This window comes from Lampetra fluviatilis, chromosome 15 (genome assembly GCF_964198595.1).
Source record: "Lampetra fluviatilis chromosome 15, kcLamFluv1.1, whole genome shotgun sequence".
Taxonomy (NCBI): domain Eukaryota; kingdom Metazoa; phylum Chordata; class Hyperoartia; order Petromyzontiformes; family Petromyzontidae; genus Lampetra; species Lampetra fluviatilis.
In genome coordinates, this window is record NC_136289.1 from 8293490 (window position 1) to 8870205 (window position 576716).

General features: G+C 47.7%; 8 protein-coding genes and 1 long non-coding RNA gene across 29 annotated transcripts in view; 5 read left to right on the forward strand and 4 right to left on the reverse strand.

The window, feature by feature from the left end:
* Positions 1-95647: 95647 nt before the first annotated feature.
* LOC144936179 (lipopolysaccharide-responsive and beige-like anchor protein) lies at positions 95648-383183 on the reverse strand. Its single transcript, XM_078863117.1, has 56 exons — positions 382807-383183; positions 367713-367944; positions 365574-365674; positions 364544-364639; positions 363754-363875; positions 363244-363370; positions 361087-361206; positions 360048-360194; positions 358885-359082; positions 357033-357166; positions 355487-355595; positions 352096-352248; positions 351030-351198; positions 349140-349219; positions 347173-347235; positions 345179-345276; positions 344274-344366; positions 343172-343280; positions 342389-342470; positions 341607-341730; positions 339933-340125; positions 337834-339267; positions 336795-337108; positions 335449-335602; positions 333950-334133; positions 332036-332133; positions 331112-331213; positions 326176-326377; positions 316889-317177; positions 304253-304398; positions 302639-302735; positions 300580-300713; positions 284191-284252; positions 266404-266468; positions 260084-260192; positions 250148-250314; positions 235252-235376; positions 228888-229085; positions 219072-219208; positions 135646-135763; positions 134825-134927; positions 133832-133947; positions 132463-132575; positions 130615-130755; positions 129069-129188; positions 124038-124190; positions 121494-121661; positions 115996-116085; positions 113306-113483; positions 112488-112559; positions 111635-111790; positions 109514-109684; positions 101601-101702; positions 101292-101488; positions 100809-100960; positions 95648-99992 (listed from the first exon to the last, which is right to left on the reverse strand). The coding sequence occupies exons 1-56, from the start codon at positions 383041-383043 to the stop codon at positions 99893-99895; spliced, it is 9054 nt and encodes a 3017-aa protein (XP_078719243.1). The 5' UTR covers positions 383044-383183; the 3' UTR covers positions 95648-99892.
* Positions 185414-188572, forward strand: LOC144936178 (protein mab-21-like 2). The gene has a single exon (XM_078863116.1). It carries the CDS (start codon positions 186056-186058, stop codon positions 187133-187135), a length of 1080 nt encoding a protein of 359 aa, XP_078719242.1. The 5' UTR covers positions 185414-186055; the 3' UTR covers positions 187136-188572.
* Positions 353824-358941, forward strand: LOC144936183 (uncharacterized). The gene is made up of 3 exons (XR_013637388.1): positions 353824-353932; positions 357071-357142; positions 358843-358941. It is a non-coding gene; the product is annotated as an uncharacterized LOC144936183 (long non-coding RNA).
* A 5647-nt stretch (positions 383184-388830) lies between the features above and the next one.
* On the forward strand, positions 388831-407432 carry LOC144936182 (RING finger protein 150-like). Its single transcript, XM_078863130.1, has 8 exons — positions 388831-390160; positions 391197-391815; positions 398991-399241; positions 401081-401152; positions 402041-402123; positions 403292-403388; positions 405039-405342; positions 406764-407432. Exons 2-8 carry the CDS (start codon positions 391296-391298, stop codon positions 406880-406882), a joined length of 1446 nt encoding a protein of 481 aa, XP_078719256.1. The 5' UTR covers positions 388831-390160; positions 391197-391295; the 3' UTR covers positions 406883-407432.
* A 126-nt stretch (positions 407433-407558) lies between these two features.
* N4BP2 (NEDD4 binding protein 2) lies at positions 407559-434149 on the reverse strand. 10 transcript variants are annotated; one of them, XM_078863121.1, is made up of 16 exons: positions 433581-434115; positions 430283-431642; positions 426606-426730; positions 425729-425817; positions 424718-424794; positions 424438-424557; positions 421363-424103; positions 420508-420531; positions 419299-419384; positions 418395-418440; positions 415637-415923; positions 414710-414831; positions 413101-413488; positions 412149-412317; positions 410545-410668; positions 407559-408673 (listed from the first exon to the last, which is right to left on the reverse strand). In XM_078863121.1, the coding sequence occupies exons 1-16, from the start codon at positions 433792-433794 to the stop codon at positions 408613-408615; spliced, it is 6033 nt and encodes a 2010-aa protein (XP_078719247.1). In that variant the 5' UTR covers positions 433795-434115; the 3' UTR covers positions 407559-408612. The 10 variants fall into 10 exon arrangements, with proteins under 10 accessions (XP_078719247.1, XP_078719246.1, XP_078719244.1 ...); XM_078863120.1 differs by lacking the exons at positions 407559-408673; positions 433581-434115 and adding an exon at positions 434128-434149 and having other exon boundaries at positions 408682-410668; XM_078863118.1 differs by lacking the exon at positions 407559-408673 and having other exon boundaries at positions 408682-410668.
* An 8217-nt stretch (positions 434150-442366) lies between these two features.
* PDS5B (PDS5 cohesin associated factor B) lies at positions 442367-485195 on the forward strand. 2 transcript variants are annotated; one of them, XM_078863145.1, is made up of 35 exons: positions 442367-442616; positions 445478-445650; positions 446250-446453; positions 446704-446790; positions 447592-447689; positions 458311-458437; positions 459219-459299; positions 459547-459687; positions 460263-460378; positions 460645-460739; positions 461533-461678; positions 462432-462583; positions 463561-463674; positions 464084-464165; positions 464636-464684; positions 464905-465044; positions 466055-466170; positions 466571-466676; positions 467505-467665; positions 469148-469271; positions 470264-470422; positions 470542-470610; positions 471344-471480; positions 472357-472480; positions 472915-473119; positions 476972-477086; positions 477657-477789; positions 478680-478799; positions 479025-479087; positions 479880-480025; positions 480592-480718; positions 481793-482205; positions 482706-482795; positions 483140-483314; positions 484694-485195. In XM_078863145.1, exons 2-35 carry the CDS (start codon positions 445543-445545, stop codon positions 484730-484732), a joined length of 4362 nt encoding a protein of 1453 aa, XP_078719271.1. In that variant the 5' UTR covers positions 442367-442616; positions 445478-445542; the 3' UTR covers positions 484733-485195. The 2 variants fall into 2 exon arrangements, with proteins under 2 accessions (XP_078719271.1, XP_078719272.1); XM_078863146.1 differs by lacking the exon at positions 482706-482795.
* A 503-nt stretch (positions 485196-485698) lies between these two features.
* Positions 485699-493314, reverse strand: UBE2K (ubiquitin conjugating enzyme E2 K). The gene is made up of 7 exons (XM_078863147.1): positions 493157-493314; positions 490750-490843; positions 489965-490023; positions 489350-489432; positions 488376-488475; positions 487549-487677; positions 485699-487384 (listed from the first exon to the last, which is right to left on the reverse strand). Exons 1-7 carry the CDS (start codon positions 493217-493219, stop codon positions 487310-487312), a joined length of 603 nt encoding a protein of 200 aa, XP_078719273.1. The 5' UTR covers positions 493220-493314; the 3' UTR covers positions 485699-487309.
* An 8758-nt stretch (positions 493315-502072) lies between these two features.
* Positions 502073-536417, reverse strand: SLC46A3 (solute carrier family 46 member 3). 11 transcript variants are annotated; one of them, XM_078863131.1, is made up of 13 exons: positions 536357-536409; positions 534401-534481; positions 524781-524867; positions 521430-521542; positions 515996-516223; positions 510638-510792; positions 508703-508884; positions 507401-507552; positions 507019-507184; positions 506495-506827; positions 505111-505194; positions 504427-504583; positions 502073-503095 (listed from the first exon to the last, which is right to left on the reverse strand). In XM_078863131.1, the coding sequence occupies exons 4-13, from the start codon at positions 521532-521534 to the stop codon at positions 503014-503016; spliced, it is 1644 nt and encodes a 547-aa protein (XP_078719257.1). In that variant the 5' UTR covers positions 521535-521542; positions 524781-524867; positions 534401-534481; positions 536357-536409; the 3' UTR covers positions 502073-503013. The 11 variants fall into 11 exon arrangements, with proteins under 11 accessions (XP_078719257.1, XP_078719258.1, XP_078719261.1 ...); XM_078863132.1 differs by lacking the exon at positions 524781-524867; XM_078863135.1 differs by lacking the exon at positions 521430-521542 and having other exon boundaries at positions 524803-524867.
* Positions 536418-571074: 34657 nt separating this feature from the next.
* Positions 571075-576716, forward strand: part of LOC144936057 (cyclin-A2-like) — a 10146-nt gene continuing 4504 nt past the window's right edge. Inside the window, exons 1-4 of the mRNA XM_078862870.1 lie at positions 571075-571640; positions 574336-574645; positions 575070-575185; positions 575996-576219. Coding sequence (XP_078718996.1) covers positions 571431-571640; positions 574336-574645; positions 575070-575185; positions 575996-576219 — 860 coding nt within the window. The 5' untranslated portion in view covers positions 571075-571430. The remainder of the gene's footprint in view (positions 571641-574335; positions 574646-575069; positions 575186-575995; positions 576220-576716) is intronic.

Consider the following 576716-nt stretch of genomic DNA (forward strand, 5'->3'; position numbering starts at 1 on the left):
GTGTGTGTGGTTTCATTCGCAACGTGTGAAAATGACACGTGAAAGTTTCTTACACAATTGTGATCTTGAATATCCCGTCTGGGGAGATAAATGCAGCTTGGAGTGATGTTGGCCACTCAATTTATCCCATCTGTACTTTATAAAATGTAATAGGTGCTCGCTAACAATACTTGTAGCAACATCTCACCTCTGCTAATGGGACTCACAACTGTCTTCACATGTACTTGACCACATGTACGTATGATGAACTTCTTTCGCACCGTACGTAGCCAACCGTGCTAATCGGAGGCGCGGGCAAAGAACAAACTAAACACAAGTTATACTGGTGGGAACCACCTGGTTCCACCAGCCCACAGGGGATTATTGTGTCCGTCCGTCCGTCGTGCATCCAAAAATGGAGGGGTGGGGCTGGGTGGAGAGGGGAGGGTGGGGAGGGGCTGGGTGGGAAGGGTGGGGAGGGGCTTGGTGGGGAGGGGCTGGGTGGGGTGGGGCTGGGTGGGGAGGGCCTGGTCACCCCGTGGTGCCCTTATAAAACTCAACGTTTAACCTACTCACGCCGGCTTGTGCCCGCCCTCACAGTCGGCTATATTTGCGGAATACACCACGCCGCCGTTGACCCTGGCCATTAACCGAGCAACTCAACGTTCCTACCAGCTCGCTCCGCAGGAATGTGTTAAAGAAATAACGTTTCTATACAGCAACGAGCACGGTCAATTAACTGTATGGCAGGGAAAATGCTGTTCACGGATTGCTCCCAATTCACAAGTCTTCTCCACACGTATGTTGAACTTAATTTTCACCGTACGTAGTCAACCGTGTTAATCGAAGGTGTCCTCACAAGCCCGGTCCGTCTTGTCTGCGTTAATTGCTAAAAACAGATTGTTCTTACATCTCATTACAGCAGCCATGAAACGTTTTTTTTTTAAAACAGCGGCAGAAATAAACCCCGAAGGAGGGCTCTAGCAACGCAGCGACACAACGGCGTGCTGCAAACAAAAAAAAGAGGGCACTTTTTTATTTTATTTTTATTTTATTTTTATTTTATAAATTTTAATTTTTTACCTACGTGACTTTACCGAAAAAACCCAAGAATATGAACCAAGTAGAGCGAGCGGAGTGTGAAGTGCTGCTGCTGGAAGCGAGCGACGCGCCCCGGCAGATGCCGAGAGCGACGCGGCGAAGTCGTCATGAGAGCGCCGTCGATGCCTCCCGGCAGCGACCTCCTCTGCAATATTTAACGCGCCAGGTGTTGCGACAAATTGAATGGTGGTGTGTTGGGTGGGGGGGTTGCAGACGCTTCGCCAACGAGCTTTGTAGGGGGGTTGGCCCGGTCGATTTGACGCAAAGGACCTCCCCGGTTTTTGCTGTTGTTGTTAGAAGCTTACCTGGGCCACGTATTTTTTTTTTGGGGGGGGGGGGGCGAATAAAATGAATGCACCCCCGGTAAATACACCAAAAAATGAGAGTGAATAAAACCCTGGGTGGGGTGGGGGGGAGTGATTTGCTTCACCGGTCACGTTCTGTCCGTCCGTTCGATGTTGCAGAGCAAGCGCGCCGTCGACAATCATTGGGGGGGGGGGGGTGGGGAGGAGACGGAGGGCGCTCGCACTGCGATTAGCGGCTCGTTTCTCGCGGGCGGTGCTCAAATGCCGCCGTTGTTTTGCGCCGCGTTCACTCGCCGAGCACCGCTGCCTTTAATGCGCCTTTTGGGAGACGCTCAAGGGAGAGTAGCCCCCCCCTCGTACCCCCCCCCCTTAGTACCCTACTCCCCCCCCCTCAGTACCCCCCCTCGTCCCCCCCTCAGTACCCTCCCTCAGTATCCCCCCCCCCGTACCCTACCCCCCCTCGTACCCCCCCCGTACTCTACCCCCACCCCCTCAGTACCCCCCCGTACCCCCCCCCTCTTCAGTACCCCCCCACGCGCCCCCCCCCCCCCCCGCTTCTTGGGAAAAATGTTTGCGCCATCGAAAGCTCCTCACGTTTTAGGCCACAATCGTCGAGGTGCCGCAATTAAAGTGGCACGCCTGTCAGTTTTCTGATGAATTGCGTGGGGGGTCAATTTGCATAATTTTCCCATTACCTCTCCCCCCCCCCCTTCCTTCCGTGTCAAATGCAGATTAACTCGCAGTGCTTTAATGGAAGTGATTGATCTGAGGTGGCATCACCTCACTTTAACATGGCCATGAAATTGGTCTGTTTTATAGGAAATTATGTAAAGTTGTTTTTTTTTTACTTCTTGGAAATGTGTGTTCGCTCTTTTTATTTAGTGTTTTGTTCTTAATCTCTCGGGCGGGTTATGCAGCTTTCTCCATCCAATGCATTGCCTCCTTCCCTCCCTCGCCTATGTGCGTGGAGTTTGAGCGTTGGCCCAATTACATTGCATGACTTTTCTCTGGGCAATCTGATATCCTCCCACATTTCAAAATAATATATATTTTTAAAAATCTAGAACCACCGACATCTAAAAAATAACCACAACACTGAGCCTTGATGGCAAGCCGTGCAGCCCTGTACAAACAAATGTCGTCTGAACTAAATTCCATAACTTGCTTTTGCTAATAAAACGGTCACCGAGACCACAGCAGCAGCAGCAGGAGGCTTTTGAAGATTTTGCAACATCAAAACGATCGCACAATGCAGCAGCAACAACAACAACACATTGGGAGCCCGAATCTTTACGCGTGCTCATTAAAAACTAAAAACGTTCGCAACACCCCGTGATCTCTCAACTTGCCTGTAATTATCTGCCGTGGGAGGTGACGGTAGCCCTTGAACCTCCCCGCCAAGCTCTGGGCCAAGACACCCTTGGGCTGAGATATCCCCAGCCGCGCTCGGCAGTGTTGTGAACGCAGCTTGTGCGCCTGTGTGTGTGTGATGAATGCATGCAAGCCTTTGTCCCCAGTACACGGGGAAATAAGGGGATTTGATGATGAGATCCTACAAGGGTCTTAACCATCGAAATGCTTTGAGGTTTTGGAATAACATGAGTACACTTATGTGGAGGAAGCCACACCGAGTTTGTTTTGAATGTCCTTCTTGTGCATTTGTGAGCGTGCAATTAATGTAAGGAGTCCACGTATGTGTGTATGTTCCTTCGATTAAGTTGACGTGTAATGTAGTGCTGTACATATACTTTTCAATTACGTTGACGTTTTACTCCCACGGGGCCCGGCAATGCATGTCTCTGCATGGGTTGCTCATTTTCACAAAGCAAAAAGGCATCTTTTGCATTTACAAAAAAAGGTGCCCTGTGAAATCCTGGATTTTAGTTTTGGGAAACAATGGCATGTTTTTGGCTCTTTCCTCCCCCCCCCCCAACACTTTTTGCGTTGAATCATAAATGTCAATTAGCATGGACGCATACAATCCTTAAAGTTTGAACGCACGCCTCTGCGAAGCCTTCGTATTTGCACAAGGACACCGACGTTTGCAATATCTGTTGTGGTTTTTGTTGTTTCATCGCGCATTACTTTTTCGATTTTACATCTGTGGAGCTTAAACAAGTGGGCATACCGCGGACGAAACGTAAACTCCGAGTCTCCGCGTAGATATTTCGCGAAGCGGCCGCCACGTCGCACGAGGGGGGGGGGGGTGGAAATGAAAGAATTCTCTGACAAGCGGGTAATTGTGCGGACAGCTCGCTTCCCCCCGCTGAAGGCCCGTGACCCCGATCCCGTGGCCCACGAGCCGACATCATGCCGCTAATGGTGGAAACTAATTGGACACTTGATGTGACACCGTTCAGATTTTCCTTCATTCGCACTTTTTAACTACACAGCGGCACGCGGAATTCTGGGCGAACTGGGAGTGGTGGGGGGGGGGGCACTCCCCTTTTAATGCTTTATTACCTGTCAGGGTCGGAGACGCGAGCTCCCTCGTACTCGCCGCAGCGCGGTTGCTTCCTGGTCTCGCTGCAAAGATCTGATGACAACGCCTGGGTCCTGAATGAGCTGAGTGAGGCCCCTGCGTGGTGTGGAACACAATGGAGAAGGTTTTACCTAAACGCGCCTCTCAACGCGAAATATAACGGTGTCAGAAGCAGTCGTCATTTCCAAGCCGGTGTGCAAGTTTGTGATGGATTAATAATAATTGACAGTCCTTGATCAATCTCTGCTGGATGAAGGCCTTTCGGTAATTTGGGTTGTTTGATCATATTTCCACACTGGTCAGTGTAGCTCGGGACCGGTTGGTATGTCATTCACCACTGGTGTTAGCCATCGCCGAAGATCAAACTCTGTTCACCGGGGTAATAATGCTGTGCGCTAACCACAGCGCCACCTCTCAACCCGAATCATTCTTTATTGAGCTTCGAATTTTGCATTCACATTGGAGAATAAATCTGAAGAAGGCAATATTACCACCACATTTTATTTCACGATACACAATCCGTTTTTGCCTTTGAAATGTTTCATCTTGACACTTTCCACTTTCAAATTTCTTAGCCCAGTGACTTTAAGCCATCTCCTACCCAGCAATCATCTTGAAAGATTTCTCCTTGCTGGGCGAAATGGGGGCTGCGGCGAGGTGTCTCGCATTCAATATTCCATTCTTTTCCTTTTTGTGTTCTCCCTGCACCCCCCCCCCCCTTCCTCTTCTCCCCCCCCCCCCCCTCTTTTTAATCAAACCATTGAAGCTTGCGATGTTACCGACACATACCTCCTGCTTACTGCTAAGGTGAAATATCTGCCTGTCACACCCTTCACCAGGTTTTATCACAGCTCCGCCAAAGATCGCCGTGTAGGAAACGGCCTCCCGGTGTCATTTTCTCTGATCTGAGGACGGGTGTCGGCATAAATGTGGGACGGAATCTTATTTCCTGCAATACGGGAAATAAATTTCCGAAGGAAATAAATAAAGGAAAATAAAAAAACACAGCTATTTGCGACCGCTGACGTGAAATATACCCGTAGTCGGCAAAGGATATTGCTTTTGCATCTCCAGTCAGAACCAGAAATTTCAGCGTCTAAGTGTGATTTATTGTGTGTCTGTGATGGTAAGTAAGCAAGTCTGCTTCGCCTCCAATGCGCACGCTAACGTGCAGCGAAGTGGACCAGTTAAAGCTGCAGATTGGAATTATTTCTGTGAAAGTAGCCACTTGCCTCTTGGGTTTCATGCCCTGCGTTGAAGGAACCGAGTGGCATATGCCAAGGTCCTGGGCTCCAGCTCCATTGTTGAGAATTGGCAAAACTAGGGGTCGCATTCGGTCCTGGTTTTCAAAGGATCGTTATTGTATTAAGGTTGCTGTCTTTACGTCTTTGGGGCATCATTTGCCTAATAGGACACCACTCAAAACAATGTGTTTGCATGTGGCTCTCCTCTTTTCTGGTATTGTGAGATATTCCTCTTACCATGATGTCTTTGGTTTGTACCTCACAGGTGGTAACTCTACGCAAACCTCACATTTGTATGCACAGAAAGAGTTGTGACATTTGTTGATTTCAGATCACTTGTGAATTTCAACGAGTGAAACTAATTACATAAAAAATCTAACCTATATAATTCATTTTTTGTCTGTCTGTCTGTCTGTCTATCTGTCTGTCTGTCTATCTGTCTGTCCGTCCGTCTGCGTACGCTCCCTTGCGGGGGATGTAGCTCTCGGACCGTGGGGTTCGCCGAGATTAAATTTTGCAGGTGGGCACACCCCCGGCCCCGCGGTAAACTTAGGCATTTCCGATTTTTCGTCTCTAAACTTTAAATCGGCCCGATTATCGATTTAGTGCGATTTCTCTTTATTTAGTTATTTAAAGATTTATTTATTTATTTCATATCGCCGACCGGCGCGGAGCACGGCGGTTGCCCCTGGCAACGGGTAGCAACAACTTCGCTGCGGGGTGGACGCCGTTTTTAATTCCCGTTAAAAATATGCGCACACATTAACACGCGACTCTGAGGTAAATTCATCAAAGTTCCACGTCCTCTTCACTCCCCCCCCACCCCAATGTGTGCAATTACTATTATAGTGTCGGTAGATAATAAAATTATAGAGATTAGACAGTATTATTGTAGCGCGGGGGGGGGGGGTTAACGGCCCCAGTACCCAGCCTCAGCCGGATGGGCAATCTAGGCGAGGCCGGAGGCTCTGCACGGTACTAGGCCTCGACACGCAAGTCTGTCAGGCGTCGACTTTGTGGTATAAACTCGATATACCCAGCGTTGCCCGGGGGGAAAATACATTTAAAATCTTCTGAAAACTTTAAAACATAACATCCCAATGAAAATACAACTGTGTAATTAAAACTCTAAACCCGACCGCGCCAAGAATCGATTCTCTGAATCGCGAAAAGGAATCGAAAGTTGTAGATTCATTTAGAATCGCCTTATTTCCGTTTAATATTAGTTGGTTATAGAGTTGATATAAACTGCTACGAATGGGAAATATCCGGCGTTGACCGGGGCTAAAATATAATTAAAAACTCCTGAAAACTTTAAAACATAACATAACAATGAAAATAAAACTCTGTAATTAAAAATGGAAACCTCCTATGCGCCAGGAATCGATTCTTTGAATCACGCAAATGAATCATCGAAGGTTGTAGATTCCTTTAGGATCGCCCTTAACATGTGGTGAGGGGGAGAGTGGTGAGGGGGAGAGTGGCGAGGGTGAGGTTGAGTGAGTGCCGAGGGTGAGGTTGAGTGCCGAGGGTGAGGTTGAGTGCCGAGGGTGAGGTTGAGTGCCGAGGGTGAGGTTGAGTGCCGAGGGTGAGGTTGAGTGCCGAGGGTGAGGTTGAGTGCCGAGGGTGAGGTTGAGTGCCGAGGGTGAGGTTGAGTGCCGAGGGTGAGGTTGAGTGCCGAGGGTGAGGTTGAGTGCCGAGGGTGAGGTTGAGTGCCGAGGGTGAGGTTGAGTGCCGAGGGTGAGGTTGAGTGCCGAGGGTGAGGTTGAGTGCCGAGGGTGAGGTTGAGTGCCGAGGGTGAGGTTGAGTGCCGAGGGTGAGGTTGAGTGCCGAGGGTGAGGTTGAGTGCCGAGGGTGAGGTTGAGTGCCGAGGGTGAGGTTGAGTGCCGAGGGTGAGGTTGAGTGCCGAGGGTGAGGTTGAGTGCCGAGGGTGAGGTTGAGTGCCGAGGGTGAGGTTGAGTGCCGAGGGTGAGGTTGAGTGCCGAGGGTGAGGTTGAGTGCCGAGGGTGAGGTTGAGTGCCGAGGGTGAGGTTGAGTGCCGAGGGTGAGGTTGAGTGCCGAGGGTGAGGTTGAGTGCCGAGGGTGAGGTTGAGTGCCGAGGGTGAGGTTGAGTGCCGAGGGTGAGGTTGAGTGCCGAGGGTGAGGTTGAGTGCCGAGGGTGAGGTTGAGTGCCGAGGGTGAGGTTGAGTGCCGAGGGTGAGGTTGAGTGCCGAGGGTGAGGTTGAGTGCCGAGGGTGAGGTTGAGTGCCGAGGGTGAGGTTGCGTGCCGAGGGTGAGGTTGCGTGCCGAGGGTGAGGTTGCGTGCCGAGGGTGAGGTTGCGTGCCGAGGGTGAGGTTGCGTGCCGAGGGTGAGGTTGAGTGCCGAGGGTGAGGTTGAGTGCCGAGGGTGAGGTTGAGTGCCGAGGGTGAGGTTGAGTGCCGAGGGTGAGGTTGAGTGCCGAGGGTGAGGTTGAGTGCCGAGGGTGAGGTTGAGTGCCGAGGGTGAGGTTGAGTGCCGAGGGTGAGGTTGAGTGCCGAGGGTGAGGTTGAGTGCCGAGGGTGAGGTTGAGTGCCGAGGGTGAGGTTGAGTGCCGAGGGTGAGGTTGAGTGCCGAGGGTGAGGTTGAGTGCCGAGGGTGAGGTTGAGTGCCGAGGGTGAGGTTGAGTGCCGAGGGTGAGGTTGAGTGCCGAGGGTGAGGTTGAGTGCCGAGGGTGAGGTTGAGTGCCGAGGGTGAGGTTGAGTGCCGAGGGTGAGGTTGAGTGCCGAGGGTGAGGTTGAGTGCCGAGGGTGAGGTTGAGTGCCGAGGGTGAGGTTGAGTGCCGAGGGTGAGGTTGAGTGCCGAGGGTGAGGTTGAGTGCCGAGGGTGAGGTTGAGTGCCGAGGGTGAGGTTGAGTGCCGAGGGTGAGGTTGAGTGCCGAGGGTGAGGTTGAGTGCCGAGGGTGAGGTTGAGTGCCGAGGGTGAGGTTGAGTGCCGAGGGTGAGGTTGAGTGCCGAGGGTGAGGTTGAGTGCCGAGGGTGAGGTTGAGTGCCGAGGGTGAGGTTGAGTGCCGAGGGTGAGGTTGAGTGCCGAGGGTGAGGTTGAGTGCCGAGGGTGAGGTTGAGTGCCGAGGGTGAGGTTGAGTGCCGAGGGTGAGGTTGAGTGCCGAGGGTGAGGTTGAGTGCCGAGGGTGAGGTTGAGTGCCGAGGGTGAGGTTGAGTGCCGAGGGTGAGGTTGAGTGCCGAGGGTGAGGTTGAGTGCCGAGGGTGAGGTTGAGTGCCGAGGGTGAGGTTGAGTGCCGAGGGTGAGGTTGAGTGCCGAGGGTGAGGTTGAGTGCCGAGGGTGAGGTTGAGTGCCGAGGGTGAGGTTGAGTGCCGAGGGTGAGGTTGAGTGCCGAGGGTGAGGTTGAGTGCCGAGGGTGAGGTTGAGTGCCGAGGGTGAGGTTGAGTGCCGAGGGTGAGGTTGAGTGCCGAGGGTGAGGTTGAGTGCCGAGGGTGAGGTTGAGTGCCGAGGGTGAGGTTGAGTGCCGAGGGTGAGGTTGAGTGCCGAGGGTGAGGTTGAGTGCCGAGGGTGAGGTTGAGTGCCGAGGGTGAGGTTGAGTGCCGAGGGTGAGGTTGAGTGCCGAGGGTGAGGTTGAGTGCCGAGGGTGAGGTTGAGTGCCGAGGGTGAGGTTGAGTGCCGAGGGTGAGGTTGAGTGCCGAGGGTGAGGTTGAGTGCCGAGGGTGAGGTTGAGTGCCGAGGGTGAGGTTGAGTGCCGAGGGTGAGGTTGAGTGCCGAGGGTGAGGTTGAGTGCCGAGGGTGAGGTTGAGTGCCGAGGGTGAGGTTGAGTGCCGAGGGTGAGGTTGAGTGCCGAGGGTGAGGTTGAGTGCCGAGGGTGAGGTTGAGTGCCGAGGGTGAGGTTGAGTGCCGAGGGTGAGGTTGAGTGCCGAGGGTGAGGTTGAGTGCCGAGGGTGAGGTTGAGTGCCGAGGGTGAGGTTGAGTGCCGAGGGTGAGGTTGAGTGCCGAGGGTGAGGTTGAGTGCCGAGGGTGAGGTTGAGTGCCGAGGGTGAGGTTGAGTGCCGAGGGTGAGGTTGAGTGCCGAGGGTGAGGTTGAGTGCCGAGGGTGAGGTTGAGTGCCGAGGGTGAGGTTGAGTGCCGAGGGTGAGGTTGAGTGCCGAGGGTGAGGTTGAGTGCCGAGGGTGAGGTTGAGTGCCGAGGGTGAGGTTGAGTGCCGAGGGTGAGGTTGAGTGCCGAGGGTGAGGTTGAGTGCCGAGGGTGAGGTTGAGTGCCGAGGGTGAGGTTGAGTGCCGAGGGTGAGGTTGAGTGCCGAGGGTGAGGTTGAGTGCCGAGGGTGAGGTTGAGTGCCGAGGGTGAGGTTGAGTGCCGAGGGTGAGGTTGAGTGCCGAGGGTGAGGTTGAGTGCCGAGGGTGAGGTTGAGTGCCGAGGGTGAGGTTGAGTGCCGAGGGTGAGGTTGAGTGCCGAGGGTGAGGTTGAGTGCCGAGGGTGAGGTTGAGTGCCGAGGGTGAGGTTGAGTGCCGAGGGTGAGGTTGAGTGCCGAGGGTGAGGTTGAGTGCCGAGGGTGAGGTTGAGTGCCGAGGGTGAGGTTGAGTGCCGAGGGTTAGTTTGAGTGCCGAGGGTGAGGTTGAGTGCCGAGGGTGAGGTTGAGTGCCGAGGGTGAGGTTGAGTGCCGAGGGTGAGGTTGAGTGCCGAGGGTGAGGTTGAGTGCCGAGGGTGAGGTTGAGTGCCGAGGGTGAGGTTGAGTGCCGAGGGTGAGGTTGAGTGCCGAGGGTGAGGTTGAGTGCCGAGGGTGAGGTTGAGTGCCGAGGGTGAGGTTGAGTGCCGAGGGTGAGGTTGAGTGCCGAGGGTGAGGTTGAGTGCCGAGGGTGAGGTTGAGTGCCGAGGGTGAGGTTGAGTGCCGAGGGTGAGGTGAGGGTGAGTGGCGGTTGTTAGTGGTGATTAGTGAGGGGTGAGTGGTGAGGGTTAGTGGTGAGGGTTAGTGGTGAGCGTGAGTGGTGAGGGTGAGTGTTGAGCGTGAGTGGTGAGGGTGAGTGGTGATTGTTGAGGGTGTGATTGGTGAGGATGAGTGGTGAGTGGTGAGGGTGAGTGGTGAGGGTGAGTGGTGAGGGTGAGTGGCGGTTGTGAGTGGTGATTAGTGAGGGGTGAGTGGTGAGGGTGAGCGTGAGTGGTTAGGGTGAGTGGTGAGGGTGAGCAGTGAGGATGAGTGGTGAGTGGTCAGGGTGAGTGGTGAGGGTGAGTGGTGAGCGGTGAGGGTGAGTGTTGAGGGTGAGTGTTGAGGGTGAGTGGTGAGGGTGAGTGGTGAGCGTGAGTGGTGAGTGGTGAGCGTGACTGGTGAGGGAGAGTGGTGAGGGAGAGTGGTGAGGGAGAGTGGTGAGGGTGAGTGGTGATTGGTGAGGGTGAGTGGTGAGGGTGAGTGGGGAGGGTGAGTAGCGGTTGTTAGTGGTGATTAGTGAGGGGTGAGTGGTGAGGGTGAGCGTGAGTGGTGAGGTTGAGTGGTGAGCAGTGAGGGTGAGTGGTGATTGGTGAGGGTGTGATTGGTGAGGATGAGTAGTGAGGGTGAGTGGTTGTTGTGAGGGTGAGTGGTTGTTGTGAGGGTGAGTGGTTGTTGTGAGGGTGCGTGGTGAGGGTGAGTGGTAAGAGTGAGTGGTGAGGGTGAGTGACGGTTGTGAGAGGTGATTAGTGAGTGGTGAGGGTGAGTGGTGAGGGTTAGTGGTGAGGGTGAGTGGCGGTTGTGAGTGGTGATTAGTGAGGTGTGAGTGGTGAGGGTGAGCGTGAGTGGTGAGGGTGAGCGGTGAGGGTGAGCAGTGAGGGTGAGTGGTGATTGGTGAGGATGTGATTGGTGAGGATGAGTGGTGAGTGGTCAGGGTGAGTGGTGAGTGGTGAGGGTGAGTTTTGAGGGTGAGTGGTGAGTGGTGAGGGTGAGTGTTGAGGGTGAGTGGTGAGTAGTGAGGGTGAGTGGTGAGGGTGAGTGGTGAGGGAGAGTGGTGAGGGAAAGTGGTGAGGGTGAATGGTGAGGTTGAGTGGTGAGGGTGAATGGTGAGGGTGAGTGGTGAGGGTGAGTGGTGATTGGTGAGGGTGAGTGGTGAGGGTGAGTGGGGAGGGTGAGTGGCAGTTGTGAGTGGTGATTAGTGAGAGGTGAGTGTTGAGGGTGAGCGTGAGTGGTGAGGGTTAGGTTGAGTGGTGAGCGGTGAGGGTGAGCAGTGAGGGTGAGTGGTGATTGGTGAGGGTGCGATTGGTGAGGATGAGTAGTGAGGGTGAGTGGTAAGAGTGAGTGGTGAGGGTGAGTGACGGTTGTGAGAGGTGATTAGTGAGTGGTGAGGGTGAGTGGTGAGGGTGAGTGATGAGGGTGAGTGGTAAGAGTGAGTGGTGAGGGTGAGTGACGGTTGTGAGAGGTGATTAGTGAGTGGTGAGGGTGAGTGGTGAGGGTTAGTGGTGAGCATGAGTGGTGAGGGTGAGTGTTGAGCGTGAGTGGTGAGGGTGAGTGGTGATTGTTGAGGGTGTGATTGGTGAGGATGAGTGGTGAGTGGTCAGGGTGAGTGGTGAGGGTGAGTGGTGAGTGTTGAGGGTGAGTGTTGAGGGTGAGTGGTGAGGGTGAGTGGTGAGTAGTGAGGGTGAGTGGTGAGCGTGACTGGTGAGTGGTGAGGGAGAGTGGTGAGGGAGAGTGGTGAGGGTGAATGGTGAGGGTGAGTGGTGAGGGTGAGTGGCAAGTGGTGAGGGTGAGTGGTGATTGGGAGGGTGTGATTGGTGAGGATTAGTGGTGAGTGGTGAGGGTGAGTGGTTGTTGTGAGGGTGAGTGGTTAGTGGTGAGTAGTGAGGGTGAGTGGTGACTGTGATTGGTGAGGGTGAGTGTTGAGGGTGAGTGGTGAGTGGTGAGGGTGAGTGGTGAGGATGAGTGGTGAGGGTGAGTGGCGGTTGTGAGTGGTGATGGGTGAGCGGTGAGGGGTGAGTGGTGAGGGTGAGTGGTGAGGGTGAGTGGTGAGGGTGAGTGCTGAGTGGTGAGGGTGAGTGGTGAGAGAGTGGTTAGTTTTGAGGGTGAGTGGTGAGGTTGAGTGGTTAGTTTTGAGGGTGAGTGGTGAGGTTGAGTGGTGAGGGTTAGTGGAGAGTGGTGAGTGGTGATTGGTCAGTGGTGATTGGTGAGGATGAATGGTGAGTAGTGAGGGTGAAGTTGAGTGGTGAGGGTGAGTGGTGGTTGTGACGGTGAGTGGTGAGGGTGAGTGGTGAGGGTGAGTGGTGAGGCTGAATGGTGAGGGTGAATGGTGAGAGTGAGTGGTGAGTGGTGAGGGAGAGTGGTGAGTGAGAGTGGTGAGGGTTAGTGGTGAGGGTTAGTGGTGAGAGTGAGTGGTGAGGGTGAGTGGTGATTGGTGAGTGGTGAGGGTGAGTGGTGAGGGTGAGTGGTGAGGGTGAGTGGTGAGGGAGATTGGTGAGGGAGGTTGGTGAGTGGTGAGTTGTGGGGGTGAATGGTGAATAGTGAGTGGGAGTGGTGAGTGGTGAGGATGAGTGATAAGGGTGAGTTGTGAGTGGTGAATGGTGAGGGTGAATGATGAGTACAGTCAATATGCACTGCTGTTATCATACCAGGTACCACCACCACAATATGTACTCCTCTCATCATAGCAGATACCACCACAGCAGTATGCACTGCTGTAATCATAGCAGGTTCCACCACAATATGCACTGCTGTCATCATAACAGGTACCAACACAGCAGTATGCACTGCTGTAGTGATAGCAGGTACGACCTCAGTCGGTATACACTGCTGTAGCGATAGTAGATACTGCTATCGAGTTGGTAGATACCGCTATAGTAAATACTAAAACAGTCAGTATTTACCGCTACAGTCAGTCAATACTGCTACAGTCAGTATATACTACTATACAGTCAGTACATACTACCACAGTGAGTAGCTACTAGAGTCAGTAGATACTATTATAGAGTGAGTAGATACTGCTATAGATTTTGTAGTTACTACTATAGTCAGTGGATACAACTATAGAGTCAGCAGATACTATACAGTTAGTCGTTACGAGTATATAGTCGGTAGATACTACTGTAGGCCCAGTAAATACCAGAGGTGTGGACTCGAGTCATGTGACTTGGACTCGAGTCAGACTCGAGTCATGAATTTGATGACTTGCGACTCGACTTGGACTTGCATAACAATGACTTTGTCCCACCTCTGGTAAATACTACTATGGTCAGTAGTTATTACAGTCACTAAATACTACTACACAGTCAGTAGCTACTACTGGCTCAGTAGATACTACGGTACAGTCAGTAGATACTACTACAGAGTCAATAGATACCACTTCCTCTGTTGTATGTAAGGTGTTGTTAGTATATATACCTACGAGGGGTAAAGATATTTTTTGAGGGGGGGGGGGGGAGACCGCAATTTTCGGAAACCTTTTGACATCAACTATTTACCCCACACTTTCTACAACTTTTTGGACTTGTGAAAGCCTCTTATATATTTGTTGGTGGAGAAATGTACAAACAGCCCACCGGGCTTTGACAATACCTTAGTATCTGTGTATATATATGTAAGGTTTTTAAGAAATATATTTTTCACCCGGGCAAAGCCGGGTACTTCCGCTAGTATATTATAAAACTGTGCATATTTGTGTTCGGTACCATCTGTATGTCGTTACAAATGTAAAAAATATGTTTTTATATATCCCAGATATTGTTTTTGTTTTTTCTCCCAAAGTACACATAAACCCGGTAATAAGTGACATTCAGGCAATTGCCCAAACGACGTGGTTTAGTGCATACGTAATGTTATACACCTCACGATGATTTAATACATTTGTAATGCATGTTACGGATAATAAGACTTGAGTTTCCTTGTGCTGTATAGTCAAATATAAACTTCAAAGTTAATGTCTCCTTATACGCGAAAAGCAATCCCTTGCCTGTATTAGGTTTCCTATTTAAAATGAAAGACTGCTATCTGGAAATGGTGGAACTTGAAAATGATTGGAGTTTGCATATAAATAAATAAGCAAGACAATGTGAGGCAGAAAAATAGACGAATAGTTTAGAATCGCGTGGACGCATAATTCCAGAAAATGGGCGATTTGTGCATCGGTTACAAGACCCGATGTTTATACGCGTGCGTGTGCATACGCACGTGAGTGTGTGGTGGCAGTGATAAATGACGCACTTAAGAGATATAAACTGAAAAACTGACGGATGTTTAAAGAAAAATATGGCGCTGCGTTGGAGTCTTTGCAGCACGACAGCAAGTCGGCATTAAATGCACTCGGGTCCCCAGCATGCCACGATTTGGGGGCCTTTAAATCCTTCCGGTAGAAATCCGAAGGGGGCACATTTACAGGGTCGTCCAACTGTCAAAAAGCCACATTTCCAGCTGAACGGCTGGTACAATGCAGAGTACCGATTTTAATTTTTAAACACAGCAACACTCTGAATCCATCATTGACAATGGCCTGTTTCTTTTCCTTACACATGGCTTTCTTGACCCACCATCCAGGTCACAGACCACAAAATGGTTTGTTATACAACTAGAATGTAAAATATTCCAACCAAATACAGCAGCATGAATTCATGTGTATAAACAAGGCCTGACATATGGCCTTAAAAATATTACGAGATAAATATTGCCACGACGAATACAACTGTATTAATAATACAATATTTTGGAACAATTTTATGTCATCACTATTACTAAAACAACTACTGTATGCGGTAATAAGTCTTCCCTATAGGTTCAAGAGAACACTATCTCATATTTATGGGTATTTATGTCTAAGTTATATTGTTACTAGGTTTAAATATGAACATGCTTGCCTGTTATACATATGTAGTGGTGATACGCGCTGGGTGTATATGTCGTGTGCCAGCGCGTATGTACGGGTGTGTGTGTGGTGACGCGCGCTGACGGGGAGGAGCAGGCGTCAGTGCGCGGGTGGGGGTAGTGCTGCTGATTGGCTGTGTGCCGGTGACGCGCCCAGAGGGAGTGATCGGGTAGCAGCGCGGTGTGATTGGTCGGGGAGTGGAAACACGCGCTGAGCGGAACCGGATCGTAGGGATAGCGCGTGGGGATTGGGTAACTGAGGAGCGGTGCCGACGTTGAGGTCCGCATCCGCTCCGTCTCCCGGGAAGAAGGGGTATATAAGGTGATGCACAGAGGAGCAGGGGCGGAAGTGGAACCATCTAAGAATGAAGACGAAGGTGCAGAGATAGAGCCCGGAGAGGAGAGTAATGGAGAGTAGAGGAGAGTAAGGTATAAGTGTGTAGCCAGCGAGAGAGAACGGTCTACACGAGCTGAGTAATGTATAGTGTGTAGCCAGCGAGAGAGAACGGTCTACACGAGCTGAGTAATGTATAGTGTGTAGCCAGCGAGAGAGAACGGTCTACACGAGCTGAGTAATGTATAGTGTGTAGCCAGCGAGAGAGAACGGTCTACACGAGCTGAGTAATGTATAGTGTGTAGCCAGCGAGAGAGAACGGTCTACACGAGCCGAGTATGCATACGGTGTAGCCAGCGAGAGAGGAAGGTCTACACGAGCCGAGTATGCATATGGTGTAGCCAGAGAGAGAGATGCAAAGTCTACACGAGGCGAGTGGAGAGTGTAGCAGAGGCGCAGAGTCTACACGAGGCGAGAGAGGAGTGTAGCCGAGGCGCGGAGTCTACACGAGGCACAGAGAGCCGGCAGCACAGAATCCAGAGTCAAGAGAAGCGCATTGTGAAGAAGAGAGGCCACGCGTTGTATTGTTACGAGTCAAGATTTAATAAAAGAAGTGTGTTCCCGTCAAGGAGTTTCCTGCCGTCATTTTCCAATACTTCATCTGGCGTCAGAAGTGAAACGGGCTTCCAAGTATGGAGACGAGGAAGACCCGTAGGACCCACGGGATTGACCGCGAGGAAGACCTGGACGACTCGGGGCCGCTGGTGGCGGGGGGTGAGGAAGAGGACTTGCCCACGCTGCAGGGTCCGTCGACGGCGCCGGCCGAGCGACCGGGGACAGACGCCGGGCTTCGTGAGGCGCACTCCCGACTGGCGGAGCTGCTGCTCGCCGCCGCGTCCATCTTGGCGGAGATCAGCTCGTCGGGAGGAGCGGGGACGGTGGGGGACATTTTACAAGGTCGCCCCGCAGATTCCCGCCAAAACGAATGGGGGATTCCCGCCATTGCGCCTGGGCCTACTTTTGGCGGGAACGGCGAGCGCCACGTGGTGGTGGGTTCCCAAGCGCGCGCATCGACGTCATCAGCGCGCGAGGGGGTCCGCCATCTTACGTCTGCTGCTGGAGCCGCCATCTTAGACACCGACGGACAGGCGGAGAGGAACCACGAGGCGGATGACTTCATTTTTCAGCAGCGCCTGCCCACGTTGTCAGCCTTCAAGGCGGAAGGCGGAGACTGGGGCCAATTTCAGCGAAGGTTTTTGGCCCATCAAGAGATGTCAGCGTGGTCCGATGCTACGGCGCTGCGGGCATTGCCCGCCATGCTGGACGACGATGCGCTCGCGGCCTTCAGGGCTGCACGGAAGTCGGACCGCTCCACGCTGAAGGATGCGCTGGGGTTGTTGGCCAGGGTCTACGGGCCTCCCTCTACGTGCCGCCATCAGTTCTACGCAAGACGGAAAGCGGCCACGGAGACCGCGCTGGCCTATCGCACGGCGTTGCTGGCTCTTGCTGATGCTGCGTTCCCTCGGATGGACGAGGAGGGCCAAGACGCGATGGTTTTGGAGCAGCTGCTCAAGTTGGCGCAGGACCTGGGGGTCCCTATCAACACAGCTGACGAGATTGATATTTCTTCTTTGAGAGTCGCCACGAGTATTCAAGCGCACGAGGCCCTACAACGGAAGCAAGGCGTTGGTTGCAACGCTGCTGTCGTCGCAGCCCCGGGTTTGGTGGTCGCCGAACCCCAAGTCGTCAGCCCACGAGAGGAGGCGTTCGCCACGGGACGACCAGGGGACTGGAGGCCGGGGGCCCGGTCGCCTCTGCGATCGGGCCGAAAGTCGGAGCAACCAAGATCTACTCCGACCCTCGTCACGTGCTATAACTGCGGCCTCCGGGGCCACGTGGCGTCCGGGTGCCGCGCTCCGCGGCAGCGCGCCATGGGAGCTCGGCTGGACGACGACCGAGAGCCCAAGTCATCTCTACAATCCCCGGCAAGTCGCGGCACCTCACACGCTCGGCCTGTTTATTCGGCACACATGGGACGCCGCGTTGCGGCGGAGGAGGGCCGGTTAAGGTTCGGGGATTCGGTTCGGCGAGGGGGGTTCGGCCGGGACCAGGGAGACATTGAATGGGCGGAATTGGGGCATAGAATTGTGGCTGCTTCGGCGGGTTCGTCCGTTGTTACGGGATCTATTGATGGGGTTGAGATTAGGGTGTTAGTGGACACGGGGGCATCGGCAACTATTATATCGGACCTCATTTATAATATTCTTCCGGTCCAATGTCGTCCGCTGCTTCCAGTGGATGTGCCATTTTACGCCGCTAATGGGGGATCGTTGGGCATTATCGGTCAGGTTAGGGCGTCCATTTGCATTGGAGATATCAAATTGTCGGGACCCGTTTTCGTTTCGTCTTCTTTGGCAGTTCCGTGTCTTTTGGGCACTGACTTTTTGGCTAAAATGCCCATTAAAATTCTTATCGATCAACGATGCATTGAACTGCCATCGGGTCGCCGGATTTCATTTTTGACGGGCCCTACTGACATTCGGACGGCGTGCGCTACGATACAAGCGGTGGCGACGCAGACAGTGCAAGTGCCCCCGGGTTCACAGATGTTGATTCCCCTCCGGTTGCGGAAACCATGGGTGAGGGAGGCTTCGGGACAGAGTATGCTTTTGGGTCCTTCTAACAAGGCTGTCGGGGGTCTTGATTTATCGGTGGCTCACACTTTGGTGCGGGCTGACAGGGATCCGTTTGTGATGGTTTTGAACGCGGGGTCGCGACCAGCTGTCATTCCGCAGGGCACCGTGCTGGCTCACGCGGCGCAGGTCCCTGGGGATGATGGGTTGGTTGCGCAGGTGGGCTCGAGCCCCGCGCGGAACGTTGAGCCAAGGGAAGACCTTGAGTGGGTCCATTCGTTATGTGCCGCCTCGGACGATTTGTCGGCGGCGCAGTTGGGTGCGCTGCGCGAGTTGCTCATTGAATTCTCTGATGTATTCAGTAAACATAAGTATGACATTGGGTGCACGGATTTGTTGCACCATCACATTGAAACGGGCGATGCGGCGCCGGTCAGGCTAAATCCCTTCCGACTGAGTCCCGTGGAGAAGGAACATGTTCAGTCGGCTGTTAACGATATGCTAGAAGCCGATATTATTTCGCCCTCCTCTAGCCCGTGGGGAGCGCCTATTGTGCTGGTTAAGAAGCAGGACGGGTCCCTGCGATTCTGCGTTGATTTCCGTCGCCTGAATAAGATCTCTGTGGCTGACGCGTATCCGCTCCCCAGGATGGATGAGTCCCTCGATGCATTGTCTGGTGCGCGATATTTTTCGACTCTTGATTTGTTATCGGGGTTTTGGCAGTTGCCGCTCGACGAAGAGTCGAAACCTAAGACAGCATTTCGGACTCCAGGGGGGCTGTTCCAGTTTAACCGGTTACCCATGGGGCTTCACTCCTCTCCAGCGACGTTTCAGCGACTTATGGAGCTGGTTTTGTCGGGCTTGCAGTGGGATACATGCTTGATTTATATGGACGATGTCATTGTTTTCAGTAAAACGTTTGAGGAACACCTCCGGCGATTGAGAGGGGTGTTCTTGCGAATGCGATCGGCTAAGTTGAAATTTAAACCGGCCAAATGTCACCTCCTTCGTAGGTCCGTTAGATACTTGGGTCACATTGTCGATTCTTCGGGGATCTCCACCGATCCCGCGAAGACGGATTGTGTCGGTTCGTGGCCGACACCTACGTCCGTTTCCGACGTGCGTAGTTTCATCGGGTTTGCTTCTTATTATCGGCGGTTCGTTGAGCACTTCGCCACTATTGCAAAACCCTCGCACGCTCTAACGGCGAAGGGAGTGAAGTTCAAATGGGGACCGGAGGAGGAGGCCGCGTTTCGCTCCCTCCGGGACGCCTTGGTGGGTGCCCCACCCTTGTGTTATCCCGATTTTGCCAGTCCCTTTTTGCTGGACACGGATGCTAGCAACACGGGCATTGGGGGGGTGCTATCCCAAGTCGTTGGGGGTGTCGAAAGAGTTGTCGCCTACGGTAGTAGGGTGTTGTCTCCGGCGGAGCAGCGCTACTGTGTCACCCGTCGCGAGCTGCTTGCCATTGTTTTTTTTGTGCAGCAGTTTAGGCCATATCTTTATGGTCGTCACTTTACAGTCCGAACGGACCACGCGGCGCTACAGTATTCATTGAGGGTCGCCCAGCCCTCGGGCCAGTTGTCGCGTTGGTTGGAAGTCCTCCAGGACTATCAGTTTACGACTACGTACCGTAAGGGGTTGCGACACACGAATGCCGATTGCTTGTCGCGGTTGTTGCCTTGTGATGAATGCGCGTGTTTGTCGGGATCGGCGCGCTGTAAACCGACGCTTGCGGGGGAGATGGGGGCACTGGCTGCGACAGCGGGCGCACCGATCGGGGATGATTCCACTGCCTCTCAGGGTCGGGACTCGCTGCTCTCGCTGTCGCTCAGCGAATGGGGCCGCCTCCAGATGGCGGACAGCTCGCTGCTAGCATTGCGCCGCAAGGTTGGGGGTCCCGAGGGGGACCAGGAGCGTACCGGCTCCTATGTACTTGAGCGGGGCGTGTTATTGAAATGGGACAGTTTGTCCCGGCGGAACGCACTCGTGGTGCCTTCCGCTGTGAGGGGGAGGGTTGTCTTGGCGGCACACGAACGCCTCTTGCACTTGGGAGTTAACAAGACGCTTGCCCTGCTTCAGCGTGACTATTACTGGCCGGGAATGGGAAGTGATGTGGTGCATATTCTGAAGGGGTGCGTTGAGTGCGCCAGGCGTAAACCACCGGCCGTGGCAGCTAATCCACCGCTGCAATCTATTCAGGTCTCGCGTACCAACGAGCTCGTTGCACTCGATATTTTGGGGCCCTTCCCAGTTACGCCGAGAGGGAATAAATATTTGTTAGTGGGGGTCGAATACTTTACCCGATGGCCTATGGCGTGGCCTCTCGCTAACCAGTCGGCAGCGGCTGTGACGGATGCCTTCGTCCAGGGCTATGTCCTGGACAAGGGGGCTCCCGAACGCCTGCTGACCGACCAAGGTAAAAATTTTTCGAGTAAATTGTTGCAAGAGGTGTGCGATCTGTTGGGTACCAAGAAGGTGCGTACCTCCCCGTACCACCCGCAGACTGACGGGATGGTGGAGAGACTCCACAAAACCTTGACTTCCATGCTGTGCCAGCAGGTGTGCGAGGCACATGTAGATTGGGACCTGCAGGTCCCGGGAGTCCTTGCCGCGTATAGAATGGCCCCCCATGCAGCTACGGGGTTTTCCCCATTCTATTTGATGTACGGTCGGGAAGCTGACCCGCCAATAGAAACGCAACTTGGCCTGTCCGCTCCACGAACTAATTCTAATTTGGCAGAACATATTAAGTTTAATATTCACAAGCTGACAGAGGCGAGGGAGGCCGCGCGGCTTAATTCGCGGGCTCGCCAAATTGCTAATGAACGGTTGCGGGCACGGAAGGTGTCCATGCACGAATGGAAACCAGGTGACAGGGCCTGGCTGCATTGCCCTCAGGCACCCTTGGCTACGTCGCCTAAATTGTTGAGACCGTGGAGGGGACCCGTGGAGGTCGTGCGCGTTGCACGGCCCCAGTGCGTTCAGATAAAGTGGGGAAAGCGCCGGTGGTACGTTCACCCCTCCCGACTGAAACCGTTCTCGCCTCCATATGGCCTCCCCTTGTGTCGTGATGGCCGGGCGTGTGACGTGACCGGCGACCCAGAGGGGGAAATGTCTCTGCCTGATCCACACGTATTTTCGCCTGATCTGCTCCCAGGTGTCTCGGAACTGACAGCTGCCGATCACCGGCGGCCGGATCTCCGCGGCGGGGCCGGCCCTTTCAGGCCCGTTCCGCGCCGTCTGGAGCAGCCGGAACCGCCGGACGGTCGTCAGTGTCCCGCCCCATACGATGGACCAGCCAGACGGACTCGCGCCAGGTCGTGCTACTTTGCATGACCTGCCTCGTGAGGAGTCGGGGCAGTTGGAGCGCCTCGTCACTGCGTGTAGTCGCAGGGACGTGGGGCGCGTTCGTTTCGAATTTGCTCGTATCGTGTTATTGTTGACTTTTCGGGTTCATTGTCAATCTGTACATAGTTATTCTTGTTGTTGTTGGTGTTGTGTTATGTTACGGGGCACACTCGGGGGGTTTCGGGGTTTTTTTTTTATGTTGGTTGTCGTTTTATCGTCGCGGTTGGTTGTTGTTAGCAGCCGGGCCGGCTGCGAGCTATGTGGGAGGGGGTGATGTAGTGGTGATACGCGCTGGGTGTATATGTTGTGTGCCAGCGCGTATGTACGGGTGTGTGTGTGGTGACGCGCGCTGACGGGGAGGAGCAGGCGTCAGTGCGCGGGTGGGGGTAGTGCTGCTGATTGGCTGTGTGCCGGTGACGCGCCCAGAGGGAGTGATCGGGTAGCAGCGCGGTGTGATTGGTCGGGGAGTGGAAACACGCGCTGAGCGGAACCGGATCGTAGGGATAGCGCGTGGGGATTGGGTAACTGAGGAGCGGTGCCGACGTTGAGGTCCGCATCCGCTCCGTCTCCCGGGAAGAAGGGGTATATAAGGTGATGCACAGAGGAGCAGGGGCGGAAGTGGAACCATCTAAGAATGAAGACGAAGGTGCAGAGATAGAGCCCGGAGAGGAGAGTAATGGAGAGTAGAGGAGAGTAAGGTATAAGTGTGTAGCCAGCGAGAGAGAACGGTCTACACGAGCTGAGTAATGTATAGTGTGTAGCCAGCGAGAGAGAACGGTCTACACGAGCTGAGTAATGTATAGTGTGTAGCCAGCGAGAGAGAACGGTCTACACGAGCTGAGTAATGTATAGTGTGTAGCCAGCGAGAGAGAACGGTCTACACGAGCTGAGTAATGTATAGTGTGTAGCCAGCGAGAGAGAACGGTCTACACGAGCCGAGTATGCATACGGTGTAGCCAGCGAGAGAGGAAGGTCTACACGAGCCGAGTATGCATATGGTGTAGCCAGAGAGAGAGATGCAAAGTCTACACGAGGCGAGTGGAGAGTGTAGCAGAGGCGCAGAGTCTACACGAGGCGAGAGAGGAGTGTAGCCGAGGCGCGGAGTCTACACGAGGCACAGAGAGCCGGCAGCACAGAATCCAGAGTCAAGAGAAGCGCATTGTGAAGAAGAGAGGCCACGCGTTGTATTGTTACGAGTCAAGATTTAATAAAAGAAGTGTGTTCCCGTCAAGGAGTTTCCTGCCGTCATTTTCCAATACTTCACATAGAGGGTATATACATTAGAGTAATCCCAGCAATGAGGGATTTAGCTTGAACGTGCTCTGAATGACATTTTTCCAGTGCAGTAACTTGCTCATTCGGCACAAACACATCACAATAACACACTTTGAATTATGATCTTCTGCATAAAATTGCCATGACTTGTGAAAGCTTATTGGCACGGATGATACTTGCTCTGTAGGCCATCTCGCCCGGCTTCCGCTCCACGTGACCACCAGCCGATTCCCTCTTCTGACCAGACCCCTCCATCCTCTTCTTACATCCAATACCACTTTCCCCAACCACCACCACCACCACCCCATTTTGTTAGATTCAACTTGTGGTCTGGCAGGCGAGAGCACAAGTAAAAAACACTAACGTTGTATTCATCCTGACCACACGCTGTGAGACAATATCTCTAATCTAATGTCCTGTCTCGAGCACCATCAGTCAGTAAGTTATGGGGAAATGTTCGTGGACTGCACACGGGGGAAAAGAAACCTATTTCTTATATTTTGAAGCGGACAGCTTCGTATTAAGAGTCTGGAGCACGGTGACTCTTCTAGACTTAGTGGTCATGAAAATGGCCTTTTAGAGTGCACTGAAGTCACATGTGAATATGAATGGATGGGGGTCACTCCGGTCAAGGCAGACCCACCGGTGGATAAAATGTAAGTGTAAGAGAAAATGTAATAAAATCAGAAGAAAATAAACCCTACCGCTGTACTGCATTTGTATTGTTTACACACGTGGCCTTAATGACACATGCTATTTCCAAGCTCCCCTCGACGACGTTTATAAAAAAGAAACCCTTTACGCCATCGAGGTCAAAAGAACGTTGTGCAGGTATCTATGTAACCTGTATGTGTAAATGATGGCCTGTGTGCATTCTCTGTGAGTGCCCGTTATGGCTAGAATGATGTTTAGCCTGTATCAGTGCTTCCAATTTCGAAATTTTGTCACTTAGATATGGTGATTTTTTTTTTATTTTGCAAGGGAAACAATTGATGGCAAAGCAAATTGCGACACATCAAGCGACTTTGTGTCACCAGAACATTGACATTGACTTAGGACTCATCCCCGGTGTGTATTATCTCAGTCAATCAACCCATGGAACCTACATCTGTCCCGTGACCTCCTGCCAACGGGCGTTCGACACTTCACATTGACCTTAAAGTGCACCTGGCCTGGCACAAGCGCCGTGGTGACGTCACCGCCACTTAGTGGTGAATGGCGGTTGTTGATTAAGGATCCTGTATTCGTTTGCTATGTGGGATACTTGGTAATTGTCTCGTGACGCTTTGATTACTTTCAGGAGATCTACCTTGAGAGCTGTTTTGAGGTTAGTTTGGTGACTTGCCGGTTCATGAAGTTAGCAACACTATGCACAAGCTGTGCACGTATGCTGGTCTCCGTACATTCGTGAATGAGACCCATTGGGTGGTGGACTTGTGTGTAAGCTGTATGTGTTCGAATTATTAGGTATGACCTTTGTACAGCCTGTATATGTGAGCCCTGTTAAAGGATAGGCTTGTATGTGTGAGGTCACTTATACAGCACAAGTTAGGCCAATTATGAGGGCGATTTCAGAATAGGCTCTGTGTAGTCTCCGTGTGTGAGGCCGATGATGTTTAGGCCCAACATTGTGATGTATTAGGGACAGCCATGTGGTATTGTCTCCTAGCATTGGAGAGGGAGGGGGCATGATGTCGTGCAGTGGAGCAAAATTCTGCAGATGCCATAACTGGAGGTGCTTATATCAGCCGGAAAATGTAAACAGCAGAGTTGAGTGTCTGCCGTGGCCCCTGGACCAGGAGCCCAGGCACATGTCCACTCCTAGACACGCAACGGGCATGGCATTAATCAGGCGTTCCCAATTCGCCGAGCTATCTGTCTGCCATGTTACAAAACCCAGGCCTGCCAACCGCCACGATAGCGTTTATAATTATTAGCTATGTTTAAAAAAAAGATATATTCTTCTTGGTTCTTTCGGTAAAGTCACGTAGAAGGGAAATAATAAAATAATAAAAATAAAACATCATATTATTTTATAATGTTTTATTTTTATTAATAAAAAAAGCATTATATTATTTTTTAATGTTTTATTTTATTATTTCCCTTCTACGTGACTTTACCGAAAGAACCAAAAAGATGAATCCCTGCAGTCACGAAAGCTTTAAATCGAAATATATATTCTCTTTTCACGAGAGACGAAAATGTGAAAAAAAAGCAAAGCAGGTCCTGTGTGTCCCGATACTCACTCTGGAGTAATCTGGTAAACGTGAAATATTTAACCTCCGCACGTTTACATTTAAACAAGCGCTATACAGACTTCTACGATTCATCACGAGGGGGAGACTTGACAGCGCGGGTAGGTTAGTTCAGGCATGTATTCAAACGCACCAAACATTAGGCTTCCTCTGCAGCCCTTATTGAGTAGCGGTAATAAAATAAAACACATCCACAAACAAACGCCCCTTGAAGGCGCCTGTTTCTGACACGGCGATTATGTTGGCTTTCCAAAAACCGAATTTATGCTCCGCTATGACTGCTGTTTTCACAGAGGACTACGATTGGCTGTGTGTGTCCTGTGACTGACCTGACCTTTCGTGCGGTTTCAAGTTGTTTGCTAAAGATTGAAATGGCTTCTGTGTAGTTCTATATATGTAAAGATCACAAAACACACGTAATGTCATTGTTCACGTACATTTTTTACAATGAGGTCATATCCATTTCACTTGATTGTAAGTTGATCTTTTATGATTAAGTCATTAGCCGTGGCATTTTCATGAAAATGAAACCACAAAAAAATGTACAAACATGAATCAAAAAAAATAAGTTATGCACAATAATATTGCATCGAGTAATTCGAAATTTGTGGTAAACACTACACCATAAAAGCATGTGGATATTACTGGACTGACCATACAGGACATTTTATATAAATTAAGGAGGTAAGTCTTCTTGAAATTGAAAAACTTTCAATGTAAATTTCTCCTAAAATTGTTGTAGAGCAAAATACAAAGTACGATTTAGCCGTTACAAAATATCTATGAAGGTAAATACTTTATGAGAATGTTTTACTGTCCAAAAGATGGTGGAGCATTCGTTAATATTTTGTTACAAAAAAAGCGTGCAGTTAGTTATAAAGAGGCTGCAGAAGATATTTGTGATTGCAGTTTCCCTACAGTTTGTACTTCATACACAAAATCGGCATTGCTGGCCTCACACTGTTTATAATTTGACACCTGCAGTTCACAATCACTCCTCGCAGTCTCTCAAATTGACATCATTTTACTCGTGATCCTCACGAGAGCAATTGTTTCCTTTTTAATCTTATTTAGATTTGTATTTTTAAATACCCGATAGCAAAAATTGTACACACTCGAAGGGAGGTGGGAGGAAGGTGGTCCGTAAAAGCAGCGGCACCTCTGCCAACGAGACAGCGGGTGCACTAATTAAGCAATTATCAGGATTAGAACAATTAAGGGGTGTCCACATTTGGTCTCCGCCAGCACGTCGGACGAACGCTCGAAGTGGTGGGTGGGGGGGGATGCCACCCCCGTCGCCTGCTTTGCCTCGCGTCACCGTAATGTATTTTTAATGCGGCCCAGAAGGGAGGAGCAGACTTGCGAGGTAGGCAGCTTGCGTTGAGCCACATTAGCCGAGTGGCAGCAGCAGCAGCGAGTGTCAAGGAGAAGGAGGAGGCACAGCAGTGCCAGGCATCAGCTGCACCCGGCAACTCTCATCAATCACAGCCACCGATTCATTTATGGGAATGTATCTTCGGTCGCAGGCTACGGCGGATAGACAATGAGCCGCGCAACGCTGTTCTCTGTGTGTACGACGATTTATTAAAATAGTTTATTTTTTATTTTATTTGCCCCACCAATTTGGGATTTTCTCCGTGGCCTCTCTGGGCTCCTTCCGCACGCCTGAACACTGATCCATCGCTGGTCGTGCAGCAATGCGAAATGCAGTTTGCATGAATGATGCTCGATTAAAACAATTAGTGTTATTTATTGTTTTTGAAATTGTGTCATCGGCAACGTGTTTGCGATTATGAATACTCCAGTCGTAAACCTTGCAGATCGGTGCACCCCTGTGTGTCATGCAAGATAATTTAAACAAAGTTGAAAAAGGTCTTTCATAAATGTTGTCAAATATAACAATTTTATCTCTCTTCCCTTTGTTTCGCTTGCTTTTTAATTCCATTGTTTTTGGGAACCCCCCAACACATTTGGGTGAATATCTCCAGCGTAAACAAAACAGGCTTTTGTTATAATGTAAACCGATAGAAAAAATACATCTTGAAGTGATTGAATTTGCATGAACGGATGTAAATAAGAGTGCAAGATCTTAAGGTTAAGAGCATGAGTGGCTGTGTGGAATTGTGTATTCATAACCACAACAGCGCTTTTATGTGTGTCGGGGATACAAATAATTCAGTTATGCATCAGTGCCCACGTTTTCACAATCTAAGTGGGAACGTGTACACGCACGTTCATCCCCGTTATCAGGTGCCCGCGTGTGTTTTTGTTGTTTGTGTTTGATGTTTGTGCGTGTGGCCGTGCATGCGAGCGTGCGTGCTTGCTTGTCGGCAGAACATTTGTCTTCATTAGTGCTGATGGGCGTCAGGCAGCTGAGTGGCACCGAAGAGTCCTGGTGAGGCCCATCCCTCCTTGCGTCTCCCTCATTAGAAGCCACACAATCGGGCTCATCTGCCTCCGTAATTCAATCCACGTTCTCGCCCCCCACCCCCCTCGTCGTTGACGTGCGGGCACTCCTCTCGCGCCGTCTGCTCCGCCGGACCACGGCTTGATGTGCAAAATTCTTACGACCGCTCTCTGCACGTTGCGGGACGAAGCCGAATTTTCCATGCGTGGGCTCTCGGAGTTGAGTGGAGGCGAGCGCCAAAGAAGGCAATCCTTTAAGCCTCCCATGGATGGCAGTAACCGTATTTTCTTACTGACAACCGCAGCAAAAGTATTTTCGGTAATTCTAATGAAAAACAACCAAAAACGGCTTTTGCTTCAGCGCGTGAACATTGCGTGACACTTCATCCTGCACCTGCAGCGCGCTCACGCGCTGCCTTTTAAGAGGATCGAGTCCGCTTGTAACAACCTGGCATTAATTCAATTTAACCCTATCCCAAGAAACAAGTGCCCACCAGCAGTGCTTGCCCCAGAGGTCTTTCTATCAGCACTGTCAATATGGGGTCTCTTAAACGAATACATTAGCTCAAATTCTGCCTGGGGCTTGGGTTCAGATGCATGATATCCGGACGAGGCAGAAAAACCCACAGGGGGACCAACTGGAAAATAGACCTCCGATGATATACAGCTCGAAATGGTTTGCTAATGCATTTCACCTTGCCAATTCACCGCATCAAAGAGCTCTGCAATATTAATCGCTATTTTAATCAAGTTCGGCTTCAAAAACATTTGCATACTTCTGCCGCTTGGCCGATTTGAATGAGGACTTGAAATTGCATGTCAGCGCCATGGGTCAGCTCCTGACAATTAAAAGCCTCCTCGTAATTTCAAAAAAACGGGGAGTCCGGTGGGATGTCATTTCCCCAGCCCTATTGTGTTAACCTTTGTTTGGAATGAAATCAAATGACGTTAATGCAAAAGAGTTCGCTAATGGTTCCGCTTGCTCGTCTTGTGGGTGACAAGCGTGGCGCGCTGATGGAGAGCTTCAAAAATTGCTCTAATGATGCCGGGGAGATGGCAGGCACTGAGCTGCGATGGGGGAGATTGTGGGGGGTGGAGGGTGCTTTGAAGGGGTCCAGATTTTTTTTTTGTGGGATGGTGGCGGTTGTGAATAAACAGAGCGGTACACCACGTGACGATTTTGCACACACTGCAACGCAACACACACGATGTTAAAACAAGGTGGCATCTTGTGAGTAGCGTAGCACGGTTGGTAATGAGTCTTGGTGCCAGAAATGTATATGGAGCCCCCTGTGCGCCTTCCTCCATCTTCGTAGCCCGGTGCCTGGGCCTCTCCAGCCTGGGTGTTCTGCTGCTGTCGCACTGCCTGCACACTCGATCGCTACCCCGCTGCATCTAGTACAATGGTGGTCGCTTATTGCTGCAACTTTTAACTTGGTGAACGATGTCTGGCTACTGCTGGGTTGGAAGGCCCGGCCTGCAGCGCGTGTATCATCTGAGCCTCTGAGAAAAAAAAATTGGCCTAATGTGACTATGTGTTTGAGTCTTTCATGCAGCCGACACAACCGCCCAAAACCTTTTGTGAAATTAGACAATTATGCTCCGTTAGGTGACGTGGCAGTGTTGTCCCTCGAAAACTGCCTGCATGGGTTTTTTTTTGTTGGCTGGCAGCTTCCTTCCCTTTTAAGATAAATCATGCATAACAGATTAAGGAATTAAAACGAAAATTCCAACCTCGGCGACATTAATTTAATTCATTATCTGCCATTTAGCTAATGACGAGTCTGCTTTTTTGGCACGTGTGCAGGCACGGCAGGGGCAGTGTGTTCTTTTGCCTTTGGCTGAGGAATGCTCGAGTGGGCAAACACAGTAGAGGGCAGCAGCTGGCTATGTTCTGTCAAAAATTTCAAAGAATAAATTCCTAGCTGAAAAGAAAATCCACGGTCGAAATGTAAAAACTCACTGCATGCTCGCATTTTTACTTCTTATTAACTGTTTCGATTCATCTGCTTCGAACGCAACCATCGATTTTGTATCCACGTGCTGTTTTGGCTTGCCGTTTTAATATAAAACGAGCAATCGTGGCTCTTGTTTGTATGTGTGCTTGGGGCAGGCCACGGTTACCCGGGAGTAACGCTCCACCTCGTGCAGTCCCACAGGCCCATCTACTCTACGATTAGCACAGCTGGCTACGTACGGCGCAAAAGAAGTTCGACATGCAAGGCTACGATACATTTCTCGCGGACGATTTTGAATTTCGTATTGTGACGCCGCTTTAAATTCAAATTGCTGTCGGTCAAATTTAATAAGAGCCAGGATTTTAAATGGTGACGACACTCAAGACGCGCTTTCGTCTAGCGTGCTGCTGCTGTGGTCACCTGAATATGTGGCGACACGTGGAAGCGAGCCTCTCTCACTGGAGGAGGGGGGGCCCTGCACTGCACAAAGTCATGGCCAAATTACTCGCCTGTGATAAGTAATCCCTGTACTTGATATCAGTAAATAAACGAAATAAGTAAAGACTGGAGCCGACCCAACTGTTGGAGGGAGAGGTGAAGTCACACGCGATGATGCATTGTACGTACAGAGGACACGTGCAGCAGGGGGGGGGGTATGTGCTTCGTGTGTGATGCACACAACATCTCAATGCTGCGAATGTCTTCTAATACATCGACTACATTTATTTGTAACCAGGTGAGGGCCTATTCAGACCACAAGTCTACATTTCAAATGGAGATTTGGGTTAAATGTAGTCGAGCAAAAATATTAGTTCAATGAAATATATAGCCACAGATATACACAACTGAGGAATACATTAAACTCGAGAAATTAACCATTGTTTAAAATTAACTCTTAGGAAAGATAAAGTATGTGTCTGTTACTTACACTTCTGTACATGTAAATACTCCTGGAAGTCAACAGTGGTCTTCAAGTTTGTACTATAATGTTTGTGATAAGGATGTGTTAGAGATAATATAATTTGCAGCAAGATCAACCTCATGCAAGCCAGCATGCGTCTATCTCCAGAGGGCTCGTGTAGCCATTGCGTTTTGGGCTATTTCAATAATTAAATCAAGTGCACGAGTCACATTAAAGTAATGGCGTCGTGCTCATCATTATCGCTGCCTTGCAATAGAAGAATATGATGGGCTAACATTTCAGGCAGAGTGGCAGGATGGAGGCCTCCCAACACATCCCTCGCGGTCCAGTGCTGCTACATCCACCTCACTCGTCCACGCGAAACAATATCATTGCTCCAAGTCCGTAGGTGGTCGCCCTCTTGGATGCGTTCCCTCCTTCGGCCGCCATTCTTTACCGAAACCTAGGCCTCGGCAAGGTAAGGTAAATTACCTTTATTACCGGGTAAAAGGGTAAAGGGTAAAGGTTTCGACATGCCAAGGGGTAAGGTAAAGAGTAGGGTAAAGGTAGCTTAGAAGAATTACCCGGTAGGGTAAGGGTAGGGCGAATAATTACCCGGTAAATACAGTACCTTGTTTACCGCTAAAAGTTCCGTGGCGCAGTGACGCAGTCCGTGGCCTCCATTTTAAAGTGATGGCGGAGCACATGGAGACGGTCCACGTTCTTGAGGTCGAGGTACTAGAGGACGAGGATGCCAGCAACGGCTTTTTTGGGGTTGCTGCGAACAGCAATCGAAAGAGGCAGCGGTGTGCGTTCCCATGGGAGCACACACACGATTGGATGGAGGGTGATCCGCATGCACAGCAAGGGAAGCGGCAGTGCATGCACTGCCGCAAGTGGTTTTCCACCCACACGAACGCGTCGGGGTGGAAAGCCCACCTCAAGAAACACAACGTGCTCGCCCCAGGCAGCGAGGTCGGGACGTCGGCGTCGGCGAGCCGCCTAATACAGCAAACGCTGAGCCGGCCAGCAATCCCGGATCGCCTCCTGGTAAAGTTTGAGAACGCGGTGGTGGATTTTGTTATCCAAGGTGCAATCTCTTTGCGAGCCGCCGGCAGCGACAAGTTCAAGACCTTGGTCAACACATTGACACAGGGATACGAGGGCTCATTGACCCGCACCATCATTCGCAGCATCACGCCATCATGCTGCCCATTGTCGGGGCGTTCTTCTCTAACCTGGACGTCGCTATCTCGCTCACCATCGACGGGTGGTCGAACCGCAACCTGAAGGGATTTTGGATGGTCACGGTGCACTGGATCGACAGCAAATCTGGTGCGTCAAAATCCATGCTGCTGACAATCCTCGATGTGCAGTCTGGAAGGGGTGTCGGCAAGCGCATTGGGGCCGCTCTGTTTGATCACCTCCAAAGCCTCGGGCACAATATCTCGACCAAGCTGCTCGCTGTCACCAGCGACAATGGCTTCGATGCGAACAGTGCTGTCAAGACGTTGTTCGCCCTGGTCAACGTGGACGCCAGATATGAGCAGTTGCGGGCTTGCCACCATATTCGATGTGCGGATCATTCCGTCCAGATCGGTGTCGTCTAAGTTCTAAAACTGATCAAGTCAACAAATGCCGAACTGCGCAAGGCGCTCGTCAATATCAGGTGCAGCAAGGTCGTCCGGCAGTCTTATCGCCGCGAGGCTGAGATTGCCAAGCTCGCCAGCAAGGTGCCGACGCACCAGGACTCGCCGACCAGGTGGCATTCGACGTTTGACATGGGCGACGACGCCATCAAGAAGCGTGTCCCATTGGACATTATCATGGCGCGCTTCCAGGATGTGATCTGCAGTGGGCAAACATCGAGGGCGTGACAGCATTCCTGCGAATGCCGCGCCAGGTCATGGCCTCGTTGTCGGCGGACCACAATTCGACATTGGATCTCGTGCCGGTGACGATGGAGCACCTCGTCCATCATTGCGATCACGGTAAAGCCGCCCTTAGAGCGATCGATGAGCCCTTGACTGCGACGGGGATGAAGGCCGAACTGGTGCGGTACCGCCACCTACTGGTTCAGGAACCCGCCATCGTGGCATCCTACTTGAATCCACAGCTGCCGAAAATGACAGACCAAACCGAGCTGGCTACACTGAAGGCCACAATCCGCTCTGTCCTGCAGCATCGCTACTCGGACGTGCTCACGATCTCGCCGACGGCAGTTACTGCTCATATGGAGGAGCGGTCTCTGTTCAGCACCCTGTTCAGCAACGTCGGCAACTCCATAGACGACGGCGATGAAGTCGATCGTTTTCTGAGCATGGGCGTCACGACTGCCAGCGCCTTCATTGACGTAATGCAGTGGTGGTTTCTCCGCAAAGAGCTGCTCCCCGCCCACTACAAGATGGCCTGTGACTACTTGGGAGCGCCGGCGACGTCAACTCCCTGTGAACGTGCGAATAGCGGAGCCGGGCGCGAGTTCACATGCGTTCGCCAGTCGCTGTCAACGACGCTCTTCATAAAGTCCATGTGCTTGCGCTCATGGATCACGGCCGGCTGCCTGAAGGTTCCGTCTAACTTGGCTGGAGTGGAGCAGGATCTTATTGCCTATCGTCCGTCCAAGGATGATGGCAATGACGAACTTGATCAGGTTGTTGATGAGATCGCCATCGACCAAGATGACTGGGACGAGGAGGTTATGGAGGACGGTGTCGTCGACAGCCTAAACGCCCGATTTTAGAGTATTCTATATGAATAAAGCGTTTTCTTGGTTCTTTCGGTAAAGTCACGTAGAATGGAAATAATAAAAATAAAACATAATAAAATAATTCTCACGACGTTTCGGCCACAACGCAAGCAGCCGTCCTCAGGTGAAGACCAGGTCTGTCGGGGAGACAGCGTCTGAATGAAACAGCACCATGCTTGGAGCATATATTTAATCTGGGTTGGAAGGGTGGTAAGGGCACCTTGACAAAATAATTTGCATATCAAGAGGAATTTAGCATATTTATGGGAAATGCAGGTATGTGATTAGTACTACTTATGCCCGTGCATTATGCATGATATAGCAGCATCAAAGGGAGGGGATATGGGAAATGCAGGTATGTGATTAGTACTACTTATGCCCCTGCATTATGCAGGATTAGCAGCATCAAAAGGAGGGGATAGGGGTAGCATTAATAAAGGGAAGGAGTGTTAATAGTATGTAGCTGCAGTAACTAAAACCACCACGTAAACAACTAAAGTATAAACTACATAGTATCATCAGTATACTAAATATACTCTACAATAAGCTGAGTTACTAACAGTAAGTAATACATTACAATTCTACGTCGTAAAAATATAATATGCTTCCATCTAAACGTTATTCTCTTACATCACACGAGTCTACACCGTACTATATACTGCCATAGACAAACCCAACGTTAAATTATATACTGTATTGCTCTAAACCACACAAACTCCACTCAACATCCTGGCACCAGACAAACTCCACTCTACATCCTGGCACCAGACAAACTCCACTCTACATCCTGGCACCAGACAAACTCCACTCTACATCCTGGCACCAGACAAACTCCACTCTACATCCTGGCACCAGACAAACTCCACTCTACATCCTGGCACCAGACAAACTCCACTCTACATCCTGGCACCAGACAAACTCCACACTACATCCTGGCACCAGACAAACTCCACTCTACATCCTGGCACCAGACAAACTCCACTCTACATCCTGGCACCAGACAAACTCCACACAACATTATTTGGTTCTTTCGGTTAAGTCACGTCTAAAGATAAAATAATAAATTAAATTAAATAATAGAATACGACGTTTCGATTGCAACACAAGCAATCATCATCAGGTATAATGAAATAGCGACATAAAATCTAACCAGAAAACTATAGACAGACATATTAGCAGACAGATATCACCAAGATACATAGGATGTAGAGTGGAGTTTGTCTGGTGCCAGGATGTAGAGTGGAGTTTGTCTGGTGCCAGGATGTAGAGTGGAGTTTGTCTGGTGCCATGATGTAGTGTGGAGTTTGTCTCTTGCCAGGATATAGAGTGGAGTTTGTCTGGTGCCAGGATGTAGAGTGGAGTTTGTTTGGTGCCAGGATGTTGAGTGGAGTTTGTCTGGTGCCAGGATGTAGAGTGGAGTTTGTCTGGTGCCAGGATGTAGTGTGGAGTTTGTCTGGTGCCAGGATGTAGAGTGGAGTTTGTCTGGTGCCAGGATGTAGAGTGGAGTTTGTCTGGTGCCAGGATGTTGAGTGGAGTTTGTCTGGTGCCAGGATGTAGTGTGGAGTTTGTCTGGTGCCAGGATGTAGAGTGGAGTTTGTCTGGTGCCAGGATGTAGAGTGGAGTTTGTCTGGTGCCAGGATGTAGAGTGGAGTTTGTGTGGTTTATAGCAATACAGTATATAATTTAATGTTGGGTTTGTCTATGGCCGTATATAGTACGGTGTAGACTCGTGTGATGTAAGAGAATAAAGTTTAGATTGAAGCATATTATATTTTTACGACGTAGAATTGTAATGTATTACTTACTGTTAGTAACTCAGCTTATTGTAGAGTATATTTAGTATACTGATGATACTATGTAGTTTATACTTTAGTTGTTTACGTGGTGGTTTTAGTTACTGCAGCTACATACTATTAACACTCCTTCCCTTTATTAATGCTACCCCTATCCCCTCCTTTTGATGCTACTAATCCTGCATAATGCACGGGCATAAGTAGTACTAATCACATACCTGCATTTCCCATATCCCCTCCATTTGATGCTGCTAATCCTGCATAATGCACGGGCATAAGTAGTACTAATCACATACCTGCATTTCCCATATCCCCTCTCTTTGATGCTGCTAATCCTGCATAATGCACGGGCATAAGTAGTACTAATCACATACCTGCATTTCCCATAAATATGCTAAATTCCTCTTGATATGCAAATTATTTTTGCAAGGCGCCCTTCCCCCCCCCCCCCTTCCAACCCAAATTAAATATACGCTCCAAGCATGGTGCTGTTTCATTCAGACGCTGTCTCCCCGACAGACCTGGTCTTCACCTAAGGACGGCTGCTTGCGTTGTGGCCGAAACGTCGTGAGAATTATTTAATAATGTTTTATTTTTATTATTTTATTATTTCCATTCTACGTGACTTTACCGAAAGAACCAAGAAGATGAATCCCTGCGGTCACGAAAGCTTTAAATCGAAAAATGAATAAAGCGCTCTAACTAGCATTTATCGTTAAAAAAAATTTCCATGTTTTTTACTCCAGTAATTACCCTGTAATCGCGAAATTTGTATGGGATAAGGGTAAAAGGTAAGGTAAAGGTAGTCTCGTTTTTTTTTTTACCTTTTACCATACCTGTCAAAGGGTTAAAGGTCGGGTAGCGCGATTATATTGTGGTAAGGTAAAAGGTATGGTAAAGTTTCTCTTGTTTTTTTTACCGTTTAACTTTTACCTTACCTTGCCGAGGCCTACCGAAACCTGAGTGTTATTTAATTATCTTGCAGTGTTACTGGCATGCTCTTAGGTTTTTTCGGTAAAGTCACATAGGTAAAATAAATAAAAATAATAGAAATAATAATAGAAATAAAATTTTAAATCACGACGTTTCATCGTGAATCACGACGATATTTATTTTTACCTACCTGACTTTACCGAAAAAACCTAAGAGTATGAATCCTTGCAGTCACGAAAGCTTCAAATCTAGAAAGTGTTACTGGCACACTATTTCCGTCATACACGTGCTCCACTGCCCACTGCAGTCTCTTGATATTTGCATTCGACTTAAAACAATACCCGAGTGCAATATTTAAGATTTTAACGAAACGTTGCGAATCGGCCCTGCGTGTGTTCATTCTGTTTTGCATTTCGGCACCGGGGGGCCTGCTGCTTCGCTCATGGCTTCTGAGGTCCGGCGGTCCAGAATAAATTACGGACGGACGGCTGGCGCGCGAAGGGTTAAGAGCCGGGAGCCCCGCAGGGCGAGAAGACTCGGGAGGAGAGGTGGCTCACCCCCAGCGAACCTCAACCTCTGCCACAATTTCTTTACCGAAAACCCATCCGTTACCCCGGGCCGCTGTCACCCCCGGCTGAAGGGCCCTGGTTCAGCGCTGCCGCTGTGGCTCGCGCACCCCACTGTTTAAAAATAAAATAATAAAATAAAAATCAATACCCGACCCTATTGGAACTGTCAGTCGGTTGTCAGGGCAAGAGCAGATTAGAAGACGTTCCTTTCTCTCAAACAGGGCCCTGACAGGCGGGACTGACATGCCTTATTCCGACGCCGGTGCTGCACACAGCGCCTCCTCACGAAAATAACAAATACGATTGTCCTCCCGGCTTAGAATTGGCAAGGATGTCCGCTAAAGTCTTTACGTGATGTCTTTATCATTTTTTTTTTACGTTGACGGGGGCACGATTGAGCTTAGTCACATCCTCAGGCACACAACGGCTTCGGCGCTTGGAAGTGAATAATCCGTGCCGTTTTCTGAGTCTAAGCCACCTGGAGGATACTTTCCATTATTAATCGATAAAAAAAAACACACAAATTTTACCACTGTTATGGTCACCTGACATATTTCAGGAGCAACAACCAATCACTCGTTGCTGCTGATGTGACCGGAGGTGCAGAAGGCATGCACAGACCAAGCGTGAATATTGGCAGATTAGTGGCACGTTGCCATCACCACGTGTGATTATGTTGATGCTGTCACATGGGCAGGACACATTACTGGAAGGGATGATGGCCAATGGTCACGGCTAACGATGAAGTGGCAGCCAAAGGAGGAAACACCCCCGAGAGGATGTCCACTGTGGAAATGGAGCGGTGGTAAGAGGCTCTTGTGCAGGTGCTGGATGAACTGTTGGATTGCAAGATCGTGAGAGATGGTGACAGCTTGGAGAGTCCTTCATCTGGCAGTGGAATGACCATGGCTGATGATGATATATGTATGTTTAACTTCTTTCGCACCGTACATAGCCAACCGCGCTAATCGGAGGTGCGGGGTAAAGACAATAAACTAAACACGAAAAGCAGTTCTAGGGAAATGAGTTTCCAATCTCGATTTAAAAGTGCAAAGCTGCCGTGGGTTCCTAATATCGGAAGGAAGAGACGGCCGCAGAACCGCATCTAAAAGCGCGCGATGCAGTGTTCGATGGTTAACCAAAAGCTGCTGCGAAAACAACCAGAGTTTGCGTGATGGTTTATGCTCCTTGACAAGATCAGCACGGTATTGTAGTTCATTTGTGGCAAGCACTTTGTGTGTAATGAGCACGGTGTACATTTTAGCTTGAGAAACTACATATTTTTAAAAATGCTGCAGAAATCGATGTTCAGCAGGATAAAACCGGAAAGATGTCACGTGACGTTTGCTCCATCATCAAAGTGTTTAACACATCGTTGGCATGGCTGTGCAAGTGCTTCCAGTCCTGTGAAGTACAAACACATCTCGGGATGGCGTTGGCAGGTGAAAACGCTCCTGATAAATATGCAGTGTATAAAGTAAGTGGTGTAAATAAATGATTCATGTGCTAATTAACATCTTTTGAGGAAACGTTTTTTTCTTTTTAAAAGGCACGCTGTAATTTCTCATGGAAAGCCGGCTGATGTAATGCCTCCAGAAGATAAATAAGCGGTGCATAAAATACGCAGCCAAATAAACAATAGGTAATTGACATCATTGGTGGAGGTGGTTTTCAGGAAGCGTCACTAATCTCCTGCGGAAGTTGGGGCTGACGCAATGCTTCTCTCTGTGCGAGCATCATCTGGGCCCAGTGGCGGCGCTGGTCCATTGTAGATTCCCGGTGAGATGGCATAAAAAAAAATAAACGCGCAATCGAGACTCGGTGAGACGAGAGAAATGTTGTCAAAATAGAGATGCGGTGAGATGAAAGGTTTAGACAAAGGAGAGAAATGCAGTGAATTGATGTATAAAATAGAGACCAATGCCGTGAGATGGGATACATTGTTTTAATCGGTTCATTATAACGATTTTCTTTTTATGTTTATTAGGCTCTTAAATGTATCCCATTTTTTTTACCCTCAATCTGGGCCCCCCCCCCCCCCCGAGCTACTTGAAGCCCTCCGCTTTTGCTTCGCTGGCTCCTGCCGAGCGCCACCACCGAGTCCCCCCCCGACCTCGCGCGCTTCAAACGGAACCTGCGTCTCGGTCGTGATCACATCGCAGGTGAAGCTGTCGCTACGGAACAGCAGCTGGCGAGCGCCATAGCCGGCTGGGGGGACCCCCCCCCCTCCACCACACGCGCTCCCCTGACGCTCGCGCGCACGCACACACACACACGTGCCCACCCACCCTACATGCATTCGTCTTCATTAGAGCCAGCAGACCGGCCGACGGACCGACTGGCGCATCAGGCACGCGCGCCCAGTGCTGCCACTAACGGGATTTAGGTCGACTCTGAAAAGCTCAACGCAACACATTTTTAAAATTTCTAGTAAAAAAAAATTATTGTATTTTTTTTATTTATTCTCCCCAGACGTATTTGTACGGTGCCATTTTGGACGGGATATTGGATACGTAGCAAATGATGTTCATTACAGATGCCAGCAGAAATATATTTCTCATTGAAGAACAACTCGGAAGGGGGGGGATATCTGGTATCCTCAAAGTGTCTTATCTTACACTCATTCAACTGCTCTCACTTCAGCTGGGTAGAGGACTGGGACGCCAAGGTGGCGAGATGTGTACCTTGCCTGGTATACAAGGAGGTCGTAGGTTCGATTCCGAGCCTAATGCCTGTTGTATATTTGGAGTTTGCATGTTCTCCCTGTGTTCGCATGGATTTTTCACCGAGTTCTCCGATTTTCCCCTCCACATGCTCTAAGAGTATTTGGTTGCTATAAATTTCCCCATGATTAACCACTTCAGTGGGCTATCATTTGTGATAGCCAGGTTGCTCCTGAAAAAGAGCTATATAGCTCAGTGTGCCTTACCTGGTAAAAAAAAAATAATTCTTTGGTTCTTTCGGTAAAGTCACGTAGATAGAAAAATAAAGTAAATACAAAGAATAAAAATAAAACAAAAATAATAAAAACATTAATCTAGACTGTAGCCTGGTTCTTAATAGGAGTGAGTGTACTGGCAGTTTATAATATAGACTGTAGCCTGGTTATTAAGTTTGGTGAGTGTACTGGCAGTCTACATTGTAGACTGTAGCAATGGTTATTACGCTGGGTGAGTGTACTGGCAGCCTATAATGTAGATTGTAGCCTGGTTCTTAACTTCGGTGAGCGTACTGGCAGTCTATAATGTAGACTGTAGCCTGGTTCTTAACCTCGGTGAGCGTACTGGCAGTCTATAATGTAGACTAGAAATGGTTATTAAACTGAGTGAGCGTACTGGCAGTCTATAATGTAGACGTATTCTTGGTTCTTTCGGTAATAAACATTTTAATAAACGTAATAAAAAAGAAAGATAACAAAAATAACATTTTCAAAGAAAAGAAATTTTTTTTGTATTATTTTTCACTTTATTTTTTATTATTATTTTTCTATCTACGTGATTTTGTCCTCTACATATCTGCTGTAAAAAAAATACCCGAAATAATTAGGTGTTAATTTCTGCCAAGTCCAGCTAGGTTAACGACCCCAGAAAATGTTTCCACACGCAGCAAACCATATTAAGTCAACCTCTGTAGCTGCAGCTAACGGTCACGTGCCTTCTCGAGTCGGCTGGGGACCTGGGAAATGTTCATTGGGAAAAGGAGCCCTGGAAATAATTATGCACAGGTTTATCTATCCGGGCTGAGTTAGGCACGAACCCAAATGTAACAGGACGGTGTTTCTGTTCAGCTATTGATGACCCATCTGAGACCATCTGGGAACTTAACGTTGGTTTCGGCTGACCAGGATCCCCTCCAAGATCTCCCAGCAGCCGGCTCGCAGCTCTGACACGGACGTTAGCTCCCTGAGACACCGAGCCCCCCACCACCACCACCACCACCCCCCCCTCAATAGCTTCTCAAGGACCAACCATCAAGAAAGATCCTGTTGAGGAGCCTTTCAAGACCATCACCTTACCCTACATTGCTGGGGTCACAAAAAAGATCTCCAAAATCCTGATTAAACACAAGATCCAGGTCCGATTCAACACAGTACATAAAATCCGTGATCTGGTACCGTCTGTAAAAGATGTGATTCCAGACATACAGTACCCTGGCGTCTACAAACTAAGTTGCCTCTGTGGTAGCAGTTACATTGGGGAAACCAAACGACACGTCTCAGACCGCATTCGTGAACATAAAGCTGATCTAAAACACGGTAGGACAAACACCTCAGCCGTGGCAGACCACTGTTACAACTCAGTGGGCTCACATGACATTGACTTCTCCAAGACGGAGGTTCTCTGCAAGCCATCTGGCTATCATGAGAGATTCGTTCATGAGGCGATCCACATATACAAACACAGAGACAATTTTAACCGAGAAGATGGATTCAGGCTTAGCAATCATTGGAAGGACGTAATAAACCATTTCGATACACATTAGGGTGAGTTGAATAATACATAGTGTTATATTAAAATGTATAAAGTATAGGGTGGTTTACAGCAATACAGTATATAATTTAATGTTTGGTTTATCTATGGCAGTATATAGTACTGTATATGCTAAGAGAATAAAGTTTAGATGGAAGTATATTATATACTTCTTACGACGTAGAATTGTAATTTATTATTTGTTGTTAGTAACTCAGCTTATTGTAGAGTATAGTAAGTATCAGTTTATATTTTAGTTTTTTATGTAGTTTTCACTTTGGTTTTCTACGTGGTTGTTTGGCAAATGCAGCTACATATCACTAACATTCCTTTCCTTTATTAACGCTGTTCCTTGCGCCCCCCCGTGGTGCTGTTGATCCTGCATAATGCATGGGCATAATGGGACTTTGAAACCCCTCCGCCCACCTCCTATGCATTGCCCATTGGTATGCTAAATTCCTCTTCATATGCACATTCTTTTGTTAAGGCGCTCCTCCTCGCTACACCTATATAAGCTCCTAGCTTGATAATGTTCTCATTCTTCGCCTGAGGACGGCTGCTTGCGTTGTGGCCGAAACGTCGTGAGAATTGTTTTATTATGTTTTATTTTTATTATTTTATTACTTCCCTTCTACGTGACTTTACCGAAAGAACCAAGAAGATGAATCCCTGCAGTCACGAAAGCTTTAAATCGAAATTTAAATTCTCAAGGACCCTCGACAAATCGATGGCGGAGCGAGCCTGTACTCGCACATGTGAGCCAGCGACGAGCGAACAAAGTGCAGTGTCGGCTTCGGACCCCAAACTATTTCCACAATCGGTGACGATGCTGACGCACACACAAGGAAGATGCATTCCCTCCTCTCGCTGGAGCGAGCCAGTACCGCTATTGAGCACATTAGTGGGCGGCTTGGCATACGACAGGATGCTATAGCAGCTATTACCCGAGCACAGCCACTTTTGTTCATGTACCCTTTGCTAAATGTTAACATGCCCCATCAGGTGCTAATTTTAGGTTAAGCTGACTTAGAGGAGATCCAGTCCAGGGACAGTTATGCAGAGCATCATGATGAGGCTTATAGGTCTTTCCAGATTCCTACAAAACTGCAAAGGCCTTTTGATGATCTTTCATTCTGATAAGCTTTATGTGTTGTGCGTATACTGTGTACGAGTCCATATTAACTGTTACTCATTTTAATCCACCATCGTCTTATGCCTTTTGTTGCCAATCGATCCCATCATCTCAAACCCCGCGCTGACGGGTCCTGCTTTTTTTTTGTTTAAAAAATAAATAAATAAAAATTGCGCACGCAATGTGAAACTTGAACCTTTAAACACAGAAACAAGTGCCGCCGTTTAACCCTGGAGCAAAACGCGCACCGCACGCATCGGTAGCGTGACCACTTAACTAGGAGAACAAAAAAAAAGCTGCAACATTTTTGCCGGTCGGACAGAAAATGTTTTCACCGAACGACGGGAGAGTGACGCTTGCTTTGTTGAGTGCGGCGCGCCTAAGGAAACCTTGCAGCCATTAGGATCGGGTCGTGGTAAAATCGGACAATTACCCTGAGCGAGGGGGTTAATATAAAAAAAAACTATGCAAATGGCAGAAGTCATCCATCAAGAGGGCCGACAAGCGTTTCATAGTGACAGGCTGCTCCCAAAATTGCCATTTCCTTCCTGGAATATTTAACAATCACCACTTGCAGTTTCCTACTCCGCACCACCGCAAAGGGAAATTATGCACCCTGCAATGGGCTCAGAGGATTGTTCCCTAGTTTATAAGAGTTGTCTGGCCAGTGTCAATCCAAGAACAACACAAGCAAGGGGTGTATATATATTTTTTTTTTGGTAACTGAGGAACATTGAGTGCGATTTGGCTGGGGCAGCTGCTTTCTGCGTACGTTATGGGTTTTCTCTGCATTGTGCTTTGGTGGCACGCATCACTGTTTAATGTGCCGTACACTACCATCGTAATAACGGAATCGCTCTGAAACACGACACTGGTAATCGCAACGGCCGAGGTCGGGGGAGCGAGTAGCCCCGCAGCGCCGACAACACCGATAGGTTTTGTTTCACGTCAGATTTATTCTGCAATTTCACGCGCATAAACCGCTCGACCACGTCAGTCGGAGCAAGGGTCCGGCCGGCTCTGACGCCACCTCCTCCCGCACAGCGATCCGTGTGAGGGGTGGCTCCTGCCAGGCCCGGCCACCGGCTTCTTCCGTCAGCAGTGGCGCCAGGCCTTTCGCGGCCCCTCGGCAGAAAGGATTGTTGAGTTGCAATCACGTGGATGCAAACATTATGCGACGGGCAAAAGCTACAAAAATCTGAAATTTCAATTCTAATTAGCGTGGGGGTGGGGGGGGGCTCAACTTTTGTTTACTGCCCTGAGCCGTGGTGGATGTTGCGCTTTCTCATGGCGCAGGTGAGTCTATCTTTGTTGGACAACCGTTGTTGGCTTCTCTACAAATTAGGAGTTGCATTTCATCGACCCCAGAGGGATGATGGGCCGAATCAATCCCCAACCAGGATATGACCTCACAAACTTTCAATTGTGTAAAATAATAAAGTTACAGACACTAATTATAATTATTTTAGGAGTGCTATTAGAATGATGAGCATTTACATTTTTCATTCCTTGCTCCAAAGCCCGTGCCCAACCATGCTACGCCACTGACTGTAACGCGCTGACTTTCACTTTCACAAGAGTCCGTTCCAGTGGCAGTCTTCATTCAGTGATTTGGGTTAACGATTCGATTCAACCGTTCACTCTCTTATACCACTACATCACCCCCCCCCCTCGATCTCCGCATCTGATAGGCTCACAGTGACGACATCACATTTACCCCCCCTCTATTTAAGACCGAAGCAGGAGGAGGATTTGTCCACAATTCTGGCTGTCGCCTGATGATGCTCGTTGCTTGCTGAGCTGATAACTAATTGGCACGTTTTGTTTACGTGACAAACCTTGCCAATTGGCTGTGTCGAGTGGTGGCGGGCTTTAACGACACATTTACGTGTTCTGACCCAAAAACACTCGTTTTTGAATTAACTGTGTTTTATCTGGTTTGTGCTGTTTCATTTATATTGTTTCTCATGTATATTTTGTTTGTTCCATTGGCCTGAAGGTAAATTCGCCTATGGATCAAATATCATTCTTATAAATAGTTCGGAAATACATTGCAAACGGGCACGATTCGATTTATATATCGAAGACCGTCAGAATCGAATGGTAATCGAGTTGTTAAATAACTTTTCATTCTCAATGAATGTATTTCCATGAAGACGCTGGTCATCTCCGTTCACTTTCGTAGAACTCTGTAATGTTGTAATTACCGGAGATCTGTTACCTCCATCCACTCTCAGAGACGAGTGTATGAGTGAAATCCAGCCCGACGCTATGGGTATTAATAATCTTCTGGAATTGTGTGCTCTAAGGGTGGAGGGGGGGGAGGGAACAAATAAATAACCAATTGAGTGACGATATAAATAAATAACGTTGTAGCAGCAGCGGTAGCAAGAAAACGAGAGATCGGGGTGAAAGGTGAGATTAGGCAGCTTCTGGCTCCCGACCCCGATGCGAGAGAGTCAGGCATCTTCACAAGAGAGAAAAAAAAAAGAAATTGCGATCAAAAAAGCAGACATCTGCAAATTTACAGACGTCTGCCCTTTGCAGAGTCGTCGGGCAAGAAGAGTCTTGAAGCCAAATCGGTGCCGCTGATACCCAGCCACAGCCCTCTCTCCCTCTCGCCCCCTCCGACTGATAAGTTCAGGGCAGCGATCGGCCGTGGGCTTTGAATGCAGACGCCCTGCTGCTGCTGCTGGGATCGCGATGGCCCAGAATGCCTTGGAAGTGCCGCCGTTCATCCACGACGGTATCGGGGCTGCTTATCGTTCCCATCAAGTCGGCTTCGGTTTTAGAAAGTGTTGGGCATCTGGCGGGACTGCAACGGCGTGGCTGAGATTCCAATTTTGATGGAACCACTTTGCTGTATTTTTTTGCAAGAGAGGAAAAACACCGATTCCGAGCTGCTCATTTGGAGTCTCTTAAAAAAACACGCGGTCCGGAACACGTTTTGCTTCGTTTAAAACGTGCGTTGTCAGGACAGCTGCCGTCGTTTGGCGATTTTGAACCCAATAGTTTAAAACAAGCTCCGTGACCAAATCACACGGCAGATCTCATCAGATCGCAGCAGCCTGGGCGGCGCTTGGTTGGGTGGCCGCCGTTGATAAAAACAGGCGCTGTGGGCTGTCGGCGCAGGGCATAACATTCAAATCATGTTGTTTCCGCTGCACGACACTTTGGCCGAATATCCTCCACAAACCCTCACTGTATAGGGAGGCTCCTTGTCCAGAATTGGGCCGACAAAACGGGACCGTATTTGTACGCGAAGCGTGGTGACAGGCCCACTCGTGAGAAATAGATTCGGAGGTTAACAAAAAAAACTTCCAGAAAATCATTGCGTTTTATTGTACACATGAGAAAACAAGACGTAACATATCGTGAGTAATAGTTTAAAACGCAACGGCTATAACACTATGCAATATTGCAAAAGGAATGAAATCGTAAGCATTAAGGAACGTGTGGTGTAGTGTGAGGTAATGCAGCGTGTCACACAATGGCTTTGCACATTCACAGGTAAGGATGCTCGTCTCAATGTGTAGAGTCAACGGACCTGTGGAGAATACGGCTCTGGCCCCAAGTGCTGTGCTGTGAGCACGGAATAACGTTGTGTTGCGACATATGATAAGGAAGTTAAGTGGGCTAATCAATACTCTGAAGGCTAATAATACAAATCTGGAATTTTGTGTAAGGGGGGTGGGGACGCTCCTTAGAGAATGGGACCACAGCCAACTTAATAAAACAGCCAGTAGCTATCACTGCACATCTTAGAGATTTTTCCAAAAAAGTTGCTATTAAATGAAACATGATCTCGATTTAAAGCTTTCGTGACTGCAGGGATTCATCTTCTTGGTTCTTTCGGTAAAGTCACGTAGAAGGGAAATAATAAAATAATAAAAATAAAACATAATAAAATAATTCTCACGACGTTTCGGCCACAACGCAAGCAGCCGTTCTCAGGTGAAGAACAGGTCTGTCGGAAAGACAGCATCTGAAATTATTTTATAATGTTTAAATTTTATTATTTTATTATTTCCCTTCTACGTGACTTTACCGAAAGAACCAAGAAGATGAAACATGACCATCAGTCAGCCATTATCTATCGACTGCTGGATGAAGGCATTCCCAAGCTGTCGCCATGTAACAATCCATCCAGCCACCTTCAACATGAGCCGATTTTATGGCTCCATCTCCGAACGTTCCCTCTGCTGGCTTCCACTTCCCACGACGCATCCTGCCCAAGCGCGCTCACATTTCCCAACAGTCGATACGATGTCTGTTAAACGAATAACATTTTCCATTCACGCGTCCTTACAGCTGCATTGTATATGCATTTCTGAATTACATTTCAATTAAACATTTTTATTTATTCAAAATATCGTGTGCATGTATGTTGAACTTCTGTCGCACTATGTAGCCGGCCGTGCTAATTGGAGGTGTGGGGGAAGGACAACAAACTAACACACAAATATCAGTTCTCAAGAAATTTGATTGTCAATCTAGACGATTTAAAAGTGCACAGCTCCAGTGGCTTCCTAATATCGGAACAGGAGAGCGTTCCAGACGGCCCCAGAAGCGCATCTGAACGCGCGCAATGCGGTGACCGTCTTTGCTCGATGGTTAGCGAGGATGACTGGAAATTATTACATGTTGATCCATATCTAGATACCCCACTACAACACAAGAGATAAATTGTGGAGAAAGCATTTTCATTCAAATCCTTCACATGCCTCCCAGCAATCTCATGTATGGAATATTTTAGTTTTAAAAGACTTTTACATTTTGTCTAACATTTGCAATGGCTTTCACAATGTTCAGTCACCTGGTGAGAAGAAAGTAAGGTGGGGGGGTCCCTAGAAACAAGTGGAAGGTGCCTGCAAACAAGTGGGGTATTTATAAATGGATCATCAACGTTTCACTTCGTATGCAAACGTGTTCGCAAATAAGCACGTTGCTCACATCGCGGTATAATGGAGAGGGGGCCGCCAGTCTCCGGGACTCTATTTTTAAACGCTAAACGCTCGTCAGAAGTGGGCCCACGAATGGGGGGATCCCCGTGGCGTCTTGTTAAAACAATCGCTCTGGCCTTGGAGCCAAATGCCCAGGGTTCCCATCTCCCATTCCGCAAGGCGGACACGCGCCACAGACGCACGCACAGTTCGAAGCATTCCTCACGACGGCCACTTCAAACGCGCTCTCCCGAAAGCGGGGGGTGCGCGGTTGGACAGAGGTGAAAAATGTTTTTCCTCTCTCTCTCTGTATTGCTATATCACTCTCTCTCTCTCGCGATGGGTTCGGAGTGTGCGCGCACTCAACAACGACAAGTTGTTATAGACTCCGCAGCCTTCCTATTGACTCTGCCGGGCTCAGCTCACTCCCGCAGGACCTTCTCGCTGAGCCTCAGAAGCCCCCGGGCGGCGTTTGATGTTTGCGAAGCGAAGAGGGGCAATGCCTTGCTGTGCCACTGCAACGTGAACATAATAATAGCAAAACTTGAAATAAATTAAACGTTAAATGCGCCGTTGTAACCTACGGGAGCCGGACTAGAAAAGCAGCGCCGTCTGGCACTTTTTGAACTCTGCTGTGGCTGATGGCAATTTTCCTGCCGTTTGAAAAACCTGGAAGTTAACGGTGCCTCTGTGAGTCTTTAAACATCCCCTTGGCCTTACGGCTGGAATGCTGGTGCATACCGAGAGAGTCTGTGATTCTAATGAAAGCTCATAAGCGTGTTTTACTAAATGTCACTCGCAGGGAGACCGCGCACATTTTGCAGAAGTTTCAAAAACAAAATAAAGTTTTAAAAAGAAATATATATTTATTTTCACCGTGGTAGTGCCCAGTAAAGTCGTGTCTCTTTGATTTTTTTTTTTTATCCGTACATTATTTCACGAAAAAACGCTTCAATATGATGTTTAGTGGACAGTCGGCTGAAGCGTACCTCCTCGAAGACCGGCTTCAGTCGTTATTTGGAATTATGTGCATTTATGAACAAATGCCTAAAAGGAGAATTAATGATAGCAATGCCCATGATTTATAAAGGAAAGCCTCACTGGGTCTGAAGACGAATTTCAATGAGGGTCGTACATTGCTATTATGCTTGGCCAATTCCATTTTCAATGAGCGCAAATGAGGGAACAACACTCAAAACTCCACACAGATGGATTCAAGAATCCACTCGTTGCACTGCTGTCATCTGGCCACCACGCAGCCTAGCAGACGTGGGAGTTTTACAATCCTGCGCGATTCACCAACCCTTGTCTACAAAGGTCCGGATCACAGGCGTGTGCAACCGTGGCAAACTGGCAAAACATAACTGGGTAAACAAATCCTGAGCTACGTAAAGAAATACAAAAAATCCCATAAATAAGCAAGAGGCTCCCTGATAAGCACCCCCTTTCCTACTAGATTAGGAGCATCAATGGGGATTTGGATTTTCCCCTTGTGGTCTCCCTAATTGTGCGAACGATGTCAGAGGGCAGACGAGCAAACCACAGCAAAAGAGCGTGTACAGCGAGGGGAGCGAGTGTTTTCTCCAGGGACCCCAGAAAACCCCAGAGTTTCGGTGACGCATCTGTCTACAGATTCACATGTGTCATAGTCAACACTGCCTGTTTAAATTAAGACTGTGGCTCTTTGCACTTCGTCGTCATCCTCATCACCACCACTATCATCATCATATGTGGGCCAAACAATGTTTTGGGACAATTGGCGACGGAATATTTTCTATCAGGTCGGAGCACCCTGCTACATATCCATAAACATAATTTAGATACAGTGGTCGAGAGTTCAAATCAATGTCATGTTTTTGTACAAAATGTCAAGGATAGTTTGAATGTCTGAACGTGTTGCATTATCGGGCAGACGGTGCACTGCACTTGATGCTTCTTCCGCCTTAATGGACTTAAACCTTGAGACCACGAACCAGGAGGCAAGCACATTAAGGATGGGGCCACCTGAGCACTCGGGATATATTAATTTTTCATTGATCCCTTTTAAATTAATTTATTACATTCACTCCGCACGGCGTAAGTGCCCAGCGGGGCGCATAGGCTGACATCGCTGCGTTTATTGCCCATGCCACAAACACCACCCCACGCACAGTCGAGCCGACGACGGTCCCAACTTTGGCGAGGTGGCCGTCTGGAAGCCGGGCACAGGGCCGCGGGATCTGCAGGGCAAGAAAAGCCGTGGGCCCTGCCCCCCCCCCCGGGACTTGCGTGTCTCGTTAGCTCCGTCACGCGCGCCGCCAGGGCCCCAGCGCCTCCACAGGCCTCGCCGCTGTAGTCCCGTGATCGGTCTCCCGCCCCAGGAAAGCCTTTTTGAAATCCAATTCCTCCTCTTGTTTCTCCCCCCCACCACCCACCCTACCCTTTCGTTTTATTTTTTACCTCGCTTTTCAAATTAATGTTTCACTGTTTTGTTCGTGCCATGCTTTCTCCATCCATGAGACCCCCCCTCCCCCCTGTCCGCTTTACACAACTCCAAGCTCATGTCTTTACTCTGTCCCTGCTATGCTTCCCTGGGTCTGTCCCACACCCAACCCCCGACACTGAAACCCCCCAGCCGAACCACCGCCCCGTAATTGCCCTTGATTGGTTCAATAACCCCCACCGGCTTCCAAGCCCCGCCGCAATGAATGGGACCACTGAGCGCGCACTTCAAAAATAACGGCAGCAGGCGACTGACTGCAGGAAGCCGAGGGCTATTTTCATTCATTTGCACCGCATTTAAAACAAACACCACTTCCACAGCCATGAGAAAGAACGGTTAGTTTTAAAGCGTTCCGACAGGTAGGTCACAGTCGCACCATTTTTTTCCCTTCTCGGCGTAATAATGTTTGATTTATGTACTACTGCATATGCTGCACGGAATTCTTCAATAGAACTGCACACATCTATTTTTATGTGGGGGGCGGGGGGGGATCGAATTCTGAGTGGAGCAGTGGCACAGTGCGATATGAACCGAGCAACCTCTGAGTTTCATTTCTGGTCACGGTTAACATCCGTGGTTAGTTATAACGTCTGAAGAAGTAAATCTGGGTGCCCCTACCTGTGCCAACTCTCCCCCCCCCCCACCCTAACTATTACCAACCTCCATTGACCTTAGTGGTGAAGTACTGTTATACACCCCATCACCAACACGGTGTGGGGAGGCCTTCATCTGGCATGAGTGACAATGGTGTTTAGTTGCATACGTTTCTTTAGTCTCCCAACATTTACGTGTATTGTTGTAAACGTGTTTGTTCATTATGAATGCACAGCGAGGCCAGAATGTTCGGGGCGCAACACTCGATGTGTATCGCGCGGCGGGAATGGTGGTGATGGAATTCTCTGTGCGCAATTCTTTCATGGAACTATCCTGTCTGACTTTAATCGTTGTCAGTCGAACAATTGCAAATTTGATGTATGCAGCATCCAACCACAACATCCAACCACAAAAGCTGTGCAAAACAGTGGCTAGTGCATCATGGGGAAGGGAGGAGTGAGTATATGCGATTTTATTTTAAAGAACGAGGCGGTTGGCGATTGGCAGAGAAGAAATGTGGTTTTGAGCCCGGACTTGAGAACAGCAGCAGCAGGAAGCAGACCGTGAGGCTGACCGGCAGACGAGACCAAGGAGTCAGCAGAGGAGAAGGAGCGACCTCCCACGGGGCAAAGGTTAATCTGAGGGCGGGTGGGGGGCCTTCGACATGAGGCTGGCGTGGACAGTGTGTGAAGGGCACGCAGTAGCACGAGCTCTGAAGATGACGAGGGCAGTTCTCCTAGTTGGACCGGGGTGAGAGCCCCCATTTGGAGAGTTCGGAGCACGAAGGGTGATAAACAGAAGCAGGTGTGCACTCACTGCCATGCCGATCTGCTCAGGGTTCCTCCAGCCAGTCTAACTTGTGAGATCCCACACGGTCGGTGGGATCGTCGAGGGTGACGAAGTCATCGGATTCTCCGCTGTTAATCGCTGTGGTGCAAACTTGTGAGTTCCGTCTTTTCCGACGAAGATATGGCCACGGCCAGGCTTAACCTTCACTGGTAGAACAGCAGAGCTCATAATGATGAGGTTTGCGAGTTCATTTCTTGGCCCTGGGTCAAACCTGCCTTATTATCGTCCCTCAAAGGTTGGTAAAATTAGCTCAAAATTGGTGAGGGATCAACTGGTTCAGTACAGCGCAGAAAGATGATTGCCATACATTGCGCATTCGAGCACAGTGACATTTTGGCTTTTGAATTCGGATAACAGGAATTCATATAAAGGGGTCCATGCTTTCTTTCCTTGCAGCGAATTCTCAACCGGTGACTCGCGCAATGATTTTAGCAGAGGGTGCAGTGAACAGAAGTCATGTTAAACCGGATCCTCAATTTGGTTTTGTGGTGGCGCTGTTCTGCATAAGAGGGGCCACTTGAATGCAAAATAACATCGACCGGGAAGGTGTCAACGGACGGCAGTGCTGTGCACGTCACTCCAAGCGACGCCGTCTGCTGCTGCTACTGCTGCTCATTGTACATTTTATGACCCTGCCCACTCACCGTCGCCTCCCATACAAAAACCAATAAAGGAATATTACGACAACAACCGTTACGGCGCGCTGAATATAATAACCGCAGCTGTGAAATTCCAACCTCTTGGGGCCCGCGGCTGCAAAGCCGAGGAATGAAATTGTAATTCCGGAGTAACAGCTCCACCACAGTACGGCGGATAACACTGTCACGCGTGGGAATAGGAAAAAATAAAGCTGTTTAACTGCATCTCATCCCATCATCCTAGACCCCCCCCCCCTCCCTTACCCCCATGTCGGCCATCCTACTCCCTTGGTGGGCCTGGACCCCTTCTCTGTCCCCTATCCACCGCTATCCCTCCACCCTCCCGCCCCCGCAAGCCGCAGTTGCCCATAAGCGCAGCGACGCGTGCGTCTCGCTCGCTCGCGTGCGTGGGACGGATCCGTCGAGATTGCCGACTGTATTATATTATTTCGCTGCGTGTTCATACATATTACGCTGTCAATCCGTCCTGCACCGCACAGTCCCCCGTGCGTGCAGTTCGTCCGAATGAAAAAGTGTTTTTTTTTCTCTCCCCCTTTTTGCTTCTTTCTCTTCCCTGGCTCTCCTGCGCTTACTCCTCACTCGCTCTCTCTCTCTCTCTCGTCTGTGGTGTTGGCTGTCAGTTCTGCTCATGCCATTAGGGTGATGCGCTCTCTATTACGGCTACCTGGGCCCGCTCTCCGGAATGAAACGCCGTGGAATGACGGCATGTACATGTGACCAGGGGAGCGGCTGCCGTTTTTAATAACGCTTTCGAGGGCGGGAGATTCTCCCAATGACCTTCAGGCGTCTCATTCACACGATCCGCTTTGCAAAGTTGCCAGATCGGCCCCGTCTCGGGGCGGAGCGGCCGTCAGCCCGTGTCTTGCGTGTCTCGCTGTCACGAGATTGACTGAGCAGTGCAACAATGCATTGTGATCGCATGCACGTGCGTGTGTGTGTGTATATGTACAATGACCAAGATCCCCCACGTAGCCTCTGTAGGATGTTGCTGTGAGCGAGCACCTACGAAGGCCGACACGCTGCACGAGAGGGTGGTGTAGCTAAGCGCCACGCCCGGTCACCTTTTAACTCTCCGGTGCTGATGTTGACACACCGCACCAGGTATTCATTTGAAGGCTGAGTTGACCTAGGGGAGGCCCAGGACCGGTTCAGGTATTTACCGCTGGTGTTGGCCATCGGTGTGAATTAAACTCGCTGGGATCGTAGCGCAGTGAACTTACCGCTACGCCCCAACAACAATCGCCGTTCGCCACTATGTGGCGGTGCACGTAACATGGCACACATCAACAACCCCTTTGATCTCGTAAGATCTTGCAAAGTCCGGTCAGTGCTTGCACGTGTGACCTACGAATAAAACAGCTGCTGGAGGCTGCAGCATGGCGAGGTTGACAGTGGAGGGTTGTGCAGCAAAAGCCATGGTTGTATTGTACGTTGCTCCAATTAAATAACCCTCATCACCCACATGGCATTGGGAGGCCCTCGTCCAGTAGCGGTCTGACACGAGTTGTACATGCACTTACGTTAACAGCCGCATCGTCCATTCACAATCCACGGCCAGCGTGCAGTTCATTTGCTGCAGAGCATCGGAGCCCATCGTGGTAAAAACGTGACTTCAAATACTGAGGTTCGCCCAATCCCAACGTCACGTCCTTATTCAATCAAATTACCTCATCACCACCTGCACCACTTAAATGGGAAGTCAACAGTGGTTGTCGTGGGGATACCTGATGGGCGCGTTCGTGTCATCACCCGATTCGCGCATGGCGTAACTGCATCGTTCCATCTCGACGTTGGGAATTCTCTCTCTACAAGGAAAGGGAAGAGAGGGTGTTATGCGGAGGGCACACCGGGCAAGACTGGGGAGTGGTGTTCATCACCGCAGGAAGCATTTGCAAAGTGCGGGCCGTGTTATTGCAGCTGCAACTCATCCCGAGCAGCCACACCGAGGCGGGGAAAAAAAAAACCACCGCGGGACTGGGACCTGCACCTCGCAAAGCATCCGCGTGCCGCATTCGCGAAAACGTGCCGATGGGTTTCCGCGAGAACGTCCGTACGCGATCGCTGAGGCTGTGTGCTCCAGGGCGTCATTTGTCCATCGCACGTGGACCGGGCCGTGGTGACGCTGCGCTGACCATCTAAGTCGGGACTTGATTTGTCACCAAATAATTTTCCTCGGTTGCTGGTAGGGTGGTGTAGGCACGTAAAGCGTAGCTGCAACCAGAGGGAGATGCATATTGGATGCGGTATGCAGGAGGTTGTGGGTTCGATCCAGACTCTGATGTCCGTATATTTGTTGTTTGCGTGTTCTCCCCGTAGGTCACGTGGGGGTTTTTCCGGGTCCCCCCGGTTTTTCTCTCCACACTTAAAAAACACGCGTTTAGAGTATCTTGTTGCTATATATGTCAACACGATGATAAGACACTTCGTTGAGCTATCGTTTGTGCCCCAGGTCGCTTCTGAAAAAGAGCTCTATATAGTTCACCGGGCCTTACCTGGTGAAATAAAAAAAAAAGGTTGATTGTAAAATATTCCGGCTTCGCCAAACCCGGACAGACCCCGACTGAAACCGAAGCCCTGGTCTGAGCGTCGTCTCGAGGGGCACGCTCGAGATGCTCGCGTTACACCTGTGGCCTTGCCTCGACCACCTCCCTGCTCAAACACACGACCTGGGGGGGGGGGGGGGGGGAGAGAACCCCACAGCTTCTGCCCCTGTGAGACAAATCATACTGCAGGAGCTGTCCAGCGCGGCCCACACAGTTGACATATCTGGGACACTGCAACTTGCGCGCGCTCTCTCTCTGTCTCTTGTCTGCTCTTATTCCCCCCCCCACCCCCTCTCGATCCCGGCTCTCTCTCGCTCCTTTGTTTTTTGTCCACGGGTTCCCCGGGGCTGTTTGTGGTATCAACTGGGGCGTGTGAGCAGCTTATTTGTGTGCCCGACCCATGTGTTCTCAGTTTGTTTATGCAGGGCATGACTTCCGATTCGGCAACATAGCCCGAAGGATAGGCCGTTGTTTTAATTTACAATGGAAATCTAAATTGTGCTTGAAAGTGTGCATTGCAATCCAATTAAACATAAGCTGATGACGAGTTTAATTGAAAGATAGATATATGTGGACGTACATCACTGTTTTGGCGCTTGAATAATGAACATACCCTTAGGTTAAGCCTAATAAATAATATGGTAATAACATTTACAAATGACATTTATAAGTGTATGAGGGTAGTGGCTATGGAATGTTTAGCACACTGTGCTATGAACCTGGCGATCTGAGTTCGATTCCTGGCCATGACAAAAATTGGTGTAAATTATACCGGCTGGTGAAGCAAACCTCATGACTGCCATGGAGAAGGCCTTCATTCAGTAGTGGACTGACAATGGGTTCTAAATTATTACAAGCATATGTTTTTCGTTTTTTTTTTAAGTGCAGTTTATTCAAACATAATGACATTTTCTTCTCATCGGGGACACTATGTCCGAATACTTTTACAAGTAAAAAATAGTTCAAGTTCTCCTGCTATTTTGTGTTTTCGGCAGCAACACGATGACAAACGAGATCAGCCAAAAACAACGTGGAATGAATTCCATGACAAAGGGAGCATTTTGCAAGCATCACAGTAAATATATATTCTTGGTTCTTTCGGTAAAGTCACGTAAATAGAAAAGAAAAAAAATTTAAGTTAAAATTTTTATTTAAATAAAAGCAAATAACCCACGTCATATTTTCTCTCCGTCTGATGAAGACCGCTTGTGTTGCGATCGAAACGTCGTGGGTTTTTTTTATTTTATTTTTAATTTCAAAATTGTTTTTTTCTATCTGCGTGACTTTACCGAAAGAATCAAGAATATAAATTCCTGCAGTCACGAAAGTTTAAAGTAAATATATATAAAAAAAGCAGATATATGTTTAATTAACCGCTATTATATATTTCCGCTATTGTATGTTTTCTTTTATGAGACGATATCAAGATGAACCCTGATAAAATAGCGAAAAATAAGCATTCGCAAACCATGAAATAATCCCGGGAGTGGTTTGTTTATTTGAATGCCATCTCTTCATCCAAAAGCAATAATTATGGTAACCTCATCCGGAACACAGCCGAGCGGTGGCGATTCAGAATGGAGCGCATGTGAACAGAAAATTATTTCGACGCATTCTGCATTTACCAAATCTGTATATGACGAGAGGAAAAAACCCTACTTAAAAATATAGCGTTACATATCAAAACATATCAATTTTGTTCGCGCTATTTGCCTGCACATTTACTCACATTTCCATGAAATACTTTTCTCGCGTGTCCAGCTGAGAGATTTAATTCGCAAACGTAACCTCACTGGCAGGACACTTTCAGCCAGGGCCCACGTCGGATATTCAAGACGCTCTTTTCGTTTCTGCTACGTGCCGCCAAGGTGCATTGTATCGTATGAACTTGATTAAATGCAGCTGATGGAAATGCTTGCATGCTGCGTAGGAGGTTGGCGTTTAAGAAGCGTGCGTTCGCACAAAGACGACGTCCATTTTTATTGCGGCCCGCCTGCAAGGGTTGTTAGTGGCCAAGTCCGTAATTATGTCACTTAAAAAGCAGACGGATGAGGACTCAGAGTGAGTGGTGCTTTGTGAATACGGGGAGATCGCGGAGCAGAGAACGGTTCTTCTTACGTTCCATGAGGGAATTTTACGGAATGGAGGGTGCAGACTTGGATGCGTAAAGGGACGGGCCGGGATGAGCGGAAGGCCCGCTTGCGTTCCACACTGCCTTCTGTTATTACGTCCTCGTGGTAGCGGTGGGTGGCTGGTTTAATGTTTTGGGCCAGCGTGACCCGGGTTAGGCTATGGGGCAAGGCGAGCCTCACCTTTTACACTGGGGTCTGAACTAGCCCTGATTTGAGTGATCTTGATTAGTCTCTGAGGCCAGACGATTTGGGGAACCAAGCAGAAAAGCCATAAGTAGCATTGCAGATCTGTGATTGGAATTTTTCATAGATGTCGTTTTGCTAGAATGGCAGCAAACAACAAAAACAATAATTATAAATCATCCTCTGCACTTGGCTGAATGTGGCACATAATAGCCTTCTCTTACAATTAGTGACTCCCTCGAGTTATTTATCCGTATATGATCGGGAAACAAAACATGTAGACCTTCAAAACGACATTCACCCGCAGTGTTTTTGATTGTGCCGAGCAGACGTTGCTAATGAGAATCCAAGAGCTGGTGTGCACTTGTCTTGATTTACACTTTGTTTTTCTTAAACCAACGTGATAAGACATCCGTTAGCTGCCTTCCTCTCGACCTAATTCTATGGGCTGCTCTCTTTGCCAACAACGCACGCTCACAGTCCACAGCAGAATCTGTTTTACTGGTAGGAACCTCCTGGTTACACCAGCCCACAGGGGATTATTGTGTCCGTCCGTCCGTCGTGCAGGGAGGGGCTGGGTGGGGAGGGAGGGGCTGGGTGGGGAGGGGAGGGACTGGGTGGGGAGGGGCTGAGTGGGGTGGGTGGGGGTGGGAGGGGTGGGGCTGGGTGGGGAGGGGAGGGACTGGGTGGGGTGGGTGGGGGTGGGATGGGTGGGGCTGGGTGGGGAGGGGCTGGTCACCCCGTGGTGCCCTTATAAAACTCAACGTTTAACCTACTCACTCCGGCTTGTGCCCGCCCTCGCAGTCGGCCATATTTGCGGAATACACTACGCCGCCGTTGACCCTGGCCATTGACCGAGCAACCCAACGTTCCTACCAGCTCCCTCCGCAGGAATGTGCTACCGAGCGGAGCGAGCAGCTCATCTCCGCGAGACCTCCAAATGCTGCCATTTCACTTCCCCTCCCCCCGATGCTGCATCACCAAAAACGTCGAAATGAGGAATTGTTTGAGATCTGGTAATGGGTGGTGTGTTTGAATTTTTGTGCATCTGGTATTTGCTCGTGATTGATCATTTGTGTGTTCACTATTGCCCGAATATTTAGCTGTACGAAAATAAAAATAACATGTTTCCTTTAAATTGTGTTGCGTATTTTCGTAAAAACTAAAAAGTTGATTTCATGGCATACCGACGAAAAGCTTCTAACAGTTCGTGGCAGGGTTCGTAAACAGTAATGAAAGTGAAACGTATCTAACGCACGAGCACGCATAAACAATCTTAAATACACAGACTTGTAAATCAACAAACTCCATTGCATTTGAAAGCAAACAGATTCTATCCCTGTAGAACTGTTGACAGGGGCCATGCTTTGTTGAAAGAAAAAATAACTAGAAAATCGTAAAATTAAGTTGACGCAAAAACATTCACGCACTATCCACTCGAATTGTTTTGTCGCAATGAAAATTGACTATTTCTAGATTTGAAGTTTTCGTGACTGCAAGGATTCATACTCTTTGTTTTTTTCGGTAAAGTCACGTAGGTAAACAATTAAAATAAATTAAATCACGAAGTTTCGGGCGCAACACAAGCGTTCTTCTTCAGGTGGGGACAACGTAGCGAAAGCACAACCACTTAAGTGTGTCGTGATTTAATTTATTTAATTTTTTAACCTACGTGACTTTACCGAAAAAACCAGAGTACAAATACTCTGTAGCTTTTGCCTGCACAGGTTGTCCTAACGCCGAATGATGATACAAACATTTTAAACTTTTCAATTTTGTGGGTATCGCCTGTATTCATAATTTAAATTAATGTAGACATCTTTGTGTGTGTATATATACGGCACATGCTATGTATGTGCTCCTGATTTACGGATGAATCAGAAAAATCTGAGATTCAGGCCTAGATACGAAATTTCAGACGATCCGAAAAAAATGTGAAAGGCACTGCTCGTATCACGTTTCCCGTCAAAAGTTGTGTTGTGTGGCAATGGGTGATGCCACTATTGTTCTCGTGAAGGCAATTCACATTCAGTACTTAATGTAAAATCCGTAGGAAATCCAATTTTCATTAAAACCCCCCAAAAAATATATTTTTTTATCTTTAAACTTATCCCTAATATACAATCCTAGAAATGATGCAAAAATAATTGCTGGTGTGCTGCCAAGTGCCGTATATTTCTCTACCGTGGTACACGTGAACCTGTATGGTTGTACTGCAACTTTGCTCGTCGAGGAGATTTCACGTATTTACGAACTCCATACCCCCTCACTGTTAAGGTGTTCCCGTGTAGCACTAAACGTGCAGATATGCACACAGCCGTCCTTAATTGCTGGATTGCGTACTTCCATATACCGGCCAAAATGAAGAACTTCATATATAACGAAGGTCCTTTCAATCACAGGCTTGCCAAACAATGCAACGTTGTTGGTTGTTTTTATGATTATTTCCAGCATATATATTATTGTTTCCCCTATTTCATCCTCCTTGTGGCATCGGTGCCGTGAGACAGAATACATTTGGAGCTCTTGGTAGAGCTGGTCTGCGGAAGGTGATACTACAGAACTGCTTCTGAAATGTCTTTAAGTGACCACACTAGGGGATGGGGCATTAGTTTACAATCCCCCACTGCTACAGAGATAAGTGATCGTCTATTCACAAACCAGTTTTTGTTTTCATTCTGGAAGCTGACGTGTAGCCAAATGAAGTGCAAAGGCAGGTTTAATACGATGGCTTTTTGTGCAATTACGATGGCTTTTCTGTGCAATGATTGGAGACTGGGCCAAGACGATTACCTTGAGAACTTGGTCTAATCACGGGTGTCTACCTGGATTCAAAGCAGGATATCGGCAGTGCGAGCTTAGCCAGCCCAGGGCTCCGATTTCTCAAACACCTCGACGTTATTTTCAGGGCCCTTATGCCATCGCAATGCTGATATTGATATGTGCGCCAATCGTTTGTTGAAATTATTTTCCCCAGGAAAAAAACTCTGCGAGATGAAGCGTTTCCTTGTATTGGGTATCCTGAGGCGTTTGACAGACATCGTCAGCAGCAGCAACAGAAAAAAACAATTACTGTACACAATTCAACATCGTGAAAAATCGTGTAATACGAATCACTAAGCATTGGCGTTGTGGACGTTGGAAGGGACGTGTCGAAGAAACTGGTGGAGCCATGAACCCCATCAGAACAGGCCAATACGCACACCTGCGTCAATGTAAAATGAAAGACAAGCCGCAGTAGTGCGATCGTGGCCATGCAACCAAAATGATGAACCGTGAAAGTAAACCGCTGTAGTCTGTGCTCCTTCAACGGAGGAATAGCAAAGCGACACGAACGCTGTCCCCTGAAGCCCTCTCGTCGTGGCCAACAGACTTCGACATTGGCATCGAGTTCCTGAACATATTGGTATACGCAAGAAATAGAACAGAGGGGCATGTATGATGTATCGCCACCACCACCACCATCATCATCAGCCATGGTAAAATCCACTGCCCGCCACCAAATCGGGTGCAACCGCAAAAAACATGAACAAGAAAACATCTTAAAGTGACTATGTGCAAACAGAAAATCCAAGAAAAGACAGCAAAATATTGCAGAAAAAATCACCGTACACCAACCCTGTGCAAATATCCCAGTGGGATGCAAGTCAAACAACAACAACCACAAGACAACTTAGATTAAGGCCATCAGTCTAACTCTGTACTACAACAAACAAAAATGGCCAAACCAAAAAACTTTTCGAAAATCACCAAAATAAAGCCATAAAAGCAATGAAACAGTGGTCATAGGAACTGTGACCACTGCCGGATGGCAAACGGTTAACGGGGCCACTGCCCTTGCGAGGGGACCGAGTGCGACGAACCGGAGTTATTATTTCAGAGAGTGGGGGGGTGCTGCTGTGTTCACACGTGGCTGTGCCTGAGGCCCTGTCTGCCTCCATTCCGGTCACATGATTCCATCTCCCACGGCTGATTGGACGCCGCTCCAGCCCCTGTCACATCGCATTACTTACGGGTGCATTCACACGTGCCTGTGGGATTAGCCAGTGCTAGCTTGCCTCTATATATATAAAAAACAAGAAATAAAAAAGCGAAACAGGAAATAAAATAATATATCCACACACATTAAAAAAATAACCCCCCACCCACCCACCCCACAAAAGTTGACATTTAAAATAATATATACCTGAGTTGCGCAATTCTTTGTACGAATGAACATCAAACGTGCGTTTTTAAACACCACGATATTATGAGGCAGCAGCTGCAGCTCGATTACACCAAATAAATGGCAGTTATTGATTCGAATGCTATGGTCCTAACCCCTGGATGGGTTTGCGGCTCAAGAGGGTCAGTGATGCGAGTGGTCTTTGCCTGCAGGGGAGATGGCTGGAGTTGATCTCCAAAACACAATTTTGCAGAAGTCATTGTGTCTTTCACTGAATCCTCAATAAAGCTGTCACCCATATTTGAGTGGCTATGCCGCCCAGGGTTATCACATTGCCTTAACCGGAGTGTATTCGGATGCCCAAAATGCTTTCTCTTTCAAATGCATGGCATAATATGCCATGCCATGCCCATTGCCTCTCACCTGCGAGAGCCTATGGGTTACTGATTACTCACCGCGAAATCTTACTCCTTTCATATAATGGGGAAACAAAAATGTGGTTGCTGTATTAAAGCAACTCTATATCATCATGGGACCTCCTTTGCCAGTACCAAAATATGATAATAGGTTTTTTTCCCCATTTTTTCTGGCAAAACAGGTGTTAAGATGTTAAAACACCAAACTGAAACCTTTTACAAGGAATCATGTCTGCATTGACCACAATGCTTGTGGTCAGAATGCAAAAAAAATACTCTGACAGTATGTACATTGTCCTTGAAACTGATTGGTCCACACCAGAGACAGCTTTCTTTTGAGCCTCGTCTCAAACGGTGTTAGACCAGAGGACGCCAAAAGGCAAATTTATGGGATAGTCTTGCCTTGAAAGTGATGTGAAATTCGCGCGCCTTCATTATTTTCATTAACTAATTTACTCGCACTCAAGCCCTCCCTTTTATGGTACCATTTAAGTGCATCATTCCGCAGCAACTTAAAAAAATGCAATTAACACGTAATTTCAAAGAGGGCTGCGGAAATACCATAAATATCCCGGTGACATTTGATCCCAGTTGCACATTAAAGCGCAATCTGTTTAGAAATATAAAGCGTGCGGCCGTTTAGTCCGTAAACAGACGGGTGTCATTACGTTATATAAATGGACGGCTAGACCTGTTATTTATGTGCGGTGATTTCAGCCTTCGCGAATTAGCCTCCGCCTCTTACACGCCAGACGGATTCGTGCAGCTAATTAGCTCTGGGTGATTTATCACAGATGCACACATATTTTGGGGGCGTGTCTTTTAGTTTTGGTAAAAAAAAATGTCAATCTAATTAAGCTCTCTGCTCATGTTGGCACGATGTCGTGCGCGTGTGTGTGTACGTTGAACTTCTTTCGCGCCGTACGTAGCCAACCGCGCTAATCGGAGGTGCGTGTGTGTACGAGTATTCGTGCATCTCGGAGGTAGTGTTGGTGGACTGGGCATGGATTGAGCCTTGAGTTTGCGAGTGATGTCTAATACGTACATGGCATGCGAGATGCCAGTAGGAGGCAGTACAGCCAGTAGGTTGCTGAACAATCTGCCCGAGGGTTCAGTGTAATTTACCTTGCTCGAATGGGCTTTTGCCATAAAATTGGCCATGCATTCCAGAGCAGGACCTTCCTGAAAGTCTTAACTCATTGAAGCTTGCCTCGACTAAAAATGACCGATAGTATAATTACTCAAATTTTAATGACCGTGGATTGCCCTATATTATTTTAATGCATTTTATTGTTTCGAGAAAACCTCACCGAATCTCAAGACCTCTTCTTTTTTTAGGTGCGGCCCTCGATCGGTATGTTTGGCCAATTCCATGAAATGTGCATTTCGCGCTCAAGACGAGTGGGTGGTACCAGCGGAGGTGATGGCGGCGGCAAAGAGCCCCCGCTCCTGGCCCGATCAATTAGCGCGGTGGAAGTTCATCCCCTCGTGTTTTTTTCATTGATTGACTCTCAAGCGGAGCAGAAGGCATTAAACGTCAGCTGATGAGCCACGCCTGGGCGGCACCATCCCGACGCCCCTACGGTGCATTTTTCCGCCGCTTCTCTCCCCGCCGAAACGCCGCGCCATTTAGACAGCCGTAACTCACACGAGGGTCTGTGCAGCGCAAAACCTCGGGTAGGCGGTGGGCGGTTGGGAGGGGGGTACAGGACAGCGTGAAAGAAATACGGCGGCTTATCTCAGAAACAATGTTATGGGTCACCTAATATTTCCCATTGCACTCAAAAAGAGATTGCTGATACGGGCAGAAAAAAACCACCCGGGCGGGATGAGCTACAGTGACAGCCCAGGGGCACCTCCCCCCCGCCCCCCGCCCCCCAGTCTCGCACGCACTGCAGGGAAAAAAATTAATGATTAAAAAAAACAGTGGAGGACAGCATTTGTCAGATTTAGTGCGTCTCCCCCCAGCCCGCACCCGTCCCTCGCCCTCCCCCCGCCCACCCCTTGGAGCCGTCAGTGCGGGAAGAGTTGGAACTGCGAGGCCCTGGCGCTCCGCGTCAGATAGCGGCCGTGGGAAATATCAGTGGCACCCACAGCGCCCGTGTGTGTGTGTGCTCTGCGCTCGTCCTTACTCAGAATGTCCATGAGATTTTAAAGGGAGCAACATTGTTAATATGCGGATGGTGTGAGGACATTAAAAAAAATCATAAACCTGAATATATATAGCATCGTATTGCCCCCGCACTTAAACGAGCAGTTGCATTGGAAATTCTACACTGGTGGGTTGAAATTCCACGTTCCTGTGACATGGACAAATCTATCCTGAGGCTAAACACTGTTTGCAACCCATGAAATAGAATGAGATGAGTAGACCTTTGACTACAACCGGGTATGAGGGCCCATTTGGGTTCAGCGGTAGTGACACTGGTTCGTGTAGTGCGCTTCGAGCCTTGTCTTCTGAGTTTGATGACCAGCTTTGGACTAACATCAGTGGCGAGTGATGTCTGAATTGGTCCTGACCATCACGGCTTTGGGAGGAAGTCTTAATCCATAGGGCCCTATACTGTAATTGTATAACTATGAATACGATCACTGCATCGCGCGCGTTCAGATGCGCTTCTGCAGCCGTCTGGAACCCTCCTTCTTCCGATATTAGGAGAAAAGAGCTATATGCATCTTCTTGGTTCTTTCGGTAAAGTCACGTAGAATACAATTGTATTTTATTAATTTGTTATTTTTATTATTTTATTATTTCCCTTCTACGTGACTTTACCGAAAGAACCAAGAATATGAACCCCTGCAGTCACGAAATCTTTAAATCGAAAAAGAGCTATATGCACTTTTAAATCTAGATTGACAACTCATTTCTTTAGAACTGCTTTTTATGTTTCGTTTGTCCTTCCCCGCACTTCTGATTATCACGGTTGGCTACGTACGGCGCGAAAGAAGTTCAGCATACATACAATTAGGCCAGAAGCATCTTTTGTAAGGGAGGAGAGAACACTGATAATAATGAGACTGAGTGGACTCTGCCCAGAATCTCAACTCGTGATCTTACGACTGGGAGAGGCTTCACTGCTGTTTCTCAACAAAGCAATCTTCTCCCATTGCTGGAAACAAACGTAGCCGAGGATTTTCCCCCAAAGATTCTATTTGATCTTCTTGGTTCTTTCGGTAAAGTCACGTAGAAGGGAAGTAATACAATAATAAAAATAAAACATAATAAAAATAAAACATAGTGAGAATTATTTTATTATGTTTTATTTCTATTATTTTATTACTTCCCTTCTACGTGACTTTACCGAAAGAACCAAGAAGATGAATCCCTGCAGTCACGAAAGCTTTAAATCGAAATTCTATATTATTTTTAGTTGACAATGCTCCACGATGCCCCACCCTCTTTCCACGACAGCCCGATCCTCCTTCCCACGCACCGACCCGGGCGTCAACAGACGCGGCGCGTGGCACGATCGTTCGCTGGCTGCTCCTCTCCGGGGACACGCTTCCGTCGTCTGTGCTCGTGGCGGCTGCCAGAGCTTTGAGCAGGTGAAAATGAGCCGCCTCTGGAACGGCGCGTTAATTGCTTCCCAGCCCATTGTCGCCACTTTTTATTTTTTTTGCTCAAATCGCTTCCTGCTGCGCCTTTCGCGCATTTCAATTTGAGCTGCGTCGTGGAAGATAATTACTTCTATCGCCGCAAATCGCCGCGGAGATTGCTTGTGCAGAGGCGCGCCTTGTGGCGGCACGACCTCCCATCGTGCCTGTCCCTCCTCTCCTCCCGAGGGATCCGCACACCTTAACCTGCCCTTTGTCCATTCAGGGGGGAAAAAAACAACTTCCTCTCTACGAAATGGGGGGCAGCACCAGAACAGGGAGCCATCTTTTGGAATCCGTACTTCGTAGGGGCCATTTCCCGCAGCCGCTCCTGCGCACGAGCGGGTCACGAACATTTCTACATTATTTAAGAATTGTCCACCTGTGTTATCACAATTGTGTTCTCGGCATCCTAATGAGACGAAGAATCAATGTGCATATCTCGAAGAGCAGTTGCAGTGCAAACCTTCACGTTATAAAACGGACAACAGAAGCATTTGTACGAACGTATGTTGAACTTCTTTCACACCGTACACAGCCAACCGTGCTAATCGGAGGTGTGGATCTGGGGGAAGTATGCACCGACTAGCTAATTGATTTAGAATTACACGGGACATTTCGCAATGTTAACCCACCCTTGGTGATATTTGTTGGGGTGGCACCGTTCGTCTTGATCCTCTCTTTTCACCTCGGGGCTTCTTGAGCCAGAAACGAGGGCAAGAATCATTGTGCTGCTTTCTCCTTGACTTCACTGTCGTCGAGCGTTATGGATTCATGCCCTATGTCGGCAGAACTATATTACGTGTCTCCCCGTATCAATATACAAGTTGTTAGTCTACGACCACCCTTTTTGCTTTCCAGGCCAATATCCAGCAGCCAGCGAACTATGGCTGCTTCCGATCTTCTGGTTCTCATCAGCAAGAGTAGGGCTTGTTAAATCAATTGTTAAACGATATTGTTTTTTGAGGTGAGACAATCACGTGACTTTAAACTTCATCCTATGGAGGACGTCATACCCAGGGCATGCCAAACTGCCACCGCTGCTGGTACATTCTTATTTCTGCATTCACTCACATGTCATGATTTGAATTGCAGTATATTTTTTTGTGTGTCCAGCGATTTGAAAATAGCCACATCACCTTCTTTAACGCAGGGACATCTTTCACCCTGGCCCCCATGGAAAAACGCATTGAGATGGCACTACCCGTTTTACCGCTGTGGAATATTTAGCCGAGGAACTGTGTGGGTGACATTTATTTATTTATTATGGTTTGATAATTTAATTGACAGCACCAACAAAGGGCCCACTCATTCATGAGAATGACATCAAAGTGGCTTTAATGTCCCTGGCCACAGCAGACACTATGTTTTATTAATGCCCTCAATGCAATACTGGGCAAGGGCTGGGACTGCCAAACTGGTGAAAAGCCTTGCAAGCTGTCACATTAGTGAGGACATTGACCACCACTGCCATCCAGCTCCCACCACCAACACAGAGTGCTGTGAACACGACACAGCCGCCGAAAACACAAACCGAAAAGTTTAGATCCAGTGTAAGATGGAAGACAACAGAAATATAAAGTGTATATATTTCTAATTGTATTCTTCTCTTCGCTTGCATAGAAATAAGGCTGAGTTGACAAGCGGAGTTAAACACGTGTGATGATAAGGGAAAAGGTGAGAAGTTAATTTTGTTTGGAGGGAGCACACATACTCGCAACCCTCCAATCATGTTAAACCAATAAATATCATATGCAACATTTCCTCAGCTAAATCGAAGACAAGATTTAATTTTACATCCTTTTTCACAATTTTATCGCGATTGTGCTATTGACGGTACGGCATGAGTAAAGCAATAATTGGGATTTATCACAGAGCAGTGCAGGCAGCCCTTCATATCAGAGAACGGCCCACAGAAGCGGGTACCACAGAACTACCTCTTGAGATCCCTTCAAGTGACCTCTGGACCACACAGTAGGGGGCAGCACTTTGCCGCCTTCTCTGCCACTAACGGTAATCTTCCTCGCCATGTGAGTCAGACAGATATATTACTGGTAGGAACCTCCTGGTTACACCAGCCCACAGGGGATTATTGTGTCCGTCCGTCGGTCGTGCAGGGAGGGGCTGGGTGGGGAGGGAGGGGCTGGGTGGGGAGGGGAAGGTGGGGAGGGAGGGGCTGGGTGGGGAGGGTGGGAAGGGGCTGGGTGGGGAGGGTGGGGAGGGGCTGGAGAATGGGAAGGGTGGGGCTGGGTGGGGAGGGGCTGGTCACCCCTTGGTGCCCTTATAAAACTCAACGTTTAACCTACTCACGCCGGCTTGTGCCCGCCCTCACAGTCGGCCAAGTTTGCGGGAATACACCACGCCGCCGTTCATCCTGGCCATTGACCGAGCAACCCAACGTTCCTACCAGCTCCCTCCGCAGGAATGTGTTTTCATTCGTACAGACGGAATTTTACCAAATTGAGTGCAGAACCCGCTTTAACATTTAATGGCTGATTTATGCAGTCATTGGCGACCGGGCTGGGGCAATCAAATAACTGCAGTTGAGAAACTGGTTTAATCACAGGTGGATGCCTGGATTCAAGCCCAGGATTTCAGCAGTGCCAGCTCGGCACTCTGACCTCTGAGCCCCTCGACTGCCTCAATCGAAATACAAGATTAATGGGGTGTGTTGGCAGCGGTGGTACGAAACATTCTCACCACGGTTTTATCATAAAAACAAAACTAAATATATTAGACTAGGGCAGCAGTGGCCAACCAGCCTCTCCTGAGCTGCATGCGTCTCTTTAATCCACCACATGCGGCTCTATCGAAGGGGCATAACGTAGAAACGTACTATCGCAGTAGAAAAGAATAATCACTGTATCCCGTGCTGTGACAAACACTGTCAATAGGTATATACACTTGGCTCCCTGCAGAACTCGTGGATATGTTTTGACTGTTGGTCTGTTTCAGGTTGGCCGCGCCTGGACTAGGGCCATTTTAATTCAGTTAGCTTGTGAAAAATCCACGAATGAGTCGCAAAATAAACCTTCCTAAAGTCTGCAGGACATGTCGGGAATGCAAGAGGCATTTTGTAGTTGGCATTTGAGGCCCCTTGCCAACTCTCCTCCCCCTTCATAGCCCGAGGCTCCTGGGCCCTTCCAACCCATTTGGCCCCGGTGCAGTCGCACCGCCGGCAAGCTCTACGGCTGCTGCACCAGCGCAAGTCGCCAAACAAAACCTCCGGTGAAGTCTGCAGGACACGTCGGGGGAATACGCTTAACCCGAACCCACGGTGAGGACCCCACGGCTCGTCACGGCTCGGCTTGCCTGCCACTGCGCATTTGTGGATGGATGAACCCAAAGCGGTAGCCCCGTGGCTCAATGCGGAAAAGGTGAACCCCCCGTGCCTGCAGCGTGCCGGGAAAGACGCCTAATGACCCAGAAAGGGGCCGCCCAGCCGCCTCGCCTCTAATCCACCCAAACAGACTCCTAATTGGATTGAAGCGAAAGCTAAAAAGGGGTGGGCGAAGATGAAGAGGCGGGCATTGGTCGCCGCCACCGCCTCCCCCGAGTCCTTTCATGCCAGCGCTGGAGCTGCATCCCCGCCGTGGCGGCACTGGCTGCAGAGGGACATCGGAGGGAACTCGACGGGGCTTGAGAAAGATGCAGGCGACGTGACTGGAAATGTTGCACAAACTGGGGGGAGAAGGTGGGGGATTTTTCCAGCCGGGGTCGTGCCGGGTCAGGGAGCTCGAACCCACAGTTGAAAGGTTGAGAGTTCAGGTCCTGGTTGGAGGTTGACTTGGGCAAGCATCTAGGCATGGAACGATGCATCGGATAGAATACATTTTTACGCTCACGAAAGACGATTTGAATAGTGTAAAGTCAAATTAAATAATTTACAATGCATGCATGAAATTGATAGGCACAGCAGTTATGTTGTGCTTCGTTTGACGAACGAAGCACAGCATTGCGAAAGAATATTAAGAACAAAAGACAACATTGTATTCCTTAAATCCAGTCGTGACCCAAGATCATTACAAGTCAGCGAATCGCTTTGTTGGGGCGGGGGGGGGGACAAGTGAGTCATAACATGCCTTGCCATCATCCCTACAGGATGAATAAAATAGGTACCACTTTGTCAGGAGTCAGCAGTGGTCACCTCATGGTGTGACTAATTCCCACTCTAGTAATGTGGAATTGGCCAACCCGTAATGATTCTATTTCTGTGTAGATCAATACGGCGGGCAGGCGGGCGGGCGGGCGAGCGAGGCTTGCAGGATAACGGCTAATGCGATTTGTCGTGGCGAGACGGACCCATCTTTGCGGGTTTTAATAACGTGGCAGGTTTCACACCTGGACCAGGCAGGGCCCTGTCAGCCACGGAATGAGCGCCATTCACACATCTGTCCTCGCAATTACGCACCGAGCGCGCAGCACAGCGCCAGCCTCGCTGCGGCACACTGCCCGCCATCCAATTATATCCCCGTGTCACACCTCAAATAGGACTAGATGTTCGTGCCGCTGTATTTCTTATTAAAACGGGAAAAATAAACATACGTGTGTGCGCGCGCTCGCGCGTGTGTGTGTGTTTTATATATAAAAGCCCGCGTGAACCTAAATAAGTATGCTGCCATGTCGTGGAACGCAGCGGAGTGTGTAATTTATAGGACTCGTCCGCGATTGTGAAGTGAAATGCCGCTTTAATAAATGATCAAGCGCACATATAAATTAAAACACAACAAAAGCAGGGGGAAATGTGGTAGCGACTTGGTTATAATGAATTATGATAAAATTGGGTATGGTTTAGTCAAACATCATAACGTAGTATTAACGTTTGCTGACTGCTATAGATCAGACTTTTGCACTGCTAGGAAATGTCCGCCTTATGTAATGTTCCAACGTGATATTCAGAATGGCAAATATAAGAGTTCGCCATTTGCCACCTGTCACATTTTTTTAGAGATCATCTTGGCGACAGCTTGCATCCCACGTCCCGCCAATAGGGAATCGGGACAAAGGAAGCAAGTGGCCTTGTTTTGAGTGGACACCTCAACCGAGACCACTGCCGCAGCATGCAACTGTAACTCTCGAAAGATGACACTGATTTCCCTCGGATTTTGCCATCCCTCCGCCCCGCGGCTGGTCCACCACGAACACGACCGGGCGATCACTGGCGGGCGAGCGCGATGCAAACATTTTGACGGACGATGAACGTGAACGGTTACAGACGGAGACAACAACGGCCGCCTCGCTTTAAAGCGTGGCGGTCAAGATCTCCGGCAAGTGTCGTGAGACGGCGCTACTGAATGAGCCTTTGTACGGCCAGAGTTACATCTCTCCGTGAATTATTGCTGAGCCTCTGGTAGACTGGAATAGGCACGTGACGAGTAGTCACCGACGTAGCGAGGGGTGAACTGGATTGTGATGTGCCGGGTGGAGACTTTTCCAGGTAGCTGACTTGGACAAACTTCGCTGAGATTAAGCCCTGGGTGTAAGACAGTGGTGCTGTTGTAGAACTCTCTGATGGGTTTTTCTGGTTTTTCCGCATGTTGTTTGGCACGATGTCCGACGTTTCACTCCACGTGGTGAGAGCTAAGCCACGCGCGCGGTAGAACAAAGCCTCGATCGCTCTTGCTAGCCGCAGTGCTTTCTGCTCAACCACCACCTCGTGCACCCAACATCTCCACAGCCAAGCACGCTGCCTCTCTTAGCCTAACCTCCCCCCACCACCAGCACCGCCGCCACCCCCAACTCCAACCCGCCGCGGTCCCCCGCGGTGAGGCTGGTGACAGATGCGTGTGTGGCAGGCCCTGATCACAGTGACGGGTGTCGCTTCCACTGCCTGCCCCGGCCACCAAACGGCAACGTGAACATTCGTCTTCATTAGCAGAGACAGGGCCCTGTCAAGGGCCGCAGTGGAGCCCACGTCTGGCCGTATATAAAATATATTTTTTAAAGCTCATGCCCCGAATAAAGTGCGGTAGCTCACCGTCAGTTGCGAGGCTGATTCTGTGAGCCGGCCAGGCACATACAGTGGCTGTGCTTTTTAGCAGACACCAGCCACGATCAAATAGTCATCCTCATTATGGCCATCATCCATGTTCAAGCCACTGTCGTCGGATGAAGGCCTCTCCAAGGCTTGGCCATCTCTTGCATGTTTCGCAATCAACTAGTAGCATGGTAAATGTGGTCCACAGGCTCTTTTCATTCATTTCTATTAAATAAACCAAATTGTGTATTTCATGCTTCATAATTTTAAAAAAATACTATTCTGTGAAATATTTGGGTGGAGTAGTGATGCAGTGGTTAGCGCACTGCGCTGTGAAGCCTGCCACCTGAGTTCGACCACTGTACATGCTAACATCAGTGACAAATAATATCGGAATGGGTTCTGGGGCCTTTCGATCTTCACCAACCTGCACTGACGAGAACACGTGGTGGCGTGTGGTCAACACAACCTCCAAGAACGAGACACAGAGTGGTGCGTCCTTCATCGAGCAAAGATTTGAAAACGGGATGTAAATTATTTTTGTGATTCTGGAAATATTTCTTTAAAACATTGTGATTTTTTTTTCTTTACGAAGTATTAGAACGAAACCATCATGAAACGCAAAAAACACTGCGTCGACTCAGAGCGGCAAATGAGGGTGTTTTTGTTTCCTTTCCAAAGGCCGTTTTTTTTGTGTTTCCCTCCGTTGTATTTGTATGCCTCGATGGACGCAGGAGACGCCGCTCCCAAACATACCGGAACGAGACGACACAAAATTGGGTTAATGCAAAAATTATGCAAATGCATTTGGCTCGTTCATCAGAGGAGCGACAAGGCATGAGGCAGTGATAGATTGCGCGCGTGAAGGCAGGTGTGGGCTGAGCATCGCACGACCCTCTGCAAAGCCCAGCAGCAGCAGCCACCCGGGCTCCGTACGGCGGTGCGCACCTGACCACCGAACAACCACTACGGAGCCTCCAAATACGGCGCTGCGAGCATTGTTAAAGCGCCCTCAATTGTCGCCGCATCCCCTACGAGTCCCGATCACGGCTTTGCTCGCCATCGGTGTTGACGATCTGTGGTGATGCCTTCCTCGCCGTGATTTTTCATTCGTGATTTTGTTTTCCACGGTTATGAAGCACTGTCGTTCTGAAAGCGCTTTGTGGCTGCGAGGGTCAGTGCAGTGAAAATTCAACGTTTTTTTTAATCATCAAATTTTCTGAGCACGGGGCCCAAAGGACCAAGACACCATGCGGCCAACAACAAGACCAGCGCTATTGAAGTGTAATAAATAAGAGTTCATACATTTCTTGAATCTTGGGTATAAGATCTTGAGAATAGATTCAGTGGGGTGTTGCAATAAGTAAAGATTAAAACAAAAATGACAGCCAAACATAAGCGATAAATTAAAGTCGGGCAAAAAATGTAAGAACAAATTTCGCGAACAAATTTCTAACATTGTTCGCATACAAGAGTCTATCGAGGCTCAAGCCTGCTTGCTTTCCGAGATCCATGAGAACTGGGGGCATTCCCCGGATGACTTGCTCACAGGCACATGCAAATGCATGCAAATTGTTTATGGCTCTCTGAGAATCTACGAGGGTACTGAGATCAATCATCCGGATCATTTGCGATACACGACCCGACCGAGTGGCGTCATCTCTCGGGAGAAACTATTCAAGGCGCGCCCCCCCCCACCCCACCCAGTGTCAGATATTCGCTCTCCGAGGGCGCCATTAGGCCGACTGGCATAACGCGAGCGAAAATCACGCGAGCAACGCCAAAATAATGACAACATTTAAAAGGAGGCTGACAGCGCAAAATTGGTTCAACGGGAAATCCGGTAAGCAATTAAGGGGGTTCAATGTGCAAGTAATGCAGTTCACCTCAATTCCGAACAATCAGTGTCGTGTTTGTTCAGCGTTGTTATCACAACAGTGAGAAAGCCCCACCTTGTGTGTTTCGTATTAATTACGGCACGGTGCAGTTTTTAAACACCACCAGGACACAATCGTAAAACACTTACCGTGTTTTTGTTGTTGTTTTTGTTGCGGGAATCGACAGTGGTCGCCCCATCGGCAAGACTGGTCGCCGCTGTAGAAATGTGGAATTTCCACCACTGATACAGGGCCCGCCCACAGACGTCAGCACCATCCAATGCTCGTTTTGAAGAATGGATACATACGATACGCTACGCGTACATGATTGAATCACTCCTCGGCGAATCGTAATCTGAGCGCAGTTGACCCTGGATCGTGTTCGGATGGTGGGCGACTACCGTGCATAAACAGGCTGCTTCAGAGTTGTGACGAGGGCAGCAGAGGGCAATGCATGCACTTCGAATTGTTGTTCTTGACTTCTGTGCTCGCCGCCTTTGACCAACCCACATTCACCCGCGTGGTGAAATACGTTCGGTTAACCTCCAAGACCCGTGCCGCATTGGGAGGTCTTCATCCAGCAGTGGAAAGGGCTGCACACGTGCAACACATTTAATAATATATGTGCGACACGTTTAATAATCACGTATACCGTACTGTATTCAATTGTGATTCTTTTAATCATGGCCAAAAATGTGATTCGCTGGAACAAAAATTCCACACACACACATATGGAATTGCATTGTATGTTAAATAAAGGCAGCAGGATCCCCTGTTTCTAACATTTGATATCCAGTAAAAATATATTACACGAAACAGTCCCATTAGCTTGTGTAAGTCTACAATCCAGAGCCTTGCAGTGTTGGCATGTAGGTATCATGTACCAACTAAAAATACAGGCCTGTTTGCTTAAACAACTTCAATTTTATGTAGTGTCCGATGGGAATATATATATACATTTTAAAACGTACCGCACCGGTCAAATAACTACCATATGCAATTACATTTAACGGATTAATTGTGAAAACATCACTTCGAATAAGCTCCCGGAAACAAAGCGCAGCTTTGTCGCCGACTTCGGCTTCAAACGGCGCAAGCACAGAGCCGTTCCAGAGAGCACACACACGCACACACGCACACACACACACACGCACACACGCGCGCACACACGCGTACGCACACGCGCGCGCGCACGCACACACACGCACACACACGCACGCACACGCATGCGCGCGCACACGCACGCGCACACGCACGCACACACACGCACACACACACGCATGCACATACACGCACGTGCGCACGCACGCACACACGCGCGCGCGCCATGTGTGCGCGTGTGAGTGTGGATTTTTTTTGTCGTTCGAGCAAAGTGAACGCGGAGCAGAAACGGCGTTCGCTTTGCAGAGGGAGCGCAAAGCGGCCACCGGGAGCCGAGCAAAGCTCCGAGTTACGCGCATCCCCCCCCCACCAAGATAATGGCGACGCGGGGGGCCTCGTATCTCCGCCACGAAGCAGCCGCACCCGCCTTTCCATCTTTGAATTAACACCGAAAACAACAACTACAATTCTAAAATCTTCGCCAGGGTAGCAGAGAGGGGGGGGCACAAGCTGCAGCAGTCTCCCCTGGCGCCGTCTCCTCCAATAAATCTTACGTCTGATCAAACGCGCTTTTCTCGGGCGTCTGCGCGATCCACAGAAAATACAGTTGGCAGCTAAGCAGTCATAAGGTCCATTATAGTGCAGTGAAAATAATAAGGAAAAAAAAGATCGAATGAATGCACCAGCCAAGCATTAGTAGGTCCACGATTTATAATCCTCGAGACACCACTGTGATGATGTTGGCGGTGCACAGACTGATTATTTTCGCTCTGTGAATCTAATTTATTTTTTATGTTTCATCCATGGACACTCCCTGCTCTACGACACCCGCCTTTGTGCAGCGTCTGCAGATACTGTTGCGAAATCCAAGTTACATGTTGTGTTTGAAAAAACTGCCTACATTTTAAAGATATTAAACCCCCCCCACCCATCCGTATTACGATAGTGCGTCATTTATCGTAAGTTAACAGCAGAAGGTACCGTAGCCTCTGAGCCAAGGCACGGCCAAACTCACGCAATTGCGATCATAATGACGCTAATAGGATTTAGCTCTGCACTTGGATCCGATTCAAAATATCTGCACGCACCCCACAGGCCCTTGACAAGAGCTACTCGGCCGCTCTCTCCCCCTTAATGGCACGGCCTGTGGAGCCGTACAAGGTGGAGATGCCTCGCAAGGTACCGTGTGGGAACGCCGAGAACTTTGTATATGCGTCAGCTGCAGGAAAGGTGGTGTGTATACCCTGCAATGCATATGGCCCCGGGATTCCATTTTCTCGCAGGATGGCAGTCGGCTCAGCAGCTGTGTCAGTGTCGAGGTCTGCTGGCCGCAGCAGAGTTTCAAGAGAGAGTTCGTGTAGTTTTGCTATTCATAGGAGCACAGACTACATTTTTCTTAGGTTTTTTCGGTAAAGTCACGTAGGTAAGAACATTAAAAAGTAAAATAAAATAAAAATAAAAATCACGACGTTTCGGAGGCAACACACGCTTCCGTCTTGCCTCCGAAACGTGATTTTTATTTTATTTTACTTTTTAATGTTTTTACCTACGTGACTTTACCGAAAAAAACCTAAGAATATGAATCATTGCAGTCACGAAAGCTTCAAATCTAGAAACAGACTACATTGGTTGACTATATTGGCTCAGGGATGATTGATACCTACAGACCACTTGTATTTTTTTCTTTCCCTCCATTAGTATTTCCAATTGCGCCATCCACGTCACATCATTCGATGAAAGAATCGCGCATGCAGAACAGCGTAACCATCCGTGTTGGAGAACATCCCACGGAAGTGGATATCACATAACTACTTCTAAGATGCCCTCAAGTGTGCAGTATTTTCCCACCAGCCCTGCCACCGATCTTTAATTTTCACAGCTGGAAATTAGGCAAATTTAAGTGGAGAACTAAATTTGTTGGATGTTTTTCGGAGCAATCATTGGTGACGAGTAGCCCATCGACTCACTACGCTTGAAGCCAGCCTGGATCTGAACCCAGGATCTCAGCCGAGTGCTCTAACCTCTGAGCCACCCGGCCACCCCCCAGCAGCCAGATTAAGTGCAGTGTTTTCACACTCCACCAAGCACACAGCCCTGCACTTTACCTGGTGCAGCGTGGAAATCTCAGCAACGAGGAGGCAAAGGCAGCCAGGCGTAGTGCAACCCAAACCCCACACCCCCTTGTGTGCCGTGCTGGCCTTAATGGTGTGCGTTAACAGCACTTGCCCCTACAACCTACCGACCACAGAAAGATAAGGACAACCATCCCCTAATATAGCCTTCACAGGCTGCTGGGGAAGATGCTGTTCCCAAGCATCCATAAAGACCGGCACAGCACATAAGGGAGTCGGTGTGGTTAGCACGACGCCTGCCCGCCTTCAGCTCCCCAGCGCCGAACGTTCACTCGCACAACCCACTCCACATGTTCATGGCAGGGGCAGAGTTGACCGAGGAGAGACTCGGGATCGGTGGAGACGTCACTCGCCACTGAAGTTAACCGTAGCCGGAGCTCGAACTCGACTCGCCGGGTTCCACGGCGCAGTGTTCTCGCCGCCGTGCCGATGCTCTCCCCGCGCACGCAAACGCGCAGACTGGCTGGCGAGGTGGTCATTTCGTTTAACAAACGCCGCACAGAGCAAGCGAGGACGGATGCCACGCGGACACGGTCTCCCCGACCGGCTACAAGGCCGATGACGATCGAGGTTAAGTAAGAACAGCGGCGTGCCCCGACGCGCGGTCGCTTTATGTCGCAAGCGACCCCTGGGAAGCTCGGGGGTGGGTGGGTGGGGGGGGCATTAATGTGGCTTGTGCATGTTTGACCTTGATAAGGGGGGTAAAGTGCCGACGATAACGTCGCGTCCCGCGTTTCTCTCCGCTATGACAGCGCCGCCCCATTAGGCGTAATGCTAAATGTTCCGTAGTTATTAAATCTGAGCGGCCCGGCTCATTTTCCGCGGCAGGGTTATCGTAAAAGAAAAAAAGGAGCGCCGATAAATCCCGGACGCGCTCTCTCCCAGGCATAACGATGGCCCGTGGCGGCACGGCGGACTTCCTGGCCACTCGACGCGCGCTCGCTCGCTCGCACGCTGCTGTGGTGGAATTGTTTGGCGCGCTGGATGGCAGTCGAAGCGGTGGCGTATCGCATCTCCCCCCCCCCCCCCACCTGTGTTTTAACCTGCGGTGTAAAACGTGCACACCAGAGTAAAAGTCGCATATGGTGGGGTAATGTGTGGGAATTCTAAACTTACCCAGATCACCATCGTTTCGAGTTATCACCTAGTGTCCTAGTCGAACAAAATAAACTTGAAACTATTCAAAGACATCTGGCCGGCGTGCAAGAGTAGGCCAAACTGCCCTCTCGCGGGGCTTTCTAGAGCTCCCGAGATCGGATACCCTCGCACCAACAGTAGCAATTAATCGGTGACATTACATTTTCTACGTGATATTCACAGCTAAGGCCCAACAATAATGACTTTAGATTCTGAGCTTCTGATGAGACGGATGGTAGCGGCAACTGAAGCCATCACACTAGGATGTATGAGCCTTTCTGCATCGACAGGCCTAGCTGTTATCCCCTCTTATGCGTGGGTATTCTCCAGGTATTCCCGGTTCCCTACAGCATGCCAAACACCCATTAACATAACTGGTCAAATACTCCAATGCAGGGACCTTCCTGAATGAGTCTGGAGACTCATTGTGTGAGGCTTTCCTGGATAAATGAATGGCGTTATGGCTCCGTGGAACACCCGTTGCTGGCTATCGAGAAGAGAAATCACACCCTGGGTAGGAAAGCCGTCTAATTTGAATTAATGTTAAAAATGTCTTTTCATGAAGACGTCTTTGAAATTCGGCCACTGGCAACGACTTACACTGCCATTAGGAACAGCCAGAGAGTTTGCAAACGCTAATATTACAAGATTAACGAGGCCCATTTAATCACTTCGCAAACCGAAGCACCATTTTTGTGTGAATTTGCATTTATTAGAAATCCAATTCTGAACAAAGTCAAGGAGGCAAGTGTTCTTTAATGAAAATGAAAAGCAGGCCTCGGTCAGACTGACTATAATGGTCATTGCTTTAATTATGTCTGGAGGTCTAACGATGCTGGAATCACCAGCAAAGAAATCACTGCTCATATCGGCAATTTTTTTGTGTTAATATTATTTCAAAGCAAACGATATTTTTCAAGAGCGCGGTAATGTAATGTCAGGGCTAATGGCTGCGCATTGCCATTCCAGCATTAACAATACGTGCCTTTCCCTTCGAGGATTTTTTTTTGTTGAACGTTGCAAATCAAACTAACAATAGCCCCGTGCCTTTGCCAGAGACCGCTGCCCTGTGCTCAGATTACGACAACAGGGCGATCCGTTACGGGACAATATAAACGAGTGGATGCGTCCGAACAGAATCCGTCACAAGCCTCGAGGAGAGCGGGCACAGTCCCTCGCCGTCTAATTATAATAATCTGAGAGGGGGGTTCAAAAACAATTGTCGCCTTTCGCGACGCGCGTACTCACATTCCCTCTCGGTGTCGTTTTCAAGCTACGATTTTCGGTGAAAGCGAACATCTCTGTCGATTTGTACAATGCCCATTGGCCGTTTCACATCGACCGTGGTGCTTAATGAATGTGCTACAACAAGCTACGAGTTTGCGTCTCTTCTCTTTGAATCATCTAATTTTATAGTTTTCTAATACGGGAAGCAGCTGTGTTGATTTGTTTTGCTGCACGATAACTCTCTCTCTCTCTCTCGGCGGTGTGCTTTTGAGAGAATTTTAAAAGGGTCTTCTAAAACGTTAGAGCGCCGCACGCATAAACACCCAGTCACTCTCCCCGCCATCAATCAAGCAGAATGATAGAACCATTCCTGTCTAATTAGAATGTATGAGTCCATTTAAAAGCAATAAAAATTTGTCATAATTATTACCGGCCCTTTTCTTGCAAACAATGCAAGTAAGGGCCCCGGTGTAAATGAAGAGTAAAGCAGCGAGAGCACTTCCCGTAACATCAGGCGGCCCGTGCTCCATCTCCTGGCGCGTGCTGCTTCGCAGGGGGCGCGCAGGCGAGATGATGTATGGCATCGCACACGCACGCGCCTGCTGCATAAACACGCGGTGTACACGTGCGCTTAGGCATCCGGCAAGTATCAATGCACCAATTCGCATCGATGCTCGCTCTCAAAGTACGCGCGTGAAGTCGTGCACGTGACGATCAATCGTTCGTGAGCAGCTACGTGCAAATTAGACCCGATGTTACATTTGGGATACGGGAATCGACCGTGGCCGTACAGGTGAGATGATAAACAACGAGACGTAATGCGAAAACGGTTACGAAAGAGACGTGCTGCTTGCATCGTATTGCAACCTCGGAGCGTGAGTGTTCGTCACGTCGCTGGACGTATGGAATGTTCCACCACGGGTGTGGCTGAGAGGTGGCACTCAGGAGATGGCATTCCTGAGTGCCACCAGTTCTTCACGTGCATGGGTTTTCTTTGGGTGTTTCGGTTGACCCCCACGTGCCAAGCGTGCATTCGTGAAGTTTGGTCAAACGTTTCTCCAATGCAGGACCCTCCTAGGGACGAGTGTTGATACTCGTTGAGGCTCTGCTCCGTTTTGAAGTTTAAAAATGAAACATCTTTGAATTGTATTATGTTTTGAATTAGATCATTTTATTTCTTCATTAAAAGCTTATCATTTTACATCTGAAAGACTTCATTGAAAACGTCATTTTGTGTGAATTTTCTCTCGTCGTTAAGTAGATGGCCTTGCTGGGGGTTCGGTTCAATGCGGACTTTCACCTGTTTGGGATTGCGGGATCGATATAAGGCGACACGGAGCTGCTGGCCGTGCGAGAAGACCGCCGTCTGCAGATCGATTCCAACGTAATCGAACGTCTGTCCCTACGCCTCCGTCGTTCATGCAGCGTTCATCACATATAGATAAAGTTGTGCGCTTATATGAGTATGCACAGGCAGGTACTACTTGCAGAAACATAAAGCCATCATCTATATATACAAAGACAAGCTCCCCCGTATAGCCTTAACAGACTGTTGGGGCAAGTGCTGTTAGCGAGCACCTATGAAGGCTGGAACGGTACACTAAGGGCTGGGTGGCCACCACGCCCGACCGCCTTTGTCTCCCTAGTAGCGATGTTTACACACCGCACCAGGTACTCATTTGAGGCGGAGTCGACCTAGGGGAGTCCCAGGACCGGTTAAGGTAATCGTCACTGATGTTGGCCGTGAGCGGGAATCGAACTTGGGTCGCCAGGTTCGTAGCGCAGCGCGCTAACCGCGACACTACCGCTCCCCATAGATGCATGTACACACTAACACACGAACATGCACATATATATGTATACACTGTTTAAGAGGGGTGCCACAATCATTATTATATGCGCTCGGGTAGCGGAGGTAACGCTTGTGGCCTCACGGTAAGACGAGAGCCCTTTCTCTGCGGAGTTTGTACGTTCCCCCTGTTCTCCATGGGGGACGCAATGATGCCGCCCCAACTTTCTTGGAACAACCGACTATATAATTGAATCCATCCCATCCATTTTTCCCGGAATATTTGGTAAAACAAGAAAAAAGCGCCACTTCATTCGAATAAACCAAGCGAAATCGCGGAGCCCTAACCGACGCGCTCCTAGGAGCGGCCCGGCTGCTAACGTCAAGTGGCGTGAAGCTCCAGACAGAGGAAGCCCTCGATAATGCAACTCGCCACAGAGTGGACTCCTCAGCGCCTCCAGAGTGGCTGCGGTTTGCATTTGTTTCGAGCTGCGGGCACGATCAACTTGCCTGCCCCATCTTCATCCCCTCCACATCCCTTCACCCGTCCACCGCCGCCACCCCCCCCACCCCCAACATCAACGATAGCAGGATGTTATTGAGTGCTCGTTTGCGTCAATTAGACAACTGTGGGAGGCCGGCGAGGAGCGTGTGGCCTTGGCACTGATGGTTTCCCGGGCGGAGCTGACCACCGCGCTCGCCGGAGAGCCATCGATTGGGCCCTGCTCCGATACGATTAGCGTGGACACGCGCCACTGTGTGCTGTACGAGGCCTGCCCCTGCAGGCTGACATTGACGGACGGTACCGTTTGACATCCCCCCGCCCGCTCATGGCGCATTGATACGCTTGCAGAGTAATGTCTAAAAAATATATATATTTTAAAAGTTCACTGCTTGTAAGGTATGGTTAAAAAAAATTAACTAATTTTCTTTCTTTTGAATTCCCCTTTGTGTGTGTGTGTGCTTTTAAATAGACTGTGGAAACTTGTTTCTTTATACTTGACATGTTCTGTTTTAATTTTTGTGTCCGGGCTCCCTTGCTAAAAGAGCAGAGGTCGCAAACGGTTTTGATTCCTTACCCGTACCCGGCCGCACCAGGGTCGCAAACGGGTACCCGTTCCCTAACCGTACCAGTACCCTACCCGAAATGAGTGACAAACGGTGACTCACCAGTGACTCACGGCCTACCCGTGCCCGTACCCGGCCGCATCAGGGTCGTAAACGGCTACCCGTACCCGTATCTGGCCGGGTACGGGTAACCGGGTATCGGGTAGGGTACGGGTATCGGTACCCGGTTGTGAACTCTGTAAAAGAGACATGGACTTAAAACATTATTTAACTTGGCGCACTTTTGTCGATCCACTGCTGGATGTAGCCTCCCCTTGTGCCATGTCGGTCTTGGGGATTGAGTAAACCATTCTACACCCTGCAGGTCAGTGGGGATTGGTGAAGGGGGTGGCCAACACTGGTTCACATTTCATCACTGCCGGCCTCAGCAAAGCCAGGAATAGTATACAGTGCCACTGCCTCCTCCCATAAATGTATTTTACCTTATATTATAGCCAAAGGATGTGATTGACCGCTAGAATTTAAAATGTTATACCAATTCAACGGGGGGCAGACTAACATGGAAGATACTGACGTTATATGTGAAATTTAAAAGTCTCAACGTCTCACACGTATAAGTTTAGAAGTGACAAATTAGCCTTTTGAAGGGAACACCAGACACTTTTATAACAGCTTAACAGGAAATAATTAGGTTTGTGCTGAACTCATTAAAATGTGCAGACATACGTCAGGGAAGGCAGCAACCCTGGGTGATTCTTTTTGTAAAGCACAATTTTTTTTAATTGCACAAAAAATATTCTATTCCACTTGTCCTCCCCAGGCCCTAGAACCTTGGTCCCTAAGTTGAATGCTCTCACAGTCAATCCCCAAGGGTCATTACATTCACCATCAGCCTTGGCCACTCCACTGCTGGATGAAGGCCTCCCCAAGCCACCATCTCTCATGATCTTGAAATGTAATAATCGCCTAACCACCTGCACATGAGCGGATTTCATGACTCCACCTGCTCATCCCATTTTTCAATTCACGGCCGGATGAAGCTCACCCCACGCAATGTCAGTCATGAGGAGTTGTTCTACCGCACCCTCGCCCACGCTGACCAGTGCGGATTCATGAAGTTGTCGAGAGTCAGGACCGGTTTAGATGCCGCTCATCGCTGATGTTAGCCTTGGACGGAAAGCAAACCTACATCACGTATTCTTGGTTCTTTCGGTAAAGTCACGTAGAAGGGAAACAATAAAAGAATAAAAATATAAAGCAATACAATTCTCACGACGTTTCGATTGCAACACAAGCAATCATCATCAGGTGTGAAAACCACAGCAAGAAATGTTTTAAAAAAGTGTTTTTTTTATTTTCTTGCTGTGGGTTTCACACCTGATGATGATTGCTTGTGTTGTAATCGAAACGTCGTGCTAATTTTTATTGTTTTATATTTGTATTATTTTATTGTTTCCCTTCTACGTGACTTTACCGAAAGAACCAAGAATATGAATCCCTGCAGTCACGAAAGCTTTAAATCAAAATTTACATCACGTAGTTCATAGGGCAGTGCCCGAACCACTGCGCCGCCACTCCACCCCCATCAAAGGTCAATACGCCACCATAAATTCAGTGACACTGGCGAATAAAACTTCCATGGCGTAGCTACTCGGTGTGCAGGCTGCACTATGGCCCAAGATTGGAAGGGACCCAGACATCGGGCTATGAATGACAACTAATTGGATAGGGGGTCGCATTTTATTCCTAACACCAGTGTCTATACTAGCCTCGCTAACCTGCTGATCCACCTGCAGTGGTCAACATATCAAAACACTTAGCCAGACCGTCCAAACTCACTCTCCCCGTGAGTTTACCAGTCTGATTCCAGGTGAGGTGACAAGTGCGTTGCTGGACAGCACCATAGCGTGGCCCTTCCGCCAGCTCGGGGGTCAAACGCTGAGGTGGTGGCACGGGTATCGGGTTAATGGTACAACACGTGCCCCTACACTAAAACCACCCACCCTTCCACTAAATTACCTCTCCACTAACCCACCCATCCACTAATCCACCTCTCCGCTAACTCACCACTCCACTAACCTACCCTTCCACAAACCCACCCACGCCTCCGCTAACTCCCCCTTGAGCTAACCCACCCCTCCACTAACCCCGCTCGCCGCGTAGCGGTTTTCCCGTAAGCCGGGATCAATACCCAGGCATACGGATCGAGAGCTGGGGGGTGGGTGTGTGTGGGGTGGCGGCATGTTTTATTCACGTGATGTGCTGTAATTGTGCATTTCATGATGCAGCGCCGCTAATGGCAATAGATCAAGCAGGGCTCGTCGATAGGGCGTGAGCCAGGCACGTTAGCACTTGCGCGTGTGTGTGTGAGCCGGACACATGGACGTGTGTGCGTGTGCGTGTGACTTTTCAATTTCACATATAACGTCAGTATCTTCCATGTTAGTCTGCCCCCCGTTGAATTGGTATAACATTTTAAATTCTAGCGGTCAATCACGGCCAATACCAGTGACGATTATCTGAACCGGTCCCGGGCCTCCCCTAGGTCGACTCAGCCTCAAATGAGTACCTGGTGCGGTGTGTAAACATTGTGCCACTAGGGAGACACCCACCCCCTCGTGTACTGTTCCGGCCTTCATAGGTGCTCGCTGACAGCACTTGCCCCTACAGTCTGTTAAGGCTATATGGGGGATCTTTGTCTTTGTTGTGCGTGTGAGCCGGACACATGGACGTGTGTGTGCGTGTGCGCGTGTGTGTGGAGCTGAGTGGTGGTGGAGCGGTGAGTGCGCTGCGCAACGAACCTGGCGACCCGGGTTCAATTCCTGCTCACGGCCAACACCGGTGACGATTATTTGAATTGGTCCTGGGCCTCCCTTCGGTCGAGTCAGCCTCAAATGAGTACCTGGTGCGGTGTGTAAACATCGCTACTAGGGAGACAAAGGCGGCCGGGCGTGGTGTTGGCCACCCACCCCCTAATATGGCGTGCCGGCCTTCATAGGTGCTCGCTAACAGCACTTGCCCGAACAGTCTCCTAAGGGTAAACTGGGGGACCTTTGTCTTTGGAGCTGAGTAGACTTGCCGATGACTGGTACCAGCGTTATCAAGATCGGCCTCTGTGGAGGAGGCTCGTAAAGGACCCTGCTGCTACTGGGCAATTGGAGGCAGTCGCCCTCCAGCAACAACGGAGGGCAGAGGAGCAACGCTCAGAAAACGAACGGAGCGCCGGGCGGCTAAAATACACCACGTTGGCACAGTCGGGGGCACAGGTGGTGCATCGGCCCAGTCATCTCTCAGTCGACCCATGGCACCTGCTGGGTCTGTCCTGTGACCTCCTGCCAGCGGGCGTTCGACACATCACGTGGCCTTAACGTGCACCTAGCCTGGCACAAGCGCCGTGGCGACGTCACCACAACCACCACTTGGTCGCAAATGGCGATTGTTGTTGTGTGTGGGCGGTAGTGCAGTGGGGAATGGTAGTGTAGTAGCGGTGAGCAGGCTGCGCTATGAACCCGGCCACCCGGGTTCGATTCCCGCTCACGGCCAACACCAGTGACGATCTGAACAGGTCCTGGGCCTCCCCTAGGTCGGCTCAGCCTTAAATGAGTACCTGATGCAGTGTGTAAACATCGCCACAAGGGAGAGAGAGGCGGTGTGGCGTGATGCTGTCCACCAACCCGCTCGTGTGCCGTCCCGGTCTTCACAGGTGCTCACAGCACTTGCCCCATCAGTCTGTTAAGGCTACACGGGGCACCGTTGTCTTTGTTTGGTGTGAACTTCGTTTTTTCTGGGTTCGCAGAAAAAGTGCTAACCACTGAGCCACAACTGCACCGCGCGTTTTTATTATTGAACATATTGCGAGTGCTCGCGTAGCAAGGTGACGTGTTTTGTAATCCCGATTCCATCTCCATATCATTATCTCATCGTAGCACTTGACAATATGGTTATGGAGCAGTGTGATAATGGATTTAGATTGACGCTCCTTTGTCAATCCAGTGCTGGATCAAGGCCACCACGCGCACGAGTCACTGATGAGGGATCGTGACCATACTTCACCACGCCGTCCCCTATGCAGGTTGGTAAAGTGGGTGGCCCAGGTCAGGTTCAGATATCACTCGCCAATTGTGTTGGCCCATGGTCGGGAATCGAACTCGGGTGTCTGGATTTAGTGCGTTAACCACTGCGTCACCGCTCTTCCTCAGTGCGATAAAAGCAATAACTTTCGATTTAAAGCTTTCGTGACTGCAGGGATTCATATTCTTGGTTCTTTCGGTAAAATCACGTAAAAGGGAAATAATAAAATAATACAAATTAAAAAATACAATTCTCACGACGTTTCGATTGCAACACAAGTAATCATCATCAGGTGTGAAAACCACAGAAAAATATTCTTGCTGTGGTTTTCACACCTGATGATGATTGCTTGTGTTGCACTCGAAACGTCGTGAGAATTTAATTGTGAAATTTGTATTATTTTATTATTTCCCTTCTACGTGACTTTACCGAAAGAACCAGAAAAAGCAATAACATTGTGCATTAAAATAACAGGTAATAACGATGGGATTTCTTTTCTGAGGATTTTCATTATAAATGCTGAACAGTACTATAAAATGAATCTTTAAAAGAATAAACTCATTACTATTTCGGACACATTTTACGTTGATGATGCATTGGCTGAGCTAGAGTGTATTAAGTCAGCCACACATCCAGACCCGCATTAATACCACTCCAAATCATTCATCCACCCATCCGCAGCTTACATAGCTTTTGCCCGAGGGCCACAATTTGTCTGCAAATAGTCAATAAAACTGCTCCGTTACCAAAACATCGCGTGGCCGCTATGAATGGATGTGCCAACAAAACCCGCGCGCGCTGTTACTCCACAAGAAAGGTGAAGCATGCTCTTTGCTTCTTTCGGTAAAGTCACGTAGGTATAAAATAAAATAAAGGTGAAGCAGATGGCTGCGAGCGTTAACGCCGCGAGGTTAAAAAAAACCCCCTCTAGTTTGGGTTTGCAATTAACTCAATTATACCCGAGTATATTGTACCAATTACTCAAAGCACCCCATTACATTAAAATACGCTGCGGCGTGGAATTGGGGCGCGAGAGATAGGGGCAGCACCACCCACAGATACCCTAACCCGCAATCAGCCCCTCCGTGCCCAGCGTAGCTTTAATGAGAGCTTGCGCGCGCGCGCGCGGGAAGCAATTCCATTCGAATGCAGCCACTTACACGGCCACCCTGGCGTGATGAAGGAGCTACAAATGACACATTAAGCTATTTAATGTTACCGCTCGGAGGCCCGGCCCGTAATGGACTCTGTAATTCATCGGACGCGTCGCGCCGCGCGCAAAACGGCCGCCCTCTTGACCTCAATTTTCGCAGCGAGGCGCGAGATTTCTCTTCCACAGACAAACTCAATTTTTCAGGTGTCGACCTTTGCTCCGGCCCTAAAAAATTTATTTCATTTCTATTAACTGGGATATTGATACTTTTTAACAGAAGCCATTGCACCGACGCCTCCGGTCGGCTCGGCGCACGCGCGGAGTGGTGGCACGGGGCAGGATCGATCGGCAATAAAGGCGGGGAGGGCCTTTTTGATGGCCAAAGCGGCCTCATCGCTGTCAAGTCCGACGTAAAGTGGCCCCCGAGGCTACCGCTGTTTACACCCGAAAGCCCTCCGTGGCCTCGCGTCCACAAACAAAAGTTGCCTGTCGTGCATTCATCTGCCAGACGCTTGCGATGGCCCAGCCAGCCCCCTGAAGAACTGCAGCTAATGCCATTCATTTGCAGTGGCATAGATGCCTTCTGATGATAAGGGACAAAATAAATTAGTATTTTGTTGTGTGGGTTAAAGGTACATTGCTGCAATCTCGGTGCCATGAGAGATGGCTTTGGTGGGGGGGAGGTGAGGAGGCCTTCATCTAGCAGTGGATTGATAATGGCTGATGATTGATAATAAAGTATACGGTGCGGTGGACAGGCAGCCATTGACCATCGGCACTGGGACGTTATTCAAAATATCGCTTTTAATGGCCACGAAGACAATACGGCCACCGTATAGATTTTCCATCAGCGTCTCCTGTGATGGGCTGGAGATGAATTTTATGAGATGCAGTAATAGGAAAGAATTATTTTCCCGGGTTGAGGTATATCATCGCCCAGTGTCAGTTTCGACACAGGATAGCTACCTGCTGTAACTCGTGGGCCATTGATTTTGGCAAAAACCAGGAATAGACCTTTCCCAGCAGCCCGGCTCTCAAGGACGAAGCCCAGCACGGCGATATCAATAAGTTTCCACACGCTGTAAACAATAAACTGCAACGCAGACAGGGTCTCCTTGCAGGTCACATGCAGCTTAATGCAGCTCACTTATAAAGTAAAACAAAATAATAGCAATTATTATCGACGAAACGCGCGCTTAAAAATCCCTTGGGATGATTTACTAAGAAATAAAAAATATACGTACAATCACCCTCCACATAAATTGTAACTTTTTTTAAAGAGCTCTTCTACGAGGTAATTCCCTATGAATAATTGAGCAATTGAATTTTGATTAACCTGTGTTAATGTCAGACTGCAAACAATGGGCAGGTTGGTACAATAGCTGCAGGTTGCAACGGGGCTGTGGATAAATTGGGGGAACATCAACCTATCCTTGAGGAGTTGAGTCGAAGTACTTGCATGAGAGCCCAACATCTATAGACGAGCCTCAGTTTACAGAACAACAACAACCACCCATGTGTGTATGCATGCATGCATGTTAAACTTCTTTTACACCGTACGTAGCCAACCGTGCTAATCGGAGGTACGGGGGAAGGACAACAAATTAAACACAAACAGCAGTTCTCACGAAAAATGTTTAGCCACTTGTCGATCCCCTGCTTGACAAATGGGGTTGGTGAACCGGCCCAGGACCGGTTTGGATATGACCACTGATGTTAGCTGTGGCCAGGGAATTGTATTCAGGTTGTCGGATGAGAGTGCTAACCAGTGTGCCACCGCTCCCCAGTGATCCTCGATTTGCTCGGACTAAATAGATGCTCTCACGACGTTGGGCATGGCAAACCAGCCGCCAAGTGCTCCCGAGTCGAAGGTTGGATGAGTGAGTTGCTGGGGGAATCCTGCTGCTGCTGCTGCTGACAGAATGCAGATGCCTCCTAAATTCCCATGCGTGCCTTGATGAGGCCATGGGAAAGGCCGCTGATGTGGAGGCGACCTGGATTTTTGAATGTGGGAAGGGACACAGGGATGCATTCCGGCATCACGCGTTTACTTCCCTAGTTGATGCGACGCTCGGTTTAGTCCCGGGTGTGGTGCTGTTGTCCTGGTCGTTAATCGTCGTCTGTTCACCCATCCCTGCTGCCCCGTGCTACCGACGCTTTGACAGGCGTTCCACCAAGTCGTGCAGCACGGTCAGTGTGCAGGAGCAAATGGGGGCCCGCCACTCTGTAGGCCGGTGCTCCGGCCCCTCTGGGCTCGTAGGCCCCCGTTGCGGTTGCACGGCCTTCACGTTTGATAGCTACGCGTCAAATTTGCCCCGGGCCACCACAGTTCACAATTCACATCAACTGACCTTCTCCGCTCGGTGACACAAATGAACAACCATCACCGCACGCAACTGTTTATTGGTCAACGGAAAATAGTGGACCGTGTCCATCTCTTGATCTTCTACGAGTTATACACCGCTAGCCACAACAACACACCTGTTAATCGGTGGACAATTGGAGGATGTTTGTCAATCTCTTGAAGTAGAGGAGCGGTCGGTCTCTCATCGCAGCTGTCATGCGTTCGTTGGTTGAAAGAAGGTGGACCGCGCACCAATGTGCAAAGGCGACTTGGCAGAGAAGGCTTCGGGTCGTGGATGCCGACTGGAGCAATTGTGCGCGGAACGCCGGGGGTGTGTAGGGAGATCCTTATACACCGGGGCCCTCAAATCACCGTGGAGCCCTAAAGGGTTTTATCATCGACAGCACAAGATAATTTAACAAGGTTAACGCTCCTGCCACGGCCAATCATTTGAAATTGAAGGCATCGCATCAACACGACGGTGAAACCCTTTATTACGGAAGCATCTGTTTAATGATATCGCATTACCTGCGCCCCCTGATTGGAGCATGCATTGCTGTTGGGCTTGATTACATAGGCTAATGGGCAGATGATCTTGTTTAATTTTGCAAGCTGCCACACGAATTACGTACAAAAAAAACGCTTGAATAGAATAGGAATGTTTCTGTATTGAAGAAGAAACTGTGACATGAGCGGCAAGCTCCCCCCCACCCCTCTTCCCAACGCGTGCACTGATGCTATGAAGAGAGAGATATTTGGAAACAAGGCCATTATAAAGAGAAGGCCAAGCAATTTTTCAAAATAACCCACTTTTGGACACGGGCTGCTGCTTCCCAGCAGATTCAAGGAAAGGCCGAACGAAGCTTCCCGGTATCTTCCCTGAACACGCTGATTTCCGTCAGCCTTGATGGATAGCGCAACACGCCTGCCATTAATCACCGCAGCTAGCGCCATTTACGCTAGCCCCACGCGGCACGGCACTGCAATAACACACGCATGCATTATCCTTTTATCTCGTTATTCACCGCAAGCTGCCTAATCGCATGTTGCGGATTTGTCCCACCGTCCCATAACTCTTCCCCGCCGGCCAACGCTTTACAACCGCCGCAGACATAAAACCGCCATCTCCGGGAAGGGCGGCACCAGAAATATCGGTCGCGAAGCCCCCCCCAACCTACCCAGCCCCCCACCTTCTCACTCCTCTCTCTCTCTCTTGTGCCGGTGGTGGCATTGGGCCAGCACTCCACAGAATCATCTCCATAACCCGAGTCCATCCATCCTGAGTATCCGAGCCACAAATGTCCAAGCTCGCGCTGGACTGCTCTTAGCCATAAAAGCATAAAATCAGACCGTCGAAAGAAAGAGAGAGAGAGCTTCTCAGATATTTTATTTTTGTCTGTGCATTTGTTTTTGTGTCTGCATCATTACAAACGTAGCCCACCCACTCCTTGTGTTGAAGTAAATAATATATGAAATATATTGTTGATGGTATATTTTATGACATGTATAAATTGCTGTAATTATGCTTTTATTGCTTTTTGGTAATGCTTGGATGGTTTGCATAATTAATGCTGTAAAGTAAACATTATTTGAGTAACAGTAGTACTAACAAGTAGCAGCACTGTAATAATACGCATGAAAACATTTACATTTTATGAATGCGTACACTTTTGCTGAATCACCCAATGAACGCCAAATATTGGAAAAAATAATCCACCAAATAATTGTTCTGCATTAAAATCTCTTTCACACAATGCACCTGCCTCCAAATACAAACATCCCAAATGACCCACAACCAAACAGGCACTCCAGTGCACACAGTAGCAAAAACCATTGCCACTTCACTGCTCAAGAGGGAGATGTTGATTGATTATAACTCCCCCCCCCCTCCATAATTCCTTGTGTACAATATGCACCAGAGGTCTGGGCTCAAGCAAGGCAGATGAATCTGGTTGCTGCACAGCTTCTGGGGAGGGTTGGGTTGGACTCCATCTAACCCTGCCATAGCGACACGACATTCGGCAAATCTCGTGCCTAACCCACTCCAAGCAAACTCGGTCCTAATTACAAAACAACGTAACATTTCCCTCCAGCTACATTGTTCTGCTATTGATGTAAATGGTACGTATTGCTTTTGTACGTGTGTTGAACTTCTTTCGCACCGAACGTAGCCAACCGTGCTGATCGGTGGTGCAGTGGTGAGTAACTGATGGATGGGCGCCTACCATAGTAATGTGGAGTGTCCGTCACTCATTCAGAACAACGAATGCCCAATGAGGCGGTTAAATTTGGATTTAAAGCTTTCGTGACTGCAGGGATTCATCTTCTTGGTTCTTTCGGTAAAGTCACGTAGAATGGAAATAATAAAATAATAAAAATAAAACATAATAAAATAATTCTCACGACGTTTCGGCCACAACGCAAGCAGCCGTCCTCAGGTGTAGAACAGGTCTGTCGAGAAGACAACGTCGTGAGAATTATTTTATTATGTTTTATTTTTATTATTTTATTATTTCCATTCTACGTGACTTTACCGAAAGAACCAAGAAGATGAATGCCCAATGCTTGTACGAACATGATGTAACTCTCACTTGGGGACACACATAACAACCTAAACATTTTTTTTACTAATCTCAAAACATGATCATTATTTTACAATTATATTGCATTACTAAATAAGACATGTATCTCACCACTCAGGATACCACTGCAGTTGCATTCCGGCACACGGCGGCCGCAGCTTATAAACGATAAACGCCGGCAATTATCGTAATCCTCTCGCACTTGAAATGCACGTGTGCGTGGCTATTAAAGCGCGCACGTTCCTCGCAACACCCCCTAACCCGCGAGACGGTGCCAACGGCACGATCTTATTTACGGCCACGAGGACCCCCCCCCCGCCCAGTTATTCGATGCTAATAGAGTCGTTCGCGCTGAAATACTGCGACGGTAAAGTGGGCCCGCACGCCCCCTCCACTCGTGGACGGAGTTGTGCTCTCCGAAGCCATAAAGAAGCACCCTAACAATTAGCTACCTCGACTTAGTGCCGCCTTTTTATTGCCCCGTCGGAACGGGCGGCTAAATGACATGTTTCCTGCGGGACTCGTTCCGCGATGAGCGCACGGAAGAGAGCCGAGCGGCGTGCCAGCTGTTTGGCACGCGTGTTTGTGTGCGTGCGCCGCCCTCAATTACCAGCCATTAGTGCACGCTGCTTGCACGAGCCCCGATTCCCCAACACCGTCGAGGAGTAACGGGTAGTTGGTCGGCCGCAGTCGGTGCTGTTAGCCAAAGCCATAGTGAGAAAATATACCGGATGTCGCTTGCCGTGTGCAGTAATACATTTTTTTGGGTTGCTTATCTGGACAGACCTGGCTGAAATTAAGCCCTGATTTTTTAAATGATATTCTGTTGTAAAAATCAGAAATCTACTGGATGCGAATGTGGGAACATTACGAAGTCAGATATGATGGATGTCATGAGCCTAGACTGAGCTTAGACATGGGTCTGTATGCTGACCACAGCAGGGAAGAGGCACCGCTGATAGAACGTTAAAGCCCTCTTTTGTGCTCCCTTGACAACGTTTCTGGAGCATTAGTGAGTGGCCGCTAGGGTACCAGTCAGTTCATGTTGTTGCCGTTACGTGGAAGTAGTTCTTCCATGTATATTGAAGGGCCTTTTGACCCAACTGAGAAATGTGGGTATATAAGCCATGTGAATATGCTCAACTCTACATATAATGGAAATTTATTTTTTTGTCAAATATCTATTTTAATGTGACAAGCATTGTAAACATTGGCAGGTGCAGAAAAATTGAAAACAGCAGATTTGTTCCATTGCAGGCTTCCTAAAACGCAAATTCAAACCATGAGGTTGCTTTTCAGTCCCTTGGATTTTGGGATCTGCAGATTTCTCTGGGTACTGATGAGACATCTGGGATCTCGTTTTATTTCGTGTGTATGATGGATTCGGAGCCCACGAACATAAGACACTATAAGGGGCTCTCTCGTCAATGAGGCCATTCCCTCCCGCCCTAATGACCTGCAAAGTCATGTATTGTCTTTTCTACTTTCTGAAATCCAGTCGCAGTAACATAAAACCATCAAAACCAATCCGCTTCATTGTGCAGAATCAGCATTGCAAGCCCGAAGCGCCTGCATTAAAAAAAAGCCAAGTGAATTAAGTTGATTGTCGCAAATATAATAAATGTGCTAATATTGACGGTCGGACGAACCATTAAAATCCACCCTCTCACAAACGGCGCTGTCACGAGGTGACGATGCGGTCACCAGGGGGCTCGGAGGAGCCTGCAGCCTGGGCAAGGAAGCCGGCCGGGCAAGGGGCGCGTAATTGGAAAGAGAAGTCGGTGGCGAGTTCCCCCCCCCACACCCCCACACCCCGCCACCACCACTCCCCCTCCCCTTGTGTGAGCGAGGCCGTTACACGAAGGGGGCCTTTTTTTCCAGGCCCCCTTTGTGGCTTGTAATGAGATCGCGGCTCAGCGACAGTCTCATTTACGGCGCATGATTTAGGCCAGTGTGGGGCGCGTGTACGGTAATAGATGTCAGTAACTTGGCCGGCATTAATGCTTGCACCTACAAGCTTTTGCATATGTCAACTTGAAAGAATAATAATAATTACCACCTGTTCTATCTTTTGGGATTTTCGAAAGCGTATAATTCTCCATCAATATTCATATGAGCTTATTTAGTGTATGAATATTCTGACATGATGGAAACTGAATAAACCTATCAATTATTAATCATGATATGCATCACCAGTCACTGACAATATCACGCCCTTGATAGCCATGAATCATTACCGTCCTCACCATCGTCATCTGCAAGATAATCACATCACGAAATTTAAGGACTGCCGGAGTTGCCGACGTCAGCCGCATTCCAATTTATGTCATATTTGCGTTGACACTTTTGTAAATCACAATGACCATTACTGTCCCGCGCTTTTAGTGTATTAATATTCAATTTGGTTCCACACAGACAGCTGTAGACGATGTATCTTGAGTGGGTGCCTTTACCTGGCGCCTTACATGGAATGCACGGGATGTATTTTTTAAATCACACAGTTGGCTGAGCACTGGTCCAAAGGCGCAAAATGAAGCAGATCAGAGTTATTATTCTTCTAGAATTGAGGAAAGGGAATTTGAAATTGTGTGGCTTCTTCTCAGCCTCGGTGAACCCAGCAAAGGGGAATCCTATTAACATTCTAAACCAAGGGCAACAAGGCACCAAAGATGTAAACAAAATAAATCCATACGTAAGCATGTTAAGATCACATTCGAACACGACAGCAAAAAACACGCTAAGCTTCTCCTTATCCGTCTGTCGACCGAAGTCTTATCGAAAAACACAAGTGATTTCACTAAATTATTCGTAATGAAAGCGCAATAATAATTTTCAAAGTTAGAACCTTGCTGTTTATTTTTTTGTTCCTCTAAAAATATCTGAAGAGGAATACAGGTGAAGTCACCGCCTAAAATCCTGCTGTAGACCTGTCAATTAACAAGCCACACAAGCAGACAGGTTTGGTGCATAAAAAAAAACCAGAGCCAATTTTTCGAGAGCATGTGGGTGGCTTTTTCCTTGTTTTATTTCATTTTATTTTTTTGAGCCGTTGTAAATTACGCACGCTCTCACCAATTACACACACCATGTCACCGCCACACTTTTTTACGTGCAGTTTCACGAGCCACCGAGGCACAAGCCAAGATGGACAATCCGTCACCAAGCCTTATTTTATTCTTTTTTTTATAGGAACAACTGCTCAGGTGTCCAGTTTCTACGCGGGGCTAAAATTAACAGCCGAGAAATAGTCGCCCCGGTTTTCAAAGCCTCTGGGTTTTTCGTGACTGCCAAAGCAGAATTCTGATGACCTTTTCTTCAAATTTTTAGCCAGCCTCTTTCCGCTCCCCCACATCCCCCGCCCCCAATTTTTCCTTCGAAAATTAAGCCACTTACATTGCCAGTAATTGCAGTTCGTGTTGTTAATGAGGCAATAATTGGTAGAATTTTGAGAAGTAATAAATTGCTTGCCATGATATTAAGGGAAGTAGAACATAAAAAAACACCTCAATGGCAAGGAAATGTGGCTTTTTAAAATGGGAATGTCACGGTGAATTTTATGACAAACCATTTGCCACTGCACACACAGCTATTTCTCAGAACATTGCAGATATGGCAATTATATGAGAAAAATGGCTTGTAATGGAATGCTGTTAATGCACCAACTAAAACTCAGTTCTCAATGAAGGACACCAATCACAGCCTCGACGCAAAACGTCGGGGCACGGTGTAAGGGCGTACGCATGCAGCAATGCAATCGGTTCATCGATTAAAATCAGTTCTCCCTTGTTAAAGTATTTACTTGACATTTTTCTCCAATTACGAGTCGAATCGTACTTTTGCCATTTTGTAATGAGATGAGAAATTTTCCATTCAGAACTCTGCAGCCGTCACCGTGTCGGAGAAGAACTCGAGAAAATGTTCTCACAGAACTACGTAAGTAGGCCCCCTAATCCACCACTATGGTCACACCTTTTATATACCCTGCAAAGAGTATTTGTTGACTGAATCAAACAGACATTCGTTCAGTCTCAAGAGCTGGAATTTTGCAAAATGAAGTGAAAAACCAAGTGTACTCTGACGATAATTTTCAGTGATTGGTGACCGAGCGAGACCATCAACTCGATACACTAAAAAATCCGGTTTAATCGGTGGCTGCCCAGATAAAACATCGAATTGTACGTGTAAGAATACATTTAAAATTGCTATATATCATAAGCAATCGGTTCGCGTGACCACTGCAACTAATAGAAGCATATTTGCCACGATGTAAAAAAAGTAGATTCTTGTGGTGTCAGTGAATCCCTGACACTTCATCCAATTCCGAGGGCTTCAATTTGTTAACAGCCTCGTGATGATCTGGTGGAGGGGGGGGCAGAAGCAACAGCCGAGGGAGGCCAAACCACTCAATCTGCTCACCACCGAGCCGGATGAAAAGTCACCGGTTTTATTCCTGCTAAAGACAGCCACTGATAATAACTTAGATTTAAAAGGCACCCTTAAGCAATGGATCTCGGAGCGCCATGCATGTAACGGAGGAGTAACCGACGAGATAGACTAAAGAGACAAGAACGAGAAAGAACCGAGAGTATTGTGGGCCACAAATTGGAACATCATTTCCATATTTTGTGTTTTAGCACAAATGCCACATTTGTGTGCTTAAAAAAAAAGTTGCTTGTGTGGGTACCAAGGGCAATTCTGGAAAAAGAGTTTTAGCCTAATTGTATTTACCTGTTGTCAATCCACTGCTGATGAAGGCCTCCCCCCAAGCCGTGTCGGTCATGGGAGGTGAAATGTGAAGCAAAGAAAAATACCATCAGATAAAAAAAAATTCACCAGCACAAAACAAGAACATTAAGTTTATAATTTAAAGCCCTTCCCGCCATGCTCTTGATCTATTGGTCATGGGATTTGCTGAATTTCACAACGCCAGTCACAGTTCACCACATTGATCAGTGCGGGTTAGTAATGAGAATGGATACCACAGCACAATATAACCCTTCAAAGATATATATTTTTTTATTTGGAATTCAACGCCACTACAACAAAGACCACCAACAGCCAACGACGGAAACTCACAGCACGCGCTCAGAATTAGCGGAGGCAACAAAAAAATATGTACACCTAAAAGACATGCACCCACCGTACAAAAACACGCAACGGTACATGGAGATTCGGAGAAGGCACAAACTCCCCAGCATCACGTTACGATTCGAGTGACGCACCGTTTACAACAGCACGAACTTGTGCGGGGGACGACCCGGGCAGCGTTAAGGCATCGTGGGAGTCGGGACCTCGACAGTACTCGGCGGACCTCCTTTTGCAACCGACTCGTGCAGCAGTGTTCTCCTCCCATCAACAGCCACCTCCATTACCTCTATACCACTGTACATCCGAGCCACGCCAGTGTTGCACCACGCAGAGCCAACCCAGTGTGGCCTAAGAGGCACAAGGTTGTTTTTCCACTGCAGAATCCGATCCGTGCCGCTGACGACACGTGCAATGAATGAACCAATTAACCCGACCCGTATTCCCACTTGGCTCGGCAAAAAATCAGTGGAAAAGCACCTGTGCTTTGCTGGCATGACTCAAATATTCAAGTGGAAAAAGGGTGTATAATCAGTCAAGTTTGCCTTTGTGCTGGATCTGAATGATCCATGGGAATAGTCAATTGGGATGCACGGCAAGGTGGGCATCCTGTGCAGTCTGCATTTATGTTGTCACCTGTGCACAGGCGTGGCCAATTGAGTTCAGAATTTAGATGCATAATTGTACAAGTGTGTACATTCAGTTGCCTCGATTTAGATGCACGTGGCGTGGCCGACCAAATGTGGAGCAGAAAGCATTCGCGACGAGGGCTCGCGTCTTTCCGGTGATGGAAGACGCATTTTGATCCAAAAGCCGTGGGCGAGATGAACTTTCCCTGGCTCTGTCATCAGTTTTAATAGGCACCACTGGTGCACAAATCTCACTGCTAATGAAAACAATGCACAGATGCACGTGCGCCTTTCGCCAATTTGACTCCATGAATCCCTCCCGCTCCCCTCTGCTCGAGCCGACCGTCAAGAAGGGAAATGCAGGCATCGCTAATTTTACTCTCAGCGACAATCGTCAAGGTGGTGTCATGCCACACTCACGCAAATTGGCCCGCCGTTTGTCCGCAGCGTCTTCCGCTAATTAAAACGGTTCCGTAGCGCCAGGGGCAGCGACGCACTGCAACGGGGTGACACGAGGGCCACTAAGGATGAAATCACAAACTGCCTCGGAGGGCTCTGTCGAACTGATTCTAGAGCACGGTTGCACTAGGAGAGTTTGGCTCGGCGCTGCAAAGGGCTTCGGTGTTGGAACGCCAGGAAACAAAACGTGCGAGACCGTGAGTGTCAGCGCAGCGAGCCTGCAGAGCTGCTCGCAGGTAGAGAGCCACACTCAATATTTTATAAGCTCCCCAACTTGTCCCTGAGCAGCACTTGCTAAATGATGGGACGCAGAGAGAGAGGGGAGGGGAGGGAATTTCAACGCCAACAGCACAATGCTCACTTAACCCCCACATACACGCACATGTCTGTGTACGTGTGTGCGCACATGTGTTGCATGTGTGCATGTACCACCTTGCTTGATACAGGTAATGAAGCCATTATCAGTGCGGAATTTCCGTCGTTTTAACGAGAATCTGTTGAGAAATGTTTCTTGAATGATACCAAACGTTGCAGAGGTCGTCGCTCGTCGCTCGATTAGTTGTTACAGATTCGCCTTCCAACAACGAATAATCGCGAGTTCTGATATGCCTGAACGTGCAAAGTTGAGGCCACACGTAAAGCCCCCAGCAGGCAGCTCAGTGCTGGCTTATGCATAGATAACCAACTCCAGCAGCTGTGGCAGACTCGGCCAACAAGAATCCCTTTGTACTCCAGTCTTGAGGTTACGAGTTAGAAAAACGTCAACCATTTTTTTTTTACGTAGCACTATATTTTTAGATTTTTTATACTTAACATTTTTTTTTGCAAGGCACACTCTTACACGGTACACTTAAAAAGCCGGGGGGTGGGGGGGGAAAGGCACAAAACCACACGACTAAGCAAAAGAGTGAAAGTGAGGACAAGGCGCACCTTATTTAATATGCTGCCATTTAAAAAATTAAAGAAGAAAAAATGCAAGCCCAGGGTAATAATGAGCAGGGTGGCCCTGCCGTTCTGAATTCAGCTACGTGAGGTTAATGCTGTACCCACACGCGGGGGGGGGGGGGGGCAGGGGGAGGTTAAACGGGAACCCGGTACCACCAGGTACATCGTACCATCCGAAACATCCGCTCCGGGTGGGTGCTCAATGCCTACGACTGTGTTACCAAAAGTATGAGACATTTTTTTTTTCCCATGGGATGCATTTGCCGTATTTTCTTGGGAAGACGAGGCCTAAGCATGATTGTTAGTTGCGGTATCGAATGTTCGTCGGGAAAGTGTTTTTTGTAATAAGTGCATCCCAAGTGGAGAAGACCGACATGTCCAAAAGACCTCATCAAGTTTTAAGCGATTGTCAAACACCGGACATGCTTTCGGAATGTCGCATCAAACTCGTATAACCGTAGGAACTACAGTAACATGATGGCGTGACAGCGTGACAAGGCTGCACATCGACTCTACATGGTGAGAGACATCAGTTATTCGATTACATTTCCATCTTAAGTACAAACATCTAAAAAACAAACTGTTCGTCGAATGGCCATTATATCCACCCATGTGAACAGGTAGGTACTGGTGGTGTATTACACGTGAACATTATTCTATTTAAATGTATCGAGGATAGCCTCACCGAGTCTCAACAATGGTTTTTCGTGACGGTGCTGCTTGAGAGTTGTGGGCTCTCAATCCCTTTAGCATTTTTTTGGATAAAAAAAGGAAACCGGAGGGGTCTGGAGAAAAACCCCAAACACACAATGACGGGACGATGCTCCAACTCGGCACAGATAGGTCCCGTGGGCGGTACGACCATCACTGCCCTGCAGACACAAGTGTGGTGCGCACGCGTGCGCCATCTCGCCATCAATGCCCCGCCTCCCCAGGCCGCTGGGGTTGTAGGTGAGCTACAGGTGAGGGCACCACCACACCTGGACGATGACGGAATGGATCTTGGCGATGTGCAGGAGATTAGCCGAGAACGATTTCCAACAGTTTTTACTTCATTGATGTGTTTTTAAACTCATTTAATTCGACAATCAATTAAGAAATAACTACCCCCAACCACCCTACCCTTAAAGAAATTAAATATTCTAGCATAAATATTTACGTGGTACGATTTCACCGCTAATTAAGACGAAGAAACACATTGATCCAGACTGAGGTTATGCGCTACACATCATTTGCAGGTTGCATGAAACATCTTGATTTTATTTGTATCCCCAAACTTCTGTTGCTCTCAATGACTCGGGTAAAGAATCACACTTGCATGATTACAATAGGCCACAGACGACTACATCGATGGTGCCTCAATTAAAGAGAACGCCACCTGCATCCCAGTCCCCAAGGGCCGGGACGCCGCAAAGAGTGCAGGCAAAGAGACGAAGGCAGCTTCGTTTACTGCATTGAGCCTCACTCACTAAGGCGAGAGTCTGGTCCAGCCGGTGATCCTGCACAGGAATGACCGGCGATCACCAGCTGACGCGACCCGTCATCGCGAATGCCGCCCGTCTGCGCCGTTTGATTATTTTGAGCGAGCGATTTACGAACGAGCAAAACACCGGGCCGCGGCCAAAAGCTCAAGCGGGTTAGAGGAGCACCAGTTCAGTAGCATGATGCAGCACGAGAACGCGACGACAATTGAGAGAACGAAACGAAAGCGAGACGGCGTTGTGCATGGCCCCCACATTGCACTTCTCGTGTAAACCCGAACCGCTCACTGTGAAATGTTGACGTCCGCTCTCGTACCGAGGCCACCGCCAAGCCCCCGCGGAGTTCCACTTTCCAGATCACCGCCACGCATTGACGCCACCGCCCACTCAAGCAGCCGCGGCCGGGGCGTGCCGCTAACCAAACACCAATTAACCCGATCGATCCGCCGATTGATCCCAAGAACAAACGTCTCGTCAAGACGCGTGACGCGAGCCTCGTGCCAAGTCCCCGGCGGTAGGGAGAGACGGGGGATGAGCTGACTGGCAACGCACCAGCAGGCACGGGAAGGGAAGGGGTGGTTTTGGTGGCGCCATCTCAGCCGCGGGGGGGGGTGGGGGGCGGCTGGGGCGCGGGGCTCGCTAGGGCGCGGAGTAGCGCTCCTGGTACTCGCAGTGCCAGTGGTTGAAGTTGATGTGGAAGAGAACGATGCTTCCCGTCGCCATGCCCGCAATCACAACCCTGCAACACACGTGCCAGATGCGTATACATCCGTCAATTACACACGCGCACATGCACGCACACCCATGCAAAACATAAAGTTGTCACATCTCTCCTTCGGGCCGTGTCACTGGCAATCGTCTGTGAGGTCACGTGATGTTTTCCTATCTTGTCCATCCACAGGTGGATGAGGGCCTTCTCATGTCATTGCAGGTGGTGGGGCTCATTCGAATATACTTCACCACGATGGTCAATGTGGGGGTTTGGTGAAGGCAGGAAGCATAGAAGTACAACAACGGATATTTATGTACTGCCATCTGCTACCCCTACCCTCCCCAACCTGGCCCCGGGCTCCGTAACGCCTGTTATGCATGGTAGTCCCCCAACCAAGCACCAACCACCCAGGCTCAACTCTGCCTGGTTTCCAAGATCGAGCGCATTCCGTGCAATATGGTCATACATGTGAAATAAAAGCCAGAGATGGAAATACACATTTCCACACTTCGATGAGTAATCTAGATGTGACGGCCACTGCCGTTTTTAACTAAGCGCCGTAGCTTTACCATGTGGTGCTTGTTTTGCGCACTCTGGAGAGGTGATGGTAATGGGGTGAGTGGATGTAATATTTCAGGATTAGGAGACCCCTACTGCTCTACCAACTACACCATATCTTGGCAAACGCTAGAAATTCACTGAATATGAATTGTAAAAGCAGGTTTAGTAAAACCATCCTCGGGTAAGAAACCTAGAGGCACAAAAACACTTGGCAAAGGAAAGACAACGATTAAATTGCAATTGAAATCGGCGCACACAGAGAGCTGCCCTGTTGTCACCCACCTCTGGTCATAGGACAGGCCAAGGGCCCTGACGGACGAGTCGCACATGGGGTACGTGTAGAGTTTGGCGAGGTCGTAGGCGCGCCACACCTCCACCACTCCCTTGTCCCCCCCGGTGAGCACGTACTGCCCATCCACGCTCAGCACCATGGCCTGGGCATAGAGATCAAGCGTTCGGGTCCGACGCGTCGTATTCAGACGGAAGCGGCATTTCGATGCCATCTGAACCCAGATTGCATTGCGTATTAATCTAACATTGTGTTGTAACATTAACGAGACCCACAGACTCGCACACAAGACCCAGATACAGTACTCACACAGAGACCAATATACTCGTATGGCTGCCTCCATATATAATAAATATGCCCACTATCTGTACAGTCTTGAGTTGCAGTTGCAATGAGACACTACACGGACCCACAGTGCACTGCATAGCGAGCAATGATGCGTGCGCGTTTCGAGGCAGGGATCAAGCAACGCTCACCCTTGTGGTGTCGCCGGTCGGCGTTCGCGCAGAGAGTCGTCCGTTGACGCTGAAGCTGAGCAGCGTCCCGTCGTCGTAGTAACCGAAGCAGAGCGCGTCCTGGGAGATGGCGAGTAGGAGTGGCGTTGCCGTGGCGCTCGCTCCCTCCAGTGCACGCAGCAGCTCGCCCGCAAGGGTGTGCATGAGGCAGGGGCTCCCTGCTCACCACACGGCAGAGGACGAAGACATCCATCGTCATCATCGCCACCATCGTCATTGTTATTATCATCGTCACAGTGTTGTGGCGTGAGCGGGGCAGAGACAGGTTACCGATGGAGCCGCTGATGATGAGGCCGAGCTCAGTGCTCACGGCGACGCTCGTCACCTCCGTGTCGTGGCCCGTCAGGATGGCGCGGGGGCTGCGCATGTTTCCTGGAAGACACGCAGAGCAGGGCGGCTAAGTGACTCACTCTGCCATTGCAAACACAGAGTGAGTCACTCACCACAAACACAGGTCACTCACTATGTCACCACAAACGCAGGTCACTCACTCTCTCACCACAAACACAGGTCACTCACTCTCTCACCACAAACGCAGGTCACTCACACTGTCACCGCAAACGCAGACACCTGCGCTTCTTTCAAGACGAAGTCGCCATGAATTAACGAGGCTTTTAGCGATTCATCCCAATCGCGGTCTGTCGAACCAACACAGTTTGTGGTGACGATTCGATGCAAGGGTTCATTCTTCTTTCCTTTCTTGACGCCATCTCATCTGCACGCTTTGTTATCGTTCCAGGTTTGTATCCTTTCGTTTGCTCTACTCCAATGCCAAGCAATTTGATAAATTGTCATGATTTGCGATCGTAATACAGGCTGAGAAGCCATTCTTTGTCTATTTTTACTGTTTTGTATCGTCTATCACTTTCTCTATATCGTCTGCACAGTTCTGTTCACTCAATTAGGATGCATCTAATAGACTGCTTGTATACGGCGGTTTAAATTCTATATTCTTACACAAACGATGTGATGTAACGATTGTGAGTGGAAGAATACATTTCAATTCAGAAAACGATGCATTGTTACATGCCTGGCATTTACTTTGTACGTGGCCCGAGTTCATGGCATCATCATTAGTCAATCACAAGTGTCAGTATTTGTGCACGGAAGGGGCTGTCATAACAATGAGACCGCTACCGAGCAAAGCGGCATCATCACACTCAAAAGAAAAGAAAACAAAAACAATATTTCTGCAAAATAGCAGCCGGGACACCGATTAAAAACTTTACGGCATGAGAATATCGGTCAACTTAACTTATGGAGTCCTAGAAACAGATTCATTGAAGATGTGCGTTGCCTCGATGGAAATGTAATAATTTAACGCCAATGACATTTCAAAGTAATTTGCGGCTAAAACAGAACGGCGCAATACCCAATGGGCTGTGAGCAAGCTTGACCGATCAAAGCGGGAAAGAATTATGGCGCGGGTTTTTTGCACTCGCTCATAAGCCGCAAAAAGTACACACGGGGGCCACAGGGTGATGACGGTGATGCGTAGCAACGGCGCTAAGTTTGTAATCCTAAAAGAAACGGCGTGCAACTCTTCACGAGTGAAAAATATCTCCCCCCCCCCTCTTTCTCTCTCCCAGGCCACCCTCTCGGCTGACTTCCCAGTCGTGGAAAAGTGAACTCAGTGTGCAAACAAACAGCGCTGTGCGGGCAGCGCGGCGAGAAAGGAAGGAGAAACGCGCGACAACATCTGTAAGAGTTCAGAGGCAATTATGGAAGTCCTCTTTTTTCCCACTTTTTTTTTATACAAACAGTGCTCCTGAATTTAAATTGCAAGCAGGTCTTTTTGGCTTTCTTTAATTCTTTCCTTTTTTTTAGCGCTCCGACTGTTTTTCGGGTCGTCACCCGCAGCATCGGGCCGATTTTCTCCACCATGTGTCGCCGCACGTGCTTCAGAAGATGCTCCCAGCGACGCGGAGCGAAACGTCGGACATCATGCCGAAGGGCACGAAAACACGGCGTACAGTCGTGCGCCACAACTGTGATAACCCACACGGGTAGTGTCTTAATTTTAACGGAAAGATTTCCAGTCAAGTCGTTCACAGACTGCTTTCTGTGATTCATGGCACTGAGACTGAACTCTAAACAGGCGCGTGACATTTCACAAATTGATGCATTACATTGGATTTTGTTTTTACTTACTAAATCTCTGACATGATATTTGATGTTAGTGTTACATAAAAGTTTAATCAATTTAATGGCTTTGAAAATATACCGTAACGTACGCGCGTGTATATTTATTATCAATGCGGCGCTATTTATCAGCAATGTAAAAAAAAAATTCCACGATTAATTGTCAGCGAAAGTCATCACATCAGCCGACATCGATCAACGTTGTTTATCAATCTCTTCTTTGGCTTTTTTTACAAATTCCGAATCGCGGCTCTTGCGCGAGCAAAACAACACTCGCTTCTCCAGAGCAATTACAGCGGTGGGGACGTTCGCGCCAAAACAGCGCTTCAATCGGTGCGGAGCCGTGGAGACGGCGCACCGAGAGGTTCTCAGGGTTGTCCAGAGCCGGCGGGGGGCGCGCGCCCGGCATGGAAGCAATTATGCCCCTTTCGAGTTCCGAGATCATGTGTCCCGGTCAACGCTTTTCGTTGCATCTCGCAAGCTGATTGCCGCCCCGCTCTAATGATTAGAAAATAAACCGCGAGCCCTCCTCTCTCTCTCTCTCTCTGGTGGTGGCACGCCGACACGCGGGGCAGCAGATCGCGAGGCGAGAGTGTCCTCCCGTTCCGGCGAGCCACGTTCCCAAGGACATTCCGACTGAGGAGTCTCTGCACTCGTGTTGAATGAGGTGACTCGTGAGGTAGCCCTTTGCCATGTGTGCGTGTTTTTTTTCCCTGCCGCCCCTTCATAAATAATAATAATAATTCTCGGACGTCGCACGCGCTGTCTGCGAATGCTGCTCACGCAACTGATAATGAAGATTTAATGCCCTCAGGACGCGGCAGACATCTGCAAACAATTTCAGCTTCTCTTTCATGCACTTCAATATCCTATCACCGTGACAAAAAAACAAGCCCAACTACAATTTCACTTTCATCCTCATTTCAACAATTAACATGCAAAACCACAGCCAATTTTAAATCGCCAGATGAAAAAAAAACCGTTCACATTAGTCAGTGCTGCAGCCGAGAAGTTGCCTCTCTTTAAACACCGGGTACTTTTCATCCAAATTTGGCAGCTCGCCGGGCTTCCTACTCCCGAGCGCGGCCGACGAAACAAACCCGCGCTCCCGTCGGCGCTGAAGCCGGCTGCGCAAGCCACGGCACCTCCGCTGTCGCAGCGGGCAGTAGTGATGGTGGTGGGGATTACTCACTCACGCCGCGTGGCCTAATGGGCGACACGCACCGCGATAACCATCGCCTGTGTGCACGCGGCCGGCCGAGGGGACCGCGCCAAGGGAAGCCCAGCCTGGGCAGCACTCTCAGCTGCAAGCAATTTGTTTTATAATGAGTAAATCCCAGGAAGTGCCGGAGAATTATGTCTGGCCCCCACCGCCCCCTTCCCACCACCCCCCGCGCTTTTTGGCTGCCAAGGATAGGGCATTTTTTTTTACTTCCTTCGTATTTTTCTTTTGCTCCTTTTGGCTTTTTTTTGCACGCACAGATTACATTATTTAATAAAGCCTCTTCGTGTTCGTCTGCCGTGTCGCGGCCCACGTGAGTGGTCTCTCAGAATTTACACAAACTTTGGGCTTGCCGTCTGGCATCTGTCCAGCACCTTTCTTTTTTTTAATGCTAACAAATGATGTATTACCGGAATAAATGTAAATACAAGAGGAGAGAGAGTTGGGTAGAAAAAGCGGCCCCTTGGCTTTGTTCTACCATGAAGCATGACATATCAGATGTAAGTCACAGCAGGAAATGTTATTGTATTATTTTTTTCGGTGTAGTTCACGTAAAAAAAGCGTCTTAAAGCAAACGAACAAGGCTGCGAGCCGGGCGTGCGGCACGCACCATCGGTGCCTGACGGTGTTCTTGGAAATGCTAATATTTTTTTGCCGAAATTGAACATCCACACAAGTTCTCTTTTGGTTTATTTACAGTTTGTGAAATTTTTAAAACAAACAGGACCCACGGCCGCGGCGGCGCAGGGCAAATTAAATGCCAGATCGCGACCGTGCGATTTGAGAAATAATAAGTGCCTGAATAAAAGCGGATGATTAATGTTTCAAAGCGTTGTGAAGAATTGTGTGAAAAAACATCAACCCCCCCCTCCCATTCATGAGGAAAGGCAACTGTGAGTAGAAAGACTTTAAAACACTTGTTGTGGACTATAAACAGTGAGGTCAAAACCACAGCGATTAGGAAACTTGAGCCTTGCCCCCGTTCAACCAAAAGAAGGTTTATCACCATAAGGAGAGCCAGGAAGGTCAAGCGGGGTTCTTAAAAAAGTCTCCGCTATTAAAGTATTATTTCAATAAGCTTTGTGCTTTACTTAATCACATGCTTTAGAACACGTGTGAGTGTGTGAGTGCATCATTGCCAACATGTAAAATCTAATTGTTCATGCAATTGAGGCATATTTAGATTCACCTTCAACCAATGCTCGTACTAATTTTTGGAGCATATAAAATAAATATCACGTTATTTAAATTAAGAAAAAAACAAGCTTGTGCAAATTCAGCTCTCCAGGCCTTGATTTGCACTAATTTAAATGTTACTTTTCTACGTAGACTGCCATGTTACTTAACACGGGCCTCACAGATCTGCACTGGCTGAACCTTCAAAACGCCAGAGTTTCCACTCCTCCATATCCCTTCAACTGAGTATTGCCGCATTATTATTTTACAAAAATGAATTACAACCACAGTTTGTTTTAAGGGATTTGTGCGATGGTTGTCAGGATTTCCAGTCTTGGTTGCCACCAGTGTTTAGGTGTGATGAATCCTGATTTGACATTGAGTAAACACAACACGTGACTATGTGTCCTTGGCAAATAAGCACTAATGAAAATTAAGGTTTGGCCATCCGTTCAAAAATAAAAAAATAAACCCCTCTGTACGCTTTAATTACTCGCTGGCATTTCTGAGATTTTAACCAAAACCAACAAAGGTTTGAATTACTGAGCTTCCTTTCTGAGACACTAAGTAAATTATAACGATCTTCAGATCGAAATCCAAGAAACGCGTGTCCTCAATTTAATTATCGGAGTGCCTGACGGTCACAAAGGCCTCTCCGTACAAACAGGAAACGGAATGGGGCCAGGGCACTCGTAGGAGAGGCGAAGAAAAGCTACGGCACGGCCACTGAATTCACGTGGCGAGCCGAGCGAGTGGGGAAGTTTGGAGCTTGCAAGATCGACGAGACGACCAAGATTCTTCGCTCGCTCCTTTATATAGTCCGCTGGCAAAAACGCTTTCAACTGAAATCAATGGGGGGAAACAAAAACAGCGAAACAATAAAATAACAGACGCACCACTTACGCTCCAGTTGAAAATTGTTTCGACGGGAACATGAGAGACTTTATCGATGCCTTCTCCTGCACGTGTGTCTGTGTCTTCCGTGTGTGGGGAGCGCAGCATTAAGTGCGTTGCGCTACAAACCTGGCGACCTGAGTATGAAGCCCGCTCACGGCCACCAACAGCAGTGACGATTATCTGAACCGGTCCTGGGCCTCCTCTAGGTCGACTTAGCCTCAAATGAGTACCTACTACAATGTGTAAACATCGCCACTGGGGTGACATCGCCACTGGGAAGACAAAGGCGGGCGTGCGGGCGTGCCGGCCCTTCATAGGTGCTCGCTAACAGCATTTGCCCCAACGGTCTGAAAGGCTATATGGGGGATCTTTGTATTTGTGTGTCTGGTCAATGAACATAGGGTGGAGTTGGGGGCCCATTGCATCACGGTGCTGCACAGTAAGACACAGCAGGTGAGAACGGCTGAATATGGAGAAACAATATTAGCTACTCTGGCGATTTGTAATATCCTAGGATTACTTTTAGATTACATTGTAGAGTCGAAATATGATCCTAGAAGCCTTAAAAGTTAACGTGTCTTGTAAATCCCAGGAGAGCATAGGTAAAACTGCAAAAACTGTAAAATAAATCCACAAAACTGAGAGGCACGTCTGTGTGGTGCTGGATAACAGAGACATTGACTGCCCGAGCTGCAAAACTGTGGCAGCCTGGCAGCAGCAACTGTGCATAATTAGCAGCAGCAGCAGCAGCACAATTATGAAAGGCTCAAAAATACACTTTGAAAAAAAGGTTATGAAGGTTTTTGACAGCAGCCTAATTTTGTTGTTTTAAGAAAAGTTACTTTTGTAAATAATGTATTTGAGAGCGCGTTTGAAGGTGGCATGCAAAGCTAATTGATGTGGAGACTCCCTATTACTACCAGCCATCGAGACCACACAGGGAAATACAATCCCACACACATAAGTGCTGCTTCTCTATGATTTCTACTGTATCTCCGATTTTCTTACCTGTGACACTTTATTTCCCCAGGTGTAAAAAAAACAATCCACAGCTTATCTGTGATATACTTTGCAAAGTCTAAAACCAATAAACATAAGTAAACGTTTAATACGTAACGCAAAATAAAATTTAGCGTCGTGATGCATCATATTATTTAGCATCAATCTAGTACCCATATTTAAAAACGAGTCATTGCCTTTAAACATCTGGCAGTTTAAGGAAACCTGCCTTCTGATGAGACATTTAACGTTGAAATGGTCTAGAGATGTTCTTGTGTTGAACCAATGCTGATGAAATTACGAATTTCTCTGGAAGGCCATGTACCTGATGGATTTTGTGAAAAATACTTTTAAATGTTTACGTGAAGGGGCAGATATGCAGAGGAGGCACATTGCTTCATTCAATATATCGGCAGCTCATCTGTATGTACGTTTGTCCAGAGAGGTCCTCCTAGACTGCTCTACCGATTACATTTGAAAGTGTATCTTATGTCAATATGATTTCAATTACAAAAAAATACCTTTTAACCCAACAATTCTGTGTATTATTGGCCCCGGTGCTGCTTATCTGCTCGACCATTTACAGCCAGACTCACTGCATAAAAACATACAATGGGCAGCTGTACACCGTTGGGGAGGGGTGTGTGACGAGGTTGGGGAGACAGTTTCCGCTATACTACACAAACTGGTGAATGGTGAGGGTCAGGAGAGTTGTTGAATGGTAACAGGCGAGTATCGGCTGATTGGTGAATGCCTGACAAAGATCAGGTGAGTATAACACGAGCGTTGCATCACCTCTATCCATAGAACCGGTTGCCCGCGCGTTTGTTATTATTGTTGCGTGTTGCAAAAAAATGATTGCTCAGTCAGATGCATCCCTAACTAGACCATGGCCTCGTGAGCGAACGATCGTTCAGATTAGGAGGAGAGGAATTCTGACGAGAGATTAAAGCGGCCCGACACTTAAGTGGCACAGCAATGCGGCTCGTTAGCGCATCTCCCTTCTGCGCCTGCCGAGACGGCACAATGGTGTGGGGGGGGGGGGCCCCGGCGATGTGGAGAGATCAAGACGACATCCCGGGCATACGAGGCACCGATTTGTCACGGCAGTGACGTGCCTGTAGTAAAGCGCTACTGCAAGCAGGTTGCCGGCACTTTCTCTGTGCACTAAGTGTCGTATACTCTTAGAAATGTGGGTTTTGTCAATCACTCCAATTTCTTTCCACACCCAAATCCAGTTCACGGGGAATTGGCCAACGATCCCAAATAGGGCTCTCTTGAAAATATGTCGCACGATGCAACGCGGCTATCCTGGTTGGCGCCCGAGGCTCACAGAGCCAGCCTAAGGCTCGCTTATGATTCTTTGGGTCCTGTATTAATGTCAGAAGCTCACAGAGCCAAACAAAGACACCTGGAGGCTTTTTGAGAGTCACCGAGGGTGTCCAAGGCTCAGAGAGACAGCATTAATCATAATAATTTACATGCAAGCCATCCAGGGATCTCGGTGTGCCATGCACAGAGTTAGGAAATATAAATACGCCAAGTTCCGCAGTCCACTGGTCACATATGGGAAGTGTAGGCCAGGCGAAACAGGTGAGTCTGTAGAGAAGACCTAAACACGGGCGAGTGACTTCGCCTGTCTAACCACTGGTGGGAGAGACATTCCGTAGTCTTGGCCCAGCGCATGCAGAGGGCTTTGAGAGTGGCACGGCCGTGGGGAGCTGCCGGGTCCGTTCACGGCTCTCACCGTGCGTGGTGCGGTCCCCCAGTGCGAGCTCCCGGCCGCTCCAGCTCCACAGCAGCACCGTTGCGTCCCTCGAGCCGGACGCCACGTAGCAGTCGCCCCCCACGCCCACCTCGGAGCGCGCCAGGCACGTCACCACGTCCCAGTGGCCGAACATGGCCTGCTTCAGCCGACCTGCGGGAATGGGGGGGGGGGGTCGCGGGATACGGCATTTTACGAGACCACCGTGGAAAAAGATCTCCATAGCTCATTGGATTTCTCCAGGGTGAATAAACATTCTGATCCTGATTGGTTGGTGACGGGCCTGCCGGAAAACAACCACGCCGGCCGATACACCAGCGTCAAAACTGCCTTAGCTTAAATTCAGCACATCAGTTTGCATGTATGAAAGTTAAAAGGTGCAGCCGTGCAATTTCTTGTCAATGGCACTGCTGGAGGAGGCTCCAGGCAGATCTAGAGAACACTTCTAGAGGGCATTTGACCTCTTCCATGCAAGCCAGACGTCTTGGCAGAAGTGCGAGTACTCACACTTTACCCCACCACACAAACAGCTGAATATTATTATTATTATAGCATGACTGGACAATAACCTTCCCTTTTGGCAGAGAAACATTTGCGGTCTGAAGCCAATATCATCAGGTTAACATAAATGCTGCTCTTCATCAAATCCACAGTCCGTGCATTGGTTGGGCGACAGACAGATGATATGCAGATTAGTACGAACTGTGCGAGAAGGACACGGCGGATTTGAATTACACGGATGTGCGAGATAAACGATCTTGGCGAGACGCGAGGGTGAGAGTGCTCGGAATCGCTCGGTGGATTGCATCGCGCGCATTGATCGCAGCGATTAGGTACATTACACGATTACACATTGTACACAGACTCCACGGATTAAGAGAGATTAAGGGATGTAGGGAATGATGAATACCTCTTCAAGATAGACAGGGGCAGAGGTACTTACATATTGGTGTACGTGTGTGAATGTATACTCGTACAAAGGGGGTTTACCCAGCCGGAACAAGACATACAGAAGATGTAGATAGCCATACTAAGACAGATGTAGTAGAACATCATACAGCCGTGCAGACTGTTCGGGCAATTGCTGTTCGCAAGCACTTTTCTCAGCCACACATACGTAGGCAGACCAACATCCTGAATATAGAGCGAGAGACAGACAACCTAACACAGATATATACACTAACAAATAAAGACGTGTACATGTGTACTATGTTATGTGCAAACTGACACGCACGCATAAAAAGACATGCATAAATTAACCTCTACATAGACAACCACGACTGGAAGATTTACATGGCCACAGGCCGCTATATCCAGACGTGGACAGACATTGCGCATGCAAAAATTGGTCTTCCAGCAATTCCATAAATCGTCACGATTTGGGGTCATGATCTGACAATTCATGATTCAAGTGATTTTTGTCTAATTTTTACCATCTCGTTGACATTGTTTCTCATGGCTTAACTCTCATTTGTATAGTTTTATTAACTCCGTCAGCCTAAATGTAATTTTGGCGTATCGTATGCATATTTTTTTCAGAAACCATAAACACTTATTTCTCACACGCAAGATCTGATGGGTGTACCATGAGCATAAGGATACATTTTAATCCATTAACTGATGCATCATTACAAACCTTAATTAACTCACACAGACTGTTGGGGCAGATTCTGTTGGCGAGCAACACGTACAGTATGAAGTCTGGCACAATGCACGATGAAGGAGGGGTGGCCAGCACCATGCCCGGCAGCTTTTAGGCTGTAGCTGTACCAGTGACTTGGATTTAATTCCCAACCACGGCTAACATCAGTTACGAGCAATATTTGAACCGGCTCTATAAGTAGACTCCGCCATAAATGAGTACCTGGTCTGAGTGTGTAAAAATATCGGCACTGGAAAGACAAAAGCTATACTTAGCAAGACAAAAACAAAGATCCCCCGTATAGCCTTAAGAGACTGTTGGGGCAAGTGCTGTTAACGAGCTATTCCGAGCAGACACGTAGGAACAGACACAGCTGGACCTGTACGTACACACAGACAGAGAGGCTGACAGATGGACAAACAAGCTGGCCTTTCCAACGCACGTCTCTCAACGAGCGTTACCGGTGTCCGTGGAATAGACGCGGAAGCTCTTGTCCCAGAACCCGCCGAGCATGACGAAGCGATTGTCGGCCGTCACGGTGAAGGTGTTGACGCACGTGGGCACGCTGTGGTCCACGGGGTCCACGATCTGCCGCCGGTGCAGGCCCATGTTCGCCACTGGGGGACGAGCGCAGAGCGCGGCCCTCTTTAAATCGACGCACGGCTACAGCTAGGAGAATATCGTCTCACCAGAAGATACGTCGGGATGATAAGAGTCATCGGGCGAGGAGAATCATCCGGCTGGAGAGGCGTCAGGCGAGTGCAGGAGTCGGCAAACAAAATAACAATAAGAGCCTTTTTTTTCGAATTCGGTAAAATATTCAATATTTCAAGAGCCGCAATGCGATGTGAATGACGTCACGAAGCAGTCCTTAAAGAGCCACCGCATGCGGCTCCGGAGCCGCAGTTTGCCGACCCCTGGGCTAATAGAATCATCCAGGTAGGAGAGTCATCGGGTTAGGAGAATCGTCGTGCTCGAAAAATCGTAAAAGTGTTTCCTCTCTGGCTATTTTAAACTTGAAAGCTGTGATATAGTGGCTGTCGCGATACACCATGAACCTAGCGAACCTACGTTTAATTCCTGGCCACAGCTAACATCAGTGGTGAGTACTGCGCAGCGGTGGTGAAGTATGGTCAAACAACCCCTATGCCTGACAAAGCGTGGGGAAGGCCTTCACCAAATAGTGGATTATGTAATTTAAAATTAGAAAAAATGTTACACAATAAATATATGGACAACAGGCATCTACGCGTGTAATACACAGTGTGTGAATGTAAAACGTTGGGTACACATAAGCTGTGCGTGAATGCTTACCCAACAAGGGATCAATTTCGACGGGCAGCCGCATTATGTCTTCCATGGACGCACTGGATCTCTCCAGCGAACCTGTGGCGGCGAGGGGAAAGGCGCGAGAATTACACCCAACATGGTCGCGGACGTGCTTGCTGCACGCAACTGTCTCTCGGTAACACCGCAAGCACTCGCACTGCTGCAGACCCTTGCCATCTTCACCAGCCCACAGTGGTTATCAACTTGAGAAGTGTTTCCCCTGCCCACACAGTTGTTGGGCAGCACCCACTTGAACTGGGAGAAGGTGGTGGAGCGTCTTGAGATGCTTTTAGTATTTACATGCTGCAGGCATGTCGCATGTACTTTGGATTAACACGGTTGGCTACAAATGGTGCGTATTATTATTATTACAGGATAGCCCCTACTGAGTTACTACAAAGCGGAAGTGATTTTCTCACCCTGGAAAATGTTGACGGGAGGGGGGGGGGGAGATGAATGATAACGATAACCTTGATGACAATAATGATCAACACCATCGTAATCATGGAGATGGTTTTGCAGGGCCCAAGGAGTAGAGGGAGATCGAGGGTGAGATGCAGGAATGTGGTGTAATGAGATATGGGGAAAGTCTATGTGATGAGGGGATAGGCACAGAATAGGAATACATGGAGAAATAAACTCTGATCAGCCAGCCCCATGCAAAAATGGCACCTGGCTTAGAAACATAAAGGAAGATCATGATGATTAATAATGATTAATAATGAATTGGTAATGTACAGCCTGTATACATAAGCTACAGATAACACAAATAACACGAGCACCCTTGCCAGCCGGGCGCTCACCACAGAGGCCGTTCCACTTGTTGATCGCGAAAAGGCGGCTGCAGGTGATAGTGAGGATGGCCGGGGGGCTCTGCATGGGGCCCGTGTTGGCTGCCACGTGCGTCACAGGGGAGTTGGACGGGAACTTGAGGACCATGATCACCTCCTGCTGGCTCTTGTCGCTGAACATCATCGGCGTCTGCGAAGGAAACCAAACCCGGCAGAAATTGAACGCCGCCGGGGTTTAATTTTTAACACTCTTCCGAGGGTTACGCCGAGAGCCGACACTTCTCGACTGGAGTAAACTCACATTTCCAATTAATTCTGTATTTTACAAGGTGACACGTCGCGGATTGCAAATGCAGGGTTGCGAATTATTTATTTTCATGCCACCCAGCGCCCTGCGGGGGCGGCCGCAGAGCAGCGCTCGCGGCCGCTAACAAGGCGTCACGCCGCGTGCGGGAGCGCCGTCGCGCTCGGCGCGGTGCCGCAACAGGTGAGCGGCGCTCGCCGCCCAATTAGAGCCAGGGTCACGACACCGAGAAGCAGGCGCGGAGAGATGATGTCTGACGGCGCCTCGGACATTATTTGCTTCTTGAAATAACGCGGCAATTGCACTCGGTTGTGTAAATACAAAGTCTCTCGAAATCGGTGAGCAGTAAATCAGTGTTCGCACAATAACAACCTCGCCTCCCCGAGCGCGAATCTAAAAATGTATCAACCGACATTGATTGATTATTCTTCACTTAACCAGGTGACAGCCCAACGAGATGCCGTATGATTTTGGAAGGGAGATCTGGGAAAAAACAGACGACGTCACAGGAAGCAAATCCCGTACAAAACAGCCGCAAGCGTGCATGTGAGAGCACCACAAACCCTCCCTCTCTCCCTCTCTGTCTGTATACACATTAGCCTCCAGCTCACCCCTCGGAGCCCCGGAGAGGAGAATAGTTTAGCCTCGCAGCGCTCGCCGCTCGCCGGGACCTCGAGCCGGGACACAGGAAGGGGAGAGAGCGGTTGAGTGGCAGGAGGGGGCCCCACGGGCGCCGCTCTGCGGCTCGCCCCGTCACTCCGCTCCGCTGTCACGCGGCCGCGTCGCCGCAGCCGCCTCATACTGCCGCCTCCGTGCGAACGCCAACCGGGGGGGGGGGGGGGGGGGGCCCTGCACCGCCGCCCCGGCGCCCTTTCCGCTTGGCCTGGATTCGAGACGCGAGGGACCCTTCTCACCCCCCCTACCCACCCTCCCCCGCCGAGGTGAAATTTCTGAACACCCTGAAGTCTTTTTTTTCTTTCGCACTTCTATCACCAGCCAGCCTGCCATCCCCCCCCCCATCCCCGACCCACATTTCATTATTTTGTGCATTTTATATTATTGCCCTGTCCAACCAGACTTCATTTTTTTAAACGTTTAATTTGTTGAGTTGGGTGTTTTTATTTTTTTTATATAGGATGGCTGAGCCGAACTTAGCGCCGGAATTGGCAGATGAGGAACTCAGGAAACCACGGTTCACCATAAGTTGTTACGTTTTTGGAGAAATATGTGCACGCTCAGAAACCAAGGCTATCGGCCGACTGTGACAAACAACAGATATTCTAATTCGTAATTCGCAGCTGGAGGAATACAATAAAAAAAAGCCACATTCTCAAATTACATTCCTTTAAAAAAACAGTTTGGAAACTGCCTCCTGCACGCACCACCACTCCCCCCCCCCCACCTCAATAACTAGAATAGTTATCGGTCTGACACGCCACAAATCTGTACGTTGTGGTTCTCAAAGTCCAGATTCAACCTGGCTTTCACCTTTCCGTGTCCTACCATCCGACAAAACGTCCCGATCCGGTCGACGTGGCCCTCCCCGGTGATCTACTCACGAGCTGCATTGCTCACCGTGGCCGCTCACCCTGCATCACTCACCCTGGACGCTCACCCTGCATCACTCACCCTGGACGCTCACCCTGCATCACTCACCCTCGACGCTCACCCTGCATCACTCACCCTGGACGCTCACCCTGCATCACTCACCCTCGACGCTCACCCTGCATCACTCACCCTGGACGCTCACCCTGGCGCCGGTGAATCAGCGGAAGCCGAACAGGTCAGAGAGGGGACATATCTTTCTCTGGTGAATGAAAATTGGTGATGAAAATACTAACCCAAAGGTGTATATTCTGATTCTAAGTTCCTGAAATAATCACTAAATATGGAAATTGCTCTTTCAGGTACCGGACTGTAATGTTCCTTACACGTGTGCCTGCGTTACAGTTTAACCACACCATTAATAACAAACATACTACCATGAATGTCATTTTTAATATGCTGTTGGACCCACTACTCGCACGGTATGGATGCAAATGCTTTTAAGATTTTCTTTCCGCATTTTTATAGTTTTGAACCCAGGAAGTTGCTTTTGCTGTTTTATTTACTCAATATATTATATCCAGGTTTGCCTTTAAAATAGACATCTGGTCTCCATGCCGGTGAGGAGGGGCCCGTGACTGGTTCAGATATGAATACTTGCTGCCGACATAAGCTGTGGCCTGGAGTCAAACTCAGGTTGGTAGGCTCAAAGTGTCGCGTATTAATCACTACATTACCGCTACCCACAATGGGTTCTTACCCGACTTAAACAAAGTCGATCGAAAGAATTGCATCAGCTGGGAGGTTTCTAACATCTCGATGTTATCGGCCCGCCGCGCCTGAGAACGCTTACCATGTGCATGGCCGAGCTGCGGGGCGCGTGCGGCTCCACCATCAGCTGCGCCGGCGTCTGCCCAAAGCTCCTGATCTGGGCTTCCACCGCCTGGACACACACACGTACACAAAGACAAATATCCCCCATATAGCCTTAACTGACTGTAGGGGCAAGTGCTGTTAGCGAGCACCTATGAAGGCCGCAACGGCACACAAGAGGGTGGGTGGCCAGCACCACGCCCGACCGCCTTTGTCTCCCTAGTGGTGATGTTTACACACCGCACCAGGTACTCATTTGAGGCTGAGCCGACCTAGGGGAGGCCCAGGACCGGTTCCGATAATCGTCACTGGTGTTGGCTGTGAGCGGGAATCGAACTCGGGTCGCCGGGTTCATAGCGCAGCGCGCTAACCGCTACACTATCGCTCCCCACACACACGTACACACACGCATACGTCTACATACACACACAAAGACAAAGTTGCCCCCGTATAGCCTTAACAGACCATCGGGGAAAGTGCTGGAAGCAAAAACTTATGAAGGCCAGCACCATGCCCGACCGCCTCTGTCTCCCCAGTGGCGATGTTTTTCACAACGCACCAGGTACTTATTTGAGGCCGAGTCAACCTAGGGGAGGCCCAGGATCGGTTCAGATAACCGTCACTGGTGTTGGCCATGAGTGGGAATCGAACTCGTGTCGTCGGTTTTGGAGTGCAGTGCACTGACCGCTACACCACCACGTACACACACACACACAAAGACCATGGGGGGGGGGGGGGGCAAGGCCAAAGTGATAGCTCGTCATGGTATCTTGGACAAGTAGGTCGGGTTACCACCTCTGTATCATGGAAGAATATCTAAAAATAGCAATTAAATATAAATTAATTTTGTTGTGCTGTGTACTATAATGCAACGGACACATTCCGGGGCTTTAATATCTCTAGAAGACTTACAGATTTCTTAGGAAAGCCACCTCAAAAATAGCATGTCCTGGGAAAATCAGGATAAGTGGCAACCATTTCTAGACGTGAGGTACCAGGGCAGAGCAGACAACTCAGGCGATCCAAAACGTTCACACACACAGACACACACAAAACATGGTTTGTCAGTAACTACCAGAGGTGTGGGAGAACCGCACGCGCAATTACGAATTGACGCCTATCTATGGCAATACTCGTTTCCGCCGTCACACTTCGCTTGGCAAGGTGATGGCGCGGGGTGGTAACACAAGGAGGACGGAGCCGGTCCCTCACATGGAAGCAGGCGTGCACCTCGATTCCGTCGCGGTTTCACGGAAAACCCGGGCGCTTGTTTGAAAAAAAAAAACTTGAGAGAGGTCAGCGGGTCATGTTGTGACAACGTCACACTGATTTGAGAACAAGCGAGTACAAGACAGGCCTGAAATAACACACACACTCCCCTGATGATCTCACACTGTTCGGGCGAGTGGACCTAGTGAGGCATTAAGCAAACTTCCGTGAGAGTGGCAGCCTTCGTTCACTCTGAACGCTAGCATCCAGCACTACTGCGGGGGCGGCGTTATTAACCCGCGCCGTTGGCCTGCGCTGCTCGCAGCAGGGAAATGGAAGTGTGCGATGGTCTGCGGTCGTGTTTGTGTTTGCTGCGACACCATTTCAGCCGGCCCTTAGGCAAAAATGCACTGCCAATGGCAGCCAGCCGCCTCGTGTCTGAGATCAGAATGTGTCAGGTCTGGGAAGTTCAGCGCCTTCTGCCGAGATGTGCACAGTGGATGCAACTTATCAATTATTCAGTGACCTACATTGAAACACCTGGTGTAGGGCCGCGCCACTTTGTCTAAGAAACACCGAATACATTCCCTGATAGGTACTGCATAAGCATTGTGTGTGTGTATTAGACTATCAACAAATATAAGGGCTCCGGTCAAAGGTATTGAGTATTTCAATTTATATCACGCCTCAATATGCTGAAAAGTTAAATGTGTGCACTCATAGTATAACCGGAGTAATTTGATGGATACAAAAACTACGACAATAAAAAAAAAGGAGAAACCCCAATAATAATCTCGAATCTTTTCCCAATATGAACAATGCAGCTCAAAATTATGTCTCCTTCCTCTGGTGTGTAGAGTACAGTACATTTAAACATATTGTTATTCTAATATGCGAGAGGGCCCTCGTGAACCGCCTTAGGGCCACGCGCTGACAGCTGGCATTCGGCACGCCGCCGCGGAACCATTTAAGCGTAAAAGACGAAGGAAGGGTGTCGGACGCCTCCGCAGCGAGTTCGGGAAACGCCTTTTCCCCGCAGCCTTAATTGGCTCGTCGGCGTGGGCCCTGCTGCGGTTCAGCATCGTGCGGGGACTGCGCGGGGGAGGGCGGGGGGGGGCACAGTCGCGAACCCCCTGCACCGCCATGCCAGGACGTCAAGTGCTGCCCGCTCCCTACGGCGTCTCGGAGGCGACGGTGGAATTTCCATCAGAATATAAAACCGGGGCGAGGGGGTTACGTCGCCACTCTCTGCAGAATAAAAAAAAAATGCCCTTTATTTACTGCCGCCCGGGCCGCTCCCTGTCGGCCTTCCCCTTCACGTAACGACCGCGAAATATGCGCTCACTCTTCCGCTCCGCAAACTCTGCCCCCTAATGTCCAGACCTCACCGCCGTGTCCTTTCCCGGGGGCTCCATGAGAGCCATTCATTACCTTTTATTGCCACGGTCACTCCGCGGTGCACAAACCCATTTTAGTTTCGCCATGACCCAATTACAGAGTTCCGTTTCATCTCGACAGCGGCCGCGGAGGCTCTGCTTGGGTTCGGGAGACGGCGCAGCTAATAGTGCGCCGGTCCGCCATGGGAATATGTTAAGCTGGCTGAGAAAACCCACGAAGTGTGTGGGATGATAGTATTCTCAAGCGGAGGATTTTGTGTGTCGGGTTGTAGCTTAATCTGGCACTTTAAATCAGAAATGTTCTATAAAACAGATAGGGCAGTGGTATTGAATAGATCGGCTTCAGTCTAACTTGATAGAAACACCCCTGACCCATCCAACCACCGCGGCGTGCCTGGAAATGTTGCGGTAAAATGTATAGATGATTTAGGCAGCTGCGCATTTTCAAAAACGGCCGTGTTCGTTCTCTCACTTGCTACAATATTGGTTGGGAAGCAAATTTATGAATACTTCACTTCTGTAAATATATAGCCTATCAAAAACTAAATCGAATCCAACCTTAATTTTTAACCACGAGAAACCAATGTTCACCAGGGGGCTTCTTGATGGCAGCGGTGTAATGAATAAACAACAGAAGCACTCACGGTGTTTTATACTTGGTAATCTAAAGTGGGAGAGAAAATATTGACAAACGAACACATAATGAATGTGCTAATTTAAAATACGTCAAAACTTGTAGGGCACCGCTTTATTACGCTGACAAACTACGGAGCCTGCACGCATACATTACGATGCGGGACTTCAATACCCAGTGAGGTGAAAAATTACAAATAAAATCCTGCATTTATGAGAATTGTGAAGTCCTACTTGGGGGCATTTGTGTATGCTACGAAATGCATTACCATGTGCTCAGAATCTCAGCAAATCAAGTCAGCGACTCAATGAGGATATTTTGCATCCGAGACAATGGGAGGAGTGAAACCTGCATTTTGAGGGCCTCAATTTGTCCTAAATTTGTCTGGGCGGCCCTGTGCTTAAGAGTCAATGGTGTAGCTATCAAGTAGACAGGTGGTGCAACCGCACCGGGGCCCACCGGGGCCCAAGTTCCTGGTTGCTCATGGGGGGGGGGGGGGGGGGGAATTGAACAGGAGCAGGGCCACATTTCATTCCTTGCACCAAGACCCATGCTAGACACAATCACCCGCTGCTTAAAATGCTTGGCTCACAAGCTCATCATCCCTTCAGGGCGAATAAAACAAGTACGGCCACAGGAACGTGGAATATACAGCACTGGCTTGGGGCCACCTATCGAAGAGAGAGCCAAGCGTTGCTCGCTTGAGCGGAGAGAAACTTGGATGAAAACGGACGTGGATGCAAGACAAGAGTTACGCCTCAACGTCTCTCACATGGCGATGAAAGTAAATAAACGAAACACATGTCGCAACGATGCGATGTTGGATCGCAGCAGAGCAGGCAGTATTAAATACCAGCTGTAATATTAAATAAGTAGTTTTGTGCAAACACAGGATGCAGGGGTTTGGGATTTAAAGGCTAGCCAGTTCTAATTCGTATTGCCTGCAGAATCAATAAACACGGTTTGACACCAATTAACTTGACCTCAGGAAAAAAATTCCCCCACAAAATTTCCGTTTACATTAAACTCAATGATGAAAAAAACCCGCCTTTTATGAAGTGACTTGCTGTCGAGATGGAGTTACGCGCGGGCGCACGCTATAATTTGCATGAGAAGCACTGCATACAGGGGGGGGCATGAATTCAGTTACTTCCAGTTACTTCGCAAACGATCCAGTATGACTTTTCAAAGGGTCCCTAATAATATTCAATTTGCTAGTCTTAATTAAGTAAACAAATGGTGTGGGTTTTTCCGTTCATTTGGCAACGCATCGCCATTAACAATGCTCGAGACGGACGATGATTGAGAAAACCTGTTCGTCTTTCACTACGCAAGAGGTGCATGTGCATATAAACAAATCAGTGTTTGGCATCATCGCGAGACGAGACGAAGCCAGCGTTTGCATAGGTCACAGCTGTGACGCTTAAGAATTGTGCCCTGAGAATGAAGTCTGCATTCGACAGCAAAATCCGTAATTTCACGTTGGGAAACTCAAACGACAGCACTGAGACGAGGACAGGCGGCGAATCCCTCATCTCACAAGTTTTGCGCCCTCTTCTTCGATAGTTTACGACGACACGTTATTAGGGAGTACAGTGGAACTCCCTTTATCGGATTCCCTGTAGGGGGGGGGGGCACAGGGGGCGGATCCGATTACCTGTGTTTATCCATGCAAATTGTTCCTTTTTATCCGCACACATAAAGCACAGATGATGTAATGACATTGCAGCCACTTCTGCGACCATGCCTCTCTGGCCAATGCAAATGTCTCCAACAATGCATTCAGTGCTTTCGGGGGATCAATTTCAGGTGGCTCCTTATCTGCAGAGAAGTACTGATAATATTAATTTAGCTCTTCTGGGACACCACTCCTGGACGACTCCTTATCAATAGATACATGCGGATAAGCTTCTTCTCTTATCTTTGTAAATGATCAGAAAACGGGATTCGTTGATGCATGGATCATGAGGGTTAGCACAGATAAATTTGGACGTAGTAAGAATAATATTAATGGACGTAGCTCAAAGGAATTTCAATTCAATTGCCATTTTAAATTAACTATTGAGAAGCATGTGTATGTCAGGCCTCTTTAATGCCCTCTATGCAAATCACTGACCCAAACTTCGCTGATTCGCAAATTGACCAGCGGTACTCGTTTGATGCGTGACGGGGTAGCTCACGTAATCACTGGCATGCCACGTCACACCACGCCAGGCCACGCGCCACGCCACGTCATACCTCACGCGTCACGCGGTCGCGGATGGAGGCCATGTTGACGGCGCCCTCGTAGGTGAGGTAGTAGAAGACGTTCATGGCGCGAATGGCCTCCGGCCCTCGCTGCTTGTAGCCGAAGATCAGGTCAACCCACTGGTGCAGCTGGCATGACACGATCTCGCTCTCGAGTGCCTGCGGAAGGGACCGGCGGCGCCGGCGCGTGGCCTCCGTGAGCTCGGACCGACGCAAGGGACAGCAGCGCGCCAGCGGTGGTTTGTAAAGCCAAGCGGAGCCAGCTCGCGGCTCGAGATTGAGGGGGCTACGGACTCAAGACTTGCGTTTCAAACCTCGGGGAATGCGCGCAGGTGATTTAAATTGAAAGATTTTAATGCGATGGCGGTGGCTTCATTGGCGGCGTCTGCACCAGCCAGACACTGAAGACGCACGGGAAAACACGCGTTGTTCTTTGCGCACCACAAAACGCACTACGTGTCCGAGCGCGCTCAAGTCGAGTGCAGTGGCTCAAGTTTAGCTATGCCTCAGCGGACAGCAATAAAGCCGTGCTAAAAACGTCAACCAAATGATGGGAAGACTGCCACTGTTGTACAATAGCCAACTCTAGATTATCTGTGAGCGGTTTATCGGGGTGGCGGATTAACCGTGCTTGTGCAAAAACACATAAAATATATTTACTCACAAACTAGTTTAATTATTAGCTGCTTCTCGCCATAACTCTGTGCCCATGTGATCACAATAAAATGTAAAACACATTTCTTCACCGCCAATTAGTATGCATACAAGTTTTTAGTATAATTTACATGTTTGCATTATTCGTTTTTTTGTTTAACATCGGTAACACGTTCCCCCACCATTACCCCAGATAACCGTCTCCCCTTTGCATTTGTCAGTTACCAGTCTCCGCGCCAATTTTCACGCAGCAAACTGCAAGAGGCGCGGTGGGGTTTGCCGCTGGCTGCACAAACTGGAGGCGTGGGTTACCGCGGAGCCCACGTGAAATCGAGTGCGACGCAGCAGCAGCAGCGCAGTCGTCTTTGAACGAGCTCAAGTGAAACGGGGCTGCCGGTTTTAAGCCCAATACGCACGTCCCACGCGGCAGTAAATGCCAAAATGGTTTTTAGTGGTATTAAATACCGCGGGCCACCTGCCACTCACGTGTTTCAGCGCACGGCATTAACATCTCATCGCCATCGTCGTGGGTCCAAACCACAAGAGACTGGCACTAGCATAAAGAAGAAAGGCAACCAATCACGCGCGGGCGTTTGTCATCACATGGGACTTCTTAGCAAATCAAGCGCAGTGAGACGAACGTGCAAAGAAATGTGTTATGCGAGATGTGCTACGAAGGAAAGGCCGACTGCCCGAAACGTCACCTATTACACGTTTCCTTTTAAGGCAGCGTTACTGACGAACGTGTTTTGCTATGCGAGAACACCTTCATGGTGGTGGTTTTAATTGTTTTATTAGCATCACGTGATGACAAACGCTTCCGTGTGATTTGTCCATTGGTTGCCTCACTGGTGTCTTGCGGCTGTCTCGTTTTTGTCACAGCAGATAAAATGTCAATAAACAATTCACTTGCATGGCTATTACACTACCGCAGTTGCACTGTGTTGAGGTTGACATGACAACGAAACACTTTGTTTGAGGCAGTGCTTTAATTTTGTTACAAAAAGCCAAATCACAAAGCTGGAATGACTATAGAAAACCTCGACATTTACCAGGATTTTGAACATTTGCAGGTGAGAATGTGTTTTGTTCCTCATTATCACAAATCAAATCTTGAGCTTTTAGGAGTGAAAACCAGTGCTGAACTTTGCTTTTAAATAACATCAGCAGCGGCAGACAGGAGGTAACGAGATTGCAGAGAGTTTGGCATGGCTGGAAGACACGTGGTTGATGTGTTTGCTGCTCATGTCTGGTCAGGGAAGTCTCCAGCCATCAGTGCAGCACGACACAGAAGGCGCGAGTGAAATCATGCGTTGTTCTCTGCTCACCACAACACGCACCGACATTCAAGCGCGATGTAATCAAGCGAGATGGCTCGAGTTTAGCCACGCTTCAACAGGCAGAAACAAAGCTGTGCCAAAAACTTCAACCACAGTCGAAATTTTCAATTGATGAAAAGTTGAAAACCTGAACAAACCCACAGACGAGGTGTCTGGGGAAAATAATGAAATAAAGCGGCCTCTGGTGACATTCACTATCACCACGAGAGGCCCTCGAAACACACGTCTACGCGCATCCACAACTCCAACCTCCCGATGGAGGCCCGGCGGCCCTACCGGCGGTGGACGTGCGGGCGATGAGGGACTGTCAAACGGCCAGGCCTCGGGGGTGGGGGGGCTGGGGGGGGTGGGTGGGGGCCGCCCGCCACAAGGCCTCTCTCCGTGGGCCTCCGCTCGGGGTTAACCCATCGCAGATGTGAATCGAGGTTTCCCCGGCGACCGCCTGCCCCCATCCTCCACGCCGAGCCAGGCCGAGCCAGTCCGAGCCAGACCGAGCCAGGCCGAGCCAGTCCGAGCCAGGCCGAGCCGAGCCGAGTCTCACCGCGCGATTGATGCGGACGAACTCCTCGCCCGTCTTGGCCCAGGGCGGGAGCACGACGTCGCACACCGCCACGCCGGCGTCTGTCACCCCCAGGTTGTAGTCGTTGCTGTTGGTGAACATCTCTGGCAGGTAGAAGAACTCAGGGATGAGCTCCTGCAGCGAGAAGGGAAAAGAGTGGGCGCGGGAGGAGCAGTGGGATAACGATGAAGGAGAAGCACCCCAGACGAGCATGGCGCGGGCGGCATTACGGTCGTGCGGCGAGGCTCCGCGGTGCCTGTAGAGGACGTTTCTCGCCGTGGAATTCATCCAGAGAGATTGAGCCGACACTTTGCCAAGCGGAGAGATGTCATGGAAGTGGAGGCGGCGAGGTGGATGGGAATTTACCCATCGTCCAACGCAACAACAAGTCCCTCGAACTTTCAAGACGGTTGCTCTTTGTAAATAGCTTTTCACATTATGACAGTGGCGAGGGGTTGATAAATAAGAAATAGTGAAATGCTAGAGCAGCGGTGAACGAGGTGACACGGCTAAGAGTGTAAATAAGCAGAGCTCTGCATTGCCAAGTCAGGTTCTCTTTCCACTTATAAAGAATATGTTTTATTCCATCAGCCCTTGGCTTTCCAGACCAATTATATAAAGTGGTATTTATTTAAGCAATAAACCTCTGGACTGGCTTTGACCTAAACTAAACTTTTTATTTTACTAGGTAAGGCCCACTGAGCTACATCGCTCTTTTTCAGAAGGGACCTGCCCACAAATGATAGTTCAACTAAGTGGCTTATCATGTGGACATTTATAGCAGCCAAATACTCTAAAACTCATGTTTCTAAATGTGTATGGAAAAACCAGAGGACCCGGAGAAATATCCACATGACCACGGGGAGAACATGCAAAGTCCAAATATATAGGCATCGGGGTCGGAATCGAACCCACGACCTCCTGCAGTTAAAATCTCGCCACTGTGGCACCCCTGCATCTCATCAGCAGAGTCAGGCTTGTTTGACGAGGAGGGAAAGGTTCGCCTTACTTTCGACAATCTCATCGGTTGGCCACCTCTAAATATACTGGCTGATAATGGAAAAAAAAAAACATGTAACGTGTAATTTTCATTTATTCCTCGATTGATGTGAAATTATTATCAGCTGGAGTCATGCACTTTTGGCTGAAATAATGTTATCAATAGAACACACATACTGTACTGCAGAATGAATGCCATTATATTGTAAGCGGTGTCAAAGGTCCATGGAATACACGTGAAAAAACTTTACATGTCTCGATTTTACACGATTTGCAGCTTGGACTTGTTAATTACGTTTTTTTTTATGTTACAACATTTAAACAGTCAATTAAAAGGCGTGCACGCATAACTGCAATCAAACCGAAAGCCAAAAAAATCCCGAAGCTGGAGTACAGGGGTGTGAGATGTGTGAGATTATTTTTGGAATGGTCTGGCGATTGCGTTGAGGCCGGTGAGCTCCACATGGGCCCCAGGGCCCCCAGGGCCCCCAGGCTTCAGTGAGCGGTGTCTGCAGGCGGACGTGAGGACGGCACGCGGGCCGGAGGTGGGTGGTGGGGGGGGGCCTCATGGGCGAACGAGGTTTTTTTTTTTTCAAACGGCTGTCTGAGGTTTTAAAAAATAAATATTAAATACCCCAATATCCCGCACAACTGAGAAAACGGACAAGAGAAAACAACTAATTTGTTCCGGTTAGTGTAGTGAAAGAAAAACAGTGAAGAAAAAAATTAAGGAGCGAGACGGAAAATTCAGCTTGGAATTGAAACTGAATTGTCTGTTTTACCGGCATCAATTGCTGGTTTTAGATACAGCTCAGGGGAAGGGAAGGCGTCAGAGTAAATAAACACTGGATCTGAGTCGCAGGCGTTTCCCTTGGCCAGGTTCTAACAACGCTGTTGACCACACGCACGAGGCCAGTGGACAAAGCGTCACACAGCCACAGCTCTTGGGCAAACAATGCGACACTTCACGACAAACCACACTACCCACCGCTAGAGTGCATGAATACAGGCAGAGGCTCCTGCAAGCGGACGGCAGCTCCGAGACAAACAAACAAACGAGCGACCGAGCCCTTTCTTGTGACAGTGCTCACGGTCGGCTGCCAGGGGCAAAGAACGCTGTCACAGTCAATTATGGCTAATGTGACGTGCACTGCGCCCCAAAGATGTCAAGGAATTTCTCCAAATTACATGCTAACATAACAAGCCCCCGAGAGAGGTCTGCTAGCCGACATATCGGTGGATAATTACGTGCTCCTTTTTCCCCCCCCCCTCAACCTTCTTCTTCTGCTTCATCCCAGCATCCGTCACGTGCAGATGTGACCGGGCCAGAGCGGACCCTTGGCGGCAGCTCCGGGGATCCCAGACTGCTCGCCCCTCCACGGCCTCGGCAAATTCGCCGGCACCGTAAACCCACACACGTCAAAGTAACTTAACTGTCGTGACGCCCATCTGGTGTTCAAAGCGTGCTTACTTAACACAGAAAGCCCTGTAAAGCCTTTATGAGGCCGCTGCCAGCCTAATGGCCAATAATGTGCACTGCATTGCCAGCTTCACGCATTTTTAATCAATGCATATTGTGTTCTTTTTTTTTTACTCCAGATTTGAAATACTGACTAGTTGTTGAAGCCAGAGCAATAGAAGTAACTGGTTTCAAAGAAGTCCGGTGGAACTCAATATTCCATTCGGGTGCATCAGTCAAGCAATGGGCTAACACCTCGTGACATCACCCCGACGACCTTACCAGCCGTGAATTCCAGGGGGGCGCTCAGCTGAACGTTGCTGCAGTGACCCTGGTGGCCAGAGGCTGCCTGTGGCTTCGACGCAACGCCAATCAAACGCGTCTGTGGCCGCTAATGGAGGTAACTCGGCCTAATGCTGGCAGCGCTGTTAATTTGTCTGCGGTGGCCTCGCTATGCCGGACCGTGGGGCTCGAGGGCAGGGCCCTCGTGGCCTGGGTGGTGGGGTGGGGGTGGCTAATGGGACGACTGCTTTCACGCATGGCCAAACGCGACACCCTCCTCATCGCAGGCGACCCACGAAGGGCACACGCGCACACCTCCACGCGGCGACCTGTGCTCTCGAGATTTCTTTGGGGTATCTACACGACAGGGCAAAACGTGAAGGTTGCCACCTCTGAGGTACAAAAGATACTGGGGCACGTCGTAGGAATAATATCTCACACCAACTTCAAGTGGGGAGAACTTCACTTGGACGGTGTACTATGATACAATTGACAAAAAAACTGGAACTGGTAATGTCTCAGGAAGACTTAGATTCCACAGGAGGGCTAACTCAAAAAGAGGACAGGTGGTAACCCCAGATAAAACACTGTTGGCAGTGTGTAGTTGTTACAAGTTAATCGTCCAGCACAGCGATGTGCTCTACGAAGAATTGTCCACTTTGCAGACCTCAGCCAAGGTACTTAAAAGGAAAATATTGACCACAGTAAAACCAATTTCCAGAGATTCTTCAAATAGCATGGCCAAGTTACCCTTTCCAGTTGTAATACATTTTATTTTATTAATGGGCCAAGTCATGCCTCTTTAATAACAATAACTTCAATGAGGCCTAGAGAGCCTTTTTAGAATAGAATGCACAAAATGATTTGCACACTACATTAAGCTGTCCAAGAGGGAATAACCAATTAGGCAGATTAATGACAAACAGGTTGTTCATGAATTATTCCCGAGACAGCTTTGCAGTCATCAGAAAGCCTCCAATAGGCCAGCAGCTGTTTTGCACGCTTCGTTTTAATGCAAACTTTTACAAACATAAATCAATGCCTCACTCAATATTAGAGTAACTTCCACAGCAACGGACAATATTCGGAATCTCGTATATATTCTCCAGAAACGTGTCCTGCTTATATACAATCTCGGGGTGAGGGGGGGGGAGTGATAACATAATTTCAACAAACTGCGTGTTGAACACAGTACGCTGGGTTTGATTCCTGGCCATGCCTAACATCAGTGGCTCGTGATATCGTCAGTGGCAAGTATGAAGTGAACCGATCCTGAAGTAGCACCTTTACCAACCCGCAATGACTGGACGGGTAAAATACGGTCAAACAACCCACCACGATTGATACGCTGTTAGAAGGCTTTCATCCAGCAGTGGATCGACAAAGGGGGTTTAAATAAATACAATTTAATAGTTTAATGCACACAGCACATTCCTTTGAACACGTGACAGCTCTCATCACTACAAGCCAGACTGCACTTGAGTCACTGAGACCTAAGCTGTGCAGTCTATTGAATAAAACCACATTAACAAGCTGGGAAACCAGAATGTTAAGAGAGCTTCCAGTTTTTTTAGGTGATTTGACTATTTCAGAAATGTGTGCATGAAAACAAGCAGTGCTGGCAAGCGTATGCCCATACGCAAGCCTTATAAAGCATTTGCGCTCATCTTACTGGTACACAGAAAAATAAACAAATTTAAACGAAAACTATTTCTAAAGCATATCATTGCCCATGTTGCCAAAAAACTATACAGAGCTGGGCCGTGGTTTTTGTAACATGTGTGGTAGGTGTTGTTTCAGTTATTTCGCGTTTAATTTTTAGCTTTCATGAACACATGTGAATTAAGTTTTCTCGGAAGGACTAACAGACGGACGGACGCAATATTTCCACAGGTACAGCAGCAGTATGTAGTCGAATAATCCTCCCATAGAACAGTGTCTTCCAAGCTACCGCCATCTCGTCCGGTCCCTACTATGCAACAAGCCATCTAATATACCTGGTATAGACAAATTGATTACATCGCTCCATGTCCACGGTGTACGTCCGCTCTCGTGCATCCATCCCCTTGGTTGCCAATCCATTATCAGTTGCGACCACTGACCATCATCCATTCAAGCAATGTGTCCTATCCGAAACAACTTTCCTTCGCAACAAAGTAGCCCCTCGTTAACAATAAAACATAATATTCTGAAGAGCTTGCATGCGTTTCAGCTATCGATGAGATCGCACAAGATCCCTCCTTCCTTCCCCACGGCGAGGGCACTGCACGTACCTTCACGTCGCTGGTGTCGCGCTGGCTGTTGCGCCAGGCGCGTGCGACGGAGGAGAAGGTGCGGTCGGCGTGGTCGAACTTTCCGCCCTGCAGGCTCAGGAAGTAGTTGGTGAACGGCTCCTGTGGGGGCAGCAAACAGGCACGACTCGGGTCACATGGGCAGCAGTTGATGCACAAACGACCTCGCAGGACCAGTTCTGGAGGTCCCATAATAAAACTTTCCTTTGTCTTTGAATGCTAGTGGGAGTAATGACAACATTGGGCATTTTTAGAAACAAAAGCCATCTTCTTTCTCTGACAAAATTATTGTTTTTAAACGGCTTTGTTTTAACGAATGGACTCATTTGGGTGTAATATTTTCGGCTGAATGTTTAAGTATTTAGACATTTTATATGCTTGTTTTTGACCTCTGAACACGTGATATTTCTATGCTCAAAAATATACGTTCCCCAACCCACACGAACCAGCATGGTGAAGTATGGTCAAATAACCCCCATGACCTGCTCCGTGGACTGCTTTCGATTTAAGGTAAAGGTGCAGTCCCTGCAATTGCTTGCTCACGCCACGACAGAACCCTTCGAGTCTATTTTGGTCGAGTCTTCCATGCCAGTCAGACATATCAGAAGAAGCGAGAAGACCCACATTCTACCCCAAAATACGTCACCTGCCGATCGACTCGCTGTGGTGTTGCACATTTGTACTGCCGGGTGGACAGAGACACGGGGATTTCAAGAAACTTGCCCCACTGTTTCAACTGCCACGGTGGGGGATCAAACCGGCGACCTTTGCATTGCAAGTCCAGTGTGTTAACCATTGCACCTGGGCAGCATCCCACCACCTGGTATTAAATTAGCTTTATTTCCAAATCGAAGAGAAAAAAAATACAGCCTGAAACATCTTAATTCTGTAATTAAGCCAGGAGAATCAATAACCTATTACAATCTTTTGATTATTTTAATTAAGTCGCACATCCAAGGACGAGTAAAAAAAACGAGCAAAGGCGGCCAATCATTGGTGCGGCTTAGGTGGAGTGAGATGGCTACGGCACTCGTTGAAGGAATGGACCTTGCTTCACCCGGTCAAGTGGTCTGCACATAACCATCTTAAAACTGCGCATGGGAGGTGATCCTACCTCCTCCATAAATAGAGTCGCACAATTGAGATTTCCGTGAAGTGGAATTCACCATATACACCTCTGGACACTGCCCAATACACAATGGTGTGTGGTGTGTGCATGACTGTGGTAATTTCCCTTCACTTTGTAGCCCACCGTCTGGGCCCCTCTGGCCCATGGTGCCCCGGTGCAGTTGGAGGGCCTGCTTGCCCGATAACCAGGACAAGGCCAACACGGGCTTTTGCAGGGGGTACAAACGAAATCCATCGGACAACCCCAAGAGACAATGAATGGCTTTGCTTAAGATACAGTGAAAAAACTCGTGACGGTGCTTTTATTTTCAAAAGCCACACAAAAGAAGCGGTGCGACCGTGGCAAATGCTGAGTAAAGGTTTGTGTTCGGTGTGAGCGGGCGGGCGGCTCTCGACGTACCACGCGGAGGAGCCACATGAGCACGAAGGCGGCGGTGGAGTAGTGCGTGCCGTAGTGGAAGGCCGGGATGTCTGCGTCGTCCCACGACGAGTAGCGCTCGGCGAACACGGCGGCCCGCTGCGGGTTCAGGGCCCCCACGGGCTGCGGAGACAACGCATTCGATGCTTGTGTGAGAATCGGTTTTGAATCGATGAATCGTTGTCTCTGCCTGTTCAATATGCCTCTCTCCCCCCCTGACATAAGACGGCATTCCTCGATTGAATAAAGGCTGCATGCCTCTTGACTTGAGTAAGGGATTTGAAGCTTTTGTGACTGCAAGGATTCATACTCTTTGGTTTTTTCGGTAAAGTCACGTAGGTAAAAAATAAAATAAAATAAATGAAAACAACTAAATTAAATCACGACGTTTCAGAGGCAACACAAGGTTCGGCCTTCGGGTGGAACCGTTACAGCCAAAGTCACTTTACTACAGTACCGAAAAAAACAAAGAGTTTGAGTAAGTGACTCGCGACACGAGTTTTGTGGTTTAACCTCAGGTGAAAGGTAAAGGTGCAGCCTTACAACTGCTTGCTCACCCCACTCAGAGTGTTTGGCTGCAATACATTTCAACGTGACGAGCCACATTCGTTGAGCTATCATTTGTGGCCAGGTCGCTACTGAAAAAGAGCTATATAGCTCAGTGGGCCTTACCTGGTAAAATAACAAAAATAGTAGTATATAGTTTAGACTGATGGGCAAAGGACCCTGACTAGAAAGAGCTCGAGGAATCCCTTCTCCAGGATATTTGGCCTACTCTTCCGCACTAGACAGATGTCTGTGCGAAAGTCGCCGTTTTCAAATGAAACGGTTGTGGGGGGAGGGACACCGCCTTCTCGAGCCCAAGAATGTCCAACGAAATAAATTTGAACGTGCATCTTTTTTCACTCAATGTCAAATTAATGCCCTTGTATGGCTGTAATAAAAAAATAAACAGGCGAGAATTGCCCTGAGAAAGGAAAATAAAAGTTTTTTTTTTTTTTGCAACTTAACCTGGCAGACGGGCCCTCACGCCCGCCGTCGGCGGGCCTTGAAGTCGTGACGAAGGCCTCGGAGCGGAAACGTTAACGTATTTTTCTTTGTCAGCCTAGATTTTGTTCTCCTTTTGGACCCCGTTGTAAAACACTTTACGCGGAAACAAGGCAAAGCATTAATATATATTTTAGTTCTATCAACGTGATGTTTTTCTTTTCTTTTTACCTACAACAATCGCAGTGTCGATTTCGCTAGACCAACACTGCCAAGACCCATCACAGTGGCTCTGCATAGAACATTATGTGTGTGGGGGAAATGTAAAAAAAATATACAAATGCGTAATTTAACTTATATTAAAAGCAAATTACCTATTTTTTTATACTCATTCCATGCAGTTTGAGTTAAACTACAAGCACTCCCTCCCTAGTGTTGCGATAGACGGGGAGGGAGAGAGAGCAAGAGAGCTTGTGGAGGAACGCTCACACATTATTGGGGCCAAAGAGTCAAAGACAACTGTGACACCAAAACCCCTTTAATTTTGGCTCTGGCGTTTCTGGCCTTAACTTGACGAATGTCTCCTGCACGTTGGAAAAGAGAGGCCAAAGGTTTATCACGCCACAGTTGAGCCAAGCAGACATCACCGCATGTCACTTTTTTCCGAAAAGCTGAATCAGCCCTTAACAACATATAGTGCAAAAAACCACAACGCACGCACGTACGAAACAAGTGAATTCAATTTCCACTGGGAAAGGAACATAAAACACTGTCAACGTTTCGTACGAAAGCTCCAGGAATGAGCGACTGGCGAACGGCGCCGCTCAGTGTGAGATGAGGCACCTTGGAGAGGTCCCGGAAGTTGCTGGGCAGCGTGAGGTCAAGCTCCTCGGAGTCGTAGTTCGCGATGACCCACGGAAAGACCGGATACTGGTTGAGGTCGTTGTACGTCCGGCCTGGATCGGTGCAAGAGCAAGATGGGAGAAAGGGTGGGCGCGGAGGTAAGGGGGAGGAGGCCCAGAGAGAGAGAGGGAAGCGTGAGGTACGGAGGCGGCGACGCTAATGCAGGGCGACGTTAAACAATCCTTGCCCCCGTTGTGAATTATTGCTGCCCTCCAATGCTCCAGCGCGATAACCAACAGCACATAAATGTGGAACCTTTGGACACAGCTACTCGTCAGCCGATTTTTATTTATTCATTCCTTCTGCCTGCACCAGTTCAAAATATACTGTGCCCCGACACCTCTGGGTGCTTTGTTCTAGTCCAGCGCAGAATTGCTTGGAAGATGTGTTATCCGCAAAACATCATTATTCGCCACGATCTATCCAGTGCTAGATGAAAGCTTCCCAAAGCCCTCCCCATCCCCTACAAGTCACGTGATGCAACAATCTCTGTAGCTGCTGCACACGAGCCGATCAAGGTGGAGGACATCCTCTTGAATGTGTTCCCTCCCATGTGATGTCTATTCATCTGCTGGCAAACACAATTTACCAGTCACTGCAAGCGTCTTAGCCGTACTAATCGGGTATGGGGGGGGAAGGGGGGGGAGAGACATTTACAAATTGTCAATACTGTAAAAAATTTAGCTTGTACAATTCATTTCTGTTACTGTGGTAAAGGTGAGCGTCTTAATTACTGTGCGCATTCATATTCCATAATGGTAATAATATGTATGTGTCAATGTGCAGTTGCCCGCCAAATGCATTTGAAATTCCATTTCAATAAATTTCTGCGAGCATCATTCGCCATCCTCCCAAAGGCCACACAAGACACAGCTCGTGCCCTCCAATATTGTACTTTCCTTGCATGAGAATAAAACAAAAATTCCAGCACGCCAGTGGCAAGCTTCGTGACTTTCAGCGCAATCTACGGCCACTGCGTGAGTGCACGCCTGCAAACGGGACGTCGAAGCCAGGGCCAGGGACCGTTTATTTTTGGCTCGCCACCGTGTGAAGATTGCAGAGGTTTTTCGGGAAAGCAAACCGAGGGCAAATAGGTGCAAGTTTCTATACAGCTACGAAAAACCGGTGAAGGCAAACCTGCGCACGTTGATTCTTTGAGCACCTGGCGGTTGTGTGGTGCGAGGGTGGCGGGGAGGCCAGTTGGGGGTGCGGGTGGCGGGTGGTTGACGCCAGCTCAGCTCGGGGCAACTGAGAGTCGGACGGTGAGCGAGTGACAGTGGCAGGACGGTTCGACAGGTAGGGGTCTCACCGGCGATGGTGTTGAGGAACATGAGGTACTCGAAGTTGGAGACGTCCCGTTGCTGCCAGCGCTGGGTCATGTTGGAGGCCTTGAAGAGCTGGCGGGGGCTGGCGAGCGAATACCGCCTTGCAGCGCACGTAGCAGGAGCAGACATCTCACCGTCATCGTCATGATTGAATGACCATCTCCATTCAATTATAATCGTTCATTCTTTATCATAATCATCATTATTTAGTTCCCATTGTCATTTGGTTACGCTTATCAACATATTTGAATCATCATCTTTTAATCATCATCAAATTATCATCAACATTCAAATTTTAGCATAGTTATTTGGTTACCAGGATTATTGAGTTGCCATCCAATCATGAGTATAATCATAATCCATCGATCTTTCAGTCATCATCTTCATCACCGAGTGGAAGTTCAGTTTCTCCTCACCACTCAATCCTGACCCCAGGCAGGTACCCCATCACACCAACGACAACAGAGCGGCGAGGCCTTCATCCCAGCAGTGGATTGGCAAAGGAGCTGAGATGTGTTTTTTTTATTTGTAGTCTACTACATGACCTTTGTAAATATACAGTTAAAATTGAATAGAATTTCCAAATTATTCGTCAAGTGAGGGAATGTGTTGGATCAATATTTACATAAACTAAAGTCAAAGCTTGTATGTATGTTGAACTTCCTTCGAACCGTACGTAGCCAACCGTGCTAATCAGAGGTGGGGGGGGAGGAATGACAACAAACTAAACAAAAAGCAGTTTTAAAGAAATGCGTTTTCAATATAAATTCAAAAGTGCATAGCTCCAGTGGCTTCCTAATATCGGAAGGAGGAGCGTTCCAGACGTCCACAGAAGCACATCTGAAAGTGAGCAATGCAGTGACCGTCTTTGTTCGATGGCTAGCCAAAAGCTGCTGTGAGGATGAACGGAGTTCACGTGATGGTTTAAGCTTGGCATCAGAACACTGTGTCCGCTAACCCCGCGGGGGCGGCCGTACCGAGCCTGTGGTAGGCCGTAGAGGGTGCCGATGCCGACGCGTGGCAGCAGGTGAACGACGCTCTTGACGATCGTCGCGTCTGGGAGGTTGAACATGACCGATGCTGCATAACAACAAACACATCGTTATCATCAACAACAATCACACCAAATACATCGTCAACCACAGAAACGTCAACATCAATCACATCAACAATAACAACTTCAACAATCGCAGCGTTAGCAGCTATGATGATGATGATGATGACAAAAACACAGTGGCAACAACATCGACAACCAACAACAACTACAGAAAAAACAACAAAGCATCGTAAAATAAAACAACAATTACGATATTAACATCAACTACATCGACCACAACAACAACCACAGCCACATGAACGACAAAAAACAAACAGCAACTTTCCCCAATGACACACTCCACCACATGAATGGGAAACGAGAACTATGGTGATGTATGGTGGGGCAGCAAAGAGATGTAACGTTTTTGAGGCTTTCCTAGGTGAACGGCATAATTATTATCAAGTCCACCTATTTCTCCACACACCCATCCATCTCTAACTGTGCCTGCAAAGTCACGTGACCAGGCGCACAGACGACGTGATGCAATCTGTAAAACGCATCAAGCCCAGCGGGCCTCTGCAAAGGGGCTGAGAGAACAGGAAGCAGAGGACTGCCGCTAGAAGTTGGTGGACCCCGTGGCCTTCAGTAAAGGGGCTGGACGGGAAGAGAGAGGGAGCGTTGGGTGGGGGGGGGGGCCGGACGGTGATGTTGGGCGAGTGCGAGCGGGTGACTTCTGCGTGGTGCGACGTGGCCACGCACTGCGAGTGCTGAGGAAGATCTCGAGCGCCGTGTTCTGCAGGAGGTAGCGTCGTGAGAAGATGGCCTCCACCTCGCTGAAGAGCCACTTTCCGTGAAGGCTCTCCGTGTAGGCCAGCACCTGCAGGAACGACAAAGGTGCGCACCGTTAAGACTCGCCGCAACCCTGCATCGACGTGCCACGAACTGAGCAATGACAAAAAAAATGCACAAACACAGGGAATGCAGATTGCATGAGAACGAGGCATGTAACGTCGCATGAACGATTTGCGAAATGCTATGTTGAGGCTAGTGGAGACAATTAAACTGTATGAATCAGACGAAAGAAATAATGTAAATAAACAGTAACAGACACATTATTAATGATGCTTCAATAGAATCACAGACACAATCATAGCAATGGAATCTCTGGGAATGGTGAATCGTCACGTGTCGAACGAGGATACAATAACAAACAAAGAGTACAGAACCCAGCAGAAGCTGGAGCAAATATGAATATCTGAAAAACCCAAGCGAGCCCTGTGTGTGTCAATACAGAAGCGACTTTTTCTAGAATAGGGCAGACACACACAAGAGACTCATTGGACACCAACAGTAAGAGCACAATCATAAATGTTTTAAACTTCTTACAGCTACTTTTCATTAAATACGGACATATTGTACATAAAAAATTCAGGATAATTTTCTCGTACATTTTTAAAACCACGAGACGTGTTTGAATATTTTAAATCGGCGAAGCAAACGCGTTCAATATTTCAGAAAGGCTACAAATCACGTGGAAAAGTGTTAAAAATCCTCTAACCTCGCCGTCTTTAAAGTATGTCCGATCCTTTTCATTTCAACTTTTAATTTTGCTGCGACCCAGCACTGGGCTAAGTAATGATGTGTGCGGATACGTGCATCACAGTGAATATATAAACGCAAGTGTTTTGTGCAAAACTTTTGAACCGCTGATCCTATTTGGGGGCCATTCTTTCTGCACATCCCTTCCCCTTTGGGCCATTAAACATAGTTGGGTGATCTGCCGGGTATCCCTGGTTACTTTTGCATCTCTGCCGCTGGGTCTTAAGTCCTGAATGAGACTGGCGATCGTCTTTAATTCCCTCTTTCTGCCGAGCCCTTCGCTTCATCTTCTTAAGAAGCAGCTGGCAGGCTGTGCCGTTTAGCGGCCATTGTGCGTGTCCGTCTTAATCCAATAAAATATCCCCGTATGTGCGTGTGTGCATATGCGTGGGGAGCGGTGGCGCAGCGATTAGTGCACTGCGCTACGAACCCCGCGACCCGAATTCGATTCCCGCTCATTGCCAACCAGTGCTGATTGTTTGAACCGGTCCTGGGCATCCTCAATGTCGACTCAGCCTCAAATGAGTACCTGGTGCAACCTGTAAACATTGCCACTTGGGAAACAAATGCAGTCGAGCATGGTGCTCGCCAACTCATGTGCCATGCCGACCTTCATAGGTGCTCGCTAAAAGCACTTGCCCCAAAAGTCTGTTAAGGCTAAAAGGGGGGTCTTTGTCTTTGTCTGTGTGTGCGCACGCAGGACCGGCTTGGGAAGAAAGCGACAAGTACGCTTCGACTACTGGCCGGAGGGAGAGTCTGAATAATTAAAAAAAAAAATGTTAAAAACTCAACTAGGTATTTTTTATCTGCTCACAATGCATCGACATTTTAAAATATGGTTTGGTAAATATTAGGGGGTGTGAACGATTCACGATTCAGGACTAGCGATTTGATTCAAGAATTTACATTTCCTTCGTCTGATTTGTGTCACCTTGATTGAATTGTTCGTGAGGTTATTTTGGTCCTGTATGTATGTGTTTGTCCACCTCATGAGTCTCAAAGTAATTTGAAAGATTTGTATATAATATGCATACATCAAAAATAATGTATTCTTTCACATGTGATTTGTGATTGTACCAAACATTAATAATGGATAAAAATTGATGAATTTCTATAATCGTTATACCCACAGTAAATATAGCCCTATAGTACTGGGCATATTTATAATGCTGGGTATGTGGACACACATACTGCTATTGCCTGCTTACATACCACCTTCGGAGTGTTTTTGTTCAGGATGACTATTTCTTTAAATTGTTAAACATTTGAACAAAATCCTACATTTTCAACAATTCGTTTCTTGACTCTGTGTTATGGGTTATTTTCTTTAAACCTACCATTTTCAAGGCTACGAATCCACATTTAGAAAATTCTCTTTGCCGTCAGCAATTTTTCACTTTCATCACAATCATCAGTGACTGCCATGTTCCATCCACTGCTGGATGAAAGCCTCCCCGTGCCATCGCCAGCCCTCGGGGCCCCACGATCCCACAATCTATCCTACTCCCGCACGTGAAAACGATCTCATCGCTAAATCTCCCTGGCAGACAGCCTCTGGGGTACATCCCCTCCTTTGGCTGCCATTCCATCACTGGCAGCAGTTTATTTTAGGAAAAATTAATTAGATCCAAAATCACTTTTGTCATTGACGCCAAATGGATACGGATCTGCGTTATAATTCCGCGCGCGTAATCGCTACGTTTAAGCACCAGCACCCCGGGTCGCTGAAAGGCTTTAAGTGGTCACCGTAAAGAATAAAATCAAATCCACAAAACTGCGAACTTTGCGTCTTCAGCGACGGCCGCTCACTTTCACAAAGATCCATGAACGCGACAGGCATTCACATTCATAGAGCTCTATTTAAGCCATCGCCATACGTCCTATTTCAATGAAGTGACCTCGATAGCAATCCTTTGCATGTTGTATACTGCAATGACCCGAGCCCTTAACCCTGGGGTTGAGGTTATTGCAACAGAAAGATACAATAAAATACTAAGCAGGTCGCTTTGACAGAGCTCGACAACAGCGAGAATGGCAATTGCTTTCATGTGTTTCTGTGAAAGGGAAAGACGGTTACTTGGAAAATATTTATACGAGAGTGACTCAGGGGTGGAGCGGTGGCGCAGTGGTGAGCGCACTGCGCTTTGAACCCAGAGATCAGAGTTCGATACCGGGCCACGGCTAACGTCAGTAGCGAATTAAATCGAAACCGGCCCTTCCCCAACCTTCCCCAACCTTCCCCAACCTCCCCCAACCTTCCCCAACCTCCCCCAACCTTCCCCAACCTCGGGGCCCCGCGATCCCACCAGCGTGATCGAGTATGATCAAGGGACCCTGGTGGCAGCCACGGCGTGGGGGAGACCTTGATCCAGCAGTGGATTGAGAAAGAAGTGTGAATTATATAGACTCGGAGTTAATGTGAACAGCGATATCCACAGCACGTTAACATGCAAGGGAGAATGGCGACCGTTTTAATACATTTCTGTGAAAGCATGAAATGCTAAGTATAGAGAGTGAATCATTTTCACCATAATAGGTTCACAATTAACATGTCGTTGCAGTAGATCGAATTGCGGCCGTAGTGAATGGCGGTTGCAGAAGATTGCCACGGAAGTGAATGGCGGTGGCAGCAGATTGCCATGGAAGTGAATGGCGGTGGCAGCAGATTGCCATGGAAGTGAATGGCGGTGGCAGCAGATTGCCACGGAAGTGAATGGCGGTGGCAGCAGATTGCCATGGAAGTGAATGGCGGTAGCAGCAGATTGCCATGGAAGTGAATGGCGGTGGCAGCAGATTGCCACGGAAGTGAATGGCGGTGGCAGCAGATTGCCATGGAAGTGAATGGCGGTGGCAGCAGATTGCCATGGAAGTGAATGGCGGTGGCAGCAGATTGCCATGGAGGTGAATGGCGGTTGTGTGGTAGATTGGCAAAGTTAGTGGCTTTCTGAGCGGGGTCGCGTTTTCCCAGTGCACACAAATGTGAATAAAACCAAACATCACACAGGCTTCGGCCACCCTGACTGCTGTCAGAGTAACTCAATGCTCCTTTAATTGAAGAGGAGTGTCTGTGAGGAGGACTCCCTCCCGTCCTACTCTCCGCCCCCACCACCACCCCGAACTGCCCCCACAAAGCGTGCTGGCAACATCAACCAAACTCATCCGTGTCACCAGACCGGAGGATTCATCTCGAATTTTTCAGTTAAGGTTTTTAAGTATTTTGAATGGCAGCTTTCAGACAAAACAATTACTTCTGTATGTATAACTTCTTTCACACCGTACGTCGCCAACTGTGCTAAACATGGCACTCTCGCTGAACCGTAGCCCTCTCTTCAACGTACCTCCTCACCCACCCACCCTCTATTCACTCTTTCGCACAAACTCCGTCCCCCGTTCCTACGCAGCATCTTGCTTATCTATGTGTTTAATGTGCCCGGTAACTTTAAAGCTGTCCTGTGGTTATTTAGCCTTTGATGTAATTACTGTGAAGCCATCATTTCAAATGTTGATTAACTTTACTGTAGATGTGAATATTATAGCGAAGTTGTTTGAAGTGTACTGTATTCGTAACTATTAATGTTTGCATGTGTTACCGTCGCATTTCTTTCCCTGTACCTTGGGGGTTCTCTCCCACTTCGTATTCTCTCCAGATAATACACAAGCAACATTAAATAGATCCATGACACTAAATTAAAAAAACCCCATAAAGGATATATGACATGTTATCATCTCCATCAAACTTTCAGGCTTTGAAACGTTGCGGAACGTTTTCAAATAAATTCTGTCGGTCGATAGCTTTTTGTTTTCCTAGGATCGGGCCAACACAGCGCGGCTCGCGGTCAAACAACGACGAAACGCAACGACCACGACAACAAAAATGAAATTTTAAAACAAATTCAGCACCCCCACCGATTTGGCCGTTTGATTTCTGCCCGTGACGGCTCCCCGGGGGGGGCGTGGCCTTTAGCGTCGCTGCTCCCCGGAGCTCCAATTAAATGGGGATTAGGAGGAGGAGCGCTGTGGCCGATCCGCGGGGAGCACGCGGTGGAGAAGGAGGAGCACCACGGCACCTCTGCCGCGGGGACATCGCTCTTGCCCGCTCGCGCTCTCCGTTGCTCGCGCGCGCGCGCGCGTGCGTGCGCGAGCGTGCGTCGTTGTACTACCGCCCACCCGCAACCAAGACAAAGATCCCTCCTCGTATAGCCTCAACAGACTGTTGCGGAAAGTGCTGTTAGCGAGCGCCTATGAAAGTCGACACGGTACAGCGAGGGGGGTGGGTGGCTATAGCATCACGCCCTGGGCTGTCTTTGTCTTCCCAGTGGGGATGTTTACACACCGCAGCAGGTACTCATTTGAGGCCGAGTCGATCTCGGGGAGGACCAGGAACGGGTCAGATAATCGTCACTGGTGTTTGCTGCGAGCTGGAACCGAACTCGAGATGCCAGGATCATAGCGCAGCGCGATTGCCGCTACACTACCGCCCACGGAGCTGATTAAACCAATTTTTTTGGACTGTATTTGCATACAATGCCAATAGACACGAGTGTTTATTGGTCAAGAGAGATGGGAAACCAGAGTTGGGTCGAAAAGCAGAAAGCAGGTTCGTGACTGTAGGTACGTTTTATAGGTTCTGCGAACACGTGCAGTGTACTCGCACGCGCCCTTCTACACACACACACAAAACCAGGGCCAAAACACAACCTAAATTTAGGAATCTCATCAGGAAGTCGCACTAATCCCACAACGTTCAAGCGTTGAATTAATTTCTCATTGAATACTTCCCAGGTTGTTGGTAGACCGGGAAGTGGCACATGACGAGTAGCCGTGGCCGTAGAGAAACGTATGCATACTGGATGTGGTGTGCCGGTCGAGGAATTTTATTTGGGATCGCTGACCCGGAAAACCCCGGCTGAAATGAAGCATCGGGAGGAGAAACATAAAAGGGCGTGCCCTTTGAAACGCCAGAAATGATTCGGCCAAACACGCGCTCAGGGCTTTTGCTCTGCGTGCGACGGGGACGCGCGGTGTGGCGGAGATTTCTTCTCCCCCGCCGGGTTTGCATTGTCGCTCGTCTGCTCAAGCAATCAAGGGCAACGCCGAGATGGGGAAGGGAGGAAGAGGTGGGGGGGAGGAAGAGGTGGGGGGGGGGGGAGGCGGGGGGGTGGCTGAAAAAATTCAATTCCAGCAACCAAAAACACAATAATGAATTAGCGCTTTGTTCCTTTTTAAATTAAAAATGAATCAATCTATCACGTGGGGCCATTAGGGCTGGGTAATAAAAGCGCGGGGCACCGCTCCGATGGCTCTGGAGCTGCGTTAACGCCATTATGTGGCCTCACGTGATGAAGGAGCTACAAATGACACATTAAGCTATTTAATGTTACCGCTCGGAGGCCCGGCCCGTAATGAACTCTATAATTCATCGGACGCGTCGCGCCGCGCGCAAAACGGCCGCCCTCTTGACCTCAATTTTCGCAGCGAGGCGCGAGATTTCTCTTCCACAGACAAACTCAATTTTTCAGGTGTCGACCTTTGCTCCGGCCCTAAAAAATTTATTTCATTTCTATTAACTGGGATATTGATACTTTAACGGCAGTCAATCCCAACCTCGGTCGGGTATCGATCGGCTGATAACGAAGCCCGCGGCGCACGCCAAATGGACGGCCAATGCGGCCAAGTTTACTATCGCAGAAATTCATTACGGTGCTGGACACCGGCTCTGCCTCATCGCTTACAGCGGAGATACAATCAATTACTTCATACATTAAGATCCAGCTTGCCACTGCAACGATCGGGGCGCCTTTGTGTGTTCATTACTTCCTCAAAAGCCCAGTGCTTTCTCTTTTGAAGCAATCCTGTTTACGTCGGACTTTTATTGTAATTCCATTGTATGATTTAAATACGAGCGGGCTATAACGGGAGTGTATTTTTTAATGCGTTGAAGCCAGGTTTTACGGCCCACGATTTAGTAGTAGGAGCTAACAGCAGAGTTGGTTTTAGGGTTGTGGTTTTTTTTCTTCTCCAAAATAAATCAAAACAAGATCAACTACCTCCTGCTCGTACACAAACAAGCAAGGCAATGTGTCTCATTCGGAAACAATATCCCGTGCAATTGACTTTCTTAATTAGAAATCACGATCCGGTTAAACTAATTATTTTGGTGGATGTTTAGCAAGCCAGCCTAGGGAGAGTAATTCCTGCGAACGTTAAATAAACAACTGCCAGCGTCAGAATTTAGTGTTCCACTCGGGAGGTACACGGAACCGAACGTGTGGAAGAGAACAACACACACGAACAATGTTTTGAGTGGAGTATTATTACGCAACTGACAATGGCCCAGGAAGATTTACATATTTCCTCAGACAGCTACCTCAAAAGTGGGGACCAATCCTGGTAAAACCAGGACAGGTGGCAACTTCAGGCAGAATACACAATGGATTGCGATTAATTCTACCAGATGCAGGATATATGTGTAAAGTGACACGGATTGTGTGCGGTCATACCGTGTCAGTTGTTAGCATTAGGAGGTAAATCAAAATTACTTTATATAAGTTCAGAAAAAATATGCATTAGATCTGCCAGACATCACATCAATAGACCATTAATACACACATGGGATCTGATACGTCCATGTTATTTAGGTCATCGTCACTTGGAGGTGCTGAGAGAGAAGCTTCGGCTGGAGGTTTTACAATACGGAGTTTGTCCTTTGGAAAGGAATGGTGGCGCAGCAGGGTAGGGCACTGACCCAATAAAACAAAACGACCTGGGTTCAATTCCCAGCCACGGCTAACCTGGGCGACAAGCGATATCTGAACTAGCCATGGGGCCGCCTTCCTTCGCCAACCCGCACGGACCAGCATGGTGAAGTTTGACCGAACAATCCCACACAACCGACATGGCGTGTGGAAGGCCTTCATCAAGCAGTGGGCTGACAATGGGAGAGACAATTTAGGGTTGTAAATTATTTAGAACAATCAACATTAAAAAGGTCATATTAGTGCATCGAAGGTGCGAAACCGCAGTACTGCCGGACGAGAGTGCGTGCAGGAAGCCTGTGTTCCTGCAGGATTTCGGCGAGTTAGTCGGGCGCGATGTAAACCGCGAGAGTCACGTCCCACTCATGAGTGGCCACTGCTGGATGAATGCCTTCCCATGCTGCGGGGCTGCAGCTGACTACCTGCAGCAGTGGCGGGTGAGAGGCAGGCGAGCTCGCTCGGCGTACAAACCGTTGGAGTGATGGTGGGCGAGAAAAAAATCAACCCAGCGCACGTGATAAACATCCCTGGAGCGCGGCCGGAGAAGCAATCGAGAGCACGCACTTGCGCGATTATTGTCCATGGGATAAGCACTAATCCACTAGTTCAGTGCCGGCCATACATCTTGTTCAGGAAAAGTTAAGCGTGAATAAAAGAAACTGAATGATTAAGGGCCTCGATGCGATTAGAAGTGATGGGCTGCCTGGGGAAGGGCCTTCGCTGGGTATGAGGCCAAGTCAACCCAGAGGAGGTGCCCTCGCCACGAGCATCACATCAGAAGCTGTAATCGAATGTGGTGACACGTGGGTCTGTGCGCACACTGCGCCAAGCCATCCCTGGCGCCACAGTGCAGCGTTTGACTCATGCGGCGCATCGCCCTCTCTCAGTGGAGCGCACGTGTGTCCATGTGTACAGTACTTGAGATTATAAACTATTTTCACACGTGTTCGACAAAAGCCTTAAATTCACATCGGAACATGCTCACCCGAGACAAATACATCTCTTGCGAGGTACACTTTGCAACCCTGAAGATGTTCTGAGTTGTTTATCTTAGTTACTCCAGCTGCTTCGACAATACATGACTTGAACAAACACTGCTTTGAAAACGAATTTATCCAGAACTGCTTTTTGCGTTTAGTTTGTTGTCCTTCCCCCGCACCTCCGATTAGCACGGTTGGCTACATACAGTGCGAAAGAAGTTCATAAATGATGGTAATTTACGGATTTAGTTTACTTGGAATAATAATTAAAATAATGTGCAGGCCTTTGTAAATCCACTGCTGGCTGAAGGCCTCCCCATGCCCTGTCAGTCATGGGAGCATGACCATACTTCACCATGCTGGTCAGTTAGGGCTGGTGAAGCAAGCGGGTCCAGGAACGGTTCAGAAATCATTCCCTCTCGAGCGATTAAAATATTACATGCAGCTGATGCTAACTGTGGCCGGGAATTACACTTAAGTCGCTTAGAAAATGCGAACAGTGTTGTTTGTGTGATAGAAATACACATCTGAATAGGATGCACACACACCTTGCCTGCTAAGCCTCGGCTGTGGCTTTTATTTGGGCCTATGATTTAGAGGGGTTACAAAAAAAAAATCACGGCACACAGAGGACCTGACTCAGACCCTAACATTTTCTGGGACCGCGGTAAACCTGTCGAGGAGCGAGAGTAAATTACGATTTAGATACCTCCTGCGAGCCGGCTTAAAGAGATGAATTTAGCAGTCATAGACCACTCCACAGGGGAGGAGCGGTGGCGCAGTGGTTAGCGCACTACACCGTGAAACTGGCGACATGAGTTTGATTCCGGGCCACGGCTAACGAAAGTGCCGAACGATATCTAAACTGGTCCTGGTCAATCTCTCTACTAGCCCGTATTGGCTGTTACGGTGAAGCATGGTTTAATAACCCCCATGGCTGATATGGTGTTGGCAAGACCTTTGTCCAGCAGCGGATTGAAAAAGGACTGTAAATTATTATTAATTACTCTTTAACAACATTGCCCAATATTCCTCTTGCAGTAGCATTTAACTCCAACAGCACACGCACACAAAAAAAATACTATTTCAGCTGCAAAAAAAAAATCTGTCTTCTCTTCCTCTCTTGCACCCTCTCTCCCTCGCTCTCTCGCTCTCTCGCTCTCTCTCTTGCCATCGTTTTTTGATTGATTGTGGCTCCCCAACCCGTTCATTAATCTCCCGACTCAACTCTGCCCACCCCTCTCCGTCTATCGGGCATCTGTAATAATCCGTTCATCAATCAAAGGCGCGACTCGGGCCCCCCTTGTGCCGCACATCACAACCACACCGCCCTTAATAAGGTGGCGGGCGACGGGATTTTTGCGGTTGGTGGGGGCGCTAGGATGATGCAAGCGTGACGCCGATGAGAGCCACCTCCACCCCCACCATTTCCACCTTCCAAAAAAACCACCGCCAGGCTGAGCTACACAAGCTAACACACGGGCGCTGCCTCCCCTTGCCCCCCCCCCACCTCCCGCCCCAACCGCCACCCCGCAACTCAAGTTGTGCGAGATTTGTGTCGGATCATAAACATTTCTATGAAAAAGGGAGAAAAAAAAAACGCCGTCCCCCTTCCCCGAGCGCGTTAAAATGTCATCCATTGCTGTTTGTGCTTGCTCGCTCGCTCACTCACGGGCAGCCCATCGAGAAGACCTACGGCACAATCGTGGCTGCCATCAAATATGGCACATTCTTTACGTCCCCGCAACGATCTGGTCGCGCATATGCCAGGCCCTTTGGCGGACTGTCGTTCCGCTGCCCTCAAACGGGGCGATGCATCTCTCGTACGCATCGTTTTGATCTCCGGCCCAAGTGAAGAAGCGGATGAGGGTGGGATTGAGTGCTTTTGGTAGACTAAACTTGATACAGAAAATCGACGGACCGACGTGCCGAACGAAAAACGACGTGTTTAGCCTTCATCCGCTGTCGTATGGAAAGAGCAAAATTTACAAAGGGCAGACCGAGTTTTTATGTCCACTAAAGAAACATCATCGGACGCGGAAATATTATTTTGTCGACTCATTCATTGAGTGAGTGTATATTATCTGCTATGATATAGGGATTATTACGCTCCGACAATGACGAATAAAATTAAGCTAAAAGTTCGCGAATAAATGTGGAAACGTGCATCATTTTAATAACATTGAAGGACAGGAAGAGGTACACGTGGTTCAGAGAACATACGCAAATTACAGACATCACATAAACAGGTAAGAAAAGTAATTAGGTTTGAGGAAACGTCACGAGGACAGACAATGGCGGGTAGATCGAGACTAACCAAGGAGTGGCAGCCAAAGGAGAGAACACACTCGAGATGGAGCGATGAAATCAGCTCACGTGCAGGAGATAAATGGATTTTCGCATCGCGGGACCGCAAGAGATAGCAACGGCTTGGGGAGGGCCTTCATCCACCAGTGGATGGATCAAGGCTGACTATTATGATCTCATTTGCAAGGCAAGCTGGGCCTTTTTTTCTGGAACCGTGGGTCAATCCCAGGAATTAAAATCTGCACAGAATCGTTGGTGTTAAAGCACATAGGGAGGAAAAACAAAGAAACAAAGGGAATATAATTTTGACACGTCATTATTTCAATCATTATAATCCATGTCAAGGTCGAACAGACAGCAGGCCTGCATGGGTGGGGGAGGGGCCACATAGCAACAAAAGAGTGCTCAATCGTAGGGGGTTCATGAACAAATCAAAATCTCTGTGGCAGAGGGCACTGGAATAAGCTAATTTTGCTTTCTGCAACAGCTTAACAGATTCGTTTACAAACTCCACGTTATCGCCCATGAAAAAAAAAGGTCAAAGTGCATCCACAATTATACAAAGCTCCGATCGACACTTGTCTCCATGAATTATTCTGTACAGAAAAATCTGCATTCTTAAGGCAGGTGCAAGTATATCCATCGCTGGACAACCACTGGTGAATTCCCAATGACTCTTTTGGGGTCACAAGGTGATATGTATTTTACCATCCTTAGAACAATGATGATGATGATCGACACTGGTTAAGAGCCTGCTACTCGATCAGCCGGGTTAAGCGCTTTGCAGTTGCCCTACGTTGTGGGCAGCAGTACAACAAAAGCCATCGGTTGTACTGTACTTCCATCGTCCCACATCTACACTGCCCATTATCGCCAACCTGCACAGATCAGCGAGCTAAAGTGTGTAAAAAAAACCCCGACGACCCGCACGGCATGGGGAGGCCCTCATCCGGCAGTCGAATCGACTAAAGGGCCATACGTGTGCCATGGTCCCGTTATTATTGTTTACGTGCGCAGGTGGGCATCCTTTAAAAGAGCCCCCGCACCTCGCCCGCCTGCTGCAGCTGTACAGAAACCTTCCGTGCGGAAGCACGGTCCTCCCATGTGGCCGACCGGGATAGAGCGCGCTTGCAAGCCTGAACTTGTCCACCTCATCATTAGCAGCGTCGCGCTGTTATATCTTTATAGGAGCGATAATTACCGACGCCGGGCAAGCGAGCTTCCCTCCCACCGCATTGTGCATCGGGTGGGCTTCAATCAAGAGCCTGTTAAGGGAGGTTGTTTAATTAGGCACTCTACTGCTGCCACCGTTATGTTAAATAGAGGATATACACAGGGGTTAATGTGAGAGCCGTTGAACAAATCACCTGCAATGCACCCAACCTCGTAAGATCTCGGAAGCCAAGCAGGTTTGAGTCTGAATAGTGGTTAGATGGGAGAGAGTGCCATGCATAGCAGGTGTTAATGATCGTTCTTGTTATCTCACTTGGTGCGCAGTGCGTTAATATCCATTGCTGCGTTGTACTGCATGCTCCCAGGTTCTATGCTCCCCACATTCACCAACCCGCAAGTCACTCAAGTTGAATTCCCGGCCGTGGCTGGCACCCGCTGCTCGCTATATTTAAATCGGTTCTGAGCGATTGAATGCTGAACCGTTCCTGGACACCAACCCTGACTGACCGGCGTAGTGAAGTACGGGCAAATATAATAATCTAATTTCATAAATATAATGATAACCCTAACATAATAATAAATATAATAATCCCCACGACTCGCACGGCGTGCCGAGGCCCCATCCAGCAGTGGATGGGGCTAAACGGACATAGGTGTGCAACGCGAGATGGAAAACAAGAACACCAACACAAAGAGAACGACGGAGGTGACGTCTTCATTTTTGCTCCGAAGAGAAGACCACAGCGGACGGAGTCCACCAACCGGTCTGGCACCTATTTGTAAAAAAAAAATAATGTTTTGCTTCTTGACATTTCCTGCGATTGATGGAATGTTGGCGTAGGAAACCCCAAGAGGAGCTGTCACCAATACCGTCACCGCGAGGGCAGCGCTCCGCTCGTCAGAAACTAATTTCGCGACGCCCGCAATCTTCTTCATCCACAGTTGTTTTTGTGGCTGCGAGCTAGGGTTAAGGGAGGCCAGGGCCCCAGGCTGCCCACGCCGATCCCCGAGTCTATTTGGGCCGCGTGAGCCTCCACCACTTCCACGACAGCTGCCGTGACCTTTGCAAGAAAATCCCGCAGAAGGAGGAGGCTAAGGAGAAGGAGCCAGGAGTTGATTAGGAGTCAACAGCAGCCTCCAGGACATAGGATGGTGGTGATAACGGTGACAGGCGGTGATGGGGACATTCTGGATGATGATGCTCATGATGGAGATGTGACGAATTACAACATTTGTGACCATAAAATAGATGCAGTGGCTATTATCTAGCTTACGAATCCGACGATGGTTGTGACAACGTTTAAGAAAAAGACCATAACATCGGTGTTGACATTGATGATGGTGATAGGAGGATCATCCCGGCAACTGAAATGTAATTGTGGCTGACAAATGGCACGTTTGCCAGTGGCAAAGTATCCCAAGCATTTACAGGAAAGAAAAAAAGATAACCACCACAGGGACTGGATGGTCAACTCCTGAAGCCGTTTGGCAGCCGGGGTTACGTTTCCAATGCGACGGACCGCAGGACGGGGCCATTAGCAAGCACGATGGGAGGCGAGGCTAGCAGCAGGCAGCTGGAATCTCTTCAAGCATCATTTACGTAATTACTGCACTCCAAGGCTCATTGCCCTGCGATGAGAAGCTGCCATTTTGGTAAATAAGCGAGCAGGTGCAGTCAACGATGATGGATCGTGATGGATAATGTGCAGAGGCTTAATTGGGCCATCGCCTGGCACACCTCACGGCCTGGCAGTTGCGGGGTCGACGCCCCCCCCTACCACGAGCCGTAAATGCCAAGCCCCCGTCAATAGCTTAATAAGCTAATCAATTAATGTATTAATCGATCAATAAAAGGAATGGACCGGTCGTTTTAAAGGCAGCCGAGACCCCCAAAGCCGATGGCCAAATCACGCAGAATGCACCTAATCCCGTCATATCTCCGAAGCTACGCAGGGTCGAGAATGGACAGCGCTTTGGATGGGTGACCGCTGTGTGTGAACCAGGTGTTATAGGCTGCGGGGTTGGGCCACGTTATCAGTAGAGGGTAGTGCAACAAAATGCATTGTTGTACTGCATTATGCTCCACTGTGTATGCTGCCTGCCTGCTTTTACCAACCCACACCGATCAGCATGGCGAATTACGATCAGAATAACTCCCAAGGGCCCGCACGGCGTATGGAAACCCTCATCCTGCAGTGGATCGGCTAAACAAACGGGTTGCCGCTGGTTGACGGGCAATATTTTTTCATTTAAATGGCAGAATGTTAGCAGCGTTGGTGCGTCAAATATAAGTTGTTTTTTGTTTAACTTATAGTGCAGCTAACCGACAAAATTAACAATAAGGTAAGTCAAGAAAATCACAAGCATCAGTAGAATGAAGCAACAATGATGTCTGCTGTACATGAAAAACAATTGCAAGATAATCTGCACCTAAAACCGAATGAAGAAAAAACTGGTTTTATACAAACAACAATGACTAACACTCGGAACAACTTTAACAGATTTGTTGCCGTATAAACTTGCATTTAAAAGGCCTGTTTATTTATTTATGAGATTTTTTTGCGCATTTATTCATGGAGAGTGCCATTATCGTTTGGAGGGTCCATCCTCTCCTTTCCTTTCCATATTCACAACCACCCCACGCTCGCCACCATATCATCGACAGCGTGCCCTTCCCTGAGCGGACCACAAACCCTTGCTGCCCCCGACAAGACACGGTCCCGCAAACGTCCGACTTTATTTCCAACAATCGGGTTCTTGCCACACTTCATAATAAAAGGTGCCCGATAGCGCTATCTGCAAGCAGCCATAGGGCAAGAGCGTGTGAGGCACAAGCCGCTCGGCGCGCAGTCGATACCACTGACATTAGCGCGCCCCACAATCATCAACCTGTGGGCCGACGCGATAAGCGAGCTCGTGCATCATCGCACGGGGCAGGGCGCGAGATGCACGCGGGACGTCGTCACCGACGAGGCCACGTGACTGCCATCATGGCAGTGAGTGAGATCTGAACTGGTTCTAACCCCCTGTTCTGCACCCCGCCCCCCGCGCCAACCCCCTTCATCAATCCAAACTGACCGGTGAGGTGAAGAGGGTTACCACCAACGGAGTTAAAAAAAAAAACGTGGACATTTCATGGGCAAAAGAATGTCTCACATTACCATAAGAAGGGAGAGCTACGTGTAACAATGGTTGTCTTGAGTTGTGTATTACGATGCAAATTACAATTTTTTTTTACGTTTGATGTCCCAGGAAAAGTACAGATTTTCCAGGACAGCTGTCCCTCAACAACAAAAGGACATCCAGGTCCATCAACCCCAATGACCCACATGGCATGGGGAGGCCTTCATCATGCAGCAGTAGACTGACAACAGGTAGTAAGTTACGCTGAGCATTTTAAATTTGCAATCACTGTCTGCTCACGCTCCGTGAGCTACCTCCGTTAAAGCGTGGCCAGCGATCGGCTGCCCCTGTCCTCCTCCCCAATCCATCCGTGATCCTACGGGGGAGCAGGGCCGTGAGGAACAGAGCAGAATAGGGCAGGGGACACGGGCTCACTCGTGGGGGAAGGGGCAGGAACAGGAGAACTGTGAGCTAGGGAGGGAGCCAGAGTTCAGAAAAGGGCGAGGCAAAGAGGGAGTGACAAGGAGAGCGCCTGGAGGGAGACGTTTTTGTAACTTTCCCTTTTACTAAATGGCGAGGCTTGCCTTTCATTCTTTTGTGGCTTAAATGGAAGAAAGGCAGCGATTAACCCTGAAGGAGAACGAAAGAGTGGAAGAGAAAGGGGGGGGGAGAAAAAACCACAGACTTGCTGCAGCACAGCAAGCAGGCTCCATCCCTGCATGCATGAGACTACAGACCGAGGGGCTCTAGTGTGGAGATGATAACGGCAGCAGCAGCAGCAGCAGCCAAGACGTACGCGCGCAGGGATTAGCCGCCGTGCCCTTTTGCATCCCACTTTGAAGCGTGGGCCGACAATGCGCGGAGGAACAATGCAGTCTGGACCCATCGCCTGCTAATTGCAAACTCCCGCAGGGAGGCTGCCGTCTCTTTGTGAACACAGAAATCTGCTAAATTTGCCGCTGTCATGAAAACGTGGGGCCTCCTTTTAATTCACCGTGTGTTTGTGCTGTCACACGTGCCAAACTAACACCGGGGACTCTTATTCAGGCGCTCGCTCACAAAACACAAGGTGTAAAATTGCGCGTGCTACGAGGCCCATAAAACCGCGTGCTGGCAAACGTCTCTGTTGAGCAGATTTTTTTTGCGTCAAAACTTGCCGATTTCTCATTTGGCAAGACAATGGAGCAAATTGCCGAAGCGATGCGTTTCGGCTGTTCCTTCAAGATGGACATCCCATCCCATATGTTCAAAATTCCGGTTACAAATGAAGTTGCTGGGTAACTAATGGAGCGTTATGCCATTTTAGAAGGCGGAACAAGCACTACTAATATCCTGGGTTTGAATTCTGACAGCCATGCGTGCTAAAACCTAGTTGCTGCACTAACAAAACACTCGAGACTATAAAAGTTGGTTTCTCACTGAATTTAGATGACTCCAGCTTTTGGGAATTAAATGTCGACATCGCCCAAACGCTATTCTCGGAGGGCACATAAAAGGAGTGCCGTGAGTGTGGATAATGAGGCCCGCTGCTGCAACTTTACAAGCAGTTCCCTGGCATCATCTTCCCAGTCCATCCTCTGATACAAAATTACAATCCATTTTGGAAGTATATAGCATCACAATGCAACCACATTTCAAGGCGCTGTCTTTGACACGTGCACGTTTATGTTAAATTGCCTAACAAAGTGAAAGGTGTGTCGGTCGCAATGCTTCATGGAACAATACCCAGACAAAAAAGCAACTTTCGTCAGAGCGCAATTATAGAATGTGCATAGGAACCCGACCTCGGCCACCAGCTTTACCAGGTGACGAGGTTTCGATTAAAGTGGTCAGGAATCCATCTAGTTTTACAAGACGTGAATCACAATTAATTGCTAAAATAACATTTCAGTGAAATACAATCCTTGTTGCATGCCCAATATACTTGCAAAGTGGTACCTCATTCACATTATAAGACGCAAACTTTAAAAGAAAACAAGCGGTTACATTGTATCCTGTCTTCTGCCGTCCAAAACTAACACGTACACTCTTCACTTGACACTAATTACATTCATTCGACCCCGAGGAGTTTGAAACAAAAACAAAACCGTCGACGTGGACGCAGAGACAGCGGAGCACCGGCGCTGTGTGTGGATGCTTGCGCCGTGGCCCGGTGACCCCCTAAGCAACATCCCCATTAGGCAGTGGCATCCCGCTGCGCTCAGTAATCCAAGTGGACGCATTAATCCTCCGTCCTCCTCTCTCCCTTCGGCAAACCCTACTAATTAGGCTTAAGCCGGGACGGCCACGACAGCGGGCAGCAGTGGCCGATACTGGACCCGGCTACTGTACGCGGTTGGTTGTCTGGCGCGGTCAGTTGCACGACCGTTGGTGGCTGCTGCCGGGCATGACGTCAATGGTGAATTCGCCGGCCAGGTGACCCAAGCTTTGTGTAAGGGGGCGAGGTTGCAACCTGTGAAGTACCAGACTGGGAAGTGCAAAAAGTAACTGGGACGTATCGCAGGAAGAATAGCTCACGATATACTAAAAGAGGAGAAAAAAGTCAACGTGACGGACATAAACTGAGACGTCGAATGTTTAATGTTCCCGGGAAAACTTGCAGGATAGTCCTGGGAAAACCAGGACAAGTGGCAACCCTATTAAGAACTCTGCTGCCGGCCAGGGCATTTTTTAGGTTGACTCAGCCTGAAATGACTCCCCAGCAAGGGCCTTTCTCAGGTAAGAGATGAACGGTGCTCTCAGCACCTGAATTCACGTGACAGTCACATGTTGAAAAAAGAAAAAAAAATGAAAATCAAACTCCGGTCATCCTTGTGTAATGCGGGCGTAAGCGACCTTCCGGAGGTGACGTCACGGGGGGTGGAGTCATGTGACGTGGGGGTAAGGTTCGGGGCTTTAAGCGGGTAAACCGGAAGGGGAAGGTAGTCGGGGTGTGAGCGGAAAAGAGTGAGGCCACGCGGGCAAGTGTGGAGAGGGGGGGCGCCGACGGCGATCGGGAGCCAACCCCGAAGATAAGAGGAAGCTGCGGAGTGGTGTGCAGCTGGGGAGGAGACAGCCAGGAGGGCTGCGTGTTAGAGGCAGCAGTGTGGCTGCCAGGAGGAGCTGCGGAGAGAGAGAGAGAGGGGGCTGCTTGTTAGAGGCAGCGGTGTGGCTGCCAGGAGGAGCTGCGGAGAGAGAGAGAGAGAGCAAGAAGCTGTGAGAGCTGCGGAGGGAGAAGAGCAGCAGAGAGTACAGCCAAGGGGGGCTGTGTGAGAGAAACAGCAGCGGAGCTGCTGTTGTGGATCGGGCCGACATTGGAGTCAGCACCGTGGAGAAGCTACAGAGTAAAGACAGCCGTGTGGGTGTACAGCACGAACCGAATAATAAAGGACACTGAGCCAGACATCGTGGTCCAGTCGTTTATTACACTGGTGTCGGAAGTGCAACAGCATGTCGAAACAAGTGAGGAAGAAAGTTAATCCGGCGCCTGCATCGGCTTCTTCGTCCGACGACGACGAACTCCCTCCAACCACGGATCCTGTTGGGGTGGTGGAGGAGAGTCAGGCTGAGGCGACCACGGGAACGGGAGTGGAGGATGTTGGCGCGGTGGCGGCTCCGTCGACATCATCAGACGCGGATCAACGATGGCAAGCGATGGCGGTACAACTGGAGGCACTTAAGGACGTCCTGGCGCATCTATGCCATCTCGTCGCGCCAGGGACGATGGATGATGCAAGTGGTGCTCCGCGGGCCGCCACGTTGCCTGTCCTGCCGCCGCCATTGCCCACGCGGCAAGAGGCCGCCATTTTGCGCGCTCCGTGGCGCCAAACCGCCATCTTGGCCACGCCGCGGGCCGACGCCATTTTGAATTTGCCATCACAACCACCACCATTGGAAGACGGCGGGAAGAGGAGTCGGAGTCGCCACCTTACAACGGTTAAAGAATTTTCCGTCGGTGGGGACTGGAGCGCGTTCGCCTGCCGCTTCTTGGCGGCGGTACGCACAGCAAGATGGACCGATGCGGAGGCTTTGGAGGTGTTGCCGACTCTCCTGGACGACGAATCTGTCCGATTCTTCCGTTCCATAGCGACCGATAAGAAGGCAACTTTATGTGGTGTTTTTCAAGAAATGGCCGATGCTTATGAGCCACCAGATGATGCGCATCGGCGATTCGCTCAACGACAACGAGCACCAGAGGAGTCGCCCGTGGCGTTCAGGGGTGCGGTGCTGGAGCTGGCCATGGCAGCTTATCCTGAGACGCCACAGGACCTGCTTGAGCCTCTCATATTAGGGAAAATGTTGGAGCTGTCTCGGGATCTAGGGATCCCCATGCCTGTGTGTGGGCATGAGAAGCTAACTTCCCGGATGGCTGCTAAGTGTCTCGATGCGCAATTCAACCTCCGTCGCTGGAAACAAGTGACGGCGTGGACGGGGGGGCCCGTCAAAGATGGGGATGCGCTGGGATGGAACCCTGCGCAGGCCGTCTATGTTCCGGATGACCGGGGCCCTCAACAACTGACGGCCGCCTCCGCTCCATGGACGGGACGCGGCGGGCCGAGACCGCGCGCGGTGCTACCAGAACGGGGCCGTCAGGAGGCGAGGCCTGCGCTTCGGCGCAACGAGGCCGAATGTTTCCGCTGCGGGCGTAGGGGCCACTACGCCAGAGACTGCTGGGCCCGCTTCCCGGCTCCGCCGCAGCAGGAGGCCTCGGCACCGGTCAAGTCGGCTAAAGATCCTCCGAAACAGGCATGTCGGCACGCACCAGACACTCGGCAAGGCTTTCCACCTCACCCACCACCGGTGTTGCGCGATCCTATTGTTGTTGTTAAAGAAAGGCCATCGTTGGGGCCTTGTCATTCAGTTACGCAGTGGCGCAAATTGGCACGGAGAGTTGTCGCGGCCGCTACGGGTTCGTCCACTGTACCGGGGTCCATACAAGGTGTGGACGTGCGCATTTTGGTCGACTCGGGGGCGTCTGCGACTATTATATCGGATGTCATTTTCCATCTGTTGGGCATTCCGTCGGGGGCTGTGCGTCCGGTTTATGGGTCGTGCGTCGCTGCGAACGGGGGTAGCATGGGCATCGTGGGTCAGGTGGATGCTAAGATATCTATTGGGGATGTGTCGGCCTCGGGTGTTGTGTTGATATCGAGATCTTTGGCGGTTCCTTGTTTGTTAGGCACCGATTTTTTGGCTAAGATGCCCATTTTGATCAAAATCAATGAGAATTGTATTGAACTGCCGGGGGGCCGTCAAATCTCGTTTCTGCCGTCGCCCTGGGGGCGACCTGCTTCGGCCGTACAAGTGCAGGCGCTGTCCGTCGCATCTGTGGACATCCCACCTGGTACACAGATGCTTATACCCTTGCGGTATCGGAAGCCCCTGCCTGATCGGCTAGGAGCAGTAGGGGTCTTGTTGTCACCGTCCGCCACGATAACAACCGGGTTGGCGTTAGTGGGGGCACAGACCATCGTCCGGCCGGATCAATTACCGTTTTTACAGGTGCTTAATGCGGGGGGAGAAAACGTCCGTGTCCCGGCCGGTACGGTTGTGGCACATGCCACTACGGCGTTTGCGACCCATGATTGTCCACATAGCCGGGGAGTTGTTGCTGGGGTTTCCGAGCCAAGGAGTTCGGATGATCGTTGGGTTGCTCAATTATGTGACGAAAATTCTTCCCTGTCCATGGAGCAACGTGGTGCGCTGCGTAAATTGTTGTTGACATATTCCGATGTGTTCAGCTCCGATGATTTGGATTTGGGCCGCACTTCCTTGCTTTACCATCACATTGAGACGGGCGATGCTGCCCCTATTCGATTAAATTCGCATCGGATGAGTCCTGCGGAGCGAGAACACGTACGGGGGGCAGTGGAAGACATGTTGGCTGCGGACATTATATCGCCATCTAACAGCCCATGGGGCGCTCCAGTCGTCTTGGTTAAGAAGAAGGATGGCAAATTGCGATTTTGTGTTGATTTCCGCAAATTGAATAAGATATCGGTGGCAGATGCGTACCCTCTGCCGCGTATGGATGACTCCCTCGACGCATTGTCGGGGGCTAAGTTCTTTTCCACACTGGACCTCTCTTCGGGATTTTGGCAGCTTCCCCTTGACGAGTCCTCACGGGAGAAAACCGCATTCCGTACGCCTCAGGGGTTATTTCAATTCAACTGTCTCCCGATGGGATTGAATGCGGCCCCTGCTACATTTCAAAGATTGATGGAGCTCGTTTTGACGAGGTTGCAGTGGGAGACATGTCTTATATATTTGGACGATATCATTGTCTTCAGCCGCACATTCGATGAACATTTGACGCGGCTGGAGACAGTGTTTACGAGGATGCGTTCTGCCAAATTGAAATTCAAACCAAAGAAATGTCACCTACTGCAACGGTCCGTCCGCTATTTGGGGCACATTGTGAGCGCTGAGGGAGTGTCCACGGATCCGGAAAAGACGGCGTGCGTCCGGGATTGGCCGACTCCGGCCACCGTGGGGGATGTTCGGCGGTTTTTGGGATTTGCCTCGTATTACCGAAGATTCGTGCCGGGTTTTGCGACGATTGCGAGGCCCTTGCATCTCCTTACGGGTAAAGGACGGAAGTTTGTTTGGGGACAGCCGGAGGAGGCGGCCTTTCGGAGTCTGCGTGATCTATTGGCCACGGCCCCAACATTGGATTATCCCGATTTCGATCACCCATTCATTCTTGATACGGACGCGAGTGACACAGGTATTGGGGCGGTGTTATCACAGTCTAAAGGGGGTGTAGAGCGTGTCGTGGCGTATGGTAGCCGAGTCTTGTCTCCTGCGGAAACCCGCTACTGTGTCACTCGCAGAGAACTATTGGCGGTTGTTTTTTTCCTACGGCAATTTCGACCATACCTCTACGGTCGTTCTTTTATTGTGCGTACGGATCATGCGGCCTTGCAATATGCCCTTAAAATTGACCAGCCATCCGGACAGTTGGCACGTTGGTTGGACACGCTACAGGAATTTTCCTTCCAAATTCAACATCGGAAGGGTGTGCGCCATGCGAACGCTGACGCACTTTCCAGATTACCGCGGCGCGGCCCTTGTAAATGTGAGTCGGGGACGCATAGGTGTTCGCCGATTCCAAACCCCCCTCAGCCGCTCACGCTGGCCGTCGAGAAGTCGGACACTCCGATGGAACCGGGACCGGCTGACGGGGTTTTGAATCTGCCGCGGTCTGTCTGGATCCGGGAACAGATGATGGATGAGTCATTGGTGTCCTTGCGGAAGCGGTCTGCTAAGGACAATGGGAGTCCGAGTACGGCTGTGGGGCCGCAAACCGCTCTCCGAGATGGTCTGCTTATGTGGCGGGAGGGGTTCCAGGAACGTTGGCGCCTGGTGGTACCAACGTCCTTGCGGTTCGAGTTGATTAGAACCCTCCATTGTGACACTCTCTTACATTTAGGGGTGCAGAAGACCTTGTTGACGTTGCAACGTCATTATTTTTGGCACGGCATGGCGACAGATGTCGTAGGGCACGTGCGCGCGTGCCCTGCGTGTGCACAACGTAAGCCGCCGAAACATCCTTACGTGCCGCCTCTCCAGTCGATTCAGGTGTCTCGAGTCAATGAATTGGTGGCACTGGACATATTGGGACCTTTTCCACCATCGGCGAGGGGTAATAAATATTTGCTGGTAGGGGTTGAGTACCTCTCCCGTTGGCCGATGGCCTGGCCGTTGCCCGATCAGTCGGCCGCGGCCATTACCGACGCCTTTTTGTTTGGGTATATTATGGATAAGGGGGCGCCTGAGAGACTCCTCACGGACCAGGGCAGGAATTTCTCTTCTAAATTATTGGCGGAAGTGTGCGCGGGCCTTGGGACTAAGAAAGTACGGACATCCCCATACCATCCGCAGACGGATGGTATGGTTGAACGGCTGAACAGGACATTGTCTGCCATGCTTTGCCATACCGTGAGTGAACAACAATCAGATTGGGATCTGCACATCCCCGGGGTGCTTTCGGCGTACAGGATGACGCCTCATGCGGCTACAGGATATTCGCCGTTTTACCTTATGTATGGTCGGGAAAACGTGCCGCCGGTGGATGTGCAATTGGGAACTGGGGTGAAGGGACCTCGGAAACCACTTCCTGAATACATCCAGGACACGGTTCGCCGAGTCACGGAGGCGCGGGAGAATGCCCGCGTGGCTACGGCCAAAGCCCAGGCCCGGAACGAGCGATATGCGCGACGGTCTGAGGGGGAGTGCCCTTGGAAGGTTGGGGACCTAGCCTGGCTTCATTGTCCACAGGTACGTCCGGGGACCTCGCCGAAATTGCACAAACCCTGGCATGGTCCCGTACGCCTCATTGCGGTTCCCAACCCACAGACAGCACGCGTCCAGATTGGGTCTCGTCGCTGGGTTGTGCATACGTCGCGCTTGAAACCATATGTTGCTCCCTTACATGATGCGTCATCCCCCAATATTGCCTTGCCGGGGTCTGTTGCTGCTGACTCTCCCCTGCCTGCGTCCATTGATCTCGCTAGAGCGCCTGTCGTACCTGTTCCAGACAGGCCGGCCGTGACATTGCGGGGGACGAGGGGCCCTGCTCGGAGGACGCCTGCCAGGTCTGCGGGACCTTCGAGCCCTGCAGCCCTTCCGACCCAGCTGCGGGCACGGTCACAGGACAAGCCCAAGACTAACTCTTTAGAGACACGGGACGGCGGTGGACTTCCAGCTGCGACAGGGGGATTACCCCCTGTCGTTCCTCGACTTTCATCGCGTTCCCGTTCTGCGAGTGGGCCGCCGACCGTCCGGGACGGGCCGGCGACCCGCACACGTTCCAAATCGCTTACGTTTCGTTGATTGTTGCTGTCTTGTTATTTTTTTCTTACAGTTGTATTTATTGCATGCTTTTGTACGATCGTTGATGTTGATTGCGTTGTTGTTGTTCTTGCTGTTACATTATATGCTTAGTGTCCTTTAGGGGGGGAAGCTCGGTTCGCCGCATTACGATTTGCTATTGGTCAGCCGAGGTCGGCTGGGATTTTTCTACGGGGGAGGGTGGTGTAATGCGGGCGTAAGCGACCTTCCGGAGGTGACGTCACGGGGGGTGGAGTCATGTGACGTGGGGGTAAGGTTCGGGGCTTTAAGCGGGTAAACCGGAAGGGGAAGGTAGTCGGGGTGTGAGCGGAAAAGAGTGAGGCCACGCGGGCAAGTGTGGAGAGGGGGGGCGCCGACGGCGATCGGGAGCCAACCCCGAAGATAAGAGGAAGCTGCGGAGTGGTGTGCAGCTGGGGAGGAGACAGCCAGGAGGGCTGCGTGTTAGAGGCAGCAGTGTGGCTGCCAGGAGGAGCTGCGGAGAGAGAGAGAGAGGGGGCTGCTTGTTAGAGGCAGCGGTGTGGCTGCCAGGAGGAGCTGCGGAGAGAGAGAGAGAGAGCAAGAAGCTGTGAGAGCTGCGGAGGGAGAAGAGCAGCAGAGAGTACAGCCAAGGGGGGCTGTGTGAGAGAAACAGCAGCGGAGCTGCTGTTGTGGATCGGGCCGACATTGGAGTCAGCACCGTGGAGAAGCTACAGAGTAAAGACAGCCGTGTGGGTGTACAGCACGAACCGAATAATAAAGGACACTGAGCCAGACATCGTGGTCCAGTCGTTTATTACACTTGCAACGGCATTTTTCTAATAATCGAACAAAGACGGTCACTGCATCGCGCACTTCCAAATGCGCTTCTGCAGCCATCTAGAACGCTCTTCCTTCCAATATTAGGAACCCACTGAAGCTTTGCACTTTTAAATCTCGATAGAAAAGTCATTCTTTAGAAGTGCTTTTTTGTGTATAGTTTGTTATCCTTCCCCCCTGCACCTCCGATTAGCACGGTTGGCTACGTACGGTGTGAAAGAAGTTCATATATATACAACATAAGATATTTCTTCATGTGCTGCATTATCAATTCGCAATGTTTTACAGCCCTTTGTCAATTCACTGTTGAATGGCCTCCCCACGCCTTGCGCCGGTCTTGTTGGTTGTTTCACCATACTTCACCACACTGGTCAGCGCAGGATGGAGAAGGTCATGAGGTAGGCCCAGGACCGTTTCACATGTCACTCACCACTAATATTGACCGTGGGCGGACAATCAAGCCGAGGTCACAGGTTCACAGTGCGGTGCGTGAACCACTGTGCCACCGCTCCCCCGTTGCTGCTCAATTTGTGATGGGGCAGAAAATGGCGTGCGAGAAATGTGAACGTGCGCAATTTTACAGCAATTATTTTTTTTACATTTTAACTGTGAATTCGAACAAAACACGCTTTCTGCAAACTACGACATACCACAATCTATAAAGTGTCTGCACACAAGTGTATCTCAAGATACTGACTTGATATGAAAACCTTTCTCCAGTCACTGTCATGGATAATACATATTTGTAAAAAAAATGTTTTTTCTCAATGTGAATTTTCGCTTTCAGCAGATGGCCCTGACGGTTCATAGTTTTTAATCTGCAACGATCCCGCCGTCGGCAGCTGTAAGTTAATTCACCGAGGCGCTGCACGCATGACGGCAGGTGTCAAGGAAAAGATTTTGTGGGTTTGGAGAGAATTTTGGCTTTATTATGTAAATGCACTCTCTTGCCCGAAATGACATAAAATCAAGTTAACATAAGAACCGTGAAAACGACAGCAGTCATCCTTCACTATATTTGACAGGCACCTCCTTGGGGCTTGTGATAAACAAATAAATAAAAGCGGCCAATAACTCGGAAGATTTTTTTTTCCCAGGCCAAGAAATCCCGCAGACAGCATTCGCAGCGATTGCAAATTCTGGCCCGCTCTTAATTGGCAGGTAAAAAAAAAATTTGGGCGAGAAAAATAACGAGGGAGAGAATTCACAAATACACAGAGGAGGCCAGACCGCGCGCTCATAAAAACCCTGAAGACAAAGCGGAGAGAGGGGCGCGCGCACGCATCAAACACACACACACGCGCGCGCACGCACGCAACCCCGCCGTCCAGCAGCGCTCTTGCCGGCGCGTCACCGCACAAAGGGCCGAGGAGCGGGGTCCTTCAGCAGATGGAGGCAAGCTGGACACAATGAAGTGAATGGCGTTTTATTGAAACATTGGATAATTAATTACTCTCTATTAATTTCAGCTGTTGTTTGTTTTGTTGTTGTGCAAGAGCCGCGGACAGACGGGACGAGCCGTGTCTCAGGCCACGCGCGTCGCAGACGGAGCGGGAAGGCAAGCGGCGGACGTACAATCGGCAGCACCCCGCGTTTACCTGGAGCCCTCTTTATAACCCTTTATTGTGGTGGGATAAGTGATTTACACATTATGGTAATGGCCGTTACGCCACTAACAAAGCGGGGCACAAGAGGCTGCATAAAGAGGGAACGGCAGAAAGAGACTGACAATCACACCTACATAATGCACATGTTCTTTTCACGCACGGCCCATCTTTACGAACTGATCGGATTGCAAAAGTGAGTGCACAAACGCTCCGATGCCAAAGGCGATTGCGGTGCAAAGCAACGGTAACACTTATAAAGTATACGCTGTATTCATGAAAGATTATGTCCTTGGAGCCAACCGAGTTTGTTTTCGTGATCGAAGGCTCTATATGTTGCTTTATCTTTTCATCATTGGCTGAATTCTCTCAAGCAGAATGTAGATAATTGAAAGGGCACACACGCTCATACAAAAAGACAAACATATTCCGTATAGCCTTAACAGACTCTAAGAGCAAGTTCTGTTGGCTAGTACCTATGAAGGTCGGCACGGCACACAAGGGGGTGGGTTGCCAGCACCACGCCCAGCTGCATTTGTCTCCCTAATGGCGATGTTTACACACCGCACCAAGTGCTCGTTTGAGGCCAAGTTGACCTACGCACGTACACAAACACATACATACAGACATACACCACACATACTATTGAAGACAAAAATCTGACAGAGCCTACAGACCATTGGAGATAGTGCTGTTAGCGAGCACCTATGAAGGTCAACATGGCACATGAGGGGGTGGTGTCAGTATCACCTCGCCCGGCTGCCTTTGCTTTCCCGGCGCCGATACTTTTAGCGCACTGCACGAGGTACTCATTTAAGGCCGAGTCGACCTAGTGGAGGGCCCAGGACCAGTTTAGATATTTCTGGCTGTGAGCGGTAATTGAATTTGGGTGGCCGGGCTCGTCGTGCAGTAAACCGCTACACTACCACTGCACACCCGCACGATACACGACGCACGATACACGATACACAATACACGATACACGACGCACGCGTTCTGAACTTCAAACTGGCGTGACCGCTCGCAAATCAGACATCCTATCGGCACACTCGCCTCGCAAAGGGAAAAACAAGTGTCGTTCACACTCACAGCCGCGGCAGGACACGCGTTGCACGCAGAATGTGCTAATCGACCAAACGAGCGCCTTAATTAACGGCGGGAGGACGCAGGAAAGGTCACATTATTGGGAAGTGGCCAAGGCATCCATCAACATGTGAAGGTGTGCAGTGTTCATTTGCGATTGAAGCAGGGCCGGTGGTTATTCTGCCGTGCGTCTGTTTGTCTGAGACAGGAAAATGAGATTCTGAGGGTTCAACAGCCGTGCCTTAGGGATCTAAGAGTGCCAGGACAATCTACAGCAACAAGAGGAACAATTATTAAGATCACTGGGCGAAGACTGACACATGATGTGCGAGTACGTGATCACACCGTGTTGTCAATTCCCTGCTGGATGAGGGCCTCCCCATACAATGCGGGTCATGGGGGGTCATTTGACCATATCTCGCCGTGCTGGTCCACTGATGGTTAGTGAAGGAGCACAGCAGAAGGGGAACATAGAAGTACAACACAACTAGTCATTTTGCTGCACTGGCATCGACACAGTGGCAGCTTACAACACCTCATATTTATGGATGGTTGATTGCCCATCTGAGCACTGACCAGTCTAAAAATCCTGCTTAGCTTATGATAATTGACAAGACTAGGCACGTTCTGAGTGATATGATAATAGTACAATATTTAAAAAATGAGCACGTTTGAGCGATTTGTCAAGAACTTCTTTAACTGAAAAAACCAGGCAGCATTGCAGTGAACGAACTCACAAAAATCTAAATGTCAATTACATATAAAGGAATCATTCTTAGATTTGAATTGATTAGAAATGCAATTAATGATGTGGACATTCCCTACTCAGTCAAAATGTAAATGCAATACAGAATTGTCTAACAAACACCAATAGTAGGACTCACAAACAGCCCAAAAAAAACCATGCCGCTTTGCCTGTGGGAAGCGTAACAAGAGCTTAACAGCTCATCGGATTCTTCCAGTATAAATAATCATTCTGATTCTGAAGTGCGAGGCGGACGCTCCACGAGGAGCGATTAACGTCTCGAAACGACGGCGTTGCTTGCGCTGGAGACAAATCTTGCGGCAGGCCGGAGTGCCACAACGCTGGGTCCAGCATCATAAAGCCCAGCTTCACCGCTAACAAAGGGTAATTCATCTGAAGACCCATCCCTGTCTCTCTGCCTCTTGAGCTCCCCTTCATCTCAATGATCTCTTCTGCTCTCCTGCTCTACTGCGCTCCCCTCTCTCTCTCTCGTGCCTCTCTCTACTGCACTCTCTCTCTCTGTTCACCACATCCTCCAACCCTCCCCACCACGGTCGCTCCCTCCCTCGTGTATTTTCCTCCTCGTCTGCCGCCCGTCTCTCTCTCTCTCTCGCCCTCTTCCTCTCCCCGCTCTCCGTTCTCACCAATCCCACACATTGAGGCCGGTAATGAGGCGTGATTTATGGCTTAGCGGCGGCGAGCGAGCGAGCGAGAGTCGGTTTGCGCACAGCCACTCCAGACAAGAGGTCGCTCATTACCAACGCAAACACTACCCGATTCACTGTCGCGTGCGCGTGTGTGCGCGGCTGTCAAGGGCTACTTGAGCCGGCACACAAAGGAGGAGGCGCGCGCCGGTGACTCTGCCGCGGCAGCCCTTCCCAGCCAGCGCCACGAGGTGACACCGCACAGCTTCCGCGATGGTGCCCCTTCTCATCTATTGCCACTCAAAGTGGGTTTATTCGACCAGTGATTAGTTTCCTTCGTGTATTTATTACGAACGCTGATATTGCCGATTATCTTAATGCCATTGCGCCACGAAATACAAAAAAAATGGACGCTTAAAATAGCCGCGGCTGAACGATGCGCAACCCCGAGTCAGACAGATGATGGAATCGGCCCTCGCAACGATGGCCTTCTGCATCGCGAAATCACGAGTGATGGCAACGGCTTGGGGGGGGGGGGGTGAGGCCTTAATCCAGCAGTGGATTGATCATGGCTGACGGTGATGACAATGATGACAGTGATTGACATCCGTAATGCGACAGAAGCACAGTTGAGTTACTGAGAACGGTGGCGCGCTCTCGAATGTAAACTCAACGCAAAACTACGGCGGACGAATGCAGCCAACAGACATCATGCCCAATTGTAAAAAAAGAGAGGCGTGTTTTCAATCACATCCATAAAACAATGTTGAAACTGAAGCTGCTCGTTACATCATCCGGGCAGCACGATTACACTGATGAGCCTGCAAAGAGAAATGTCCTCATAAATCACAACTCAATGGCCAGTTCTCTCCGTCGCAGCAGGCAGTTTTTCTCCATTAGCAAGGGTGCGCAGTTTAAACAACAAAAAGGGCCCCACAACAGCCACTACTCCCATCTCAAAGTGCTTGTGAGCAAGGTACTTGTTGCTCCTTAAAATAACGATGCGAGCAGCTGGCTCTCCCGCGTGCCCAGCCGTCGCGGGGGGACGTGCCCAGAGGCTGCGAGCGACCTCCACGGCATCGCAGACGCTCACAGGGAGGAGGAGAAACACCTGCACTGTCACACACACGTCACTACTACTTTTATACTTTTATTTTATGAGGTAAAGGCCCACTGAGCTACACAGCTCTTTTTCAGAAGCGACCCCCGGCTATCACAAATGATAGCTCAACGAAGTTGCTTATCATGTGGACATTTAAAGCGGTCAAATTACTGCGAACGCGTGATGGTTATTCTAAATGCGGAGGGGAGAAAAAAACGGAGGACCCGGAGAAAAATCCACGCGACCACCATGGGGGGGAGAACGCGCCCGGAGTGCTCTCGCAATGCTGCCCAGACATGGCGTCAAGACCCCCCCCCCACCAAGCCTGGGGACACACACACACATCCTCCTCACATACGTCTGGCCAGCGTGGAAGAGTAGGCCAAATATCCTCTAGAGGGGGCTCTCCATAGAGCTCTCTATAGAGCTCCCTCTAACGGAGGCTCTTCCGTCAGCAGCGGGGTGAGCGAGCGAGTAGAGGGCCGCACCTTTGCAATTTACACAAAATCCAGGGCCATCGTTAAACCGTGAATCTCACTGGCCACAGTCGTGCTGTTTGTCCCTGGTCATTTGGTGTATTGGGCCTTTGGGCCTGCGTTCAACAACCGTGATTTAAAAAAAACGCCTACGACCAAAGCACTCTGATATTGGAAGCTAAGCACAACTGAGGCCGGACAGTGCTCGGATGGGCGAACATAATGCGTAACATTGCCGTGAACCGATGGGCTATCAGGATGGGCAGCAAAGAAAAGTGCAAGTACATTCCATTGTTGTACTGTACTTATATGCTCCCGCGTGTATGCTCCTTCACCAACCAGCAGTGACCTACGACCTGAAATCGCGTCTGGGGGGCCCTCACACAGCAACGGGGCACGTATCCACATATACTGAACATCGCACGCGTCACACTGGTATACACAATACCGCTCGGCACATGACACGATGAAATAAAGACACCATAAATAACTAGGGGCAAAGAACCCAGACTGAAATTTATAGAAAGCATAATTAGGCTTTTATGGATTGCAAAATATCGTAGATGACAGTTTTTGTGTGGTGCATACATAGGGCCTAATTCTTGAAACAGAATATTAACCAAAAACAGATACACACAGACACTGAAAAAGACACACGTTTTATGTGAATTAAAGGTATCAATGTACATTGGTGTGCATCTACACAAAATACTAATTAAATATATATACACACATAATAGGAATTAAGCATATACCTAAACAGGAAATGAAAAAATGTTGAAATTAATACGAGCATTCAAATTTCTATATTTAGAAAAGCTGAATAAAACACATGCGAAAGATGAATGTGTTTACGATTTGTTAAGAATGCATCCAACCTGCTGCTACTAATCCTAAGCAAAAAAAACTATAATTTGAGGTACAGTATTTCATATTCATAGGATAACAATTGTGTAACTGCCAGCATAGAGTACATAGGTATAATTTAGTTTTTCTATACTGAACGTATTTATCCAAGAATGTACACTTTAGTCAACCTAAGATCCACTTTAAAAGTGGGTAGTTGGTGACCAAAAGTTAACAGAATGTGATATTAAAATTACACTCGCACTCTGTTCATTTATGTTTCTCCAAACACATTTAACTGTTGCTCATTTAACTTTGCGTGTGCCAGTCACAGCTGACAGGACCAAGGCAGTGCGACTGTGTGGACGAAGACATTGGTAACTTTATCTTGAATAAAGCGCACATTTACACACACACGCACGCACGCACGCATGCACTCACACTTATGTAATGCATATGAAGGGCTCGTAATGCTTCGGTCAAGCAAACATAACTGGAAAATAAATGCACAATTAATGGAGGTTTCTCAGTGAACCCCTTAGCGACTGCCAATCCTGGCAGCTTGGCCCCACTAACTAAGAACCCCTAGGGCCGACACGGAACCCGGTGGTTAAAGCATGGGAGGAGGGGGGGTGGAGGAGGAGAGGGTTAGCGGCGCTGGAGTCTCCCTTACGTCGACGGCACACGTGCGGCACGGCACGGCACACCGCAAGCAAGAAACGCAGCTAAAGGCGGGCGAGCAAAGCCACGCGTTGCCTGCGTAGCACTAAGAACCTCGTCACGACGAGCATCGTGCCAAGCCCAATGGCGTTGCTCGGATCACACGAAAACGTGCTGCCGGGAAATACCTCCCCCTCCTCCTCCGCAGCAGCGTGTCTCTACAGCCGCGCTAACGACCGGGTCAAAGTGGGCTCGAGTTATAGGCACAGGGGCTGACCCCGGCTGACACGCCGCACACCCTCGCCACCATTCACAGTGATCCTTTTTTTTTTCTCCACCTGTCCCCACCCACCCTCTCGTCGTCGTCGTCTGCTGCCACCGTTCCCCGCCCCTCCTCGCGGCGGCGCTGAGCCGGGAGGCCGGTGGGTCCCAGCCGTCAGCCATCGCCCCGGCTATTTCACGTTAACGGGAAAATCAATGCGGGGGCCGTGAGCGGTGTGCGGATGGGGCTGTCGAGGGGCGATGGCTCACAGCTCCCCCCAACTCCCACCGCCCCCACCGCCCCTGCCACTCAACCCCCCCACCACCACCACCTACCCGTGGCCACACGGCCACGCGGAATCTCGCACGACCGCCAACACCACTGCTAACCGGTTAACCCAAACCCGTCCCGTCCCGTCCCGTCACATCCAACTTTCGCTATTTTTGTTTTGCTTTAAATGTTACACAACCCAAATGGAGTCACGCGATAACAATAGGAAAACAAACAGACGCCAATTTTTACGGAAAGTTTTTCACGTCCCTATTGCGTCTATATATTTTTACAAAATAACCCGACTTTGTAAATATGTATGCTGGAGAGGGGCACTGGAATTCATGCGTTAAAAAAACAAACTGATTCAATTTATTTGTTAGTTTTCGTGAGCGGACTGTTGGTTTTTTTTCTGTGTAACTGCTTGGTGCGTAAATGGCAATGTGGACGTAGAGGTAAAGGCAGCCAATCCACGCTTCCACCAGCTGCACAAGCGGATGCCTTTGCTAGTCTCTGCTCTTTCATTGGCTCCTGCCGCAAAACTCCATACAAACCGCTGTTCATACGAATGTTTCAGCCGATATGTTTTATGCACAAACAACATTCTTATGAAGAGTATTAAAGGGATTATGAATCAAACGTTGCTCTCGCAATTAAACGTAACTTTCCAGCCTTCTCACGCAGCTTTTGCTAATTTAAGAAAATTACCACTTACAGTCATTGTTGCTTAAATCACATCGGTAAATAAAATCCAACGTCATGAGTTTAATTATACCATTAAAGTAACTTTAAGCGATGTAGATAATTAAATTCAGTATTCACTCAGGCTTAAACAATTATTTTTATGTCAGCCGTTCCAATTCAACATCCCAAAAGTTGTATCCGTCATCAAGGGAAATTCCTAACAAAGCGCATTTGGGATTGTAACATTTATTTAATAATCCAATAGGGATACTTTGTGGGGAAGTCAACATACTAAGACCCATGAATACTCATGCCCACCACAGGAAGTGAGAATTTCCAACCCATTGACCCAGGGCCACAAATGGAAGGTGAACATCACCCTGACTCACTTGAAACGGAAACCACTCACGATTATTTTACAGCAACGAGAACCAACAAAGGAAATGCTAGGGAATAATAAATAAAAACCGATCCAGAGAGGTGGAAACCTGGCACACTTGAAGACAAACCCTGGGTGTATTGGAAATGAAAAATACAACTTAAAAGTTAAAATGAATCAAGTTTTTAATCTTAAAAAGATAGATTTGCTGCATCATTTAACATTGTTCCAAAAATATGATGTTAAATTATATTAATAGCCACCAGTTATGATGGCCAACTTGCATCTGTCTCAATATCACCACCAATTCCTTTGCTAAGCAATGCAAATCAGTGACACCCATAACTAATTAATGCATTTTTTATATAAATACATTCAATATTTTTGTTTAGGCTACCCTGGCTTATTTCGGAAGGTTACCATGATATCATCGACCTTAATGCTTATGAACCCGAAAAATATATTTCCTGTCAGCAATACATTTCAAAGCATTTACGCTTGTGTTTAAAGAAACACGACACTAGGTATGAGAATAGAAGACTCACTACCAATGTGTGCATTCGTGCGTGCCTATGTATGTCCATGCACTCTATTATGTGCGCGCGTGCATGTGTGTGTACGTGAGCATGCGTGTGTGTGTGTGGGCGCGTGCGTGTATGTGTGCGTGTGTGAGGCCTCAACGTGCACATAGCCTGGCACAAGCGCCGTGGTGACGTCACCGCCACTTAGTGGCGAATGGCGGCTGCTGTTGTTGCTGTGTATGTGTGTACGTGTATGTGTGCATGTATGCGCGTGTGTGTGTGGACGCATGTGTATGCGCGTGTGTGCACGAACGTAAGACGTGTCGGGTCGGGTTTAAAAACGGGAAGAAACGTTGCCGAGAGGGTGAGGCTATCTCACTTATTCCCAAAGTATATTTTCCAGATGCCGGTGCTCAAGGCCCCCATTGAACGCGGCGGTCAAAAACAAACCCCAGCGGCTCGCTCCTGAGGCTGCTCTGTCCCAACTTCTGTCCGTATTCAGGGGACGCGCACCCTCTTCTTGTCCACCCCCCTCCCTCCTCTTTAGTCCTGCAACCCCCCCCCCCTCCCTCTTTGGGGCGATGGTGCACGGACTCTCGCAGCCTCGGCAAGCGCTCGTCGTACGCACGACCCTGTGACCGCAATCCGCATGCCCACCGGCCAATCCCAAGACCCCTTGCGAACGACAAGGGCTTGGGGTGAAGATAAGGGGGGGAAGGGGGTGGAGAGTGTTTTGAGTGCTCCCCTTGGCCCAGCTTGAGATGGGCGAGAGTCACCGTTGTTTTGTTTGACCAGGTGAGAACTCCAGATAACAGGATGGGTCTCGTTTGCGAGAGTGATCCGAGTAGGGAGTGGACGGAGAAGGGAGTGCATCGAGATGGAGTGCAGGGAGATAGAGGGCACGGAAAATGTGGAAGCTGCCAGAAGCTGGCTCAACGTTGCTTGTTTCTGTTAAAATCCCAACAACAACAAAGCCCCGACAATAAACCCAAAGCTCCTCCAAGGAGTCTACATGCACTGTTGGGGCAAGCGTTGTTAGCGAGTACTGACGAAGGTCTACACGTCGCAACTGAGGGGGTGGTGCGGCCAGCACCATGCCGAGCTACCTTCGTCTCCCCAATGCTGTTGTTTACACACCGCACCACGGACTCATTTAAGGCTCAGTTGACCTCATCGAGGCCCAGGACCGGTAAAAATATTCGCCACTCACGTTTACCGTAGACGGGAATCAAACTCAGGTTTCCTGCTTCATAACGCAGTGCACTTCCCGCTATGCTACCACTCCCCCCTTTCCCAACACGCATGCACACACACTTACACACTCAAGCACACCAAGGCCTCTGGGCAGCTCTGCTTATCATGCAGACGCTGGTAATTAAATTACTCCGCCGGAATGTTCTCACGCGGGCCCATGCCTGCATGGGAAATCACCCGTGATTTTTAAGCAAAAGGCAGGGGAAAAAGACAGAACTCAAAAAGACGAGAGAGAAAAACAAAATGAAAACCGCCTACCTCCTCTGTCCCCTGTGCACGAGTTGTCTTGGGCGCAGGACTGCGGTGAGCTTTCGCAGGCCTCTAGATGTCAGCGCGGCGGGAGATGTTTATCGGCATAGCGAGAGCGCTGCTTGATCCGGACGTCTGGAGGTGAGCGCGCCAAGGCTTTCCGGGGAACAACTCGGGAGAAGGCCTCACGGTGGCACGCCTTATCGCCACTGCACAGCGTGTTGGACCGTCTGAGCCAAGACTTACAAATTTCGGTTTTTAGTTTGATCGACACGTGATGGACGCTCTTTGCAGGGCATGTGTAAGGTGTGGCCCCAATGCAGATAAAGAGGCCTTTTGAAGTATGCATGTACGTTGAAGTTATTTTGCACCGCGCGTGGCCAACCGTGCTAATCGGAGGTGCGGGAGTGACCTCGGGAGTAGTTCTTTGACGTCCTCTTCGAGGGGCCACTTTCCGACACGGGGCGACGCTCCGCAAGTTGCAGAGCTTCGAGTGAGAATGTCTTCGTCTGATGAGACGATGCCGTCAGCGCAATTGTCATGCGATTGGGACACGGAATTTTTCAAAAGGTAAATGTTTCCACAGGAGAGGATGGCCAATGCACTGTCTTTTAAATGTATTACGTACATTTCTAAATCCCCTACTGAATCACAGTCTCCCCCACGACAGTGTCAATCACAGGGGTTGTGTGGCCTAAATTCCCCACGCTGGGCTGTGAAGGGGGTGACCCACGGCCGGTTCAGATCTCACAGTCACCACTGCTGTGAGTTGTGGCTGGGAATCCAACTTAGGGGGCCCGGTTACCGGCGAGGCATGCCGCAGCACCATCGCTCAACCCGCCGCGTGCATCACTCGCATCAAACTCTGTCTGTTGATAATAATAATTATATATATATATAAATAACTAAACACACGTTATCTCGGAAATAATGTCATGCAATGGAAATGTTTGAGAACGAACGCGCTGCTGCTTGAAGGATGGGGAGAGCTCATCTCGATTTCAAACCGGTTGTGACGTTTAACTGCACAGCCATACAAAGCCTGCTATGAAGACGACCGATTAATGGTGAAGTCATAGATAACACTGTGTGGACCCGCAAGCCGTCACCGTCATTAATTTAATCTAAATACATCCCTGCTGCGGGAGTTGGGGTGGCGCAGTGGTTCTAGTACGGCTTCGCATCAGCGACGAGTGGTATCCAAACTAATCTGGGGTATCCTTTTCACCAACCCCCCGAAACGTACGCCCGTAGCAGCAGCAGCAGCCGCTCGCTCGCCCAGCGACCGAACGCATCGTGTTGGCGAGACTCCCGCTATCATCAAGGGGACTTTTGTGCACTTAAACCTCAAATGGCACTTGAGCAGTCCATGCAGTAGCGGATTGATGGAGGGGCTGTGAACTATTACTTTATAGTAAATGTAGCTGGGTGGTGGCGTGGTCGTTCACGCACCACACTATGAGCTGGGGGGGTGGGTGGGGGGGTGCAATGTATTCTCGTCCCAGTCAAGGCTACCATCAGTGGCGAGTGATTATTGAACTGGTTCCTGGGCCTCCCCCTTCACCGATCAGCAATGACCAGCACGGTGAAGTATGGTCAAACAAACGCCATCATTGACATGGTCTGGGGAGACCTTCATCCTGCAGTGGATTGACAAAAGCCTGTAGCTCGTCTATAATTACAGATAATAGAAGTTTATAGCATTAATACTTATTAATAAACTACATAGCAAACCTTGGTGGTGAGGAAACGGTCACTTGTTATTATTCCTGTTGAAGTTGCACACCATCAAACACTCACCTTACTCTCAAGACTTGCAACTATATTCAAAAGAAAAAAAAACTGACAATTCATCACATTCCACGAAGTTTTCCTCCCTCAGAATCTTACAGGAAACCCACTTAACTTGCAGTCGTCCGATTATAATGTCTGTACTTTGCGTCTTAATTGCCTTAACGAGCCCACACAATCAACCCTGCAGTGCGCTAGAAGGCAATTTTAAATGATGATCTTTTTTTGTCCCTCAGATTCTCAAAACTCTGCCAGATCACGGTCAGTCTCCGCTCTCAGCAGCCCTCATGCAGAGCGTTCTCTCTGAACGCACGCACGTATGTCCGTGTGTGTATATACGTACGTACGTGTGCGTAAGTACGCCCCCACACTTATAGCCGACGTAACAAATAACTCACATTCGTCAATAACACCGTGGCCTTCAGAGGAAAACTATATAATAGGTGACACCTTGGGTCGTGACCCTTCAACGTAGCACATAAACAGAGAGGCCAGGGAGACAGAGTGGATGATGAGAGTTGGAGACTGCACCTTTGTACACCATGCAGCCTGATGAGACTCACGATTTGAAAATCGCAGACATTTTGGGCAATTGCACTTAGCGAACACCTATGGAGACCGGCGTACCGCACGTGGTGCAGTCAGCATCACGCCAGGCCACCTTTGTTTCCCCAGTGTTTACACACCACACCTGGTGCTCATTTATGGCTGAGTCGACATGGAGGAGGCACAGAACCTATTCGGATACTAATTGCCACTGTTTGCAGTGCCATGCACCGACTGATACACGACAGCTCACCATCACACAAAGACCTCCCCCCACCCCCGTATAGCCATACTGATAGTTAGGGATGGTGCTGTTAGTGAGCACCTATTAAGGCCTGCATGTCGCACAAGGGGGTGGCGTGGTCAACAAAGACAAAGATCCGCCGTCTAGACTTAACGAACTGTTGGGGCAAGTGCTGTTCGCGGGCACCTATGAAGACCGGCACGGCACACGAAGGGGGTGGACGGCCAGCACCACGCCCGGCCGCCTTTGTCTCCCCCAGTGGCGAAGTTTTGATACACCACACCAGTCACTTATTTGAGGCTGATTCGACCTAAGCGTGGCCCAGGACCGGTTCAGATAATCTTCACTGGTGTTGGCCGAGAATGGGAATCGAACTCGGGTCGCCGGGTGCGTGGCACGGCTCGCTAACCGCTTCACTACCACGCACTCGCATGCACGAGCACGCCCAGAACGTCACAGCGTCTGCATCCGCCCATGCAGATTTTTTTTTTGTTTTTCCTACGGTCCGACCCACCCCTGATTGGAACCTCAAAAGGCTGGCGCCCAGGGGAAGCTCGCTTTCCCAGAAAGGTGAGCACGGCGCAGGCGGAGCGAAGGAATCGGTCACGGAGCATATTAACCGTGTTTGACGGGCTCGGCTTAACTCCATTATTGCTGGGAGCGGCGGGGATTTGTAAAAGCAGATTTTGAACGTGCGAACGAGGCGAGATGGTCCACCTTTCAACACCGTCCCCCTTCTATGCCGACCAGCGTGTACGTGTGTGCGTGTATGTGTGTGTGTGTGAGGAGCTGTAGCGTAGCAGTTATCGCACTGCGCTACGAACTCTGCGAGCTGAGTACGATTCCCACTCACGGCCAACATCTGGTGATGGGCCTCCCCGAGGGCCACCGAGCTTCAAATGAGTACCTGGTGCGGTGTGTAAACATCGCCACTGGGGATACAAAGACGGTCGGTGGTGGTGCTAGCCACCCACCCCCATGCGTACCGTTACGACTTTCATATCTGCGCGCTAACATCACTTGCCCCAACAGTCTGTGAAGGCTATACGGGGGATCTTTGTGAAACTTTATTGAAACGTAGTGCAAATTTAGGGTGCCCCCCCTACCTTTACGTAGTGTCTTATAATCCGGAATATTTGGTAAATGCCAGAACCACATGCGTTATGATGATGACTAGAAAAGTGTTTTTCTGCACACTGCCTGCACCTAGCATCGCTACTCCACAATGTGCCTTGAAACTGAAGTCAAGCAAATGCTTTAGTGCTTTGGAATCAAAAACATAAAATATATTTTTTGGAAAACGAGTCGGCTAATTACAACAACATTATTACACCCTTTAACATATAATAATTAACAAGTGAACGATTACACTCCTTTGAATAATTTCATTATTGTATGCACGCAAAATAACAATTACACTATTATTGCAGTTGTAGGTGGTATTAATTGGCTTGGATTGCATTATTAATTCAAACATTTGGACCCTGCTCAAGACTGGGACTTTTTTCTTCTTGGTTCTTTCGGTAAAGTCACGTAGAAGGGAAGTAATAAAATAATAAAAATAAAACATAATAAAATTATTCTCACGACGTTTTGGCCACAAAGCAAGCAGCCGTCCTCAGGTGAAAACCAGGTCCGTCGAGGCGACAGAGTCTGAATAACTTTTACTGAACATCTGTGACAAAGACCTTTATAGCTTCATCGGATTCCTCCAGTATAAATATTCTGATTCTAAAACGCTGGCACACGTAGCGTTCGACTTTCGCGAATGACACGGTGAGGTTTCGCTGTGTTATTTACAGTAAAGGCCCTTTCTTTTCCCCCCTGAAGAAGACCGCTTGTGTTGCAATCGAAACGTCGTGGGTTTTTTGCTTTTAATTTAGATTTTAGTTTTCTATCCACGTGACTTTACCGAAAGAACCAAGAATATGAATAGTAAAGGCCCTCTTGCGCTATTCCCAGTAGCAACGACTAGGGCGGCAGTGAGGAGTGCCAGGGTGGTTGGTGATATGTTAACTACCTCGCCTGGTATGGAGGAGGTCGTGGGTTCGATCCAGACCCTTACCCCTGTATACTTGGATTTTGCACGTTCTGCCCGTGGTCACGTGGATTTTCTCAACGTCCTCCGGCTTTTCCCTCCACATTCGGAAACGTGTGTTTAGAGTGTTTGGCTGCGAGAAATGTCCACGCAATAAGCCACTTCGTTGAGTTATCACATGTGGCCAGGTTGCTTCTAAAAAAGTGCGATATATAACTCAGTGGCCCTTACCGGGTAGACTAAAACATTGCTTAGTTTTAGTTCAATTGCCGGTGTGAAACTGGCTCGGCACTGAAGCAGCAATCCGGCTGCTTCAGTGCCGTCAAAACAAAAAACCCAGATGAGCACGCGCGATCAAGTTCAAGTGCATTACGGCAATGTCCGCGGCGAAGAGCCCATCTCTTCCAACGCGGGTAGACGTGAACAACTGCGATGCCTCAAGGTAGGAGCATGGGCGCAGTGGTTCGCAAACTGCGACATGAAACCGGCAACCTGAGATTGATCCCTGGCTATGGGTAACACCAAGTGGGGAGTCAATATCTGTGTGGGCCCCCCCTTCACTTCTTAAGCAACCTGCAATGATCAGCGTGAAATATGATCACACAACCCCCCCCATAGCTGACAGTGTGAGGAGACTTTCGTTTATGAATTGACAAACGGCTGTAAGTTGAAATTGTTGTGTAAACACGACGGACGGCCCTTTTCACTATTTTGTGTGGTTGCTGAAAAACTTTTTTTTTTGTGAATGAAGGAAACGGTAAATAAGTGTACCGGATGTTAGCTGCGAATCTTTGAGAAGTGAGAAGCTCTGTTATATTTTATATAAATGTCACGGCTCAAGCGTGTAAAGTGCGGGCTCGCGTCCTTTTTTTTATATATTTTTTTAGAAGAGAAAAAAAAACCTTTCCTGTAAGAAAACAGCTCACATTTAAATGAAATTCAATGGAACAGGTAAACTGAAATGCTAAAGTAATGTTGTCGGATGGGATTTGGAGAACGTCAGTCTTCTACGGTGCACGTGTCACAGGTGGGCAATGCAGAGGTGGGGGGAAACGCCGCACGTGCGGTGTCAAGATGAAGACGGAGCGGCGCTACGGGGACGTGAGACGGGGGGGGGGGGACTCTGCTCGTTCTTGGGAGTCTCGCCGACAGAGAGGGGGGCCCTTCGTGAAATTCACCAACGACTGACTGACGGCACGCAAAGCGAGGCGTTCTCGCGGTGCGAGCAAAAAAAACGCCCGGCGTGTTGGGCCGCGGCCAAAATCCACGCGCCGGCACTCACGCGCACACACGCACACGGACCCACACACACACGGACACATGCACGCACGCACACACGCATGCACACTCGTTACGCAGCTCAACCCAACCGGAAGGCTCCAACTGCAGAGTTGGGGGCAAAGACAGCGCACGGTCAAATCAATCATACTTCACAGGTTCTTAAAAATAAAAAAAAATACTTCTGCTAATGCGAGACTTAATCTTGAATAAGTATACAATTCTTAATCACGTTAGCAAGCCATAAAGTCATACGAAATGTAATGCCTCCTATAAAAATACTGTTGAAAAATACTGCCGAATGCGATATTTCTTTTATACAGAGCATAGTGCTTGTATTACTGCGTAGCCACCGTTTTCAAAATCACCTGGAGTTTTAGTCTCAAGAAAAATACAACTTTGAGCTTAATCTTGTTAATCCAAATATTTGGATTACAGTGTTTTTAAATCACACCTGGGCGCATAAAAATAAGAGGACCTAAAATCAATACCATGAAAATTTAGCACAAATTCTAACAGCGTTTTGTATTTTTGTAAAGTAATCTCTAACTGAATTGAGGATGGGTTGGAAAACACAACAGCTATCTCAAAAATTATGCAAAAAATATTGCGTGCACTCCTGTAACCGGGCAGCAGTTAGGTGCGAAACCACGTGACCTCCTCTTGGACCACGTGTCGGCTCTGACACCCCCCCCGCCACCAACCCCTCCAATGCCGAACACACTGCACCGAGCTTTTAAGAGCCAATGTACAACAACGTCGGCGGCGCTTAAAATGCACTGGCTCCTAACAAAAACAAACCGATCACATTACCCCGCAAGCCAACAAAGGGCGGCCAGACAAGCTCCACTCTCTCCTGGGACGGCGCAACGCTCACGCGCGCGCTCATTACACGCCACGTACGATTGTGCGTACGTATAAATGCGTGTGTGAACACGTCGTTACGCGTGTAAAGAACCGGTGCTGGACATGCGATTCACGTATCGACGATGGTTGTCCTTTACATGGTGCGACGGCAAGACCGCGAACTTGTGGTGGTGGCTTGGGGTGGCCTTCATATCCAGCAGCGGATTGTGCGAGCACGCGATCGCCGCACAAATGCACCGTGGCAATATTCGACGCACGCGCGGTATATTTATGAGCCTGCACGCGTGTGCACGTGTGTACGTGTGTATTCACGGCTACACACACAGGCTCTCTGGTGTAAATTCCTTGATAAAGTGCTTCAATTACCTGCGGTCCGCTATTCAGCTCTCCCCCCTCCCCTGTTCCCGTTCTACCGATGTCAATTAAGATGCACTGGTTATTAATCAGAGACAGGGTGCTTCACGATACATGTGTATAGCCTAACGAGTTTAACGTGCACAACTATTGCCAATCCATCGATACTTCGCAACGGCGGAGGGGAAGGGGGGGGGCGCAAGATAGCCGGTGAAGATATCAATCGCCACTGATTTTGCTGAGCCAGGAAATCAAACGTAGACTGTCACCTTTATACAGCAGTGCACCAACAACTGCGCCACCGCTACACGTGTACGTATAATTTACGTGGCTACATGTTTAAATTGTAACTTATATATTTGTACAAAGGTTAGCCTATGCATAGCCCTCCCGCGTTTAACGCGAAGCTCGAAACGTCTCCACAAATTGAGTTCCCACATTTAAACTCCGGGGGGGGGACAATTCGCAAGGGGCACAGCAGTAGCTTGCGTGCGGTGCAAAACGTCCGTCTGATCGTTGACCAGCGACGCCACCATTCTCAAGGGCTGGCCAATAACAGCCACAACCTCCCCCCCCCCCCACCAAATCTCTGAAACCCGTTGCGAATATTCACCGCTCAACGGTGTAAGGTAGGCGGGCGCTCATTCAACCCCAGGTCTCTCCCGTTGACAAACGCCACTCGTGGTCTTCATGGGGAAAGAAAGAAAATCGTCTATCTGTGTATACCAGCGTGGTGAAGTATGGTCAAAAATCCCTCAGAGACACCGCGATACAGGTTGCATGCATTCATCCAACAGTGGAGTCACATGCGCGCTGTATGTAACGTGTGTGCATTCAACTAGCGTATTGCTGGACACGTGGAGACACGTACATTGCGCATCACGCAATGTATCACTTGTCAGAAATACCGAATTTAACTCCTGCACATACGTTATCGCCATTGTGCTGTACGGTATAGGATACCCCTTGCACTGCGTGTTGACCTACATGTCAATAGCACGTGCAGCGAAACGTCGGACATCGTGCCGAACAAATACAGGGTCGGACCAGAAAGCGCATCAGAGAGCTGTGTGTGTGTGCGTGCGTGCTACCCACAGATCCCATACGCGACCAGGCACGTGATCAGAGTTGCTGCAATCATCAACCGTAGTCAATCCACTGCTGGATGAAGGCCTCCCCCCCCCCTCAATCCACCGCCATCGTTTCAGTCCCGCCACGGATAGAGCCCGTCCCTTGGGTACGGTGAATCCGAGCGACCGTCCCGGGCCCCGCGCTTTTGGGGAGTTGGGGGGGGGGGGGGGGCGCGCGCGCTTCGACGTCACGGTGAAAGATGTAAAACTTCTGATTTAATTTGAAGGCGTCACGGGGGGGGGGGGGCGCACACGGCGTGGGATTCTCCCCAAGCCCCGCACCCACCCTCTGTTGATGGCCCTTTGTGCATTAATAATATTGATTATAATTGAAACAATATTTAAAACGCGTGGCTCGATCTAAGAGCTCGCTATAGGTCATAATAATAATATAATCATTCACGGCTGCAATGATAATAATCATAGCATGAGTAGCCACAATACTACAGAACAGTTAAAACAAATCGCAATACGCACAAGGGCGTAGCAGCTAGATAATGGTACAACTGAAATCTGAACAAACTACAAGAAACCCCCCCCCCCCCATATCATCACAACGTAAAGGGGGACAACACGTGGCCCAAAGGAACGAAACACGTCCGGGAGCACGTGCATCTCGGAGACGGAACGATGAAATCGGATCACGTGCAGGTGGCGCTAGGTGGATCGTTACATCGTCGCTGGATCGTGAACGGGAGGCTGCAGCATACGGGGAAGTGCGCCAGCAGTGGATGGACCATGGCTGCTACTGATGATAATAACTACAAAGATAATAAAAGTAACCCTGGCCAGGGCCAAGGCGCGTCCGGCCCACGTGCCGTTCGTCACGGCCCCACGGGCATTCAACCCTCGACGACACCCACGGCTGATCGCTCCAGCACACAACGCACCCAACAACGATTGCGATATGACCACGCGCGCGCACACACACACACCACCCCCACTCTCGTTCCCCCCACACCACCACCGCACATTTAGTAATCGCCAAACCGGTTATTGGACCGCAACAATAGTGCGGCGTTACGATGCGCGACGGTCAGATTAAACACTCGTGAGATCAAAGCTCCAGTCGAACTGCCGCCGACGCCGCTCGTGGCTTATGCGGAGGAGACGACACTGGGAGAAGGGCGCGTGCCGCTCCCCGCTCGCTTTGTTTGTTTTTAGCCGCGCGAACCGTCCGCGAACGTCCACGCAGGGAGGAATCCCGAGACGCGAAGGGCGTCGTGACAACAACTGCACACGTGCACCACGTAGCGGGTGAACCCGTTAACAAATTAGCCGAATGCAATACGGTACAATTGTAAATGTCGTGGATTTACTCTCCCAACACACCGGTGGGCTGAAGGAGTAACTTGATCGGCGAGTTTTGTTTACGTGACGAAGCTTACACGGGCCGTGTCGGGTGGTGGAGGGTTACGACACATTTATACTTACGCGATTTTACCCAAAAAGCTTGATTATGAATATTGGTCGCGAAAGCCTACATGTTAAACTAAAATACTATCGTCGGGATTAATTATATGAGACAATAGTTTAATTCAAATCTACAAACGGTCGACCCACAAAGCTCACTATATGCACACGTATTACATCTCTCCTAGCACTGCCCCGCTCTTTAAGACATGGAGCCATTGCTCACATATTGAAAACAACAGTACAAGGCTATTTGAGCTGATTATAATCAGCGGCTGGGTGTCTTTAAATGAATCACCATGTACCGGTAGCATAACTTATACTACGAGCAACTTTAATATTTTACCGGAAACACACATAACGTAGACTGATTTCGTGTAAATGATCTAACGATGCTCTCTAATGGATAGAAAGCTGAAACTCGGCACAAACTTTAGTCAAGTCTGCGTGCTAATAACGAACGAAATCCGAACTCAAACGCCTTAATTTGGGGACGTAAAAATATACGGCCGAATGTTGATTGATTTTAATAAAAGGGCAGCAGATTTAGCATAAAGTTGCGAAATTTAATTAAGTCTCTTATCTTTCGCTTATAATAAAAGAACACGACCCTGCTCATCAGTGAACAAAGTAATTCTGGTCCACGTGGAGTGTGACACCAAAGCTATTAGAAAGCGGACAAATCTCGTTAAGACGAACAATGCCAAGGTCCCTTGTGAACCAGGAAATCCTGAGTTTCATCCCAGGCCACGAACAACGTCAGCGGGCGAGTGATGCCTGAACCGGTCCTCAGCCTCGTGCCCCAATCAGCAACCCGCTACGTCCTTCATCCAGCAGTGGATTGACAAACGACTGTAAACAATGAAGCTTAATTAATTAACGCCAAGCGGGCCAATGCACGTGAGCGTTTTACGCAACCGACGATTCAGATGAAGGTGCAACTATTGGGTACAGAAAATAAGACACAAACGGGGAACGAGGGAGCTCTCAATGTTTCACTTTTAGCGGTGTGGAGTTTTTCAAACGGATGAACGATATCCGATTTGGCCAGTTGGTCTCACTTTTAGACCAATTAGTGCACAAATAACGTGGCCCTTCGCTTTAACTTGTCTAAATCCCAGCCCCGTTGATAATTATTTCGGATCGACTGCCACGCGACCAACATCAATGACACCGCTGAGTGTGTGGGGCAGTGGGAGGAGTCATCTCGTGTAGCAACATCAATCGGCCAGCACTCGTCATTAGTTGTATTGTGGTTTCGATGATCGTGTTGGTGTAATGTCAGTTTTATTCTAAAACTATAACCCCCCCACTACCCGACAGAGCCGAATCAAATAAAGTTGTCACGTGAGCAACTTGATTAGATATTAGTCGTGAAGGCCTATCGGATTATTCCAGTCTAAATACAGATTCTAATTCTACACGTATAGGATTTATCTAGGTCACTTGAATTTGTTTTTAATCTTCTATGCAAATCCCTTTGGAGTCGCTTCTGCTCTGCGAGATTTCCGAACAGTTTCCTTGTTCACCGCGATGACAACCTCAACGGCCAAAACATTTGTTTTTGTTACAACGACCGCAACAACAACAAAATTAAAATTCCATAAAATTATGTCACTAACAATGGCTCGGCCTTATAAACGCGAGCTCGCCTTCTCGAATCCCTTTCAATCCACTCCACCCCCCAAGAGGAGAGAGAGAGCGAGCGAGCGAGAGAAGATGCGGATCGACAACTTCCCCGTCGCGTTCACCGCAACAGCCAGCGACAATCGTCTCTTCCATTCAGAATCAGAATATTGATACTGGAGGAATACGATGACCTATAAAGCTCTTTTTTTTTACAGATGTCCACAATGTTACAACACCAATCAAACAAAACACGCCAGGAGTGAAAAGTATAGGTATAGTAAATAAATCACTTTAAATATATATGCAAATACAACTAAACTATTGTTTTATCTTACCAGGTAAAGCCCACTGAACTATTAGCTTATTTTTCAGAAGCGGTCTGGCCACAAATGATAGCTCAACGAAGTGGGCTTATCATCACGTGGACATTTATAGCAGCAACATAATCTAAACAATCGCGCCGGCGAAGTCACCGCGAGCATTTTTTCTCTTTGCCGCATGTGGCCAAATCTTCCGAAGCTAAGCATAGAAAACCAGCCTGGTATAAGTACTGTACTCGGAACAAGACTGCCAAGACTGTCCAGGAAGAATATCGGATGTCTGCATGATTGGGTCATCGATGTGGTCAGCAGATGGCGGCACAACGATGGATTATTGAATCTATCGGTGTGGATCTCTGCGTGCTGTTGTTATTGCACGCCCCTGAGCGTGGTGGGTTGTCTCCGGGTCCTCCGGTTTCTTCCCACAAGCCACACGCGGCTTGGTTTATGACATTGGCCAAACATCCCCAACACAGGACCCTCTTGAAAACGAGTCTTAATATCCAGGCGATGTTATCCTGGATAAAAGTGCATTACTATTACGCGTAGTCGTGATATTTAATGTATAAAACAGACATGTATATTTGAATATACATACGTGTCTAAATGTACAGGTTTATTCACTATGCGCAAAATCCACGCGCTCTTTAATAAACACAAGAGGCTCGTGTGTGTGTGACACAGATCACATCATTCTGGAATAGCTGAGACTGTTGGGGAAGTAACGCTAGCGAGCACCACCGATATATCATTAAGGCCGGAACGAGAAGGCTATCGTGGCCTGGATCACGACATTCAGTCTCGCGCACACCACACCGGATAATAATCTCAGGCTCAATCGACCTAGAGGAGGGCTTGAGATCAATTATATCGAGCGTTAGCAGCGGGCCCGGAATCGAACTCAGGTCGCTGGGCTTCTACCGCAGTATGCTACCCAATGCGCCACCGCTTCCCACACACACAGAGTATTAAACAAAATACAAAGATCCCCGGCACATGAGGGGGTGGGTGACCAACAACCACGCCCCACAGCCTTGGTCTCCCGAGTGGCGATATTGACACACGAGTTAAATATTCGCCGCTGTTATTGTTCGTGAGCGGGAATCGAACTCGGCTTGCCCGCGTTCGTAGCGCAGCGCGCTAAGCATTGCGCCACCGCTCCCACCCCACAAAGATCCCCCGTATAGCCTTAACAGACTGTAGGGGCAAGTGCTGTTAGCGAGCACCTATGAAGGCCGGAACGGTACACGAGGGGGTGGGTGGCCAGCACCACGCCCGACCGCCTTTGTATCCCCAGTGGCGATGTTTACACACCGCACCAAGTACTAATTTAAGGCTGAGTCGACCTTGGGGAGGCCCAGGACCGGTTCAGATAATCGTCACTGGTGTTAGCCGTGAGCGGGAATCGAACCCGGGTCGCCAGGTTCATAGCGCAGCGCGCTAACCGCTACACTACCGCTCCCCACCCCACGCACACATATATATATACATACACACACTGCTAATTACACACACACGCGCACGCACGCGTTCACTCGCTCGAGTGTTTGCTCCCTGCGGATTTCCCTGCCCGCGGTTGGCGGGGTGGGCGAGGAGACGCGGCGATGTCGACGTGGTGGGTGGGGGGTGGGGGTGTGAGAGAGGGCGGTGGATGAATTTGTTTGATCGGTGGTCGAGATAGCGGCGGCGACTCGACGGGTGGAGGAGAGTGGTGGATCTGAGAGCAGATTACGCGGCGCGGTAAGGAAATGCGGCGAAGGCAGAGCTCGCATTAACGTAACGTGGGCGATGGCGGCAAGCGGTGACTTTATAGATTGATAAGGTGATGCGTTAATGTGCGCATGCTTGAACTTCTTTGGCACCGTACGTGGCCAACCGTGCTAATCGGAGGTGCGGGGGAGGACAACAAACTAAGTGGTGGACGTTCAAAGCGTCGTGGCGATTGCGATGCGGTGATAAGTGAAAGCAGTGGGTGAACATCCAGTGTGATGGAGTTACGCTCACGATGCCGGTGATAGCAAATTGTTTGGCGCTGCTGGTGATGAATGTTTAAAGTGATGCGGTGAATTGGTGAATAGCGACGATAATGCATTTTAGGCGGACTTGCTAGATGAAGATGATGCCGTCATTTCTTGAGAACTGCCTTCTGTTTAGTTCGTTGTCCTTCCCCTCCGCGCCTCCGATCAGCACGGTTGGCTCCGTACGGTGCCAAAGAAGCTCAAACACGCACACACACACGTACACACGTGCATACGATGGTGACAACGGCGGCAAAAAAAGACATGTTCAAAGCCGACGTGGGGATGCTGATGATGTGGCGGTGGTGGCGATGACGACGAGCGTGGCGAACTTGAACGTTTGATGCGGCGACGAAGACGCGTGGCCCGTGCGCTCATCGCAACCGAGGCCCCCGTCACACGCAGGGCACGAAGCACGGAGAGAGACGCCGAGTGCGGAGCGCGCCTCTCTCCGTGAACGCGTGCGCGCTGCTTAGGAAAGCGGGGGGGGGCGTCCCGTGCTATCGCGCCGGGAGCGACGAGGAGTGAGTGGGAGGAGGAGGAAGGGAGGGAGGAGGGGTGGGATAGTAGTGGCGGTAGTGGTGGAAGGAAAGGGCGCTTACGGAGGGGAGGCTGCCCAGCTGTGTGACGACAGCCCTGGCGGGGGCAGCCCGTGCTGATTGGGCGCACGATTTGAAGCCTCCTCCTATATCTCCCCCCCCGCGCCAGCACTCAGGCTGCACTCGCCCACAGACGCGGCCCGACAGCCGAGACACACGCACGCACACACTCACCCTGCCACGACCACACCGTCACCATTATCAACACCACCACCAACTAATATACGCAGCAGCGGCAGTCGCGGCTCACACAGGCTCCTTGCCCCGGTTATGCAGCGAGCGCGCAGCTTTTCGGCGCTCTGAAAAAACGTGGGTGCGCGCCGCGTCTCGGCGCCACCGCTACGGAGAGTTCAAAGCTCACCCCGCCACTCAAATTGTTGTTCGCCGCCCTCTGCGTGTCGTTGAGTTGTCGCTGTGGTGGTGGTGGTGGTAGAGGAGGTAACGGCGGCGGCGTCGGCTGTTGATCATCTGTTTCTCTGTTTATTTTTGCGCCAAACTCTGCCACCATTTCTTTCGCTGCGCTGCCCGCCCACCCGTTCGCGTTGGATCCGTCGGCGTACTGCGAGCCTCCGGTGTACAACCCGGAGCTCTGCCCCAACATGATCGCGGCGCAGGCCAAGCTCGTGTACCAGCTCAACAAGTACTACACGGAGCGATGTCAGGCTAGGAAGGCGGCCATCGCCAAGACCATCCGCGAAGTGTGCAAGGTGGTGTCCGACGTTCTCAAGGAGGTGGAGGTGCAAGAGCCGCGCTTCATCAGCAGCCTGAGCGAGATCGATGGCCGCTTCGAGGGCCTCGAGGTCATCTCGCCCACGGAGTTCGAGGTGGTGCTCTACCTCAACCAAATGGGCGTCTTCAACTTCGTGGACGACGGCTCGCTGCCCGGCTGCGCCGTCCTCAAGCTGAGCGACGGGCGCAAGCGCAGCATGTCGCTGTGGGTGGAGTTCATCACGGCGTCGGGCTACCTGTCGGCGCGCAAGATCCGCTCGCGCTTCCAGACGCTCGTGGCGCAGGCGGTGGACAAGTGCAGCTACCGCGACGTGGTGAAGATGGTGGCGGACACGAGCGAGGTGAAGCTGCGCATCCGGGAGCGTTACGTCGTGCAGATCACGCCCGCGTTCAAGTGCGCGGGCATCTGGCCTCGCAGCGCGGCGCACTGGCCCCTGCCGCACATCCCCTGGCCCGGGCCAAACCGCGTGGCCGAGGTGAAGGCGGAAGGCTTCAACCTGCTCTCCAAGGAGTGCTACGCGCTGGCCGGCAAGCAGAGCTCGGCCGAGAGCGACGCCTGGGTGCTGCAGTTCGCCGAGGCCGAGAACCGCCTCTTGCTCGGCGGCTGCCGCAAGAAATGCCTCTCCGTGCTCAAGGCGCTGCGCGACCGGCACCTCGAGCTGCCGGGCACCCCGCTCAACAACTACCACATGAAGACCCTGCTGATGTACGAGTGCGAGAAGCACCCGCGCGAGTCGGACTGGGACGAGTGCACGCTGGGCGACCGCCTCAACGGCATCCTGCTGCAGCTCATATCGTGCCTGCAGTGCCGTCGCTGCCCGCACTACTTTCTGCCGAACCTCGACCTGTTCCAGGGGAAGCCACACTCGGCGCTGGAGAACGCGGCCAAGCAGACGTGGCGCCTCGCACGCGAAATCCTCACCAACACCAAGAGCCTAGACAAACTCTGAGCGTTGCTGGCGATCGCGCGTGAGTGTCGTCATACATTTGATTTCCCTTTTCTGTTTCGTTGTTTGTGTTGGTTTGTTTGTGTTGGTTTGTTTTGATCGCGTCAGTGTTTTTGAAAGACGGCGGCGATGGGCGGGTGTGGGTGGGTGGGTATGTTTGGCAAACAAAAAGTAAAACAAAAGTCGGATCGGTGGCAAGACGTTAAGTCACCCACAATTATATATATACAGTGAGATTATATATAATGACCGCAGTTGTCGGGGCGAATATGAAATAATATCGCAATTTACTTTTGGCCCACGGCTCATTGGCAAACGCAATATACTTATAATCACACGTTTTAAAAAAAAATCTACAGACATCATCGAGCGTGATGTCAAATAAACGGTGACACTGGAACCAATGAAGGAAGGCGATTCCAGCAAAACGGCGACAGAGATAGCAACAGGGTCTGGGTTGACATAGAATTCTGATCGAGTTTGGAGACTCCCCCCACCCCCTGCACCGACACATTATCTCGCTAACCGCAGTGTAGCGTGAGATCAACATTCAAACCTTAAGGGGGGGGGGGTCGTTGGGGTCGTCGTCGGCCTACCCACGATACTTTTATGAGTTTGGGGGGCAAGAGAGGGGGGGGGGTAGGAGAAAGGCATCGGAGTTGTGCAGTAATTGTACATAGACCGTGTCCTCTGGATATACCTATGATTTGAGTCACTCCAAGTTTACATCAGAGGCGCTCCAGCCAAGGCGCGCATTGCATAGTGGGGAGTTTTTTGTTGTTGTTGTTGTAAGATATTATATTATAAATATATATGAGAAAAAGCAACATTCCATTCGTTTGTTTCCACCGCAACCTCACTGGATGCCCCAATTGTTGTGAACACTTTTGGCTCCCTCCACCCTAACCCGTGTAAATATTACTTGAATCGAATATTAATTTAAGTGGGACGTTCACGTTAAACAGAATTGGCATTGTATGTAATGGTTTTGTTTATTATTATATATTTTTCTCTCTCTCCCTCTCCTTTTTGGTACAATATGCCACAAGTATAGCGTGAATAAAGGAAGCACTTGAAAAGCACAGTATTTAGTTCGCTCGCTCATTGTGTCGTTTTAATTGTGTTCCGTAGGTTTATCCGAATTGATACAGCCCAAGGGGATAGTGAAATGAAGGAAATTATCGCGTGCATGCTTGTGTACATCAACTACACATGCCTTCGTACTTTGTTTGATAATTACGATAATTACTGTAAATTAAAAAAAAGCCATACGTTGATTGACCGCATGTCTAAGATTTTACAACACGGAGCGCGTACGTAGGATGGATATAATGCTTAGCGTATGACACTCTTTTTAACAGTTTATACGCGTCACAGATGTAAATAAAATGTTAATCACGTCTCCCATACCGCATGTCGACTGCGTCTTTGTCCAATAAAAAGCACTGCTCAAACTCGAGTTGGCGCTCATGGGAGGCCGCGTTCCATTATTTCCATGCAACTGGAGCCGTAAATTTGGGAGTTGTTGTTAGGAGTCAGACGGGGAAAGAGTAAAAAAAACGAAAAAGTTCAACACGGGGATGATGAACCCCCCAAACTCGGCAGACTTTGCGTGCATCTAGCTCGCTGCGCTACGAACCCGGTGACCTAAGTTCGATTCCCGCTCACGGACTACACCAGTGACGATTGTCTGAACCGGTCCTGGGCCCTGGCCTAGGTCGACTCAGCCTCAAATGAGTACCTGGTGCGGTGTGTAAACGTCGCCAATCGAGAGACAAAGGCAGCCGGGGATGGGGGTGGTGCTGGCCACCCACCCCTTCGTGTGCCGTGTCGGCCTTTATAGGGGGCTCGCTAACAGCACTTGCCCCAACAATGTGTTAAGGCTATACGGAGGATATTTGTTTTTTGTGCTATACTCATACATATTCTCATTGCGGAGTTCAAATTTGTCCAAAATTAATATTATAGACAAAAGTCGGTTAAGGCGAAAAATGTAAATCTAAGTGATAACAATGCGTCGTTATTATTCATTGGTGACGACGAGTGCGTCGTGGGCGATACGAACAGCTCGCCGCGGCCACGCGGATCGCGCTGGAATGAATACGGGGGTGGGGGTGGGCGCGTTAATCATTGATCGTGTCTGTAATATTTGTGTGGCTAACACGAGACGTTATCGTCATGAAATCGGTGCGTTTGTCGAGTGTAAAAAAAATTACCGGGGCCGTTTAAGCGGCCTGGCCTTTGTCGCTATTTTAATAACACGACGTCGAAAACGCCGACACTTTTTAGGGGGGTTGGTATAAATCCGCTCTTCGACTACCGTAAATGTTTTTTTTTTATCACAACAAATATTAACCCGTACTTACGTACGAGTGACACGTTTAGCTGCTTAACGTTTCCATCAGCGGCTTACAAAACACACACGCACACGTGCGCTCGCATTTGACACTCATCAATCTTACTCACCATCGCCAGGACGCAACAACGATTTACTTGACAATCGACAGTAGTTGCGATGGGCACTCGCTGTAAATAATGCGATTTTTTAAAAAAAAAACGTCTCCTTAACAGCAGCATTCGCGTGACAGTTACTCAACATACACACAGAGAGCGCGCACACACAAAACAAGACTCGGCACAAACGATTACAGCATTGCACTTGGTCCGACTGGTCTAAATAAACACCAGCGTGTCCGTGCCGGATGTGTGCGTGCACACACGTGTCTATGTGTCGACTCGGCCTCACACGAGTACCTGGTGTGCTGTGTGAATACCACCAACCGGGGGAGAGACAAAGGCGGCCGGGCGTGGTTTTTGGGTCAGCCACCCTCTACGTGTGCGATGCCGGCCTTCAAAGGTGCTCGCGAAACACTGCACTTGTCGCCCTAACAGTCTCGTTAAAGGCGATACGGGGGGGGGGGGGGGTCTTTGCGTGTCTTGCGGACATGCCGATGTCGTGAGCGGACGTCTTTATTCCACGATTAATCAGCGCGCCCAGCAGACGGAGCGGGCGGGGGGGACGATTACGCGACGCAATGTAACCACGCACGTGTCAATGACTTCGCCGATGAAAAAACACAAATCTGGGAGTCGATGGCGTTGACGCGGCCTGCCTACCCGCTCGCTGGCCCCGTCTCTCTCCATTCATCGTACGAAGTAAAACAAACAAATGGAGTACAATTGATACTACGTGCGCGTTTATATGACACGCCGCAGAGGCGCAACACGGCACTGTATGTTCAACACAAGAGACTACCTGTGGATAACCAAAGTGAAACTTTGGGTGCGTGTTCATAGCCCGCCATCGAATAACGGGCGGGTTTGGAAGGCCCTGGTTTATATAATGTAGCGTAAAGCAGCCTCTCTCGCCGCGACTGTTGGTTATGCAAAGAGACGGACAAAGACACAGACAAAAACACACGGATACAAAGACACGCATATATACAAATACACGCAGATACGACGACGCGCACATTAATACAAAGACACATACACAAAAGACACGCACAACGCAAACTAGAATGAATTAGTTTGTACAAACTAGAACTCAAATGTATCGCAACGAAACACAACTCGAGCGTGATTTCGTTGACAAAGACAAAACACAGCGGCGGCGCACGGTGACAACTCAACAACCGCACCGGTCACACATTGGGGTCTGTCAAAATAATTAAGACGGTGGTGGTGGTGGGGTGGTGGTGGGTGGTGGTGGTGGCGTTGGTTGTGGTGGTGGTGATGGGGTGAGCCTTCCCGGATTGACGTGGAGCGAGCTGGCGTGACGCGGCCGTGCTGTCGCGTTCATACAGACAGCGGGGAGCTCGCGGTGCCGTTCGGTTAAAGACCTCTCTCTCCTCTCTCTCTCGACACCACCACCACCACACCGCGATCCGTGTTGGTGCCCTCTCCACGTCGCTAGACTGTTATCCGTCTACATTGCTACGCCGTGAGCCAAGCGGCAACGTCGCATCGTATCGCAAGCAAGGGATTGTGTAGTTCACGAGTCGTTGCGCAGACGGTGATACAGCGACGTAGTAGGTACACCTACTACGTCGCTGTATCACCGTATCGCCAAACGATTTGTATGTATCACCATGTGTTTGTGTGTGCGTGTCTTTGTGTGTCTGTGTAAGGGTGTGTGTTGAAGGGAGCAGTCGTGTAGCCGTTTGCGTGCCGAGTTCGATTATTAGAGCCGGTTCTGAGTCTCCCCTCGGTCGACTCAGCCTCAAATGAGTACCTGGTGCGGTGCGTAAACATCGCCACTGCGGAGACAAAGGCGGCCGGGCGTGGTGCTTGCCACCCACCCCCTCGTGTGCCATGTCGGCATTAATAGGTGCTCGCTAACAGCACTTGCCCCAACAGTATGTTAAGGTTATACGGGGGATCTTTGTCTTGTGTGTATGTCTCTAAGTGGGGGGGGGGGGGTGTAGCGTGCTGGGCTACGAACGCGTCGACCAGAGTTTGATTCCCGCTCACGGCCAACGTAGATGCCCCAACAGTCTGTTCAATGGTACTCGTTGACTTGTCTATCTACGTGCTTATATCTGTCTGTTTGTATCCGCCTGTCTGTGTATTTATATCTGCCTATACGTGTGTGCGTGTCCGCCTGTATCGGTGTATACGCGTGTGTGTATCCGTCTGTACGCATATGCATGCGTGTGCTTGTTTCTGTCTGTACGTATCTGTGCTCGCAACCAGCACTTGCCCCAACAGTCTGTTCACGCGTGCTATATGGGTGATCTTTGTCTTTGTGTATCTGTCTATGCGTGTGTATCGGTCTCATTTGCGTGCTTGTATATGTCTATACGCGCGTGTGTATGTGTGTGCATCTGTGTGTGTGTGTCTGTGTGCATTTGTGTGTGTGTATGTATTCCACCCGTGGCCTCAAAGTGCACGTGGCCTGGCACAGGCGCCGTGGTGACGTCACTTCGTGGCGAACCCCAGTTCGATTCCCGCTCAAGGCCAACACCGGTTGACGATTATCTGAACCGGTCCTGGGCCCGCCCTAGTTCGACTCAGCCTCAAATGAGTAACCTGGTGCGATGTGTAAACATCGCCACCGGGGGAGACAAAGACGGCCGGGCGTGGTCTCGGCCACCCCACCCCCTCGCGTGTCGTGTCGTGCCGGCCTTTACAGGTGCTCGCTAACAGCACTTGCCCCTACAGTCCGTCACAGGCTCTATACGGGGTGGGGGGGGGGGTCTTTGTGTACGTGGGCGTCTTCTGCGCGTTACACAATCTGCTCGCGGAACGCTTTTCTTGTTGACGCAGCGCGCTCGCTCGCTCGACGCAGACCCGGCCCGGCGCTCCTCTGCTGTGAGCGGCCGCGACACCGCCACCACCCCCCCCCCCCCAGGCGAAAACCCCGCGGTCGGCGCGATCTGACAACGCTACGGGTGCCACTTGCGCCTCGTGTCTAACGCAACGACTCTTCGTGCGCGCTGCAGAGCGCGCGCGGTAGCCAATGTGGAGCCAATGTCGAGTTACTCCACTGTACTCTGTATGCCACAATGCAGTGCCTAATAATTACAAGTAGTAATATACCTGTGCAGTAGGTAACACGTAGATAGGTGACAGTATCTGTGTGTGTCTATGTTGTGTGTCTCTCTCCGTATGTCTGTGTTGTCTCTCTCTGCTTGTGTGTCTGTCTGTGTGTCTCCGTGTCTGTGTTTTGTCTCTCAAATTTAGTTCTACCTGAGGACGACTGCTTGCGTTACAATCGAAACTTCGTATTCTGTTGCTTAATTTATTTTCTTTATACGTGGGGTGTGTGTCGAGCGTCGACGCGTCAACCACTGCGCCACCGCTCCCACACCCAACATTAAAAATATATAAATTAAATACAAATAATTATAATAACGACGATTGCGACACCTTACAATTAGGAGACCCCCCCCCTCCTCTACTCCCCGACTTGGCCTAACCCTGGGCTGGGTTCACTTCAGAGGCGGCGAGGGGGGGGGCGACCCTGAGGGACGCGGTGGGGGCGCGCGGGGGGAGGGCTGCAGACACCCCCCCCGCCCCCCACCGAGTGGGATAATCCAACTTAGACAAACATTTACCTACAGATGGGCGCCTGGTAGTGCAGAGGCTCTGTGTGGTGGCCAATGCTCTCGTTAGACAATGCATGCTCCACTATCCCAAGCGTGTTAACGCAAAGCGCTGTTATTATGACGACTACAGTATGTATCGTGTGTTGTTGCTTAAGTCTTATAGCGCGTTAACTTAGTTGGCTATATATAAGCGTGTATATATATGCGTATGAATGCGTAACAGACACGCACAGAGACACATTCACACGTAAGGGAATGTGTCAACACACGAATGGACAGACGCACGTGCATCTGTTGTACCGAGAGTACGCGCGCGTTTGAGGGTTGGTGTGATTTTGTGCACGCGTTTCGAAAATAAATATGGAATATATAAAATATAGAAACCGAACATGAAATCCCGTTACCCGAAACGTCCAGCCTACTAAATGCAGTATATATTAATACACATTAGCTTTAAATTAGTATTAATTGCACACCTTTTTTTAAAGGTGTGTAAGTAAAACACGTAATGGATTTCATCCTAATATTTCCCCGTAACATTAATCGAAAAAACTAAAGTTATAATTACCGCCGTATTCTGCAAATGAACGAGCGCGTCGTATTATTACCAACACACAAAAAAACACATCGTGGATACTAAAGCAACAACCGCCCCCCTCTCCCCACCATAACATAAAAATATCACAAAGCGTAAAACGTTTCACGCCAATGTAACTTGTCAGCGGTTTTGACGAACCCGTCACGGTGACGTCGCATCCCCGCTGTGACGACAGCGCCTCGTGCTGCGAGCCGATGCCCAACGTGGCCACGGAGCGACGCGAAACCTCGAAATCCACGTGGTCTATTTATGGTCTTCGTATTTATATACCCGTTGACGTTCAAAAAAAAATCACACGCAAAACAATTAACGCGAATGGAAATATCGGACGATCGCTGGTTTATCGAATGCACGGGTTGAGTTTGCCGTATTATTATTATTATAATAGCGACGCCGACGGGACCCGCAATCCTTTCCGCATTTTCGTTCGAACAAGATGCGACCACGCGAAGCGATTCATTAATCCATCGCCAAAGAATAACGACGCCCTGCTGAGCACTTTGCTGTGCCCATTTAAGCCGCTAATTTCAAGCGCGACTCTGTTCAAGAAATTGTATATTTATTGTAGTATGTTCGTAATAATCGTACTTAATGCCGTGTAATAATAATCATTCATTAAGTCAAATCAGGGTCGATTATAAAGCCGAACACACGTGCAGTTGTGCATATGTACGCAGCCGAGCTCGCGTTCAGACACACGTGATTTCCTGCCGTCTGTGTGAAATCGCAGAAGTGCGAACGTACGTCAGACACCGACGACAGTACTCTCTCTATAAACACAAAATAATATTTTCCGCATGTTGTTTTTACTGTCGCTCATAGAAAAGTAGCCCGACGTTTCGATCGACTGACCTTAAAAATGCACAAGTACGATCATGCGACCTGCTATTTACGTATTGTACGTATACATTTAGCTAGACATCACCTTGATAACCACCCTCTTTCTCTACATGCAAAACACGGACTCACAATGCAATGTTGCATGAGCAAAAATACTACGGCCTATGAGCAGGCGCACATTCTCCAGCTTCTACATAACGTCGTCAATTATCATCACGGCAAATCGCCCGGGTGAGCCTCATCAACACGACACATTTTTTTTTTAGTTTTCCCGTCGACAAAGACACGGGGTCAAATGACGCAACCTCTGGGTGGCAGAGGCCGCGTGATGTCCACTCGCGCTGTCCCCCCTCCCCTCTCCTCATCCTCTCTGGGATTTGGACTTTAAAGGGAACCGAGAGTGGCCCCTGATTGGGATAATGTCCCACCACCCCTCGCCACCACCCCCCCCGTCCTCGCGAGGACATTCAACTGTTTGTAAGGCGACTGGGAAAACGGGAATTTGTTTCTCGCTCGACGATTTCACGGAAGGCTTCTTTTCTCTCGGTTGGCTCGGAATAGTTAGGGGTTAATCGACGTAAGGGCACTGCGACAAGAGTTGCGAGGTACACCTGTGCTGTATTCTACAAATTCTACTTTATTGCTACGCCATACCGTATTATTATAATTGGAATGCAGCTAGCAAATAATGTACCCCGACCGCAAACAAAAACAAGTGAATTTGGCTCCTAAAAAAGCATTCCTCGAAAAAACAAACGTCAATAACAAACGAATGAAATCACACGCACAGATGTATAGAAACGTGTTAATACGACGGATGGATGTTGATTATCAAAATAATTCCCGTTGCAGCGTTATGAACGGTTCCCGCCTGCAATCAAGCACGATATTAGTGTAATACTTGCACCACCACGCTCGCTCTCTATATAGAGACACACACCAACACAGACGCTGTGCACCACACCATTACGAGTCGTCTATTCACAACATGAACACTGCTGGATGGAGTGGTCTTCTCTCAAGCCGTCGCCCTTTAACCCGTCAGGGTTAGTTTTTGTCATTCTTCACCACACGCTGATCAGTTGCGGGGGTGCGAGGGGAGGGGGCGAGGGATGGGGGTACGATTTACGCGTATCACATATTCCGTGTTGTTTACTTTGTATGGCGAAACATACACTGCATGCGTAGCGTATACTGTATGAAATATAGTATGTATAAAAGCAGTCACCTTGCACTATTTATATTAGTTGTATATTACTACTAAATGTAGATATACTGCTACGATAATATCCACGGAAGCGATGATGTACATGAAACAACGGCAAGTCGCTACATCAGCACCCATCACAAAAGGTGACGAGTATAAACGAGTATTACACATACTATTAAACACGTGAACATGTAGACGTAGGTAATACGCACTAAGATCCCTGGACGAATTGCGCCTTATGCATGTAATTTATTATTGTTATTAGTAATACATATACGTGCAGCTGATAAGGAAGCACTATATTCAGAGTAAACATGCAATCGCCTATATTAGAAATGTCAGTTATGCACTGATAGTACAGTATACATGCGGGTGCAAATAACATATGTATAGGCTATTAACTAAAAACGCGGGTACTATATACGAACATTTAAATTTCACGTACAGATGATGCAGGTCTTTAAGTTTGTATGTGCGCATACATGATGAACGCGTGTTAGGGAGCGGTGGTGCAGTGGTCAGCGCACTGCGCTACGAACCCGGCGACCCGATTTCGATTCCCGCTCACGGGCCACCAGCACCAGGTGACGATTATCTGATCCGGTGCTGGGCATCCCCTAGGTCGACTCCGTCTCAAATGAGTACATGGTGCGATGTGTTAACATCGCCACGAGGGAGACAAAGGCGGCCGGGCGTGGTGGTGACCACTACCCCCCTTTATAAGTGGTCGCTAACAGCACTTGCCCCAACAAAGGCTATACGGGGGATCTTTGTTTATACTTACACAGGCGCTACGAAAGTCTATGCGCTGTGTACGTTCGCTACAAGATATATATAACATCCATCAGCTTGCATACGCGATATAGGATATAGATTTATTATACGTACTAAGTACTGCACTTGGTTTTGTATGCATATAAACACGGGTATGTTATATGCATGTGAAAGCATGGGCAAGCAAGCGCTGTGTGTCTGCACACGTGCTGTATCATACACGCGGTGTCATGTAACGCACAGCGCCGTATCAATCAACTACTGGATACATACCAAGCCTCTCCACTCCGTGTCAGTCACACGTGGGGGTAGGGGTGGGTTGTGTTCGACCATACTTCACCACGCCGGTCAAGTGCGGGCTCGTAAAGCGGATGGCTCAGAACGGAGTTCAAGGCATCTCAGGCGTCACGCTTCGTCCACCGATTGTCAATCGTGGCTGGGAAATGAATCCGAGGCAGCCGTGTTCACAGCGCAATGCGCTAACCGCTGCGCCACCGCTCTTGCTCACACGCGTGTGTCATTTGCGCAGCGGTGGCGAATGACCGCGCGTGGGCCGAGCCAGTCCTGGGGCTTGCTGTGAAGGAGGACCATTGCCTAAAACGTCGCCTATTATGTTTTCCCGGCCGCAGGCGTTATCCTCGAACGTGGTTGAGTTTTGTTTTGTCTGTTACTCGTGCACCACTGCCAACGCCGCGTCAACAAATAATTCGCTCCATTCAACGGCGAGGAGTGGCCGAACACGCCACGGCAGAATTTAAGGAGGCGTCACGCGTGCGCACGTGTGATCTACACGTGTGCACGCGTGACCTACGCGTGAACACACGCGTGTGATCTACACGTGTGATCTACACGCGTGCACATCGCTTACATTTCTCGCTCGATATTTTTCGCAACGCAGTTAAGGCTGGCTTGGAGTAGGGGTTATCGGCGTAAGGCACCATCACAAGAGTAGACAGTACAAGGTACCGCCTATCAATAACCACGTAGTGTTTACCCTTTATTTCAATAATCGCATGATCAGGTTGATGACAAAGTGACCATGGCGTGGCTTTCCAAAATAATTTCCGAAACTCCGTTGTGGACTGTTCCAGGTGAAATTCAGCGCTGCATGCACACAGATAAAGGTCCCCCGCATAGCCTTAACAAACTGTTGAGGCAAGTGCTGTTGGAGAGCACCTACATGAAGGCCGGCACGGCACACACGCTGGAGTGGGTGGCCAGCACCACGCCCGTCCGATTTTGCCTCCCGAGTGGCGATGTTTTGACACACCGCACCGGTCACTGATTTGAGGCTGAGTCGACCTACGGGGAACCTCAGGATTGGTTTCAAATAATCGTCACTGGTGTTGGTGGCCGTGGGCGGGAATCGAACTCGGGTTCGTAAGGCAGCGCGTGAAGCGATGTGCGACCGCTCCCTCACGTGCGCGCACACGCGAACACGTAGACACGTAAGGACAAAGACCCCCCCCCTCCCGTATAGCCTTAACAGACTGTTGGGGCAAGTGCTGTTAGCGAGCACCTACGAAGGCCGGCACGGCGCACGATGGGGTGGGTGGACAACACCACACCCAGCCGCCTTTGTCTCCCTAGTGGCGATGTGCACGTACCACACCAGGTACTCATTTGAGGCCGAGTCGACCTAGGGGGAGGCCCAGGACCGGTTTCAGATAATCGTCACCGGTGTTGGTGGCCGTGAGCGGGAATCGAACTCGGGCGGGCGGGGTTCGTAGCGCAGCGTTTCGCGCTGACCGCCACACTCGGGCGAGAACCCGCGGGCCAAACATTCCACGGGGCGATCCGGCAGAGCGCATTGGCCGCTTTCCATCGGATTTAACGTCACACTCCAACGGGAGGCGAATCGCTTCGCTGTTGATGGGAATCGTATGTTTGTGTTTAGCAGGAGACTTATAGCCATGTGGATGAACTTTCGGTTGACCCTGCCCTTTAAATAAAATCAATCAAGGTCCGCGTCGTGTATTTTTTTGGGGGCTCGATTTTTGGGGATATTTTGACTAAAGTTGTGGCCGATTTAAGCGTTTCTATCCCATCTAGAACATCGCGAGAACGCGCTTTTCAGGTCACGATCGTCGATAAGCGAGTTAAACACATCTCAATATAGCATCGTGAAGAAGGCCGGTTGGCCGAAACGTCGAGATCTTCGTTTTCTCTTAAGTGCCAGTAAAAAAAATATTCATAAGTGCTATATATATTTAGATTAAACCTCCTACATTATTACTGCACATGCATTTGACGTGTTTTACATTGACGAGTCTCAAGACTCGTCTTCAGCAGGGTCCTGCGGTGGCGCATGGAGGTATACAGTACAGTACACGTGCAGCCCCTTCTGGAAAGCACATGCCACGTGTCGCGGGGTTATTTGACCATACTTCACCACGGTGGCCACTGCCGGCTGACACGACAGATAACCAAAACAAATATTGAATTGGATTACGAAACATGCGAGCGTTAATAACATGCACGAGACTATTTACAGAGAGGCGTTTCATATGTGTGTGTGCATTTGTTTGACGACTCCGCCTTAACGCTACGCCGTTAATACAATTGCATGCTGTTAAATCGACAGTGGTTGAGTCATTAATATGAATTACTATGAATATTTCGGTTATTCAAAAATCATCATCGTTGTTATTCGCTATAGCAACAATTTAATGTCATATGTATGAGCGCATACATCGTAAATATCAGGCCGGCTATGGTTTTAGCGGCTGTACATACATAGGTATATCGGTACATAGCGCTAACAAACAGCTATTGTAACGGGCTAGTATATAAACACCGTAATACACTAGACTCTGATATAAGAGATAACTCAAAACAATATTTAGTGGCGCTTAAGTGAAAACAACTGATTATATAAGCGGGCAATGTTTAATTTACATATCCGTGCGTACAACCGATCAGCCGGTCGCACGGCCGTCTGGGAGTGCGTAATTTCAGCAGCATTGTTTCAAGGCGAGCAAAACTGTGGACCGATTCCACATTCAGCGTCTCATCAGCAGGCCGAGGCTTGCATGAATCAATATATGCGAAGGAGAGACATTGCTAGTTCATATAAAAATTACGACGGTGTAAATATGAAAAATACTGAAAAAAATCACACTCGTTATGCCTAAATAATTCTAAAGCTATGGGATACATGTACAAAACAAAATTTTAAAAATGTGTATCAAAGATAGCATCAGTTGGCATCGTGTACTGTATATACACACGCATTAGTTAAGTTACTTAAATGATTAAATTACAAAAAAATAATCATGTTCACCCCGTGTCCTCTGATATTCACTCTCATTTTACTCTTTTTTTAATTCTTGTTAAATGAAACAGTTTACAGCGCCTTGTCAATAAATGGCTGCACGAAATGCCCTCTCGCATCTATAATACGGGGTGGGGGGTTGTTTCACCATATTTCACGATTTTAAAGCGAGCATCGGATGCGGAAGAGAAACCCACCACTGCCAGTTCAGATATCACTCGCCATCCACATTATAGCCGTGGAATCAAACTCACGTCGCCGGCCAATGATACGCGCCTAACACTTAATCAACGGAATTGCCAACGTTTCGCCTTCATTCACCGACCACATTATTTGTTAAGGGAATTACACGTGCACTGTTGTGGAGCATCACGGGTAAATGAGAGGCAGGCATTTATTTAAACGGACCTCCGTTCTGTCTTCACGTACATATATATCCTAAACAACGATATTGTTTAGTAACCGGCTTGCTGGCCCTCCGGACCCCACATCGGAGATGTGATTGCAACGACGTGTGTGTGGGTCGAGGTGGGTATAGAGAATACACGAGGTAGCTCACTACGGAAAACAGCTCGGACCAAGGGTGGCACAGTCGGGTTTTTTACAATCGGGTTTAATTGTCTTTTTATATTAAACCCGATCATCTGAGATTGGGAGAAATCCGGTTTTATTGGTTCTAATTTCAGAACCGCACTTCGCCAACTTCTCAACGATGGGCTTCATCCATTCCAAGCAAAGGAACTCACTGGCGCCCACGATTGTGGAGAAGCTCGTATTCATCAAGACCAACCTGCCCGCATTCTACGACTATCCCGTGCCCGACGGCCCCGAGTACGATAGCAGCACCGACGAGGAAGCAGCCTAAGCCTTGGATCAGAGTTTCGTATTCATTAAACCAGGTTTTAATTCCCCTAAATCGGGTTTAATTGTATTAAAGAAAAAACCCGATGCCTGCCGCTGGAAAAATCGGGGTTTTCCCCGAGTTTTTTCCACCCATGGCTCGGACACCCCGCGAATTAAACACTTCCTCGGTTAAGCAAAGACAAATTTAGACACTTTCGGGATGCAGTATCGTTAACAGGGCACGGGCCTGTCTTCGGATTCCTTTATTCATTTCAATTACATTTCCCCGGGAAAGGCTCGCCGACACTATTTTTGTTCTGGAGGCTCCTGCAACCGCGGTGGTTGAGAAATGTTAAACGACGACTCGTTCCGTGACCACGCGTGAGTGAGTGGAGCGGTGGGGGGGGCGCAGATATTGCTGGGGTTGATGCGTGTTCAAGTCCAAAATGGCGCCTGATAAAAACCATTCGCTGTTCAAGTGAAGGTCCCGCGTCGAGAGAGAGAGAGAGGAGGACGGAGCCCACGCGCGCTGTTCAGCGAGCACCGAACCGAAGTGGTGCGGTCAGAACCCGCGCCCGACCGCCTTTGTATCTCCCGGTGGTGATGATGTTTACAAACCGCACACGATTTTCATTTTATAGGCCGAGTGGACTTAGGGGGGGGGGCAGGTAGAGAGAGAGGCTCAGGACAGGTAGTGACACCGCACTCCTCACTTCTGTTAGCCCGAGGGTTTGGCAGCGCGCGGCGCTAACCACTGCGCCACCGCTCTCAGCCCCACCTCCCTCCCCGTCCATGTCTACAGACAATCACGCGCGCGCCCAATGCATGTGGATATGCACGCGTTCCACTTCTCATTCACGCCTCGTGTTCGTGTGGGTAGGGGGACCCGGGGAGCTCACTAAAGGCGGTGCTGGGGGTGGGGGGATCTCGAATCCAAGATGCGAGCTCATCTGTGCCCCCTAGGGCCAGGGAGTCGGACGGGAGAGAGCAGGGGGTCTCCCGGCAGGTGTGCGGGAGGGGGGTAGGGGGGGGAGAGTTAGGGGGTGGCGTGGATGAAGGGGTAGGGAAGAGGAGGAGGTGGGGTGGTGGGTGGCTTCGGAGGGAGTGGGGGTCTCGCGTGCGGGTTTGAGGGGAGCGGCAGACGAGGAGCGAGAGGAAAGCGCGCGCGATTTCACGCTGCGCCCATCACTGTGCCAACCCAGCAGTCAACCACCACCACCCACACGCACTCAACCACCACGTATACACACAAAGACAAAGATTCCCCCCCCCCGTATAGCCTTAACAGACTGTTGGGGCAAGTGCTGTTAGAGAGCACCTATGAAGGCCGGCACGGCACACGAGGAAGGGGGTGGGTGGCCAACACCGCGCGCGACCGCCTTTGTCTCCCTAGTGACGATGTTTACACACCGCACCAGGTACTCATTTTAGGCCGAGTCGACTTAGGGGAGGCCCAGGACCGGCTCAGATAATCGTCACTGGTGTTGGCGGTGAGCGGGAATCGGACTCGGGCCGCCGGGTTCGCAGCGCAGCGTAGCGCTAACCGCCACACTACCGCTCCCCACGACACACGCGCACACATTACCGAGACAAAGAACCCCCGTATAGACTCAACACTGTTGGGGGGGCAAGTGTTGTTAACCTATCAGGACCGGAATAGCGCACGCGAGGGGAGTATAGATAGCACCACGCCCAGCCGCCTTTGTATCCCCAGTGCCGATGTTCACAAATCGCACCAGGTGCTAATTTAAGGCTGATTCGAACGCACAGAAATACACAACGATTGACCACACGGGCGGCAGTGGTGAGTATTGGTAACGAACACACATTAAGGCTTGTTTGGTATACGAAGGGAAGGTCGGTGTATAGCCAACATGACGTCCAACAAACACATACGTACACATATAACGCGTGTGTATGCACACGTGTGGTATGAATGCACAAATACGCAGGCAGCATCGTCATTGAGTCGTGGTCAATCCGCTGCTGGATGAATGCACTCAGCACGCGAGCCCATTTCATCCCAGGGATGGGTGCGTTACATCACAAGCTTATAATACGGGCTCAAATGCGCCGCGATTATGCACAGAACAGTATAATACATAGTTCCACGGTTTCAATAACCGAACAAGATATAATGCAATATTAAAATGGGGGAGATATTTTAAGAAACGGTTAGGTGACATAAATGTGGGATTGTGGTTCAGTCAACTGGCATTTTTCAGTAAGATAACCCACCAAAACATGAGTATGAATGCATACCAATATACTTTAGACTTGCTTATCCCATAGTATAATTATCATTATACACACATCGGGGTTGTGAATATTGCATATACGTGTTTGGAGAAAAGGGAGGTTGAAAATAAGCGTTGTGTATGAAGAGATTAAATGTGTCGAGTAAATAATTGCAAATTCAAAACGGTCAATATTACCGCATTCTCCAGAACAGACGACGCTCCGGAATGCAAGACGCACAGAAAACGCATGCCCCTCTGTGTGAATAAAGTTACACGCGAATCTCGGCACACATACACACATAAAGATAAAGATCCCCGTATAGCCTTAACAGACTGTAGGGACAAGTGCTGTTAGCGAGCACCTATGAAGGCTGGAACGGTACACGAGGGGGTGGGTGGCCAGCACCACGCCCGACCGCCTTTGCCTCCCCAGTGGCGATGTTTACACACCGCACCAGGTACTCATTTAAGGCTGAGTCGACCTAGGGGAGGCCCAGGACCGGTTCAGATAATCGTCGTGAGCGGGAATCGAACCCGGGTCGCCAGGTTCATAGCGCAGCGCGCTAACCGCTACACTACCGCTCCCCACACATACACACATACATACAGCTACCCGATTATGAGACGCACCCTAGCTCTTTCTTAAAAATACAGGGGGGGGCCGAATGTGTGTGAGAGTGCGTTGTATAATCCAGAGAATATGGTAATTTTTATCTAACCAATTCATATGAGGAGCCGGGCTCAGGCTGGCGAACCTTATATACCCACAGCCATCGAAGCCCGTTGCTGTGGCATTCACACCCACCACCGTTGCCTTAAATCACAAAGATAGCAGAGCAGTGTTTACGATCCGAAGATAAAATTACGCTAGACATCGTCAATTGCATAAAGAGACACACACATCGACGTTACGACCCGCACCGTCATCGTTCACGCATAAGCACATGGCACGTACTGTGGAGGCTTTTTGTCAATCCACCGCTGGATGAGGGCCTCCCCCACATCATCATAATCACCGTAATCGTTTTTAAAATCATCATAATCATTATTAAAATCATCAACAATCGTTATTACGATCATCATCATAATCGTTATCAGAATAATCATAATAGTTATTATAATCATCAACAATCGTTATTACGATCATCATCATAATCGTTATCAGAATAATCATAATCGTTATTAAAATCATCAATCATTATTAGAATTATAATCATTATTATAATCATCAAATCATTATTAGAATAATCATCATCATAATCGTCATCATCATGGTCTTCATAACCATATCAAGAGCCCATGAACAACAGCACGTGTTTCACACACGCCTGCGGTAGATTGTGAAAGTAACAGCTGCGATCACAACGGGAAATACAAAGACAGTCAACGTCAAGAAGACCGCCAGGCAGGGACCCGGGACTGAACCCGGCGCGCGGACGCCACGGCTCGGCAGTGACGAAGCCAGCTGCCGCCAAATGATCACCCCCAAAGGGGGGGGGGGGGGAAGGTTCTTAAATAAAAATCCCAACATAGATTTTTAACATTTCACACAAGAGCCAAGGAACGGGTACGTGTCTGAGCGAGAGAGCGAGCGTCCACCGAGGGAAGAAAAAAACGGAGCGATGGTGAAATCAGCTCCCCGTGTGGCACGCGTGGAGCCGGTCCTCTGTGCGGGTGGAGCGTTCAGAACATCGCGGGAGCGCTCGAAGGGAGATCGCCGTGACTTGGGAAGTCCCCCCCCCCCACACATCCAGCTGTGGATCGACCATGGCTATGATGACGACGACGATGATTACGCGCCGTCTGAAATAAATCCAGGAGCCGTGATCGCGCACGCGCCGGTTTCTGGAAAGCGGCGGCGGCCAACCCACGGCGACAGTGGAAAACCACCGCTGCTGCATGCACCCCACGCCGTACACGCACACACAGGGCCCGATCGACATTGAGATCATCATCGACGGGCATTGGATAATCCACTGCTCGGTGAACGCCTTCCCGAGAACGTTGCCGTATCTGGCGATCCTGCTCGGTGATTTTACATCGGCCGTGCCGCGTTGGTTCGGGGGCAGACGCGACACGGGAGGTGGTTTATTGACGTTATCACCTCACCCGTGAGTGTGCGGCGAGTGACGTGTTATACTCCACGTGGTGCGCTGTGTAATTATATTAATTAAATTACGTGACCAGGGAAGCCCACACGAGTTTCAAGTCTACGTGTAAGGGACACGTGTCTGTTTTGCGTGTGTGTCTCTCTCTGCCTATATACTAGATTCACGCTTCGTGCGTATTTGAGTATATGGACTTGCACGCATAACAGTCTTTGTACTTGTCGATGGGCAATGTGTCTGTGCGTTGACGTGTGTGCGAGTTTTTGCATATGCGTATGTGTAATTGCACGTATTTCTTTGGGCGTGTATGTGTGTGTGTGTATGGTGTGGACTTGTGTGATTGTCGGTGTTTATGTTGTTACATGTACGTCTGTGGAGGGCGGCACGCTACAAAACGCTGCGACCCGGGTTCGATTCCCGCTGACGGTCAACAGCAGTGACAACTATCCGAACCGGTCTTAGGCCTCCCCTAGGTCGTCTCAGCCTCAAATGCGTACCTGCCGCGGTGTGTAAACATCGTCACGAGAGAGACAAAGACGAGCGGGCGTGGTGCTGGCCACCCACCCCCTCGTGCGCCGTTCCGTGCCGGCCCTCAGATGCTCGCAAACAGCACTTGCTCCTACAGTCTGTTGAAGGCGATACGGGGGATCTTTCTATGTGCGTCTGTGAGAGGGCCCGCGTGAGCTTCCCGGGTAAGGCAAACACCAGTGGGCGAGTGATATTGGAAGCATTCCTGGGCAGCCCCCAGCCCGACTCATCAATACTGTTAGCTGTGTATGTGTACATATATTTGCCTGTGTACCTACATCAGCGTGCTATTTCGTGGACATTTTTCCCGGCTGATGAGCGAATTACGCAAAAACAGAGCTGGCGCGTTGTGACCTGAAACGTGGCTTTCACACCGCCCGCGAGGTACATTGACACACAAACACACACAGTGCGTTCGTCTGCACCTTCACCCACGCTCACAGACACGTGTGCTCCTCCCATACCCGCACGGCGTCTAGAGATGCCCAGTATCATCACGCCCCTGCTGTTTCACGCCACAGCATTGTTGCGCATTCATCCTCTGGCTAAGCCGTCTTAAATAAAGAGCCCTGCGCTGAATACAAACGACCTGCAACTTTGTGCACAATGAACGTTTTGTACAAAGTGTCACGTCTTGTGCGTGCAGCGGTTAGCGGGCCGTGGCTACGAACCCGGCGACCCGAGTTCGACGCCCCTCTCACAGGCCAACACCGGTGACGATTATCTGAACCGGTCGTGGGCCTTCCCTAGGTCGACTCGGCCTCAATGAGTACCTGGTGCGGTTTGTAAATATCGCCACTAGGGAGACAAAGGCGGTCGGGCGTGGTGCTGGCCACCCACCCACCCCTCCGTGTACCGTCTCGGCCTGTGTAGGTGCTCGCTAACAGCACTTGCCCCTACAGTCTGTACAGGCTATACGGGGGACCGTTGTCTTTGTACACACGCGCGTTTCACCACGTGGCCTCTGTCGCAGCCACAACGTTGATGGGAGGCTGCAATTTACACACCACGGGGAGTCGAGAGACTGTGAACGCGCGCGCGTACATATGCCGCATAATTAACTACGCGTACATTTCATAGCAAAAGCCTTGACATTGTGTTTACACACAAACGAAGATACCCTGTCGAGCCTACATAGCCTGTTGGGCCAGGTACTGTTATAAAGGCCGGTTAGGGCGCGCGTGGGGATGCTGTTACTTATTTTAAGGCTGAGTCGACCTAGAAGAATCAGGGGACCCGCTTTGCTATTGGTCGCTACGCGGACGTTAGCGGTTTCCGAGAACCAATCTTGACATTCATAGCGCAGTGCGTTGAGCACACACACACACGCAACAAAAAGACAAAGCTTCCAAATCTAGCCTCCATAGAAGACTGCTGTGACAAGCGCTAATAGCGAGCACCTAATGACTGACATGGCCACGTGGGGATGACAAAAGACAAAGATCCCCCGCATAGCCTTGAAAGGCTGTTGAGGCAAGTGCTGTTAGCGAGCACCTATTAAGGTCGGAACGGCACAGCAGGGGGTGGTGTGGTCAGAACCACGCCCGGCCGCCTTTGTCTCCCCAGTGCTGACGTTTACACACCGGGGAGACAAAGGCGGCCGGGCGTGCTGCTGGCCACCCACCCCCTCGTGTGCCGTGCCGGCCTTCATAGGTGCTCGCTAACAGCACTTGTCCCTACAGTCTGTTAAGGCTATACACGGGGGATCTTTGTCTTTGTGTACACACGTTAATTTCTACAATCGCTCGCATTATTAAAGGATTCCCACTAAACTCCCCTCCCCCCACAAGGGTTGCCCGCAGCCCCTCCCCCTCCCCCGCACCCACCCCCCCGTGCATTCATCTCGCCAGCGCATCAGATCGACACAGGGCCCAAGCGTCGACGAATCTCCGCACGTTGCCTCCTCTGCTGCACGGCAGTGCTTGTCGATGCGTGTGGTGTTGAGAGTTGGTGATTTTTTTTTTTCTCGAGAGAATATCCTCGGCAGCCCCGTCGTCTTTACGGGGTAGACACAATTGGTACCATTGCCGTGTGGCACTTACACGATTGGACTCCTTAATTGGAAGATAAGAATCGCCCAACGCCGCTCGACTAAGCGACGTTACTTTGACCTGTCGAGTGTCAGCACAGGACTCACTTGCGCACTTCATTCGTACGCGGAAGTGTGTACAGGCGGGCTCCGGTTTACGACGGCCCGATTTAAGATGGCTCCTATTTACGACGATCGTATGGGCACCAAGGAGAGATTTTCCGACGAAGAAACTTGATTGACGACTCATCTTCCGACATGACTCCAAACACATGAACGCAGAGTCAGTCGGGTCTCCTCCCACGTGGCTTGGCGTGGAGCTTTTGATAGTCTCAAGTGTTTTTGCGATTATTTTTTTACCGATTAAACCCTGTTAAATACGGTCGATAAGCGAGAGAGAAAAAACATCGGCAAGTATCGTAAAAACGGGGACCGCTTGGAGTCATAAAATAGACACACACGAACGATATTACTTACAGTACAGTATTTTACAGAAGTTGTGAGATTCATTTTTTTCAAATGCGCTATACCAAAGGCAGGGAGCGGTGGCGCATTGATTAGCACTGCACTATGAATCTACCCACCCGAATTCGATGTCCGGTCACGGCTAACATCATTGGCGAATAACATCTGAACCGGTCACGGGACACCCCAATTAATTAACCCGCAAATGACCAGCGTGGTGAAGTATGGTTAAACAACCCATATATCCGACACGGGATGGGGAAGCTTTCATCGAGCAGCGGATTGACAAAGGACAGTTATTAATTAGTTACTTTAAAAACGTGACAGAATAAAAACCTTATTGTTAAATATTATACACTGTGCCGAATACAGTGGTATGAGCTTGCATGAGTTTGTCTAAGCCTGCCAGGAGAGCATTACGATCTCTATCCATCAATCAGCGACATCCTGAACGCCTTTGCAGAAGCAATCATGATGAATACGTAAAATAAGATTGTTTTCAAACTTACTGTGGGCTTTTAGGAGAGAGAAAGAGGAGAGAGGTGGGGGGGGAGACCAATCGTACGAGTTGAAACAAATTCGATATCACGGAAATTCGTAGAGTAACCTTTGCCTGCAGATTACAATCTGAGGTTCAGGTCCCCTCGGGGGGCTTGTTCTCTACTGTTGGGTCCTGCTCGTGAAAGCGCTCGTGACTTCATGAGATTTGCCCGCTTTTTATCCGCTTTAGCGTCACACTCCACGGGGTCGGGATGGGGGGAATAGCTTGCTTCACCGATGATGATGATGATGCTGATGATGCTGATGATCGCAACGTATACATGTTTCAAGGGATCGGCACGCGACTTGAAGCGATGTGGAAACTTGGGGCGTAGTGTATGCTAACCCTGCACCCCCTCGTTTGTATTGTTTGGAACTTTTAAAGTTGTCGGCCGTACGCACCCGTCGAGATGTGCCACATTTATAACCCTTCGAGAACCATCATTAACATGTAAAACACAACCACTCAGCACGACCTCACACCAACGGCGACTGTCGCTGCACACATACTTTTACAACGCAGACTGTATTTACGGCAGTGCCGTGTGTATATGCACGGTGGCGATAAATGGCAACAGGGGAGAGAGAGAAGAGGTGAGCGCACATCTAGCGAAGTGCGAATGAAGATTTGTCGGGTGCAGTGGTGACCGCAGTGGGGTTAGCAAACAATGCGAGCAACCCGGTTAACCGAGTTCGACTCCCAGCCACGGCTAACGTTGGTGGCGAGTGATGTCTGCGGAGGTCATGGGGCCAACCAACAACGCCCTTTCAACCAACCCCGCATTGACCAGCCGTGAAGTATGGTCTCGACCGACACGGCGTCAGAAGCTAATACATCCAGCAGTGGATTGACAGAGATGTGCACTTTTACAAGAGCCCTTTCCAGGGTTGTGTGGAATTCGGACCGGCGATTGTACTCGCGTTCCGTGACGACCTCGGTAGGGATATTTTTTTTTTTTCACGTAGATTGGATTCAACGTCAATTTAAAATATATTTATAAAAACTCCAGCCCCGGATTTCACTGCTGTTACGACGCTACTCGTGTGCTGCGGAAATATGACGGCAGCGGATATAAATTAATAGGAATTCAGGATTTAAAGAATAGAATTTCGATGATAAAGCGGCCAGCAAATGTATTTCAATTCAATGTTAGAGCCTCACATCATCGATTCAAAAGAGCGGCACATACATTTTAAAATCGCCTTTTCAGAATTCATGAAAAATTGACGCTGGAACGACAGAGCCCTTTTACGCTGACTGCACCAATGTGTCCAGTGTAATTAATGACTAGATCTGTATACAGCACGGTGAAATATTATAGAGAGACTGTGTACATCTATCTACGGACAGTCCGAAGGGGAAGGGGGTGGCGGCCACAGCGAGTCGTGCGCTGCGACGTGAACCGGTTACCGTCGTGTGAACCCCGGCGATCTGAACCGGTGCAGCAACCCACCAGCCCGGAGAGAACAGTGTGGTCAAACAACCACCATCCAGCAGTGGATTTACAAAAGATTGTACAGGAAAATTATTTGTTTTAAACCATACAGTATCGTAGATTGCCGAATAATGCAGCGAACCTTTGTCGATGGGGAAAACCCAAACGAGTTAGTCCGTTCCCATTTACAGCACACAGATGGGGGTTGCCTGTGACTCGGCCAAGGTTCGCAATAGGCTACGCATTTAAGATTGGGTCGACCGAGGTAAGGGTTGGTTCAGAACTGGTTCAGACAACGCTGGCCGTGGCCGGGAATCGAACTCAGTTTGTCGCGTTGATATCGTACGGCACCGAGCGGAGCGCCTACCGCGCTCGCACACCCGCACGGAGAACCTTAATAGACTCGGGAGGGGTGCTGTTACCGAGCACCTTTTAAAGCCGGCACGACGCGCGAGGGGGGGATGTAGCCACCACCACGCAGACACACACATAACACATAACACACACACACGCGTGTGTATGAACACACACACACACACAAACACACGTGTGTGTGTGTTTGTTTGCGTGTCAGAATCTTGCGCGACGCTCAAAACCCATTGAATCATTGAAGCGCAGCTCTTTAATAATTGACGGTCCTTGGAGGGTTTTGAAGAGGCCCCTGCGTGGACTGTCAGCTCTGTATCCCGAACAAACGGATAGAGGGGGGCGCTTCAAGGGTTCCTACTGCGTGCAACTGGCGGCGAGCGCGCGCTCTCGCCTCCGCCTTTCTGCCTAAGTGGGCCGGGCCGCGTGGACGGTCGTCATCATCGTCATCATTATCCATGGTTCTGGATAAAGTCCACCTCCACACCACCCCCCCCCCCGACATATTCCACCGCAACCTCTCGCTATCCTGCGAGTCAGTGATCCACCTCGTACTCATTTAATCGCTCCTACTCCTCGGTGGACGTGACCCGGCGCGAATTATTCATTTCCGTGATCGAAACTCCGCGATTAATCTTGAACTTCGGACGTAATCCCTTCTATAGCGGCGTGTCCTGTCCAAGCCCACAGGCGCGCCTGCGGAGTTTGAATGGCACCGTTAAACCTGAGTAGGTACACAAAGACCTCTCGATTATTCGTAGGTGATGTTTGCGAGCACCCATTAAGGTTGTTACCGAACCCCTGTTCAGGGCAGCACGGTGCAACTATGCCAGGCCACGTTTGCCTTCCAAGTGATGCAGTTCGCACGCACCGAACTTGGTAGACATTTAACGCCGAGTAAACCTAGGCGAAGGACCCAGCATCGTTTCTGATATAAAATGTTCCACTGTTGATAGCCGTGGACGGGAATAGAGCGTAGGCCGTCGGGTTCGGACCACAGTTCACAGGCTTGCAGTTAATTATCGCCATGCAAAAACAAGATGCCATGTTGCGTGCCATTACATGCAGACACTCTGGGGGCGAGTAACGCGCACCGATAAATGCATCAACTCATCTCACACGGCCCACCATGCATCGAATCGCAGTGCGTAACAGCCGATATTTTTCGAATCGTATACCCCGCACCCCCCCCCCATCCCGTATGTTGCACGTTCGTTCGTGGGTTCGCGTGAGCCCACCAGCCACCAGAGGCCGCTGTATTCACCGCAACACCAAATACATCGAACCGTGAGTCGATTCGCAAAACCTGGACACGCGAAGTTGTATGGTTCATCAATCAGCAATTATATTTCCCCAAACACTTGCGTAGATATTGAAAAAAAAATTGCAGGATCGGTATCACTCTTAGCACTAAATGTCGCAGTGTTGTAAAAAAAATAGCGCCCGGTAGGCTATCGTGATGAAAATCGATGCGTTCATTGTCGCCGCCTAACACAGTGATAGCCGTCACGTCCACACACGAGACCGATGCCGTGGCATTACCGGCAGAGAATTAAACTCACGCGGCACGCGCACGGGGTAAAACGCGGCACGGCAGAACGCGACATTAGCTGACGGACCCGGCAACTTCCCGAGTTAGATTCTGGGCCATGGTGAACATCGGTGGTTTACCGTCGTGGGCCTCCTCGGAGTCGACTCGGCCTTAGTCAACGTCTGAACCGGGGAAACAAAAGCGGCAGGGCGTGGTTCTAGCAACGCGCCACAATGCGTCCGCTTTGACCCGATTCGGTGCTCGCTAAGTCGACGTGTAAACCCCACCGCGCTCACGCAACGAGCTCGCTCGCCCCCTCGCCCGCCCGCTCGCCTTGGTGATAGCGAGGCGATAAATCCATAGAGGTCGCGACCGAAATGAGCGAGCGTGTTCACATACGCCGCCCACCTGTTAATGTTGCATTGTAAATGTGTAACTCATTCCAAGCGATACGCGCAGAGCCCGCGCTCTGCCCTCCCTTCACACGGCGCACCGCCGAATAAAATAACCATTCATTAGCATCGCGGGTGACAACGTAACAACGCAGTATATATTATTTGGGTATTTCGGTAAATTCACGTTGATAGGTTCAAAGAAAATAACCTCTCTACGTGATTTCACCGACCCAAAGAATATGAATTCCTGCAGTCACGAAAGCTGTAAGTCAAGATTTAACGCAGTATATAATCGCGTTCGAATACTTTTTTTACATATTGCCCGTTGCTTTTTCGACAGTATAAACGTACATACGCCAAGGCAAACAAATGAATGGGCTACAACTCCGCTTAGCCTCGAATATTGTATAAAGAGTGTAACTGAACGTGGGGTGTTGTGAGCAAACCACCAACCCACAGGCTTGCAATGTATAAACATCGTGCCCGATTCTATGGGTACATCGACAAGCTATGGAGAGATGGGGCGTCGGATTTGGAGAAGGGGGGGGCTCTTCATCCAGCAGCGGATAGATAATTTCCGACGACGGTACGGTCATTGCCCGCAACTCGACGTGTGATCGTCTGCCACCAGACTGTCGAGTCACGGGCGTTGTTAGCGAGCGCCTATTAACGCAAACTTAGCTATGCGTACTCGGATGGCAGGGGAGTGGACACCCCCCCTCCCCCCCCCAATGTTTACGGGCGATCACAGGATCCTTCGCGGCAGCGCGTTTCGCCGCTTGTTGCAGAGGTCCACGGTTCGAAATGCAGCAGCCGCCCCGGTTAATACCGCGGTGGGTAAGATCAATTTAAAACGCGCACCTTCAGCTTCGCAGTTGACGTTGAAGATCCGATGACGTCATGCGCAAGAGGCTATTGTGTGTCAGCGTCAAGGGCCACATTTTAAAAAAAATGTACCTGCAAGTTGGTCTATGTTGATTATACATAGCGGTCATCACCCCATACCGCAAAAAAAACATGAATTATTCTAACAGTCATAAGACTCGGTGAGCCTTTCCTGGGTAAAGGCGCAGAATAAATAATAACATTAATAATTCATAATCATTCACTGCTGGGTGACGGCCTACCCATGTCAATGCCATCGATCGTCGTGGGCCCATCATGCGACAATCCACGTTAAACCTGCGCACGAGGTGGTTTCGTCGCTCCATCTCTGCGGTGGACGTCTCCTCTGGAGCGTGGCTTCCCTCGGCTGCGACTCGGGAGCTAAGATCGACCACCGGCCATCATCTCTCCGAGCAACGTGCCCCGGGCTAAGCCCAATAATCTAAAACAGTCAAAAGTACATCATCTTCAGTCTGCTTCGGCTCTCCAATCCAAACGTATTCTTTCCGCCTCTAAGTGTCACTTGAAGCATGCGTCTCTCCACATGAGTTTGCATACCTTCCATGATTGTTCAGTTTTCTTAATTTGCCGGGTCTCTGAACTGAATAGGCCAAGCCGAAATTAAGTTCTGAGAATAAATATATTAAGTAGAAAGATCCCCGTATAGACTGCACAGGCTGATGGAGCTCGTGCCGTTAAGCGAGCGCCTACATACAACAAAAACAAAGATTCCCCGTATAGCCTTAAAAGACCTTTGGGGAAAGTGCTAATAGTGAGCACGTATGAAGGCCGCCACGGAAGGGGTGGGTGACCATCACCACGCCCGGTCGCCTTCGTCTCCTTAGTGGCGATATTTACACACCACACAATGCACTCTTTTGAGGCCGAGTCGACCTAGGGGAGGCAGAGGACCAGTTCAGATCATTGTCACCTATGTTGGCCGTGAGCGGGAATCGAACTTGGGTTGCTGGGTTCGTAGCGCAGCGTGACGACCGCAGAGCCACCGACATATATACAGAAAAACAAAGACCCCCATGTAGCCTTAACAGACTGTTGTGACAAGTGTGTTCACAAGCACCTAATGAAGGCCAGGAGGCATACATACACAGACATACAACCACAACCGGATCATATTCTGATCCCAACCAACAGGCATCAATCCATATTAAGTATAAATATTAAAATAAATAAGCATAAGAGAAGTATAACTGTTCGTGTGTTAAGTGCAACACGTGAAAAAGATTATGCCGAACATAAATAAACGACACTCAAGGCAGCTGTTTGTGTGTTTGGGAACACATGCGCGCGCGTTAAGGTGTGGGGCACCGCTACGCGCTTTATACGGCTGTGGAATAAATGGATTTATTTTTCTGGGTTTGAGCGGCAGCCTGGGCCAAGCGTTAATTCACGGCGGGCGAATGGCAAAGTGTGAGGCGGGGGGGGGTGATGGCAAGGTGTGGTGGGGGGGGGGTCATAACGACCCTCCTCGATGTGGAGGTGCGAAAGTAGAACGTCAGCCTGGAGCTCCGCTGAGTTCGCGACTTCATCCGGACCTCCTCCTCCAGGAGCAGCGGACCTAGGCGGCGTTGCTCAGCTATCTCGCGCAAATCGCACGCGTCCTCCTAAAACACTCGAATGTGACCCGACAAAAACTCACCGTCTTGGAGCGATCGTGTCGGTCCATCAGCCATCAAGTAAGTAAAAAGCGTCTTAAAGCGCAACTATTTGTACAGGCTTTCCCCACAACTTGAGAATTGAAAACCAATTTTTTCGTCCGATTGGATTACTCTGTCATTATCATTATTCGCTTTCATCATAGTTCTTCACTTTATTGGAATTTAGAAAGTTGTCATTGATATTATTACCGGCGTTCTATTTCACTTAAGATATTATGTGTACTTCTGAGTGTAGTTTTACTTACAGCGCTTTGAGGTACTTCAATATGAAAGGCGCTTTATGAAATAAGATTATTATTGTTATTAACCCCATGCACGCATTTAATCGGTTTGTTAAAATTTTGCACGGCGCTAGTCAGTGGGCGAGGTGCTGTTTATTTTTGGAGGCGGCGATTAAATATTTTTTTTGGCTGAAGAACCGCAAGAGTCAAAAACAAACCCGCCGGGTAAAGCAGCGCCTTTAATGAAACATGCAGTAATTATTATTGTGAGGTTATCTGTGTATTTTCTCACAAACGGCACAAGTAATCGGTTTAATCACTGGTATCGCAATTAAAAACTCGCTCACGCGGCCATGTTTTAAGAGAACAAGAGCAGGCTCACACACAGTCGTGCGAATCCTTCGTGCAATGAACATATCAGTGCCTTTTTTATGGCTGCAATAAGTAGCTTAGGACAAATGTTTAATCCCAATGACAAATCTGGAACAAAAGAATGACATTTTAATTCACAACAGTACCTGCAAAGTGAAAGGCCCTCTGCTTTGGCCCCAATGCTAAGAATGGCGGCTCACTTTGAACATTCGCCAAGGGCCGAACATTGATCAGGGTGAATCACACGGTCACAAACACGTTCGCGTGCACAACTTTTAAACAGAGCGCGGTTCGACCACTAGTTGCGGTGAGAATTAAGGAAGAGAGGAGGGCAGGCTGGTTGCGTGGCATTTCTGTCTGTCTGAATGTTGAACTTCTTTTGCACCATACGTAGCCTTCCGTGCTCACCAGAGCACTCAAGATTTGTATTTATTTAATGCTACAAAAATATATATACCTACACAATTTACATGTTTTTCTACGTCAGCATCCCATGTAAACAAGTGATATCATAATTGTGATATCAAATGGTGATATAATTGCCCCATGATGCCACGGACAAGGCCTCTTTGTCACATTAATATTTCTCACACACACACACAGCTGGCAGTGTCTCCGTCTCCCTGGCCAACCAAGCACAACCCCAACGTCGCTGCAATTTTTTCCCCTCAATTTCTTGGCGCCCGTGGCCACAAGCAAGGAGGCCATTAACGCCTCCACGCCCACGTCGACGGCGGGTGACGACCGAACCCCCCCCCAGCCCCCCACACACAAACGGCCGTCATCACGGACAACGCCTCCCATTGGCTGGCCATCGCCACAGAGATTAATTGAGTTGAGAAAGCCTCCTGGGATTGAGGAATGAAATAAGGCATGTATGTTGAACTTCTTTCGCACCGTACGTAGCCAACTGTGCTAATTCGGTTGCGACGAGTAGCGTTCTGAAGTTCTCAGCTTGTAAAGAGTGTTTTTCCGCATAATGTCCAATTATTTGCTCCCAGCACCAAACAACTGAATATTCAGTTGCTGAAGAGGCCCGCCCCCCCTCGACCCCCCAGTAAAATATGGAACTGTTTTAGAGCGCCGGAGTGGCAAGATTTTACTACCTCGCCTGGTATGCAGGAGGAAGTAGGTTTGATCCTGCCCCTTATTTCTGTATGTTTGGAGTTTGCATTTTCTCCCCATGGTCGCGAGGATTTTTCTCCGGGTCCTCCAGTTTTTCCCTCCACATTTGGAATCAACATGCGTTTCAGTTATTAAGCTGCTATAAATTTCATTGAGCTATCATTTGCGGGCTTTACCTCGTAAATCAAGTTTTACGCATATATTTTTTACGTGGAATGCAGTTACGTCACATCACTTGCGTTCACCGCAATTACTCACGATATTTGATATGCACTTGATGTGCATTCTGAGACGATGTGTGCCAACGGTGATTACGATCACGACGGCGACGTTGACGAAGACGGTGAATGGGCAATACAGGACCACAGCGCAGTTCATGTACTTACGCCGAAACACATTTTTTTAAGTGCACTGTACATTGTTGGGCCCGGCACTATTTTTAAACTTGAAGTGAAAACACAAAGAAAAGCGCTTGCGCTGTTCATTGTCTACGCACACACGGCATGCCTGGGGGACATCCCTCAGCGCAGCGCCATGAATTACCGATTGCGGCGTTTCTGCTGAGAACACTGCTGCATGCGTGTGCGTGCGCATGCGTGCGCGTGTACACGCCTCTGTGGAGGAGGCTAGTGAAGGACGTGACAGGGCAGTTGGGAGGCTGTCGCTCTCTCCGACAACAACGTAGGGCAGAGGAGCGGCGCTCATAACGACGAGCGGAGCACTGGGCGGCTTAAATGCGGCAAGTTGGCACAGTAGCAAGCACAGGCAGCGCATCTGCCAGTCAACCCATGGCACCTGGGTCTGTCCCGAGACTTGTCAGCGAGCCTTCGGCACTTCACGTGACCTCAAAGTGCAAATAGCCTGGCACAAGCGCTGTGGTGATGTCACCGCCACTTTGGCAATGGCGCCCGTTGTTGTGTGCGTGCGTGTGTTTTTTTATTATTTCTAAACGGATGCAATCAAAGCAAAAACAGATCTTCAAGAAGTGCATCAACAAAAAAACAACCATTTATTTTTAAAAAATGCACCCGGAAAAGTTTCCTCGTGCCGTGCGCCGCACACCCACCTGCCCGCGCGGTACCTTCCGGAGCCTCCGCGCACAGCCTCATCGGCGATGATAAATAATGCAATGCTGGTCTGAGTGGAGGCTGCTCGTCAGCCTTGGGCCCATCAACGAGGAACTTGTCTAATGAAGCGCAACGCTGATGCGCGTCAATTACAAACCAGCAGCAACAGCAGCTTTACTGAGTCAGTGCCCAACCACTTCCTGTTTGTGTTGTTGAAAGGAAAAAAGTAAATAGCGCTGTGAATGACATGGAGAACGTTCGGTGTTTGGCCAAAATAGACTGAAGCCAGCATAGAGAATCAGAATTGGAATATTTCCATAATACAGGTTTCTTTTTCGGGTTAGATCGCGTGGATGTAAAATTGTCCCGAAAGCCGATGTGGTGTTACACTCAGAATATTTATTTGCGCTGGAGGAACCCGATGAGCTATAAAGTTATTTTTCACAGTTGCTCTGCTGTCCAGTACATCGATAACCGTATGGAATAAATGTTCCTGAATATCATTCTCTATGAAACAACATGTAATAAAAGGTTCGTTTGAAATGGAACATGTGACGTTCTTTAGTGATTTTTTACGCTACATATGTTTGTTAATTATTTATCCTGATATATATGCGCACAGAGACACAATGTATGGTGTCATCAGGAGACAAAAGGTGCACGTGCTACACAGCACAAATAATTTATGGCTCAAAGAATATGCCAGACCGGTGTGTTGAGCATGATGCCATTGACGATGACAGATGTCTGACCACCGGCATTGGTCCCTTGATCGTTTTATAAAAAAACGCTGCAATGTGGTTTCACACGGCGCCCAAGTGCAAGGGGCATCTGTGGGCGAGGGGCACCACAACTCCCGACATCGAGAACCCTCGCGCCAATCCACCGTGCCTGAGTGAGTAGCCCGCCCTTCGAACCGACTCGCATCCACTTTCTTTTGCGGGAACATTCACCTCCTAGTCTTTTTTACGAAGATAGTTCAACTTGAAATGACTGTTGTTTCACCGTTGATGTATTGGCATTGACAAAAAAATTGTTGTTTAATGTGCATCGCTTCACGTTCACATTGACGTGAGACTTATGATGTTCGATGGTTTGACAGTTTGTTTTCATGCGAACTGCGTTGCTTTGTGAGCCAGGTCTCCCCCCCCCCCCCCCCCCCCCTTTAAAAACAGAACTTTGATCTCGACTGGCTCTCACCTGGTTTAAATAAACGATACATACATACACACGTACGTTTGTTAACATGCGCTAACTCCTCCTCCGCCTCCCTCGCGGGACCCCGCGGTGGCGTTTAACGGACACGCAAGTTTTGATTCGCAGGTAAAAAACGATCACATCGATGCAGAAATAGGAAAATAAATACCTTGGGGTCAACGGCCTTAAACCCGGGGTCATCCTCGTCCACCTCGAAGCACAGCTCGTTGGCGGTGATGGACAGCGTGCCGCGGAAGGCGACCGTCGGCGTGATCAGCTGCGCCGAGGTGCTCAGGGCGACGGGGCCTGCGGAACACCAACGGGACAGAGCGGCACGTCAGCCTGTGCGTTCATCACCGCCATCCTCATCGCCGTCCTCGGCCGTGGACGAATCCACTGCTGGATGAAGGCCTTCCCAAGCCGCCGCTGCCGCCCGCCTCTAACGATCTTGCAATGTAACACGGCCTGTGCGATGATATCCCAGAAAGCATGGGCGAGTTTCAAGACGAATTTTCGGGAGGGTCTTGCGTTGGGATGTTTGGCAAATTTCATGTTAAGGAGCATTTAAAAAAAAATTGAAACGGTGCGATAAACAAAGAGTAGAGATATGACATCACTTCCACAGGTCTTCATTGGGTCAACCAATTAAATGTATTCATTAAAACCAAACCAAGGAGAAATGGCTGGAGTAAGGATTGGGGAAGGGGCTAAATCAGTGTACAGTCCTGATCGAGGCAAAAGGGAGAGTGCACAGGGTGAGGAGGAGATAATCAAACAAGGGGGACCCAGTCTGGGTGCGAACCCAGGCGGATAAAAGGTTGCATCCTATCAAGCAGCATTTTTACATGGGAGGAAACTGGAATACCTGCAGAAAACGCATACGCATTGTGGGATAACACATTAAGCTATGTTTGAGGCAAAACCACACTCGCACGCAAAAAAGACAGATCCCCAGTAGAGCCGCACAGATTGTTATAGCAAGGGCTTCATATTATTGGTTCTTTCGGTAAAGTCACGTAGAAGGGAAATAATAAAATAATATAAATATAATAGAAATATATATAAATATTATTTTATTATTTCCCTACTACGTGACTTTACCGAAAGAACCAATAACATGAATCCCTGCAGTAACGAAAGCTTTAAATCAAAATAGCAAGGGCTGTTAGCGAGCGCATATTTCGCATGGCACGGCATACGAGGGCGTGGTGTGGCCCGAACCACATCCTGTCGCTCTCGGTTCCCCATCACTGATGTTTGCACACCGCACTATGTGCATATTTTAGAGCTGAGTTGACCTCAGGTAGGCTCAGGGCAGGGTCATATATCACCTGCCACTGATCATATTCACGGCTGGGAATTGAACCCAGCTTGCTGGGATCGTACAACTGTGCATGAATCACTGCACCACCGTTCCCCACACACGCGCGCGCGCACACACACGCATTCATAAGCACTCGCGCACGCACACTCATTATTTATTCATTTCATTGTTTCAATGCAATCATTCAGTGACTGCTCCCTTGATCTACAAACACGCGCGAGCTGCATCCACGCGACACGGATTTAACCGTAATAAACTGTGGTAATGCCGCATCAGCAAGGTTTATAAATAAAACACGTGAACTAACAAACACAATTAAAGTTTGCCTCGCCGACAAATGCCGTGATGTTCCCCAGCCAACCATTGGCCTTCCAGCAATGCGTTGGGGGCGTCGTGCGATGTGGAAGCAACGGAACGCGTCGTCGCGCTCAAAAGTGCTCGTCGCGGTTACAGACTCTGCCAGGTAGAGCGTGCATGGGCAAGATGATCACGGATACATTATGGGGCTCCTAAGACGGCTGGGTGGCAGAGTGCTGCGTTGGTACCACTCTGAAATCATGGGTCTAAATCGGGGATTTAACCACCCGCGACGCAAGCAGGCTTCTCAAGTTCAGCGAGATGATGGTTTCAGCTCTGCTTGTTACCAATGACTGCACAAAAATGCGTATGGTCCTTACCACACGGAAGGAGTGATGTGAACTCGAACATGGGCCATTTGATGACTATTACTATGAAGACACGGCATTAAAAATAACTTAATTATTATCAAAAATGGGGCGATGCACTGGTCTGTGAGTTCTGAGCGGATAAAATATAGCCCAATTAAAATAAAATTGTGATAAAGAAGAGACGAAAAACTTGCACGACGCCATTATTGGCTCGCTCTCGTTCACGGGTGCGTTTTCACATCGGGGTACAAACAGCGGGGAAAGGCGCGATTAGGCAAAGGCGAGCAGCAGTCTGACGAGTCAAAGCCAACGATATGAGATGCGAGCACCGATGTGGGGGGGGGGGGGGTTGTAGGGGGGGGGGGGGCACAGCAGCGATGGGGGTGGATGGGGCACGGTGGCCTGGAAGCGAGGTTATAGCGGCCAGGAGACAGGGCTCCTCCTGTGGGTCATGTGAAGCGGGGAGGGTGGCGGTGGCAGGCGGAGGAGGAGAAGAAGGGGAGGGGCGGAGCAACGGAGCAAAGACAATCAGACAGGCGCGAGGACCCCGGTCGTCACACGCTCCGGGCAAACTGACAAGAGAGGTCACCCCCTCGTTACAGTCATTTTACACGGCCACTCCTACGCCGCTGGCCGGGCCGTCACAGCACAAAGCGCGGCAAGCGGCAGTCGCGCATATTAACGGGGAAACGGCACCCGCGCCTGTGTACGCGCGCGTGCACCCGCGCCTGTGTACGCGCGCGTGCACCCGCGCCTGTGTACGCGCGCGTGCACCCGCGCCTGTGTACGCGCGCGTGCACCCGCGCCTCTGCACCGATGCATCACCACCTCCTCCTCCTCCCTCTAACGGTCGGCACAAACCCCATGGCATCATCCTCTCCCATTACCCGCGCCCCTTCATCCCAACACCGATACCGCTGCAGCCACCCTCTCTCTCCACCCACACCCCTAACCCAACTCCCAACCCTCCCCTTGCCTCATCCTTCCCAGCTTTCCGGCTCGGGTTAATTAAAAAATCTTTAATTGCCGCTCACATCGATTGGTCTGACCTTAATATCTCATCAATCTTAATCCCCATTGCTCGAACAATGGCGGCTGGTATTTCGGCAAGATTACGAGCCGCATCTCCGCGCCCTGCAATTCCCAGGGGACATTCCCCGCGCCTCCAGAGAAATACTTTTTTTTTCTGCGTGTGTAAAATATACACGCGCACACACATATATACACACATTTTAAACAGATACAACACGGCCGCTGATTTCCCTAAGCTCTGCCCTGCATTTAAAGCAGCCGGCACGTGGCACGGCCGCACCGAACCACCGGCCCCATCCCCCCCTGCACCGCCCGGTACCCCCCCCCCCCCCCAGCCGCCCACTCCCTTACGCGACGCGGTAATATTTTTCCAATTACTGGCAGATATTCAATTACCGAAAGGGCTTCTCCTCGGAGCTGAGGCATGGGCGTAGAAGGGTATAAATAATAAGAGTGCGAGGGGCCCGTGGGGGAAGCGAGGAGCACTTACAACAATATGGAGCTAATCCCTTCGCAGACGGGCGCGGGGATTACACGCGGACGCCCCGGTGGGGATCGGCGGGTGTAATTAAGAGCTCCGCGTAGTAAAATAAAATATATATATTGGCGCGAGCGGCGATCGCGGTCGAGCTGCGTGTCCCCTTCTCCGTCCAGATGGGCGCACGCGCCGGGGCTGGCGACCGGCGACGCGACGCGGGCGCCGCCGCCACTTGCGCCGCACCCCCCCTCCACAACCATCCCCGCTCCCGGCATCCCGTCGTGATTGTCCGAGGATGTCGGGCACCGCCGCCGGTGCGCCGAATGCGGCTCGTGGCGAGCGTGGGGCTCGTGCGGACCTCTGCCCTTAGGTGGAGTGGTGGCGTGGCGGTTGGCGCAATCGCGCTACGAACGCGGCGACCCGAGTTCGATTTCCCGCTCGCGACCAACAGCAGCAGTGCCAGGGAATATTTCAACCTGTCCTGGGCCTCGCCCATCCCCCCTCCACCCCGAGGTCGACTCGGCCTTAAATGTGTATCTGGTACGGTGTGTAAATAACGCAACTCGGGAGACAAAAGGCGTCCGGGCGTGGTGTTGATCACCCGCCCTGTCGTGTGCCGTGGCGGCCTTCATAGGTGCTCGCTAACAGCACTTGCCCCAACAGTCTGGAAAAGGCTACACGGGGGATCTTTGTCCCGCGTCTGCCGCCGGTGTCCGGGTCGTCCGCGTTCTCTATCGTGATCCTTGTCTCAAGGTTCATGTGCTGGCGCTTGGGTAGGAGACGTCATTGGCGGAGATGATTGGCCGATGGAATGTGTTCGAGAGGCTTTCGACCAAGGAGATGGAGCGATGAAATCAGTTCACGTGTGCATGTGGCTCTGTGGATGATTACATAGCTGGATCATGAGAGGTGGCGATTGCTTCGGGAAACCTTCATCCAGCAGTGGATTGATCATGGCTGATGATGAATTATTGTATTGGCACTATCATATGAAATCAATATTTTGCAGGTCATCTGTTTTGTTCGATTAAAAGAGCATTGCCACTGTAGCATAGCATGGCATTGCTGGTAAATGAATTGTTAAGAGCAGTGTGGCATGTTGGTGCGTATGTGTCCGAGTATTACACATGCACTGTGTGTGCGTGTGTGCACAGTGTATACACAATGCATAAGCTCTGATAAATAACTATTGCCAAGAGAGAAAGCAGAAGCGACAGTGATCGTTATACTGTCGTGGGTACGCGTTGGAGGGTGAGCATCAACACGATGGGAAACAAAGGTGGCCACCACTGATCCTGAACATGCCACCCCCCCCTTGCGTGCCGTGCTGGCCTAAATAGGTGCTAGTGAATAGCACTCTTACACCGACAGTCTATAACAATACATGGGGGAGAAATAGACTCTTTGTATGTTGTCTATGCATCTATAAGTTTAAACATTGGATCGTTATCTCGACCATTATAATAAGATGTATATGTACGCATTGCATATGAGAGAACGCATTAGTTGCGCAATTATTTTCTTGTAATTCAAATATTTCACCTGGATAATCGCCTGAGAACAAACACCTCGTTTGCACGGGTGTCCAAGTAAGATATGCGGTTGCAGTGCTGTTGTTTGCATACGTGTAAAACATGAACGCAAAATCGATTACTTCCGTCCGGGCGGCCGAGCGTTTGCGTCTTGGCTCGCAGCGTCTGCGAGGGGAGTGCGAGCGAGTCTGCTGTGGAGGCCGGCAGCCACACCACACAGAGGAGCCCACACCACACAGAGGAGCCCACACCACCACCACAACAACGCCGCCCATGCCAACCTCCCACCACACCGCACACCACCTCCCGACCTTCCCCTAACGCACAAACCCCAGCCTCATCCGAGCCACAGCGCGCAGGGAAGGCCGCTTCGACAGACCCGCACACCGCACTCAACACCGACCGCGCACCAAAGACAAAGATCCCCCACCCCCCGTACAGCCTTAACAGACTGTGGGGGCAAGTGCTGCTAGCGAGTGGCACCTATGAAGGCCAGCGTGGAATATGACAGGGTGGGCGACCATGACCACGCCCGACCACCTTTGTCTCCACAGTCGCGACATTTACACACCGCACCAGGTACTCAGTTGAGGCCGAGTGGACCTAGGGAAGGCTCAGGACCGGTTCAAATAATTGTCACGGGTGTTGAACTTGGGTCGCCGGGTTTGTAACGCAGCGTGCGAACCGCTACGCTACCGCTCCCCACAATGCACTCAACACCGACCGCACCTCCCCCCACCACCACCAATACCCCCAGACTGTCTCCTGCTACAATGCACAGGGAACCTGACACAACCGTGGCCCACACACACCCAACCAACACCACGACACGCAACCCCCCAGCCTCCGACTGCACACGCACACCACCACCACCACCCACTCTGCCATGCACCCGCCCCAGCCACCACCCCCTTCCTCCCCCTGGAGTATCCTTCAAAGCCACCCCGACCCCACCCTCATCCATTGCGACGTCCAGTACAAGACATTTGTCTTTAGATGGATAGATTTCATTTGGAGTGGTGGTGGCGCAGTGGTTAATTCGCGAGGAAACAGGCAGCCCGAGTTCGATTCCTGGCCATGACACATGGGAGTGAGAAGTGATATCTAAGCAGTGGATTGACAATGGGTTGTAATAAAACATATTCTGTTGTAATAAAACATGGTTATGCTGCATATCTCTCTGGTTGTGTATTCGGGTTGCACTCGATGTTGCTCGGCATGGTTTCTGATGCTGGCAGGTTCTTCAGGAACCCGTTTCATGAACAGAAATTAATTAATTACTAATCAAGTGAGAGCCAAGTGAAAGTCTCCTCAAACCACTCACCCCCTCCTGACAGACGAATGCCCTTTTGTGTCACGTCGTGCTCACATCACAGGGACAGCTGCCACCATGGGGGGGTCCTCTTGCAACCGCGTTGCGATGAGATGCAAAGTACTCAGAGACACCCCAGCGTATGTTGTGCGCCACATCAACAACAAAAAATCATCATCATCATCATCACCCTCGCAACGGAGAATCTGCGGTAAAATCTAGCGGCAGCGGCGGTTTGGGCCCAGGTCTAAATTTTTGTCCGAAACCCGCTCGGCACGGAGGGGGTGGGGGGGGATCTCACCCACCAACAATCCCGGTCGTGAGAGACGGGGAGTGGCGGTGAGGATCGTTGCCGCCGCCGCCGCCGAGCGCAGACAGCGACAGGCAGAGTTTACTCAAGGAGTCCTCTATTGTGACAACAAGCGTGGGGGAGCTGTAAACAAGGCTGATATTGAGCAGGTTACACCGAGCTCACCGCTGCCCGCACATGTTTTTGCTCACTTTTGTTTACGTCGCGAAACGCCCCGGGGGCGATGGAATTTTATGGGCGCTTATTGACGTAGGATTAGCTCGGAAAATTCACCGTCATCATCATCACCACTATAATCACCGCAATTCTTCTCATTCAATGTTGGTCAAGGTTGAATTTCGCCCGGAAAAATATTTTCGCACGGCTGCGGCTGCGGGTCACGTGCCACCTCCTGCAGTCTACCAGCGACCCAGGAAATATTGAGTGACAAACGTAGCCTTGATTCTATTCCCCCAGTAACATTGAAGCTTCCCTACTACTACTACTACGGATAGCAACAGACTGCTTCTGTGAAAGGCTTTGTTTTGCTTAGAAAACTGTGGCTATTTCAATTTGGTTACATTATAAGGGTTGGGGAGTTTGTGGGTCTGGCATGTGAGCCATGCACCTGCCCGGCACCGCACTCGGACTTCTTTCGTGAAATGTCACGATTTACAGTCTCTGTTCAAAATTCAAGAATACGTGAAACGGTGTGCTTCAAAAAATGTTAACACTTATATGGGACTATCGTTTTTAATGGAAAAAGAACGGATAATGCACTGTAACATGATAACAAATGTATGTTAATAGTCTCCACTTGTTCGCCATCGTTGTCAACGCATGCCTGGAATCTTCTCCAGGTGGTCTCCAGAGCCCGGAGCCACATTTCTTGTGGTGTTGTTGCAAATTTTCGGAAGTAATAACATGTTTTTGAAGCACCCATTATTCACATCTCGTTTTTATACTATCTCGTTTGCATTGTTACTAATTTGTTCCGTCTCATTTGTACACTATCGTTCACTCTGTTAACGTGAATGCAACATCATCATCATGTAAACTGCACAAATGATAAGTAACTGATTCTTATGCGCACGATTTAATGCGTGTATCGCCGGCGTAAGTGTTGATCTTAAACAATTGCATCGATGCATCGTTACAGGCCGACTGGTTGTGTGGGGGACCGGTGGCTTTGGGAAGCGGGCTGCATTGGGTGCAAACGCAGCCCCATGGCCACACTAAGCAGCAGTGGGCCCAGTTACAAGCAGCAGCAGCTCCGGAGGCTTCTTCCCTACCTGCAGCAGTGATGTCGACACGAAATTGCATGGCTTGCACTTTTACCTATTTATTTATCAAATAGAGCTACTGAATATGCAATGATGCAAGCCGTATCGGGGCGTGGTGGGTGGGAGACTTGGCATTTGGTGGGGGGGAGAGTGGACCGTGTGGGTGGAAGGGTTCGTAAAAAGTAATCAATTTTCAATTTTCGAGCGTGCTTTTTTTCCGGCGGGGGCGGCAGTGGCGGGTAAGGGGGCGGCAGTTTGAGCACAAAAAGCCGCGAGCGGTGGCGACGGGGGCAGAAGGACCCGGGCGCTACCCCTCGAGCGAGCGAGCGATCCGAGTCGTCTCCACGCCGACCTCATCCATCACTGCCACGGCGTCTGTATCGCCCACTAAGCAGCGTGAAACGACGGGCGAGTTGGATCACTGGCTGATGCGACGGCACCGCTGGGAGGGGGCGGGCAGGGGGGGGATAATGCCGGCCACAGATGGTGATGGGATTGTGTGGGGTTTTTTTACGGTGGGGGATGGTGGGGGGTGGGACAAACATTATCAGGTGACCTGAACACGTATACCACGTATACCCGGCGTTTGTATGCGTATCCCTGTGTTTTTAGATATGAACACGCATTGTACGGTTGCCTACGTAGGGTTCCAAAGAAGTTCAACATACGTGACGAGTTCGGGCGTATCTGTCGCGGATTATAGAACGTACAAAAGTGTTAAGAAAATGAAACGGCCTCGGGCAAAATTTATGAGCGTAAAGGAAGATGGCCGGTGGTCAAGCATGACGACAAAGTGGAAGCCGGAGGAGGGAATATACCAAGAGCGTGTTCAACGCGGAGATGGAGCGATGAAATCAGTTCGTCTTGTAAGGCGATATATGGATTAATACATCACAGGAATGAGAGAGATGGCAAAAGCTTGGGGAGACATTCATCCAGCAACGGATTGACAGAGGGCTGCAGGTGCACGTGAAGCTCAGCTGCTTGCTCTACGACAAAGGCGGCGCGCGCGCACTACGACACGAACGAACCAAAAATAACAAAACGACAATTAAACGAGCAATAATGGTGACGAATCGCAAACGAATCTGCGAGGGAGCCAGTGAACGTACGACCAAAAAACAGGATTAGATAAATGCGCGGATGGGTCAATGAATCAATCAATTATGCCCTCGGCTTAATCAATCAGAGCTCTCCCTTTTCCCCCACTCGTTCGTTCATCCATACGTTCGTTCATTCATTAACGCGGCCACCGCCAGCACGAAAGAGGAGCGTCAAGAGTGAGTGGCGCTAGGTAAGGCCACCTGATTTTTGGGAAGCTCAACCACGACACGTTTCAAGACGGCAGCCCCTCCATTCAGCAGCCCCACCCACTTTTAAATAGCCACGCCAAATCAGTCGCGAGCCTTGCCCACACACTGAGCGGCCTTGCACTTTCTGACATTGGCCTCGCCTCCTCCTCTGCCAACCCAGGCCCACTACTCAGGTAACTCCGCCCTTTACCTGAATCGTGAGTCGATCACGTGGCCAGAACATTTTTGAACCAGGATAAAAACCCAATTTTCACAAACGCTTCGGAACTAATTTTGCCACCTGCCCAGGTTTTCCCAGGATCAGCCTCTCTTTGAGAGATCTGTTCTTATAAATCTACGTCTTCCCGGGGCATTACATTTCACAATTTTTTGCCTGTTGCGTAATAATAATGCACCTCTCGTGGCGGTGAATTTACACGCGGTTCTCTCCTTCCCTAGTATTGTGAGATACTCTTCTTCCCACGGTACATCGCGATTCTTCTGTACGGCAGAGGAAGCAACACTACCTGGGACATCGGCAGAACCGTTGGACTGTCCCGGCCAAATCGGGACGTTTGGCAGCTTTAGTACGGGTGGGGGGGTCGGGGGGGAATAGTGCAACGGGTGGGGGGGGGGGGTGTAGCTGGAGGGTGTAGCAGGAGAGGGTAGAACGAGGTGTGTACTACATAGAGAGTCGAGCGAAGAGGAGACAACACGGCGGAGGCGGCGTGAGCGAGGGAGGGGTGGACGTCCGCGGCCATGCGCGTGGTGTTACCGGTGAGAGTGTCCAGGTCCCAGTCTCCGCGCTCGGGGGAGCTCCGTCCCGAGGCCTCGTCCTCGACGTCGACGCTCAGATCGACGCTCAGATCGACGGCGTCGCCCTCGCTGGGGGTCTCGGGCGAGCGCAGCTCCTCGTCCGTCATGCGCTCCCGCAGGGCCCGGCTTGCGCGCCGAGCCACCTCCTCGTCCGACACTGCGACGACAACGAGAATAACGACGACGACGATGACAAACACGTCAGGAGAAAGCATGCGTACGCACGGACCGCCCAAAGTGCTTCGGTTTATGCGTCATTCCTACGACTCTACTTGAGGCTTCACTCGAATGGGGACAATCGAGATGTGAGCAGATTGTACGAGTGAACAGGCAGAGGCCGTTAACCTCATTATTTTATAATTTATCATTTTTTTTATATTTTTTTAGGTTTCGTTAATTGTACTGCTTTTGCTGAAGCATCATCAATCTGATTCATGTTTAAGAAGTCAGGAAAAATAATGCACACACGTGGATTGTGTAATCCTTTCCAACATGCATTCGCCCTCGGAATACATTATTTTATCGGTAGGGAATTGGTTTTTATTCGTGCAACTATTAAAAGCTGACGCGTAGCTTTTAGGGCAACCCTCTGACCGTTTCGCACCGCACCACACTGACCGAGAGCGCTGCCTTAAGGTGCACTGCTGGGATAGGTAAATGATGTCAGCCGCGGCTCGACGAGGGGATGACGAGGGGATTCCGCGGGTTAACGTGCGGCTTAGCGTCTCAGCGAGACGCCCTGGCGCTCAATACGGAGACGAGAAATTACCCCTTCAAGGTTACCCAGCTTAATCTGTGTACACGTGACACTCAGCGGCGGTATGGATATTTTACACATTTTGGTGTCATTTATAATAATAATTGGGCGGAGTGGTGGGCACAATGGTTAGCGCACCGAGCTATGAAACCGCCGACGGGTGATACCAGAACTGACCGTGTCCCCACTTCACAAACCTACACTGACCAGCGTGGTGAAGAATGGTAAAACAACTCCCATGACCGACATGACAGGGTGGTGGGGGTGCTTAAACCAATAACGGATTAACAAAGGTCGGTGTTTCTATTAATTTTTTATACTACAGTCGTTGTGAACAACTTGAATTAATTGCAGTACAGATATATTCAATGGTTGGGTGTTGAAAATGTGGGTTTACCGATGGGGTTTATGCCCAACAAATGAAACACAAGTGATCGATAACCCTGGACACACAAAGGATCTGAGGGCAGTTCGATATGGGTGAACTCTACAATGTCAAAGAAGAATGTTTTAATATCGGTTGGAAGTTGAGTTATATTTCTACTTCACGAAATACTGTTACCAACACCAAATAATACTACAGCAGCAAAAAAAATTCCCCTTTGGAGTCACACCAGGGAAGATAAAATGGAAACATTGCTCCACAATTCGCTACGAACATGGGAAGTACGGATAGCTTTTGTGTGCAAGGTGTAACGTAAGGCGATGGTGCCAATGCTGAACCTCATTCTGTGAGGGGACTGAGACCGTCAGCAAAGTATGTCTGTGTAGGTCAGGGCTTCATTCAGTCGGATTTGTCCAGGTCCAGATATAGATATCTGCACCCGGCACACCACATCCAGTATACCACTCGCCATTGGCTGCAGACACTTATCATGTCCCTACGCTAGTCTGCAAGCGACCCAGTATATATTTCGTGTCAACCGAAGCTCCAGTGTAGATGCAGCGCCCGCCCCAATCCTCACACGATCCAACAACCCCTGCCCTAGGGAAGGCGGATTTACAGGCCGAGGCCGCACCACCTGCCTTGCTGTGCAACTAATCCCGACGACAAAACCGCCACGCGTTCCAAACACAAAACACAGCCTCGCACGCGCACACACACACTCACACATGCGCACACCCAGGCACGCACAGCCTCGCACGCGCACACACACACATGCGCACACCCAGGCACGCACAGCCTCGCACGCGCACACACACACATGCACACACCCAGGCACGCACAGCCTCGCACGCGCACACACATGTGCACACCCAGGCACGCACAGCCTCGCACGTGCACACACACACGCACACACCCAGGCACGTACAGCCTCGCACGCGCACACACACACATGCACACACCCAGGCACGCACAGCCTCGCACGCGCACACATACACACACATGTGCACACCCAGGCACGCACAGCCTCGCACGCGCACACACACACACACACATGCGCACACCCAGGCACGCACAGCCTCGCACGCGCACACACACACACACACATGTGCACACCCAGGCACGCACAGCCTCGCTCCCACCCAAGCAGCTCTCGTTCGTCATTAATGAGCGCGGCTCGCCGACATTGCATGTCGCGACATCACATCCCGCGGCCGTCCGTAAACGCATCCTCTGTTATTGACACGCCGTCGGATTCCCCCGGTTCCCTTCGCTCCTCTCTCCTTCCCTCGCCACGTTTTTTTTTTTCCTGAAGGACAAAGTGTTGTTACGGCGAGAGCGCGATGATCAATGGAAGCGAGGCTTTAATTTCATGCCTGGCGAGTCTCAATGGGCAGGTCGCGCTCGTGGCTGATGAAGTGAAGTGTCTCGGGACTGGTGGGGCGGGGAGTTGGGTGGTGGGGGGGGGGTGAGTTTAGTGTGGGGGGGCGGGGGGAAGCAGTGGCAGGGGAGGCTGGTGGGTTGGCGAGAAGAGGATTGTCTTTGAGCGCGAGGCGGGGGGAGGAGGTGGGAAGTAAGCGAGGAAGAAGAGGGGTCGGAGCGGTGGAAAGGCTCCGGCGAGGGAGAGGTCGCGAGCGGGAGCAGTGGACCACGGCAGAAAGTGACGGTGCCGGCGCAAGACAGCTGAGGTCACGGCGAGAAACTGTGGATAGCGAACCCGACGGGAAGGGCCAATCGAATGCCTGAATCTGTAAACTGTTTGTTTATTTTCCCTGCAATCGTTTTCTCATTTGTGAACTGGGGGGGGGGGTGGGGGGGAGTGCAAAGGACTGCGAGCTGCACGCAAATTGGATTCCGTCTGCCCCCCTCTGTTGTTTTTTTTGCGCTCGCTCATTGCCGCGATATTAATTAACGCGAAGCGCAAGTAACGACCTCTTCATTGGCAACACTTTATCTTGACCTCTGTTCGTTCAAACCCAGGATAATTGGGCGCGCGGGAGCGCACAGAGCTTGTGTTATTTGGCCTGTCGGAAAGAAATGTGAAATACCAAGATTTATAAGGGCTGTTTTGGGCAAACAAATTTTACCTCCATTGTTGCTGCTGTTTAGTCAAAGGTTAGTGACCTTTATTTGACAGAATGGCCTGAGGGAGCCCTTTAATGAATGAACTGCGTTCATGTCCGAAACGGTTAAAGCAGGCGAATCTGAAGAATGCCAGTTTCGTAAACTTTACATTTCAAACAAACAATGCATTACGGGAGCCAGCGTGATATTTAACACATTTAACGTGTTTTGAAAGTGCATTACGGAGCAATCGCAGGTAGGCAAGGCGCTGAATGTTATTTCACCGACTGGCAGAGAACATCCTTCACTTTAATGAAAAGCAAAGTGAAGGATGGGAGGTCTTGGGCCCTACGGCACAGTCCCGGGTGCTTGGCTTTGGGCCCTCTGGCATTTTGACGCTGAAATGACATTAACCAAAATAAGGGCCGGGGACATTTTAAACATCGTTTCGTATTTGTGTTGTTTTTACGTCCCAAAGACGGAGATGAACGGGTAATCATGTCGTCAATTAGTAACCCAAAGCAACGAAATCCCACCTTGGCTGTCAGGTTCCTTTGGCACCGATCGAACCCCAGGGGTCCTTGAGCTCCCATCCTTTGGCGAGCTCCCTTTGTAAACGTAGCAATTGATGAATTTGACATTATTTTTTAAAGGCAATGGAATGAAAACCTTTGCGCTCGCAGTCGTCCTGCTGTGAATTCCCTTGGAGCAATACGTTTCGGCTTCACATAACAATCTTCTTGCTTATACAGTCTCTCAGTTGTGTTTGAACAGTTTTTTTTTTAACCGAGAGTCACCGCATAATTTAAAATAGATTTATTTAATTTCACAAATGTGTCGTAAAAGCAAAAAAAACGTTTGCACAGCCTGAGGTCTGAGGAGGTTAAATCAACTGTTAACGTAATAGAGATCGCTTGTTACGCTTCAAAATATTGTGTGTATAAAGGAGACCCCGCCATAAAAATCCGCACACATTTTTGGGATTATGTGAGCGCTGCCGTGATGAGTGGGATGAGTGGTGGGCATGCCTCGAACGCCCCCCCCCCTCCACACGCCCCCCCCTACATGCCCCCCCCACCCCCCCACACACAACACCACCACGACGACAACTTGCTTTTCTCACTCTGCTTGCGCCGTTGACTCACGGGTATAGATGTATGCATGTTCAACTTCTTTCGCACCGTACGTAGCTAACCGTACTAATCGAAGGTGCGGGGGAAAAAACAACAAACTAAACACTGAGAGCAGTTCTAAAGAAATACATTTTTTTCAATCTATATTTAAAAGTGCATAGCTCCAGTGTCTTCCCAATATCGGAAGGCCGCTATACATTTCCACGTGATGATAAGCCATTTCATTGAGCTTTTATTTGTGGCCAGGTCGCTTCTGGAAAATATTTACATAGCTCAGTGGGCCTTACCTAGTAAAATAAAATAGTTTAGTTTACAGTTTAGTTTTAAATAACATCAGAAGGAAGAGTGTTCCAGACGGCTGCGAAAATCGCATCGCCGGTAAGAAGGCACCAAATAAACGACGCTCGCACAAATGCACGCAGCCCTGGAGTGAGCCGAGCTCGCAAAACCCAGGGAGAGGCGGTGGTGGACGCCAAGTGGCGTCTGGACTTTTTAATGGAGGGGGGTGGGGGGGGGGAGATCGAGAGCCATCCTGCTGCGTCTGGCAATACCGCGGTGAGCTCGGTGAACTCGGCGGGGCATCCTTACTCCGGCACTGCCGTGAAATCTATCCTAGCGGAGCGGGGCGGGGCCCGTTGCTGCCGCCCCGTTCGGCACGTGAACGGCGACTCGGGTTTTCTACTCCCTGCAGAGCAAAGTGAACGAGCGAGGGAGAGAGCAGACGAGCGGGCGGATGAGCCAACGAGGTACCTCCCCGTGCGTGCGTGCGTGCGCAGAAGGAACAGGATGGATGGACGTGGTGAGGCTGGGCTGAAGGTGGTCGGGGGGAGGGGTGGGGGGGAGTGGGTAGGGGGGTGGGGGCAGCTGCCCGGCCAGCCAGCTGGTTTCGTATTGATCAGTGCGGGCCTCGGGATATTCGTCTTTCCCCAATTACCCTGCCACCTCATCTAACCTGCCTACTTTTGGCTCTGCGATCGATTTCTGCGGCAGAGAGGCTGGGCAATGAGGGGTGGGAGAGAGCGAGCTCGGCCCTATTCCGCTATAAATCTGGTTTCTCCGGACAGGTGATTGTGCTGTATATTGGATATTATTCTCGTAAATCACAAGAGCTGGTTAGATCCTTGTGCTAAGCAGCTGCTTTAAATTTGTTTTAAATATCCTTCTGGGAATACCACACTTACAGCGTGAAACTCCCCCGCATTTGAGACGTGAAATCGCAGCACCTTAATTTGCGGAAAGAATGGAAATAAAAGACGAGAAAGGAATTAGATGTGAAAAACAGGTTTTTTTTTTGTATGGAGTGATGCCTTATAATTTAGGAGTTAAAGTGAATGCTAAGTAAGTAGCCAGACAACATGTCGGAATGAAAGTGTCAATCTTACAAAAAAACTAAACAATTTATATGAATATTTCAACAAAACAATGAATACCAGCATTGTTTGGCGAATTAATAGATGCAACAGATATCACTGTGCATTAAAAAAAAACACCCGATGTAGGCCTGAAGAAAGGACGGACGTGAACTCGGACCAAACCTCTCACGACCCACCCTGCTTATTGGCCAATAGCATCAGATGTGCGGGTGGAGCCAGCAAGGCTAACCACACAATACTGGACGAGCCATTGCTTGCAGTGGTGCAGTGCTCACGGCACGGTGTGGAGTCAGGGGGTGTCCACGGAGCGGCATGTGTGGTGCAGCATGGCACAGGGTGGACATGGCACAGCCTAGAGCGGGTTCCGTATTATTGCTGTGGCGTGGGGTGGTGTGTGAACTGGACGCGTGTGGCATTAGATGGTGTGTGGCATAAGGTGATGTGTGGCGTGGGTTGGCGCGTGCCAGTACAATATTCATACTGCAGTGTGCTCGGGGGTGTGGTGCCGTGGTGCTATAATCGTACGTTCGGGGGGGGGTGCTGTGCGTGCGTGAGGATTGGGCACTGGGAAGGGCCCAGGTGGTGGCGGCGGCGGCAAGAGGAGGCCTCACCGGTCTCGAGGGCCGGCCGCAGCGTGGCCTCGGCGTGCGTGGACCCCTGCCGATTGGGCACGAGTCGGCGCCGTCGCCGCTGGTCGTCCTCCCAGCTGTCCAGGCGCCAGAACTCGCGCGCTCGGCTGCGGGCCCAGACGAGAGACGGAGAGAGGAGGGAAGTGGGAGGGGTAGGGGAGGAAGCAAGGGGGAGGTGGGGGGGGGGCAACATCGGGCATGGAGCAAAGAGTGGAATGAAGGAGACGTGGGGTGAGCGGAAGGGACAGAGCGGAGAGGGGGAAAATGATGGGGAAAGATTCCGAAGGGGTGAGAGCAAGCAGAGCGACGCAGGGAAGGATCCGGGAAAAATTCGTGAAGAGATGGTTCATGGGAGAATGGAGAGAAAATGTAGGGGAAAAGAACAAGGGCGGAGAGAGGGGGAAGGAGAGTTGAGGGGGTGGAAGAGAGAGGAGAGAGCGACATGTGGTCAGCATTAGTGGCACAGCGGGCTCATAATTATGGCCAAGGCTCCACTGCCTTGATGCAGAACAGAGGGTTAAGTTGTACCACAAATGAACTTCTGCGTAAAAAATAAAAACTAAAAAAAAAATCACCTATTTCGCGAATGGCTTAAGCCTACATAGAGTTCCCTGCACAGCGGGCATTACAAACACAAGTTTATAAAATGATCAATTAAAATACTGATTGGATTTTGGTGAAGCCATACGGAGGTTTTAAGCACCAGCAGAGTGCACATCTTGGTTGCAGTTCTGTTTCAAATATCTTAAATTGCACCATAAAACGTTCCAATAACAACACCGGTGCCAACATCTTTATCGGACCGTAAACACCACTCCCCAAGCTAACTGAATTTTAAACAGAGCAGGCCAACATTACTGATAAGGGGTCTTCACAAACAGCTGAAACGCTAAAGAAAAATTTAACAACATTCGGCTCGGGATTCATAAATTATGCATGACCACCTTTGCATGGTTTTGCATCACAAATCATACTTTTGATCTCTTTCAAGAGTTCACCATGACACAAGCCGAAATTTCCATTTGGGGGTCATGTAAAAATATGCACCGTTCAGGATAATGTCTGGCACCGTCTGACGAACAGCGGTGCTCGTCGCTGGCACTGGCACGGGGCACGAGAAAGCCGCGCTTTTAATGCTCGCTTGCGCATTAAATAAGCCATCTCAGCGACGGCGCATCGACGAAACCTCGGAATCTTTTTCTTTTCTTTCACACGCGCAAAATTTTACTTCCAAAAAAACCCACAAAAGAGACAACGGAAACGCTGCTCTGGGGCTGTGGCGGACACAGGACCGTGGCAGTAATGGTTACAAATCGGCTCCGTTTTTATGACGGGACTCCGTTACTTTGGAAGAGCATGTGTCGCCCTTGAGCCGGGCGGCTTGCTTGTAAATAATACGCAGCCTCCCCACCCCTTCTTAAGCTCGGCTCGCGAATACATCATCCCTTGCAGGTGTGCTGGCATGGCCCCGCTCCCTCCGCTGCCGATACAGTGCGCGCCGCACATCTCAGCGTGGCGCTGCTCGCCGCCTACTTTATTATAAATCGCTGGAGTAAGGAGGCCATTAGAAATATGGTCTCATATTACACTTATTCATCAAAGTCCGCGCCCCTCGCTGTGATTTCACCCAATTTGGGTCCTCGCCTGCCGCTACCCCATCCCCCCGCCCCCCTTCCCTGCCGCACACCGCCCCCCACCACCAACAACATCACATGCAAGCACGGAACCCTACCCCCCCCAACACCACAACACAAGAACGCGTGCGCACAACGTCGCTGCCCCCCCGCCGCCCGCGCCCCGCCCCCACCTGTCCCAGCTCCCCAGCATGCAAGGTCGTTTTGCTGCAATGTCAGAGTAGCCAAGCAGACGTGTGAAAAATGATTGAATTTCCAAGCGTTCCGGATAAAATACGACGGAGCTCAAGAACTGAGGAAACGTAATTAAAGCCCGTCTCGTCAAATATTCATAAAGCCGCCAGTCGCCGCACGCGCTCCCACAAAAAAAAAACACAACTTTCTATTCATTATTGATCACACTAAAAAAATCTTCAAGGAATTGCAATTTTTATCTTCCTTTTCCTTCCGTATAAAAAAAAATCTGTTTGACTGACGTCCTTTGCATTATTCATCAAAGGATTTTTTTTTTAGTTTTCTTCTATTTTCTTAATGTCGTTTGTAAATTAGTCCCTCCACAAATGGATTGCGCTCGCATCATTTCCTGTAGGACACGAAGAAATTGCGACGAGATTAAGCTGCAAAAAAAAACAATTAATGACCAATTGCCTGACAAGGCTGCAACCACAAATTACCATTACAAACCCAAGCAATTCCATTGCCGAGTTTACATTTCCAGATAATAAAAAATCTCTGATTTATTTAGCTTTTGCGCCACATTATTTTGATTTATCTCATTACACTCAACTGCTCTTTAAGCATCGTAAATTATTCTTTTGCGCACATTCGGCATTGCGTCGTTCTGCATCGTTGATTTATTCCAATTTATCTTTTATTTGCACGGCAAACGAAATTACAATTGCTTCTCCAAACCACACCCTGAATGACAACAGAGGCCTATTCTGGTAGTGGTGCTATAAATCTAATGATTAAAATTGTCCCAAGTGGCATCCCTTACCGTTGCCAATCTATAAACATCTGCATTACGCTGCCACGAAGCCCACATCTTACTATGTAGTTTGGTAATTCAGTCTAAAAATCAATACGGCTTGCCGATAGTGTACAAGCTAACAATGTGGTAACAATACCACACTTTAAACTGAAAATGACAAGAAACCCATACTCTGAAGATTTACCATAAAAAAACAAGTTGTAATATTGACTACAGCTTAAACACAAATGCAGTCCGTTTTGACATATCAGCTGCGGGAGTGGCTGTAATCATAATAATAGTACACAATAGGGCCACCGGACGTTCAGAGGGCTGCTGAGTGCATCAAGTACGCAGGCGAAAACATAATAAACAGACAAGCCCCCCCCCTGCTCCTCCTCGATCCCCCCCATGCTACGAACCGCATGCCTCGTAGCCACGCTTACACAGCTACGCGCACAACACACCCCGGGTCATCTAGCTATCATGTAAAAGTGGATTCGCAATGTGGCTACTTTTCCAGCGTTGCGAGAGGGGCGGCAGCCAAGGTGTTGGCGCTGTTGGGATTTGCTTATTTTTAAACGAGGATATTTTTCCCAATAGTTGGTCTTTTCATCTGCGCACGGTGATACCGTGGGGAAAGTAATGTAAGAGCAAAAGAGCATTGTGGCATTAATTATGTAAAAAAATTAAATATTTATTTATTTAGCGACTTGCTTACCTTTTTCTCTATTTTGCACTCCGATAGGGTTTTTGTATTGTTTTCCGTTGTAACCTGCTGACCCGTCCCTACCTGTGTAAAAAGAGCTTCATAGCTCATCGGATTCCTCCTGCAGTCTAAATAAAGACTCTGATTCTGAAGTCTCGACACGATCATTCACTCCGTTTCTCTGGCCTCACTATCTTTCTGCTATGAAGAAGAACCATTGCCCAAAACGTCAACTATTATATATTTGTTCTCTCTCTCTATGGGAGTGTGATTGATGAACGCACACAGTTATTACTTGAGAATGAAGCGATGTTCATAATAGACACTAGGTATGTACAAAGTCACCCTGCCTCCCTCCTCAAGGATTTAATGCATTATCACGATTCAGGATTGCAATTAGATTCAATAATCTATTCTCTTAGTCTTCGTTTTAATGCGTTTTTTCTACCCCATTCGCATACTATAACATTAGTATACAATTCACATGTACTTTTCATACATTGCAAAGGAAACATGTGAAACTCTAGGATTTTACACGTCTAACACAAGTGCAAGAATCGGTTTTCATAAATCAATCGATGGATCGTTGCACACCTATGAACACTGCACTATGAATCCACCAAACTGAGTTCGATTCCAACGAGGGCCAACATCAATGGGAAATCAAATATCCAAACCGATCCTGGGTCACCCTCCTTCACCAACCTGTACTGACCAGCATGGTGAAGTATAGTTAAACAAATCCCATAATTAGCACGGCATAGAGATGCCTTCATCCAGCTATTGATTACTATTACAATGTGATTTAAACAAACTTTTATTTAATCTGGGGCTTTGCTTACCCGAGTTTAACTCGACTACGTAATCCATAAGAATCAGTCTGAAGACAACAGTGTGTAAGAGGTGCATAGTGGGCAGGTGGGCAGGACAGAAAAATATATGTGATGCAGGAATAGAAGGCGTGGGTTCGTGTGTTCACCACTCTGTTGCAAGATAACATGCACGCACTTGAAGTCTGGCCTGTCTGTAAGCCCCGCCAGAGCCTTTCGTGAGACAATGGGGGTTGGCTTGGACCAACACTTGAACTGCTCACTGGAGCAGTGGAAGCGTTTGGCCGGTGCTAGCATGTAATGATTGTCAATCACGCATACTAGCCACCCAGGGAATTTTATCAGCTGTTATTGTTTGCTGTTGCTGCATGTGACCTCAAACATCTGCTCAAAAGGGAATAAGTGCCGCCAGAAAACTGCATGCAGCAGTAATGGATGGATGAATTAAGCTTTCGAACTGCATACAAGGGATAATGATTCAACTCTGACCATGAGGTCAAAGCTTGCGGGCGAACACTTATGATCTCCCAAAAATTTTAAACGATTAAATGTTGAGGTTCACTTATTTCCAGCTTTACTGAGTTTGCGTCAAGTTATTTTCCAACGTTTATGAGAAAAACAAGCCGATGTGAAATAATTTAGTGGGGTGAATGCACATTCGAGCCAAAATATTCTCAGCCTGGATAATAAAGGCCAGCTGAAGGGGTCAATAGTTTTATTCTCTTTTTTCTTTTTATACAAGCACCAACTCAAATGTAACTCATATATTACTTTCAAATCATCCTGCTATTAAATCACTATTTATGGTATTTGTTGTTTTTATATTTCGGTGAATCCAAACCCCGCGCTGTGCCTGTGAGGGGGTGTGAGCCATATGGTGTTACTGAACGAGCGGATATCATTGGTAAAAATGCTTCTTGTTGCCGTGTCACGTGAACAATTTGGACCCATAGCGCACCTTGCAGATTGAGCTCTTAAAATTTCAACTTTTCAGCCACAGTTAATATCGGAGCAGCTTGAAACAGGCTGCAACTGGACAGGCCCAGTGACTATTCCTGAGCATGTATTACAATGACACTGGCAGAAAACACTGCTAAATCTTAACACTTCTCGCGAGAGTTACATTTACGATCATTAAATGCAAGGGGGAATGACATCGCCTTGCTTAGCGCACTGTGCTGCCGAACTCAGAAAGCCAAGTTCGATTCCCAACCATAAACGGTTCAGGTTGTGAACTTCCTTTCGTCACCTCACCAAACCCGCACTGACCAGCGTGGCAAAGTATGATCAAACAACGCCCTTAAATAACCATGTAGCCCTTCATCCAGCAGTGGATTAACCAACAGTTGTGCATTATTATTAATAATAAAAAAAGAAGACTGTTCAAATACTTTGTATCAAAAAAGAGAAAATGATGCATTTCCCACTTGCATCTGTCAAATACAATAAAGTAAAAAAAAATTATACCAATTTCTTTAAGATCCTGAGCACATCCGAATGGAAAAAAAAAATTAAAATTTACAACGAAACATGTGTTACCATGCCGGCGATGGGGAAAACAACACACTTGTCCCGCTAAACGTGTCTCTGGCTCTGCCAGTGACCCAATTGGATCTCGGTGCAACAATAGCGAAAGCACAAAAAAAACCGAGCGAAACTCTTGGCAATTAATAACAAATTAGAGCGCCGCGAATGCACGTTGCGGCTCCCTTCGTATGGCGCGGTTTCATTTTTCATGCGGAACGCAGAGACGGAGGCTGCGATGCATCCTTAATGGGAAAAGGGAACGCGCGGAGAGCGGAGATGGGGCGGCTCGCCCTCTTAATTGCGCGCGCGTGCACATTGCAGCACGTCGCCCGGCAAGACGCATGGCCCCAGATGGGAAAGATCATAATGGCATTCCTAATAATCAAAATTAACATGCAGTTCCCACTGTGAGTTAATTGAACCTGATTAACTTGATTGCTTGTTTTTAAACTACTTATTTAACATTGGCACTTACCTACAATGAGCTTTCTCCCTCTCTCTCTCAATTTCATTTCACGTTTTAGTTTTTTTACGATCATGATTATTATTGCCGTTCATATTTAATGCCCCCTCCCCCCACAGCTCTTTTTAATTGCTTGGCGAAAAGCGTATGGTTCTCAGGCACCGAGTTTTTAAATTTCTTAACACCGAGTTTGACAATGCAGGAGAGGGGGGGCCCAAGTGTAAAGGGACGGTGGTATGACGTGACCTCGCGTTGGAAGGTCGCTCTCACACACACACGAAGAAAGGGGGGGGCTTGTATTTGATTTGTAAAACTGAGCAAACAACCGCCACTCGGATGACACCGATCAGAGCAAAGAGGTCAGTGTGGTTTCGTTAAACAGTGAGCGGGCGATAAAACCGGGACCGTAATTACCAAACCGTCAGAGGATTATTCATTGCTCAACAAACACTGATGAGCAATGGCCATTTGAAGTGTGATGTTGTAAGTACAACCCAATCACTTGAGTAAATTGAGGATTTTATCCCTCTTTTAAGGCCTACATTACATTTGAATAAGTCAATAGCAGCACAATTGTGTAAGTCACGGCAGCATCAGACACAAAAAAAACTGCTTTCAAACTTTTCAGATAAACGGATAAAAAAAAAGGTAAATTTAAATAAGACCGATGAAATGTTACGATTGCATTTTTTCATTAAGATTCCTCTACGAGAATGGAATATATATAAAATCATTATCTTTTTCTTGGGTTTCGTCAATTTGCTCATTTCCATTTAAGAGCCTCAATGAGACCTCGCGGTAAGTTCACGGCACTCGCCCTGCTCGGCCATGATAGCGGCGCGAAGGAAAGCGGCAGTTAATCATCCCGCTTTTATCAGCCGTCGCCGCTAAAAATTATTCTTTAATATCGGCGCGGATCCGAGCGGCGGGATCGCGCGGGGCCATAAATCTTCAGCGGGGGAAAGCGCGCCGCCACAATGCGGACCTATTTATCAGCCTGGCAGGCCGGAGCAATCTGCGGAAATAATTAGCTCCCTCGACTAACGGGGGCCCCCTCGTTTTTTGAAAATCACAAAAAAAAGGCCCCAGAGCGGCACGGAGCGGCGGGCGCGATGCGTCTCGCCGTGCCCTGGAACGGCGGCATCCCCGCTGGCTCGCGGCGAGGGCCCGAGGCCATGCGGGGGGGGGGGCGGGGAGGTGGGGGTGGATGCGCCCATTGTTAGGGGGATGTAAACTCCATCCGTGTGATAGCGGACGCAAGATGCTCGCCGTTGCGGCAGCGTTTTTGTTTTTACATTCAGCTGCAGTGCAATTAATAGTAAATTATGAATAAACGTACGAGATGTTTGTACACTCGTTAATTGTATAACGGTGTCAACGCAAGGTTTTTCGCATGCTTGCTTGCAGTCGCATAGGCTCGGGTTTTTTTTCCACGATGTTCTTGTCTGTTACTTAATCGGTCGTCGATGTGGTGGGCACTACCCTGATCTACACATTACAAGGGCACTATGAACAACGCATTGTAATATAACTGCTAAACTATGAACATATGGTGTTATCCTATATGTGCACCAGCTACAGTTTTTTTGACAATGAAAAATAATTAAACCGTAGACCAATTACTGGTGATACGAATTCCGGGCCAAGATAAAACAATCGCCGAGTGAGAGCCAAGTGTGGTCGGTCAGTGAGAGCTGTACCCTTGACTTCACCAAATGGCATCGTCCTCAGGAACGCTTTAATTAGGACAGCTGGCGTAATTGGGTTATGGGTGCAGCCTCCGATGCCACACCATTGCGCACAAGTCGAAACGCGCCGGGCCATTCATCTCTCTAAGGTTTCGCCGCGCGAAAAACCGTCTGGCCGAGATTAATTATTCATTTCCAATTCCAGCAAAACATAATTTGCGATTGGGCGATACCGTATATTTGTCTTTATACATAAACATGAATTTCAGGGGATATCAATTTTCCCCTGAAGGAGAGACGGAGGGAGAAAAATCAGAGGCCATCAATTTTCCGGGGAGGGGGGGGGGACATCTATCAGTGTGACACCACAAAACTTTATTTAAATAACCCCCTGCTCTCATCAGCAAAATTGTGATCCGAGGGAATTTGATTACAGCAGCTGAAGAAGAAGAAGCAGAAAATTAAAAAAAACGGGGAGATGTTTTTAAACGGTCGCAAGGGCTCGACTGTTGTGCAGGAGATGCCTCACAGCACCACCACAGTCACCCACGGCGGTCGCTCTTCAGCTGCCCTCATTATCCACAAAGACAAACATCCTCTGTATCGCCTGAACAGACTGTTGGGGCAAGTGTGTGTTCGCGAGCACCTATGAAGCCCGGCACAGCACACGAGGGGTTGGGTGGCCAGCACCACGCCCTCGTGTGCTGTCTTTGTCTCCCTCGTGGCCATGTTTACACATTCCACCAGGTACTAATTTGAGGTTGAGTCAACCTAGGAGAGGCCCAGGACCGGTTCAGATAATCGTCACTAGTGTTGGCCGTGAGCGGGAATCGAACTCGGGCTGCCGAGTTCACAGTGCAGCGCGCTAACCGCTACACTACCGCTCACACACACACACAGGGGGATACTGGCAGTCAGCACGGTGGACTTGCAATGGAGCTCGTTGGTTCGATTCCACCTCCCGACAGAGCAGTTAAAACAATGGGAATATTTCTTAAATACCCCCCCCCCCCCCCACCAGCGGTATAAATTGGTACACCGCAGCGAGTCGACCGGCAGGTTGTCGACTGTGGAGTAAAGTGTGGGATTATAGTCCCACATCTTCCAAGACATCTGGCCGGCGTGGGGGAGTGTCGGCCAAAATAACAAAATAGCCACGAGAAGAGGACGACTCCTGAGAGCTTCACCTCGTGGAGGCAATTCCACGAGTCAGAGCAGGTAAATGCAAGGCCGCAACTTTATCTTCCTTTACCCACACACACACACACTCCGAGAGCTCTATGCACAGAACACACTGATCCAGTTAATAGAACCCAGCCCATTCTCCTGCTCAGTGATGAACGGAAAAAAAACTAAATTCGACAGATTTCATGCACAGCTAGTGTCCCACACTTAGCCACACAGCTAGAGGCTATATATTTTAAACGTGAGCAAAAAGGCTGATGCGTGTTTCGGTAGATTACATGCATCATAACTTTCCGGGAGGCTTTGCACGTTACAAACTGCATGTCAAAAGTTAAGGAAATTGAGCTGTCTCGGGTTTAACTTCCCCGCAGAAATGTAAAGCTGCTTAAATCGTGGTAGAAATATTGAAAAGTTATCTCCAAGAGGAAGGAGTACACACTATGATGGGTCGCTAAGCTCTTCCAAAGCTGTGCTAAGCCCCAGCAAAGCAACGCTATTACAGTAATCCTCAAGTGTACGGGCAAATACGCGGCGCGGCGATCCACGGCACAAAATGACAGCACCGTGATACATCTGTCAAACGAGAAAAATTAAATTAACCGCTGAGATGTAAGCAGTTATAATGTTCTTGCCATTGACAAAAGATCCCTCACGGAGATAATATTTTTCTGTTGCTCATAATGTGAGGCCGGGCGCCCAGGTCACAATGCAATAGAGCGGAGTTGTTTTTTTTTCCCCGCATCATAAAAATACACACCGCTGTATATAAACACGGCTGGCCTGTGTGATCCAAGAAAAATAAACAGGAAAACAAGAAAATCAATAAAGCAATGACGCCGGTTTAAATGTGTGCGCGCACCAAGTCATTTTGCGCCACGGCTCGGAAAGAAATGAGAACGCCCTCTTCGTCGCCGCCACCGCCATCGTCAGCAACGCTCCGCCACACCGCCCCCCCTCGCTCCCCTCTCGCCTGCCGCCCTCCTCCCCATCGCCCGCTCTCCCCGCAGCTCTCCCTCCGCCCACACGTAATTATGCCAGGAGAGATTGCTGCCATTCATCACGGGCTGCCGATGATGCTCGCCGCTCGTCAGCCCAGGCCCGCGGCCAACTGTACCGCGAATCGATACACGGCGGCGCACGCTACGCAGCGGAAAAGTAATTAAACTTTGGCGGGGGGGGGGGGAACATAGAAAGGGAGAATGCGAGAGAGAGAGAAGGAAGTTTTGTGATCAATATCGGGAGCCACGGCTGTTTACAGCTTCCGTGCGCTTGCCCGATCGTGCACCGCAGCCCTTTTTCTGCTCGTTATTACGGCGACAGATTCTGCCCCGTTTCAACAAGCGCGTCTCGACAGCTCATTAACGACGTCTGCCATTCCCCCTTCATCGGGTTGATGCCAGCGGAGAGAGTGCACGGCGGTCATACTGCATGACAAAGGTCTCCAGCAACGGATCCAACTCGTACCTGCGCAGGACCGCTGTGCAAGAGCAAACACTAGAATGTGTATACATGTGCTCCTTCGAATGGTTTTGACAATTATTTAGGGCCACTGAACGGTCAGAGTAGAGTGACATATTGAAATATTTTATAGCCACTGCACACCTGTGCCCAGTCAACCCTGGAGATGTAATCACCAAGCACAATGCCTGTTGTGAAATTTATTTTTAAGAACCCATGATGCCACTCCCAAGGGATAGCAATTGTGTGCTGGGAACAACGGACTGAACTTAAACATAACCTGGAACTATTAAGTTGCGCTCAACTTATCTTGTCGCAAGCTTTACAGGCTAAGAGGCCCTATAAAGCAGCGTTCTTCATTGCAAGGCCCTCAGGACACTGGCGGTCCCTGGTGGGCTTTAGTACGGCCCCTGGCGTGCGGCCCCCGACAATACACGAATGTGAAAATACCCCCATCATCGTGCTGTCCAACCTCAAAGGGTTTCAAATGTGTGGCGGCCTTCACACCGATGTCTAATCGGCGAAAGTTGCCACCCCCCCTCTGAAAATGAGTGACTAACACTGACATGACGGTTCCAGGAGCGGTCCCCCTTTGGCAAAGCTGCTGCAGGGCAACAAACGACGCTCATACAGAACTGCCTGATGGGATACCACCACTTGACCACCGTAAGGGCTTGAAGAACTGGATGCCAGATCAAGCCGGGAGTTTGGTGTACATCCTACGCCGAGACATCTATCTTAGAGCAAACTAAATAAAGAGGGAAAAAAACTAAATACATGAACTCCATATACTCCACGTAGAATTACAGAGAGATAGCAAAATCTGAGCAGCCAACCTTGCGCAATAGATGGACTTTTGGCTCGGAAGGACATATAAAATGCACATGCATTATTAAAAAGTGAGATTGAAAACATATATAAACATTGGGAAGTAAAAAAAAATGCTTTTGTTTGAATCATTGCAAAAATAAGTCAAAGCAAGTCCACAAACAAAAGCTAAAAACAAAAGAGGCCGTGCCTGACGTCACAAGTGCCACGCGAGGGTATCTGCCGTGAGGCCCACGATCTCGGTGAAGAGGAGGGCGCGCAACAAAAGAAGAATATATATAAAGAAAAAATAAAATTGACATCCAATTTCAGGGGTGATATATGAATGCAGAGTTAATATTGATAGTCGGGCTGTCCGGGTGCAGCGATCTGTCTAGCACGCCCGTTACAAAGCCGTTAGTTTTGATTCGGCCGCCCCGGATCGATACACGGCCATACTGTTTCAATTTGGGCCACATTGATTTTCACCCGACACCCCAACCTCCAGGCATCCGTCTTGCTCCGAGGAAAGGGCGCGATTCGATTTGCTGGAGAAAAATTGCACGGGCCCCTGCACCAGGTTATTAACCCTGCAGCCCGCGGGATCGCTCGCAGAACGCGCCTCGCACTCCTCTCCCCCGAAAAAGTTTAGCGGCAATTTCGGCGACAAAACACCCGAAACGTATTGGATTCACTGCTCCAGTGCTCGTGGGTTGGTTTTTTTTGTGTCCGTGGTCAAGAGGTGCGTGGGAGTGCCTGATAGCCGCGCCCCGGGGCAGCTCAAGCGGGCGGGGAAAAACAAGTTCAAGGCCGAGGAGCGCGCTAGAGCTTGGCAGGCAGACGCCGCGCGCCGGGAGGGCGAGGACGGCGTGCACGAGCGGGTTAAGCGCGGGGGGTGGGGGCGGTGGGGGGGGGGACGGTGACACCGGAGGGCCTCTCCAAGATGAATGTGGTCGTGCGACTCTGGGGCGACCGCCGGCAACCCCTGCTGCTTCGCGGGGGAGAGACGCGGCAAAAATGAAGCCTCGCGTCGGCACCAAATCATTCCATCTCCGCATCGACGGGTCCACCGTGCCGGCTCCCTCGCGTGGAACGAAATAAAAAAAAATCTGACTCTTAAGGCCATAATGCCATTTACCGTTTTATGTTTTCGTTCTTTAGGTTTGTTATTGTTTAGCTAGATCTATGGAATATTGACGCAGATATAAGTTGGTTTGACAAGATGCACTATTTCTGACACTACATTTTAAATAATGATTATTAAAAACACAAAGCCAAAATGTAAAACAGGTTTAAGCGCGGCCTGTCATAGAGCCATGTGTACATTAGCGATGCACAAGAAACCACTGTCCAGATGGTTGCATGTAACTTTTAAAATCATCCATCACAAGAATTTGGAATCACGTGTCGATGTTAATCCTGCAGAGAAATGGTGCTCACTATTATTTTGCATGAGGATTTAAATAACGAGACTGTTCTGTACAAGATTAAATTGCAAACGTGAAATATTATACATAGGCATGAAATGACTAAAATAAGCTGTAATGATAATTATACATGCATGATAGACAGCCATCATACAGTAACATTAGAGATTTTTTTTTAATAACACCAATTTCAACTTAAGTTTACAGATTACGTTTCACACCTCCTTACACCGATATACCCCGAGACAGCCCACATATCAACATCGTGCACGTACAGACAGAGATGGAAAACACAGACGATATTTCAACGCTTTGTTTGGTTCCTCCATATTGTTTTGTTTATAGAATTGCGGCAATGACTCCACGGTCGCGCGCAAGCACCCATTACTCAAACGGTGGGGCAACAGCGGGAAGAACCCATGAGCAACACAGAGGCCCCGGCATTGATCACGGGGCACGGCGAATGCCCACGTTCTACACAACAGATGTCACCCAGCGGTTGGGTTGTGTTCGCAAACCTCGGACGGCTGCGACCACAGAATCGCGGGGGAATTCAAAGGGTTTCTCCCCCCCGCCCTCCCCCAAAATATCTGGTCCACGGAAAGATAAAAAAAACCTCAAAAGCACTCGGGTTAAGGGAAGCACGATGTGTGTCAACTTTAACCAAGATTCATTGCTGTCATTGTGCTCAGGCACTATGCACGAGATTCATCTTAACTATGCTCGAGGGACTCGAGTGAACAAAAACCCTCCGCATATTTAACAAACATTGAATATCTGATTTTAAGCGTTTTCTCGCGATCGAACGACGGTCTGCATTTGCAGTCGACCGCGCGCGTTCCGAGTCTGAAGAAGGGTGGCGCTGCGGGAGGTCATCGGCGTTAAAATATTTCGTGCGGCGCGCGCACGTGCAGTCCACCGATGGGGCCGATCGCTAATTTCCAAACACGGAAAGGGAAGCGTCGAATTAGTGCCGAACTGATGGACGATCAAAAAAAAACCCCACACACAGCCTGGTAATCGCAGAAGCCCCCACACGCTCTCCGTTCCACGTGGCCGCTCCAGGCGCGACTCCCTCCGCCTGGCAAAAAATATCGACGATGTGGCAATCAGCTCCGTTTACAGCGGCTTAAATACCCGCAAGGCCGCGACGGGCCGGCCCACAGAGGACGGCCGTAATAAGGCTGGCTCGTTTTTTTTCTCCTTCCCTTTCCTAGGAGGGCGACGGCATCAGTCAATACCGCCCCCAGGCAGAGGGGCGAGCCAACGGCACGACGGAACTTGACGAGGCTGCGCCTGCCGCGCAAACGTCGCGGCGGGCAAGGAGAAGGCATCGCGCCACTGAGAGATGCGCGAGCGTGGCACGTCCCCTCGACTGAATTCTGCGAGGGAACATCCATCTGAAGCCATCTGAATGTGGCAAGGGGACCGTTTAATGAACCTTGGAGCGTTGTCCCGTTGTATTTTTCTTTGCCACCGGCTACCCAGAGATGCTTGCCCGTAGAGCAGCGTGCGCTGAATTGCACCGAGAGCATGCGTTTGTTTTGTTATAATGCTTTCCAACGAAGGCTGAGGTGCGCACACACACGAGTTCAGCCTGCCCATTGTTCCATCACGTGGGGGCACCATAATTCTCACAGAGATGATCCGAGATGAACGAATGCGTAGAAGACAGTTGTGTTGCTATTAGCGACCTGTCCTATTGAAACGGGTTAAATTGATCCAAGGGTTGCCCAAACCCTGGAGACTTAAATTTTTTTGCAAATAAGTGAATGAATTTTGCTCTGACAGCCACCTGTTGGCTTCCACACTGCTTATTAAACACTTCCTAAGATAATCGCATTTTGGGAAGTGTTCGTGCGTATGCACCTCATTGATGATGCTTCAGCAAAAGCAACACGTTAAACCAAATGCCACACTTTTCCAGCTGCTAAAAAATTGCACAACTACTGATTTCTGTCTCTAGTCAAGTTGTGGAAGGAACGACACCGATAGCTATACGTGTGCTGTATGGTCGTCCTCCGATGTGTTTTCTGGTTGTACCGCGTGATGTGCTGGCACATCACGGTACACAATCTCGCGGTACACGAACTCAAACATGGTACACGATCTCAAAGCGCGTCAGATTTGGCAGTTGCCAATCGTGCGGATGGGACGGGGGGGGGGGGTCGGGCGCATACCTCTGCAAGACGTGGCCCCACGCCCCGTGCCGCTTGCTCAAGATGTCCACGATGCGGTGGTGGAGGCGTGTGGCCATCACGCCGTCCCTGCGTCGAGCCGCGCCGATCATGTGGTGGCACAGCTTCTCCTCCTCGCGGCGGTCGGCCGAGTACTGCGCACAGTGCGACTGCGGAGGCAAAGCGCGAGAGTCAAATGTGAACTTCCCACTTGGGGTTTCCGGCGGAGCGCCGAGCAGCGCTGTCGTGCCGGGTCCGAGTCGTAACCACATGCCGTTGGAATCCAGTTCCCGAAGAAGCCCCTCGTGACGTGGAGGGGAACGTCGGACATCGTGCCCGACGACCCGCGACATCACTTTCAAGACGCGGAGACAGAAGTCAAAGACGGTCACCGCAACAGGAAGCGGAAGCACACGAGCGGCGGCAGACATTGCTACAAAGGTGATGAACAATTCAACCAGCATCCGCCCGATCTCGTCAGTTCTTAGAAGAAGATGTCCTCCATGGCCCGTAATGAAACTCGGGTTGCCAGATTCAGTGTGCCATCGCAGCACCCCCCCCCCCCCCCAGCAATGTGAGACTCATTCGTACGAGAGAATTACCAAGAAATCATGGCACTGATGCTCGAAGAAAGGGCTTCGTTTTCTAAAGGCCATACCACCCTGAATGGGCTCGATCCCGTCAGATCTCGGTAGCCGAGCAGTGTTGAGACGGATGTTAATACTTGGATGGGAGACTGCCTCATGAATACCGTGTGTTACAGGCTTGGGCTGCGACGTTGGGCAAGGAGGCAGAAGGAAAGCAACTGAGGCGTGAATCTTTATTTCTGTATGGAGCATTATTTGCATTATCCCCTCGCGTGTCAGGTTCATCTCCAGGTTCTGTTTTCCACCCACAAGCCAATCACTTATAAACGGAAGTGGCCCAGTACTCAATTGGAGGAGGACCCTCTTGAAAAATAGTCTTAAGACTCCGCAACAGTTTCTTAGGTGAATAAATCGCATGGTTACGATTGTTATTATGAAACCAACACCAGGACGAAGGAACGTAGTAGGGGTATTGTCATAGATCAGGCCTCGTTAAAAGACTCCTAAAGGCTAAAATAAGCACAGCTTAATCCCTTCAGCAATAATAGGCTTAACCTCACACTCCCAAAACAAACACTGGTACAGAAACAGTTTTGCTCACAGCCTTGATAGTACTGCAGCCTGTTGACCAACAACTGCGTTCATGCACTGTGCTATTCACCTGGCGGGCTGAGTTCGATTCCCAGACATGGGCTAAATTCGCTGGACAGTAATATCCGAACCAGTCCTAGACTGTCTCGCACTTCATAAAACCGCAGTGACCAGTGTGGTGAAGTATGGTGAATCAAGCCTCACGACCGACACAGCACGAGGAGGGGCCTTCATCCAGAAACGAATTGACAAATGAGCTGTATATTATTTAACGGGGGCACCTGTTAAAAATACAATTAAGATAAATTTAGGCAAATTACAACTTAGTTACGATGGCTGTCAATGACGGTCTGAATGAAGGGGAAAACTTCTAAAGCCCATTAGTACGTAAATATATTACAAATACTACACCAAAGGGGTAGACCAGTATCTTAATTTTCTGTAATTGGGGCATCAAGCACAGACACACACAAAGTGCGCGTGCACACGCGCGCAGTCATTGTTCACAAGGGAGCCGTGGGGAGAAAACTGTGGAACGTGGCAAAGCAAGCGGGCACGGGGAGCGTCATTCGACCGTCGCTTCGTAACAGAGACAACTTGCTTGTATGCTCTTCAAAGCCTGCCAAGAAATACAACAAAACATCCGCCTCCCCCGTCATATTCCACCGGTGTTGACAAGAACACTCCGTTTCTCATTTAAATATCATTCCTGTCCAGAACCAAACACGAACCTCCCCCCCCGCCCCAATCCCCCCCCACCCAACCACCCCGAACATGTTAATGTGTACGGCTTTATTTATTTCAAAGTCATGTTCAAACACGTCACATTTCCTGGCTCTTGGCAGCAATTAGGAGCAAAGGTAAAGCGGACGGGCGGCCACAGCCCACGTCCCCACCCTCCACGTCCGCCCGCCCGCACGCCTCGGACAAGTGCCTCTAATGATGGGCCCTCGTTAAACCGGATTAGCGTCGCCTTGTTTGCGTGGTCCTCGCCAGCACGACTGGGCTGCAACTGGCCGGAGGTCGCAGGGGGTGAACGGCAGGGAGGAGATTCAACCCCCAGCGCTACGTTGGTGGAACGTGGTTTACAGGGCATGTCCAGAGCGTGACCAGATTGGGAAGGAGCTGGTGCTGTGCAAGCCTGTGATCTCGCCCCCTGACTTATCAATGTTGTCATAATTGTCATCGCCATCACCATCATTTGTCATCATCGTCATATATCAAGGTTGGTGAGTCAACGTGAAAAAGCTAAAGTATAATTCACCATAATTACCCGGTCGGTGGTTCAGGATAATGTATACGAATGATCACATGGAATACCATCATCATCATCATTGCCATAAATGTCGGTGTGTCAAGCTAAAGCATAATAATGAACAATCGTTTACAGTCCTTAGTCAATTCACTGCTGGACAAAAGCCTTCCCGTGCTGTGTCTATCTTGAGCATTGTGTGAACATACTTCTCCACGGCGGTCACTACGGGTTGCTGAAGAGCGAGTGCGGGCCCCAGGACCGGGTCGGATAGCACTCCCCACTCGTGTCAATCCACCTCACACGGCGGTATTCACAGGGAAGTGCATAAACCACTTTGCCACCATTCCCTCCATCGGTTAAAGCATTCAACTCATCAAGTAAATTGTCATCATCGGGGCTCGTGGATCATGCAATGGTCTCTGCATCAGTGGCATCAACGATGCCAAATACGGATCGGCGTTAATTCAAGCGACGGACAGTCTGGTGGAAGTGAATTGGTCAAAATAAGCTACAATTCAGCTGCTATTATAAAGCGGGGTTCAATGACTCTTTAACTGATTTTTTTTTACAATGACAGGGAAACACGTTTCCCTCAGCCTCAAGTCTGCAATTTCGCCCGCCTCGTGCGGGAATGGGAGAGGGCATTGAAAAAAGCACGGAGAGGGACGGAGACAGAGAAAGAAGACAAACCCTGTAATCCAATTACAGCCTTATCTGGATGCCTGAGGTGGTAAAGGGTTCTTAAGAGAGACCACAGGCTTATCTGCCGCACCATGAAATTCAATTGCCCGGTAATTAGCGAGCGAGGCAGCCAGCCCCCTCGGCAGGAGGCAGGCTAATTATCCAGCCTTCCTTGATGTAGCAAGCGGCCGTGCAGAGAGGCGACTGCGGGAGAGGGAGCACTGAAAACCAAGAAAGCCTCTCAGCGAGAGCCACCATGGCTGCCGTGCTAGATGCATCCTCAGAGCACAGGTTTGCTACATTCTTTATAATAATGTGGTGCCCCTTTTGTCAGTCTGATATGGGGGGGGGGGGGAAGGTCTCCTCCACGCGTAGTGTCAGACTTTGCGACCAAGCCCCACCCCACCGGTCGGTGAGGACGACTGAAGAGAAGCACCCGCCCAAGGGCCCGTTCAGATATCACTCGTGCCACTGGTATTAGCCGTGGCCGGGAAGCCACCGGGTTTATAGCGCAGCGTGCTGGCCACCGTCCAAACACTCTCAAATATCAGCAGTGAATGAAATGTGCCTAAGTTTGTGTTGTCATCCATTTAAATTACCGTGGACGCCAAGGTACACGCATCCTTATCATTGTTGGATTTATGACAAAATGAGAACCTATTGAATGACTAAGAGGCATGGGTCACAACAAAACACCCAACAAAGTTCCAAAGCAATATCGTATAGGTTTCAGTCAAGGTATTATTACGCTATCTCTTATGCTGGTGTCGCACGTAACAACAACAACAACAGCAGCAGCGAGCGCCACTTACCATGGGCATGGCAACTGGTTGTCAATATGACACGCAGACGATCTCGCATCCCGATTAAAACCACCGCAGTGCCTGCGACGGCGAGCGCCTTCGTGCGCAAACGTGCCACGCACCCGTGGACGCAGCCCGAAACATAAAAGCCGCATCATATGTTTTGCACACCATTTAAATAGCCAGCCTGCCTCGTTACCCACTTTATGGCATATTAAATTGTAACACACTCGGTTGGGTTAGTAACCAGAGATGATGGTTTCCAGACCTAATCCTGATGTTCCATAAGTGTCCATCACAACTATAAAACGCTAACTGCCCCCGAATATGGCTCCGTGTGTTTTTTTTTAATGTACGCGTTTCTCCGCGGCTGTGTTTCCAATTAAGAAGGCGCGGTGGCGGGCAGTCTCCGCTAACGAGGCACAGCTGTGCGATTGCTTATGTCGCCAACGCCGCCAGCGCCGCCAGCGCCGCCGCCACTACCAGCGCCACACCGCTAGCCCCCCTTTCCCCACCGCCGCGACCAGCGCCGCCGTTATCTCCCACGTTCAGTGCCGCGGGATGCTCCACGTTTCGCCGCGAGCATCGGTTCGTCTAAATGTCCTCCGGCTCGCGATAACGCAGCGGCCGAGATGTTTTTTCTTCCCCCCCCCCCCACCTCTGTATCGTTTGAAGCCATCTTGCCGAGAATCAGAATTCTATTAGAGGATAGGAATCGGTCTATAATTGAATTTCCCTGCGTTATCTCAATGCCTGTCCGGTCCTGGGCTCCAATAACTTACTTGGAGATCACGAGGGAGGCACGGGACAAAGATAACTCAATTTTTCACAGTCAGCATATGTCACTCCCCCATACGCTAACCTGATAAAATATATAATTTCGCCCGGCCGTCTTTCACAACGAGGCCTGCACCCTTGGCCGGGAGTGACCGTAAATACAGCACTATCGGCCAAGCGGACACGCGCCATACATCCACTCCGCGGCCCCGCAGTTCAAAGGCGCCGCAAAAAGGAAACAAAAGCCTCTGATCGCGCAGAATTTACGGTTGCTAGCTTCGGCCGCACGAATGCCGAGGAATTATGTAGTCATTGTAAAGTCAAAGCACCCGCCACCCCGCCCCCCCCCCCCCAAAGCTCGAACAGGAATCTTGTCGAACCGACTGATAATCTTGAGTCGTTAGATGAAAATTCCACGTTCCTATGCCGAGAAATGGGCCTGCGTACGGGACAACCTACAGTGAAGTCCCAGCAAAAAAGTGGCAGTCTCACCTTGATCTTGGCCGGAACTAAATGGCTACATAAACGTAGGCGACACAGAGCTATACCCTACACGTTAGGGGTCGGATTCAATAAATTGTCTCGATTCAGTGTCATGATTCGATTAAGGAATTCTTTTTTTTTTTACACTGTGTTGAATGGAAGCACCTCTAGCGGCTGCAGGGGTGACACGAACCAAATACATTGGAGAAAAGGGGGGAGGGGGGGGTGGCAGGACCGGCACAGACTTCACTCGACACCGACGTCAACCGTCGCAAGGAAATTAAACCCGGGTTGCCAGCACAGCACGTCAACCACTGCGCCACTGCTCCACCCGCCATTGCACACGGACAACTAACCCACGAAAATTTAAAACAGCACATTTCGTTGTGGTTCCCTGGAGGGTGTTTCCTGAAGAATACAGAATCCCCGGGAGGTTTCGGATCACCAGGATGATTCTACGGGAGTATGCAAACCCCCGGTGGCTACAGAGCCCGGCACCACACAGGCAGGTAATTGAGTTATTGTGGACCGACGATGTGTTTACGGCGGAGGCTCTACCGGCTATGCGCACTGGCCGGCCACAGTGCGCGACTGCGCGCGAGTGCACGCGTGTCACGGTGAAGCAGACGGTCGCGGCGAGCCGAGCCCCGGCGTAAGGGATGGAATGGGCTCGCTCACCCGGTCCTATTTACACCCTCTTTGTAGACCCGGTGCCTGGGTACCCATGTGCCCACGGGGGCTCCGGTGCAGATGTACCACCCGCACACTCGATAGCTACGGCACACTGCTCGCAAGAGAGCAAGCAGCCCGGTGCACCACCAAACTATGTCCGTTACACACGTCCATCATCAACGTCATCATTAGCCGCGATCAGCTCACTGTTGGATGAGGGCCTCCACAAGTAAAAGACGGGTTAATGTTAATTTATTTCCTGTGGCTTCCATTGCGTATGAATAGCTACATATTAACCGGGAGAAGATGTCTTTATTGCATTTAAATTGCAGGCACGACATCAGCTGTTATGAAGAGTAAGTGGCCTTGGGGAGGAGACATCGTGGCTTGAGGGGAAGAAGGCCGATGGACAAAAATGAGGATGGAATGTGCCATGCACGACGGGGCGACCGCCGCAGAGTGATGAGATGCGTTCACGTGGTGCAGGATTGAGAAAGATTGTGGCATCGCAGGCCCAAGCTGGTAAATAATTTCATCGTGATACTATTTAAATTCTGGACAAGGCTGCTTTCAAAGAGAAAAAAAAAAGTGCAGAAGAGTCTCTAGTTTATCTAAAAAAAGCCTCTTTATTACGAATAAAAATGTGGTAGTTTTAGTAATATTTCGAGAGCCCTTTGTCTATCCACTGCTGGAGGAAGCGCACTTGGACAGGACCCATCGCGAGGAGGGATGATGGCCGAGAGTGGAGGCGAACGATGGAGCGGCAAGCCAAAAAATCGAACACGCCCGAGAGGACGTCCACCGCGGAGACAGAGCGATGACATCAGCCGATGGGCCAGAGCTAGACAGATTGTTGGAATGAGAGACCACGTGAGAGATGGCAACAGCTTGCAGTGGACGACTTCATCCAACCACAGACAGATGATGATTACGATGATCTTTGTTGAACTTCACAGCTGCTGCTCCTCCTTCGACTGGTCGAGAGACAGCGAGTGCCAGCGACAGTGCGGGGAAAGGTGGCCTCCCTCCCGGCGAGGACGGGCGCTCGCACCACCGCGCACACCTCCTCCGTCGCCAGGGCAGCGCGGACAGATCATTATGCATCCTTCTTAATTTGCATTCGCCACTTCCTCGCGAGAGGTACACACGACATCGGTTTCTGATTAAACGCGGCCCGCAGATTCATCTTCAAATGATCGCCTCTGCCCACGCCGTTCATCATCGCCCAGGGGCCTCCGCATCCGTCACGCACCCCCACCCTGTCCGATTCCGGTGGCTCCGGCATTGCCAGCACAACAAGTCGCTCTCATTTTGTCGCCATTATTTTATTCATTTGTATAAAATATATTTATTGTAACCTTCCCCCAGTTCTATCGTGCTGTCGGCATCACGGTAGTAGACGAAGCATCCGCATGGATCTTTCGCAGAGACGTGCCACCCGTCACGTTCTGGAACGGTCTGCGGAAGCGGCTCGCACAGAAGCTCATCTGAGATCGCCCTCATCGGGTGACCCTCTGGTCCACACAACAGGAGAAGGCGGCACACATTTCCCACCCGCTCTGCGCACGAGAGTAATTTGATCGCCATTATTACAGCGGCAGCGACGGCTTCAGCGAAAGCGTATCGCGCGTTCCCCCCCCTCCCCTCCCCCCAGCAGCGATGAATTGCTGCGCAAGATTGCCCTGTCTACTTCGCCCGTCGTGCGAAAGACGACGCTCATTATTATTGCGCGGATAAAGAAAATTATGGATTAGCACGGCGGCGCAAAATGCAGCGAAGATTAAGCGTTTCCACGCTAAACATGACAGAGTTTAATCAATGTAAAAGCATAATCTTGGAGCACTCGATGGAACGTTTTTAGGAATCGTAATTATAGATAAGAGTAAATTGATCATTAAACGCAGCGCTTTGTGGCTATATAGCTTTGCTTGTCAACCAAACCCTGGAGAACGTATACCGAGCGCCGCAACCATTACCCCCAAGCTGCAGGGCGCACGGGAGCAAAAAATGTCTACAGCTTCTCTTGACTGTGCAACCAAATGACGCTTACGCTTGCGGCCATTCATTATTGATAATCTTCTTTTAATTCTCCTTATAGATTATGGCAGGTTTGTCATACGTCCAGATTTACGTTCGTGAAGCTTGTGATAACTGCGGGGGGTAGGGCGACTTAATACTGTCGAGTTCGCCGGGCAGCGGGCGTGGAATGCAGTTGTTTCGTGAGACGATCCATTGTTTGGGTCGGGCGGCCGCAGTCGCCGCACTGTGGGTCGTCATCTTTAATCTTCCACTTGTGGAGGAGGCACCCGTGGTTGCGAGCGGTTGCTGTTGTGTATATTGTACGTATGCTGAACTTCTTTCGCATCTCAGGAAGCCAACCGTGCTAATCGGAGGTTCTCAAGTGGTTGACGGAGCAACCACGTTTTGACTTGGCAGAGCAAAGTCGTGCGGAGCAGTGGTGGGGGCCCTCGACGGGGTCGTTATTCGGAACCTTGGCACAACTCCACGGTGTCCGTCGGCGGTCTTCAGTTGACCCTGCTTCATCCAGGGTCAAGCAGGGTGGGAGATGGTAGCCTTCACACAGTCCACCCGTGAAGCGTCTCATCGCACGACAAATACCATCACTTCGCCTTGTTAGAAGGCGTTTGTTGTTTACAACATCGGAGCGCTTCTAGGTTTGTAGGCCCGTAGCATGTCGACGGTTCAATTCAAATATTTGAAGGGTGTGAATTATGATCTCAACATAATAAGTAACAGACGCAGAGAAAATGGGTTCCCGCGATCACGGGGAGATGGTGCCGCTACTCCGCGACGATGATTCATACCGAATCCGACGCCGGTCTCTGGGTGCACAGCGAGCTTTTTAAGATGGGAAAAAAAGCAATTATCGCAGCAATTTTCTAAATACATTCCTGAAGCAAGTACATTTAATTCGCCCTCCAGGTGTGTTTTATTCACTTATCATGAATAAATTAAACAAGAGTCTACTGGAACTGCAGTTCACTTGGCGACAAACTAGGTAAACAGTGCAGCACAGACATTTCTTGCTCACGCCATTGCAGGCCAAAGAGCCTCCCCACTCGGGGAATCTCCCGGAGGGTATTTTGGCCGAATCTTTCACGGTTGATGCAGAATACACAAATATGCACATCGTATGATTGACATGTCACCTACGTGCTGAAAAGGCAGTGCTATTTTATCTACCCATTACATTGGTCTGTGCTCAGAAACTCTCGTATGGGTGCGTCCACTGGAAAGTGCGTTTGTGCATGCGAGTGAACCTAATCACCATTGGAACCTCATTGGAACCTCATTTGCCAGTAAAAAATATGATAATTGTTTTTACGCTTCTATCTGGCAACAAAACTGACACCGTTTTTACAAGGAGTCATGTTTGCATAGACCACAATGCAAACAAAAAACATAACTCTGATAATATATGCACTGTCCTTGAAGTTGATTAGTCCACACCCGAGACAGCTTTCCTTAGAGCCTAGTCTCACATGGGTTGGACCAGATGACGCCAAAAGGCGCACAACTCAAAGACAATGCACCATCAGAGTATGAGAGCTCGGGGTAAAAGCATTTACACCATTGGAACCTCATTTGCCAGTAAAAAATATGATAATTGTTTTTTTACCCTTCTATCTGGCAACAAAACTGACACCGTTTTTTACAAGGAGTCATGTTTGTGAACCTAATCAGTCGCGAGCGCGTCTCGTCCGTGGGGGTTCGCTTGCACGTCCGCATTTCATCGCAAGGGCTATCGTTCACGAGCGCAAATTCGTCCGTCTCTGCCAGCGAACTTCAACCCCGCCCTGCGGCGGGGAGGGAAGCTTTGTGACGCGCGCCCCGCCCGGCAAAGCGGAGGCAGCCCGTTTCATAAAACGTGAGACTAATTGCGTTAACCCCTTCCGCTGGCGATGCCATTACAAATACGGGAGGCAAATTCAGGGCGCTCGTGTTTCAGTCGGCCGCTGCGTAGATGAGCATCTTTGGGAAGAGGATGAGGAGGGAGAGGAGGGAGAGGAGGGAGAGGAGGGAGAGGAGGGAGAGGAGGGAGGGGAGGAGGGCGGTCGTTGGGCCTCACCTCGAACTCGGCGTGTTTGTTGATCTCGTCGGCGCGCTGCCTCTCCAGGATGAAGTCGGCCTCGCTGCCCACACGCACCAGGTGCTCCTTCATCGCGTGGCACAGGATCCTGGCGAGAAAGAACCACGTGGCTTCACGATTACCGTCGTCGCCGCCTTCGGAAGGGCTGAACGGCACCGTGTCGTTGGCCTTCCCCCGCGCCTCCGATTAGCGCGGTTGACTACGTACGGTGCGAAGGAAGTTCAACGTACATACAAGGCAGTGTCAGCAGTTGTCACGTGTTTGCAGCAGCGGATGGATGGATGAATGTCCCGCAATCCTCCTCAATCTTTCTCTTCATCTCGTTCAGATGCGCACTGTTGTGTACGATCTGGTATTTGCCCTCTCGAGCAAATCTATTGTTCTACGACTTGCAGATGGCGGTGACGTGGGGTCACTTTGCTGTTAGTTATCTCCATAAAATGTGTTTTCCTGCTGTCCAGGTCAGGTCACGCCCCCTCAACAAGCAAATTATAATTTTTAAAAGGGGATTTTTTTGTGGTGACATGTGGTCTATTCATCATCCTTGTCCTACTTTTGGCTCTCGATTTATAACCAGAATTGCTGACGAACAAAACAATTGAAATTAATATCCGTGCTCATTAAACCAAAGTTGACTTAGCACCAGCCTGAGATAGAACCAACTGAGTGCCACATTGTGTTCCTCCTGCCTCACCGCAGTCACGACCCTACACAATCTGCGCCACCTGGTCCTGACCTTCGGCGCCACGACTGGGCCCTGCCTCACGAACTGACCAAGGCCTCTCTGTGTGCGGCGAAGCCTGCGCCGGTGGGGAGCTAACGCGACGACCCCAATGGTAGCCGTGGGCTTTGGCCCGCGTTACCCCCAAGGCGTCAGAACATCGTGTCGCCTCCCACATCATCTGGAGGGGTCAAGGCAATGCCAGCGCCAACCCCCACCCCCACCCCAAGCCCAGCCTGTAACCGTATAACCATCGCGTGGCAGCAGGCCGGGCCCGTAAGACGACACCTCGCCCCGGCGACGTTTTCAACAGCGGGCAGGGTCAGGGTGCACCGAGGGGTCAAGGCTCCGGCCGACCGGTGAACCGACGCTCGTGGACGGTCGGCACCGCGGCCGTGCCCACGGCATTCGGAAAAGCTCACGCACGCACCTCTCCCTGTGCACCTGTGCGGTGCAGTAAACGTGCAACGCTAATCCGGGTCAAGAGGTCACCGTGGCCAAAGATCGCCAATGTCGCCACACCCGGCCGCCCAACGCTTCCTTCCTCCTGCTGGATCGTGCGACTGTTGCGGCACGGTCGACAGCTGACCTCTAAGGTCTGCTCTTTAATAATTAGTGTCCCACCATCTGGCTTGCGGTCTTCCCCTTGATTGCTGACCCCTGCATTGTCACTTCAATGCCTGTCCCTCCTCCATGCCGCACACGTGTGTACTAATTACAACATGTGTCTTAATTACGACAGATGTTTATTCACTATAACATATGAATATTGATTATAACATTTGCAGTAATTGTACAGTACGAGTACTAGATTTATTTTCGCCTGTGTATTAATTATAACATAAGTGACTTAACTGTAACTTAGCTGTACGAATCGTAATGTGTGCGTCTGCGTGCAAATGCAGGTCCACACATCTGTAATATATTTACTGTCCTCATCAAATGGGTTGAGCGGTGGCGCAGCGGTGAGCGCACAGCGCTCTGAACTTGGCGACCCGGGTTAATTCCTGGCCCCATCGAGCGTGAGGGGCGAGTGAATTCTGAAATGATCCCGGGCTCCTCTTTTCACCAACCCGCAGCGACCAGTGTGATGAAGTATAGTTAAACAAGCCTTCATTACTGGCACACCATGGGGAGGCCTTCATTCAGCAGTCGATTGACAATCGACTGTAAACACATATCAATGTTATGATATTGTTATCGGGCCTAAATGAGTTTTGTGTACGTGTGATTTATGGGCAAATAAATAAAAGCCAAGTAATATTGTAAACAAAATATTTGCAGAAAAAACTCTGACTGAACATTTCGGGCTGCCAAGGCTTATTTGTGCATCCTTCTGCCTTCTGCCTGTACCTCCAATTAGCACGGTGGCTACGTATGGTGCGCAAGAAGTTCAACGTACATACATAATGAGTTCATATAGTAGAGGAGCATTCGCATGGGTGACCACACAAATGCATTGCCCGGACAAGGTATTAAAGGTGACCACCCTGCTGCTGCTGCTCTATATAAGAACGGGAGACACAGGAGAGCCTCACCATTCTGGCGAATTGCCCGATGATGCTGGATGCAATTACCAGCGAAACGTCGTGCTACTCAAATTGTAAATGTTGTGGTTTCACGCTTCAACACACCGGTGGGCTAAAGCAGTGAACTATTTGTCTTTTGTCAACGTGACACTTTTTTACTGATTGGCCGTGTCGGGTGGTGGAGGGTTACGACACATTTATAAATAACGCGATCTAAACCCAAAAACGTTGATTATGAATAATATTGGTCGCGAAAGCCTACGTGTTAAACTGACCACCACTTTGTCAGGAAGATGGAAAGAGCTGCTCGTTGTGGGTGACAAAATGTTTGTGGTTCGAGCTGGGGTTGTACCAGGACAAGGCCATTCTGATCATATAATCTTCACGAACATACAAAATTATAATGATACCACAAACAGATTAGGGAATACAAATAATGTGCACGCGTAGATTACGTAACGCTTCCCAATATGCGTTTGGCTTCGGAAGTATTTAATTAGCAGTACAGAAGTCGAAGAGTGGCTCTAAGGGCAAAATGCTTTTGCATACAGCCCCTAGCGCTTTTGGTTTGTCTCCAGCTTTTGAACAATCATTTGATTCATGTGGATTCATAATCCAAAAAAAAAAACCTTGCAGATTCAAATTGCAAAGGTTTACATACTTCAGAAGGACTCTGAAATATTGCCTGCCTGTCATATCCTGCCTGAGGCTCCAGGTGTTCCCTAAATAGAGAACCTATGAAGATTTGTGACAAACGAGAAGGCGTATAAACGAGGGCCGTACGTCACATTTAGCAGCAAAACATCCACCCGAGCCCAAATGCTCCCATGAGCTTTAATTTCGCCGCTCAAACTTGCTTCTGAGAGCAACACTGCATCAAGTCCTGCATCGTACGTGAAGGCGTTAACAACAAAACACATACCAACAGCAACAAAGGAGAAAAAAAATCAAACACAGATCCAAAGGGGCAAATGCATTAGTTACTACCCTTGGGTTTAATGACGACTAAATGGCATAACTACGGCAAGCTCTTAAATGGGATTTAGGTGTTTAGGTGTTTAAAGTTCTCCGCGGGAATCAATGCCGGTGACAAAATAAAAGACGCGGCGTGCAATAATGGCGCGGCACTATCGGAAACGACGGCCGTTGGTGAGCGGGGTTCAAAGCATGAGGCCAATCAAGGCTGATCCCTAACGACTTTGGGTGGGGAAATATTTTAATGCGCCGTACGCAACACTACCCATCCGGGATCGGTTTTCCGTAAGTAATATTGATTGGCCTCAGCCCGTGCATGCAAGAATCGACCTGTAAGTGCCCCCTTTTCCTGCCCCTCCGGCCCTTAACCCCATACCGCCCATCCCGCACCCCCTCCACCCGGACAAACTCTGCCTTCCATCACCTCATCCTCTCGCCTCCATCCCCCCCCCCCCGCGCGCTGCCACCTCCTCCTCTCACTGCCGGCACTCTTTATTTTGCCTGCTGCCTTGGTCCAGGCCGGCACAGGAAGGTCAGTGTGGAAATCAGCAGTGATTTCTGAAACGAGGGTCCGGTGCGTATTTGAGCGAGGTTTCTCTACGGGGACTCTCCTGGGCATTTAAAAAAAAAGAGGAGGAAATAAATCAAAATGAGAGCAACACGTTACGAAAATATTTGTACGGTATGTTTTTTTTCTCTCTCGTCAAATTGCGCGACTGGCGGACGGGTGGGTTGGGGGTTTTGTGAAGATAATCTCCTTCTTGAGTAACAATTAAGGTTGCACACTTGGGATTCTAACCGAAACTGGTTTGTGTAGAGATTAGGTCATCGGGCACATTACGGTGGGTTTTTTGTTTTCTTTAAAAGTACAGCCACATGGTGAGCTGGGCATAACTTTGTAGGTCTAAGATGTCTCATAGGAAACTGTGCAAGTACGATCACGGTAAAGTTTAAATTGCAAGAAAGACAATCACTTTTACAGTACAAGTGAGCAATGCACCTTGTTCGCGAAGCTTTTGGACTTCATAAAAATTATCCAACCGAGGTCTAGTCGCAAAGAAAAAACAAAATAAGCAAAGTCTGTCTTCACACTTTAGAGAATTCTAGTCCCTTGGCCAATGTGCCTTCTGGACCGGTGTGCAGAAGCAGGATGTGTTTAAGTAGACAAACTCTGGACTGGTTCCAACCTTCTGGGTCTCATCAGCAAAGTCAACCTCTGACAACTTTGATGTGATGCTGTCACATGGTATAGGTTGGAGCCATCCATTTAAGCTATCATGGAAGGAAAAAAAACACTGGACGGACGGCCATAAGAGTTCTGATACTTGCATCGTCTTTGTGCGGTTCGCCTTTTGGTGTTCTCTGGTCTGACACTGGTGAGACTAGGCCATTAAGAAAGCTGCCTCTAGCGTAGGCCAATCAGTTTCAAGAACAATGATGATATTATATTATCAAAGCATGTTTGTTTGCATGTTTTGCCACAAGTATGTGCGGTTAATGCAGACTTGATGCCTTGCCAAAAGTATCCATTTTGGTGTTTGAACATCTTAACACCTGTTTTGTTGCCAGAAAGGGGGCAAAACCTATTCTTATTTTTCATTATTTTGAGACTGTCAAAGAGGTCCCATAGATGGACCAACTCATTATGTGCTGTTGCAGAGAATTGTGGGCAACAGCAAATACAATTAAAAGACAAAAGACTGATGAAGCCTTCAATCCAGAGCGCCACACATTAGATTGGCTCTGGAAGACGCCAGCAGGCCTACTCGAGGAGTCCCAACAATAGCCATGCTCAGCAGAATGGAGTCGGGTTTGGCACATTCGTTCGCTTGCAAAATTGCCTGATGATAGCAAAATAAAGTTAGGCTTTAAAAAAATAAAATCTTCATTGCATCTTGAAATTCTTTCACACCGCAAGTCGCCAACCATGCTAATCGGAGGTGCGATTATTTAACTCGATGTAAGTGAAAATATGAGGCCCGTGGCTCATGGAAACTGGACGTAAGAACTGATCGGTAGGTAGATGGGTTCTTGGGTGCACCAGGATTAGTTCAGAAATCACTCACCTGTGATGTTAGCCAGGAGCTGGGAAACGTCACTCAGGTGGCTGGTTTAAAAGCTATGTGTTGCAGACCACTATGCTAATGCTCCACCCAACGGAGGCATGGCAGCGTATGAAAGATTCATTTTTACGTGTAATCTATAGGACAATGCAATTCAAAAACACGTGCATAACGTCACAATGAATATTCAAATAAATTGTTGAACACTGACCTGCTCATCATTCTAAAAGCCCTTCTGATTGACGAAGATGTTTGCCATTCTGCTTATAACTCGAGAACAAGTGTAGGATGAGGATGATCAATATTTGAAAAAGCTGCCAAAAAGACTCCTTTCATGAAGGCAACTATCACCAATAAATCCCCTTTGAATGGACGTGTTTCTCTTTGAGCGGAGGTTACCTAACCTTGAGGGCGAGCAAATTATTTCATGGAGAGAACTAACAGCTTAGCGACCACCACCTCACTGCCATCCGCAAGTCACAAAGAAACAAATAGAGCAAACACCACATGGAAAATGGGCAAAGTGAGAGTGGGAAATGCATGCCATTCATAATCCATCCATTGCGGTGCACAGATGACAACTGCGGATCAGGCTGAGGGAAGGAGAAGGCTGTCCAAATCCAGCTGTTTCTTAAGCGTAATGCGGAGACAAATTCGTCCAATCGATTGGGCACAACAGATTGAGCAAGTGTGATCTCCCGGGTGAGTCCACACATCCGAGTATGTTTCCTCTCTAGCTTTCACGACGCACTCCGACTGCGGGCATCTTCACTTCCGCTCCAGAACATGCCCCGCAGCCGTAGTGCGTGGTGAAAGCTTTGCACGAAGAACACCTTCGACAACAAGAGGCCAAATCAGCGAGACCACAGCCGAATAACGAGTGCTGCAGGGCGCGTAATCCTACGCGCGCAATCGCCAGCGAGCGAGCCAACGAGCACTCGTCAAACGGCAGAAGCAAAAACTCGATTGTAAAAGCAGTGTTCCCCGGGCGCCACCGCGATGACCACTCACCGGCCCTCATTGACCAGCTCGATGAAGGCCAACCCCGCGTGCTTCTGGATGGAGTTCTGCCATTCCTGCGAGAACACGGAGACACGGGCAGACGAGCGTGTTACGGAGGGGTGGGGGAGGTGGGGGGGGGGGGTCGAGCGAGGCAGCAGGAAACCCGGCGAGATGCGCTTAACGACCTTCGGCAAATCAGGGCACGCCGGACGTTAATTGCGCGCCGGATCAATGCAATCAGGTGGCTTAATGCACTTTGAAAAAAGCCGACGTGGACTGAACGCGGCCGTGCCGCCACGGCGCATCGGCGGGAGTGACGAGACGTAGAACCGAGAGCCGAGGAGAGGTTCAACAACTTGCCGTCGTGATTTGATCGAAAAAATTCAGAATTTTTAAGGCCTCATTTTTTTTTACACCCTCTCATTTGTATTGTTTTTTCTTTGTTCCGTATCATTTGTGCAGTTTTGCTCACTCCGTTTTACCATTAATGCGTACGTGAGCATGTAATTTCATAGAGCTTGCATATATCGCAAGTGATCGATTCTCACTTGTACGATTCAATGTGTGTAATGGGTGCATAAGATTCAATTATAATTGTTGATCTGCGTGTCGACCCGAGTGGCAGCACAGCTCTGCCGGGCCCGGTCAATGATGCCGTTTCCATTGATTGACCTTTTCAGTCTAACGTAAAATGTATTCTTAACCAAAATACGGGTAGGAATAACATATATTCTTAAAAACACAGATCTAAATGTACTATACGGTGGGCAGCTGAGGACTCTGTAGCAAATGCATTGTTGGACTGTACTTCTACGCTGCCGCGTCTATGCTCCCCGCCTTTACAAACTCACATAAATGAAAAAACACTCGCATCGTCGATAACACAGCGGCCTTAAAATAAATCAAACATATATACAAAAGGCGATGTTGTGGGCAATGGTCCTTCTTCATAGCACACAAGGCTATTGAGGTCGTGCCAAAATCAATCCGATGATCCGCATGGCGTGTGGGGAGCCGCTCATTCAGCAGCGGATTGACACAACGTCTGTTGCATGCAAGCATTCGCTCGCGTGACCGAGTTGTTATTGTTCCTCTTCAATCTGACACCTGCGCACTCGGCAGCAGTGGCATCCAGCCAACCTTGAGTGCGCCCTCAAGCGGGTGAGACTGAGAACCATGAGGTTAACCGTGGGCAGGATTGACCGTGCCCCCCCCCCGCCCCCCTTGGCACACACCGAGGCTCACCCTTGTTCGACGAGCCGCAAGTCTCAAGCACGATGGGCTACTCTCTGCGGTAGGGTCATAGGATTTCCCCGCAGCGCGTTATCTGCGATGCCCAGGCATTGAGCCACGGACCTGGGGGTCACGACTTCTGACCCCAAAACTGCCGGGCCACCAGGTATTCCACCCGCAATATTTCACCCGCCGCTAATTAAAAACTGAACGGATTGCCAGAGCACAATGGCAATAAAAACAGCGGAGGTGTGTGTGTAAATTGGAGAGCAGTGGCGTAGTAGCTCGGACACCGTGCTGTGAAGCTGGCCACCTCGGCATGGTTAGCATCAGTTGCGATTATCTGATCTCGTCTTGGGCCTACTCTAGATCGACTTAGGCTTAAACGGGTATCTGGTGTGGCGTGTAAACATCAGCACTCGGGTGATGAAGGTGGCCAGCCATCACGTGATGCAGGCAACATCACCCCCTTCGTGCACAGCATCGGCCTTAAGCTACACGGCGAAATCTGTCTTCACTATGACAGATACAAATGCACCAAGTGAGCAGAGTTTGTTTGAAATTCCGGCATACAGGAAGGGGTGCTTTCAATAAGCGGGTGGCATATCCTCACTAGCCAGTGAGCGCCTATCGATTGCAACGGCGTTATTGTTCGGATCAAAATGGACGCTCCTATTCCAGACCTAGACCCATCGACATGGCTCACATCATGACGGGTAATAACGCAAAGTGGTAAATGGGAGACACGTTAATTTTTTTAAACCGCACTTTTCTCTGGTCACGGGACATAACGCAGCGTGGCGACACTCCTGCTTCGTGAGAAAAGTGCTCTTTCAGGTCCATCGATCCCCACTTTTACTGCGGAACAAAAAAGCAAGTGACAGTTGCTTCCCATCAGCAGCTTTCATCTCCGTCAAGTCACCTTCTGAATGTAGAAGTTCTTATGCTCCGTACTTAGCCAACTGTGCTAATTGGAAGTGCAGGGGGATGACAACCAACGAAACACGAAAAGTAGTTCTAAAGAAATGACTTTTCAATCAAGATTTATGAGTACATAGCTCAAGCGGCTTCCTAATATTGGAAGGAAGAGCGTTCCAGACGGCCACAGAAGAGCAGCTGAAAGCGCGTGACGCGGTGACCATCTTTGTTCAATGGCTAGCCAAAAGACGCTGTGAGGACGACCGAAATTCACATGCTGATGGTTTATGCGCCAGGGTCAAACCCCACAGCTCGGGGCCTGGATACAAGTTAATCTGGCCTTAAAGCCAGGACTGTGTGTTGGGCCCAATCCCATGTCCCTTTGGAGATGTGGATCTCAGGAAAATATACATGTTCTCCTCCACAAGTCAAGTCCCTGACTCATCGTATGCAGGTATGTATGTATGTATGTTGAACTTCTTTACCATACATAGCCAACCGTGCTAATCGGAGGTGCGGGATAATCGGAAATATGTCACCTATAGTGTCGCTGAAGCATCCATGTGGGCCCACGGACAACCTCCAACCTACACAGGCCAGGACTCGCAAGGAAGTCAATCCAACCATGGGCTTTGTCAAGGTCGTGGGGGAACTAATCATCCCCGTATGACGATTCAATGGCCTGTTGCAATTCAGGGGGTCACGATTCAGTTCAACATGTACGAACGAAAAAGAAACGTTGATTCGTTGGAGAAGCAAGTCAAGAATAGTCATTAATCGACGAGTCGCTGCATAGATTCCACCGCTACCTCAGAGTAACAACTACAAGACCGGTGAGAGCTTGCTGGCATAATGATAACTGTGCCGAAACCGAAGGGAGACAAACGCGGCGGCGAGGCAAGACGGAGCAGTGAGCTCATGCGCACGGAAGGCACGGCGTGATTTAAACAAGAACAGGATTGTTAAACTCCCAGACAAAGGCGTAACTTCTAAATATAACGCACGTGTGCGCGCCTGGGACCGAGCGGCGTGCACTGTACACGACACCTAAGGCGGACAAACACTCGCTCGTTGTGGCAGTACATTTTCAAGGAAACTTTGGAAGTTTGGCCATCACCAATATCAGGTTATTCTTTTGGATGACACCCCCCCCCCCCCACCAACATATTTCACCACACATCGTGTGCTTGTTTTATGCATCTGTAAAAATAATAAACCACGCTACATCTTTGCCCAGTGCTTTATCGGTGTGAAAGTTTCAACGCGGGTCTCCATTGAGAAAGAGGCTCCGGCCCTCAATGGGCTCATGATGATTGCAGCCCTCTTGTCAGTCCACTGCTGAATAAGGAGTTGTTTGACCATACTTCACCGCGCTAGAGTTAGTACGGTGTCTGATGAAGAGGGGCCCAGGAGAGGTTCAGTTATATCCCTTGCCACTGACGCTAGCCGTGACCAGGAATCGAAGTTGGGTAGCTGGGTTTGTAATCCATTGCGCCACCGCTCCCAAGTTATAAATAACGGCCTTCTGCTACTGCTCCTATGGCTGCACTATCACTATACTGTAAAGGTATTTACTGACACACACACAGTCAACAAAAGAGAACAGAGTTTATGAGCTTTACTTTTGATTTACCAAAGTCACTGTGAAGTGTATAATAACATCAATACAGAATAGGATTAGGCGTTAACATGTTTGCTTAAGTGAGATTTATCATTCTGGATGATTGCCTTGATCGCGAGTTCAAATAAAAAGAAAGGAATCAACACTTTCATCGTTAACGCTGCCTTATAATAGAAACAGATTTAATCGGCTGACATTGGCCCCTCCCTTCAGAGCGGAGAGCCTGTGCCAATGTCACAACGTGGTGATGCATTATTAATTTTAATGTCCGTTTACACACCACTGCCAACGCAGACGCTTAGGTCTTGTTTTGTTTAATTTTGACCGCTAGTAGATTCTTAGCGCTTGGCAGGCGAGTGTCAAGCTCAACTGCAGGCCTGTGTCGCACTCACAAGGGGGGGGGGGGGTGGGGGGAGAGCCAGATTTAGAGGCCGAGGGCTGGAAGTGAGAGTGGGGAGGGAGGCATGGGGGGGGGGAAATAATGGTTTAGTGTCGAGACCAGTGATGAGAAATGAGAACAGGGGGTCAAACTCCACGTCGGCTGGACAGACGTGACGTTTACGACGCGGAGTTGCGGGCACGGTGGGGAGCGCGCCCGTCGCGGAGTGAACTTCCCCCGTGATTTACGGCTCATTCTGTGTCATTAGGGTTAACGAGCAGCCTCGCTCTCCAGCGGCAAGACGAGGAGGAGGAGGCGACTCCCATTCCCTTAACAGATTTCTGAGTCGGACTCATCCCACGCCCGTCCAGCCACTCATGATGGGCCCCCTCCTAATCACCGCGTGCCGCACGCACACAAGGACACAATACCGCGTGCCGCACGCACACAAGGACACAATACCGCGTGCCGCACGCACACAATGATACAATACCGCGTGCCGCACGCACACAAGGACACAATACCGCGTGGAGCTTTTTTTCCACTATTCACAGCCCTTTGTCAATCCACTGCTATATGGAGGCCTTACCCATGCCCCGGTGTCAGGCATGGAGAATTGTATGACCATGTTTTCTATATTTGACGTTTTCGTGACTGCAAGGATCCATACTCTTTGGTTTTTTCGGTAAAGTCACGTAGGTTAAAAGAAAACAAATAAATTAAATGACGATTTAATTTATTTGTTTTCTTTTAACCACGATTTAATTTATTTGTTTTCTTTTAACCTACGTGACTTTACTGAAAAAAAAAAGAGTATGTATGACCATGCTTCACCACGCTGGTCAATGCGGGTCGGTGAAGGAGGGAACCAGCACCGGTACAGATATTCTTTGCTTCCGATGTTAGCCGTGGTCGGGAATCAATTTCAGGTCGCGGGGTTCATAGCTCGGTGCACAAACCACTGCGCCAATGCTTCACCCCAATTTGGATTTAGACAGCAGTGTCTGAATGTGACAGCATCTCAAAGCGCCGTACAGAAAGAGCGGGACTGTTTGTCTTACAGAGGGAGGCAGATGGTCATAGGCAGAGGAAAAACGCAAGGCCTTAAAAGTCTGGACTTAAACAGGAGTAAGGAGTGGACATAACTTTGGAACTCTTCAAAATGAAAGAGTTGAATCTTGATTTGAAGCTTTCGTGACTGCAGGAATCCATACCCTTTGGTTCTTTCGGTAAGTCACGTAGGTAAAAATAAAACAAAATAAATCACGACGTTTCGGTAGCAACACGAGCCATCGTCTTCAGGTGAAAATCGCGACAGCACTTGACGTGTGCTGCGAGCAGCACGATGTCTGCTGCCTTGTGAAGAGAAGCTTGTGGTCGCGGCATGCTATTGAAACGTCGTGATTTATTTTATTTTATTTCTACCTATGTGACTTAATGAAAGGGTTGTCAATGCGATTGCTCTTGTTTTTTTGTGTATAAATATCAGAAGTGGAGACAGACCTACAATCGGTGTAACGCTGATTAACTTTAATGTATTTGCGTTTGAAAGACAGATACCCGGCACGGTGGGGTCCTGAGCTTCAAGGTTTTAGTTTTGTATGCCAGTATAAATTTACAAGCAAGACCAGCAGTTATAAAGAACATTGATTATACAACATAAAAATATACAGACAAGTGCTTATTATGCTTGATTAAAGACACTTCTTATAACATACACGTAATTAAGCACACACAATAACACTGTCATATATAAAATGCTCCCTCGCCTAATTGGCGATGCCTTAAACGTACAGTATATACTTATCATCATGTCTCTGTTCAGCAATGGCCACCGATTCAAATGCAGGCTTTTGCGTAAGCTACACAGGCTCGGGAGGGGGGGGGCAAGGCGGTTTATGGCAGAAGATGGGAAGGGAAGCATCAAGATCGCGTCGTACGCGAACTGTGGGCGAGATCTGAGACGATGGTTGCTTGTGAAAGTACCATTTTTACTGCTTGTTTTTCAGCAACTGGGCCCTGTTAGCATACTTGTTTTAATCCCGTGGGCTGCAACTAGCTTAGTAGCGAGGGCTTTGCAGCAAGGCCCTGCTAATCCGGGGGCTTGACGCGCGATAAATCTCGCCTCTCACCTTTTTGTTTGAAAGCGTTTGGCGCCCCTTTTAGCCAGCCCCTTGCGCGCGTTATTTATGCTGTTTATGCTCAGTAAAGCCCAGCACGCGCCAAGTGCTCGGATTCCAAGCAAGCATTTATAGGCCCCCCCCCATTCTGACAGCATCTTTTTCACACCCAGGGATGCCGGGGCACTCTGCTGAACGGGCGCTCTCATTTATCCGCCGTTTTCAGCCGCACTGCAATTTTCCAATCTGCCGGCTCCCTTATAAGTACGACTTATGATGTCTGAAATTTTTATTACAGTTTTAAGCCCCAACGTATGAATCACGTGAATTATTATTTGTCAATTGCGAGAACTATATTAGGGAAATAATTTCATTATTTGGGCAGGACGCGTCGCAGGGAAGGGATTGAGGGGCCGATGGTCAAGAAGAATGAGCGGCCAAGCACGGCGATGCAACTGAAAGGAAGTCCACCAGGGGGGATGGAGCAACAAATGAGGCTCGTGTGTGGGTCCGAGGCAGATTTCACATCACTGGAATGCAACGAGATGGTAACGGTTTTTGGAGGCCTTCGTCCAGCAGTGGATTGATCGTGGCTGCTGCTGGTATAAAATAATGGAATTCCTATCAAATCTTGGCGCAGATCAAACTTCTATTGTGCAACGAAGGAATTGTTTTAGAGTACGGACAGAAAGAAAGGGAGAAAAAAAAACAACACCGGACAAATTATTATCGATATCGTGCGCGGCACCACGAACGGCCACTACCACTACCGCTGAATTTGAAACAGAGCAAGGTGGGGGGTGTGGGGGGAAAGAGAGGCGGCGGGTTGATCTGCAGGGACCGGCAGACCCTCTACGGGTGCCGGTATCATTGCTCCACAATCTGCGAGGATGGGACAGTGATAAATTGCGGCTCGAGTTCTGGAGACTCCGCGATCGATACGGAACGCGTCGCCGCCTCGCCTAGACCGGCCAAGTGAAACGAGCGGGGGAGGGAGGGACGCGGGGGAGCGGGGGGGCAGCCGAACAGCCAGACGCTGCTTAGGACCAGAAATGGACGATCAGAAAAGGTCGGGACGTGACACGGGGGGGTAACGAAGGATAAAATAAAGTGTGCGAGCGGGGGGGGGGGCGTCCGCCCGAGAGAGAGAAAACCGAAGTGTAATTCTTTAAATGAGATATATATTTTTATTAGTATTGTAAAGAAAATGGGAACAAAGACCATTATGGGAGTGAAGGATGGAAGGCAAGGGAAAAGCAATGGGACTATAAATCAAGCTAAAGAGAGGCTCTCGTAGGTCGATTGGTTGGATTAGTGTTGGGAGCGAGACCAAGCGATGCCAAATCTCCAGCAAGATGCGGTGCGCCTCACCAGGTTTTAAAAGACGGTTGTTTCAACTTGGAGATACGAACGTACAGGAAGTGGAAACAAAAGGAGACAATTGTACAACAAAAAAGGAAAACTTAAAAGTATGAGGTATGATATTTTTTATGTATTATAAGCTACAGAGATCAAACTAATAGCATATTGGATTATAATATCAATACATGAATGCGTTCATCTATCTGCGTAAGCTACAGTCAAACTCCCTCTGCTCAAACGAGCATGGAGCGGTTATTCAACTCCACTGGCCGCCCTGCCCCAAAAGGTGCAAATTCCACATTCCAACTTCACGTCCGTGCGACGATCGCGTAACGCACGACATCGAAAGCAAATCAGTAGCGTCATCGCGACCACACGCCTGCGCAAGCTGGCACCACGAGAAACACCGACACCGGCTTCTCGCGCCAATCAATGCCATCGCCAGGTGCCCTCCCCGCCCACCATCGCCCGCATCCGTCCCGCAGACAAAGGAAGCGCTGAAGTTGCGCATTCTGAGGCCACGGCGGAGACGCGGGGAGCGCCTCTCCATCGGGGGCAGCCGCGGCCTGGCGTAACGATGACGGATGCTCGCTTCCCGCGCGAGGTCAAACGTCCTCTGTAGCTACCGGTGCTTGCGGTCTGAGAGTGCCGCTCGCCGCAATGGCTGCCCGCCGCAAAATAGCAGTGTCGATTGAAACTTACAGACCGGTGCCTCCCGTGCAGTGTTGTGCCGTGCCTGCGATTGGGATTTAACTACACGATCGTGCAAGCCGGGTCTTTTTTATAGCGGTGATCATCAGGGTTGCAAAATGATGATCGCATTGGAAGGACCTCTTCAACCATTCGACAGCAAGTTCAAATCCCGGTCATGGTCAAACTAAGCCCAATTCGTCTTGCCCGGGCCGGTAAAGTGAGTGGTGTCAGGTGAGCGCCACTTGGTGGGAAGCCAGCATTCAGCTGTGCGTTTAAATGACTGGTCTCTGCCAAAGAAATGTGGAGTTTAATCGAAATTGTGGTGAATGTTGACAAATGTTCCCCTTCATTCGATTTAGTTTTTCCAAAACCCGCTCGAGTTTCCAGTCCGTCTCATCGAGCCATGGATTCTAATGCGCCGATCGTAGTCTCGACCGAGCAGTTATCACTGGGACACCACCCACAGGAGGGACCAAACTTGACCCAACTTGCGTCCGACCTGCTACTTGCGAGGCCCCTCGCGCCTTCAACCAAACGCAATGTTCCGCGACGCCAAATTCCTTGACGAGCGATTCATTCGACTGTCGTCGTGGACCCTTGATTCACGAACGTATTCCCGCTGCGAGAAAAATCCCACATTTTTATGGCATTTCCTTAACTGCTTCAGTGCCAATGATGGATACGTCAACTGCTGTGAGGGCGCATTCGCTGGTGTTTTATAACCGCCAGGCTAAAAGACTTCGGATTGTGGCCAACAACATCCGTATACCGCGGGGCAGAGAAAGGCTTCCTCAGTTAGACGACGTCTGCCGGTTCATAGAACGGCCAGTGCCTTCGACCACGGCACAGGTGCACAGGCACCAGGGTGCGCGTTGGTAGAGCAGCTATGTTTACGATTTAAACACGCGCGTAGGACACGCGAGGGAACACACTGCTTTTAGTAGTTCACGATACACGCACTGTGTACAAACTCTTGTTGGGGGTCGCAGCACCGCGAGGGATGGTTGACGGATTGGGGAGGCCTTCATCCAATGGTGGAGTGATCACGGCGGATGATGACGATGACGACAATGATGATGACGTGCATGTCCAGTCAAAGTGGTTTCCCGCTCAACTTCGTGCGGGACAGCGCTCATCTCCCGTTGACAGCCACGGTGGCAGAAATGCGACGTTCCCATGGTAGGAAAGAGCCTTCCCGGTAGGACTAGCACCCATGACTGCCTCAAGTTAGTGCTACTGTGCACATGCACCTACTGACTTTACAAAATGCATCGTGTCATATTAAACAAATTCTTTGGCGACACCGCATTGACCTTCTCTGCTGTGAAAAAGGGCCATTGGCCCCAAATGTTGCCTGCTATGCACCTTTTCTTTTGAGCGCAGTGTATCCAGCGACGTGCCAAGTTGTCTTCATTGCACGATGTGGTTGCTGCATTGCGTGCATGTGTGTTTACATTTCTACCCCACGACTTACATGATATAACCCTTACAAGCTACGCGCCAATTGTACCAGGCCCAAAGCCACACAGAGAGACAGGCTGAAGGAATGAGGAGACGTTTGTGTATTTTAAGTGACTATCCAATGCAAACATGTTATGCATTCTTGACATCCTCAGCAGACAAAAAAAAGTTGTCTCCTTTCGCCCTGTGCAGCACACACACCCCCCTCTTCCTGCTGCTCTGTGGATCATCATCCCAAGCAGAAACCAACCATCGTCTCATCCCCGATACGAATATAATCATCATCAGTCACGCTTAATCCACCGCTGGATGGAGGCCTCCCCAAGCCTGCACCCATCATCGCCCATGGTCCTGCTGTGGAACAATAAACTATTTATAAATAAACTATTTTATTTTACCAGGTAAGGCCCCGTGAGCTATGTAGCTCTTTATCAGAAGTGACCTGGCCACAAATGGTAGCGCAACGAAGAGGCGTATTATGTGGACATGAACAGCAGCCAAATACTCTAAACGCGTGATGTTGATTCGGGGAGGGAGAAACCGGAGGACCCGGAGAAAAATCCACGTGACCACAGGGAGATCATTCAAACTCCAAATATGCAGACGTCAGGGTCAGGATCGAACCCACGAACTCCTGAATACCAGGCAAGGTAGTTAACAGGGGAGTCTCTGAACTATTCTTTACTCAATCCCTCCAGCCTCTCTATCTCTCTGCTATGAAGAAAGGCCATTTCGCGAAACATAACCGAGTATATTTCTCTTCAACGCCACGGCGTTATTGCCAAATGCGTTGGCGTTTTTTGTTTTGTTTAACGCGAGTAAAATCGGTGTGTTGAGTTCGTGTAAGTAGCCTTAGCAGATATCACAATCTCCCAGGCGGGATGGGACTCGGACAAGAAAGCAATGGGTTTGGCGCAAGATTTGCTCCAGAGGCCTCTCCCAACCCTGAGAGATCCTCTCCAGCGCTGCCACGCCGCTGTCAGACCACAATGTGCTACAAAAAGACAAAGATCCCCCTAATAGCCTTAACAGACTGTAGGGGCAAGTGCTGCTAGCGAGCACCTATGAAGGCCGGAACGGTACACGAGGGGGTGGGTGGCCAGCACCACGCCCGACCGCCTTTGTCTCCCCAGTGGCGATGTTTACACACCGCACTGGGTACTCATTTAAGGCTGAGTCGACCTAGGGGAGGCCCAGGACCGGTTCAGATAATCGTCACTGGGTGTTGGCCGTGAGCGGGAATCGAACTCGGGTCGCCAGGTTCGTAGCGCAGTGTGCTAACCGCTACACTACCGCTCCCCTTACAATGCGCTACACACACACACCCACACGCACGCACCCGTGTGATGATGCGAGTAAGCCTTGTATTCACGAGCCAACTCGTTATCCCAACAGCAGCAGCTGAATATTCGGGGCTTATCTGAAGGGGTGTAGCGATAGCGATAGCGTCGTAATACTTGTATCAAGCTTTGAACACGCGGGACTGGAGAATGTACGCAAGTTAGAGAGGCATCAGATTGACTGTGAAGAGAAGTTAGGTGGGCGAGTACGTATGTTGAACTTCTTTCGCAGTGTACGTAGCCAACCATGCTAAGCAGAGGTGCGGGGGAGCGGTCGTTGGTGGTCAACGTCGCTGGGACGTCGGTCGAAACGAAGGTCACGGTGGCAGTCGGAGGAGAAAACACCCCCAAAAGTGCACGTCCGCCGAGGAGACGGAGCCATTCGATTGGCGCCTGTGCAAGATGCTCGATGGATTGCTAACGTTGCAAGACGGTGAGAGGTGGGGACGACTTGGGGACGCAATCGTCCAGTGGATTGAACATGGTTGGTGATGTCAATGACTTTTTTGCTTCAGAGGTTAATGTGTTTCAGCGTTCCAACAGAAAAAACAGCCCATACAAGTTACTCGCCTTTCTCTATCCAAATGTAGCATTCATTTGATCGTAGAGTGGCAAGATCCCACACTTACCTATTTCTGTGCATGCCCCTATAAGTTGCTCGTTCATTCAGCTCTTGGGTAAGCGAGCACACGTTGATGAGCGTGCAACTCTTATTGTAACCCAGGTTCATCTCAAGTGCGGAACCTTAATGCATTGTGCGCGAGCTCCATTAAACAGTTCAGTCTTGGATTTTCTGTAAATATGTTTTGGTCATTGTGCATTGTGCAATGCGCATGCTTGTGATGGATATGAATTTTTGTGGAAGACTTTTCTCTCGAGGCAAACTGACCTTAGAATGCGAGCCACAAAATGTTGACTAAGAAAGGTAATTTTGATCCCTATCGCCGCTACTAAGTTTCATTTTGTTTGTTGACTGTACATGAAGGTAAAGGTGCAGCCCTGAAGTTGCTGGCTCATGCCACTGCTGGTGGAAAGGCCTCCACTACAGGCAGCTCTTGAGAGCCCCCCCCGAGTAGGTACTTTGGTCTACTCATCCACGCTCGCCGCATTTTCTTCCAAGAGGTGGGTGTACCCACACTTCTCCCCACCACACACATTCGACCGGCCGATGGACTGACTGCGGTGTGCCTATTTAACTGACTGTGGCGGACACAGACGCAGGAAGATTTCAGAAACCTGCCCCCCAATGTTTCAACTGCCATGTAGGGAAATAGAACCGGTGACCTCTGCATTGCAAGTTCAGCGTGCAAACCATTACACCTTGGCAGAAGCCCCTATTATCGAAATATGCATTTAAATTAGCTCTGTGCATACTTTCTCATTTAAGAAAATGACTTTCATTTTTCATTCTACGCGTTTTCAATCCACCGGGACACATTCAAATACCGCATGAGAGAAAAAAAAGGAGTTGTTGCATGGGAAAGGGGGCTTTGACAATGGCAGATTTGGAGTCGCTAATGTATCCGACCCACGAATTAACGCAGCACATTTCAAGCACGGCGAGTTGAGCGATGGCCCCTGATTAACGGCGGATGCGTCCGCGCGCACGAAACAGCACAATAAGTCTGCGCACAGACCGACAGCCTGGCTGACTGGAACAAGTCTGCGCAGAGTCAAAAGATGAATTTGTTTAAATATTTCCCCGTGATTTAGTTTGCCCAGCTGTACAGGCCCCCGATTTTTTTTTTGCGGGTGAGGGCGGGGGGCGAAATTCCTGCAACGGATAAGGTAAATATTTCTCTCTGCTGAACAACGTGCATCGTGCCGGCGCGTGAATGCGCGTAATAATCTATTATCTTATCTGTTTTCCGAGACCGTGGAAGCAGCACAGGTTTCGTCTTGAGACCGAAAACCATCAATCATTGTTCGCGTTATTTTTTGTTTTAGGGGCCACGGCATAATATTTGGAGTACGGTTAAACACCAGCGGTCAAACAATTAACAAGATATATTTCTCAAAATCAGTAACTAGAAACTAAAAACTCGCAGCATAGGGTGGGGGTAACCAAAATCGCATCCATTATATAGTTCAAGGAACAGCTGAAATTCTCCATGAAAAGTAATAACTGGATTTTTACAATAAGTAAAATAATGCTTTTAGTGTATTTGGCAGCTTATTGGCATTGCAGAACATACTGTTCAATTTTACTTATCTGGAGGTAAATATCAGTTTACTTTTTATTACATCCACACAACTCGTGGGATAAACAATATTAATATCCGTGAAGCAGAAATGCTTTTCTGAGTCTCAGGACTCATTTAAGCAGCAGGGTCCCCGTGTTGAGTTGTTTGATCGATTTCAACATTGAGCATTTCACACAGGAGCGAAAATCCAAGTCACTGGAGACAACCCATGCATACAAAGTTAGTGACACTCAAATCTCTGCAAAGATAGATTTGAGAATCTGTTACATCACGGCCTGGCCACGTAATATTGACCACCTGTAAATGTTCAGTATTTTACGACGATGTTTTAAGCAAGCTTACAGTTTTAAGCACGGATGGAAACAATGTTTTCAGGCCAAATCAAAGTTCTGCTTCTCATGTAGTTGTACGTATCACAGACTTGGGGGTCAATTATCATTCCATTTATTGCTGCGTGGTTCGCTAACATTACAACGTGGTTGCCGTTCATTAAGAAACGGCAATTCTAACTGGATCTGACCCCAGGTGTAGAATATTAAATCGTTGATCGGGTCGCACGAGAACATGGATCTGAGAATCTACGATGCACTGGATCGTTACAGGAGCAAAGTACAACAAAAGCCAAACTGGAACAGATTGCACAAGTCACTCGTAAGTAATGCTCGCGGATGAGCAGCTCGCAACGAAAAACGTCCGATCTAGCAGCGTGAGCGGAGGGCGACGACAACGATTTAAGATGAACGCAGTGCAGCTGCGACTCCTCTTCCCTTTACACCGCCGCGTTTAGCTGTTCAAAAAAGGACGATTGCAAAGAGGGAAAAGGCAAACTGTGGCGGGCGCACGTGCGCACGCAACGGCGTTGCAAAAGCTCTCTCAAGGTCACGCATTAATATTCATTTACCTCGTTTTAATTGGCACCGAGGCCGTTCAAATTGCACGCGCGCAACATCCTCGCATATTAATTCCTCCCCCTGGTGAGCCATCGCGTAAGAAACACGCAGCTCAACATTAATAATTCTGCGTGGCAATGTAAGAAGGGGTTTTTAAATTGTATTTATTAATCATCCCGAACTCTCTAATGAGCCAAACATTATAAGAACTGCCTCCTCTAAAGTGTAACGAATGGGGGGAAAACTTTCATTTATAGCTACGTTAGAGGCCATTGCAGAAGCCGCATGGTTCCCGAGCAGTGGAGACGTGGGAAATGCGGCCTTATAACAACCATAAACATCGCGCTACCGGTTATGAAGCACAGTTTCAATTGCTTTCATTTAAATTAGAACAATAAATCCCTTTTGAACATGAAAGGATTTTCTTTTAAAGGGAGAATGAACGTCGCACGTCATCACGTGGCGTACGAGTTGAGCGCGTGGAAAAGTAAACGGTGTTCGTTTAAATATTAAATAACAGAGATTTGCAGCCGTCTGTCGATCCGCTGTTGAACGAAAGCCTTCCCCTGCCCCAGGCCTTTTGGTCACAGGGATTATTTGACGAAGCTCAATGAAAAATGGGCAATTATGGGTTGGTGAAGTGGGGAGCGCGGGGGGCTAGGAGACCGAACCAAATATTGAGTCGTCACCGATTTTCATTGTGGCTGGCAATCGGCGACAACTCAGGTTGCCAAGTTCGCAGCGCAGTGTGAGAGAACCACTGGACCCGCGCCCCGCTGTAGCCCTGTCGGGGGGGGGGGTGTCATCGTTCCACTCAGGAAACGGTAGATAACAACACCTTGGAGTTCTCCAAGCGCATTGGACAACTCGAAAAGCGCGGCCTCCCCGTTCACTTGACCTTACATTTCAGCCATGGCCTATGACCATTCCTGGGAACAGCCGACAAGCGTTAGAACAACTGGTTCATTGATGCTGACAGAGTATAGCAGAGGTCGGTCAATGCTCTGGCAGATGCAATGTATTATCTTAGAGGCTGACAAGCTTGTGCTTTTGCTTGCAAGTAATATTTTAAAATAATAAAAAACTCTACTTATTAGGGGTGTGGCGGGTAGCTCAGAGTTCAGAGCACTGAGTCGAGACCGCTGAGATCCTAAGATCAAACCTGGGCAGCCACCCATGGTGTCATGCTCTCTCTCTAGCGAATGGCAAGTCTGTGCAAATCACACGTCCAAGTTTAAGTCTGCGAGCCATGCGATGGCTTCGGGAGTAGCCAGGACGAATAGTGCTCAATCAGCCGGGCAGTGAGCGTAGGATGTAGTTTTTCGGGTGGCCGCAGTCACACTGTGGGTTGTCTTTAATTCTCCAGTTGTGGAGGTCATCCTAATCGACAATGAGTCCTAACAAAAAAACGTTAATTTTGATCTTGCATCAAATTTGACCGAATACCAAATCTGACGAAAATCAGTTCGACTGTCATGTGGCAATCTCACAGCAGGGGGTACGGGGAAACGTGTGGGCCCTACCGGGCAAAGCACAGAAAGGCCACTTGACAGGGTTTTTTTTCCGGGAGAAATCCCGTGACACATGGGGCGCAATGCACTGCGAGATTTCAGAGCGGATTTCTTCGGCCATGATGCCGGAGCTCAGGTGGCATACATCAGTGACAATACCAACATTGTTTTTTTTAACTCAACTTATTAACTGGTGTGTTTATATACGAAATGATGGTTGGCCGGGAGACACGGCTGGGACGCTAACGTCAGGTTGTAGGCAGCCGGGGTCACGTACCATCAGATTTGCATCACAAAGGTTACCAACTTGTGCCGTCTGCTGCCGCACAGAAAGCAGCTTCTGCAAACACAGCGTCGGTCGCGCACGACAGAGGGTGTCTTCCTAACGCAGGCCCTTCCTCGGGGGAGCGCGCCACTGACTAATAACTTAATGACGACATAACCACATCACGGGCCACATAGCAGGGGCTGCTCAAGCGTCCAAGGGGAAAAATAAGAGATGAGAGGGACAATTACTTGATTGTAATTGTTAGGAAAACAATACCGATTTATTTTATTGCACTGACAAGGCCCCGTCCTTGAGAGTACTCGTACCAATAAAGTATGCTAAACCAGAAGTATTTCTTTTGTTACAGCAGCTGACTTTGCCGATGAGACCCAGAAGGTTGAAACCTGTCCAGATTGAATTTGTTTAAACAAATGCTGGTTAGCGTATGCCTTACAAGACCAAAAGGGCAATGGACTAAATGATGCTTTAATCTTATGTGGAGAGTTAGGATGGAAGTGGATTGCTTTACAATTAATTAAGGTCGTACAGATACATCTATTTTTAACATGTATACTTTCCCGAGCAAAGTTTCATAATAGATTTTCAGGTCAGATCGTGCGAGTAAAATGCGTGTCGTAAACCATCCTCCACCCAACATCGCCACTAGGGAGACAAAGGTGGTCGGGCATGGTGCTGGCCATCCACCACCTCGTGTGCCGTGCCAGCCTTTCATCGGTGCTTGTGAACAGCACTTGACCCCACAGTCTGTTCAGGCTATATGGGGGATCTTTCGACAGCCAATTAACAAAGTTGTCACGTGATGAACAAACGCAATAATTTACTTCTACTCAAGTAGCACCGACGGTGCGTTGCTAGAATTCTGGCAGCTGCCAGGACTCAATTATGAAAACCGAAAACTAAAAACACACGAGGCATTCCACAGCTTCGCCCCCATTCTTCGCAGGTAAACCAGAGACAATTTTTTGCATCTAATTCGCATTTGTTTTGCGTCATTTGTGTTTTTGTTTTGTAAGGGCCACGCTGCCACGCCTCCCGACCACCCCCCACCCACCCGCTGCACACCCCGTGACCCCGGGTAACGAAAAACTGACCGTCAACGACGAATCATTTGCGTTCGACCGGCCGAACGACGCTGTACAGATTCAAGCAGCACCTGACTCAACGACCGATCCCGCACAGAGGGACGGCGCCCAATCGGAGGCGGGCGGGAGCCCCTTGACGGGCACTCACGCTAAGCGCTCTCGGTTGACTTGTGCCGCGTGCAATTCCACTTCCCCCGCTCCTTCACCCACTGCGCTCCGCCAATTTGCATGGCTTCCGCTATACGACACCGACAGCTATTAGATACCCTGGCCGGACGAGGCTTATACGGTAATGACTTTTATTTAGCCGTATACCCATGATGATACGCGCACGAAAGAAAGTTAAACGCTAACAGCCTGCGCCACAGCCGCCGATGCCGCCGCGCCGTTTCCCCTGCGCGAACTCGGGACACTCTACCCCTCTAAACGCTGCCACCTGTTCAGCCAATTAATTTGGCAGCGTTCGGAGAAGGAGAGGGGTGTGTGAGGGGGGGGGGGGCTAGGGGGGGTCCACGTGCGGAGAAAAATCGAGCCGAGATGCGAACGTCACGGGGATGTAACGCAACCCCCGGTATAGCAGGAATGCGTGACCCCTGTTGATTTTTGGCGGCCAAACACGCGCGATCGGGTGGCAGCGATCAAAGGGCGTCACGCTGGCCGAGGGAGACAGAGCGAGGGCCGGGGCTTTATTACCTGAGAGCACAGCAGCATGACCAGCTCCACCACGGACGTGCTCGACTTAATGCTTGCCAGACCTGCGGGAAGAGAGGCAACGGGCACGTGAGTGCGTGTGTGCCGCCAATGCTGATGATGATGCCGCCGATGCCGATGTCGCGTATGATGTAGCCGTTTTGGATGTCTCGTATTGCGTCTCGACGCACGTAACTTTACAAACACAAGAAATTAAGCACAAACTTTGAATGATAATTGAAATTTTTAAAATAATAATTGCTTACAGCCCGGTCATCAATCTACTGCCCCTTCCCACGCCGTGGCGATCGTGGGGGTTTGTGTGACCTCACTTCGCCACGCCGGTCGGTACGGGTTGGTGAAGAGGGGGTGAGACCAAGGACCGGTACAGACATCACACGCCACTGGTGTTAGCCATGGCCGGTAATTGAACTCGGGTGAGCGGGTTTTGAGTGCAGTGCATTAACCACCGCACCACCGTTCCCCACCTGGCTAGAGATAAAAGGTTTACTGCGATTGTTAAGAGCTGCTCGCTAAACTGCGACATCAAAATGTATTTGATAAAACAGCCAACACGAACATAAAACACCTCAACGCTTTGCTCAGTAATATTGCCTTATAACAAGTATATCGGTTCTCCTTATTTGTGTTTGAGCGGCGACTGCCAGCGCAATGACATTTTTGTTCACCCTCAACAACAATGCTCCCTATTCGATTACCAGATGGCTGTGCTGACACAACGACACTTGCGAAACATTTTTATGATCTCATTGGCCAAGCCTCTTCAACCGGTGCTCGTAACAGCGCTCTGTGGGAGGCGCTAACGATGATATCATCGCCACTGTGATTGTGGGGGAAGTGTTTTTGCTTCCCCATCGCTCCTCCGTTGCACGAAGCAACCTTCCCTTATCCCTGGGATATCGCTTAGTAAGCACGGCACATTTCTCTTGACAGCCTGAGAAGTTAACGTGCATTCATTCATTAAAAGACTCGGTTCATGGACGTACCATTTGAGTACATTTATTTAATCGACTGATAGGACTTCACTGCAAAACACACATCAAGCAGAGGCGTATAGATATATAAATGAATGTATTTAAAAGGTCATGTAAATGTTTACATACTATAATTTAAATGCCAATCGTTCATTCAGGAAAGCTTCACTGCGTGACAGGACCTTTTTTTCCAAGAGGGACCTGCATCAAGACGTTTAGCTCATTCCAAAAATTAGTTTGGCATGTCGGTAGCTTCAACAAAAAAACCCATGGACATATCATCCGAAGGAAAATATCTCACCATATAGGAAGGGAGCAGGAACTGCCTGGACATTTTCTTGCCTTACTCATTTCCCAGGATGGCGAACTCAAAAAAGAGGACGATCCTCGGAAAACCGGGCCAAGGTGGTCAACCCTGCGCGGGCAGGAAACCAGAGTACCCGAAGAAAACCCACACATATCTACGATGAGGGGGTAGCACTCAGTTCCAGTGTCTGCTGGTCGCGTCACGGCCCCACCTGTGGAGCACCTGGAAAGCCCCGGTTTGTCACCCATCCAACAAATAATCAGGCTCAAACCTGCCAAGTTTCCAAGATCCACAGTGCAGCAATGCTGCAGTGCACAAAAGTTAAATATACAAAGTAACTTGAACAAAAAAAAACGTATTCCAACATTACAGCAGACAACAGCTGTTGTGCCTAAACATTTACGATACCCGCAAATATGCCGCATTACACTGGCCGTATTTGACCTGGTTAAGCGAATGTCTACTGCATAACATTAAAAACAATACATACACAAGTACAAGATCTTCAACTTAGCCGTATATAATGTCTGGGCAAGCACTATCAGTGAGCACCTATTAAGGCCAGCAAGGGCAGACAAAGCGGCGGTTACAGCCAGCACCAAGCATGCCTGGCCACCTTTGTCTCCCCATCAATGAAGCTCATACGCAGGACCGGGTGCACATAGGCACTCGATCAAATGAACTTGAATTGCACCCGGTCTCATCAGACCTCGGGGAAGCTAAGCCGGTATATGAGCCTGGTTCGTACAAGAATAAGACACTGCCTGGAAATGCCAGATGTGTTTTAGGCCTGGGCTATGAGATAGCCAGCAAACTGCAGAAAAGGCAATGGATTCTCACATCTATCCGTGCGGATCTTTCAGCATTATCCTCCGCCCCAGCCCCCTCCCCCATATCCGCGATTGCATTTCTCCGGTTAACTCCTGTTTCGTCCGCAGTGCCAAAACAACACTTATTCACGGACGAACTGACCGAACATCCCAATGTGGCAGGACCCTCGTGAAAGTGGAGCTCGAGACTCGGAGAGACGTCCTCACGAGTAACGAGTAAACCGGCAGAGGGGGGAGGGGGAAAGGCATCGTTATCACGAACACACATGTACGCGCGCGCGTGTACGCGTTTGCACTCGCAACAGTGAAAGTACTTAATCGAATATAACGGGCACGAGGCAGACATACTAATGGCCGGGAGAAGGCTATGAATTTTCTCCGAGGTTTTCATTAAAATGTTGCAGGCGCCCCAGGATCAGGTGTCTCGCGCTCGCTTCCTGGCCTCATGGAGCGGGCGGGTTTCCCCGACGTTAAATTCCCCGCATGGCGCGCGATAAAAAAAAAAGCTCGCGATTCCCAACCGAGCAACTCTCAACCTCCTGTACGCGAGATTCCTCTCGATGAGGTGGGCGGAGTGGGGGGGGGGTAGGGGGTTTCTCACTGTTGTTGATCATCAAGACTCCAATCACCGGACAAGTCAACATGTCCGTCAAGAATAGGCGACGTCTCAGGCAATGGCCCCCTTCTTCATATAGCGTATCGTTAATGTGCTATGAAGAAGGACCACATATCACAAATAGCACGCCAATGTCATTGCACGGTCCGCCAAATGACACAATCGAAGGATCCCGATTGCACGGCATCAAATGGTGAAGTGTGGGCAGAGGGGATCGTGAGAGTCTTGAGGCTGAACTAAAAGAAGGGAAGGAGTCAGTTGTGCAGATGGCCAAGGGTGTGGGGTGGGTGAAGGCCTCAGATGGCAGGGGATGGGCTAGGAAAGATGGCAATGCAGTTTCACTGCTGTTGCATCACGTCCGTCAATCAGGAAACAACTTAAAGTCTCGCTCTGCCGTGGCCGTATGACTCGGAACAACATGGGACGGGACCTTTTCATTCCATCAGACGAAGCACGTGGCCTCGGGTGGAGCGGTGGCAGAGTGGTTAGCACACCGCACCATGAACGTGGCAAGCACAGTTCGTTCAACACCTACAGCTAACATCAGTGGGGCGCCATGGTATCTAAACTGGTACTGGACCCCCCCCACCACGCCCCCACACCCTCACCAACACACCCTCACCAACACACCCTCACCAACACACCCTCACCAACACACCCTCACCAACACACCCTCACCAACACACCCTCACCAACACACCCTCACCAACACACCCTCACCAACACACCCTCACCAACACACCCTCACCAACACACCCTCACCAACACACCCTCACCAACACACCCTCACCAACACACCCTCACCAACACACCCTCACCAACACACCCTCACCAACACACCCTCACCAACACACCCTCACCAACACACCCTCACCAACACACCCTCACCAACACGGTGAATTATGGTCAAGTAACACCCATGGCCAACACGTTGGGGGGGGGGCTTTAGTGCAGAAGTGTATTACCAAAGGGCTGTAAATTATGACACTTTCGATGGAGGTAATCTTGGTTTAACACAAGTCCTTGCTCCAACACCAAAACAGACCCGTAAAGTAAAATGACACGGAGGAGCGGCCATTAACATGCACCTAAAGCGTTGACAGACACCCAAGCATGCGTTGTTGTGTACGTTAATGCTGCATCGTAAATAGTGAATAAGAAGAGTGGATATAAAACGTGGACATAGGGTTTGTATATTTACGTCACCACTTATTTATCTCGGGCTTCATCTCAATAAGAAAAACAAACTTCCTTCCTGCGGAATGGAGATGCACTCCCCCAAGCGAGCTCCACTGCGAAGCCGACCTCTTTGTCACTGGCCAGTTTGTATAACTTTGCGTAAGCGTGAGTAACTTCGTAATTTACTTAACGCGAGGCCTCCCACTCCTTCGCGAGGCCAGAGATAAACAAGTGTCGTCCTCCAAGCTAATTCTCACGCTCGCAGTTATTTTCACACAGAATTGAGCCACCGGTGCGCATTCCAGTTTGTGCCTCTTTTGCCGAGATTTCTTTGAGCGTTCCTCATCGTCAATATCACCATCATCAAAATCACGACCAACCATGTTAGATCCACTGCTAGACGAAGGTCTCCCCCCCAAGCAATCGCCATCGCTCACGATCACGCGAAGCAACGATCCATCTCGATCCTGCACACGAGCTGATCTCACCTCTCCTCGGTGGACGAACGAACTCCATGGCGCGTTCCCTCCTGCGAGCGCAACTCCTTAAATTTGCACCGTATTAATAAATTGCGTTGTGGTAATGATTTTGCTGAGCGTGCTTGACAAATATGTAAATGCTTATGTTTTTACTGCTTGGAATCGGCTGTGCCATCGTAAAGTTATCAACACAGCGGTCACCCCGAGCCAGAACAGCCGAGCCATGAAACTAACCATTCGACTGCCTACTTGAACGTGAACTCCCTCCGTGCACCCAGAGACACAGCTCACCCCGCGACGTGGCCAGGCAGTCCCACTTTGGACAGTTGTTGCAGAGGTTCACGGTTCAAATCCAGTAGGTCGCCCCGATTATTACTGCAGGTGTCATTACGTTCAGAATACTACAACGTGCCGTCTGCTTCACAAAGTGGATGTCAAAGATCCCGTGAAATAATTTGCAAGAGCAGGAAAATTGTGTGCTGGTGTCAGGGTCCAAATTTGCCAAGTTCTAAAATCACATTTATAAATTTTGATCATATGTCGCAATCACTGCCCCCTAATGACACACCAATAGCCCAGGTCACACATATAAATGAGACTATCCTGGTCTCTGGAGTTCTCACCATGTTGAACAAAATTAACTCGAAACTTGGGCGCTACTCGGCTGCCAAAGCAGGTTCTGCTCGCGAGCACCTATGAATGCCAGCACGGCACACGAAGCAACACTCATCGAAGGCTGAGGCCCAAGGTCCAGTTCAGAAATCACTCTGCACTGATGTTAGCCAAGGACTGGAATCTAATTCACACGCACACAACTATGTGCAACATGCTAAAGTAGGAACCACTGCAAATGTTCGTAATAGTGTGAGCCGTCCCACGTGTCATTCCACTCCAGCGTCACATCACAGAGGGAGTCTGGGGCTTGGGTGCAAAATTCACCAACTTGACAAAAATGCGGAATTTACTTATCGTGCCACAGCAAGTGAAATAAGAAACGCTGCAATGGAATGTGTTTAGATTAACACCGCGCATACTTAATACAATAAACAACTCAACAAAATTCTAGATTTGAAGTTTGTGATTTGAACTCAACAAAAACACACGCTGTCTTTGGAGCATATGAGGCGACAACAGTGCAGCTTACGGACAAATAAAAGCCACCCATACCCAAGCTGCCGGATTAATTTCCGAGAGAAAAGGGCATTTGTAATACAAACCTAGCCCACGGTCCAGGCTTCGAGAGCAACTCATCAGGTTGCAGAGTAATCACGAGACAGTAAGAGCTTGCTATTGTATTTAGTTGCCAGGAGGATGCTACTATCTCGGTTTCTCAACGCAATCTCGGTGGCCTCACACTCTCAGTCAGGCAAATTTGGTGACACCCAGCACAGCATGTTGCATTAAGCAAATGTGGACTATTTTGGCTTTTCATTTGTTATGTTGATGTCATATTCTTAGGTTTTTTTCGGTAAAGTCACGTAGGTAAAAAAATAAAATTAATAAAAGTAAAATTAAAATAAAATAAAAATCACGACGTTTCGGAGGCAACACAAGCTTCCGTCTTCAGGTGGAACCGTCACAGCACGATAGCTGTGACGGCACGATAGCTGTGACGGTTCCACCTGAAGACGGAAGCTTGTGTTGCCTCCGAAACGTCGTGATTTTTATTTTATTTTACTTTTATTAATTTGAATTTTTTACCTACGTGACTTTACCGAAAAAACCTAAGAATATGAATCCTTGCAGTCACGAAAGCTTCAAATCTAGAATGTTGATGTCAGTGTACATTTATTTAGTATCCTGTTTTGCTGTAAATATGTTTTTTTCATTCAAATATATATATTTCATGTAGATAAATTATATTGCAACAAAATGAGATGAGAATGCTCTGATGATAGCTATAATTGATCCTTATGGCGGTACCCCGGGATACCAAATAATACTAAATGGCCGAGGCAATTAAATACTTTATTTCTGGGACACTATTTTTTACAGGGGTGTACTTAACTCCGCGACTGGGGTACCAATCAATCCGAAATCAGTGCTACTCCGCGATGTCGAAACGCAGCGAGGACGATTCCGCCGAAACCCTGAACGCTCGTACGCACCATAGTGGTGCATCGTGTACAGTTCATCGAGATGAGTCGATTGCCGCATCGCCGACCATCAACAGACTAAAAATGACTGCATCACGGACATTATTCGAGAGCCGGGGTACTATGGTGCCCCGGGGTCCCGTCATAACATTTAATTCATAGCTCTTTGTCAATCCGTTTCTGGATAAAGGCTGCCTCCATGCTGTGCTGCTCAAAGGTGTTGTTCGACCATACTTCACTGCCGTATAGTAATCACACAGGCAATGGTAATAATAATAGTAATCCACATCGGCAGGATAACTGACACTCTAATGACAAAATGTAACAGCATGAAAACAAACCAATGCGGATCGATGTTACGTTTGAGGCTCAATATTGTAACCCGGCCACTGAAGCCAAATTAATTAACACTGGACATCAATTCCCTATCACAGTCATTCATGTGGTAAGCACGAGGGTTGCGTTTTAATACGAGCGCCTATTCCCCGACACTGGGGATCGTCGCAATCTATCACTTTCTGGAGCCGCGTCGCTCTCTTCACTCGTAACGGTGCCACTCCAATTAATCGGCGGCAGCACAATCAGGGGGGCGACCACCGGCGCACTGCGGAGTCGATCGCTCCGAGATTAAACGGGCCGCAGCGCCACCACCGCCGGATCCCGATCTGCCCCTCGCATATTTGATACGGGGAAACGTCGCACCGACCTCTGACCCCCCGCGCCCTTCCCATCTGCCCCCTCGCGAATGCCGCCCATTAATCACACGCCGGCCCCTAGGCCGCTCTCACTCAGCCCAGCATGATAAACGTGGCAACAAAAACAACATCAACAACAACAACAACAAAAACCCAGCACATGAAAAAAAACCTCCGGCTATCCCCCCCGCCCAATCCTATATATTTTTGCTTTTTGTTATTTTCTTCCTAAACTACTTTGACCCGTGGATGTGAAACGAATGGCAAACTTTACAGAAAATAAATGGTGCCCGTCCAGCCACCGGGGTGATGGATAACACGCAGAGGCCGGCAAGGCCTCCTAGAGAAGTCCCCGTTTCCCCTATTACTGTACTCCGGCTGGGCGCGACGGGCACATTTTTTTTGCCCGTGCATAGACGACCGCTGGTTCACACCGCGATCGTTTTCACGGTTCCACAAAAGCTCGCAGGGAACAGGTCAGCCGCGCTCTGATTTTCTAGAAAGGCGAGCAAAATAAAATGCCAACCACCACCACCATCACCAATATTAATAATAATAATATATTGTTCGGGTGATTGATTGAAGAGCAGGGAACTCCTCATAAGAAAATTGAGAATGTCACTCCTGGCCATGGCCAACTCTGCGACATCAACCTAATCATTTACTTGTATTCTCATCAGTCAAGATATATCCACTGCTGGATGAAGATGAAGACATACCCAAGCCATTGGCATCGCTCGGTCGAGCAATGAAATAATCCATCTCGTTCCTGCTCACAAGGCAATTAAATTGATTTAAAGCTTTCGTGACTGCAGGGATTCATCTTCTTGGTTCTTTCGGTAAAGTCACGTAGAAGGGAAGTAATAAAATAATAAAAATAAAACATAATAAAACAATTCTCACGACGTTTCGGCCACAACACAAGCAGCCGCCTGAGGACGGCTGCTTGCGTTGTGGCCGAAACGTCGTGAGAATTGTTTTATTATGTTTTATTTTTATTATTTTATTACTTCCCTTCTACGTGACTTTACCGAAAGAACCAAGAAGATGCAATTACATTGTTCCATCTCCACGGCAACGATCTTCTTGGACGCACTCACTCCGTGGGCTGCCATTGCATCACTCATCTCACTCGTTGGTCATCATCCCTTAAAGCAATGTGTCCCACAAAGTCCAATTATTATTCAACACGAAGTTTCTGATTAGCATTTGTTCAGCGATTCATGTGTTTCTCTTTCTCTCTCTTACTGTAACACAATCAGCGTCTCTCTCCATGCTCCTTTATACACCTTCTAACTTTTGTTCTGTTGTCTTTGTCAGTGTCGGTGTTATTGATCGGTATGTCATATCTCAAAATAGGCACCGATTGGCGTATATCAGTAAGTAACTTTTGATGGTTAAAGTTACTGTTCCAGAAGCAATGCAATCTAGCTCACCTGCTTATTATGAGGCGTTATAACACCAAATTTCAACTAAAATATGTCATTCTGGAACGCAACTCTTACTAAAACATTCTAAGAAACAGATCATATTAATTACCAGCTGGATGACTAAACGAATTGAAGCTTTAGAGCGAGTGTCGTTGTTGGTCTCTTGTCTGTAATGACAAAAATTATTTGTCCGAAAACTTCAACGCTCCGGTAACATTTTTTTATCAGAAATAGCAGCGCTGCGTCGGCACGAATCACTCCGCCCGCGCACCGCGCGACAACAAAAGAGACCAATCAGACGGCAATCGCTCGCCTCTGATGGTAATTTCATTGACTCTGCGTTAACGAGCAGCATGGCGGGTGCTGCAGCCCGCCGCTGATTTATGTTTCAATCATGGGGTGCGGCACGGCGGGAGGTCATGGGGGTGACCCCTAAAGAGCACGGGGTCGGCAGGGTGGCGGCACTCGTGTCCCGTAAAAATCCCTCTCCTTGAGAGGCCGATTGATTTCAGGAACCCCCCTCAACAGAAAACAAAAAATGGAGAAAAAAATTATCCCATTGCCCATCCTGGCTCTCCCTCTCCTCCTCTCTCTCTCAACGCTAAAATAAAAACGTGTTACAAATCCATTGAGGAATGACATGTTGGTAGAAGAATAATAGAAATGTGTGTGTATGTATAGTGGGGGAACGGTAGTGTAGTATCTTCTTGGTTCTTTCGGTAAAGTCACGTAGAATGGAAATAATAAAATAATAAAAATAAAACATTATAAAATAATTCTCACAATTATTTCTACGTGACTTTACCGAAAGAACCAAGAAGATGAATCCCTGCAGTCACGAAAGCTTTAAATCGAAAGGTAGTGTAGTAGTTAACACAATGCACTCCAAACCCAGCAAACCGGGTTCGATTCGTGGCCACGGCTAACACTAGCGGCGAGTGATAAATGAACTGGGTCCTGGGCCTGCACTCGCTTAAACTCAGCCTTGGAATGAGTACGCGATGCGGTGCAAAAACATCAGCAGTGGGGAGACAAAGGCGGCTGGGTGGCCTATATGATGGAGGGGGTCTTCCGCGTCGTGTCCGTGTGTATGTATAAAACATTTCAGATCAATTTACGGTGCTTTGTGTCTTCAATTTATTTTCAGGGTGACGAGCGATTTTTCTCTCGAGCAGTGCTCTCCTCTGACCTCCTAAGGTGGCCTTGTTTCTTGTTTGCTTTTAATTGCTCGGCTCTTTCAAGGCACCCGGAGATTAGCGCTCCCCATTTACGTGGCTCCAATTCCTTCGCTGCGACTCTGTTCATTATTTTTTGAAACCCATTTTATTGTTTCCTCCCTAATGAAGTACATCTCACTTTTGTTCACAACCCTGCGTTTATTTGCCTACGGGTTGGGGCGTCTGTGGAGGGGGTTCTTCTGCACGAGTGTTCATAATTGCGCCGTGCAACACGCGTAAAGATTCAGGCAAGAATAAACAACGTGGAAGGATTTATCGGTAACCTAAGGGAGAATAAAATTGTTACGGCCGATTGTCAATCCACTGCAGGGTGAAAGGCCTTCCCATACCACACTGGCCATGGGTGTTGTCTTTGACCGTACTTGATCACGCTGGTCAGTATGAGTTGATGAAGGCAGAGGCAAGCACCGGTTACAACATCACTGCTCGCCACCTATGATTGCCATGGCCAGGAATCAAAATCAAGTTGAATGCGAGGATTAATGAGGAGATACGGGAAGGTGCAGGAAGGTGTTCATAGTTTGAGGTTAAAACATTGCGATCTGTACGTAAAACTCAACATTGGCACTGAGCTCTGCATTCTCAATCGGTTCACAGCCCGCACTCGATTCGCAGATAAGATATGAAATTATGCCATAAAATAACTTACAAAGTCGCTATGGCAGCAAGATAACGGGGCGAGATAGAGCTGTAGTAAATACTGAGCAGATAAGATAAAGGAGATATAGTTACAGCAGGGTATGGCAATGTGACACGGACATATTGATGGTTATGATAACCATGACAGATGCATTGACGATTCTTATAACCATGACAGATGTATTGATGGTTATGACAACAACTAATAGGCAATTATGCAGCCAAGACCCATGTGATCGTTAACAAAGACAGATGCAGGGCACTGATAAATCAAACACGGACTTCGGAATCTGTTGGCAACAGTGTAACATTTTCTTTTTCAACCTGTCCAGGAGCAAATAACAATTTTACCAATATGGAAATGACAACTGGAGACTAAGAAAATAATTCCATCCAACATTATTCTTTGAGCTCCTTAGTAATACAATGTTAGCCATGCCCTCAACCTTCCAAGAAATGAAGTCTCTGCAGCCCCCTTGCAGAAATGGCTGGGTTTCTATATACCAGATAATGCAGAGCTGGAAATAATTTCATCAACAAGTCACCCAGCCTCCATTTTTCCATTTCTGCATGTTTCCCATTTTTGTTCCTTCTTATTTTTGTGGAGATTGAAAATGTTTAACCGATTTTAAGATCTCGCATATTGTGTCATAATTTTGCAATAATTTAACAACTGGAGATGAAATAGATCGGTTGATATTCAAGTGGAGTAAGTTTATTGAATCGTTCTCATAACAACATTTTCATAAAAATATGTACACGGGGGGGGGGGGGGCGGGGGGGGGCGGCTGGTATGTTTGGCCGAGGAGCTGCTCACGGACACGTTAGATCCGCTTCGCGATTCACGAGCTCTCGCGTGCTACTCGGACCGGCAAGGGCCCTCTGAGGGCTCGTGACATAAGGCAGGCGTCACCACGAGCCCCCCGCCAGCGAGCCGTGCGCGCTCGGCCCACGAGGGCCGCCCCCCTAAATGAACGCCGTAAGTGGGCCCAGGATTTAAGCGCTCTGTGTCCCAGTCGTCATGGCGATACAAATTCTAGCAGCGAAGGTTGTTTTTTATTTTAATGGCATTTTCCGCCTCCTCCTTTCACTTTGTCGTTCGCCCATAAAAGTCGTGAATCGCTTTTTCTTGCCTCAGCATTTCAGAGGTATCTGATAAAAACATTAACTACTGTATTGTAGGCGCTGGAATGGCAGTACGGTAGTTAGCGTGCTACGCCACAAACCTGGCGACCTGGGTTTGATTCCTGGCCATGGCTAACGAGCATCAGCGGCAAGCAATATCAGAACGGGTCCAGTCATCCCACAGTCACGCACAATCCTCCCACACTCACCAGAATGATAAAGTATGGCAAAAAACAACTCCCATGACCGACATGAATTGGGAAGACCTTCACCAATTGGTGGATTGAGAATGGCAATAAATTATATAATTATTTTTTTGCAGGGCAAGGGGATGTGGTGGGCAGCAGAGGCCAGCACAGCAACATTCATTGTTACACTGTACTTATATGCTACCAATTAACCCACAAAACGCACAGTGTGGGGAGACCCATTAGCAGTGCATTGACAAAAGGGCTGTACTTGTACATTGTAGGAAAAATATTTAAAAATACTTTAATCAAAAGTCATCAAATCTTAATTTAAATGTAAACAGCGTTGTAAAGACTAATTCAAAACACTAAAAAATTACGGCATATTCTGGATATGTTACGTGGCAAGGGACTGCATTTCCGCTGCGCAACAGACACAAATCTCATCTCGGAAGAGAAACTGCGGGAAAATAATCGTCAAAATGAGGTCTTGGTGACGTCTGGTCATGTCAACAGGCGTCGCCTGTGTTTGGTTAAAACGTACAGAATTCACAAACGCATATCCCTCGCACTACAAATCTTGTTGACCTACAGTCACAGATTTTGTCTGGCGGGGGGCCATGCAGTACTGAATTATTACAAATATACTGCTTAGGAATTCATAATACATTAGCACGGGACGATCAGGTTACAGGCACCGTGATGATTTAAGCCACCAATTTTCCCAGTTCGGTTTTTACCCCCAAGCCCAGCGCAAAGCAAAATTTACAGCAAAGATCTGCAAGCGATTGCAAAGTTTGCCAACTTTTTATAGTTTTTTTCTGCAACCTTAAACCAATTTGATAAATTTGTTTTAAAACATATTTTCCCCCTTTTGCGGCTTGTAACTAATGGCTTGCCAACATTCCAAAGTGCAGCTTAATGTACAGAAGCTTGCGCTAAAAATAATACAGATAAATAATAACGGGCCGAATTGAATTAATCAAGGTTAATTAGCCAGAAGCTTGTTCGCAAGTGTTGCAAATACGAGTAAATCAAAGGAATGCTGATATTTATAAACTAACATAGTGATAGGTTATAAATCAAAGAGCTCAGATTTGTCAAATTAAAGTTTAATATATGTGTGTTGAGGTATCATGGCGATGAAATTACAGCTCAAAATGTTTCCTGAACGTTTGTGTCACGTCATATGTAAAGTTTATATTTGGAAACAAAGTAAATTTGATGCCATTACCTAATACATCAAAATATGTACAATATACTATTTTTTTTATTGGTTTTAGAAACAGAGCAAATGTTCCATCTGTGGCCCTGAAGAGTTAAATCATTATTAAGAGTGTAATTTCATCATCGTAATCATAACCACGGGCAAACCAACATCTATCCGCTGCTGGATAAATGTCTCCCCAAGCTGTCACCGTCTCTCGAGGTTTCACCATGACATAGTCATTAAGAGCACCATCAGCAAAACAGCAGTACACTATGAGATAAGACGATCCCCTAGGCCAGCGCTTCCCACCATTTCTGGACCCATGCACCACTGTCAACACTCAAAACATATTTCACGAACCACTGCACCGTAAAAAAAAAAAATCTGGTGTTTTATAAAAAAATAAAATCGTAATCTGTAGCAGCTCCGTGGATGACTTCCCACGGTCCTAGCGTACCACCACCAGCAGTACAAACGTGGACGAGAGATTGAAGACCACTATGCTCTAGAATACGGAAAGCGACTTCCACGGCGATTGGTGGGGGCAAGTTACGAGGGCTTCATCTTCTTGGTTCTTTCGGTAAAGTCACGTAGAAGGGAAGTAATAAAATAATAAAAATAAAACATAATAAAATAATTCTCACGACGTTTCGGCCACAATGCAAGCAGCCGTCCTCAGGTGAAGAACAGGTCCCATTCAGACGCCGTCTTTCCGACAGACCTGTTCTTCACCTGAGGACGGCTGCTTGCGTTGTGGCCGAAACGTCGTGAGAATTATTTTATTATGTTTTATTTTTATTATTTTATTACTTTCCTTCTACGTGACTTTACCGAAAGAACCAAGAAGATGAATCCCTGCAGTCACGAAAGCTTTAAATCGAAATTTACGAGGGCTTCTGCTAAATGTGCGAGTCAGAAAGACAGCAAGACTCGATAACATTTCCTAGAGAACTCTAAATCCTCAGATGACCGTGCCGAGAAACAAAAACTAAAGCGCCAACAACAACAACCACAGACGAAGTCTCAAGCCAAAACAGAGCTAAGATTAAACACGCCGGCAATCTGCTTGCTTTATGCCAGCGTGGGTTGCGTTTCAGAATGTACGCTGGCATGCTTTCGTCAACAAATAAAAAACACTTGGCTTAAGGAGGATGTTACTTCGGATGAATATTGATAGCGCTGCTAATATAGCGTACGTTACATAATGAACTACAACCTAAACTATCACGGGAATCCTAACCATGAGCAGGCATTCATTCTGGTGGAATGGCCTGGACAGAGATGAAATAACCAATAAGTCGACGGAGACAGAGGGAATTAAAAAGATAAACAGATGGAGCGAGGCGTCTCAGCTGGCTGATCTTCTGCACAGCCGTGTGGATCATTCGTCTCCTTCCCTAAAGATTCTCAAACTTTGGTTCTCGCATCTTTTCACGTCCAACCAATCAACTCACTCGAATAACGTACGGGTAACACATTCCTGCAGAGGGAGCTGGTAGGAACGTTGGGTTGCTCGGTCAATGGCCAGGGTCAACGGCGGCGTGGTGTATTCCGCAAATATGCCCGACTGTGACGGCGGGCACAAGCCGGCGTGAGTAGGTTAAACGTTGAGTTTTATAAGGGCACTGCGGGGTGACCAGCCCCTCCCCACCAAGCCCTTCCCCACCCTCCCCTCCCCACCCAGCCCCTTCCCACCCTCCCCTCCCCACCCAGCCCCTCCCTCCCCACCCAGCCCCTCCCTGTACGACGGACACAATAATCCCCTGTGGGCTAGTGTAACCAGGAGGTTCCTTCCAGTAAAATTTACCTGAGTGACTACAAAGGGCACAAAAATACAGTACTCTAAACGGACGTGACAACGTCCACTCTGTGATAAAAAGAAAACGAAGGTTATTTCCCACTCAGATCTGCATGGGGTGGCTGTTTACCATGAGCCAAGAGTTGTAAATGCCCCAGTGAGTAAATAGACATCCACTGTTGACTTTCTTACAAGGTGGTGCCCATTTGAAAGAGCCGCACAGGGAAGAAGGGTTGAGTCAACCCCCGACCGGGATTTCAACTTGTACATCGTACAGTTACGAGCCACGTGCTCTACCGCTGAACCAGCCAGCGAGATCACCCAAGGAACTGCCTGGAAAATAGGCGCAACGTTGACACGGTGCCAGCGCACGGTGCGTGTGATGAACTCGGGTGCTGCCGTGGCCCACGCAAATTCATAGCACAAACCAGGATCATAAGGAAGTTACGGAAACTGCTAGAGGAGGTTTTGCAGTCGCCTATATACCACGGGCTGTAATTGAAATATTATCTTTATTCTCCCCTGAAGGATCTCTGCCAAACTAGTCTGGCTTCCAGAGGTCGACATGTGCCATCTACTTTCGCATGGCATTTGAAAAGCAAAGGATGCTTAAAAAAAGCATAACCGTCATTGTTTGCGAGTTCTTTTGAACTCCACTCAGCTTTCCAACAAACACCTTGTGAAAGACCCAACGCAGAAGATCCTTGATTTTGATCTTCTGCGAAGCTCATGGTCCACCTTAAATCGTATACGCACCAACCATGGCAGATACGGATACAATTTGGAAAATGAAAAAATCTCCAGTTTTCGACTGTGGTCATCCAGAACAGACCGCACAGCATATAACGACACAATGCGCGATCCACAAATATGAAGGAGACATTCCAGCAATACAACTCCACTGCTACCGACGCGGTTGTCTGGCTTAACCACCTGAATGTGTATGATCGAAGTAGTTGCTCTGCATCTACATCAGCTGTACGAAAGAATAAATAAAGCCGTTATTACTCAGGGCTCCGACAAAGGCCTTGGGCCAACTGCAACCGTTCCAGAACGCGCCCGCCAGGATGTTGATGAGAACCTCACCCCGCGAGCACATTGCCACCCCTATAGTAACAATCTCTGCATTGGCTTATAATTACATTTCGGAACTGCAAACTTCGCTGCTCACATACAAGGCCTTAAACGGCCTCACACCATTTTACATTCAACAGCTGACAAACCTGCAACTTACTGTCATGACCTCTCCGATCCGCCGATTTGCATCTGCTCCATGTGCCGAGAACTAGACTCTCCACTTGGGCTGACCGAACCTCTGCATGCGCTGCATCAAGACTACGGAATGCCCTCCCACAAGTGGTTAAGACAGGTGAGGTCACTCACCGTGTTTAGGTCTTCTCTAAAGACTCAACCGTTTTGCCTGGCCTACACCACCCACGTATGAGACCAGTGGGCACGCACTGAGATCCCTGGATGAACTGCACCTTATGAATGCAAACTATAAATTATTATCTCAGCGCGTGCGGGGCGACGGGGCGTGGATCGCACGGCGCAGCTCCTCACTCACCGGAGCCCTGCAGGAGGAGCTCCTGACCGTGGCTGCCGAGCAGCGTGCGCGACAGGTACGGCGAGAAGTCGACGAAGATCTCGCGCAGCAGAGGCGCCGTCGACTCCAGGGCCCGTTCCAGGCGCTGGGTGATGCTGCCGAGACGGGGAGGGGGGGGGGGGTGGCAAGGAACCAGCGGCCGGTTTAAAGGCGCGCGCGGAACTGCGGTAGAAACCTCCGTAAAGTCACATACAAGACACGCACGTCCGCAGAGTTTTTGACGACCATCGGCAAGTGTGCTCGGCTCGCCCCGAGATCGGTCCGGGATGAACAACGTGGCTCGTGTATGGCGTCGTAATGCACTTTGTCAGCCGCGAGACTGCCACGGACCTCAGTCCTTCCTGTTCCGTTCCCCCTATCGTCTGCGGCCAGTCGGAGGTGATTACAATACAAATTTGCTCAAAACCAGTGTTGATCAACTCCGGCTTACTACGATTGCCAACCATCAAGTAGGTGCAGTGTGCAGTGGAATAAATTGCACGTGAGGCGAAAAGATTGGTAACTGCAAAATGGTGGACCGCGTTGGGTCACGAATAATGTAGTTGAGAAGCATTTTAAACAACGTTCAAAGCAACGCTCGAGTCATGCTCGAAACTTTGGGATCATCTGCCGAATAAGTGTAAAAAATTACACTTCTTAGACATGAGAAAATAATATAGTCCTATGCCAAAAAGATTTCACCTCTTTTCACCAATATCCTATTTGATGAATGTTCTCCAATTATGATATCTGTCGGGCACAGTCAGGGCATTCTACAGAATCTAACAACGCAGCACATCGTAACGCGTGAGGGTCAAATTAACCACGATTTACCGCGCGCACATCACAATCATGCCAGTGTTTCACGCAATAAAAAGTACAACATTTACTTGTACTTCCAAAAAACTGTCCTAAATGTCCCATTCAGTCTCATCGTGTTTTTTTCTTTTTGTTCTTTCTTTTTTTTAATTTTTTTTTTCCTTTGCCGAAAGACCGAAGCCGTTTAGTGAACACCGCGACAGTTTCGTTGGCGAAACAGCCGACTCTGTCTTGAGTCGTGAGCGCGCTGAGGCCTTCGGGGCGAGCGCTAATTCATCAGTGCCGGGGCTGCCATCCCGTCCGCTCATTCACAAGCGTGCAAGCCGCAGTGCTTGCACCGCGACTCTAGCTCAAGTTTGAAACCAGGAAAACCCAGTGTCCCAACGGTAATTCCAGGGCCGCCCCCTGCCCCCACCAAGGGAGACCAGAGAAATCCCCCAATCGGGGCTGTGTGTGCGTCTGTGGGTGTGTGTGCGCGCTCCCGACTTAAGGCGGCGGCGCAGCTGAAGTTCGTCAAGACAGAGTCGGGGTGCCCCCAGAGTGGTGAGCGTGAGGCTGCTGCATTAGGAACCGCGCTGAAACCGCCCCTAAGATTTCGGTTTGCTGAGCTGCGCCGGCCGCTTCAGCTGCTGTACTTTAGCGGCGATGACAACGCGCCGGCGTTTGTTTGTAAGAAATGGGCGTCAAAATAAAAAGAGGGGCCCGTTCTAACGATGAGCCCAGAAGCCGGCCGTTGCAACACGAACACTTAGCGATGTCCGTTTCTCTCAGACACGAGCGCTGTTTTGATAAGCAGCGTTTAAAGTTAACGACGGACAAACACCAGTGACTCTTTATCGGTGCCAGTACTCATGTGAACAATCAGGATTGGGGCACGAAAAAAGAAAACTTCTGTCCCATGCGCGAAAAACTCTCCGCAAAAAAAAATGGAAATAAATTATCTGGACTTATGAAAGCTCCGGCATTGGAAATGAAACATGCGCACGCCTAAATAAACTTGCCCTTGATAAAGCATCCAAAGTAATTTCAGATTTATATCAAACGGGGTACATTTTTGTTTTATTAGTTTGTCACGGAACTTTAAAAGAAATTAAATAATTACGCTACGGCAACGCATGAGAACCAACCCCTTGACGCAGGGCACCTGCCGATGGTGTCGGTGAGAGGCCGCGGCTTTGTGAACGCGAATGATTTATGCGCCGTGAGATCCAATTTCTCTTACTTGTTGCCGTCTCTGGGTGCTGGCACCGAGGCCTTCCCGTCTGGCAGGGCCTGAACCATGGCCCCACCTGAGGACCCGGCTTCCTGAGACTTGTCACCTGAAAGTCCGCGGCCAAGAACAGGAAAAGGACATTTTAAAACAAATTACACCACGAGCCCCTGTTGCGTTCCGCCCCGTGTTTGCAGATCACGTGGTCAATTGACCTTACCACATCTGCACTAACCCATTTCATTTTTCATCTCGGGGCTTGCAAAACGTTCCCGACTTCGGTGAAATACTTTTGAGGCTTGACCGTAAACGTGAACTGCCAACTTCCTGCACATTAATAACAATCTCCGGGCTAACGCGCATTTGCACGCAACGTTATTAAGTGCGCAGCTATCAAAACCTTTGAACTTTTTTTTCTCTCCTTCCCATGTTGAGTCGCAAAACGACACAACAGCGAAACACGGGCCATCTGTTACGAAATCGGTCTGGGAAATTCAAAAATGTCTGCTTAGCGGTGTGAGCCGTTGCAGAAACATCAGTGGGAAAAATTAAAATAATAAGCTCGTAATTGCGTACCCTTTAAACGTAAAACAAACTGTTCCGTTTACATCCTTGACTTGCTTTTCTAGGCACCGCTATTTTCGAATTAGCGACGTTTACCCGACGCTAAAACGTCGATGGTCATAAAACGGCCGCATAAATCAGACAGGGGATACAAATATTACGAGTTTCTGCCTAAAAGGGACGTTAATCTCAACTCTACCTGTGCGACACTGCTACGCAGAAAGAGGCTTGGTGCAAGCGAGATTTGGAAATTGATGGATTCACGGTAGACCAAGTGTGCAAGATGAAGATAAAGAATACAGTACACAATCAGGCGACCTCAGTTTTATTCCTAGCTATGGATAACATTGGTATTAACATCTTACATGAGTGGTGAAGTATGGTTAACCCCCCCCCCCACCACCCCATGACCAGGGGAAACCTTCACCCAGTAGAATTGATCATGTGCACTGCTCTTATTAACGTCAGTAAAGCGTTCAGTCACATTTAAATTGGCAAAACATAATCTTGCAGTAAGGTGAGGAATTTTTTATTTCCATCGGCACAACAACTTCACATATATTTCATACTTGACTGTTTAGACGTTAGCATATATTCTAAACAATACAAAAAGAGAACAATCCTGTTTTCCTCTCTGACCAAGGGCCACTACCTGGAACATTTGATTATACTGGTAGGAACGAAGTGGACCAGACCACCAATAGATTATATCTTCCGTCCGTCCGTCCGTCCGTGTATCAACATCGCCCCCTACTGCAAACACTTGGCAGGACCCTACAAAAACCTTTTGACTCAGTGGGGCTTTCCTGGCTTAACAAGTGTAATAATACATTATGTTTATATTCTTTGGTTATTCATTCCTACCAGCCCACCCCGCAGGGTCCTGTTATAACCATATTAGTTTTGTACGTCTACGCAGACTCATAAAAAAATGAAGTGAAATGCAAAGAGTGACATTTATATTTTCCAACGTTACAGAAAGTACATTTTCCGTGCCAACACACTTGACGTCTTCACAAATTCCCTGCATATCAGAGGCTCGTGAGTTGAAAGAACGCTCACCTGCAGTGCTACCAACAGCACTGTCCTTCGGGGCCGGTGCTGGTGCTGAACTTAATTCCGAGGCCTTGTCACCCTCCTCCTTGCCGGATGCACCAACCCCACCCTTAATCTCCGCTGCTTCTGCGGCAGCCACCTCTGTTTTATTGCTGGGAAAAAAAAAACACAATAAAAAATATGTTAAAACTTAACCATGGGTCTTGCTACGTTGAATATGCTTGTGTGTGCATTGGGGACACAGAAATTAACAGACAAACCCTACACATACAATGGGGACAACTATATACAGGTCTAAGGTCCTCCACCAAACTCTACCCACTCATCTCACTATACTCCCCTACACACGCTCTCCTACCTTTCGATTTAAAGCTTTCGTGACTGCAGGGATTCATCTTCTTGGTTCTTTCGGTAAAGTCACGTAGAAGGGAAATAATAAAATAATAAAAATAATAAACCATAATAAAATAATTCTCACGACGTTTCGGCCACAACACAAGCAGCCGTCCTCAGGTGAAGACCAGGTCTGTCGGGGAGACAGCGTCTGAATGAAGACCAGGTCTGTCGGGGAGACAGCGTCTGAATGAGACGCTGTCTCCCCGACAGACCTGGTCTTCACCTGAGGACGGCTGCTTGCGTTGTGGCCGAAACGTCGTGAGAATCATTTTATTATTTGTATTATTTTATTATTTCCCTTCTACGTGACTTTACCGAAAGAACCAAGAAGATGAGCTCTCCTACCTCTCACCGCTCATCTCACTCTACGTGCCCTCCACGCACTCTCCACTCAAGCAACCAAGGCCCTTTTCCTGAAGCCCTCGGTCAACCTTCGCTCGGTGGGAAGTCGCTTTTCTTCTCCTCTGCATACTATGGAAGGTGACATTTGGGCATGGCGCACACATACGCAGCACAAACCACAGTAGCCAGCATGCTCCACCATTCATTCCGAGCACGCACTTCAGCCACGCTTATGCTACGGGTAGTTTTTCATGAAAAAAAAATATAAACAAATCTGCATCACGAAAACAAACAGAGCAGCCGGTGATTAATTTCCTTTCGCGTCGACTTTCACTTTCGTGTTTTCATTTGACGCCACAGCGGGCAATTCAAACGTGCCGGGACAAATGCAACATTGAACGTGGTCAGGAGAGAACTTGAAAAGCATTATGTTGCTGCAAAATAATTTAAGTGCACTGAAGTTCGCTTCTTTTTCCTCTCTCTAGTATTTTTCAATTTGCATTGAGAATTAAAGTAGAAACTTAACTATGGAGATGGTGAGGTCACTGCAGAATCCCACGAAAAATACAGACACGATCGGAATTTTTGTTTATATTACTGCACACGGAAACAATTCTCTCTCTTTCCTGCCCAATTGCACCGATTAAAATATCAATGTTCTACCAGTGCTACACAACGCCTGAGACCACAGTTTGCAAGTTCTGTGTCTGATGACAATGTGTTTTGTGAGTAGAGCTCCAACCACTGACTCCTGGCCTGAAATATTTGTTAACCGTTTCACAATGGAAATAAATAAAATTCCTCATTCAAAGACTGAATCGTGGAACTATTCAGGGAGTGAATCATGTCTTAAAACAAAGAAAATCAGATGCTGATCTTTTTTAACCAGGTAAGGCCAACTCAACTGTACAGCTCTTTTTCAGAAGCGACCTGGACACAAATGAGAGCTCGACGAAGTGGCTTACCACGTGGACATTTATAGCAGCGACGAGACCGGCACGTGAGGTGGCCTTCATCAAGCAATGGATAGAACATGGTTGTTGCTGCTGCTAATCACAATGATGAAACACCGCCACTTCAAGCAAACGCCTTTACATGTTTATAAATAATGCCACATAGTTTTAAAAGAACAAGGCAAATGTGTGTGTTCTTTGCCTCTTGTTTCAAACACATTCGCCCTTACTCAAGGCCCCTTACAGCAGAGCAGACTGCCACCATTCCCCTGCCGTTGTCAATCAGCACGTGGCATTTGTGTGGCAGACACCGCCCCGGTTAGTTCACCATTAAACGAGCTCTCCTCTGTGGCTCGAACGGAGTGTGACCATTACGGCCGCTGCCTGGTCAATGTGCCTCTTCTCCGGCTTCAGGTGATGGCTGGCTTATAAGCGAGGCGAAACAACTGAAAAGTTGTAATATAGCTGCAAGCTTGACTTTACTTTACATTACGTGAATGAATGTACATTCACAAACGCAACCACAGAAAAAGACAGGCTTACAGAGACACGTGGATACACTTCCCACATGTAACCATTCACACCCCAGCCTCCTGCCACCTTAAGAAAGTCTACCAATCATCAAGATTCTGCATCACTATTCAATTCAAGATACACATTCTTTTTCGTCTAATTTTTTCCCAATCTAATTTTGAAATTGCTATCGCTCTCATTTGTTTTCTGCGTTCTCATATTTGTGACTTGTTTGTAAAGTGGTCTTATCCTTTGGCCTATTGTGTAACATGATCGTATCACTGTCTTGAATTGTAAATAATAAATTATCATACGTACAAACCGATGCATGAATCATGACTGTTAAAAATAACTTTCCTCGATGGGTCGGTGCATTGGTACGTTGTGGAATATACACGCAGGGAGAACACAAATATAAACAGACATAAACGAATACATGAGCACATGAGCAACATTGTAGCCAGTAAGCCTGTGTTACAGCAGACAGCAGTGTAAGTCCAGGCTAGAGGCACAATTAAGCCAGTCCCATCATCATCATCACCTTTCCTTTGGCAACAAAATGACAACCACTTTGTGGGAAGTCCACTGCTGTGTTCCCTACATGGAAACATGCCCCCAGCAAAGTAATGTGGAATAGCCACCCCCGATTAATGCCTGCCACTCGTGTGGTGACCACGGTGAGACTAGTGCTGTGACTTTCTGAGATATGAAAGAAGTTCAACATACATATACGTACAAGTATAAAAAAAAAACCTGGACATGGCATGGAGAAGAAGAATATCTCGCAATGTTGGAGGAGGGGAGCACTATGCGTGAACGCAAAGTCGTGAGCGGTGTATTATAACGCCACTCGCAAAAAAGTGGGCCTTTTAATGACACGCGGAAAGCTTACAGACTTCCGGGAATGCTGGGAAAACCAGCACGGGCAGCCCCACCACCCCCGGGGGACTGCGAGACATCGTTTCGTGACCGACGGGCAGGTGCGGCGAGGCGGCTGGTTTGGTGCGAATACTTTTTCAACCAACGCCGTTTGAGCGGAGGCGCGGTGAGCGGCGGCGTTGTTCCGTTTGAATTACACGAGAAACAGAGGCGCGTAAATCGAATTTATGGAGGACGGCAACGGCCTTTTGAGAACAAAACAGAGTGTTCTCGCGCAGCATTGCTTTTGACACCAAAGTCCTCCTTCGGTGCTGTTAACCATACACACACACGCACGCACACACGCACACCCCGCGCAGGAACAGCCTCAGCTTCTCCGCAAACGTGAGCATGTGAAACCAATGAAATAAACTCTGGACCGGGAGATTTATAGGAAATCTTTCGGATAAGTCCACCAGACACGGCTAAGAGTATGGTTTTCATTATTGATAGTGCAACTGATTTTGTACCACGGGACGTAATTTAGCACGAAGAATGCATGCATGTGCACACAATGGGACACGTTCCATACAAAGTGTAATGATAAACATTACACGTGAATCAATGTTTATGTGTGTGTATATGTGCACTCAGTATGTATTTGCAATAGATATGACTAATCTCTGTCGATCTTTTTTTCTGAGACAATACCGAGAGGGCTTGACTCACAATCGAAAGTCGCGAACTGAAATCCCAGTTCGAGTTCCATTCAGCCCATCATCTCCGCAAGAGTCCATAAACTGGGTACCACTGTACAGGAAGCTGGCAACAGTCATCTTCGAGATAGACAGTGACCCTCTCCATGTGAACGTGGAACCGTTACCAGTAGCTGAAGGCCTAAACGGTGGCAGGAGCCACACGTATTGCTTGTTTGAGCAGATATTTCCTGACTTTCATCCGAAAGACTGACAGGTCTTTCTCCCCTTAGCAACAACAACTTGAAACGAAGTCCCTGGTTCTGCAGCGCAACGGCTCAATCCTCAGGAAGTTGAGCGTCTTTGGTTTGTAACTCCCACACGTATCGGCAAGGGCTTCCTACTAGCTCTCCGTAACGGCATGCTTTTGATGCTGTGCCCAAAATACACAGCCGCGGCGGGCCGCGACCCCTAAGCACCACTGCCACCTCATTAATTTGATTAAATTACGGCAGAAAATAAGCCCATTACCACGGCTGAGGGGGGGGGGATGTAAAAATGGGCCCTCGCAGCGCTGCAACTCAGAAATTGATGCCACGTGTCGAGGTTTTGTCTGGACTCCAGGAGGAGGCCTTGAACGGCCCAAGATGTGGACGGACGGACGTCCATGAAAAATGCCAAGACCCGGCTCTCGTCATCCACAAACGCGCGCACGTACAGAGCCGCGACCGGCAGAGAAGTTTTTCAAAGGCAGCCGGCGCGGGAGACATGACAAACGCGATGCATTATCAGTACCCCTGTATCTGGCCCTGCAGACTGTCAGGGGGGTTTTGGCCAACGGGGAAGTAGACAGGGATAAAAAAAATGTAGAAAGGAAAGAGTAACGCAGTGTCAGCCGCTGATCCTCCGATCCTCTGTCAAGGCGGCTTAAGGGCCTGCACCGAACGCCGCGCTGGTTTATTGTCCAGCCGCAAACCCAGATGGATTATCAAGGCTTGATATGACAGCCTGCGAGTTACAGCGGCCAGTGGAAAAATGAGAAGAGAGTAAAGAAAAAAAACACACAGAACAATAACCAGTAAACAAATATAAAAAAAAACTGAAAAGCGTGCACGTTGCCCGGGTTTGAGATTCATCGATCAGCTCATCAGAGTGCGGACGGACGAGCGTGGCAGGTTTTGACAACTAGAGTCTCTGGCCACTCGCAGAGGAAGGCTGCACATGAGTCAAGCTCTGCATGTCAGCCGGGGTCATGGTGCGCACGGTTTGTGCACCACCTCCTGCCGACGTGCAACTGGCCATTGCAAGGAAAGGAGCGTGCAGATCTCCCGGCACAATGGAGTGGCAATGTGCCACCAGTGCGAGCCACCTGGATGTATATTAGCGTCAAATCCATCCGACGGTGCCAATCCAAATGAGGGCATTTGAACGGCTCGTTTATTCTGTTCCGTTTACTTTGGATTTTTTAGCTCATTTAAAATGTCGGTGGGTAATTTTTCAAAGGATTTTTTCGTGGCAGCTAAATTCCACATTTGTTGTTGCTGTCGACGTTTTATATTTTTTCGTGCCAGAAATCCTTTTAGAGCAGCTGAAAGAATGACCACGCGTTTAAAGCGGGTTGGGGAAAACTTGCACGCAGAAATACAGGCAAAGCCCATGCCAAACAATGAGCTTTTGTTACTTGAATTCTAAATTATTATTACTACCAGTTGTTAACTTAAACGGCTAATATAAAAATGCACATTATCAATGCTGATGATATTTGCAGTCTGTCATGGCACCTCAAATGATTGAAATCCCGTGCCGAAAGAAAAAAAACTTCAGCAGCATGCTTCAAAGCAATCGTCTTGCTTTGCCACAACATTTCACGTTTTATCTGTGCTCTCGATAGGGCAGTAGGATTCTAGGCGGGCCATGGTGGTGCCGAGCCAACAACATCCACCACTTTAATTTTAATTCCACCGAAATGTTGTAAAGTTTCCCCTACGCAATGCACCTCAGTTGAGCATCACGGAGCAGAAAAGGATGACCACCTGTGCGGGGTGCGTCGCAGGATACCCTATTATTCACCGAACCATCCTAGGAAATCGGTAACGTCTTCACCGGGACATTAAAAGTCGTGGTTTCAATGCGTTGCGCGCAATAATACACAACTCAAGTCAATGTGTTTCCGTGTCGTTCTCCCGTCTTCCGACATCGTGAGATACCTTTCTTCCTGAAATATACTCCAGTTTTTTTGCACCTCAGGTAAGGTGGCAACCCAAGTTCGGAATCGCCCCAACGCGGGCGAAACCCCACAACGTGCGTCTGCCCTAACCGTGCGAAGCAACTCCTCCAAAACCAAATATTTGTAACGATTGCAACAAAAACAAAACGAGAACGTTGAGCTTTGCCACGGGTTCTGCGCCAAGCGAGTTTAAAAACAAACGCACGCACGCACATCACAGCGCTGGCTATTATCCGTTATACGTGGGGCCTCTGTGTAGCCTGCAGGGATGTGGTCGTTTGACGTGGCTCTCGCGACGAGTAAATGGCCGCTGTTTATTTTGCCGGAGACCGCGTACCGAGATGAGGAATCTGTGTAATTGCACTGGCTCGCCTCGGAAATTACTCGCTCCTTCTGTGCAATCCGGCATCCATAATTACACGCGCCCTTTGCCATGTTACTCCGCCGATTTGAGATTTAATACATTTATTACCGTCGTTGTTATGATTGTCATTAGGCCTATGACCAAATCTCCACCGGAATGCACCCAATCTCGTCAAGAGCTCAGAAGCTGCGCGGGGTTGGAGACTGCACCGTGCTTTGATCGGTGGCCGCCATATGCACAACACGCAGGTGCAGTCAGAGTTGTGCGTAGCAGAGGGCAGGACAGGAACATCCAAGGCTCTATACAGCTTGCACGAGCCCGCACGAACCAGCGTGGTGTTAATAAGTCTGGTGAATCAACTCCCATTACCGACAAGCCACGGGGGAGCCTTCATCCAGCCATGGATTGACAAATGGCTCACATATGCATTGAGCCTGGGGCTTACTCGAAACACACCTGAGCAGACGAAAGATGGTAATTATATCAAAAGTTTGTGCACAAATGAAACAAACGTCTTCGGTCTTCGCAGTGTCCCCCCCGTCGTCGGCAATCGTACGGCACAAGAAACGCAATCGTACGGCACAAGAAACGCAAAGTCCTCTCGGCGTGACGGCAGACTCGTTTAGATCCCAGGGCCTGCAGCACGGCACCGGGGAAAGGTCGATGAACCTCCAGGCCAGCTGGCCACTCCTGTGGTCGGTTGCTTAAAGTGTCTTAAGTGATGCCGCTTTCCATCGGTTAGCCATGTAAGTCGCGGTGAACTTGGTGGGGGGCCAGGGTGGTGGTGGTGGGGGAGGGGGTGGCAGGTGCGGAATTTAACTGGAGTTATTTTCATGCAAATTGCCACTGGCTAATCGTTAAACCTCTCAGGGCTATCAATTAATCGAGCGCCGATGTACAAAATTCACGGAGAAGTGTGATCGGCGGGGGCAAAACGACGACGGCACCACGAGATCGCTTCGCAGTCTCCTTCCTCGGGTCCCCGGTTATAACCGAAGTAATATCTAAAAGGGCTGCGTGCAGTTTTAACCCTCGATTACACCGACCCCGTGGAATGTGTGGCCGAGAAGATCTCAACGTTTCGACGAGGATGAACGTTTTATCGACCGAAAATTATATTCCGTACGTGTCACCGGTCAGTTCTGAACAAGCGAGCAATATTAACATCGAGCCGTCGATCCATTAGAGGGGCCAAACCCCGTTTCCCACGTGTGAAAATGTACAGGAGTTAATTTAGGACGTAGGATAAAAGGTAAAACCATACTGGAATGAAACGACTTACTTATTCATTTGCAATGGGACGATGAAACCGTGAATTGAACGTAAAGCGGCATATTTTTCGTTGGCTTGTAATTGTTGAAGTCTGTGCATAATTCCGCGGTGCAGAAACCAGCAACAGCCGCGGCCGGGGTTCAATTTGCACCAATAAATATGCAAATGAGGCACGCCGCCGAAAATACTTTCTTTTAAAAAATATAACGAATATTAAATAAATAATCCGCGTGCGGAAGGTATTAATTGGATTATTAAGGCGGGCCGTTTGTTTCGTTATAACAATAATGGAGGTTTATCGCGAGATTGACGTCGGCTGTGGCCACACCGCCCGCGACAAATCTGCACGAACGCAAGAATAAAAGCCGATTACCACATCGTAAATACGGATAATTATTTGCGCGATTTTGCATGACAATCACCGCCTTGGTAAGCCTTTACGCTACGCGATAAAATTACGAATGCAATAATAATTAGCGGAAAATTATCAGGAACCAAAGAAAGGACCGGGGGGGGGAGGGGGGTGGGAGGATTTGTCGCGAACTGGAACGCTGCGCAAAGCGTTCCAGCTCGCTACCTCTCCCGGCACGCTCAAGCGGCGAGGGTTAAAAACGGGGCCCCTGTCTCGCTCTCCGCAGATTTTAAAGCGGCGTGACAGGCAATCTCATTCCGCAGGGCTCTGGAGAATAACTCCTTCTGCACAGCACAAAACAACTCATTTAAGCTGGCGGCCGACGGGAACCCATTTGTGGCAACGGCGGCGATGCCGAGACCATGAAATAGTTTTATGCAAAAGCCTGGTAATTTGAGCGTCGCCCGTTGCTCTCCGGTGCGGCAGGCCCAGGCCTCATCTCGACGCTGCCACGTTTTATTAGCGGCAAGCGGCCTTGATGTTGACATCGCCGCCGCTTGCCGTGCCACGTGCGCGTTCGCCCAGCGGAGGCTTCTGGGTGGGGGGGGGGGGGACATCGGTTGGGTCACGCTGCACCGTCTCAAACCTCCTAAAGCCCACGCCGTCCCGTCACCCACGTTTTACCAATCACGTTCCCAGCAGAGATACACACAAGGCAAGAGGGGGGGGGGCAAAAGGGGCAGCGGTTACTCTGCCAAGATTTCAAGACGGCAATTGTATGCCACAGACCATTTTCGAGATTTGTTTTAACCAATGTAAAATTGTAAATAAATCATTGCTATTTATATATTTATATTTTTCATCATCGGCCCCCTCTTACTGCTTGAAGTGTAATAATCCACGTATGATGGTCAAAAAAATGTAATTAATAAGCGACCAATTTTGTTTCCCGAAATGATTTGCGCCCCTCCGTCATGTTTAGCTTGGCGGGTGCCAAGGTTCCTCCCGCCCTATCCACTGCTTCCATCCATCCCACCCCTCTCTGACCGCAGACCCTCCAAGGGTGCAGGCCCCCAGGGTGCGGCGATGAGGGGAAAAAAAAAGACAAATTAGATCTTTGCGAAAACGCCGTCCTGCGAGAAAATCTGCCTTCTCATTGGAAGTGAGCGGCACTATTAATAACCGCGAGACGTACGGAGCGCGTCGCGTGCTCCTTTAGCCGGCAGCAGCAGCAGCCACCGAAACTTGGCGGGCGCATTTCATTTCGCAGCTTACTTATTTATTATTAATCAAGTAATCGTTATTCAAAAGGTGAAAGTGTCACTACAATGTTAATCTCAATACTGCAAGTTTAAAAAACAATCGTTTGCTCAACATCTACGTATTACCAATGTACGTTAAACTTGATATTGACATTTCGATTTAAAGCTTTCGTGACTGCAGGGATTCATCTTCTTGGTTCTTTCGGTAAAGTGAAAGAACCAAGAAGTTGATATTGACAGATTCATTTTTTTGCTGTAATTGTAACGATACGCTTCAATAACAAAGACGATCAAGGCACAGGAAAAAAGGCTGAAAATAGCGCACTATAATTGTACGGATGTATTATTACTTTATTCATTAATGCAGCAGTTGACCATGTGAAAAAAATATTTACAATGAGTGAAAAATGAATTGCAATAATATATTGCTCATCCCAAATTGTAAGTAACCATAGGAGAAATGCAATTGTGTTATATCCAAGCAGGTCATGCTGACTATTCAGAAAAGTAAGTGGGCTTGGGCAGGAGACATCACTCGAAGGGGTGAAGGCTGGCAGTCGATGCTGACAACATCCACAGAGGAGATTTAGCGATGAGATCAGCTCAGGTGCAGAAGCTGGATGCAGGTCTTAATGAAACAGTGAGCCCAATCATGGTAACATGACGATGTGATGAAAGGAAGTGTGGTTGATTGTGGGTGGTGTCTCTGGCCACTGGTAAGGGCCCCCTGTCCCCAGATGGCCTGTGACTGGGCATTCCACAGGAAGCAGAGCTCCGCAAGCCGCTAAGATTTTAAACCCACGGCCTCGCCAGGAGCGAACAGAAAAGAACCAGGAAGAAGAGAGCCACATATGCATGCGTACACACACGAGTGCAGACGCAAGCCGCGGCGCTCCGTTCAAAAACAAAATGAAAATCAAACCTGAACTGTGAACGTTGGCTAATGTCACGGCTTGATTTTAACGTTGTTAACACATACACTCGGAGCATTTCCAAGCCGTACAATAATATGACCCGCTGCAGCCGGAGTGACAGGAATGCACCTTTACAGCATTACCGAGCCATGAATCAATATAACGCCGTGGTGTCAAGAGAAGGGGAGGCCTCGGTCACTGGCAACAATGAGCGGCGCGCGCAACCAGCGGAGACGCCGCCGCCGCCGCTGCTGCTCCTGCTGCTGCTGCTGCCCGAAGCCCGACCGCATCCTGCGGCGCCGGCGCACACGTGGCTAATGCGCCAAAAGTTGCGTTGAGCCTCCGAGTACATTCCATTAAATTCACACCTGCGGATTTGGTGCTTCTCGCTGTGCCGCGTTGGCACGCTCGGCCGTGTGTTTCCGCGCCGCGGCGTCGAGCTTTGACTACGCGACGCTCACCGAGCGGCTGCAGCGCTGGAATGGTTGCTCGCTTCTGCTGCTGTTGTTGTTGTTGTTTTAGGGGCTCTTCGGGCCTCTAAATCCGCGCAGGAAGGCATGACGGAGAGGTCCCGTGTAATGCGAACGAGCGAAGCGGATAATTCGCACCGGTACGTAAGAGACGCTTTTCTATGGAACACTCAACGCTGGGAACGGAGGAGGGAACCTTCCAGCTGCTGGAGTGGTGCCCTCGATGCCACTCAGAAAAATAACTCGTGAAATCGGCAAAGAGTGAGCAACTTATCCCCAAAAAAAACCGATGAAGAATAAAATGAGCCATGCCGTTAAATAACAGCTGAGAGCCATTTGGTCAATCCAATGTTGGTTTGTCTACCCTTGCGATGTCGCTCGTTTGATCATACGTTCACCACACTGGTCTGTCCAGGTAGATGAAGGGGTGCGCCCAGATTCAGTTCAAATATCACTCATCAATGAAGTGCGTTGCGGCCGAAAAACTAACTCAGATCACCGGCTTCTTAGGGCATTATAAAGAACTACTGCACCACCAATTTCGTGCTCCATTCTTGCGACTTAGACGATGGAACTTACAGTGGCAGAGGTTTAAGGGAGGCTGTCAGAAAAATAACAATGATGCATGACGGCAGCCACAGTGAACAGGACGATGACTGCTGAACGATAAAGGCAATGATGACAACGACTGATTGTGATAGCATTAATAATGATTACGATGACCGATAAGGACCTCACGAGTGAAGGCGACAGTCTGGCTTGCAATGTGAATAATGATGGTCAAGAATGATGACAAAGCAGCAGCAGCCAAGGGAGGCAACGCGCCGCCGACAGAACGTCCGGTGGGGAGATGGAGTGATGAAATCCACTGGCGTGCCGGGAGCTAAACGGCTGATCGGAGGACTATGTACGTATATTGTACTTCTTTCGCACTGTACGTAGCCAACCGTGCTAATCGGAGGTGCAGAGGAAGGACAAGGAACTAAACACAAAAAGCAATATTGAAGAAATGAGTGTTCAACCTAGATCTAAAAGGACCCCGAGCGAGCAGGTGACAGCTTTGGGTAGGCCTCTATCCAGCAGCGGATAGACCGTGGCCGACGGCATTTGCGCTCCGTGTCCATTTTGCCCGCGAGCACGGAGGCGTTCAAGTTGCTGGCGACGCGGAGCGAGCACATCCGCGTGCAGGCCCTCAAGGTGCCTCAGCTACTTGCTAAAGCACCTGAGCTCCAAATAAACCTCCCACGACCGTCACCCACCACCCCCCCCGCCCCCCGTGCACGCAGTCCCATAGTGCGCCACTCAGCCAGGCAGTCCGAGCGTGTGTGCGAGTGGGTCTGTGTTTCTCTGTGTGTGTATGTGTGCGCGCACGCATTTGTGTGTGTCGGATGCGAGCACAATGTATCGGCATCTGTGAGTGCGTCTCCGCGTGTCCTTTCCACGCGTGCGTGTGCACGTCTCGTGTTACTTGCGGCCCATCAGAGATGCTCGATCAGAGCACTTGCCTCAGCAGTCTGTTGAGACTATGCAGTGGATCTTTGTCTTGTGTGTCTGTGTGCGCGTGTCTGTGTATGCATGTGGCATTCCATGCGTGCGTGTATGTGCACGTTTTTCGTGTGTCTTGGTGTATGCTTGTCTGTGGGGAGCGGTAGTGTAGCTACGCTACGAACCCAGTAACATGAGTTCGATACGTGTTCATGACCAACATCGGTGACGATTATTTTAACTGGTCCTGCGCCTCCCCTAGATCGATTCAGCCTCATACCAGTACCTGGTCCGGTGTGTAAACATCGGTCGGGCGTGAAGTCGGCCACCCACACCGTCGTGTACCATGCCCGCTTTCATAGGTGCTCACTAAAAGCACTTGCCCCACAAGTCTGTAAAGGCTATACATGGGATCTTTATCTTTTTGTATGTTTATGTTAACTGTGTGTGTGTGTGTCATGCACGTGCATTTGTGTGTCTCTCCATATGATGACGATGATGATGACGATGATTACGGCGACGATGACGGCAATGATTACCTGCTGCTGCCGGCCTCTGCACCGTGGGCCAACGGGGAAGCCACGGCCGCCGTCGCAGGAGCGTCATGGGAGGCGGGCGGGAAGGGTTTCCCGCCGTTGACCGGGCTGGGCATCGGCGTGCTATCCAGCGGGATCTCCACCATGCTGATGGCCGCCACGGACGCCACCTCGTCTGACCTCTTCACCTCCGTGGACAGCGTGGAGAGCAGCTCGCTCATCGCGTCCGGCCCCGCGCTCGGTGATCCGTCGCCGGAACTCGCGGCCACAGCCGGTTCCGGCGCTGCTCGCTCTGCAGCCACAAGAAACAGAGAGGACAACAGCGAGTTTAGATGTCTATACAACAGCGACAACAACAGTGGGTTTAGATGTCTATACAACAGCGGCAACAACAGTGGGTTTAGAGATCTACACAACAGCGGCAACGACAGTGGGTTTAGAGGTCTACAAAACAGCGACAACAACAGTGGGTTTAGAGGTCTACACAACAGCGACAACAATAGTGGGTTTAGAGGTCTACACAACAGCGACAACAAGAGTGGGTTTAGGGGTCTACACAACAGCGACAACAACAGTGAGTTTAGAGATCTACACAACAGCGACAACAACAGCGAGTTTAGATGTCTACACAACAGCGACAACAACAGTGGGTTTAGAGATCTACACAACAGCGGCAACGACAGTGGGTTTAGAGGTCTACACAACAGCGACAACAACAGTGGGTTTAAAGGTCTACACAACAGCGGCAACGACAGTGGGTTTAGAGGTCTACACAACAGCGACAACAACAGTGGGTTTAAAGGTCTACACAACAGCGACAACAACAGTGGGTTTAGAGGTATACACAACAGCGGCAACGACAGTGGGTTTAAAGGTCTACACAACAGCGACAACGACAGTGGGTTTAGAGGTCTACACAACAGCGACAACGACAGTGGGTTTAGAGGTCTACACAACAGCGGCAACGACAGTGGGTTTAGAGGTCTACACAACAGCGACAACGACAGTGGGTTTAGAGGTCTACACAACAGCGACAACGACAGTGGGTTTAGAGGTCTACACAACAGCGGCAACGACAAGAGGTTTATCGATCTACACAACGGCAACAGCAGGGGGTTTAGATGTCTACACAGCGCACCTCCCCTGTTGTCAGTCTGCTGCTGGTTGAGGGCATCACAAAGCCACGTGTGCCAAGGGGGTTATTTGACGATACTTCACCACGTCGATCAGTGCGGATATCGTAAAGGTGGGGGGGGGGTATAAACACGGGAGCGTAGTACAGTATAACAATAGATTTTTTTTGTGTTCTGCCTACTCCCGGCCACAACATAGCTCATACGGAAACATGCACAAAATAATCGGATTACCAAATTACATGACCCCGTTCAACCTTTACCATAGTCATAGTCGTGCGGTGGTACTTACTTCGCCAAAGTTAATCTCTGAGAAATAAGTAGAGACATCCTTGCTACAACACCTTTACATACGTGTAAATGTGACTTCAGGATACACATCGGGCATAATGCACACACACACATACACTGTTTGCTGTGGTTGGACATCACGTAATGCCATTATTCTGTTGCTTTAAATGTATGAGCTATATGAAGGTATTTAATTTTACGAATGGTTTATGGGTCCATAATGTCAATTTCGGTAATGCGGCGATGCGTAGAAGATTTTGAAGGGCAGAGTTAAGTGTTTAATAATTCCTGACAACGTACAGCTTGCATTTTGATTAAAATACAATTTTAATACAAGGTTAGAGTCAGCTTATTAAATAACACAATATAATGAACACTGTGACGTTAGGGATATTTTCATTCCCCATTACATCAAATTCTGGTAAGGAATGTATACATATTGTACACATATACACACACACACACACAATTTGTATAGCATTAATAACTTGTTTGGAACTTGGTATTTATGGGCTCTCACCTGGTTACAAAGGAAATTACGATTATAAGCAATATATACAATCTAAATCACTACGTGTTAAATGGGTCATGTTACTTACTCGTATAATTTCATGTTAAACTTTAATTTAAAAAAAAATGTCTCATTAGTATCTTTGTTACTCGCCGAAAATTAACAATCAAGAATTAATGATTATGCTACCACCAAGCAGTCTTCATCAATCATATTCACTGGGCCTGTGATATTTTTCCTCTCTCAGCCAAAGAGTTCCATATTCCGCGGGATCGACTGCTCCGATCTTATTCCTCAATCTGCTTCTATTCTGTGCCTCTTCCCTCGGCACATCCAAAGTCCTCATATCCACCTCCAACTCCAGACTCTTCCACCCCGTTGTTTCCCTCGACTCCTCCTGCCCTGCTACCAGAGGTGTGGACTCGAGTCATGTGACTTGGACTCGAGTCAGACTCGAGTCATGAATTTGATGACTTGCGACTCGACTTGGACTTGCATAACAATGACTTTGTCCCACCTATGAGATGTGGACTCGAGTCATGTGACTTGGACTCGAGTCAGACTCGAGTCATGAATTTGATGACTTGCGACTCGACTTGGACTTGCATAACAATGACTTTGTCCCACCTATGAGATGTGGACTCGAGTCATGTGACTTGGACTCGAGTCAGACTCGAGTCATGAATTTGACGACTTGCGACTCGACTTGGACTTGCATAACAATGACTTTGTCCCACCTATGAGATGTGGACTCGAGTCATGTGACTTGGACTCGAGTCAGACTCGAGTCATGAATTTGATGACTTGCGACTCGACTTGGACTTGCATAACAATGACTTTGTCCCACCTATGAGATGTGGACTCGAGTCATGTGACTTGGACTCGAGTCAGACTCGAGTCATGAATTTGATGACTTGCGACTCGACTTGGACTTGCATAACAATGACTTTGTCCCACCTCTGCCTGCTACCAATGGCATATCCCATAACTCTTCTAATTGCTCAGCAATGAAGCCTACTCGGCCTGGAATGACGCAGCAATTCATCGATTACAATCGATTCTTATGCTCTCATTAAATTATTAATTCATCTAATTGCAGATCTTAAAAAAGGTTGTTTTTTAAAATGTACATCCATCACAAGTGCACGCTATGCTAATGTTGCATTCATCAAATGTAGCAAACAAAACGATGCAAACGAGACGGAACAAGAAGACAACAAAGAGGCAGTAAAGATGAGACAGTTCTCAAACCAAAGCACAACCCCAAAATTATATAAAATCAACCACATCGACAGGAAGGGTGGCGAGTAGAGGCGGAGACGGCGGGGAATCATTACACACCTCATAGCATTCACCCACAAACATCTAAACCCACCCCGACAATCCGTCACGCAGTCTCCAACCGCACACGCACCCAGCGGACGGGCAGGCAAAGCTCGCCGCGGCGCCCGCACACGCAGGCGGACGCACGGATGCTCGCGTCGCCGAGGGGCTCGGCTCTCGAGGCAGAGACACACACATCATCCTGCTAGGATAACCTTTGCACCGGACTGTTAAGGGAGCAAGAGCGGGGGGCACGAGGGCAGGGCGGCGGAGCCGCATGCAGCCAGAGGCCGAGCTGCCTCGACCGCCGCCGCCGCCGCCGCCACCAGCAGCAGCAGCAGCGTGGCTGCTTCTGCTTTGAAGTGGCTTTTTTTAAACGTGCAAAGGAACCACAGAAGGATTGGACTTTTAACAGATTTTGCTCAGGAATGATGACCACTCTCAGTTTGATAACGCAATCTTCTCTTGATAATTTCCCCGGGGAGGAAAAAAGAAGGCACCTTTAGTAGCCAGGCGGCACCTTGCGCGGCAGTTAATCTGCTCAGATTTTGTTTTCGAAAAATGTTGTGCTTTCCGCATATAGACTCGGCACTAAAATTAAAGCCTGGTGCGGCGTGCTGGCATCGGGCCCCGTGGCGACAAAGACTTACGCAGCGTAATAACGTGAACAGCGTGGGCAGCCACCGCGAGAGAAGGAGTCGCAACACAGGACCACGTAATGCGATTCACCTTTCGTCTCGAGTTATTTTAGCGTCGAATTACATCACCAACGCAAATCGCCGTCCAGCACAGCAATACGCCGCTCCACCATCCATCAACTGTCTGATAAGCCACTATTAAAGATGCATTTAATTTAGAAATCGATAAACTCCTATGAGAAGCCACGGCATCAACTCCCGGGGAAAGCACAACCCTTGCTCTCCTTTTCTCCGTCCTCACCCCATCGTCGCTCTGCACCCCCGCCCCCACTTCCCCCCCCCCCCCACCTCTCTGCTCACAAACCTCGCTCGCTCTGCACCATTAAACAAGTTCTTACATTCCACAAAACTACCAGTTTCAAATAAAACACACCTCGGCCGCCTATAAATTGCTGCTGGCTTGGCAGCTCACGCTAAGTGACATATGACATTAATATCAGCCTTCATGACTCCAAAGCAGCAGCACATCCAGACAAACCAGACAGCACCCCCACTTCACCAACCCCCCCCCACCCCCCAAACCTTCCCATCCCCCCCCAGCTCCCACTACCCCCCCCCCCACAACATCACAAGTGCTAGGCGCAGGTCAGGACCTCGCCTGTCCAAAGTACCCGTAACAACTGCTCCCAGCTTTTGCAGTTGGTAATTGATTGCAGATGAGAAAGCGCAAGGCAACACTCCTCAACCCCCTTATCCACTCCGCCATGGACCCCACCGGTGGCATGGCCGGCTCCGAGGGGCTGAGCACTGTGACCACTTCACATCTCAGCGTTGGGCAGGGCATCCGCAGTCGTGTCGCGTTTCATTTGGCCTCTTGCGCTGCGTGTTAATATTCACCGGGAGTGATGCATATGAGATGTGGACGATACGTGTGAGAAGGATGTATTGCAATTGGGTGCTCACCAACTAATTTGTATTGTAATCTCTGGGGAATGCGGTCGCACAGTGACGTTGGACTATGTACCCGGCCATCTGAGTTTGATTCCCGGCCATGGCTAACATCAGTGCTGTGTGAAATATGTGCTGGTCCTTGGCAACCCCCCTTCAACCAACCTGCAATTGACAAGTGTGGTGAAGTATGGTCAAATAACAGCAATGACTAAGATGGTGTGAGGAGGCGTTCATTCAGCGGACGATTGACAAGGAGCTGGAAACTATTAGACGGAGCGTATTTTAAGAACGAAAAAAAACCTTACGAATTTAATCCGTCACACTGCATTATAAACAGAAAAAATATATAGTCGGCTGATGTGTCTGCCAATGGCCCTTCTTCAGGGCAGAGCGAGAGGGCAGGGAGATGTGTGGAATTGTCGATGCGTATGGCAGACTGCACTTTACACTGTGGGACCCTGGAATAATTGTGTTCAGAAGACTCGTCTATTGTGCAAATGAGATCGTAATGACGGGTCCATTAGGATATGACTCGAGATTGTAACATATTTTCAGCTGAAGCACCAACCGTTTTGAGAGACTCGTAAAACAAGATGATTTTAAAACCACTTTTAGCGATGCGCACCCACAAAAGAAAGACGAAATTAATACTATTCATCATTTCAAGAGCCGATGGAAAGGGGGCAAGTCGGCTGATGCACAGCTTCCTGTGTAATAGCATGGCGCCCCGGACTGACTCTCTTTAAACCCCCACCATATATTGTTGCTTAATGCATCGGCGGGGGTGGGCCGGTGGCAGTGGCGATGGCTTCTGGGACGGTCGGACTCTGGTGCTGCCCACTTAGAGGCGTTATTGATGGTCCGGGAGACCTGGTCACTCACGGTGCCACAAGACCCGTCGACCGGGACAAATCGATTTGGGTTTTTGTGTCCGGCGATGATGGCGCGTGACGGAGGGCGGGCAGGTGGCCACGACCCGGGTCCCGAACTTGAACAGCTGCGTGTGCACCGTGGCCCACGTTCTGAATAAGCGTTCAGAATGTACACCGTACATATCACGGCCGCCCCTGGCTCCGAAACGATTTGCCGTGCGTGTGCTCAAATCTCACTCCATTCTCCTACGCTGCCCCCATTGTCTGGAAGTCCCTTCCCCTCGCCATCTGTGCTGAAATCTCCCTGCCTCTCCCCCTCCTCATCTCACTCCAGTCCCCTCCATGCACTCTCCTACCTTTTCCCTTCTAATGTCAATCTACTCCCCTCCACCACGCACTCTCCTACTTCTCCACTCGCTCTATTACCCTCCATGCACTCTCCGCTTTAACAGCAAAAGCCTTCAGCCAAAGCCCCCCAGTCGACCTTTAATCAGTGGGAGGTCACTCACTCTCCTCGGCTGCCCCCGTTTTCTGAAAGTCCCTTCTCCCTGTACCTCTTGAAGTCAATTCTAAGGCCTTCCTTGTTCACCTCTGCCTATGAATGGCTTTCTATCGCAACAGAGTAAATCCATCCACCGTTTTTCTACAGTTTCGTGAGATTCAGGTGCATTGAGAAGCTATACAAGTCCCCACTGTACACATGCATTGTATCTGTTCAGAAAGCATTGCTTATTTGTATATATTTCTTATAATCCCTTAATACTTCACTCACCAAAAAGCTTTAATGCAAGCTCCTTCACATTACGACCATCAATCTCACCCGCTCCGTTTAACTTCATTGCCATGAATGCACAATAATCTTTCGAATAAAAAGTAAGGTTTTTCGAATTAAACCTAGAGCGGTATAACTGCTTTAAAGACACCCGCGCATAAATGGAGAAAAACAATTCAACATGAACAAAAACGAGGGTGGGGGAAAGCCACAATCACAATTCCAAGCAAATGAAACGTCCAAGTGAAAGGGAAGGCGGGGCGTGGCGGAGGGGCGGGGCGGAGGGGGGCGGAGGGGGGCGGGGCGAGGCGCGAGGCGCTCCGTCAGCACCGTTCAGCCCATGGGCCACGGCGCCCGGCACGGTTCCAGTGGTGGCATTCGCAGCTTCGCAGCCGCGGTCTCCACTGCCCTCCAGTGGTCACGGAACTATTTGACCTGTACGCGGCCCTGGAGCGATTTCATTCTTAGATGGTAAAAAAAAAAACCCGGCAGTGAAGCAGAATAATGTTTTTAATATTGTCAAGTAACTGCAAAAAAAAAATACGATGGTGATTGGTAGCGGTGGTCGTTATTCGCATGCTGCACAATGAACCCTGCGACCAGTTCAACCAGCGGTGCCGAGTGATATCTGAATCGGTCCTGGGTCTCCCCGGCACCAATATGCTTTGACCGGCACGGTGAAGTATGGTCAAACAACCCCCATAACCAACACGAGGTAGGGAGGCCCTCAACCACCCGTGGGTTGACATATATTCTCTAAAATAAATGTTATTGTAGTTAGACTCAATTTGTTTTTGCCCTTTGTCAATCCACTGCTGGATTAAGGTCTCCATACCGCAAGTCGGTTATGAGGGTCGTATGACTGAACTTCACCGTGCCGATCAGCATGCGTTTGTGAACAGAGGCAGGAGGTGGTGGCCCTTAACCGGTTCAAATATGAACCACCACGGAATTAAGCCATCGCGGGGAATCAAACTCGGGCGGCCGGGTTCACGGCGCAATGCTCGAACCACCGCCCCCGCCGCCAAATTAACAATATTACGACAGAGTCGAGCCCTCGCACTGAGAATGGACGTCTCGTTTTTACGAGCGAGACCGGTGGATGTCTGCTTAAGGGAAGACGGATTCCCTCTGGTGCAGACAACGAAAGAGAAAGCACTGAGCAAGTCTCTTAAAAATGAACGACTTCCAAGGCAGACAGACACTGCGGCACCTTCCCCAGTTCTCGAATCAATAAAACTGTTTTCCCCCCCTCCCTCCCCCGCACGTCCAGACAGAAATTTCTCCAATGGCGCCCCTCATTCAGTCATTTCTGAGCTGAAAGCAACAACGCCGATTTTTAGGGGACGCTTTGTACGTGGCATCAATTGGAGGTTGGGGCCTAGACAACCGATCTCGCTTCACTCAGGAATTCCTCCATCGTTGATAACCGTCGATAAGTTTACGGGTCAATAAATGTCGATTTTTGTTTTTTAAGAACGAGAGAGCTCAGCTATGCCCGAAGACCGGAAGCCGAGGTAAAGCTGTAACGGCACAAGGCGGACTGAGGCCTCAGGTAAGGGACAGTCTCTGTGAAGGGAAAAAGAGGCAGTGATATCTTTGTTTGATCTAAGTATAATGATTTGCTACTTTTAATATTTGCCTGAATATGAATGGTGGTGACATTGATAGTCAGAGTGGAATTTTCAGCTTTATTTTAGGTCTTGTTTCCCCCCCCCCCCCCCTTATTTGCTTTTATCCAAGTACTTTAGTTCCCTTCCAAATGCAAAATACATTTTAGAGACTGTCCATAATGATAAAATCAAGGTCCTTCTAAAAAGGATAGATTCCCGGATAAGCAATGAAATAACAGTTATTATTATTAACTATGGCAGAGCAATGGCACAATGGTTAGTATTGTGCACTGTGAACTCTGAGAACAGAGTTAGATTCCCAGCCATGATCAACATCAGTGCCAATTGTTATCTGAAGCTGTTCCTGGATTTCCCCTCTCACTTTATCAACCCACAATGCCAAGCGTGATGATGCGAGTTCAAACACCCTCCCTGACCGACACAGCTTCATCCAGCTGCGGAGTATAGAGGCCTTCACCCATCAGTAGAGTTTGACAAAGGGCTGTAAAAAATATCATAAACACTTTGTGGCTAATGCAGAGGGCAGTGAAGCGAACTCCATCGCGGTATTGTACGTGTATAGTCTCTCATCTATGCTCCACCAAAACACATCGGACCAGCGTGATAAAGTATCTTCAAACCATTAACCATCACTGACACAGCATAGCGAGGCCATCATCCAGCAGTGGAATGACAAAGCCGTTTCTTCTTCTTATTAACTATTATCTTTAAATGGTATTCAAACACATACACATGCACGGCACGATAGTGTCCATCTACGGGGAAAACCGACGGTAAAAAATTAACCCGTAAAAACTAAGTTTTTCACTATAAATCCTTTATATGCGTGGCATCGGTTTTATTTTCTTATTAATTTCTGTTTTTCTTGAGTAAGATTTTCATTTTTATCACATTGGTATTTTAAATAAAAGATAAAAAAAAAAAAATCCTTAAAAGTGGAAAATTTTTGAAAATTTTTTTTTCACAAAAATAAATTGTCACGCACGAGTCTGTGTGCAAAATGTCAGCTCGATTGGATCACGGGAAGTGGGTTAAAAAACGACCGAAAGATTTGCACGGTCGTAAGCGCGCAAGCGCGCAAGCAAGCGAACTTAATATAAAGGATTTAAAAAGGCACGACTTCTGCCGGGCGCAGCCGAGGCCGGCGGCGCGACAGGCCACTCACCGTTGTTGTCCCTGCGCACGGAACCCGTCGCCGCTGGTTTGGCTTCTCCGGGTTTCGCGCCTCCGCCCTGGGATGCCGCAGACAGACTCCGCATGCGGCCGCCGTGCCCGCTCTCCAGGATGTCGCGGTACTTGGAGACCATGAGCACGGAGATAAAGTAGACGACAGCGAGGCCTAGGAACTGAGCCTGCTTCGTGTCCTCCTGTGGGGAGGCGGGGGGGGGGGCATCGCAGCGTTAATTTAGAATTGAAGCCTCATCCAAAAATCTCGGGCGAAACTTCAGACTCGGTTGCAACAAACAACAAAGAGTCGTCGTTGTTGTAGTCGTGGGGAATGTTGTTTTGATCAGGTGATCACGTGGTCAGAGAAACCCAAACAGAAAATATAGCGGACCATGTCTACCTGGGCCAGTTATTGAAGGCAGATCGTAATCGTATGCATGTACGTTGACAGCTGTGCTCATCCAAGGTGCGGGATCGGAGTCAAAACGATGAATAAAGAGATGAGTGACAGCAGGACGGAGTGCATTTTGTAAAATACTGAACTTGACAATGAAAAGCAACATAGCAATGTGCCTAAAGCTGATAGTCTTTCATGAGTTTATGTTACCTGATATGGGTATATGGATCAGAAAATGTAACAAAAGCTATAACAAGTGTGCAAAGAAGCATGGGGAGATGTATGCTCGGAATTACACTGAGATAGAGAAATAGGAACACAGAGTAGACACGATGTTGACTTAAGAATTCCGCACGTAGATTGGACAGATTTAAGAAAAGTGGTCTCGGGGGCAGGACACGTCGTTTAAAAAAGATGACGGCCGGTGGTCGAGACTAGAGGACGGAACAGCAGCCCAGGGGAACATGCCAAAGAAAGACCACCACCGCGGAGACAAAGCGATGCAATCGGCTCGTGTACAGCAGGGGACTTCGATGCAACGCAACATTGCGTGAGAGATGGCGGCAGCTTGGAGAGGCCTTAATCCAGCAGTAGACAGATCATGGCTGCTGATGATGATGATGAGACCATAATGGCCAAATCTGCACAATTGGCCATTGCTTTTGCAAATTTTGACACGGGAAATTTGTGGAAATAAAGCCCCCTTTGACAGATCATGAATCAGGATCAGAGTCTCTTTTCAAGGTACACCTCGGGGAAATGAATGGAGCGGTTGTCCGGGTTGACAATAAAATCTAAGGTACCACCGAGGACCCCTGTGGCTGGGAAATCTCACAGGTGACAATTGGACAGAGATCACCAAATGACAGTTCCATTAACACTTTAACTTGTGTCAGGTCATACTTCTTCATACACTGCAGTGGGTGGGTGTGTATCATAATAGGGTAAAGTATGAACTAAGCAAACAAAGTGTCATCAGCAGCTATGCCCTATCCTCTGCTGCATGAAGCCTTCGCCAAAGCTGTCACAAATATACTGTAGAAATTATTTTGTAAATTATCAATATCGAGGATGAGATGTTGGGCTTGGTAGCAGTCGGCTCAAGTTACTGCGAGTCGGCTCATTTTCCTCCACATCGGATCGAAATATCGTTTAAATTGTCTTTAAACATCTCCACAAAACAAACAATCAACAGCAACAATAACAACGCGCAATCTGCAACTAAACAGATGTCCATCGCTTCAAGACCCTACCGTACCGCAACTCGACATAGCCACAAACATTATGAACATGACAATCATACACCAATCATAACCTCCCCCAAGACTCCCTAACCCCCCCCCGCCCCCCCCCCCCCGTCCACCGACTCTCCCCGTGGCATTTAAACAGTTTCTCTTGAAAACGACGGAGCCGGCTGGTGGGGGTCAGGGGTCGGGAGGAGCGACGAGGCGGGGGGGGGGGGCTTCGCCTAGCGCCACCTGAGGTGCGGCAGACGCGCGCGCACGGCTCGATTCGTTCGGGGTCGGCCCACCCAGGGCCTCCTCCTCTGCCGCCGCCGCCGCCGTTCGCCGGCCTTGGGCTAAAATAAATATTTTAAAGCGATCTGCGGAGAACACGCACGGAGACCAGACCCGCCGGAGCGCTTCCCCATTGTCGATTAAGAGTGCGCGACGGCCGGAACCAAGCGGGATTATGTAAATGCGCGGGCGTGTAAAGAAGCGAGTCGAATCGCGAGGATCGCTGTCTGTCTTTTCGCGTTTTAATTTTACGTTTACGGGGGCTGCGGCATCGTTCATCAGCTGCGATTTAAGGCTTTGCTGGGGCATTAAGCTGACAATGAGGAGCAGAAATTGTACGTACGCATGTACGTTCGTGTGTGTATGCTGCCCTAGACGCAGCACAGCTTTACCGTTTATTATAGGGGCGAGCCATTTAGTTTGCTTTTAATCATTTAATCTTGCCGAACGCTTGGAACACATGTTGGGAGCAGATGGAAAACTGATCAGCGTCTTTTCAGCTTTGTCTCCCTCCAGGCAAAATTAAACACAACACCGTACAATTGGCCCGGATTGTTTGAAAAATTAACGTGGAGGACTGTGGGAAATTACCTTGTCCATCTGCTGGTATTACGTAGAAGAAAAACAACACCCCCACCACATTCACATTTTAAATGCTGTACAATATAAAAAAGCCAGGCCAGAAGGTTTTCACTTAAAAATTAAATCGCTGGTTATGGCGTTGGGTCTCAACAGCGCTTCAAATTGCATATGAAAAATATGTGCATAAAATACATGGCGTGTATAAATTAATTTCTTGAGATTTGGTATAATATATTAAGCGTGGAATGATTTACCTGCCAGATATTCTATGAATTCAGAGTCATGATTCAATTAAAAAATATATATTTTTTGTCTCCTTATTTTCCATCTTGTTTGTATCGTTTCTCATTTGGTTTCTTTCGTTGTACCAAATTAACATAATTTACACATCATTTGCACATTCATAAATAACCAAATCCAACACGGGTGAATCGATGTACGTATCTTGAGCCAGAGAATCGGTTTTAATTGTTGAAACTAATGCCTCGTTACACACAGGTAAAACACGACATCGCTCGGTCAGCCTCACAGAGTGTCAAGGGTGGCAAGAAAGCACCTCATCAGGCCCATCGGCGTGATTCACACCTAAAACGGTGAAGCCATCATAACTCGTGCCAAGCAACCTCTCTCGAGCACCGTCCAGATGTTGAAGCACCGTACCAGGCACAGTACCAACACTCACTTGAGGCCAAGTCAACCTATGAGATACTCAAGGCGGATTTAGGCAAGGCTAATAAATAGAAACATATTTTCAAATAAAATACCAATTAATAAAATAATCTAAAACAAGAGATGAGGCGGTGCTAAACGCACAGCACCATGGAACCAGGAACCGAGTTCAATTCCTTGCTATGGCTAACATCAGTGTTGAGTATTATCTGAACCAGTTCTGGCTCCCCCTTCGCCAACTCACACCGCACCAAACATGGTGAAGTATGGTCATACCTCCTCGACACGACATGGGGAGGTGGTCTTGGCAAATGGCTCTAAATTGTTGTTGTTGTTGTTGTTATTATTGACTCGTAATGGCCGGTACACGACGTAGTTGCACAGATGCGCACATGTTTTATCCGACGTTTGGGTTTCCCGTCGAACTACCCGTCTTCATATTCCACGCGGTAAAATTAGACCCAGGCCGTGGGGCGGGGGGGTGCAGCTGCCTACGAGCCACGGCGGCTGCCTCGAGGCTCCGAGTGTTCCAAAGGAAATCTCAATTCACACTCGCCCGCTACTCGCACCGTAATGTAATTAACACTTAAGCGCCCGCGGGCTGCTGCGGCCCCGGGGAGGAGAGGAACGGCTTTGTATTAAAGCATCAAATCAGAGAGAACCCCTCCCGCGGCGAAGGATGGCTTCACGGACAGCGCAGTGATGGGGGGGGGGGGGGATGAGACGGCGGGGGGGGGGGACGACACAATGAACAGCAACACCATCAATAATAGCCACGACGACGACGATGATAATAATAATAATACGACTACAGGCAGGGCAAGTAATAACCATAAAAGTAATACAGGTAAAACGGGCAATGAATAAACTAGCGATGTCAATATGACAGGAACAGTAATAAAATAAAACGACTGCTGCCACTGACAATAGCAATCGATATCAAAGCTAAAAGACAAAGTGGTTTTCTGTTCGGGAGCGAAGGGAAACGCTCGTCTCCTGTTGACAGCGACGAGCCGGTGGTAGAAATTCCACATTCCTATGGCAGGAGCAGGTTGACTCTTCACAATGTGGGATCTATTTTAATCACCGCCGGAGGTGTGAAGTGCTTATTCGACCCCAAATTAAATTCGTGAACTCGCAACCGTCCAATTGAAAAACAATGGGCTGTAACCAGGGCACTATAATCATTAAAATAATTTAATTTACAACTCGCCCTATCCACTGTTGGATGAAGGTCTCCCCATGCCGTGTCGGCCGTGAAGGTTGAGTGACCATAACTTCAACACACCCGGTCAGTGCGAAGTGTTGAAAGACACCGAGTGTCCAGGATCGGTTCAGATACCACAAGCCACTGATGTTCGACGTGACCGGGAATCAAACCGTCGTCACCAGACTTCTAGCGCCGCACGCTAACCACAGCGCCACTGCTTAATCACCGCTGCAGGGGCAATAACGAAAGTGTGGGCATCGGTTACTTAAACTAAACTTTTTTTTATCGTACCAGGTAAGGCCCATTGAGCAATATAGCCCTTGATCAGAAGAGACCTGGCGACAAATGATATCTCAACGAAGTGGCTTATCGTGCGGAGACTTCTAAATGTGGAGGAAAAAACCGGAGGACCCGGAGATAAATCCACACAACCACGGGGAGAACATGCAAACTCCAAATATACAGCAGGCATCAGGGTCGGAATCGAACCCATGACCTTCTGTACAGCAGGCGAGGAAGTGAACATCTCGCCACCGCGGCGCTCCACCACGTTACTCACCACGTCCCTGAACACAACCGCCCGCAGGCGGTGAACATCCATGGGCTGCAGGAGCCGCTCGGGGTCCCGTGCTGGCACCGTGGTGGGGGGCTCCGCCGCACCCTGCCGCACGCACACGCAAATACACGTAAACACACGGCATGCACGCACGCAAACACACGGCATGCAAACACATACGCACGCAAACACACGCACGCAAACACACACGTAAACACACGGCACGCACGCAAACACACGGCATGCAAACACATACGCACGCAAACACGTAAACACACGGCACGCACGCAAACACACGGCATGCAAACACATACGCACGCAAACACATGCACGCAAACACACACGTAAACACACGGCATGCACGCACGCAAACACACGGCATGCAAACACATACGCACGCAAACACACGCACGCAAACACACACGTAAACACACGGCACGCACGCAAACACACGGCATGCAAACACATGAACATACGCACGCAAACATATGCACACACGCACAAAATCACACGAACACACGCACGAACGCACGCACACAAGCATGCTTGAACGTGACCCCACCAACACACCGCATGAGAGCCACGCCAACGATCGGTCAACAGGAGCACACAACGCGCACACGTGGATGATGAAACGATAGCAGGTGAGAGAGAGGTTACGTTGAGGGCCTTGCTAGCACACGGTCACTAGAAAGGTTGGCCGGCCAGTGGATAAGACTAACGACAAGTTAGTTGAGGCTAACTTGTCCAAGAGAACGAGCTCCGTGGAGATGCAGCGATGAAATCAGCTCGTGTATTCAGTGCTCTGCGAATTGATGCACCGCAGGACTATGCGGGAAGGCAACCGCACGGCAGAGTCCTTCACGCAGCAGTAGATGGATAACGCCTGCTGATGTCGGGCGACGGCGACGACCTGCGGAGCCTCACCTTGGCGGTGGATGATGTCGAGCTCTCGCTCCCGCTCTCTGCTCGGGATCGCTGCTGCTCCTGGGACTCCACGCAGTTGCGCAGAGCCACGCAGCACACTGCGAGTACGCACGCACGCACAAAGATAGCCTTAACGGATTGTTGGGGAAAGTGCTGTTAGTGAGCCCCTATGAAGGCCAGAACGGCATACGAGGTGGGTGGCTAGCACCACGCCCGGCCGTCTTTGTCTCCCTAGTGGCGATGTTTACACACCGCACCAGCTACTCATTTGAAGCTGAGTCGATCTAGGAGAGGCCCAGGACCGCTTCAGATAATCGTCGATTTGTCCGAGTATGGTACTTCAAGAGCATTTCTCCCTTAACACATTTTTACTATCTTAATTAGTCCTAATTGACATACTATGTCCAATTAACAGTCACTTTATGATTATCCTAATGATTAACTACATCTTTAAAATGTATTAAATGTACGCCAAAATCAGTGCAACAGGCCCCAAAACAACACAAGTAATAATTAAAATTCCATGTATACGGCGCTTTTCATCAAGGATCTCAAAGCGCTGTCCAGGACACAGCAGCAGCAGCCGCTCGGCATAAAAATAATTATATTATAAAGACATTTTAAGAATCCATTTACTAAACCAAATAAAAGTTTAACAAATGTGACCCTTTTCTTTGATGCGGCGTCCTCCGGCTGCAACGTCAGAGAAAACCTCTCACTACAGCAGCCAAAACTCCAAACATTACGCGACGTTTCGAGTTGGTTTTGTTTAGCCTGGCGAGAATTCAAGGGACCAGGACGGCCTCATTTGCAAATAAGTGACCCGGGTCACCAAAATGACAAAAGTAAAACAAATGAAAATCAGAACAAAAAACAACTGTGCTGTATTAAAAAAGATATATTAATTGCTCATACATCCACTCTATAGTCACAGCTCATTGTCAATCCACTGCTGGATGACGGCCCTCCTCGTTGCGTGTTGGTCTTGAGCGTTGTTTGACCATGCTTCACCACTCTTGTCAGTGTGGGTTGGTGAACTGGAGGTGGGGGAGTGGAGGGGGTGTCAGGTATCGGGATTGGCTCGGATAGAATTTGCCACCGAAGTTATCCTTACCCGGGAATCGAACCCAGATCGTTCGGTTCACAACGCAACGCATGAACCACCACTGCGCCACTGCTCCTTCCCCGGCTCCACGCTCAGAAACGAGGAGCGACCAGTGGGGGGCGAGAGAGCCACTGGGAACGCCTCGAGTGATCTATTAACACCAATGCTTAAGCTCAAGATGCCTGCATCTAACTATGTGAGCAGCTATTGTTTCTCATCCACGTAAGTTAGGCGGCAATGTTCTCCCACCTTTCGCCGAATGCGACCAACAGACGAGACGAATGGCAGAGACGATCAAGTGCATTGCATAGTAATGGTGGAGTCTTGTCTTGAAATAAATTGGAGGGGGGGGGGTGTGGGAGGGAGGTGAATTGCTGCGAGTCTCGTGTTTGGGACAGAAGGGAAGACTCGGTTCTACAAGAGAGATGTTAAATGTTTGAGCCTAGTTCTTCCTCATGCTTGTTTTTAGCATGAAGAATTATGCTGAAAACTAGTCTTCAAAGCGTCTCAAAAGTCAGAACAAGCTAATAAATTTATAAAAAAATCAGTCGCAAGTAAAAAAAACTGCACGTATATATTTTGTATTTTGCTTGTATATATGTATTTGTATATATGTACTTGTATATATGTACGTAAATATACGTGGTGTGTAAACACCGTCACTGGCGTGGTGCTGGCCACACCACCCCCTTGTGCACTGTGCAAGCCTTCACAGGTGCTCGCTAACAGCTCTTGTCCCAACAGCCTGGTAAAGGCTATACAGAGCATCTTTGTCTGTGCAGGCACGTGTGAACACGCTGGCAGCTTACCCAGCCGCAGACACTGGCGCAGCAGGCCGCCCGCCTTCATGTTCTTCTCGGACTCGACCTCGCTGAAGTTGAGGGAGCTGGCGAAGACCAGCGCATCTACCAGGTTCAGCAGCCGGTGCAGGAAGTTGAGCGCTATTTCGCTGGGCAGGCTATCCACATGCTGGCTCGCATCCAGGTCAACGTCCTGCAATGAAGCAAGCAGCAGTGGTCACGGCGTGGACCGGGTCACGTCTGGCACGGGTCACGGCGTGGCACGGGTCACGTCTAACACGGGTCACGTCTGGCACGGGTCACGGCGTGGCACGGGTCACGGCGTGGCACGGGTCACGTCTGGCACGGGTCACGGCGTGGCACGGGTCACGTCTGGCACGGGTCACGTCTGGCACGGGTCACGGCGTGGCACGGGTCACGTCTGGCACGGGTCACGGCGTGGCACGGGTCACGGCGTGGCACGGGTCACGTCTGGCACGGGTCACGGCGTGGCACGGGTCACGTCTGGCACAGGTCACGTCTGGCACGGGTCACGGCGTGGCACGGGTCACGTCTGGCACGGGTCACGGCGTGGCACGGGTCACGGCGTGGCACGGGTCACGTCTGGCACGGGTCACGTCTGGCACGGGTCACGGCGTGGCACGGGTCACGTCTGGCACGGGTCACGGCGTGCACGGGTCACGTCTGGCACGGGTCACGGCTGGCACGGGTCACGGCGTGGCATGGGTCACGTCTGGCACGGGTCACGGCGTGGCACGGGTCACGGCGTGGCACGGGTCACGTCTGGCACGGGTCACGGCGTGGCACGGGTCACGTCTGGCACGGGTCACGGCGTGGCACGGGTCACGTCTGGCACGGGTCACGGCGTGGCACGGGTCACGGCGTGGCACGGGTCACGTCTGGCACGGGTCACGGCGTGGCACGGGTCACGTCTGGCACGGGTCACGGCGTGGCACGGGTCACGTCTGGCACGGGTCACGGCGTGCACGGGTCACGTCTGGCACGGGTCACGGCGTGCACGGGTCACGGCGTGGCATGGGTCACGTCTGGCACGGGTCACGGCGTGGCACGGGTCACGGCGTGGCACGGGTCACGTCTGGCACGGGTCACGGCGTGGCACGGGTCACGTCTGGCACGGGTCACGGCGTGGCACGGGTCACGTCTGGCACGGGTCACGGCGTGGCACGGGTCACGGCGTGGCACGGGTCACGTCTGGCACGGGTCACGGCGTGGCACGGGTCACGGCGTGGCACGGGTCACGTCTGGCACGGGTCACGCCGTGACATGGGTCACGGCTGGCACGGGTCGAAGCACACAGCACCAGTCACGGTGCAGAGCGGCACAACACGACTGTAGCAGCGTGTCATGGCATGGTATAGCGTGCCGTGGTGGAACGAATGCCGCTAGGCCAGTTCACACGCGGCCGATGGGTCAAATTCCACCGTAGCTGCCTATGAATGCATTGGTGGGTAGGGGGACGGGGTTCGGGTAGATGGGTGGTATCATACCGCGGGCGATGTGACGGCTTGCAGCATGGGCAGCAGGCCCCCGCCCACCATGATGAGGTTGTCCACCAGGTGCGAGGTGATCTGCAGCATGTTGTGCACGAACACGTAGTTCTCGCTGCTGTTCACAAAGTCCATCAGCAGCTTAGTGGTGTGGCTGCGCAACGCGGGGAGATTCGAGAACACACACCGGCGCGGGTTAGCCACACCGCTCCAGTCAACGGCACACCCCTGGCGATGCAATGTATTGTAAGAAGCCGTTTAAGAAACCCAAAATCATGCTAAAAGCATCCTCAATGCGAAGTGCCTTCTCGTTGCACTGTGGACGTTAAAGACTTTTCCGGTCACGTTTGAAGTGGTTGGTAGGCGCTGTTCGCGGCTGTCTGACGCTCTTATATTCGGGTGAATACATCCCAGTCCATCAAGAGCACTACCCAAACACACGTTGGACTTGTCGATCAAAATCACTTCTTACGCTCTTGATACAATCACTGAATAGTGCGCAGGCCAATCAATCATCTTTGATTCGTATATTTTGCATGCGATTTTACCAGGTAAGGCCCACCAAGCTATACACAGCTTTTTTCAGAATTGACCTGGCCACAAATGATAGGTCCCAGAGAAAAATCCACACAACCACGGGGAGAACATGCCAACTCGAGGCGGCTGGGTTAGCATCACTCCCACGGCCTCTTGCATACCAGGCGAAGAAGTTAACATCTCGCTACCGCGACGCCCGATTGGTGTGCATGATGTTTGCGCTTGAATAGTATGCGTGCATATTTGTAACTCTTCATGTATGCCTATACGTATCTGCGGAAGTATACACAGTGTCCGATGGTGCACTTGTAGGTCTAACTAGTACGTGTACACGTACAATGTTGGTAGATAAACGATTTCCGCCCTCTGAAATGTGACTCTCTGGGCGCACCACTGGCGATCGTCATCGTCGTATGTGCGTACGTATGTTAAACTTCTTTCGCACCGTACGTAGCCAACCCGTGCTAATTGGAGGTGCGGGAGGAAGGACAACAAACGCGAGGAGGGCCTTCGTCAGAGGTCGCAACCGGGTACCCGATACCCGTACCCTACCCGATACCCGGCTACCCGTACCCGGCCAGGTACGGGTACGGGTACCCGTTTGCGACCCTGGTGCGACCGGGTATGGGTAGGCCGTGAGTCACTGGCGAGTAACCGTTTGTCACTCATTTCGGGTAGGGTACGGGTACGGGTAGGGAATGGGTACCCGTACCCGGCCGGGTACGGGTACGGGTACCCATTTGCGACCCTGGTGCGGCCGGGTACGGGTAAGGAATCAAAACCCGTTTGCGACCTCTGGCCTTCGTCACCTCCTCCAGATGTGAATGTCGGACTCGAGGGCGAAGAGAATGTCGGCGAGGAGACGCTGGTGCACGCTCGACCACTGGAAGTCGGGGATGCGGAAGGTGGCGGCCTGAGTCCCCGCGTTCATGGGGCCGTCGCGCCTCGCCGCGCCGCCCTGCTGGGCGCCCGCCACCTTCTCGCGAGCTTCATCTGTGGCGGCGGCGGCGGCGCTGGCGGCGACGCCGGCGGCGGTGCTGGCGGTGGTGGAAATGGGCGGCGTGGAGGGGCGGAAGTTGAGGACGACGCCGGGTTGACCCTCCTGCTGCGGCGTCGGCGCACTCTGGTGGAGAGAGGAAATGCGGGAGATAAAAACCATTAAGAAATCGACAAACGCGATTTGGATTTAGACACCATCTACGTGCGGACTGCATCTCAACGGCCGAAGCACACCGAAAAAGACGCGAGATTTTGTTTAAGTATCGCGGCGCTTCGTGGCACACTCGTGTTAGAAACACTAACGTTAGCGGCAAGTGTATTCTGCAACCGTCCTGGGTTACCAGGTCACTCTATTTAGTTCCTACTTGGTTAAAATTTGAACCATAAGGTTAACTCAGCTGATAAAATACATAAGTACCAGCATCGTGGTAACAAAGGTGGGCATGGTGTGTGATGTCCTGGCCTTAACAGGTTGTCACGAACAGCACCTGCTTCAACAATGTAGGTGGCTAATACCCGTGGTTCTTTAAAATATTTGGAATATAAAAAAACACGTTTTTCCAAAATAAAAACAAAGCAAATGCGATATCAGGTGATAGCATTGTAATACAATAAAACTGTTCAATATGTAAAACTGTTATGATATCAAAAACATTAAACCGTTTAGCTGAACTCATTTCAACCTGTTTTTACTCAAATATTACAACTGATAACAATTTATAAAGCTTGCATCAAAGCACGGATAATGAAATCTTGAATAGACAGTACTGTTATTCCGTCTCGTAAAACACTATTTGTGGCACTCTGTTGAGTTTGTCGCGAACAGCATCAATCAACCAAGGTCGTCACCTGAGCGGTCTTTGCCATCTGGATGTTCACGTCGCGCTCCATGGCCTGTTCCACCAGGGTCTTGGCATTGAGCTCCGCCGTCGCCTCGCCCCGAGGACTTAGTGTGGAGGTCTGGGCGGTGACAGCACCACCACCACCACCATCATCACTGCGAGGCTTCTCTGCTTGGGATTTCTCCTCGGTGCCACCGCCGCCGTCTCCAGCGCCGTCATCTTTCGCGCCATCATCTCCGGCGCTGGGCTGCTGGGATTCACTCGGTTTGTCGGCGGCGGCGGCGATGCAGTCCGTTTGGTCGCTTGCCCGAGGTTCCCCGTCACCGCGTGTCTCCGCCGCCTCGCTGCTGATCACGGACACGGCGGTGCGGCACACCTTGTCCACGAGCAGCTCCGCCGCCTGCGCCAAATCCCTTTCGCCGTCAGCCGACGCATCGGTGAAGGAGACCGAGGCTTCCTTTGAAACCTCCGAGGCTTGGTCATCGTCGTCCGTGGGCGTTGCGGATTGCGCAATCGCTGCCTTCCCTTCCGCCGCCTCCTCCTCCCCTCCGCTAACGGCGGCGTCCCCCGCGGGCCCGTCGTCCTGGTCTCCCGGTGCCGCGGCTTCGGCCCCTTCCGTCCGCTTGGCTCCTTCCGTCGCTGCGGTCTCTGCCGAGTCTTCGTCCTCTCCCTGGACGACGCCTCCTTCCGAAGTTTCAGCCTCTTCCGAGGCCTCTTCCTGACTGTCGCCATCTTCATTGCCCTCTTCTGTTTCAGCCTCGACTTCTACTTGAGCCTCTTCTTCAGTCTCCATTTCAGACACATCTTCTTCCGCTGTAGTCTCTGCTTCTGCAGTAATATCTTCTTCATCAACTTTAGTCTCTTCTTCTTTTACCTTATGCTCTCCTTCAATTTCCGCCTCTCCTTCGGCTGCCGTAGCTTCCGTTTCTTCTGCTTTAGCCTTATCTTCTCCTTCTGCTGCTTCAGCCTCTGTTTCTACTTCAGCCTCTACTGTTTCTACTTGAGCCTCTACTGTTTCTACTTGAGCCTCTACTGTTTCTACTTGAGCCTCTACTGTTTCTACTTGACCCTCTCCTTCCTCCGTGGCCTCAGCCTCTCCTGCGTCTTGGGCCACCGTCCCAGCATCGTCCGCAGAGCCGCGAGGAGGTCCGCCCTCCAGCGGCGGCGCCGCCGCTTGCCCCATCTGGGCCACCTCCCTCAGCAGGCTGCCCCTCTTCGCTTTGTCGGCGCCTTGGGAGCTCGACGGGAATCCCTCGTACGGATCGGCGGCGTCCTCCCCGGGCAGCTCGGTGATATTGGCGAGGCCGGCCCCGTCCGAGAGGCCGGACACGGTGCTCACGGTGCCCGCGGCCGCCTCTGCCGGGCCACCGTTCTCCTGCTCCCGCCGCTGGAAATCCGCGTACATCCGAGCCAGCCGCTCCTTGTGCGCCTCGAACGACACCTGTGGCACAGGCAGATTTTAATCATTACTCCTGTTACGTTTGTTTCGTCAGAAAAGCCTCACCGAGTCTCAGGACTGCTTTTTAGGAGGGCCCTGATAAGTTTCCACAGTACCAAGCGACACAATTGCCATGCGTTTCCCCATTGAAGTAAATTTGCAATCAAGTTTTCAAATTTGTGGTCATCCAAACACTGACTTCTACCGAGTGAGAAGCACCTAACAATCCAACCAGCGTGCATGTAGGAGACAAAGCCGACAGCCAAAGCACCCGGAACATTCCCGGTCCGGTCACCTTTGGGAAACTAAGCAGGGCCGAGCCTGGAGGGGTGACCAGCATGCATTAAATGTGTAAAAAGCAAAGTTGGCAGTAGAGGGCAGTGCAGGAAAATCCACTGATGTTCTGTCCCCCCTGCCCCCCCCCACCTTAAGCAACCCGCAATGACCAGCAAAATAGAGAAGATAAAATGACCCTCAATGCCAACACAGCATTAAGAGGCCCTTATCCAGCAGTGGACTGACAAACGGGCTGTACATGTACACACGCATGTATATGTGTACGTATAACAAGCACAAATGACCATGGTTGATCCACGGATAATTGAGAGTTGACTGCAAGTGCTTGCTAAAAAGCACGCGAAATATGCGCCAGCGGTCAGACTGTTCACCTTGGAGTGCGCGATGGACAGCGTGTCGACCCAGACGCGCCAGCCGCCCCACTCGTACTTGACGGCGTGGTACAGCAGGATGCGGAAGAGGGTGAAAACCATCTCCGTGATCTTGCGCTCCTCCGTGGAGCGGGGAGAGAAGTACGCGAGGGAGAACATCCACTCCTGCCACACAGAGCACTGCAACAGGCTCCTGCAAAGGCAAAGATCCCCCGTATAGCCTTAACAGACTGTTGGGGAAAGTGCTGTCAGCGAACACCTATGCAAGTTGGCACGGTACACGAGAGGGAGGGTGGCGAGTTCCATGGCTGACTGCTTTTGCCTCTCCGGTGGCGATATTTACACACTACACAAGGTAGTCATTTTAGGCCGAGTCGACCTCGGGAAGGCCCATGACCAGTTAAAATAATCAACACCGATGTTGGCCGTGAGCGGGAATCGAACCCAGGTTGCCGGGTTCGGAGTGAGAACGCGCTAACCGCTGCAGGCACGCATCTCCCCATGCCTTCTTTGTGGACCTTTTCATCTTTTTATTCAATTTGCTTTCGTCAGTGCCCACGTTTCTGATCTGCACGGCCAAACAAGAACTATACACCGTTTCTAAAACGACCTTTTTTTTCTTTTCTTTTTTACACACGGGCCCCCGGCGATCACTCCACACGTGTCAAAAATGTAATCTCACACGCCCAGGGGTCGTGGCCCGATTTCGCTCGTCCACACGAGGTCCCACTTAGCGTCGTTACAGCTCCGCATGCTTTTAACGCGGGTGGTCGCTCGATGAGGAAGAGGTGAAGTTGTACAACATCAGGGCTAGGGTTACACACATGGCACATGTGCGCACCGTTAAACAACAGACAGAGACTGGGAGGGCGTGTTGTTGCGGATTCCGGTTGCCCAACGGATACATCATAAGGTTGTGGTCATTACACACAAGAGTGCTTGCCACAAATGAACCACAATACCTAGCCGTCTCGTCGCGGAGCATAAACCATCAAGCAAGCTCCGGTCATCCTCGCAGAAAGCGGCTTTTGGATAACCGTCGAACAGATACGGTCACTGCATGGCGCACTTTCGGAAGTGTTTCTGCGGCCGTCTGGAACACTCTTCCTTCCGATGTTAGGAAGCCACTGGAGTTATGCACATTTTAATTATCTAGAGTGAAAACTAATTTCTTTAGAACTGCTTTTTGTGTTTAGTTTGTTGCCCTTCCCCCGCACCTCCAATTAGCACGGTTGGCTATGTACGGTGCAAAAGAAGTTCAGCATACATACATTATTCAAGTCACGTGTAATTTCAGTACGAAATTTCATCACATATGCTAACCTGTAGCTTAATTTCACATCTCAATTAAATGGTAATTTGCATCTAAATTACACGCGACACCGTTGATTGCTAAAATGTCCATCCACGTGATATAAGCCCACTTCGCTGAGCTCGTTGTGACCAGGTCGCTTCTGAAAAATAACTACACAGCTCAGTGGGCCTTTCCTAGTCATAGTAACTTCACGTTACTCCGGTGTGTGCGCGCTTGCGCGAGTCCAAGATCCCCCCCCCCGCCTCAGCCACGCGAATGACGAGTGGCGCTGCAGTTTGCCCCCTTGCCTTCACCGCGAGGTCGCAAGGAGTCGGCATTCCTGACCTCTCTCCATCGGGGGGCCCGGAGGAAACGCTCACCTGCGGTTCTCGCGGTTGTTGTTGAAGAGTCGGATCATGTCGGACAGAAAGACGCGCTTCACCTCCATCGTCTCGATGGTGGCGGGCGCGGATCGCAGGAGGGTGGCCACCACCTTGAGGATCACTGCAGGAGGCAGCAGAGCGACGGGCGATTTACAAACCGTCATTGACATCGTCGTCATCATCGTCATCCTCATCATAATCGCCGTAGTTATTAATATCGTCACTATGATCATAGTTTTTCTCGTCATCGTCATGGTCATCATCATCATTATCAGTCACCATCATCATAATCATCGTCGGCAAGATAATTTTCATCATAATCATTGTTGGAATCACCATTATCAATGTCATTATCAGAGTCATCATGATTATATATCATCAGCACCATCAAGACCATTATTAGCGGAACCAACATTGGAGGAAAAGCTCAACCTTTCAGCCCTATAGTCTGTTGGAGAAAGTGCTGTAAGAGAGTCCCTATTAAGGCGAGTAGCACTCACACTGAGGACGCTAGCTTTGCCTTCTCAGTCCTGTTGTCGGTGCGTGGTGCAAATCCAAGTATGCACATTGCCAGAAAATATATTTCAATCATAATTGATACTTTTAAATTAAATTCATAATAATTAAAATTGGACAGCCATTGTTTATTATTCGTATAATCTTAATAGTCACTGGAACATAAGGAAATGGAACCAAAAACTGCTTAGTGTGCTAAGAAGCATGCCACCATCGCTACCATCACCGCCACCACCACCACCATAACCAGGATGAAAACTCACGGGGATTCTGAATCTTGACAGAGGAGTCGGCGTCTGGATGCTGCTTATGAATCACTTGGGTGCAGACATGCTCCGTCAACGTCTGCACATCGCACCGCACACAACACACACCACGCACAACACACCACACAACACACATACGACACACACAAGTAATTAATTAGTAGTATGAAATCCATTGGTATGTGTGTAAGGGGAAAGACATGAGTGATTATTTACAAATTATATTTTTTGCCAAGTTTTGGGCAATGCTTTCATCAATATGGCCGGTTTTCAACATGAAGAGTCCCAAATCGCAACACAACCTTCGACTAAAGATGAGTTGATGTTGGATCATCTTCAAGAGATCCATCGTGCTCCCCTCTTTACAAGTGGTGAGATGTTACCTCCCTCGTCTGATATGGAGGTCGTGGATTCGATCCCAACCCCGACGCCTGTATATTTGGAGTTTGTGTGTCTCTCTCCATGTAGTCGCGTGAATTTATCCCCCAGGTCATCTGGTTCATCCCCTCCACATTTAGAATCAACATGCGTTTAGAATATTTGGCTGGTACGAATTTCCACACAATAAGCCACCACTTCGTTGAGTTATTATTGGTGGCCAGGTCACTTCTGAAAAAGAGCTATTTAGCTCACTGGGAGTTAACTGGAAAAATAAATCTATTGTGTGGTTTACAAGCAGGCAGATGGACAGAGCTAGCGCATAAACGCGTTTAATCTTAGTTAAAAAGTGGTGAAAAGCAAGGCGGGGCCATTTTTCATTCGTGCAAAAGCGATGGGCACCTCAAAGAGGACGTTGTATGTGGTCATGGAGAGCACGTTGGTGTGCAGCATGAGCCTCTCTCCCAGCAAGCTGAAGAGGCTGGGCGCAACCATCATTTCTGCCTTGCGTCTGTACACACACACAAAGACAGAGATAAACCGAATGGCCTTTAACAGACATTTGGGGGCCGAGTGCTGTTCGCGAGCATCCCTGAAGGCCGGCAACAAACACGAGACGTGCACACGCACGCGTGGAAAGGACACACACACACGCACGCACAAACACGCGCAGAGACGCACTCACAGACGCCGACACATTGTGTGCGCACCCAAACACACATGTGCTTGCAAAGACAAAGATCCCCGGATTACCCTTAAGAGACTGTTTGGCCAAGTGCTGTTAGCGAGCACCCATGAAGGACAGAGCGGCACACGAGGGGGTGGGTGGCCAGCACCACGCCCAGCTGCCTTTGTCTTCCTAGTGGCGATATTTACACATTGCGCCACATACTCATTTCAGGCCGAGTCGATCTAGGGGAGGCCCAGGACCGGGCCAAATAATCGTCACTGGTGTTGGCCATGAGCGCGAATTGAACGCCGGTCACCGGGTTCGTAGCACAGAGCGCTACACTGCGACTACACTACCGCTCCCCAAATGTGTTCACACACACACAGAAACACACAAAGATAAAGATCCCCCGTATAGCCTTAACAGACTGTAGGGGCAAGTGCTGTTAGCAAGCACCTATGAAGGCCGGAACGGTACACGAGGAGGTGGGTGGCCAGCACCACGCCCGACCACCTTTGTCTTCCGAGCGGCGATGTTTATACACCGCACCAGGTACTAATTTGAGGCCGAGTCGACCTAGGGGAGGCCCAGAACCGGTTCAGATAATCGTCACTGGTGTTTGCCGTGAGCGGGATTCGAACCCGGGTCACCAGGTTCATAGTGCAGCGCGCTAACCGCTACACTACTGCTCCCCACACAGAGAAACACACACACACTGGCACACACACACACTGACACACACTGGCAAACACACGCTCGGACTGCCTGGCTGAGTGGCGCACTATGGGACTGCGTGCACGGGGGGGGTGGGGGTGACGGTTGTGGGAGGTTTACTTGGAGCTCAGGTGCTTCAGGAAGTAGCTGAGCACCTTGAGGGCCTGCACGCGGATGTGCTCGCTCCTGGACGCCAGCAACTTGAACACCACCCTGCTCGCGGGCAAAACGGACACGGAGCACAAATGCTGTCAGCCACGGTCTCTCCGCTGCTGGATGATGAGAATGCTAGACTTCCACACGTGTCGCCGTTCAGGAAACCAAGAGCAGCAGGCGTTTTCACTCAAATGCATTAGGAATGGTGTTTCCTAACTCCAGTCCTTGCAGCCCTGCAGCGGTGAGCCTTTTCGGGATAAACCGATGTGTTTGTTATTCATGAACAAAATGAGCCACTGCGCACTGCATGCACCGGATAGTTGGTAATCACGGAGAGATGTACCGTGCGAGGTCGTGAGGACCTTGGTTTGAGACGCACTGCGTTTGTAGTACTAATTCGACGGCGTACAAATACTGCAATTCCAGCCCAAGGGGGCAGTGCAGGCACGAAGAATTTCCTGTATCATGAATTAGAGCCAGCCAGCCATGGTGTAAACGTGGCCAGTGAATGAAGCCAACAGACGGGCGTGTGGCATTCGCTGTAAGAGCTGCTGGGATGCATGTTTTTTTTAGGTCATGTTGTTGTACAGACTGGCCTGCTACTTGGTTGCTTGAATAATCATTAATTGAAAAAATTTGCCCCGTGTCAATCATCTGATGGATGAAGGCCTCCCCCCCCACACCGTGTCGCTCATGGGGGTTGTGTGACCACGCTTCAACCATGCTGGTCGGCGCGGGTTAACGGAAGAGGCTGCCCAGATATCACTCGCTACCGATGTTAGCCGCGGTCGGGAATCGAACTCTCGGTTGGCCAGGTTCAAGAGCACTCCGCCGCGTTCGGAGAAAAGCGTGTGTTTGCCGAGGCGCACCGCATGCCGGAGCGCTGGTCGAAGGCGGGGATGACGGAGGAGGGGCTCTCCGACATGAGCGCCACCAGCAGCTGCAGCACGTCGTACAGGTTGTCGTCCTGCGAGCACAGACGGCGCACGATTTCCTCCAGCACGGCGCAGACACTCAACGCTCGCACACTCGGTGTACGTATGCATGTGCATGTTACGCATGTTGAATTTCTTTCGCACTGTACGCGAGACAACCGTGCTAATCGGAGGTGCGGGGGATGGACAACAAACTAGACGCGATAAATAAAGTGAAACAGAATCAGAAAATGTATATTTCCTGGAGGAATCCGATGAGATATAAAGCTCTTTTTCACAGACGTCCAGTAAAGTGGGCAGCCAGTCCCGACGGACGTGGCGACGTGGCGCTCGCACGACACTCGTGACATCTCACCATCGTCACCTGACCCTCACAACGCTCACCCAGTCTGTATAAGGCCCGTGGAGATTCAGTGGCTGCCATGCCCTCACACGCACCTCAGACAAACAGAATACGTCTATCCCCTTTCACGATTTGGAATTGACATGGAAGTCCCCCAGCACCAGGAGAGACAAGGCAAATTACTGGGTCAAAGTATTGTTTTTGTTGTTGTAGTAACTTTGACCTCGTTTGTATAAACTCTTGTCAATCCACTGCTGGACGAGGGCCTACCCATGCCGCGTGGGACACGGGAAGTTGTTCACCACGCTGGCCAATGCCGGTTGGCGAAGGTGGGAAACATTACCAGGGAAGCACAGAACAACAATGAATTTTGCCGCACCACCCATTGCTAACCACCTCATCGCCTCACAGCCCCCACTACAACCTGTTTGCGCAGTGGTCACCTATCCGAGCACTACGCAGGCTCAAACGGGTTTTAGCTTCCGAGATCTGGTGATATCGTGTGCATTCGGAGTAATTTGGTCATCGGCAGATATACTGCATAAATATGTAATTTAAATTACACGGATTTGAGTAATGTTTCATTTAATATTAATATGAAAATTCTGGGAGCCAAATGTTTGTAAATAATCATTCATTTCACCCATTATTCGACTTTTGTTTTCATAACCATTCATACTTGTTATTATGTACATATCAATGCCGTCATTCACAGCCGCATCATTGTATTTTTTTAAAGAAAAACGACACCGAATGACTGTAAACAGTTAAAATAATATCATAAAGTTGTCTTTTTTTTAGATAAGCAGATTATCTCAACCATCCAGGATGTGTACGTGTCTCATCAATCATTGCCAATGCCTTTTTAAATGAAGCACATTAATCAACAGCACGGCATTTGAGGGAGGATTTTTTTGTTATTAAATACAAACTTACATGATGAGGTTAGAACTTATAAAACAAACATCAAAAACATTTTCCCCATCAAAGTAAAGCTTTGCACACAGGCCTTCGCTTATTAGATGCACACTGTGCCAAAAATATATCTGCAGGACATGCAGGAAATGAGTTTTCAAAATTCGTTTCATTATTAAACCAGTTAGATTTTTTTCTTGTTGATCTTTTTCTTCACGGCAACTACAAATAAATGCATTTCGATTGTCGGGGAATACACTGTGGGAAATCAGAAAGCAATGTAGCCATGTCCAATCGTTGTGCTGTACTTCTATGCTACTTGGCCTACACCACCTCCCCCTTCAAAAACAGGTAAATTGAGTGATGGCCCAGTGGTTATAGTGTACTGCACCGTTAACCTGGCCACTGGAGTTCAATTTCCGGCTGCAGCCAACATCTGCGGAGAGCGAAATATCTGAACCGCCGGTCATGGATTCCCTCTCCCTCCCACTAAAGCGCGCTGGACCAGCGTGGTGAAGTATGGTCAAATGACCCGCGTGATGTAGGAAGCACTCGTCCCAGCAGTGGACTGATAAAGGGGCTGTACGTGCAATCGTGGTCGCGTGAAAACAGTGTGAAAATAGCGAAGCGAGGGACTAATAAAGTGAAGGGAGTGTGTACAGTTGCTTACTTCGTGAACAGTGAGCAGGTAATTTAAGATGCTTTGGAGCTCATCCGGTTTGAGCCCTCCTTCCTGTAAAATGAAAGCAGCAGTCCAGGAATTCAAGTAAGCCAGACATACACAACAACATCAAGGCATCAACGTGTAATTCAGCATCGTAGAACGTGGTTCCTGGCCGTGGCTAAGATCAGCGGCGAGTAATATCTGAATCCATCCTGGATCCCTCAATCCACATCATGCCTCCTAAGGGCCGGAATCCATCGACAAGCCATGCCCATTTTGACATGGCTGATGATGCCGATGATGTCACCAAGACCCACCCATCACCTCCCGTCCAGCGGAGCAAAGATGCCGTGTGGGTAACGACCGGTTCACAAAGCTTCCCATCCACCGACACAATCTCACATTTTACTTCACCCTCTCACTTCGACGGCATTATTTGGTGACGCTGCAACGGGCAGCGGTGCACAAGCACAAAAAAAAACAGCAAAAAAACCTGACACATTCGTCATTAACACTGTGGCCTGACAAGGAAAAAAATACAACGGATGACGTTTTGGGCAATGTCCCTTCTTCATAGCACGCGTGCTCTGTGCTATGAAGAAGGGCTACGAGCCCGAAACTTCACCTGTTACGTATTTTTCCTTTTCAAGGCAACAGCGCTATTGACGCATGCGTATGACATATTGTCTTCATAAGCTCTGTTTGTCTTCTCACTTGAGGTCAACTTGACTTGCTACGCTCACAGAGTCTGAGAGCACCCCCCCCCCACCCCGAGGTCAACTTGACATGACGTGAGTCCTGTACAAGCCCTGCGCCATGGGAGTAGCGGCGAGGTCTACGCCGGACAACTACGCCCAACGCCGGTGTACGACGGAGCCAGGAAAAAAACGGTTGGTTGTGGCTGTTTTCTCTGTAGTTTTTTTCTCAACTGTCTATCCCGGGACCCCATTACAGTCATCTGTTTAGTGTGCAAGTCACATGATAAATAACCAATGTGAAGTATCCTAGAAATATCTGGCTCGCAGTTGTTACGATGCGCGCTTGTTGTCCACACTCAGGTTGTGTGTGGGGTTGGAGGATAGTGCAAGGATGGAATTTGAGACACCGATTCCTAGGGAAACGACGTGTCGGTGATGCACGGTTTTCAGCTCTCTCTCTCTCCTAGCGCGAGTTTTTTTTTCTTCTGCATTTTCATCAGTTGGTTAGAACCGAATGCTTTGCGCCGGTTCGGGTCCTGTGTTATATATGTATCAGAGTTAAGGAATACCCAGTTACTCTAGTTAAATAATGCAGTGCAAATCACCTTCCAAAAATCGAGTGCAAACCAAACCAATTTGTGTTGCTTCACGTATAATGGCTACAGAGTATCAGTCCTTCAACCTCAATGATGTAATCGTTTTTTGTTTTGGTAAAAAAGATTACAATAATTCTACATTTGAAGCTTTCATTGGCTACCACATTCATTGGCTACCACATTCAGATAAGCCTCTCCCCCCCTCCTCCCCCCTTAACTTGTATTTAAGAACGTGTCTCTTGGAATTTTGCCTCACTTGATGCAGCAAATCTAGCTGTGACGGTCCCACCTGATGACGGAGACTTGTGTTGCCTCCGAAACGTCGTGATTTATAATTTTATTTCTATTGTTTGTATTATTTATTTTTACCAACGTGACTTTACCGAAAAAACCTAAGAGTAGTAACAATAATGTTTAGTTTTATATATCACGTCGTCGTTCGTGCAAAAACTTCTTCTCGCAATCGCTGAGGAACGGAGCCATGAGGCAGCCGAGGAAGTGAGCCGGCACCAACAATTGCCCAAGCTCTGCGAGTCCTCTATACATTAAGATGGTTTTAGTCAAATAATGAGTGTTTATATTTGGTTGAGTTTAACACGATGCGTCCAATTAATATTGTTGTGGTAAAGGGTTTCGAACGAGGCTTTCCCTGAATGAAAGTGCAGGTATTGCAGGTCACCTTGAGAATGAGCTGTTTGAGAAAGAGCAGGAGGTAGGCACGGAGGATGGCCATGTCGTCGCGGCTGGGCCTGGGTCCGTCTGCAGCGTCACACCACGACACCATCACACCAGCGACGCCAACAACACATAGACCCACAACAACAACAACAACAACACCTGAACCCACAACACTGTCGCGAACCAACAACAACACGTGGACCCACCACAACAACAACAAGTGAAACCACAACACGGTCGTGGACCCACAACAACAACAACAACAAGTGAAACCACAACACAGTCGTGGACCCACAACAACAACAACAAGTGAAACCACAACACAGTCGTGGACCAACAACAACAACAACAACACGTGAAACCACAACACAGTCGTGGACCCACAACAACAACAACAACAACACGTGGACCCACAACAACAACAACAACAACACGTGGACCCACAACAACAACAACAACAACACGTGGACCCACAACAACAACAACAACAACACGTGGACCCACAACAACAACAACAACAACACGTGGACCCACAACAACAACAACAACAACACGTGGACCCACAACAACAACAACAACAACACGTGGACCCACAACAACAACAACAATAACACGTGGACCCACAACAACAACAACAACAACAACACGTGGACCCACAACAACAACAACAACAACACGTGGACCCACAACAACAACAACACGTGGACCCACAACAACAACAACAACAACACGTGGACCCACCACAACAACAACACGTGGACCCACAACAACAACAACAACAACACGTGGACCCACAACAACAACAACAACAACAACACGTGGACCCACAACAACAACAACAACAACACGTGGACCCACAACAACAACAACAACAACAACACGTGGACCCACAACAACAACAACAACAACACGTGGACCCACAACAACAACAACAACACGTGGACCCACAACAACAACTACAACACGTGGACCCACAACAACAACAACAACACGTGGACCCACAACAACAACAACAACACGTGGACCCACAACAACAACAACAACACGTGGACCCACAACAACAACAACACGTGGACCCACAACAACAACAACGACACGTGGACCCACAACAACAACAACAACACGTGGACCCACAATAACAACAACAACACGTGGACCCACAACAACAACAACAACACGTGGACCCACAACAACAACACGTGTTCCCACGACATCAAACACGTGGACCCCCGGACACTGCATCGCGCGTTTCTCCGATAATAGGAAGCCACTGGAGCTATATGCACTTTTAAATCTATACTGAAAACTCATTTCTGTACAATTTTTTTTTGTGTTTAGTTTGTTGTTGTTAGTTTGTGGTCCTTCTCCCCCGCTGCCCGTCCCACCTCTGATTAGCAAAAAAAATACGTACATACATAACGTCACCGAGGTTAGGGCGCCAGTGTCCCACCACCACATAGTTACCATGGCCGGAATGTATTTATTTCAGCCAGGTGTATTTTGTTTAGAAGTGGCGCAGTGGCTCGTGCACTGCACTATGAACCTGGTGACCCGAGTTCATTTCCCGGCCACAGCTAACATCGGTGGCGAGTGACATCCGGACTGTTCCTGGCCACCCGCATTCACCAACCCGCCACTGCCCAGCGTGGTGAAGTATGGTAAAAAAAAACACCCCCGTAACTGAAAAGGCACAGAGACGCCTTCATCGAGCATTATGCCAACAAAGCGCTGTGCGTCATTTATTTGTTGTCAAGTCTATAAATGAGATGCCGGTGGTGGCGGAGGTTATTACATCGCAGGCTCAGGCGAGACAGCGATGACTTGGGGAGGCCTTGACCCAGCAGTGGATTGATCATGGCCGATGACGACGACGACAACGAGGATTTCTCACCGAGTCCGCGGGGCACCGTGCCACTGCGGTCCATGGGGTTCACCAGCCAGTAGTAGTGCTTGAGCGTGTGCAGCACCTGGATCGCCGTGCCAATGCGGCGCACCGCGTTGAAGATGCGCGTCTTCTTCACGAACTCATTGGCCAGGTAGGTGTACAGGGTCTGCTGCACCTGCAGCGGGGCAAATGACAAGGACGCTTCAGCACTGGAAGCCGAAATAAAAAATATAAAAATTAAGTTGTGCTTTGCATGATCAAGCAAGAGCCTTTGTAAACCCATTTATAATGCTGGCAGATGGAAATTGAACGGCGACCACTGGATTGCAAGTCCAGCGGACTAACCTTTCCTTCATGGCAGCTGTCCAAAGCCTTAGCGGGAGTTACTATATTCTTGGACAAGAGGATCGGGAAAGCTGCTGGCTACACCATGCACATCAGGGGTGTACAGCCCCTAATAGGAATCGCGAGATATTAACCACATCGCCCGGTATACAGGAGGTCGTGGGTTCGATCACGACCCTGACGCCTGTATATTTGGAGTTTGCATGTTTTCCCCGTGGTTGCGTGGATTTTTCTCTGGATCCTCCGGGTTTTTCCCTCCGCATTTAGAAACATGCTTTTCAAATATGTGGCTGCTATACATTTCAACATGATAAGCCACTTAGTTGGGCTATCATTTGTTGGTCAGGTCGCTTCTGAAAAAGAGCACCTGGTAAAATAAAAAAATAGTTCTTTCGGTAAAGTCACGTAGAAGGGAAATAATAAAATAATTAAAATAAAACATAATAAAATAATTCTCACAACGTTTCGGAGGCAACACAAGCTTGATACAGCTATCGTGCTGTGACGGTTCCACCTGAAGACGGAAGCTTGTGTTGCCTCCGAAACGTCGTAAGAATTATTTTATTATGTTTTATTTTTATTATTTTATTATTTCCCTTCTACGTGACTTTACCGAAAGAACCAAGAAGATGAATCCCTGCAGTCACAAAAGCTTTAAATCGAAGTTTAGTTTAAGTTCATAGGCCAGGCCCGAGAGGATGCAAATAATCGTGCACAGCAAGCATACATTGGCGTCGACGTGCACCCAGATGGCGGGGTTGAAGAGGATGTAGTCGCACAGCTGCTTGAGGAGCGGCGCTCCGTTGGGAATGCTCTCCAGGTACTTGGTGAAACCCAGAAGGTGCCCAACCACGCTGAGCGTCAAGTGCTGTGTCGATGCCTGAAAGACAACGCACGAAGGAGAGAGAGACGGACAGAGGAGTGGTGTCAGCGCGAAGGCAAGGATAAGGAGGCATGTCTCTCATAAGAGAACTCGTCGCAGTTTTGAAAACCGGACGATCGCCGTGATCATACACAGGTTCTCAAAGACACAGAATCGCATAATCCAGCGCGTGCGCCTTTTAGTTTCCCCGCAGAATTTCAATGCAGAAGCTGAGGTGACACATCGTGGCGCATAATGGGCTACTCTTCCAGGAAAGTATGTATGTCCAACTTCTTTCGCACCGTATGTAGCCGACCGCGCTAATTGGAGCTGTGGGGTCCTTCCAAATGAGGTAATTCCAAATGACCCCACAGCTCTGTCTTTAAAATTCACATTATGGAGGTGGACTGGTGGCTTAGGGGCCAGACTGCGGAAGTCCTAAGTTTGAATGCAGGCTTCAGCTGATGGTGAATAAACCAGGTTTTCATTCTTAGTGAGGTGATAATCTCAGACGGTCACCAATGACTGTGAAAAAATACTCCTGTGACATTAAATTTAGTTTTTCACTTAAATTGGCTAAATTACAGCTGTGATAATAAAATAAAAATGGTTTGACTATCATCCGATGAACATTTCTTTCAATGGCAGGATGGTTGGAAAGTGCTGTCCCCGACTGTGTGGATCAGATGTCACTTGAAGAAAAAGGGCTCGCAGAGGTAGCTTGAATATTTTTCTTCCGTGGACCGCTCTCGAGCATGAAGGACTGCACTGTTCTGCAAGAGTTCCAAATGGATGATTTGATCCATGATATTAAGCCGAGATGAGATTGGCATAAATTTGATGACATTTTTTGAAATTCAGAGGTTGTTTTCTTAATAATATATTCTGTCCTATTTCAAAAATAATAGATGATCTTCATTAAAAGGCAAAATGCCAAGCAAATATCAAATCAAACAGCTCTAATTTTGTACGTATGCACCTATGCAGAGCGTGCTGCGCTGTTTAATATGATTTTTGAACTTTCTTTTAATGAAAAACTGGAATAAAAAATCAAAGTTGGGCACACTCTGGTGATGTTAATGTGGCATTACTTGGGTTATTTTTGTAACAAAACATCAATTCAGTGGCATCACTAGAGCTTGCCTCGCAGAATTTGTTTTAAGATTATCATTAATAAGGCTTGAACCTTGTGTCAGACAGCCCGGAACACACAGCTAACATATGTACCGAAGAGATAACGCAGCTGTTTGTCTATGGGGTTGCGACATGCTTGTCGTGCGTTACCCTTCAACAATATTGCAGAGTCTGTGGACTACAGCTAGAGAGACTCCTGCTTGGAATAAATAAACCCAGTGAAGAGATGGATATTGTTGGTGTGCAAGAAAAAAAAAACAGTATATCCAGAGAAACCCACAGACAATGCTCATTCCTCTTTTTCAACTTCCTGAGCTCCCTTCCCCATCCATCCACCATGTTGACTCCCTACCCCGGTTGAACACTAGGGCTCAATGCCTTTGTCTCTTCTCCGTGGCCGACCGACTAACAGAATACTTAGGCCCATTATTTCAGCGCAGCGTCTTGAGATGCGGCCACATCTGATGCTACGCAAATCTACACTGTATCTGCACGACAAAAAACAACTTGTTGGTACTGCCACCGACCACACATTTATCTACCCTATCACCAAATCTGTAAATTAGAGGTAAGTGCCACTACACGTGACCACCCACAGAGTAGAGGATGTATGTATGTACGTACGTATGTTGAACTTCTTTTGCACCGTACGTAAACAACTGTGCTAATCGGAGGTGCGGTTTTATTCCGACATTAAAGCATTGCCGACTGCCTTACTGTCGATTAATGAATTAATCAATCATGAGTTGTGGTCGCATGCAGCGCCGCGGTTAGAACGTGCGCCTCTGAACGCGCGGCGATGCGAGTCTGCCGACGGACGGAACATTCCGCCCGCGCGCACGTTCGTACGCTTCGCCAGGTGGCAGATGGCAAAGCGAAGGAACGGTGCCACCCGCCACCTTCCCCTCTCGTGCAATTTCTCTCCCTTTGTGTCATTTAATTAAGACCCGGTGCAGAGACACCCACGGTGGACATCTGCTTAGAAATTAGGTGACACGGGATGTGACATTTTCAGGTTTCAATTTCGATAGCTTTAATGGAGGGGGACGCTGGGCTTAAAGATCGCCCACTCTGTTAGGGACTAAATTAATAAACCTGTAACGTTCATTACAAAGGTGTCTCTCCATCAGCGTCAACACGCATTAGCAAAACATGAGGCCAAAGCAGACTAATGATTTTAAATGCATGTACTTTAAATGTTTCATTCTCTAAACACAGGGGTGGGGACTCACAAGGCCTGTGATTTCATTTGATATGGCCCTTGGTCATCAGTGGCCTAGCACTTTGAAATGGCTTACGACATTATTGATCCATCACTGCAAGCATTGAAGCTGCACTAATCAGCTACAAGACGGGAATATTATATTCTCTATATCATAGTTTATGAACATACCTTCATTTGTAATTATGTTTTGGATATGAACATTAATTCATTCGTGACATTATTTTCATGCCAAAAGTTCCACTTAATTAAAAAAACCCGAGTGTGAACCAAAGATCATATGAAGCGATATCGGAATTAGTTCGACGATGTCTGCTTCTGTGAGTCACTCTCTAATGTGCTCTGTGAGACATCGGAATGGATTTTTGATCTCGTGACAAGACCGAGAGAACATCTGCGATACAAGTAGATAAAAACAAAATATTTCAAACATAAGGAAACAAACGATGATTGTGAGGAGTTAAGAACGCACAAACTCTCCGTGGAACAAAACGTCATCCATTAACTCTTTCTTATTCCAATGACGTACGTGTAAGCCATCAGTTTTACTTCCAATTTGCACGTCATCGAAACGGGAGGGCGTGTAGCACAGTTCGGCGCTAGCTATCGTAGAGAGTGCGGTCGTGTCGCTACGGTTCTCTGCGGTGGGTACAATTATCTTTACAATCAGCGGCGCTATGCCCCTCTAAATAAAACGAACACTCAACCACTCGCACGTTCCGAGATCCGGCGGTGAACGGGACCCAATCAGCGACTTGCGGTTGTGTTTGGAAGGAGGAAAGGGTTCGAGCGGCACAACACGCGGCACAACCGGTAAACACGACGGAGGGCTAAACCCATCCCAGCACGAGCCCGCCCCCCCCGCCCCCAGCCAGCGCCAACGCCCGGCAGCATGGTCACCTTCTCCAGATGAGCACCGATGAGCAGAAAGCCCTTGCTGGACACCATCTGCTCCTGCATGATGACGGAGCTCTTGAGCAAGTCCAGCAGGAAGGCCAGCAAGGTGCCACTGCACAGCGGGAGATACGAATGCAGCACAATGTGGATCTATACAGCGTGGAAATGCGACCACATCTCTCTCTATTTTGTGGAGAGGGCAGACAAGTCGTAGGTCTGTGTGCGAGTCTATGGGTCTCAGAATCGATTGGTCTCTGTGTGCATTTATTGGTTTCTATGCGAGTCTGGATCTCCGAGTGAGTGTTAACAACACAATGTGGGTTTATAGAGAGACTGCATGTGACTGCGTTTCAGCACTCTTGTACAGAAACAGTGAGATATAATCGTATTTGAGATACCATCTGTGTAAATAATAATAAAAGGCCCAAGTGTTGGAATAAATTACCATTATTAAAAAAACTGATCAAATAAAAACGTCATCTTAGGCAAAGCCCTCACACCTGTGATATGCGAAAATAAATTTAATGTAAGAGCCCTGACTGACAAAACATTTTGAATATGGTGCGATAAATTAGATTCGTGACAGTAATGATCTCTTAATTTCTTTTCTCCGCCTTCATTTGCATGAAGAAACATTTGAACATGTTTACATATTTTCACAGCGCATAGCGAGTTGTGCCCTTAATATTGAGCACACATTGTTCGCAATGGATGTCTATCGCAATTGACGCTCGCCAGCTTGAAGTAAAAGGATAAATAAATCACAAAATAAATGACAATGTCATCACTTTTCACTATAATTATTATTATCATCATGGCCTAGCACGTCATTTTAAAGTATGGATTTTGACAAATAACTATAAACAGAGGATCTCCCACATTAACTCATTTACAACAATGCACATTGCTGTAAATAAGAAATGTGTTTATTCAGGAAAGCCTCACCAAGTCTCAGTTCTATTTTTGAGCAAAGCTTTGGGGGATGTTTGACCAGTTCAATTCAGAAGTTTTTGCTTATAAGAGAGAACCTGAATACCCAGACAGAGTTGGAATAACCACTCGAAAGGTCATCGCACAGGAGTTCACAACCCATTTGCTGCACTACCATAGCCTGTGGCCACTTTACAAACCAGTGGGTTTGGGAGTTTCACAAATCTGTGTGATCGTGTTTGGAATGGGCCCTGGGACAAGGAATGAAGTGAAGGCCCCCCTCCCCCCGACCCTGTCCCATTTCCCCAATATTTGTAGCCAGATGCGTTGGTCTCGGTGCGGTTGCACCGAGACCCTGGTGCGGCCGGGTACGGGTACGGGTAGGGAACGGGTACCCGTACCCGGCCGGTACGGGGTACCCATTTGCGACCCTGGTGCGGCCGGGTACGGGTAAGGAATCAAAACCCGTTTGCGACCTCTGCTGCTCACTCAAAAGTGCCGCCACTGGCATGATCCCCCGACCCTTGCCCCCAAACCGCCGGACCGCAGGTACGCGCACCAGCACGCCCGGTCGCACGACTGACTGCGGCGAGCGATTTCCGCGGCGGTCAGCTCTCACCAGACAGAGGTGTTCATCTCTTCACTGTTGTGCTCCAGGAAGTCGAGCTGCCCGAAGAGCGGGAAGAGGACCTGAACACCGCCGATGGAGTGCATGGCGCTGTGGATCGGGTTCGTCACCACCGCTTTCACGCACTACGGCACACAGGGGAACATCATCATTATTAATTTTCCTAATTATCATCAGCGACAACATCACGCACAGGAACATGGTCATCATTATTTAATCGCGATCATCTGCCAGAGGAAGGCCTACCCAAAACGCCGCGATCTCTCACGGTCCCATTGAACTGTAAATATGTAAATGGTAGAATGTGTTTTAATAAACATGTCATTACAGCCTTAAGTGAAATGCTGGACAAAGGCTTCCCCATACTGTGTCGGTCATGCGTGTTGCTTGACCAGCCTTCACCACTCGAGTTGGTAAAGGAGGGGGTCCTAGAACCGGTTCAGATACAGTTTCACTCGGAATTGATTTTAGCCAAGGCCTAGAATCGAACCGAGATCTACGGGTTCACAGTGCAGTGCGCCAACCAATAAAATACTGCTCCATCGCCCGTATGATTTAGCTGTCGGTAATTCAAAAAATTACGTTTTTATAATATTTCAGTCGGTGCCCGATACACGGCATGAGCCGCGACGTAGGGGAGGGGGTATAGAAACTCCCCGGAAAGAAGTCCCGAACCACAAGCTTCAGAATTTCGAGGAGGGAGGAGATGGGGCTCACTGCCCCACCGAGTGGGGACCGCGAGCGGGGCGCGTGTACTTTCATCTGGGATGGGGAAGGTAGGGGAAGAAGAACTAAAGTAAGGGAGTAGAGAGTGTGGGGGTGCCGTCGGTAATTGGAGAAAAACAAAGCGTGACTTTTATTGCGTCACCAGCTCACAATGGCATATTCCTCCGAGTCACGTCACAGCAGGCGTTACACGCTTCATCAGCGCCCTTCAGGAATGCATTTTCTGGACAGCGGCAAACGCCGCGTCATCAACTCGGTGCCAACTGGCTCCACGTGGAGCATTGGCTGCCCACTCAACCATGCGGCCACACTTCACGAGACTGCGTCGCCCTGAATGCGCCCGATCTCATCGCATCTCGGAAGCTAAGCGGGGTTTGAGTGCGCTTTGTGCTCCGATGGATAACTGTGCGGAAATGCCTGCTGTTGTGGGTGGGCGTAGACTGCCAGGCAGCAAAAACATGGCAGTGTATACCAGGGGGTACCTTCTTGAAACTATCTTTGTGTAGAGCTTTGAGCGATAAGACTTTTGTATGCATGGTGGGTTTTCTCGGGGTAACCCGGTTTCCTCCCACATGCCAAACACTCATTCAAGGGAATTAGCCAAACATCCCGATGCAGGATCAACGACTCGGTGAGGGTCTCCTGGGTGAAGACACACGGAATGCCGCTAGTCATCACGCCCCTCCACTCTGCCAGCAGAATGCTTGCAGCAGCAAGTGGGCGGCCCTCGTTTGTTGCACCATAATAGACGCACATGGGTAGACGCAACAACCAGCAGCCCACTCTCAAAACAGGGCTACTCTGCTGCACCACATTCATCCCTCACCACACACACACACCTTTTCGTGATGTTTGGTGCAGTGTAAGACTGTGCAGCTTATCGAGTTACTCTGAAGAGTACCATGGGTGCTGTGTTATGCAGTACTGGGTAGTGGGGTACCGTGACGTGCAGCGTGAACCTGTGTTATGCAGCACTATGTAATCCAGTGTGGTACCATCTGGTACAATGCAATGCAGTATAGCGCTATTACGCAGCCCTATAACGCAACGCAGCGCGGCACCGTGTGCGATGCAGCATGGCAGGACGCAGCAGTGTGCAGCGGACAGCACGACGTGCCTGCAGCATGAGGGCGTGCGGCGTGTGCACGAAGATGGACGTGGTGTCACGGGGAGACGACTCCAAGCACAGCTGCCCGTCCGTGGCCTTGGCGTTGTAGGTGAAGGCCAGGGAGCCGGCGAGCCGGCCCTCGTACAGCACGAGCTGGTGGTGCTCTGGCAGGTGCAGGTCACTCTCCGTCTCAAACTTGAAGGTGTTCTGTGGTGTGCGAGGAGGGGTCGCAGGACAGAGGGTGAAGGTCATGGGCGCGGAATTTGCTTTCCCGAGTTGTATTGAGAACGATTCACACCGCCGCCAACACGATGAAAAAAAAGTCTTCATTTAGGAATTGATTTTAGATCGTTTCAGCTATTCCGTATAGTTTATTGTTTATTCCATCTCATTTGTAGAGTTTTGTTTAGAGTCAGTCAATATATCCCACACCACTGACCCATAATTCCACTAAGTTTCACAAACACAATCCCATTCACGTATCATGAGCGTAAGAAATTACTTTACCGACAAATAGATTCTCTTTACATGTTTAGCATTCAGCCTCACTGAACAAGAGACCAATCAACCTAGACAATGATAGAAGGGAATTTTGCATCCGAATTGGAGCTGCCTCTGAGCCAGACAAGGGATAAATCATCGTATGAGCAGTGGGAAGTGAGCAACGTCAAACACCATCGCTCTCGCTCCCACGTTTCATCCCAACGTGCAGCCCCACACGGCAAAAGTTTGACTACCCCGTGGCGAGATGTTAACTACCTCGCCCGGTATACAGCAGGCCGTGGGTTCAATCCCGACCCTGATGTCTATATATTTGGAGTTTGCATGTCTCTCTCCCCGTGGTCACGTGGATTTTTCTCCGGGTCCTCCGATTTTTCAATCTACATTTAGGAACGTGCGTTGAGTATTTGGCTGCGATAAATTTCCACGTGATATTCATGGCGAGGTTACTTCTGAAAAAGAGCTCTGTAGCTCAGTGAGCCTTACCTGGCAAATACTGAAACAAATCAGCTCCACAGGCCAAACAACCCAAGTCCCATTCCCCAATCAAAGTAAAAGCCGCTACCCCCAGCTTCGAGCGGCGGGGGGGGGGGGATGTGTTTTGCCGATGTCCTCGGTGCTTGTGCCGACAGCCGCACCCGAGCACACGCAAGTCGCGACGCATTGCTCACTTTGTATCCGGGCCCCAGCTGGAAAATGGCCGCCACATGCGAGCCGTTGAGGGCCTCGCTGAAGAGATAGACGGCCGACATCTGCCCGCTGAACGTGCGGTCGGCGTCGATGTTGTCCGCCGAGCCCAGGTAGCACTTGTCGAACGTCTGTTGGGGTGGGGGGGGAGCAGCAGGGGTGGCGGGAGGGGAGGAAGCGGAGGGGGCGGAAGTTGGGATAAGCGGGGATCCGCGAGGAGGAGGTAGGGGGAGCAGGAAGGATGAGCAGTGTGAGCTAAGTCAGGACGGGTGCTATCGATCATTACCACCTTCAAAGCAATAAAAGTTACTAAAGTGACAATGAACTGCTTTTATTTCACATCTTAACACAGTTTCATGTTGGTGAGAAAAAAAACGATTGTGGTTTAGATTGTGCTATTTTTAATCAACGGTCTGGATTATGGAAGTCGAAGAGCAGTTTTATTTTGGAAAGACTCTTCCCCACCATAGAAATGTGGAATTTCCTCCAATGGCTCAAGACTGTCAGGAGAGATGAGAACTGCCCACTTCTCCCTTAAGCAAAGGAATATTAACTTTAAATAAATGTAGTATATACACACTGTATGTATACTACATTTATATGACAAATAACTAAATATCGCAGGGTAATTTTCACACAAACATTCGTGTGTGATCTACATGTGGTAAGTGAACCCATTTATACAAACATAAGTATATTCACAACCAGCCGAGTACCAATTAAGACAAAATGTCTCTCGCAATGGAAAACTCGTAAAAGAAGAAACGGTGCAATCTTAATATCAACAATGATAACAAATTATATTAATACAAATAAAACCAAAACATGGTTTTAAATATTATAAATATAGCTGTACAGGAACACTCGCTCCCTAAAAAGACTTAGCAGCTATACATTGCCCACAAATCGTAAAAGTTCAGCATTCTGATATAACGCAATGCTCATTCGAGCGGCCGACTCCAGGCATGTAACAAACAACACATCATCACCCAACTCAAACATAAACTTCAACAGAAATCTTACATCATTGGTGCTGATGTACCAGGCCATGTCCCCCGACGACACCAAGTTGCCATCCACGTAGCAGCGGATCTCACAGTTCTTCCAACGATTGTACACGTGGACGATTGTGATCATGTACCACTGTCAGAACACACGCGCAGGCGGCACCACAAGATGAACTACAGGCACTCCTCTACTTAAGAACGAGTTAGGTTCCAGAGGTGACTGTCCGTAAGTCTATTTTTCGTAAGTCCAACTTCACTCCTGTCGATTCCAAACATGTTGTACGGCATGTACACTAAACACGGGGAATGGCTTTAAAGTTGTATAACCTCCTGTTGATGTAGATGCCACTGGTTCTTCATGTTCTGGAGACGTAGATGCCACCACCGCCATCTATTGCGCGGCAGTTTAACTTACAACTCTCGGTCCGAACAGGTAACTGGACATACGTACAGGTTTGTTCATATCTCTGAAAGGTCGTACGTCGAATTTTCCTAAGTAGAGGAGTCCCTGAACTTTGCTCATACACATGGCAATTGTCTAGCAATGTCTTGACACAAGGGTGGTGTACACATACCTGTGCACATGGCACTGTCAGGTGGGCAGTGTGCATTTCAAATAGGATGATTCACCCAGCAGTGATTCGACAGTGTGTGGCAATTCAGGGTTGCGACGAGATTTAAGAGTTGGCATCGTAGTGAATAGTAGCTTCTTTAGTGGTTGGAAGAGTGATGTGAATCCATACAGAGGTGCAGACAAAAACGAAATGGAACGTGTCAGCGGTTCAGCCAAAAACAGTGCTGAAAGAACAAATAGTAAAATATTAAATCTTACACGTACAATTCAATGCACATACCATGCATTGTACGCACAAATATTATATATAGATGCACAAATATGGGAAAAAACATGATGCACTGTGGGTGCTTTTAATTTTTTTTACAGAGCAGCAGCTTAAAGTTCAATTCGGGCCAAACAAACCATTTGGCATAAACTAGTAATGATTGGTACATGCGGCACACATATCATCACAAAACTCTGTTTGTGCCACAGTGCCAATTTTCACGAGGCAAGCCTACAGACGTCAATCATTCCAAAATTCATACGCCTGCCCAAAGCCCTGTACGGAGCCCTGTGGGAATCACACTTGTATAGATTATTCGGTCAGTCGCATCAAAAATGTATGGCTGGAGTGGGTCGGGGAAGAAAATATATATATTCCCCAACAGCTGACAATATACCGGGACGTAGTCAATCACACTGTGCCACATCGCATTTATAATGCAATGCATTCAGGCAGCGCAGTTCCTGCCTGCAGAGTTCCGTGCACAGTTGGGTTCACAAGTTAAGCACTTGGGAGCAAGTGTGGTCACCTGGGTTTCTTTTTTTAAAGAGCACGAACGTGCCATAAAATAAAGCTCAACCGCAGCAGGGCAATTAAATGCAGTGGCCTTTACTTAACCAGCCAGAGGCTCGTTGGGAATCAATGCGGCGGCTGGATGCGAGACCCACGGCGCCGTAGTTATGCGAAGACGGTTGAATTTTTCATCTTAAGTTTTCAGTAATTTTCCACATTTGGGATTGGAAAATACGATACCAGCGTATATAATGGGCTCTTCTTACTCATATTAAAATCCATATTGGCCGCATTGATAATTCCCTGCAGGAAATAATTGTGTGGATCCAAATGTTTTTTTGGTTTTCTCCACACAAGTGCCTGGCACCAGCATTTGCAACAACATCAAAATAAAGAGTTGGACAGTTTGGCTCGGAGGTCAAAGTGCTGACCTGGCACAGCTAAGATCCTGGGAAATGTACTCTCCCCAATATTGTGGACCGGCGGTGACTTGAAGGGATCTCAGCAGTTGCCCTGTGATATTCGCTTACTTGGCCCGTTCTCTAAAACGCAGGAATGCACTGCTCTGCAAGAGATTCGAATGGATTGTTTGTCCCATGACATGTCGCTGAAAGCACAATTGGGATGGAATTGACCAAACAATATATTTTTAAAACTCAATTAAAAAAAAAAAATATGCTTCCATAATTCAATGCCAAAACTGCCAGGGGCCTGCAAGAAAGAAATCAATGGCTCCTACTGGTTTTGTAATTTTCACCCATTCTCCGTGAAAGTGCCTGGAACCGGAATTTGCAACAATAACATGAGAAGCGCCAAACCTTCTTGGGCTGGAAGTCGTACTGAATGCAGTGCTGGGAGCCTTTGCCCTTGGACTTGAGTGCGGTTACAGTGAGGCAGCTTCCCATGAAGTGGCTGGAGTAGCCGACACCCTTGCTTGTGCGGAAGCTGAACCAGCGCCCACCACGCACACACGGACAAAGACACACACACACGTTATAATCTTGGCATTTACGTGCCGCTTGCTTTGAAAGCCTCAGCAACACAAGGCGCCTGATATCACGTCTCATCTAAAGATGCTTCCAAACACGGGGGCTTACATTAGTGTAGAAGGGGGTAATGGGGACACAGGGTGGGAGGGCGGGGGGGAGGGAGGTCATGGCAGGAAAAAATGGACGAGAGGAGAAAGAGAGGAACAATGCGGCACGACCCGGTATTAAGCAATCACTAAGTGGATTCTGTGGCCAATGGAATTTTCAAGGAAGATTTTCCAAAGAACGCAGGGAGGAGTAAGCTTCCTCGTATTTCTGGCCGAGCGAGCCGGCACACACCAGTACAGGTAGGGCTTCTCCTTCTCGGCGTTTAGGCTGGTGACGGGGTCCATGCGGACCCACATGTGGACGGTGAACCCGTTCTGGTACGGCCAGCGTGCTATGGGTGGCAGGGCGATAGCCTGAACGTACACGGACATCACACACACACACATTACACACACACACACCACAATCAGCATGGTCTGTTTATATTGTATAGAGGTTCTAAACAATAACTCAGACAAAATGGGGCACCGAATAACCATCAGTTAACAGTACCTAACAAAAATCTTTAAGCACCCATAACCTGCCAGATTCCAGAATAACTGTTATATGAGTAGGCATGTAACAATTGGCCAGTGATAATGATACAATAAATTGTCAGGTTTTAGGGTCAAACCTCGATTCTGCAATCAATACTTTTATAGCAATGCATTAAAGGACAGCATCTCTAGGGGCTGCTGGGATGAAGTGAGACAATTGCATAAGACAAATTATATTATATATTTTAAGAATACGATCACCTATCTGTATCGCGAACCTAAGAAATTATTCTAAGCGACGAATGCCTGAAAATTAGCCACCCGTAAAAACCTTTCAGCTCCGTACGATTTAAATCAAATGTCAACTAGCAAAAATGAATAACTGATACAACAGCATGACCATAATTCAAACAATCAACACATTCCAGTTTCGGGTAAAGGAAAGTGTAAACGCAAAAATCATATTTCATTGTGAAACGTTATAAGATAATTAGTCAAAACCAAACACCGCGATCGAGTCATTCAATCGTCGCGGGGGGACTCACGGATCCGCTACCCCCGGGGAAGCTGAAGAACGTTTCTGGGCCGTGCCTCTGGGGCATGTGGTTGAGTACGGAGAGCAGCTTGACGGCGTGCCGGCGCTTAGGGCACAACACACCACACGGCCAGAAAAAAACAACCCACAACACACGGTCCATTTTAATCAGCACCTATAATTCGCTCGCTCACTCATCCGTTCATTTCAATCATCGGTTCGTTATCGCCGTGCGAATTACTTGCGTCAGCCGGTTGGCTGGGAAGAAGATCTAAACGGGGCGAAGGAGCATTATGCAGCACCAAGCACACAAAGGAAGAGCAGCCAACTATCAATATAGCAAGGTGATTAATCACAGCATTTGCAAGTTCTGTGCTCATTAACATGCGAGGAGCTTATTTTCCTTCCCGTTGTGTGAATATCATGATTGATTTTGTCCAGCGTAAAGCTGAACAAAAGTTGCATCACTTCTGGGCTATGAAAGATGCAACATAAGAGTGTTTAGACATCAGGAAATATTCTTCCATTAAGGGCCAATGCAACATGGCGTTTTTTAAAGCACAATTTTGTAAATGACCACAACCTCACATGGCCACAACAACCGCACTGCAGGGCAATTCCATAAATGTGTTCGTCAGCTACGGCAAACAAAAAAAACAAGCGGAGAGATCTCTTCTAGATTTGAAGTTTTCGTGACTGCAATGATCCATACTCTTTGGTTCTTTCGGTAAAGTCACGTCGGTGAAAAAAATAAAAAATGAAAACAACTAAATTAAATCACGACGTTTCAGGCGCAACACAAGCGTCCTGCATCAGGTGGGGACCACCACAGCGGGAGGGAAAAACCGGAGGACCCGGAGAAAAATACATGCGACCACGGGGAGAGACATGCAAACTCCAAATATACCAGCATCAGGGTCGGGATCAAACCCACAACCTCCTGTATTCCAGGTGAGGTAGTTAACATCTCGCCACCGCAGTGCCCAATCATTGGTTCTTATATCTTTTTTACGGCCGCAGCATCAGAGCTTCGAGCTCACCCATCGGCACTTCTCTCCGCGCAGGCAGCCAAATAGGAGCTTGAGCTCACGAACGGTGATACTGTAGCTTGCCAGCACGCCCACCACTCCAACCAGAAGCTCTGAAATGAAACAAACACAATACGATTATACAATTTGCATTCGTATAGCAACTAAAGTCATTTGCATAGGGTTAATAAAACCGGGGTAGATTGGTGGTGCAGCGGTTAGCGTACTGCACTGTGAACCCGGCATCTAAAGTTCAATTTCCGGCTACGGCTAACACCCCCCTCCCCCCCATCCCCTCCCACTTCACAAACCCACACTGACCGGAGTACGGTCAAACAACCACGATGACTGACATCACATGGTAGCCTTCATCCAGCAGTGGACAGATGAAGGACTTCATGGGACCTCCTTTGCCAGTAGCAAAATATACTAATAGGGTTTTTCCCCTTTTTTCTGGCAACAAAAACTGACACCTTTTGCAAGGAATCATGCTTACATTAACCACAATACTTGCAGTCGAATGCAAACAAAGACAATGCATAAATTATCAGAGTATTGTTTTTGTTTGCATTTGACTGCAAGTATTGTGGTTAATGTAAGCATGATTCCTTGCAAAAGGTGTCAGTTTTTGTTGCCAGAAAAAAGGGGAAAAACCCTATTAGTAGATGAAGGACTGTTTCATTTAATGTGACCGCATTTCAAGATTCTGTAAAGAAACAATGGGCACGTTGATTTCATCGAGAGAGGCAGTCGGTGAGGGTCAGAGTCAGAGGCATAAAGGTCACAAATTGCTCGAGCTGGAAAGCCAAAGCAAGCACCCTGTTGTGATTGTCCATGCAAAGTGAATGCAAAGTTGATGAACTCGCGTTGAATGGGCCCCCACCTGTATTCATATAGAGCTCTGGACTATATCACCTAGCAACCCAGCAGCATTTGTTTAACAGGCTGCTGATGAAAGTCTAAACAGGTATACAGGGTGGCTTGCTTAAACACAAGGAGCTGGAAAACATTTTGTCTAGAAGGTCCAAGGGCTGATGGAGGTAGAGTTACCCCTCAAGCACCCAATGTGCGAATTATCCGCGTTTTGGATTAACCGTGCTCGATGGCGCATTTAAACAGGCTGGTTTAAATATTCGCTGCTCATTACTTGTCAATGGTCTGCGACTCATGGTCCACGTGGCAGCAAACTTTAACAGACCGTAAAAAAGAAAAGCCATTCTGCTTCTTCATTATCATTCTACCTAGATCAACAATAGTGTATTTTTATAACCAAACTTTCTTTTAAATTGTCTATGTTTTTGTTTTGTCCAGGGCATCGCTTTCCCCCTGATATTCGTGGCGGCGGTGCAAGACTTGTCACTTCACGAATCTAATCATACACATCTTTATTCATTCACGACCGCATTATCTATAAATAACAGTCCGTATCCCCAACTGCCCAGCCACCCAGCCACTCAATATAAATTTCATATAACTGTAATAATCCTTCAGGAGACGGCTTCGGAATCGGTCCTTTTTATTTTCACTTCACGATACACCTTGCTCACTCACTCTCCGTTGCTGGCAGACAACGGAGAGAGGACAGACCACCCACTTCTGACACGACCTGCCGGGTGTTGCCACGTGCGCGGCGGGGACTTAGTGGGTGGTCTGTCCTCTCTCCGTTGTCTGCCAGCAACGGAGAGTGAGTGAGCAAGGTGTATCGTGAAGTGAAAATAAAAAGGACCGATTCCGAAGCCGTCTCCTGAAGGATTATTACATAACCATGGAAACTAATTTGGAAAAGCTTGTGAAAAAACCCCTAAATAACACTACCGCGCCGGTGGAAATGGAAATAAAAAAATTGAAATGGAAACGTTTCGATTTAAAGGTTTCGTGACTGCAGGGATTCATCTTCTTGGTTCTTTCGGTAAAGTCACGTAGAATGGAAATAATAAAATAATAAAAATAAAACATAATTCTCACGACGTTTCGGCCACAACGCAAGCAGCCATCCTCAGGTGACTCTAAGACCTGTTCTCCACCTGAGGACGGCTGCTTGCGTTGCAGCCGAAACGTCGTGAGAATAATTGTATTTTTTTATTATTTCCATTCTACGTGACTTTACCGAAAAAACCAAGAAGATGAAACGGAAACGTTTTGTCGCCGTGCCTGCAGTGACATCGTCGAGCTTCTGCAGGCGCTGGAGGAGCTGTCCGATGAGGCCGGCCTCGGTGCAGGCCTGGAGGTTGCGCAAGCTCTTGCGCAGCACGGCCGTGAAGAGGCTGAGGATCTCGCCGCGGCACTGGGGGTCGCAAACGTCCAGCAGGCACACGAGGCCGCTCACACCCTCGGGGTCGCGCACCACGAAGTTCGCCTCCAGGTCGAACTGCCCGCCGACCAGCTTCGCGAGGCCACGCGGCGAGACAGGAGGGGAGGGCGAGAGGGGGAGCGACGTTAGTTGAGGGACCGCGAATAAACGTCACATGATATACCGTACACAAGCCTGTGACTGAATCACAAAGCTGCGTAGTCATTTAAAGAGCCGGGCACTGTGCGTAAAAAGAGGCGTTAGAGCAGTGTCCTTCATTGCAAGGCCCACAGACCACTGAAGGCCCCTGGCGGCCTTTAGCGCGGCCCCTGACGTGCGGGTCCCTGACAATACACAAATGTGAAAACACCCCTTATCATCGTGCTATCAATCCCAATGTGTGGCGGCCCTCACACTGACGTGTTATCGGCGAAAGCGGCTCCACTCTGAAAATTCGTGAAGAACACCTGCGCTCGAGGCTGCTGCCACGTCTACGCTGCCCCACCGTCACCAACTCGCACCGACCACCTTGCAGTACGGTCAAATCACCCGCACATGGGGAGGCCCTCATCCAGCAGTGGATTGACAAACGGGTTGTACATGAAAATGGTATATGCAAACTTAAAAGGCAAAAACATCATTCGGGCAAATGTGTGCAATGGCTTCAAAGCTTCACCTTTATTTTTTATGTATTTATCAGGCGGGTCCTGTTGCTGTGTGAGCATTATTGCACGTGGGAGGGTTACCAGAGTGCCCGTAAAAAAAAAATCCTCATATGCACAAGGGGAGAGCACTCAAAGATTGCCTGCCAGTCATAAACCTGCCAGGTTATATTGGCCTCCCACAGGATCAGCGCATTGCCCAAGAGGTAGGGATTACGCACACACATCATGGATCTGGCTACTGTAGAACAGGCAATTCAGGTGTTATAATAATAATAAAAATACTCGTGCAATTTATAATGCACACAAATATTTCACGGACATAAATGACCGTGGCTCTGAGGCGCGGAGAGACAAGCTCAGTGTCACTCGAAAGCCACGCGAAATAAGTGGTGGCTCCATTAGGTGGCTCTCAAAAGTCGGTGTAAATTGCACGCTGCCAATGTGCCGGTGGTTGGTGATTTGGACCGTAAGGGACCTGCCCCGGAGAAACGACACTGGCACCATCTGCTCCTCGGTATAGAGAGGAGGTTGCCTTGCGAGTCACTGGATGAAATTAGCACGGTTGGCTAAGTGCGGTGCGAAAGAAGTTCAACATACATACATACATAGTCACTCCACGACACCTGGCAGAGGGAATCAAGCCCCTTAGAAGGTAGTTTTAAAAATCCGCACACGGAACGTGTCACGGTGAACACTGCCCGCGCGAATTTATACGGCCGCAATTATTTCGACCACCTAAATTCGCACCAACATACGTCTCAAGCTAAAGTGTAATTGAAGTGAGCTGAGAACACAGCAATCACCGCTGCATTCAATTGCACTTCAAAAGGTCAATAAACGTGGTGTACATTTTTCACAATCGTTACGATCCAGTTTATTTACCCGGCTGCGTGAACCTTTGTGCTGGCTCCCTAGACCTCATCTGGCCTGGGGGTTTCGTTTTTCTATTTTCGGTTCGCCTCTCCACACAATGACGACGACACGAACGCGTTCACTCTCGCTGCGTTCACGTGGCACGTGACGCTTCACAACTGCGTTGTCTCTTTGCGAGACAACGCAGTTGTGAAGCCACGAACAAGGCTTTGGCACAAACCCATCGTGCGTTGCCATTAAATATTACGGGTAAAAGTTGAGACTGTATAAGAATACAGTCGTTGTGTATCTCCACAACTACTAATAATAATAATGATGATGATGTTATTCTTATATACAGTGCCATTCCAGCAAACTGAATCCCAATACAGTGAACATAGCAAAGCAATGTAACATCAAAAATAGTACGAGAAGCAACAAAAGAATAAAACGAACTCGCTCAATGGTACGGAGGACAACACGTGCCTGCGAGAACACCACAGAGACACAAACACGATGAAGGGTATGGAGGTGAACACAACATGAACCAGGCGAGCGACAGTCAACACTTCAGCTCCTGAAGTCAGCGAAAGTCCAAATTATAATAATAATACTGGTAGGAACCTCCTGGCTACACCAGCCCACAGGGGATTATTGTGTCCGTCTGTCGTGCATCCAACAATTGGAGGGGTGGGGCTGGGTGGAGGAGAGGGTGGGGCTGGGTGGGGTGGGAGTGAGTGGAGAGGGGCTGGTCACCCCGTGGTGCCATATAAAACTCAACGTTTAACCTACTCACGCCGGCACAAGCCCGCCCTCATAGTCGGGCATATTTGCGGAATACACCACGCCGCAGTTGACCCTGGCCATTGACCGAGCAACCCAACGTTCCTACCAGCTCCCTCCGCAGGAATGTGTTCATAATGGTAATAATAGTTTTATCTTATACAGTATCATATAATGTCTACTCACTTTCCATACCAAATGCTGCTTGATAACATCGGTGTGGAAAGCCAACTGGTTGGCTGTATTCATATGTGGCGACACAGAACGGAGCTCCGCTTACATATTCTTCAAAACAAGTCCTCCTATTACGTTTCACCAACTGTGCGTTTAATGTTGACAACGCATAATTTGTAGCTTTGTGAAGTTTTCGCACACTAACGCGCTTTTTCTTCAGACGCGGCATCTTCACGCGCACCATTTTTAAATCCTTTATATTAAGTTCGCTTGCTTGCTTGCACGCTTACGACCGTGCAAATCTTTCGGTCGTTTTTTAACCCACTTCCCGTGATCCAATCGAGCTGACATTTTGCACACAGACTCGTTGTGCGTGACAATTCATTTTCGTGAAAAAACTTTTCCAAAATTTTACACTTTTTAGGGAAAAAAAAATATATATTTAATTACCAATTGCTTAATGGTGGCAGGCAATCATCTGACCCATAGGTGGCAGCCATCTCAAGCCAGAGGACAAGAGGACTCTAGCCGCCACGCATATAAAGGATTTATAGTGAAAAACTTTGTTTTTCCGAGTTATTTTTTTCTCTCCCAAGTGCCCCAATGACACATCTTTCTCAACGGATTCTCACCTGGATTAAATAAGGGATTGATTTGTCCGATTGACAACAGCAAGATCTGTGTTGTAAAGTTATAAAAATTGATTTAATACAACGTACATTTCATGGGGTCGGAAGGGTGGCCCAGTGGTTGGTGCAATGCGCCTTTAAACCCGGAGTTTGATTCCCAGTCACAGCCAATAGCTGTGAGGAGGGATACATTAACTAGTCCTGCCTCCCCGGTACCTCACTAACCTGCATTCACCTGGGTGGTGAAGTATGGCCAAACAACAGCGCAGGGAGTGCTTTCATCCAACAGTGGGTTGACAACGTGCGCTGTGACTAAGCAAACTCAAGATGAAGATCTTGTCATGGCCAAAGCCGTTGAAGCCACCACACACCGCAACAACACTTTCCGCCTTCTCCCAGATAACTATGTTAACGGCAGTGGTTACAAAACTGAAGTTGTCAACAAACGTAGAAAATGGAGCTCCAATCAAGCAGTCTGGGCATGCCCGGCACTGCCGAACTGTATAAAGCCCACACGTAATCAACAGGTTAAATCATAACCAAGCAAACCGCCTTAGTGAACACATGATCTCAAACACTTCTGGCGACTGAGCATTGCCAAAGAGAACCCAAAGCATTGACGACTTTCCAGGGCACGTTAACGTTACATGCCTGTACAAGGTAAAATCAAGGGCATGACCGGGTGTGTGTTTTTTTTTATAGATTTTATGTAATTGGAGTTCCCTTCTCCTCCTGGTTGCGGACGCCAAGCCACCATATGTGGGGTAATCGGGTGGCATAATGTAACCAAAATTCCACTCTTTATGTTTGTACGTGCAACGCAAAATCCAACGCGCGACTATCTCGGCGGCGTAAAGTTTCTTCGATGTTTTGCATTCGGAACTTTTTTCGCGCATCGCGAGTGTTGCTCAAAGCTCTCCTGCTTAATCGGTTGTCATGCTGTGAATGCGATTCATTCCATGCCTCCGCCTCCTACACAACTGTGATGACCCCCCCCCGCCGCCCCCCCAGGATCAGGATGCATTATATGAACGGGCCATGTCCCCATCAAAACACACTTGAGCGAGACGTGTAACACGATAAATGTCTAATAGCACTCTTCCGGAAATTCAACGCATGAGCACATGCTTTCATTACATTTAAATGATCTAGCTTTTTAAAATTTCATTCCTGTACACATCGTCCTGCATAAGAGGGTATCAAAACGAAATATGGTAGCGTATTATAATTAGACACCAAGCCCAATTTGTATGACACAGCCAGCTGTAAACATCTTTGCACCTTTTTTTCTGCAATGATTATCACCTCGAGATGGGGATTCACAGAGTTCTCATTACTTTTTGGCCACCGTGCTAATTTACTTTGTGTGAATAATAAACAATTTCTCCAATTAAAACCAATTCTTACGCTCACAATACCCACATCAAAATGTGAATGTGAGAAAATTATTTTTAATTCGTACATGTCGCATCTCGGAAGCCAAATAGGGTTGAACCTGCATCGTACGAGCATGGGTGACGCCCACGTATGTGTTGGTGGCGAAACGCCTGTACATCAAAATGTTTCAAAACTGCCTTCCCGTGGGCACTGAGATACCATAACCCGACTCGCACCAAGAGGAAGCGTGGACTAATATCATCCGTTCCATCTTGATGGGATACCGTGTTGCCCCCTCGCACACGTCGGCTTTCTCGGGATGCTCCGATTCCCAACCACGTGTGTGTAAATGTTCATCATTGATACCGATTAAATGGCTGAAAACACTCATTTATGCACCTCCGTGTTTGCGGATTGCGCAACTTTGTGCATTGCAGTTGCATAAATGGCACTCTATACAAAGTAAATATTATCTTTATGTGTAACACATACTTATAGGCTGCAGGGTTACTTCATAGCCAGCAGAAGGCAGTGCATCAAAATCAATTATTGTACTGTACTTCTATGCTCTCGTGTCTATGCTCCCGACCTTCGCCAGCATGGAGTATGGTCATTTAATCCCCACAACATGTATGGCGTAAGAGGGCCCTCATCCAGCAGTGGAATGACAAACTTCCACTATCAGTATTACAATGTGCCACGACGCTTAGACAAATATTCATTACTGCTTCCAATAGGGACCGTGAATACTTATTTACAATTCAGTGGCTTGCAAAGCAGACAAATCATATACAGTACAATATATTTAGGGCTTATTTTCTCACAGAATATTTTCTGGGTCGCTGGCACGTAATTAGTAGCCACTGCCATTGCGAGAGTTATGATGGATATGGTGTATCGGGTGAGCGAATATTTTCCAGGTCAATGACCCAGACAGACCCGGCAGATAATTAAGCCCTGGGTATATTCGAGTATCCACCATTGCACAACACTAATGTAGTGTAATGGTTAGTTCACTGGACTTCGGAGATCACCAGGTTATTTTTCTCTGCACAGCAGTTGAAACAACGGCACAAGTTTTTTTTGTAAATCCCTCTGCCTCTGTCCAACCAGCAATTTAAATGAGTGCACCACAGTTATAGTTAATCGACTGGTCAATCGACAGATCGTGTGTGGTGGGGGAAATTGTGGGTACAATACTTCAACCGCTTAACAAGAAATCTGGCATTTTTGGAAAAGTAGAGCAAGCCATGGTGGCGAGATGTTAACTACCTCGCCTGGTATATTGGTAGTCGGTTTCGATCCCAACCCTGACGCCTGTATTTTTATGAGTTTGAATGTCTCTCTCTCCCCGTGGTCGCATGGATTTTTCTCCGGATCCTCCAATTTTTCCCTCCACATTTAAAAACGTGCATTTAGAATATTTAACTGCTATAAATTTCCACGTGATAAGCCACTTCGTTGAGCTATCATTGATGGTTAGGTCGCTTCTGAAAAAGAGATGTATAGCTTAGTGGGCCTAACTTGATTCTAGATTTGAAGCTTTTGTGACTGCAAGGATTCATACTCTTAGGTTTTTCGGTAAAGTCACGTAGGTAAAAAATAATAGAAATAAAATAATAAATCACGACGTTTCGGAGGCAACACAAGTCTCCGTCATCAGGTGGGACCGTCACAGCTAGATTTACTGTATCAAGTGAGTAAATCTAGCTGTGACGGTCCCACCTGATGACGGAGACTTGTGTTGCCTCCGAAACGTCGTGATTTATTATTTTATTTATATTATTATTTATATTATTTTTTACCTACGTGACTTTACCGAAAAACCTAAGAGTATGGGGCCTAACTTGGTTAGTTTTAGTTTAATGACCCTAGTGGAGGGCATTCCGCCAGGAGTGGCGTGAACAAGCAGTGACAGGTTGCATTTTTTACTTTAAATTTTACAGTGGTATTGGATTTTAACAAAAAAATCAGGTTTACAATGACTGCGTGATTTGCTCAACAGGTTTGGCAACGGTGTTGCAATAATCCCCGATACGCCATCGCTGCTGCGGTGTGCACACATTCCTAATGGCCCATCGCTCATTTCCCACCTTGCAACGCTGCAAAATCACCAGCAACTGGTTGTCAGGCAGGAGGCTTGGTTAAACATTTGCGCCCACATAGGAAGCCGCACGATGGTTTTCCTTCAAGTTATTTCTTTATTTGTGTTTAAATGACGGTGGACTGGTTCTTGCCGGTTTCATTTATCTGCCGGTCAGTCGATGGCTCACACGCCCCTCTTTTTCGGCGCATACCAAGTAACCTGGCATTCTGCCTCGTCCATCAGGGCAAGGCGTGGATGCCCCATGGCAAAAACAACGTCACCCTCACCCACCCACCAAACAATTGCTGTCGAATCAACTTTTGGAGAAAACATACCTCCCTGTCCACGACAAAAAAAATTTCCAGTTCACTTCGCTTCTGTTCGGATTTGAGTTTGCATAGTGCCAAGTCAAAAAGGTTACCGTGCTCTATTTTTTAAGCATCCAATTCTTTAATGTTTTTTTATTCTGAACAAGAACTAGTAATTCTAAAATACTCAGTTTAAGGAGGGTTATATTGAAGATGTTGCCTTTTTTCTTATTGTTTTTATCAGTTTATTTTGGCACGAATAAAACCAAAAGGGCCATGCTCATTTTCGATGGTGCCCTGGTTACACCAGAGATATCTGGTTACAGCAACAAAACATGAACAAAACAACCCAAACAAATCCCAAAAACCTACCACACCTATTACTTTTATTCAGTGATAACAATAGCAATTAACTGCCCTTTGTCAATCCACTGCTGCATGAAGGCCTCAATACACTGTGTCAAGCAAGGGGGGTTGTTTAAACATACTTCACCACACTGGTCAGTGAGCTTTTTTTAGAGGGGGCATCGGGGAGTATTCAGGATCGGTATAAGTTCAGATGTCACTCGCCACTGATATTAACAGTGACCAAGATTCAAACACAGGTCGCCAGGTCCACAGGGCAGTGCACAATCCACCGTGCCACCACTCTACCATATCTTTTCTCTTAATATTTAAATAGCTTATTCTCAAGGACAAAAAGGAAAACTTGTTCCTCTACCCTTATCGCCACCCAGCCCACAGCAGTATTACTATTTTACATAACTCGTGGTGCACGACAGGTGACTAGCAATGAGGTGAGGACAGTAATTTGGATGATGGGGTCGCATGAGCTCTATGCCAAGAGTGTTCACCCATCTCCGTGCATTTTACTGGGGGTCTCAAGTCACAGAAAAAGGTTTGTTGAAAAACCAGGATACCATTTCTGACAAGATGACCTCTGACAACATGCCACATTCATCAGAAGCACTGGCTGTTTTAAGACGATGTTTATCCGTGACTGGCAGCAGAGGTAAGGAAGAGTACTGTACAAGTACAGTGCATATACTTGATTGCTCATGCGACTGATGGTGGAAGGACCGCCACTCGTAGAAGCTCTAGAGAGCTTCTTTAGAAGGCATTTGGCCTACTCTTCCATGCTGGCCAGACGACTTGGAAGAGGAGGGAGTACGCACATGTTTTCCCCCCCACGCGCAACCTAGGAAATTGGCAAAACATTGTCAATGGCAAGCAGTAATGAGATTCTAGTAATGAGAATCGTGGCCAAATTAAGAATGTTATGGAAGCAACATGGGGACACTGAAAGATATTTTCAATGCAATCCCAATGACGTTCATGGCAGTGCAAGTGGAAAGCAGTGGGAGCATCAAGCGCAGAACCGACAGGACAAGAACTAAAGGACTGTCTATTCAGCTATATATTTTAAAGACTTTGCAGAACAGGAGTTAAAGGCGGTTAAATGTTAAGGGGAACATGGCTGGTTTTGTATTTCAGTGCAGCCCATGGTACGGAATCCGGGCTCAAAGTACGCACGCAGCTTATTAACATCTCACCTGGAAATGTAAAATTTCATTCAGTGGCTTTCTTTTATCAGACTTCATCACCAAGGCACAGATTGATTTTGTTTTAAGATTTTCTTGACAGCTATTTTTAAACGACTTTTATATATATTTTTAAGGTAAACCAAAGCGAAATGTGGTTTGATCAGTTTTTTTTTAGGAGATAAAATCGACACCCGCAGTAAAGGAACTCCTCTCATCTCCCTCGCTGGATGACAGCCAATACACGGCGCTAAACTGTCCCAACAGAGTGCTCAACGACTGTGTACGATCATACGATTCTCCGATGTTTTATCGGTCTGCACCGTGCGTCCTTCGGCATGATGTGCAATAGCTAAAAATCCGAACGGAATATTCAGAATCTGTTCCTGTAAAAGCTCCCAACATATGGAGTGAAACGTCGGACATCATGCCGAACAACGCGCAGTAAAAAAAAACCCTCGGAGCGCTATACAAAACAACTGCAAAATCCTACGCAGTAGCATAATACAAATCTCTCAATCAAGTTCAGTCACAACATTGTCTGCAAAATGCCACCGAGTCCAAAATGTACAACAAATCAGGACCATAATGGCCATGCTTACAGTGGCCTCTCTGTGTGTTTTGCTCATGTCAGTGCTAATCCAAGTTTGCTTTTTACTGAAAAAGCAAAAGGACTTTGCTCTATCCACCTTAAACCTGATCTGTCAGGGACTGGGCTTGAAGCAAGTGACACACGATAAACTGGGCCCTCTGCCATGATTGCTGCCAGACCCATCCATCACTACCTGTCAGGATCCTAAATTACGTGTGGGTGGTGAAGCAAATCTTCAATAATGCACACACTCAAGAACTGTGGTGTGATAGGTAATGGAATAAACTTGTTTCACCTCAAGAGATTTTGTAAAACCAATATAGCACTAAGTTTCTCCAATTAAATAAGCCACGGAAGTGAACTATATAATTACCGTATACTATTGGGGCTGTTAAACATATTATATGATTGCTCCAAGTTGAAAGTAGGAATTTTATTGGTTTCTGAATTGATACGAAACAAAAGTCACGTGATTAGCACCGGCGTTCCCACCCCTACCGTCTGGCTAAGAACTCTTTAAAGCAACGGGGTCACCTTTCCCGTCACGTAACCACGGGGTGAATTGTATTTTTGTGTGAATCGTAGATGGCTCCACTTCTCTCTTTCTGTATCCCTGCCCCTTACTAAAAACGAAACTATTTATATTTTTCTTGATTATTTCGGCAAAGTCACGTAGAAGGGAAATAATAAAATAATAAAAAGTAAACAATTAAATTGTCACTTTTTTCAAATTTTCTTGCTGTGGTTTTCACACCTGATGATGATTGCTTGTGTTGCAATCGAAACGTCGTGATAATTTTATTGTTTAATTTTTATTATTTCCCTTCTACGTGACTTTTCCGAAAGAACCAAGAATATGAATCCCTGCAGTCACCAAAGCTTTAAATCGATATTTATATTTTGCCAAGGCCCACTGAGCTATACAGCTCGTTTTCAGAAGCTACCTGACCACAAATGATTACTCAACAAAATTTCCTATCGTGTGGAAATGTAGAGCAGCCAAACACGCATCTCCTACAAGGAATAACTCTTCTATATTTCGATTTAAAGCTTTCGTGACTGCAGGGATTCATCTTCTTGGTTCTTTCGGTAAAGTCACGTAGAATGAAAATAATAAAATAATAAAAATAAAACATAATAAAATAAAAAACTAATAATAATAAAAATAAAACAATAAAATAAAACACTTTTATTATGTTTTCTTTTTATTATTTTATTATTTCCATTCTACGTGACTTTACCGAAAGAACCAAGAAGATGAATCCCTGCAGTCACGAAAGCTTTAAATCGAAATATAAAATAAAATAAAACTTTTATTATGTTTTCTTTTTATTATTTTATTATTTCCATTCTACGTGACTTTACCGAAAGAACCAAGAAGATGAACTATTCTATAGTCTGTGATAAAGTGAGAGACATATGACGGATACTATATTCCGTGGGGTTGTCTGCAAATTAACTCAAATTAATACGCAGGAAAAATAATGACTGGGGACATTAGGAGTTTTTCGCAGACATTCCAGCTGCCGCAAATAACATGAGTCGCGGTTAAGTGTCGCGGATAAGAGGAATGTTCCAGTAGTTCCTCCAATGCTTTCATTAATTCCCGCCCACTTGTTGATATGGCTCCGAGCTACGATTGAATGATTAAGACAGTCCACAAGAGTATTCCACAAGAGTACTCCACATCGCCTACCACGGACTCAAATCAAATCTTAACGGTGAAACCGATACGAACTTGACGGTCACGTTTGCGGTTCATCGGTGAGATAATACAACTTGCAAGATAAATTCTAAATGTCAACACATCACTCTCTGCATTAATTTGTATGTCACGCAAACCTTATCCACAACAGGGATGCTGAAGAACCCAACACCCCCCCCCCACCCCGTCTGACTGGTCAGACAAGATTGAGCGATTGCCTAAATTGTGTTTGTTTTATTTGTGCAACGGTTTAATTAGAGGGCGGCTGCCGATCTTGCTCCGAAATGTCTTAAATTTGTAAAAAAAAAATGTGGTCACAAAGTAAATAAAAGTTGTGCATATTCATGGATTATTTAATGAGTTCCAATGTGCGTTTGTATTTGGAAGTTTTTTTTATTCGCACTCTGGCAGAGGACGGGTAGCTGTTGGGGAAAATGCGTTTGCATACCGCTTGTTAAAATGGTCCTTGTTAGTCTGGTTTCACTCTGGTTCTCAATTGGGTAAGTCCCCAAAAGCAACACTTGGAATAAACGTTTGTTCATATATGATCGAATTTACGAGCGTTGTGTTCCCCCACACCCCTGTTTTGGATGGACAGAGCTAATGCATACATGCTTTCAACCTTGGTAAGAACTGATGAGAATAAATTGTGTATTGCAAGAACAGAGCTCGAGAGCGTATCATTTTCAAAAGACTATCAAGAACCAGCGAAACACTCATTTGCACAAACTAAGCATATGGTTTCCATACAGGAAACCCGAAAACCACATAGCCATGACGATACAAAACTCCCAGCATGGCCCCAGAGATGATGGTCAATACATACCTTTCTGACCCCAACTGAAGCCAGGCTGGAGAGGTCAAAGACCTGCGTTCACAGATTTGGGCAATCTGTATCCATTCATTCATGCACTTTGACCAAATCACCCTGCATGCACCACATCGTGTCATATCTCAGAAGCTAAGCACAGGTGTGAGCCTGGAGAGGCATGTGTATTATTGGCAGTTGTGGGAGTGTCTAGGGCAGCGAGGTAAATGTCCATTGTTGCTCTGTAAAGCACTCCGCTCCACCTTCATCAACCTGCACTGATCAGCGTGGTGGTTGTGGGCGCCACGGTGGCGAGATGTTAACTACCTCGCCTGGTATACAGGATGTGGTACGTTCGATCTCGACCCTAATATGCCTGTGAATTTGGAGTTTGCATGTTCTCCCCGTGGTCGCGTGGATTTTTCTCTGGGTCCTCCGGGTTTCCCCTCCCCTTTCAGAAACACGCGTTTAGAGTATTTGGCTGCTATAAATGTCCACACGATAAGCCACCTAGTTGAGCTGTTATTTGCAGCCAGGTCACGTCTGAAAAAGAGATGTATAGCTCAGTGAGCCTGACCTGGTAAAATTAAAACTTTTTTATAAGTACGGTAAAAAAAACCCATCACGATCCACACAGGCGTGGCAAGGCCCTCATCCAGCAGTGGATGGATTGCCAAAAGAGCGGCACACACTGAAGCAAACACAGCAAAGGGCTGCAACTTCCTCGTATTAAGGGCGGATGGATATACGTGAACGTGGGAAGAAAATGACACCACCGTTAACACAACCGTACACAAATCCTACACTAGAGTGTGTGGTTGATTGTGGAGGCTCGTGAAGGACGCTGCTGCTGCTACTGGGCAGTTGGAGGTAGTCGCCCTCCAGCAACAACGGAGGGCAGAGGAACGACGCTCACAACGAGCAGAGCGCCGGGCGGCTAAAACGCAGCAAGTTGGCACAGTATGGGGGGGCACAGCTGATGGTGCATCGGTCCAGTCATCTCGGTCAGTCGACCTGTGGCACCTGCTGGGCCTGCCCCGTGACCTCCTGCCAGCGGGCGTTCGACACTCAACACGTGGTGGCCTCAACGTGCACCTAGCCTGGCACCCAGCACCGTGGTGACGTCGCCGCCACTTAAGTGGCGAATGGCACTTGCTGCTGCTGATGTTGTTGATCAATTGGCCGGGTCGGATATGCGACGCTGTAAACCGTAGGACCGCGAAGAAGTCGGCTTCGTAAACGACGTCGCGACGAGCGATCGAGGCGGTGGCGGTGCCACGTGCTGCCGCCTTTCGCGCGCGCCGCACTTCCGCATTGGGGGGTGGGGGGGTGTGAATGGGCCTCGGGGGGCTGGGGGGTGAGGTTGTGAATGGGCCTCGGGGGGGGCTGGGGGGGTGAGGGGGGGGTGTGAATGGGCCTCGTAGCAAACACCACCACCCCACAACAACAACAACATCCCTCGCAACATCAACAAAACCACGGCAACCTAGCCGTGGACATCCCGCGAAGAAGATACCGAGAGTCAAAGGACTGTGTGGTAAAGGGGCCGTTCCATTTAGTAGGGACGCAAAAATCTGTCAAAACTTGACCCCCCTCTACCTGTACGCACGCGGAATTTTTACACCCCCACGCAGAAACGATCAATGAGTAATACTATTAAAGTGTTTAAGCGAACAGATAGTCCACACCGCCGGACTATCCAACTAATTTGAAGGCTAATGTAGACGAATTATTATCCTAAATGGATGGCCCCAAATAGGAGAGAAAATCAGTGGTTAGATCCTCCACACATCTCCCACCAAACTCAAAAGACACTTTTATAAAAACGTTCCACACACACACAGACTCTCTTGCCGAGGCACTGCGTCAGTGCCAGGTCTGCGTTGAAAATAAATAAAGAGGGTCATTAGATATATCGTAATAAGGATGTTAGGCTGTTTAATGCGGTGCCGTTTTGAATGTGGATGAGTTGTGTAAATGTAACAGGGTGTTAACCGGGTAGAACGCGTGCACGGAAATATACCGTTCGTGACACTGATGACCATTTACATGAACACATATGCACCGTCTGGGGGTCCCCCCCCCCAAAAAAAAATCTAAATTTGAAAACTAATTTCCTGCCTAAAATATTTAAAAATGCACTAACACATAGGATGGACTTTTTATTTATTTTAACAATAATGTCTAATCGTGTATTGTATTACATTGCTCTTTTTTCTTTTTTACCTTTTCTTGTTTCATTGTATGTAATGGCAGAGATTAGGGATTACTAAAGTACAACCATAACCACAATCATATAAACAGAAATCTATTGTAAAGCAATATATTGGGGGGGACATTGTGAGCATATTTGAATATTGGGGGGGGTGTATTTCCCCCCCAAAATATATTATAATTACGTCCTTGCAGTATACTCATGGATACATGCAGCTATTTGAATACTGTACAGTAAGTACACTGGAACATGTGCCACCCATGTTAGCTTTGGGCGGGCATCCGAGCTCAGTTCAGCGGTGTTCATAGTGCAGTGTGCTCACCACTGCGCCACCACTCCACCGCCCCGATACAAATAAATAAATGTCCAACATTATTACTCAACACAATGCATCACTTAAAAGAGAGAGACACACAGGATACACAGGAGATACACACTTCGATTCAGTATATTAATGGAAACGTAAATGAAGCCAAACTGGCACATATATGACATAACTTACACGTACATACATGACACATTTATAATAATAATAAGGATTGTTCCGGGTTAAGCTTCAATTCGGCTTAGAATGAAGGTGAAAGTGAACGAAACTCAGAAACGTGGCCACATACATGACCACCGTTATACACACATATCTAAATGTGAACAACACATGAATTAAAAGTAGAGACCCATTCACACGAACTCACACATACATTAAGATACACACATAGCCACATATACATTTATGCAGTGGATCGATGGGCGATTAAGTGATCACGCTTTGCATTCATGCATAGACACAATGACACACACACATGCATTGACACATACCGTCGATTGACACACGTGTACGTGAACTCACGAAAACATGGCACTAAGTAAGTAATATTCACGCGAACACACACACCTGGACACACAACTCGTACTTATATAACATGAAAACAAAGACAAAGAACCCCCGTATAGCCTTAGCAAATTGATGGGGGCAAGTGCTGTTAGCACACACTTAAGAGATGCAAGTACATGTATGAACAAACACACCCACGCATTACATACATATTTACACGTTACAGCAATTACAATCTGAAAGCACAGTGACACACACACAGTGACACACACACAGCCAACCCAGCACCCTTCAAAACTCTGATCCATCCCGGAAGCAGCAGCAGCCACCACCACCACCACCCACCACGAGTTCTCAACCCATGGTGAGTCCAACCTGCCTGCCGTACCAGGTTCAGCACCGCATCCACCACCTCCCTGCTGGACGTCTGTCCAGCCAGCACCTTCTCTCTCAGCGCCGCGAACTCGTCACCTCCAACACAACCACCTCCACCTTCTCCACCATCAGCAGGAGCTGCAGCAGTATCAGCAGCAGTATCAGCAACAGTAACAGCAGCTGCAGCAGTATAATCGTCAGCAGCAGTATGAGCTATCACCGCTGCATCGCCTGCCTCGTCGACCTCCATAGCTTCTCGTGGTTTGGCTCTCTAGGCCCCTTGATTTCCCAGCCTTGCTCGCTCAGGGGGGGGCTGCTTCAGCACCCGGCCATGAGTAAAGGACCAACACGGGGCAGAGAGGCGGAGTGTGTGGGGAGCGAGGGTGGGGGCGGTGTCACAGGCAGCCGCCCACACGCCGATTGATTCCGTAGCAAGGATAAGCGCGTGCTCCGCCCTTCTCGTTGCTCGCCCCGCCCCTTTACGCCCTAGCCCCGCCCCTCTTCGCGCTCAAGCCACGCCCTTATCCTGCCTTGGCCACGCCCAGATGTGCGATGGACCAATCGCGTGACTCAACGCGTTTGAGAGAGAGCGGGGCAGGATGGGCCCCCCCCCGCACCTACAACCACCAAGGTGCCCATCCGCGGTGGGAAATGTAATCGATTTGGAGATTCAATTTGGTAGAGCGGACGCGCATTCCATGCGGGGTTTCGTGACTCACAGAGGTGGGGGGCGCACAGGTGAACGCGAGAGGCTTAACGATTCCAATCGATAAATGTCGATTCGCGCAGTTAACGATTCGCGTGCAAATAAATATACATTTTTCGATTCGTGCTTCTTTTTTAATGCTGTCTGTAATGTGATGGGTTCCACGTGGAACCTGCAGCCAACTCGAGGTGGCTTAGATGCAACACCGCGTTTAAAAATAACAATCGATTCCTCTAATCGAATCGCTTCCGTGAATCGTTACACCCCCTGACGCTCAAGGTGACGTGGCCCCTTGCAGTGCCGCATGACGCGGTGGCACTGAAGCGCACACGTGGATACGATTTCGGTCTGCCTTGCCCATGGTTGACCTTAATCCACTGCTGGATTACGATGGCCTCCTCGCATTGTGTTAACAGTGGCATATTAACCTATGCCAGGGGTCCGCAACCTGCGGCTACGGAGCCTAAATATTGAGGGGTGGTTTTTTTTTAAACCAAATTCGAAAAAAATGTCTCTTGTTAATTTGGTGGCCGACCAATCGCCAATGCGCTTTCCGTACAGTCGTGTCGCTAGTAGCTTTGACTTTTTAAAACAGCCAAGTCGTGTACGTGTATTATTTAATATAAAAAAATTGTTGCTAAGTCGTGCGACTAAATGTCCCGGAATGCGCGCACGAACTCGTAATATTTCTCGGAAAGATCAGCAGTGCTGAGTCTGGGAACCGCTTTCCGTGGGTGACCACTTTTGCAAGTGACGGCATAGGTCTTGTGGTGGCTACGTGGTTTTGCAGCCCGATAGCAGTACAGAAACATTTGTTTCCACGTCGATATGCTCAACGCAATCCAACTCGGCACTGACCAGTATGGTGAAACTCCAAAAGCCACACAACGTGGGAGAGGCCCTCATTCAACAGTTGGATGACTGCATAAAACAAAGGCAGCACGACATGATGATGTTGACTTTTATGTCGAGTGAACTATGCTTAATAGGTCCCCCCCCCCTTTGTTTTGAAATGTAAGGTTCACAGTGGAGGTATATTAATCACTATGTATGTGCTCTTTCACCTGTGTTAAGTAATTCCATTGTTACGCGTTTTTATTTGAACTCGCATATCACCCCCACGTGTTTTTTTCCCCGTGGCATTTTCAAATAAAAAGTTCAGGCTTGTCAAATGTAACCAAATACATCATTTTTCATTTGTAAGTTGTGTTTGTTCACAATGCAGATAACGCTGTCCTTTGCACTTTTCGTTTTGACATTTTCTCGCAAAAGTGACATCTGAATAACGCACCTCCACTGAAATGCAGTCTCAAATGCCCCACGTGACCAGTGCCTTTACCTGCGATCACGTTCACCTACTGTAGAGCTTAATTCAATATTTATCTCCGTTAACTACGGAGTGGATATAGAGACGGCGAATGAAAACAGGAAAGACGGCTTTCAGAGATGGCGAGAGATGAAATCAAATTGAGAATTTGGAGGTCGCAAAAGACAAGATCAAGCGAGGAAAGGAATGGGAAGAAAATCGGGAGAGGCTTTTTGCCCTGCAGTGTGAAGTTACAGGCTGACAGAAAACACAACGTTCACGTATTAACATCGAAGCGAGTTCCTGTTCTTGATTCTTATCCTAATTTGCAACAAATATATCACAATACAGTACATTGGTGAGGTACAGTTAATGTATGCACCAGATGAGGCAACGGTGTGTAATGACAATATTTGTTCATTACGTAACAGTAATGGGATGCTTGGCCAATTCAATTTGTGAGTGAGTGTTTGATGCATGGGGGCTCAAGAGCCTAAAGGACGTGTGTTCTTTTTAAGCGGCTTTGCTGCTCGCTACAGTGACATGTTCTCTGCGCTCACGCTTTTAGGCGGAATTGTCTCCCAGTATTGCACACGAGTAATGTTACTCTCTCCACTCTGTCTCTCCTCCAACTCGCGTGGAAGGCGCGCCCGATCTTGCAAGATCAAAGAAGCCAAATAGAGACGAAACCTGGATTGTCCCCTAGATCGTGCATGAATGGGCGACTGCCATGGATAACACTGTGTAACAATGTTTTTGTTCCTGGGTAATAAGTATTATTTCCTCATTCCTTATGCCTCATAAATTACAGAAAATAGCTATTATTCTCCACAAACTTTGCTTTTGTGACCAGGACTTATTTTCAATGAGAAAACGGGCGAATTTGTGTGTTTTCGTTCACTTAAAATCAGAAAAAAAACATATGAATCAAAATCTACATGTATTTATACTAAAGTAATACAAAAATTACTACTAAGGATTTAGACACCAAGGCGCACTACCACAGGTGGGACTGGCCACAGCGGACAGAGTTATCTGTGGGGAGGAACAACGTCGTGGGAGCCACTGGTGGACCCCCGGAAGGTGCTGATGCCACCACTGCACATCAAATTGGGCCTTATGAAACTATTTGTCAGAGCTGTAGATAAGGAGTCGGCAGCCTTCAAGTACATTCAAGACTTCTTCCCTAAGCTGTCTGAGGCAAAGGTCAAACCCGGTGTCTTCGTCGAACTACAGATAAAGAGGATCCTTGAGTGCAATAAAACTCACTAGTTAGGAGAAAGCGGCTTGGAACAGCTTTGTCGCAGTGGAACGTGGCTTCCTGGGCAATCACAAGGTCGAAAACTATGCGGGGCTGGTTGAGACTCTGGTGAAGAACTACGGCACAATGGGCTGTAGGATGTCCCTCAAAGTCCATATCCTTGATGCTCATCTTGATACATTCAAGGAGAACATGGGAGCGTACTCGGAGGAGCAAGGCGAGCACTTCCACCAGGATATACTGGACTTTGAACGCCGCTACCAAGGACAGTAAAACGAGAACATGATCGGAGACGACATTTGGGGGCTGATTCGTGAAAGTGATTGACGGTATAATCGTAAATCTCGAAAAAAACTACTCACTTATAAATATTTAGTAGTCATTTTTGTATTACTTTAGTATAAATACATGTTAATTTTGATTCATGTGTTTTTTTCTGACTTTATGTGAACGAAAGACCCAAATTCGCCAGTTTTCTCATTGAAAATAGGTACATTTCTAAATATTACTGTCCTGGTAACAAAAGCAAATTTTCTGGGGAATAATAGCCATTTTCTATACCTTATAGGCATAAGCAATTACTAAATAACACTGACAACCCAGGAACTAAAATTGTGTTACATCGTGTAATAGATGTAGGGTGCTACTGGTGTGCAGCAGAGGGCAGTGCAGCAAATCCATGTTGTACCGCCTTCACCAAACCCGCACTGAACTGCGTGGTCCAAATTAAAGCCATGCTTTTGTTGATATTGGAATGATAATTATTTGCCAGCTGTGCGCTCAATGACTATAGTCATTCAATTGCCTTATTTATATTAAGACAGCACTCCTGCAGTCCATCACTCTTTAAATACAAAATCTCGAAGTCTTAAGGAACCTGTCGAGAATAATTGTCCATGTTGCCTATAGTACGGTATTTATACGTGTTGGATGAAACCTCGGTGGTCGGAGAAAACTCACGCTTTGGAGGAGAACCTCCGCACAGATGGCCGGTTCTAAGCCTCGTAGGCACTGCCACCTTGAGGCACCTCCTTGCCCTGCAGGTGAATTATTACGAGTTAATTATGAACATTTAAAAGTACTTTTGGCAATCCGCTGCTGGCTAAAGGCTATCTTTACCACGCCGTGTGCACCGTTGGGGGGACCATTCGACCATACGTCACCAAGCAAGTCAGTGCGGGTAGGTGAAGGAGGGGAAGCACGTTGACACGTTGGAGCAGAGTACATAATAGCATGTACATGTGGCGTAATTGATTTAGGCATTGATTGATAATATTCTAGTTACAGATACCAAATTGTTTTGCCAAACTATTATGTCATCGTTAAATTGATCACACTATTTCCCCTGCCCCCGCCACAAACAGTATCATTGCCTATAAGAATAGGTTTTACCCTTTCTGGCAATAATACAGGTGTTAAGATGTTCAAACACCAAACTGAAACCTTTTTGAAGGAATCGTGTCTGCATTAACCACATGTACATGCAAACAAACTCAAAAACGTGCTCTGACAGTATGTGCGTTGTCTTTGAAACTGATTGGTCCACACCAAAGACAGCTTTCTTTAGAGCCTAGTCTCAAACAGTGTTTCGTCCCGAGGACGCCAAAAGGCGAACAGCACAAAGACAATGCACTAAGGGGCCGTCCATAAATGATGTCACGTACCTAGCAGAGGGGGGGAGGGTCAGACATTTGTGACGATGTGTGACGAGGGGAGGGGGCGTTTGAGAAATGTGACGTCACATCAAAATGCGCAACTTTAAATAAATATAGACAACACGTTCTACCTATTTAAATAGACTTTTTAATAAATGTTTTTTCCTACATCAGAGTGCAGCGCCACATTAAATACGCACTACAATGACAATAGTTTAAAGCGATTTGAAGCATGTTTTATATTTGGGGGGGGGGGGCAGAGCTTTGTGACGTCATATTTGAGGGGGGGTCTGACTTTTTGTGACGACGGGGGAGGGGGGGGGTAAAAAAATCGTCCAAAATCGCGTGACGTCATTTATGGACGGCCCCTAAGACAATGTTTTAACATCTTGCCAGAAAGGGTAAAACCTATTCTTATATTTTGATACTGGCAAGGGAGGTCCAATGAAGTATCATTGCCTTTAATAAGCGTCATTGCCCGAAACGTCGTGCCCATTCCTATTAGAACCACGAAATCTCGCACCTCCCGGGGGGGCGGGAGGGGTGGGAGGGGGGGATGGCGGTGGGTGATGGCGGGGGGGATTGGAGTGGGGTGGGTGGGATGGCGGGGGGGGTGGGAATGGGGGGTGGGGGTGGGGGGAATGGGGGGGATGGGTGGGGGGTGATGGCGGGGGGGATTGGAGTGGGGTGGGTGGGATGGTGGGGGGGGGGATGTGGGGGGGATGTGGGGGGGATGGGAGGGGGGTGGGAGGGGGATGGGAGGGGGGATGAGGTGGGGGGATATGAGGAGGATGGGATGGGGGGGATGGGATGGGGGATGGGATGGGGGATGGGGGGGTGGGATGTGGGGGATGTGAGGGATGGGGGGGATGGGAGGGGATGGGAGGGGATAGGAGGGGGGATGGGAGGGGATAGGAGGGGGGATGGGGGGTGGGATGGGGGGGTGGGATGGGTGGGATGTGGGGGATGGGGGGGATGGGAGGGGATGGGGGGGATGGGAGGGGATAGGAGGGGGGATGGGGGGGTGGGATGTGGGGGAGGTGGGAATGGGGGGGAGGGGCGGCTGTTACAATGACGACGGCACGCATTCGATTTGGTAGCGCGGATAGGCAGCGGCGGCGGAGCTTGCGTCACCCGCAGAGTGGGTGACGTTGCCGGCGGCGGCGGCGGCGTGGGGCTGACGTCTTGTGGACGTCCGCCCGACGCAAAGCGTCTCCGGAACGGGGAGAGTCCAACAAGTTACGGAGTCCGCAGCTGTGCGGCGATCGTGGGCGCTCTTTACTTGACCAAATATTAGCAGCTCAACGCTCCATGTCTTTATTCATAGGCACGCGGTACAAGCGGCGTTGTTGTTGCTGCTGCTGTTGTTGTTGTTGTTGATTCGAGAGCGCCTCGTCCGTGTTGTTTACCCACGTTGCGTTTCAAGCCGTGCGCGTGGATTATTTTAAAAGGCTGGGGGGCCTCAATTGCGATACGGAGCAGTCTTTTGTGCAACATCCATCGCCTTCTGTGCTCTGTAATCGTCGCCTTCGTCACCAGGGTTGTTATAATATCGCGGGGTTAAATTCTAGTTCCGATCATAACATCGTCGCAATGATGTGAGCAGCAGGAGGAGGAATCACTTCCCACCCCCTTATCCAACCAGTCCTGTATTCTCGGAAGGGGGGGAGATCTTTTGTTGCGTTGATCTGCTTCGTGCAACTGCGTACACACACGGACGGAGCCGTAAAGCGTCGAGGATTTGTTTCCCCCTCCGCGTTTAGATCGAAATTCATCATCGATCACATCTCGATCATCGAAACAACGGCGAATAAACACGTGGCGTAGCTGGGTTTATATTCGCAAGGCTACTCTGCCTGCCTGCTGTTGTTGTTTACGGACGAACAGAAATCAACAACAACACCACCCTTGTTATTGTGGTGGTGGGTGACCCGTGACCATCATCGTGAATCTGGCAAGAGGGCCCACGATTCACTGACAACTGCTCTGCCTGGTAAGGAGCACCAGGCAAAGAGGATTAAAGGACGAAGAACTCCACCCCCACCCCCCCTGGGTGTCAGGATCTGTGGGAAGAAGAGGGAGGAGGTAGGGCAAGAGAGTCTGGGATCTCCCCGATCTGATAGGAGACGAGCAAAGCCATCTGGCCATTGTGGCCCCCCCACATCTGTTCGGGGAGGAGCAGTTTCGGCTCTGCTGGAGAGACCCTGGGACTGTAGGGGGGGGAGGATGAGGATAGCTGGTCAGTACCACGGACTCGGATAACATCGTGATGAGAAGATCATCTTTGTGAAGAGGACAAAGGCCCGGGGAGAAACCGGCCACCTCCTGGCTACTGTGGATTTGTGACCGTCTGGAACGTGCGGAGACGGACACTGGAGCAAGACCGATCTCCCAACACCACCACCACCAACACTATCTCGTGGAGTGACCGAGCACCCGGTAAGAGCCTCTTTGGCCGTGTGCGGTCTGCATCCGGGTAGAGAATGTTGTGAGTGGTCGCGATGTTGTTGTTGTGGTATGGTGGTGGTGTACGTGGTGTTGGAGATGCCAATTATCGTTGTGACTCGGGAGCCGACAGGTGAGGATGGTGGTGGTGGTGGTTTTGTAGGTGGTGGGTGTTGGTGGTTATCGTGTCGGATGGTGCTGATGTTGGTGATGGAGGTGGTGGTTGTTAAGGGAGGTTGATGGTGGTGGTGGTGGTTGTTAAAGGAGGTGATGATGGTGGTGCTAGAGACGTGGGGTAAAGATTATCGCGCTGTGCCACGACTGGCCACACGAGTTCGATCCCCGTGCATGGGCAACACCGATGACGACCATCTGAACCGGTCCTGAGCCTCCCCTAGGTTGACTCGGCCTCAGTGAGTACCTGGGGAGACAAAGGCGGCCTAGCAGGGCACTGAACACCCACCCCCTCGTGCGCCGTGCCGGTCTTAATAGGTGCTTGCTAACATCACTTACCCCAACAATCTGTTAAGGCTACACGGGGGGGTCTTGTTGTTAAAGAAAGTGCATGTGTGTGAGCGGTGGCACAGTGGTTTGTAACCACGAACCCAGTGATCATCCTTCAATTCCCGCTCACGACCAACAAACCAGTGGCGAACAATTTTAATTGGTCCTGGGCCCCTCTCGTAGGCAGTCTGGGTCTTGAATGAGTACCTCGTGCGATATGTAACAACAAAGGCAGCCTCGTGTTGTTGCTGGTCACCCATTCCCCCTCTCGTGTGCCATGCCGGCTTTCATAGATGCTCGCTAACGACACTTGCCACTTACATTCTGTTAAAGCTATGTGGGGGGGGGGGGGATCTTTGTTTTTAAAAGTGCAGGTGGCATTTTTGGTGGTGGCGGTGGTGGTATTGGAGGTGGTGGGCCCAGGATCCGGGCCGTGGTGCTGATGGACGGTGCTGTTGTTGTAAGTGGCGCGGTAGTGTTTCCAGAGATTGTGGTGGTTGATGATGGTGGTGGCTGTTCTTCCCAGGAGCGGACGGTTCCTGGTATTGGAGTTCCTGGAGGAAGCGGTGTTAGAGGAAGTGGAGGTGGAGGAGGAGCAGCAGCAGCAGCAGTAGCAGGAGACACAATGGCAGGCCTGCTGTGCCGTCTGGTTGCGGCCGCCTTGCTGAGCCCTGCCGCGTGGCCCGGCGCCTCCTCGGCCACCGACAAGGAAGAGTCGTGGTACACGGCCTTCGTGAACATCTCCTACGTGGAACCCGACAGCCGGGAGCCACGCTCGGAGCGCACAGAGTGCGGCCGCTACGGGGACGACTCTCCCAAGGTGGAGGCCAGGGGCATCTTGGTGGCCCCCACGGGAGACCGCTCGGCCTGCGACCCGGCCACCACCCGCTTCAATGTCCCGGTGCTCCCACCGTCATCGGCGCAGCTGCAGCAGCAGCAGCCGAGCCATGGACCAGGGCAGCGGCTGCGGGCAGGTAGCGGTGGTGGTTCTAAGGCTGCATCTGTACCATGGGTGGCACTGATCTCCAAAGAGAACTGTTCGGTGCGGGACAAGATTTTGCGCGCCATGGCGCACAACGCCTCGGCTGTGGTGATTGCCAACGGGCCTGGCACGGGAAACGAGACCACAGCCATGCACCACAAAGGTAGAGTCGGTGCTTCTCTAAATATATCCACAGGCATGGAAAGGTGGTGGCGGTGGTGAGGATAGTGGCAGATACGGCTTCGGTGAGTCGCTTTACTGTAGTGGATGGGCAGGTATCTGGTGGGCAGATCTCGGTTTGGTGAGCAAGTATGGTTTGGGCAATATGGCATGGGTTGTGCGAGCAATTACACTCGAGTGGGTGGGTAGGTATGGGTTGAGTCACTCAATGGGCAAGTATGGGTGGGGTGGGTGCGTGTTGACTAAACAGGATTCGGTTGAGTAATAATGTTTGAGGTGTGTGCAGGCATGAATTAGGTGAGCAAGTACTGTACTCAATTCGTTGGATGAGCTGGTTTGGGTTTGGTGAGAAGTTGCACTGTCGTGGGTGCGCAGGATGGTGACGTTGGAAAATACAGTCAGGTTTGATTGTGATCATTATAAATCCATTTCGTACCATATGCAAAATTTGTGGAGCCAGTCGCGAAGAAAAGTCAGGGGTGCGCAGGTGAGCTTTGTATACAGGCATGTAATAATGTAGTGGGAGGGTAGACATTCCTTGGATGGGCGGTGTTAGCAGAGTATGGTATTGGTTGAAACGGTAAGAACGAATTGAATGGACAAGCTAAGAAGGTGTGATGGTTGGGAAGCCAAATATGGGCAAGTATGGATGGGGAGACGATCAGGCTGACACAGTGGGTTAGTAGATGTGGATTGTGTGGATGGTATATGCTCAGTATGTCTGGGCAGGTTTGGTTTGCTGAGGATACATGTTAATAAAGGTTAGACGGTTGTAAGTCACGATGGTTCAGGGATGGCCTGAGGTTTGTTCTGGGACTGGCATCTCAATTATTTTTACAATTGTAATATAGCAAGAAAGATGTTTTATTTATTTAGTTTTGCCTGTTTATATTTTCATGACCATCCTAAATATGCTGTGCTATGTAAATAGCCCTTGGGCTCCCAACACTCGGTTTTTGTCTCAGTGCACATGTAGCAGATGCCCATTGATTAGCACCAGCGTCACCACCACCACCGTTATTTCAGACGCATTGCAAGCATTTATTAATATGATTATACATACACTGTTGTTACCGCTCATCGAGTGCCTCGGCTGAACACACGCGCAGCCCAAGTCACGTGAAGGACAGAATAACTTCAGCTCCGGCGCACGTCATAGCTTTTTAGTCCTTGCGTCAAAGAACAACCTCATTAGTGAGGTGGTGTGTTTGGGGAATGAGTTTGATGCAACTGAATAGGATGCTAAAGGCCCAACTGCGTTGTTTTTTCCCCTTCAAATGTACTGTCTCTCCTACTTGATACTCGGTCAAATTCTAAATGATTCACCAGGTTGTACAGCCTATTTCATTGCCAGGTCTTGTTCATCACGAAGACAGGTTTTGCCTCGAAGCAATGCAAACCTGTTTATTATTTACCATGCATGTTTGTAATATTGTTATGACTGCAGCACGACTTCTACGTATTATTTTAGCCAGCGGTGTAGCCGTAGGAACAAGAGTTTCTCTCTTGCCAGTGACGTGTGCATTATTTTTATGCACTCAACTTTTATATCGAAATAAGTAACCATAATTTGTATAAAATCCGCGTTTGTAGTGGAGGCCGTGCCACTACTTTCAACATCCAGCACCAGTTGCACAATGCTGTTGTCAGCTCTACAATCTTGCCAAGCTCCCTATGACACAATTTAGTTTTGGCAAGAAGCCAAACGTTAAAAATGAGAGAGATATGGGATGCAAGGTACAGCATTCATGCAGTGCCACCTTTTGATTAAAATACGTGTGTGAAAAAATATTATCTGATTTTTATCTACAGGACAGCCAGTCCAGTACATGGGTTGTCTTTTCATTGAAGTCCATTACGATGTTGATATCGAAGGTAATGTATTCTGAGAGTCATAGCTCTATTGATGCTTGTCGCTGGTGGGTGGAGCTTTGCCTTGAAAGGTTTTGGGTTCCTTTCTTGTTATTTTGGTTTCTTAAATCTTTAGAGCCGCGCTGGAAACACCGCAGTTCATTTCAGTGATCTTCAATCTTGGGATTTGCCACCGAGTTGCTGACAGGTTAAATCAAATAAAGCTCGCACGCTTGTCCTGAGACCTTGATGAACATTGGGTAGCGTGACCCACATTCATATCCAGTATAGTAAAATGGGCCATAAATGTTTACATTGTCAAGAACGGAGATCAAAATCATTTTGTTAACGGCAGGATTTTTTTTTCAACAATCGAAGCCTTTTTAAAATAGCACTTTTTCGTATGGACAATGTTGCTGTACATGCAGCTGCTGTCCATACGAGTCAGCCATGTGCATGCGATGGTCAATTTGAATTGTAATGGGAAACTCTTCAACTACACAATTTACTCCCGCTCGTCCAGTCGTGTGCTTTTCTTACCAATGAGTCGGGTTGCAGACACGCTCTTTTCACAAATGCATTGGATACAGCATAAACGTACATTGTTCTCGCATCTGTCCATAGAATACACCAGTCAGCAAATTTGCGTGCCAAAAAATGGGCCTTCAGTTCAACCTCAAACTCTTTCTGCTGTTTGCTTTGGGCATTCCATGCTGTGGGGATGGTAATGATGGACTCTGTTGGTCTCTGGTATATTTTATTGATTTTCTGTGGATTGAGGAGTGTATGGAATGCTGCTTAATGTCAAGCCAATTTAGTTTGTTGACTTAAGCATTGTGCTTGTTACAGAATAAATTAATCTTAAAGTAACACAAATTTGGTTAAACGCCGCATTGAGACCAAACATCAAACATGGAGGTGACCAGGTTGCTGACAAATCCGAGCACTGAGCTGGTATTGCTGAGATCCTCGGTTGAAATCCAGACATTTGCCTGTGATTAAACCAGGTTCGCAACTGTAGTGAGGAGGTCATGGTCTCAGCCAGGTTACCAATAATTGCATAAAAACCCCATGGCATGAGCTTTTGTTTTGCACTTAATGTATTGCAAAACTCTAGCCCTGGGATTTCAAAATATCACTTTTACTTGAATGCAATGAACGTTGCTCTCAGTGGCAGAGTGACTGGAAAAGGTACAGCCCCCATCTGTGTGGATCCAGATGTGACTTGAAGGGATTTCAGAGGTACTCTATGATGTCTGCTTCTGTGCCTTGGGCCAGTCTCAAACGTGAAGGGTTGCAATGCTTTGCAAGGGATCCGAAAATTGAGTCTTCATCTCTTGACATGATGTTCATAGCACAATCTCCTGGGATAAACTTGGAGGGGAGGGGGAACACAAAAACACAATAAAAAATAGATCACCAAGCTTGGCCAACACGACTGAGCATGGCCCCATCATTGTAGGGAAAATAATAAAAACAAATGCCATGTAAATTTAAAAATGTATGTTCGTTGGTTGAACACTGACTCGCAGTTGATTGGAACGTACGTGAAAAGTACCCCCAGCTGCGAATGTTTTAAGAAGAATTACAAAAAAATCCAGCAAGTGATTTAGCATACTTTCAGATATTTTTCTCTCACTCAACAAGCTCGCCGATTTCAAAGTGCATCGACCACATGGCTACAACATGGCCTTGCCGTTGGGTACGCATGGCATGCTTCCATGTGTTATACCCAGTGCATGCAAACGTGTGCAAGGGAACAATTGCTTTACACGGAGTTTAATATAAAAGAAGGATTTCTTTAGCTTTAAGCAGGCATGTGGCACCAACCTTAGACTGATTGGTGCAGTATTTGTAATTAACCATTTAAAAAACAAATATGAGTGATGCCTCTCAGCCAGATGTATGCTATCTTTTGTTTAAATGTTATTTTATCTGTACATGATAAGAAACCCATGGGATGTGTTTGCCAGTCTAAATATATGAAAAATAAGAATAGGTTTTACCCTTTCTGCCAGTAAAACGTGTGTTAAGATGTTGCAATACCAAATGGATACCTTTTGCAAGGAATCAAGACTGCATCAACCACACGTACTTGGGGGGTGAACATGTAAACAAACATGCTCTGATCATATATGGCATTGTCTTTGAAACGTATTGGCCTACACCAGAGACAACCGTCTTTCTGGCCTAATCTCACCAGTGTCAGACCAGAGAACGCCAAAAGACGGACAGTTTGGTGTTTTAACATCTTAACATCTGTTTATTAACATCAAGGCTAAAACCTATTCTTAGTTTTCATAACAAGAGACCCATCAGGTCTCAAACAAGGCTGTGTGCATTAGACACAGAGTATGGCGATACCACGTGACGAACCGATTTAATGGTCACAATCACTCCTTTTGATGACTTTTGTGTAAACAGAATTCTTACTCTAATGTTTTGCATTCCGGTGACTGCAGTGTGCCCCCTTCTTTCCTACGGCATCGGCAGCAGCAGCAGCAGCAATAATTCTGTGTTGTGGCTCAAATGCCGTTATATGGCTTGGGGTGTTGCAGAATGGATTTGGCTGCACAGGCGTCCAGTGGGCGGATTGTTCACGGTGTGGGTTGACAGTCTGGACTTCACCACAGTCACAGTTAAGGGAATCTCTCGTTTGCATTTATTTAATGAAGGATGTAACCATCATATTTGTTCGTGTATATGCAGTGCATAAAAGGATAAAGTGTGCAGGCTTGTGACGTTCTTGCTCAGGAGGGTATCTGGCCCTACCCTTTCGTGCCAGCCAGACGTCTTGGAAGAGGTGGGAGTAGCCACACTTTACCCCACCACTCACGACCTGCCAGAGGTCGCAAACGGGTTTTGATTCCTTACCCGTACCCGTACCCGGCCGCACCAGGGTCGCAAACGGCTTACCCGTACCCGGCCGGGTAGGGTACGGGTATCGGGTAGGGTACGGGTATCGGGTAGGGTACGGGTATCGGGTAGGGTACGGGTATCGGGTAGGGTACGGGTATCGGGTAGGGTACGGGTATCGGGTATCGGGTAGGGTACGGGTATGGGGTAGGGTACGGGTATCGGGTATGGGGTACGGGTATCGGGTAGGGTACGGGTATCGGGTAGGGTACGGGTATCGGGTACGGGTATCGGGTAGGGTACGGGTATCGGGTAGGGTACGGGTATCGGGTAGGGTACGGGTATCGGGTACTCGGTTGCGACCTCTGCGACCTGCCAATCAACCGTGGTGTTGTAGTCATTGACCGCTTACTGTTGGGTGGACAATGACGGGGGAGTTTTAATAAACGTGCCAATTGTATCTAACATACATTTACGTACGTGTTTGCAAATGCTCGCTTTGTGTGGCTCGGCAAAGATTTCTTCACATGTCAGTGAAACGCACTCTCAAGCATCTTTGGTTTTATTGACGTGTTCAATTCTGACTGCAAGTCCCCTCACCTTGAGAGTTTAAAAGTGTCCACACACAACCATCGCGGTGGCCAAAACGCCCTTCTGCAGGCTGGCTCTTTTAATTAACAGAAATTATGTATACTACCAAAATTTTCACTGTAAAATCTGTCTGTAGTCATCCCATGGCATGACAGAGAACTGAGATGGGGCTCTCCGCTGCGTACTGTACCATTTCGCGTACTGTACCATTCCACGTACTGTACCATTCCGCGTACTGTATCAAGTAAGTAAATCGTTGACCGCTCAAACCGCATTATAGCGGTGCATTCCGCGTTATAAGGGGCGCGTTATAAGGGGCGCGTTCCGCGTTGTACAAAAAGTGTTCCCACGTAGACGAACCGTGTTATCGTGAGAACGCGTTAAGCGAGGACTTGCAGTGCTTGCACTGTGCGGCTGAGTGGTATGATAGACTACGCGGAATGACAGTGCTCGGCGGCGTACTCTCATCCGAGTTCTTTGTCTCGCCATCTTACCGTACCTGCGTACAGGAATACCTCGCACTTTCGTCTGGTTAGGGATCAGAGCATGGACGAATGTAAAAAAATGGACGAATGTCAAAGCAGAGCTTTTATTTAGCTTGCAAATTTATTTTGACCGGTGAAAAACGTACTTGCAAATGACTACAGTAAATATAAAAACGTACATGCAAATGGGTTATTTTAGCTTTACTATCCACACACTTAGGAACCATTATGAATATATTAAAGCACAAACATACCTATTTTACAGTAATCACAGAAATAAGCACAGTATGAATACTGTACACGTGTATTATAATCACGAAAATAACTATGAACACTGTAGTATTAAACTGTTAGCACAAAAATAACTATGACTTGCTTACAGGATAAGCAAAGAAATAAGTACAGTATTAATAATATATGAATAAACACAAATGTAATAGATGCTCACTTGAACGACTTCTGTTCAAAGACTGAACGACAAAGACGGCGCGTGGTGCGAACATCGTGGAAGGTTTGGGGATGAAATCGGACGAAAGAGCAAAGTGCGTGGACGAAATTTGAAATGTGGTTAGAATTGAAAACGGTCGAAATAGCGAAGTGACGAAAGTCAAGTGGACGCAAGTCAAGGTATCCCTGTACATCGTATCTTGCCTTCTTATGGAAAAATAATTTTCGCTGAGCGCAGCACTTCAGGAACGCGTGTACCACGTTCAACGAGGAATTACTCTACGTATTTTATTTACAGCACAAGAGATGTGAAGATACATGCCGCTGTGCCTGGTCTCAAGTGGTGAAAGCGGAGCCGTGTTTTATTACATGGTGTGATATTGTTCGTACTTCTTACCGTTGACAAGTCATGCTTTGCTTGTTTCCCCATCCTGCCGGAGCGAGTAAGATAATTTTCGTGTGACCCCCAAAGTCATCCTTAGGGAGACGCTCGCTCCAATTTGCAATAATCTCGTACAGGTGCAGGTATTTGAAGATAATACAGGTGATTTTGCCCTCAGCATTACCAAGATTTAAAATGGGCACTTCTGGTGGCAGTCATCTCATCACCGTGGCCATAACATTTAAAGTATAGAGTGAATAACATGTCTTACTTTGCTTTTCAGTCTAGCACTTTCGTGCACTCAATGTCAAGTACAGAAAGAAGACGGGAGTTCTGAAAATAATCCCAAAGTCAAAATGATGTGACCTTTCTGTGCACTCATGTTCAACATTTCACAACCCATCACACTGTGCGAAACATCAGTGATTATGCAGGTTTTCCACAAACCCTTCCATATCGTGGGTGGAGGTGGGCTGCTCAAACCAGCAACTATCCCCCAGATTGGCCGTGCCACCAACAACACATCGCTCCTCGTTTCGTCTGCAGACACGGGCGAAATCGTGGTCATCATGGTCACGGAACTCAAGGGGAGAGAGATGATGTCTCTGCTTGAGCGGAACATCACGGTCATGGTGCACGTCACGGTGGGCACGCGCAACGTGCAGAAGTTCGTCAGCCGGACGTCGGTGGTGTTCGTCTCCATCTCGTTCATCGTGCTCATGATCATCTCGTTGGCGTGGCTCGTCTTCTACTATGTCCAGAGGCTACGCTATGCCAGCGCACGCGACCGCCACCAGGTGCGCTCCAACTTCTCCCTCGATGCGACACGCAACACGGTTTGGCGACGCGCGATTTAAACTAAAACTAAGCGAATTTTTTTGTATTTTACCAGGCAAGGCTCAACTGAGCTATATAGCTCTTTTTCGGAAGCGACCTGGTTATCGCAAATGATAGCTCGACGAAGTGGCTTATCGTATGGAAATTTAAAGGAACACATTTGCTCCAAATGCCGGAGCGGGCGGGGCAAAAATAATTTTAGTTTTCCTCGAGTCTGCAGACCATTTGCATTGTTTTGTGATATCTTTTTTAAACCGGTTTGGGTTCAAAGGAAGCCTGCACTGGCTGGGCTTGTCTCATTAGACGCTACAGCATTGTTCCGCTTGCCAGATTTCCAAGCGCGCGTGTTTATTTTGTTGGCTGCTGCTCGTGAATGGTTTCTTCATTCATGGAATGGGCACGGATATAAAGCAGGGGGGGGGGGCGTCGACAAAAACACCGCGACAGATTTGACTGCGGCGGCGACCACCCCTTTGCTAAAAGCGTCACGGTCGAGGTTTGCGTCACATTTCGAAGACTATTTTTGCTGCACCAAAAATAAATGTTTTTTTTTTAAATAGCTGAACACGTCTTTGTTTCATGGCCTACTCGTACATTTGTGTGTAATTACCCTTCCATTCGAAGCCAACTGTTGTAAAGTTGGAATGAGAATATTTTTAGTAGTCTGGAGTTTCTTAAGAGCTTGAAATTTCACACAAAACTGAAATCTCCCCCCCAAAAATGAAACACCTGGGTGTTAATATTCTGGTGGTGCAGTGTACGCACAGTGCTGTGTATACAGACAGATGCATATATTTATTTATATGTGGTACCCGACGTGTAATCCCTGGTACTTACAATAGGCAGCTTATGCGAATCTCGCCGAGCAGGCCACATTGAATCTCGGGGAACAGGAGTTTCTCAACGGCTCATAAATAGTGACATCAATGGCGGCTCCTATGCCACTCGAATGTGTAGCGTTGTGTCTGCAGGCAGAATTTTTATCCTGATAATTGATCATTGGTTTTTTTACCCTTTTATCTGGCAACAAAACTGACACCTTTTTTTACAAGGAGTCATGTTTGCATTGACCACAATACCTGCAGTCGTAATGCAAACAAAAAACACAACTCTGATAATGTATGCACTGTCCTTGAAGTTGATTGGTCCACACCTGAGACGGCTTTCCTTAGAGCCTAGTCTCACATGGTGTTGGACCAGATGACGCCAAAAGGCGTCACTTCAAGGACAGTGCATACATTATCAGTTATGTTTTTTGTTTGCATTACGACTGCAGGTATTGTGGTCTATGCAAACATGACTCCTTGTAAAAAAAGATGTCAGTTTTGTTGCCAGATAAAAGGGTAAAAAAACTATTATCATATTTTTCTACTGACAAATTTTTATCCTCTTGCGATCTCAGACTGTGCCAACGTGTGGGTCGAGATGTGCCTCAAAGGACCGCAGTTGTCTGTGCGTCGCAGAATTAGGGGCGCGTTGGACACAGGCCGTCTCTAGCCAACAGTCTGCCCCTTTGGGTTACAGTTAACTGTGGCGGGTATGCAGGGCAGCATATATTAATGGCTGAAGCGCCAAATTGATTATTGAACACGTTCGCAAGTTTGTGCGTTTTTGCTCTCGTTACTAACGGATGGACGTCCAAAAAAAAAAACCTGAATTGAAAACGCACAGCAACAGAGCGCATTTGCTACCGGAAGTGTTTAATCTGTGACCTGTGAATGGGTGTTTCGTTTGTTCACAAGTCCGGTGAGTGTTTTTTGTTTGTTTAACATGTGTGTTGTGTCCATGCAATTGTACAGAGGAGACTGGGAGATGCTGCCAAGAAGGCAATGACTAAACTTCCACTGAAAACCATCAAGAAAGGGGATCAGGCAAGCATTCAGCAACAGATTTGGTGTTGTGCCATAAGTGCATGCAAAAATCAATACAGGGTGCTTCAAAGAATTGTTAACGCTTATATGGGAAAACCGGATAACATGCCGTACATGATAAAAAAATGTATGTTCATAGCTTCAAAAAGTAAGAGTCTCTACTTGATCGCCATTATTGTCAACACATGCTTGGAATCTTCTCCAAGTGGTCTCCAGAACCGAGGCACATTTCTTGCGGTATTGTTGCAAATTCTTCGATGTGTTAACATTTTTTTTAAGTGCCCTGTATATAATTCAGCACGTCTAATTTATAAATCACAAAGCATGCTTGTATAATGTACTACTGGGCCCAAAGAGGCATTTGGCCATTAAAACACTGATATGTTGTGTACAATCAACATCACTTAATAAGATATCCAAATGCATGAGTTGTACATTTCCAGCAACGATATTAAAGCAGTCTTTTTGTTAGTGTTCAGTGTGTTTAAAGATGACTTTTTTTCATTAGCCTACCACTGCTGCTGCTGTTTTTTATTCATAACTCCCCTGCCATTAAAATCGGCAAGCCAAGGGGACCTGCCCCAGCGGGTACAGTCCTAGTGAAATGTCTGGAAACACAACTCTGTGTCTTAACAATTTGACAGGTATTAACCGTGTTGGAGAAAAAAACACTCAAGTCTGCTGAAATGCCATCTGTAGGGTGAGCCGCTATTAATCTGTGCGCGTCAAGAATGACGTCCTCGTACACAGCAATCAAACTGACAGCCGCTGACTAATCCTTTATCCTTCGAAGCAATGGCCTTTGTGGCCTTTTCACATGTAGCATGTCCAAAATATTTTAGTTATTTTTATTTTGTCTCCCCCTGATTTCCTCGAAACTGCCTGTAGGAAACGGAACCGGACTTCGACAACTGTGCAGTTTGCATTGAAGGTTACAAGCCCAGTGATGTAGTACGGATATTACCTTGCAAGTAAGTTTACACACGGACTCCATACAATCGGGTACCCCAGTGTTTCCTGGAAAATATTCATAATGCTCCAACCGTGGCCTAATTTCTATTTATAAACATGTTTAAAATAATGGATAGTTTTGTTCTGGGCCACGGCTAGCATCAGTGACGAGTTTGTATATCTGGATTAGTCCTGGGCCCTCCACTTCACCAACCTTGACTGACCGGCCTGGTGAAGTATGGTCAAGCAACTGCCTTCACTAATACAGCATGGGGAGTAGGCCAATGATTGGTAAATTGTTCTAATGATTTCCTTGGTAATGTGTGCAGTTTTCATCTGTTACTTTATTTCAAGCCCAAACACACGCACTGTGGCGTACTATGTTCATGAATAGAATATGCAATCAAAAAAATAATATTCTTATAGATATGTGCCAAATTTCTATGTTCCAGGCAGCGTGTCTCAGCCCGTTTGAAGTTTTGCTAATGAAAAGATGTCACATTCAGGCATGTCATTGACACTGGTGACTTCACACCAATATGTTTTAATACGTCAATGCAATGATGTCTCCAGAGCACCACAAACTCAGCAGCTGACCTTGGTTTTAAAAGTTTTTGTCATTAACAAAGTATTACTCTCATGTCGGTGCCTGGAGCAAACATCCTTCGTGCGAATCTACCGAGAGATATTTTTGAGGTTGCGTCTTATTTGAATACTGAACAAAATCGAATTATATTATGAACCCGGTAAGATTAAAAGGTACACAGAATGGTTAAGTGGTGCAATAATTTTCCACCCAGTGGTAAGCGCACAGTGCGATGAACCCGGCCACTGCTAACATCGGTGGCGAGTGATATCTGAACCGCTCCCATAGCCGACCCTTCACAAAGCCGCACTGACCAGGGTGGTGAAGTATGGTCAAACAACACCCCTATCACCAAAAGGCCCGGGGAGGTCTTCAGTGATGTCTAAACCAGTTCCGGGTCCCCGCTGCGACCCTAACCCGCACTGACCAGCGTCGCCCAGTGTGATCAAATAAAACCGCACAACCAACGTGGCATGGGGGAATGCCTTCATCCACAAGTTGATTGATGAAGATCTGCAAATGATTTTGTTTAAAGCTGGACGTCACCAACCTCTCGCCTCCCCCACACCCGCCTCCCTTCCACATGTGCCTCGCTGCTATAGACACCTGTTCCACAAAGCGTGCGTGGACCCCTGGCTGCTGGACCATCGCACGTGCCCCATGTGCAAACTCAACATCCTCAAGGCTCTGGGCTTCCCCGTGAGTGCCTGTCCCCCTTTGACCACCGACATTCGCAGCATTGATAATGAGTCGAGTGTCTCGGCTCAAATAAGCAAGGAGCTCGCCAAATCATTCTGTTAAATGAACAAGAGACCCTGGCCAGAATTCCACATCCGTGTCTGTGTGTGTAGCACTACGACTGTTGACTTGCCACAAAGTGGTGCTCGTACCTACTATAATCACCCAGGAATGTCCTTAACGCTCGTGACGTCACTCCACATCGACCAGTCCCCTTCATTAATATTCATGAGCAGGTGACATCCTCCAAATAGACACCCCCCCCACCCCTCATTAATAACATAAATGGGTGACGTCACTTAACATGGAGCACCCTCCCCCCTCATTAATAATTATGCGCAAGTGATGTCACTCCACATCGAACAGCCCCTCTCATTAATAATGAGCAGGTGACGTCCTCCAAATGGACACCCCCCCCCCCCATTCATTATTATTAGCAGGTGACGTCACTCCACATGTGGAGCAGAGGCGCCTCCTCCCTCCCCCCTCGGCATCAACTTACAACCCTCACGACAAAGGCAGAACCCTCACGTCACGCGATCTCCGCAAAGCTATTGAGATATCAAAGTAAAAAGGACGTCGTGATGCACAAGGGATTATAACCTGAAAATGAAATGTCTGTCACTGTGCTCTTACAAACTGCACACGCATTAATGCAATGAATATCACGTCGCGGTCTGCTTTTCGCTTGCAAGTTTCAAATTTACTGCAATACACCCGTCCTTGGACGGGCAAAAGGCTAATTTAATATAATCATTGATAGGAGTGTAGCATATTGTCATAAATGGGTGTGGGGGAAAACCGCTGTTGCATCATGATCAGTGCACTGCGCTATGAACCCAACGACCTGACTTCAGTTCCCCGATGCAACCCACATTGACCAGCGTGGTGATGCATGGTCACGCAACATTCCGCAACCCAAAGGCACCGGGGGAGGCCTTCATGCGGCAGTGGATTGACAAACGGCTAAATGTTATTATTGAAGTTGAACAATGCATTCCTCGATTCATATCAGAATCTGAATATTTATTTATAGTGAAGGAATCCAATGAGCGGCAAGGTTCTTTTTCACAGATGTCCATATCGATGAATGCATCGCATGGCATGTGAGAATTTGATCCGTGTATGTTGTAATTTATGTTGACATGGGAAACCCACGCCGAGTTTCCAGATTATTTAAGTAGGCTTCCGCGTTCATGATGTTTGGTAATTTAAATTCTAGTATTGTTGGTTTTTTCAAACACATGCTGCATTTTAAATAACGGAAAATATACGCTCCATTGCAAATACCATCAAACTTGATCCAAGTTGGAATGGAATCAGCTGGAGGTAAATTGGTTTCAAAATATTACGTTAAACATATCACGAATAAATTACTTAGATGAGCATCAAGGCATGCAGCACCAGTTGGCTTAAATTTCGAGCTCAACAGATGACTCCATGCTGCCGGTCGACTGACCACCAGTTTCTGCTCTGCTTGCAAATTTGCCAGACACCTCTGTGTCCCATATTATCCCCCATGGAAAACAACACTCCACCCTGTATCAGTTGACTCCTTATGAATAAATGATTCATTCATTCACCCGCCCACCCCCCCCCTCTGCTTCACAGACGAGTCCTGAGCCGGGCGAGGAGCTCCCTCCGCCGGCAGTGGGCGTGTCCGCCATGGCGGCGCTGGCAAATCGCAACGCGCACGAGGGCGGGGCGGCCGGTGGCGGGGCGATGGCGGGCATCGGCAGGGTGCACGGTGGTTACGTCGGCCGAGGGATCGGCGGCGGAGGAAGCGGCGCCGGCTCGGGCAGCGACAGCAGCCTCAACCTGGAGCCGCCGCAATACGAAGAGGTGGTGCAGGTGGCGCACGTGGAGCCCACGACGCCCTCCACGCCGCACAGCGACGCCGACATCGACTTCCATGGCGAGTAGTTCACGACGACATGGTCGTTGGCCTCATGTCGTCATCGATTCCGTGCGTTCTGGAAGTGGCACCGCGTTCTGTGGCGTCCGTCGGGCAGATAGCGTCTCGGGTGTCCATCTGAACACCCCACGTGCTATGGTACGATACTCTGCTTTACAATAGCCTTGACTGAATCAACTGTGCCATGTCCTGCGGCAAAAATATTCTATCGTGGTGAAAACGAATCAAAATATTTTGGCTTGTGATATCATGTGATGGCTTTACATTGTGTTACGTAATTTCTATTCCACTGTGCTTACTTATATTATGTACGCCTGCAGTGCCAGAGGATATAAATAACATTAATTTATGGTTGTCGGTACAGAGGCCAGTTTCCCTGTAGGAAACATTGGTTCTCTTGATGTTACAGTGAGGAATATCTTATTTTCAATGTAAAGACATGTTATATGCGTGAAAAGCAGTGCATGACCATACAAAGCACAAGTAGAGTTCATCGGTCTTACAAACCCCTCACATGCTGCTCTTGCAGCAATTTGTAATGATTTTTAACAAGCATAACTTGTGTGATTGGTGATAAATGACATCTAACTGGCGCTATTTGCTTTTTTCCATTCGACAAATTTTTCGTTTAGACTTTTTTTTATTTTACCAGGTAAGGCCCACTGAGCTATATAGCTCTTTTTCATGTGACCTGGCCACAAATAACAGCTCAACGAAGTGGCTTATCATGTGGACATTTATAGCAGCCAAATACTCTAAACGCATGTTTCTAAATGTGGAGGGAAAAACTGGAGGACCCAGAGAAAAATCCACGTGACCAGGGAGAGAACATGTAGACTCCAGATATACAGGTCTCAGGGTCGGTATCAAACCCCCCACGACCTCCGGCATATCAGGCAAGGGAGTTAACGTGTCGCCACCGCGTTACCACCATTCAATTAATTCTAGATTTGAAGCTTTCGTGACTGCAAGGATTCATATTCTTAGGTTTTTTCGGTAAAGTCACGTAGGTAAAAAATTTAAATTAGTAAAATTAAATAAAAAATCACGACGTTTCGGAGGCAACACAAGCTTCCGTCTTCAGGTGGAACCGTCACAGCCACGACAGCTGTATCAAGTAAATGAGAGATTACAAGAGCTACCACTCCGTATATATAATGCCGTACTTGGCCCTTCCCCTCTTCAACCATTATATATACGGAGTGGTAGCTCTTGTAATCTCTCATTTACTCGATACAGCTGTCGTGGATATGACGGTTCCACCTGAAGACGGAAGCTTGTGTTCTCCGAAACGTCGTGAATTTTTTTATTTTATTTTACTTTTATAATTTTTTTACCTACGTGACTTTACCGAAAAAACCATTCAATTAACCGTGGATTTCCATTTGTGAACAGCATTGTTGAAACCTTGTGATCCACAGACGACGAAGAACGCCTGGTGAGAGACCGGAGCTCCTCTCAGCCCATCACGGTGGAGATCAGACTGTCTGACATCGACCTCGCCGACCAAAGCCCTCGCGGGCAAGAAATTCTCTCTTGACCGCGACGTCGTGCGAGAATTGGGAGCACTGGGTTCCACTTTTCTTTTTGGGTTGTGGTTTTGTTTCGGTTTATTTTTTATTTTGATGGCAAAATGTTAGCACAAGATGGCTGCCACATCTTGATTGTACAAAAAATCCCAGCTGAGGCCGTTTACATGCCTGAAAATCGCGCCTCTGAAATTGTGAACAGCTTCTTTGCTTGTAGAGAGCTACGTATGACTTGTAAATGTAAATTATTGCCGTCGAAATTACGTTGCTGTTTTATAACTGTGGTACACATGCCCTAGTTAATGTGCTGAGCCAACAGGTCTATGATTCATGCTTAAATATTGCTGTTACCTAGAGATGTTATTGTTTCTATGGTTATTGAGGTTTGGAGGTTTAAAACGTTTTATTTTATGTGCATTAAACACTTTATTTGGATGGGTAATGCTAAGCTTGTCTCCAGCCAAAAAATCTCTACTTCTTTGTGAAATATTTGACTGTGAGTGCATTTACACAACTTTTGTTACATTTTATTGGGAATCTAAATAAAATGTTTATGCCCGACCCTTGCCGCTGTCATCACTGTTAAGTATGCTGAGCTTGCACGGTATAATGTAAGAAAACACGCAGAACAAAATGTACAAATTTAGTTATTTTCATTTCACTGAGTCAGGTAAAGGCCACTTGTGCAAACATGTATCAGTGGCATTGCCCCAGAATACAGTAAAAAAATCGCGTGCAAAGGTACAATGCTCATTAACCACATACATTTTAATGAAAAGCAGGCTTATGTTTTTAAACACTCGTAAACAATTTTTCTTCGTACTTGCTAAAATAAACAGATTCCCAAGACACTGCTTTGGGTTGTTGGACTAATTCTTGAACTGTTGTAGCTCAGGCAAGGCTTTGGGGCTGCCAGGATAACCCCCCCCCCCCACACACTTGCAAGGGGATATCACTCAAAACTACGGGGAGAGATCAGTAAGACTTGTATTTGTAAATTGAGAACACTGTTATTTAATTGTGGTCTACCTACATGCCATGTTGTGTACTAATGACCAGACAAATTTTTTTTTTTACAAGAAACACTAATTATAAAATGTTAGACGTTGTTCAATAGTTTGTATGCAAATTTGAAAAACTATTTAGTGCAACAATTATCTTAAAATGGCTTCAGTATACTCTACAGATTTAAAACATCTCTAGAAAAAATACCTCGTATGAACATCTTATCCAGATTTTTTAAAATATATACTATGCATTTAAGAATGTGTTTAATGTAAATTAATACCATTTATTTTACATTATCACTTACATAACTGTTCCGTAATACTGTCCTGAAATAACCTTAGCCCCTGCAGTCATAATTATATAGACATTACAAAAAGTATAAAAATAGATTTAAAAAATTTATACCAACTTTCCCTTTACCAAAAAAGCATGAAAATAGCTTTTAAAAAAAACATTTGCGTTACAAGTACATTAGTTCATGAGTCATCGTTATTGGGTAGATTTAAAAGTAATGTCTTCCGGATATAAATTAAGAAACCATTACACAAATTGTTATTAAATTTGAATAGCCTGATTTATGAGCTTGGTGTATGGTTGACGTAGTAGTTCATTACAAGCTTCTTTTTTCTTTCAATATTTTTTCTTTGCAGGACAAAAAACTATTATGAAATAACACCAGCAAAGTGAATACCAATGATGCCAGTGTGCTCAAAGAGCGTCGCGCTACATGCCATCAAACCTCTCGCGCGCGTGGCAAATGAACCTTGACCAGTCCCGCATGAGGCTCTGAAAACCTGCCAAGAGAGAGAGGTCACGCTGGCAACAATTCAACACTGGATACTTTATTACGCATGGAACGATTCACCACAAGCCCGCACCATATCACCACTTTGATTCACTGCATTCAAATCAAGAATGTATTCTACCTTCAAATGAATGCGTTCTCTTTGCTTTGTCCCATATAGATTGTCTCGTTTGTATCGTGCCACCATGTTTTGTCTTGCTATCCTTATCATAAAGGACTCTTAGCATGCGATTTGCATGCGTTTATAAATTATGTATCGTTAAACACTTCTATTCATGTATCACACGAGCATAAGTCAATTTTAATCATTTATTACATGCCTGCAATTATTTTTCACTGGTAAACAGCTCAAACGTTTCAGGTGCAACATTAACTAAAAATAACAAAGGAAATGTTCCACTATCATTTTCAATTTTAACATCCATGACCCCAGCTTAAACATTGAGTGCCAATGAAGTCAACCATTTATAATAGTGAATAGGCATGTGCCATCATCGTCATTATCAACCATGCTCAATCGACTTTCATATCAAGGTCTCCCCAAGTATAATAACTTCTTCATTTGTTGCCAAAACGCCTCCCGAGTATTTTTTCAGAAGGGTCTTTCTTTTCACAACGTGTGGCTTTGCATATAAAGTGTCCGAAGGTGACCAGGATGCCCAAAGAGAATTCACTGATACGAGAGGAGAAACATTCAACATCTGCACACAGGTCAAAAAAACTACTTGCTGTACAAGTCTTCCACTGGCAGCCAAGTCATCCCCTTGGGGGTCCCGGTCAACAGCAAAATATATGAACGTGGCGGCTTGTGAAGCAAACTAAAATGCTTTACCGTTGACTGTATTACGCAAGCACTTCAAAGGGTCCAGTCAGCGTATTGCAACCACCTGCCTCTGCTGGTACAGAGCTCTGCTTTAAGCTTCAATAGCACAGCCGTGCGATCAAACCATAACTCATGACAGCACTTCAATTGTCGCTTTCTCTCCCTCTTTTCAAGCAAGTGCCAAAACGACCTTTGACACACAGGATCCTATACCACCGCTGACCATTCGTTGATTTGGTAAGTACGGTAGTTGACGTTCCGAATAGCGAGTGGTTAAGTTCAGCTCAAGGTCTGAGATCAAACAAAAGACTGTAGTGGATAAATAATAAGGGGATTTAGTATACAAGTGTTCAAAAAAGTTCCAGGCCTAGCAACCCTCACAGGCAAGCCTTTCCCCATTTTACCAATATATTCCACTGATATGCAATTTAAATTAACTCGTCACACATTGCACACACCCAATGACTTGTAATCATGAAAAGCTGCACCATGGGAGGGCTACCAAGCAATGAAGCTTGGGGAAATGCTCGTTTGGAGCTGTGGTGCGCACAAACACGTGGTTCCGTAGCTCTATGCCACATTGGAGAGGACAATGTGGCTACCAGCTTATGGGCTTCAATAGTTTTACCCACAACCCTTTGTCGATCCAGGACTGAATGGAGTCTGCACCCCACAACCATCATTATTGGTCATGAGGGTTCCTGGACCGGTGCGGGTAGGAGAAGTTGAGCATAGATATGGGAACGTTAAAGTACAGTGCAATAATGGATTTTGCTTCCTTGCGCTCTGATGACCACCCCCCATTAGCACGGCAGCCGCAACCAACAAAAACCTGGCAGCAACGGTGGTCACTGACGGATGCACTATCTAGGCTCAACCTCAAACCTGCCGCGCTTTCCAGATCTGATGAGATCGGGAGCATTCTCGGCGATTTAATCACGGGCGTCGTTATTTCACGCAGGAATAAAAAGGTCCGCGACAGGCCTTCTTCGCATTGTGGCCAAAAAAAATCGACGGACGAGGGGGACGCGTCCCACCTGTACTTGTTTTTCCGCAAGTAGTCGAGCACGGCTGGCTTGAGCCGGGACACTCCTCCCCGGCTGTTGTTCCCTTGGCCCGTGATGACTGACAGAACGCTTGACTTTCCCTGGGCCTGGCACTCTGCCACGTGCGTGCATGGGTCAGGGCGACAAATAATAAAATAAACGTTAACCAATGTCAACAAACCTGACCTTGTGTTCAACAGCAGCCACTCGCAGAATTCGCATGTCTGGCATGAATCCTACTGCAGCGCACAATTCCAATAGTGAATCAATTTGTATCTCAATTATTCCATGTGGCTGCACTGTTTATAAACATCAGTGGGTCAATGTTGCGATAGACCTCAGTTTTGCACAGGACACCATTTTGCTTTGATAAAACATTTAAATGACCTGTGATACCTTAATAATGCATTTGGTCATGAAAGTACGTTTTGTGCTCATAATTGGCTTTGCAGAATTGAATACTCATGGCAATTCTGAAATGACAGTCAGTTTAATTGCAACAAAAATCAACGATAATTTGACTGCTGCAACAGTGTTTGAGTGTGGCGATCATAATAATGTTTAGAACCCTAAATTAAGATTTGGCACAACATTCCTGCAAGTTATGCAACTTGACAAGTCTTTTCTGGATGACGTACATTTTTTATACAATAGCCTGCAAAAAGATAAAATGATCAGTCTACGGTCCAAACATCCCAGGCTATGTCCTAATGGTAAGTTCCAGTTTGGTAATAATAACAAATGCAAATTGCACATTTCAGGAAAAGTACATGCGGTGGCAGAGTTGAAGAGTAAAAAAAAAACAAGTGGTTCGCATTCATGAAGCAAAAAGTAATGCGATATGAATGACATGGTCAGTATAATTTGAATGGGTCCATGATGATGGTCATGGAGAAATGGAATGCATTAGCTCTGAACTGAGAATGATGGATGACCATAGAAAGACCCGCAGCTATAGCTGCAGTTTATCGTACACCCACATTGAGCATATTTATGTACAATACACCCACTTGTTTCTGTAGCCACTTATGCATGCAAATAGTAAACAAACGACCAAACAACCACATCAGAAAACCAGTCGTTCTGTACCGTCTTCCGGCAACACATAACAGTTCTAGATTTGAAGCTTTCGTGACTGCAAGGATTCATACTCTTAGTTTTTTCGGTAAAGTCACGTAGGTAAAAAAATGAAATTAAAATTAATAAAAATAAAATAATACAAATTACGACGTTTCGGAGGCAACACAAGTCTCTGTCATCAGGTGGGACCGTCACAGCCAGATTTGCTGTATCAAGTGAGGCAGGGATTCCAAGATGCAAGTTTTTAAATACAAGTTAAGGGGGATGGGGGGGAGCTTATCAGAATGTGGTAGCCAATGAATGGAACGTATTGGGAGGGGGGGGGGCTAAAAGAGAGCACGAGGTGTAAGTAGACGTGGACGTGTTTGTGCGCAAGCCCCTGTTGGTGCACATGATAAAGTAACAGCTTTGAAAACTTCCAAGAACAATGACCCACTTATATTCACAACCGCTGCACCGCAAATACGGTGGGGCATGCGTGACAGGCACGTGGAAGCACGCGGGCACGCGCGCACCTCTCTGTCGCTGCTCGAGGACGTCGGCCAGGGCGGCCGTGGCCTCGCCCACGTGAAGTCCATGCAGGTCAAGGATGCTGTGCGGGAGCAGCGCCACGTTCCGCTGCTGCAGGATGGCGTGTGCCGCAAGCGCGTTCGACTCCTTCATCTTCTCACCGTGCAGGTGGCCCTGGGGTGGCACACGTTCAACCACGGACGGGATTCTCTCTCGATGCTAATGCCGCCTGGAAGACTCGGTAAGTGATAAACGTAATCTGTCGAGGCTTTACATCTCACGTTATCTGGGCTATCTTCTCTTCAGCATGACATTTTCCTTATTGTGGGGGAAAATTTGGTCCTCTTAGTCCAGTTATTCCAGTTGCTGCCACCTCCATACCCATGCCACATCCCTTCATATCTTGGTTTACCATTTCAAATCACCTCTTTCTATACCTGCCTCTCGGTCTCCCCCCTGGTGTTTCCACATTCCCACATTTCTTCTGCAGTGGTTTGAGATACTTAATTTCCATGTAAACATTTAGTAAATTGGTTAGTTTCACTTGCAGAGGTCTTCATTTCTAAGTGAATAGATCTCATCTGATGATGAATATATTGATACTTATTATTGCTTTATTGACACTTCTTTATATGTATACGAGTTAAACTAATAGGAAAACATAGTACTACTTCAGTGTACTGAATGTCAATTTCAGCAGCTTCAGTCACAAAGCGAAGACCTATTTCTGGAAGGAAAAAAAAACCTCATTCATGTAACTGTAATAGATTTGCACGTTTCAGATCAATCAACACAAGGCAGATAATGCGTGGAGAACAAAGCCACGCACATGACCACCCACTCTCAACAACGACAGTACCCGAGGTTTATTTTCGGTCATGTGGAGAGTTACGCCGAAGCTGGAAATTCCCGCACCAGGCTCAGCGCAGCCGCAATTCCCGGGCCAAGCGAACGCACCTGGCGCGCGTAGTGCATGGCGACATCGCGCATTCCCCGGTGGCATGCCTCGGCCGCCCGCTGGAAGCACTCTCTCCGCCGCTGGTGGTGCGCGAAGGCTTCTGCGCGGAAGTCGGCGTAGTCCGGCGCTTCCGTGTCCTGGAAGGCGGCGTCATCGCTGTCTTGCCCTCGGGGCCCTGCGACGGACTGCGAGGGTGAAGAGGTGGCAGGAATACCGGCGCCGCCGGTACCGTGTAGCGCGTGCTCCTGCAGGCTTAGCCGTAGCGCCGTCCGCAGTTCCTGCCGCTCGTTCTCGCTATACACGTCGGAGGCCACCACCGTGCGGGCTGGGCTGGTGCCAGTGGCCAGAACGGAGCTCAGGAACTGCTGTGTGCTATCCAGGGAGTAACTGTGAAAGTGAGAACGCAATCAGCCGATTGTGATGTTCCCATGCAATGGATTTCCCAACCGGTGTAAAATAAAAGATGTGTAAGCTCAGCTCTAAAGTGAATCTCAAGCGAGTCCAGCTTGGTAGTATACACCTGTAATCTTGCACTTTCGACGTGAGGGTTAGTGGATCACGAAGATTTGTGAAACGACAAAACCCACTGGGCTGTGTGGTGGACAGGATATGACAGTGCAGCAAGAGGGTCTGTGTGGAACTTCAAGCGTTATACTCCTGTATACGTGGGCTTTCTTGAGGTGCTCCTGTTTCATATCAGAATCTAAACACTAATAATAATGTAATTTGGCCAAAAATGCAAGAGCAAGACCCAGCTGAAAAAGTGTCTTGAGACTCAGTAAGGCCTTCGCAATTAAAGATACAGAATCTCATTATTGTTATTAGTTTCTGTACAAGAGTAAAAACTCAACACATTAATCAATTACACATTCAAGAAGGGCCATTCCCCGAAACGTCACTTATGATATACATATTTCCTTTCAAGGCATGTGTTGAGTTTTTGTCACTTGTGCACCACTGCCAACACTGAATCGGCGAATAATAACACTGAAATAAATGAAAGTGTATTCATTTCGTACAGCAATAAAAAATTAAAAATATATTTACAAACATTCTGAAATGCAATACAATTTGGATAATATAGCATCTAAATAGAATAGCATCTCAGCACGCCGTACAGACCTTGAGCATCTGGTAAAAGGGGGGGGGGGTGTTTATTTAACTAATAAGAGAAAATTACATGGTCAATCATAGTGAGAGGAAGATTGGAAGGTGATCAGCCTGGATTCGAACAGGGGCAGGAAGTCAATGGCACAGATGGCCGAGGGCAAACAAGTTCCACATTAGGCAGGCAGGAGAGAATTAGTGACCTCCCACTGAGCCGATGGGTTGACTGGGGGTGGCTGGAGTGGAGAGTGTGTGGAAGAGAGTAGAGTGAGATGAGAAGCGGAAAGTAGGTAAGGACAAGGCCAAGGGGGCCCTTGAAATCAGCACCGGCCCTACATCCTAAAGAGGACAAACACGAATAGAGCGTTGGCAGCAATTTTAAGCTTTTCTGGGAAAATTGATTCCTAACACATCACTGATAATTCCCCCCATGGATAGCATTAGCACAGAATTCTTATATTTTTTTTAAAGCAGACCGAAGAAGAAGAAGCGGGCACTCACTCGTGATCTCTGTAGACGTCCATAAGAAACTGACGATCGATGCCCGGGAAAAGCTCAAACAACTTCTGTTCTTTCAACTTAGCCGACACGTCTTTTCTTGTCCTCGTTGTTTTTCCTCCTCCCTGAGCCAAATAAATGTAGAGGCAATGAATTATTTATTACGGTGAGCTTCCAAAAAAAAACCATGGACAAGAACTGTAAACAGACACCTAGTGATACAATTATAGTTGAAACTTAAATAAATATGATTATCTTAAGGTAAAACTTTCCATTACTTTAACGTAATATGTATGGGCAACGCATTATGTAATGTGGTAATCTAGCAAATAAATGGGAAATTACATCGTCATACAAAAATATAACTTGTTAAAAATGTATATTTTATGGTGGATCTACGGATAAAATGCACCTTACATATATAAACTATATTATTACACGTACAGCCCCTTGGTCAATCCACTACTCGATGAGGGCCTCCCCACACCGTGTAGGAAGGGTTACTTGAGCATACTTCACCACAATGGTCAGTGCGGGTGAAGGTCATTATTATATAAAACTAATGCAAGGGTTAAGGAAAGGAGCCTCGAGCAGAACATATTGCAAAAGTAGATATTGAGCGGTGGTCGTGAATAACGATCGAATACCAGCCAAATTAAATCATCTCCTGTATAGATGCTCGATTGATTGTTGCATCGCATGACCGTGAGAGATGGCAATGGCTTGGGAAGGCCTTCATCCAGCAGTGGACAGATCCCGGCTGATGATGGTTGAATGCAAAAACACATTGCCAGAAAATGAGCTAACTTAACTCCCCTCCTTTGACGCAGGTCACAACCCTTAAAATAGGAACACGTACTAAAATTACTTCGCAAAGCGGCAGAAATACTGCAGCGGGAATCTCATGGGGGTGCGACTGACTGCGCTTACCTCTTCCCTGCTCAGCTGGGAGGCCAGCTCCTCTGACATGATGTCCAGCAGCGATGAGGGCTGCCCCTGACTCTGCCTGTAGCTGGGCGCATATGGAGAATCCCACAAATCCTCGTCGACGCTGGGGCCCAGAAGCAGAGACACCGGCATGGACGTCCACTGCTGTCGGCGGCCCGACGTGGCATTAGAGGCACTACCGGGTCTGGGGGGGCCCCGGTTTTGCGAGAACGAAGGCCTGTCTGCTGCTTGGTCGTCCTCGGACATCATAAGGTGGGACAACCTCGCATCTGGAGCAGGGCAGTGACAGGAAATGTAATGTAATAACGGCAGTTGGGTGAAGAATAAATCGGCCCCTGTTCATGGGTGGTTGTTCCAGCCAGTAATATTGGAGTATCCAATGGCTTTGAAGACTTGTCGAAATTGAATTCTGGGCCACATTTTCTTGTTTGAATACATTCTACTCGGAAACATCCAATTTGAAAAGGGCCAAATGGCAGATGAATTAAATCATATTATAGAGTACAATCAGGATTTATATCGTGTCTAATTGTGACTGCATCCTCAAGATGCTGAACAAAAACAGTGGGCATATTTATTTTATAGCAAGGGTTAAAATGAAGGTTGTGATCCTGGCCTTGAAAAGTGGCAGAGTCGACAGCATGGATGGCTGGGAGAAAGGAGCTCCAGACAATGGGGGCAGCAGAGGAAAGCAAGTGACCTACCACTGAACAAAGGTTGACTTGGGGGCTTCGAAAGACAGCCTCGATTGCTGGAGGGGAGAGTTCGTGAAGGGGAGTAGATTAAGATGAGAGTATAAGATGTAGGCAGGGAAGAGTGACTGCCTATACCGTTAACTACCAATTGATTCCATGAATAAACCAATGTCAGTTTTTTATGATAGAAAATGAAATTGAAATTACCTGGCAAATTTTCGGAAGCTGAAGCAAATTCAATATATTTTGGTTGTGGTCATTAAAATGAAAATGGCATTTTAATCGCATTTACAACATTCCAGTGGGATCCTCTTACGCAGCGACGCTTCAAAAATTACGTACACAGATAGTCCCCGAGTTACAATATTTTGATCTTACGATGGCGATAGCGATACGACAAAATTGTACAATATTTTAAATTTCGCGCGGCAGGCAAACGCAGCAGCATACGAGGTACGAATCTTGGTGAGTACAGTACAATATGATATATTATGATACATCCAATGCATGTATGACACGTAGCTTTAGCGATTTCATTTTAGGGTTACCACAATACGATATGTTCAATGCATCTTAAAAGTTTTTAGAACAGATAACATTGTTTCCTGAAAAAACTTTCTATTAAATTGCAGTTCATATAGGTAGGCTAAGAATTTACTTTGTTTTTTTACTTTACATTTTACCGAGTGCAATACAGTATTGTAATTAATAAATACATACAGTAAATAGTTTATACAGTACAGTACTGTAACTTGCTCTGTTTTGCTAATTTATCACCATTCTTTAAGATTCCTGGGTAGGCTAGTCCATCTTCGACTTACGATATTTTTGACTTACGATGGGGTCGTCGTAACGCATCTCCATCGTAAGTAGAAGGACTACCTGTATTTGTTAAATGTGTAGTGTCTTCAAAAATTACTCACACCGACACGTTGTAACAAGTCACCTGCTTACACTGTATTCACTTGTTCTTGCGCCAGTTGTAGGCACTTCTATATCTATCTGTACGGTCACATATACTTGACTTCTCCCCGCTCTTATCTATTCTGCACCTCACTTATCCTGCACACAGCAGCTCTGCACTCAGCGACTCTGCACAGAGCGTCTCCGCACACAGCGACTCCGCACACAAGCGTCTTCGCACTCAGCAACTCTGCACACAGCAGCTCCGCACTCAGCCACTCTGCGCACAGCAGCTCCGCACTCAGCGACTTCGCACACAGTAACTTTGCATCTCCACCGCTGCCCTCACCTACGCTCCCTCAGACCCGCTCACCCGTCTGTCCGGGCGGGGGGTTCAGCCAACACCCGCCCGGCGACGGTGTGAGGGTTGAGGTCCCGTTGACGGCTGGAGCGGCGAGATGTCTTCACTCTTGGTTCCCGGCAACAACTCCCCTCGCTCCCCCTGCTCATTCCGAGTCCTCACGTGCTTCTACTTGAGTTGCCGCTAGGCCGGCGCCAGTTGTCCCATTAATCCCTTATCATCACCCCCCATCTCGCGCCAACCTCCGGTCACAGCGTACCCACCTGCTCGACCTCGGTTGCCCCCGCTTCTCCCCTTAATTACTGGCGGTTCGTCTGTGCAAACCTCATGTTGCAACAACATGCACATCTGTTCGACCTCAGTTCCACCCGCAACTCCCCTTAACTACTGTCGGTTTGTCGGTGCAAACCTCATGTCGCAACGCACACACCTGTTTGCACTCCGTTGCACCCGCTTAACCGTGCGCACCGCCTATTTCTCTCCTCTACAAATGTATCACGTGAATAAAGTTGTAGCACTGACTCGCTCTTCACAATGTACTCTTTAGAAACCACAAGGGCCAAGAGATAGGTTTTAGAATGTATTACATTATATTGGTCATGTTTTCTAATAACATTGAAAAACATCAACATTCTAACTAATATACCATTCACTATCATAATGATCCCCAAGGGTATGCTACAATAGGTCATGCTTCTAAATTAATATTGCACTGTTGTTAATACAAGTAGGGTGTTGTGCGTGATATATTTGTACTCTTTAATATATTTTAAACCATTACCTTCTTGCAAAAGCTGGTAAGACAAGGCCTCTTCCTTCTGACGGGCCTACACAAACGCGACAGCATTTAAAGTATGAGACATAAATAAGTAATGGTATGAAATTTTTTAAGATATCCGATTCCTCCATATTTTATTTCCCCATACTTATATACTGGCCAATAAACTATGGTACATTCCTGCAATTGCACAAGTACACACAAACCCGAAACGGAGCTCAGGATGACGCGGTATTTAGACGTGGGTGAAATAAATTGCCGTTTAACAACGCTGTCATCCAACCTAACTTAAAGCAGATGCTCACTTCAAATGTATTTAAAACAATCTGGGATAAACATTACCGATGCATAACTGCATACACAGCGAGGACTTGGAAGAGATAATACAAGTCAAATCGTGTGATCCAATCAGTAAATAATGACGATAAAAAATATAGCACTGTATACAAATGCCTTCTGTCTGCTTATATACTACAAAATCTGATATTGCATTCCGCAGGTCACAAGAGGCTATATTAAGTTGTGTTCAACAGTTGTGTTCTAACTATTCTAACTGTTGAACAAAGACAGTTACTGCATCGCGCGCTTTAAGATGCGCTTCAGCGGCCATCTGGAACGCTGTTCCTTCCGATATTAACAAGCCACTGGAGCTATGCACTTTAAAATCTAAATTGAAAACTAATTTAGAACTAATTTTTGTGTTAAGTTTGTTGTCTTTCTCCCTCCAACTGATTAGCATGGTTGGTTACTTACAGTGTGAAAGAAGTTCAACATACATACATGTTTTTCCAAACTCGATACCGTACAAAGGTGTTTGAGCAAAGGGAAAATTCAATACGGCGAGTGAGTGAGCGACCGATGGGAAGTGCTTTGTGGCAAGAGGTCTGGTCTGCGGGGAGACACACACCATGACGGAATCCTTCCAATGCTGGTGAATCATCTGCGCCATTTTCATATCGATTCGCACCGCCAGGTCCTCGGGGGCCAGTGAAACTGCAAGCAAGGAGTCAGCAATGTTCACAGCAAACAAAACTGGATAGCAGCATGCGCTTGAATCACAGGCCACGCACTGCGTGAACTTTGCCGCTTGGCAGCCTTCAGCTTGACCGTGTTTAAGCGATAGTTGTATTTGCGGAGGAACTTTGGCCTGGGATGACCAGTAGAAGGGAGATAGGTGCCAATTCTTAAATGCCATACTAGTCAAGACTAATCTTAATCACACATTGTGATTAAGACCAAAACAAATGAAGGTAATACAGAACTGCTTTATAGAAGATTGGTGGGATCTGCAGCTCCCTCAACATTACTGCACTGCTCAGTTCCTCAGCACCGAAACTCAAATGACACCAGTGATATTTTAGCACAGGCAGTGTGGCAACAAGGGGGTGACTAAGAGGACAGCAGTGGCCTTTATAATTTACTGCAGTAATTTTATAGGCACGATGTCACAAAACCTTTTCATAAGCAATCTCAAGAGCCATTATCACTTATCAATTGCCTGCTCTGATTTGACTTTAATTACCACCGCCACAAATGGAGTTTTGACACTCTCCCAGCTGGAGTGCCATCAATATGACCGCTTTTCCAAACGTAAGTGAGAGCATTAAGAATGTATAGGAGTGGTCACTTCCACCCGAAGGGGCCCATTAGACCTGGCCCACTACAAATTAATTGACTCGGCATAGGAAAGGCGCGCTCTACATCCCGAATGCTGTGGAAACATGTCAAGCTGTAGTTTCTAACCATCCCGGCCACGATCGAGAGTTCGGTTTGCCCTCTCGCCGGCGCTACACCGATTAAAATGTTTGCCGCCACGCTGTTAGCACGGGGGGGGGAGGGGTGGGGGGAGGACATGCCAGCCAGGTTCATGCCGCAAGACTGCAGTTGTTTCCGAAGCCAGGCTTTCAAATACCCGACTAAAATGTAAACAAGAAACTACGACGCGTCGCACAAGTGCAGATCTCAACACAAGAGGCTGGAAGCATGAATATAAGATGCATCACCAGCCGACTAAAGAATAGCATCCACATGCAAACATAAACGAAGGTGCAGCGAAGGGAAGAAGCGGCCATAAACGCAATATTTGGTTATGTGTAAGCAAGTATAGATAACATACCCCCACAGGAAAAATCACCAGTAGCTGCAGGGATGCGGACAAGAAAATTAATATTTAACTCTTTTTTTTTAAATTCAGCAAAATTCTTTTGGGAAACGTTTGCAGTTGACAAAACACCCTGGCAATCGAATTATGTTTCATTTAATATCCTGGCTTTAATCCATGGCTTGACAAGGCAGAGCAAGTGTTTTGCGTAGACACATTTTCACTCGCATTGTTACCACATGTGTGAAGACACAAAATATGATGACTACTGATGGCTGAGGGGCTGAATGTCCCCACCATCTTATATCACACATCACAAGAGGTTATAAGATACAGGCTCTACTATTTACCATAATCAGTACCATATATACATTACATAAATCATCCCAGTCACCATCTTCCTACATACTTTGTAAATAGTCAGCTATGCTGAAACAAAACGTACCGGAAAGCTCCTCTGATCATATTTAAGTGTGGCAATGGCTTTTTGTTAAGCACCTCTCATTGCTACACAGATTGACGTGTAATCAGTGTAAAGCTAATATTTTTGTTTACAGCTCAATCCGTTTATAGCTCATGTTTTGCTGTAAGTGCTGCAATATAAGTATTTTCAAACGGTATGAACCCGGCGAACTGAGTTCTGCATCCGATTCTCGGTCAAGGCCAACATCAGTGGGGATATCCAAACCGGCTCCTGTGGCCCCTGCACCAATTCACACACTGATCAGCGTTGGTGAAGTATGGTCAAATAACCCCCCACCCTCCTCACGTGGGAAGGGTCTGCATCCAAACAATGGGTTGTAAATCAATCATCAGATCAACATACAAAAAAAGACTCGTGAGTGTTTAATGTAACCCTCGGCGACTTACACTCATCCAGGCCAATGGAGCCAAAGAGCTCTATGAGCTGTATAGCCAGCTCGTGGGGGAGAGAGAACTCCAGGGTGGACAGGTGGGGAAGGGAATTGGCTCCATCTCCCGCCAAAGGCTGTGCAGTCCTCCCCACCCCCGGGCCCTTGTCGAATAAATCATCGCCTTCCACTTCCCGCACTTGACCAACGGCGCTGCCCTCCGTGGCCCCGCGAGAGAGTGCTCGCGGCACTGCGCCCGCTTCTATTTCGATGCCCCTCGTGATCGCCGGCTGTGCAGGCGGCGTCTCCGAGGTACCAGCCGCTTCCAGGACTGGTGCCGCCAACGAGGCGTTTGATGCGTTGCCCGGGGCCATTGCCGTCCAAGCGGCGAGCTGCTCCCAAGTGGTCACGGTCTCACTGGCGCGCACCCTGTTGTCTGAAGATCTTAGCTTGTCATCTATGGAAGTAATAATCTTTCTGTCCAGCATTGAGTCATCTTGAATTGCAGCACTGTATTCGCAGCAGTCACGTTCTTCTCGCTCTGCAGGATTGTCCGTTTCACCTTCCACGCGGTTCACATCATTGTTCACCAACGTACGTTCGCAATCGGCACCTTTAGTTTCGTGACCTAAGGAAACCTCATTCCTGCTCTCTCCGGGTACAACATTTCCTTTAGGTTGGACATTATCGATGTGTTGGCCACCAGTGCCTGTTGTACCATCAATTTCTTCACCCATTTTTTGACGTCCACAATCAGACAAGACTGCTGTGTTTACTTCACCGACAGGCCTCGGTGGGGTGTTTTTCCACCAATCAACCAACGTATCCTCAACAACGTATTTTTTTGGGCAGAAATCAATTCCACTTTCATCTTCTTTGCTTCCAGTGCCGATGCTTGTGTTGCTGGGGCCAGTTTCAGTTTGTTTTCCGACAGGCTGAGCACGAGCAGTGTGACAAAGCACGTCTGGTTGCATTGATGAATCACTTTGCAATACACGGTTCAATACTTGGCTATTTTGTTTGGTTGAACACTCCATGGTTTCTATCCGCTGCAACACGTCTTCATCAATGAATGATGACACTTCAGTGTCAGTTTCTTTTTCTGAGATTTCTTCAGACATTTCAACACCCGATTCGATTAAAACATTCACTGTCCAGTTTAAATTCCTGTTACATTTTTCATAAATGTCCACCAAAACCTCTCTGCTGACTGATCTGAAATGTGTTACCAAATATTCTGCGTCTCTCTCCGGTTCAGGATTCTCCATGTCGTCTGTTAATATACCTTTGTCAAGTTTTAATTTATATGGAATATTGGGGCCCGCTTCATCAGCAGTTGCAACAGCTTCATTACGGATAGTAAATCGATCTGGATTCCCGCATACGACGACAAATGGATCAACACTATCCAATTTGTTTTTAGTCACCTTCCATATCAACGCAAAGTCCTCTGGTGCTGTGTGAGTGGACTGATGTTTTCGATCCAAAGGACGCGCAGACTTATCGCGGCTATCGACCACAGTGTTATCATCATTCTGCAAGCTCAACGCTTGTGAGAAATGTGCAACTAACTCAACTGTTTTGGCAGACCTAGGCATGGAGGTCACGGCAGCTGCACCTTTCGGATCATGAGAACCTTCCATTGCATCAATGGAAACTGCCAGCTGTTCGTTCTGCTTCAAGCGGACAGTTTCCATTACCTGGGCCAAGAAGGGATTTTCAGCAACGAGCGATGAACTGGCCACTTTCAGAACATGAGGTACGTTATCTGAACGTCCTGTAATCCGACCTTCAACGGCAGCAGTAACCTTATCTGTGCATGATGCACTGACAATGCCCCCAGGCTGCCCACGCACGGCTTCCTTGTTTTTTTCGAAGTCCGCTCCTGTGTGATCGTGCGGCTGTTTAACGGAAAACACATCTTCTTCCGCCATGTCGGCTCCTTCTCCAGGCCCAGTGCTGACAATGTCAGCGGGCACGCAAGCATCAGTCTCTGGTTGCTTCTGGGTAGCGCTGGGCTCAAAATCTTCCTGCAGCTTCTCAATGCTCATCACTTGTGCATTTCCTGCATCAAGGCTTTCATTTACTTCACCGCTTGCAGAAGCTGCAGTTTCACACCCAGGGAGATGACAAATTGTTAAATCAGGAGCGGCCTGACTCTCAACTTCCTCTGTATTTGGCGTGGAGTCATGCCGTTGCCTTCTTACTCTCTGGCCGAGGGGGGCAGTGGGAGTATCCGAGGGCCAGTCATCTATTGGATCAAATTCATTTCTCGAAAGATCAGAAGTTTGTTGGGGGATCTGTTTGGCTGGACTCTTTAGGCGCCTCGTTCGAGTTCTTTTTTTCATCGTCATGCTCAATGCAATTGGATTATCTGTGACTTGATTATCTACAGCATTCATTCCACTATCAGCCGTTTTGCTCCATGCAAAACATTTGTCGGGTTCAATGACTTCAGCTTGGCAATCAGAAGCCAACGTTTTTGGTAACCCCTCAGCAACCGTCCTACTTTCAAGTGGCAATACGTCTGGAAGAATAATATTTTCTGTTGAACGTGCATCACTGTTATCTTCGATATTTTTATTCACCGTCACTGCAGCCCCTTCAGAAGATGTATTGCCAAGAGAATGCTGTTTAAAACCATTGGATGGTCGCCCTGCACACGGCAGTGAGCCGTTTTCATGATTAACAGCCTGCTGCAAGGCAGCTCTTTCAGTCTGGGCAAGCATCTGTTTAGATTTTCCCTTGACGTCTTCTTGTCTGCAACATGAAATTAAATCACGGACTGAACATTTTAACCTAAATGCAATTTACAGGATGACCTATTAATCACATCAAGCCACATCCATAACAGACTTTTAAACTACACACTAACACAACTTTTGAATTTAATTGATCACGTTAAATTTGAAAAATTACACCGAATCACAATCCAAGGAAAATGCACGCAGTATTGAGAATGCAATTAAGAATACTTCTGTAATTGACTGGGTTACGTAAGCAGTGGTGCACCTCATTGGGGTAAAACAGTCGACTCATTTTCTTCTGTTTCACAAGTGCTATCAAAAAGTGCTAGCGAGCAACTTTCACTTACCCCACCCAATGGTCACGTGGAGCTTTGAAGGAGCCCATTATTCTCTCCACAGTCATGTGACGCTCGTAATTGTTTAGCATGCGTACTATCTTCTCCCGAGAAATTCCATGTACATTTCGCCTGCGGACAAGAACCAATATCCACTTTGGTATTTACAAGAAAAAATCAATTTAAAAACGCATCCGAAGTGAAGGATGTTCAATGGAATGGTGATTAATTTTAGGTTTCAATTATCAAAAGAAAATCTGAAAAAAATGTTTTCATATTTTATAGCACTTACTTCTCCAGTTCTCTGGTCTTAAACTTCCATGGCGTTTCGGGCTCTTTGAAAACAATCTTGTATTTCCTTTGCAGTGCCTTTGAACAACGGCATCACACGTAACATACTGCATTAACCCTGCAGCCCTTGATGCTTTATGTATTCCAAGGTAAAAAAACTACCCCCGCCCACAGCCACTTCACTTGTCTACATGTTATTTCATGAATGTGGCCTTTCTAGGAATAACCTTTTTATGCTTTGCAAGTCAGTCGATGGCACTCAAAAATCACTCAAACTCAACAAAAGCTGCCGTTTCAAATGCCGAAAAACATATGAAAATGACACACGCCTGGGTCATGCTATATCACAGCGTGTGGTTCTTTTGTCTGTGATTGTAATGATAAACATGAATAACGGCTTTTTTCAACGATTGGTTCACATAATCCACAAAAGGTTGTTTTTTTATTCTACAGCTATGGACATTCTAATATAAATATAACAAGAGTACTATTCGAAACGTACAAGTCTTGATGTATCAATTACACGGTGTGTATATGTACACGTATACTGTAAATATGGGGAGCAATCGTGGAACGGTTAGCCCACTGCACTACAAACCCGGCGACCCGAGTTCGATTCCCACTCGCAGCCAACGCCAGTGACAATTATCTGAATCGCTTCTGGGCCTCCCCAAGGTCGACACAGCCTCAAATGAGTACCTGGTGTAGTGTGTAAACATCGCCACTGGGGAGACAAAGGCGGTCGGGCGTGGTGCTGGCCACCTACCCCCTTGTGTACCATGTTGGCCTTCATAGGTGCTCGCTAACAGCACTTGCCCCAACAGTCTGTTGAGGCTATACGGGGGGATCTATGTTTTTGTACATGTGTGTGTGCAGCTATTCGACTACACCTGGTCATTAATGAGGAAGCACGCGGCATGATATTAATAATACGCTCCTGCACTTTTTCATTTTACAGGCAGCTTCTGTGTATGAGGCGAATTGCTGAGCATCTGTGTTTGAGGTGAGTTACCATGGCAACGTAGGGTCTCATCTCCCAGCTGTGCGTGTTGGTATTGTCAATAATGATGGGTGACATTCCTGCATCCATCGCGTCCCTGGCTTCACGCACACAAAAAACTATGCAAATGCATCCCAACCATTGCATGTTACGCACGAACATGCTCGCACTAAATCAGTGGTAGGGAAGCTTTTTTTTGTTGCACCCTCATCCATATGTAATTCGGTGACCTTTTATGATAATTATATGTTTAACATTAGAAAAACAGACATTTGTATTACAGGTTTTTTTTCCTCCATTCTGTTGCACTGACCTTAAACAAGCAATAATGCTAAAGGTTACGATGTAAGAGATATACACATTTTACGACCAGATAACAGCAAATCGAGACCCAAAGTCTGCTATTCAAGGGACACTTGGTATTAAACAAGTAGTGCAAAACCATTTTTTGTGTGTAAACAATACAATGCAAAAAAAGCCACATTAAACATTTCAACATAATTAAAAATACATTTTAAAGGACAAAAAAAATCATTATACATTTGACATTAAAAAAGCTAATTTGTGCGCCTCCATTTTGTACTATCGTATTATTATTACTACTGCGTAAACTTAAATATATTTTTATGTTAGTGCACACACTGTGAAATGTCCCATTCTCAAAGCATTTTTTGACAGTCACTTACATGAGTATAAACCATACACATAGTGATTTATGTGCTTGTTATAGATCTGTGGAACACAGGGTCAGGGCTCGAACTAACAGCTCCTGAAATCGAAAACAGCACATGCCACCTCTGAGCCAAGATCACCTCTCGCTGCCATCTGGCCATATACATGCAAGGCCCTCTTACTCAAGGTACAAAAACCAAACGTATCAATCAGGTACCTCTTTTGTGGTTCCATTCATGCGCCTCGCCGAGTACCGAGGGGTCGTAGCAGTAAGTCCCGTTTTTAACGAAATAGTCGTCTGTGCTCAGGATAACCCCATTTGGACCTTGCTCCTTAATATTTCTGCAAAATTCAGATCAATCATTTTAGAGGTGAGACGCTGCAGTCAACTTTAGTCATCCATCATTGCTGCTCCGAGCACTAAAAAGTTATTGAGATTTTGAATTCCGTTGACAAAACACATTCCTACGGAGAGAGCTGGTAGGAACGTTGGGTTGCTCGGTCAATGGCCAGGGTCAATGGCGGCGTGGTGTATTCCGCAAATATGGCCGGCTGTGAGGGCGGGCACAAACCGGCGTGAGTAGGTTAAATGTTGAGTTTTATAAGGGCACCACGGGGTGACCAGCCACCCCCACCCAGCCCCACCCAGCCCCTCCCCTCCCCACCCAGCTCCTCCCCACCCTCCCCACCCAGCCCCTCTCCACCCTCCCCTCTCCACCCAGCCCCACGCCTCCCATTTTTGGATGCACGACGGACGGACACAATAACCCCCTGTGGGCTGGTGTAACCAGGAGGTTCCTACCAGTATTACGTTGACAATGTTGACTATAGCGGAGCATAATAATTTCGCTCACTCTCGAAGAAAAATAATGACTCACGAAGCGCGAGGAACCACGGACAAGCAGGAAGGTGGCCACGCAGTGAGCCGGTGCCAATAATTGCCCAAGCGCTTTGGTCCTCTATGTAATAAGGTGTTATCCGCCAATTAATGAGTGTTTATACGTGGGGAGAAACCGGAGCACGAAGAGAAAACCCATACATTTGAGGCTGAAATACTCTATCCTATGCATACGTAAAAGGTGGTGTCCAGATTTTTGCTGTAGCGCATTCTCCTGTTGAGCCAGGGTATGTCACTTCAACGCCGAGGGGGAAGGGAGTATCACAACATTTGTGCGATTCACAAACCTTCGCCTCCACAGCCTGGATTACAGGTGTGCGCCACCACCGCCCAGCAATTCCAAATTCCAAATCGGAAAATAGGGTAATGGAGATTATTTAAAACCTATATAGCCATAAGGCTGGATTGCGGTCAGAAATAATTAGAATCAGAATCTTTATTTAGACTCTAGAAATCCAATCAGTTATGAAGCCTTTTTCACAGATGTCGAGCAGGGGCAGGTCAGTAAGTTACATCAAACAATGCAAAAAAGCCGAATAGAGTGAAAAAGAGAAAAATTAAGCAAGTCACGAAAAAAAATATATTCATACAACATACAAGTAAAAATGACATGTATACATACATGCCGATTTTCCAACACTAAATGCAAGCTGGGGAAAGGCAACAAAACAACAACAAAACAGTCCAAGACCCCACTAACACAACACAATCCCTCAATAAAATTGCACATTGAAAATGGACTATGGATACATGCGTAGTGTAGTGAAATACGCGGTGTGCACAGTTAACCGAGGGCAACTGAGGACAAACAGGTGCGCGTGAGGTTTGCACGGGCAAACCGCCAGTTGTTAAGGGGCGAAGCAGGTGCAAACGGGGTCGACCGGTTGTGCACGCTGAGACCGGAGGTGTTGCCAGGAGACGGGAGATAAGGGTTGAATGATGGGCCGACAGGCGCCAGCCTGGCGAGATCTTAAAGAGAAGCACGGGAAGTCTCCGATAATTAGCAGAGGAATATAAGGGCGTGTGCCGTGAGCAGAGCGGGGAGTTGTTGCCAGGGAACAACTAAGAAGACATCGCGCCGCTACCGCTCCAGCCGTCAACGCAACCTCAACCCTAACGCCGTCGCCGGGCGGGTGATGGCTGATCCCCCCGCCCGGGACAGACGGGTGAGTGGGTCTGAGGGAGCGTAGGTGAGGGCAGAGGTGGAGGTGTAGAGTTGCTGTGTGCGAAGTTGCTGTGTGCGGAGACGCTGTGTGCGGAGACGCTATGTGCGGAGACGCTGTGTGCGGAGACGCTGTGTGCGGAGACGCTATGTGCGGAGACGCTGTGTGCGAAGACGCTGTGTGCGAAGACACTGTGTGCGGAGTCGCTGACAGGAGCGCTGCTGAGTGCAGAATAAGCGAGGCGAAAGGTAGATAAGAGTGGGGAGAAGTTACCGTATAGATTAGGGGTCCCTAACTCCCGGGCCGCGGACCAGTACCGATCCGCGGCCTGTTAGGAACCGGGCCGCACAGCAGGAGGTGAGCGGCGAGTCCGCGAGTGGCCCGCCCCATTATTTTATTATTTACCACTTCCGTCCGCGACTCTTTCCCGCACTGCGCACTTGTCTCAGTCACAGTTTTGGTAAGCCCATAAGCTGCTAACCCTAGCGAAAAAGAGTAAAAAACAAACGTCGCTGGAGAGCTTCTTTGAAAAGGGGGAAAGACCCAATGATGAACTCCCCCCCCCCCGGTCCGTGAAAAAATTGTCTTCCACGAAACCGGTCCCTGGTGCCAGAAAGGTTGGGGACCGCTGGTATAGATAGTTATAGGAGTGCCTACAACTGGTGCAAGAATAGGTTAATAAAGTGTAAGCAGGTGACTTGTTACAACATGGCGGTGCGAGTAATTTTTGAAGACACCACACATGGGTAAGGACCAAACTTACAAATCACATTTGCAAATATGGCTGTATCCAGCACCAATCTTTTGCTTCAGGATATTCTTAAAGGAAGATTCACAATGTTACGGGAGGAAACAAGGTTGTTCCAAAATATTGGTGCTACAACGGCAAATGCTTTGTCACCTGTTCCAATTATTGTTCTCGGGATAGTTAATAGGCAATTAGATGGACGTTAGGTTTCTCAGGTTTGGTAATGGGGTTAATAAATTATCTAAATATAGTGCAGATCTGATAATAGGAGACAAGTAGGAAGGCAAGAGTGGTGTCGATCTGGGCGGGAGATGTCATAGAGAGGAAAACTATCATAAGAAATGTGGTGCCCATGGCAGCACAACCATTGTGAATGAGTGGCAGGCCTAGAAATAGGTGGCTTAGTGTGGTGACCAAAATGACTCTGGAGTAGATGTGAGGAATGAAAATAGAAAAAGGATCAGAAAGGCAGATCCTACATGAGGGGGGGAAATGTCAGGTAGAAAACAAAAACGTGTACTTTTGATTCATGAAATACACATTGGTCTCAGGCCACATGGCAAAAAGCCTTAGTAACATAAATGCGTCGTGATCATACGCAATGGGATTAAATGTACACATTTATCAGCGTGACTGTGGGCAGGCGGCAACATTACACAAATTCAATCCATTACCAGCAATGGAATGTGCATGCCTGGAACACAAGTGTCATTGCCTCATTGCACGTTTATTTATAGCACTGCAATGTTATAGTTTGGAGCCTCTTGATTATTTGTTACTCAGCCACTGACACGTGCACATTTTTTTTGTTGAAACAAAAGTACAGTATATTTAAGAAAGCCACCTTTGCATCCAAACAATGTAAGAAATGAACAAAAATGTATAAAAACACAAAAGTTCATGTTCACTGCAATTTTTTACCTGGATCCAGTATGATTTATCGAAACCAAAGAGCGAAGTCTATTTTAACACTAGACATTAACAACAGTGTAAATTTAAATAAAGTACTGCACTGTATTGAAATATTTTTGTAAAACATTCCTCTCAGAAGCATCTTATACACAATTATGTGGCTGTAAGCTTACCTGGCCAAGGTTGATTTCCCAGATCCTGGCAAGCCACGAAGCACAAAGAGGACCTTCCCCTCTTTAGACCTGGATCTCATCTTGCTCAGCGGAAATGGCTGTCTAGGCACAGGCAGGGCCTGCATTGGCCAAGGCTGCTTCGGCAATGGATGTGTATGTTTCTGCACTGGAGCATTTGGACGAAAAACGAACGGCACTGCCATCGGATTCATACTGGACACATTGCCACCGGGCTCTGTGTAACCATACAACTGGCGATTCCAGCTGTTATCTGTGGTAGGTATCGGTCCTAAGTTTGATATCAGAGGTTGGCCACCCCAGCCTTGCCAGCCACCGCCAGACAGCCACGTCATAGGTTGTTCATGCTGGCTCAGTGGATGGGTCTCCTCTCTGCTGTATGAGGGAGGCCAGACCTTGATTGGTGTCCACTGTCCAGTGGAAATATTCTCATTTTGTTGCCACTGAGACTCAATGGACCCATCGACTTTGACCGTTTGTCCACTTTCTCTTAAAGAATCAGATGTGGGCCTGAAGGCCGCATCAGGTATCTCCGATGCACTCCAACCATGAGAAGATGATGAAGTATCAACATCTTTTGCATTTTCTTGTCTTGCGCCACAATCAGCAGGTGTCACTCCATCTTTTACAGAATCAGCTAAGCCCTCAACATTTGACTGGGGTTCTTGTAAAATCGCAGAACCTTCATTGTGCTGAATTTCTTCCATTTCATTGATGGCCATTTGCAGTTCTAACTCTGCTTCATCCACAACACTTTCATCTCTGTCTGCACGCATATTTTCTTTTGTACTGCAAACTATACTTCCGTAATTATCAGAAAAAGAAACATTGCAATTTTCAGCAGGCTGCTGAAGGAACGGCACACCACTATCCTCCAGATTGCTGCTTACTGGCCCACAATTTCCAGAACTCATGTTGCTTTGATGACGCCGATCTGAACCAGTGGTTCCAATAACACTTTCCTGTAAAATACTGGAGGGAAAGGATACTTCCAAAACTGAACTCACAGCCTCTGATGGCAACAGATTCAAAGCAGACCTGTCATCTATTGAAGAAGGCACAATACTGAAATTTGCACTGCTCTGCTCACCAGATGACACAGTGCCAACACTGTCCGCTGGATAAACGTAATTCAATTCATCTGCAGGTCCTTTCGTTGAGCTTGAAGTGTAAACGATATCACCGGTGTTTGTAGCTGACCTTGGTTGCTCATAGTCACCAATCCAATTACTGCCACCGCTCATCAGCTCGTGAGCAATGGCATTCAAACCTTCTGCTCTCAGCTGCTGTCGTGGCCCAACAGCCCCGCTGAGCTCCAGCAGGGAGTCCATTGCCACGTCAGCTAAACAGACCAGGGGGAGGGAGATGGCGAGAAATGTGTCAGCTGTGCAGGTTATGAACAGTCCAAGACAATCCACGTGTAACATACGTCAGCATTCAATAAAGTAGCGTAATTCAATGATAGCAATCTAATAAACGACCTCACGTTCTTCACAGCACCTTTGCACCGAAATGCCCTAATTTGCACCATAAATGAGTCAATGTGGATTATTCAAAGGTTGTATGGAAATTCAACGAAAGTTTACGAAGTACAAAAGCCATGTAAAATATAACATCGAACCATATTTTAAGTCGGTTACACGTGGCAGGTATTCATGACATTGAAGTAAAATGTAGTCTCTGCATAAAGACTGCATTGCTGTTATTTAAAGTACCATACACATCTTTCAATACTTTCACCTTCCCACAGGTAATGTTTGTTTGGTGAAGATGATAGGGTGGGGCAGTGGTTCGCACATTGTAAGCCCACTTGACTGGGTTGGATTCTCAGCTATGGGTAACACCAGTGACAAATTATTGCGAAACCAACTCTTGTGCCCCCCCCCCGCCCTTCACCAACCCGCACTGACCAGCGTGGTGAAGTTTAGTCATACAACCTCTGACTAACACAGCATGGGGAGACCTAACTTGAGCAGTGGCCTGACAAAAGGCTGTACATTATATTATTATGATGACGTCGCTGATATGGTGAAAATAATGAAAACTGTGATATGGTCGTATAATCATTGGTGATGATAATACTTACAGTGGTTGTGATGACAGTAATGATTAGCATATTGACAATGATGTTGATTGTGCCAGTCAAGAGGATGATGCCAGCAAATATTTATGACTGACGATGACGTAGTGACGGTAACAATGAAGACGAAAAGGATGACGGTTACGATGGTGACCGTTGTGATAGATGCTTTATGATGACAGTAATCGTGATGAGGATGACGGTAACAATTACAGTGAAAAAATTAATACAATTAATGAGGACAAGTGATCATGATGACGATTATTTAAGGTTATGGCGTCAATGACGATGATGATGATGTAACGATGATGATGATGTGATAACGATGATGATGTGATAATAACAGCGACGATGAAGAGCTTGACGACAGTGATGAAGATATTGACGACGTTGATAACGATAACGAAGATGTTGACGCCAGGACGGAATGTTGATAATGAACGGGATCAAGTTCAGAATCAGAATACGTATTTATACTGGAGGAATCCGATGAACTATAAAGCTCTTTTTTTCTACAGATGTCCAGTAGGGACCGGTCATAACGTTACAACTTACAATACAAAACACGATAGGGGTGCAAAGTATAGAAAATGTAATCAAATCACTTTAAAAATATACAAATAAAAAAATTATTACCAGGTAAAAGCCCACTGAGGTGTTACGTAATTTTCAGAAGCGACCTGGCCACAAATCATAACTCAACAAAGTGGCTTACCGCGTGGAAATGTATAGCAGCAAAAAAATATGCATCGGTTACTGAATAACAGCGATCACGATAAGGATGATGAAGACCATGACGGAGATTATTTTGATGATGATGTGACAACAGTAACGATAAACCGACGATGGTGATGAAGATGGTGACAATTATGATTATAACGATGTCAACAATATAAAAGATGACACCACATTAACCTCACATAACTAACTGAAAACATGTATGTATGTATCTATGTTGAACGTATTTCGCACATTACGTAGCCAACCATGCTTACGCGAGGTGCGTGGGGGAGGAAAACAAAACATGCCTCTAACATTTACTTAAAGCTTTCGTGACTCCAGGAATTAATATGAACGACCCAATAATATGCCTCTAACAGTGCAAACTGTTACAACCATCTTAACCACAATAATCTCAATAACAGCACACCACAGTCTACAAAACAATCGCGCCGAGTCAGATTAAAGTAACATGCACACCGCTGAAGTCGCACTCCACCAGCACGATGTAGACGACCTGGGGGTCCAGGTTCGGGAACATGGACACCATGGAATCCACCACCTGACCCCGCGTGGTGCTAGTTCCTGGGCCGCCCTCCCATGCTTCCTCCCCGGCAGGAGCGTGTAGGCCGTAGGGGGTTTTCGGACCCTTCGCCTGTGCGCTACCGACACCGGCGTGTTTCTTTCTGGGCATTTTACGTCCGATATACAATTTACCGAATTATTTCACGTCCTAATGCCGCCTGTGAAAACGTAACTTCGCTACTTCTACAGTCTTTGAATGCGCAAAGGGGGCTGCCTATCTTTTACAATCGTTTAACGTGGCCGTTTCTCATCGGTGTCGAGATTAGGGCCGAGGCGGCGAAAAATAAAAGACAACATTCGCTCGCGAAATAAAAACATCGTGGCAACTTTACAGCGATTCTGTGACATCCCCCCACAACGTTTCGTTACGAATGAATGTTTGTATTTAATTGTATTTATTTAATAAAGCTCTTGCGCAATTTTAAAACGCGTCAACTTTAACCTTTGCGCTGTAACAACGTCATCGCCCCCCTCCACTCCAACCCTCCCCTCCACTCTACCCCTCCACCCCTCCACGTTGATTCAACACGTGGCGATACCAACCCCACACCGCCTCCCCATTCACTCACAAGGGGGACATTTCCTGCCACTGCCCCAACGTTTCAGTTTCATTTATTTGGTAGAGACCTGTGAGCCATTCGGCTCTTGAATCGGGTGCAACCGCAAAAAAAACAAGAACAAGAAAACATCTTAAAGTTGCTTTGCGCAAACAGAAAAATCCAGGAAAAAACTGTAAAGAAATTTTCCAGAAAAAAGCACCTGACACCAACACACTGTGCAAATATCCCAATGGGATGCAAGTCAACATAACGGGTGGAGCGGTGGTGTAGAAGCAGCGGTTAGAGCGCTCCTGGGCCTTTCCCCTAGGTCGACTCAGCCTAAACAATGAAGTGCCTGGTCGCGGTGTGTAAACATCGCCACCGGGGGAGACAAAGACGGCTGGGCGTGGTTCTGGCCACCCACGTCCTCGTGTGCCGTGCCGACCTTCATAGGTGTTCGCTAATGGCTCTTGCCCCAACAGTCTCTTTAGGCTATACGGGGGATATTTGTCTTTGCTCCCCATTGTAAACACGTGCGGGCAGCCCTTTTGTAAGTCCCACAGATGGACGAGGGAATCCCGGACTCAGGTTTGCTGATGTCTAAAATGTGCCGAAAACTCAAACGTTTCGCTTGTTAAATAAAAGGCCGGTGTGCCTTATTAGTTGTCATTTTGTACAATATTCATTGTCACAGCTGCCCTATTTGTTTTTAATGTGGGGTCTTTGTTACCCAGTACTGTACTCCAGATGAAGAAGCTCCCAGTAGACGGGCCAACGTTGGTTGACGTTCGTCCAACGTTAACCAAGGTAGGGCCAATTTTATTGCTGAGTAATTCTGCATGAGATGGTAAATCGGGATTCCTCAAGAGAACCGACATAACGGGAGAACACTCAATATTCCCAAATATGGTTTAAAACTGGACATACATTAAAGTACACATACTTATGATTTGTTTTATCAGTAACTAAAAACGCATGCATGCAGGATTTATATACAGTACAGTAAATGTCAATTGGCTTTCTCAATGGGTGTTGAAAATATTCACGACTATCAGGGTTGGGATAATAAATTCAGTGGTAATACAAATGACAGTTACAAATACTACTGTACTCAACATATACTGATACGACAAAGCATGATACATTCATGCCAAGATCAAATAATATCAATGCGTAAAAACATGCAATGCTTTCATATATTTATATCAATGGTGCAAGTGCACCTCATAAATTGGAAAATGTATTTTAATATTGACATGAACTATCCTACCATAAAAAAATGAACGGTCATTGAATTTCTTTACCGTATTTAACAAGACTGGGGAGGAGGAGGATTGAACTCGGAAACTTGAGTTGAACTGGCTAAAACAGTGCCAAATTATATTTGAACAAAATAAACTGCAGTATTAAAAAATCCATAACAAACATAAAGTGGCCAATTGCATTTATTTACAAATTAGGAACAAAACTAACCACAAAATGTAAACTTTTTTTTACAGTATAATAAAAATAAAAACCATAATCAACCATTGTTTACCCACTGCCATCACCGACCCTTGCGAATTTTGGATGCCACAGTCCATCTCACTTTTGCACATGAACGAATCTCATGGCTCCATCTCCAGAGGGAGCGTGCTCTCGGACATGATCTTTCTTTTATTTCCATTCAATCATCAGTCTCGCTCATCTACAGTTATGTAGCATTGTGCACTTTTCATATATATTTTTCTACTTTTGTCAGTGTTTGTGCTTCTGATCCATATTTCAAAGTGGGTAGTATTTGAAAATAAATTAAATACTTCATCAATATGCACTCCCTTTCATAGTTTGTGTATACAAAGAAGCATGAAGCATAGAGATGCATGCTTGGAATTGCACTGAGACAGAGAATAAAGAATATAGGTCAGAGACCAAACACAAATTAGAGACATCATATTGACTTACAATGAAAGAAAATGGACTAAAAGGAATGATGACAGTCGGATAAGACTGGCGATGGAATGTCAGCCATCCCTTGATGCACCAAATTGAACGCCTTCTTTAGATCGACAGAGTCTACAAGCAGCTTTTGCCAAAACCCCTGATGGTGTTCGGCAATGGACACAAAGTGATAATATTATTTCAACAGTTGACTTTTTGAGTGTGAAGCCAGACCGTGTAAACTATACTTTTCCTCCAACCTGGCTGTAAGTCTCCGACTCCTTTAAATGGTCTGAAGTGTTTCCCCAGAAGCAAGCTCTTTTTTATCCTGGACTATCAGGCAACCACTGACAGTTTGCAAGGGAATCTCATTTAAAATCTCGTATACGGTAATGAGGGACACCCTATAGATGACGTGCTTCAGTCTCAATAGCATTGTATGTTCATTAACCACAATAACTCTTTCAACTGACGAAACCAGGCTGCAGATTGCGACAGCGACCCCTTTCTACTCCTCACCGACACAGCAACCTCTGCTGATCTCACCACCCCTGGAAGAGGGTTGCATCTTAGAAACAGCGGCTGATCTCTCACCCTACATATCTTAGCGATAGCGAATAGCAAGGGGCATTGCAAATGTTAAGTCATGCAAGGGACATTGTAGTATAAAATGCTATCAAAAATAATCATGGGATGTTTACATTGTGCATTCAAAGTATACATTTAAAAGAACCACTGATAGTGAAGACAATTTAGACATTGCCCAAAACGTCAGTCAACTATTTTTTTCCATTTCAAGGCCTATGACAAAATCACCTGAAATGTGCTCGATTTCATCAGATCTCAGAAGCTTTGCAGACTTGACCCTGAATAGTGCATTAATAGGTGACCACCATGTAGAAACAGACTTTCATCGGGTTGCAGAGCTATGTTGTAGGCATCAGACAGTGGGGCAGAAAAACCCAAAGTTATCCTGTACTGCTATTCTCACACATCTATGCTCCCCGCCTTCACCAACCCCGCACTGACCAGCATGATGAAGTATTGTCCAATAACTCCCCGGACTAGGGATACCCTCATCCAGCAGTGGCTTGCCAAAAAAAATTCTGTACATGAGTACATGTTTACACGTGTACACTTGTACACATGTGCAAAGCAGTGTTAATAATGAGTGTCGTGAGTGTTTTATGAGCTGCGGCAGTGAATGGATTGTGTGCGTAACATCACCACTGTGTGGAAGATCCTTGGGAAAAAAGAAGCCGCAAAGAAATTCTGAAACTTTTAAAAGAGTTCTCAAAAACACAAAAAAATAAACACGTATTAATTGCACGACCCTAAAAAGCATCAATTTACAATTGAAGACGTCCCGTGTAATGGCCTTTCTTCATAACATATACACAGAGAGGCGAGAGAGATTGAGTTAATAAGGGTTGGAAACTGCACTTAACACCATGAATGTTCGAGACTGATGAGAATTAGATTTTTAAAATGTTTTCTGATGACAAGCAATTCAATAGGCACATGAATTCAGTAGTTACCTTATAGTAATAGTAACTACTGAGTTTCAGAGAAAACCCTTCAATAATAAAAAAAAAACATCCCTCCAGACAGCTGACAGTACATGCAGAAAGATTCTGGGCTGAGAACAGAAAAAAACCAGCAGGAAATCAATAACATCCCACAGAAGTTACTTTTAAATAGTTTACATATTCAGGGGACATTCTCATCAGCCCTTCACACTTTGTAGTTTTACCTCTTCGCATTGTGTGGCCTTATCTTGCAACTCTGTTGTTCATCCTGTGCACGATGCATTACTTTATTAAAAATATATCCATTCTTAGGCTGACGAATCGCATCTGTACAAATTGAAGAACCGACGTTTTTGGATTTGTATGTTGTGTATTGAATGGGTTCACGTCATCTGTGTAGCCACTAGAGATGCTATCAGTCACTGAAATATGTCAGGAATATATTTTAATCACAAACTGAATCATGACCCTAAATTGCAACAATTGATCCTCATGGCGGTACCTCGGGGTACCAAATAATACTAAATGGTCAAGGCAATTAAATATTTTATTTCTGGGACACTATTTTTTCCAGGGGTGGACTTAACGCCGCGACTGGGGTGCCAATCAATCCGAAATCAGGGCGGTTCAAATAGCCTCCACCAGAGGTGGGACAAAGTCATTGTTATGCAAGTCACAAGTAAGTCTCAAGTCTTTGCTCTCGAGTCCCGAGTCAAGTCGAGTCAAAGATGAGGCAAGTCCCAAGTCGAGTCTGAAGTCATCAAAATCATGACTCGAGTCTGACTCGAGTCCAAGTCGCATGACTCGAGTCCACACCTCTGAGGTGGGACAAAGTCATTGTTGTGCAAGTCACAAGTAAGTCTCAAGTCTTTGCTCTCGAGTCCCGAGTCAAGTCGAGTCAAAGATGAGGCAAGTCCCAAGTCGAGTCTGAAGTCATCAAAATCATGACTCGAGTCTGACTCGAGTCCAAGTCGCATGACTCGAGTCCACACCTCTGAGGTGGGACAAAGTCATTGTTGTGCAAGTCACAAGTAAGTCTCAAGTCTTTGCTCTCGAGTCCCGAGTCAAGTCGAGTCAAAGATGAGGCAAGTCCCAAGTCGAGTCTGAAGTCATCAAAATCATGACTCGAGTCTGACTCGAGTCCAAGTCGCATGACTCGAGTCCACACCTCTGAGGTGGGACAAAGTCATTGTTGTGCAAGTCACAAGTAAGTCTCAAGTCTTTGCTCTCGAGTCCCGAGTCAAGTCGAGTCAAAGATGAGGCAAGTCCCAAGTCGAGTCTGAAGTCATCAAAATCATGACTCGAGTCTGACTCGAGTCCAAGTCGCATGACTCGAGTCCACACCTCTGAGGTGGGACAAAGTCATTGTTGTGCAAGTCACAAGTAAGTCTCAAGTCTTTGCTCTCGAGTCCCGAGTCAAGTCGAGTCAAAGATGAGGCAAGTCCCAAGTCGAGTCTGAAGTCATCAAAATCATGACTCGAGTCTGACTCGAGTCCAAGTCGCATGACTCGAGTCCACACCTCTGGGCCCTCCACACTGGGAATGGAAAAAATGGTCAACAATTTTTGAGATTATATCTTTTACAATGGCCAGAATATCATCAAGATCTTGAACCTACTGCGCAATAACTACTACCCATGCAATGCCTCTGTACATTTTTCACGTACCGCCATGTTTCACAAAACCCTTTTCAAACATTTATTGGGACGATAATTATGTTATACCAACCAGGACACACGCTCTAAAGCGTTTACCAGGTTTATAATACCACAACACATCTGCCACTGAATTTGTACCTGCAGTGTGCAGTCGGTCTGATGTGATGAGTCTATGCCACTGTTGGATTGAGCTGAAGAGGGTATGGGAAAGGAACAAAGTAGGGGGGGGGGGAATGAACCAAACGAAAATAACTAAACAGGTATAAGTCCTGAAATGAAAAAAATGTGGAGCAGTGGAACAGTGGTTAGTACATTGCACTTTGAAATGAGTTACTCAAATAGGATTTCCGGCCACAGCTAGCATCAGTGGTAAGTGATATGGGAACAAGTCCTTACCCCACTACCCCCATCCCTTCACCAACCCGCAGTGCCCAGTGTGAAGTATGGTCAAACAACGCATGATTGACACAGCGTGGCGATGCCTTCATCTAGCACTGAAATGACAATGCATTGTACGTTATTATATAAAAAAAAACAAATTTGGTGTTTAGGTTCACATGAAAAAATAACGTTTATTCCATTATTTTAACATGTAATTTGCTTACCATGTCATTAACAAATTATAGCATTAAAACATGTATCCAGTCCTTCATAATTACAATAATGGTAACTGCTGAAAATGTAATTAAAAGGTTGCATTTTAATTGGCTACTTATTATTTCATTTATATATATATGCAACATCAAAATCCCTAGTAGTTTACACACCTAATAGATTCAACATCATGCATAACGGCTGCATTTTAAAATAGAGCTGCAGTGACATTCAACTTCAGTGCCAAAATGAACCTGATCGGTCAGTTTTTTGGTTGTACTTGCATGTTGATTGGCATTGTATGACGTTTCTCTCCACCTAAATATTCAGTTATAGAAACATTTCTAAATAGAACTGAATTACTGATATAACAAAATATGAGACTTTTAGCGTCTTTGTATACCCCCTAAAATAGATTTGACGTCAGCTTTCGAAGGCGGAAGGGTGTCAACATGATAAAGTAAACAGGCGACAAGAGCAGATTGAAGTGCTACTCTTGTCAGACCGTTGCTAGCTTGAACTCACGTGAACCCTCGTTTTGTAAATGGATTTATTTAACATCAACCCTTTGGGGGCATGCAACAACAAGTGGTCCAAGTTACAGAGCGATCATCTTAAGTCCAGTATTTTTACGCATTAAAAAAAAACTTTGCTTGAATCATAAAATCCTGAGTTTTTTTTTGCGTGTGTGTGGGGCCCCTCCACCACTGGGGAGACAAAGACGGCTGGGCGTGGAGCTGGCCACCAACCCCCCCTCGTGTACCGTGCCGACCTTCATAGGTGCTCGCAAACCGCACTTAACCTACGGGGGGGGAGGGGTGTCTTTGTATTTTTTTGGTGAGGTGTGGCCCTCTTCATCATCATCAACAGTACAGCACCAATCTTGAGAAGAGGTTTTCCCCTTTTTTCAACGGTTTTACTGAACTTGATTCCTCTGTTTGTCCGGGTCAAATCTTGTATTCAAAATTTGTCCACTTCCCATTATCCAATAAATTCCACATTTTGCACCCGTACTCAGATCCGGTGACAATGTATGCCTATATAAAAAAAGGCATCAATTAATTCGCTACTTTAAAGCAATTTACATTTGGTATGGACGCCTTATTATTTAAAACACTCCGATAATATATGCATTGTCTTTGAAACTGATTGGTCCACACCAGAGACAGCTTCCTTTTGAGCTGTACGCCTTTTGGTATCCTCTGATCTAACACCGTTTGAGACTAGGCTCAAAAGAAAGCTGTCTCTGGTCTGGACCAATCGGTTTCAAAGACAATGCATATATTATCAAAGTATGTTTTTTTGTTTGCATTCTGACCACAAGTACTGTGGTTAATGCAGACATGATTCCTTGTAAAAGGTTTCAGTTTGGTGTTTTAACATCTTAACACCTGTTTCGTTGCCAGAAAAAAGTGGAAAACCTCTTCTCATATTTTGGTACTGGCAAAGGAGGTCCCATGAACCACCAATCTTGGCAAGGTTTAAACCTCTGGAATCTGGCAACCGCAGGAGCGCCGCACTTTTTTTAATCATCACAGTCGCCAAATCCAAAAGCGAAGCAAAAAAGCACCCCCTCCACCCCTCCCCCTCTTCCCCCCAGCCCCATATACCCCCTACACCCCCCAGCGCCCCTCCACCCCCCCCAGCCCCCCTCCACCCCCCCCAACCCCGCTCCACCCCCCCCAGCCCCCTCCACCCCCCAGCCCCCCTTCACCCCCCCCAGTACACCCCCCCCCCCTCCAGCACCCCCAGCCCCCCTCCACCCCCCCCCCAGCCCCCCTCCACCCCTCCCCCTCTTCCCCCCAGCCCCATATACCCCCTACACCCCCCCAGCCCCCCTCCACCCCCCCCCAGCCTCCCTCCACCCCCCCCAACCCCGCTCCACCCCCCCCATCCCCCTCCACCCCCCAGCCCCCCTTCACCCCCCCCAGTACACCCCCCCCTCCAGCACCCCCAGCCCCCCTCCACCCCCCCCAGCCCCCCTCCACCCCCCCCCCCCAGCCCCCCTCCACCCCCCCCCCAGCCCCCCTCCACCCCCCCCCCCAGCCCCCCTCCACCCCCCCCAGCCCCCTTCCACCCCCCCCACCCCCCTTCCACCCCCCCCACCCCCCTTCCACCCCCCCCACCCCCCTTCCACCCCCCCCCCCCCAGTACACCCCCCCCCCTCCAGCACCCCCTCCCCCTCCACACCCCCCCAGCTCCCCTTCACCCCCCCAGCTCCCCTTCACCCCCCCTCCACCCCCCGAGCAGCAAGCGACAGCAGCCCGAACCACAAACCCCGCTCGCGTTGTAACGACGCTTCCCATTGGCGTAGCGGAGGCCGCGATTGCCCACCCGGGGCGGGGGCGGCCGTCCAATGGGAGGAGGAGGAGTGAGAAGGCGGGAGTGGAGGTTGGTGGTGGGGGGCCCCCCCCCCACTTCTCATCGAGCTGCGCGCGACGCGGCCCCCTCAGCGTTTGGCGCCATTTGCCCGCGCCCGCCGCTGTGTGGAGTTGTTGTTGCGCCGTGTGGTGGTGTGTGTATGTGCGTGTGGGGGGGCGGTTCGTCGACCGCGAAGCGTTCGTTTGCCAGTCGTCGTCAGTTCAGCGTCGAAATTTGCTTCGGAAACAATTGAAAGCGATAAGCTTCGTTTTGAGAGCGGGTTTTTTTTGAAAAAAAAACCAAGAATACAAGCGTACGCGTCGGCAATAGGCAAGTACGGTCCACGACCAGTCAGCATCGGCACCCATCAGTAGCATGACCAGCAACGTTCAAATAATTGTCACTCGCATCGATTTGTAAAACAAGCATCGGTAGCAAGGGGGCATCATCAGCACCGTCATTATTAGTAATTGACACTTGTCATTATTGCTATAGCAACCATCGTGTCTCCACCATCATCAATATCGCCAAGAAGCGCCAACTTCATCTCCACCATCAGCAACATCCAATACCACGACCATCATCACCCCCAACATCACCTCCAACATCAGCACCACCACCAACCATCAAGAGCAACCACCACTAAAATCACCTCCACTTCCACCTCAAACATATTCACTTTGCAGTTACGGCAACCAACACCATCAACACCACCATCAACATCACCATCAACACCACCATCAATCAACACCATCAACATCACCATCAACATCACCATCAACACCACCATCAACACCACCATCAACACCACCATCAACATCACCATCAACACCACCATCAACATCACCATCAACACCACCATCAACATCACCATCAACACCACCATCAACACCACCATCAACATCACCATCAACACCACCATCAACATCACCATCAACACCACCATCAACACCACCATAAACACCACCATCAACATCACCATCAACACCACCATCAACATCACCATCAACATCAACACCACCATCAACATCACTATCAACACCACCATCAATCAATACCATCACCATCACCATCCACATCACCATCACCATCAACACCACCATCAACATCAACACCACCATCAACATCACTTGGGCTCGACCCAGCGGGTTGGGGGGGGTTAGGTGAGTGTCCATGGGTAGCTGAAAGCCGCACTTTAAGTGAGTGTTTCTAGTTATTGTTTGTATTAGTGTCGATGTTTATATAACAAGTGTCGTAAGTAGGATACAGTAAGTATTCTTGCAGGGCTTCATTGAAATGGGATGATGTCTTTACTGTTTCTGGAGAAGGGCTCTGGATCGAAACGTCGAGTTATTTTTCTCTACCTCTCACAAACACCTTATTGTGTGTGGTTTTTTTAATGCACGCTATTGTTTTGTACGATATTTACAGTACAAAGCACGGGCAGATTTTTTGGTTAATGTAATGCGTTTATCCTCAACACGTCAACCGCGGCTTCAGGGTTAACATGAACTCATAATTTTAGAATCATTGCTCGTCCAAAAAGTACGATGTTTAATGTTTATATAATAACGTTCCAAACGTTAAATTGTTGTTCGTTTAATGAAATGTAATGTTTTACTTTGTTTCCCGTTTCCGACGTTCACGCTATCCGAGTCCACCCCAGGCCTCTGCGCTCGAAACTCAGACATTTTACATTTTAATTTGCGTTAAAATTCGCAAATTAAACATAGTTGAGGAATAAAAAGTTTTTCTGTCACGTCCCGCGTGTTCATAGTGTAGTTACGTACATTTTGAGAAGTCGGTCGGATTTTGGCGACTACACCCAGCGGGGCCTAGGTGAGACCTCGGTCCTCGGATAGATCTCTCCCGGGGGAAAGTGGCGTGAGACCCGGCCGTGCGGTCGTGGCCTGGATGGGTGGGTCGGTCGGTCCTTCACTATGTATCAGTTTTTGTTTATATTAAATTATTGCACGAAGAGTCTTACTGAAGTAAACCGTTACAGATATGGTAATACGTGCTTATGCACGCCGCTGTGTGGTACAATACAGTGCGGTACAGTGCTGACGTGTAGTTCATTGCAGAGTGTGTGGGTCTGCGGATTTGGGGTTTCGTCTTTTCTCGTTTTGTGCACTTTGCTGAAACATTTTGCTGGGGTATGAGCGGGGCCCGGTTATTGTTGACGCTGTGAAAGTGACTGTTGACTTCATTACTGGGGGTGATGTGCGGAGCAGACGAGTTACTGTTGCAGTTATTCTGTACATCGAGTTATTCAAAGTGTAACAATGCAGACGTCTTCTACTGTATATTGATTGTGATGGTCCAATTAAATTTGAGTACAATTGCATATCTGCATCACTATGAATCGTGGCATTTGTCTTAACAGCTGATGACACCGATCCAGAGTTTGTTTAAACTAATGCTGCTGGAAAATATTGATCTAGAAGGCCCATAGACGATGTGCCGAGATGTTTATTAAAAGTGAAGATGTTAAACATAACGTTTATTATGTACAGTTATCAGGTGTACGTCTACATGGCTTGTGGCTTTAATCGCGCTCTCGACCTGTAGAAGTACAATTAATAGCATTTGTTGTAAGTGTGCTTGGTTTTGCACGTGGGTGAAAATATTATGTCACTGCATAGTTTCCCTTCAATGTGAACTAACCTGATGTTTTGGAAGCACCAATCCTGTGCGTTGGGACAGCCAACAGTTGTTTGTGACTCATTCTGGATGAATTCATGGATTAATACAATGCTTTCATCGCACAGAGCCCACATTTGAACCAACATCATCACTATATTTTCTATATTTTGGAGAGTATAGAAAATATAGTGGTTAAAAACAATTATGTGGAAATGACCATACATCATTGTGCAATCCCACAGACTTCCAACGTGAATGATTTTAATGTTAACGGTACTGTGCTGACTCGAGATTGATTACCTACCCGATTTTATTTCCGTGATTTATTTAGGTTTGCATAGAAAAATATGAGCATTTATTGTGGAAAGTAAAAGTATTAGCACATTTTAAACGTAGCACCCACTGTTTTTAAGCCTGTTCATTTGTTTATGATGGTTTTTATTGGTTCTTAATAAGCAGACTATGATTATCAGGTTACAGAACTAGGACATGAAATGCATCCAACGGATGAAATGGTAACTCTTTGCCTGAATGTTTCACCGCAGATTCATCTACCCTGGGATAGTTATCGAGTTCCCAAAGAGCATTGGTGGTGTTGTTAAAAGTCACCATGGCCCAGGCCAAGGGACCTTCCAACGATAGGAAGATTGTTTATCCACCAGGCGTCAAGGAAATCACCGATAAGATTTCAAAAGAGGAGATTGTCAGGAGGCTAAAGGTACAGCGTGAACAGCACTATTTACATGTTAATTTTGTTGTTGTGTTTTTGTTGTTACTTTCATGAACACTTGTGGTTTGAAACTATGAATGTTTTTTTTTATTTTTGACAATTTTAATCCAAATGATTTGGATCAGTAAAGAGTAATGGGGATTGAAAATATATTATACGAAATATGAGTTTTTATTTGCACTATATCTTTTTAAAGGACATAACCAACCATATGTTGAGTCATGCTCCATGATACATTTTCCTTGGAGATTTCAAGATCTGTGGCAATTTTGGTTTGATATTTTCTTTGCTTTAACTTTAGAGTTGAAAAAATAATCGTCATCATGAGACTAAAGATGCCATTGAAATAATACACTTATCTGGTTAATGATTAACAATTTATACCACCAATAATTTTAAAGGCATCAAAATATTTTATTGCACGAACATTATCGGTAAATGTTTAGTTGAAGTCATATTAAAGCTGATGTGTCAGCACTTAACCAAATTCATTGTAATCTTGTGTGGCATTGATAGGTGTGAATGGGTTTCAGTATAGTACTTAGTTGGTTTGGCTGTTGACTGGCCTTTCTTTGGTTGAAATACAGATGGTTGTGAAAACGTTCATGGACATGGACCAGGACTCTGAGGAGGAGAAAGAGCAGTACATGCCCCTGGCCTTGCATCTGGCTTCTGACTTTTTTCTCAAACACTCAGACAAAGATGTGAGACTGCTTGTGGCTTGTTGTCTCGCTGATATTTTCCGAGTCTATGCACCAGAGGCCCCGTATACTTCTCCAGACAAAATTAAGGTAAGGAGGATTGTTGCATTCAACAGATAATTGCCTACTGCATCCTCACAATTTATGCAGTCAGCTGTTGAGTGCTGTTTGTTTGATCGTTATATGTCTGACTTGTGTACACTGAAATGGGTGATACTCAGACAAAATACCATTTTTGTAAGTTTATTTGGTCATTATAATGGTGTGTGTATAATATTACGAAAACACGTTTTCTGTTTGTCACTTATTGATTACAATATATTAATTTTTTACATTTCAGGACATATTCATGTTTATCACGCGTCAGTTGAAGGGGCTGGAAGATACTAAAAGTGCTCAATTCAACAGATATTTCTATTTGTTGGAGGTAAGAGTGGTTTTTACACAATATACAACTTCTACTGATTTTCAAGGACTGCAAACTAAGTGTCTGTTATGAACACATTTAATAATCAAACAGAACATCACAAGGATTGAATAACATGACATGCCACTGCCCAGCCACTGGCTGCCTGACCTGCAAGTCCAGCATAGCTTGAACAAGTCTCTTCCACTCGCATCATTCTGCCCTGGGCCTTTTGCATGTCACGCCACATTTTGCATGCCCTGTATGTATATGGAAAGAGTATTGCTGTAAAATTGTTGGTCACTGACAATTGACATGTCTATATTTTTTTGCTTGACGCGTACAAAACCTTAACTCGTACTAAACCTTAACTCTTTTTACACAGACTAACATTTTTACCTATTATCAACTTTGAACCCATTATGTGTTTTAAGTCAATGAATGTTGACATTTAGCCTAAAATTTAGGGTGCAAAAATTATGCATAATTATTTAGTGATCTGGTTCTTACAACGTTATCAGGTCACATGGTATTGTAAACGTGGGGTTTTCATTGATACAGTAATATGACAAATACACCCCAAAATTTTCAAACTGTTTAAGTCATGAGGACAACATTTTGTGTATGAGCATGTTTTATCACTCTAATTACATGAAGTTATTTTATGCTATGTAGTTTTTAGAAGAAATTTAACTTCAAAATAACTTTTTATAAAAGACCAGAGTCCAACAATATGAAAATCCGGTGTTAGAAACCCCATTTAAATATCTGCTCGTTCATTTAAAATGTTTTAAACTTTAGTTTGGTATGATCTTTCTACAGAACCTGGCATGGGTCAAGTCATACAATATCTGTTTTGAACTTGAAGAAAGCAATGACATCTTCACACAGCTCTACAGGACCCTTTTCTCTGTCATAAAGTAAGTGTCGGGTTATGTAAAAACAACATTTTTTAAAAATGTGATCATTTAAAATAATGTTGTTTGTGTTCATCATATGACAAGCCACACTTTGCATGAGAGGGTTACACTGGTTGTGCATTCTTGCAAAATGGATTGCTTAAATTAATTTGTAAATCGTGTCATGAATGCGCTGAAAATCTAAAGTTTTTGCACGCAATATCACGTCACCATGGCCACTTGTGTCCTCACTACTTCGGTCATTAAGCCTTGAACATAAATTGATGGGCACACCATTCACTGGCATGTGAATGCTGCTCCTTGTAATTCAATATTCAGGGCTGATGGGTGCCCACTCAATTGAGAGTGACTTAGAACCCTAGGTTGGCGTGCTTCCCCCCCCGCCCATGTGTGTGACCCGTGAATGCTCTTAAAGATTCACCGAGATAGGAGTTGCAAAATTTAGTGAGCTTGAGACGATAAGGTAAGAGCTGTCGACAAGAGAGAAATATTATTGAGAACTAGTTTATATACCCGGCGTTGCCGGGGCCAAAAAAATATTTCAAAACCACTCTTAAAAATCTAACAGCAGTGCGTACTGACTGTGGTGGTACCTGCTATCGCTACAGTAGTACATGCTGACTATAGCACAAAGTACTCACCTGACAGTGGCGTGGTGAGGCCTAGTTCCGTGCAGAGCCTCCGGCCTTGCCTACATTGTCCAGCCGGCTGAGGTGGCACCTTGGCAGGCTGGGGCTGGGTTGCTACCCTTGATCCCCCCCCCTAGCCACGATCTCCCCGGCCGCTCTGCAGTAATATCTACGGCCTATACGACTGTATAGTAGTAACTCCACGCATCGGGGTGGGGGGGACATGACACAGTGAAGAATTTACCTGAGCGTTTAGTGTTTTTTATAGCATTTTTAACGCGAAATGAAATGTCCCCCTCACTCCCACCAAAAGGCGTGCGACTTGGCATGGGCCGTCCCCCCCACCAAAGGCGCGTGAGTTGGTATGGTCGTGCTCGCTTCATAAATATAAAGGAAGCGCACAAAAATCGCACTAAATCGCTAATTAAACTAATTAAAAGTTGACGGATGTGAAAAAGGAATAGCGTTTGCTCACGGCGGGGCTTACGGCGTGGTACCTGGCTATTTTTATTTTACGTAAACCCCACAATTGGAGAGCCAAATCCTTAGCAAGCGCGCGAACACACAGACCCACAAACCCACAAACCTCACCACAAACCCACAATTTTTTTTTTACTTTCATAAATATAGATAGAAGATAAATAGAAATGAACGAGATATTGATAAGACACCAGGTGACCAGGTCCGCGTTAGAGGTCGCATGTACAGACGCGATGCCACGTGGTGATGGTGGCATAACAACTGTACATGTGACATAATCATATGGCCTGCCAGCACTCGGGAAGTTTATTTTACGTGGCCCGCTGGGAAATATAGACGAAGAAGCCTGCCGTGTTGCATGTGCTGTGTTAAGATTATAAACAATGCGTCTTATTTTGTATATTTTAATTAATTTAAAACAAGTTTGTTGGAAACCTGTTTATTTTTATCTACCATGGGTAGCATATTTTGCATGTTAGGTTGATCTATTTTTGTATTCCCAACACATCTAGATATATTTTTACATCATGTGTCATAACGAAATTCCACTTTGAGACCTCCTAGGTTTTCTGAATTTGAATGATTTAATAACCAAACATCAAAACTCAAGCAGGCCTTCATTTTTAATTGTATTCCTTGATTATGTTTGTAAGAATTTTTGTGTTGTAACTGGTATACATTTCACATAGCCACATGTTTTCATGGTCACACATACGTAACATTTTATAGGCTATACGTGTTTTAGCTGCTCTATGAGTGTTATGGCTGAAACTGAACATTGTTTGATCTGACAAGTAATTGTTAATTTGCCAAGTTCAGCATTATTTCATAGTTCATCTTCCATCGCTGAAATATTTTTCTGCATTCAAGTTATTTTATTATTTAGCACTCAGATTCATGAGTAGAAGTTGTTTGCACATTTGCAAAATCTTCTTGGTTCTTTCGGTAAAGTCACATGACTTTACCGAAAGAACCAAGAAGATGAATCCCTGCAGTCACGAAAGCTTTAAATCGAAATTTGCAAAATCGTCTCATTTAGAAATTGTATTTTATCTCAAAGCAAAACTGCATTGTTCAAATAGTGAATTAAAAAGAAACGATGCAAGAGATACAAGCAATGTGCAGTGAGCTCTGGTCTTTAAAAAAAATTACTGATTTATTAATTCTTAATGTTTATTCATATGTAATATTTGTCGGATTGCTATATATTGGTATTCGGTCTTGATTTATAGCCATGTGAAGGTTAAGTAAGATTATCTGTGTGAATTCTGAAAGCAGTGGAAATGCTATCTGCAGTAATGGTCGAGGATAAAGTATTGCAATTCCCAAATCAAAGAAACCCACAAAATAATGCCTTATAGCAGATTATTCAAGTGAGTTTAAATTGCTTAAGATCATCTTGTCACAGTTAAAATTAGATCAGTTATTTCTCATAAATATAAATTAGTTTTTTCCCCTTAAGAATTGTGTTGTTGGCTTAGAAAAAAATTACATGCCCTTCAGTGTTTCAAACATGAGAACTAAGTAACTAAGTTCTGTCGGTTTAACAGGTTGAAGTAGCTAAATCCTTTAATACAAATCTTTATAACGTCCCCAGCGTTGCAAGTGTACAATGATGTTTATATATTGCTGCAGAGAATGGGTTTTGCACATGCCATATCGGTTGCTCGTTGGATGTTGTATTTTCAAGCTTTGCATTGGGTTGTCTTGTGCAGCACTGTAGGTAAAGGTGCTCGTAATTTCTAATGTTTTATTTTGTGATGTCAACGTGTTTCACAGCGATGACTAGCCCATACACCTTAAAAGTATTACGTCCTTGAGCAGTTTAAGGATGATACATTCTGAATTTAGTGTTCACAATACTAAATCATGTACCTGACAAGGACAGAGAGAATGGCTATAGTTTGTAACGTGTATTGCCAATGGAATTGTTACTGTAGTAAGCTAAGATGTATAGCATATCAACAATATTTTGAAAAAAATACAGCATTCTAATAATTCACTTTTAGTGTAAATCGTAGTGTCTTATTGAGGTATCTGGATCTGTGCCACGCACTAATTTTACGTATGTGCAAGTCAGGCATTTGTAAATGCTATCTCTGACGATTGGCACTTGTATGACTCTTGCACAGATACATTAACCGCCTGTTATTTGAATAACTAACTTAGATATTCAATTTGGATCATAGGCTAAAGTATAAGGTTTGACTGTCCAGGGTCCTGAAATGGCCTTCGGAGTCTTTATCCTTCAGTTAATTGTCTTCGAACATGGTTTCACCCTCAATGTCAGGCGGATGATTGATTTTTCACGAAGGATTTATACACAGCAATGCTCTCTTGATATACTGCTTTTGTTGGTTATGCTTCCTTGACTCAACACAAACCACTCAAATACAGTCATTCCAAAAGGTACCTTGAAAGTGTTGCTCTTACCAGACGGTAATTGAATTTCATCATAATGCTAAGAGGGACATCCTGCTGGAGATAATTTTTCATTTGCCTAGTTACAACTTACAACATGTTTTGCCAGCTTCTTGCAGGACCGTCATGCTTGATCATTTGTCCATCCACTGTGTCCGTGCTTTTGTTTTTAAAGCCAGTCCTGAGGTTTCCCCTCTGTTTTCTTCATGAATAGTGATGCTTTTCACTGTAGAAACGTGTCTTCCAAGTTTCCCTTCAAACTCCACGTTTTGATTGCCTTGTGTAAATATCTTGAACTCACACGGATCTTTGCTACCCCACACCCCCTTCCTTGACAAAGTTTACAAACAAAGCTAATGAGATGAATCGCCTGGCCGCTGATCAAAATTGGTGACACCGCACAGTCCACTCCATTCAGTTCTTCATCATTAGTGGGGTTTCCGGAGTGGGCTATTGTATGATTTAGTCAACTGTGTACTGTCTTCTGTGAAAAAAAATAGCTTTATAGCTCATCGGATTCCTCCATTATACATAAATAGGCGCATTCATATTTTGTTTATCTTATCAGTTCGTCATTTTGTTGAGCATTAGCCTCCTACATGACGTAGCCTAAAGTGTCAAACTGTAGCCTAAAGTCTCAAACCCGAATGGATGTCATTAGATGCTACTTCTCTGCTGAAAATACGTTTCCTATAAAATTAGATTAGCAACGATTTTCCAAAATAAAAATCCATAATCATGTATTATTTTAAATCGATTCACTTGGAAACAATCGTGTAACAGATGTATTTTTAAAAAATGTTGATGATAGAAAACTACATTCTTTATAACTTTTTTCGTGTTTAGTTTTTTGTCCTTACCTCCCGCACCTCCTATTAGCACGGTTGGCTACGTACGGTACGAAAGAAGTTAAGCATACATTATTGTACGTACATACGTATTAATTAGAAACATTATCTAAATGCAGCTTACCAGTATGATTAATTCTATTTGCGAATGTCCTACATAAAACACACATGGTTCTTATTGACTTTTGGGTTGCGCGTGATACATTAATTTAAAACCCCTACTGCCCATATATAAGGGCCTTTTATTCTCTCTACTTTTGTTAGTGAGCTGTTGTAGGCTTTTTGGTTTGCACGGCAAGGCCTTCCTCAAGCCTGTCAGGGCGCGCACTTCTCTTCCCTTCCTCCCTGCGGACCGGTTTTGTTATGCAGCAGCACTGGCACGGCAACAAGAGTCTAGCATGAGCAGCAAGCGGCAGGCAGGCAGGCAAATGGTGTGAGTTCACTGCCCCTCCTCCACATGTCGGAATGCAGGTTTTACAGTGCACACTTACAGGGTAGGTTTAGAATGCGCGCACAGCCGCCTTTCCTTTTCCCTTTAAGTTGTTATTCGTGCTCAAGTGGCATGTATTGTCAGACCTCTAGTGTGTGTGTACACATAGGCGTTTTGTTTATGGAATTGTTTGACAACAAGGAAGGCTTTTTATTAATTGCCATCATTAGATATATTTGACTGCTTTCATCCCGAATGCTGGTACAGTGTAAATTCGTCAGCGACGATCAATCCACCGATAACATCTTCTGCGAGCCTTCATCACATCATTATCCCATGATAAATTAATCCACCAAGCACCTGCACATACGCTGATTTAATCCCTCCATCTCTTCGGTGCATGCCCCCTCGGGTACCTCCCATCCCGTAGCTACCACTAGGTCATTATTCTTGATCATCAGTCTTCCCTTATAACCCTGTGTCCTGACCAAGCCTCCTTGACTTGTCTTTAAACAGTTAGAACAATTTCTTTAACCTGTTTTCTCTAATTCATCTGTTTCTCTTTATGTCCATCATGTAATCATGGAACATTTCCTGTGTCAAAAACGACAATTGATACATTTTCCATTATAGGAGGCCCACTGGGTTTGTGGGGGATGGGGTTTTTAGACTCAACGGTATTGTTCAGCCATCGCGCATTTCTTTGTCTCACTGGCATATCGTGTAAAGAGAGTTCACAAGCCTGCAGAGTCTTGTGCAGAAAAGCAAATCGTAAGCCTGCTGTTCTGTCGACTAAACATTACGCGTTGCATTGAACCACTGTAGTTTTTTTGACTTGTTAAAAATGCGTTATAGTGCTTAATATTAAAGTTAAGTTCTGTAAATGTTTTAGCTTGTCAGTAGATAACAAAAGCAGTCCACCTTTTTTTAAGCAGCTGTGCATTTATAGATGTAAAACATACATAGCTGTACACTGACTGCTCATTATTTAATTAATGCCCACTTTACAGACGCATTGGAAAATGCGTCTGGCCCCTCACGCATCTTCAGGCAAACCATTCTCGACACCCTATCCCCCAGTAATGTAGGTAAAACTGTTGCATGCTTTTGTCCGAATTGACCCTTGAGCCAGTGGGGGCCGTTCCGCAAAGTTGTGGCTTTGCATATCTTCCAGGCTAAAACCCAGTATGCCGGAGGTCGGGGGTTCGATCCCAAATCCGTTGCCTGTATATTTTGAGTTTGCATGTTCTCCCCGTGGTCGCGTGGAATTTTTTTCCGGGTCCTCCGGTTTTCCCCTCTAGATTTAGAAGCATCTTTTTAGATTATTTAGATTATTTTTTTTGCTGTAAATGTCCAAATGATAACCCACTTTCTTGAGCTATCATTTGTGGCCAGGTTACGTCTGAAAAATAAGTTAATACCTCTCAGTGGGCTTTGCCTGGTAGGATGGGGATGGTTTAGTTTCATTTGGTATGTTTTTGGATGATTTGTTTACCTTCTTGTACTTTGCACTAGTATGTTTTTGTATTGGACGTCTGTGAAATGCTTTATAGTTTATCGGATTCCTCCAGTATAAATATTCTGATTCTGAACTCTGAATTCACCATCCATGATAAATTGCGGGTTGGTATAGGTGCAAGCGACGTTATGAATCACTTGCTAAGAAAAGGGGGGCCTCATCATTGGATCATCACCATGTGTGAACTTTGTCTGAAGATTCAAAAGTTGTAATGGAGACAGAATTGAGATAAATAAACTTAGATGGAGTTGGCATCAGTGAGGTGATAAGGAGAGGGAATAACTCAAGACATTGTACTTCTAAAGGGTGACAACCTCTTTTATCATAGAATGAGAGCTCACAGTTATAACAGAGGCTTCATCGTCTCTTGAAGAATCAGACATGTGTTATAGTTCGATAGTTAATCAGATAAAGTTTCCCAGCTTACACTCAGGCTCTCAAAATACTAAATATGATAGATCTTTCTAGTATAAGCTGTAGCAATAAACCATGACGAATTTAAACACGGAGGCTTTCGTAACCAATATTCATGAAGTTGTTTTAGTTATATCGAGTAAACAGATCGCACACTTATAGGCGCACAGTGATGACATCACGTCACTCCATTTAAGATTGGAAACAGGAATACTTGACAAATTATGGCTATCGCCTGATGATGTTATAATCCTAGATTTGAAGCTTTCGTGACTGCAAGGATTCATACTCTTAGGTTTTTTCGGTAAAGTCACGTAGGTAAAATAATAATAATAAAATAATAATAAATGAAAATAACTAAATTAAATCACGACGTTTCGGAAGCAACACAAGCCTCCGTCATCAGGTGTAACTGGTCCAGTACTCACTGGAGCAGTTACACCTGATGCTACATTGATGTTATAATCATCAGCGAAATATTCTCAAATTGTACATTTTGTGGGTTTGCTCTCCAACACACCGGTGTGCTGAACTTGTAACTATTTTGCACAATTTGTTTACGTGACAAACCTTACGAATTGGCTGTCGGGTGGAGGTGGGTTTACGACTTCGCGATCTAACCCAAAAATCTTTATTATGAACATGATGAAGATGTAGACCAAATATATAAGAAAATTACCAAACCATTAAATGAGAGTAGAGTACATTACAACATCGTAATGGGTGATATTAATGGAAAAGTAGATAAACGATGCAGAGACGATACAATTATTGGTACGTTTGGCATTGGAGAGCAAGGGGACAGATAAGCATCTACTAGGAGTTTGCAGCCAGCAAAAATATGAAAATAATGAATACTTTTTTAAATTAAGAAGCTCAAAGGATGAATTTATAACGAGATTTGACTTGATAAACCCCAGATTGTCAGATGTCTCTGTCGAGAGAGGGAAACGTTCATTGCAGTCAAAACTAAGATGGTAAACATAAAACGTCTAGGTCAGCAGGGAGATAAATATACGTTAACTAAAAACCTATACCTAGATGATCATAATGATGAATTGGATGTAACCGTTTTATATAATACATTCATTAGCATATCAAAGAATAGTGCATTGAAAGTGGAGGAAGGGTTAGAAAGCTAATGAACAGCAAATAGTTTGAAAACCACAAACATATGTTGAGAAAAGTTATGAGAACAGATGGAGATGCGAGACTGAAGATTGAATGAACAGAACTGCAAAACTATTTGGCATTTAATTCAGGAACACAACATACAAATTTTTGAAGATTTCATCACAAAAAATAGCATTAATTAGCAAAGAGGAGGTTTATGATTGGTGGGAGATATTTAATTATAACTACCGGTATATGCATCTTCATGTGAGTGGAGGAATACAAATAATTGCATATAGCCCAGGGCTGCTGTCTCAGATGAAGATGAAGACATTTCAGATGTCACACTTTTCTGGCAAATCGCCTGATGATGCTGGATGTAATTGCCAGAGAAACGTCGTACTCAAATTGTAAATATTGTGCATTTACTGTCCAACACACTGGTGGGCTGAAGTAGTAACTAATTGGCGCGATGTGTTTACGTGACAAACCTTACTGGCTGTGTTAGGTGGTGGAGGGTTACGACACATTTATACTTATGAGACCTAACCAAAAAACCTTGATTATGAATAATATTGGTCGCGAAAGCTTTTGTATTAAGCACACTTCAAGACTCTTTGGTTCTTTCGGTAAAGTCACGTAGAAAAAAATAGATACGATGTTTTGATTGCAACACAAGCAGTCGTCATCAGGTAGAACTAAATTTGAGAGAGGCAAAACTCAGACACGGAGACACACAGACACAGAGACACACAGAGAGACACAATTCGAAACGTCGTATTCTATTAATTAATTTCTTTCTTTCTACGTGACTTTACCAAAAGAACCAAAGAGTAATTCCTGCAGTCACGAAAGCTTCAAATCAAGTTTTTCACACTTCAAGAATTCGTCATTTCTTTTTGTAGTATGTGAAAGGGACAACCTGTCTATCGAGCTGCACTTGAACTGTGCCGGAATAGTATTTGACTTGGAAGCCATGATTGGCCACCCCTGGAATAGTATACAACCAATTATGACAGATTCAGATATACAATATTGTGTCTACCCCTATAAGAGACAAATGCTCTTGCATACATTCAGTGTATGTATGTTAAACTTATTTTGTGTGTGGGTTAAAACATGGGCTTATTTAATCAGTGATCTGTTCTAAAACTTCGAGAGTTGCCTTCAAATTGATAACCCTTGTGTATTCTGAGGAGGATTTTGAAAATTAACTAAAGTTGCCTTATTTGGAACTGTCCAATTGTCACTTGGTAAATGCAGAAGTGAGATGTTCACACTGATGTCACTAGATTGATTAATCTAGTGATGGGGGCACCACGGTGGCGAGATGTTAACTCCCTCACCTGGTATGGAGGAGGTTGTGGGTTCGATCCCGGCCCTGACGCCTGTATTTTTGGGGTTTGCATGTTCTCCCTGTGGTCGCGTGGATTTTTCTCCAGGTTCTCCAGTTCTTCCCTCCATATTTAGAAACATAAATTTAGAGTATTTGGCTGCTATAAATTTCCACGTGATAAGCCACTTCGTTGGGCTATCATTTGTGGCCAGGTCGCTTCTGAAAAATTACTATATAGCTCAGTGGGCCTTACCTAATAAAATAAAAATGGTTTAATGAAACTTACGTCCCATGGCAAAAAAAACTAAAATATAACATTCAATAGGCTTAACCCAGGGGTTGTCAACAACATTTTCTGTCAAATGACGTAACTAGCTTGTACTGGCAGACCCTAAGATATGATATCATATGTACTGGTGCTATGACATCACATGATATCATAACGTTCACGGATAATCTGTACCTCTTGTTAGTGCCTCATCTTTCTCCTGTTTATCTCACTGCCATCTCACCAATCTTGATTCATCTCTTCTTTGCAGTTCTCTACTGTCCTATCTCTTTTCGTTCATCACTCTCTCTCATCTCACTAATCTGTTTCCCTCAGTGTCTCGGTGAGCCGTTTTTCTTGGCAAGCCATACGTCTCGGTGGCGAGGCCCCTCCTCGAAAGAGCTTTTGTGGGCCCCATTTGGCCCCAGGCTGTCCGTTTTAAGAACCCTGGTCTAGCCTAATCCATGACCATGTTAAACACTGTTGTTCTATGAAGATCACTCCCTGACCCCCCCCCAACCCTGGCTGTAGAGGGTAGGGAGGGGGTGGGGTTGGGGGGGGTGAATGGAGCAGGAGTGGCCCAGTCCACGGACCTTCATAGCTTATCAGGCATGTTCATGATGCATCGATTGTTTAGTCAATTCTGATGATTATGCTCATGATGCATCCATACAATTGTGCATTAAGAGTGGGTTATTTACCAATTATACAGATAATGGGTTACATTTACACCAATTGAGGAGACAAAAATGTACAGATGAGACGTCAAAACGAGCGATTCAAACAAGGTGGCATTGAAATGCTACATAATTTGTGACTGAATTCACCGAATCACTGGGGAAGTGGTGAGGGGTCGGTGAAGAGTCATTACTCGTCCATTGGTCTAGGAACGTGGGTATGTCAACTCAAGCCCTCGTGTTTTTCCTTTTATATGGCAATTAAAATAAACTGACTGAACATGAAAACTAAGTTGAGTTTTATCCATTTTATGGCATCAGGAATTTCTTGATGGTGGTGATCCACGTGATTCTGGGCTAATGCTCTCTTGCCAACAGGCCGACTTACCCACTGGTCATGGATATGAAATTTCAGACTGGTGACTCATAATAGTTTTTTTAATATAATTTGTTTTAATTATTTTTTTATTGTGTATATGATTACAGTAATGGACACAACCAGAAGGTGCACATGCACATGTTGGACCTGATGAGCTCCATCATCACAGAGGGAGACAGCGTCTCCCAGGAACTGCTCGACGCCATCCTGGTTAACCTCGTGCCATCGCACAAGGTCCGTCGCTGTCCCATATGTTCCCCTCTTCTGCGCTCCGCCACCACTCCCATCTCTGAATACCTGCTGACGGGGTTTCTTAGGTCACTGGGTCAGTGGGTGGAAGCTGAATGTTCAATGATGTGCGGGTTATAATGTGTGGTGAAGTGCACGTTCAGTTTTCAAAGTTGATTGTCCATGCAGTGATTACATTCATATTGCTATTGCTCATTAATGCACCCTCTTAATGCACTCACTTCTGTGCTCCTGCACCCATTCAGTAAATTCCCACCGATGAGTTGGTTCAGTCACTGGGTCAGATTTGATCATGTTATTGAGAATGCTAATGGTGGGTGGAACTTAAGCTGAATGTTAGAATTAATTAAATATGTTGATGGTATATGTTTGTTTTTATGTGTGCTGATTGGTGGGGTAATTTCAGTTTGAAATATTTTCATTGTGTTTATATCTCTATAGACGGTGTGTTTGTGTGTGTATATATAATGTATCTCTATAATAGGAGCGATTGTAAAATATTCAAATTGTAATATTCAAATTAATAGTGTGTGGTAAAATGATTTTTTTTTTACAATTATGCTTATTGAGTAATAAAAAATGTTTGTGCATGTAAATAATTGCATTAATCTCCCTGTTATGTATGTATGTTGAATATAATTGGTTTCACGTCTTAACAGTTAGCACCTTATCAGTGGAGTTACGGACTTGAGCAAATATGCGATACTAAAGGTTTTAAAAATATTTTCCTGTGAATACCATTGTGTAATATATTTCTATTTTACAGAATTTGAACAAGCAAGCATATGAATTGTCAAAGGCGCTTTTGAAAAGGACAGCACAGAGTATTGAGCCTTATATAACGAATGTAAGTTACGATCATTTTTGCGACATGAGAGATGTTTAATCTTTGTTCACTTTTGGAAACACTAGTAATTTCGAAATGATTTCTGCTCTTGCATTACAACTGATGTATACATAGTGCCTAACCAACATTACACATTGGGCCTCATTGCACTTGACCAAACCTATTAGCTCAAGAAAATGACCTCATTGGACATTGCGTAAGATTTTTTGTCTCCCTAATTCTTCCCCTTGCCCGGTTTCTTTTGCAGTTCTTCAACCAGGTGCTCATGTTGGGTAAGACGTCCGTGAGTGATTTGTCAGAACACTTGTTTGACCTCATCCTCGAACTCTACAACATTGACGCTCACCTGCTGCTTTCCGTCTTGCCACAGCTGGAATTTAAGCTCAAGGTGAGCAAATGATTAATCTCACCGCTGACAGCGGCGGGAACACTGAACGTTAATTTCTAAACTGCTTTATTATTCTGCGTCGCAAAGCTCGCTACATTTAATCATTATAATGCACCTTGCTTTGTCCAGGAAAGCCTCAATGAGTGTTGGCTTTTTGCAGGAGGGTTCTGTATTTCAATGTTTGGCAAATTTCATGCATAAGTGTTAAGCGTAGGGGGGAGGGAACCACAGTGCCTGGAGAAAACTCACGTATGCGATGAGGTAACACTTAAAACTCTGTACAGAAAGATTCAAGAATCCATGGCCCAACCCCGTTTAGCTGCTGAGATTGGGCTGTAGGCATGTTGTGTGTGTTGTAAATTGAGGCTGTGGTTTATTAAAATAGACCTGAGGAAGTGTATATGCCTGTCGTTAACTACATGCCCCCCACAAACAACGTAATAATGCAACATTAAGGTGTGCAGACTGTGTAGTTAATGTGGTAATAAGAAACTTAAAAGTTGGTAAATTAACTCATAAAGTCTAGGCTGCATTGTTTAATTTGTTTTTGGTGGGTTTTTTTTCATTCTCCACAGAGCAATGATAATGAAGAACGACTGGCTGTGGTAAAACTGCTGGCTAAGATGTTTGGAGCAAAAGACTCTGAACTGGCAGCACAAAACAAGGCACTTTGGCAGTGCTTTTTAGGACGGTATAAAAACTTTATTTCAAAAGATAGCCGTTTGTTTATACGGTTGGCACACCCCTAACATAAAGCTGCTGGATTTTTTAAAGCATTCTACACAATAATCTAGGTTTACACAGGGGATAAGGCATCATTTGTATTGACACTTAAATGGTTTTAGAAGCTGTGGTGCTATCATCCAGTTCACAGTTTTCCATACCACTGCGGAAAGATTACAAGCCTTGTATCCTGTTGCTATTATTAATTCTGCTAAATGTCATCTTTGTATTTAGGTTTAATGACATCCATGTGCCAGTGAGGTTGGAATGCGTTAAATTTGCCAGCCACTGCCTGATGAACCACCCAGATCTGACAAAAGACTTGACTGGTAAGAGAACAGTATTACAGCTACCATACATACACAACACGGTACATGTGACGACGTCACACTTATCCCTCTATTTAAGATCGAAACAGGAGGATTTGTCCACAACTCTGGATGTCGCCTGATGATGCTGTTTGTAATTATTGGTGAAACGTCGTACTCGAATTGTAAATGTTGTGGGTTTACTCTCCAACACAGCGGTGTGCTGAACGAGTAACATATTGCCATGTTTTGTTTCCCTGACAAACCTTGCTAATTAGCTGTGTCGGGTGGTGGCAGCTTTATCGACACATTTATATTTACGCGATCTAACCCAAAAACCTCTGTTATGGATAATATTGGTCGTGAAAGCCTACGTGTTAAACTGAGAACACAGTACAATTGTCATTCACTACTTAAGTAGTGATGATTTCACCTCTGTCTTTTGGCATGATTGATGCTTACCAAGATCATGTGGTATAATGGCCATACCCAAATACTCAAAGACAACATCATGCAATATACTTTATTATCTTACTTAAATAATGATTAGCATTGAAGATTGGATGAATGATAACAGATCTCAGCTGATTATTTTAATTAGAATTACTTCACAGTCTGTTAAAATAATACTTGGGTAATTTATATCTATTTAGCGTTTTTATAATTATATTAATATAAATGACATAATTGGCTGTGTTTCACATCGTTTAATCACATCAGCTACATTACAAGGCTCGTTATAGTAAAAAAAAGTAATTTTGGGATTCTGTTATGGGAGAGAATTGCATTTTATTAATGCATCTCTTTTTTGCAGAGATATTAAAGGTGCGTTCGCACGACCCCGAGGAAGCAATCAGGCATGACGTCATAGTTTCCATCGTCACTGCTTCAAAGAAGGACCTGTCTCTGGTTAACGACCAGCTGCTGGGCTACGTGCGGGAGCGCATGCTGGATAAGCGGGTGTGTATGCTGCCCAGTCATCACTACATTGCCCGCCTCGCTCATGAGCAGACATCTGCTGTTATAATACAGAGCATGCCACGGTGGCGAGATGTTAACTACCTCGCCTGGTATACAGAAGGTCGTGGGTTCAATCCTGACCTTGACGCCTTTGTATTGAGAGTTTACATGTTCTCCCTATAGCTCAGTGGGTCTTACCTGGTCAGATAAAAATAAATAAAATAGTTTCTGTTTTAGGTAATTCAAATAATGTAGCATTGCATTGTCTTACACCAGTTTTCATTTTATTTTATGCACATAAAAATATACGCGGGTAAAAACCTCGCTTTGCCCAGATGGACATTTTGTGGCATTTCAGTGTAGATGTGCATGAGATTGGTGAAAAAGCTGTACTCTACATCATAATAGAAAGACAGATACTGAATTGTTTTGGACACATAGATGTGTGTGATGGGGGGAAACCCCTGGAGAAACCTGATCATTGGTAAAGTATATGGAAAACGGAATAGATCTAGACAGACTAAGATGGACAAAGAGTATTAATTTAACGAGGGACACTAAAGCAATGCTATAGAAAAGCCCAAAGAGAGTGCATGCTTTTCTTGTTCTTGACAATATACTGAATGTAGTAAACACGCAACTTTACTTTTGACCGATGCTAAACATTGCTGTTGCTAAAGAACGATGATATAAATTGGTTTTGTTTGGGGCTCTGCAACTAACTGAAAATGTGATATGGTGTGTGCACCGTAGTGGAGAGTTCGTCGGGAGGCAATGATGGGCCTGGCTCTAATCTACAAGAAGTACAGTCTGCACGCGGAAGCCGGCAAGGAATCGGCCGCTCAGATTGACTGGATCAAGGATAAGCTGCTCCATATCTACTACCAGAACAGCATTGATGACAAGTGAGCCTCATAATCCCCTCCTTTATCCACCCAGTGGGATTCTAATGCACGTGCTTTGGTGGGATGCCTTATTTAGGTTTTGTAATGTATATAAATATTGCCCCGTGATGAAATGACACAGGATACGCCCCGGTCTCGTTAGATCTTTGAAGCTAAGCAGGGGTTGAGCCTTGACACTGCTTGAATTAGGCAGTCAAAAAACAATGAAAGTAAAGCAATTGGAAACAAACAAAAAATGTTTCGTGACTGCAGGAATTCATATTCTATGGTTCTTTCGGTAAAGTCACGTAGATAGAAAAATAATAATAAAATAATAAAAATTTAACTGAAGTGAATAAAAAATATCACGACGTTTCGATCGCAACACAAGCGGTCATCATCAGGAACAGGGGCTGATGACGATATTTATTATTATTTTTTATTCGCTTTATTTTTATTATTTTATTGTTATTTTTTCTATGTATGTGACTTTACCGAAAGAGCCATAGAATATGAACCCCACTCGTCGACTGCTAGCACACCTTTGTCCCCTTACCTCTACAACTCGTGCTGACCAGCACGGTAAAATTGGTCAAATTATCTCCACTAACCCGTATTGGCTTAGGGAGGCCCCTCATCCAACATCTGATTTGACAAATCGGCTGCACATATACTCTGCTTACATTATACCTTTTATGTATTGCTATGAGTTTGGCAGTTGTTTCACTGAAATGCCAAGTGTATTATGAATAATGTTACTTATGTACACTTAATTTATACCCACATTTGGGCACCCCAATAAGAATCAGCAATGTATATATCGCTAGTAGTTACCAATAATGCTATACCTACATAACTATCAGATATAGTTCATACAGGAACTTTGTTGCTGAACATGCCGTTTTTTAATTTCACTTGTGATAAAAAATGTAGGCATGCACTTATTTGTGTTATAAGAACTATTATTTCTACACCTGCATCATTGATTGTTCTTTCAGACTGCTGGTCGAGAGGATCTTCGCACAATACCTCGTGCCTCATAATCTTGAAACGGAAGAGAGAATGAAGTGTCTCTACTACCTCTATGCCACTTTGGATCCCAATGCAGTGAAGTACGAAATTCACTGTATACATTGTCACCTCATAGAAAATTTAAATAAGTTCCAGCCATTCTCAATCCACCCATGGGTTAAGGTTTTGCACGCCATATGTCGCTCTTTTGAGTGGTTTTTATTACTATTCTTCACGCTGGTAAGTGTGGGTTGATGTGTTGGAGAGGGCAGGACAGATTTTGACATTACTTGCCACTGATGTTAGCTTTGGCTGGGAATGAAACTCTGCTCGCCAAGTTCACAGCACAGTACTCTACCCACTGTACCACCACTCTGCCCCTCAACACACGCATAATGGTTTTCAATATAAACTCATATTTTTAATTGTACGTTGATTTCATTAGATATTAAAGGTGAAATCGTTCATCCTTGTATTCTTACTGCTATATTTTACGTGTGTTTTTGCCAGAGCTCTCAATGAAATGTGGAAGTGTCAGACGATGCTTAGGAACCACGTCAGAGACCTCCTGGAATTGCACAAACAGCCACCGGTGAGCACGCCCTCTGCATTCCACAATATGTCTTGCAGGCGTTTACAATCACGTGAATCATTAAGGTGCCACAGCGTGTATGTGGGAAATGCATTAAAAAAATTCTGATTTAAAGCTTTCGTGACTGCAGGGATTCATCTTCTTGGTTCCTTCGGTAAAGTCACGTAGAAGGGAAATAATAAAATAATAAAAATACAACATTAAATATTATGGAAAACATTATTTTTTATTCTGTTGTATTTTTATTCTTTTATTATTTCCCTTCTACGTGACTTTACCGAAAGAACCAAGAAGAAAAAAACAAATTCTGTAAGTTTTCCTATAATTTGATTGTTGTATCCCCAATGAATTCGAGCCAAAAGCTTGCCATGCCTCTTACTCTGTATGTACTAGTTGCAGTCCAGATCTCTGTAGTAGTTTGACATCTGCCTCTGGAGTGTAACTGTAAAACCTTTTTTGTTTTTCTTTAGTCGGAAGCAACAAGCAAAGTCATGTTTTCCAAAGTCATGATCCTTGCAAGTAAGTGATTGAGCATTGTAATGAATATAAAATTCGCATTTGAAGTCTCACCATTTTAAACTTAGGATAATAATTAGGTATAAAAAACATCAATCGTGTTTTGTCCAGTGTTCATAGACATATAAGCAGACTTTAACCAAGCTGGAAGAACTCGATATAGACAGACATTTATTTAATCGTTACAATAGCTGACTATTGGACAATGACCTTTTCACCTTAGAGCACCTACCAGACCCAGGCAAGGCTCAGGACTTTATGAAGAAGTTCAACCAAGTGCTGGAGGAGGATGAGAGAATTTCTGGACAGTTGGAAGTACTGGTGGACAATGCATGTTCTTGCAAGCAGGCTGAGCTGTGTGTGGTAAGTATTAAACATGAGCTCGCATTCATGTCTGGAAGAAAATGTTCACATTAATCAAATAATGAGTTACTTATTTAATACATTTAAATTATAATATTCAGACAGTTTTTACTTCGCATTGATAGCTGGTAAAAAAAAAAACTAGAGAATTCCCATTGGATATTTGGTGTCTTTGTTCAATGTCTGCTACTCAAAACCCAAGTAATTTATTAAAGTTTCTCTTGAGAGGATGGTGAGTGATGGGTTAATTGCCTCCTGTTTATTAAGAACCTGTCAATCACCTTTTTAATTTCCTTAACAATTTTTTTGGCCTGGTTTGACAACACTGTATTTGGTGGAAGTTTATTTTAAATTACAAGAACTGTAAAAAATTGTTAATGTGAACTGGGTGAATTAAGGCGGCTAGTGCTTTTCAGCAGACTTGGAACAGAGGCATGCAACAGAGCGCTGGTGTGTTCACTTTTAGTACTGCACCTTTATGGCTGCTCATTTCTAACTTTACCACCTCGTGGTGAACATTGGAAGTACATATGCAGAAACTAGTCTTGGATTTCGGTCTCATTTTGCTTCTGCCTATGTTTCTTATGTAGCAAAATGTCCAATGGCATAGTCTTTTATTGTTCATGAAATATTTCGTCGTGAAATAAAGTAAATTTTTGTTGGTTTAACAACTTAAAGTATAAACCAATCGGTATCAAGGTTTCAATTGCATCATGGGACCTCCTTTGCCAGTACCAAAATATGAGAATAGGTTTCCCCTTTTTCTGGCAACAAAACAGGTGTTAAGATGTTAAAACACCAAACTGAAACCTTACAAGGAATCATGTCTGCATTAACCACAATACTTTTGGTCAGAATGCAAACAAAATACATACTCTGATAATATTAGCATTTTCTTTGAAACTGATTGGTCCACACCAGAAACAGCTTTCTCTGGTGTGGACCAATCAGCTTTCTCTGGTGTTATTACAAGTCGTTAATGTGCAAATGCTTTTGTTCCTGTGTTCTAGCGGGAAATCACTAAGAAGCTCGCAAACCCCAAGCAGCCCACTAACCCCTTCCTGGAGATGGTGAAGTTCCTGCTGGAGAGGATTGCGCCCGTCCACATCGATGCTGAGGCTGTCAGGTACGTGGAAGTGCCATGTGCGTATGTTATTACGCACACGTGTAGGTTGCTGTTTCCTCTGTAGGCAAGTGAGCGTTAAACTCGGTCAGCAGCATGTAAGTATTACAGAGCTACAAAAGGCGACGCTGGAGCGATTGTCAACCGAAGTGTCCTGACAATCTAAGAGAAGCACTTTGTGATGACAATTTAGTGTGACAGCGCTTCCTGTAACATCACTTCCTGCTGATAAGCAGGAAGTGATGTTACAAAGTGTAGATGATGTTATAGTTATTTCTCGATTGGTCCATCGACAGGGCTACATTTAGCCACTTAAGAGTGGTTATTAACCTCGACAATATGCTGTGTTAAAATTACTTGTAAATTTGTCTTAAAATGCCAACTACCTTTTGTGTGTCTGCAGCGCCTTGATAAAACAAATAAATAAGTCCATTGAAGGGACAGCCGACGATGAGGATGAGGGTATTTCATCCGACACAGCCATCCGTGCGGGATTGGAGCTCCTCAAGGTTTGTGTGGAGATGGAGTCTGGTGTTTGGTACTGGTTTTGTGCGCAGATTTCCTCTTTGAAACAGTTGCATTGGATCGGCAATGCAGGTGAAGCTATGTTAAAGTAATACGTCTTAAAGTAAGCTTTAACAACTTTTATGTATTAGTCTATTGTTAATATGCTTGGGAGTTTTAGAGTTAATGTGGGCAGCATTTGAGGAAGTGTCAGTAGCCAATTTAAATAAACTCCGAGTTATAAACTTTAGTAACTTGTAACAATATCCTGCAGAAGAATACACATTATGGGTTGTTTCGCATGGTGCATTATGGGTTGTTTCGCATAATATTGTGATTAATTAGGGAACGTGTTTCGCATATGTGCTCTTTTAAAAAAAAAATAGTAAAAAAATGCGCAATTTGTTAACGAGGAATGCACGAGGTGAAAGTTTACTTTTTCGATATAATAGCGTTCAGTACGCTCATAGCACATATCACCAAATACCCTTCACTAAATGGAGAGTATTTGGTGTATTTATTTTGAGTTTCAATGTATGTTAACTAAAACTTATGATCATGCCTTTTTGTACACTTCATGACATAAGTCACACATTTTTTTCCCCAGAAATGTCAGTTCGGAACAACCCCTAATTTTAACATGTCTCTGGGAAATTTCAGAGTTCACTTTAAGTAATTTTGAGTTAAGTCGCATTTCCGAAGAACGCATCCCTTACATACAGCGGGGAATTCCTCTAATAAGTTTGTAATGTTAAACTGACATTACACTGGGAGGTCGGTGTAACGTTTGTAATGGTAATTGTGACATCCACGGTGGCATTGGTCTGTTGTAGGTGCTGTCCTTCACTAACCCGGCGGTTTTCCACTCGGCCGAGACGTTTGAGTCGCTGCTTCACTGCCTGAAGATGGAGGACGAGAAGGTGTCTGAAGCGGCGCTGCAAATCTTCCGTAACACAGGGCACAAGATCGAAACGGATTTCCCGCAGATTCGCTCGTGAGTGCTGTCTCTGTGTGGCCCGCTTAGGGTTTCAACATTGGGCGTGGTGGCACAGACCTGTAATCCAGCACTGTGGAGGCAGGGGTTGGTAGTTCAAATAAATATTTCAATATATCCTGCCATTGCTTGCTCATGCGTCTGCTGGCAGAAAGGTCTGCACCAGAAGATGCTCTTGAGAGGGTGTTTTGGCCTATGCCCCCACACTGACCATACGTCTTATTAAAATATATGTCTTTGTGAAAATCAAATCTGCTGGGGTTGCAAGATGGCTAGGAGATGTCATAGCAATTGGGTATGTGAACTCTCGTTTGTGTGGACATTTGAGCGTTGTCTCTACATGGATTTGCTTTGCGTTCTGAAATTTCTTCCTGCAAGCAAAATTCTGTTTAACAAGGAATTTGGTTGAACCTCCCAATACAGAGCTGTCTTGATTGATATGTGTTGACCGTTTCTAGAGTCATTCCTGGATAAATAAAGTCCGCTATTATTAACAAGGGCCTAAAAGTGTTTGCTTGTATCCCTAACTATTGGCCATTTGCTGCATTTGAAAGTAAATATATAATTGAGTAAGGTCCGATTCAGATTCATCTGTTTTTCACAGAACTGGTAAACAATTGTCAAAGTTACGGTCGCTATTTTCTGTAGTAGGTAATTGTGACTTGGCCAAAAGACAAGTGCATCAGTTTGAGGTCATTCGTCATACTGAGCTATGATAATGTTATCTTCTTCACTGCAATGTAAGTGCGTTTTATTCTATAAGTATGTAGGCAAAGGCATCTGCTGCTTTCTGGCAAATGATAGAGTAGTGCTTGTAACCACTATTTCGAAAGGTAATGAGATTCATTGGCTAAACGGGGTTGTAAAATAAATATTGAGCATGCAGTCCCTCTACATGTGGATTTATGTGCAGATAATCGCTGACACTTGAAACAACTTTAGAATGAGCAGGTGAAAATGATTCCAGAGCAAACCTGTTTATCAAGTAGAATTGGTTGTTGCTGTGTCTGCTCTCTCGTTCTGCTTCATTGTGTTATAAATTACTTCAATTGTGGGTTTTTGCCACTGGCAAAACAGTCCTCTTAGAATGCGTTTTGCGGATTCGAATTGTTGTCTTGTAAACAAATATAAATTAACAATTGTCGTAATTTTAAATATGTATTCAAGAAGGCCACGGAGTATTCATGATTGTATCATTAAGGGTCTCATTTTAATGTTTGCTCAATTCCTTTGTAAGTGTTTTTGCATGTAGCAGGAAAGCAAGACATTTAGAAAAAAATCCAAATAAGAATGGAGAACGTTTGAACTTTGCACAAGTAGCCTCTATATATAGGCACCTCATGGTCAGTCACTTGAGTGATTGCTATCTTCCCATCTACTGCATGTAAAATTACCTGGTGTGCATGACATGGATAGGGGTGAGAGAAATCCCTGCTGGGAAGAAGTGCCTGACGTCCTTGCCCTGCGCCCTCTCTCCGTCAGAGCCCTCATCCCGGTACTGCAACAGAAGGCGAAAAAGGGCACCGCTCAGCAGGCCAAGCACTCCATCCACTGCATATTCACCATCTTCTCCAACCGAGATACACAGTTCGCTCAGATTTTTGAGGTATTAAGACTGAGAAGAAGTTAAATTGACAACAATCTCTTAATGCCCTCTTGGACTGCAAATTCAGCAGAGCTTTCCATCAGATATGTTTTGCTTACCTTCAAGTAAAACATTAAATCAAATATTCTTGGGTTTTTTGGTAAAGTCACGTAGATAGGTTCAAATAAAATATTATTTTACAATTATTTTGAATTCCTGCAGTCACGAAAGCTTTAAGTCAAGTTTAAATCAAATGTAAATTTTCTTATGGTGGTGGGGGGTACATGATTAAATACGAGCTTTTACTTACAAATTGGTGTAGTATGCAGATAGAACCTAAACTGAAGTTACCTTAGAATCTGTTGTTACCATAGCCAGAATCTCTATAGAAATTGATTTTTTTTATGAGACAAATTAAATGCATGCAGTGTAACTCATTCAATTTCACATATATCATCACTTTACAAGAAAGCAACTTTCAGCAATGGGTCAACATTGTGTTGTGACATGTATTGCTATGTGTCTTTAAACAATAGATGAGGTCCCCTTCCTTTGGAGTCATTCTTTTTTTATTGTGGAACATAATCTGCTGTATGTAAAAGGATAGCCAATACTCTCTTTCTGCAAATCATTTTCTTCGCCAAAGTTGCCAGTTGGCAACACGCTATACAGAGGTGACCACTTAAACGTTGGCAACACATTTATAGCCTTGGTGATACATTTAGCGCCTAAGAAATTGTCCACAAGCACTTTAACTGATGAAGAGCAGATAACATTGTTTTATACTCGCACGATATTCATTGCACACAGTCACCAGATTGAAACTAAATATGTTTCGAAAGAGAGGCCATTACCTGACATGTTACCAAACTGTGAATTGTTAATCTTTCAGGCAGTGTTTGTTAAGTGTTTTCTGCCAGTTTTTACTATAGCAGGGAAGAATGTGGTAAGAGTGTTTGTGGCTGAACCACTTGTGTTTTTTTAAACGTGCCTTGCCTCGAAAAATTACGCAGCCACTAAGCAAGAGCCTGGATGCCAACAACCCGGAGCAGTTGACCACACCGCTGGTGTCCATCGGACATATGGCCATGCTGGCTCCAGAACAGTTCGCCGGACCCATGAAGGCCATGGTGGCGAACTTCATCGTCAAGGACCTGCTCATGAACGACCGCGTGAGTTTAGATGTGTGTGTATGCAAATATGCGTATTTGTTGGCTAAAGATGTACATTTGGTGTCTCTTCATCTTTTGCCACGTAGACTTTTAATTGCACATTCCTTTGGTGAATGTAGTTTCCTGGGAAGAAGATGACAAAGCTTTGGACTCCAGATGAAGAGGTTTCTCCTGAAACGAATGCCAAAGTAAGTTACTCAACCGCAACGTCGAATTGTGTTGGATTCCCATCACTCATGTGAGGAATGCCAATATACTATGCTTTTTATATTCACACAGCATGATTTAATTGGCAACCAAGTGCTTTATTCAGTGTTATACTTTGTCTCTCTCGTACATTTTATGGGTGTCCAAACGTACGTCATGCATGAATAATAGGGCATTCTCTAAAGTGTTTGTAAAAATGGCTATTCAAATGAGTATAGCTTTACTCTTTGGTTCTTTCGGTAAAGTCACGTAGATAGAAAAATAATAGATCACGACGTTTCGATCGCAACACAAGCAAGCAATCGTCATCAGGTGCGACAAACACAGCAGGAGAACTGCCGATTGCTTGTGTTGCGATCGCAACTTCGTGATCTATTATTTTTCTATCTACGTAACATTACCGAAAGAACAAAAGAGTGTGGATTCCAGCAGTCACGAAAGCTTCAAATCAAGATTGAGTATAGCTTTTGGCTGGTAATAGTGATAACTGATAAAGACGTGGGAGTGGTTTTGTGGCATCTCCTTTCAAAACTGTATCTGACCTAGTTGCATACTGTTGCTATTTTTGGAGAATTCCATCTTTGAAAAAGCACTTCTGAATAATGAATGCTGATGGACGAGTAGTACAGCAAATGCACGAGAATGGAAAATGTAAAAAAAAACTACAACTTTCAGTTACCACCATGATGAATATGCACTTTCCTTCTGGTATAGATTCAGGCAATAAAGCTGATGGTGCGCTGGCTTCTGGGCATGAGGAACAACCAAAGCAAGTCGGGAACGTCCACATTGCGGCTGCTGTCAGCCCTCATACACAGCGACGGAGACCTCACAGAGCAGGGCAAGATCAGGTGTGTGTTTATGATTTGATCGGAAAGCATTTTATATTTAAAGTCCTTTTAATGCCTCGGCCTCTTTAAATTGTGCAGCATTTTAGAGGGAATTATGAGTTGCTGTACAATGAAAATGATCCTTTGTTATATCTGAGGAAGGATCAAAGTTTTTGACAGTTAAATACATTGCATAAGAAATGCTTATCTAATTGCGCTCTGACCTGGTTCTAAATGAAGATTGTGGATGTGTGTAAAACATTATTGAATTGATAGCGTATTTTAACTGGTAAGAGAAAAACCTCGTGCGAAACGGCCAGCGCAGTTTTGGAGTCTCCGGCCCGAAGACCTGGAACCAGTTATCGGCAGATGTTCGGGATCCATCCTTCAGTCTGAGCCAGTTTTGCAACATATTTAAAACAGTGTTATTCCACAGAGCTTGCTGTGTGATCAGTGCGCATTCACGATGGACTGGACTCAATAGTGTGCGATAAGTCAGACTAACTAAAAGTGGAATAGATATCTTATGGGGAGATGGATTAGTGGTGCAGTAACGCTGGTTACTGCACCACTAATCCGATGAACCTGGCTACCCAAGTTTGATTACCAGTCATGGCTAATGTGTGAGTGATAACTGAACTGGTCCTAGTGTCTCCCCCCCACAACCTTTTCCCCTTCAACTCACCACTGTGATCAGGTATTGCCAAAACGTCCACGTCCGACATGGAATGCAGAGGATTTAATCATGCGGTGAACTGACAAAGGGCTGTGAATTAAATCATATTGTCATTAACATCTAGTATATTACATATTCAGTTTGATTTTGTTTGTTTGAAGTTCTCTAATTGTTTTCACCGCCCCTAACCCCTTTCCTGTGACTATCGCCCACCAATGCAGCAAGTCGGATATGTCCCGCTTGAGGCTGGCGGCGGGATGTGCCATGCTGAAGCTGGCACAGGAGCCGTGTTACCATGAGATCATCACACTGGAGCAGTACCAGCTGTGTGCACTCGTCATTAACGTATGTTACAACAGGGTAGCCGCAGCACATTAGTTTCTGCCATTAGATGGTGGATTCTTTCTTGGGAGGTCACAGCACCCAAAAATGTAGAAGTGTGAATAATTTTACTTGGAGAATGCCATTCATAAAAAAATTATATCAAACCAGTTAGATGGAAGTGAATTTATTGTGATTGATACAATATTGAAAAATTCTCATTTAAATAAGTAAAAAATAAAGGCTTGTCTCGCAAGGCAAAAGCTTGCGAAGAAAAAAAGTTATCGAATACAAAAAGCCACTCAGCCGTGCCACCACCACATCTATGGTGTCTGGACCGAGTGATGCGGATTTGCCACATTTCGCAATTCACTGCCCATGTGCAAGCAAATACCAGTGTGACCCTCACGTGTGCGAGCCTGCCTAATGCGTGCACGTTCACTATGTACTGTGCACAGGACGAGTGCTTCCAGGTGCGACAGGTGTTCGCCCAGAAGCTGCACAAGGCCCTGACGAAACTGCGCCTGCCCTTGGAGTACGTGGCTGTCTTCTCGCTGACGGCCAAGGACCCTGTGAAGGAGAGGCGCGCCCACGCCCGCCAGTGCCTCGTCAAGAACATCACTCTGCGCCGGGAGTACCTGAAGCAGCACGCCACCGTTGGAGGTGAGGCCTGCGTGTTTACGCGTCTCTGCCAACAACAGCACTGCTCGTACAGGCTCAGGCTTCAGTCAGGACGCAGGGTTTAATCTGTCTGTTCATCTTGCCGAGAAGCACAAGATATACGTCATGTGGGGTGGTCACGCGGCTGGTTTGCTCGTGCTTTTGTTGGCTGTCGAGTTTTGAATTTATAAACTTGCTGGAGCGCCCTGGGATTACTCATCTGAAATAGCTTCAACTATAAATGTTTTTTTTAATCCGTTATGAATCCTTGTTCTGTTTACAGCGGTTTTGTAATTTTGGCATCACAGGGGCCTATCAATGACTGGTAAACATTCGGGCAGTTCTGTGACTTGGGCAGACGTTTCAGACACTTTATAGATTTTGGTCATCAGTATAATTATGAAGTAGCTTGTTTACATGGGCATAGCAAAGGGGTGGCCACATTTTCCGACCCAACGAAACATGTACTAGAATGTTCATATGGGCGAGAGTCACAAGACAGAAACATTTGCGGTGGCTACTTGGCCAGTTTGCTCGCGCTGGTTAGCCATGGAGTTTTGAATTTATAAATCGGCAGGAGCGTTCCAGGGGTACTCATGTCTGGCCGTGCTACCACCGGCGCCCTCGATCGCCGCTGGTTCTGCAGATTTTCCTGTTTCAAGTAAAGTTATTTTGAAAAGTAAAAAGAATACTGCATCTCGAAGCCACACTTGGGAACTGCATACATCTACCTGGGAGCTGCATACAGCTTGCGAGCTGTAAATCAGATGGAAATAATTTGTCCACATTTCTTGATAAGGGGGAAATGCTCTTGAAATTCCATCATGGTGGATGTACTCTGACAAAATAATTTTTTGATCCATGCTGGAATGTGATGGCCCATTCATTTGAATGTGTTTGACTTCATCTATAAATAAGCCAACCATTCCAAAACTATAGATAATTGCCTTCAAAATTACAACCCATATCTATTTTTGGGAGGCATTTGACATTTTTATTTGGAGTTTACTAATTTGTTAGAATTGCCCATTAGAAATTATGTATTATTTTTAAAAGCACTTCCTCTGAGAATCAACATTTTAAATGACAAATTAGAGGGATAACAATCTAGACTGGAAATAGTCGCACTACTATTGAAGCTATCACAAACTTATACGTGGGATTAAAATTGATTTTTATATGCACGATAAGTGCATTGAGTTGCCCATGTAAGGATTGATGTTTTTTTGTGTATGTTATGTCTTTTTTTATTTTTAAATCTGCAGCCTCTCGAGTCTCGACATTTACCACATTAGCAGTAAAAGCATTGACTTCTGCATTGTATCATGACTCCTGACTCTTTGGTTCTTTCGGTAAAGTCACATAGTTAGAAATAAATGCAAATAAAACAAATCACGACGTTTCGATTGCAACACAAGTAACACAAGCAATCGACACGTCGTGATTTGTTTTATTTTAATTTATTTCTAACTACGTGACTTTACCGAAAGAACCAAAGAGTATGGATTCCTGCAGTCATGAAAGCTTTGAATCAAGATCATGACTCCTAATCATGACAATTCATGATATATCGTGGCAATTTGCCTGTGTACACTTTTGAAATTGTTAATAATTGTCAACGATCCCTTGTTAAACTACCTTTGCCAATCAAGGAATAATGCACTTGAAAATAAGTTAAGTGAATAAATGTATTGGTGTTGTATTATGCATTTCGTATGCCATTGTGAATTGCTTTATACTGTGGCTCCTGAGATATTGCAGTGTTTTCAAAGCACTTAACTAGACTTGCGGTTTTCGATACGATCTGATTTTTTACAGAAAACCTCCCGTTCATGCCTTTACTATACCTGACACAGCTAGGCTGTAAAGTTAAATTCAGAATGTGGGCTTATTCAGAGTAATGTGTTTGTCAAAATGTCCAGTGGCTCTGTGCAATCACATGTTGAGCATGGCTTGGTATGTAGATTTTTTTCTCCTAATATCCATTTCAAGTCAGCGCAAGCCTTGCACACATTTTTGGAAAGCTCTTCACAGAGACTGCTTGGATGTTTAAGATTATAAATAGTTTTTAAGGATTTTTTTTTACTTGCAACATTATGTTAATTGTGGTGGAAATTAAAGGTCGTTATGTTTATGTGGAGTAATTTAGAAAGGAATTTCTTGTCCCAATTGTAGGTTAGTGCAACTGGAACATGTTAGTACAGCCTGTGCCTTTACTCATAAATAAGAACATAGGCTATTCATAAGCAACTTGGCTGGCTGTACCACGGTAAAAAAATGCATTCACTATAACCTTGCATGACAAACATTAGTCTACTGATGGATCATTTACAAAGTTAAATTACAGTTAAAACAAATATTCTTTACTGCTACAGTAAGCCAAAAAGCATCCCCTTAGCAAACCGATAAGTATAATGTGGAATATGGCTTTTAAAACTTAAATATTGTAAGCATACATTTTTTTATTTCCTTGAAGTAAATTGCCTGTATATTATCAGTTGTATTTTTATTTGTTTTCACATGTCCCTTAGCGGTAAAGATATTCAGTCCCCTAGCTTTATCTCTTCAAGTGTGAATGTAATTTTCATGTCACGTTTCTAGATTTTGAGAAATGCCCAAGGCAATAAATAAAAAAACACAAAATGCGAACGAAAATTCACTTCTCCATTTATTTTTTCAATTACAAAATTATTAATGCACTTTTCATTATTAAATTTGAAATACTACATTGATTTATTTGTGTCAATGGAGAGAAATGGATCATTTATTAACCCACTGTAAAATATCTCCAGTCATTTTAACACGTAGGCTGACGCGACCAGTATTATTCATAATAAAGGCTTTTGGGTTAGATCTTGTAAGTATAAATGTGTCGCAACCCTCCACCACCTTCTGTTGATAACTTAGGTAATTCATCTTTAGTACAAGACAATAGTTTTTTTTTATTTTGGGTACCGTATCAAATCTTACTTTAATGTTTTGAATTGCAGAACATGCTTACCAACAAGGACACTCAATTGATTTTCATAACGTTGAAGTGTTATGCACAACTAATTATTACTTGCCAAGAATAATTAGAGAATCCATCGAAATTGAGAGAAATACCAATAATTTTAACTGCTCTGATAGCTACAGACTTAGCACAGCCTGGAAGCGTATTATTGAGTAATACACAATACATATTACATTTCCTTATAGAGGAATCACATACTAATTAACTGATTACTAATCTATTATATAATTACAATACCCCCCCACATCCGCGTCTGATCTCGAAACCTGATGAGGTTCAATGATGACGTTGTCCTGCACTATTTAAGACCGGAAGCAGGTGGATGGCTTCACTATTCTGGCAAATTGCCCGAAGATGCTGGATGTAATTACCAGCGAAACGTCGTACTCAAATTCTAAGTTTTGTGGATTCACTCTTCAAACACACCAGTGGGCTGAAGAAGTAACTAATTGGCGTTTTGTTAACGTGACACATTTTTTACTGATTGGCCGTGTGGGGTGGTGGAGGGTTGCGACACATTTATACTTACGCGATCTCACCCAAAAGCCTTTATTATGAATCTCCAGTCATGTTGTTTTTCCTTTAGATTTTTTATTGCATGAGTGATTGCTGCAGCACATCTACTCGTAATCATGATGCCAACATACACCACCCCATAATTGTACTACATCGTAAAAAGATAGCAGAATATCGGGCCAGGCAATCCGAGGCCTCTCAAAAACTTCACAGACTCAGAAATAATGTGTTGCAAGGGTTCAACTCTTTTTGGCCTAATGAGCATGAATCATCCAGTGACCGCACCTTGCCTTATTTTTGTGTCTGCTTTTCTTAAATCCCGCCAGACAAGCTACTGTCCCTACTGCCGGAGTACATGGTACCCTACACAATCCACCTACTGGCGCACGACCCAGACTTCACCAAAGTGCAGGACGTGGAGCAACTCAAGGACATCAGGGAGTGAGTACTTATTTTTTTTCTTAACACGTTTTTAGAAACTGTCTTCAACCTGCGGCATAAGTCTGATGGACTGTAATGTACAATTGCCTTGCTACAAAACTAATTGTGTTTGTTCTCTTAGCATGCATTTTTGTCACTAAAGCATTGTTTATTAGGATTGTGTTCAATGGGCACTGAACCAAAGGATTACTAAACAGTTTTTTTTACTGAATTTTGGTTTATCAAATAGATGTTTGATCATTTGATTTATTTGGCATAGTGTTAAATAGGCTACGATAAAAATGTAGTTCCACCTAAAAATGGATCTTTAAAACCAAGATGAATTATTGTAATTGTGCTTTCATTTCATTTTATCAATGTAATCCTGTGAATTGTGCAGACCATGTTTTTATTCTGTGTGCGCGTTTTCGGAAATGTAAAATGGTAATGTAGAATGTGCATTCATCATAAGTCCTCCGGTATTATTGCAAATGGGAATCGTGGGTGTCGTATTTAATTACTGAGAAGCACGCTGCTGCTATTTCTGTTGTAACCAAATCCTCTTGTGTCATCCTTGCGACGAATGGCCAGGTGTCTGTGGTTCATCCTGGAGGTTCTCATGACCAAGGATGAGAACAACAGCCACGCTTACATTCGAAAGATGGTGGAGAACATCAAGCAGGCCAAGGATGCGCAGGGTCCAGACGATCCCAAGATGAATGAGGTCTCATTTTTGAAGTCTCACGCGTCAAATTATGCAACCTGCCAGCCCCATGGGAACACTGACCCAAAAATAATATTGAATAACATCGCATAGTGCGTGTTTAATCGAACTTCTTGTCCGATTTTTGAAATATGTGCGCATTATAAATCGTGATTAGTGTTATTAAGAATTACTCCAAAGCATGGTGCATTAAGCCTATGCATTATAAAGCATCATACCACATTAAATTATTATTCGTGCATCGTCAAACCATGAAGATCGATGTTTTGTGGCTCTTGCAGATGCATACCTATGCTGCATGTGCCAGGCACTCTTGACACAAAATTTTATATTCTTAATTTCAGAAAGTGGGTTTTTCTGTTGTGATAGATTTCTTTTGGTTTACAGATTTTAATTAGAGGGCTGTTTGTCTGAATTATTGTTGCTTTGAACAAGTGCCATTGTCCAAGCCATTAGTCTGCTGTATGGTTGTCTGTTTTAATGACGGTGCTGGTTGTGAATGTTTAACACATAGGCATTCGCGACCAATATTCATAATAGAGTTTTTTTGGTTTTAGATCGCGTAAATATATAAATGTGTCATTAAAACCCGCCACCACCCAACACAGTCACGTAAACAGAACATGCCAATTCGTCACTAGTACAGCACACCGGTGTGTTGGAGAGTCAAGCCACCCAGATTGTAAATGTTGTGGCTTGGCTCTCCAACACACCGGTGTGCTGTACTAGTGACGAATTGGCCACGTTCTGTTCACGTGACAACCCTGACTAGTTGGCTGTGTCGGGTAGTGGCGGGTTTAAACGACGCATTTATGCGATCTAACCCAAAAAAAAACTCTATTCTGGTTGGAAATATAAAAATGTTGTCCTTGCGATGTGTGTCATTACAGAAAATGTACACCGTGTGCGACATAGCACTGCACATCATCACCAACAAGAGCACAACTTACAGCCTGGAGTCTCCCAAGAATCCTGTGCTTCCCACAAAGTTCTTTACGCAACCAGACAAGGTCAGGAAAATCACATCCCAGGAAGAAAAAAACAGCCAGGTTAAATTAAGTGAAAGTAAATGTGCACAAGTTCTTACTGGTCAGTGTTATTTTTTGCCATACCTTTGATGTGCTCAATGAATGCAGGTCGTCATTGGCTTGATGAATAAAGTGGTATGCTTTCACTCAAGGTGGATAATAAACTATAAATCTGTGATGTGATGGTCGTTTCATGTTTTGTTACAGAATTTTAACAATACCAAGTGTTACCTGCCCGAAGAAGTAAAAGCATTGTTTTCTCCAGGAAAGGTAACAATTTAATGTATTTTCGATGCAAGTGAAGGTTGAAAAAACTGCATATTTGTTTACAATTAATAACTTAAAAACATTTTAATTACCTTAATAAAATAATTATAACGGTAGATTCAAAGGTTATTGTGAAATTAATTATTCTGATTACACTGGCAAAGCGCCAAATTAATTAAAATCCATAAAAAAATTACAAATCTATACAAGAAAAGCGTAACATTTATAGGCATACTCTTTGGGTCTTTCGGTAAAGTCACGTAGGTAGAAAAATAATAGATAACACAAGCCATCGTCCTCAGGTGAAACAATACAGCAGGCGGACTGCTGAGGCAAGAGGAAATTTATAGGCATGCAATAAAACATTAAAAGGGATTCTGCTATGATTTTAAAGAAAATCTCTTAAGGGAGAAAAAAGCAAGGTTAACCGTCCCTTCGTAATTGTCCTTGCCTTCATGTCCTTGGTTGTTCCAGCTCATGTTTGTCCGCCTGCGGCTTGTGACGTGTGCTATAAATCATATGTGCTGTTGCTCCAGAGAAGTTACTGCTCGCACTTCCTATATTCCCACATGCCGAGTATAACGTTCGATGTGTAATCATTCATTTTCTCATTTAAAAGGAGAACACAAAAAACCGCAGTATGCCAACCCAAATTCCCTTTATCCACACCAGTTATGCGCAAGCGCTCGGGCATACACTGTGCCGGATAAAAATCCCATGCTACCTGAATGGGTTGTTCACTTGCATTCAGAAATTAATGTTTTACATAAAGGAACTACTGTTCCTTTGCCGCAGGCCAAAGCACCAACGGTACTGGGCACGGTAAACAAACCACTGGCGACTGCCGGCAAGCAGGCGCAGACCAAGTCATCGCGTATGGAGACCATGAGTAACGACAGCAGCAACTCGGCGCCCAGCTCTCCCGGCCGGGGCAAGCCCAGGTGAGGAATCGGCTTCTGGGCACCACCGCCTTAAACTTCCCCCCTCCCTCCCACCTTCCAACATTGACAGGTCGTGTCACTCGACCACTTGTCAAGAATGTAAAGGAGGCCTATGCTAGGGTAGTGTGAGCAGTACATGTGAACGCAGCAACATTAGTGATGGCACACAGCCCTCCATAATTATTATTGTGTACCTATGCGTGGTGTTTCAAGGATTTTCCGCCAAAAGAGGATTCCGTGCCAAATGAGGATTCGAATGAAAGGAATAATACATGTGATTTTATTTATTTCTGCTCACAATGCCAAGCAATGATTGTGTTGGTTGCTGTTGTATTTTAAATGAGTGCATCACAGATACTGTTTGGGTTTTAATTGAATAATTTTCCAAAAATTATGTCCAACGTTTTACAATATCTAATCATTCTAACCAAAATAATTGAAAACAATTCTTAGCCTCCCAAGTTTTTATTTTCTGCTGCAGTTAATGCATTAGTAGCACATTTGTTTATGTGCATACTCGGCTATTGAGTGCTGCTCTTGTTGATTATTGTCGTTGTCACGTACAGGACGCGCATGGGGTCAGAGAGCTCGGAAATTGATCACAGCGAGAATGACGACAGCATAGCAGGAAAGCCATCTGGCCCGGCCACCAAGAAGCCGGAGCGGAGGAAGGACGAAGCGGAGGTCGCTAAGGTGTGTTGTGTAACCTTGACTATCACTTTAAAGTCAATTTTCACATGAACAGTCTGAGCATTGCAGTTTAAATTATTTTCACAAGTTAAACAGCCGTTTGTTTTATCATGTTGCATATTCCTTCAAATTAAGCTGCCGAGTATGGTCATCACCTTCCTTTTGTCCTCCATTCTTAATGGTCACGATTGTTGTGTTTTTGTGAATTGCTGCACCAGTCGTACACCCAAATATCTAATGAATGTATTTGTTTATCCACCTGTTAACGTTTGGTCATACTCATGGAAAAATTATTAAAAGTGCGCATTGAGTATTTCACGTTCATAGTTTTCGTCGGGCTTGATTAATGGATATTAACCCAAAAAACCTATATTATGCAACAAAAAAACAACTCGTTATTTAACTTAATGAAAACTGCATGTTCTTTAAGTTTATTTTTGAAGTTTATAAGATATTTGTACTTGGTGTATCTCACACTGACCTCATCGTAATTTTAGTATTCGTGCAATTTTTATAGTGCAAGGCTGTCACGAATGCACTTTGTTTCACATATGACCAATGTTGCTACGTGGCTTTACCCAACTAGATCATTTTCTATAATTTTCAAGTATTTTTTTTATTTGGATCGTGGCGTCGGTGGTCTATTGTTTTCGAATAGCCATATGGAATCTTTAGTGTCTCCTGCGAAGCCGACGACGCGCATTTTTGGTTTATACTAGCAGCCCGCACACCCTCTCCCCACTTTCCCTGCCACCTCCGCTCCCCTGGACGGCTAGCTGACGAATATAGTATATGATAGTGTATCATCCATGGCCGGGGTGGAGGGTAGGTGGGGCTTGACGTCAGCACACATGAACCCGACTCAACCCTGTGGGATGCGAGTAATGTTATAAGAGCCAGCCAGGAATCGAGGAAGCCAGCCAGCAAAACAAAAAAAAACCGTAGCGGTCAATGGGCTTGAACTGTGAACCCCTGCAACAAATGGCAAAAATGCTACCGTTCGGCCATGTCACATCCTCCAGCACTAGTGGTCATGGAGGAGGCAACTCCAAACAGTTGCTTTTTCATGCTTGGCAGGCTGAGGCTGAGAAGGTCAAGGGTCGCAAGAAGTCAGTGCAGCCAGAGGTGGCTGGAGGAAGCGGCAGCAGCAGCGGGGACACATCTGTTGTACGGGACGAGAGCCAAGTGGATTCGGACGCCTCTTCACCGGCGCTGCAACAAACGAAGCAGAACCGCCGGGGAAAGAAACGCGGGGAGGATGACGAGGACGAGTCCCAACAGGGGGCTTCAGCAGCTGGGAAGAAAGCAGCCCGTGGCCGAGGAGGAAGGACGGCAGCCGCTGCAACGGCAACACCGCCAACAGAGGAGACGGCTAAGCCAGGAAAGAGAGGCCGTAAGAAGGCAGCCAATGGTTCGGATGCTGACTCATCACCGGCGCCTCCCAAGGGGAACAAGAGAAGCAAAGCCATGAAAAAGGACGAGGAAGATGAGTGAGTGATGCATAAATATCATCATAATACATCCACCTCACCGTCCCAGCATCACCCATCCATCACTCGCCAATGCCTTGGACGTTTGTTCAAGTGTTTTTCTCATTTGTCGCTGTAGAGCAGTGTCTCATTAGTTGTCATATCTGTTAAATTAAGATCGCGTTTTTTTCTCCAGTCTTATATAGGTTGATTGTATGTTTAGTTGGCCGAGTGATAGGTGTTAGCTTACGAAATAAATTTTGACTTTCACTGGCGGCATAACCGCTGTGATGTCTTTAAATGTGCATATGACACTGAGATCCATTAAGGGCACCGTATAAATCTAAATGAATATTATATTTTTAGTGTGCTGTTATTAAAAAGCCACTCCATTGGTATTAATATCGCACCTCTATCCCCAAGGAATTATTGAATATTGCAGTTAACATCCCACCCTCAACAGTTGTGTTTGCGCAGCTCCTTGCGGTATATTTGTGAGGGTTTTTTTTATGACTGCACAGAGCCGATTCCCATGAATCTGCCGAGGAGGCTTCGAACACAAAGCGCCGTAACGTCTCCAAAAAGATAACCAAAAACACCCCATCTGACAAGTAAGTAATTTGGACTCTGCAGTACAATTGGCCGGATTTAATGATCAGAACTGTGAAATCTGGGTATTTACATTTTTAGTTTTTTATGGAATTGAATATTTGAATCGTGCTTATTTTGGGTTTGCATTGTGACACATCTCACATTCTTTGAATCCTTGTGCTTTCTGCCACCCTACCTACCACTCCCCCTGAAAGTCAGTTTATTTAGCTGGTAACACAAAACCATTTACATTTTTATGAAGTACTTCCTTCCCTTTGGATAAAGCAACATTGCCAGAAAACTGTTGCCAGTACATTTTTTTTACACCAAACTTGAAAATGTGCTTGTGCCGGCCTGTGTGCAGAGAACAGTTTGTGCTGGGCAGTGAAGGCGAATCGATGCAGGAGTCTCAGAGCAGTTCCCTCGAGACCAACGACGTGGAGAAATCGTCGCACACCGAGGATACATCCGTGGAGCCAGAGGCCATGGAGGCCGAGGATGATGAGGATGCTGACGAGGAAGCCACAGAGACTCTAAAGGTAACGTTTTGACCTGCTGTAGTGCAAAATGCTGCTGGTCTGAAAATTTCTGCGCCAGTTGGTGGACCCTCGCCCTATTCCATAATCCCCCAAACCTGCTTATCTCCCCATACATGGGAATGAAGCTTACATTATCATTCATAGCTGTCTCGTGAGCCTCAAACCCCATTTCTTTCAACGTATTTACGAGGGAAACCTAAATTATTTTTGAGGCTATGTCACAAGGGTCCTGCATTGGGAGTTTGACTAATTATATTGTAATGGAAAGAGTTTTGCATTGTGTAGGAGAAAACTAGTTCTTTCGAGATAACCCACATATATGAGAGGATAAGGTCTGCACATGTTTCACCAACTTGCTGTACTGCCATCTTGTGGCAGTATCTTGCAAACCAGTGGGTTTGGTATGGTGTTATGGTCCACCAATAATTTATTCAAAAGTGCTCGATTGCAGGCATGACACTAAAACCAATTCTGTAAACTTGCTTTGGCATGTTATTGCCTGCTTATCTGGATTTCTGTATCTCTAACCCAGTGCAAGAGCACTGCCTATTTCTTATAATCAGGATAAACATGTGCCCAGACCATCTTTTATAACTGGCCAGTTTGACATTAACAAAAATAATTAAATCATACATTCATGTAGTCTGCTACTGTTCATGCTCCGTATATACATTTTTAAACTGAGGTCTGACCTACTTCCTGAATCTCTCTTGCCAAAAGCATGGGTTGGGTCACTTTAAAAACCGGCTGGGCAGAAAATTATCGAGTAAAGCTGCATTCGTAGTTTACATCTGCAGCAAGGGAGGAGAGTAGTGTGGCTTGTGCCTATTACTGTGTGCATGTGTATGTCAATCGTCAATCTACTTCTGGGCGAGGGCCTCTTTCCCTCGGTATGTGGGTCGGTAGCCCTAACCACGTTTCACCACAATACCTAGTGCGGGCTGAAGACTGAACGGATAGGTGTAGGAATATAGCAGTGCAATACAACACTGTATTTTCTGAAATAGCATTGGCTACCCACTTTGTCGCCCTGAAATCTATAACAACCTGTTTTATGCATGGTGATTACCCATCCCTGGACTCTATCCAGGCTCAAACTTAGCTTCCAATGTCCCAAGATCAGATGCATTCTGGGAGATTTGGTCATAAGCTTTTACTCAGTGTTGCTGTTATTGGTTAATATATATTTTTATTGTAAACATTCTGCATGTTAACAGTTATAGAATTACAGATCAGTGTCCCTTCAAATAATGCTGGTAAATGAAATTGTGCACAATTATTTGACTATGTAGCATGCTTTGTATATGGAATAATATATACTTAATATACTTATCCAGTCTTCTTGCTTTAAAATGTTTTGTTTATTTGCCTCTTTCCAGGTGAAACGCAAGCCAAGCAACAAACGGAGCCGCAGATAGATGCCATCGCCTTCATGGGGTTTAAATATTTTATTTTGAACAGCCCATGCTGTTGATTCAAAAATCATCACTTAAACCCTTTTTCTGTCCAATCTGTGACCACACCCTGCCCAGCCAGGAAGTATTCCTATATATCTATTGGCAATGCATCAACCCCATTCATGGCTTTATGATTGCCAACATATTTTAACTTACTCTTTTCGGTGGATGTCTGTAAATAGTTGGAACCCAGATAAAATTTGACTTAATTGATTATAATGAACTTGATAGGAAATGTTATCCACCTCCACGCTACTCCCCAGCAAACTTATTTGCTCTGTTTCAATGAAGACTTGACCACATTGCCCTTGGTGTAGAAGCACTGTGTTGTAGATCACTAGTCATTGCTTTATAAAAAAAATAAAAATAAAACAAAAACTGTGGAGGCTGTTTAGGAAGTTGTGCTAATAAAGCTTTTAATGAAGTCTGCTTTAATGTGTTTGCGACAGCCACTGTCTTAAACGTTAATTCAGATCACCAGTACGTAAAAAACATTTTGGGATCAAGAGCTAGTCAAGCAACTGGTTAATTGCTTGGGATTTGTTTGGCTTGTAAACATTTACAAAATGTTGCCTGTTGGGAGTTTTATCTGTAGCTGTCACTTCCTTGTAATAAAATAAAATCTTTGTTACATATTGTTTTAGTACCGGCTAATCGGTTGTTTTGTTGGAATTTCCTCCCCTCCTCCAACAAATTGGTTGCATCGTTTGGTGCATAAGTTATAATTTTTAGTACAATTTGTACCAGAGGACACCTTTTGTTGCTATTCTCTAATGGTGAACGGTTTGCTAGGAGAAAAAAATATGCTTTTCAAAAATAACTGGGCAAACTTACTACAGCATGGGTTTAGAATAAAGAGCAGCCTGACCATGGCAGTATCAGTGGTCCATAGCTTTCACTTTAAATAAGAGACACTTTTGTGCAATGCATAACTTAGGTTTTATTAGAAACATTGTCAAAAGCCTTTACTCTACTTGAAAACAAGAATTATTGGTACAGTTGGCCCGTAACACTCATTTAGTTTGCTTGCTGTTAACATGCATGCTTGGGGTGAGTAAGGGTATTCAAATCTCAGTAGTGTATGGCCACATGTTTAAGGGACATTTAATACTGTGGTTTTTTAAAATAGGTTTCCAGTGTCCAAATGTGATGCTTTCTTGAAGCTAAATTTCAAGTGGACAGGTGCTATTGCAATAAAATTAACCACAGTGGAACTTAATGAGTTACTTAGAGCCAATGGTTTTAAACAAAAGCACAGCTGCTACAGTGGATATGTAAAATTGCACTTGTACTATATTTTAACAATGCAACTGCCCAATAGTTTCATTCCATCTTTCTAGGCAACTATCTCTGAAAATTGTCTGCATATACCTTGATCCCTCATATCCACTGATCAATATGTACAAACCTAAATAGCAGTACAGAATTTTGATACTTTCATCAAAACTCTTTTTTCTGGCAGTTTGTAAAGTTGTCAACTTTGCACGACTGAGGACTTGTATTCATGATCTTTCCCACATTTCACCCAATATTGGAAGATAACCATTTTTACAACTTTAACAAATTTATATTTTACATCTCTTTAAAAGCTATTAAACATTAAGCCACATTAACAAAGCATAAACCATTGTCAATATTTCCAGGGAGTGGGGTTTACATCAAGGGAGAAAAGAAATTTAATTCCACACGTATTGAAATTTTATTTCAACTTAAAAAGTCAACAGCCTTTTTTAGCATGTTCTTGTTCAATTGACTCATCTCCATCTAGGTTGCATTCTCTCTTATTTACATACTGGTATGTGCAGCAGACTTAGCAGGTCTTCAGAGGTGAACACAGGGAATATTTAATAAAGGAGACTGGCCAAAATTGGCATCACTCCCAGGGTTATTACCGACTTGAGATGTGATTTTTACACCAGGCTAGTACACAATGTAGTCTTAACAGATGCACACAACCGGGGCAAGCTAACCTTTTTCATGTAATACAAAGACTTAATCAGTTATCAAAAGGATAGTGTTTGTACAGCACTCCAGCCAAAAGCAAACATTGGCCACTTTGCCCTAACAAATGCACCAATTTCAAAAGACATTTAACTGATATAATTTCCACCACTTTATTTCCACCAGCAATTAATTTTTTTGTAATTTTTATTAACCTTAATGGAAATGAAGAAACCATAAATTTAAACCACGTCTCAATGTAATTTAATATCTGCTGCAGAAATGCCCCACAACATGCAACTCAAGGTGACTGCAGGTTGTACTCGCTGTCATGCAGATTGCCACAAACACTCCAGACGCTCGTCCTAAAGCAGCAGTGGAAATGCACAACTCATAAAAAAATATATATTTTTTTTACAAATTCTATGGGGGGGCAAAAACCATGATAAATACAATAAACTGGTGCAAGACCACAAGGGTAATTATTTGTAAAGCCTTTACCATTCGCTTCTGCATTGATTTAAGGGTAAGGCATGTGTAATATTTTTGTATGGTCCTGACCCAAGCTTGCTGGGTGGTGAAGTGGGGATAGTGTTATTAGTTACTTAGGAGTTGCTCTGTTGCCCTCTCCACATCCCAGCCATGTGAAGACAATGCCGCTATCACTCCGTTCTGTTTACAGGAAGGGAAAAAACAATGAAAATATGAACACACATGATGGTCGTCAAAGTCAAACTATATTGAGCATTTTAAATCTTCAAGTGAGACAGCAGTAAAGTGAAAATATTGAGAGCAATGGGTAATGTGCGTGAAATGGCTCTGAAGCTTGTGCTCACCCTGTCGAAGCCCATGGCACATAAATGGTCGATTTTACGCTGATATTCTCCATTGTAGGCAGGTGCCCCAGCATACATATGCGCCCACAGTCTGGCCGTTTGCACAAACATCTCATGGTTTTCTTTGTACTGTGGTAACAAACAGAAAAGGCGGCGGGGTTAATAAAGCCAGGTGTGTCCACGTGCCCTTCTGCCCAATGCCAAATCACTTCGTACATTGTGTTGAAAATGAAGTCAGTGACCCTCGTCTGTTATCTGCATGAGGCCTTGAAATTGTAAGCCATCTCTTACATTAATCCTCAAGCACTGTACATGTCATGTAGCTTAAGCCTTACACATGCCCACATATGGCTGCTTGCTGGTGGTCGGGAAAAACATTTTGAGTCTAAACATTTTTTTACACTTGCTCATGAGCACAGTAGAGTACATGGTGGGGAAAGAATACTCTATCTTGGGTTTTGTAGCTGGATCTGCAAGTGTAGAAATTGTAATGACCATGCATCCAGTTACTTGGAAATGTGTCAAAAGCAACTGATGTGTATAACCACATAGCAGGGAATTAGAAAAAAATCTAACCTATTGGCCAAGGCATCTTACAATTTTAAGGGGCTACACCCAGTCTTGTACATTCAATAGTCTCAAAAGCAATGACTTCTAACATTTTGCATGTATTTATAAACACTTTCCCTGCTGGCTTTTATAGCTTGACGATTGGTTAAAAATGGTCCACCCTGTCATTGTTCACTTCGCATTTTAGCGACGCATCGGGTTTGTTAAAAGGTGGATGTAAAACGCACGCAGCGGGGGACCCGGTCCCTGCCACTTACTTGCCGCGCCACCACGGCATCCTGTGGGTCGTCGGGCTCGGCTGCAGCTAGCAGAGCCTGCAGGGAGAGTAGCACGGTCCGCAGCGTCATGGCGGCCGCCCTGTGCCCCACACAACAGTCAAGCATTGGCCGTGTGCGCGCAAGGCATGACAGGTCGGCATGGTGGAGACACTCGTTGGGGAGTGGTGCTGCCCTTGGCAGCTACACGTGGATGTGCACGACACAATCTGGAATGACATCTCCTTTGACACCGACGCAAGCTGACATAACACAAGCCAACAGCGCGCGTGGCTTTCAGAAGGCAATTAAATGCACGTGAAAAGGCAAATTATGTGTGCAATGGCACACCAGTGTGTGCATTTAGACGTACACTCGGTTGCAATTCTCCATGGATGCTATTCCCGGTGGCCTGTATCAGTTGACTCCCTCAAAAGCGGGGTAAGGGACTGGTAGGCAAAATGGATGCGAGTATGCACGACTCTTCTACCGAATCATTACCCCCTGCATTCAGGGTGGCTGCTGGCCACTGGGATCTGCATGTCACTTTACCCAGGACAGGTTCTGATGGGACTTATTTGACTCACGCTGGAAATATGGTTGTGATTGTATATATATTCTGTAAAGATTGCCACAACCGAATGGGTATTGCATAACAACTAAAAAGCATTTACATTCAACAAAAATGTTACACGTGTAAAAGAACACAGGTTTATGACAACAAAGCATTTGGCAAAATTACGTCAATATTTAATAAAACAATATTACGTCTATACAAAGTATCATAGCTTAGAAATAAATGGATCCACCTTGCGCAGCAGCAATTTTAATGACCAAGACTGCCTTTGCAGTCCATCAAGTTGACGCTTAATGATAAAACTTTAATAAGACAATAATGCATTAGAGTACTTTTTTTAATTTATTGACATTCACAGGAACAACTGGATGTATGTGTTCACATTTGCTGGCTAACTCACCACTGGTCTTTGAGGATGTCCAAGCAAATTGCACCGGTTACTGAACTTATGTTTGGGTGCCAAATTTTGGTGATAAAACGGACCTGCAAGTCAAAGAAAACATGATTTCATCCAATTACACGACACCAAAATAAAACTGCTCAATAACTCTTATGAAAAGATGGCCATGTGACACCATCTCTTTGAGTGTAACATTATATTTATCAACAATCCTACGAATGAAATTTCAGCAATTAGAATGTTTTCCCTAAGGAGATTGCTTCACTTGCTAGTTGCAGTATTATAGCACATGGCAACAATGTTTGACAGTATCTTAAGGTTTATATCTTTGGAGTAGCCATGGAAACTTTTACCTTTGGTGTTGCCTTTTGATCTTGAAGCCCTAGGACTAAAAAAATATTTCACGAAAAATTTGGCTCAAATGAAACTCCCTATAAAATACCTTACCTTGATAGCAAAATAGTTCTAAAGTACAGCATTTCTCTTTCTGTGCAAGGAATGGCTGTATTCTATATTTGTTAAAATATATATTCCATGGGGAAAAAAACATTTTGAAGGACACCAATTTTTTTTGGTTGACTTGTTTAGATGTGATTGTGCAATGTGCTCACTCACTTTGGGTGGATTAAACGGATACGTTTCTGGGATCTTGATTTCCAGCATATACCTTCCACCTACGATGGAATTGGGCAGATGAAAATGAGATTGGAGGTTAGGCATAACTGGATTTGTACATGAATCAAAGAGCATGGGAAAACATGTGTAAGTCATACCTAAAATGGTATTTTTACAGTACAATGAGCCAGACACAAAAATATCTTAAGCCAATATTTCTCATGAGTATCATCACTACTACACACATGCATACATTATCACCAAATGTGATTTTAGATTCCTAATGTATGTCCTTGCAAAATTTGTCTTATTCAACAAAAGTTGAAACAAAAAACACTTACCTACGTCATGTCTGGCATTACATCACTACAGGGAAATGCAATGCAGGCAGTGCATAATAATTGTAGGGATTATAATCGCAGTATCATTAAATGTTCTTACACGCATTGCAATGAGGTTCCCAAACAATATCTTAACGTCTTAAAGTAATGCATTGACGTAATGACTTTATTTGATTTAATATTTTATGCGCCTTGCCATTTCATTGTATACCTGACAAATGCTTTACCTTAAAGCATTTCCCTAGTGTCTTGGGCTTAATACACTTCAAATATAAGAGGTGATTTGCACACATTCAGTGAGCATGAATTGAAAGTCAGTTTAAAACATGTCCCCATGGTAAAACAGTGTTGATATGGAATATAGACTCAGTCTTCAAACGGACAAATTTGCTTGTTATACAGTCGTGTCACACGTGGGGCAGAAGAAACGTTTGGCCTCTTTACCCTCGTAGGGCGTGTCCGGGGGCCCTGCAATCTCTCCTCGCAGCTCTGTGAAATTCTCATCCACCAGCTCAACCTTTATCTGGCTCTTGTTGGTCTACAAGACAGAATGAATGCCGACACACGCGCACACACACAAAAAAACACAAGCATAAATGCCAGGGCAAGACAAGCAGCCAAATACAGTATGTCCATTGCTACCAATCTGTTTCAGAGGATGCAAAAAACCCTGAAAGACATTGCTTTCAAAGATAAGTACACATCAGGAAGTAGATATATTTTCCCTGGGCTAAGGTCCATTTCCTCGTGACAGCCACTTTATAAATAATTCTGAAAATCAGCTCACCTTTCCACAATGTGAGGTTGCTGTTGACTTAAGACACCTCTATTATCTAGAACACAGCGGAGACAACATATCTCTAGGCAACAACTAAGTTTACTGCTGCCAACCTAATAAGCACGGGCAATGTCACTGAAGTTACCGTACGGACACGTAAATTGAGTGATTAAATACCTAATAGCCAATGGAAATGGAGAGAAATAACAGCCTCTAAATATTCCCCACCATGTCAGGTCCTGATATAAAGGAGTAACCTGAGCCGTATTGATTATAAGCATTTTATAAAATAAAACAAGAATGTGTAAATATTGAACACCTAATGCTTGAAAAACAACTGGTGGTTGATAATGCCATTGTAAGCTCACTTAAATATAATAACTTAGGCAGGAGGAAAAGCTGGGCTGGGTCGAATTAAAAGTTAATGTTTTAACCCATGGCTCGGCGTGATGGCTTGCCGGTAATTAAAAACAATACATCCATAAGAGGTTTGTTGGGTTAGATTGCGTAAATGTGTCGTTAAAAGCCGCCACCACCCGACACAGCCAACTAGTAAGGGTTGTCACGTAAACAGAACGTGCCAATTCGACACATTTACGCGATCTAACCCAAAAAAACTCTATTTTGGATATTGGTCGCGAAAGCCTACGTGTTAAACTAACATACATACACTATTACCCCCCCCCCCCCCCCTTAGAGTTTAAGTCCCCCACTTTAAATGTAAGCATGATAAATGCACGAAATATATTAACTTTCAGAATAGACTGCCAAGGCTCAGTTCCCCAATTCAAGGGTTATGGGATGATCCGGGTCCTAAATATTAGGGTTGGGAGTCACGAAGTTAATATTCGAACTGCTGTTTAGGTTACATGTTCAGGTTCCAAATTCCAGGATTCAGACCACTGGGCTTAAGTCTCACACACCACGGTTTAGATAGAAGTCTGATGTCAACCAGCAGACGTAAAGGGGATAACGTCACAAGCCTCATATCCATAACCCAGGGTTCACATATCATTGTCTAGGTAAAAAAACAATCGTTTTGGTTAGTGTTCATATCCAAAGGCACAATTATATTTCCAAGGGTTTAGTTTCCATGACTCGGGTCCCATCGTTCATCAAATCCCAAATGTCATGTCCCCAATGTGAGGGTTCGAGACAAGTTAATGTTCCCAACGCCACGATTCGGTACAATGGGTTTACATCTCTAACCATAGGATTTAGGACTCAGGCTTAGGTCCAAGGTTTAGGCCCCGATATTCAAGTAAAAATACCATGAGTTTAGGACCCGGGGTTATGCCCCAGGTTTCATGCCTCATAACCAACGCTCATACCCCAGAGGTTTATGCCATAAGAGTTCGGGTCCCAACACCCAGGTTTTGTCCCAAATCTTATCGGTCAGTGCCCATTTCATTCACCGTTGTACAATGACCTACGGCGTGTCCAATCATACGAGTGCGGCAACCGCGCAACTTTTTTTCCCCCTCCTCTTTCTAAAATGCCCGACTTCGCCTACCACCTGTCCAAAGATCATTCTCCCAGCGCAAAGTTTAAACACCGTCGCAGCAAAAACAGCCACCGGCGGCGCCGCCTCCTCCTCCTGTGAAGCTTGCTGACCATGGTTGGTGTAAAACGTCTCCGGGGCTAGACAGGCGGGGCAAAACAAGAGAGCGGGCGGTGCTTTTGCGGTTCGTTATCCCCTTGTATGCGACACGGGGTTTCTTCGGGAACTCCGCTCTCTCTTCATACGACACTCACTGAACACGCAACTGGCCCCGTCACTATAACGCAGCGGTATTGCGGTAGAAACATTAGGCCTGGGACCAAGTACGTACCGTACTTGGCTGATGCAGTATACTCGATCAATATCATTAATTTTACATAAACGCCAAACCCAACCCCCGTAGCTCAAACGACCCCGAAGAGTGGGCCTGAGGCCTCGGGCTTGACTAGAATTCCCACGGGGTGGAGAGGCGCCTCCCCCCGGCCCGTCCCGCCAGCCCGACGCCCTGACACCGCTGAGGCCCGGCAAATATTTGTTTTTTTGGCGCGGCTCGTCGACCGGCGGGGTCTCACCTCCTCGCTCTTGAGCACCTCTTTGAATTCGCGCTTTATCCTCGCTACGGCGATGTTCGCCATTCTGACGAGCGGGGATAGCAACTTCTGTCACTGCCGCCGCCGCCGCCGCTCAGCGCGACCCGGGGCAAAATGGCGCGGCGGCGCGAGTGCGCATGCGCGGGAAAGCCCCCCCCCAACCCCCTCCCCACGCCCAACCCCTCCACGCCTCTTAACCCCGCCCCTCGCCTCCCCTGCCCCCAGCCCCCTCTTAACCCCGCCCACACACCGGGGGGGGGGGGGAAGCCGCCCTCACGTGACGCGAACACGTCACCTGACAACACGTTGCGCTTCTGATGGGCCACTCTGAGCGAGACGTTCTGTTTTAAAGTGCAAGCAACCCCCAGGCTGTCATACGTACATGGTGGGGGGGGGGGTGAGATGTAGTGAGATTTTTCGATTTAAAGCTTTCGTGACTGCAGGGATTCATCTTCTTGGTTCTTTCGGTAAAGTCACGTAGAAGGGAAATAATAAAATAATACAAATTTTACATAATAAAATAATTCTCACGACGTTTCGGCCACAACGCAAGCAGCCGTCCTCAGGTGAAGAACAGGTCTGTCGGAAAAACAGCGTCTGAATGAGAATTATTTTATTATGTTTTATTTTAATTATTTTATTATTTCCCTTCTACGTGACTTTTACCGAAAGAACCAAGAAGATGTCGTGAGATGTTAACTACCTCGCCTGGTATGCAGGAGGTTCATGGGTCCGATGCGGACTCTGACTCCTGCTGTATAGTTGGGAGTTTGCGTGTCTCTCTCCCTTAGGGTCGCGTGGATTTTTCTCCGGGTCCTCCGGGAGTTTCCCTCCACGTTTAGAATTTGTGACCGAGTCACTTCTGAAAAAGAGCTATAGAGCTCAGTGGGCCTTACCTGGTAAATTTAGAAGGGAAAAACAAGTTTCGTTTGTCAATTTCCCCTTAACTGACGTTGCATTTCTAATGGAAACTAAGCGAGATGTTCTGTTTGAGAGCAATTAATCCCAGGCTTTCATACATGGGTGCTGGCTGGCGCTTGGGGTGTGAGCCGTGGAGGTTCGAGATGTGAATCAAGGAATTATTGAGATCAGGGGGCATGGACCATGGGCCCTGGCTGACACGTGGGGCATGAACCATGGGGGAAAAGACATCACGCCAACCCTGGGACACGAATACGATAGGACCTCTAACATGAGCCATGGATTTGAACCCCAAGACAATGGGACTTTGGAGCCTAAGCTAAGAACAATAGCACATAAAATATTGTCATCTTAAGACACGAAACCTTGCAAGAAGTCCTTATATTTTGGACTTGACCAAATAACCGTATGTTAAGCAGGTTGAGACTGGATAGCGAGCACTTGGCTGCATTGAGTAGGTGTTATAGGCCACTGCGGGCCCACATTGTGGGCAGCAGAGGGCAGTGTAGGAAACAATATTATTGTCCCTAACTTTCTACAGCACTGAACTTTTTACTCACTTGTTTACACTTGTCTGCCGCCACCAACCCGCCACAACCAGCTTGATGAAGAATGGTTAAATCGCCTCCGAGGCCTTCATCCAGCAGTGAGTTGCCAATGGATGTATACTTTACACGAGAACAATCGTAACTGAGACATGCAGTTTGGTCTTAAAAGTGAATCCCTTTACAATGAAATATATCCCCTCGAACATGAACCATCCAATCTCAGAGACCTGGGCTTTAAAATCCTGGGCTCTGGCCTTTTACCGGGGTATAATACCAGCAAAATATTTTACTCTGCAACACCAATTCATCTCCCGGCATAAGTCAACTTACTACACTTGGTCCAGATGTGATAAAAATACAATCAACCTAAAATAAACACACACCCATTTGCCGGGAATAAAAGTAAAGAATGAACCATGAAAAAAACGTATACTTTTAAGATAGAGCTGGGCTATCTGATTATTTCACCACTGCATTGAACGACTCTAGCGATTATCGGTTTGATTATTTGATTAATCAGATACCACCGAAAAGTCTCACTTCTAGTTCCACGTGTGTCACTGGATGGAAGGTGATGGGTAATCGATCACAAGAAACAATAATCTACAGTATTACAATTTTTAGTCGATTAATCAACCTAAGCTGTTATAAATATCAACAGCAGCATGTGGATTAGCACTAACATTCCTCATTACACAGAGGTGGGTCAGTTCGACTGAGATACTATAATTAATCCGCCCTCCAGTACAATTATTTGTAAACATGTCATTGACCCTGGTACATCGTGTACCCGAATTAACCATCAACCGTGAGCTATCCACTGCTGGATGAAATTTTTCCGCAAGCCGTCAAACACGAAGGGCTTCTTCTTCACCCATTTGGCTATCAGTGCCTCGACCATCGGTCATAATCTACTGTGTTTTGCGCAAGCCCACACATATTTCTTCACAGTCAATACGATGTCTCTATCGTTTTTTGTCTAATCTGAAAACGATACACAATATGAAACACTTTGAAGAGTTGCATGACGTGAAAAAAAAACCATTCTCACTACTAAGTAATGTTCGTGAACAAGTATTGCTAAATAAAATAAGTTTATATCCTTTTATGAATGCACTTCTGCATGAACGTATCCATGTGCCGTGTCGGTGTTGGGGGTTGCTTGATCATACTTCACCAAGCCGGTCAGTACGGGGCGAGCCAGGGCCGGTTCAGGTATCACTCGACACTTGTGTTAGTCGTGGTCGTGAAACAAACTCTGGGTCGCTAAGTTCATTGTGCAGTGCACTTGTCACTGCGAAACTGCTGCACCGTATGACCAAGTAGAATTACCTCCAGGACTATCTAAATTAAGGCTGTCTTCTGACAATAACCAGCACAGCTACAGGCAATGTAATAATACATAGGAAACAAGACGCCTTATGTGTTTCAGTAATTCATAGATTAATTGGTCGTAAAGTTTAAGTTAAGCCAATTCATTATCCATAATAACACGCACAAAGAACTGAAGCCCATGTATAATTTAAACACCGTGCAAAATTAATGCGTGCTAGCTGGCTAATGTAAGTCTCAGTGATGCTTAAAAATAATTTCAGGTCACAAGCCATAACATGTGACGTCAAAACAACAGCTAACTTTAAGAGTGAGTGTGAGACATTCTGGAGGTGTCAATTCCCTTTTAAAATAGCTCTCAGGCTTCCATTTTAGGTTCATTTGCACTGCAATAACAGTCAATGTCGCAATAGGGTAAACATAAAAGCTGCAGATCTGTCGTGATCCCAGCAGGAGCAGCACTGAGACACGACGCGGGTCTCATCTTTTGACCCACAACCCTAACCCGTGACCCCCTGACCCAACATAGATCCCACAACAACCACGCCTCTTCATCTTACCTGCAAACCGACCCTACCCGCCTTTGTTTAGACTCGAAACCCAACCAGAACTTGCACGTTTAAAAAAAAAATCTCCCCAATAATATCCATATTTGTTTGTATGCAATACGAGTATAGCAGTGTTAAAGCACCGTGTTAAAGCACTGTATTACCTACATACTCATAATTTTAGTTTATCACACACGGCACACATTATTGACGCTGCTTAATAGTCCGTACAACATAGTGGCTGTTACAAAACCATCAGTGTAAATAGTTGTTTTCAAAATGAATATTACATTGCTTGTTTCATGTCAAATTCCGATTCACACATCTCTGTAATGTCCTTCACGTATATCGACCCCGCCCTATCATGTATTTGACCTCCATCAGTTAGTAAACATGCACATATATTTCTAAACAAAATGTTCGGAACAATTCAGCGTCCAAGCCAAGCCTCCTTTCTCGACTCGATCGCGTGTTCGCCTCTGCTCGGGTACCCACGTTAGAGGTCGCCCGCGGATGACCCGTGATGAACAAGGGTGCCACGGTGGCGAAATGTTAACTACCTCGCCTCGTATACAGGGTGTTGTGGGTTCGATCCCGAGGCTGACGCCTGTATATTTGGATGTCACTCTCCCTGTCATTCTCCAGGCCTGGATTTTTCTCCGGGTCCTCCGGTTTTTCTCCCCCACATGTAGAAACGTGCGTTTAGAGTTGAGAGGCCGCTATACATTTCCACGTGATAAGCCACTTCGTTGAGCTATCATTCGTGGGCCGGTCGCTTCTGAACACCTGTGCGCTCTTTACGCAAGATAGAATGCAGGGGGTTTGAGGGAAAACACAATGGAAATGTGGTAAAGGTACAATTGAAGATACTGTATTTCTTATAGATAGTAAAACATAGGCAGGGGGGGAGAAATTACTGAAGCTTGAACTTGAACAGCGGAGGGAATTGGCAGTGTCATGGTCAGAGGAAGGGACTCACACTGACACACACTGACACACGCATTCCGTTCCTCTATGTAGCACCTGCATACATGTGCTACTGTGGACTCACCGTGACTTGTCACATCCGAGCTGCTGTCAGACCAGATGCCCTCAACCCTCGATTTCAAGGTGTGTGTGTGAACCCTGCAACGTGGCCTTGTTTAAAGGAGGGCAGGTGAAGGCGGGGGGGGGGGATTCACGGCATAATCAATGTCAAACAATTTTTTAAAACAAATGTTAAACGCTAAACAGAGTAACGACAGGATCTGATATTGTCTGCTATGCATTTCTGCTCTAGCTCTCACCGCTTACATATTTCTTGCACCTTTATTTTTTTTACATTTCTTTGACTTGAAAAGTGTATCATGTACGTGCCTCATGTTCTCAACTACTTTGCGCTTATAAAAATACACAACTAAGAAGTGCTTTTTTAAGCTTCTATCCAAGACAATTGGGATTTCCCAAACATCTTGATGCGACCGCATCGTCGCCAGATGCTGTACAAACGGTGGTGACAAGCGTGCAGAAAAGTAATTTAAAGAATATGGCTACGTATGTTTACAGAAAGGAGAGAAAGAATGCAGTGGGTTTGAGGGAAAACACAATGTAAATGTGGTAAATATATAATTGAAGATACTGTATTTCTTATAGACAGATAGGCAGGGGAGAAGGGGAAATTACTGAAGCTTGAACTTGAACAGTGGAGGGAATTTGCAGTGTCATGGTCAGATGGAAGGGACTCCAAGACCCCCTGGCCAACAGTAGAGAAGATGTGGCCTGCCATTGATCAAGAGGTTGGCCAAAAACTCAGCCAGTGCTTTAGTTACATGACTGCCTCTCAGTGTTTCATAAGTTTCACTCTGAATCTTTTATAACTCGCTCCACAAGTATGTTTTCCTGAGTTTTATTTTTGAAAAAGCATATTCAATGCACAACACATTTGCACACTTGTGTCACAAAGACTAGAGGGCATTCAATTGTTATTGACAATGACGTACAAAACAATCTAAGATTTGTCTTCTTGGTTCTTTCGGTAAAGTCACGTAGAATGGAAACAATAAAAATAATCAAATAAAACATAATAAAATAATTCTCACGACGTTTCGGCCACAACGCAAGCAGCCGTCATCAGGTGAAGACCAGGTCTGTCGGGGAGACATACCTCGTGAGAATTATTTTATTATGTTTTATTTTATTATTTTTATTGTTTCCATTCTACGTGACTTTACCGAAAGAACCAAGAAGATGAATCCCTGCAGTCACGAAAGCTTTAAATCGAAATCTAAGATTTGGTTTATAAAAAAAATCAACGTTTAAAAAAAATAAATATAGTCCTATTATTCATCATCAAGGTGTTATTTTTCAATCATCTTAACTGCTAGACAGTTAAGATGATTGTGGCAGTGTGGGATGATGCAGCACATAACTGTGTATGACTCATTGCAGTGTTTGTGTCGCAGTCTGTGCCAAATGTTTGGCTTTGTACATTATACAGTACAGTCCATTATCATTTATCAGAGCTAAAGTCAAATATAGGCTGATGCCTATACTTTTCCGTATTTTGACAATTTATTATTCTATTAATTTCATTTTAAAGAATGTAAAAAATCTTATGTAACAGAAATCTATTTTTGTAGTTTATGAATATTTTGCTTATGCTGTAGTTTAAACTGATTTGCATGCATCCCTCAAACCTGGGGTAGGAAACTATTCCTAACGGAGAGGCCGCATAGAACTTTCAACTACCTATGGTGGGCCACAAAGGAATACGCACCGCAGTAATCTCTGCCACTGCAAGATAACCTGAAGATGCCACTGCTGCAGTGCCAGAAGTCACAATGTTTCCAGGTCACAGTGATATTATTTCCAGGTCAAACATATTCCCCATCGAGTACCCAGATCGTGCGGCTAAGATGCTTGCATAATGTATATTGTTTACGGGCTGCTTTCAATGTTGATGGGCTTCATGTGGCAATGGGCCACCTGCAATGAAGTATTCCCTCAGGTTGGAGCTCCCCACCGTCGACCTTAAGGAGCGCCACGGTGGCTAGGAGATGTTGACTACCTCGCCTGGTATGCAGAAGGTTGTAGGTTCGATCCCGACCCTGACGCCTGCTGTATATTTGAAGTTTTCATGTCTCTCTCTACCCGTGGTCGCGTGTCTTTTTCTCCAGGTCCTCCGGTTATTCCCCTTCACATTTAGAAATATGGGTTTAGAGTATTTGGCTGCTATAAATTTCCACGTGATAAGCCACTTCGTTGAGCTATCATTTGTGGCTCGGTCGCTTCTGAAAAAGAGCTGCATAGTTCAATGGGCTTTACCTGGTAAACTAAAAAATAATTTAAGTTCGGTTTTTTTCAAGTCTAGTGTTCATTGTGGCTGAAGTCGTTTGACTCACACTGGGTCTACGATGTGGTCACTGGTCATAGACGTCAAGAAACACAACATTTAGACGGTTAAATTTCGATTTAAAGCTTTCGTGACTGCAGGGATTCATCTTCTTGGTTCTTTCGGTAAAGTCACGTAGAAGGGAAATAATAAAATAATACAACTTAAACATAAAAATACAAAGTGAGAATTGTATTTTATTATGTTTTATTTTTATTATTTTCCTTCTATGTGACTTTACCGAAAGAACCAAGAAGATTTAGACGGTTATTGATGCATTGCGACATTGTCTATAGTATTCTTCACTTCTAACATTAAGGGGTGGTTTTGAAGGAGACCAATTAAAAATACCATGCTTTTACATTTTTTTTTTATCTGGCGCAATTCATGCATTTTGCATCTCACAACTCTTTACGATTTGCATTGCACGGAGGCGCGAGGATCTCCAGAAAAGCGGGGAGGTAGCCTGGCAGTGAGCCAGTGCCAATGATTTCCCAAGCTCGAAGCACATCTATATATGAAGGTATGTTCAGCCAATTACTGTAATGAGTGGTTATACATGTGGGAGGAGCTGGAACACCTGAAGAAAACTCACGCGTGCAAGGGGGCAGCGCTTTAGATGGAGATTAGTTCACATTTGCTGTACCGCCTTCTCCTGGGAAGCCAGGGTATGGCAACTCGACACGCATAGGGAGTTTGACAACATTTGCGTGATCCACCAACTCTCGCCTCCACAGTGCTTGATCACAGGCATGTGCCTGCATCTCCTCAAAACACATACTTTTGAACCTTGGACCAAGCTAAATTATAATCAGAATCTTTATCCTGGAGGAATTTGATGAGCTATGAAGCTCTTCTTCACAAATGTCCAGTAGCGGCCTATGACCAAATCACCTGGAATGTACTTAAGATATGGAGGGTTGAACTTAGATGGTGCTTGAATGGACAACCATCATGCATCAATCAGATGATGTAGGCTGCTGTCTGGCCAAGTCGTGGGCAGCACAAGGCAGTGCAGTACAACATTTTGATGTACTGTACTATGCTGCAAGGTCTATGGTCCCTGCCTTGACCACCAGCGTGGTTAAGTATGCTGAAATAACCCCCACGCCCTGCTCGGCAAGGGGAAACACAAATCTAAATTGTCTTATGGTTGTTAATGTTTGACTTGCATCCCACTGGGATTTTTGCACACAGCGTTGATATACGGTGCTTTTTTTCTGGAAGACTTTGCTGTTTTTTCCTGGAGCTTTCTGTTGCGTGTAATCACTTTAAGATGTTTCTTGTTCATGTTTTTGTTTGTTGCGGTTGCACCCGAGTCAAGAGCCGCATTGGCTCACAGGGTTATACCTCATAAATGAAACTGAACTGATCTAGCAGTGGATTGACAAAACGGCTGTATGTGTGGACTAGATTATGGTCACAACACAACACACCACGCAATATTCATTGTTTCTCATTTATTAAAATATTCTCAATATTCTCATCTTAAGATCAGCACCTGAGGCTCAGGTACACATTGCTGAGTGCTACCATCTGGGCAATAAATATGCAATGACGAGTTGCTGCAGATCTCAATTGCATTGAGCTTTGCCCAAAACGTTAGTCTAATGTGTCCCCATTTTAAGGCAATGGAATTTACGAAAGAATGTGTTTATTCATTGTCCTTGTGCAAATAATTATTAACATTCGCGACATTGGTTCAGTTTAACATGGCAAGATAAATTATGTTTAACTCTCCATCCATAACTACACCTTCATATTTATAAGGAAAGCATATTTGTATCAATCGTTACTGATAAAAAAAAAAACAGGAAAAACGTTGTAAGTCATGAAACAATATAAAGGCATATATAGTCTAAATTGAGTACAGTATTACTATCATTGATAGTATTGGATGTGTTTTATTTTATATAAACTATTTCATAAAATTGAGATAAAAAATCCAAACATAACTGAGACACACGTGTATGTGGCTCGGTTACATTCAAGACACCTGTGTGCAGACACCACACATCACAACTAAGCAGAAGTTTGTTTTAAAACGCAAAGAAAGTGCACACGTACGACTATCTTCTTGGTTTTTTCGGTAAAGTCACGTAGAATGGAAATAATAAAATAATAAAACATAATAAAATAATTCTCACGACGTTTCGGCCACAACGCAAGCAGCCGTCCTCAGGTGAAGAACAGGTCTGTTGATAAGACAGAGTCTGTCTTATCGACAGGACGGCTGCTTGCGTTGTGGCCGAAACGTTGTGAGAATTATTTTATTACGTTTTATTTTTATTATTTTATTATTTCCCTTCTACGTTACTTTACCGAAAGAACCAAGAAGATGAATCCCTGCAGTCACGAAAGCTTTAAAACGTACGACTGTGTTTGCAACTCCACCACCACCACCATGAACGGTGATCTAAGCGCATTCTTCACTGACCGCAACGCATTCCAATGCAACAGTGCGAGTGCAATTATTGTGACCTGTTGCGTCACAAGATGGGGTATACACGATGTGCAGGACACAGAGCCCCCGTGGTCGATCTAGGATTCCCTTTTTCCCCGTTTTGGCAGTGCTGTGGAAGTCTGCCATTACGGGCAGCGGATTCACTTGTGAGCGCAACGCCAGCCAAACTCGCGCTGCATTGAGCTCTGCAATTGCACAGATTTCAGTGTGCAGTACAGACGAAAACATCGTCCCTCAAGGTTATGATTGTGCTCAAGGGCAGCAATGGTTCATTGTATTACGTGTAAAATATGGCTTGTTTGCAAATCAAGTGCAATTTTTATCATAGTGAATGAAGGGAAACCAGAATATTGTTTTTAGGAACTGGCAGCAATGCGCCGTTAAAACGTAGCCCTGTGTAGCTAAAATGCATTGTTTTCCCATTTAAAACCGCTATCAATATTTCCTATTTGTAAACAAACCTTAGCATACGTACATTAAAAAGAAAAACTCCAAATTAATATCTTTGGGAGGCCGACATTTTTTTGTTGCATAGTGCATTAAACATCACCAGCATTTTGACAGTGGCATCATTGACAAGCTACGGTGGAAATCCCTTTTCCGTCTTCAATCGGCATCCCATTGGCTCTGGTGTTGAACCGACAATGCTGGCATTTTTAGTGAATTTGGGCACTCTCATCTTGAAGAGTAGATATTCCTCTGCGTCTCCTGCACATGATCTCATTACACCAAAGGACGCTGGGATGGAATAGAAACAAACACGAACCACATTAGTGCAAGGCGGCGATGGTCAACAGAGAGGTTACGTAACCCAGCGCGCTTGAGCCACGCTGATTTCCAATGACATTGCAGAATAAAGCTTTGTATGTATGTTGAACTTCTTTCGCACCGTGGCATCCTATTATCGGAAGAAAGAGTGTTCCAAGCAGCTGCAGAAGCGCATCTGAAAGTGTGCGATGCAGTAACCGTCTTTGTTCGATGGTGAGACAAAAGCTGCTGCGAGGATGACCAGATTTTGTGTGATGGTTTATGCTCCTTGATGAGATCATCAAGGTATTGTGGTTGACTTGTGGCAACAGCACAGTGCAAAACTGCTGACCCCAGCTTAGTTAAACCAGCTGCAGGTCCATGCATTCCCACTGGCCTCTGTTAACCTGGCAGAGTTCGTCAATAGCTACACAAGTTAATTAACGTGCAGCAATGCCCATCTGTTATATAGCACTTTCAACACGTGCCCATGAGATGGCAGTACAGCGAATGGGTTCACAAAATTACCCTCCCACCTCTCATGCAAGCCACGACTGGATGAAGGCCTGGGTCAGTCATAGGGGTAGTCTGACCAAATTTCACAGTTCTGGTCAATGTCAGAAAAGTTAATTTTACTTGATTTTCATCTCCAATTGCCTCCGTATATGAAGTATATGCTTTTAAAATAACTCTGCCAAACATCTCAATGCAGGAGCCTATTGTAAAAGTGCCAGGAGACTTACTGGATTGATAAATAAGTGTTAGCATTAGAACCGTACTGGGAATTTTTACCCTTCAGGAGTGGGGTGCAGTTCTTAATCGTACAGATGGAGTTGCTCCAGTTGGTACAGCTCACCAAAACGACTGAACTCTGGCACCTGCTCCGACTTTAACGGTTATCCTAGAGCATTGGTTCTTAACCTGGAGTGCACGCACGTTCTGGGGGTGCGAGATGCCCTTTCTGGGGGTGCGAGACATGGCCAGATTTCTTTAGATGGTAAGTCATCAAGAACACAATTTAAGCACGGGCACGTAAGTACAACTACTTTGTTCCATCAAATCGATGTATTTGTTAACATACATTTTTAAACGATTGAAAACCAAAGGGGTGGAAGGCTGCAGTAAAGGTTAAGAACCACTGTCCTCGAGCATAAACTGCATCGGTGTTGTCTCATCTTATTTCACCCACCACACGCGGGAGAAAAAAAACCCGTGTCTAACTGGACAGAACCCTGCGGAAGAGCAGTCTTGGAGACTCGGCGAAACCTTCACGAAACCTTCACGAAAGCGATACAAATTGTGTTTGTTTTCAATGAAAGCACCTCAAGATCAAAAACGGGATGACTGCAACGGCGGACGCGAGGAGGAAAACCAGGCAGGAAAACCATCCCACGGTGACGGCGTAGACGTTGTTGAACACCACCGATCCCACAATGCCAGCCAGCAACTCCAAGGATCCCACCAACGAGAAGAGGGTTCCTGCAGAGGCACGACGAAATCGAACGTGCCAACACCGCAAAAGCAACGCGACAGCCGCGACAGAAAACACGGCAACCATCGCCGTGTAGAATACGACCACGGCCGCAGTGACGTTCTCATATGATGTGGTGTGTACGGTGCAACTTGGGCAAGTGGTGGTGCAGTGGTTAGCACACTGTGCTGTGAACCCGGTCACGGCTAATATCAGTGGCGAGTGATATCTGGAACTATTCCTGTGCGCCCACCTTTCACCAAACTGCGTGGACCAGCGTGGTGAAGTATAATCAGTTAACCCCCCACTACCAGCACAACGTAGAGCGGCCCTCATCCCACGGTACATTGTGCAAGGGCTGCAAATAATAATAGGAATTATTATTGCCTTAATTTATTGTTGTCTAAACTCCTAAGTTGTCCTCAGATTAACGGCCGTGGTCCTCTTGGGATATGCAAGTCTAATGTGCATTTGTGCACATAAATTGTATGGAAAATCTGCTGCGGTGTTTGCAAACCACGCACTCCCACCATACCTTGCTCGCTTGGCAAAACGGTCTTGGACATCATAGATCTCATTACTGCGACGGGCATGATGGTAAACATCAGGGGTAGGCGCACTGCACATTAAATCCGGCAAACAGGAACAGAGAGAGGCTTCTGAGTTTAACACGTAGGCTTAACACATATTTACGCAATCTAACCCCCCCCCCACAGTTTACGTATTTCTCAGCGCTGTTATTTTTTTTTTCCTAAAAAGTCCACTTTTGCTGCAGGTGCCCAACATAGCAATGCTATCTCTGAATATAATTTAGTTTGATATTGCTGGGAAGAGCGACCAACGTGCGTTAAATGTGTTATGGGTGGCTGCAGGGCTGCGTCGCAGGGCAACGGAAGGCAGTGAAGCAAAATCCATCGTTGTACTGTACTGATCTCCCACCGCTGCGCTCCCCCCACCATCGCCAACCCACACTGACCCAAATGGGATGGGAGGGATCATATTCAGCGGCGAGATTGACGATAGGCCTGTACATATACATTATGCATTTCTTGCACTGACATTGATCCGCAGTAAATGTACGAGTGCTCCAAAATTCCGAACGCAAGAAACAAAGGAATGAGTCACACAACGTCAACTGAAGTGAAGTGGCCCTCCCCGCAAAAAAAGGCTGCCAGGGTTAAAGGGGATTATTAAATAACGGGAGAGGGAGGGGGAGATTATGGGAGTCGGAGAGGCGCATCGCGGGCAAATAAAGTTTGATGGGGGGGGGGCGGTGCTGTCGCGGTTTTGGGGGGTACATCTTTGTATATTCAGTTCCTTCCCTTAACCGTGAATCACCACCCATGCCAGATGCCAAACACTCTCCGTTGGCATTCACCCGTGGTTATATCAGTTCGAGTTTTAATACGTGATGCATAAATTGTAAAGCTAGATCCGAGTTTAAAATTCAACAAAACTATTTTAATTTTGGCACACGTCGTCGTGTTACTTTGGCTTTGATTACCAAATTGCACTACAGAAGGTATCATCGCGTTACAGTATTGCATTTTAAACTTTAATAAGAAGTACTACTACTGTACACTGACAGGAAAAAATAAATATAATAAGCAAAATTTCGAGGAATTGGCCAGTATTCATGGCAACGGCAGCTCTTCACAGCAGAGATATCGACAATGGAGGACGATTTCCCAACACATCACCTATTGTATACTTATTCCTTTTAGGACAGAGTTATTGAATGAATGTGCTTTTAGTATTTGTGTATTTGCTTTTGCACAACTGCTAAACGTAGTATCACAAAATATGTTGATTGAAAGCCGCGCAGATATATTACTTTATCAGCCCATAAAAATCCCAAGGCCTAGGCCCGCAGTCCAGAAAGCCCCGTGCGTGAATCCGGCCCCCGAGCCGGCGCGTACCGAGGAACATCATGAGCGTGGTTTTCACGCCGCAGATCATCGCCATCCCTACGGTGAACGTGGAGATGCCAATGAGGGCGATGGGCGGGTCGGAGAGGCAACGCGAGAGGACCGTCACGCCCACGAAGCTCGTGATGAAGATGGCGAAGCCCACCGCCGAGCCGTAGCCCAGCAGCAACGCGTCCCAGCACAGAGGCGCCTTCATCTCGAACAGAGACACGGGCAAGGAGCCGCCTATCTCCGCCAGGAGGTAGAAGGTGAAGGCCGCGAGCAGCAGCGCGAGACGCCACCGCTTGCTGCCCAGGCCGGTGCCGCAAACCCCACTGTCCACCTCTGTGGAAGGGGCAACGGGTTCGGAAAAAATCGCGCGCGGATTTACGTAGCGATTTTCCTAACGTGGGGGTGTTTTTGTCCTCCTGCCTACAGGCGCAACACTTGTGCGTCCACTGCTAAACTTCGGTGCAGGGTTTAAAATCGGGTGATGTGCAAGCGATCGTGCATTTCTTTTCCAGTCAATACGTTACCACAGAACAGGTTGCTGAAGCTCTTGTAGTTTTGCTTCACAAGCTTTGTGAGGACGTTCCTCTTCTTTTGCGCCTCCGCTGGAATGCGCATTCGGATCTCCGCTGCGCTGTCGCATATCGCGCTGGAGTCATCTTGTTCGTCCTCGGCCGGAATCAGTGACTCCACCTGGTGGTCAACGAAACACGGTGGGGGCTCATGGCACGGCCACAAAGACAAATATCTCCCTTATAGCCTGAAACAGACTGGCGGGGCAAGCGCTGTTAGCGAGCACCTATGAAGGCCGCCACGGCACACGAAGGGGTGGGTGGCCAACACCAAGCGCCGCGGTGGGACAAACGGCACGGTGGTGGTCGCGCGGAGCGGTGTAGTGCACGAGCGTACCTGAATATCCTTGGTGATAGTCTCCTCGAGGATGCACGCCACGTAGATGATACAGAGCACCAGGATGAGGCACACGCACAGGTACACGTATGCGTAGCCCATCGCCTGGAGCATGTGGCCCGAGATGACGGCACCAATGCCGCCACTCATCCCTGTGTCACAGACAGATGGGGACGACAGAGAAATAAAATCGGCACTGTCTTTTTTGACGGACCGGTCCCATCATTATTATCTACCATGAACCATCCACTGCTGGATGAAGTCCTCCCTGAGCCGTCACCACCTGCCATGGTCACGCGATGCAACGATCGGTCGAGCCCCAGCATGAAAGCCAATCTCATCGTTCCAATTTGACGATGGGCGTCCACTCTTGGGCATGTTCCTTCCTATGACTGCCACTCCGTGACCACCGGCCATCATCCCTTCCTTGTGAAATGTCCTGCCCAAGCCAATTAACTTTTCCTCACAATCGACATGATGTCTCTCGTGTGTGCATGCACTCTGATTTATGTGGACTGGAGATAAACGGGAGCAACACAAAAGTCACTTACAACAAGTATGCAAAACCATATTCTTGCTCTTAGGTTTTTTCGGTAAAGTCACGTAAGTAATTTTTTGTATAATAAATGAAAATAACTCAATTAAATCACGACGTTTCGGAGGCAACACAAGTCTCCGTCTTCAGGTGGGACCGTCACAGCCAAATTTACTGCATCAAGATCTTCTTCTTCACCTGAGGACGGCTGCTTGCGTTGTGGCCGAAACGTCGTGAGAATTATGTAATTATGTTTTATTTTTATTATTTTATTCTTTTCCTTCTACGTGACTTTACCGAAAGAACCAAGAATATGAATCCCTGCAGTCACGAAAGCTTTAAATCGAAATTTGCAAAACCACTGAAGATATCCATTGGAGGGACGCAACTCAGTAACAGAAGGCAAAAACGGGATACAAAATTATGAAATAAAGAGTCGAGCAAAAAGTAGGATGGCATGCATTTGGAGAACTCAAAAATAAAAAAAGCTACACAGCTAAAGAAGATAGTTTTGAATCATTGCCTCCTCTGACACGTGGATCACATACAGAGACAACAAAGAAGAGAACGGAGCAAAAGCTCGAAAGTTTGCCAAGAAGCGTAGTCCCATGAGCACATAAGAATTCCACGCGACATTTTCCAGTGCTCCTTGTGGGGTGGAGAAAGACGAGCAATCTCGGAGGCTGGCTACGTACGGTGCAAAATAATTTCAACATACCCACATTAACAATGTTGTACGTGAATGCAATTGGCACCAGGTCACGCACCGAGCAGCATGTCCAGACAGGCCACGCGCATGTTGAGGTTGGCAGGGTTGGCCACGTCGGTGAGGTACGCAAAGCTTCCGGCCAGGATGGAGGCGTAACCTCCTGTCGCTCCGCGCAGCAGGCAGCCCAGGTATAGCCAGGGCAGAGGCAGCTCCAGGCTCACGATGAGAATGTAGATGATACTGCGGGAAGAAAGGGGTGAGAGACGCCAGCGAGTGACCAGCCGGGCGGCGCGGTGGTAACAATTGTACTTCACACCAAACAGGGCCTGGGTTTGATTGTAGTTCGCGACTCAGGCGCCTGTATGTTATGTGTGCCCCATGTTGTTTCTGCATTGGTTTCTGCCGGGTTCTCTAGTTTCCTCACATGGCAAAAGCAAAAGTGCAACTTGTATTGGCAAAACATCCCGATGCCGAAAAATTACCTGCAAATTATTCGATTTGGATTTCACACACGGCAACATCGCCCTCTGCTGCAAAAAAACTTGGCAGCACCCTCCTGAAACAAGTTGCCGAGACTCGGCGAGGCTTTTCCCAAGTAAAACGAGTGTGAGATGAGACAAGAGAAATGCAGACGTGAGACAGAGATGCAGAGAAAGTACAGATGTAGGCAGAATATGGAGATGTAGGACATTTTAAAATAAAGCTGCAGAGAAAGAGATATAGATGTAGTGAGATGAGACAAAATAGATGTACAGTAATTCCTCGCCACTTCGCGGTTCAAGTTTCGCGGCCTCAGTGCATCGCGGATTTTTCGAACTGATTTAAAGGCCTCATTATACCTGTGCAGTAACACCATCATCATCATCATTCATCATCACATTCATCGAACTGCACAGGTCTGTCATCGTCGTCATTGTCATCGTCATTGTCATCGTCGTCGTCATTACTGGAGTCAAGTCTCAAGATACTACTGTCATTGGTGAGTGTAGAACACCATACTACGTATCGTATGAGAGAGAGAGAGTGAATGTATAATATTAAGGTTTTATAATCAAATAGATTTAAGTAAAATATATATATAAAGTATAAATATACATATTTTAAACATTCTGGTACCCACACACACATATACGGAAATTCCTAGGGGGCCAATCCTACTTCGCGGATTTTCACCTGTCGCGAGGGGTTCCGGTCCCCATTAACCGCGATAAACGAGGGATCACTGTATTCAGAAAGATATGGCAGATAGAATAAATGAAATATGTAGTCATCGCCAAAACACGAGAGATAGGAGGTGCATTAGCGGATGTATAATATGGACGAGAATGATGATGTACACGGTAAGAGGACATGCGTATAATACTCAACAAAGCAACGTCTTCCCTCATCAGTCTCTCCACATCAAAACGTGTCACGTCACGCAAGAGCCAATATGCCAAGCAAGCAAAGCTAACTTTTATTCATTAAATCTCTAAACCGTGGAAGGCCATTCCCAACAGTGAGTTTGAGTAATACCGCCGACTAGTGAGCTGCATTTGGCTCATAGGTCACAGATTGTAGTGTTTAATCTTGATTTTAATCTTGATTTGAAGCTTTCGTGACTGCAGGAATCTATACTCTTTGGTTCTTTCAGTAAAGTCTGTTTGTTGTCCTCCCACACCTCTGATTAGCACGGTCGGCTAAATACGGTGCGAAAGAAGTTCAACCTACATGCATAGCTTGGACGGCCTTCCACTCACGAGTGATGTGTGAACAACAACAACATACCAGGGACGTGCGGTCAGGGGAGGCAGCTATCACATCTGCCTCACCGAGGGGGACGTGTCTAACACGCCCCCCTCAGTAAGGACACGCCCCCTCAGTGAGGACACGCCCCCTCAGTGAGACCACGCCCCCTCCGTGAGGCCACGCCTCCCTCAGTGTGTGAATCTGGCTCTGACACTAGGCAGTGCCTCCCCAGCCATTGACCTCACCGCCCGTCACTGCAACATACCTCTCCACGCTGTAGCCAATGCAGGGCAGTATCATCATGAGACGGCGCCCACTCGTGTCGCTGTACACGCCCAGCGCCAGCGAGGCCAGCACGGCCGGGAAGAACCCCACGAGGTCCAGGCGTACCTGGAATAGGGACGCAGCTGCCTGTGCCTCCTGCAATCGTGGCAGGCACGGAGGAAGTCCCATTGAATGAAAAAGCTCTACACATTGGCCCTAACGGAATAAAAATGTTGTAAAATGTAACGTTTTGGGTAACGACCCTGTGTCATAGCATGCAGATGGTGAAGAGCCACGTGCAGAGCCGGCCCTAGACCTTTGGGGGCCCTAAGCAAAATTTGGTTGGAGGCCCCTTTGATGTATGATTTTTTCACCCACTCGCTAGCAGTGACTCTAGGGGGCCCTCTGCTGGCCACGGGGCCCTTTGCAATCGCAAGGGTCGCTTAGTGGCTGGGCCGGCTCTGGCCACGTGCTATTGTAAAGGAGAGCCGACACAAGGTTGCAGGGGGTTCGTCTTTTATTCCTTTTCTCCCATCCACACCTGTCCCCAGCCGTCCCAAACTCGTTCCCGTCAAAGGCCCCTTCCCGCCCGTTCTCCCCTTATATCTCCTCGATTACCCCTCCCACTAACCCTCCTATCGGTGGGAATCCTTCCCCTGACACCCCTACACTATTAAGGAGGGCTATTGCGAAGTACGTCGCCTTTTATACATATATAGTTTTTCTTTTAAGGCCACATCTCCGATTCGCACGGTTGGCTATGTACAGCATTCATATGCAAACAAAGTGTTTTTGATGTGTTGAGTTTCGTTAATCTGTGCTTGTGCACCACTGCCAACGCAGCAGCATAACTAATGAATTAATTTAATGAGCGTTATTGCCATTCCACAATAATGACGTCACTTACATTATGGGGGCCGACCAAGCCCCCAGTGGTGAACGAAAACGACCACACGTGAGAGGCGGTTCGTGAAAGGTCTTCACAATAGATGCGCGCTTGTTTCAGAGATTAGGAGATGTTTCAGTGTTAATATGGTTTCGCGTTATTGTTCCAGCTCGCGTCAGCATGAATGATGATCGTCAACTGCCACTGCTGAATTAAGGCCTCCTGAAACCTGCCACCGTCCCCCACGCTTTCACTACTCAAGCACCCGTCTAGCTCCTGCTCACGAGTTGATCTCATCGCTTCTTCCCCTCGGTGGACATCACCCCGGGCGGGTGTTCCCTCATTGGCACGCCACTCCGTCGTCAGAATTTCAGAAGAATTTCAGAATCTCGATTTATCCTGCAGAAATCCGATGAGCTATGAAGCTCTTTTCCCACAGATGTCCAGTAGGGGCACGGGATCAGGAGGTTACAGCCTCGAGCACCGGCTATCGTCTCGTCCAGACATGTGTCCTGCCCAAGCCCGCTTACTTTTCTTAACAGTCGGTCTGATGACGAGCAACGTGCAGAGGGAGGAACACGTGGATCGGAGAACAAACACAAAATGACAGTACATGTAGTCAGCAGTCACCTTGTGCCGTCAGTTCGAGTACGACCTCTGGTGACATCTATGACCGGACTCTGGCCATCCACACCTCTCTCTCGCTGCCTCTCGTAGCTGGGCTAGTGTGAAAGGCCAGCGGTGTTATTGATGTCGTCCATCCAACTCCTCCGAGGTCAACCTCTGCCCCTGCTACCCTCTCCACTCCCAAGCAAGACCGATTCCTCTAGTCCAGAGGTCCTCATGGTAGTTAGCATTAGGGATGGATTAATGTTAATTCTATGGCCGGATTAATCTAAATATTTGTATGAATGGTATGCTTTGTTCTTGAGTCATTGTTAGGGATTCATGTTTGTGTTTGTATTAGATCTTATGTTAGAGGTGGGAGTGTCTTAATTCACAAATTAGATTTGTGGGATTGTGCAAGTCAAGCACTGTGCTTTTACCAAGACTGTACTAAAACATCAATGATTTTAAGATTCCTCCTTTCGTATCTGTGAACATACTTTGAGACCACAAACACACACTGGCTCATTCACCGAAGTCCACCTGCACTCTGGCATGCCGTGCATTCCACAAAATTCCATATGGGGGTCAACACCCACTCCTCCCAACATTCAGCCCATGGGTCAAATTCGGCCCACGACTTCAATTCATACCGCCTGTGGCTATAAGAGCCTTGCAAACGCCATTTATCCGTCACTGCAAGAATCCGAGCCGTGTTTCCAATTCACAATAAGAACCAAACATCAGAGCCGAGCCCCAATGATTTTGCGCATCATCATTGGACAACGCTAACGTGCGAGTCAATATGTGGTTGCTCGCCAAAGGTATTCTCTCAAGTCCTATACGACCTTCGGCAGAGTTCTTCACTAATTTTCAGAGGGGGGCCACTTTCTCAGATAAGACATCATCAGTGTGAGGGCCGCCACACATTTGAAACCACTGGGGGTTTGACATCACGATGATGGGAAGGTGGTGTTTTCACGTTCGCGTACCGTCGGGGGCCCGCACGTCACCGGCCGCACTAAAGGCCGCCAGGGGCCCTCGAGTGGCCCGCGAGCCATGCAATGAAAGCACACTGCCCGAAGACAATCGACACCGCAGCAAGGGTCGGCCACGTCAGACGCGGCCAGCTAGTGGTGGCGCACGTGTCTCGCCAGAGCAGCTGCCACCAACAGCCACGCGTCCAACCCCCGCTGCGAGGGCCGCCGCCACCACCTGGTGTTGCCGCCCGTGTCGTGGTCGTTAAAGCGCCGCAATCCCCCCCTGTCATAGCTCCCGCGATTACGACTGCCCTTTGTATCTATGAATGATGAGCTTCCTTCGCGCTGTATGTGCTAATCGGAGGAGCCAGGGGCGGGGGTTGGACAACAAACAAAACGCAATAAAACCCAAAGCACCTGGAATTCTCACCATCTCGGAACATCTCGGAAGATAAGCCGGGCTGAGCACGAACAGTGCTTGAGTGGCTGGTCACCGTACACAGACAGGTTACCGTAGACAGACAGGTTACCGTAGACGGTTCCGGGGGCAGTGCTAAATAGTGGACAGCAGAGGGCGGCGTAGCAACATCCATTGTACTGTACTTGTATGGGCCGCTGTTTTTGCACCCCCACCAACCCGCACTGAGCAGTGTGGTGAAGATCAATTTAATTCTCCATGACATGCACGGGGTGGGAAGGCCCTCATCCAGCAGCGGATTTCCAAAACGGATGTGCATGTACCAAGGCCGTAGCCATGGAGTCAACATTGGGGGGGGGGGCAACTCTTCCAGGGTGTCTGGGGGTCCCAACCCAGAAAAATATCTAAATTTTAAAACTCATTTCCTGCCTAAAAATAAAAAAAATTCACGAACATATGGAATGGACTTTTTCTTTATTTTTTACAATGTATTATAGTGTATTGTATTACGTTGCTTTGTTTTTACTTTTTTACCATTTCTTGTTTCATTGTATGTAATGGCAGCGATTAGGGATTAATAAATACAACCATAATCACAATCATATAAACATAAATCTACGCATTGATTTATATGAAGACAAGTCCAGATATTGTGGCCAAGGTTGATCAAATTGTTGTTTTTATTTACATAGCATAGCAATAATTTTTTTTATAGCAATATATTGGGGGGGGGGAAGATTTTTAGCATATTTGAATATTGGGGGGGGGGGGGTATATGTCCCCCCCCCAATAAATATTATAACTACGGCCTAGGCATGCACTGTACATGACTCCGCCTGGGTGTGGCAATACTCGCCTGTGGTGGGGATTGATGGATCACGCAGAGATGGGAGTTGTGCCGTGAACAGGACTCACACCTCGGTGCCATGGCCTAGCGGTAGCGCGTTTTGCCACGGTTTGAATCCAGCGGCCGCTTCGATTACTACCGCGTGTGGAATAACCACGGCGAGGCTGCCACGCGCCGCCTGCTTCACAGGGGACGTCAAAGATCGCGTGATGTCATTCACGAGGGGCGGCCGTTGTGTGTTGGCTTAATGGTCATAATTTGCTCAACCCGAAAATTGTTCAACTGGGATTCTACACAGCAGCAATCATTGCCCCCTACTGACAAGACTCATGCCCCCGGGTCTCTCAGCGGCTTTTGACAAGCCTTAGAACAAAGTCGGTCACTGGATCGCGCGCTTTCGGATGCGCTTAAGCGGCCTTCTGGAAGGCTCCTTCCTTCTGATACTCGGAAGCCACTAGAGCTATGCACTTTTAAATCGAGATTGAAAACTCATTTATTTAAAACTGCTTTTAGTGCATAGTTTGTTGCCTTTCCCTCGCATCTACAATTAGCACGGTTGGCTACGTATAGTGCGAAAGAAGTTCAACACACATGCAGGTCATTTTTGAAAATAAGACTATCCTGGTCTCTTGAGATCATACCTGCTTAAACGAAATAAACTTTAATCTAAGCCTCCATGGCAATTAGCTTGCACTTTTAGGAGGCAGTACAGCAGGTAGTTGGTTTTACAAAGTGACTTTGTGAGTGTGCGTGTTATTTGCGAGTGTGTGCCAGTTTTGTCCGGGCAACTCTGGTTTCCTCCCAAATGCAAAAATATGGAATTTGCGACACTCCCCGAAAATAAATCCTCCAGAAAAATATGAGTTAGATTCAGTAACACCTTCTTAGGGAAATTTACATTTATGCGTCACTTTAATATTTATACGTAACTTTCATGAACAAACTACTGTATTCGGATGCCATGGAAAATGTTGGATCCATAATTCATAAATGCTCTCCGTGTAAGAAACTTAATATGTCCGTCAGTCATAAGCATTCACTTGAGTTATTTCTTGATGGTACAGACAAAAAAAAGCTGAACAAAGATTTTGACCATAATCGCATGGGGTTTAAAAAAACGTTTAAACTCTCTCCCAATTCCTGGAAATGGTTTTGTATGGAGGTACAATTTAAGTGTTTGGTGGTGGGGCTAAAACCATACAATTTCATCGGCATTTTCTGGTTATAGTAAAAAAAACTCAAACATTTACGCAATGCAGAAGCAGGTCTTTCTTGACGACTGTTTTGATTCCCTGTTATGACTGGATCCACCAGCTGGCTGCAGCATTAGTCGGACACTTTGCGCATGGGTGCCCAAATCATGGTCAGACTAATGGGATGTGGCAAATAAAAACCCAATGCGTGCCTCTCTACTGCCCACAACCCCTACTGCACCTGGCGTGTGAACGCTTGGTGGTCACTCATCTAAGCACTGTCCAGGCTCAGCTCTGCTTAGCTTTGGTGATTGGATGACGGATGCAATACGGGCGATTTGGTCGTCCCAGGGACAAAGGAACGTAAACGCAGCCCTGACCCACGTCTCAACCGCGTCTTGCCGCGTCGTCTCAACCGCGCCGTCTCACCTTCTCGAGCTCGTCTTCGACATCGCTGCCGTTGGGGCTGCACGTGGTGCCGGTGCTGTCGTTGGTGCTGAAGTTGCCCAAGCGGCGGTAGATGTACTGCTGATTGAGCGGCGACGTGAGGAAGACCGCGAAGGCAAAGAGCGCCACAATGGGCTCCACGGCGCGCACGCAGCCCATCCTGGAGAGCTGTCGCGACGGGCCCACCGTCTCGCTGTCAGATCCACCGAGCTGAAAACACAGAGTGCGGCAAATGTCGTGCTTTTTTTCTCCCCCCGCTGGTACATCCGAGCAGAGCCGACGCGCGGCCAACGCCCTCATGGTACGGGTGGCTTCCCACTTGTTTCCCGTGCCGTAACAAAACCGTGATTGTGCTTTGACTAATGAAACGTCTGAATCTGACTCGGGGCCAAGCAGGGCCAGGGGCGGGGCCTAATGACGCGTTCGTTGTGCTTGTGACTTTAAATGTAAAGCTTTCGTGACTGCAGGGATTCATCTTCTTGGTTCTTTCGGTAAAGTCACGTAGAAGGGACAGACCTGGTCTTCACCTGAGGACGGCTGGTTGCGTTGTGGCCGAAACGTCGTGGGGATTATTTTATGTTTAATTATTTTATTATTTCCCTTCTACGTGCGACTTTAGTCAGTACACTGCGAGGGCACGGCCGTCACCATGTCGTCTGCATGCGCTTCGACTCGTTCGTTGTGTCTGTCAGAACACCGAGGGCTCAGTTCACCATCGGTCATTTTCAAAAATAGAAACAAATCAATTTTCGATAATGCCATGCTCTGAACTTACAAAAGCTGGTGCTGCGAGATGGCCAGGAGATGGCAGTGCTGAGTGTTACACCCTCACGTGCATGGGATTTATTCAGATACCTGGTATTCCTAGCACTAGCAACTCATTAATGGAATTGGCAATTTGCAACAATTAATCCTGCTGTTATGGAGTGACTCGTGCAGCCAGCTATGGCTGCAAAGTTTGGTCGTACATGTTATGTATATCGTTTATTCTTAAATTTGAATCACAGTTCCTATGATCACTGTTACATTGTTTTTATAGCTTTAGTTAGGTGATTTAGAAAACGTTTTGGTTTAGCCATGTTTGTTTGTTGTAGTACAGAGTTAGCCTGATAACGTTAATCAAAATTGTCTTATGGTTGTTATTGTTTGACTTGCATCCCACTGGAATTTTGCACACAGCGTTGAGATGCGGTGCTTTTTCTGGAAGACCTCGCTGTTTTTTCCTGGATTTTTATCTTGCGTGTAGTCACTTCAAGATGTTTCTTGTTCATGTTTTTGTTTGTTGCGTTTGCACCCGAGTCAAGAGCCGCATGGCTCACAGGTTTATACTTCATAAATGAAATTGAATCAATCTCCCGTACAGGAGCTGATTTCATCACATTATGAGGGGGACGGGGGCATTATACATTGATGTAGATCAATATTAAACACTGTAAAGCAGGTCATGCTGTATGGTGCTGTGATCACTTCTTTGAGATGCCATGCTTCGTCGGGCAATGGGGAAGCTTTCATAATAAACTTTAGTCACATGGCTGCTTAAAATAAAATCGGCCGAAAACACACTTTCCTGCCAAAACTTTCAATCGTTTTACTCGGCAGTAAACCACAGACTCCCCAAACTTCAGTCAGCAGAATTTTTATTTCCGCGCCTGATGACTGTTGTGTAATCCCCAGAGAATGGTAGCACATACATGGGTTGTTAGGTATTGTAATTATAACCCAATGCTCCTGAGAATTCACCGAACATTTTACCCCAGGAACATTGGGTGTGGTCTTTAATCCACTAACAATGAAATTCAGATTCGGAGACTTGAATCCAATCCACAAGTTGTGAAACAAAATGCCCACGTATTCAGCAAATAACTTTTATGGCACTCAACTGATTTTTTTTTTAAATCGTAATCCAAGCCCTCATTAAAGTTATTGTTTTCTTTGTGTGAGTTTGTGAATAGGTGGCACATTAAGGGTCTGACGATGCATCGATTGAATGTTCATTCTTAAGATGGCGCAACAATTCGTGTGATAGAATCCGTGTCTGGAGAAAAGCCTCCCCACACCATGTCAGTCACAGAGATTGCGTCAGTCACAGAGACCATACTTCACTACTCTGGTCAGTGCTGGCTGAGGGGGGGTGGAGATGGGTGGACCCAGGACTGGTTTGGGGGTCAGACATCACTCTCTACAGATGACATTCACCGTGGCCAGGAATCTAACTCAGGTTACCGGCTTCAAACCACTACGCCACCCACGCTATTTGCATTACAAAGCTGACTATTACGTGAAACCCGTCCTCCCGGTCAAGACTGCTTCTAAGAAGAACACTGCACGCTCAGCGAACGCGGCGGTGTTTGTTATCCAATTCCCATACAGTACTCCAGCTGTAAACACAAATGAGTCTGTGCACCAGATGCACCCCACCCCACTCCACTCGTATTTGCCAAGTGCCACCTCAGCTCAGGCACGCGGACGATGTGTTTACAAAGACGCCTCTCGTGCAATGAAATGGCAACGCGCATCGGTACGTGTACAGCGAGCGTGGTGTTGATCCAATACCGGGCGACAGCCTACTCACGCCGTGTGGATAGTCATGGTTAAATTGATCATACTTCACCACACTGGTGGGTACAGGTTGGTAACTAAACTAAAACCTTTTATATTCCACTAGATAAGGCCCACTGAGTTATACAGCTCTTTTTCAGAAGCGACCTGGCCACAAATAATAGCTCAATGAAGTGACTTGTCACGTGAAAGTGTATAGCAGCCAAATACTCTAAACCGCATGAATCTAAGTGTGGAGGGAAAAACCGGAGGACCCCGAGAACAATCCACACGACCACGGGGAGAACATTCAAACTCCAAATATGCAGGCGCCAGGGTTGGGATCAACCCCACGATCTCTTGTATACCAGGCAGAGGTCGCAAACGGGTTTTGATTCCTTACCCGTACACGGCAGCACCAGGGTCAAAAACGGGTACCCGTACCTGTACCCTAGCCGATACCCGGCTACCCGTACCCGGCCGGGTATCGGGTAGGGTACGGGTATCAGGTACCCGATTGCGACCTCTGGGATGAAGCCATGTTGCAGGCGCGGGTGGGTTGATTCTAGGAACTTGAATTGTGAGAAGAGACAAGACGTTGGGAAATGAGTGACAAACGGTTACTCAGCAGTGACTCACGGCCTACCCGTACCCGTACCCGGCCGCACCAGGGTCGCAAACGGGTACCCGCACCCATACCCGGCCGGGTACGGGTAGCTGGATATCGGGTAGGGTACGGGTATCGGGTACCCGGTTGCGACCTCTGATACCAGGCGAGGAAGTTATCTCGTCACCGTGGTGGTCAAGGTGTCTTGTGGAGACACGGCGGCAAAAGATGTACAGGGCAGCACTGCCCTCTAATGCCCACCACGTAGCCCCAAAACCTACAACACCTGTTATTACGGATGATATTTCCATCACCCAAGCACCACCCAGGCTTAAGCTCTGCTTAAGCTTCTAAGATCAGGTGATTTGGTAACAAGCTACACACCGCTAAAACACAAAGATTTTTTAAAATACATTTTGAAATAATGTCTTATTTACCCAGAAAAGCCACACTAAGTGCAAAATGTATTTATGAGGGAGAGTCCTTGGATTGAGATGTTTGGCCAACGCCAGTGACTGCGTTAGTAGTTTTTATTTTTTAATCCGATGCGATGGGACAGGTTTAACCCCTTGACACGCTGCTCGTCGGCAGTGAGTGTGTGGATTTTGTATGTTCTCCCCCCCGTTCTGCATGGGTCTTCCTCAAGTGCACTGTCTTCCCGATGGTCACTCCTGACGGTCACTGGCGAGACGGTGGCGCACTTGACCGTGACGCTGTACCTGAGGAAACCCCCATGCAGAGCAGGGGGCAGAACACACAAACTCCACACACTCACTCACTCACACTCCAAAGAGAAAGAAAGCCCTTCAACCTCCAAAACACTGTTGGGGCAAATGTTAACAAACACGGGCAAGGGCACAACACTCTGTCTTCGTACAGAAGGAAAAGGATGACGATTAGTCCACCTGCTGCACTGGCTTCTCCTGGCGAGCCAGGATATGGATGCAGCCCTGCATTATTTCAAGGGGGGGGTTCCACGGCCTTTGTGCGACCCACCAACCCTTGTTGCCTCCAGAGTGCTGGATTACATGCTTGCATAGCCACCACAGCTTGGCTAAATTCTAAAACCAAAGTGCAATCTGTGCAAGAAAATATGTGACGGTAAACTGGACTTCAGTCATGCGTACAGAAGTTGGGTTTCGTGAATAGAGGTCAGAATAACACGGGGAGGAAGCAGTAATATATAATTTATAAGAATCATTATTGCCATCAAAGGCCACGGAGATTGCAAGTCCCTAGGGAATATTGCATTACCAAGTGCATGGACATAGCTCATTAGTTAATCTACTGCTTGGGTGAGGGCCTCCCCTCGATGTGCATGCAGTGAATGTTATTTGACCATACTTCACCATTCTGGGCAAGTATGGAGTGGTAAAGGTGGGGAGAATGCAAAACAACAATGTACGTTGAACTTCATTCGCACCGTACGTCGCCAAACGTGCTAATCGGATGTGCGGGATGGATTTTGCTTCACAGGTACACCAGTGACAAAATCGAATTTATACAGGAGAATACCAAACACGTCCCAATGAGAATAGGGGGGGGGAGGCAAAACAAGACGGCGGTGGTGCGGTTGGGGAGCGGAAATGAGGATATTAACCCAGAGAGACAGGAAGGAGGCGACATGTGGAAGGGAAAGAGAGAGAGAGGCATGGCTAAAAATGAAACTAAAAGACCAGGGCCAAAATGAGTCCAAGAAGTGCTTATGAAACCGTGGTCTAGTGCCAGGGCAGCTGGGGCAGCCAAGGGATCAGAGCAAATGAAACGCAGGGCACCCATTAAAGGCGATTTGGCCTACGACCGAATGACCGTTAAGCCAAGCAGGATTGAGCCCAATTCGTGCTCGGCTTGGGAGACTGTCAGGGAAAACCAGGAATTGTCGGCTTGGGCTCCGATGTGGTCTGGAGATGGTAATACCGCAATGGATTATAGACTCTAATTGTGCCCACTCACGTTTGTGGTGGGTTTTTTCTCCAGGCACTCTGGTTTCCTTCCGCTTGTCAAGCAATCATTCGTCGAATTGGGCACTTTTTTTTCTGAAGTTCGTCGAATTGGCCAATTCGACGAACTTCAGAAAAAAAAAAGGCGGTGAGAATAAATGAGGCTTTTCTGGTTAAAATTGCAGGCGCTGTTATCTTGTGACGTGTTGTGCTGTGGCAACGCGAGGCTGCAGCCCTGCAATTGCGTGTTCACTCCACTGCTGGCAGAAGGGCCTCCGACAGGGGCGAGCTCTGGAGAACCGCTCCAGACTCTATAGGGTTTTTGGCCTACCCCCTTTCCGCGTTGTCCAGACGTTTGGGAAGAGGTGCCAGTTCTCCCACACTCCACCCCATCACAACCGACCTGACGATTGACCCCGCCTGCGGCGTCGCCCATTGACACTGCTGGGTGGACAGAGGCAGAGGGGGAGATCGAATCGAACTGATGACCGCTGATTAGCACGGTCAGCTACGTACGGTGCGAAAGAGGTTCAACATGCGTACGAACTATGGATTGCAAGTCCAGTGCGCTGACCATTACACCCCAGCATCCCTTACGTTGTGCATCGAAGCATAAATTAGAGCGTTCGCGCCGTACACACCAACAATAGGACACACCACTGCTCACAGCAATAAAATGAGACCCAAACTAAGAGTCAAGATTTTGCATTCGACATGCTTGCCCTATAATTTCTTCGCGAATGCAACTTCATAGCTGTGATCAAGGGGGCAATCGAATGTCGTCATACAGTAAACCGCTGCAGCCTGCGCTTCTTCAAACGAAGGAGGAACAGGCAAAACTACACATAGCTCTCTCATGAAGCCGTCTCGTTGTGACTAGCAGAACTCGACATTGGCATTTATCTCCTGAAAACATCGACACGCACAAGAGTAGAATCAACCAATGTGATTTATGTACATCCCTTTGTCAATCCACTACTGGATGGAGGCCTCTCAGTTGAATGGGGATGCTTGACCATATTTCACGAGGCTGGTCAGTGCGGGTTAAAGGGCAGGGGGTGGTGGTGATGACTCGGGACCTCAGGTCGCCAGGTTCATAGTGCAGTGCAATAACCACGACGTCACCTCTAACCCCACATTCCTTAAAAAATGTCCACCATGAGAGACAAATTAGTCATAAATGTTAGAAGACAAGTTATATATATATCCAGCAGTGGAGTTGTGGAACAATTCCATTTCCCGACAATTCCAGGACTTGTAGCCGTTCAGTCTCACACATTGATTTGTGATTCAATGACACGTGGCGTTATGTGTACATTACGGCCCTTTATCAGTCGAGTTCTGGGTGAAGGCCTTCCGATACCTTATCAGCCTACAGGTTTGTATGACCCTACTTCACCAAGGGGGTCATGGCCAGGACCGACTCAGATAGCACTCGCCACCGATGCGTTGTCCGTGGCCCATAATTGAACCTAGGTTGCTGCACTAACCACAGCGCCACCGCTCTGCCCAAATGATGTGCGAATAGAAAAATTAAAAACCTCTATTGTCACAGGCGCCATTTGCCGCGTGTATTTGGCGATTTTGAGCGACGGGCCGACGTTTCGCCACTACACACTGCCGTTGTCAGCGCTGGAGAAGTTTTCACAGGCGCCTCTGTGGACTGTCACTCGCACGGCTGCCCTCGTAGACATGCAAATGTGGCGTTACTGTCTTCGTGACGCTGCTCAGCACGTTTTCTTAAATCCAGCTTAGCCATTTTCCATTCCCGAGCCTCGTAGGGCAATGTGCAGAAACTCCACGAATGAAAAATTTACCGTACATGTCTTGAAACATGGAAGAAAATGTTTGTTAAGATGTGCTTTTTTATAAATATAAACATGAGACATCAACGTAAATGTCTCATAACATCAATGCACATTTTCTATCAATGTAGTGGACATATAATGATCATCCATAATCGGTTCACTGCTGGATGAAGGCCTCTCCAAAGCCTAACGACATCTCTCACGATCCTGAAAATGTAACAATCCATCTGGCTCCTGCGCAGGAGCTGATTCTATCACTCCATCTCCATCGCTGACATCATCTCGGCCAGCGGGTTCTATCCTTTGGCTGCCACTCCATCATTCGTCTCAATCATCAGCCATCATCCAACCTAGAGACGTGTTCTGCCCTGAGGCCACTGGGTGTCTAATCCACGCAGTCCTTAATCCATCTGTCCTTTAATAATATTGCAGCCAGTAACCATGATATATTGGACTGTATCAGAAACACTTTTTTTTTAAATAATGTATTGTGTAAATTGTGAATAGAGTAAGAGACAAATGTCGTTTCACCAGGTCAAATAAAATAACATGTTTGTTCATCAGCTTGCGAATCGGTCTCTAGTTTCCATGAATACAAATACAAATTCCGCTGTTAATCCTTGGGCCGCAACCCAGCGAGGAATGGATCGTTCCAACCAAGATGCCAACGTTGACCCAACGTTGATCCAACGTTGGCATGTTTACAATGCTTGGAAGGCCCATGTAGGCATCGACTGTTGGACCTTATCGTATTTGTTTGAGTGAATTAGAGATCCGTACAGAGATAGATACATTTAGATAGACATTAGTTCGTACTGATGACACACATTTCACCCCTGTTATACAAGCGACTACATAAACAGTCAAAGATCCCCGTATAGCCTCATTAGCCTGCACAGACTGGCGGGGCAAGTGCTGTTAGCGAGCACCTATGAAGGCCGGCACGGCACACGAGGGGGTGGGTGGCCAGCACCACGCCAGGCCGCCTTTGTCTCCCCAGTGGCGACGAATTTACACACTGCACCAGGGACTTATTTGAGGCCGAGTCGACCTAGTGGAGGCCCAGGACAGGTTCAGATAATCGTCACTCGTGTTGGCCGTGAGCGGGAATCGAACTCGGGTCGTCGCCGGGTCCATAGCGCAGCGCCGCGCTAATCGCTCCACTACCGCGCCCCACAACAGCGTGTCTGTACACACAATGGTGTACAGACACGATGGTGTACACACACACTCGCATGCTCCCACGTCTCTCAGCTTTCCTCCTTCTGATCTTTAAACCACAACCCGCATCCACCAGCGTGGAGAAGTTTCGATCAAACAATCCCCGCGATTGACACGGACGGCGCGCGGTAGCCCTCATTCGGCAGCGCACCGACAGAAGCGCTTACTCCAGATACTGTACCAGGTAATTGCGAATTGACGTCAGGATTTTACCTAACAAGCTGGCAATCGGGGTGTCAAATCCCTTCGGGGCGAACGTTGACGCGTTTAAACGCTGCGGTTACGTAAGGTGATGCACGTGCGTTACGTCTGCGTCTGTGTGTGTGTACACCGCGGAGGTGTGGTCTGTCTGATCGAGACGCGTATGGGTCGTCACGACGACAACTTTTGTGTTCCAGTGAGCGAGATGCAACACGCATGAGAACAAGAGTGGGTAAAAGGGGCTTTAGGAACAACAACTAAACGCGATAACTCACAATGCGTGGTTGTTTTGATACACAGTATAACCTCACCTGAAATGTAATTAAATTGACAATCTGATATTGAATGATGGAAAAGGACTTATTTACCCTTCATGGCTTAAATACCAGTGTTAGCATGTTCCAGACAGACACTAATTACAAAGGCATCGAGTCTGCATTAACCACACATGCCTGTGGTTTAAAGGGGTCCCACCTATACTCGATCCTGTCGAGAGATGTATTGCACCGGTCCTGTGGCCACCCACCCTCCTCCAATCCCTGTGTAATGTAGTAACTCCACGGGAGACGACTTCACGGGTAACACACTCTTTATTTTATCAAACTTGGTTACAGGTGACTAACACCTACTTTGTATCTCGGGTGACAAACACCCACTTAGCTACTTGGCGACTAACGCCCACTGAGCTACTCGGATGACCAACATCCACTTAGTACTCGGGTGACAAACACCCACTTAGCTACTTGGCGACTAACGCCCACTGAGTTACTCGGATGACCAACATCCACTTAGTACTCGGGTGACAAACACCCACTTAGCTACTTGGCGACTAACGCCCACTGAGCTACTCGGATGACCAACATCCTCTTAGCTACTTGGCGACTAACGCCCACTGAGTTACTCGGATGACCAACATCCACTTAGTACTCGGGTGACAAACACCCACTTAGCTACTTGGCGACTAACGCCCACTGAGCTACTCGGATGACCAACATCCTCTTAGCTACTTGGCGACTAACGCCACTGAGCTACTCGGATGACCAACATCCACTTAGTACTCGGGTGACAAACACCCACTTAGCTACTTGGCGACTAACGCCCACTGAGCTACTCGGATGACCAACATCCACTTAGCTACTCGGCGACTAACGCCACTGAGCTACTCGGCTTCACTAGGTCTTCAGCTCCGTCTTCGGGTCTTCAACTGGGTAACTCTCCCCGAGTGCTCTCGCGCGTCCCCCTTTATACCCCACCTGCGGACGTCGCTGCGAGCACCCACTTATTCGACCAATCGCCGGGCGCTGGCTACGATCCTCTTTTCCCACATCTCATCGTGCCTCACCACTCACTCCGCGCCGCCTCGTCATCTGTCACTCCCGGCGCGCGCGTCCACACCACGCCCACAACGCGTGCCCAACCCCGCACCCCGCGCCGCCCCGTGATCCATCACTGTCACAGTCGGCGCACGTCAATACCACCACTACATCACCCCCTACCACATAGCTCGCAGCCGCCCCGGCTGCTACAAAAATATACAAACCCTCCCTGTGTGCCCCGTAACACAACACAACAACAAGAACAACAACTAAGCTAACAACACAACACGACGCGAACACCACCATCTGCAACCCTCAACCAATGCCACCGCGACAATAGAACAATATATACAAACCGGCGAGTGACAATAGCAATGTGTATACAAAAAAAATAAATGGAACATTTTTTTTTTTTCTTTCGACTCGTGCAGTGTCCCCTTTTCTTCCGAGCGTCCCTACAACGGGACATTACCCCGGCAGAGGGGAACACCGGGCGAGCTCGGTGTAGAGCACAAAAAAAACCGTCCTCATGAAAATTGTTGAGACCTAGCCCGAGTCCGCCTTGCCGGTCCGTCGTACGGCACCAGACGCGGTTGAACGTCCGGTGGTGCCGGCGGTTCAGGAAGACATCGGCCAGGCATCGAGGACTCGTGCGTGCCCCGGGGTTCAGGCTCTCGACGGTCAGCAGCCGTCAAGCCCGAGGCACCTGGGGGTGGGTCAGGTGGAGACACGTGAGGATCAGCCTGCGACACCTCCCTCCCCGAGTCGACGGTCACATCACACGCCCGGTCGTCACGGCACAGAACGGGGTCACACGGTGCCGCATAGGGCTTCAGTCGGGAGGGGTGCACATACCAACGGCGTTTCCCCCATTTAATCTGTATACTCTGGGGCCGTGCAACCCGCACAATTTCCACCGGTCCCCTCCAAGGTCTCAACAACTTGGGGGACGTAGCCAACGGTGCATGTGGACAATGCAGCCAGGCCTTATCGCCTGGTTTCCAATCATGCGTATGCACCCTCCGCTCATGCAATTTCTCGTTTGCAATTTGCCGCGACCGCGAATTCAACCTTGCCCCCTCCCGCGCTTCAGTCAATTTGGCGATATTAAATTTGATGTGGTCTGCCAATTTAGATTTTGCACGTGGCTGGGAAATCCCCAGTTGGACGTCCATGGCCGGATCGGCCTCCCGCCCATACATAAGAAAAAATGGGGAAAACCCCGTCGCCGCATGAGGGGCCATTCGATAGGCCGCGAGTACCCCCGGCACCTGTAAGTCCCAATCAACCTGATCGTCGCAGACCTGTTGGCACAACATAGACGTAATCGTTCTGTTCAGACGCTCAACCATCCCGTCAGTCTGCGGGTGGTAGGGGGAAGTACGCACTTTCTTTGTACCCAACAGGTCGCACACCTCGCGCAACAAAACGCTCGAAAAATTCTTCCCTTGATCCGTCAGCAAGCGTTCGGGGGCGCCCTTGTCCAACACATAACCCTGGACAAAGGCGTCCGCCACCGCCGCAGCCGACTGGTTGGCGAGCGGCCATGCCATAGGCCATCGGGTGAAGTATTCCACGCCAACCAGCAGGAACCTATTTCCCCTTGGTGTAACCGGAAAGGGCCCCAAGATGTCCAACGCTACCAATTCGTTTATACGCGAAACCTGAATGGATTGCAGCGGTGGATTAGCTGCCAATGGTGGCGGTTTCCTTTTGGCGCACCCTACGCATCCCTTAAGAATATTCGCCACGTCGTTACCCATCCCCGGCCAATAATAGTCTCGCTGGATTAGGGCGAGCGTTTTGTGAAAACCCAGATGCATGAGCCGTTCATGAGCTGCCAGAACAACCCTACCCCGCATAGCAACAGGCACCACGAGCACGTGACGCCGGGACATGTTGTCCCACCTCATCAACAGGCCCTGTCTGCACACCCAGGAACCGACCCGCGCCTCCCCTTGTTCGGGAGCGCCAACTTTCCGACGCAGCGTAAGTAGGGAGCTGTCGGACATCTGGAGGCGGCCCCACTCAATGAGGGGCAACGACAACAGCGAATCCCTCCCCGTGGGGGCGTCCTCTCCCGGGGTGTCAGTGGCGGCGAGCGCAACTCCCGGGGTGCCGGCGACCGGGGGTTTGTACCGCGCTGATCCCAACAAACATGTGCAGTCCGTGCACGGCGGCAACCGCGACAAGGCGTCCGCGTTTGAGTGCCCCAACCCCTTGCGGTAAATCGTCGTGAATTGGTAGTCTTGAAGGACCTCCAACCATCGGGACAATTGGCCCGATGGCCGCGCCACGCGCATAGCGTATTGTAGAGCCGCATGGTCCGTCCGGACCGTAAAATGACGGCCGTAAAGATACGGCCTGAATTGCTGTGTAAAAAACACAATGGCTAACAATTCACGACGAGTTACGCAATAGCGTTGTTCTGCGGGGGAAAGAACCCTACTACCGTAGGCGACCACCCGTTCAACCCCCCCGACCAACTGTGAGAGCACCCCCCCGATACCCGTATTGCTGGCGTCCGTGTCAAGCAAAAACGGTTGTGTGAAATCGGGGTAACACAAGGGGGGAGCCTGCACCAAAGCGTCACGGAGGGAGCAGAACGCATCCTCCTCCACTGCCCCCCAGTGAAACCTCACACCCTTAGCCGTCAAAGCGTGCAGGGGCTTGGCTATGGTGGCAAATTGCTTGACAAAACGACGGTAATAGGAGGCAAAACCAATGAAACTACGAACCTCCGTGACCGAGGTTGGCATTGGCCATGAGCTGACGCAATGCGTCTTAGCAGGGTCCGTCGAGATCCCTGAACGACTCACGATATGGCCCAAATACCTGACCGATTCCCGAAGCAGAAAACATTTAGCCGGTTTAAATTTTAGCTTAGCGGAACGCATCCTGAGGAACACCGCTCTCAGTCGCTGGAGGTGCTCCTCGAAAGTCCGACTAAAGACGATAATATCGTCAAGATAAATCAAACAGGTATCCCATTGGAGGCCCGACAAAACCAATTCCATGAGTCTCTGGAACGTGGCGGGAGCGGAATGTAAGCCCATGGGCAAACGGTTGAATTCAAAAAGGCCCCCAGGTGTCCGGAAAGCAGTTTTAGGTTTAGACTCGTTATCGAGTGGCAATTGCCAAAATCCAGAAAGCAGATCGAGTGTGGAAAAAAACTGCGCTCCCGCCAAGGCATCCAGCGACTCATCCATCCTGGGGAGCGGATACGCATCCGCCATCGAGATTTTGTTTAAGCGGCGGAAATCGACACAAAACCGCAAGGACCCGTCCTGTTTCTTTACTAGGACAATAGGAGCACCCCACGGACTAGAAGAGGGCGAAATGATATCGGCCGCCAACATATCATTAACCGCCGATTGCACATGTTCCTTCTCGGCCGGGCTGAGCCGGAAGGGATTCTGACGAATAGGGGCCGCGTCCCCTGTAGCTATGTGGTGGCGCAACAGGTCAGTGCAGCCGATATCGTACTTATGTTTGCTGAACACGTCAGCAAACTCGATGAGCAAACCCCTCAATGCTCCCAATTGCACCCCGGACAAGTTAGCAGAACCCGCACACAGCGAGTCCAACCACTCAGTCCCCTCATCACTTTGAGGATGCGACTCGACAGTAAAATCTGCTTGAGCCACGAGCCGTTCCTCAACGGGCAGCGGCGCGGCGTGAGCCAGCACCGTTCCCTGCGCAATTACGGCCGGCCGCGACCCCGTATTCAGGACCATTACGAACGGCTCACTGTCCCCTCTCACCACGGTTTGAGCAACCGCTAAGTCGAGGCCCTTACTGGCTCTGTTTGACGGCCCCAACAGCACCCCCTGTGCCTCCGCACCCACCTCGAGTGGCTTCCTGAACCGAAGGGGTACTAACATTTGCGATCCCGGGGGTACCCGTACAGTGTGAGTCGCCAGCGCCTGCACCGTCGCACAAACCGTGCGCACTTTGATAGGGCTCGACAAGAAGGCAACCCGCCGACCTGACGGGAGCTCTATGCAGGCCTGATCAATAAGAATTTTGATGGGCATTTTTGACAAAAAGTCCGTACCTAGCAAACAGGGAACGGCCAGCGATGATGATACAAAAATAGGGCCCGCTAATTTAATGTCCCCAATGCAAATAGTCGCTCGAATCTGGCCGATGATCCCCAGGGATCCCCCATTCGCCGCATAAAATGGCACGTCTACTGGCAGAAGGGGTCTACTTTGGACGGGAAGAATGTTATAAATAAGGTCCGAGATGATGGTGGCCGACGCACCCGTGTCAACAAGCACCCGGACCTCAACCCCGTCAATGAACCCCGTTACCACGGACGACCCGGCTGACGCAGCCACGATCCTGTGGGCCAATTCGGACCACTCGACTGCTTGCGGGCCGCGTACGGACCCCCCTCGCCGAATTGAACCCCCGGCACCCAGCCGCGAACCCCCCACCGCGAAGCGGCGACCCGAATGTGCCGTGTTTGTGGACCGAACGTGTGAGGTGCCGCGACTTGCCGGGTTTTGTTGGGATGACTTGTGGCCCTGGTCGTCGTCCCGACGTGGTCCTGCGGCGCGCGGACGCGGGGCCCGGCACCCGGCTGCGACGTGACCCCGAAGGCCGCAGTTGTAGCAGACGACGGACGTCGTAGGTTTCGGTTGCTCCAGCTTGCGGGGCGAACGTGTGGGCGAACGACCTCCCGTTCTCCACTCCCCCGGACACGATGCAGCGAAGCCCCGCTCCTGCACCGCAGCTGGCTGAGGTTCGGCGATCGTGGCGGCCAGTGCCGCATTCCCCGGCCATTTGCAGACGACCCCCGGCTTGCGTTTGAGGACCTCGTACGCGTGAATGCTCGTGGCGATCGCCAGGGAGCAGATCTCCATCTCGTCTGCCACGTTGATGGGGACCCCCAACTCGTGGGCCAACACCAGCAGCTGCTCCGTCACCATGGCGTCCTTCCCCTCCTTATCCATGCGGGGAAAAGCCGCGTCCGCCAAGGCGAGCAGTGCCGTGCGGTAGGCTAGCGTCGTTTCCCCAGCCACCTTCCGCCGATCGTAGAACTGGTGGCGGCACGTGGAGGGCGGCCCGAACACCTTCGCCATCAGGTGTAGTGCGGCCTGGAGCGTAGAGCGGGACGACCTTGCAGCAGATGTGAAGGCTGCAAGCGCGTCGTCGTCAAGCATCGCTGGCAACGCACGCAGGGCAGTGGTGTCGGACCACCCCGACATCTCCTGATGAGCGAGGAACCTTCGTTGGAAGGCTCCCCAGTCGCCCCCATCCGCCTTGAACGCCGACAGCGCGGGCAATCTTTGCTGGAGGACCCGATCGTCGTCGACGTCGGAGAGATTTTCCCGCGCTCCGCTGGAGTTGTGTAAAATGTCGGCTCGGTTGTCAGGCGCAAAATGGAGGGCTCCGGCGCGCGCCGATGACGTGGGCTGCGCTGCGCGGAGGTGTCCGGCCACGTGGCGTCCGTCTTTCCCGCCAATCGGTGGCGGCCCCCCAAAAACGGCGGCAACTTCCAGGCTTTTGGCGCGAAGCGCCCTTTGGCGGGAATCCTCCACCGTCGCTTCCTCCACGACCCCCGCAGCCGTTTTTCCGCTCGCCGGAACGGAGATGTCGGCCAAGACAGCGGCGGCGGCGAGTAGCAACTCCGCCAAGCGGGCGTGCGCGTCCTGGAGGCCGGTGTCGGAGGCAAGCGGAGCGTCGGCCATCACCGCGAAGTGCTGCATCGGCGGCAACTCCTCGTCCTCTACTCCCGAGGTCGGTGTCCCCGGTACGCCGTCGTCATCCCGACCTCGCTCGTGGGTACGGGTAGTCTTCCTTGTGTCCATACTTCTTGAAGACAGGTTTACTTCTGACGCCAGTTGTAATGTAGTAACTCCACGGGAGACGACTTCACGGGTAACACACTCTTTATTTTATCAAACTTGGTTACAGGTGACTAACACCTACTTTGTATCTCGGGTGACAAACACCCACTTAGCTACTTGGCGACTAACGCCCACTGAGCTACTCGGATGACCAACATCCACTTAGTACTCGGGTGACAAACACCCACTTAGCTACTTGGCGACTAACGCCCACTGAGTTACTCGGATGACCAACATCCACTTAGTACTCGGGTGACAAACACCCACTTAGCTACTTGGCGACTAACGCCCACTGAGCTACTCGGATGACCAACATCCTCTTAGCTACTTGGCGACTAACGCCCACTGAGTTACTCGGATGACCAACATCCACTTAGTACTCGGGTGACAAACACCCACTTAGCTACTTGGCGACTAACGCCCACTGAGCTACTCGGATGACCAACATCCTCTTAGCTACTTGGCGACTAACGCCACTGAGCTACTCGGATGACCAACATCCACTTAGTACTCGGGTGACAAACACCCACTTAGCTACTTGGCGACTAACGCCCACTGAGCTACTCGGATGACCAACATCCACTTAGCTACTCGGCGACTAACGCCACTGAGCTACTCGGCTTCACTAGGTCTTCAGCTCCGTCTTCGGGTCTTCAACTGGGTAACTCTCCCCGAGTGCTCTCGCGCGTCCCCCTTTATACCCCACCTGCGGACGTCGCTGCGAGCACCCACTTATTCGACCAATCGCCGGGCGCTGGCTACGATCCTCTTTTCCCACATCTCATCGTGCCTCACCACTCACTCCGCGCCGCCTCGTCATCTGTCACTCCCGGCGCGCGCGTCCACACCACGCCCACAACGCGTGCCCAACCCCGCACCCCGCGCCGCCCCGTGATCCATCACTGTCACAGTCGGCGCACGTCAATACCACCACTACACCTGCACCAACATAGACAGACGAGTGTGGTGAAGTATGGTCAAATAGATGTCGAGATGTAATATCAAAGCTGTGATTGCTATAATTGTGTGGGGCTGGTGGAGGGTGGGTGTAGTCTGCCACCAAATACGTAATGGAGCAACAAGTGAAGAGTTATATTCTTGGTTCTTTTGGTAAAGTCACGTAGAAGGGAAATAATAAAATAATAAAAATAAAACATTAGTAAAAATAAATATTTGTATGTAATTTTTATTATTTCCCTTCTACGTGACTTTACCGAAAGAACCAAGAATATGAATCCCTGCAGTCACGAAAGCTTTAAATCGAAATTTAAAGTGTACAGTTAGTTGATGGGTGGATTCGATAATTGTGAATTGACCGAGGATGGTGGAACTGGTTGAGGATATTTAATGACAGAGCAGGGCACGGGGTAGGCAGGGAGTCTTCTAACGCTACAGGAGTCGCTGCATGAGTTGCTGCATGAGTGTTTGCAGCTTACAGTGGTCGAAATAACGAGTAGTCTACAATCTCGACGTGGCGAAGTTCGTTTGAGAAACGACACCCATGTCCGACACGGTACGGGGAAGTTCTTCATCCAGAAATGCAGTCGCAAAGAGATGTGGGTGTACGTGGATTTAAAATTGCACGCAACGCGTCATGCACGGGCCTGCATTGTGAAGACTGGTAACGAGACGTCTCTCTGTGTGTTTGAAACGTCGCTAGTAATTTGATTTAATTATTTTCTATTTATTACTTTAATTTTAAATTGTATTTAATTGTTTTATTGTATTTTCTATCTACGTGACTTTACCGAAAGAACCAAGAATATGAATTCCTGCAGTCACGAAAGTTATAAGTCAAAATTAATTCCATACCTATCAACCCCTTGTCACTGCCCTACCTTATTTACAGACCAATTCAGATCTTATTGGTCACCCCGTGCCCCTTACACATCTCAACGTTCATCAAACAAAGTCCCATCACATAGGATAAACACACAAATCGATAAAAAAAAAGGTTTTTCCCGTATTGAAAACGGCTGTACGCCGTATGGACCTGAAAACTAAAATTCCCTTTCCAAGTATGCGGGATAAACCGTGTGGTTTGACAGTCGGTGCTCGCTAACAGCACTTGCCCCAACACTCTGTAGAGGCTACACGGGGGTGGGGTGGGGTGGAACCTTTGTCTTTTGGTTCAGCGAGCGTCCACTCTTTGTTTGGAACCTCGTTTGTTTACAATCAAACCGCGTTCGCATGAACAAAACAACAAAGACAAAGACCCCCCGTATAGCCTGTAACAGACTGTTGGGGCAAGTGCTGTTAGCGAGCACCTATGTAGGCCGGCACGGCACACAAAGGGGTGGGTGACCAACACCACGCCCGGCCGCGTTTGTCTCCCCGCTGACGAATGTTTACACATCGTACCAGGTACTCATTTTGAGGCTGAGTCGACCTAGGGGAGGCCCAGGAACCGGTTCTGATAATCGTCACCGGTGGTTGTTGGCCGTGAAGCGGGAAATCGAAGCCGGGTCGCCGAATTCGTTGCGCCGCGTAGCGCTAACCGCTGCACCACCGCTCCACACGAACAAAGAACACGCACACACACAAAGAACACACACACACGCACGCACACACACACTCACTATCCTTCAGCCATGATCAATCCACCGCTGAATGAAGGCATGTGTGTGTGTGCAATCTAGGATCGTACAAGCCACGTGCAGATGGAGCCTGCGCATTGATGATGACGATGATGACCCCCCAGATGATGATCACCGGCGATACTGTTGAGTCTGCGACAATCACTCCCTCCACTCCTGCTGATGATCGATCCGAGTCGATGCCGGAGTCAGCCGATCGATTGCGGTCGTGATGACAGCCGCGCACAATGGTAACGATGAAATACAAGACTCAGGATCTTCCCCGTATAGCGTGGACAGAAGTGCTGTGAGCGAGTAGCACCTATGAAGTGGGGGGGGGGGGTGACCAGCACCACACCACGCCCGGCCGCCTTTGTCTCCCCAGTGGCGATGTTTACTCGATCTGGACAAGGAGCGGTTCAGAGATGATCGTTACCGGTGTTGGCCGTGTGCGGGGATTGAACTCGTGCCACCGCGGCCCGCCGATCGCCACGACACCACCGCTCCCCCGACACAAACACTCACTCACAACACACACACACAGATACAACACACACTCACAACACTTACACAACACTCACAACACTTACACACTACTCACACACAACACACACACTCGCACACAACACACACTCACACACACTCACACACAACACACACTCACACACAACACACACTCACACACACTCACACACAACACACACTCACACACAACACACACTCACACACACTCACACACAACACACACTCGCACACAACACACACCACACACTACTTACACACTACTCACACACAACACACTCACATACCACTTACACACAACACACACTCACACACAACACACACTCACACACACTCACACACAACACACACTCACACACAACACACACTCACACACACTCACACACAACACACACTCACACACAACACACACTCACACACACTCACACACAACACACACTCACACACAACACACACACACACAACACACACACACACACAACACACACACACTACTTACACACTACTCACACACAACACACTCACATACCACTTACACACAACACACTCACACACCACTTACACAACACTCACAACACACACACACCACTTACACACAACACACAACACTCACACACACCACACACAACACAAACGCAACACTCACACACACTAAACACAACACACAAAACACACACACCACTTACACAACACACACACACCACTTACACAACACTCACACACAACTTACACAACACTCACAACACACACACACTCACAACACACACTCGCACACAACACACACAGCACACACACAACACACACACACGCACAACACACACATACAACCCTCACACACAACACACGCGCACAACACTCACACACAACACACACACGCAGCACACACACACAGCACACACCACACACAACACAACGCACACAGCACACACACACACAGCACACACCACACACACAACACACACACCACACACACACACAGCACACACCACACACACAACACACACACCACACACACACAGCACTTACACAACACTCACACACACACAGCACTTACACAACACTCACACACAACACACACACAGCACTTACACAACACTCACGCACAACACACACAGCACACACACAGCACACCACACACACGCAGCACTTACACAACACTCACACACAACACTCACGCACAACACACACGCACAACACACAACACACACCACACACACCACACACAGCACACACTAACAACACACACCACACACACACACAGCACACACAGCACACACCACACACACAACACTCACACACAACACTCACGCACAACACACACAACACACACACACCGCACACACTAACAACACACACACACCACACACCGCACACACTAACAACACACACACACACCACACACAGCACACACACACAGCACACACAGCACACACACACACCACACACGGCACACACCACACACGGCACACACTAACAACACACACACACACCACACACAGCACACACACACAGCACACACACACCACACACACACACTAACAACACACACACACACCACACACTAACAACACACACACACACCACACACAGCACACACTAACAACACACACACACCACACACAGCACACACTAACAACACACACACACACCACACACAGCACACACTAACAACACACACCACACACAGCACACACACACACCACACACAGCACACACCACACACAGCACACACACACCACACACACAGCGCCCGTACCTCCAGTCTCGGTTGCTCACGACCCCGGGAATGGTGAAGCACGGCGATGTCACGTGACTTAACCCCCCCCCCCTTTACTCCCCCCCACCACCACAGTCACCACCAAAGACAAAGATCCCCCGCGTAGCCTGCAACATACTGTCGGGGCAAGTGCTGTTAGCGAGCAATTTACATATGAAGGCCGGCACTGCACGGCACACGCCCGGCCGCCTTTGTCTCCCCCCCAGTGGCGATGTTTACACACCGGACCGGGTAACCTATTTAAGGCTGAGTTCACCCAGGGGAGACCCAGAACCGGTTCAGAAAATCGTCACTGGGTTGACCACTACACGTGCTCACTCACGCGCGGAGAGTTAGTGGAGGCCGCTCTCTGCTATATGCATAATAACCACAGAGTAGCCGATAAGAGTGATTGCTGGGTTCAAATTATTTTTTTATTAATTTGAACCTATCTAAAATAATATATTATTTTATTATGTTTTATTTTTATTATTTTATTACTTCCCTTCTACGTGACTTTACCGAAAGAACCAAGAAGATGAATCCCTGCAGTCACGAAAGCTTTAAATCGAAATATATCTACGTGACTTTACCGAAAGACCCAAATAATATAGCAGCATGATGTCTATGAATATTGAACGTCTCCACTGTCCTCGTGTTGCTGTTGTTATTGGTCATGATCAGCAGCTATGGTCTATCCACTGCTGGGTGAATACTTTTCCATCATCATCATCATCATAAGGAGCAGAGGCAATTGTCTAACTCTAACCAATATTGGGGGTGCCACGATGGCGAGATGTTAACTACCTCGCGTGGTATACAGGAGGTTGTGGGTTCAATCCCGTGGTCGCGTGGGATTTTTCTCCGGGTCCTCCAGTTTTTCTTTCCATATTTAGAAACGTGCGTTTAGAGTTTAGAGGCTGCTATACATTTCCACGTGATAAGCCACTTCGTTGCTCTATCATTTGCGGTCACATCGCTTCTGAAAAAGAGCTTTACCTGGTAAAACAAAAATAGTTAGTAGAAGTTAATAATTAATAAAGAAGGATGCGCCCCAATCCCCCTGCCTAGGAGCATTTACATATCTTCATATTCAATGATCGATTTTTTTCGGGGAGGGGTGTTTAAAAAAACTTGGCCTCATCAGAAAAAACAAATATGGATCAGTGTACGGTATTGGCTACCAAAACATACGTTTTAAGTGTTCTCTCAAATGTCTATACCACCTTTATCTATGCGCGTTGCTCATCTAATTTCAGCCACATTAAAAAAATTGGCCTCCCCGTGATTCTGAGTGCTATTTTAAGATATCCTTCCACTTCCCCCATGAACGTTCCCGTTTCGTATCATACCAGGGAATATACTGTACCCTGCAATGACAACCGCTGTGAGCCAACTGGCATGTCACTTTTCATTATTCAATTCAGTTTCCAAAAACCACTGCAATTTTGCCCGTAATTCCACTAGTGGATTGAATCGGGTTTCTCCCGGACCGCTTTCAATAGCTGTACAGGGGGCAAGTGTGGTGCTACGTGACACAGAGCAACTACGCAAGCGCCGTGACTCCCCCCTGGCCCCGACCCTGAGCACACACACACGCACGCAGCGCACACACGTAGTGTTCCAGCGGGGGATTGCCTAGCACAACGGGTTTTAATCCGAAGGGTCCTTAGAGGGAAAGTCCCACGGTTTCCCGGTGCCAGGAGATTGGCCTACCATCGCAGGACAAGTCATATTGCGGTGCCACCATAAATTGGCTTAAAGTTGTATAGGCGCACAAAAGTTCACCGGGCCAGCCGCAATGAGTCATGCACAACATCGGGGAGTTGCGCTGGGGCGAAATATTAAGCGAGCAGAGCAGACAATGAGGTCAGGGGATCCCAGCGCCACAGACCGAATGCACACACGGGCAGGGTGTGTGTTCGCCAGCCGGACGTACTTCCAGATGAAACAGGTTGAGTCAGAAATCAATGAGTACGGGTGCATAGACAATAGGTAGCAAAAGTAACCATCGTAACGGCCCATTTAATGAAAGAAAAACGGGCGAAAATCACAGGTCGGAGCACGATTGGCTGCGCGGGATAACGTAACCCTGGATTTTTTAAGTCAAGCGGCATAAAATGGGGAGCCAAAAACCGTTCAGAGGAGATCTCATCTTCAACAGCTTGGTCACCAAGACTCTCCCCCACTCTGCCTCCTCGAGCCACTCGCAGCATCCGCGTGATGCCAGCGAGTGCCGCTACGAGGCAGCGATAGGCGAGGTTCTTTCGTCATCCTCCCTCCGACTCTCACAGCGTCCGTGCTACGCCGTGAGTACAGCCGCGAGGTACGTGATTGGGCGTGTGAGTGTTGGGGGACTTGGATAACAGTAGGCTAGGCTGTGCTCGCAGAATATTCCCTCCGGGCAGTGCAGGGTTTGCGCCGTGAATAAATGTTAGCACGGAGCATCATCGGTGGCAGTGTCTGTGATTCGTGTGTGGAGCGGCTTCGTGGGCAGACGCGCGGCGAGAGTGAGGGGCAGAGCCGCAGCACGAGCACTCGTTGAGATAATCGCCTGCAGGGGTGCGCGTGTTCGCGCCGCCGCGTCAGCATCTGTAGTGTAGTAGAATGACACTACTGTATTGGCTCGGTATTGGGGCTGTAGGCAGGTGTCACGGGGGTCGTGTCGGGCCGTGACACTCTGCGTGAACCCAACAGGACACGTGATAAAGGGGGGCCAGGGGGGTCACGTGGTTGGGGGCTCGGGCCTTCCCGAAGGATCGGGAAGGGCGGCGTGGCTGGGCTGTTCTGCTGGGTCAACTCTGGGATGAAGCCACCATCTACGATCCTCGGTCTCGGGTCCAGGAATGTAGTACAGTAATCCCTCGCCACTTCGCGGTTCAAGTTTCGCGGCCTCAGTGCATCGCGGATTTTTCGAACTGATTTAAAGGCCTCATTATACCTGTGCAGTAACACCATCATCATCATCATTCATCATCACATTCATCGAACTGCACAGGTCTGTCATCGTCGTCATCGTCATTGTCATCGTCGTCATTACTGGAGTCAAGTCTCAAGATACTACTGTCATTGGTGAGTGTAGAACACCATACTACGTATCGTATGAGAGAGAGTGAATGTATAATATTAAGGTTTTATAATTAAATAGATTTAAGTAAAATATATAAAGTATAAATATACATATTTTAAACATTCTGGTACCCACACACACATATACGGAAATTCCTAGGGGGCCAATCCTACTTCGCGGATTTTCACCTATCGCGAGGGGTTCCGGTCCCCATTAACCGCGATAAACGAGGGATCACTGTATCCCGGTGTGTTAGCTAAGTTAGGAACGGTGGTTACCACCACCCTCTGTCGTTATCCTGTTAATGTTAAGAGTTACCCGTTGTGTTTAGCTAATAAATAGTGTTGCCTACAAAGTTCCAGTGTGCGCCTGAATTTAACCCACTACACGTCAGTGGTGGTGTCCGCAGGCGTGTGTGGAATAACCCCGGGCGGCGGCGAGCCAGCAATTTGGCTACGGCCCTCCGAGAGGCAGAGGTCGCAAACGGGGTTTGATTCCTTACCCGTACCCGGCCGCACCAGGGTCGCAAATGGGTACCCGTACCCGGCCGGGTACGGGTAGCCGTTCTCTACCCGTACCCTACCCGAAATGAGTGACAAACGGCTACTCACCAGTGACTCACGGCCTACCCGTACCCGTACCGGGCCGCACCAGGGTCGCAAACGGCTACCCGTACCCCCCGGCCGGGTAGCCGGGTATCGGGTACCCGGTTGCGACCTCTGCCGAGAGGGCGCTAGCTCGGGCGGGGGGGGGATCGACGGCGGTGGAGGAAGAGTGGAGGGGGCGTGAGTCGCGCTCCTCCCACACGAGAAGGCTCATGCAATTAAATAATAAAAACAGCAGCAGCAAGCACGTGCTGGGGGCCAATTTGAGCAGTGACGTGGCGCATCACGCACTTTTAAATTATTATTATTCCAAAAACAGCGGTGCGTGAATTGAAAACTTCAAAGCATTGAGTGCGGGGCCGTTAAAAGTACGGGGCTCGTAGCATATGTAGCTCCTTTTGCTCCTAGGATAATCCGGCACAAGGTGGGTGATGGTGGAATTGACGTACGTTGAACTTCTTTCTCACCGTACGTAGCCAACCGCGCTGAACGGAAGCTTGCGGGACTGGGGCTGATGCAAAAACAGCAGCAGCCAAAACGTACGCAACGATTGCAGAGTGAAACGTGCACTCAATGCGTTCATTAGTAAGCATTATTTGGCGGCGATGCTGCGTTGGCAGCGGTGCACGAGCACAGTTAACAACAACAACAGCAGCAGCAGCGAATCTCGCGTTGTTGAATGTGAAGCGCACGGGTACAAAAGGGGCCTTGCGTGACTTCAAGAGCGATACACGACTCCGCTGTGCGTGACGCCGTTACGTTGCTTGACCATCTGAATGTGAAATTGAAGCCGTTACTCTGGATCTACATCAGCCGTACGAAAGAAGAAGAAGCCACAGGAGTGAACAAGCTCCAAAGTTGACGTCCTCCACGGATATGGATCGACGAGATGATCATCTCATGTGCAGGAGCGCGTTCGGGGGGGTCGGCAACCAGCGGTGCTGCAGCCGCATGCGGCTCTTTAATGTAATGTTCTTCACATGTATTGGGGCTCTAGAAATACGTCTCTCTTTGTTATTTAGGTTGCCGATCCCTGAGCCAGATGGATTGTTATTATAACCATCGTGCGGCAGCCAGAGATGGCTCCGACTTGGAGGTGCTTTCGTCCAACAGCGGATCGATCATCACTGATCTGGTCTCTGTAATGAGTTCACTGGAATCAGTTTCATTCATTGCAGTTTCATTGATTTGGTATAGCCCTGTGAGCCATTCGGCTCTTGAATCGGGTGCAACCGCAACAAACAAAAAACGAAAACATGAACAAGAAAGCATCTTAAAGTGACTATGCGCAAACAGAAAAATCCAGGAAAAACAGGAAAAATATTCCAGAAAAAGCACCGTATACCAACGCTGTGTGCAAAAATCCCAGTGGGATGCAATTCAAACAACAACAACACAACTTAGATTAAAGCCATCAGTTTAACTCTGTACTACAACAAACAAACATGGCCAAACCAAAAAACTTTCGAAATCACCATAATAGAGCCATAAAAGCAATGTAACAGTGATCATAGGAACTGTGACCGAAATTTCACAATAAACGACATAAACAACATGTACTATCAAACCCTGTAGCCATAGCCGGCTGCATGAGTCACTCCACAACAGCATGAGCATCAGTCGGAGTGTCAAAACATTTAAATGCACTTAAGGCTACATTCAATATGCCGAGTTACGACCCAGAATCGACGATGGTGACGGGGTGATTGAGGGGGGAGAATCAATGCACACGTTGCCTGGTTCAACTTTGCCACTTGTTATTGTTAAGATTGAAAATTTCCTTGCAAGCCACGCCTATTATACCTTAACAATGAGGGTGTCGTTCGCCACCGTGACACTTGTTTTATTTTACGCATCTATCCATCTATGTCACGCAGCGAGTTCCATAGACTGTGATACTCGTAGGAACCTCCTGGTTACACCAGCCCACAGGGGATTATTGTGTCCGTCCGTCCTGGATCCAAAAATGGGAGGGGTGGGGCTGGGTGGAGAGGGGAGGGTGGGGAGGGGATGGGTGGGTGGGGAGGGGCTGGGTGGGGAGTGGAGGGTGGGGGGAGGGTTGGGGCTGGGTGGGGAGGGGCTGGTCACCCCGTGGTGCCCTTATAAAACTCAACGTTTAACCTACTCACGCCGGCTTGTGCCCGCCCTCACAGTCGGGCATATTTGCGGAATACACCACGCCGCCGTTGACCCTGGCCATTGACCGAGCAACCCAACGTTCCTACCAGCTCCCTCCGCAGGACAATGTGTTTTAGAACAACTTCTTCGTTTGGCTTAGGGGCATTGCGACGTTGGGCCGGGCTCGCCGAAAGGATCGGTGATGGCTCTGAAGGTGGAACCACAGCTGCTGATGGGAGTGTGTGGAGTGTGTGGAGCAGCAAGCGAGTCGCCGAGGGCGTATGACGCGAGGCTTGAGTCGTCAATTACTCGGTGATGGCTGCGTTGGTAGTTGTTGTACAATCACAATTATTAAATAGGGCAACGCATTCATCGACACCACCGTGTGTGTGTGTGGCCTTAGAAGGACAAACACATGATAGGTGGCGTTGCAAGCAATCGCCCTTCTTCATAGCACATCGGGATGTTTAGTTTATTACTCCGAAGCCCCATTTGGTTGTTTAGTTTATTGCGCAAAGTTGATTTTTTACCTACCCGCTTGGCTGCAGCGTCCGTCCACTGAGCAACGCTGTTTTTTTGTTGTTTTAAAGTAAGCCAAAGTGCTTGTACACTCGTAAAAGAATGACGTTAGAGCCCTTTTATTAATCCACTACTGGATGGTCATCGGGGGTTTGACCGTACGGTATTTCACCACGACGTTCAGTAGGTTTGGTGAAGGGTTATGCGGAAGATCCGGGACTGGTTCGGGCTATCACTGGCGACCACTGATAGCCGTGGCCGGGAATCGAACTCAGCGAGGAGCCGGGTTCATAGCTTAATAGGCGAACCACTCCGCCACCGCTCCCCTGCACGCATGAGAGTTTTTGTGTGTGTGTGTGATTGTATTCGTAACAACCCTCTGGTAATGCACTGCTAGAAGATGGTCTTCATGCCACGCCGTGCGTGTCGTGCGGGTTATGTGACCATACCTCACCAGGCTGGCCAGTGCGGGTTTGGTGAAGGTGGTGAGCATACAGAGTTTAGGGCAGGGGTCGGCAACCTGCGGCTCCGGAGCCGCATGCGGCTCTTTACGGGCTGCTTCTTGACGATATGTACGTATGTACAGTATGTACTCAGATGCATTGCGGCTCTTGAAATACTGAATTTTGTACCGAATTGGAAAGAAATGGCTCTTCTTGTTATTGTGGTTGCCGACCCCTGGTTTAGGAGAACAATGATATTTTGTCTGCAATTCTCTCCGTTGCCCATCACGTGGCCTCAAGTAAATGTGGTAAAGGTGCAGCCCTGTGATTTCTTATTCGCACCACCGCTGGCGGACGGGCCTCCACTCGTGGGGGCTTTAGAGAGGCCCTTCTAGACGGTATTCGGCCTACTCTTCCACGCTAGCCACACGCATCGGAATAGGTGGAAGTATCCACACTTTACCCCACCACGTTCAGATCGACTGTGGGGCCGTCCATAAATGACGTCACGCACCTGGGGCGGGGAGGGAGGGTCAGACATTTGTGACGATGTGTGACGAGGGGGGGGGGTTGAGAAATGTGACGATGTGTGACGAAGGGGGGGGGGGGGTTGAGCAATGTGACTTCACATCAAAATGTGCAACTTTAAATAAATATAGACAACACGTTCTACTTAATTAAATATATGTTTTAATAAATGTTTCTCCTACAACATCAGAGTGCAACGCCACATTAAATTAAATACGCACTACAATGACAATAGTTTAAAGCGATTTGAAGCATGTTTTATTTTTGGGGGGGGGGGGGCAGAGCTTTGTGACGTCACATTTGAGGGGGGGTCTGACTTTTTGTGACGCCGTGTGACGATGGGGGGGGGGGGGGAGTCAAAAATCGTCCAAAATCGCGTGACGTCATTTATGGACGGCCCCTGTGGTGGAAAGAGCCGGGCCGAGGTAGCAGAGAGAGGGGTGGTGGGCGCTTTTGAGGATTCAAGAAATTTGAACCATTTTTAAAATCCTTTATATTAAGTTCGCTTGCTTGCTTGCGTGCCTGCGTGCTTGCTTGCTTGCTTACGACCGTGCAAATCTTTTGGTCGTTTTTTAACCCACTTCCCGTGATCCAATCGAGCTGACATTTTCCACAGACTCGTTGTGCGTGACAATTAATTTTCGTGAAAATTTTTTTTCCAAAATTTTACACTGTTTAGGGAACATTTTTTAAATATTTAATTACCAATTGCTTAATGCTGCCAGGCAATCATCTGACCCATAGGTGGCAGCCATCTCAAGCCAGAGGACGAGAGGACTCTAGCCGCCACGCATATAAAGGATTTATAGTGAAAAACTTTGTTTTTACGGGTTAATTTTATTTTTAAATCACGCTCAGCACCACCCAGCACCACCCAGAACCTCAGGGGCACGCAGCCGCTGCTCGCGACGAGACGGCCAGACACGGCGTCTCGTGGATGTCTCTGTGTCGAAAGAGCCACGCAAATCCTCCGATCTCAAGATAACGCGAGCAGCATTTGCCCAAGACGTCCCGTCCCCGTCGATACCATCTCAACTGCAAATATCTCTCGCGGTTTCTTCTTGCGTGTGATTCACAGACAACGCGTTTTGCTTGGGGTCTTTCGGTAAAGTCACGTAGATAGGTTCAAATAAAATAACCTAAGAAATAACAACAAAAAACTACGTTCGAAGAACGCTTGTGTTGTGAGCGAAACGTCGTAGTTTTTTGTTATTTGTTGTTCTTTTCTTTTTTTTGAACCTCTCTACGTGACTTTACCGAAACACCCAAAGCATATTAATTCCTGCAGTCACGAAAGCTTTAAGTCAAGATTTAGACAACACGTGAATTGCTGAACGTGCGTGTTAATCATTCGCATCGTGTTCGAGTCTTCAACATTGTGTTCTTTTTCTTCTTGGTTCTTTCGGTAAAGTCACGTAGAAAGGAAATAATAAACTAATACAAATAAAACATAATAAAATATAAATAAAATACGTGACTTTACAGAAAGAACCAAGAAGATGAATCCCTGCAGTCACGAAAGCTTTAAATCGATATTGTGTTATTTTCTTTGGGTGATTGGTTGCGAGATTCACGATGAGGTTTTGCAAGCGCGTCCCTGATAATAACAATACACTGCAGAGGGTGTGGCCAGTAGATGGCAGTAGCAGCAATTGTGTCCATCTGTACGGAGCTCGCATTCTTATCTCTCCTGATGCGTCGTGGGGTTTCTCCGGAAACTCTGGGTTCTTTCCACATGCCAAACATTCGTTCAACTGGAATTGTCCAAACATACCAATTCAAGACCCCCATGCTGGAGTCTCTTTGAGCCCCTCTGTGATTATAGTTACTAACATTGTAATACATAAGTATGGCTGAGATGGATTGCGTCAGTTGCAGGACTATGGTAATCATTCGTGACTGCAGGGATTCATCTTCTTGGTTCTTTCGGTAAAGTCACGTAGAAGGGAAATAATAAAGTAATAAAAATAAAACATAATAAAATAATTCTTACGACGTTTCGGCCACAACGCAAGCAGCCGTCCTCAGGTGAAGACAAGGTCTGTCGGGGGGACAGCGTCTGAATGAAAAAAGTCACGTAGAAGGGAATGCATTGTGGCCGAAACGTCGTGATAATTATTTTATTATGTTTTATTTTTATTATTGTATTATTTCCCTTCTACGTGACTTTACCGAAAGAACCAAGAAGATGTGGTAATCATGTGGACGGCTCTTCATCCAGCAGAGGATAGACAATGGACATGGACTATGACGGACCACGGGATGATGATGATCGTAATGGAGAAGATTTTTGCAACTGTAACGGATTTTCCCAGCTCAAGTCACATTCACGTCTCCCTCCCTATAGACGTTTGAGTCACAGGCGAGCCTCAGAGCCTCGTTTCAAAGTTCAACACCATTCACACACACACGCACGCGGTACATGTCACCCAGCACTTACTATGCACAGGCGGGGGAGAGATTTCAATTTGATGGCGGCCCCACGGCTGTTTATCGTTTTGGAGGAATTAGAAACAAGTGATGGCCAAAACAGTCCAGGAATTCGTTCAGCGTTGTGTGCAATTTGCGTGGTTCGGCGATGACACACGCGGTGATTGAATGAATCCATTCACTGTGCCCATGTCCAATGCCAGACACTCTGCGCTATTATTCATCTCGGTTATTTCTGTTCGAGTTTTCAAATGCGATCCACGCATTGTAAAGCAAAATCAATGACAAAAAAAAAACCGAGTTTCGTTTCGGAACATAGCTGGCAGTAATACGCAGAGTGCTGCTATGGGTTTAAATACCGAATCTCTCAATGGGGTTTATCACAGCGCCACAGTATTGCATTGTAACAAGTGTAATAAATGACTGGACCACGATGTCTGGCTCAGTGTCCTTTATTCGGTTCGTGCTGTACTCCCACACGGCTGTCTCTACTCTGTAGCTTCTCCACGGTGCTGACTCCGATGTCGGCCCGATCCACAACAGCAGCCCCGCTGCTGTTTCTCTCACACAGCCCCCCTTGGCTGTACTCGCTGCAACTCCTCTCTCTCTCCGCAGCTCTGACAGCCTCGTGCTGTCTCCCTCTCTCCCTCCGCAGCTCTGACAGCCTCGTGCTGTCTCTCTCTCTCTCTCCGCAGCTCCACCTGGCAGCCACACCGCTGCCTCTAACACGCAGCCCTTCTGGCTGTCTCCTCTGCAGCTGCACACCACTCCGCAGCTTCCTCTTGTCTTCGGGGTTGGCTCCCGATGGCCGTCGGTGCCCCCCCTCTTCTCACTCGCCCGCGTGGCCTCACTCTTTTCCGCTCACACCCCAACTGACTTCCCCTTCCGGTTTACCCGCTTAAGGACCCGAACCTTCCACCCACGTCACATGACTCCACCCCCCGTGACGTCACATCCGGAAGGTCACTTACGCCCGCATTACACAAGTATGAAGCATTTTTCGATTTAAAGCTTTCGTGACTGCAGGGATTCATCTTCTTGGTTATTTCGGTAAAGTCACGTAGAAGGGAAATAATAAAATAATAAAAATAAAACATAATAAAATACAATTCTCACGACGTTTCGTGAATTTCATTCAGACGCCGTCTTTCCGACAGACCTGTTCTTCACCTGAGGACGGCTGCTTGCGTTGTGGCCGAAACGTCGTGAGAATTGTATTTTATTATGTTTTATTTGTATTATTTGTATTAATTCCCTTCTACGTGACTTTACCGAAAGAACCAAGAAGAAGTATGAAGCAGTATATTTATATTTCTGTGGGGGACACTCAAAACCCCGAGTGCCCAGGATGCAGCCCCTAAAGGCCCCGGCGTTAATCCGGCCCTGCCTCCAGCATATTCATGGGACAAGACACTCCATTACCAACAACAACAACAACACTGACGGCACGAGGTTCCACAAACCACGGACGATTTCAAGAACCAACGAGTATGGATTCCTGCTAGTCACGAAATCTTTAACTCAAGATTGAACCGCCTCAACGGGGAGGATTTCCACACAACTATTAGATTTTTTAACAGACTGCGAGACAAGAAGGCTCTCCTGATGGAGTCTCTCACCTTTCTGAAGAGATGCTGCGACACCAAGGTAATACGATTGCTTGTGTTGCGATCGAAACGTCGTGATCTTTTATTTTTCTACCTACGTGAGTTTACCTAAAGAACCAGAGTAGAGATTGCATTGGCCACCATGAACAACAGGTGGCGCTATGAGCATGCATTTGCCACAGACACAGCTTGAGTGAAGCTGGTGTCTTTTAACATAACCAGGTGACATCTTAGCGGCCGTCCATAAATGACGTCACGCGATTTTGGACGATTTTTGACTCCCCCCCCTCGTCACACGGCGTCACAAAAAGTCGGACCCCCCCCTCAAATATGACGTCACAAAGCTCTGCCCCCCCCCCCCCAAAAAAAACATGTTTCATATCGCTTTAAACTATTGTTATTGTAGTGCGTATTTAATGTGCCGCTGCACTCTGATGTTGTAGGAGAAAACATTTATTAAAAAGTCTATTTAATTTAATAGAACGTGTTGTCTATATATATTTAAAGTTGTGCATTTTGATGTGACGTCACATTTCTCAACTCCCCCCCCTCGTCACACATCGTCACAAATGTCTGACCCCCCCCCCCTAGGTGCGTGACGTCATTTATGGACGGCCCCTTATTTTATATGTCTAGAGCGCCTTCACTATCGGCGCTTCACATGGTCACAAAAGGACGACAAAATGCAATGATTTAGATGGCAGGTGCGTGCTATCGTTGAGGGTTGAGTGACCGCGATAGAGTTGCGCTTAGGGGTCACGAAAGGGTAGGGGAGGGACGGGGAAGGAGTGGAGGGGCGAGGTGAGAGACCTTATGGGGGCAGAGGCCAAATGCGCGCATGGTCTGCATGGCGCGGGGAGGCCCTGATCCAGGAGCGGATTGACAAAAGGGCTATAAATGTGCATCTACGGTGCGAAATAAGTTCAACATACATACCGTTACATATCTTGGTTCTTTCGCTAAAGTCACGTAGAATGGAAATAATAAAATAATAAAATTAAAACATAATAAAATAATTCAGTGAGAATTATTTTATTATGTTTTATTTTTATTATTTTATTATAATTCAGTGAGATTTATTTTATTATGTTGTATTTTTATTATTTTATTATTTCCATTCTACGTGACTTTACCGAAAGAACCAAGAAGACGAATCCCTGCAGTCACGAAAGCTTTAAATCGAAATGTATACCGTACATACACAAGAGTATAGCTACCGAGAGCCCAAAGTGTCTGCTTCAAGGGAGAATCGGGGAATACAGTACATGATCAATCTTAGTCTCTGTCGGCAAATACAAAGTAATAATTAGCGTCGTTTTGGAGAACACAAGTAACTAAATAAATACAATGAATACGTGTGTCAGTTATGTTCACGCCGGATCAGTCTTAGCGGTTTGTTTGACCATACTTCACCACTACGGTGAGCGCAGGTTGGTGAAGTGGGTCGCTCTGGACCAATTCTGATTTCGGCACTGATGTGAGCCGTGGAAGGCAATCCATCTCCGGTCGCCGGGTCCGTAAATCAATACATTGACTAGTGTCCCACCGCTCCACCACTGGGTTATACGTCGACCAGCGTGGTTAAATAGGGGGAGAAAGCACCCGCACGACAGACACGGCACGAAAAGGCCTTCGTCCAGATGTGCATTAACATTTGATGCACTTTTAAATCTCGATTGGAAAGTAATTTCTTCTAAACTGTGTTTCGTGTTTCGTTTGTTGTCCTTCCGCCGCACCTCCTATTAGCACTGTTGGCTAAGTACGGTGCGAAAGAAGTTCTACATACGTAACGAATGCTTACATTTGTAATTGTAATGCTTTTTCTACCACCTCTCCCCAGGGGTTACAATCGCAATTTGTAATTCCAAACTCAGCAATTTTAATTGCATTTAGTATTCTCTTAAGCTTGTCTATCCAGCAATGCCTCCCTGAGTCTGAAGATTATGTTTTCAGGAGGGTCCTGCCAAGCTGTCGCAGTCGGGGTGATATTGCAGCGGTGTGTACTATCATTGGAGTCATTTCCAGGGATATTTTAGCATTTGGAATGTTTGGCCAATACCAGTTACATTGCAGGAGTAAAAAACTAATATATGACACAGAAGGTGTGGATGGTTAGCACCACGGCCAGCCGCCTTTGTCTCCACAGTGCTGATGTTTAAACACCACACCAGCTACTCGTGTAAGGCTGAGTCGACTTAGGTGGAGGCCCAGGACCGGTTAAGATATTCGCCACTGATGTTGGTCGTGAGCGGGAATCGAACTCGGGTGGCTGAGTGTGTCGCTCTGCGGCTAACCACGACGCCACCGCTCCACACACACAAATAAACTCACGTTCTTTTACAATTTTTAACTTGAATCTTTTGTTTTAACTCGTTGTGTGCTCTATTGCTGTGCAACACATCTTCTACTCCGCCCGTGTCGTCAACAGCACGATCAACATTATAACGTTCACCTCTTGAGTACACTACGCTGCGCGTCCTCTTATTTTATTTGTAAACTTTCGTTCACTTAGGCACGATCGTTATCGTGCCGCTTACCACGTTTGAGTGCGACATTCTAAACAACATCGTTTTTTTATTATTATTAGACAGGATCATTAGAACGTTAATCTCTACTTGCCTACTTACAATCTGCTTCTTGGACCATCGTCATTATCATAGCCAACCGCCTCTGTTAATGCCACAGAAAGCCCCCCGCGGTATCCCGGGGAATCGGGGACGCCGAACAGGGCAATGCATGGATGGGGTTGCGTGTTTGCGTGTGCCTGAGTGAGGAGAGAGAAAGAGAGAGAGCTCACAGACCCTGATGTCTAAATGTTCCCCTTTCTCTCTCTCTCTTTGGCCTCTTTGATGCCCTCTCCGGTCTCGGCGTGGCTTGTGATTACATTGGCCGCTCGCTGCCCTAACAACTAATTTATACAGGCGAGCTTGCATCACCACGCCCGGCTCTGTGGCTGCCCACGCGCACAAAACCTCATCGCTAAGGGTACAGCCCTAACACTCAGGCGCGTGTGCACACAGACACCCACCCACCCACCCCACTCGCGCACGCCAGCGCTGTGAGATAACTGCACGCGAACTCAATATGCGTCCCGTTGTGAGGTGCACATGTACATAACAGCTCCCCCCTGCCCCTACCACCCCACGCCTTGTCAGTCAAGCCACTGCTGGATGAAGAGCGTTCTAGCAGAGGCTCTCCGATCACACCTCTCTTTGGCGGTTGGGTGTCAACTTGCCTCGATAGACTTGGTCAATGTTGAATAATATAATTACTGCCCCTTTTCAATTCACTGCTGGATGACGGCTATGTGTTGGCCTTACGAGTATTTGACCATATTTCACCACGCTGGTCAGTGCTGGTTGGTGGGGGGGGAAACCAATAGGCTGATTATGTTGGTTTGGAAAGCTCATATGCCCAGTGGACAATGACATTTTACTTATTAGCCGTGATACGGAACGGACGCGATTGATTAATTCGATCGGTCGCTCATTCTCCTCCTGCTGCACCCACAGTCTGGCACTTTGTGCGCGTGTTTAGTTCAATTTCGATTTAAAGCTTTCGTGACTGCAGGGATTCATCTTCTTGGTTCTTTCGGTAAAGTCACGTAGAAGGGAAATAATAAAATAAAAAAAAATAAAACATAATAAAATAATTCTCACGACGCTTCGGCCACAACGCAAGCAGCCATCGTATTTTTTTTATATTATTATTTCCCTTCTACGTGACTTTACCGAAAGAACCAAGAAGATGTGTTTAGTTCGTTGTCCTTCTCCCGCACCTCCGATTAGCCTACGCTTGGCTACGTAATGTGCGGCAGAAGTTCAACATCGACACACACTCCCAGAGCATTCCACGGTGACGACTCCCATGTCTTGTTCAAGTTGAGGCTCCACACTTTTCGTTTTCCTCTCTGCCTGTGATCGACTGCCTGTCTACAGAATCAATATGCCCACCGTTTCCTGTGCAGCGTTTTGACATGCAGTCACATTCAGACGCTATATAAACCCACATTATGGTGGAGCGGTGGCGCAGTGGTTAGCGCACCGTGCTATACACCCGGCGATTCCCGCTCACGGTGAACATCGGTGATCAGTGTTGAATGATTTCTGAACCGGTCTTGCCTCCACCCCCATGACCTGACACAGCATGGGGACGTCGTTATTCCAGATTAACATATGACTGTAAAGTATTCTTATCATGCTTTCAGTAAGATCAAAGAGTGCATAAATGCCCATCCCTGCAAGTGTATGGGTCCGTTTACTTAACAATTCCAAACGTTGATTAATCCACATTGTGTTTGAATGGATTAAATATCCGTTGCAATGCGAATCCCAGTACAAGGAGTGCAACATCACGCACGCTGCGAATACGCGCACATGCCCTGCGCGTGTGTAGGTATGTTAAAACTCCTTTCGCACCAATCTTGATTTTAAGCTTTCGTGACTGCAGGAATCCATACCCTTTGGTTCTTTCGGTAAAGTAACGTAGGTATAATATAAAATAAATCACGACGTTTCGATCGCAACACAAGCGATCGGAACGTCGCGATTTGTTTTATTTTTTTACCTACGTGACTTTACCGAAAGTACCAAAGATTATCCTTTCGCACCGTACGAAGCCAACCGCGCTATTCCGAGGTGCTACTCCATGCTGCCCGCGTAACAGTAGCAGCGGCAGCAGTAGCCGGTCGCGTGGCCCGGACACGTCCTCTCGCTATGCCGTTCTCAAGCGCACTTGACCGCGTTTGCCGTTGACTCAGATTTGACTGCCATTAAACCAGCCTTAGCGCCCGAGAGCCGTGAGCAAGGGAGCGCGTGTGTGTGTGTGCCACACGAGCGGGGAGCGGCGGTGAAGCGGTGAGCGTGCTGCGCAACCAACCCGGCTGACCCGAGCTCGATTCCCGCTCACGGGCAACATGAGTGAGGGTTATCTGAACCGGTCCTGGGGCATCCACCCGACCTGCTGTGGTGCTGGCTACCTACCCCCCTCGCGTGCCATTCCGACCTTGATAGGTGCTCGCTAACAGCACTCGCACACAAAATCCTGTTCGGGCTCTACCCGCAGATCGACGACTAAACTGCGGTGTAAATCCTGCTGGGTGGACAGAGGCAAGGGGGTGGATTTAAGAAACGTGCCCATGGTATCAACTGCCGCGCCACGAGATTGAACCTGGCGACCTCTGGATTTACAAGTCCCCCGTGTGGCTAACCACAACACGGCAGTCGTGAACGGATTAATTCCCCGCAGAAAGAAGCGGGCCGCGGCGGGAATGAGCGAGCAGCCCCCTCCACATGCAGGCATCACGGGTGCCCTCTCATTAATGATTACGAGCAGGCGCTGGGCATCGCAATAATCACCCACGCGCACACAACGCCTCTTCAAAGCGTAGCCCTCCATGGCTCGGGCGTGTTTCTACGTGGAAGGCCCCTTGAGAGAGGAGGCGGAGGTGGCAGGTTGATTGTCCGAAACGTCGGGCAGTTTTATAATCGTTTTTTTTTCTGTTAAGGCAGGCGGTGTTGCCTGGCCGATGTGCTTTGTTTTCATTTGTGCGTGTGGCAAGCTCCACTGGCAACTCAGTCTATTTCTCATTCGGTTCAGATCTTGATATTGTCATGATTCGGTGCAATGGAAATGATTGTTTACAGCTACCGTAGTCATCGGATTAAAAGACGCACTTTTATTTGGGGCGGATTATAAGAGGGTGACCAGATGTGTATGACGTTATCCACACAGGAGCACACGTTTGGGGGGGGGGGTACGTCTTACTATCGGAATCGTCTTATAATCTGGAGAAGACGTTAATCACACACCACTCGAGTGCAAGCAGCAGCTTCCCTGGCGGGCGGCAACGTCACCTGGGCGCGGGGTCGCCATCCCCCACCACCATCCCCTATACCACCATCCTCCCCCTACCCTCTTCACAACGGGGCGTGAATTGCCGTGCACTTTGTTGCACTGCGGTCGCGTTTCCCACGCCGATGGGTCAATCGCCAAACACCAAGTCCGCTCGCGGAGAATATAAATAACAAAATACACAAGCCAATGTCTCACTCACATGCCGGCATGTTGTTATAGGCACTCCGTGGCTCATGCGTGTGTCACCGTGGAAGGCACCTTGAGAGAGGAGGTGGAAGGTAATTGTCCGAAACGTTGGGCTATTATATATAGTGCCGCGGTGGTGAGATGTTAACTACGTGTCCAAGGCTTATTTCTCATTGTATATATGCAGCACAGTTGGTATACAGGAGGTCGTGGGTTAAATCCCGACCGTGACGCCTGCTGTATATTTGTAGTTTGTGTGTCTCTCTCTCATTATCATCGCGGTGGATATGAAATGTTAACTACCTCGCCTGGTATTCAGGAGTTCCTGGGTTCGATCCCGACCCTGACGCCTGCTATATATTTGGAGTTTGCGTGTTCTCCCCGTTGTTGTGTGGATTTGTCTCCGAATCTTCCGGTTTTCCCCTCCACATTTAGACACCAGCGTTTAGAGGACTGTATTTGGCTGCTATAAAATGTCCACGTGATAAGTCGCTTCGTTGAGCTATAATTTGTGGCCAGATCGCTTCTGAAAAAGAACTATATAGCTCAGTCAACCTTATCTGGTAAAATGCGAATAATTTTATGTTTTTGTTATAGTTTATGTTTCTGTTGTTTAGGCAGGCGGTGTTCATTGGCCGTTGAGCGAGTTGAGTTTGTTTTCATTTGTTCGAGTGCATCACTGCCAACGCGCAGTCTATTAACAATAGAGATCTATGAAGGGTACATGACTCATCTGTGTTGTTACTGAATGCTACTCAGTGGTTCGGCATGGCAAGATAATAACAATCTTAACGACCCTGCACTCCCTGGTGGGATGATGATGATGATGGGCAGATCCTTATCAAAGGTACATTATATATAGGCACGGGCGTGCTTTGGTATTCAAGTCCTGGTTTACAAAATTCACTTTACATCATCGGTGATCAATACAGAATGATATAAAGTAGTTTCAACACAGTACTGTATATACTGTACAATACATACTGTATTTTCTGACGGTTCAGGATCCGTGCCTGGTGGATGTTGTAGTTTTTTATCAGGTATAATGCCACCCCTCATTGTCGATCACGCGATGCCACCGATCCACCCAGCTGCTGCCAACATCGCTGATCTTACCGCTCCATCTCCGCGTTGGACTGCCAGATGGTAGCAATAAGTCTCGACCACCGGCTATCGATTAGGAGTTGACATTTGGCACAAATAAAACTTGGCCTATGCAAGTATACCTATAACTTGGAAATCCCTAAAGCCAACGGGTTTAGATATTGTTTCAAGTCTCGTGCTAAGGACTAATATATGAAAGCCGGGATAAACCAGTTGGCATTACCGAATCGTAATTAATCTTGATTTGAAGCTTTCGTGACTGCAGGAATCCATACTCTTTGGTTCTTTCGGTAAATTCTTGTGTTGCGATCGAAACGTCGTGATCTGTTTTATTTAATTTAATTTCTAACTACGTGACTTTACCGAAGGAACCAAAGAGTACGTATCATAATTGTAAAGTATGCGAATTCTTGGTTTTGCAAGGACATTCTGTTTCGGCGAGCTGCGTACAACAGTATAGTGGGACACCCCAACCCCTTTAATTGCTGCTGATTAACATTAGAAGCTCAGGAAAATTCCACACGGGGCGTTGTATTATGCCAGGTCAATAGAGTTCATGCAAAGGTTAATTCCACAGTGCCCCTTTGTTAAACAAGCGTTGGATGATTGGATGAAGGCCTCCAACGCTGTATAGATTATCGGGGTTAATCGACTATACTTCACCACGCTGGTTAGTGCGTGTTGGTAAAGGGGGGAGGGGGGGGGGTCGGGTTTTTGGTGGCAGGACCGGTTCAGGAATCTCCACACACTCACCACCGATGCGAGCCGTGATCGGGAACTGAACTCAGGTGTCCGGGTTCGTAGGCTTAGCCCACTCACCACTGCGTCACCTGATCGCCCGTAAATTATAAATAACAAAAGTAAAACTATAGAAACCTAACACACAGCAACACCATGATAATACAATACAATCGGATTTTAACAACACAATACGAGAATAACTCGATAATCGAGGAGGGCTTAATGTTTTTTTGGCTGTAAGTATAGTACTGTATAGATTCTATTTGTGGTAAATTTCAGCGCAAAACCGATAGGCGGTCATCCGACACTGCATCACGAAATGGCAGGCAAATGACGAGGAAATCGGCCGTAAAGATGGAGCGATTAAATCAACTTGTTCTCAGCAACTGGATGCATTATCGGCGACGGCTTGAGGAAGCCATCGTCCAGCAGTGGTTAGACCACGGCTGCTGCTTCTGTTTGATGATATTATACCATCTCGAAAATGCAGTACAGTCCTGTAAATGCAAACATCAATGCGGTAAATTTAGAAAAAGAAAACAACCATACTGGGACCACGTTGGACCGATCATGGCCGATAATGAAAATGATGCCGATGAGGGTGCAACAGTGTTGAGCTGGAAATACAGGCAAGTTTATCGAGTATGTGACTGCTCTCAATTTCCAGATGATAAGCTACTTCGTTGAGCTGTTATTTGTGACCAAGTCGCTTCTGAACAAGAGATATATTGCTCAGTGGGCCTTACGTGGTAAAATAAAAGTTTTTTTGTATCATTTATAGATGTAAATATTCCTTGGGTCTTTCGGTAAAGCCACGTAGATAGAAAAATAATACAAATATCACGACGTTTCGATCGCAACAAAAGCAATCGTCATCAGGTGAAAAAAAAGATATGAAATACATTTTTTTTTTATTTACATGGCTTTACCGAAAGCCCCAAAGAATATCAATTCCTGCAGTCACGGAAGCTTTAAGTCAAGATTTATAAAATATCTTGTTTAGGACAATGCTGGTGGACGGGCCTCAACTCGTGGGGAGCTTTAGAGAGCCCCATCGAGAGATGGTATTTGGCCTACTCTTCCACGCTGGCTGTCCAGGCACCTTGCGAGAGGTGGGAGTACACACACTTTACCCCACCACATGCAACCTGCACACCGATCGACTCACGGCTTGCAGTACGTAGCTATTTAGACTGCTGAGTTAAAAAAAAAAGTTTGTGCGGGTGATTTATTGAATAACCCTGCCGCGCCTGGATATCGAATAAGAACCGGCGTCGTCTGGGTTGAGCGTGCACTGTTGCCAAGCGTTTCTCCACTGCAGCATCCCCAGAGCCAGTGGAACCGCCGGGAATCGTGGATTTTGGCGGTCACTTCACCACCCCTCCCACCCATCTTCTCCATAGCTCCGCCGCATCCAACATCCCCCCTCCCCACCTCTCTCTCTCTCTCCCTTGCTCGGTCTCCTTTTGGCGACACAAATCTCCCGGTGTTGTGCTGCTGCTGCATCTTTGCGGGGGGTCCCCCAGCAGCTGTTCTATTCGCCGCCGCCGCCGCATGACAAAGAGCGGTCTCTGCGGCGCGTTCGCTCATGAGCCAAGGGGATGGGGGGGGGTACCACAACACCTTGGGTGGAAAATGCAACCAGTGTCCACCATGAACAGAATGTATTATGGGCAGTATCCACCACGAAGAGCACTCACCACGGGCTGTGTCCACCATGGGTAGTGTCCACCATGGGTAGTGTCCACCATGGGTAGTGTCCACCATGGGTAGTGTCCACCATGGGTAGTGTCCACCACGAACAGCACCCACCACGAACAGCACCCACCAGAGGTGGGACAAAGTCATTGTTATGCAAGTCCAAGTCGAGTCGCAAGTCATCAAATTCATGACTCGAGTCTGACTCGAGTCCAAGTCACATGACTCGAGTCCACATCTCATAGGTGGGACAAAGTCATTGTTATGCAAGTCCAAGTCGAGTCGCAAGTCATCAAATTCATGACTCGAGTCTGACTCGAGTCCAAGTCACATGACTCGAGTCCACACCTCTGGCACCCACCATGGGGAGTCTCCACTGCGAACGGCATGTTGTACGGGTGGTATCCACCACCACCTTGTCCAGTGTCCATCGTGGGCAGTTTTCACCGTCAACAGAATCGCACTATGGATACCATGGGCAGTTGTCCACCATGGGAAATGGTCGCCACCATGACCAGAATCCGTCATGAGCAAAAGCCATAATTGGTATGAATCTCAGCGCACATACCGTCTGTGTTATAGACACACTTCCAAGATAGTTTTACGTTCACACTCCGTAGATGTTTCCTATCACAATCGTATTTTTCTTCCCAAAACTATATCCTCTATGAAACATCCGAACCTTTCTTTAGCCAATTATTGTTATTAGACATATACAAACACAAAAACAACTATCACGATGGTATTGCTATCATATTTATTTGCGATCTATAGGAACTAAACACAGCTTTGGACCGAGTACCATCTTTCTCTCTCTGTCTTATCGAACAGCATTCAAATATTCCCGTTTTAATTTCCACACAACCAACCGTCGTTTCCATTCTCCAGGCCCCATTGATTGCATTCACGCGGCGCTCTGCAGCGGTTTGCATTTAATTGGCGGTGGGAGCAAAGTAGGGGGGGGGGGGTTTACTCTCTTTTGTCATTAATGAAGGGAATATGTGCAAGTCAATTTGTGAAGGAAGGAAGGAAGGGGGTGGGGGGTGGGGGCACGAATGGTTTCTGATATCGCACACACATGTACACGCATGTGCATGTATGTTGAACCATGCGGGAGGAAAGGACAACAAACTAAAAAAAATAACCCGTAAAAACAAAGTTTTTCACTATAAATCCTTTATATGCGTGGCATCGGTTTTATTTTATTATTCATTTCTGTTTTTCTTGAGTAAGAGTTTCATTTTTATCACATTGGTATTTTAAATTAAATATGAAAAAAAAATTCCTAAAAAGTGGAAAATTTAGGAACAAAATTTTCACGAAAATAAATTGTCACACACAACGAGTCTATGTGCAAAATGTCAGCTCGATTGGATCACGGGAAGTGGGTTAAAAAACGACCGAAAGATTTGCACGGTCGTAAGCGCGCAAGCAAGCAAGCAAGTGAACTTAATATAAAGGATTAAAAATGTATATACCTGGGCCCAAACAAACACAATCGACAGAAGTTTCACTTCGAGAACAACCGCTTACAGCTACTGGATAATTCATAATTAATGATTCACAGCCTCTGTCAATCCGCTGCTCAATGAGGGTTCACCCCACGCCGCGTCGTTCATGGGCGTTGATCAATCAAAATCCACCACGCTGGCGTTGATTAATAATAATCCACCACGCGGGCGAGTGCGGATTGGTGAATGGGTGGAGGGGGGAGGGTGAGATCCAGAACCGGTTCAGATCGCATTCGCCACTGATTTGTTTTTTTGGCTCGGAATCAAAATCAGGTTACTTCATTTGCCATGTGACATGCAAGGCACGCTGAGATGATCCAGCTTTTACGGCCACAATGGTACTTCTTGTTGGGCACAAATCACCCGTGGTGTGTATTATTACTCGGGAGTCCAGGTTTATTGCACAGCGCGCTAACCACTGCGCCACCGCTCCACCAACTTTCCAATGGAGAAAGTCGTAGTTTCATCTTGATTTGAAGCTTTGGTGACTGCAGGAATCCATATACGCGTTGGTTCTTTTCGGCAAAGCCACGTGACTTTACCGAAGCCACGTGACTTTACCGAAAGAACCAAAGAGTCTAGTCGTAGTTTGTGATTGTTTTTGACCAGGGAGGTCTCCACCGAGTTCTTTTTTGTTTTGAGTTTGCGTGTGGGAGGAAACTGGAATGTCCGGAGAAAAACCCACACACATTTACGAGGATATAACGTTCTAAAACAGCGTCGATGCATTTGTTGCACGTGTAGTCGTTTTTACGAGCATGAACATTGTGGGTCTACCCTGCACCACGTGATTCTTCACCGGCCTCTGCTATTAATTATTATGGGATTCGTGAGTAGGAATTGCATCAGAACCGTTTAACTTGTAAACGTTTAATTTTGGAACATGTTCCAGTGATGTGTATGCGTCATGGCAGTAACGAGAGCGGTTGCTTCGTCTCGACCACCGCCCATTATCCCCGCTAGCGACGCGTCCTGCCCAAGCCAACTTACTTTTTAGTCAAAATAATGTCTAATTTGCGTGCGTCCTCTGCCCCGCGTGTTCAGCCTCTCACTTCCTGCCTCTCGGTGTCATTTCAGGCACGCTTCTCTCCATGCTTCTTTGTGCGCTCTTTAAATGTTGCTCCGTTTTGCTCGTCATTGGGTGTAATCCACATGCCATCGAAGCTGGCATGGTATACATTTTTTTGGTTCTTTCGGTAAAGTCACGTAGAATGGAAATAATAAAAATAAAACATAATAAAATACATTTATTATGTTTTATTTATATTGATTTTAATTTATTTTATTATTTCCATTCTACGTGACTTTACCGAAAGAACCAAGAAGATGAAACACTGCAGTCACGAAAGCTTTAAATCGAAATGGTATACATTTTATATATCATCCTCATAATTCACATCATTCAATAATTAACACAAATAACATTTCGTACTATACTATTAATCCTATAGGTGAGGAGCGGTGGTGCAGCAGTCATTATCACATTGTACTGTAAGCACGACTATCTGAGTTCTATTCCAGACAGATGGTGAAATGTGGTCAAACATCTCTCAATCGGCTTTCAATCAGCAGTGGGTAGGTCATGGCTTAAGATACAACTCCCAAGTCTGCATAAGCAAATTGTTTGGTGATGTTGCTGCTGCTGCTGCGTTGGCCAGTGGTGCACGCACACAATCTAGATTGAAAACTAATTTCTTTAGAATTGCTTTTGATGTGTATTGCGTTCTCATTTCCCAGCACCTCGGACTGGCACGGTTGGCGACGTACGGTGCGAAAGAAGTTCAACATGCGTCAACACATGAACAAATCAAAACATCCGTCATCGCATTCCAAGTCCTACGAAACAGGGGCCATTTTCCGAAACGTCGCTTTTTTATTTGAAGGCAGCGTTATTGGCCATCTCTTCGCAGCATTTGCTAAGGCGCAAATCACACGTCTGCATTGCGTAAGCAAACAAACGCCGCTGCTTTCCCTGCGCCCACAAGCGTCACGTTGTTTGTATTATACAGGGAGGGTGGTGATGGGATAAGGGGACCTTGGTAGTGAGTGGTAGGTGGGTAGGTGGGTGGGGGGTCAGTGTGTCTTGATGGGCACCACTGAGACAATGCTCAGTGGGGAGACGCGTCCGAATTGCATCCGGCAAAGTGCGCGGTGCGCACGGAGACGAGAGAGGGACGCGACGCACGGGGCGAGTCGGAGGCGCGCCTATAGCAACGGTGAACAACGACGCGACACGCGACCGGGGCTCTGCGTGCTGGTCACAGACGCCACGGGACGCAGGGGGGTGAGAGATGGGTGGAGGGTGGGGGGCGCAAACGGGTTCGGGCATTCTCGAGTTCTTGAATTAATTCGCGAGGCTTGAGGATTAATGATCACACGAATTTGTCGGGTCAGTCGCCATCACTATAATTATATTCAGGCATCGCGGAGTGGTTTAGTTTTATTTAATTTAATGAATGCCTCAATGAAATGGTTGATTTTTAAAAATAATAATTGTTGAAGTACGGTGCGAAAGAAGTGTAATATACATTGTGTGTAGTCATCAACATCAAATGGCTGAAGCACCGAATGCTTTAACGCTTTCACTTAATCGCATTCTATGCTGCTGATGCTGCGTTGAAAGTGGCGAACCAGCACATTTAACAAATAGACACATTGGTCAATAAGGAGAAGCTTGTATTGACGAATGTGTTGGGTGTTGTTGTTAATTAACGTCATCATGTATGTGTGTTGAACTTATTTCGCACCGTAATTGATGAACGCTTTAACTCGGTGAATTGTGATCATAACCACGTTATTTATCTTATTTAATCGTCCTAATCAGATATTTTATACTAATGAATCATCATCCCAGTCATCACCATAGTAATCGAATGATCTAGTTGAATCAGTCCTAATCATCGTCATCATCTTCATACTGGGGGGTCGTCCAAGAGACACATTGTCCTCGCATTGATTTTAAACGAAGGCTAAATATGTAAACAGTTGTATTTTAGCACACGAGCATACAAACGAGATGAATAAACTATCCATCCAGGTTAATTATAATCTAACCGTGGTTATACTGCACTTTTTATATGACATTGATCGTTAACCGATACGTCAGTTTCTGTCAGGAAGTCATTTTGCACAGAAACACGTACAGAGGCATTCTCCTTTGTTCACGGATCGAGGCCGTTTACGCGTAACACGCGCACACATCCATCAATCGCGACCTTTAGTGAGAAAACCGGGTGAAATCCCGTAGGGCCTTTGACCAGATCAACCCGAATCCGTGCGATCTCGACAAACGCCTCGGAACCTGAGCAGGTTTGAGCCTGGAAATTGCTCGGAAGGGCAGCCACTGTCCATAACAGGGTGTTTTAGACCGCAGAGCGAATGGGTACAGTCCACTGAGCTATTAGCTTGGTTTTTTTAGAAGCCACTAATGATAGCTCAACGAAGTGGCTTTTCACGTCGAGATTTGTATCAGGAATGTTTTCTTTAAATCGTCTATATAACGAGAGAAGGCGGTTGATTGGGGAGGCATTAATCCAGCAGTGGATTGACCACGTGTTGTTGGTGACCCAATGTCCCCTCTCGCAAACGAGGCTACATCCCTTTGGTCTCTTAGAGTTCGATTTTGGTTCAACAGGAAATGAAAAAAAACTTTCAACGTGATGTCTGATGAGTTTTACTTCGGTTGCTCAGCGGTTTGCCAAACGGTCGCTTGAACATCTTTGCCTTGTCCCCCCCTCCCGTGTGCGCTTGCATAACACAGCAGCGCTGCTGTTTAGCCGACGACGAGAGCAAGGTTAAACGCATAGTGAGTCACCTTATTTTGAAAGAAGCTCACGGGGACGTATGCACACAACGCGCGCGTACTGTGTGTTTAGTTGCAATGACGGTATACGGTGCCCCTCTGGATTGTGTGTTTGTGTGTATACACGAACACAATGCAGGTCACTGCCAACAAGGCCCACTTGAGTTCAATTCTCGGTCACAGGCGATATCTGAACATTCCCTGGGGCTGGCAAGCGGTGGGAGAACCGATCCTGAGCCTCTTCTCGGTATGCTCAGCCTTAAATGAGGGTCTGGTGCGATGTGTAAGCAATCGGCATAAGGGGAGACATTTGCGACCGACCGAACGTGATGTTTGGCCACATCAGCCACAACGCTTTCCTTACCATCTGCATATGTCTATAGGGGGATCTCTGTCGTCGTTCTATATCAACATCGGATACTGCACGGCGCTACCAGCCCGCACACCTGAGTTATATTCCCGGCCACGGCTCTAAAATCAGTGGCAAGTGATATTCGAACTGGTCCTGGGGCACTCCGGTTAGCACGGTTGGCTAAGTACGGTGCGAAAGAGTTTCAACATTTTGTGACATCGCGAGATGTCACTGTGCAGTGCCGGCCCTAGAGAGGCACGGCGTGCGGTGTAACGACATCGCGGACACCACGTGGTGTGGGTCTAGTACCGGCCCTAGAGGGGCCCGGTGAGCGCTGATTGATAGCGCTGGGTGGCACCACGCTCGGTGTGCAGTGCCAGCCCCTACAGGACAGGGTGTGGGAGTGTCGGCCGTAGAAATTAGGTTACCAAAGGCCATGGCACTCTGGTTGACCCGAGAGGACACGTGACCGGTTAAGTCTACACAGGGGCCCCAAGTAATGGGCTAGGGGTGGTCACGTGGTTAGCATCCAGATTCTGCCCGAGGATTCTGGAAGGTGGTCGTGGCCAAGGGCGGAGCCGGCCACGCCGCAGAGAATATAAGCCGGGTCCCCAGAAGGACCGGCGTCGTTGTTCATCCTGAAGAAAGCTTCGTCTACGTTCTACGTTCAACGCGTCTCCAACACGTGGACCTGGACCCGAGCTGTGGTCCCGGTCCGTAGTAGCAGTCACGTGGTAACTAGTGTAGTTAGCCTGGTGGTCACCACCGTAGGTTGTTATTCTGTTAAGGGGCAGTTGGAGTTAAATAAATGTGTTGCCTCCACGTCTACGTCTGCGACTCAATCGAACTCACTACACGTACATACATACACGCTGTATGTGTAAACGTCAAAGTACTTTGGAGAGACAAAGGCGGCCGGGCGTGGTGCTGACCACCAATCCCGCCGTGCCTTATTAGGTGCCTGTTAACGGCAAGTGCCCCAACAAGTCTGTTAAGTTTAAGTTCATTATTATGTTTTACAGGGATGACCCCGTTTAGCCAGGTGCCCGGTCAATTTACAAGGGGGATCCGCGGCGCTTTACCGCAGGAACAACAAAGTAAAAATACCATCACAATTGTAGAGAACGTGTCCAAGGCTATTATATTTCTCATTGTGTATATGCACGGCAAAGTTGTACAAAATGTATCATACACTTTATTGTTTGTTGGTTCAGGGCAATAAAATATAGCATAAAACAAATAAAGGTTTGATTCGTCACAAAAAAATAAACATTTCGCTTCTGGTTACCATTGTTTTCCAAAATAAATTTGTTCAAGCAGGGAAAGGCACCAGACCTCTTTCGACAATCTGATTCGGGTGTGCTGATGGGACTGAGAAAGTGGAACACTGCCTAAGACTTTGTCCACTCAAACATATGCTGATGGAAAACATGTCGAGTTCGATTCCAAGACGCGGCTCGAATCAGTGGGGAGATAAGGGCGCCACGGTTGCGTGATGTTATCTCCCTCGCCTGCTATGCAGGAAGTCGTGGGTTCGATCCGGACCCTGCGGCTCCAGTATATTTGGAGTGTGCACGTTCTCCCCGTGGCCGCGTGGATTTTTCTCCGAGTCCTCGGGTTTTCCCTGATATCAATGTCCACGTGATAAGCCACTTCGTTGAGCTCTCATTTGTGGCCAGGTCGCTTTTGAAAAATATACAGTGGAGCTCCGTGGGCCTTACCTGGTAAAATAAAAAAAACTAATTTCAAGAGAGAAATACTCTACTATACCCGGCCCTCTCACGCGCCCCACCTCCATTCCACCTTCACAAACCAGCACTGCCAAGCGTGAAGTATGGTCAAACTACCTCAATTACCAACATTACAAAGAGGAGGCCATCTTCATCCAGCAGTGGTTTGAGATAGGGCTGTGAACATAGCCTTGCCAGCTCCATTAATTCGTATTTTTCTGTAACAACGCATGTAGCTAATCATGTGGCTGTTATCCGCACTGTTATACTCACGCTCATAATTCACCAACATTTATTTCAGCAAGCCTGACCGCTGATGAGACACCTCGTGTCGGGAAACCGGTCCCGATTTTGCTTGCGCTAAATCAATGCTGCTGAAATTATGCGCTCGCACAAGAACCGCTGCATGGGTTGTGAATTATTTGTATTATTCTGTGGAGAGACACATAGGAACAAGACATTACTTGTCTATTGTGAGCTCGGTTGCCCCACGTAGGGTGCGAAAGAAGTTCAACGTGCGGTACAAGGACGCTAATGATTGTGGCCCATAATTGGGCCCTCTGCTCAAGGGGCGGTATGACTCGCTGAGTCCGTTCTCCCCAGGGGGTCGCGTCCCCAAAGCTGCATCAGCCGCCGAGTAAAAGCCCTCCTCCACCGTCTCCCCCTCCCCCCTTTTAAAAGAGTTCACACACGCACCATGGTGATAGGAAGCCGCTTGCAAGCGCTGAAACATGCTGCTGCTGCTGTATACAACAAGCTCAGTACTACTTGGTGGCTGCTAGGCGATTACCCCCACTGGAAAATGGGCGTGAAATCTCACGGTTGAAGCCCTCAAACCCACCCCCCCACCTCCACACCGCAGGCTGTCTCGCTTATGCACACTCGATACGGGTCAACTGAAGAAGGCAACTCGGCGGAAACGTCGAGATTTTAAATTATTTTCAGTGACATGTTTATGTATGCCCAGTCATCGTTGGATTAACCTGAAGCAGCGACGTTAGAGCCGTCGTCTACTGCCCAATAAATGTTTGTTGAACTTCTTTTGCACCGTACGTAGCCGACCGTGTTAATGCGAGGTGCGGGGAAGGACAACAAACCAAACATTAAAAAACAGTTCCGAAGAAATTCGTTTACAATCTAAATCATATCGATTCTAGCAAATGACCGTGCAATTTTTCAATGGAAGGCCCCCACTTCCCCTCGCGTAAGATACCTCCACACACTTTTAAAGTCCATCGCCGCCAGTCGATTGGCTGCTACGATGACCACATCTTCAGCCATGCTCAATCCACCGCTCGATGGGGGCCTTTCTCGGCCATTCATCGCGATCTCGTGATGTAACGACCATCCACGTGCTCAATCCACATACCGTGTAGAGCCACGATGAAACAGAGAGCCAAGAGGGCAAGCAATGTTAGGAATGTGTGTTTACAATGAAAAACCACAACAACGACCATCAGGACACATTTTAGGAGGATCCTGCTTTCTGGCGGGTTTTTCGCAGCTGTGAGGGCATGCACAGCGGAATGCTCAGAGAAAACCCACGCGTAGGACGCAATTTCGCTCAAACCCCTTAACAGATAATCACCATCATCCATGATTTGTTCACTGCTGGATGAAGACATACCCTCACTCGTCTTTGCAGAAGTTCACTCGCTCCTGCACAAGAGCTGATTTCATCCTCACCACCTCCACGATGGATGCTTTCCCTTCCCGAGTTCGATTTCGGGCCAGGGATACAATGAGCGTCGAGTGATATCAGAACTGGACATGCCGTCCCCCAACTCCACCAACCCCGCAGTGTGGTGACCCCCACACTGATCGACAATGTGTGGGGTTGCCACACAAAGCACCGAGTCATACAATGGAAATCATATCTCAATACATGAATGGGGGGAGAACTTGATTTGAAGCTTTCGTGACTGCAGGAATCTTTGGCTCTTTCGGTAAAGTCACGTAGGTAGAAAAAAAATAATAATAATAATAAATCACGACGTTTCGATCGCAACACAAGCGGTCGTCCTCAGGCGGAAACAATTATCCAACTAGAGTTGGAAAGACGACCGCTTGTGTTGCGATCGAAACGTCGTGATTTTTTTTCTAACTGTACATGACTTTATCGAAAGAACCAAAGAGTATGGGGGTGGAAAACTTGTATGTAAATGTATTGTTTTGAGTGGTTTATTGTTATGCAACTGCCAAGAACGGCTTGCTCGAAAACATAAACCTGGGAAACCAGGTCAGGTGACAACTAGAGTTGGAAAGCCTTCATTCGGCAGTGAATTTACAAAGTCGTGCAAACTATTCGCAAACATGATCAATTGTGCGTGCACTCTCACCCTCTTCCAAGACGTTTTGCCGGCATGGTTCAAATACCATATCTACATGGGCTCTCTAGAGCTCCCTCTAGTTGAGGCCCTTCCGCCAGCAGTCGCACGAGTGCGCAATTGCAGGACTGCACCTTCGCCTCATTAACTACTACTATTACTTCGGTATGTCACATGAGCCTAAGCGGTTGGGAAGAGAGAGTGTGTTTTCACGTGTAATTCAGAGCCCAGACGCTGATAAATAACACTTGGCGTACGTGCAGAACAATATCGGCTTAAGTGTTCGGTTTGGCGTCGTTAAATGCGGGCAGGCTTAACCGTGGCTTGGCTTCGCATGAACAAGCGGACAGGTGGAAAAAAAATCGGCCTCTCTCTCTCTCTAACTAGGGGCTAATTTGTGAGCGTGGGGCAACGGGCTATTTAATTGTGGGTGCGTAAGGACCCACGTTGGCTGTCGGTAAAATGCAATTGCTTCGAGGTAGCCTGCTCTTTGTGAAAGCAGAGTTTTCCCAAGTTCCAATCCTGGTGACCCACCACGACACGCCGCACGCTCCTGATGATTGTTAAACACGCCAACCGTACCTTGGGTGGGCACCGATTCATTTGAACCTGACACAGGTATACAGAGAAACCCCAGCGCGGCACGAGAAGGGGGGTAAGTGGTCAGCTCTACATGCCTGGACAGCTTCTTCACAAGTGGGTCTTCTTGCAACGGCAATACTGGATTGAAAAGCCACTCTTCTGAGTAGATGTCGTATCTCTGCAACGGTGACAAAGAGACTCCACCACATCAGGCCACAACTCCACAAACCACCAACACTGCTCAATCCCCCGGTCTCCTTCTGGGTCAGCACCATGATTATATCTCAAAAAATATATATTTCAGCCTATATGTCCTATTCAAAATCACTGTAATCGTAACACGTGCATTAAACTATAGGTACTTATGATACTGAAATTATTTCATAAAATTATATGAATACTGTATATAAATGAGGCAACTAATACCTTATCATAAATGCAGAAAACAAACACTTTTCCTCTATCTGAATCAGGAATCTGTAAAACATAAAAAAAACTCTGCTCACACCAAAACACCTTGGAACTCAATGATAAATCCGAGGCTGCAGGGCTCCCATTTTGTGAATTTTAACTATGAATACTGAAAAAGGTTTGTTCACATGAAATTGACCTACCCTAATAATGGCCTCTCATATTACCATTCATAACACGGCATTAATAAACCTCCGCTTTCATAAAAAAATAAAGTTATTAACGCTCAAAAATATAATTAAATACATTCTTCCACTAAGACCCCAAACGCCATTTTGTATTCACACTTTAGCGCCCCCCAAAAAAGTTAAACATTAAACACTTAAAATAAACATCTTGTACCTCCAGCACAGTCACCAAGATACACGTAAGCCCACAAGCCACAACACACCAACCCTGCTCAATCCCCCTGGAGGTGTAATTGAGTAAACAAATGTTCTTATTCCTCTAAACCCATGCCAAAATTGTCTCAGGATGATTAAATTATCGAAAATGAACGTTAACAACACATTTTACTATACACATTTTCCCATTAATCCAAGTAATCAGGAATCAATTACACTTGTTTTCATTTAACAGTTAATCGTTTCAGCTGTATTAATATTCGTGTTGATTTAACTTTATACAGCTGGGCTCTGACTCTTGTTGGTGGAGTTCCTTTTATTAGTTTTCTCGCCCGAGTTGGCTGCCAGGGCGACCTCAGTTAAGCCAAACACTCATGATATATACTGTTGGCCACACGTCCCTTTTGAAACAGTGTTGAGATCTAACGAGGCTTTCATAAATCCATCAAGACATAGCATTCTGTCTGGATGAGATGTATATACGGACAGATAATGTGTTCAACTACAGTAATGCATACAATAGGAAGTCTTCAACGTGAAGTGTTCTCGTAAATGTTCCTTAACAAGAAAGGGTGACTCGGGCAGTACAAGTCACTAGAAGGGATCATGGCAGTTTGTCGAGACTGTGGAGTATTAGCCAAATGAGGGAAAACGCTAAGAAGAGAACCTCCAGTGGGTAATATGGAGCGAAAAGATCAGCTCATATGCACGAGTAACATGGCTTTCGTGGGTCGCGAAATCCGTGTATCGAGATGGCCGCGGATGGCGAAGGTCTTAATCAACAAACGGCGGATAGCTAATGGACTGACACATTTATTTTTGCTGACAATTTTCCCACGATGGGGCATAATCTTGTCTCTGGCCGTAGAAACGACCGTTGCACATTTTGCGGATCAGCAGCCCAAATCCCCTTTGGTTGGCGGCGGAGGGGGGAGAAAGGGAAAAAGCTGGGATGTGCGTCCAACCGTCACGAGCCTGAAACAGAAACACATACATACATACATTGTTAAATAAATAGCCATTACCCCAAGCCCTCCCCACAACAGGGGATCTGCGCATAGGGTGACTAATTTGCTGTGACCTTACAGAACAAAATAAATGTAGATTGAACAAGCGCATTGATGATTTACATATGTATGTACGTTGAACTTATTTTTCGCGTGGTCCGTAGTCAACTGATTGCAGGTTAATGCACGCTTTAGTCTCCATTGCGTGATCATGCTTAACATTGGGACTGTTGAGAATTATCATTGTTTGGTTTGAACACATTTGTAATTATATAATTAGGTGCTTGCTGGATTTGTACAAAATGTAGTTTGTATATCATCAGCCATTATCTATCCACTGCTGGATAAATACATCTCCAAGTCACAATTCATCAGTTTAACGATGCCACGATCTATCTCGCACCAGCACATGAGCAGATTTCATCGTGTGTAATATAATAAACATGCACTTAAACTTCCAATATTCTCAGTTGAGCCCTGGAATGTATGTTCATGATGTTTGCTGGATTTGCAACTGAAACGTCGTGTCTATTGAAAAATGTTGCTGTGAGCTTTAACGATTTTAAGCTCACACCAACATTTTAAGCTTTAAAAATCATTGGAAAGTTAAAACTCTTGTGCACGTGACACTTCAATTTGTTTGGCTGTGTCGGGTTGGTGGGTGGTTCATAACACAATTTGGTTAGCTCATGATGTGGCCTAACCCAAAAATCAATGATTAATCAGTATTCAAACTGTGTTTGGGAAGGACACGTTGAAAGCATGGGTGATGGATGATTGACAATAACAACAATGGAGTGGCAGTCAAGCAATGGGACGTTTCTGTGAAGATGTGCACCTAGGGTCCTAGGCGATGGGGCAATGAAATCACATCTGGTGGAGGAACTCGATGGATTGATGCATGGCAAGCCCATGAGATGGTGGCCGTCTTTATCTAGCAGTGGAGAGATCATGGCTGATGATGATCCAATGCATTTTGAACTTCTTTCGCACCGTATGTAGCCAACTGTGCGAATCGGTGGTGTGGGGGAAGGACAACACAGTTTTCAAATGCAGTGCTTGGAAAGGCCTTCATCGAGCAGTGGAGAGATCAGAGCTGATGATTCAGTCTGGTTCTTGGGGAGGCATACACCCGGCAGTTGATAGATCATGGCTGATGATCCATTACATTTCTTGGGGAGGCCTTCATCTAGCAGTGGATATATCATTGCTGAAAATGATGATGATAATAATGATCCGTTAAATTAATAATTTTGACGACAACTTGAAATTTCCATGGGCCGCTCTTCCCCTTCTGGAAGACGTCTCACCCAGTGGTGGTGGTGGTGGGGGTGCTGTGGTGCCGTGCCGCCCTTAATAGGTGCTCGCTAACAGCACTTGCCCTAACAGTCTGTCAACACCATACGGGGGACCTTTGTCTTTGGGGGTGGTTGTAGTTGGGTGGGGGCGGTAGCGGGGGGGGGTACGGGGGGGGGATAGCGGGGGGGGGTAGCGGGGGAGGGTATCGGCGCGCCCATTGGCGGAGCCTGCGATGACGCCGCGCGTCTGTTAACCGGTGCGCCCCGATTGGCCAGGCGGTTCGGATCGCGCGGCACGTGACGTTGAGGACGGCCGCTGATTGGCGGGATTCAATAGTCGCGGGAAGACTTGAATCGGCAGGGCGGCGAGGAGTGTTCAGTCACTTCCTGGAGCCGCCCCGCGTGGTTTGCCGCTCGCAGCGGTAACAGCAACAACGGCAGCAGCAGCAGCGGCATCTCAACCCACCAACAACAACAACAACCACCATCCGACTGGACCGTGTTGTTGCAAGAAGCATACCGCAGCAGTGTTTTAGCTTGTCGCAGGGCGAGAATTATTAAGAGTTTTAAAAAATAAAACACACGTGTATTTATAATACTGTGATTAGTGAGGTTCAGGCCGTAGGGCAAGAAGCGCTCGGTCGGTAAAGATCCGTTGGCTCGCACCAGCAGCAGCGCTTAACTGCTGTGTGTGGGTTGCTTTATTCTAAGTTTTGTTTGAGCATTTGTTGAAAAAGAGGCGACGATGCTGGACGAGGGCGACCTGGAGAACGTGAACCATGGAGGTGGAGTAGCGACCAACGAAAACTTGACCGGGCCATCCGGCTCGTTCGTTCCCGTGATGGGCGGCAAGAGGATGGCCTTAGGAAACCTGAACCACCACAGCGCCTTCAACACTCAGAACATCAATGCCCAGGGCCGTGTACAGCCTCTACGGGCGGTCAAGAAGACGCAGGTTAGCATTCTGTGTGCGGAGTTGGTGGTGGTGGTGGGGCATGGCGAGGTGGCCATGCTGCGTGGTTCTCTTTCGCTTTGTCTCGCCCTACCTCGTGGGACCCTCTTCCACTCTTAGCTGCGACTATTATCTCTGAATCCCCATCTCTTGTCTCTTCTTCGCCTTTCGTTCTAACAAGGGAGGCTTCTCTATCGCAATCAGGCTCATTCCAACGCCATCATTAGCTCTGCTTGGGCTGTCGTATGAAACGGCCCTCTCCGTGTTAAAACTCTCGATGATTTTCCCCTATTCTTACTATGAGTTGAATGTGTTTATTGTTTCTGATCCTATTCACCACCACTTCGTTAGCCCTTTGTGCCTGTCCCGAGGACCCTTGTCCTTTACGTGTGCCACCTTTTCAGCCAGGGGCCTACCATGGCCTCGCCTGAGATCTCTTCAACCCTTTCCCATCCTCCACCCTATCCACGTACCCCTTACAGGGATCCTTTTACCCCTCTGTGGTCCATACCAGGGAGAACCCCCCCCCCCCTTATAATGAATTATCTTCATAGGGGGGGGACCCCCCCCCCAACATTCATACGTTGCAGCCGCTGTCTCGGTGGGTATCTTTTGAATCGCGCCGCTTCTCGCGAGACATTCGTTTAATGCATTCCCAGGTTTCAAAAACCCCCTTTTGCTACCCCATCAAGGGACCCCCTTAATTCACCCTTTAGCTTCCTCCCACGATAGTTTTCAACTTATTTCGTGACCCGAGTTCCCACGGACACATTATTTAGTCCCGCGGTTGACCTTCATCGATTACGCGCGCAACCCATTATCATCGCCACCATCACCACGGTGTTCGAGTCTCATCGCACGATTGCTCGTGCTGTTGCCGAGTTGGCCGTGCGATGTGCGTGTTTTGTTGTGTGTGTGCATCGTCGTTTGCGATGTTTTAGGAGGGAGTGTTTTTGTTTTACGCGGTCGCAAAATCCACACGGAGCTCTCGCTCCGCGCTTGCCCGCCATTTTACGGCGCGCCAATTTCATCTTTGCTGCAACGCTCGCCACGTCTTTTCGTGAAGACGTGGCGAGAGACACCATCATTTTTAAGAGCTGTGTTTATCTATACAAGCAAGAGTAGCGTTGGAACGAGTTGTGATATTTTTCGTTCGCGCTTAGGCGATTGGTGAGCGAGCCAATTTTTGTTACCGCCATTCGGGAGCCCAGTGGCCGTTGAGAATGCGCCTCCCCCCGCCACTCCATTCAAATCTAAATACTATTTGGAAATTGTTAGGGCTCGTTTTATATCGGACTTTAATCGGCCAACCTCTTGATAATAAACCGTTCGGTGGGCATGGGGGAGGAGAGTATCGTGGATGTGTTATTTTGGAAGTATTGTTTGACAGAGAGAAACTGCGCCCACAGCGTTTGAAACGCAAAAATGCGCCTTCTGCATTTTTTGAAAAATGCAGCTGCTGGGGTGCAACTGTTCCCCCCCCCACGTTCAGCTCCTATTGTCACTTATTATATAACACGCGACTTCACGTGGCCCTTTAATGACCGTTTAATATATGGGTATATATTTAGAAAAAAATTCCACACTCCCAAGTTACGTATATTTTTCATTCAATGTTAATGAAGTGTCGATAAAATATTTTCCCTTTACATCGGAGAACGCGTTTTTGGCCCCAAATCTTAGTAAGGTCAATGAGATGTTATATTGTACAGCCCTTTGTACAATTCACTGTGGTGAAGTATGGTAAAGTAACTCCCTCTCTGTCCGTTAATACCTTAATTACTGTATTGGCAACTTAACAGCCGTTTTAATCTTCTGCTGGATGAAGGATTATAGTTAACAAAAGCTCGTTTTTACATAGTTTTTTAAATAATTGTAAATTGTGCCAGGTTTATAACTTAATTAAAAATCTATATTTAAATCAGATTATTTATTTATACTGAAGCAATCCGATGAGCTATAAAGTTATTTTTGGGGGGAAATGGTCACTTAAATGGTGTCCACACCTCTCGTTGGCCATTTTAATTTTCTTCTATTCTGGGACATGGATTGGTAAATATTTTAGTTACCCTCGCTTTACCCGTCCACCCAACGCTGTTATGAAAAATATTTCTGCATCCAATCGAAAGCCCCATTCCTTCCCAACGCCATGCACTCATGGTTATATGGATGGGCCATTAAAATGGCTCATGGCCTCGAACACCAATTCTGATTGGGTACAATATATTTTTCTAGCAGCAGTAATGTTCACCTTAAGGACTTGTAAATCCTAAGTTTCCCAATTCACTAATGCAAATGTGCTGTATTTGGATACAAATAATGTTAAAAGCCAATGTATACACGTTAAAACTTACCTTGCTTGGGAAATAGATGCAAATGTACGTCCTAAATGCAATTTAGATGCAAGTGTTTACATTTCAAGTCTCAGTAATTATCTACGGATGATAAATTCTCTCCAATTACAGAGTGCTACTCTGGAAGGCACCATAACCCTGTAAAATAACCCCACGACCCACATGTTCTCGGGAGGCCTTTAACCAGCAGTGGATGTGGTAAAAATGGAAGTACAATGTGACAAACCAGGCAATTTTGAACTGTGTAACAAGTGGAGTTCTCCAACCAGAAGGAAACTAGTGTGTGTGGTGTACCTGCTGTAATCATATTTAACATCGCCGCTCCCCGTTGGTTTACTGTGCAGGGTGGGACGAGCTCCGTGTTCAGTATCATTGACGAGAACCTGGTGCCATCGAAGCCGGTGGCATGCAAGCGGAAGGAGTCCCAGGCTTTCACAATACACGAGGACGATGGCGCGAGTGGGACTGACGTGACGGACGGGGCCCGGCTGGGCAGTTGGGTTCCCGCCGTCACCACAAAAACGTCAGCCGCCCCGATAGAGCGGACTGCCCTGCCGGCCTCCGTGATGGCCTTGGGCGTGAGGCAGCCCCTGGCCACGCTGTCTATGTCCACTGGCTCCCGCGGGATCTCCCTCGACGTGTCCATGGATGAAAGTACGTGGTTCCATTGATGTGTGCCCCCTTTATATATTGTGGCAAGGGTTGTGGTTGCTGTGGGTGTTGGTGGCAACGCCAGTGTTGACAAACTCGGAAGTGCTATGTTATATTATAGGTGTTCCGTTACAATGCGTAGTCGTTAATGTGTTTTAACAATGGAAAATGAGGTGCTCAATTTGTATATTTACAAGTGATTTTGACAATTCACTCATGGATGACGTATGGTCATAACTGCTATGACCTGCACGGTGGTCAATTTATTGTGGTGCATGTATATTTTAGTTTAATATAAAATATTTCTAAAAATCTGGGGTTGAAATACACGGTGGCCATACGTCGTTATTTGATTTAGTAATATTACATTGCCCTGGTCATCCTAGCGAGCACATTGTACTGATGAGTCACTGCCTTGGTGTCGCAGGTTCCCCAATGGTCCTCGACTCCTCTTCCACTGAGAGCCCAGACTCGCCGACGTTGGACGACCTCGTTGTGGGGACGTACGGCAAGGAGATCTACCAGCACCTGCAGCAAGCGGAGGTGCGGGTCGCTGATGTGTGTGTGTGTGTGTGGCGGTTTGTTGGCATTTGTTAGTCTGGGATGGCATTAGGGTAGGTGGTTAATCGAGCTGCATTAAATTCAGTTGATTAAGCCTTTATGTAAAACGCTACCATTTATTACAAGAGCGAAACAGATGTGCCATACGTAGCGGTGGACAAGCCTGGGTTAACATTTTGCTCTTGTAGCTCAATGTTACAGTTCGTGAAATTGGTGTCACATCAGGAGTCTCGATGAATTTTTATATTCTCGCAGAAAGCAGTTCACCTTCCAGTGAGTGGCCACATCCACTGAGTCGTGCACATTTTTGCATATCCTGCTATTGATATCTTATTTGCACGGAATACCAGTGAAAAAATTGTTAGCCCTTGGAAATTGAATCTGCCAAATATATCGTTGTGAATGTAGCTATTAGTAATTACAGTGGTCATGTGAGAACAGCCGGCTGACAGAGAAAACAAAACGAATGATATTTAAAGTGACATTTTACCTTTTAATTGTCATAGCTGAAATTTTACCACATTGTAGTGTAGAACCAAGTTTTGTGTGGTGTTTCTTTTGTGCAACCCATTGGTGACCGGACTTAGATGTCTACTTGCTACACCTACAGGCAACTGCCAGAATATGAACCCTGGATTTCAAGTGTCAGCTTGGTGCACTGACCTTTGAGCCACCTGACCATCTCATTTCTAGAGTCCAAATGTGATCACTTTTAAAGGTCTACTCCAAAGTCGGTTATTTAAATTTAGAATTTTTTTTTACTTTTTGTGTTGCACTGTTCTCTGCCTACAGCTGCGCTGCAGACCGAAGGCCGGCTACATGCGGAAGCAGCCAGACATCACGACCAGCATGCGCTCCATCCTGGTGGACTGGCTGGTTGAGGTTGTGGAGGAGTATAAGTTGCACAGCGAGACGCTCTACCTCGCCGTCAACTACATCGACCGCTTCCTCTCCTCCATGTCGGTGCTTCGTGGCAAACTGCAGCTCGTCGGCACGGCTGCGATGTACCTCGCCGCGTAAGTGTGTCCGCTCTCCAACCTTTGTGGCTCAGAGGGCCCTCCCGTGTTGCACGTGACAATTTTTTCCGCCGATCAGAATCCATTGACGATCGATTACAACGATTCTTTACAATCTATTCCTACGGTCACTATGTACAAACGATATTTACGGTTAGGCTAATGGAACAAGTGATTTTACAGACCTAAGGACGAGACCCTGAATTGTGCCAATTCATCATTTTCTGATTGGGGTGACTCATTGGATGCCCTACTATTCCTTGTACCGAGTTTTTGCGGTCTGAACTTGGTAACGAGTTACTGCATTAAAAGTGGCCATAGAAGCGTTCCTCCCATTAATTAGGATCAAATGTTTTTATAATGTAGTGCTGTGTGACCCTAAGGTGAGCACATCCACAAGTAATTTGGCGCATATATCCCATGTTTTTTGTGAGTTGTAGAGAAGCGTTGAGAGCTCACGCTTACACAATTGGTAGCCTGTGCTTCACAGGAGTTGT

Coding starts and splice junctions, on each gene's coding strand:
- LOC144936178 (XM_078863116.1), top strand. CDS start 186,056: ATGATCGCGGCGCAGGCCAAGCTCGTGTACCAGCTCAACAAGTACTAC.
- LOC144936179 (XM_078863117.1), bottom strand. CDS start 383,043: ATGGAGGTCGACGAGGCAGGCGATGCAGCGGTGATAGCTCATACTGCT. Junction 326,378..331,111: donor CGGTTGTGTTCAGGGACGTG/GTGAGTAACGTG, acceptor GCCTCCCCACAG/GAGGACACGAAGCAGGCTCA. Junction 133,948..134,824: donor TACGGCCTACCACAGGCTCG/GTACGGCCGCCC, acceptor GTGCGCTGCAAG/GCGGTATTCGCTCGCCAGCC.
- LOC144936182 (XM_078863130.1), top strand. CDS start 391,296: ATGGCAGGCCTGCTGTGCCGTCTGGTTGCGGCCGCCTTGCTGAGCCCT. Junction 403,389..405,038: donor TCAAGGCTCTGGGCTTCCCC/GTGAGTGCCTGT, acceptor TCTGCTTCACAG/ACGAGTCCTGAGCCGGGCGA. Junction 405,343..406,763: donor CGCCGACATCGACTTCCATG/GCGAGTAGTTCA, acceptor TGTGATCCACAG/ACGACGAAGAACGCCTGGTG.
- N4BP2 (XM_078863118.1), bottom strand. CDS start 433,794: ATGCCCAGAAAGAAACACGCCGGTGTCGGTAGCGCACAGGCGAAGGGT. Junction 418,441..419,298: donor ATTGGAAGGATTCCGTCATG/GTGTGTGTCTCC, acceptor GCGTTTGTGTAG/GCCCGTCAGAAGGAAGAGGC. Junction 414,832..415,636: donor CCCAGCTGAGCAGGGAAGAG/GTAAGCGCAGTC, acceptor TATTTGGCTCAG/GGAGGAGGAAAAACAACGAG.
- PDS5B (XM_078863145.1), top strand. CDS start 445,543: ATGGCCCAGGCCAAGGGACCTTCCAACGATAGGAAGATTGTTTATCCA. Junction 467,666..469,147: donor GATTTCCCGCAGATTCGCTC/GTGAGTGCTGTC, acceptor TCTCTCCGTCAG/AGCCCTCATCCCGGTACTGC. Junction 471,481..472,356: donor ACAGAGCAGGGCAAGATCAG/GTGTGTGTTTAT, acceptor CCACCAATGCAG/CAAGTCGGATATGTCCCGCT.
- UBE2K (XM_078863147.1), bottom strand. CDS start 493,219: ATGGCGAACATCGCCGTAGCGAGGATAAAGCGCGAATTCAAAGAGGTG. Junction 487,678..488,375: donor ATGCCGTGGTGGCGCGGCAA/GTAAGTGGCAGG, acceptor TTGTTACCACAG/TACAAAGAAAACCATGAGAT. Junction 487,385..487,548: donor GTGCCATGGGCTTCGACAGG/GTGAGCACAAGC, acceptor TCCTGTAAACAG/AACGGAGTGATAGCGGCATT.
- SLC46A3 (XM_078863132.1), bottom strand. CDS start 521,534: ATGGGCGACGCCGCAGGCGGGGTCAATCGTCAGGTCGGTTGTGATGGG. Junction 516,224..521,429: donor CTGGACAACGCGGAAAGGGG/GTAGGCCAAAAA, acceptor CTGTGTTTTCAG/CTCGGTGGATCTGACAGCGA. Junction 506,828..507,018: donor CTTCAGCAACCTGTTCTGTG/GTAACGTATTGA, acceptor CCCCTTCCACAG/AGGTGGACAGTGGGGTTTGC.